This window comes from Balaenoptera ricei, chromosome 15 (assembly GCF_028023285.1).
Source record: "Balaenoptera ricei isolate mBalRic1 chromosome 15, mBalRic1.hap2, whole genome shotgun sequence".
Lineage (NCBI taxonomy): Eukaryota > Metazoa > Chordata > Mammalia > Artiodactyla > Balaenopteridae > Balaenoptera > Balaenoptera ricei.
The window spans coordinates 88,036,808-88,605,825 of record NC_082653.1 but is presented as its reverse complement, the minus strand read 5'-3'; the positions used below and the strand labels follow the sequence as shown (position 1 = coordinate 88,605,825).

Genomic DNA, 569,018 nt, shown 5'->3' with positions numbered 1-569,018 from the left:
GGCATCCGATGCTGAGGGCTAAGTTAATCCAAACAGAGCGGCATCCCATGCTGAGGGCTAAGTTAATCCAAACAGAGCGTCATCCCATGCTGAGGGCTAAGTTAATCCAAACAGAGCGTCATCCGATGCTGAGGTCTAAGTTAATCCAAACACGGCGGCATCCCATGCTGAGGGCTAAGTTAATCCAAACAGAGCGGCATCCCATGCTGAGGGCTAAGTTAATCCAAACAGAGCGGCATCCGATGCTGAGGGCTAAGTTAATCCAAACAGAGCGGCATCCCATGCTGAGGGCTAAGTTAATCCAAACAGAGCGGCATCCCATGCTGAGGGCTAAGTTAATCCTAACAGAGCGGCATCCGATGCTGAGGGCTAAGTTAATCCAAACAGGGCGGCATCCCATGCTGAGGGCTAAGTTAATCCAAACAGGGCGGCATCCCATGCTGAGGGCTAAGTTAATCCAAACAGGGCGGCATCCCATGCTGAGGGCTAAGTTAATCCAAACAGAGCGGCATCCGATGCTGAGGGCTAAGTTAATCCAAACAGAGCGGCATCCCATGCTGAGGGCTAAGTTAATCCAAACAGAGCGTCATCCCATGCTGAGGGCTAAGTTAATCCAAACAGAGCGTCATCCCATGCTGAGGTCTAAGTTAATCCAAACAGGGCGGCATCCCATGCTGAGGGCTAAGTTAATCCAAACAGAGCGTCATCCCATGCTGAGGGCTAAGTTAATCCAAACAGAGCGTCATCCCATGCTGAGGGCTAAGTTAATCCAAACAGAGCGGCATCCCATGCTGAGGGCTAAGTTAATCCAAACAGAGCGGCATCCGATGCTGAGGGCTAAGTTAATCCAAACAGAGCGGCATCCGATGCTGAGGGCTAAGTTAATCCAAACAGGGCGGCATCCCATGCTGAGGGCTAAGTTAATCCAAACAGAGCGGCATCCCATGCTGAGGGCTAAGTTAATCCAAACAGAGCGGCATCCGATGCTGAGGGCTAAGTTAATCCAAACAGAGCGGCATCCGATGCTGAGGGCTAAGTTAATTCAAACAGAGCGGCATCCGATGCTGAGGGCTAAGTTAATCCAAACAGGGCGGCATCCCATGCTGAGGGCTAAGTTAATCCAAACAGAGCGTCATCCCATGCTGAGGGCTAAGTTAATCCAAACAGAGCGTCATCCGATGCTGAGGTCTAAGTTAATCCAAACAGGGCGGCATCCCATGCTGAGGGCTAAGTTAATCCAAACAGAGCGTCATCCCATGCTGAGGGCTAAGTTAATCCAAACAGAGCGTCATCCGATGCTGAGGTCTAAGTTAATACAAACAGGGCGGCATCCCATGCTGAGGGCTAAGTTAATCCAAACAGAGCGGCATCCCATGCTGAGGGCTAAGTTAATCCAAACAGAGCGTCATCCCATGCTGAGGGCTAAGTTAATCCAAACAGGGCGGCATCCGATGCTGAGGGCTAAGTTAATCCAAACAGAGCGGCATCCCATGCTGAGGGCTAAGTTAATCCAAACAGAGCGTCATCCGATGCTGAGGGCTAAGTTAATCCAAACAGAGCGGCATCCGATGCTGAGGGCTAAGTTAATCCAAACAGAGCGTCATCCCATGCTGAGGGCTAAGTTAATCCAAACAGAGCGTCATCCCATGCTGAGGGCTAAGTTAATCCAAACAGAGCGGCATCCCATGCTGAGGGCTAAGTTAATCCAAACAGAGCGTCATCCGATGCTGAGGGCTAAGTTAATCCAAACAGAGCGGCATCCGATGCTGAGGGCTAAGTTAATCCAAACAGAGCGGCATCCGATGCTGAGGGCTAAGTTAATCCAAACAGAGCGGCATCCCATGCTGAGGGCTAAGTTAATCCAAACAGAGCGTCATCCCATGATGAGGGCTAAGTTAATCCAAACAGAGCGGCATCCGATGCTGAGGGCTAAGTTAATCCAAACAGAGCGGCATCCGATGCTGAGGGCTAAGTTAATCCAAACAGAGCGGCATCCCATGCTGAGGGCTAAGTTAATCCAAACAGAGCGTCATCCCATGATGAGGGCTAAGTTAATCCAAACAGAGCGGCATCCGATGCTGAGGGCTAAGTTAATCCAAACAGGGCGGCATCCCATGCTGAGGGCTAAGTTAATCCAAACAGAGCGGCATCCCATGCTGAGGGCTAAGTTAATCCAAACAGAGCGGCATCCGATGCTGAGGGCTAAGTTAATCCAAACAGAGCGGCATCCCATGCTGAGGGCTAAGTTAATCCAAACAGAGCGTCATCCCATGCTGAGGGCTAAGTTAATCCAAACAGAGCGTCATCCGATGCTGAGGTCTAAGTTAATCCAAACACGGCGGCATCCCATGCTGAGGGCTAAGTTAATCCAAACAGAGCGGCATCCCATGCTGAGGGCTAAGTTAATCCAAACAGAGCGGCATCCGATGCTGAGGGCTAAGTTAATCCAAACAGAGCGGCATCCCATGCTGAGGGCTAAGTTAATCCAAACAGAGCGTCATCCCATGATGAGGGCTAAATTAATCCAAACAGAGCGGCATCCGATGCTGAGGGCTAAGTTAATCCAAACAGGGCGGCATCCCATGCTGAGGGCTAAGTTAATCCAAACAGGGCGGCATCCCATGCTGAGGGCTAAGTTAATCCAAACAGAGTGTCATCCCATGCTGAGGGCTAAGTTAATCCAAACAGAGCGTCATCCCATGCTGAGGGCTAAGTTAATCCAAACAGGGCGGCATCCCATGCTGAGGGCTAAGTTAATCCAAACAGAGCGGCATCCGATGCTGAGGGCTAAGTTAATCCAAACAGAGCGGCATCCCATGCTGAGGGCTAAGTTAATCCAAACAGAGCGTCATCCCATGCTGAGGGCTAAGTTAATCCAAACAGAGCGTCATCCCATGCTGAGGTCTAAGTTAATCCAAACAGGGCGGCATCCCATGCTGAGGGCTAAGTTAATCCAAACAGAGTGTCATCCCATGCTGAGGGCTAAGTTAATCCAAACAGAGCGTCATCCCATGCTGAGGGCTAAGTTAATCCAAACAGAGCGGCATCCCATGCTGAGGGCTAAGTTAATCCAAACAGAGCGGCATCCGATGCTGAGGGCTAAGTTAATCCAAACAGAGCGGCATCCGATGCTGAGGGCTAAGTTAATCCAAACAGAGCGTCATCCCATGCTGAGGGCTAAGTTAATCCAAACAGAGCGTCATCCCATGCTGAGGGCTAAGTTAATCCAAACAGAGCGGCATCCCATGCTAAGGGCTAAATTAATCCAAACAGGGCAGCATCCGATGCTGAGGGCTAAGTTAATCCAAACAGAGCGGCATCCGATGCTGAGGGCTAAGTTAATCCAAACAGAGCGGCATCCCATGCTGAGGGCTAAGTTAATCCAAACAGAGCGGCATCCGATGCTGAGGGCTAAGTTAATCCAAACAGAGCGGCATCCGATGCTGAGGGCTAAGTTAATTCAATCAGAGCGGCATCCGATGCTGAGGGCTAAGTTAATCCAAACAGGGCGGCATCCCATGCTGAGGGCTAAGTTAATCCAAACAGAGCGTCATCCCATGCTGAGGGCTAAGTTAATCCAAACAGAGCGTCATCCGATGCTGAGGTCTAAGTTAATCCAAACAGGGCGGCATCCCATGCTGAGGGCTAAGTTAATCCAAACAGAGCGTCATCCCATGCTGAGGGCTAAGTTAATCCAAACAGAGCGTCATCCGATGCTGAGGTCTAAGTTAATCCAAACAGGGCGGCATCCCATGCTGAGGGCTAAGTTAATCCAAACAGAGCGGCATCCCATGCTGAGGGCTAAGTTAATCCAAACAGAGCGTCATCCCATGCTGAGGGCTAAGTTAATCCAAACAGAGCGTCATCCCATGCTGAGGGCTAAGTTAATCCAAACAGAGCGGCATCCCATGCTGAGGGCTAAGTTAATCCAAACAGAGCGTCATCCGATGCTGAGGGCTAAGTTAATCCAAACAGAGCGGCATCCGATGCTGAGGGCTAAGTTAATCCAAACAGAGCGTCATCCCATGCTGAGGGCTAAGTTAATCCAAACAGAGCGTCATCCCATGCTGAGGGCTAAGTTAATCCAAACAGAGCGGCATCCCATGCTGAGGGCTAAGTTAATCCAAACAGAGCGTCATCCGATGCTGAGGGCTAAGTTAATCCAAACAGAGCGGCATCCGATGCTGAGGGCTAAGTTAATCCAAACAGAGCGGCATCCGATGCTGAGGGCTAAGTTAATCCAAACAGAGCGGCATCCCATGCTGAGGGCTAAGTTAATCCAAACAGAGCGTCATCCCATGATGAGGGCTAAGTTAATCCAAACAGAGCGGCATCCGATGCTGAGGGCTAAGTTAATCCAAACAGAGCGGCATCCCATGCTGAGGGCTAAGTTAATCCAAACAGAGCGTCATCCGATGCTGAGGTCTAAGTTAATCCAAACAGGGCGGCATCCCATGCTGAGGGCTAAGTTAATCCAAACAGAGCGGCATCCCATGCTGAGGGCTAAGTTAATCCAAACAGAGCGGCATCCGATGCTGAGGGCTAAGTTAATCCAAACAGAGCGGCATCCCATGCTGAGGGCTAAGTTAATCCAAACAGAGCGTCATCCCATGATGAGGGCTAAGTTAATCCAAACAGAGCGGCATCCGATGCTGAGGGCTAAGTTAATCCAAACAGGGCGGCATCCCATGCTGAGGGCTAAGTTAATCCAAACAGAGCGGCATCCCATGCTGAGGGCTAAGTTAATCCAAACAGAGCGGCATCCGATGCTGAGGGCTAAGTTAATCCAAACAGAGCGGCATCCCATGCTGAGGGCTAAGTTAATCCAAACAGAGCGTCATCCCATGCTGAGGGCTAAGTTAATCCAAACAGAGCGTCATCCGATGCTGAGGTCTAAGTTAATCCAAACAGGGCGGCATCCCATGCTGAGGGCTAAGTTAATCCAAACAGAGCGGCATCCCATGCTGAGGGCTAAGTTAATCCAAACAGAGCGGCATCCCATGCTGAGGGCTAAGTTAATCCAAACAGAGCGGCATCCCATGCTGAGGGCTAAATTAATCCAAACAGAGCGTCATCCCATGATGAGGGCTAAGTTAATCCAAACAGAGCGGCATCCGATGCTGAGGGCTAAGTTAATCCAAACAGGGCGGCATCCCATGCTGAGGGCTAAGTTAATCCAAACAGGGCGGCATCCCATGCTGAGGGCTAAGTTAATCCAAACAGGGCGGCATCCCATGCTGAGGGCTAAGTTAATCCAAACAGAGCGGCATCCGATGCTGAGGGCTAAGTTAATCCAAACAGAGCGGCATCCCATGCTGAGGGCTAAGTTAATCCAAACAGAGCGTCATCCCATGCTGAGGGCTAAGTTAATCCAAACAGAGCGTCATCCCATGCTGAGGTCTAAGTTAATCCAAACAGGGCGGCATCCCATGCTGAGGGCTAAGTTAATCCAAACAGAGCGTCATCCCATGCTGAGGGCTAAGTTAATCCAAACAGAGCGTCATCCCATGCTGAGGGCTAAGTTAATCCAAACAGAGCGGCATCCCATGCTGAGGGCTAAGTTAATCCAAACAGAGCGGCATCCGATGCTGAGGGCTAAGTTAATCCAAACAGAGCGGCATCCGATGCTGAGGGCTAAGTTAATCCAAACAGAGCGTCATCCCATGCTGAGGGCTAAGTTAATCCAAACAGGGCGTCATCCCATGCTGAGGGCTAAGTTAATCCAAACAGAGCGGCATCCCATGCTGAGGGCTAAGTTAATCCAAACAGAGCGTCATCCGATGCTGAGGGCTAAGTTAATCCAAACAGAGCGGCATCCGATGCTGAGGGCTAAGTTAATCCAAACAGAGCGTCATCCCATGCTGAGGGCTAAGTTAATCCAAACAGAGCGTCATCCCATGCTGAGGGCTAAGTTAATCCAAACAGAGCGGCATCCCATGCTGAGGGCTAAGTTAATCCAAACAGAGCGTCATCCGATGCTGAGGGCTAAGTTAATCCAAACAGAGCGGCATCCGATGCTGAGGGCTAAGTTAATCCAAACAGAGCGGCATCCGATGCTGAGGGCTAAGTTAATCCAAACAGAGCGGCATCCCATGCTGAGGGCTAAGTTAATCCAAACAGAGCGTCATCCCATGATGAGGGCTAAGTTAATCCAAACAGAGCGGCATCCGATGCTGAGGGCTAAGTTAATCCAAACAGAGCGGCATCCCATGCTGAGGGCTAAGTTAATCCAAACAGAGCGTCATCCGATGCTGAGGTCTAAGTTAATCCAAACAGGGCGGCATCCCATGCTGAGGGCTAAGTTAATCCAAACAGAGCGGCATCCCATGCTGAGGGCTAAGTTAATCCAAACAGAGCGGCATCCGATGCTGAGGGCTAAGTTAATCCAAACAGAGCGGCATCCCATGCTGAGGGCTAAGTTAATCCAAACAGAGCGTCATCCGATGCTGAGGGCTAAGTTAATCCAAACAGAGCGGCATCCGATGCTGAGGGCTAAGTTAATCCAAACAGAGCGTCATCCCATGCTGAGGGCTAAGTTAATCCAAACAGAGCGTCATCCCATGCTGAGGGCTAAGTTAATCCAAACAGAGCGGCATCCCATGCTGAGGGCTAAGTTAATCCAAACAGAGCGTCATCCGATGCTGAGGGCTAAGTTAATCCAAACAGAGCGGCATCCGATGCTGAGGGCTAAGTTAATCCAAACAGAGCGGCATCCGATGCTGAGGGCTAAGTTAATCCAAACAGAGCGGCATCCCATGCTGAGGGCTAAGTTAATCCAAACAGAGCGTCATCCCATGATGAGGGCTAAGTTAATCCAAACAGAGCGGCATCCGATGCTGAGGGCTAAGTTAATCCAAACAGAGCGGCATCCCATGCTGAGGGCTAAGTTAATCCAAACAGAGCGTCATCCGATGCTGAGGTCTAAGTTAATCCAAACAGGGCGGCATCCCATGCTGAGGGCTAAGTTAATCCAAACAGAGCGGCATCCCATGCTGAGGGCTAAGTTAATCCAAACAGAGCGGCATCCGATGCTGAGGGCTAAGTTAATCCAAACAGAGCGGCATCCCATGCTGAGGGCTAAGTTAATCCAAACAGAGCGTCATCCCATGATGAGGGCTAAGTTAATCCAAACAGAGCGGCATCCGATGCTGAGGGCTAAGTTAATCCAAACAGGGCGGCATCCCATGCTGAGGGCTAAGTTAATCCAAACAGAGCGGCATCCCATGCTGAGGGCTAAGTTAATCCAAACAGAGCGGCATCCGATGCTGAGGGCTAAGTTAATCCAAACAGAGCGGCATCCCATGCTGAGGGCTAAGTTAATCCAAACAGAGCGTCATCCCATGCTGAGGGCTAAGTTAATCCAAACAGAGCGTCATCCGATGCTGAGGTCTAAGTTAATCCAAACAGGGCGGCATCCCATGCTGAGGGCTAAGTTAATCCAAACAGAGCGGCATCCCATGCTGAGGGCTAAGTTAATCCAAACAGAGCGGCATCCCATGCTGAGGGCTAAGTTAATCCAAACAGAGCGGCATCCCATGCTGAGGGCTAAATTAATCCAAACAGAGCGTCATCCCATGATGAGGGCTAAGTTAATCCAAACAGAGCGGCATCCGATGCTGAGGGCTAAGTTAATCCAAACAGGGCGGCATCCCATGCTGAGGGCTAAGTTAATCCAAACAGGGCGGCATCCCATGCTGAGGGCTAAGTTAATCCAAACAGGGCGGCATCCCATGCTGAGGGCTAAGTTAATCCAAACAGAGCGGCATCCGATGCTGAGGGCTAAGTTAATCCAAACAGAGCGGCATCCCATGCTGAGGGCTAAGTTAATCCAAACAGAGCGTCATCCCATGCTGAGGGCTAAGTTAATCCAAACAGAGCGTCATCCCATGCTGAGGTCTAAGTTAATCCAAACAGGGCGGCATCCCATGCTGAGGGCTAAGTTAATCCAAACAGAGCGTCATCCCATGCTGAGGGCTAAGTTAATCCAAACAGAGCGTCATCCCATGCTGAGGGCTAAGTTAATCCAAACAGAGCGGCATCCCATGCTGAGGGCTAAGTTAATCCAAACAGAGCGGCATCCGATGCTGAGGGCTAAGTTAATCCAAACAGAGCGGCATCCGATGCTGAGGGCTAAGTTAATCCAAACAGAGCGTCATCCCATGCTGAGGGCTAAGTTAATCCAAACAGAGCGTCATCCCATGCTGAGGGCTAAGTTAATCCAAACAGAGCGGCATCCCATGCTGAGGGCTAAGTTAATCCAAACAGGGCGGCATCCGATGCTGAGGGCTAAGTTAATCCAAACAGAGCGGCATCCCATGCTGAGGGCTAAGTTAATCCAAACAGAGCGTCATCCCATGCTGAGGGCTAAGTTAATCCAAACAGAGCGTCATCCCATGCTGAGGGCTAAATTAATCCAAACAGAGCGTCATCCGATGCTGAGGTCTAAGTTAATCCAAACAGGGCGGCATCCCATGCTGAGGGCTAAATTAATCCAAACAGAGCGGCATCCCATGCTGAGGGCTAAGTTAATCCAAACAGAGCGGCATCCGATGCTGAGGGCTAAGTTAATCCAAACAGAGCGGCATCCCATGCTGAGGGCTAAGTTAATCCAAACAGAGCGTCATCCCATGATGAGGGCTAAGTTAATCCAAACAGAGCGGCATCCGATGCTGAGGGCTAAGTTAATCCAAACAGAGCGTCATCCCATGCTGAGGGCTAAGTTAATCCAAACAGAGCGGCATCCCATGCTGAGGGCTAAGTTAATCCAAACAGAGCGGCATCCGATGCTGAGGGCTAAGTTAATCCAAACAGAGCGGCATCCCATGCTGAGGGCTAAGTTAATCCAAACAGAGCGTCATCCCATGCTGAGGGCTAAGTTAATCCAAACAGAGCGTCATCCGATGCTGAGGTTTAAGTTAATCCAAACAGGGCGGCATCCCATGCTGAGGGCTAAGTTAATCCAAACAGGGCGGCATCCCATGCTGAGGGCTAAGTTAATCCAAACAGAGCGGCATCCGATGCTGAGGGCTAAGTTAATCCAAACAGAGCGGCATCCGATGCTGAGGGCTAAGTTAATCCAAACAGAGCGGCATCCGATGCTGAGGGCTAAGTTAATCCAAACAGAGCGGCATCCGATGCTGAGGGCTAAGTTAATCCAAACAGAGCGTCATCCCATGATGAGGGCTAAGTTAATCCAAACAGAGCGGCATCCGATGCTGAGGGCTAAGTTAATCCAAACAGAGCGGCATCCCATGCTGAGGGCTAAGTTAATCCAAACAGAGCGTCATCCGATGCTGAGGTCTAAGTTAATCCAAACAGGGCGGCATCCCATGCTGAGGGCTAAGTTAATCCAAACAGAGCGTCATCCCATGCTGAGGGCTAAGTTAATCCAAACAGAGCGGCATCCGATGCTGAGGGCTAAGTTAATCCAAACAGAGCGGCATCCCATGCTGAGGGCTAAGTTAATCCAAACAGAGCGTCATCCCATGATGAGGGCTAAGTTAATCCAAACAGAGCGGCATCCGATGCTGAGGGCTAAGTTAATCCAAACAGGGCGGCATCCCATGCTGAGGGCTAAGTTAATCCAAACAGAGCGGCATCCCATGCTGAGGGCTAAGTTAATCCAAACAGAGCGGCATCCGATGCTGAGGGCTAAGTTAATCCAAACAGAGCGGCATCCCATGCTGAGGGCTAAGTTAATCCAAACAGAGCGTCATCCCATGCTGAGGGCTAAGTTAATCCAAACAGAGCGTCATCCGATGCTGAGGTCTAAGTTAATCCAAACACGGCGGCATCCCATGCTGAGGGCTAAGTTAATCCAAACAGAGCGGCATCCCATGCTGAGGGCTAAGTTAATCCAAACAGAGCGGCATCCGATGCTGAGGGCTAAGTTAATCCAAACAGAGCGGCATCCCATGCTGAGGGCTAAGTTAATCCAAACAGAGCGTCATCCCATGATGAGGGCTAAATTAATCCAAACAGAGCGTCATCCGATGCTGAGGGCTAAGTTAATCCAAACAGGGCGGCATCCCATGCTGAGGGCTAAGTTAATCCAAACAGGGCGGCATCCCATGCTGAGGGCTAAGTTAATCCAAACAGAGCGGCATCCGATGCTGAGGGCTAAGTTAATCCAAATAGAGCGGCATCCCATGCTGAGGGCTAAGTTAATCCAAACAGAGCGTCATCCCATGCTGAGGGCTAAGTTAATCCAAACAGAGCAGCATCCGATGCTGAGGGCTAAGTTAATCCAAACAGGGCGGCATCCCATGCTGAGGGCTAAGTTAATCCAAACAGAGCGTCATCCCATGATGAGGGCTAAGTTAATCCAAACAGAGCGGCATCCCATGCTGAGGGCTAAGTTAATCCAAACAGAGCGGCATCCGATGCTGAGGGCTAAGTTAATCCAAACAGAGCGGCATCCCATGCTGAGGGCTAAGTTAATCCAAACAGAGCGTCATCCGATGCTGAGGGCTAAGTTAATCCAAACAGAGCGGCATCCCATGCTGAGGGCTAAGTTAATCCAAACAGAGCGTCATCCCATGCTGAGGGCTAAGTTAATCCAAACAGAGCGGCATCCCATGCTGAGGGCTAAGTTAATCCAAACAGAGCGGCATCCGATGCTGAGGGCTAAGTTAATCCAAACAGAGCGGCATCCCATGCTGAGGGCTAAATTAATCCAAACAGAGCGTCATCCGATGCTGAGGGCTAAGTTAATCCAAACAGAGCGGCATCCCATGCTGAGGGCTAAGTTAATCCAAACAGAGCGGCATCCGATGCTGAGGGCTAAGTTAATCCAAACAGAGCGGCATCCCATGCTGAGGGCTAAGTTAATCCAAACAGAGCGTCATCCGATGCTGAGGGCTAAGTTAATCCAAACAGAGCGGCATCCCATGCTGAGGGCTAAGTTAATCCAAACAGAGCGTCATCCGATGCTGAGGGCTAAGTTAATCCAAACAGAGCGGCATCCCATGCTGAGGGCTAAATTAATCCAAACAGAGCGGCATCCGATGCTGAGGGCTAAGTTAATCCAAACAGAGCGGCATCCCATGCTGAGGGCTAAGTTAATCCAAACAGAGCGTCATCCCATGCTGAGGGCTAAGTTAATCCAAACAGAGCGTCATCCGATGCTGAGGTCTAAGTTAATCCAAACAGGGCGGCATCCCATGCTGAGGGCTAAGTTAATCCAAACAGAGCGTCATCCCATGCTGAGGGCTAAGTTAATCCAAACAGAGCAGCATCCGATGCTGAGGGCTAAGTTAATCCAAACAGAGCGGCATCCCATGCTGAGGGCTAAGTTAATCCAAACAGAGCGTCATCCCATGATGAGGGCTAAGTTAATCCAAACAGAGCGGCATCCCATGCTGAGGGCTAAGTTAATCCAAACAGAGCGGCATCCGATGCTGAGGGCTAAGTTAATCCAAACAGAGCGGCATCCCATGCTGAGGGCTAAGTTAATCCAAACAGAGCGGCATCCGATGCTGAGGGCTAAGTTAATCCAAACAGAGCGGCATCCCATGCTGAGGGCTAAGTTAATCCAAACAGAGCAGCATCCGATGCTGAGGGCTAAGTTAATCCAAACAGGGCGGCATCCCATGCTGAGGGCTAAGTTAATCCAAACAGAGCGTCATCCCATGATGAGGGCTAAGTTAATCCAAACAGAGCGGCATCCCATGCTGAGGGCTAAGTTAATCCAAACAGAGCGGCATCCGATGCTGAGGGCTAAGTTAATCCAAACAGAGCGGCATCCCATGCTGAGGGCTAAATTAATCCAAACAGAGCGTCATCCGATGCTGAGGGCTAAGTTAATCCAAACAGAGCGGCATCCCATGCTGAGGGCTAAGTTAATCCAAACAGAGCGGCATCCGATGCTGAGGGCTAAGTTAATCCAAACAGAGCGGCATCCCATGCTGAGGGCTAAGTTAATCCAAACAGAGCGTCATCCGATGCTGAGGGCTAAGTTAATCCAAACAGAGCGGCATCCCATGCTGAGGGCTAAGTTAATCCAAACAGAGCGTCATCCGATGCTGAGGGCTAAGTTAATCCAAACAGAGCGGCATCCCATGCTGAGGGCTAAGTTAATCCAAACAGAGCGGCATCCGATGCTGAGGGCTAAGTTAATCCAAACAGAGCGGCATCCCATGCTGAGGGCTAAGTTAATCCAAACAGAGCGTCATCCCATGCTGAGGGCTAAGTTAATCCAAACAGAGCGTCATCCGATGCTGAGGTCTAAGTTAATCCAAACAGGGCGGCATCCCATGCTGAGGGCTAAGTTAATCCAAACAGAGCGTCATCCCATGCTGAGGGCTAAGTTAATCCAAACAGAGCGGCATCCGATGCTGAGGGCTAAGTTAATCCAAACAGAGCGGCATCCCATGCTGAGGGCTAAGTTAATCCAAACAGAGCGTCATCCCATGATGAGGGCTACGTTAATCCAAACAGAGCGGCATCCCATGCTGAGGGCTAAGTTAATCCAAACAGAGCGGCATCCGATGCTGAGGGCTAAGTTAATCCAAACAGAGCAGCATCCCATGCTGAGGGCTAAGTTAATCCAAACAGAGCGTCATCCGATGCTGAGGGCTAAGTTAATCCAAACAGAGCGGCATCCCATGCTGAGGGCTAAGTTAATCCAAACAGAGCGTCATCCCATGATGAGGGCTAAGTTAATCCAAACAGAGCGGCATCCCATGCTGAGGGCTAAGTTAATCCAAACAGAGCGGCATCCGATGCTGAGGGCTAAGTTAATCCAAACAGAGCGGCATCCCATGCTGAGGGCTAAGTTAATCCAAACAGAGCGTCATCCGATGCTGAGGGCTAAGTTAATCCAAACAGAGCGGCATCCCATGCTGAGGGCTAAGTTAATCCAAACAGAGCGGCATCCCATGCTGAGGGCTAAGTTAATCCAAACAGAGCGTCATCCGATGCTGAGGAGGGCTCTTTTGGGCAGCCTGGATGGCAGCAGAGAAGAGGGAGGGCAGAGGGAGGCGGAGCGCTGAGCCTCCGCACTGAAAACTGGAGCCTTCAGGTCCAGAGTGAGGACCACAGGCAGCCCTGGCCTCGTCTCCTCCCGGGAGCCGCTCATGCCCGGAGCCGGGGGTGGGAGTGGGGGCAGAGCCGGGGAGCTGGGGCGCAGCTTGGGCCACTGCAGCCCCGCCCCGCCCTGCTCGCCCTGTTCTGATGGTACTATTGCGGCATCACAGAGCGCCCCGAGCTCAGTGGCCTGAAACAACAGTGGTTTATTCTGCTTCCAAATCTGCACCTTGGGCGGGGCTGGGCGTGCACTGGACGCTGGTCTCTGCTGCCCGAGGCACTGGGTAGGGCATCCTGCCCGGGTGAAGGGGCCTCGTTCCAGACGGTGAGCTCCAGTGGGGGCAGTCTGTGGGCAGAGGAGGGTGTCTGCGTCCCCAAGACAGAGCCAGGTGGCGGTGGTATCGCCGTTTGTGACCAGCGTCAGGAGTCACAGAACATCACTTCATCACGCTACGTCCGGGGACCACCTCAAATGCAGGGCTGGGACAGGCTCCACCTCTCGGTGCGGCAGCGGAGGGTTCTGGAAGGGCGTGTGGGACATGAAGGTAGTGAGGCGACCATTTTTAGAGCTGCACCTGCATGGACCCCACACTCTGCAGGCAGAAAGGACCCTGATTCACCCAGCCCAGAGCCCCCCAAGGATTCCAGCCCTGCCGGATGCTCTGCCCCATGGCCTCTGAGGGCAAAAGCTAAACCGTGCGTTAGCTTTCCAGACCTGCAAAGGCCAAGAGCTTGTTAACTTGGAGGGTCTGAGGGGGGAGGGCTCTGTTCACCTGCATCAGAGGCTGCGGCACTTTCCTGACGATGGAAAGCCTTTCTCTTTCATTTGTATTCATTTATTTATTTTTGGGCTGCGTTGCGTCTTCGTTGCTGCGCGCGGGGTTTCTCTAGTTGTGGCGAGCGGGGGCTACTCTTCGTTGCGCTGCGCGGGCTTCTCATTGCGGTGGCTTCTCTTGTTGCGGAGCTGTAAGTGCATGGGCTGTAGGTGCACGGACTTCAGTAGTTGTGGCTCATGGGCTCAGTAGTTGTGGCTCATGGGCTCAGTAGTTTTGGCTCGCAGGCTCAGTAGTTGTGGCTCATGGGCTCAGTAGTTGTGGCTCATGGGCTCAGTAGTTTTGGCTCGCGGGCTCAGTAGTTGTGGCTCATGGGCTCAGTAGTTTTGGCGCACGGCCTCAGTAGTTGTGGCTCATGGGCTCAGTAGTTGTGGCTCGCGGGCTCAGTAGTTGTGGCACACGGGCTAAGCTGCTCCGTGACATGTGGGATCTTCCCGGACCAGGGCTCGAACCCGTGTCCCCTGCATTGGCAGGCGGATTCCTAACCACTGCGCCACCAGGGAAGCCCGAAAACCTTTCTCTTTAATGTTTGATTTTCTCCTTCCATTAACAGACCCCTCCCTTCCCCCCACCCCCATTCACCTGGTCCATGAGCTATAGGAGGTCTGAGCTGGGCAACACCGGGAAACAGAATTACACACTGTCCCCAAGCAATTGTGCTCCAAGTTCAGAGTCGCCATGGTGTCCCCATATCTGCCCTGGGACTTCCCCAAAACATCAGGGGTCCTCCGGGACCCTGCCTGTCCCCGTGAGACTTTGCTGAGGCTCGGAGCGGGAAGCGGGCTCTCCCCCCGCACACACCTGGCGGCCGTGCGGCTGGGCCTCGGCCACACCGCTCTCGCCTGTTGTCAGCAGTTTGCCCTGTCTTGCCAGGCACAGACGGACAGGACCCGGCCTGGGCCTTAAGCCACCAGCAGGGGCCTCCTCGACCACTGGGGGTGTGCACAGCTTGGCAACGCGAGCGCCGTGCGGGGCTGAGGACCGGCTGCAGTCCCGGCACCGGGGAGGGCAGGGCGGGCCGGGCCTGGGGCGGCAGATGGCCAAGACCCCACGTTAGCCTCCGCCCAGAGGTCGTCCCCGGACAGGAGCCCTGCTGCGGGGGCCACCTCCCGTGGCCCGGGCGCGTGGCCGCTCCTACCTCCTCCCACTTTCCTACCCACGGGAAGGGCCTGCCACCGACCCTGCCCCCACAAGCTCCAGGTGAGCCCCAAGCGACACATGTCGGTGGCGACCCCAGGCTTCTTCCAGGGGAGAAGAGACAGGCCCCAGTGTCCCTTGGCTGAGCCCCTGCGCGTCAGACCGGCTTGGCCCCATCAGAGTCTCCAAGTTAACAAGTTCAGGCCTGGTGATTGATTATTAACTAGATTCACAAAGTTGATGAAAAAAATCGGGATATAAATAAATATTCCTGGAGATATTCCACCCCCTGCAGGCATGAACTTTGAATAATTGGAGAGAATTATGCTGAGGACTAATCAAAACTTTTTTTTTCTTTCACTAATTACCTCTGGGTTTCATCAGTGTCAGAGTCTAATCAACTCCAGACATCCTAATCGACCCTCGGGAAATGTTAGGGATGGGGAGGGCTTCGGTGTCATATGGAAGGGGGACGGGGAGCCAGGTGAGGGGTGCCGGGGGTCCTGGCGGCAGATCCGCCCTGGTCGGGGGTGGGGACCGGGGGGAGCTGCCTCACAGGCCGCCACCTCTGCTCAGGATGAACGAAGCCCATGGTGCACTGCGGGCCAGCTTCCCTCCTCTGCACCCTTCCCGGGGCTTGTTGCCTTGTCTGCCCTGGCGTTCCTCGGTTAGATGGATGGGGCCCAGGATGGGGGCTGGCACTGGGGCGGCCCCCAGTCGTGGCGAGAGGCGTGTGAGGGCCGTGCTGGGGCCCAGGGCCAGTTCAGGATTCTGGGCATCTCTGGGGGGAAGGAAGCTTTGCTCCCCTCCCCCCCAAGAAAGTCATTTGCATCTGTTGAAAAATTCCTCCAGCGCTTGGGAGGAGAGGCCCAGGCCGCCAGTGGCTGATGGCTTGATCGCAGCGGTTTTTTCCGGCGTCCTGAACGCAGGGGCTCAGGAGCTGTGACAGCTGGGCCGGCGCAGCCTCTCAGCTCCTCTGAGCAGGGCGCCCGCCTCCTTGGCCTCTCTTGCTGGCTGGGCCTCATTCGCAGGGCCTGGTTCTGTCTCCTTCCTCCTTCGCCTCCTTGTTTCCCGAACCCAGGAAGGCCTTTAACCAATTTCAGAGGGAAAACTCAGTCGTGTGGAAATCCACCTCAACTTCCTCAAGAAACCAAAACCCCACCCTGAACCCTTCAGGCACTCACGCCCCCCATCCTTCTCCCCTTCCTTGCAAAGCGCCCAGGAGATGCTGCTGGTCACGGTCATGGTCACCGCCCTTCCAGGCCCCCTTTGCAGTCTCCGAGCAGGATGAACGGGCCCTCCCCGTTCCCCTCGTAGCCAACAGCCTGCGGACCCCACAGAGCCTTCCGCAGCCAGAGGGGGATGGGCGCAGCCTCGCGGGGTTGGGCCCTAGGCGGCAACAGCCTCGTGAATCCCCAAGCCCCGAAAGGGTCCTGGACTTGGGGTCCCGAGACCTGGCTGGGGGACTTGGGTGCCCTGCACCCTCCCATCAGGGGGCCCACATAGACCCAGGATGGCTGAAGGGGGGTGTCGGGGACACTCTTCTCTCCCTGGGGCCCCCGGTGGTCACAGCTCCCCACAGCAGGCAGGTCCCAGCCGTGGTGGTCGGGCGGGCAGTGCCATCCTGTCCTCACAGCCCCTGAGGGGCCGGTTCTGACCCCCCATTTCCTGGAGGCGCCCAAGGCTGTGACCGCAGCGCAGCTCCCCGCCCCGCAGCCCATGGTCGGCATGGACCCCAAACCCTTTCTCCTGCAGCAGAGGGACAGGACTGTGGGTGGGAACTGGGGCTCCCAGAGCTTCAAAGCCGAGGCTGCTTCCCTCCCAAGCGGAGAGGGGCGTGGCCTCTCCCCCGCTCTGATCAAAGTGGCTCAGAGGCTGCGGAAGGGGGTTTGCTCCTTTTCCTCCCAAACTTTCCTGAAAGGGGGTTGAGATCGCCTTTAATTACAGAGCAGAGGGGTGCGGGGGGGACGCACCAAGGAGCATCCTGCCCAGGGAGGCAGGGGGCCCAGGGTTGGGAGGACAGCGGTGCCCGGAGGGACCCTGGGAGAGCAGGGGTCCTGGGAGGTGGAGTCCGGGGAGGGGTCCTGGGGTCTCTGCCTCTGGCTCTCTCCTTGCTTCTCCAGGCCTAGCCTCCACCTTCCCCTCCCCATCTGCCGTGCAGGGGTCTCAGGTGTGCCGCTGAGCCGGGTGGCCCAGGGTCCCAGTGGGCCCAGGGTGGGGCTGGCTGGACCACCCCCGTCACCTGCCCGTCCTGGTGCTGGCTGACCAGCTGGACCCGCAGCCCCTGGCAGGGAGGGAGGTGACGTCCCAACTGCCTCCCGTCTCCCGAGGTCCAGAGGGGTTCAATAGGCCGGGACGCCCCTGAGCCCGGGCCACGTCACTCCTTCCTGCCACCCTGCCACCTTAGCCAGAACCTGCAGGTCGATTATTTCTGATTCCAGGCAAAGACAGCGTAGATGACCCCTGACCTGAGAGAGTCTGGGTTCTCTGTCGATTATTTCTGATTCCAGGCAAAGACAGCGTAGATGACCCCTGACCTGAGAGAGTCTGGGTTCTCTTTCTTTTGTCTTTAGACACGTCAGGGGTTAGCATCCCCTGCTTCACCGGAGGGAACCCCAGGTAGAGCCCCCTGAGTGACACGGCACCAGAAGCTCCAGGGCCAGCCGTGGATGTAGAGGGGACCCCTGCCCTGTGCCCGGCACTGCGCGCCGACCACCTTCCACGTCCTGACGGGGCTTGTGCGCCGGGGGACTTTCCCGGGGAGAGTGGCTGACTCGGGATTCACACCCAGACTGGATCCCCAGCCTGCACCCCCGTGGGGATGGGGGGCTGCTGCGGCCGCCGGCTTGGCAGGAGCTGGTAGGAGGTAGCGAGGTCTCCCGACTCCTCCCTGAGGGAGGCCTGGATCTGGGGGTCCAGCTGCTGCTCCGTCCCCACCTCCCCGGTCCCCAGGAGGCCCATGTTCCCGCCTCTCCCTGACCCTGGATTGCTGTGTGACTCTGGGCCCTGGCCTCCCATCTCTGGGCCTGTTTCCCTTCTCTCATCCAGATTGGATTCCACGAGCCCCAGGCCCTTCAGGCCCGGACACCGTGTAACTTCGGCTGCCCAGGGCCACCAGAGGCTGTCCCCACTCTCCCGGGGACCTGGGCTCCTGCTGGGCCCGCGGCTGGCCTGGCCTCCTTGTCCGCAGCAGGAACATCCATCACGCCTCCGTGATAGATTATCTGTCCCTCCTCCTCCCGCCCTCGCGCTGTTTCGGCTGCAGAATAATGTTTATCACTTCACACTACATGACACCCTCCCTTCCTCCTTCCTTCCCTCCTTCCCTCCCGCCACCGCCAGCAGATATCAGAAGATTTTCTTGGGCTATTTTCATGATTTTAATTTTCCATTCCCCACCTCCTCTCTACCCCCTTATTACATTTTGGGCTCTTTTTGGGCTTCTGGAATGAGCCTACATTTTCCCAGTGATACTTTTTAATAAAAACCATCATTTATGATTATTTTAGTCCCCCACAAGCTGTCAGCCTCCTCATTTGACTTCCTATCAACGTGGTGCCCTGCCTGCTTTGCCACCACGCAGATGGGCACGTGCGCTCACCCTTTCAGCCTCGGGATTTGCTCCAGAGACTCAGGCCTCCCCTGGCCTTGGGCCCCTCCTGTCCACCTGCCCTGTCCTGTCTCAGCCCAGCCCTGCCGCCCTCCGCTCTCAACGGCCCCTGGTCTCCTGAGTCTTCTGTTTTCCTGCAGGTGAGTATCACCTGCACACCTTTCTCAGCTCCGTGTATTAGAAGGGACTGAGGTCACAGAGAGGCGGGGCTGCTGGCGGAGTCCGCCCGCTCCTAACGGCTCAGGATCGCCAAAGACGGTGGTTTTCCACAAAGATCCGTGTCTAACCTGCAGGCATAACCCAGTGAGACAGGGACTGGCCCATCATGCCCTCCAGCATGACCTGGGACGGGGCCCTTCCTCTGAGACTCGGTTCTCCCTTTAAAATACAGACACACGTGGAGCTGTGGATCATTCATTCATTGGACATATACAAATTGAGGACCTACTAAGTGTGGGAAGAATCACGCACCTGTCCTAGGGTAGGAACCAGCTCAGATGTCACCCTCCTGCATACCAGAGCCCCCACCCCACACTTATACACTTACAGAATGGAGCCCTGGACTGCCTCATGGTTTTGCTGTGTGACCTCGGGCGAGTTACTGACCCTCTCTGAGCCATCCTCGCTTTCCTTCTCTGGGCTCCCTACACCCCTGACATTAATCTTGTCCTCATCAGCCCCCAGGGGATCCTGTTTCCAGCAGCTGCAGCCTCTTCCCAGCTCCTGGCCGCTCTTCCCCCCGCCTGCCACGCCCAGGCGTCCATGACCAGCTGGGCCCGGGAGACCACGTCCGTGGCAGGGAGAGGCCATGTGGGCCTCTCACCCTGGCCAGGCCCTCACTGGCCCCTGCTCCTTGGCAACCTTTGGAGAGGGGTCCCTGTTGGGTCTGCTGGTGGATGGGCCGCAAGGCCCAGGGCCACTGTCCAAGTTCTGGCCCCAGGTTGGCCAGACAAGTGAGTAATGGATTCTCCCTCCCAGCCCAGCTTCTCCCTTATCAGCGGTAGGAGATTGCTATGAATATTCATAGGACTCATGAATATTCGTGCTGCTAATGACACGCTCCTCTCCACCCCCTTGCCCTTGGGCACCTCCATAGCTTTCCAGGCTCCCTGCACCCTCTTCTATCCTTGACCCCTGCCTGAGGGGGCTTTACCTCCATTGCAGTGAGGCTGGCAGGAGACGCCGGGTGGGAAAGACCCCTGGCCTGGTGCCCAGGGGGTCTGGGTTCCTGTCTCCACTCTGACCCCATTCTGCATAGAAGGGCTGGCTTCCCCTGGGCCTCAGTTTCCCTTCTGACCTCCATGGGCACCGAGGGTCCGGCCAGGCTGGCTGCCCCTGGAACAAACACGTCCTCTCTGATTGCACTTTCTGGGCGAGTGCTCCATTGTGTGGGGACAAAGCTGGGGGCTTGGCTTCTCTGGGGGTGAGCCAGGCAGGCCTCGGGTTACCCAGGCGGGTAACCAGAGAGGCCTGGGGTCCGATGTCACGGGTCCGCGGCCAGGGCCTGCTCAGCTAGCTGTCCCTTGGGACCCGGGAGACACAGGTGGGTGGGTGCACTTGCCAGGAGGGGTGGGGTCAGCTGACAGGACAGCAAAGGACGGACAGAGGGCCAAGAGCTGCCGAGCAGGCAGAGATCTTCTGCTGCAGCCTGTGTTCAGTACCCACGTCCGCAGGGGAGACCCGAGTGATCGCCTCTAAGATGAGGTCCATCTTGAGAGATTCACTCTCACAGTGCCGTAGAGACACCGGAGGGAAATAGGGGACGAGGGGCAGAGATACCGCAGGAGAACTCGGGTCTGGCAGCTGCGGAGGGGGTGGGGAAGGGGGCGGGAGGGCCTTCGAGGTCCGGGTGGGGGTGAGCTGGGGCTTCCCTCTGCCTGGAGGGAGTCAGGCTCCACTGCTTACGCTGCGTGACCTTGCGCAGGCCGCCTGGCTCTGCATCTCAGTGCCCCTCTCTGTGCATGCCTGTTCCCGGCCGTATGCAAGGCCAGCTACCCTTGCCCTGCGTGGGAGGGCCCCACCCTGGGGCATTTGGCCACTCGTCCAGAGGGGAGCCAGCTTGGGGAGCCGTGACACACCGCAGAGCCCAAAGCTTTGGGATTCCAAGAGGGCAAACCCTGCCTCTGCGTCTGCCCAGGCTCCCTGCCGCCCCAGACCTCTGGGGGCGCTTCCTCTCCCGGCACCTCCGCCCGTGCTGAACCCCGATTTCCCGGCAGCTCCCTCTTTGCTTGTCTGACTCTCACTGGGCTGGAAGCCGTGGACATCCAGGGTGCCCAGCCCCGTCTCCTGCTGGTGGACTCCCCCGGGGCAAGGAGTAGCTCCTGGCCTGCAGGCCTTTTCCAGGGGTGAGGGTCTCTGGCAGGAGCACAGGGGTGGCCAGCTTGTCAAGGAGAGTAAGCCCTGACCAGCACCTTCCAAGAGTTCCAAGACACGAGGCCCCCTCTGTCCACTGGTCACCAACTAGACTCCACGGACAGCGACCTCCTTTGCACGTGAGCAAACTAAAGGCTCTGGGGGTCCTGATCCCTCATCCCTGTGTTTCCAACACACACTCTGACCCCTGTCCTGGGGCCCTGCCCTGCTCCCCGCAGCCTGGAGTGGAGGCTCGCAGCGGTCCGGCGCTGGACCAAGGTCGTGCAGGGAGCAGGTGAGGCCAGGCCCCCCCCCCACGCGCAGTCTGCACCCCGTCCCACCTTCCCGGGTGGACGACAGACGGCGGGGCCCTGCCCATGGGTCTCACTCAGGCTGACCCCGCGTGAGCTCCTTCACTGAGACCCAGCCTTCTCTGTGCTGTTTGCCTAAATTTGTTCAACCCCGTCTTCCCACAGGAGCCCCACGGCCACTGTCAACATCTGTGGGGCTACAGCCGAGGAATGCCTGATGAGGGCTCGGCGTGGCCCCGCCATGGGGCACAGGCTGGGACAGATGGTCCATCATTACCCATTTTTATTCATTACAAGCTCCGCGTGCCGCGACTGGCCAGCCAGCTCCAGGCTCCTTGGAGGTGCCGCGGGCCCAGCTATTCTGGAAGGAAGAAACGGCCCTTCATTTAGATCAACGTGCCTCCCGGCCTCCTTTGAGCCACAGACGTTCCCGGCTCGCGCGGTCCCTGGGGTGCTGGGCTGGGCGTGGAACAGGAGTGCAGCTGCCACCTGCCTGAGGGGACTGGGAGAGGGGCCGGCACAGGACAGGAACAGGGGGCCCCTGGGGACCCCGGCCGGGGCTCGGGCGGGCAACGAGGCTCCAGGACCCCCAGGAGCCAGCTGCGGGCTGAGGCCGCCCGGAAGCCCCTCCTGAGCCCTCTCCCTGCTGGCCTCCAGCCCGCGGGGCATAACCTGCCTCAGAAGGAGCCTGTCCTCCATCTCTGCCCTGCTGGCCTCGTAAGGGCCTTGGGGCCCGCAGACCCCTGGTGCCGGGGAAGCTTGTGCTCTGGGTGTTGGTCTGGTTGGAGCTCCACAGCCATCTGCAGACGCTCCAGACCCCGGCCTGATCCCTCCCGGGGGCTCCCTGAGCCTCTGGGGTCCCATAGCCTTGGGTCCCAGCCCAGCATTGCCTCTGACTTGCGGGGATGCAGGGTAAATGCCCCCATCCCTGGACTTAGCCCCAACTGCAAGATGGGGGCACGTCCTCCTTGAATGCCGAGTGGTGGGCGGCCCCAGAACCTGCGCTTCTACTCATGCTGCAGAACTAGGACCAGTGCTGCTTTAGGTAAGTCCCTTGCCACCCGCAGCCTCCACGAGGGGTGATCGTGTCCTGCTGGACCCCCAACAAGAAGGGGGAGAAAGTGCATGGGGGGCAGTGACCCGCCACGTCGGACAGTCCTGGGAGGGGTTCACTGATGCTGCGGGACGACCGGGGGCCCCAGGCTGCGTCGGGCGCCCTGGGAGCCCGCGTCTCCCTGCGGCCAGGACACCGACTTCCCTCCAGCTTCAGTGTGTGGCCTGTTAGCCCGGGAGATAATGGGACATGAAGGACAAGATTTCTAGTCAATAAAAAGGCGCCGTGGAGGCTTTTTATATCTTGCTTCTGTCACACTGGGTAGGCGATTTTTTTTTTTATCTGCTGCCCACTTGATGGTCCATCATAAAGCTGGGTCCCTGCCCTGCTGGCGTCCATCACAGCCTGTCCCGGGCTGCTGCCCATTAGCCCGCGAAGCCCAGACCCCCGAGAGGTCAGCTCCAGGGGCGCTGGTGGCTGCACAGCCAGGAGAGCTGGGGACGCCTTTGCAGAGATGCAGGGGAGGCGAGGAGGTGCGGGTGGAGGTCACGTGGGAGGGGGCAGGCAGGGCTGGGCCGAGGACTGAGCCGAGGCCAGGAGGCCTCAGAGGTGGGCCCGCCACAGGCTGCCCTGAGATGGCCCGAGGAGCCGCCCTGTCTGGGGCAGGACGGGGTGCTCAGCCCTGCTCAAGACAGAGCCAGGTGGGACATGTAGGTGCATAAAGCCAGCGGCTGCCAGGGCTGAGTACTGAGCTCCCTGACATTGGAGGAAATCAAGCACATCCTGATGCCCCACTGGGCCAGGAGGCTTGAGTGGGAGAAGAAAGGCCAGTAACACAAGGGACGGTGTGTATTTTTCTCAAAAGTAATTGGGGGGGGGGCATGTCCTGCAAGGAGGTGGTGGCGGGGCCGCCTCCCACACTAGTTGGTGCTTTAGTGGAGGCCCAGGGGCTGGGCAGCCTGGGGGGATCTGAGGCCTGCAGCTGTAGATCCCACGCTGCCCTGCAGAGGCGTCGACATGGACCCAGGAAGGGGTGGATCAGGGTGGCTGTGAGGAAGGCCACCCCCTGGACTCTCGTCCACACGCCTCTGACCCACGGATCAGGCCAGAGGGAGGGCGCTCGGCCAGGAAGGACGGAGGCGCTGGCCTCATTCCTGGAGGAAACGCAATCAATCGTTCCCTGCAGCAGGGCACCTCCTGGCCCAAGTCTCCTACTTGTGCCTGGTTTTCCATCCTGACGGGGGCTCAGGGTAAGTGGCCTGTCCGTGGGGGCAGGGGGCCCTCTGGGAACGGAGAGCAGCTGACACCGAAGCAGGAGATGGGACAGTTGGTTGGCTTGGAGACTGCCAGGGGGAGGGGCGGAGTTGGCCTCTGTTCCCTGGACCCACTTGCCTGTCCCTCCCCTGGGATCCCCCCCCCGCCCCCTCCAGCCAGGTCAGTTCAAGTCTTGTGAGAGGCACTGGGGCTCCGGGGCACTGGCACAAGCCCCTTCCTGCAAGGTGATCCCCGACCAGGAACCACGACCCCAGCCCAGGTGACGGGCGTGCACGGGCACCTGAACCGGCCCAGGACACCCAAGCTGGGTCTGAAGGGCAGAGGCCTGGAGGTGAGGGGGCCACACCCTCAGAAGGGGACGAGCGCCCGCTGAACCCAGACCCGCCCTCCTGCGCCTGGGCTCCTGCGCCCCGCGGGCTGGGCTGCAGCGGGTCTCCCAGGGAGAAGGGTGGGCATCGGGGTCCCCACCGAGCAGGGCAGCAGGGCTACACGCTGACGGCCCACCTGTGAGGAAGGGCACGCCTGTGGCTCGGTCCCGAAGCACCTACTGTGACACCTACTGTGACACCTACTGTGAGTACTTTGCCCAAAGGTGACACTGCTCTGACTGGCCCTGACCCCAGGGGCTCACGTGAGAAGTGGGGGAAGGGCCGCTGCTGCAGCCGCTTTCATTGTGTCGGCAGGGGTCCACACGTGTTCAAGGCCACGTCCACTTGTGGCCTCCGACGGCACCTCCATCTTGGAGTCCCTGGAGGGACCTGGGGGCCCCCCCGGGGCCATTCCCTACCAGCCTCGACGTCCTTGATCTTCCCTTCCAAGAAAGAAATCCTGGTGGCTGAAACGGTTTTTAAGAAATAAAATACCTCTCAGTCCACTTCAAAGCTCGTAAATGTCATCTCTGTTATTTTCTGGCCTAGTCCTTCAGTGAGTAGGAAAAATCCCGGGGGGGCTCAAGTGACTGGGGCCTGGAGCTGTGGTCCCCGGCCTCTCACGCTGTAGGAGAGCAGCCCCAGCCCTCAAAGCACGAGGGGGTGTGAGCCCCTTTGGGACAGCTTTCCCAGCCCCACCTCTGCAGCCCCGGGAAAGGCTGCACCTGTTAGTTCCCAGAACTTGGAGACGCAATGGACCCGACCCAGGTGTGAGGCCCCCTCTGTCTGTCTGTCCATCTGTCCTTCCTGCCCGCATCCAGTCTGCAAACATTGGTTGGTCCTTGATGGTGGCCCTGGGCCGCGCCTCTCAGGGACACAGACCTGACATCTCAGGGTCCCTGAGGGCAGGGCGCCTCAGAGCGGGCCCGAGCTCCGCTGTTCTCTCCTGCGGGCCTCACGTGCCACGACAGCCCCGGCCGTCGTAATCCACATTCCTAATCGTCAAGAGGGACAATTCTGGGGAAAAAAAAAAAAAGAGAACGAAAAGCACCGTCATTCGGCCAGGTCTTTCTTCTACACACACGTACATTTTTTCTTTGCAAAATTGGGATTGAATTTACTATGCAGTTCACACTCTGTTGATTTCTCCACCCAACAGCATATCGTGTGGTTTATCCCAGACGCAAGATGCCAACAAAGACGTGCATTTCTGCAACCTCTGGCTTCCAAGGAGGCGACATGGCCCCCATTTCCTCCGATCGGTGTGCAGCTGGAGAGATGGCCCTGAGGAGCAGGTGGGGAACACAGGTGCGAACAGAGGTCACGCAGGTGAGCCGGCGAGAGGCCGGAGCTGAGGCCACGGGGGAGCAACGCGGTGTCTGGAGGCTGGGAAGGTCTCTCTGCCTTCCTCGGACTGAGAAATGCCATGGGGGTGGCGTTGCGAGGCCTGCAGGCGCCCAGCCCCAGGATGGGGAAGAGCGGCCGTGGTGCGCGTACGACGCAGCGCCGCTCAGCGAAACAGCAGCCAGCGGACACACACCTTGGACGGGGTGGGAGGAACCAGACCCAGGGAGGGCATACTCTGCGACCCCAAGTGCATGAAATTCCGGAAGAGAGTAAGCCAACCTACGGTGGAAAAAGTCGGAGCCAGGGTGGCGTGGGGGGCCGGGGCACGTGGGCATTTTTGGAGTGAATGTTCTGTCTCTCAATGGGGGTTTGGGCTGCAGAGTACACGTTAGAGCATTCGATGGCCCCCCCTAATGTTTCTACATTTCATTATCAATTTTACTCCAAAGAATTTAAAAATCCATAACGAACATTGAACTCTAGTTTGTGCTGTGCGCGCTGCCTATTTAGGGGTGTCGTGTATGGACATCTGCAGCCGACTGGGAAAGTGGTAGATTCCTGGGGGCTGGAGAGAAAGGTGATAAAGCAAGTGGAGCCAAACGTCTGCTGTGGGCGTTTGGGTGTCACTATAAAATTATTTCAACTCTTCTGTATGTTTGAAAATTTGCAAGATTACATGTGAAAGCCAATGAAAGAGCCCAGGTGCTGTAGACAAGCGGCTGGACCGTGGTAGCTGTTCACTGACCGTGTGTGTGACCTTGGACTAGTTTCTTGGACTCCTGGTGCCTCCGTGTCGCCATGGCATGAAAGAATTAACGAACATCAAGTACTTACACACAGTAAGTACTGGTGTACAGTAGGTGCTTAAAAAGTGTGCCCTTTGTTGGTAGCAATTCCATTGCTGGTAATACTGAGTTATCAGGGCTCCTACGTGTGCTTTAGGCAGCCAGAGAGGCTGAGGGATAAGCCAAGGGTTTGCACTGAGTTCAAGAGTAAAGGGCCCCAAAGAGCCAAAACGATCTTGCAAATGAAGAACGAAGCAGAGGGCTCACACGTCCCCCTGTCAGACTTCTACAGTGACCGGGACAGTGGTCTGGCAGAAGGATAGAGACATGTACACCGATGGGGTAGAACTGAGGGTGCAGAAATAAACCCTTGTATTTACGGTCACTTTATTTTTGACAAGGGGGCCAAGATGATTCAATGGAGAAAAAACAGTCTTTTCAACAGATGGTGCTGGGACCAACAACACGTGCAAAAGAATGAAATTGGATCCCTTTTTCACAGCATCTGAAAAATAACTCAGTGGATCAAAGACCTAAATGTAAGGGCTGAAACTATAAAACTCTTAGAAGAAAACATAGGAGTAAATCTTCACCTTAGGCAAAGGCTTCTTGGATACGACATCAAAAGCACAAGCAACGAAAAGAAAAAAAAAAAAATTGGACTTCATCAAAATTAAAAACTTTTGTGCTGCAAACAATTCCAACAAGAAAGTGAAAAAACAACCTATAGAAAGGGAGAATATATTTGCAAATTATGAATCTAATTAGGAACTTGTGTCTAGAATATATAAAGAACTCTTACAACTCAATAATAAAAAGATAAATAGCTTCCTGGCCGTGGACAAGGATCCTAGTAGATATTTCTCCAAAGAAGATTTACAAAGGCCAAGAAGCTCATGAAAAGATGCTCAACATTATTAGCCATTGGGAAATGCAAATCAAAGCCACAATGAGATACCCTTTCACTCCCACTGGGATGGCCAGAATCAAATAGACAGATAAAAACAAGTGGTGGTGAGGGTGTGGAGAAATTGAAACATACACACTGCTGGTGGAAATATGAAATGTTGCATCCACTTTGGAAACAGTTTGGGAATTCTTCAAAATGTTAAGCACAGAGTTACCATATGACCGGCAATTCCACTCCTTGGTATATACCCAAGAGAAATGAAAACATATGTTAATGTAAAAACTACGTAAATGTTCATAGCAGCATGTTTGTAGTATCCCCAAAGCGGAAACAACCCAAATGTCCATCAGCTAATGAATGGATAATAACATGTGGTCCATCCATACAATGGAATATTATCAGCCAATCAAAAGGAATGAAATTGTGACATATGCTACAACATATATGAATCTCAGCTTTGAAGCTCCTGCAGAAGTCTTCTGGGCAGGCGTTGGGCCAGCACTATGGCATGGCAGTGGAAATGGGAAGAGAATGATGAATTCAAGATTCTACAGAGGCCCGTGTCGAAGGATGCAGGCGTGGAGCCTCCCTTGCCTTTCCTCTCCACATCTTGCCATCTCTGTAGAAGTTGGAGAAGAGGGATCTAGGATTCTAAACCGCGTAGGCCAAGTATTTGTCAGAAGGAGAAGCAGTGGAGTAGGAAGAAGGGAATCTAAACTTTCACTGTAGACTTGCTGCCAACTAACATTTGACTTGGGCAAGAAACTGCACTTCGTGGGCCTCAGCTTCCTTGCGGGTAAAATGATGCTGATTCAGATGCTTTCTCAGGCTCATTCAGCTCGTTTTCCACTCTTTTATTCCAAATGCCTACATCACAGGTTAACATGATTTTAAATAAACTCCATATCTGAAAAAAACAAAAAACAAAAAACCCCTGCATTTTACCACTAAGACAATACCACTAAGTGAAATTAGCCAGTCACAAAAGACCACATAGCATATGATTCCATTGATTTGAAATATCCAGAATAATCAAATCTACAGAGACAGAAAGTAGGTTAGTGGCTACCTAGGGTTAGAGGTGGTGGTGGAGAATGGGGGTGACTGCGAACGGGTACTGGGGTTTCCTTTTGGGGTAAAAAATGCTCTAAAATTAGATGGTTGCACAACTCTGTGAATATACTAAAAACTATTGACTAGCACACTTGAAATGGCATGTAAATTATCCCCCAATAAATCTGTTAAAACAAAAGAGAGCCTTGGGTTCAAGTTCTGACTTGGCTCTCTGGGGCAAGTCTCTGTCATTCCAGGAACGAAGTTCAGTCTGATATGTAAAATGGGGCTGGAAAGATTTGCCTTCCTGGGTTATTGCAGGGACCAGATGAGATGACAGGTATGAAACAATTTTTCATTTTAACTTCTGTATTTAAATTTATTACAAAAGGAAATGTATGCACATTGTACAAAATTCAAATGGCAGATGTGGGTACTCAGTGAGAAGTCTCATTTTCTGGGGCGATGGAAGTTTCAATATCTTGATTGGGGTGGTGATGACACAGATGTATACATTTGTCAAAACTCGTGGAACTGTACTCGTAAGAAGGGTGAATTTCATTGTCAGTAAATAATACATTAAAAAAACATCTTTAAGTAAATCCGTCTCCTACCCTCTCTCCATGTCTCCTAGCCCTCCAATTTTGCTACAGTTTTGCACACACAAGCAAGTAAAATGTTATTTTGTTACACCCTTTTTGTACTCGTAATAAAAAAAGTACTACATACACTGTTCCTCTCCTTGTTTGTTCCCCTGAAGACCATTCTGGGAGATGGACTCAAATCAGTCTGTGCTTATCCAGCTGCACGCGCCTCCATGTGGAAGTGTCCCAGCGCTCCACCGCCAGCCGATATTTAGGATGTTTCCAATCTGCTGCTATTACAAAGAGTGCCTTCAGTGAATAACCTTGAATGCAGTAATATATCATTTTTCACGTTTGTGAGCAGTCTCTGGAGGACAGATTCCTAGAAGGAAATGCTGGGCCAAAGGATATATGTATTTGTAATTTGGACATTGTTTCAGATGTTCCAAGAGCGCCTGCTTCCCTATACCATTGCAACATGGTGTGTCATTAAACTTTACTCTTTGCCCATTGGATGAATGAAAAATCATCTTTGAGAGTAATTTTCATTTTCATTTCTGTTGTTAAGTGTGAGACTGGGCACTTTTTGTATATGTCAGTGTTATTTTTATTTCCTTTTCTGTTCATAATCTCTGCTCACTTTTTTCCCTCTTGGGTATTTTTTTAATTGATTTGTAAGAGCTCTTTACATATGGGGATATAGGATCTTTGGATAAAAGTTGGACATATTGCTTCTTTTATGGCTGTTGGGTTTTATGGTGTTTGTTGTTGTTACTGTGAAGTTCTGGGCACAGGAAGAGACAGTCTCCATTTTCCTCTGGGTACCATCTCCCAGGATGGGGGTGGGGAGGGCTCGTCTCCACATTAATCCCAGCCACTTGTGTCCCTCTGCTCTTTCCCTGCATACCCTCAGGTGACTGACTGACCTGCCTGGGTCGGTTCCTCCCAGCCAGGCCGTCGTTAGAGGAGAGAGGAGCCATGACAGGGGTGCAGAGAAATGTGAGACCCTCATCTATTCTGAAACTGCACTCAGTCACCCCTCCTGTGCTGGTCGGGTATGTGGCACCTGGATTCAGAGGTGGGTCAGACTGTCCTGCTCTGCTGAGGTCACAGTCTGGTGGGAAATCCAATGTGGTGCGTGCTTGGCCGGGGGAATCTCAGAGTGTCCGGAGGAAAGTGGGGGGCGGTGGGGAACACAGGCACGGGGGCGGGCCCTAGCAGCTGGGGAAGGTGGTGGCCCCATAGCCCCAGGCCCGAGGGCCCTCACTTCCTAGCTTGCCTCTCCCCAAAGAGCACTGGGGTGCATCCAGATATGGCAGTTGGTTTGTTACAATAAAAACAAGAATCTTGCTGACCCAGTTCCTGTAGAGTTCAATCCTGGCCTCCCTGTGAAGTGGGAGGTGTTAATAGTACTCATTTCTAGGGTGGCCGTGAGGATGAACTGAATTGATGCAAGCAGCAAGCACACGCTTGACACATGGAAGTGAATTTTATAATTCCATATGGGGGTGCGTGGGTGCACGTGTGTTAGGTGTGGACTTGGGTGTATTTGATTTGGGGGTGCTAGGAGCAGGGTGCCAGGCTATACCAGCTACAGCTTAAGCTGGGCTTCTGTGAGGGTGCAGCACCCCGTTCCCGACCAGATAGATAATGCCTCGCGGTGGGGTGGGCTTGTGGGTGAGGTTGCGGCTGCCTATAGACATGAGGTGTGTGGGTGCGGTGTGTCTACAACAGAGGCTGGGGGGGGGGTTCTCAGGGGGAGAGGAGTGTCTGAGAGGGGAGAGAGGGAGGGAGGGAGAGAGAGAGAGGGAGAGGGAGGGAGAGAGAGAGGGAGGGATCTTGCCTCACAGCAGACGCACCAGAGAGAGAGCCCTCCGCCTTTATTTAGCCCAGAGAGACTGGGCTCCCTCCTCCCTCCAGGTCTGCCCTGGGGCCCCCATTCCCAGCCTGAGGCGGGTCTGGCCTTTCTGGGGGGCAGCAGCCAGGCTCTGCCCTCTTAGAGCAAACAAAGGCATATTTCCACGTCTCAGGATGCTGGAGCAGGAAAGGCCTGGGTATCCGGCAGGAGTGCTCCCCTAAGGCAGGAGCGCCGCTCCTGGCGAACCAGGTCACAGACTTGCAAGGCCCTGGCGAGTTGGCGAGAAGGTGGGAACGGGGGCTGTGAGCCGGCCTAGGCTACACAGGGGCAGTGCACCTCTAGTAGAGACCTTGGCAAGAGAGATCCCCCCCCCAAGGCAGCCTCTGCCCCCACCTCTGGGTCCCAGGAGGTCTGAGCGCCCCTCAAGGACAGGACAGCCAGAAGGCAGTGGCTCCGACATTGACCGTCATCCTCTAGGCCCAAGGGTCCAGGGGAAAGGTGGTGGTCTATCCTCTATCCTGGCCCCCTTTGGGGTCTCGGCTCTCCCGCGGAGACGTCGAGTCTGGCGGAGGCGCGGGTGGGGTTGGGGGGAGCTGGAGGGCGGCAGCTGGCGCCGCAGGCTGGACGGAGTTTATGGGCTGCGGAGAGGCCGCTGGACCGGACCCCGAACCGGAACCCCGCGCGCCCATCCTCGGCCGGGCCAGCCTTTGGCCGCGCTGCTCGCAGCCTCAAGCGCCACTCCCACGCCTGTCCCGGCGCCTCCTCCCGGGGCGGGGGGGGGGGCGCCCCTCACCCTCCAGCAACCCCCTCCCCTATGCCGCGCGCGCCCCGCGGCGCGCAGGTCGACCCCGCCGTCTCTGTCTCCCTTCCCGGGCCGGGGCAGGACGCGGGGCAGGGGCGCAGCGCAGGGCGCGGCGCCCGGAGGGTCTCGCCCAGCGCCCGCCGGCGTCCCGGCTCCGGGGCTCCGACACAGCGGCTCAGGAAGCGGCGCGCAGGCCGTGCCGGGCGGAGGCGCTCTTGAGTCTGGTTTGGAATTCTCACCCAACACGCAAGCCGCAGGCTGGGCAGCGGCCGTGGGGAGCGGGAGCCGCCCCGGGAGGCGGTGTGGACGCTGGCTGTGGGCTCAGGGAGACCAGGGGGCTGCGGATTTAGAACCCTGTTTAGAGGCCGACCGAGAGATTTCAGTCCCCCGGGGGTTCGGGAGGCGAATGTAGGGGAAGGGGATCGGTGGGAGGAAAATCCGCTAAACCGAACCTTCCGGAATCCGAAGGAGCCTGGCTGATCCCACACACCCTCCTCTGCCCTCCCCCTAACCGAAAGGGGGGGCGGGGCCGAGCAATGGGAGGGTTAGTGGGGGTCAGCGATCTGGGGGAGGGCAAGTCCTTTAGGGCGCGACCCCCCGCAGGCGCAGGGCCCTCCCCATCCCGGAAACGCGCGCCCCTGCGGGCCGAGCAATTGCACTCGCGGACGCGCGCGCCCACACACGGTCTGACTTCGGGTCAACTTTCACGCGGTTCCCGGGTGTGTGTGCACAAGGCAGTGCCCGCACGCGCGTGCACATCTCCGCCCCAGGGGCCCACCTCCCATCTCCACCCAGTGTCCCGGCTCCTAGGCCTTCGGGGGCTTCTGCTCTAACGTGGCCTGGGGCGGGGCGGGGGCGCGCAGGGCGAGCCGGAAGGAGGGGGCGAGGGTGCCGCGGGGCTCCCCACGCCGCCCCCACAGCACGCGCCAACTTCCCCTCCCGCCTCACCCTCCGGACACCCCCGGTCCACCGACGTGAGGGATGGCCACCGCCGCGCGCCCCTCCGGCCGCCCCCGCCCGCGTCCCGTGCCCCTCCTCCAGCCCTCCCCGCTCGGGCTCCTCCACGAAACCTTCGATCACGCTCGGAAAGAATGTGCTACAACCTCGGCGCGGCCGCGGCCGCCACCACCGCGCCCGCGCCGGAGCCGGAGCCCGAGCCGGAGCCGCCGCTCCCCCGCCTGCCCGTTCGGCCCCGGGCTCGCCACGCGCTGTCCCCGCCGCCGCCCCGCGCTCGCCCCGCACTTGACGCAGTGAGCGCCGCAGCCCGGCTCCCGCCGGCTCCGCTTCTCTCCCCGTCGCAGGCCGAGCCCAGCCCGGCGGGCTCCGGGAGCGGCGGGCAGGGCGCTAGGGGGAGGAGATCTGTCTGGAGCCAGCGAGGCCGGAGGAGGAAAAGCTGGAGGAAGGAGGGGAAGCCGCCGCCGCCGCCGCGCTCCGGGGACCTGGGCGCGCGCGCTCCTCTCGCCCGTGACCGTGCCTCCGGCCCCTGGCCCGCACCCCGGCCCAGGTAGGAAGGGGCGTGTAGAGGAGGGGGCTGCGGCTCGGGGGTCGCTTCTACCGCAGCTGCAGGGCCAGCGGGTCCCAGCCCCTGGGGGAGGCAAGGAAGATGCTCTCCCGGGCGGCAGCGGGGGCGGGCGCGGGGTCCCCAGCGGCTCCCGCAGCCCGGGCCGCTCCAGTCCCCGCGCCCTGCCCTGAGCGTCCGCGCCGGGGCCGAGTCCCCCCGCCGGTGGGGCTTTGGTTGTGGCGCGTTGGGTCCATCGGTCCTGGGCGCCCCCGCTCTCGGGTTCCGAGGCGGGCGCACTCGAAGTTAGCAGTCGCCGAGCCCCGGCTGGACAAACTTCCCTCCCCGACGCCGCGGCCCGAAGGCCCGGGACTCCGGACCCCTCGGGCTAGGAGGCGCCGCGGAGACCCCGAAACTTTCCTGAGCGCTGTGAGCACGAAGGGCGGGATAGGCGGGGATCGAGGTGGGGAGGTGGTCTTGCCTGCGAGGGAGCAGTGGTAGCCGCGGCGCCCCAAGTTGACGCGGAGACTGCCCCCCATCTGGAGCCCCATCCTGTAGTCGAGGGCGGGCAGGGAGCGGACTGTGGGCGCCTAGCCTTCGCACAGCCGGCGTGGAGGGAGCATTGCTCCGCCCCCCGCCGCTGGAGCCCTTGGAGGGGGTGTTACAGGACCCCCCCCCCCCCGCAATCCGGTGGCCCGGCTCTGCCCGCCGCTGCCATGCTCGCGGGAAGGACCCGGCTCCAGGCTATCAATAGGCGCCTGTGACCCGCACCTGTCTCCGCCGGGGAAGCCGTGAAGCTGGGCTTGGCTGCGGGGTGTGGCGGGACCCCAGGCCCGGAGCTGCCCCCCCGACTCTCATGGTCCTCATCCTGTCGCTCTTCCCTCCACGCCCCCCCTGCTCTCCCCTCATTCTTTACTCTCCGGTCTCGGGGTGTCGCCCCCGCCCCCCAACTTTTTCTCTTCCCAAACTGCATGGTGTGGCCTGTGACCGCCCAGACCGGCGCGATTCTAGCACAGCCCTCAACCGAGCCCTCCTGCGCTGGGTGGGCGTGGGATCCCTGGGGCCGGCCTGCCGGCGGTGAGCGGGAATTCCTGCCGAGCTCACACGGACGCGCGACCCATTCACCCGCCCCATCTGAGCGGCGGGGGTAGTGCGGTGGTCGCCGCGAGCAGCCGACGGGGTTCTGGAGAGTGGAGGGGACCCGCGAAGCTCCTGAGAGGGTTTTGGGGTGTAGCTACAGCCTCACGTGCAGGGAGGAGGCGATGTCCTGGTGGCCGCCACTCCAGCGTCGCCTGAAGGCCCAGGAGGACTCCATTTCCTCCCCCCCCCCCCGCCCCCGCTTCACCCACCCCCAACACTCAGACCGGAGCTTGAGTGGATTTGAGGATTTGGGGGACGGGGGATACGGGGTACTGGTTCCCGTCTCCCCGTCTGCAACACCCAGCCCCCAGGCAGCTGGGGGGGCGTCTTTGTCCCCAGGGCTGGCCGCGGGCCCCGCCCCCTCCCTCAACTCCGGGACCCCGACGCTCTCCAGCGCTCGCTTGCTGTGCTCCAGCGACCTCCGAGCCTCGGTGAGCTAGGATCCGCATCCTGCCCCCGCTCTGGGTCTCGGGGTGGGCTAGGGGGCGTGGAGCGCAGTATGTGGTCCCTGACAGATGTCCTCGCGGCGGCGCCGGCGTCTCTGTAGCAGAATTAATGACTTACACGCAGGCCGCCAATCGGCGCGGCCACGGGGGAGGGGCGACCCAGCTGAGACTCAGCGGATGAGGTCGCAGCCCTAAGGTGCAGCCTCCGCTTGGGGTGGGGGGCTCAGTGGCCAGGACCCGGAGCCCCGCCTTCCGCCCCACCTCCAATCCCCTGTGCCCCCAACTCTGCGATTTGCTCTCTGTGGGGCCGGCTCACGGATCCCCCGGGTGCCTGGACCCTCCCTGCCCCTCCCGTTGGCCTCGGAGCCCCTCCACAGAGCCCTAACCCTGGGCAGCCAATACTTGCCTGGGGGGTGGGGCAGTGCCGGTGAGGGCGCTCTGAGGCCTCTGGCCTTGGCTTCTATGCCTAAGAGATGGGCTCATAGTCCCTGGGCCTGGGGAGCAGCACGGGGTTGGGAGGTTAACTCTAGGCAGGCCCTAGCTTGGTCCCTGGCATACCCCAGTGGCCCATCCCAAGCCAACCGGATCCTTCCTGAGCCGGAGCTGCCTGGCCAGCGTAGCCCTGGGGGAACCAGCCAGAAACGGGAGTCAGTCACCTCTGGCAGAGGCTTGCCTGGGAAAGAATGCACTGGAGCCTCGGTTCCCAGCCATTCCCTGCACAGGGCTGGTGAGGCCAGAGGCTTGCAGGCTGATTTCTTGGACCTTCCAGGAGTGACCAGTGTCACCGCTGGGGGAGGACCAGTTTCTCCCCAGTCCCAGCCGCAGCTGGGGAGGGCCTCTCAGACAACAGGGAGGAGAAGGGAGCCCTTTCACCAACCCCTCCGTTCCCTGGTCCCCAGGCCTGGCACATCTGAGGCTTGCAGTATATCTATCTGGTGATAGCCAGGGCCTGCCCTCGGCCTGGGGCCTGCTGGGACAAGGGTCCAGGTAGGAGGCAGCCCAAGGAGAAAGGCTGCAGCTCAGATGCCCCACGTGGCCCCGCTGCCTTCTTCCCTGTGCCTCAGCCTGACCCCTGGAGCTGTGATACGTTTCTGGACATTACTGCCCCCCCCCCCCCAGTACATAACCACGGGGCACCCTTGCTTTTGTCCTAGCACCCCCTTTATGGCTCTGCACCCCCCTCACAAGGGAGCCCCACCGGGCAGGCAGGAGGGGGCCACAAAGCACTAAACTCCTAAATTCCCACCTGGCAGAGGGAGGGCAGCGTAGAGCCCACTCCCCACTTCCTGGCTGACCTTCCGTGCCCAGGTGGTGCAGGGCGAGAGGGATCTGCCCGTCCCTACAGGAGTCGCTGGTGCTGTGGGCGTTCATTCACATTCTCTCTCCGGTCCCCACACACTATAGGATTTATCTTGATTTGCTGCCTTTGAATTGAGTCAACTCTTTTGTATGCTCGGTGAATTGCCCAGCTGCTGGCGGGGAGCGGAGAGCGTGCCGGGGGTACTGAGGCCGGGAATCAGAGGCGGGCGGGGGACAGGAAGCGGGGAGGGGGCTGCGGGCGCCGGCGGGGACGGGCCAGGCTGCGCGGGGACACGAGCGGCCCGAGGTGCGGGCCGGGCAGCCCACCCGGGCGGCCGGGGGCACGGCCGAGGCCTGCCCGGCCCCAGCGAGGAGCCCCGAGGGGCCGGGAGGCTCAGTCCTGGGGGCGAAGCTGCCCTTCGGGCTCTGCTCCGGACCTGCTGTGTGACGTGGGGCAAGCCTCTGGGCCTCTCTGTAACTTGCGGAAAGGGGGCTTCCGCACGCGCAGGTTGTGAGGGTCAAACTAAGAGGGAAGCGTGTGCCGAGCCCCTCGGAGTTTTCCCAGAGGTTGGGGTGAGTGAGGGAAGGAAGGGGGGCCAGGGCTGGGGAGAGGGTGCCAGCCGTACCTGTCCGCACCCCGCCCCCCTAGCTCTCTGCCCCCGGATCCCTACCTTCTCCTAGGTGGGCCGGACAGCCGGGCCGAATCGGGTCCTGAGAACGCCTGGTCTTTGCTTAAAGGGGAGGGGTCGTGGGTGGCTCTTCCGGGCCACAGCTGTTGCGCGCTCCCCTACCCGGAGGGCGGCCCCGCCCCCACTCGGGCGTGGGTGGAGGGGCTGGAGAGGGGCCGCGAGGAAACCCTCCTGCGCTTTCCAGTACCTCCCCCTCCCGCTGCCCTCCCCCTCCCCCTCCCCCTCCGCTCGGCGGCCGGAGCGAAGGAGCGCGGCAGAGGAGGCCGGGCGAGTGGAGGGGGTGCTGGAGGGAGGGGGGAAGGGGGAGGGCGCGAGACTCCGAGCCGGACTCGAGCAGGGAGGAAGAGGGGGTGGGGGGGAGCGCGCAGGGGAGGGGGGAGCGCAGGGGAGGTGCGCGAACACCAGCCCCGCTGCCCGCGAGGCGAGGGGCGGGGCGGCGCGCGCGGATCGATGGGCGAAGCTGGGGAGGAATTTCAATCCCCGGAGCGAAGTTAGAGCTTGAAGGACGGCGGCGGTGACGGCGGCGGCGGCGGCGGCGGCGGCGGGCGCAGCCCCGGAGCGGCGGCCGGGCGAGCAGGTAAGTGCGGAGCCCGCGGAGCCCGAGTCCACGCGGGACTGGGGCCGAGCCTGGGCGCGCGGGAGTCCAGCCACTCCCGGGGGCGGCGCGGCGGGCGCCGCACCTCGCGCCCCCGGCGCGCTCTCCCTGCGCCCCCGGCCCTAGTGCGCCCAGGCCCAGCGCGCCCTCCGAGCGCAGCGGGCAAAGTTGGAGGAACTTGGCGGCGGCGGCGGAGTGGGCGCTCGGCTCAGCCGGGGAGAGCGGGGTCCTGGATAGGGGTACCGCTGGCGCCCCCGGATCGCCCCTGCCCCTCGCACAGCTACTCCTCGCTACGACCTGCCCCTTCCCCAGCACCTCTCTCCCCTCGTCGCTCCCTCGTCGGTCCGCAACCCACCCTCGCCCAGAGCGGCTGCTCCCTGCGGTCGACCCGGCGCAGCCCTTGCCCTTCCCCTTCCCCAAACCTCCTCGGCCCAGGGTCCCTGACCCCCGTCGGTGCCGGTGTCACCATTCGTGCCCTGTCTGCCCGCTCTCCGACGTTGCGCGCCTCCTCACTAGGCACCCCGGGACGGTCCAGCTTTACTCGGGGGAGGGGCCGCATTCTGCGATCGCGGAGCCAAAGCCCTGGCGTGGGGGTGGGGGCGGGGGCCTTGGCTCAGAACCTGGAGGATGTTCTCCACCCCTCCCCCACCTCGGACCCGTTCTCATTGTCATCCCTTGGGGGAGGGGTGCTGAGCCTCCTTGCCCCAACCTGCCTCTAAGGACACAGGTCCCCCCCTTCCATCCTGTAAAATCCGCAGGTCACCTGCTTGCTGCTCAGGGTGGGGCCCCTTGCAGGTGTTCCCCCTCCAAAACAGACCGACAGCCTCTGGCATCAAAACCAGACTCTTGCCGGCATCAGCTGTGTGACCTTGGGGCAGGTAAACCTCTCAGAGCCTCAGTTTCCAAAGCTGTAAAATGGGGGTACAATGAAAATGTGTGCCTTGTGGAAGGAACACCACAGGGAAGGCTTAGCACAGGCAGGGACCCTGGAGGCCTCTCCTCCAGGCTTGGGGAGATCAAGCCAGGTTTGCGGCCCCAGCAGAGACTCAGGTGTGAGCCGTCTTCTCTTCTGCGTGCCCATCTTGGAGCCCTTGCTTGGATGCAGCTGGGTCTGCCTCCTTCCCTCTCTATTGGGCTGGGGGCTGGGAAGAAAGCATTAACACGATCTAAGATCTCAGGAGCCTTGGGGGCAGGAGCTTTCGAAGGCTGCAGGGCGAGGGGGGATATAAAGGTAGCCTTCCCCAGTCTCCTCTCTCTCTGGGGCTGTCTCCGGTGAGGGCCCAGCCCCAGAGAAAAGGAGCAAACGGGGCTTATGTTGGTTTGAAGCCACAAATAGTCTCATGTTTCCTGCCCAGCCAGCCCCCTGGCCTGCACCCTGGGTCGTTGCAGCTTTCAACTTTTAATTGAACGAGCAATGGGGGACACACTCCCAACCTCATCTCAGGTCTGCATCCTGCTTCATCAGAAGAGGCACACTCAGAGGCAGAGGGACAAATTCCAGATGGCCCGTGCGTCAGAGGGAATGCCCACCTGCTCTCTGGATTTGGGGGTTGGAGCCGGGCCAGGACCCCAGCACTTTGGTGCCTCACTTTCCTGGGCTCTTGTTAAGGGAGGGCTGAACACCCCCTGGTCTCTGGGTCAGGAAGGTTGGGGGGTCAGACAGTCGGATCCTCTCGGACCCTCTCCTGCCAGCAGCTGTTCAGTCCCCCTGGCCACGGCAGCAGGCCGGCTGCCCGTGTATCATTTAGGATGATATAGCAGCCACAGGCCTGGAGTCCTGACTAGGAAAAGCAGGGATGGGCATCTTATCCTGAGACCTGGCAGACGTGGGCGGTGGGCAAGGGATGTGGTGGGCACGTGTACCCGGGCCGGGGGATGAGAAAGACTGATGTCCCTTCCCCAGAGCCCCACAGGAGTCCCTCTGGAAAGCTCAGCAGTTCTTCAAAGTGCCTTTCGAAGCTGACGCCCCCACCTGAGCTGGGGGGAGGCTGCTGCTCCCCCAACTCCCTACCCCCCCCCCAAAAAAAACAAAACCAGGTGGCCAGGGCCTCCAGGAGAAACTTGGACCCAGCAGCCCCTCTCTTAGACCCCGGGAATTTGAATCTAAATGTCTGCTTGTCAACATCACCTGCTCCAAGAGAGAAATTAGCGGGGCCAGAATTCTGACAGTGACTTGGATCTCAGCAGGGTGACATGCGAGTGCCTGCCTGGTCCCACGTCTGTGTGCGTCTCTAAGACACACACACACACACCAGCTCTAGATCTCAGTGGGATTTTCTAAACACTCAGGAAACTCCTCAGATCCCTTGGGTCAGAGCCCCTACCCCTACTCCTACCCTGCAGACCCCATCCCCTTAGAGGCCCAGAGCCCATTAGCAGAGGACCCTGTTTCTGAGGACGCGTAGCCGCGGGAGAGATTTACGAGCAGAGGTGCTTGGACTGGGGTGTTCATATATCTCAGCAGGAAACAAACAGGCAGACCCCGTGGATGCCTGGGCTGGTGGTGGAGAATACCCATGGCGGGAGGGCGCAGGATGAAAGATGCTGGTGACTGACAGGCAGGAGATAGATCTCCAGGGCCGGGTGATGGGGCCATAAATTTCCAGGCGTGAACCTGGAGCAGATGGTGGCATTGCTGCGCCGTGGACATTGGATACATTTGTCATCTTTCCAGCACCCCCCCTCATGCCCCCCGCATCGCCCTTCCCTTTTTGTCTCCCGTCGTGGATTCCGATTTCTTCCAGCAGAAGCTCGGGTATCACCTGGCTCTGGGCAGGGCTCTGCTGGGGGTGCTGATGGTGGAGCTTGTGCAGGGGGCTGGAGCCCTGAGCGGGAAGGGGCTTTGGTACCGTCCATCCCAGGACCCACTGTACAGATGGGGGGACCGAGAGACTGAGGCCGGAGTGGGGTGGGGTGCTGTCTGGGGATGCGCAGTGAGTGGCAGCAGAGGGTGGCGGAGGGGCTCCTGTGCCCCTGCTGTGTTGCTTCAGTTCTGGTATTTGAGCAGGGCAGGCCGGCCTCGGACACTGCCGGGTACCCTGTGTCAGTGGGCGACTCCGTAGGTGAGCAGGAAGTGGGGCGGCGGGGGTGGACACTCAGCTCCTCTTTCTGGCCTGCCTGCCTGCATGTGGCCGGCTGAGACCTGGCTTTGCCGAGCTCTCCGGGGGAGGGGAGGGGAAGTGGGAGGGGGAGGGGTGGGGTTGGAGAGACCACCTGGGGCCCAGCAGCCACATGGGGGCAGGAACCGAGGCTCTCGGCCCTCTGAGCTGGAGGGTCCCAAAGGTTATCCAGCAGACATGTTGAGGGTCCACTGCGTGCACTGCTGGGGTCTGGGGATGAGACTGTGTTGAGGCCCCGACAGTGGGGGGGGGCTTGTGTCTGGACTGGGGAGACAGCCGATAAACATGGACACACAAGTACATGTACACCATCCTTCCCAGTGGAGGTCAGCCTGTCTGGCCCCATCTTTCAGAAGGGTCCAGCATCGCCCAGGGTCACACGGCAAGCATGTCATGAGGCTGAGGCTGGAATCCTCCTGGGAGCCAGGCCTAGGCTGGCCTCGGGCTTGGAGGCGAAGCTAGAACAGAGGCTGGGGGCAGCGGGGGGCCCCAGAAGGGCCTGATAGTCTCCTTAGGGGGTCAGGAGGGGGCTGCGTGCTCTGGGCCCTGGGGACTGAGGAAGAGCTGTGGGGAAACTGAGTCACCAAGGCTGGCCTGGTGTCTGAGCACTGGGCCCCGCCTGCCCCCAGGCCTCTCCTGACGGCGCCCGCCACCCCCCCTGCAGCCGAGACTCCTGGGCTGTTCCGTGCTGGGAGACCTCGAGTCTCTGACTCAGCCCTGCTGGGGCACCTCCCTTCCTGTCCCAACAGAGAGCCTTAGTTCCTAAGAATTTGTGGTCAGTCTGGCCCTCGGGGTTCCCCACCCCGTGAGTGGGCCCCAGCTCCTCCTTGGGGGGCTGCTCTGTCCCAAGCTTGGGGGCTCCCAGAGGAGGGGGTCTGGTGGGCCCTTAAGCATGTAGATGATCTGGGAGGAACCGGCCACCCAGATCAGCAGCAGGGGCCCGGAGCCGCAGAAGCCGAGGTGCTGACCAGTCGCGGGGGATGAGGAGAGAGGGGCGTGGCCTGGGAGCACCCTGCAGCCCCTCCCAGCCATCACTATGAGGCCATTGAACTTGGTGGAGCCTCTGACTCAACCCCTCCATTAAACAGATTGGGAAACTGAGGACCGGACAGGACAGTGGCAGCAAGCCAGGCTCAGCCCCGCTCCCACGCTCTGCCGGCCCCGCCTTGGAGAGAGCAGGGGGTCTTTTTAGACCCCCCTTGCCTGGCAGATGGGGCCCCAGAGGCCCCGCCCTCAGCTCTGCAGCCTCGGGGGAGGGTGGGCGTGCGGTGGACCAGGCACGCTCCGCCCTGCTGCCTCTGGGCCCACGTTGGCCCTGCCCCTCTTTAACACTGTCCCCCACCCCCAAGCACAACACTCTGCTGTCCTCCCGCTCCGGCCGCTACTTCCGTAGAAGAGCCGGTTGGATGACAAGCGTCTACGAAGCCCCCGCTGTGTTGAGCGCTGTCCAGCAGAGCTGGAGAGGTGGGCGGCATGACAGAGGGCCCGGGGTCTGGCCCCGAGAGTGGGCCGCTGCGCCCCTGCCTCGGGATGCGGTCGGGTCCGCTCGGAGTCCTGCCTCGGGCTGGGAACCCGGGGAGACAATGGACGGCCGAGGCTCCCTCGTGTTTGCTGACAGACCCTGGTTTATTTTCGGCAGGACCGAGCCGGGCACCTCTTCCTCCTTGGCTCCAGGTAGCTGAATAAGTGTAGACACAGACCCGGGGGCTGGCCTTTTTGCCCGTGGGGATGGGGGTGGGCTGGGCTGGCCTCAGGGGTGGGGGACCAAGAGCCCTGTCTAGAAGAGGGCTTTCTAGATCCTTTTCGCACACAGTAGGCGCTGCAGAGAGAAGGCTTACAGAGCGTGCAGTGAGGAAGTGCCACTGGTCCTGTGTTGTCAGGACAGAGCCTGGAGGACTTCCTGGGAGGGGCAGCGTGGACACCAGAGCTGCCCTCTGCACCCACCCCCCCCAGGCTTCCATGCTGCCCTGGAAACCCGAGGGCCAGGGGATGTGCTTCCTGAGCCTGTGTTTCCTGTTCCTGGCCTCTGCCATCCCCACTGAGGTGTCTCCCCTACCTCTGATAGCCCTACAGAAGTTCCTGGAAGGGCCCAGCTGCAGTTCAGGGGTAGCTCAGTATCTGCTCTGCCTCTGGCTGGCCATGCGAGCTGGTGGCTAGCTGCCTTTCTGCCTGTGCCTCTGTGCTTTCATCTTTCAAATGAGTCTAGAGCACATGCCCTCCCAGGGTGTTGGGGCTGGAAGCAGAGTCCAGGGGCCCGATGCATGGTCCCCGGTCAGGAGGCCCAGGCTGTGGGGTGGGTCCCTTCTCCTCGCTGAGACTGTTTTCTCCTCTGTAAGGTGAGGCCTGGGGTACGTGGCCAGCTGTGGTGAGTCTGAATTGGTGATACAAGTTCTGTGAAAGGCAGAGTTGCCGCTGATTCTCATGGAATCCTTGGGCCTTTGGTTTTGTCCTGTGGGACCCTCACTCAGGCCTGTGGACCCGCTTCCTCTGGCTGCACAAGCCTTGGCCCTCCTGTTCCTTTGCACTTTGCTGTGCCAAGAGGCATGGAAAGAGGGAGCCGGGAGGAGGACAGCAAGTGCAAAGGCCCTGAAGTAGCGAGCACCAGGCTTGGCATGTTGGAGGAGGGATAAGGCCCACCTCCGGAGGTGCGAGGTCAGAGGGAGACAGAGCCCATCATGCCTGGGCTGCGAGGGCATCGGAGTTCTTGGGAAGAGGTGGATCTCATTCTGTCTGCCTTGGGAAGCTTTTGGGGAGTTTGAGCAGGTAAAGGAGGCAGTTGGCTTCCATGTTTGAAAGGTCCCTCTGGCTGGAGGGGAGGGGAGGGGTCTTAGGGGCATGTGTGGGAAGGAGCCTCCCGGTTAGGAGTGTAGCCAACATCTGGGTGAGACGGGGCAGCCCGTAGCAGGCTGACAGCGCTGGCGAGGGACAGACAGGGAGGCCCGTGCCATCTGTTTTGACATCGCTTTAAAAATTGGAGCTGTGTTCCTGTAGAGAAAAACATTCTTAAAGCAAAACCCGTATTCCCGTTTATATCGAAATGAAGGATGCATTTGTATAGAGACTGGGATTGCGTTAAGTAAATCCTGTTTTCCCCGACATCCATTAACGTTTCAGAGATGTCTTTCCAAAGGGAGAGGAAACCCCCCCCTCCAAGAAACGGGTGGGTGTGAAACCAGGGGGTGACTTGGAGCCGACCCTGGGGTTGCCGGGTGAAAGTGGCGCTCGGGTTGTTTCCCCAGGCGGCTGGCAGGCGCCTCCTTTCAGAGACGCACTTGTCAGGTCTTGGTGTGCATGTGCGTGTGTGTGTGTGTGTGTGTGCGCGCACCCAAGTGTGTGCGTGCGTGTGTGTGCGTGTGCATGCCTCCCAGGGACGCTGCTCCTTTGTCCTCTCGGGCACAAGAGCAAACAGCAGATGTGGTCTCACGAGTTACGTTGCCCGATGAAGGGCGAGTTCCGATCTCAGATTCCTGTCTGAGGGTTGAAGTTCTGTAAAATGAATTTCTTGCCTGCTTTTTTTTTTTTTTGGCAAATTCAGTAGAGCGGACTGAGGTTTTAAAAGCAAGGGGCATGTAGAGTTCCCAGGGGCCCCCGGTGGCCCCCACGTGGGCCTGGAGCTGGCCGGCTCTGCGTCCTGGGGGAGAGGCCAGGGCAGGGACGAGACTCCGTTGGGTTTATTTTGGCGTCCCCACAGAGCAGGAACAGGCTAGATCTGAAGGACATGATTCACCAGAGACAGCTTTTTAGAAAAACATCTCTCCAGAAATCCAGAGGTGCACCCCCGGCCCCCGGCCTCACCCACACGTTGGGGCGGAGACGCCCCAGCCTGGGCAGCTGTACCCAAGCCCCGAGGACACGTGGCTGACACACCCTCGACCTGACCAGCCCACACACACAACCACAGGGTCTTATGCCCACACAGCCCACTCTGGATGCACAGGTGCAGCCTCTGACACGCACGTGTGCCCACGGAGCACGCGTCATAATGTGCACTGACACGCAGGCTCCCATCTTCCGGTGCGCGTCCAGACACGCCCGGGGCTTCCACTGGGCCAGGTGCGCCAGCGCCTCTGCAGTGTCCTGGACCCCGCACACCTGCACGGCTGCTCCAGCCCGCGCTCCGTTCGGCGTGGCCTGTGCGTGCTGACACACAGGGCAGCTGTGCTTCTGCTCCTCTCCGGGGTCTGCGGTTGGGAGGAGCAATCCTGGGGGCAGTGTGTGTGGGTGGGCACCCCGCCCAGAGCCCCACCCCACCCCTGGCCGGGGGACCTTTGCTGTGCCAGGTGCTGCGGCCATGCCCTTCCTTGTGGGGTCCTTGGGAAGCCAAGGGCCTGGGAGGGCGGGTGAGGGGGAGGTGCTGACCATTGGGGAGGGCACGTCTCCAGGCCGTGCAGGGGTGTCTCGTGAGTGTAGACCGTGGAACCTCAGCCGCCCCGGCCAGGGCTGGGGCCACATCGCTGAGGGGCCCCCAGGTCGTCTGATGGGCTCTGCAGAAGGTAACGGGCCGTGGGGAAGCCTGGATCCTCGGTGACACCTGCACCTCCCAGAGTTGCATGGCCACAAGGTCGTAGGAGCCAAATTCCGGTCCTTTCAGGTCAGAAGCCCTTCCATCTCCCACCTTCCTCTTGGGAAATGTCTGGAAGTTCTAAATTCAAGGAGAAAACCCCCATTTCTGGGGGCCAGGAGGTGGGAGATGTGGGTACTTGGCAGAAGGGACGAAGGCGGGCGATGTTTCACACCCAGAGCGTTAGGGCTGTTCCAGCTCCCTCCTTCCGAAAGGGGACACTGAGGCTGGAGGGGCAGGACCTGACCCCTGGGTGCTCGGCCCCCACTCTCTGGCTTCCTCAGCCTCGCAGGGAAGGCGCCCGAGCCTTGTGGGGCACAGCCCCTCCGCCAGACGGGACCCCTGGCTCCTCTTCAGCCGCCTGCCACGAGCCTGGCCTCGGGAGGTTCCTAGAACCGCAGAGCTCAGCGCCTGTTTGGGCGCGATGATCCCGACCCTGCCTGGCCCCATGCCCGGTGTGGCGGCCCCAGCACCACTGGGGAATCTCCCACAGCCGGGGAGGGAGGTGATTGGGCCCAGGCTCGCAGCTCACAAGTGCCAGAACCCAGATCCTTCCGTCTCTGACACCCCCTCGCTCCACCCCGTCCCAGCAGCCCCTCTGCCCATTTTACAGATGGGAGAGCTGAGCCTCAGACTGGAAGGCAGCACGGGGGAACTGACTGTTGACGGCTCTGGGCCCTTGGCTGCGGAGGCACTGGGGCCTGCCCTGAGCTGGGGGTCTGGGGGAGCCCACCTGGCTGGGTGGAGGATGAGGGGCTTGTGGGGTCCAGGCTGCCCGGGTACAGCCCCCTGCTCCCTTTCGCTTCCTGCCCAGGGCTCTGTGTGTGCAGAAAGGTACCCCGAGGTCATGGGAGGGGGTCCTCCTGTTTGAGTGAAATCTCAGGACGGCAAAGAGCCTGACGGCCTTGGGGGCTGGTAAGTTATCCTGAAGACGGTTCTTGCCTTTGGGATAAGGCTGCTCGCCTAAGTGGGGGCGTCCAGTGGAGATCCTGGGAAGTGAGTTCAGAGCGCACTGGCCTGCTTGTTCTTTCCCGTTCCCCGCTTTCTGGACGTACCGTGACCGCGTAACCACGTTTCCAAGCCACTGGGAAGGGACTGCTCAGTGGCTTCTGCACGTTTACAGATGTGCACAGCCATGGCCACAGGCGAGTTTCAGACCCTTCCCATGGCCCTGGAAGGTTCCCCACCTCCTGTCCAGAGGTGGGTGGTCCCCGCTCCCCCCAGGCACTGGTCTGCGCTCTGTCTCTCTAGGTTTTCTTTTCTAGGCGTTTGGAATCAGGTTCCCACAGCGATATGCGAGGGTCGGCCCCACATTCCCACAAGGCTTGGTGATGTCGGTCTTTTTTATTACAGACGCTCAGGCTGGTGAGCTGTGGTATCTCACTGTGGTTTTGCTTTCATTTTCCTAATGACCAGTGAAGTTGGACATTTTTCTCATGTGTTCATCAGCATTCATATTTTGTTTTTGACAAAATGTCTGTCTAAATCTTTTGCCCATTTTAATGTGTTTATTTGTCTTGCTGAGTTTCAAAGTTATTCAAAATTGTTGTGAGAGTTCTTTATACTTTCTGGATATAAGTCCTTTATCAGAAGTATGATTTGCAAATATCTTCTCCTGGTCTGTATCTTGTCTTTAATTTTCTTCATGTTGTCTTTTGGAGCACAGAAGTTTTTACTTATAATGAAGTGTGATTTACCAATTTTTTTCTTTTAGGAGTCGTATTATTAGTGCTATATTTAAGAATTCTTTGCCTAATCCAAGGTCACAAAGATTTCCTTTGTGTTTTCTTCTAGGAGTTTATTGTTTTAGCTCTTTCTAGGTTTATGGCCCATTTTAAGTTAATGTTTGTAAATGCCGTGTATGGGTCTAAGTTCATTTTTTTGGTATATGGGTATCCGATTGCCCCAGCACCATTTTTTGAAGAGACTATATTTTCTGCGTTAAGTTCTCTTGGGACCACAAATATAAGGGTTTGCTTCTGGGCTCTCAATTCTGTTTCACGGATGGATGTGCCTTTTCTTTTGCCAGTACCACATTGTCTTGATTACTGTAGGTTTGTGGCACGTTTGGAAAGTAGGTAGTGTAAGTCCTCTAAATTTGTTTTTCTTTTAAAAATATTTTTGGCTATTCTGAGTCCTTTACATTTCTATGTAAATTTTAGAATCAGCTTGTCAATTAAAAAAAAAGCTTGCTGGAATTGTGATGGGTTTGTTTAATTTATAGACCAATTTGGAAATATTAAGTCTTCCTATCCATGAACATGGACTGTCTGTCCATCAAGTTAGACCTTTATTTTCTCTAAGCAATTTTTTGTTGTTTTCAGTGTGCAAGTCTTGCTAATTAAATTTTTTTTGTTAAATTTATTTCTAATTTTTTTTGATGCTATTGTGAATGGAATTATTTTTTTAATTTCATTTTCAGGTTGTTTGTTGCTAGTAGGCAGGAATAAAGTTGAGTTTTGTATATTGATCTTTTATTCTGTGACCTTGCTGAATTTAGTTATTAGCTAGTTCCAGCAGACTTTTGTGGATTCCTTAGGGGTTTCTACATACAGGATCATGTCATCTGCAAATAAGGGGAGTTTTACATCTTCCTTTTCAAACTGGATACCTTTTATTATTTTTCTTGCCTATTGCACTGACCAGAACCTCCAGAATAATGCTGAATGGCAGAGGTGCTTCATCCCTGATCTTAGAGGAAAAGCACTCAGTCTCTCACCATTAACTATGATGTTACCCCTGGCTTTCCTAGATGGTCTTTATTAGCTTGAGAAGTTCCTTTGTATTCCCGGTTTGTTGAGCATGGTTTTTTTTTTGTTTTTTTTTTTTAAATAAATTTATTTTATTTATTTATTTTTGGCTGCGTTGGGTCTTCATTGCCGTGCACGGGCTTTCTCTAGTTGCAGTGAGCGGGGGCTACTCTTCGTTGCGGTGTGCGGGCTTCTCATTGCGGTGGCTTCTCTTGTTGCGGAGCACAGGCTCTAGGCGCTTGGGCTTCAGTAGTTGTGGCATGCAGGTTTCAGTAGTTGTGGCTTGCGGGCTCTAGAGTGCAGGCTCAGTTGTTGTGGCACATGGACTTGTTGCTCCACGGCATGTGGGATCTTCCTGGACCAGGGCTCGAACCCGTGTCCCCTTCATTGACAGGCGGATTCTTAACCACTGCACCACCAGGGAAGTCCCGAGCATGTTTTTTTTTAAATTTATTTATTGTATTTATTTAGTTTTGGCTGTGTTGGGTCTTCGTTGCTGCGCGTGGGCTTTCTCTAGTTGCGGAGAGTGGGGGCTACTCTTCATTGTGGTGCGCAGGCTTCTCATTGTGGTGGCTTCTCTTATTGCAGAGCACGGGCTCTAGGCGCATGGGCTTCAGTAGTTGTGGCATGCGGGCTCTAGAGCGCAGGCTCAGCAGTTGTGGTGCACGGGCTTAGTTGCTCCACAGCATGTGGGATCCTCCCGGACCAGGGCTCGAACCCGTGTCCCCTGTGTTGGCAGGTAGACTCTCCACCACTGTGCCACCAGGGGAGCCCTTATTGAGCATTTTTATCATGAATGAGTGTTGGATGTGGTCAGATGCTTTTTCTGCATCTACTAAAATGATCGTGTGGCTTTTGTCCTTTTATCTTACTAGTATGACTTTAGTTGATTTTCAGATGCTAAACTAGGCTTGCATTCCTGGGATGAATGCCACCTGTACCATCCTTTTTCTTTGTTGCTGGATTTGGTTTGCTAATATTTTGTGAAGGATTTTTGCAGCAGTGTTGATGAGATATATGGGTCTGTTATTTTCTTATGATGTCTTTGTCTGGTTTTGGTATCAGGGAAAAAAATACTGGTCTCATAGAATGAGTGGGGAAGTTTTTCTCCACTTTTTTTCTGAAAGAATTTGTGAAGGTTCAATATGATTTTTAAAAAATAATTGACAGAATTTACCACTAATGCTACCAGGGCTTGGGCTCTTCTTTGTGGGAATATTTTAAATTAATCATTCATTTTTAAGAAATGGCTATAAGTTTGTTCAGATTTTCTATTGCTTCTTGAATCAGTTTTGTTAATTTGTGTCTTTCTACGAATTTGTCCACTTCATCTAAGTTGTGTAGTTTGTTGGCATAAAGTTGTTCATAATATTCCCTTATACTCCCTTTGATTTCTGTAGGATTGGTAGTGATGTTTTCTCTTTAATAATAATATCATCTTCTGGTAAGAAGAATTTTGGTAATTTGTGTCTTCTCATTTTTTTCCTTAGTCAGTCTAGCTAAAGGTTTTGTCAATTTTGTTAATCTTTTCAGATAACTGAATTTTGACTTTCATTGATTATTTTCTGTTTTTTCGTCAGTCTTAGTTCTTTTTTTTCCTTGTAGCAATTTTTTTCAGATTCCACATATATGCGTTAATATACAATATTTGTTTTTCTCTTTCATGAGTCTTAGTTCTAATTTTTATTATTTCCTTTATTCTACTTGCTTTGGCTTTTTCTAGTTTCTTAAGGTAGATGTTTAGGTTGTTGAGATTCTTATTCTTTTCTGACGTGCACTGAAAGCTGTAAATTTCGGTCTAAGCCCTGCTTTAACTGCAGCTCATAGATTTTGATATGTTCTGTTTTATTTTCATTTAATTAAAGACATTTTCTAATTTCCTTTGTGATTTCTTTGACTCATGGGCTATTTAAAACTCTGTTGTTTACTTTCCAGATATTTGGGGATTTCTCAGATTTATTTCTTTTGTTGATTTTTATTTCAATTCCACTGTGGTTGGAGAATATACTTTCTGTGGTTTCATTCATTTTAAATTTATGGAGGTTTGTCTTATAGCCTAGAATATGGTCTTTCCTGAAGAACGTACCTTGTGTGTTTGAAAAGAATGTGTATTCTGCTGGGTAGGATTTCTACAAATGTCAGTTAGGTTAAGTGCGTGATGGTATAGTTCAAGTCGTGTGTATCTTGGCTGATTTTTTTCTGTCGAGTTCTCTCAGTTATTGAAAGTGGAGTATTGACATCTCCAACTATTATTGGTGAATTGTCTGTTTCAATTCTTTCAATTTTCTTAATTTTTGCTTACTATATTTCAGAGCTCTTTTGTTACGGGCATATTCATTTATAATTGTCATCTCTTTCAAGGTATTGACCTGTTTATAATTATGAAATGTCCCTCTTTGCCTTTGGTACATTTCTTAAAGTCTCTTTTGCCTTAAGTTAACTTACCCATTCTGGCTCTGATATGGTTACTGTTTGCATGCATTTTTCCATCCTTTTACTTTCAACATAGTCGTACATTTGAACCTAAAGTGTATCACTTTTGGACAACATATATTTGGATGTTGTTCTTTTATTCCAGCCTGACAACCTCTGCCTTTTGATTGGGCCATTTACTTCATTCACTTATAATGCAATTTTTGATTTGATATGGTTGCTATTTTCTGAATTGTTTTCTACATGTGCCATCTTTTTTCCCCTCTGTTTCTCCTGTGCTGTTAGGTAGATACTTTCAGTATACTATTTTAAGTCCTCTGTTAATTTTTTAAACTTTATTTCTTTGCATTGTTTTCTTAGTGGTTGCTCTGGGGATTACAATATGCATCTTAATTTAATACAAACGATTTCAGATTAGCACTGACTTAATTATGGTAAAATATGGAGACTTTATTCCAGTATAGCTCCATTTTCCCCCTCCCTCCTTTGTGCTATTATTGTCATGTACAGTACGCCAATATATGCTAAATAGTTATAACAGCAATACAGTGTTATAATTATTGCTTTATATAATCTTATGTTTTTAAAAGAAGCTAAGGGAAGGAAAGAGAAAATAATACATTTACAGAGTCCTTTATATTCATCCACGCATTTATCATTTCTGGTGCCCTTCATTTCTTTCTGTGGATTTGAATTACCACTGGACATGACTTCCTTTCAGCCTGAAGGACTTCCTTTAGTATTTCTTCTAAATCAGGTCTGCTAGCACCAGATTCTCTCAGTCTTCGTTTGTCTATGAATGTCCTTAGTTTGCCTTCATTTCTGAAGGATAGTTTCATGGGATATGGAATTCTTGACATTTCTTCTTTCAGCACTTTGAATATGCCATTCCACTGTCTTCTCACCACCATAGTTTCGGATGAGAAATCAGCCATTGATCATATTGTCTTTATCCTGCATGTGATGAATCACTTTTATCTTTCTATTTTCTCAGTCTCTCAACAGTTTGATTATGATGTGTCTAGGTGTGTTTTTTTTTTTTTTTTTATCTTGCTTGGGGTTTGTTGATCTTGCATATTTTAGATTAATGTTTTTCATCAAATTTGGGGACTTTTTAGCTTTTATTTCTTGAAGTATTTTCTTACCACTTTCTTTTCTCTTCTCCTGGGACTTCCATCACATACATATTGGTGTCCTTGATGCTGTCCCACAGATATCTGAGGCTCACTTTATTTTCCTTCTCTATTTTTTCTCTCTGTTCTTTAGATTGGATACTTTGATCTATCTTTGGGTTCACTAATTCTTTCTTCTGCCATCTCAGATTGACTGTTGAGCCCTTCATGAGTTTTTCACTTAAGTTATTACCCTTTTGAATTCCAAAACTTTGTTAAATAATTCTTCTCTCTTCACTGAGGTTCTCTGTTTTTGAGTCACTGTCGTCATACTTTCCTTTGATCTGTAAACATGATTGTCTTTTGTGTTTTTTTAAAAACAGATTTATGATTGCTGCTTTGAAGCCTTTGCTATACGCAACATCTTGTGACATTCAGTGACAGTTTTTACTGACTGCTTTTTGTTTTGAGTATGAGTTACCTTTTCCTCCTCCTTTGCATATCTTGTAATTTTGTGTTGAAAATGGGCAGTTTAGACACCATATGTAGCACCTCTGGATTCTGATTTTTTTTTCCCCCTGAGAGTTGTTATTGTTGCTGTTTTTTGTTTATTGAGTAACTTGCCTGGACTAACAGTTTGAAAGCCATTGTCCCCCGATGTGTGACGATTGATGTCTCTGCTTAGTCTGCCTTTTTAAAAAAATTCCTGCTTTTATTTAAAATTTTGGCTTCCTGTGGATCATGTCTGTGTCTGTTTAGCTTAGTGGTCAGGCATTTATTGGTCAGAGGTTGTGTCAGGCTTTCGCTGTCTGTTGATGGATCTGCATGTGGGTTTAGGAGCACATTCAAGGACCAGGCAGTTTTCGAGCCTGCTCTGGCTTTTCCTCTCTGTCAGACTCTTGCGTCTGCCCTGCGTATGTCCACAGGCTCTCGGTAGGCCAGGGATGTGTGAATTTCTTGGGCTCTGCCTGCTTTCCCTGTTGCATGCTACCCATCAGCCGGGTGTTTGTGGAGAGCTTATCCAGCACCTCTGTGACTGTCACATTTCATGTCTTTCTTTGTCAAGTTTCCAGTTAGTCCATTGGTCTGTTGCTGCCCCAGCCAGGGTCGCAGTCTCAGCCTTGTAGCGTTGCTGGCTTTCCTCATTCACTCACCACTGAGATTGCTACTCATTATTGACAACACCGCTGCTGGGCGTGAGTTTTGTGCCTTCTGCTTTAAATCAAATCAGCCTCTGCCAGTGAAGCTTCTAGTTTTCACGGCCTGCCCTGTGCTGTCCTGTTAGGATGATGTACCAGCTGAGCTGGGAGTGGGGAGATGGAAGCAGTTCCAGGTGAGAATGTCACAGATTCTCCCTGTCTTATTCAAAGTTTAGTACTTTTTCTTGGATAAATGTCTTTTGGTCAGTTTCTAAGATATTGAAATGGTTATTTTTATCATGTGGACTATTTTTATAGTTTTGGAGAAAGGCTTTGGCAACCCTCTTCCTCCAGCATGCTGGAAGTCCCATCTCACAGTGCCGTCTTCTAAAAACAAAACTTTAAAAAACAGGCAGCTCCATGAATTATCACAAAGTGAAATTCATCTAAGAACCGACTAGTTAAAAAAATAAGACATTACGTGCGTCCCAGAACGTCTTCGTGTTCCCACATGATTGTTACCCCTCTTTGCTCCCTAAAGGGAAACACTTTTCTGATTTTTAATCCTACAGTTTTTCCTGTTTTTATGCTTTATATGAATGGAACCACACGATATGTATTCTTTTGAGGCCAGCTTTTTTGTCTCAACACAGTTTTTGTGAGATCCATCAGTGTTGGTGTTGTACATGTAGTTTATGTTTTTAGACAGTATCCCTTTTGTCTTTTCTACTGTTGATGGACATTTGGGTTGTTTCCAGTCTACAGCAATTGTGGCTAGTACTGCTATGAACACTCTTGCACTTGCCTTTTGGTAGGCATGTGCACTCATTTCTGCTAGACAGATACTTAGCAGTGGCGCTATAGGTGGTACCTATGTTCAATTTGAGTAGATATTGCCGAACACTTTTCAAAATGGTTGTACGAATTTATACTCCCATGAGCCCGCCCCACCTGTCAGCACCCGTTCTGTGCTGGTTTTTCTGCATCCTTGTCAACACTTGGTATTGTCTGTCCTTTTAATTTTAGTCCTGCTGGTGAACACCTTTTCATAAGTTTATTGACCATTTGGATATTCTCTTTGGTGAAATAATCTGCTCAAAACTTTTACCCATTTTTTCTATTGAGATTTCTGCCTTTATCTTAAATATCTGTAAGAATTCTTTACATATCTATAAACTCTTCCAATCTTGATTATATAGGTTGCAAATATCTCCTCCCACTCTACTGCTTGACATTTCCCTCTTCCATTCATGTCTTTTAATGAGAAGTTCTTCATTTTAATGTAGTCCAAGTTATCCTTCTGAATTAGTGCTTTTTGTTCGCTTATCACAAAATCTTTTCTCGCCTCAAGTTTTTGAAGAGCCTCTTCCATGTCGTCTTCTAGAATCTTTATTGTTTTGCACTTGATGTTGACTTTCGGTCCACTTGGAATTAATTTTTTATCTGTGGTGTGAGGTAGGGATTCGGCTTCATTTCTTTTCATATATATTAATCCAGTTGATCTTACACCTTTTATTAAAAATACCACCCATTTTCAGTGGCATTATTTCGTTTATTTTAAATTAGAAATTTTATTTTGAGATCCATTGTAGAGTCCCATGCAATCATGAGAAATAATTTGGAGAGATCCTAGGTACCTTTTATCCATTTCTCCCCAGTGGTACCATCTTGCAAAACTATATGACAACTAGGATATTGACAGTGATACAGTCCAGATACAGAACATTTCCATCAATACAAAGATCCCTCATGTCACTTTTTTATAGCCACACTCAGCTTCCTCCCCCCAACCTCATCTCTAATCCCTGGCAAACACTGATCTCTTCTCCATTTCTATAATTTTGTCTTTTCAAGTATACTGTATAAATGGAGTCATACAGTAACTTTCGGGGATCAGATTTGTTTTCACTCAGCAAAATTTCCTGGAGGTTCATCCAAGTTGTGTTTATCAAAAGCCCATTCTTTTTTGTAACCGAGTAGTGACATTATTTTTTAACCTGGTCTCTCTACATGGCACACAGGATGTATTAATTACGCACGTGAATGTGCTTGCCAGCATATAAGCACAATTTCAGGGTTGTACAGGATCTTGGTCTCTGTTCCATTCACATAACGTGTCTGAGGTCTGACAGTACAGATGGACAAGCGAAGGAACCAAAGGATGAGGGGACACACGGGGAAGAAGGCACAGGCATGGGTTGCTAAGGAATCATGCATATGTTTCTGGGTGTTTGGTATAATTTTGGGGTTTCAGATTGTCCTTGTTGCCTGAGATCTGCAGAGGGCTCGTCTGGGCAGGCTTAGTCCACCTTAGCTGGTGGCTGGAACCTGGTGCAGCACAGACCCTTGGGAAGCTGTGGGATTGGCGGCAAGGGCAAGATGTGTCCTGTCCCTTTAATTTTCATCGTTTTGTTGCATTCCCTAACCACGTTGTCCGTTTACAGCCAGTTTCCGTGGTGTGGCCCAATGTGAAGCCTCTGCAATCATGTGTCTGTTGCAGGTCGGGAGGGCATGAGGTTCTTGACCAGGTTCACATAGTCCTGAAGCAGGGCCAGTGGTGGGGGCTTCTCTGGTCCCTTAGCTTTCGGTTATCTCCAGGAGCCCTACAGTGGGGCTGGGAGCCCTTCCTCAAGCCGGCAGCGATCACAGCCAATGCCAGTGACAGAATGGGTACTTCTTGAGCTGTTTGAGTACCCAGCAACCTGGAAAGGGCCCTGGGTCAGGATTTGGGGGGCCAGGGCTAGAGCCCTGAAATATTGAAATATTCTTCATAATTAAATAAACGGATGGGTAGATGGGTGAGGCGGTGGGTGTGTAGATGGATATGGATGGATGATGGATGAATAAACTGGATGGATGATGAAATGGATGGATGGATGGAAGGGCGGATGGATGTGTGAGGGATAGAGGGATGGATGGATAGATGGATGGTAGATGATTAGGTAAATGGATGGCTGAAAGATGGATGAATGGCAGATGGGTTAGGTGATGGATGAGGTGCTGATGGTGGATGAATGGATGATGGATAGATATACCTACAGGGACTGCAAAAAGACTGTCAGTATGGACAGAGGCTTGGAAGAAATGGGAGTAAAGAAGACCCCTGGCTCCAAGACGAATGGCACCAGATGGCAGGTGGAGACCCTGAGGCCCAGGAAGTGTCTGGGGCAACAAGCTCCTGGAGGCAGGTAGTAGCAGAACTGAGGCTGAGTCCACATTCAGGCCTCCTTCCAACACGTTCCCCCCCCTCCACGCACAGAGGCAGGGTCTACTCGCGGGGTCAGGCCACCTCACACGGAAGCCGACGGAGGTCAGTTGGAGGCCTCCCAGGCCAGTGCAGTGGACCCGGGGGTCTGGGGTCTCCACCCGTGGTTGCCGCTAACTGCTCTGCAGCCTCGGGTGAGTTCCTCCTGGCAGCACAGCTGCTGGGTGCCCGGCCCTGTGCTGGGCCCCACGGGACCCAGAGTCGGGTAAGACCCCGTGGTCGCTGGCGTTAGGGGACTCGCAGCCCCTCCCTCGGTTTCTCCTCCATGAAGTGGGGCAGGGGGTTGGGACGGACAATCTGCCGGCTGCGCTGGGGTGAGCTTCCCGCTGCTCCGCCTTGTCCTCCCGACTCGGTGCCCCCCAGGTTGGCCGCGGGGGTCGGTTTTCTGTGGGCACCGGCTGGGCAGCGAGAGCTGGGGGCGGCGTGGTGTCCACGTGGGCGCCGGCCTCCCCGAGCGACTGTCTTGGCCCTGCACCCAGATGTCACCAGGCTGCGTCTAAATCCTGGGCCAGGGAGCCCGGAAAATGTTTAACTTTGAAAAGTGGACCTTCACAGCTCAGTAGGCGTTAGCCGCGCGGCCTGGCGCCTCAGGCGGCTGGGGAAGAGGAGGGCGCCACGGGGTGAAATCACCGGGGTATTTAAAGGCCAGCTTTGCCGCCCAGCGCAGCAGTGCCGGGCTGCCTGGGCTTCCAGGATGGCCGCGTGGCTGGCAGGGTAGCGCCCGCACCGCGCGCAGCGACCTGATCCCCCGCCAGACCCTCCTGGTGGCCGCCATCCCCTGGCTCTGCGAAGTGGACAAGCCACTTGTGACTCTGGGCCTCGGTTTCCCTGCCTGCGCCGTGCCTGGTGTGCCGAGTGGAAGGCACGGTGGTGGGGAGGCTGGTTATGAGCTGCTGTGAGGTGTGGGGGGAGGCTGCTTGCACCCATCCCCCCGCCCCCCCCCCCCCCGCCGGTGCTGCAGCCACACCCCAACCCCCCGAGCTGGTCACTGGGGCCCGGACAGCTCCGTCCAGCCTCCTGGCTGAGTCCGGGCACTCAGAGGACCTGTGGCACTAGTGGCTATAGGGCTGGGCCGGGCTGCTCTGTTGACCCGGGCGGAGGCCTGCCGCCTCCCCACTCCGCATCCCGGCCTGGTGCGTGGTGCTGAAGCCACTCACCATCCTGCCTGCTGGCGGTGCTTCTCTCTCCTCGGCCTGGCGAGGAGGGCCCTAAGGCCTGCCGGGCAGTGGGCAGTACGGGGAGCTCCCGGGGGCGGGGAGGGATCCGGGGCAGGCGGCGTGTCTGAGTGGAGCTGGGGAAGAGGCAGCCAGAAGTCGGCACTTGTCAGCAGAGGCTGCGCAATGCTCTCAACGTGGAGAGTTGCCTTTGCATCATTGTATGCATGAGACGCAGAGTCTGAAGCCTTCCGCACCGTTGTATGCATGAGACGCAGAGTCTGAAGCCTTCCGCACCGTTGTATGCATGAGACGCAGAGTCTGAAGCCTTCCGCACCGTTGTATGCATGAGACGCAGAGTCTGAAGCCTTCCGCACCGTTGTATGCATGAGACGCAGAGTCTGAAGCAGGAGGCACTTGGGCTGGTAACCTGCTCGCCCACCGGGGCCGGGGCTGCGGCTGCCTCTGAGCTGGGGGCGCAGGGCTGGACCAGGCGATTCTGTGGACTCTTGAGGCCCTCCTGGGGACCTCCCCGCACAACCCTCCAGAACTTTCCGAGGGCTCAGTGACCTTGGGCCAGCTACCTCGTTTCTCTGAGGCTCTGTTTCTTTAATTGGAAGTTGGGGGAGGCTTCCTGAATCCCTACCTTGCAGAGTTGAGGAATGAAAGGAGAGAAAGTGAAAGAAGGCGCCTGCTTCCTCCTGACAACGTGCTCCAGGCCGCCACAGGGAACAGCGGTCCAGGTCCAAGTGAGGCCTGGCTGGGCCACACGCATCCCTGCACGAGCGTGCGCCGTGCACGGCCTGCATCTACCCCGAGTAAGGGACCACTTCTGGTGTCAGAACACACAGCTATGTGTGGACACGTGTGGACACGGTGCGGGCACACCTGCAGACCTGTGTGCACGGCTGGTGTGGACACCTCGGCGGTGCCCACGGCCCTGCGTGAACACATTCGCCCCGCCAGCTCGTCCCCATGGCAACCCCAGGCGCAGAGCAGGTGTCTGGGAGACCTGAATTGGTGCTGACAGGTGGGGTACACGTGGTGGGCTCCCCGGGGGCGGCCGGACCAATCAGGGCCCCGGGGTGAGGGCTCCGGGGGGATGGGGAAGTGCTATCCTCTCCCCAGCAAACGCTGCCACCCCCTGCGAGCAGGATTAGATGGGAAGCTTCCGGAAGCCCCCATCTGGCGGTGATTGACGCAAGATGTGCTGGGGCCCCTCCTGACAGACGCAGCAGGGAGCCCTGGGTTTGTGGCCTGGCTCCCACCTTCTGGAGAGGAAAACTGAGGCTGGAGACAGCTTCAGCCGTGGCCGCTCCCACTCCCTGGCCAGCCCAGGCAGACGTGGGGTCCTGCCAGCCTCCGTCTAGAAGGAACGGGCCTCAGCCTCCCGCTCCCAGACTCGGAAAACAGCCCTCGCCTTAAACCTGAGCTCGGCCTCTGCCCAAGTGGCTTCCCTGCCTCCTTTGCCATTTGGCTAATTATCCGGGACCTTTGCTGCAAGACCAGGCGGGCCCAGCCCAGCTCCTCCCCATCTGCCCGCCCTGAAGTCATCGGCTCAGCTGGCAGCGTTCCCATGGCAACAGCAGTGACGGCACAAAGGGCCTGGGAGGATGGAGGGAGGGGTGGGTGAGGCCGGAGGAGGGGATTCTGGCTTCTCAGTCATCCACAGGCATGTGTGGTGAGGCTGGAAATGGGGCCTGGGCGTCCCCCACTGCTTGGTGACAGTCAACCCCTCCCTCCAAGGGAGTGACCCTCCCCCTCCCCCGGCACCCAGACCCCCCAGCTGCCCAGGTGCGGAGATTCTGGCAGAAGTGAGGGCATAAGACCCAAGGCTCAAGAGGCGTCACGGTCACCACAGCTGGCCAGCTGCGCTTTGCCAGACTGGCTCTGAGAGCTGCCGGCCGCACACCTCGCTGGGGCCTGTTTGGGTCCCGTGAGACCACTGGGCAGCTGGCCCTGCAGGGTGGGGGCATGGGAACCGCGCTTGAGTTTCTGGGTCTCGTTGGAACAAGCCTGCGGTTCACTGCAGAAAACAAACGCTTCCTGTTAGAGGGAGGTGGGGATCCTGAGAGGCCCTGTGTCCTGACCCCGGCCGCCTGCCAGCTAGGGGTGCCGCCCCTGCCCACTGCGTGGCCACAGGCGTGGGCGCCTCCTGCACGGAGGGACGTCCAGAGCCCTTCACCTGACTTTCTGCCTCTGTGCCCCTCCCTCTGCAAGTGGCGTCATGGGACAATGTGGACGGGCCACATCCCGCGTCCACGTCACAGCCGTGCAGTCCTGCGTGCACTCGATGTGGGGGGAGGGATGGGCCCCTCGACCTGGAACCCGCCCCCAGCCCGGCCAGGGCTGCGACGACTCTGCTTCCCGTCATGACGTCCACTCGCTCATGAAGTCCGCTCGGGTGCTCCTGCTGACCGGGTGCTGGCACCTTTGCTCCCTGCAGGCTCGAGAACCAGCCTTAGTCCAGAGTGACTGGGACCCCACCGACTCCGTTCAGCCCCCTCCCAATGCCAGCCTGCATCCTCTCCCTCGGGCCGCACCCTCGGGTCAGGTGCCAGGTAGAGGCCGGAGCAAGCCTGGGCACCAGGCCTGGGCCACATCCCACCTGGAGACAGAGGAGGGGACACAGCCCCGCCCTGACCCCCGCTCTTAAAACCTGCCTGGTTTTAGGCTTAACTGCTCCCCATTCATTCGTTCACAACGTTCACTCAGCAAATCTTGTGGGGCCTACCCTGTGCCAGGCCTGGAGGTACGAGACCAAGTCCTTGCCCGTGTCAAGTGTGCATCTATTGAGCTCCTACTGTGTGCTCAGCCCTGCGCTGGTGTAGGCGGCCGGGGCACAGCAGCAAAGGAGACGGACACCTGCCCGTATGGAGTTGACAGTCAGTGGGAGTGACGTGGAGAAGCAGAGAAGTGAGAACAATGCCAGAGGACAGGGCTCTGCAGACATGGCCTGGGGCGATCCGCTGGCTCCTTCATGCGGGGCAGGCTGGGGAGGCTTCTTGGAGGAGGTGGCATCGAGCTCTTGCCCAGGCTGGGGTCCAAGGCCCACCGCCATTTGCTTTGAGATCTGGGAGAAGCCCCTGCCCTCTCTGATCTGGGCTTCCCGGCAGTGGTGTGGGTGACAAGAGGAATGGGGTGGGGGAGAGTTTGCTGTAAGCCAGGGCAGGGAGAGAGGACAGGGTGATGGTCCTTCTGGGCACTGCAGAGAGGAGCCCCCACTCTTCTTGGCGGGAGAGGTGCTGCGTCGGGGCGGCGGGGAGGGTCTCCTGCCTACGTTTATACCCACAGATGCACAGATGGGCCTGAGGCCTCTGCCTGTCGAGGACAGCTGCCCCTTCTGCCCCCTCGTCCCCCGCTAGGGGGTGTCTGGGTGGTGGGGGAGCGGTGCACAGGCAGGAGACCAATCCCTGGCCTCGCTGAGCCCCCGCTGCCCCGTCTGTGAGATGGAGCTGAGCCTCTGGGGTCCACCCGCCCGCGCGAAAGCGGCCCGGGGTGGGAGTGTTCGGTTCCGTCCCAGCTGCCCTCCCACTGGCCCAGGGGCCCCAGGCTGTTGTCTCATTTGTCACAAGGGTTCTCAGCGGGAGGAGCACAGTTCCCCCCGGGGCACGTTCATTTCCGGTCCTTTCAAGGCTGTCCCCCCTCCCCCCTGCCCCATTCTCCTGGGAATGTGTCTTTTTTTCCCGTTTTATCAGTGTTGCCGTTGCGAACGTGGCAAGGTGTTTATCACTGTTCAGCGGATTCGCCTGAACAGATGTCTGCTGGGCTGAGAACACGCGGGCCTCCCCGCAGGCGCCAGTCCCGCGGGGAGGCCGCCTGAGCCCGGGGCTGCCGGTGGTGCTGGACGGGATGGTGGCAGGTCACTCGTGGCTCCTCTGCGCTCACCCGTGGCCTGGCTTCGAAACAGGGGCCACCTGGCAGGGTCGGCGTGACGATGAGTGAGTAAGGCCCGGCTCGTAGTCAGCGCCCCGTGGACGGTCACCGGGCCGTTGTCCTCGGTGCTAGAGCAGAGCTCCGCTGGCCGGACACTGGGGCTGGGGTCTTGGACCGCCTTGAGGGAGGAATCGGAGTCACCGGACAGATGGCGGGAGGGCGCGAGGGATCCGGCCGACCTTCCGGCCCGTTTCTGAGGAGTGTTTACCGGTGTGCCCAGGACACTGCCACGGGCTCTTCTGGGGATCTCACGTCTGTCTAGATGTATTTTTTTATCTTGCGCCTGTAGTGGAACAGCTTACCACATTTTTAGCCAAGTAGAGTCTGAGGGAACCTCAGCCTTCATTTCAGGCAAACAAGCAAATTTCAAGCCTCATTTTCATATTTCTAATAAGCACTTATCAAATTTATGGCTCTTACATACAACTCGTCGGGCTGATGCCTCCCGAATATTCCCACCTCCCCTTCGCTGCAATTTTCTTTACTGCGTCGCACCCTCTGAGGTCTCTCTGCCTTTGCCCAGCAAATTAGCACGTCGGCCTCCTGCTGAGGAATGATGGGGCTGCAGCCGCGAGAACATGGGGTGAGGGTCCTGGTCACGCACGTTAGCATGAGCCCTGAGTTTTCCCACAACGTGGAAAGCATCAGGCCATTCTGGATTGCAAAATGCTAATTAGCACAAGCACTTTTTTGTGTTTTTTTGCCTGGCATTTAAATATGTGCAATAGTGTATTATTTCCCAATTATTTTTTATTTTCAAAAGATATCTATTTTATCACAAAAGCAAATTAGGAAAATGCTCAAAGGAGAAATGAACTGTGGTTCCACCGTCCAGAGATGAGCAGGTTGGCACTCTGGAGAATGGCTTTCTGGTCTTTTCTTCTTCTGAGGATGAGGGTTTGCTACAGTGTGTTGGTATCAATCACCCTTAAAAAACACTTGTGACAAGCTGAAATGTAACTTACCTGCAGAAAAGCTCACAGATCCCAAGCTACTATTGAGTGAATTTTTCATAACGTATAACCAGCACCTGCGTCAAGAGGCAGAACTAACCAACCCCCCGGAAGTCACCTCCTGGCCTTTCGGGGTCATGCCCTGCCCAAGGGTGACCACGATTTTGGCTTCTAGCAGCATAGTTTTGTCTGTTTTTGCACATTTTGTAAACGGACTCATAGATTATATACTCTTTATGTCTGGCTTCTTTTACAGAACATTTCACTTGTGAGATTCACATAACTTTGTTGTTGGATGTGATGGTTCCTTCATCTTCGTTGCTGTATAATATTCCCAGGTGTGGAGACACCCCAATTCATCTATCCCTTCTGACACTGACGGACATTGTTTCCAGTTTGGGCTGCTCTGAATACTGTTGCTAAGAACACCCTTGAACATGTGTTTTGCAGGTATATGTTCATATTTCTGTCATCTTGGAATGAACTTGTTGTCTCTGATCATTCACGGATCTTGAGCAGTTTCCAAGCTGCAAAATTTCATCAGCGTTATTAAAATGCTGGTGCAATATTCAGTGAGGGTGTGCTGCAATTGATTTACAGCCCTTCTCCTCATATTGAACACTTAGGTTGTTTCCAATTTTTTTTCTCTTCTATATTAAGTGGCAGTGGAAATCTTTGGCCATACATTTTTTTCCTCTTTGGGATTATTTCTTTATGATAGGTTCTTGGGAGGAAGACAGTTGGCTCCAGGGACGGACTTTCCTCCCACACCCCTCTGACTTTTTCATATTGTCAGATGTAATGAATAGTATGTACAGAAGAGTGCAAAAAACACGTATGAACAATGGAAAGAATAATCACTATGTGGACGTCTGCACAACCACAGTCAAGGTTAAGAGACTGTGAGACAACATCACCAGCCCCCGGGAGCCCTTCCAAGAGCTTTTCCCTGATACAGCCCTCCCTTTCCATTCCGGAACGTAGCAACCAGCGTCCCCCAACAATGTGTTCTGGGATGGCCCGTTTTTGTACTTTACATAAAGATCATCATTGCATACATAGACTTTCTGACCCCGTTCTTTTGGTCATCATTATTTGGGGGCTGTTTATCTGTTCATGTTTATCTGTTCATTGCTGGAGAGTATCCCGTTCTAGGACTGGATCAGACTCATTTCCAGTTTGGGGCTGTGATGAACCTCTTTGTGTGTCTTTGGTTGTGTGAGTACCATAGTCCGAGGTTTCCACCTGGGGAGGAATGGCTGATCTCGGAATGTGCAGCTTCGTGTCATGCTGTTTCCCAAAGTGATGGTGAAACGGCCTCCAGAGCAGAGGATGAGGGTCCTCCTGCTTCATTGCTTCCCAACACAAGACTCATGAGACTTCTGAAGCTTTTCTGTCTTCATGAATAATGAAGTTGAGAATCTTTTATGGTTTGGTTTTTTGGAGCCTTATTGGATGTCCTCATTTGTGAAATGCCTTTTCAAGACCTCTCTCCATTTTATTATTGAGGTGCCTGTATTTTCCTCGTTAATTTGTAGGAGTTGTCCATAGATTCGGAATGGAATAGCATTTCCTCAGAATAGATAGAAGATGGCTGTCTTCTAACATTTGTGGCTTGTGTTTTTATTCTTTTTATGTTATATTTTAAGAACAGGAATTCTTCATTTTCATGGAGTAAAGTTTATCAATATAGTCTTATATGGGTGCTTAGGAAGAAAACCTTCCCTTCCTCCAGGTCATCAATGTATTTTTCTGTTATCTCCTTAAATATATAGTTCTTCTTTTCCCATTGAGGTCTATAATCAACCTGGAATTGATTTTTTGTGTGGTGTGAGGTAGGGGTTTGATTTCTTTATCCTCCCAGATAAATATCTAATTTATTGACAGCTCTTTCCTTTCCCCATTGATTTACTGTGTCTTCTTTGTCATATCAAGGGCTGGTTCCTAGTTCAGTGTCTGAGCTTTCTGTGTTGATCCATGGGTTCATTTGTCTGATCTTGTACCACGAGCACACTATTTCAGTCTCTGTGGTTGTATAATAAATTATCTGATTGAGTAAACCCCCCACTCAACCTTGTTCTTCTTATTTAGGGCCATTCTTGGCTCTTTGCTCTTCCATATAAATTTTAGAATCAGCTTGTCAAGTTCCACAAAAAGAAAAAAATCTGCCAGGGTTTTGATTGTGATTGCATTGAATCTACGGATCAATTTGCAGTGTTGAATTTTAATAAATGTTCATTTTCTACTTACTACAGATGTATAGAAATCCAGTTTACATTTGTATATGGATTTTATATCCAGCGCTCTAAGCTCTGTCATCCATCGCTGTATTTATACATTCTTTGGGATTTTTTTACGTAATGCCTATGAATAACTAGAGTTGTTTCCTCCTTTCTGAGTCATATGATTTTTATTTCTTTTTCTTGCCTTATTGCAATGGTGGAGCCCACTAATGCAGTTTAGAAGTGGTAGTAGCAGGCATCCATGTGTTGTCCTTGATCTCAAAGGGAAAGTTTTAGTTTCACCATTAAGCATCTTGTCTGCTGTAAGCTATGCACACTTTAAGAGCTTTTTTATCTGTATTACCAAATGATTTTCCAAAAGTATTGTGCCAGTTTCACCATTACCTTAGCAGCACTGGCTATTATCTTTAGGTGTTTTTTTGTTTGTTTGTTTTGTTTTGTTTTTGTGGTAGTAGTTGTTTTTAGATCATTATTTGATGAGCCTATATGGTGTCTCAATGTAATTTTAAAAATTTGCATTTCCCTAATTATGCAAGAGGTTGAACATTGTCTCATATATTTGTTAACCAACTGCGTTTTTTCCTTTGTGTCTGGTTCTCTACCCATTTTTTTATACATTGTTAGTGTTTCCCTAATCAATTTGAATTTTTTACATAATGAAGTTATCATTTCTCTGTCACATGTGCTATGAATAGTCTTCCCTGTATGTTGTGCATGTTTTAAAATTTTTTGTTATTTTTTGTGTTCTTTTCCCTTATTTGTATTTTTAAAAATTATTTATTTTATTTATTTATTTTTGGCTGCATTGGGTCTTCGTTGCTGCGTGCAGGCTTTCTCTAGTTGCGGCGAGCATGGGCTAATCTTCATTGAGGTATGCGGACTTCTCATTGCGGTGGCTTCTCTTGTTGCAGAACACAGGCTCTAGGTGCGTGGGCTTCAGTAGTTGTGGCTCGCGGGCACTAGAGCGCAGACTCAGTAGTTGTGGCACATGGGCTTAGTTGCTCCGCGGCATGTGGGATCTTCCCGGACCGGGGCTCGAACCCCTGTCCCTCGCATTGGCAGGTGGATTCTTAACCACTGCACCACTAGGGAAGTCCTCCTTTATTTTTATATGGTCAGATCTGTGTCTCTTTTCTTTTACAATTTATTCTATTTCTCCAGAGTTTGGAAAGCCTTCTCCCTCCTGAGGACTGCTAAGTATTGAATTCTGTTTTCATCTAGCTTTTTTTCTACGGTGTAATATTTCATATTTAACTGTTTACTCCATCTGGAATTTGTGGGGCTGTGGGATGTGAAGCGAGGAGTTAATTCTGCTCGCAGTTTAAGGGGGAAGGGGCCTCATTTGCACTTCCAAGCCTCGGGCCCTGGCTTCCCTTCCTCTGGGTTGAGTGGGAAGAGATTAAAGGGAGGAGGGGAGGTGGCACTGCCTGCAGCCGGCCTGGGAGCAGTAATTAACGCGTCCCTCGCTGCCTCTGCCTGACTTTAAGTCAAAAGCAAAGAGTTGTCAGGCCAGCGGAGGAGTATCCTGGGTGATCCTGGGCCAGTGTCTTCATGCGTCTGGGACTCAGTTTCCTTGTCTGCAGAATGGTGGCACAAATGACGCCTGTCCTGTTGCTGCTGGCACTGGGAGCGTGTCCCGCAGAAAGCAAGGCGTCAGGCAGGCTCGGCTCATCTGTGTGACGTCACTTCCCTGAGCCTCAGTTTCTCCATCTGGAAACCAGGGATGATAAGACTGCAGTTCGCAGCACCTCGTGGGGCCGGGCAGCACTGCACGGCTGTATCACGATTGCTACTCAGGGGAAGGCGGAGTGGCTCGGGGGTTGGTTTCCTGTGGTCTTTGGGAAGGGCCCTGGCCCAGCTGTGGGGGGCAGGGAGGGAGGGAGGGAAGAGCAGTGGGACGGCCTGTGGGGCCACCTTCCTCCCAAGCCCTGATGGGTGGGGGGACATGCCCCTTCCCCTCCTCAGCTCCCCAGACTGAGCTGCAGGGGCCAGGCATGCAGAGCCCCGTGTCGTGCTTCCTGACCCAGACAGAAGGACCAGCATTGGCCTGGGGGACTCTGCCGGACACACACGCGCGTGCGCGCACGCACACGCACACACGCACGCGGTGCTGGCTGGCAGGGTTCAGCTCTCCCTCCCGGCCTGTCTGAGCTGCTCCCACACCTGTCCCCTCTCCTGCCCCTTGTCCTCCCTGCAGGCCTGCCAGGGGCTGGGCTTCCTACAGTCTCCCGAGGTGCTGCCGGGGCCCCCAGCCTCCCCTTCTCGCTCCCGGGCTTTTTGTCCCTTGGAAACAGGCACAGGAGAGTCGGGGCAGGAACGGGGTGGGGGGGCAGCAGGACCCACTCTGCTCTGCGTAAACCCGAACCCTAACCCTAGCCCACCGCTCCCTCCACGTGTGGCCCCCAGCCTGGAACGACCCCCACCCCCCAGAAGGGCCCCGCCTGGGGCCTTGAGGCAGGGGCAGGAGGGGCCTGCCATTCTCTGTCCAGCCACCCTGGGCAGAGGAGGGAGGTGGGGTCCAGAGGGATGGAGCCCTGCCGAGGTCCCCCGGGGGCAGAAGGGAGCTGAGAACCCTTCTTGGGGCACCCCTGCCCCCAGGATGCTCCGGGAAGGCACCACCCCCTGCAGCAGCTGGGGAGGGGCCTGGGCAGGTCAGCTCAGCGCCCTTTCCCTCCAGCCCCGTTCCCCTTGGCCCACGATGCCCCCTGAGTTGGGGGCTCCTCCCACCGTGCCCCCTCCGTAGGGTCAGCGCCAGGATGGCAGCCCTCCCCTGCCCCCGGTGCACACCAGGAGCCTGCCAGGCGCCGTGGAACGCAGGGGCCTGGGGGGCGGCATCCCCACTGCTGAGGCCCACTGTGCTCCGGGGCAGCAGCGGGTGGTCGGGTGGTGCTGGGCCTGAAGGAAGAGGGGGAGGGCCTGAGGGGCCACGTGGGGCGGGGTGTGAGGGCGCGGAGGAAGTGCTGGGCGAAGGGAGAGGCCGCGGAGCCGCCCGGGGGCTGGACGAGGATCCCGGCCCGAGGCTGGCAGGTCGGGGGGCTGGCTGCGCCCCTGCAGGGCCCTAAAGCGGCCAGCAGCACCCCGCGTCCCAGGTGAGGGGCCTGGCTCCTGAGAGGTGGGGCGGGCCCGGGGAGAGGGCGGGCGCCTCCTGCCCCCAGAGCCCCCTCGCCCCCGGCCTCGTCGGGCGGATGTGCCGTGGAGAAGGGGGGGCACGGGTGCAGCTGCGGGGAGCCCAGGCTGCTGGCATCAGCAGGAGCCCCTCCTCCCCACCTCGCTAAACAATCATTGCGCAAAATATGCAAATGGTATAATTACTGTTATTTGTTTTGCTGATAGAAGTGTTTGAAATGCAAATGCCAAGTTGGGGCCTTTCCTTTGTCCCACCCCCTCACCCAGACTGACGTCCGCCAGGGTGAGTCGCTCCTCCTGGAAGAGGAGGACTTGGGCCCCGCCCCCCCCCCCCCCCCCAGCTGCTGCCTCTGCCGCCTGAGGGGCACCCGCACGCGGCAGGGGTCCTGGGCCACCACCTGATCGTGCGCACAGTGAACCTCGGAAGGGGGGCCTCAGCCACCCCATCCCCCACCGTGTGAGCTGGGGGCCTCCCGGAGCCCCAGTTTTCCTGTCTCTGTGATGGGACCGCAGCCTCGGGGCCCGTGCTCTCCACCCCTTGACAGCTCGATGGAGGGTTTGGGCCTCGCTTTCCCACCTGCAGAAGTCCTGCACAGGTGTCTTCTCAATAGAAGGGAGACTCGGTGCCCCTGGGCGGTCTTTGGGGGCCGTGGTGAACCCCAGCATCACTGTGTGTACACTTTGCTAGTGGGGGTCGTCCCCTTCGACCCCTCCAACCCAGGTGGTCTCTGGGGCTTTTGGGGCCCTCAGGCCGGTGGGTTCAGACCAGCCTGAGCAGTGGCCGGTGAGAGGTGGTCACCATCATCCCTGTTCTTCGGAGGGGGAGCCGAGGCTTGTCGAGGTCCCACCGGTCAGCGTGTCTCCATCAGGTGCCCGGTTCCCACCTGGCCCCCCTCCCCCAACCCCGTGTCTTCCGCTCGAGCCGCTCCACCCGAACCGCAAACCTCCCTGTCAGACCTGCCGCACGAAGCAGCTCCCGGGGCCGAGGCTCGGGTCCATGACCGGCTTCACCTGAGCTCCTCCCGCCACAGGCTGTTCAGGCCCATAGATTTCCAGCAGCAGCGCAAGCGCCATCGGAAATCTGTGCAATCGGCCTAACCCCGGAAGGGGCGCAGCCCCAGAGAGGCCTCCCGCTGGGCCCCGGGTCCGTGGGAGCTAGTGGGCCTGCACGAGGGGCGACGCCTGGGTGATCTAGGCTCTAGGCTGTTTGCGGAAAGACAAGGTATTATCAGAGGCAGGTGGGTGGGAGCGGGCCCCGGGCTCCTGTGGCCTCTCTGGTCGGCCTGCGCGGCGGCTGCAGGGCGGGACGCCGGGGCTGGGTTAAAGCCAAGTGCGGTGAGTGTGTGTGCGTGTGTGTGCACACACGAGTGCTTTTGGGGTCTGCAAGCGATGCTAACGGAGAGGGAAAGCTCAGGCAGTGTGAGACCGCAGGACCCACTCGCAGACCGGGGACCGTGGATCTCCCCGTGCGGTGGCCTGGCTTCTGCTCACACGCGTGGGAGCGTGGGGGCCACTGGTCCGCCTCGGGCAGCTTTGCTACGATGTCTGAGGGTAGCCGGAAACCCGCGCCCTGGCCCTGCCCGGTGCCGCCGAGACGGCAGGGTGCCCGGGGTTCCCGAGCTGTTTCCTCGTCGGTAATGCGGGACTCTTTTCGAAGCTGGGCTGGGTATACAGGGGGCACTCAATAAGCGTGCGTTCCTGCTTCTCCTCTGGGGCTTCATGGGGTGAGGCAGCCCCTCTGCTGGCTCTGGGCAGCTGGGAGGCCGAGCTGGGGTTGTGAGGGTCACCAGGACCCAGGAGAGGAGAGCAGAGGTCACTCTGGGCGGGCAGCCAGGGTGGGCAAAGGCCTCGGGGTGGGAAGGGATGTGGCCTCTGGGTCCCTGGGCTTCCGTCTCAGCCTGGAAGCCTCCTGGGGGCCAGGCTTCAGGGAGCTTCTGAGCCCGGTGTTCTCTCTATTTTTATTCCAATTACCTTTTCCGAGGCAGGTTCAGCCTCATTAGCATATTCAAATACATCCCATTATTATTTCAATTAGCTGTTAAGTAATTAACTCTAATTGATGAGCATTCCCCCCACTTCCCCACATATTTTTTGGTTATTTACATCCGCTTCTAACCAACAATTTTAGGTAATTACGCGCCACTCGCTCATCTATTTGCACACACTCCCAGGACAGGCCCCCTCTCCCTTTCAGCGCCCACCCCCAGCCCAGGAGCCTGGGGGCTTCCGAGTGGGGGGACGGGAGGCGCAGGCAGACTGCGTGGGGATCCGGCGCCTGCCCAGGCCCTTGACGGTCACTGCCGGGCCTCCAGGGGCTGAAGGTGTGCCGGAGCGCCCCCATCCTACTCCCGGGGTCCCCTTTGTCCCCAAGGTGCCGCTTCCTCTGGGCACCCCCTCGCCCCAAACCAGGTGGTGCCACCCTCGAGCTGGCTGGAAACAAAGACAGAGAGCGGTGGCATGGTGGCACCGGGCTTTATCCAAACGCGGCTCCTTACTGCATCTCCCCTGGGTGCCCCCGCAAGAGGACGCCCCCTCGTCCTCAGTTTCCCTACCTGCAAAGTGGGGATGGAGTGATTGAAGAGTGAGGGTGAAGTGAGGCGCGTGGAAGGCCCTCAGCACAGAGAGGACGCTCAGCGCTAGTTGGGGTTGATCCAGGATGGATGACCGGTCACACCTGGTGGGCAGGTGAGGGGGCTCGGGCTGTAATCTGACTTGCCCGGGTCACAAGCTCATCATGTCAGCCAGAGCCGGTCACACCTGGTGGGCAGGTGAGGGGGCTCGGGCTGTAAGCTGACTTGCCCGGGTCACAAGCTCACCATGTCAGCCAGAGCCGGTCACACCTGGTGGGCAGGTGAGGGGGCTCGGGCTGTAAGCTGACTTGCCCGGGTCACAAGCTCATCATGTCAGCCAGAGCCGGGCCGGGGGTCTAAGGCTTCTGTTTCTGGGGCTCCCTGCCCAACCCCCGGGCCACCGCAGGGTGGAGTGGGCTGGAATCGCAGCAGTGACCACGGGCCCAGCCAGTCTGTACTGCGAAGTTCTGTTGGTCTCTTGCCTCTGTGTCGGCCCCTTGCCTGCCCTTTGCTCTCCTCGAAGTCCTGGTCTCTCCGTTCTGTTATCGACACAGTGAGCACACACAGGGCAGAGACTCCCCCTGTGCTCAGGTAGATGGGCTCTTCCGAAAGCCCCGTTCCCTTCTCAACTCCTCTCCCCTCTGTCCCCACACAGTGGAAGCTGCCTTGGTGACACTGTGTCCTGCACTTTGTCTGGACCTGTGCTCTCCCTCTGTGTCCTGCAGTGAGGATGTGATGCCCACGGCCCCCTGGGGAGGAACACACCAGCCTGGTCTTCTCAGACAGGCCAGGTCATCAGCGGGCCCTGACCCGAAGGTAAGGGATGCCCTCGCTCACTGGCTGTCCCGGCAAAGGGGGGCAGGGCCAGTTCATAACGACCTGGGAAGCAGGTGTGCTGGGTCATGGGTGCGGCCCGGAAGGGGTGGGGTGAAATTCGGCTGTCCTGCAGGAACAAACGGCCTTTAGGGTCTGACTCTCGTTCAGAGGTGCTGCCCATCCCACAGGGAACGGGCAAAGGCTGCAGGGGTTCCCTAAGACTCAACAAGAGGAACTGGGGGTTTTAGGGGACCCGAGAACGGTCTGAGTAGGTAGTGGCCGTGCTCAGGCCGCTCCAGTATCCTCCCCTGATGAGTCAGGGGATGCTCTGGGGGTAAAAGAGATTTCGTCTTCCACCACTTTATGGGAATAGACGCAGCGTCATGTGTTGGAGTGTAAAACGCCGTACCTGCAGCACAGTATATGTTAATATTGACTCAGTGTATATTTGAAGACAGACTTATATGGAAAAAATGATCTGAGATGCTGAACTGAATGCCTAAGTGAATGATGGGGGTTGAAGCCGCCATCCCAGTGGCCAGGTGTTCTGTGTCTGCTGGGAGTCTCACCTCCAGCTGGAAAGTAGCTGGACAAGCTGTTTTCCTTCAGTGCGTTCAGAAATCACAGATATGCCCTCTTTTGTCGACGGTATCTTGGGTTTCTCCAGGCCACAGGTACTTCACGTGGTCCTGGGACTCTGATTCAGCAGTTTTCACACTTGGCTCCTAGGCAGGTGCTGTGAGTGGGAGTTTCCTTGTCTGATAGGGCTGGGTTGTAATGTTTCACTGAACCAGCAGGAGGTGCTGTTGGTAAATGACACGGTACCTTGAAAAGTGGATTTTAGGTTTTGGGTGTTTGCAGTAGACTGTTGCCTGCTGTATTCAGCTGTTAAAGAACCCTGTAAACTGAGTTTATGTGAAGTGATGGTGATCTTACGCTCTGCCACCTCTAACAGACTGTGACAGGAGGCGTCTGGGGATTTGTGAGGCTTCGTCCTTCAGCACGTAGCTCCCCAGACTTCTCCGTGGCTTCAGAGTGAGGCTTTGGGGAGGTGATTCTGAAGAGGAGTCGAGGACGGAGAGGAGCCCACCGGCAGGAGGAGAGGCCGCAGGGGTTCTGGGCAGAGGGAGCGGCAGAGCAAAGCCCTGAGGGCGGGCAGGCTTGGCGTGGGAGAGGGGCAGAGCACAGGCGCGCGCAGCTGGGACTCGTGGGCCGCGCGGGGTGGAGCGCTGGGCTGGGACCGGGTCACGGGGTTAAGCCGCCTGGTCCCTGCGCCTTCCGTCGTTCTCCAGACGGCCATCGAGTGCCTGCCGTTTGCCAGACCCTGGGCATGGTGGGTGGAGACCCCTGTCCCTCCAGGCGCCTCCAGGTTTCGCAGGAGGGAAGGGTGTGAGCACGCACAGTCCATGCTGCACCGTGGCCCCCCCGTCTCTTTAGCTGATATCATCCAGGACGTCGGGCTTGGGGGTGGGCTGGGCTCTGACCCCGTCACTGCCACCAGCTCCGTGTGACAGAGACCGGCACCTGCCCTTCAGTGGGCCTTAGTTTCCCATATGAACTATGGTGGGGTCCCCAAGAACCTTCTCCATGGATTTGTTGAGAAGTTGAGAAGACAGGACAGTCTGGGGTGGGGGTCAGCTCTGACCACACAGCAGCCTAAGACCCCCATGGGCGTCCAGACTGAGAACCGCACAGCAGTGGAGCGTGACACAGGAGTGGACAGGAAAGCCCAGAGGCCCAGGGCTGTGGCAGAGAGTGTACACTCAGGGCCCGGCTGGGAGGATTAGGGGTGCTGACCTCAGGCCATTGGCATGGCCGTGAGGGTGCAGGACAGCCAGGGTTTGGCTGAGGCTCCGGCAGCAGCTCAGTCCTTTCCTACCCTGTGCCTTTGCTCACGGTGGTACCTTTGCCTGGAATATCCTCTCTCCAAGGTCCGTCTGTCTTTGGAGTGAATTTGGTGTCGGACAGACCCTACTCTGCTGAATTTTGGATGCAGAACGCTGGAGAGGTCACTCACTACCTCTGACCTCCCATGTTTTAAAAAATTTATTGAACTATAGTTGATTTACAATGGTGTGTTAATTTCTGCTGTATCGCAAAGTGACTCAGTTATACATATATATTCTTTTTCATTATGGTTTATCACAGGATTTTGAATATAGTTCTCTGTGCTATACAGTAGGACCTTGTTGTTTATCCATCCTATATGTAATAGTTCGCATCTGCTAAACCCAAACTCCCAATCCATCCCTCCCCCACCACCCTCCCTGTTGGCAACCTCGAGTTTGTCCTCTATGTCTGTGAGTCTGTTTCTGTTTCGTAGATAAGTTCATGTCGTACTTTATTTCATTTTATTTATTTATTAATTTTTGGACGCGTCGCGCCGCATGTGGGACCTTAGTTCCCCAACTAGGGATCGCACCTGCGCCCCCTGCATTGGAAGTGTGGAATCTTAACCCTTGGACCGCCAGGGAAGTCCCTGTGTCGTATTTTAGATTCCACATATAAGTGATATCATAAGGTATTTGTCATTCTCTTTCTGACTGACTTCGCTCATGACCTCACATTTTTTAAATCGGTGAAACAGAGATTAATAATCTCTCCCTTAAGGAGAGCGTTCAGTGGGATGTGTGAATTGCCTGGTGTACAGTAGGCGCTCAGGAAACAGTAATGGGTATCACCCCTTGCCCCCCCAGCATGAAATGGGAGTGTCTCTGGTCCATCACGTTAGATAAATGTTAGCTCTTCCCTTCCTTCCGAGGTGCCCGCTCTCCCCAGCCCACGTCAAGTTCGGGCTCACCCGAGCTAGTCCGGGACCCCCACGGCCGGGGGGCACCCTCCTCGTGCCCTGGCCCTGGCTGCGTGTTCCGCGGGCAGCCTCCTGAGCCTGGCGGGTGGCAGACACTGAATGAATGTTTGTGGGATGAATGGATGGGACGTTTCCCAGCCCCGCGCCACCTGAGAAGGCAGGTGGCAAAGCAGATGGTGGTGCTCCTGCAGGGTCTGGCGAGGGAACCCGCGCCTTGCACTAGGTCTTCTCCAGGAACCTGGGGGTTGGGCTGTTTTCCCTGAGATCCCTTCCAGATAGAACATTTTGTCATTCAGCGACTTGAACTTTCTTGGTCTATTCTTGCCTCCTTCCTCCTCCGTTTCCTGGTCCTAAGGCCTCGTCCCTAGAAGTGTCTTTTATTGAAGCAATGACTAAAGAGTCCAGAAGGAACCTTCTGAGTGTTCTGGTGACCCCAGGTGACCTGTCAGGGCCAGCTCTGGGCCGGCACTGTACTCGGCACCAGGGACAGAGCCCAGCGAGCGGCCCTGGGCTATGGGTGGTGGGTGAGAGGGAGGTCTGGGAGCTGGCAGAGCTGGAACCCAGCCCCCCTCTGTAAGACCCCTCCCCTCCCTAGGCCTCGGTTTTCTTCTTTGAGAAATGGGGGTGATGCTTTCCCCAGCAGAGCTGGCATGGCATAAGGGTGACTTGCCACCCAGCACCGTCAGGACCCGCCCCCTCCCCTCCTGCACATCCCAGCCCCTCCCCCAGCCCTCCAGCTCGTCCTGGTTCCCCGCCCCCATCTCTCCAAGGAGCGGAGTTATTTATCTGCCTGATGGTGACAGGCAGCAGTGGCTGGAGTTCGAGCTGCTGTCCGGAGATCAGCTGGCGGCTGCAGAGCAAACAGCCCGAGCTAATTAGCAAAAGGTCACGCCCGCTCCTGGAGGCCCGGCTTTTGAAGTCGGGGCCTCACACGGACAGGCTGGAAGGCACTGAGACTCTGAGTTAGTGGCGTGGTTACCAGGACGGCTTCAGACCCCTGCTCACAGCTCATCACCTGATTGCCCAGCCCGCAGCTCTGAGCTCCACCTTTTAGAGATTCCCGGCGCCAGGGATCCAGCCATCCACTCCCTGCCCCAGGCCGGACAGACAACGGAGATCAGCCCCCAGCCTTCATCCCGCCCGGAGCTCAGGGGCGGACAGTCCCCAGCAGCCGAAGTGCAGGGCTGGGCAGTCACCACCCATGTTAGCCCCCCCCCCCACCCCCCATCCCCGTCATACACACACACACACACACACACACACACACACACACACTCACACACACTCACACTCACACACATTCCCTCTGACTGTGTTCTTACTGTTTTTCTCTAAGTAAATTTACTTTTTAAAAACTTAAATACATTTATTTAAAAGGGAACTTTTATGGCACTACTACAAATGGAAAACAAGCCTCCTTTTCCATAAATAGAATTCATAATCATAAAAATAAATTCAGTGGAAACAAAGCAATGTTATTATATTCTAGTTGGATGCCGCAGCCCAGAGGAAGCTCAGAGCCCAAGGCCTGCTATCGCTTTATTAAAAAGGGAAAACAGCAAGTGTGCACAGGTGTTCAAGACTTACTAGCCCTGATCTGAGACTTTCTTTTGATGTAATCAGCAGCACTGAAAAGAATTAAATTAAGAGTAACTGTCTAATGAAATTATTCAGCATTATTTTTTGCTGTGTCAGCTAGGGATTGAATTTGGCCGAACAAGACAGAAAGCTGACACTTGCGTGGTTGAACCCCATGTAGTGATTCATTTTTCTCATGTAAAGAGTGCAGCAGTGGGGGTGGTACACAGTCTAAGGAAGTTATCAGCAATTCAGTTTCCTTGTAGCTGCCCCCTTGGCCAGTCTTAGCATTTGTCCTCATGGCCTCCAGGTGGCTGCTGTGCCTCCAGCCATCGTATCTGCATCTCAGGTGGGAAAAGCAGAGGAGGTGAAGGGAAGGGAGTATACTGGCCGAGTCTGTTCCTTATTATCAGGATAACAACCTGAGCCTGTTCTCTTGCCCACTGTGGTCCACTACTGCCTAATGGTTGGTTCTCACTAAATGGTTCCTCTATCTGTCGCATACTTACTTGGTGCCTACTGTTTTCCAGGCAGTAGACCCCTGCCCTGTGTTCACGAGGCCACGTGCTGGCCTTTGTGAGACGAGTCATGGCCCCGCCTCAGGGCGTTCTTCCCCACTCCACCCCACACCTGGCTCCTGCTGCCCACAGTGGGCTCAGCTCAAGGGTGGCTCTGCCTCAGTCGCATTTCTCCTCCCCGTGGACCCACGCTGCCCTAGCCACCTGTGGGGGTGTCCAGTCAGCTTGTACAGAGCTGCCCTGGATGGGGGAGCGTCTCTCCCCTCTCCCGCAGCCTCTTGAACCCTGGGTCCCTGTGCTCCTCCTTTGGCCTCCGGCAAAGCCCCTCTTTGGCCTTGGTGTCCCTCCAGCCAGCTGGTGGGCCAGGCTTGCGGGGCCACGTTTCTGCTCCTAGACCTTAACTTGTCTTTTCATTTCCTCCTAGAACGTGCGTCCTGTGGTTCCTGAAGTGGATTAGCAGGAGGAGGGTCGAGCCTCGGGGCGCCTCCTGTTCTGGGCTGTCTCTGGCTGGGCAGGCCCTGGAGACCCCTTCTCCTTCAGGCCAGGGCTCCTGGGTTGAGCCTGCGGCCCCTTGCACCCATCTCTGCTGCGGGTTTTTCCTTCCACCTGAGCTCCTTCTCGTCCCCTCCCTCGTAGACCTGACCTCTGCCTCTGACTTCTGACCCGTCTCCTTGGCACCACTGCCAGGGACCCACTCTAGGTCCCAGATTTAAATATGGGTTCCAGTGCTGGCCAGCTGTGCAATCAGGGGCAAGTCGCTTAACCTCTCTGTTCTTTGTACGATGGGGGTGTGGCAGCTGCGGGTGGGGCCCTTCGATGAAGTGAATGAGAGGCACCGAGGAGCACCCCACCTCTGCCTCCTCCCCTGCCATCCCCCCTTGCCACCTCCTGCTTCGTGGATGTCCACATCCTACACACGTGTGCATATGCCTCTCTATGCATATGTGTCCGCATGATCCCGGGGGGGCCCCGTGCTCCGCCCTGCCCTCCCCCTCCTCCTCCACATGCTCAGCCCCAGTGACTCACAGCCAGGGCTGCAGCCGGAGTGGGTCGGGGTGTGCGGGGAGCGGGAGGGTCCAGGGAGGGGAGGCCGCTGCCCAGGCCGGGGTGATGACAGCTGTGGGGGTGATGGGAGGGGGGAATTGGGTGAAGAGTGGGGTTTGGAGCAGGCCAGAGAGGGCGGCAGGCACGGGGCATGGGAGCCAGAGGGGAAACCAGCAGACGGTTGTTTTCTCGTCGTGGTGATTTGATATGGACGTGACCCAGAGCGCTGGAGAAGCTTCTCTGCCGGGATGTTCAGGGGGGAGGGAAGGGCGGAGGGAGCGAGGATGCATTTACTGACCACCCACTGTGTGCAGCCCTCTCCACGCCAGAGCTCACCCCCCACAGTGGCCCTGAGTGTCAGGCGTCACTGCTGTGACCGCCCCCAGGAAATGGAGGTGGGGAAAGGTTGAGGGTCCTGCCCAGCGCCGCGCCCAGGGCTCCCACTCTCGCTCCCCGTCCTGCAGCCTCGCTGCTGTGTCTGCATAGACAGCGAGGATCCCTGGAGCCCGCAAGGGCTCGCTGCCTGGCCCGGCCCCGGACCCGTGAACGCCTCCGGCCTGGTCGCTTGCAGTTTGGCCCTGAAATGCTGAGCGCATCTGGCCGGCTGCAGTTCCAGGCTGACCCGCCAACACTGAGGCTCCTGGGGAGGGTGGGCAGAGGTGGGCGCTGTGCTTGGTCTGTGCAGCTGGAGGGCCAGGCCTGGCTGGGGATGGGGCTCCCATGGGCCTTGCGCCTTCCAGACAGGATGTGTGAGTGCACGCCGAGCTCAGAGGAGGAGCAGACCGGACAGAGCCGGCTTCCTGGAGGGAAGGATGGGCAGGCCTTGGGGTGGGTGGCAAAGAGGAGGCCTTTCCAGATGTGAGAAATGGTGTCTCCATAGCACTTGGCATGCACACAGCGTAGGACGTGGCCCGGGCCTGGGCCGTGGTGGGAGGGTGGAGAGAGGTAGGATGGAGGGTGGCAGGGACAAGCTTGCAGGGTGTGTGGTGGGGGTGCCAGTCCTGCCTCTCCTTTGTTCCCGGCCCCCGGAGCATCTCCAGATCCCACTTAGCTCTCTCCCTAGTAATCTGTCCCCCGAGTGAGAAGGCCCTCATCTGTATTAGTAAGCTGTTAAAGTTCTCCAAAAATACGATAATTCAAATGAGATAGAACTTTATTTCTTGTTCACAAAGCAGCCCAGAAGTCTGTGGCCCAGGGCTGGTAGGGCAGCTCTGTCACTCTAACCTGTGGCTTCTGTGTCTGGGACCAAAGTGGCTGCTCCGTTTCCCACCATCACATCTGCATCCTAACTGGGCAAGGTGCATGCATGCCCATTCCTTTTAAGGGAGTGATTCAGCAGTGGTGCCCTTCAACCTCCACTCACATCCCGTTGGCTGGAACTGAGTCATAGGCCCTCCCTATCTGCAAGGGAGGCTGGGAACCACAGTGTTTACGTGGGTCCAGTAGTAAAGGAAGAGGAGGATAGAAACTGGTGACCAACAAGAGAGCTTGGTCACACATTCTTCTTGGACGTCCTGTGGCCTCAGGACCTGTGGGGAGAAGAAGCAGGCGCAGGGCATCCTTGGCCGGCCTGGCTGGTGAATGGGGGATGGGGCTGGCGTGCGACTGGTCCGCTCCCAGAGCCTCACTGGTCTGGGCAGGAAGCTTGCCATTACTGAAAGTTATGGAGCAAGAGGAAATCATTAGTACATTTTGAATGGAAAGGTCCCCTAGCAAGAGGGTGACTCTGTAATTTAGTGTCCAAACCAGAAACACTTTTGAGAGTAAAAAGAGGCGGTATTAATAATTACACTGAAACAGGGCAAACCAGGATGTGTGGTCACCCTACCTAGAGATAGATCATCTTGTCTGTTTCCTGTTTATGGACAGTGAAGCCCCCAGACCCTGTGTTAGTGACACATGGTCTCAGCCATGTCCTCCTTTCTCCTTCTCAGCACGGCCGTCAGCCTCTCTGAGCCTGGGCTTCTGCGGTGCTGAGGGTGGGATGTCCCAGAGGCAGGGAGCTTGCGGCTCCCCGTTTAGGCCTCTACGGAGCATCTAGGGCCAGCCCAGAGCTGTCCACGGTCCTGAGCACCTGCACAGAGTCAGGGCGCTGAATGCTGCGCCGCCCCTGCCGCTTCTCCACACCCCAGGGCCGCCCTCCCCACCAACAGGGCCAGGTCTGGGTCAGGCAGCCCCGACCCCCCCACACCCCTCCCCCTCCTTCCTCCTTGGGAGTCTGGTCTGCACACACCCATCCGTGAAGATACCCATCGCTCAGAGATGGCTCCCTCCCCCGCACCCCGTCAGCCCCTCTGTCCATCCTCAGCTCACGGCGTGGGCGCCTGGTCCTCCCTGCACATGCCAGTCTTGTCTCCCACCTGCCCCTGCCCCTCTTTAGTGTGTTCTGAGCCCTTGCAGCCTGGGCTGTGTGTGTGTTAGGCTGGTTCCAGGACAGGTGCTACTCACCTGATACACATGGAGGAGACCTCTGGGACGTGCCCTGATCCCAGCTCATCTGTGAAATCGGGACCCCAATAATTCCAGCTCCCTGTGACTTCAGAGGTTCCCACGTGCCCGGGACTCAGTGGCCCGGATCACACCTTCTGTCCTGAAACATCCGCTCCTCTGCTCTTGGCATCTGCGTCCTCCTGCCTCTGGACACACTTCCCTCTCAGGTGTCCCTGAGTGTGGGTCCTCCTGAAGTCCCTGCCCACGCTTTCTTCTCATGCTGTGCCCTTTCCCTGCCCGGCCTCAGCCACACCGTGCGGGCAGCGCCTGGACCATCTCCCCCCCTGCCCGGTCTTCTCTGCCCAGCCCAGGCCTTGGGCATCTCCCCTCATCCTCCGTCACAGGCACCCCAAGCTCGGCATGGCTCTGACTGTACCAACTCATCATCACTCACTGCCCCTGGTCTCCCACCACCCAGTAAATCTCCAGGTGACATTGGTCTGACCTCCTAAGTACCCCCTTCCTCTCTCTCTCTCTCGAATCTTTTATTGGAGCGTAACAGACAGAAAAGTGCAGGAGTCACAAGTATGTTTAGCTCATTAAACTTTGATGAACCGGACACACTCGTGTCCCTGGGACCCAGATCAAGGGCATCACCAGCCCCCCGAGGCCCTCATGTCCCCTTCCAGTCACCGCCCCAAGGGTAACCACTAGCCTTCCCATAACCACACTCTGCCCATTTTGGAACTCTGTGTAAATGGTTCGCTCAACCTTGTGTGTGTGACATTTATCACATTGTTGCGTCCTCAGGGCTTGCCCGTCCTGTTGCCGTGTCATTACTGTCCCATGGTGTGGATGTACCACCGTGTGCTGTCTGGGCTCTTGTTGATGGGCACCGGCTAGTGTCCAGCTGGGGCTATTACGAATAGTGCTGCTGTGAGCATCTGAGTCTCCCTGCGCACGCGTGTGCGCGTTTCCGTCGGGTATTGTCTGTGTCTCGTGGCTTCTTCCCCTTATCTCTCCGTTTCCCTCCACGAGCCAGCCCAGAACCCCCGTCCTCCCTCCTTCAGTGACTGTTGCAGCTTCCTCTCTATCCTCTGCACACCCACTGTTTACTGCAATAGTTCATTCTCTGTCAACAGCCAGGGTGATCATTCCTCCTCTCTACTGAACCTTCAGTGGCTCCCCAGTGCCCCCGGGCTGAGATCAGAGCTCCCAGCAGGTCTGCCCCAGTGGGTTCCTTTCACCCCACCAACCCCACCTTCCAAGTTCCAGCTCTTCCGGCCTCTGTACTTCCTCATAGGCCCTGCCCGTCTTTTCGCTGGGCTCACCTATGGCCTTTGCATAGCCAGGCTCTCTCTTAAGTCTCTGGGAACACTGGCCGGACCTGGACGCCTGGACTGATCCCCCTCCGCCAGCTCCCCGCAGCGCTATCTCACGATTACATCTCGCTCGTGCCAGGCGGAGCTCTGTCTCCCCCACCAGACCGGCAATTCCAAGGCATCGGTCTTGCTGTCCTCTGCATCCCAGTTGGCCAGCATCTGGCACGTGGGGGGGACTTGCTTGTCATTTGTCTGTGTGAAGTGGGCGGGCAGGGTGGGAGCCACGGTCCCGTTTTGCAGGCGAGAATCAGGGGCTCAGAGACTGAGGTGCTCAGAGTCACCCGGGCCACTGGAAGAGGAGACATGTTGGACGGCTGTTCACACCGAGTCCATGGGGAGCTACTTCCTGGGGCCCCCGGCAGATCTGTGCCATCGTCGTGAAAGCCAGAGACATAGCAGGGCCCAGAGAACTCGTTTCAAATGGGGGTGATGGGGGTGGTGACGAGCGCTGAGACCAGGAAGGAACAGGTTCCTGGGGGGCAGGTGGCACCTGCAGGCCCGGCCTCCTCTTTCTCAACCCTGAGACAGCATCCCGGCACGTCTCCCCCCCGTGAGCTCTGTGTGGCCTGGAGCTGTCCCAGGAGACGCCTCTCCTCTCCAGCCCCACTCCCACCCCCATTTCCCTCATCACGAGGAAGCCCAAGTTCTCTCTGGGACGCAGCCTGGGACCACCACCCACCCGCTCTGCTGGGAAGAGGAGGGTGGGACCAGCCAGGGGTCCCAAGTCTCCAGCCGGGGCCCTGGGAGTCCTCACCCACCTTTGATTTCTCAAGAGGTGTCCAGCTCCCCTCAAGGCCCGTCCAGCCTCCAGAGAGGGGCAGCGGGCCCACCCCACAACCAGTGTCAGCCCCCAGCCCGGTGCAGCAGAGAGCGCCCCGAGGCCGTGTGCTGGGGAAGGACCGGGCACCCACCTTCACCGACCCAGCCGGACCCAGTAGGGCGGGTGGGGACCAGACAGCCCCCTGCCTGGCATCATGAGCCAGGAATGTGGCCAGTGTGGATCCCGAGGTCCTTGAAGGCCCTTCCTGCTTCGGGCTTCGTGGGCCCCGAGACCACCTCTCCCTTCCTGGACTGGATCCCCTCCTCCCCTGAGCCCCCCCATCTTTGTACTTGGGCCCCCCTTCCACAGACCCGGCTGTTACGATTACTTTTTATTTGATAACGTAAGACATCCTTACATTATTGTTGGAAGTACTGATGCCTGGACGCTGAGACTTAGCTCAGACCTCTGGCACTGAGACGGTCCAGCGGGCAGCCCGTGCCGTCCGCCTGGTCCAGGTCCCAGCCTGGCCACTCACTGACGCGCGCCTCGCCCTTGGGGTGCCTCAGTTTCCTCGTCTGTCAAATGAGACCCATCATCGTGTTGCTTTGTGTTTAATAGCATTTAAATACGCGTGTCAGCACTTGTAAAATCAAACATTTGATAACAGTTATCTGGCGTGATTATAACTAATTCTCTCAGCCCTGTGGGGCTTTCTGATGAGGAAGCAGTGACACAGAGATTTAGCGGCTTGCCCAAGGCCCTCATCTGGCGAGTGGCAACTCGTCTGCAGAGCCAGCTCTCAGGCCCTCTGCTCTGGCACCCTGTTTGTGGGGGACGTGCAGGCAGAAGGGAACCAGCTACAGGGTTAATCACTTGCACGACCTCCTCCTGGACTCCCAGCACCAGGGCTGCTGCGCGGCCCTGATGTCCTGGCGCGGGGTTGGGGTCGGGGTACAGGGGAGCCCCCTGGAGAAGGGCTCAGGACAACCAGGCCCTCGTCCTGGGTCTGCCGTGACCTTGCTGTGTGACCCGGGGAAAATTCCTTGCCCTCTCTGGGCTTATGAGTACAAGCCCTTAGAGGGCAGAGGCCAGAGCTGGAAGGTTCTCTGGATGTGACGCCTCAGGCTCGCGGGGACAGCACAGCGAGGGCGGGCACCTTGCTGGACGGTTCACCCTGTTTGCCCTACCTCCCTGGCGGGGTTCTTGGCAGGCCGCAGGTGCTTTAAATTCTTTGTCGGCTGGGTGGGAAAGGCAGGCGCGTCAGAGCTGTCGGCTCGTGAGATGGGGATTCGGCCTCTCCCGGGAACCGTTGCAGAGAGCGTTACGCATCTGCCCAGCCTGCCAAGTTCAACGGTCACACGGTTCCTCAGCGCCTGGTGGAGGCCGGGCCTGGCTGGAGGGACCCAGGGTGGACGAGGACCTCTGCAGGGGGTCGCTAGCGTGGCTCTGTCCACCGGGGGTCGTGAAGCCTGTGATACAGAGAGGTCCCGGAAAGGAGGCAGGAAGGCTCGGGCTCCAGCCCGCCCTCCGTCCTCACCAGCCCCCGAGCCCCCTCCTGTGGTCCTGACACCCCTCTCCTCTCCGGCCTCGGTGTTTCCACCTGTGCAGTGGGAGCCTTGCATCACGCGTCCTCGAAGGCCCTTGGCCAGCAACTCCAGGGATCGAGTTCGGGGCTGGTACCTGTCATCCTCTGCTCAACGGCTGTGAAACTGACAGCCTTCTGCCCCAGCCCTGGGACTGGCCGAGCTGGTCAACAGCCCGAGTGGCCTGGGCTTGGTCCTCGGGGCCTGGAAACAAAGCACAGACCAAACGGTGCCCCAGCTAGGCCAGTGGGGCCTTGAGACAGGAACCGGAGTCGGGTCCTGGGGGGGCTGTGTTTTTAAAGCTCACAAGTGATTCTGGTGGTTTAGGAACCACTGCTCTAGTCTACCCCCCTCCAGCGGGAGTGCCTGCTCTGATGCCTGCCTCTCTTTGCACACCTCTGGCGACGGGGAGCTCAGTCTCACACGGCAGCCCATTCCTTTTCAAAACATTTTAAAATCTCTTGTAAAATATTAAGACGTCTCAAGTATTGAAGAAATCTCTAATAAATATTTCACTAATTATAAAATATTTAATGCAGCCCGAGGTATGAAGAATGATAACCATGAGTACCTAGAAAGCTCTCCCTAACCCCAGTCACTGCCTGGGTCGTAGGGAAGCCCTGGAGGGGACAGAGGGCTGCGTTCAAGTGCCCCCACCACCCCCTGCCCTGCCCGACGCCTCTGTGTGCCCCTCTCAGACCCTATCCCCCCTTTTCCTTATAAATTTTTAATGGTGGTAAGATACACACAACATACAAGTTACCGTCTAAGTGTGCAGGTCAGGAGCGTTAAGCACATTGTCGTGCCGCCATCCCCACCGTCACCCCCGGGGCTCATCCTGCTCCCCTCCCCCTTAAAGTAGGTCCTTCACTAAGTTTTGTGATGATTATTCTACTGCCTTTTTTGCTTGCACTCTGTATGAGCCCCGCGTCGTGCGCGGGGGCCCGGGTTGTGGGCGGCTGCGCATGCGCGGCTCGGAGGCTCCCGTCCCTGCCGTGTAGCGCTCACCGGGCGCGTGCCACGTGCTTTAGTCAGGTCTCTCGGAGGACCCCTCGGTTCGGTCGCGCACGTCCTCGGGCCCCTCGCAGCTTCTCTGGGGTGCAGGCAGCACCCAGAATGAATTTTGGCTCACGGGCTACGTGCATCTTTGCCTTCGCGGTGCCGCCCCGGTTGCTTTCCAGCAAGGCCGGCTGGCTCAGGCTCGCATCAGCAGGCCCTGGGAGTCCTCCAGTGGTCACACGCAGTGTCCACACACAGGCTCCGCCCCTCTGCCCTACGCACGCCCTGTGGGGACGGAGCCAAACACCCCCGTTGCCTCCTGCCTTTCCTCGGACCCCCGGGTTTTGCGTGTGCCCTTCACCAGGGTCACTCGCCTTGGAACACTGATCTGTTGGCCCCATGACGGACGTGTGGTCACACACACAGGCTCTGGGGCCAAACTGCCTGGGTTTGAACCCTGCCCCACCACTGAGTAGCCGTGGAAACTCAGGCAAGTTAATAGACATCTCTGTGCCTCTTCTGTAAAACGGGTAACAGTACTGACTTCACCAGATTGGTTTAAATATATAATGTGAATAGACGTAAAGCTGTCAGAAGAGTGGCGCCCAGTAGGTGCTTTACGAGTGTGAGCTTTTATTATCCCCTGTGAGGTCTGGAACCCGGCCCTCCGGAGCAGTGCCAGATCACCACCCCCTCTGTTCTACCTGATGTACCTCTATTAAGTCAGCCTGAGTTCCCTTCTCAGGCTGCTGCATTCACCTGTTGAGGCTGCTCTTGCCTCTTTCTTTTCGCTGTGAGTGACGTGGGGCCACGCTTCTCTGCTGACCTCCTTCCTGGCATGTTTTTGCCCCGTGTAATTCACTGAGGTGGATTTGACCCGTTACTCCAGCTGGAGGGAATGCTTGGATCGTGGTCCCCACCTCCAGCCTCTGTCCCCTTCCCGCAGGCTCTCAGAGTTCGTCCAAACTGCTGCTCACCTTGAGAAGCAGGTGAGGACAGAGCCACAGACCACCCAGACACCACTGGGGGTGCCCCTGGTCCTCTGAGTGACGTGGTCTGTGTCACTCTCCGTGCCCACCGCTCTGCCCCCTCGAAGGTCAGACTCTCCTCCGGGAGCCCTCTGGGATTAGGGCCTGGGGGCAGATGCCCCTGGCACCCCAACACCCGGCGGGCAGCAGAGGCCGGGCACCACGTTCAGGGGAGATTGAGCCAGGGAATGGGGTGGTGACCTCGCGGCAGCCTGGGGTGGCGACACCACGTGCCAGAGGGAGGCCGCCTTGCCTGAAATCCCGCCCACAGCCGCCCCCCAGGTCCTGGCACTGGCCAGGGGGACAAGCGGTGACCGGCGTGTGTGGCCTGCAAACCCGGAGCAGAGTCACAGACGCCCGGCAGACGGTGGCGGGGTGCGGCAGGACTCAGCTCGGCGAGGAAGGACTGTCAGGAGGGGGGCCGCCCTCGCCCCCCACTCAGGCCGATTCCAGCCTCGTCGGTCACACGGAACACTGACTGTCCTCCAGCTGCTCTGCCGCTGCCCCTGCCCGCTGTGGGGCGGGGCTTACACTCTCGTGCGACGCGTGTGCCTGTGCGTGTGCAGTACGGCGGGGGGGCAGGTGGTACACCCATACCCGAGGGGTCAGAGCCTGGGGACACAGACACACACACACGGTCACACTCAGGGACACACATACAACCACGGTCACAGCCACATACAGTCACACACACACACACGCACGCACCCCCAGCAGGTCTCAGGCTGTAACATGCTGGCCTCCAGGCCCCCACCTGCCGGGGGCTGACCCCTCCCAGCCCTGTGCCCCCCACCCCGCCTGCGGCCCTGGGATGGGGACCCGCGGGCACCAGCGGGCTCTGGGGGACGCCTCTGTCTCACCGGGGGGCGGGGCGCCGCCCCCGCCCGGCCTCTTGCTCAGATGTCCGCGGCAGCTCCCCGCGGCCCCTGCCCAGGCAGGACTACCCCACCCCACACGGCGGCCTCCGGGACCCCTGGGTCTCAGGGACCTGGGGTGGGAGCTGCTGCAGAGGGGCCCGCCACCCGGGGGGATCTGCCAGTCACGTCTGGCCCCAGGAGGGTCCCCCAGCCCCCTCTTCTCCCGTCTCCTCCTGAGTACAGACCAGCGGGGGATGGGGGCTGAGGTCGTGTGTCCCACACCTAGAGGGGAGGCCGTCAGTGCAGGCTGGCTGGGCGGGGGGGGGGATGTGAGCCCGTCACGCGGAGCAGCGAGGGGTCCTCAGGGCCGGCTGGGATGCCCCCACCTCAGCGGAGTCTCTGCTCCGCGGGGCGTGTCCTGTGCAGCCTTACGACGCCCCTGCTCCTCTGGGGTGACTCACGCTTGTTGAGCCAGGAACTGTAGTCAGTGCTTTTCATGAGTCATTTTACAGATGAGGAGACTAAAGCCCAGAGTGGGTGAGCCACTTGCCCCGGGGCACACAGCACCAAGTGATCTAATTGAAGTCCAGGGTCAGGTTAGGGCTGTGCGATCCCATCGTTTGTGTTCTTCACACACACTCTGTGACCCATAAGGACAGCGACCTTGTCCTGTCCCTGTAAGTAGACACTCAGTGAACAGTGAGTGAGTGAAAGAATGACTGTGGGAAGAAGGTCGTCGCCACAGCGTTCAGGGCTGAGATGGGGGGTGGTGTGAGTCTCCAGGGCTGCCAGCCAAGGTCTCCCCACCACCTGCATGGCTGAAGTGTGCAGCCTTGGTCTTCCTGCGGTAGCTGGAGATGATGGAGACAAGGCCTTTTATTCTGGTGGGGGGATCTCCTTAGGCTCAGGGCCAGGTAACTGGGGCTGAATCTTCCCTTTGCCTCCTTGGGACCTTCCAGCAGTGACCCAGTGACCTTCCAGCAGTCACCTCCCAGGCCGCCCAGGCCGGCTGCCCAGCCCCTGAGGGGGGCTTCTGCTCACCTGCTCTTTCCGCTTGCTGCCCCCAGCCCCTTCCCGGGCTCTGCCTGGCTGGAGGCTCCGGCCACATCCGCTAGTCCTTACTGTCACCCTCTTGGACTTGAGAGGGCCGTGGGTGGGCCTCTGTCCTGTTGGCAGGGGACGGAGATGGGGGGCTGAGAGCCCCGGGTCTGGGCTCACCCTCCCAACTCTTGACCGTCAGGAGGAAGCACCAGCCCTTTGCACGATCCTTCTTTGGGCCACAGAGCTGGAGGGCAGGGCCAGACCCAGATCCCAGGCGCCCTGGCCTCCACTTTCCGCCTCCCCAGCCCTGTGTTGTGGGGAGAGGCTCACCTCGGAGCCCCGAGTGGGAGCCCCTACCCGCCGCCCCCCCCCCCCCACCACCGGGGCTTCTCGGTGACTAGCATGAAAGCAACCTCTTCCAGAACAATCCCCTTCCTGGCATTTCGGCTATAATTAATGTTTGCTGTGTTATGAGGTGATTTTTTATGGACTGAGAGGCGGGGATTTACAGAGCTGGCCGGACGAGCAGAGGGGCAGCTGCAGGCAGCCCCCCGTCTGGGTCCAGCCCCCCCACGTCCCCCCGGGAAAGATGCCGCCCCAACTCTCAGGCTCCCAGGCCTGGCCGCACCTTCTGACTTTGCTCTGACCGCCCCCCCCCCCCCCACCCCGGTCCCTCTGCCCCTGGACCACAGCCCTCCCCGAGCTCGGGTGCCGCGAGGACCTGACGCATGCGTTCTTTGTGCAAACCGTTGAGCACATGGGGTACAGTGCCTGTTCCCACTTTCCAGAAGAGACAGAAACGCTGGGTGATGTGCTGGCTCTGAAGCCGAGATCGAGGATCTGATGGCACCGCCGGGTCCCGCCTCCTGTGAAGGGAGGGGATGGGGGACACACAGGCCTCCCCAACCCAGCCCAGCCCAGCGTGTTCACAAACACCATTGTGCTTCACTCTCCTGATGGCCCCGGGAGTGGGTGTCAATGGCTCCATTTGTCAGGAAAGTAAACTGAGTCTCAGAGAAGGTAAGAAAGTTCCACAAAACGGCCCAGCTGGTGAGCAGCAGGCCAGGGTCCCACGCGGCTCAGAGTCCGGCTCTCTCAGGCCGCTGCCCTGTGACTCAGACACTGACCGGCCTTCCCTGACCCCCCAAACCCAGACCCCCCTTTCTGAACTCCCGGCGTCCCTGCTGGCAGCATGGACAGGTCCTGCCGTGGGTTCTTGAAGATGAAAAGCTGGGCCCTCTGACAGATGGGGAGGGCAAGGCTCGGGGGACGGGGCCCACCCCTCCTGCGCTCACTGGCGCTCAGCCCTGTGTCAGTTGCTGCTGCGTAACAAACGACCCCAACCTCGGGGGCACAAGGGAGCCCGAGTTTGGCCCATGGCTTTGGGAGCAGGAGTTCGGGAAGGGCGCGGCCGCGTGGTTCACGTCGGCTCCGTGTGGCTTCAGCTGCTCGCCCTCCAGACCCCCACCCCCACCCCCGGGCCTGCAGCTTCTCCAGCACGTCTTGTTGGAAGCCGCTGGTTTTAGGTGGCAGGTCTTCCAAGAGATGGGAAATGGCTGCCAGGCTGGTTGAGGGCTGTGCCCGGGATGGACACAGCTTCACTTCTGCCAGTGCTATTGGCCAGAGCGGTGTCGGGGCCCCCCAGCTTCCAGGGGTGCAGAGAGAGACCCCCCTCGTGGTGGAAGGGAGAGTCAGGTCCCATCACAGGCGAGATGGGAGGGGAAGTTCTGGGAAAACCGTCTGCTGTAGCAGCCGCGGCTTCACCTCCAGTGTGAAGCATGGTTTCCCCTCATTTACAGGGGGCGTTCTGAGAAGGTCTGTGCCTTTTACTCATCTGGGCCTAACGTGATGTCCACCTGTCCACACACAGACGACATGGAACGTAAACCGGAAGGCCCTGTGAGGGTGGTGGTGCAATCCTAACCTCACCCGAGGGGGCTGGGGTCTCCTTCCGAGGCCCTGGGCGGCCCTGCCCCGGGGACAGCCCTTCCCGCATTTCCCTGTTCTCGTGGAGGCCAGTGCTGGATTCACCAGATGAGATGCCTGTTGTAAGCTTTCCCAGCGGAGCTTTCTCTGCTGCTTACCCTGCTCTGAGCCGACCCTGACTCGTGTAAACCTGGAAGGAGCAAAAGACAAGTCAGGGGTGACATATCACTTGATAAAATGGCCATGCACTTTACAAAGTGGTTCATGGGATGTGTTTACACGGCTGTCCAGGGCACATCTGCCGTGGAGGCCCTGAGCTTGTAGAACCAGGAGGCCTCCATCAGAAGCAATCTGTCTGGAGGAAATCATCCCAGGTAGATGTGAGAAGGGCCCCAAGCCCCAAACTGTGAAGATGGTCCAGGAAATGAAACCCCAGAGGGATCTCGCCCATGAATAGTGGATCAAAAATCCTCAATAAGACACAGACAAATTCAATTCCACAAAAATATTAGAGAGATAATCTGCCATGATTATGTAGGATTTATTGAAAGAATTCAGTGATGGCTTAATAGCAGAGAAATCTATTAATACAATACATAGTATGAGCAGCCCAGCCATAATGCCCTGTTAATAAATGACAAAAGGCATGTGATAAAATCCAGCACCACTTTCTGGTTTTAAAGTAACTGCTAAAAATAGAACTAGAAAGACACTTCCTTATCACAGTAAAGAATCTGTGTCTCAATTCAACAGCCAGTGTCATTCCAAATGATGAGATTTTTAATGATTCCAATTCAAAAACTTTTATGCAAAAAAACCCAACAGTGACCTTTATCACTGTCCAGATAATCTGGACGTAGCAATAAGACATGAAACAGAATTAAATGGGAAACAAGAAAGAATTGTAATTATTTGCAGACAATGTGATTTGAGACCTCAGAAACCCAAAAGAACCGAGTGAAAAAATAATTTAATATGAGAAGTTGGTGAAGGTTCTGGACTGCACAGAACACAGACATACACAAATCAATCATTTTTATCTGTACCAGCAACAGCTAGTCGGAAAACATAACGAAATAAACAGTCCCTAGTCACAATGGCAACCAGAAAAACCTCCATGGCATTCCTAGGAATGCATTTACAAGAAAAAATTAGGATCATTATGAAGCAGTCTGTAAAGCTTTCCTGAGAGATACCAAAGAAAACAAGAATAGTGAGATAAGCCGTGTTGGAATATTATAAAACCTGAAGGTTCTTCCAAAATTAATTTCTAGGTTCAGTGCAGTCCCATCCGCACCTTGGTGGCATGTTTTGAAGAGCTAGATAAAATCGTTCTAAAAGTTTACCTAGAAGAGTATGCAAAGGATATCTTGCCTCCTAGATATGGAGGCTTCTTATAGAGACAGTGATTTATTTATTTATTTTTTTATTGAAGTCTAGTTGATTTACAGTGTTGTGCTAGTTTCTGCTGTACAGCAAAGTGATTCAGTTATACGTATATACTTTTTCATATTCTTTTCCATTATGGCTTATCCTAGGATGTTGAATATAGTTCCCTGTGCTATACAGTAGGACCTTGTTGTTTATCCATCCTATATGTACTAGTTTGCATCTGCTAATCCCAAACTCCCAATCCCCCCCTTTCCCTTGGCAACCACAAGTGGGTTTTCTATGTCTGCAAGGCTGTTTCTGTTTCATAAAAGTTCATTTGTGTCCTATTTTAGATTCCACATATAAGTGATATCATATGGTATTTGTCTTTCTCTGATTTACTTCGCTTAGTATGATAATCTCTAGGTCCATCCATGTTGCTGCAAATGGCATTATTTCATTCTTTTTATGGCTGAGTAATATTCCATTGTATACATGTACCACATTTTCTTTATCCGTTCATCTGTCGATAGGCATTTAGGTTGCTTCCATGTCTTGGCTATTGTCAGTGGTGCTGCTATGAATATAGGGGTGAGTGTATCTTTTCGAATTCAAGTTTTCGTCTTTTCTGGATATATGCCCAGGAGTGGGATTGCTGGATCATATGGTAGCTTTATTTTTAGTTTTTTAAGGGACCTCCATACTGTTCTCCATAGTGGCTGCACCAACTTACATTCCCACCCACAGTGTAGGAGGGTTCCCTTTTCTCCACACTCTCCAGCGTTGGTTATTTGTAGACCTTTTAATGACGGGCATTCTGGCCGGGGCTGCTTCGGTGTGTCCGGGGTGGGGGGGTGGTCAGTGGAACAGAATAGTCCCCAGACAGAGGCCTCCTTAGAGTGTGACCATGGAACAATTTATCACCCAAATGGGAATAATTTTCAAGTGAAAGGAGATCTATTAATAATTACTCTGGGACAAGAGGCATAAATAGAGAGCATCCCAGGAAAATCATGACATATGGCTGTCCTCCTTTACGGGTGATTGTGGATTGAATATTTTCACAAATTCAGTCAGCATACATTTCCTACTCTGTGCCTGGAAGGGCAAACAGGACCCAGGCCTGCTGGCCAAGGGCTTTCTGCCTGGGATCTGACTCTGGTGGGGAGAGACAGGGCGTCTGGTCTTTGCAGTATGGGGTCACGGTGGGGCCAGCACAGGCAGCTTTGGGATTACCGAGGGGAGTCCCCAGCCCCAACCTGGAGTCTGAACAGAGAACGCTTGGCAGGGGGTGGTTGGGGTGATGGGCGGGGTTAGGGTTCCAGGCGGAGGAAACAGCGTCTCAGAGAAAATGTAAGAAGCGCAAGTTAATCTTTGCCTTGTAGGACAAGGGGCGTAACAGTGAGGGCCAGGCAGGGACCATCGCCAGGGCCTGGGTGGCCCGCTGGAGACGTGGGCTCATGGAGGGAACTGAGGAGCCATGCGGGGGGGGGCAGGGGGGACGAGGGGGACAGGCTTGACCCGCTGTGCCCTGTGGAAAGCACACTCCCGCCGGGGTGTGGGACGGAGCATACCAAGTCAAGTGCAGGGAGTGGATTCTTCAGTAGAAGATGTCAGGACGATTGGGTGCCTGTTCCAGGGGGTTTGGGGGGGATCAATTTTTATCTTTCTTGACACCCGAGAAATACTTTCCATGTGGATTGCAAGTTAAATGTAAGGATTCAAATGTAAAGATGCTCGTAGATAGAGGCAGACGTCTGGTCTCAGGACAGCTCGGCATCCCCCAGCTGCAAAGCCGTGGAAGCCGTGCCGTGTGTGTGTGTGTGATTTGTATGTGACGACACACAAACTAACACGAGTCTGTGGCCCAGGCCTGGCCGTGGTGCTGGCCTCCTCTCCGGAAGCTGCAGGAGAGGGTGTGAGATGAGGCCACGCCGTTCACAGTTTTGTTCTTACAGCTTAGCCGGACCCGGCAAGGCTTGTTGATCCCGGGAACACGGGGGCCCGGAGGCAGCGGCCTCTGACAGGTTTCGTGGGGCGAGTGCTTGGCATGTGAGGGGTGGGTGGTGGAGGGGAGCCTCCCGGAAGGGCAGGGCCTCTTGGGACCTGATGGCACCAGCCGTGGACTCAGGGACAACGCGCACGCCGACGCCTGGCTGCGCGAGGGGGCCCTGGGCGTGGGAAGGCGCCGCCGGGAGGTCAGGACCGCCGGTGCGATGACAGCTCCCCCGTTCCCCGCGTGGAGACGCCCCGTTGCTGAGGGCGCCGTGCCGAGCTGCCCCCTGACCACAGGGCACCGTGTGCCGCGCGTGGTGGCCACCGAGGCACAGCCTGCAGCGCGGCCAGCCCGGGCGCCGCCCACGTGTCCTGAGTACTACGTCGCGGAGACGTCTCAGGCTGACTTTGCTTGGTGTTTTATTTCCCTTATTAATTTAGCGTTTGAGGGCTAATTGCTCATTTATAACCTCCACTCCAAAACCGTGCTCCAAATCTTTAATACAATTAATCGTGGCCAGGAAGTATGCTTTGATTAAATAACCATAGCAACGGGATGTGATGCAGGGCCCGCGTGTGCGGAGGCCTGACCCCGTGACGGGGGCGGGAAACGGTCACCGGGCCCTGTGAGTGTCTGGAGAGGTGGAGGACAGAGAGCGACCCGTGCCTCGGTGTCCCCTAAGGTCCCTTCCAGCGCCCTACGCCGCCGCCCTGCCCTCCTGCCAGGCTGGGATCCCCGAGCTCGGGGTGGTCAGAAAGGGCTCTTGGGTGTCGGCGTTCTGCCAGGAGGAGCAGAACCGGCAAATCTCTGCCTTCGGTCTCAAACCGGCCCTAAAACAAGTGCAGAGGCTCAGGTCAGACTAAAGATAGAACTTCCTAACAGCGGGGGCTCTGAGGGTGTGATGGGGAACAGCGCCAGGCCTCCCCTGGACACCTCAGTGCTTGCCTGGCGTCGGGGACGTGCGTCCACAGCGCGGGGTGGACCCATGTTCCTCGAGAGGGTCTCTCGTCATCCCTCCTCCCCGGAGGCCAGCCAGCCACCCTCACCCCCGTGTCCCTGCGAGCGCCCGAGCAGGAAGCCGCTGCAAAGTGATTTCTCTCTCCAACGATGCTGTACATCATGTTTTTTAATTTAAAAAGATGCCCAGTGGAAGCATAGCAGACCATTAAATGTTTGGGTCCCTAATTAACTCCAGAGCAGCCTGGAGCCTCGGGCCTGCGGGGAGGAGGGATGGAGCGGGTGGCATCTTCCCAGGAGACAGACCCCAGCCCCACCCGCCAGAGCCCTTCCTGCCGCCTCTGCTGGATCAGGCGCCCCCGCCCCCTCCCGGGGCCTTTTTAACAAGCTGAGGCTGTGGTCCTCTGACCTCACTTTGGGAAAATCGTGTTTCTGGCCGTGCAAATGCCTTTCCCTCTCTGGGCCTCTGTTTCCGCAGCCGGCTTGTTGGGTAACACTGATACCTGCCTCCCCAGACATGGGAGAAGCGGGTCGGTATACAGTAGGCGCTCAATACATGGGGGATCCTGGAGGAAGTAAGAGGTCACCTCTGTTTGCACACCTGCTGCTCGTCACAGCCTCTGGACGGGCAGGGTGAGGGCCCTGAGGCCCAGTGGGGTCCCGTGGACCACCCAAGGTCAGCTGGCAGGGGTGTCAGGCACTCAGCGCCTTTCTGGGCCCCGTCCTTCCACCTTTGCCGACACCGTCCGCATCCTTGCGGGCTGGGGGGCCGGGCTGCAGGGGATGGTCCCTCCACCTCAAGCCTCCCAGAGGACAAGGCCGGGGCCAGCTGAGGTCGGGGCTTTGCCACACCCGACCCCGTGGCCGAGTCCTGAGGATCCAGCCCCGCTGAGTCAGCACTGCTGGACCACCTGCCACGCGAGCCCGTGCCAGCCTCCTTGGACACACAGGGAGGGAGCGGGCAGCGCGGCAGGTTCTAGGTGGGTGCTGAGCCCGGGACGGCCCCCATGGGGCCCCCGTGTGCCCCCCGGAGTGGGCGGTTTGCTGAAGTAAAGCCCACAGAGTGCGTCCAGCGGCCTGCTGCCCCCCCCCCCCCGACTGCCTAGAATCCCTCCCCCATCCACGAGGCCAGGGGCAGCTGCAGCAGGATACAAGGGTTTACAGAGCACCCCGTACCAGGCAACACGCTGGAAGCCTCCATAATCTGGTCATGTCAGCCTCACTGTAACCCTTGGGGGACCTACCATCTGACAGGGGAGGAAACGGGCTCAGAGAGGGTGAGTGAGTGGCCCAAGGCCACACAGCCAGAGCACGGCTGAGCCAGCATTCTCGTCCTGGCCCAGGAACCTGGAGCCCGAGATGGTTCTGTGCCTCTTCCAGGTGGGCAGCCCGTCCCCACACCTGATCTGGTTGGTCGGGGTCATCCGCCGGCCGCGTGGCCTGGCCTGCCTGAGGTGCCCATCATGACCCGTGGGCCCTGCAGCAGAGCCAGGCTGTAGAGTCAGGCAAACGTTAGCAGTGAACACGATCTGTTGGCAAAACGTTGGAACGGCAAAAAGTTATCCATCTATAACTTTCCACCAATCTCCCCGCCTCCCCCGTGCCCCTGGCCCTCGGCCTGAGCGTCCCTCTGGAGGCGGAAAGTCCTCTCCATCAGCAAAATCCTCAGAGCCGCCCCGGCCTCTTGTCTGGGCTTGGCGATCGGGGAGAGGAACAGTCTTTGTAGACGGATGTGCTCCTTTCCCACACGGCCGTGGTGATTATGCACATCTGGTCATAAGGAGTTTAAAAGCCTGGAACCACCATATTTCTTCACTTCATTATCGGCGACCTGGGCTCTGGAGTTGATGTGACAGAACTAACTCGGTGCCAGCCTCACACATGCTGTCCCCGTCGTACGTCCTCTCGGTGACAGAGGTGGCTGTTGAGACAGCGGCTGAGTGGCCCCGGTGGGCTTCCCACCTGCCTAGTCTTGCGACCTTGCAGGTCCCTTCACTCGCGGGGCCTCAGGCTTCTCACCTGGGCCCGGAGGGCGCGGTGGGCGTCCCTGTCCCCTCACCTTGTAGGACTGCGGTGAGGGTACGGATGCGATGGCTCTGGAAGTGACTTGTTGTGCTCGGGGCTCCATCCACCTGGGTGAGGGGCGCAGGGGGCACAGAGCCCCTGCGTGCGTTCAGGTGGGTGTTGGGCAGAGGGAGGACGTCAGACACACATTTCTGGTCCTATCGGGTATGTTGGGATTTGCAGACCAGAGGCAACCCGGGCAGCCTGAGGCCCTCCAGACGGTAGTGGCAGCTCCCGCTGGCCCGACAAAATGCAAAGGAAGCTGATGTTTGTGAGAAAGCACCGGCCCTCGGGATGCAGGCACTTCTACCCTGTTTTTGCAGATTAGAAAACGGAGCAGATGTTCCCTGCTGAGCTGTGTGCCAGGCACTGGTCCGGGCCTGGGATATCACAGCAGACGACAGGACACGGCTCCTGCTCTGGAGTTTCCATCCCAGCGGGGAGAGGATCTTTATTCCAGAAGTGAAGAAAAAAATAAACAAGGAAAACATCGGGGAGATCAGTGCTGGGCAGAGACGGGAAATGGGTGATGGGGCCGGGAGCACTAGTCCAGATGGGGAGGCCGCTGGCTCCGGGATCTGCGGGAAAGGAAGGGGCCTCTTCTGATCGGACAGCAGGAGGAAGAGCTCTCCAGGCGGGAACAGGGGTGCCGGGGCCCGGTGGCTGCAGGGAAGCGGGTGGGTGCAGGCAGGTGGGGTGAGAACGGGCAGCGGCGGCCGGTGGGGCAGGACCTCGCAGGTCCCTGTGGGGATCCTGGGTTTTGCGCCCCGTGTGGAAGGAAAGGATGGCTGTCAGCCGGGCTGTGGGCGGGACCGCGGGATCCCGTGAGGGCTCTCCAGGTCCCTCTGGCTGTGCGGGGGAGTGGATCGTGGGTGCCCCAAGGTGGGAGCGATGGGCTTTGTCCCACGAGGGATGGGGATGGCTTGGCCCAGGGTGGCCACGGCGGGCGTGGCGAGAGGTGAAGGTCCTGGTTTGGAGGTGGAGTGGACACTATTGCTGCGGGAGTGGGTTTGGGGTGGGGGCAGAGGGGACTCGAGACGACTCGCCGGTGTTTGGTTTGAGGAACGTGGTGGCGGAGGAGGCTTGCGCACTTCGAGGGGGAAGCGGCTGCGTCTGTGGGTCTGGGGTCCAGGGCGTCAAGGCTGGCGAGATGGGCGGGCGGGGTGGGGCAGGCGTGTGGAGAGAGCACTGCAGCCAAGGGAGGGGTGACAGCACCGCGGGGAAGGGAGGGCAGAGCCTGGCCACAGAGACAGTGAGAGGTCAGGGCGAGGGAGGGGGCCAGCAGAGGGGCCAGCAGCTAGCGGAGGAACCCAGGGCGGGAGAGCGTGGGGCTCAGAGACCCAGAGCGGGAAGTGCTCCAGGAAGGGGCGGCCGGTTAATTGGGCCAAGTGCCGCCGAGAGGCTGCGAAAGGTACAAATAGGAGTGTTCCCTTTGGAGCGGGCAGGACAGAGGTCACTAGCGACCTCGATGGGAGGCGGCTGGGGCTGTGGGGGATGGGTGCTGCCCTGGAGGGGCGGGGCGGAGGGGAAGGGAGAGGGGCGTGGCCTGAGGGTGCTCAGGTCATGCTGTTGTCTTTATGGAAGGTTCTAGACCTGTGTGTTCAATACCACTCGCTCCACTGCTTGTGCCCAGTAGCCGCCCTGTTGGAGAGCACACACGTAGACCATGTGCACCATCGCGGAGTCTGCGGGTGCTGTTTGTGGGCGGGGGCGGGAGCCGGGGGGGACGGTGCGAGAGCGGGCAGCACACGTCGGCGGTGCCGAGGGCTGCAGGGGTGCGGGGACACGGGGACCCCTGAAGGTGGCCTCCGCCCCTGCATCTCTCTGAAGCGTGGGGCCCGGGGACCAGCGAGGGCAGGATGAGGGACCAGGACCCTGAGTCTGGGGTGCTGGCAGGTTGGCGGACAGGTCTCTGCGCCCGGCCCCCAGCGCATGCGCTCTGCAGGCGTCCTGGAAACAGCTGTGCGGCGAGAGGCTTGCTGTGCGAGGGGGCAGGCGTGTGGGGGCGAACGAGGGATGGACGGGGCGGGAGCGGGATGAGCGTCGTGAGCCCAAGAGGAAGGGCGGCCCCCGCGACTCGGCCAGTTCCCCCGGCAGCCGCTTCCCCAGGACCCCAGTCCTCACGGGGCTCTCAGACCCCGGGGCCGGGATCCCGGCCCCCCACCGGGGCGTCCCTGCGGACCAGCACGCGGTGGCCTGAGGGGCCTCCTCCACAGGAGGACGGGCTGACTCACTGTGTGACCTTGGGTGAGGGGCCCTCTGGGCCTCAGTTTCCCCTGTGTGGTGTGAGGTGTGCAACAGGACTCGGGGGTCCCTGCCAGGCTGAGGTCGGGGGGCTCCAGCAGGGGCGGAGGCCACGCTGGCCGGGGGACAGCCGCCAGGGTGACACCCACACTCCTACCGATGCTCCCGCCTGCGGCCGGGCGGGTAGGGAGGGCTGTGTCCCCGCGGGCCTGGCTCCTGCTCGGCCCGGGCTCCAGGGCCAGGTGTGAGGCACAGAGCTGAGGGTGGGACGCCGGGTCGGCCAAGCAGGAGCCCCGGGCGGGGACCTGCCCGCTTCTCAGGGCCAGGACCGGGCCAGCCCGATGGAGGAGGCCCCCGGATGGGGGTGTGGGGAGAGGCAAGGCTGGTCTCCAGAGGCACCTGCCGCTCACAGGTGCCAGCCCCCAGCGCGGCTCCTAGACTGTCACGCCGGGAGGAGGGCCGTGGTGCCGGCGGGGCGGGCGGTGGGCAGGAGGCGCGGCAGGTCTGGCTGGACCGCGGGGGCCCGCACACCCTCAAGCGCTCGGGCGGAGCCGCGCCCCCCTGAAGGCACACGGGTCCACGCACACGGGCTGACGTGGGTCCCAGCGAGCATGGAACATCCTCTGCCCTGTGCGTGCGTGCACATGTGCACGTGGCCCTCCAGCCACCCTGAGCCCCTGGGCCAGCCCAGCAGCGGCTCTGTGGCCACCTGGTGCCCAGGTGCCCTGGGCGTGGGGCAGCGAGAGGCTGGGCCGGCCCTGGGGCCCGTCTCCCCCAACCCACGCCTGCCTGTGATAAGGGTTCTTTGGGCCCTGTGATCCTCCTTAACTTGACTTTGAGTTATTTTGAGCAAGAGATTAAAGGTGATTATGATCAGCCTTGCCCAGGCGCCGCCCTGCCCCGACGGGCTTGCTGCTCCGTCCATCCGAGGCCTGGAGGCCGGAGCCAGACTCTGATTGGCGCCTCGCCCCGCCAGCCATCCCCACCGCCAAACTCCGCCTGGACGCACTTGCAGCCTGCCCGGCTGCCCGCTCTTGGCCTCTGGGGCGCCTGGGGGACCTAAGTCCCAGCACCTGGACGGATGGGGCAGGTGCCCAGTGGGGAGGAAAGGGCCTGCACAGGCCAGCAGGTGCTGGGAGGTGGTGATGGCGATGAACTCCAAGTACACCCCCTTGGGACTGTAGATTTCACGTCACAAGATGGGCCACGCAGGGACACCAGCATCCCCCTGCAAGGCTTCCTCCTGAGGCGAGGGAGACCCAGGCAAGCCCCAGGCTGCTCCCTCCGCCAGCCCTGCCCCCCCACCCAGCCATTTCCCTTTGGGCCCAGAGAGGCCCTGTGCTTTGCTGGGTGTCACACAGCGACTCTGGGCCCAGCCCTGGGTGGGCTCCGCTGTGGCCCACAGGAACTCTCCCAGCCCCCAGCCCCTTCTGAGCTCTCCCCTCCCTTTAACTCAGAAAGACTCTGCCCCAGGAGCCAGATCAAAACTGTTCTTCATGAAGTTTCCAAAGGGGGGGAAAAAATCCATTTCACATCATTATTTTTTTCTCCTAATTTAAACCACCTCAGTGCAGACCAGTTGCAAACGTCAATATCAGTGAAATACACTCAGCTGGCTGCCTGCCAGGCCACAGAGCAGTTACGGAGGCCGCTGTAAATCCAAAGAGTAACAAGCACACACACACACCCATTTGTCTGTCCTGCGGGAGAAAGACGAGGGGCAGCGGGGTGAGTCCCGCACACTGGCCGGGGGCGGGGCGGAGGGGGGCGCGTCCAGGAGCAGCGGAAGCCAGCGGCGCGTCAGCCGCACCGCCCCACAGGCACCGGCTTCATCCCGGAGGGCTGCCCTGTAGTGTGACCCGTCGCAGCCTCGGCACGCGTGCTGGCACGGGGGTGGGGAGGCCTGCCCAGGAGAAGCGTGGCGTCTGGTGGGGGCAGAGGTCAGAGAGTCAAGAGCCAGGGCGGACCTGGAGCTGGGGCGGGGGGCGTGGTCAGGGCGCCCAGGTGTCCTCGTCGGAGCCTGGCGAGGAGGAGGAGCCACTGTCCTTCCAGGCCTTTCTGCCAGGGCCCACCGACGTGGGGTGGTGACAGACACCGTCCAGCCGGCTCATTCGGGGAAACGGAGGCCCAGAAGGGGCACGGTGTACCCGGGTCACACTGCCCGAGAACGCGGACCCAGGACCTCGCTGTCCTGGCTCCTCGCTTGAGAGGGGCTCTGGAAGGCTCCTCCGCGGCCGGCTGAGGACCCTTGGGCTGGGGCTGAGCGCCTTCTGTAGGCGGCCGCAGTGCCGCCCCCAGGTCTTCAGGGGGCAGCGCAGAGCATCTGTCACACGGCCCCTCCCCCACCATCGCTGGTCAACCAAGCACCTTTAGTCTTGTTCCTGGGCCTCGGTTTGCTCGTCTGACAAATGGGGTCACTGGTGAGGTGGCGGCAGTGGGGCTCGGGCTCACCCCACGCTTCCCGCTTCAGGTCACAGAGGTCACACTGCGGTCTGGCGCCGAGCCCCCTTGCGTTTCGTCCCTCACTGCCCGGGGCACCTCCGCGTCACACGGGGCAGCTGGGCGGGGCTGGGCCCAGGGCCACCCGCGGGGATGCCCGGCCGCCTCCTGACTGCCCTCTCCCCTCTTGTCTTGCAGCAGGACCGGCTGGAGCTGGAGGACGCCCGGGCCGATGGGGAAGGAGGCCCCGGTTCCGGCAGGACGCCGGCGGACGGCGAGAGGCGGCTGGCCGTGAGGGAGGCGCTCCCCCCGCCCCAGCACTCGGGCCGCCCGGCCATGCGGCTCGGCCCGGTACGCCCCTGAGAGTGCGGGCGCCCTCCCCTCCCGCCCCCCCCTCCCCCCGGGGGCTGCCGCCCAGCCCGCCACCCCGTGCCCCCGGGCAGGCTGAGCGGGCGCGCCCGCAGGGCTGGTCCCGATGGCCGGGCGCCGGTGGGGCGCGCCGTGGGCCTGGGCGTGCGTGGCGGCGGCCGCCCTGCTGCTGGCGGGCGGGCTGGTGCGCGGCGACTGCTGGCTGATCGAGGGCGACAAGGGCTTCGTGTGGCTGGCGATCTGCAGCCAGAACCAGCCGCCGTACGAGGCCATCCCGCAGCAGATCAACAGCACCATCGTGGACCTGCGGCTGAACGAGAACCGCATCCGCAGCGTGCAGTACGCAGCGCTGAGCCGCTTCGGCAACCTCACGTACCTCAACCTCACCAAGAACGAGATCGGCTACATCGAGGACGGCGCCTTCTCGGGCCAGTTCAACCTGCAGGTGCTGCAGCTGGGCTACAACCGGCTGCGCAACCTGACGGAGGGCGCGCTGCGCGGCCTGGGCAAGCTGGAGTACCTGTACCTGCAGGCCAACCTCATCGAGGTGGTGGCGCCCGGCGCCTTCTGGGAGTGCCCCAACATCGTCAACGTCGACCTGTCCATGAACCGCATCCAGCGGCTGCACAGCGCCACCTTCGCGGGCCTGGCCAAGCTGTCGGTGTGCGAGCTCTACAGCAACCCCTTCTACTGCTCCTGCGAGCTGCTGGGCTTCCTGCGCTGGCTGGCAGCCTTCACCAACGCCACGCAGACCTACGACCGCGTGCAGTGCGAGTCGCCGCCGCTCTACTCCGGCTACTCCCTCCTGGGCCAGGGCCGCCGCGGCCAGCACAGCGTCCTCAGCAAGCTGCAGTCCGTGTGCACCGACAGCGCCTACGCGGCCGAGGCCCGCCCGGCGCCCGGCCGCTCGCCGCCGCCGCCCGCGCCGCCCAGCGAGGCCCCCTGCACCGAGGGTGAGTGCTTCTCCGGCGACGGCACCACGCCGCTGGTGGCCCTGCCCACGCTGGCCCCGCAGGCCGAGGCCCGCCCACTCATCAAGGTCAAGCAGCTGACGCAGAACTCGGCCACCATCACGGTCCAGCTGCCCAGCCCGTTCAACCGCATGTACACGCTGGAGCACTTCAACAACAGCAAGTCGTCCACCGTGTCCAGGCTGACCCGGGCCCAGGAGGAGATCCGCCTGACCAACCTCTACGCGCTCACCAACTACACGTACTGCGTGGTCTCCACCAGCTCGGGGCTGCACCACAACCACACCTGCCTCACCATCTGCCTGCCCAAGCCGCCCAGCCCGCCGGGCCCCATGCCCAGCTCCTCCACGGCCACCCGCTACATCATGACCGTCCTGGGCTGCCTCCTCGGCATGGTGCTGGTGCTCGGCGCCGTCCACTACTGCCTGCGGAGGCGGAGGCGCCACGAGGAGAAGCGCAAGGCGCCGGCCTCGGCGGCCGCGGCCGGCAGCCTCAAGAAGACCATCATCGAGCTCAAGTACGGGCCCGAGATGGAGGCGCCCGGCCTGGCCCCGCTGTCCCAGGGCCCGCTGCTGGGCCCCGAGGCCGTGACCCGCATCCCGTACCTGCCGGCGGCCGCCGGCGAGGTAGAGCCGTACAAGCTGGCGGAGAGCGGCGAGACGCCGCAGGCCGGCAAGGGCAGCTACATGGAGGTGCGTTCCGCGGAGCAGGCCGAGCGCAGGGACGGGGAGCCGGGCCGGCCGGGCCCCGACAGCCAGAGCTCGGTGGCCGAGATCTCCACCATCGCCAAGGAGGTGGACAAGGTGAACCAGATCATCAACAACTGCATCGACGCCCTCAAGTCCGAGTCCACCTCCTTCCAGGGCGGCAAGTCGGGGGCCGTGGCCGCGGCCGAGCCACAGCTGGTGCTGCTGTCCGAGCCGCTGGCCGGCAAGCACAGCTTCCTGTCGCCCGCCTACAAGGACACCTTCGGCCACGGCCTGCAGCGGCATCACAGCGCGGAGGCCGCGCCCGGGGCCCCGCGCGCCAGCACCTCGTCCAGCGGCTCCGCGCGCAGCCCGCGGCCCTACCGCGCCGAGGCCGCCGGGGCCAAGTACATCGAGAAGAGCTCGCCCGCGGCCGACGCCATCCTCACTGTGACGCCCGCGGCCTCCGTGCTGCGGGCCGAGGCCGAGAAGAGCCGCCAGTACGGCGAGCACCGGCACTCGTACCCCGGCTCCCACCCCGCCGAGCCGCCCCCGCCCCATGAGGGCCCGGGCGGCCGCAAGGCGTCCATCCTGGAGCCGCTGACCCGGCCGCGGCCCCGCGACCCGGCCTACTCGCAGCTGTCCCCGCAGTACCATAACCTGAGCTACTCTTCCAGCCCCGAGTACCCCTGCAGGGCCTCCCGGAGCATCTGGGGGCGCTTCAGACTGAGCCGCCGGCGGCACAAGGACGAGGGGGAGTTCATGGCGGCCGGCCACGCCCTGCGCAAAAAGGTTCAGTTCGCCAAAGACGAGGATCTGCACGACATCCTAGACTACTGGAAGGGCGTGTCCGCACAGCACAAGTCCTGAGCCCCCGCCGGGCGCCTGGCGCCCGCGCCCCCCCGAAACTCGTGATCCCGCTGGACCAACAAGGACACAAGAGCCACCGCAGCTATCTGTAACCCAGAGGCCCACGGGACACACACACACACACACACACACACATACACACACACACTAGCAGCTGTTAAAGCCCTGGGCTTTGCAGAGGAAGTGGGGAGGGGGCGCTGACAGTATGAACGGGAGGTGAACCGCGGCCGAGCACGTGTACCTGCCCTGAGGCATTCTCACCGGTGTGAGCGGCCCGTACACGCACAGACACACACACACACACACACACACACACACACACACAAGGGACTTCGGAAAACTGTGTCTTAGGGATGGGGGGGTGGGGGGGGATTTTTTTCATTGTCTTTTCTCTTTCTATTCTTCTTTCTTTCCCTCTCTTCTCTCGTTATTTTCTTCCTTTTTTTAAAAAATATATTAAAAGTAAAGTTCTCTTAAAAAGACATAAAACACTAGACCTGGGGGGCGTGGCCGGCACGGCCACCTGGCTCCTCGCATGATCTCCGTCCGTGGTTTTCTGTGGACTGTTTAGTCCGTCTCTTCATTGCCACCTCCGGAGGCCACCAAAGAGGGGCAGAGCGAATGCAGGCGGCCGAGTGGCCTCCGGGAAGGTCCCAGAGCCCTGCGGGACTCGAGGAGGAGGGCCGTGCCTGGGGACGGCTCGGGGGTGGCCGGGGGCTCTGAGTGTGTGCTCCTGTCGTCCTGTTTGTTGTATAGAAAAATATTTCTATATTTGCAATGTTTGTTTGCTGTAAAACAAGAAAGAAAAAAAAGACTATGTGTCTACTAAAAAAAAAATTCTGCAAAGGAAAAAAATCCCAATACTTGTCTGTAGCAGGTTTTTACTGTGGGATTTAGGGAAAGATTTGGGGTTTTAGATGTCTGGTTTGGGGGTGGGGCCGGGGTCACAGGCGGGTCCCCAGGAGCTCTTCCTCAGGGAATGGGAGTGATGGCAGTGGCTCTGAGGGGCGGTGTGGAAGGGGCAGGGGAGGGAGGTGGGCACGGGGGGGCTAAGTGAGTGTGTCTGACAATGCGTGTGACCGTTGTCTGTGCACAACCCCGGGAAGTGACCGGTGTGTATGGATGGTGGGGTTTGCGTGTGAGTGGGGCGAGCCCGAGCGGGTTGGAGGGGCCCCTCCCGTGGCTGGAGCCCCCCCTACGGGGAAAGTGCCCTGAGATCCCGACGCTGCAGGCCCTCCACGGGCATCGTGCCCGTCCCCCTGCCACCCTGATGGGGCCCCGAATTCGGAGGGAGGGGTTTAAGCGCAGGTATGAGCAGCGCCAGGTTGTTCAGAATCTCCCGAGAAGCTTAGACCCCGACCCCGAGCTCACGGAGAGACCCCCTCGGTGGCTACGTCCAGAGCAGTGCTACCACAGGTGCCCTCAGGAGCCAGAGCAAGGCTTTTAGGGCGAGAAGCCATTTCTGGGCTTTGTGGCCACCTGTCAGCACAATGGGAGCCCTGCACCCACCCCAGTCCTGCGACAGGTGACCCGCCCTGACCCCTCCCCGCCACTGACCCTCCCACTGGACGCGTCAGCTCTTACATCCGAGCTCTCTACCTCACAGGGGTAGGGGCTCTCCCCTCCTTCCTAAGCCGCCCCCCCCCCCGGCCCCCCATCCAGAGCAAACCCACGCGCAGTCTAAGTTTCCGACAAAGACCCAGTCAGACAGGAGTGGGAGCTGGGACTGAGCCCGGAAGCGATGGGGAGCCGGAGAGCGGCCAGACCAGGAGAGGATGGAAGCGGGTTTCAGGCATGGGGGCAGAGAGGGAAGAACGGGTCGGGGCTGGAAGCAGCGGGGGTCAGCAGCCCTCCTTGCATACCCCCGGTGACAGACTGCTCCCCCGTTTCCTCCACAGCGATTTCACGTTAGGCACCTTTAGAGCCTGTGCAGGACCCGGCGGCTTCCCAGCGACCACGCGGTGCCAGGACACGGCGGGTCTGTCTCTTGCAGGCTGGCCGCCGCCCTGGCCTCTGCACCCAGGTGGCCCCGTCAAGGTCCTGCATGTGGGGCCTCTGCACTGAGCCCCTCCAGAGTGGGCCACTTCTGTGGACGCTGGCCCCCACCCCAACGGGCGCCAGGCTCCCCCAGCTCCGGACAGCTCTCCTCGCCCTCAGCCATGGGGGTGACAGCGCAGGGGGACCGTTACACGTGAGGGGGCGGGAGACCACGAGGCCGTGCCCAGGGCAGCGGGGGCAGGCCCCGGGGCTGGAGGCTGGGTGGAGGCCCAGAGAGGGGCCTGCCTCGCCCAAGGTCACACAGTAAGTGGTGACCGTCCTGGCCATGGGACAAAAGGGGGGTCAGGCCTACTCAGCCTGCTGTCCCCTGTCACTGAGGAGATAACATTGGCTATTTATAGGGGACCAGAGAACGACGGCCACAGGACGGAAGTGCCAGCTGGCCAGGCATGGGAGAGGGACACGTCACCACCGAGAGCCCTGCCCCGAGCAGGGGTCCCAGGGGCGAGGACCTGGAGAGGGACACGGAGGAAGAGGGTGAGGGTGTGGGCCCTGAGCAGCCAAGAACACCGGTTCCAGAAGCTCAGACCCTCCCAGGGACACCCCAGGTTGGACAGACGTGGCCCCCACTGCTGGACACCGGGCCAGTCCCAGGACACAGACCTGTATGTCACCGTGCCCTTGCTCGAAGGTGGTCACAGTGGAGTTGGCAAGAGTAGACGCACAGGACGTACACGCTTATTGATCCCCTACTGTGTGCAGGGCTCTGTGCGAAGCCCCACTGAAGCCCAGGGAGGGGTCGACCCTGCCCCCACCCTGGAGAGGCTCACAGGCCAGAAGGGCACTGGAAGCAGAGGCAGGTGACCCAGCTCTGGGAGGCAGAGGGCCCAGGAGGCCCAGGGAAGGATGGGGACTCCTGCCTGGGAAGAGCCTGGAAGGCTTCCTAGAAGGGGTGATGTTCGGTCTGGAAAAAGGAAGCCATGGTGAGGAAAGAGGGTGGACACGACAAAGTGGAGAGAGGTCAGCAGCCTTGTGGGCTCAGAAGTGAGCTCAGAGCCCAGAATGAAGGTCTGCCAGAGCGAGTCATGCCCTGGGCTGGGACCGGGGCCCGGCTTCCCCACGGGCAGCTCTTGTAGGTCTGTGAGATGTGGCATTTGGAAGCCGAAAGCATGGGCTCAAAGCAGGCTCTGCCACTTGTGACCCCAGAAGGCCGCTGACCTCTCTGCATCTCAGTGGGGATGCTGCACCCACCCCCTGTCCTGCACTGGGTCCCCGAATGGCACGTGGGGTTGTATCTGTCACCTCTGTGGGTCCGACAATGCCGTGTAACAAACCACAACCGTACACACGTTACTGCTCACGTGACTGGGGCAGTCAGCCCATCCATGCATCTGGGGCGTGCTGGGAGGACCGAGCTCTGCTCCACACACCGGCCCAGGGGGTGGCCAAGAGAGCAAGCCCCCCACGGTCAGAGGAAGTCACATGGCTGAGCTCAAAGGCAAGATGTAGACAGGTCACTCCATCCACAGGGGCAAAGGGCGGGGACACAGGGTGGGGAGAAGAATCAGGACCATCTGAGAACAGAGGCCAAATGCGTGGCCGAGCCTCACATGTCCTCCCTCTGGAGGGGACCACAGAGCACAAAGGGCAGAAAACCCAAGACCATGGTCCTGAGGTTCCATTCATTCATGCATCAATCAACACACAGCTACAGAGCACCTCCTGTGTACATCCTGGAGACATCGACAAACCTGCCCCCCCCCCCGGAGAGCCACAGTCCCAACAGGAAAGAGGTGACGCCCCAAATACAGTAATTCGAGGGGGTTTGCCTAAAAGGACCGTTTCCTGAGAGAGGGTGTAGGGGACCCCGGGGGTCAGCAGCAGCCCAGCTGGCAGCGCATCTCGGCCCCCTGGGACGAGGGGAGGCGCTGGGAGGAGTGGTTGTGCAGAGAGCCCGCCAGGGCCCTGACAACGGGCCTCCAGTGGGGGACTGCCAGCCCGAGGCGACCCCACAGAGGGCGCTGGGGACGCGGGCCCAACCCCACTGTCCCCCCTGCCGTCTCCCGCGGGGCTCCCCCTGGGCTGAATGGCCAGAAAACCAGGAGGCAGAGAGGCCGGTGATGAAGTCCATACACGTCAGAACAAAGGGAGAGAGGGGGTGAAAAGGGGGCAGGAAAGGCATGGAGGGGCCAGTGGGGGAGGCCCGGCCTGAGGGCTGCTGGCAGACGCAGCCACTAACCTTATAATCCACCGCGCACTGACCAAGCGCCGGGGAGCAGAGGCAGGGCTGTGACATCCCTCGTGAAGCAGGAGTCTCCTGGGGAGGCCAGTGCTCAAGACCCTGACGGACAAGTAGGAGTCGGCACGTTGGGTGAGGGGGGAGCAGGCCAGGGGCTTCCTCCCGAGGGACCCGCAGGGACCAAGGCTGCCCACCCTAGCCCCCGCCCGAGGGGCAGGTAGGCGCCCCCCGGCGGTCAGAGCTGGGGCCGTGGCGGGGCTGCAGGCCCAGGGGGTCGGTTGAGTCAGGCTCGGGTGCCCGCCTTGCAAGCGTAAAGGAATTAGAGTTGGGTGGTGGGTCGTGGGGGCAATGATGGAGTTTTATAGAATAATAACTTTCCCTTATCTCAAAAACAGCACTTTTACGACATAAACTTTAGAAAACAGCTAAACATAAAGAAGAAAAGAGAGGTCACTCGATCTCACCACCCCCAGATAATCACGGTGTCTGTACTTCCAGGCCTCTCTCTATGTAAGTGCAGCAGGATGGAAATTTACATGCAATAACCAGGTGTGCAAAGAAGCATCTCTCTCCTTTCTGTAACAGCAGATCTTACTGTGGAGCCTCTATGCGATGGAGGGGTGGCGGGTACGGTGCAAAGAGATGGGAGACATGACAGCTTGTCTGTAGGATCCAGCAGGGAAGAAGGCACTGATGATGCACTGGAGAGAGGAAGTGACTAGAACATGTCCGAATAAGAAGGGGTGAGGTTCATGGGTCAGAATGGCCGTCGTTAAAAAGTCCATAAATAATACACGCTGGGGAGGGTGTGGAGAACAGGGAACCCTCCTACACTGTGGGTGGGAATGTAAATCTGCGGCCACTATGGAGAACAATATGGAGGTTCCTCAGAAAACTAAAAATAGAGCTACCGTATGATCCAGCAATCCCACTCCTGGGAATATATCCAGACGAAAGTCTAATTCAAAAAGATACATGCACCCCTATGTTCATAGCAGCACTATTCACAATAGCCAAGACACGGAAACAACCTAAATGTCTACTGACAGATGAATGAATGGATAAAGAAGATGAGGTACATAAATACAATGGAATATTCCTCAGCTATTAAAAAGAACAAAATACTGCCTTTTGCAGCAACATGGATGGACCTAGAGATTATCATACTAAGCAAATAAGTCAGAAACAGAAAGACAAATATCGTATCATTTCACTTATATGTGGAATCTAAAATATGACACAAACGAACTTATCTACAGAACAGAAACAGACTCACAGACACAGAGAACAGCCTTGTGGTTGCCAAGGGGGAAGGGAGGTGGGGGAGGGAGGGATTGGGAGTTTGGGATTAGCAGATGCAAACTATTATATATAGAATGAATAAACAAGGTCCTACTGTAGAGCAAAGGGAACTATATTCAGTATCCTGGGATAAACTACAATGGAAAAGAATATGAAAAAGAATATATATATGTATAACTGACTCACTTTGCTGTACAGCAGAAATTAACACAACAATGTAAATCAACTATACTTCAATAAAAAATTTTTTTAAGTATATTTAAAAAATGGGTGAGGTTTACTGCTTAATGGAAGGGATGGTCTTGGCTAGCACCATGGACGGTCCGTCCACTGTGAGGGAGAGAGGACAGTATATGGAACTGATGCAAGTGCTGGGGCTCATGGGGGACCTTGAGGGGTTTCCTCCTTTGACCACTGCAACCTTGGCATCTTTTCTCAATCCACTGCATTGCCTTTTGGTTCTACTTTCTGGGAGATTTTTTGGGTTTTGTCTAATTTGAAATAATTATAGAGTCACAGGAAGTCAAAAAACAAAACAAACCAGTTCATAGAGTCACCCATCCTCTTGCAATGGTGACATCTCATACACCTGTAGCACAGCATCAAAACCAGGAAACTGTTTTGTCTGTTGGTACAAGTATGTTAACTGCACTACAGATCGTACTGGGTTTCCACCAGCTTTCACATGCACTCATTTATGTACGTGTGAGGTCTTTGCAGATTTACCCCGTGCGTATAGATTTGGGTAACCACCACCACAACCAAGATACAGAGCTGACCCACCACTACAAAGACCACCCTTGCGCTGCCCTGTAAGTCACCCCACACCCAACACCATCCCTGTCCCCTGGCACCACTAATTGTTCTCCAGCCCTGTCCTTTTGAGAATATTGTATAAATGAAATCATATACTATGTAACCTTTTGATATTGGCTTTTTTCACTCAGAATAACTTCCTTGAGATCCGACCAAGTTGTTACTGTGTCAATTGCTTGTTTCTTTGCATTGCTGGGTGTATTCCATTGTAGAGATGATGCACCAGAGTTTGTTTGCCACTCACTTGTTGAAGGACATCTAGGCTGTTTCCAGTTTGGGGCTATTACAAATAAAGCTACTATGAAAATCCTCATATAGGTTTTGGTGTGAACTTAGTTTCTCATTTCTCTGGGATAAATGCTCAGGAGTACAATTGCTGGGTTGTATGATAAGTGCATGTTAAGTATTGTAAGGAACTGCTCAACTGTTTTTTTCAGAGCGACTGCACCTTTTCACATTCCCTCCAGCGATGGATGTGAGATGTAATTTCTCCACACCCTCAGTAACATTTGGTGTTATTGCTAGTTTTTATTCTGGTTGTTGTAATGGTGTGTATTGATACCTCATTATGGTTTTAATTTACATTTCCCTAATGTCTAATGTTGTTGAACATCTTTTTTGTGTGCTGACTTGCCATCAGTGTCTCTTCTTTGATATGTCCTCGTCTTTTACCTATGTTCTGAATGTTTTGTTTTTACTGTTGAGTTTTGAGAGCTCTTTACATTTTCTAGGTACAAGACCTTTATCAGATATGTGGTTGGCAAACATTTTCTCCCAGTCTGTAGCTAATGCATGGAAATCAACACAAAGAGTCAAGTAAAATGAAGAAACAGAAAAATATGTTCCAGATGAAAGAACAAGATAAAACCTCAGAAAAAGACCTTAATAAAACAGAGGTAAGTGACTTACCTAAAAAGACTTCAAAATAACGGTCATAAAGATGCTCGTCAAACTCGGGAGAAGAATGGATGAACAAAGTGAGAACCTCAACAAAGAGATAGGAAAGATAAGAAAGTACCAAACAGAAGTCACAGAACTGAAGAATACAATAATTGAACTGAAAAATACAGTACAGGAGTTCAACAGAAGACTAGATGAAGCAGAAGAAAGGATCAGTGAACTTGAAGACAGAGCAGTGAAACTCACCCAATCACAGCAGCAAAAAGAAAAAAAGAATAAAGAAGAGTAAAGATAGCTTAAGGGACTAATGGGACAACATCCACCAGACCAACACTCAACTATTGGGGTCCCAGAAGGAGAAGGGAGAGGAAGAGGCAGAAAACTTATTCGAAGAAACAAGCGCTATAAATTTCCTAACCTGGGGAAGGAAAGAGACATCCAGATTCAGGAATCCCAAAAAGTTCCAAATAAGATGAACCCAAAGAGATCCACACCAAGACACGTTATAATTAAAATGTCAAAAGTTAAAGACAAAGAGAATCTTAAAAACAGCACGAGAAAAACAACTTGTTATGTTGACAGTCACAAGCCCATAAGCAGATTTCTTGACAGAAACTTTGCAGGCCAGAAGGGAGTGGCATGATATATTCAAAGTACTGAAAGAAAAAACTCTCCAACTAAGAATACTCTACCTGGAAAAGCTGTCATTCAAAATTGAAGAAGAGATAGAGAAAAAAGCTAAAAAATATCACCACCACTAGACCAGTCTTAAGAGAAATGTTAAAAGGATGTCTTTAAGCAGAAACAAAAGGGCAGTAATTAGTAACAGGAAACATATGAAAGCACAAATCTCACTGGTAAAGGTAAAGGTAAATATACAGTAAAATTCAGAATAATCTAATGTTGTAAATGTGGTGGGTTAATCACTTCTAAAGCTAGTATGAAGGCAAAAATACAAAAGAAGTAAAAATAACTATAACCACAATAATTTGTTAAAGGATACACAAGATTAAAAGATGTACATTGTGGGCTTCCCTGGTGGCGCAGTGGTTGAGAATCTGCCTGCCAATGCAGGGGACACGGATTCGAGCCCTGGTCTGGGAAGATCCCACATGCCGCAGAGCAACTAGGCCTGTGAGCCACAACTACTGAGCCTGCGGATCTGGAGCCTGTGCTCCGCAACAAGAGAGGCCGCAATAGTGAGAGGCCCACGCACCACGATGAAGAGTGGCCCCTGCTTGCCGCAACTAGAGAAAGCCCTCGCACAGAAACGAAGACCCAACACAGTCATAAATAAATAAAATTAAAAAAAAAAAAGATGTAAATTGTGACATCAAAAATATAAAGCATAGTGGTGAGGGGAAGTAAAAATGCATAGCTTTAGAATGCATTCAAACTTAAGTTGTTATCAACTTAAAATAGACCGTTATAAGTATAAGTTGTTTTATGTAAGCCCCATGGTGACCACAAGCAAAAACCTATGGTAGATACACAAGAGAGCAAGAGAAGAAGAAAGGAACAGAGTAACTAGAAAACAGCCAGAAAACAATTAACAAAAATGATATAAGTACATACCTATCAATAATTACTTTAAATGTAAATAGACCAATCAAAAAACAGAGTGGCTGAATGGATAGAAAAATAAGACACATCGGTATGCTACCTACAAGATACTCACTTCAGATGTAAGTATATACACAGACTTAAAGTGAAGGGGTGGAAAATGATATTCTATGCAAATGGAAACCAAAAGAAATCTGGGATAGTTAGGCAAAATAAACTTTAAGACAAAGGTTGTATATGAGAGACAAAAAAAATTATTACATGACAATAAAGGGGTCACTTCAACAAAAGAATTTATTTGTAAATATTTATGCACCCAGTATAGGAGCACCTAAATATATAAAGCGAATATTAAGAAATCTAGAGGGAGAAGTAGACAACAAGAATAGTACAGAATGTTAACAATTCACTTCCACCCAGGGAGAGATCATCCAGACAGAAAATCAATAAAGAAACATTGGCCTTAAATAACACGTTAGACCAGATGGACTTATACGTATACAGAAAATTCCATCCAAAAGCAATAGAATATACAGTCTCCTCAGGTATGCATGGAACATTTTCCTGGATAGATCATATGTTAAGCCACAAAACAAGTCTTAATAAATTTAAGACAATAAATTGAAATCAGATCAAGTATCTTTTCCTACCACAATGATATAAAACTGAGAGATCGGTTACAAGAAGAAAACTGTAAAAATCACAAATATGTGGAGATTAAACAACAAATGAGTCAAAGAAGAAATAAAAAGAAAAAATTTAAATACCTTGAGACAAATGAAAATGGAAATACAACATACCAAAACTTATGGGATATAGCAAAAGCAGTTCTAAGAAGGAAGGTCATAGTGATAAATGCTTACATCAAGAAACAAGAAAAATCTCAAATATACCACCTAACTTTACACCTCAAAGAACTAGAAAAGAATAACAAAGCCCAAAGTTAGTAGTAGTAAGGAAATAACAAAGATCAGAGCAGAAATAAATAAAGCAGAGACAAAAAAGACAATAGAAAAGATCAATGAAACTAAAAGCTGGATTTTTAAAAAGATATACAAAATTGGCCAACCATTAGCTAGACTCACCAAGAAAAAGAGAGGACTCAAATAAATAAAATCAAAAATTAAAAAGAGATGTTACAAGTGATATCACAGAAATACAAAGGATCATAAAAGACTACTATGAACAATTATACTCCAACAAGTTGGACAACCTAAAAGAAATGGATAAATTCCTAGAAACATATACCCTACCAAGACTGAATCATGAAGAAATAGAAAATCTGAACAAACTAATCACTACTAGAGATTGGATCAGTAATCAAAAACCTCCCAACAAACAAAAATCCAGCACCAGATGACTTCACTGGTGAATTTTACCAAACATTCCAAGAGATTTAATATCTATCCTTCTCAAACTCTTTCAGAAAATTGAAGAGGAGGAAACACTTCCAAACTCATTTTATAAGACCAGCATTACTCTGATAACAAAACCAGACAAGAATGCCACAAGAAAACTACAGGCCAATATTTTTGATGTAATAGATGCAAAAATCCTCAACAAAATATTAGCAAGCTGAATTCAACAATGCATTAAAAGGATCATATACTATGATAAAGTGGGATTTATTCCAGGCAGGGATGCAAGGATGGTTCAACATTTGCAAATCAATCAGCATAATACACCACATTACCAAAATAAAAAATAAAAGTCATATGATCATCTCAATAGATGCAGAAAACACATTTGACAAAATTCAACATCAATTTATGATCAAAACTCTCAACAAAGTGGGTATAGAGGGAACAGACCCCCACATAATAAAGGCCATATATGACAAGCCCACAGCTAACATCATATTCAATGTTGAGAAGCTGAAAGATTTCCTCTGAGATCAGGAAGAAGACAAGGATGCCCACTCCTGCTACTTTTATTCAACATAGCATTAGGAGTCCTAGACAGAGCAATTAGGCAAGAAAAAGAAAAGGCATACAACTTGGAAAGGAAGAAGTAAAACTGTCACTATTTGCAGATGACATATTATATGTACAAAATCCTAAAGACTCCAAGGAAAACTCTTAGATCTAATACACAAATTAGGTAAAGTTGCAAGATACAGAAATCTGTTGTGTTTGTATACACTAATAATGGAAACCAATTCCATTTACAATTGCATCAAAAAGAATAGAATACCCAGGAATAAACTTAACCAAGGGGGTGAAAGACCTGTATACTGAAAGCTTTAAGACACTGATAAAATAAATTCAAGACAAATAAACAGAAAAATATTCCATGCTCATGGATTGGAAGAATTAATATTATTAAAATGTCCATACTACCCGAAGTGATCTACAAGTTCAATGCAGTCCCTATCGAAACTTCAATGGTATTTTTCACAGAAATAGAACAAAAAAATCCTAAATTTTTATGGAACCATAGTAGACCCCCAAATAGCCCAAACAATCTTGAATAACAAGAGCAAAGCTGTAGGCATCAGATTTCCTGATTTCAAACTATATACAAAGCTATATTAATCAAAACATCATGGTACTGACATAAAAACAGATACCTAGATCAATAGAACAGAATAGAGAGCCAGGAAATAAACCCACACATATATGGTCAATTTATGATAAAGGAGCCAAGAATATACAATGGGGAAAGGACAGTCTCCTCAATAAATGGCGCTGGAAAAACTGTGTCACCTCATGCAAAAAAAGAAAGAAAAGAAAAAGAAAAGAAAAAGAAACTGAACCACGATCTTACACCATACACAAAAGCCAACTCAAAATGGATTAAAGACTTGAATGTAGGACCTGAAGACATAAAACTCCTAGAAGAAAATGTATTAAGTTTCTTGACATAGGTCTTGATGAAGATTTTTTGTATTTGACACCAAAAGCAAAGGCAATAAAAGCAAAAATGAACAAGTATGACTACATCAAACTAAAAAGCTTCTGCACAGCTAAGGAAATCATCAACAAAATGAAAAGACAACCTACCAAATGGGAGAAAATAGTGCAAATCATATATCCGATAAGCAGTTAATATCCAAAATAAATAAAGGACTCATACAACTCAGTAGCAAAAAAAAAAAAAACCCCAAAAACCAAACACCTGATTTCAAAATGGGCAGGGGCTGTGAATAGATATTTTTTCCCAAATAAGACACAGATGTCCAACAAATACATGAAAAGGTTTTCACATTACTAATCATCAGGGAAATGCAAAACAAAACCACGAGATATCACCTCACACCTGTCAGAATGGCTATTATCAAAAAGACAAGAAATAAGTTTTGGTGAGGATGTGGAGAAAATGGAACCCTTGCACACTATCGGTGGGAATGTAAATTGGTGCAGCTATTATGGAAAACAGTATGGAGATTCCTCAAAAAACTGAAAATAAGACTACCATATGATCCAGCAATCCCACTTCTGGATACATATCCAAATAAAATGAAAACTCAGAAAGATATATCCACCATGTTCATTTCAGCATTATTTACAGTAGTCAAGAGGTGGAAGCAACCTAAGTGTCCATTGACAGATGAACGGATAAAGCAAGGACTACGTGTATATGTGTGTGGGTATATATATAATGGAATATTATATACATAATGGAATATTATTCAGCCATTACAAAGAAGGAAATCTTGCCATTTGCAGCAAAATGGATGGATCTTGAGGTCATTATGCTAAGTGAAATGAGTCAGACAGAGAAAGACAAATACCTCATGATCTCTTATATGTGGAATCTAAAAAATAACATAAACAACAAGCAAAAATGAGCTCACAGATACAGAGAACAAATTGACGGAGGCTGGGAGGGGATTGGGGAAATGGGTGAAGAGGGTAAAAGATACAAACTTCCAGTTATAAAATAAATAAGTCCTGGGGATGTAATGTACAGCATGGTGACTACAGTTAATAATACTGTATTATATATTTGAATTTGCTTAGAGAGTAATCTTAAAAGTTCTCCTCACAAGAAAAAAAAAAGCTTGTAACTATGTATGGTGTTGGACGTTAACTAGACTTGTGGTGATCACTTTGTTATATATATATTGAATCATGTTGTACACCTGAAACTAATATAATGCCAATTATATTTTAATAAAAAATTTTTTTTTCTGCCCCCACACTCTCTCTCCTCTTTTTCTGGGACTCTGATGACACAAATATTAGTTTTTTTGTTATTGTTCCACAGATTCCTAAGAGTATGTTCATTTATTTCCAGCTTATTTTCTCTCTGTTGTTCAGATTGGATAATTTCACGATACGTCTTTAAGTTTACTGATTCATTTTTCTGTTGTCTCCAATCTACTCTTCAGCTTGTCCAGTGAATTTTAGTTTTTGTTCTTGTATTTTTCAGTTCTATAATTTCCACTTGATTCTTTTTTATATCTTCTATTTCTTAGCTGAGATTTTCTTTCTCACTTGCTTCAAGGGTACATATTCATAATTGTTTGTTGAAGCATGCCTTATGATTGCTGCTTTGAAATCCATCAGGTGATTCGAACATCTGAGTCACCTTGGCGTTGGTGTCTGTTGGTTGTCTTTTCTCATCAAGTTGTGATTGTTCTGGTTCTTGGGATGACAAATAACTTTTTTATGGTGTGTAGCATTTTTCTTCTTTGAAAGTTTTTGTTTTTGTTTTTTAGCATACAAAAGCAGTGATATTCAGAATCCTTAATGACTAGAGTAGTATGCAATTGGCCAATCAGAAAACTTACAGCCCACTCATAGACGCATAGATGCTGACTCTAAATAATTGAAACAGGCTGCCCAGAACAGTTGCTACAGCTGAACTAGCTGCACTGAAAAAATATCTTTCTGAACTTTCTGAAAATATGAACTATGATTTTAATTTTAAATGGGTCCTTTTGCTGTTTGCTTTAGTTTTTGCCATTACATAATTCCTCCTACACATGGTGGGTCTTAGCTATTTATGTTTAAGAGTGACACCTCAACAAACTCATTGGGATCTGTTGTGCCTAGGCAGGGTTTGCCAATTTGGGGGCCCCAGAGGATGACCTGGCAGGACATTTTTGTTGGAAGACACCAACTGCCTGTACATAAATCTTTTATCTTGGGCCAGTTTCTCCAAAACATTTCCCTCTAATCTCCTGAGTGCCCACATCTGGGAGACAGTGAGAGAAGGGCGCCAGGAGTCTGACTGCTTTTTATGGGAACTTTCACTTAATCTGTTTTGTGTTTTTAAATCTGTTTTTAATATAATGTCCTTACCTTCAGCTGTGCCTGGTGTCCCTAAACCCAAAGTCTTTGGGGTTCGTCCTCTCCCAGGACTAAACTTCCAAACATGAAGGACAGTCTCCCAGTAGCTTTGCTTCTTTTTTTAAAAACTAAATTTATTTATTTATTTATTTAATTTATTGGGCTGTGTTGGGTCTTTGTTGCTGCGCGCGGGCTTTCTCTAGTTGCAGTGAGCAGGGGCTACTCTTCGTTGCGGTGCGCGGGCTTCTCATTGCGGTGGCTTCTCTTGTTGCAGAGCATGGGCTCTAGGTGTGTGGGCTTCAGTAGTTGTGGCATGCGGGCTCAGTAGCTGTGGCTCTCGGGCTCTAGGCGCGTGGGCTTTGGTAGTTGTGGCGCACGGGCTTAGTTGCTCCGCGGCATGTGGGATCTTCCCGGACCAGGGCTCGAACCTGTGTCCCCTGCATTGGCAGGCAGATTCCTAACCACTGTGCCACCAGGGAAGCCCTAGCTTTGCTTCTTAAACTAATATAATCAGTGAATCTTTCTGGCCTTTAGCCCAAGACGTGCACCATGTAATGAATTATCTTCTCCCCCAGGCATCTAGAATGGTACTATCCATCAACCGTCCTTGAGAAACTTGAGGAAGAAGTCACTCAAGTCATTTTTTGCTGGACTTCCTTCTTGCCCAGGATTTTAGTTGAGAATGGCTGCCAAGGAGTTCGTTCTGTCTTGAGGCAAAGGAGTGAGGCTTTTTCACCCACGTCAGTCGGTCACTGGTCACCAGCTGCCCCAGAGGGACGGGCACCCTCCCAGGCACCCCCAAGCGAGGCGGTGCCGCGCGCCCCAGGGCGAGCCTGCAGGGAAGCCTGCGGGTGTGAGCAGCTGGGGTGCGGGCGCGACAGGTGGGCAAGAGCGGGCCCGCAGCAGCCGGGCGGGACCAGCGGCATCTGGCACAGATCGCCCCTTGCACCATCCACACGCGTTTGCCTCTCGCGTTCGAGTTATTCTGTCTCATCATGGCCTCTCCCGGATTTGAGGGGTTCTGATGGCTGGAGCACTGACTCAAGGTGAACTTTAGTCCCCACTGGTGCAGGTGTTCCCAGGCCTGTAAGGGACCCTCACCCTCTTCTTCGCCTACCACCTGTTCTGGATCCCCCGTGGCCTCATCCAGCACTTGTGCGTAATTCAGACCCTCACCACCGAGTGGTCTGAGTCTCTGGTCACGATATGTTATCAGGCCGATGTTGCTTAATCTTCTCATTTACATTAAAGCTGGACTTCGTGATGTGAGAGGTGAAGACACACCCCAGAGACCACCTGAGCATCAGACACCTGCCCGTCTCCGTCACACAGCGGCGGCCTTACGTTCTCAGGCTGACTGTGCTCGATCCCTCTTCCCAGCGTGCTGACCGCTTTCTTCACCTGCTCCCGTCCTACCGAAAGGCGTCCTTTTGAAGTGGGGCAGCGGCCACAGCTTACGTTTGGTTGGACTCCTGTCGTGTCCCCCAGTGGAAGCATCTTGCCCCTGGGAACCGGGGTCTGTTGACCCACAGAGCCAAGAGTCGTGGGAGGGAAAGCACACATCACCCACAAGGGTCCCGAGATGTGAGTGGGGGCCCTCCTACTCGCTCCACTGCGTGTCCAAACCTGCTTCTACTTGCTGGGAAAACAGCACCGCACGGCGGCCGCAACTAGGACGCTAGACGAGGCTGCACATAGGAGCTCCTCTATTCTTGCACCGAAGCCCACTGCCCACTCCTCGCCAACGCTGGCCCTCTGGCTTCCGTCCACAGACCTGATACTTACGATGACCCCTGAACTTCCCACACCCAGTGACATCGCCCATCTCCCCGTGTGCCCCGTGCTGTGCCCCTGCAGAGAGAGGCCTTGGTAGCTGCGTGGCTGAAGTGTCCTGGAGACCAACCCTCCGCCTGCAGCCAGGGAGGGAGGCCTCCTTGTCACCTGCCCCGTGGGTGATCCAACTTCAGCACCTCGTCCTTCAAGCCTGCAGGGCCATGCCTGGGACTAACAGTTTTAGGTCGGTTTCTAGAAGCAGAGCCAGAAGTAGGAATTCTTGGCAAGTAATAAAGGATGTTCCCAGGAGAAATCTGAGGGCAGCAGGCGGGGCGGTGGAGGCCGTTAGATGGGGATGTGGTTTCACCCAGAATGCAGCCCAGCCTGACCCGTGGGAGCCCGGAAGCATAAATGGTATCGGAGGATCTGTCCCGCCTCGTGACACAGAGCAGGGAGTTTGGGCCCTGGATCTCTTAGGAACTGGCCACAAGCCACTGCAGGGGGTGGGGGGTGTAAGTCCCAGCAGCCCCAGGGTCCCCAGGGCAACCCTCCAGAGAAGGTCACAGGTGTGGGATTGAGCGTCACCGCCCGCAGTGGCTGTGACACAGCACGCAGACAGGTCGACAGGAGGGACCAGGGGATCCGGGTAGGGCACCTACAGCATCAGCCCTACCCACCCACCCGAAAGCTGCACCAACTTACATGACCATGTGTGTAGGTTTATTTTGACTTAAGTTTTGAATGCTCACTTAGCAAAATACATCAACCTTTTTTTTTTTCTTTACAGATTCCATTACTTTTACAAGAATATTCATAGCAGCCCAAAGTGGAAACACCCCAAACATCCATGAGTAGATGAAGGGACAAACTGTGATGTCACCAGAGACCCAAACGCTGTTCGCACAAAGAGGAACAGGGTAACGGGGTCGGTCACAGGACAGCGTGAACGAACCTGGAACCACCGCGCTGCACAAAAGGCGGCTGCTGTATCTACGATGCCATGAATCCTAGCCCACTCCTGACATAATACAATCCCATACTTTCTAGCCCACTCCTGATATAATACAATCCCATACTTTCTTTTAGCTTTTAATATATCTTTTTATCTTTAATACTCTGGAGTTTATTTTGGTCTGGCATATGAAGCAGGATCTCAGAAAATTCCTTCCAAGTGGTTGACCAGATGTTCAACAATATTATTGAAGAATCCATCCTGGAGCCACTGACTAGAAACGCCGCCCATACCAAACACTAAATGCTCGCCTGCCCTTGCATCTGTTCCTGGATCCTAAGCTCCCCATAGATCAGTCTGTCTATTCCTCTCCAGACTCATGCTGTTTTAGTTAGCGGGGGGTGCACGGTCATATCACATAGGGCAGGCCCCCTCATTATTCCTTCATGTTTTCACGTTTTTCTTGGCTGTTCTCACATATACACTCTTCCAGATGAACGTTAGAATTGCTATATCGTATTCCAGAAGTCATGCTGGGCTTTTGTATGGGATTGCTTTAAATTTATAGACTAACTTGGAGGAAAATTACATCTTTACAATATTAGGTCTTCTGATGCGGCAACATCATAACGTTCTCCTTTTATGCAGAGTCTTTTTTATATGCCCTGGTGTCAAAGACCTTTGTGTGTGTGTGTGTGTGTGTGTGTGTGAGAGAGAGAGAGAGAGAGAGAGAGAGAGAGAGAGAGAGAGAGGGAGGGAGGGAGGGAGGTCTGCCCAGCAATCATTTCCATGCCCTCCCTCTGGTCTGAGAGCCCCCTTTCCTGGGAGAGAGATTCTGGGGGTAGTGTCCCCACCAAAGGCGTGGACGATGGGAACTAATACCAGCCAGTTGGAAGCCCCCAGCTCCCGGCCACAGTGGTGGGTTCACAGCACAAGGAAGACCTGTTGGTCCCTCCACGAGATTTGACATCTGGATGCTGGGAAAAGGGTTTCCATGTCTCTGGAATCACCAGCTGTGAGGATGAATTGGGTCTGGGGACAGCTGCCTGCACGAGAAACCCGACAACAAAACAGCTAACATTTACTGAGCACTTTCCATGTGCCAGGCACTGTTCTCCAAGTCTGACAAGAATTGGCTCATGTAAACTCCACGAGAACCTGTGCGATGGACAGAGGAGAAATCCAAAGCATTTAATAACCAGTAGGACCCCGGCGCTGACCGGTCAAAACGGGCCTCCCCACTGGCGCGCCCCAGCCGGCCTCAGCTCAGGAGGCAGGAATCAGCACGCCCTTCCCTACACGCGCACACGGCGCTGCCACAGCTGGTCGGCGGCGGGACCAGGGTTTCCTCCTACATGTGAAAAGCAGTCTGGGAGTCGGGCATCACAAAGGACAGGCCTTAAGGCGGACCGGCCGGAGGGGCGGCAGGGTACACAGGGGTGATGAACCCGAGCCCCTGCCCGGCTGGGAGGACAGCTGTCCTCATCGTGGGGGGCAGGGTGGGGGAACTGTCCCTTGTCACTATTGGGACACTCTGGGGCGTCCCCTGCCTTTGGGGGAAGGGGATGCTGGCTGGCCTGTGAAGACCCCGCCGAGGTCTGTTCCACACCCATGCCCCTCCCAGCCGCGCTGCTGGCCGTCAAGGTGGAGGCCGGGGCCACCAGCCAAGAACGTGGGCGCCTCTAGAAGCCAGAAAGGCCGGGAAACGGGTTCTCTCCTGCAGCCCCCGGTGGTGGGAAGCACAGCCCGGCCGACCCCTTGATCTCAGCCCAGCGAGACGCAGTCCGGACTTCCCATGGGACCTGTGATAAATTTGTTATTTTGAGCCACTAGTTCTGTGGTAATTGGTTACGGCGGCAATGGAAAAGCAGCCTCTGTGCTTCTAGAGTTTATCTCAACCCTGCTGTTTAAACAGAGAAAAGATAACCCCGCAGGGGAGGACGTGAACAGCGTGACCTCACCGTGACTTCGGCCTTTGGGGTGCTGGGGCCAAGGGCGACCAGGGAGCTCGTTTCCGAATCGACTCCAGGCAGAAGACGGCTTCTATTAAAGACTAAGGAAGGAGGCCGTGCCGACTGCGAGTTTGCTGCAACAGGGGACCTCACGCCGGGGGCTGAAGCAGCAGAAACGCATCCTTGTTCTCTCCTGGAGGCGTCATGTCTGAGATGGAGGTGTCGGCAGGGTTGGTTCCCCCCAGGCCGTGAGGGAGGGTCTGCTCTGGGCCTCTCCCCGTGCTGCTGGTGGTTTGCTGGCGACCCTGGGGCTCCTGGGCTGGTAGGTGCATCACCCCGTCTCTGCCACCATCTGCCCACGGCTTTCTTCCCCCGTCAATGTCCCCTTCTTATAAGGACACTGGTCGTACAGGATTAGGGCCACCCCAATGATCTCAGCCTAACTTGTGACATCTACAAAGATGCTACTTCTCAATGCGGCACGTTCACAGGTGGTGGGGTGGGACTTCGACATCTTCTGGGGGAAGCAACTCAACCCATAACATACACATAAGTATTGAAATTCAGCCGTGGGCTTCCCTGGTGGCGCAGTGGTTAAGAATCCGCCTGCCAATGCAGGGGACATGGGTTCAAGCCCTGGTCCGGGAAGATCCCACATGCCGCGGAGCAACTAAGCCCCTGTGCCATAGCTACTGAGCCTGCGCTCTAGAGCCCACGAGCCACAACTATTGAGCCTGCATGCCACAACTACTGAAGCCTGCGTGCCTAGAGCCCGTGTTCCGCAACAAGAGAAGCCACTGCAATGAGAAGTCCGTGCACCGCAACGAAGAGTAGCCCCCGCTCACTGCAACTAGAGAAAGCCCGCACGCAGCAACAAAGACCCAATGCAGCCATAAATAAATAAATTAAAAAAAAAAAAAAGAAAGAAAGAAATTCAGCCGCGATGGCAGAATTGTTGAGAACTTAGACCAACGAGAAGACTTCTCCCGGGAAGGAGTGGGTGTCAGGGGTGCTGCTGGAATCGCCAGCGCCTAGTGATAAGGCAGATGGACCCTAATCAGCTTTGTTATTGATTTTAAATCCTCTACAGAGCACGCCTCCCCTCCCCCAACCCATGCTGCACCTGGCGCCGCACTTCCCAGCACGAGGATGGACGCCCGGAGCAGCCAGTGTCCCCAGGAGGGCCGACCGCTGCCCAGAGAGGCTGGGGGCGGGGAGGGGAGGCTTCCCCCAGGGAGCACGAGGCCCCTGGGACGGACCCGTGGTGTCGGCGTGTCCTCTCTGGTGCTGAGGACGTTAGTCGCCTGTGTGGACGTGCCCCGGCTCGCTCACCTGTTCACCAGCTGAAGGACAGACACGTGGGTGGTCTTCTGGTTTGGGCAGTTAAGAATGAAGCCTCTCCACAGAGGAACGGATAAAGAAGATGTGGCACATACATACACAATGGAATGTTAGCCATAAACAAGAACGAAACAAGGCCACTTGCAGCAACATGGATGGACCTAGAGATTACCATACCTAAGTGAAGTAAGCCAGACATAGAAAGACAAATACCACGATATCACTTATAAGTGGGCTCTAAAATATGACACAAATGAACTTATCTATGAAACAAAAAGACTCACAGACACAGAGAACAGACTTGTGGCTGCCAAGGGGGAGGGATGGAGTGGGAGTTTGGGATTAGCAGATGCAAACCATTATATATAGAATGAATAAACAACAAGGTCCTACTGTATAGCACAGGAAACTGTATTCAATGCCCTGGGATAAACCGTAATGGAAAAGCATATGAAAAAGAAAACATATATATGTATGTGTGTGTGTGTATAACTGAATTGCTTGGCTGTATAGCAGGAAGTAACACAACATTGTAAATCAACTACGCTTTGATAAATTAAAATTAAAAATGAAGCCTAACATTTCAGGTACATATTATTGTGTGACCACCATTTTTCGGTTTTCTAGGGTAGATATTTCTGATGGGATGACTAGCTTTTAAGGCCATCGTATGCTTAAGAAACTGTTTAAGAACGCTTGGTGGTGCCATTTTGCATTCCCTCTGGCAACAAAGAGCTGCCCGGCTCTAAACACCCACTGGCACCTGGTTCTGCCAGTTTTATTGTCACCATTTGATAAACATGCAGGGCCATCTCACTGTCATTTTAACCTGCATCTCCCTAAGGGCTAACTTGCTCAGTTCTCACGCATTTTATCTGCTGTCCACATATCCTGTTTGGAAATATGTATGTTGTGATATTTTACCCATTTTAAAATTTGGTTTATTTTCTTATTGTTGAGTTTCGAGAGTTCTTTATATATTCTGGACACAAGCTGTTTGTTAAGAGATGTGATTTCCAAATGTTTTCTCCCCTTCTGTGAGTTATCTTTTCATTCTCTGAACAGTTTCACAGAGCAAATGTTTTTAACTTTGATTCAGTCCAATTCATCAATTTTTCAAAAAACTCTGCCTAACTCTGAGGTCACAAAGATTCTCGCTTATCTTTTCTTCTAAAGGTTTTATAGTTTTAGGCTTGACATTTGGGTCTATTATCCATTTCAATTTAATTTTTGTAGAGAATGGAAGAATAGATCAAGGCTCTTTAAATGTAAGTTTTTCACCAAATTTAGGAAGTTTGGGCCATCATTTCCTCAAATATTATTTTCTATGCCAATTTCTCTCTCCTCTTGGGACTTCCGTGAGAGGAACGTTGGACCCTGTGGTGTTGCCCATTTGTCCTCGAGATCATGCTCATTCTCCCCAAACTTCTGTTTTCTGTTCTGCACAGCGATGATTTCTGTTGACCCACCTCAGGTTTCCTGAACCCTTCCCCCTTCATCTCCATTCTGCTACCGAGCCCATCCAATGCTTTTTTTTTTTATTTCAGATATTGCATTCTTTCAGTTGTAAACGTTCCCTCTGGTTATATTTTCTAGTTTCTATTTCTCTGCAGAGAACTTCTACCTCTCCAGGCATCTCAAGATTATTCACCTTATCCTCATGATGGATGGTTAGAAGAGCTGCTTTAAAATCTTTAACTGATCCTTACCGCTTCGGGGTCGTCTTGGGATTGGCATCTGTTGGTTGTCTCTTTCTTTGTCCTGTTTCTTCTGTGAGTCGAGGAATTTGGGATTGTGTGCTGGACGCTTGCATACTGCGCTGCGAGACCCTGGGTCCTGGCTAACGCTCCAGAGGGTGTTGCCTTGTCATTGCTTCTGTGGCTCCAGCAGACCGACCTGGTTAGGCCCAGACGGCGCGGTCCAGCTCTCCTGCAGACAGTGGTCCGTTACGGGTTCCCCTCCAACGCCTTTCCCATATCGCTGGGCCCCATCCGGCACATGGGCTGGGACTGGGGACGTGGTTCAGGTCTTGAAGTCTTTGATGCGCTTCTGTGGGAGGCTTGGTCACACACGGCGTTGGGTGTGTCCTCCTGAAGCCCGCTCTCCTCTGGGATTTCTCCCACCCCCTCCAGCTCTGTGGGGCCCCTTCCCCTTGTCTTCAGGCTCTATCTCTCTATCTCCCCTGGAGTTTACTGTCAGTGCTGCCACGAAGTGCAGGGATGGGCCCACCCGGGGGTCAAAATGGGAATCAAAGGAGGAAAAGTCAGCCCCCGACTTGCCCTTGTTTCAGGTCGTTACTCAAGTTTGACTTCAGATCTTAATCAGCCTGCCCTGCTACTCGACACCGACCTCAGAGGGTTGCATTTGATATTCTCTCTGGAATGTTTCATTGTAATCAATGTGAGAGATAAACCATAGTTGGATAAACAGTTACTGTGACTATTTACTCCACGGTTGGAATTCCGGAACCAGAATTAGGATACACATTTTTTAATCGGCCACCTCATTGGGCTCTTATGAGTGCCACTATCTTTTTCCGTTTTCAATGAAAAGTATTTGATACACACACAATAACATAAAAATTATATGTAAACCATGACGTTTAATAACAGAACAAACACCTGAGAATCTAGGACGCTCCTGCAACCGTTCCCTCCTCCCATCCTCTGGCCACCAGAGGTGACTAGAGTCTGAATTAATCTTTACTATCATTACAACTGTCTCTCCTTATGGTTGTGCTACTTATGTGTGTATCCATAAATACAGTAGTTATTTTAAAATTATTTTTAGACATAAAAATGATGTCACAGTACCTCTATACTTTTACAACTTAATTTTTTTTAAAATTAATTATTTGTTTACTTTTGGCTGCGTTGGGTCTTCGTTGCGGTGCGCGGGCTTCTCATTGCAGTGGCTTCTCTTGTTGCAGAGCACGGGCTTCAGTAGTTGCGGCACGCGGGCTCAGTAGTTGTGGCTCACGGGTTCTAGAGCTCAGGCTCAGTAGTTGTGGCGCACAGGCTTAGTCGCTCCGCGGCATGTGGGATCTTCCCAGACCAGGGCTCGAACCCGTGTCCCCTGCACTGGCAGGCGGATTCTTAACCACTGAGCCCCCAGGGAAGCCCTGCAACTTGATGTTTTAATCCCAGTTTTGAGATTCATGTACGGATCCCGCCGCCACACGCCACGCAGCTTGGACCAGGCGCCCACCCCTCCTCTGCATCCCTTGCCGCGGTCGCGAAGCCCCGAGCGGCGGAAGTCCGGTGCTCACCATGTCGGTCGCGCTCAGCAACAGGTTCCAAGGAGGGAAAGCGCTCGGTTTGCTCAAAGCCCGGCAGGAGAGGAGGCCGGCCGAGATCAACCAGGAGTTCCTCTGTGACCAGAAATACAGTTATGAAGAGAACCTGCCGGAAAAACTTGCAGCCTTTATAGAGAAGTATCTGGAGTTTGACCTGAACAGTGAGGGCGAGATTGATCTGATGTCTTTCAAGAGGACGATGGAGAAGCTTGGGGTCCCCAAGACCCACCTGGAGATGAAGAAGATGATCTCGGAGGTGGCGGGCAGTGTCAGCGACACCATCTCTTACTGACACTTTGTGAACGTGATGCTGGGGAAACGGTCGGCGGTCCTCGAGCTAGTCATGATGTTTGAAGGAAAAGCCAACGAGAGCAGCCCCAAGCCAGCTGGCCCGCCTCAAGACAGAAGCATTGCCAGCTTGCCCTGAGGACCCCCGCCTGGACCTGCCCCGCCCTCCCCACTCCTCTTCCTCCCTCCTGATCTCACTGCCCTTCCTGACTCATTGCGATGTGTCTTATTTGTTTTGTTTGGTCATTGTGCATTTGTTTTTTCATCAGCAGAGTCAGTGATCTCTTTGTATAGCACAAGTTATCTGCCTTAAAGGGGCTCCGGGTTGGGGAGTCCAGATCTCCTCCTGCTCTTTTTCCCTGCGTCTCCCCTCCCTGTGCAGAAGGGCTGACATTAAACCAAAAACCAGAGGGAGCAGGGCCAGGACAGGGAGACCAGAAGCCTGTGATTCCCGCACTTGAAGCTGGCACTGTTTGTCCTTCCAGGTCACTGAGCTAAGTCCTGGGACCCTGGCCCAGACCTGGTGAGGCCCTCAGCCCCTTTCAGAAGACCCTGGAGTCGGGACGAAGCTGCAGGGCCTCGTTAGGGCATCCTCGGACAGCTCTGTGGTTCCAGTGCTCTTGGGTGGGCCAGGATGTGGCCACACAGCGTCCCACCTCCCCAGGTGGTCCTCTCTCAGTGAGGTGACAGAAGGAGAGAAGGAGAGGGACTTGGGAATTTGAGCCCTTCAAGAAGCTTCCAGAGGAATCCTCTAGCCTTGCCCCCTGGCCACACCTTTACAGGCAGCTCAGAGGAAGGGTGCAGCTCCCCCTGACCCTTGCTGGGGCTTCAGAGGCAGAGGGGACCCAGGGGCCTTGGGGGAGGGGTTCAGCTCAGTCTAGTCCCGCCTTTCAGGGAGGGTGTTGAGGGCAACAGGATAGGAGGATGAGGACCTAAGTGCTCATGGCGAAGAGGCAGCACCACTGCTAAGCCAGGAGCTGAGAAACAGGTCGCCTCTCTGATCCCCATCTGCTTGAAACCTGACTCTGCTTCCCCATTCGCCTTCACACCTTCCTTACGCCATTCATTCATTCATTCATTCATTCACTCCGTCATTCAACAGGTATTTATTGACAACCTATTATAAGCTTTAAGGCCCCCCACTTTGTCCTGACATATGCCATGTCCAATGTCTCTCTAATTCATCATTCTGTTTCCAAATCACTCAAAACCTTGAGCTTGGGGATTAGATTGGGGTCACCTGTGGTTTTTATTATGGATGAGGGTTTTAGAGCCCTGATCCACCCTGTAGGTTAGCTGGGCCAGGCCTCTCAGTTCACAGGTGAGAAAACTATGGTGACCCACAGGGATTAAGTGCCTTGCCCAAGGGCAGGGGTCCATCTGGAGATGGAAGATCCGGACCGGGGCCCAGGTGTTCAGATGCCCTGCCCATGCCTCATCTCTGCTCTGGGCTGCCTCAGTCAGTGATGAAAACAAAGGAAGGGGCGGAGAGGGGCAGTCTCTTAGGTCAACCCTTGGGCAAGGCCCTGGGCCAGGATTCACCCTTCCCAGTGCCACTGAGGCAGCGTCAGCAGGGACCCCAGCCTTGACCCCATCTGTATTCTGGTGTCCCTCCCCCTGCCCACTCAGGACTTAGATGCACTCATCCACTGAACATGTTTTGTTAACCACCTGTTATGGGCCAAGAGCTAAGAACCCAGTAGTGAAATGGACAGACTCATGGAATTTAGAGTCTAGTGGGGAAGTCAGACCCGGGCGATGAATGTTGGGAGAGAGGACGATACGAGGTGACCACAGGGCAATCCTGGGGGCCTAGCTGGGCCCAGCCCTGGGCAAGGGTCTTGGAGAAGCCTTCGCAAACCTGAAGGGGGGAGCTGTGGGGGCGCTGGAGCCGTGGGAGCTCCCTGTGGCTCCTCTGACCTGTAATCAAGGCCAAGGAGCTGACTTCACAGCAGCTGGAAGGAGTGAGCAGGTAGGGGTTGGGGAAACGGCCAGCGTGGCTCAACCCACTGGTCTCGACCAGTTCAGGAACAAGACTATTTGGCCACGAGTGGCTGATCTTCAGCCCAAGAAGGTACTTCAGATGCATAAGCCTAGTTGAAGTTTAAACCCCAGCAAAACATTCCACCCTGTAAATGTAAAATCTCACCCCCACTCCCTCCCCTGCTTTTTTGTTTTTTCCCCTGAGATCCTGAAATGAGCCGCTGCCTCTCCTCTCTGGGACGGGCTGAGACCTCTGAGCAAGGTAATGCCTTCCGTGACCACCCATCACACAGGGTATCTGTACCTCGGACAGGAGGACAGAACCAACCAGGCTTACTTCAGCGGGTTACACACTTCACAGGACTGCAGGAAACCTCCTTAAGGGAGGAGAGCAAGTGGGTGTGTCCCAGCTTCTAGAAAGGGCAGGAAAGCGTTCTCTCATTGGATGGGGAGTGTCCTGGGAAACTCCACCAGCTCCTTCATCATTTCTTGGAATTCAACTCCCAGAGGGAGAGGGTCTCAAGAGTGGTCCCTGGAAAGGGGGTGGGGCGTCCGCATGTATTTCAGGTTTTCATGGCTATTAGGTCTAGGGCTCTTACTTCTCTGGCTAAGGGCTCAGCTTCTTAGAAGTTCAGCTGTCTTCTTCCTGAAAGACCAAATCTAACTAATGTAACCAGCAGCTTGGGGACTGCCGAGTATGGCTCTGTCCCTGCCATTCAAAAGGAAGCGGTGTGTCGGGCAAGTTCAAGTGGATGCAGTATGTGTGTGCGTGTGCGTGTGTGTGGTACTGGACTGGAGATAAAACAGACAAACTTTAAAAAAAAGATTCACGTATTGACACATGTGGCTGTATTTCATTTATCTTGGCTTCTGTGATGTATTGACACATGTGGCTGTATTTCATTTATCTTGGCTTCTGTGATGTATTGACATATGTGGCTGTATTTCATTTATCTTGGCTTCTGTGTTGTGCTCCACTGTATGAACACACATCAGCATGCTTATTCATTGTTCTGTTAATGGAAATTGAGGTATTTCTAGTGCCTTGCTCTTGTGGACGGTGATACTGCACCCCTACCCCACCCCAGTCCATGTTTCCTGGAGCAGGTGCAAGAGTTTCTTTCAGGTTTGCACCGAGGAGTGGGATTGCTGGGCCAGAGGTATCACATCATCAACATGGCTAGAGAATTTGAAATTATTTTTCAGAACAGCCATGCCAATCTATATTCCTTTAAGTGCACAAGTTTCTGCAGGCCTGCATCCCTGCCAACACTTGGTCGTGTCAGGCTCCATCACTTTTGTCAATCTACTGTGTACAAATGGTACCCACGGAGGGTTTTGCATCTCCTGAATGCTAATGGGATAGAGCAGCACGGGCCACTCATGTTTTCTTTCCCGTGAAAGTCTATTCATGCCTTTTGCCCACTTCTCCATTGGGTTGTCGTTTTTTTTGGACTTTAGGAATTCTTCACTCTGGATCCTCACCCTTCGTTGGTTATGTGTGTTGCCAATGTCTTTAAGTGTGACCTCTGTGTTCACTTTCTCTGTGCTGTTTTTGGATGATCAGGCATTCTTACTGCTGTTATAGTTGGATGGACTAATTTGCTTCCCTGGGACACGTGCCCTTTGTGTCGTGTTGTGCCTTGCTCTCTGTTTAAGGACTCTCCCATTCCCGCCCCCCCACCCCATAGGGATAACCAGTTGTCCCAGCACCACCAGCTGAATAGTCCATTTCTCCGGCTGATTTGTAGAGCCACCTTTGCCCCATGTCAGGTCTGCACAGGCATGAGTCTACTGCCCTCACTGCCTGGGCCCTGGAACGCCATCTAACCCACAGCAGAACTTCACTACTGATTCACAGCGCTGTCCCAACTCCCACCGCCCACTTCTCCTTCAAGACCATTTGGCTGTTCTTGACCCTTTGCTCTTTCGCACAAATTCTAGAATCAGTTTCTCAAGTTCCATGAAAATCCTGTGTGTGCTTCCAATGATTTGCCGCTATTAGTGCTGCTGAGGTTTTGGGTGAAGGAAATCATATGTTTCATGTTTCCAGGGATTTTAGTCAGGGATGGATGTTACTTTCTCTTTTAAATGCTTTTCCTTCACCTACTGAGATGGGCAAAGATTTTTCTCTTTTATTTTATCACCATGGAGGAAGGCATAAATACATCTGCCAAAGTTAAAGCTCCCTTTCATTACAGGGAAAAACCAAATTTGGCGATAAAATGTGATATATTTTTTAATGCTACTAGATGGTTTGCTAAAATTCTTTTTAGAATCTTGCATATATGTTTATTAGAGACTGTCATCAAGTTTCCTTTTTCTTATTGTCTTATCTATTTGGGCAAAAAGATTTTCTAATCCTCATAGAACTAGCCAGGGAGTGATCACTTTTGCTCTCTTTTCCAGAACACTTTGAATCAAAGACTGGAATCATTTGTGCCTTGAATGTTTTGCTAGAACTTGCCCATAAAACAGGCTGAGCCTAGTTTTTATATTATGGAAAGATTTCTGAAATACTGATTCAATTTTTGTTGTTATTATAGCACAGTTCAGGTGGAAGCTTTTTAATCTGTTTTGGTAATTTGTATTTTCCTCGAAACTTGTCTATTTCATCTATATTTTAAAATTTATTGGCAAAAAGATGTTCCTAATATTCCCCTATTAACTTTTAAATCTCTCCTGTCATCTGCAGTAATATCCGTTTCCCAATCCTAATAGTTTTATTGGTGTTTTTCATCTTTTTAAAAGTTGATCAGTCTTGTACACCGTTATCAGCTGTATTAGTCTTTAAAAAAAACAACTTTATCTTTGTCATTTCTCCCTTTTCCATCTTTATTTTCTAGTTTACTAAATTGTTTTTTTTTTTTTTCTTAAATTTCTTTTCCATTCTCTTTGGAACTTTCTGTTTTTTTGTGCCATGCAACTTAGTTGTGGGATCTTAGTTCCCCAACCAGCGATTGAACCCGGCCCGGGGCAGTGAAAGCGTGGAGTCCTAACCACTGGACCACCAGGGAATTCACATTGCTAACTTTTAGATACTTAATTCATTAATTTTTAGGGTTTTTTTCTTCCAATATGTGCACTTATGATTATAAATCACCCTCTAAGTACCACATTAGAGTACAGTATTAGAGACGGTATTAAATTCATTATTGTCTTTTGATAATTTTCATTATTATTTAGTCCTAAGTATTTTTAAATTTCCATTATGAGACTTTTTTTTACCCATGAGTAATTAGAAATACGTTTTTAAATTTCCAGATGAAGATTGTCAGGAATGAGAGTTTCCCTCATTTTTGATTTCCAGTCTGCTTATGCTATGATCAGAGAATGTTCTTTCTGTGCTTCAATCCTTCTGTCTGCTGAGATTCGATTTATGACCTAACATAGTCAATTTTATAATGTTCCGTGTACACTTAAAAAGATAGTATATTCTCCAATTATTGCATGCAGAATTCTATAAAAATCTTGTAGGTCAAATTTGTTACTTTTGTTGTTCCAATCTTCTAAATCCTTACTGATTTTTATCTGCTTGTTCTGTCCGTTACTAAGAGGCACATTAAAATCTCCCAACGTGCTGGTGGGTTTGTCAATTACCTCTTGTAGTTCTGTAACTTGTCTTCTTTCTAAAATACAAGTCATGCTAATAGGTATATTCAAGTTCAGAACTACTGTGTTCTTCTAAAACCGAGTCCCCTGAAACTGAGTTCCTCTGCTGAGTTGATGATTAACCTCTGCATCCAAAACGACTCCCTTTCTTGTTGTGTACCTGTTCCCCTCAGCACTGAGGAGGATCAGAAAAAAAGGGGCGATTGAAACCAAGCAGGACCCTATGCGGCCTTCCCGGGAGAGACCCCCCACTATGTCCTCTGCCTGCCTCTTGTTTGTAGAAAAGCTTTCCTCTCCCAGGCCTCCCGGAGTCTCAAAAGGCTGGCCCGACAGGTAATGATTAGGAAACATGAAGATGTAAAAACAAAGACTAGCTGCTGCGCCGGGAATCTGGCAACAGTCTAGACTATAAACCAGTGACATAGGGTCACTGAGCTCCCAGTTCCCTGAAAGGTATATATAAAGGTCTGACATGCATCCCTAAGTTGCTTCTATTTTATTTTTTATATTAAGTTATTTATTTATTTATTTTTGGCTGCGTTGGGTCTTCGTTGCAGTGCGCGGGCTTCTCATTGCAGTGGCTTCTCATTGCGGTGGCTTCTCTAGTTGCGGAGCACGGGCTCTAGGCGCACGGGCTTCAGTAGTTGTGGCACGCGGGCTCAGTAGTTGTGGCACGCGGGGTCTAGAGCGCAGGCTCAGTAGCTGTGGCTCGTGGGCTTAGTTGCTCCGCGGCACGTGGGATCTTCCCGGACAGGGCTCGAACCCGTGTCCCCTGCACTGGCAGGCAGGCTCCTAACCGCTGCACCCCCAGGAAGCCCCCCTAAGTTGTTTTTACAGAAAGCAGACCCCACCACGTGAAAGCTGCTGACCACAAGCATGGAGACCCCAGACCACTTGAAACCAGAAGGTGGGCGACTCTCAAAACTTCACCCGGCCGCCAAGCAGTCGGAGAAAGCTGCGCGAGCTGCTCGTGCGCCCTGAGGCCCCGCCCCCACCCAGCAGCTGGGAGATGCTCTCGGGACGCCAGCCACCGTCGTCCCAGGCTGCTGGCCTCCCAAATAAAGCAACCAACGTGTGTCTTTTCCACCAACGTGTGTCTCTCGAGCTTCAGCCTCTCAAGCAGCGAGCCCCCGAGCTTGGGTTCGGTACTCGCCTCGTACGGTTACACGTCTGTTCCACGGAACCTTTGTCGTTATACAGTGACTCTCTACCCCTGGTAATGCTTTCTGCATTTTGATTAGAATCTTCATTTCCTCCCTTTTACTTTCAACCTACTTTTGCAGTGAAGTTTTAGGTGTGTCTTTTATTTATTTTTATTGAGGTATAGTTGATTTACAATGTTGTTGATTTCTGCTGTACAACAAAGTGATTCAGTTATACATATATATGCATTCTTTTTCATATTCTTTTCCATGATGGTCTATCACAGGATATTGAATATAGTTCCCTGTGCTCTACAGTAGGACCTTTTTGTTGGTCCATTCTCTACACAAGAGTGTGCACCTGCTAATCCCAAACTCCCAGTCTGTCCCTCCCCCACCCCCCCTTAGGTGTGTCTCTTTTAACTAGATTGTATGTGTGTGTGTCTAGTCCAAAAGGTCTTCTAATTGGAAGATTACATTTATCGTGAATATTCTGATTGATTTTTTCCATTTTATTTCATTTCATCCTTTCTCTTTGTCACTCTTTTCTGTAGTTGGTTTTCTTTTCTTTTCATTCTTTGAATTAAGAGGTTTCCCCATCTCTTCTTTCCTTTTCTGAAAAACTCTACTGGTTTGCCTATTAATATGTGTTCTTTCGGTGGTTATTCTTGAAAATGCACACCTAATTTAACCAAACAGAAAATTAATCAACATTTTTACCCTTCTTCAGAAGCTACTTGAGAACCCGACTGCTTTGACAGGAACGACTGCCCCACCAGCTCACATGCTGTCTGTCTGTCAGGTCGTTGTGGTTTTTTCACCCTACAAAGCAGACGTGGTCATTATGGCTGGTTTAGCTGTGTCTCTATATCTATAATTTAGATGTATCTGTATTTGTTTACAGAGGTATCTATAGATCTACAGATTTCTTAACATTCCTCCTAGCACCTCATACCTCCTCTTGGAACCATTTTTCTTCCTCATTTTTGAAAGATAGTTTTGTTGGATACACCGTTACACACCTTTTCTGCAACAGTTATTTTCCCTGTAAACTTGGAAGCTGGTTTCCTTTTACTTTTCTTTGTTCCTCCTTTATTTTCTGTTAGGAAGTCAGACTTCAGTCTGTTCACTGGAGTGTGTAGGTGGCCTTCTTTTAAGGTCTGTCTTGGTGTTTACTGCAGTTTCACTGCGATGGATCTAGGAGTGGATTTCTCCTTGCCCTGCGCTGGGTTCACTTGTGCTTCCTTGTTCTGGAATTGGTGTCTTCTATCAGTTCTGGGAAATTCTCAGCCATCTCTTCCCCATTCTTCCCAGTGTTTCTTTTAGCAGCAACAATTAGACAGATTGACCTTCTCACTTGACCGTCCGCGTCTCCTGAGCTGTTTCTTCACCCCTTTCTCTGTGTGACATCCCTGGGACTTCCCTGACTCACTTTCCAGTCCCCTGATTCTCTCTCAAGCTGTGTTTACCTATGTTCAGCCCTCCCACTGCTCTGCGTTCAGTGTGTTGTTCTTTGGGTCTATTTTTAGTTCATCATTTTCTAATTCTCTGTTCACCTGTGTTTATCTGTTTAATCTTTCCAACGACTAAAATTTTTTCATGATTATATTTGTTCTATTTTATAGTTCTTTTCTTAATTTTTATATTCTTTATTATGTTTTCATTTTCCTATTTTGTGTCTTTAAACATACTAAACATGTCTCTTTTATCTCCTGCTTTTGCTGAGTCTTTATGGACCTAGTTCTGTTTCTTATTTGGGGTGATCTCTTTCTTGTATGTTTTGTGATTTTACAGAACTATATTATCATATTTGTATTTTATATAAATATATAAATAAAAACATGTTTGACCTTGACCATGGAAATTCTCTGAGGCCTGGCTTGGGGTGTGTTCCTTTGGAGATTTGTGTTTGCTTCAGGCAGATGCCTGGGGCACTACAGGTGCACTTCAAATGGTAATCGTTACTTTGCCATTTGGGGAACATGCAGAGTATAAAATTCATGTTCCAAACCCACAGCATGGCTGGCCAGTGCCACAGATTCCCAGGGGACTTAAAAAAACCCCAACTTTCCCAGGACTAAGGCTGAGACGATTTCCTCCCTGGCTGAGGTTCGCGGAGGTTGTAGCCCTTGCTGTGTCCTGGCCTTAGGCTGGGGTCTCTGATCCACTTCCCTCTGTGTCCTGGGCATGGTGCCCTGTCCCTCTGGGCACAGAATACCTGTATCAGAGCCATGTTCGGCCCCAGGGAACCTGCATCCTCTCAGACACAGGCCCCTGTGTTGTCTGCAGGCTTCCAGAATTCCCCTCCTTATTTGCAGGTTTGCCCTGGCCTCTTACTGTACTTTGCAGGGAGTAATCTCAGGATCTCAATCAGAATCTCCTGGGGAGCCTGTTAAAGGAGAGGCTTGGGCGCCACCTCCAGAGCCTCTGACTCAGAGCACCTGCAGGGCGGGGAGGGAACCTGCATTCCCGACAAGATCTTAGGTGATGCCAGCGCTGCTGCTGAATGGACCACACCTGGAGGGCATTTACCTTCTGCTGTCCCCAAACACCTGAAGGACACAGCACGTACTTTTCAGGAACGGTGAGGTCACTCATCAGTGGTTTTCAATCAGGCTAATGTGCCTGCCTTAAAGACACTATCACAGTGATTTACAAACTTGGGCACGATTAGAACCACCTGGATGCCTGATTAAAACACACACTATACCTGCCTTTGTGTGTTAATATGGTTTCCAAGAATCAGCTTTAGGGTTTACACATGTCACTAATAATCTTTTTTTTAAAATGTAAATTGTTTTTCATTTATTCCTTCTTCCTGTTTTCCTTTTAGCTGTGTTTTCATGTCTTCCTAAATTCTTGGTTTTTATTATTTTTTGTTCAATTATGGAAACATTTAATCCTGCAGTTTTTTTTCTCAAAGTCTTAGCTGAATCCCATAATTAAACATATGACATTCCCTTCATCATTTTACAATTTAAATGCAGTATTTTTATTTCCTCTTTGACTCAAGACTTAAGAGAATATTTCAAAAGTCTAATTATAAAATGCCTATTAATTAGAAGTTATATCACATTGCAGTTTGAGAATATAGTCCAAATATAAATACTGATATTTTTTGTTGTGTTTCAATAGATTGTCAGTCTTTCTAAATGTTACATAGGACTCAAGAGGTACATTCTCGGGACTTCCCTGGTGGCGCAGTGGTTAAGAATCTGCCTGCCAATGCAGGGGACACGGGTTCGAGCCCTGGTCTGGGAAGATCCCACATGCCGCAGAGCAACTAAGCCCGTGCACCACGACTACTGAGCCTGTGCTCTAGAGCCCGCGAGCCACAACTACTGAGCCCGTGTGCCACAACTACTGAAGCCCGCGCGCCTAGAGCCCGTGCTCCACAAGAGAAGCCACCGCAATGAGAAGCCCGTGCACCGCAACGAAGAGTAGCCCCCGCTCTCCGCAACTAGAGAAAGCCCGTGCGCAGCAACGAAGACCCAATGCAGCCAAAATACATAAATAAATTTAAAAAAGAAAAAAAGAGGCATATTCTCTGCCTGAATAAAAGTCATTAGAACTTATTTGCCCGCTCAGTAAATCGTAATCATCACAGTGCTCAGATTTCCTCTTTTCTTTCTGCCCCCTCGAGTGTCCTGAGGCCCCAGCCTTCTGCCTCGAGGGAGGGTCCAGCCCGTGAAGCAGGCAGGGTGGCCGACTCTGAGGCTGCCGGGAGGTCAGGGCGGGGAAAGTCGGACGCAGAAGCGCGCCAGGCTGCTCCCGGTTCCCCCGGAGCCCGCGCGGCCGCCTGGACTCCGCCCCCCCCACCCCCCGACTCCCTGCTGCACGTCCCTGACCTTCCCCACACCCTCCCCGCGCAGAGGCCGCGTGTCCTAGGCCTGCCCAGCTTCAGCCCTGCTTTCCCAGGGGCCGTGGACCAGCTCTTGCCCAGAGAACCAGCAAACTTCTCCGCCACCCAGTGGGGAACCCCACCTTGCTCAGGGAGGTCTGACCACCTCCCCCTCGCCCAGGTCTGTCCTGCTCTCCTGAGCCCTAGGGGCCCCTAGAGTTCTCTTTCCATTTTTATAGGGTGTCCCCTGCACTAGCTGATAAGCTTTACTTTCTTTATATTGAACTTCCCCTGCTTAAATTACGGTGTGGTTTCTGTCTGATTGGAGCCACATCAAAACTTGAAAAATAAGAGCGAATTAACCCCAAAGCAAGCAGCAGGAAGGAAATATTAAAAAACAAGAGCCAAAATGAGTGAAAGTGAAAAGAGAAAAACAACGGAGAAAAATCAATGAAACCAAAACCTGGTTCTTTGAAAAGGTCAATAAAATTAACGAATCTTTAGCCTAAGGAAGAAGAGGAACAGGAGCAGGAGAAATAATAAGTTGCCAATATCACAGATGAAAAAAGGGACATCGTTACAGCCCCTACAGACTTCTAAGGGAATATTACACACAGCTTTGTCCTCATAAATTCTGTAACTTAGAAGACCACATTCCTTGAAAGATACAAACCACCAAAGCTCATTCAAGGGAAAAGTAAACTGGATAGTCCTATATCTATTAAAGAAATGAAATTCATAACTTTAAAACAGTGCAGAAATAAAACTCCAAGCTTAGATGGCTTCCCTGGTAAATTCCACCAAATATTTAAGGGAGAAAGAACCCAACTCTGCACATTTTCAGAAGCAGAAGGAGAAGGAATCACTTCACACCTATATTATGAGGCCGTCATTACTCTGATAAGAAAACCAGACAAAGACACGCCAAGAAAACTTCAGAATATGCCTCATTAACGTAGACCCCAAAATCCTCTTTAACTGGCAAATTGAATGCAGCAATGTCTAACAAGCATAGTATATCATGACCAAGTGGGGTTTATCCCAGGAATCAAAGGTCGGTTCAACACTTTAAAAAATCAACATAACTTACTATATCAACAGAGGAGAGGAGAAAAGCCATGTGGTTACCTCAGTAGATACAGAAAAAGCATATGCTAAACCACCACAGCTTTTCATAACAAAAACTCTGAAAATTATGAACAGCACAGTGTACTACTTTCTTAAGTCAAACAGGATATCAAAATAACTTCCAGGTAACATCATATCAATGGTAAACCGTTGCCCCCTTTGTAAACAAAGTAAGATCACCCATGACAAGCATTTCTACATAACACGGTGTAGTAGATCCTGGCTAATGCAATGAGGCAAGGGATAGAAAAAAAATGATAAAAATCAGATGTGATGAAGTGAACTGTCACGTGATTGTGAGAAGAGTAAATCCAAAATAATCTACCAACTATTAGAATTAATAGCAAATTTAGCAAAATTCACTAGATACCTTATTTCAAGACTTAATAGAAAGCTACAGTCATACAGAGAGTGTGGAATTAGTGATCAATGGAACAGAACGTAGAGCTTAGAAATAGACCAGCATATACACAGCCCCTGATTTATGACACAGGAACAACTATAATTCAGAAGGGAAGAATGCACTTTTCAATCAAGGGTTCTACAGTAACTGGATATTCGTAAGAAGAAATGAACCTTGCCCTCACACCATACATAAAACTAATTTGAGGTGGCTCGTATATCTAAACATAAAAGTTCAACCATAAAGTTTCTAGAACATATAAGAACATCCTCGTACCCTTGGGCTAGACAAAGCTGTCTTAAATAAAATGCAGAGGGCGCTAACCATTAAAAAGTGATAAATGAGATAATTAAAACTGCAAACTTTTGTTTGTCAGGAGACATTATTAAGAAAATAAACAGGCAAGCCCACAATCTGGGAGACGTTATTTGTAATGCATATGTCTGACAAAGAATTTATACCCAGAATATCCCAAAAACAAGTAAGAAAAAGGAAAACAACCTGATTCAAAAACAAGCAGAAAACCCTGAGAAAACCATAATTCAAAAAGAGTCTTGTACCAAAATGTTCATTGCAGCTCTATTTACAATAGCCAGGACATGGAAGCAACCTAAGTGTCCATCAACAGATAAATGGGTAAAGAAGATGTGGCACATATATACAATGGAATATTACTCAACCATAAAAAGAAACGAAATTGAGTTATTTGTAGTGAGGTGGATGGACCTAGAGTCTGTCATACAGAGTGAAGTAAGTCAGAAAGAGAAAAATACCGTATGCTAACACATATATATGGAATCTAAAAAAAAAAAAAAAAGGTCATGAAGAACCTAGGGGTAAGACGCGAATAAAGACACAGACCTACTAGAGAATGGACTTGAGGATATGGGGAGGGGGAAGGGTAAGCTGTGACAAAGTGAGAGAGTGGCATGGACATATATACACTACCAAACGTAAAATAGATAGCTAATGGGAAGCAGCTGCATAGCACAGGGAGATCAGCTCGGTGCTTTGTGACCATCTAGAGGGGTGGGATAGGGAGGGTGGGAGGGAGGGAGACGCAAGAGATATTGGGGATATATGTATATGTATAACTGATTCACTTTGTTATAAAGCAGAAACTAACACACCATTGTAAAGCAATTATACTCCAATAACGATGTAAAAAAAACAAACAAACAAAAAACAAGCAGAAAGATGACTCTCGATTTCTGGTCCTTCCTGGAAGGAGCTTGGAGTCATCACCCCGTCCTACGACAGGTAAAAGGCTGAACAACCTGAAACCAACACCTCTTCTTAGACCCGTCCCAGCGGGGGGAGGCCACAGGACAGACGCTGACCCCGAGCTGGAGACGGGCCGTCCACACAGAGAATCACGACTTACCGGAGAGAAAGCTCCAGGACGCCAGCACCGGGCAGGGAGGCCTGTGCCGTAACTGACTCAGTGCCGGGGGCGCACGTGGGCCCTTCTGTGCAGTGGTGACTCCAGGGGACTCCGTCCAGGGTCCCCACGCCTGTGTGAGCTTTACCTGCACAAACCCCGCCAGCTTCTCAGAGTGAATGCCTGCTAGAGCCCCTCCTGCCTCCTGCAGGGGCGGGAAGGGAACCATCCAGAGTCCTTAACAAGGCGCTGGCGCAGGGGAAACTAGTTAACCTGCGGCTAACCCGCGTGGGGCCACCAGAGCCAGCTGGTGCTGGGAGAAACGGGCAGAAGATTTAAAGAGGTACAAAGGAATAAAAGAGCACAACGCCCGAAGGGCCAACACACATCCGAGAGACGTCGGCTGCATGGCTTACCAGGAAGACGCACGTGGGAACCACGGTCAGACGGCGCTCGTCAGGGTGGAAGCGTGAGAGGAGGTGGGACGCCCCGTGTCGGCGGCACGTGGAATAACCAGAGCCCTCGCCGTCCAGGGGGGCGCTGGGAGCTCCACCAAAGCCGAGGCTGGGTGCCCTTGACCTGGGGGTGTCAAGTGTATCTCCACAAAGCGGGGCGGAACCAGAGAGCGGCTGCCTCTCGGGGGACGAGCCGAAGGCTGACCTGGCAGGGGAACGAGGGAACTTTCTGGAACGATGCCGATGTTGTGTGTGCTGCTGGGGGCTTGTGTTTCACATGTGTGTGCATTTGTCACCTCAGGATTTTATGTTTCATTGGTAAATTTGACTTCAAAAGAAAGAAACTGTAAACATAGAGTGAACTCTAGTTAACCTTACAGAGGCTGAACTATCCAGTGAGAAGGGTATTGATGTCTGTAATTTACTGTGAAATGCATTAAGAAATAAGGATGGATGGAATGATAGCTGGAGAGAGATGTACTAGACCAAACGTAGTAAAATATTAATGGCAGAATCGAGGCGGGGACGGTGTTTACTGTAAAATTCTTTCATCTCCGCTAAATGTTTTTCCTTAAGAAGAAGCTGGGAAAAAAAAGAACCACTGGCAGCGGTGCGGTCCGATCTGTCACAAACAGAACGTCGAGCAGAAGTCAGACACAGAAGAACACCTACTGTCTGATTTCATTTCTGTCAAGTTCAGGAACGGGTAAACCTGCTCCAGGTGTGAAGGTCACCTTCGGGCGGCAGGGGGCAGGTCACACGGGAAGGGAGCACGTGATGGTTTCTGATGTCCTGGGAACGTTGCGCGTTGGGTGCCGGAAAACGAGAAAATCCACTGAGCTGTGCCTTATGATTTGTGCATCTTTATTCATATTTGATATGCTTCAATAAAAATGTACATTACAAAAACTCTTAGGGAAACAGGGATAGACTGGAACTTTCTTACCCTGAAGAAAGGTTCCACCTATAATCCACCTACAACCTATGACCGTGAGACGTTAGAAGTATTCTCTTTTAGAAAATAGCAAAAAAGCTCATTGCAAGAACGGAGAAGCCCCCCCACGGCCCCTTCCAGGCCCTGTCCTTCCAGTGTAAGCAGTTCAGTAATTAAGATAGTTTGGCATTAATCCTCGGATAGACTTAGTGACCAAGGAAAAGAGTGAAAGCCCAGAAGCGGACCTACTGGTTCACGGAACCTGATTTATGACAGCGCAGGCTGGGGAAGACCGCTCGGGAGAGAGGGGACCATTTAACAAATGCTACTCAGACAATTAGTTATTCATGTGGAAAAAATGAAATTGGATTTGTCTCACACCATAAATAAAAATCACTTGTGGACGACAATGTGGGGATTATCTTTATGACCTCACCATGGTGGGAAGGCTGCTTAATAAACAAGACACAAATGTTCTGGGCGTCAAAGAGATTGAAAAATGGGTTGACACTGAGAACTTTGTTTATCAAAAAATAACACAGAGAGGGTGTAAAAGCAGGTCACAAAGTGGGAGGAGATGATTCCACACAGAAACCAGCAAAGGGATAGTATCAGAGTGTAAAACTCAGGAAGAAAAAGACCCACAACCCACAGAAAAATGGGTAGAAGATGCAAACAAGCTTCTCACAAACAAACACGTGCAAAGATGCTCACTCCTTTGGTAACCGGAGGAAATGCACGTGAAGACCCCAGAGTCGCTGCACTGTACCCACGGATTGGCTGGGCCCGAGCGAGCATCGCTGGGGACGCGGGTTTCCTGCTGGTGGAAATGCCAACGGCTCCAGGCACTTTGGAAAATAATTAGGCTTCGTCCTGTAACGCTGAGAGTTTCCAGACACCACGGTCCTGCAGCTCCACTTCTCGTTAAATTCTAAAGAAACGTTTGCTCCTGAGCCCAATGAGACGCGCCGTGATGTTCACAGCATGTTGCTTTTCGAAGCAAAACACTGGAAACGGCCCAAACGTCTGTTTGATGGGGGAGTGGAAAAATACATTTTTGGGGTATATTTATGCGATGGAATTTTACACAGACAACGCAGATGAACCTTAGAAACACTGCGTTGAGTGGGGATAAGTTGCGTTGATTACAGAGTAAGCACGAAGGCAAGCGGCACTAAACCACACGTCGCGTGGCGTGACGTGTGTGACAGCTGAGGACAGAGTGAGCGGATTCATGAGCTTGGAACTCGGGGTGCAGGGGAGCAGGGCCGGGGCGCTTCCCAGCAGCTCTATGCCAATATGGGGGAGGGGCGGGGTCCCCGAGGCGCTCACACCCGTGACCTTTTCCCTGGCTGTGTCCCGTGCTACGTGGCTAAATTAATTACAAACAGAAGTGGAACCTTTCACACGCCCGAGCATCACGAACAACTCATGCCTGGTGCGTAGGCTCTCGAGGAGTAATGATTAATGTTTCACCCGGCTTAACAGACTTAACAGAAATAGACGTGGTTCTATTTAAGCCGACTTGGGTGCGTACCACCGGAGCCCCCTCCCCCGTGGACGCTCGTCCCACTGTTAGGTCCGCTGCGACAGGCCTCTGAGGAGGTCTCTACAGGGGGGGCATGCTTTCTGAGCGCCCGGTACCTGCGGGTGTGTTTGCTTGGCTTTAACCCACGAAATGCAACTTCCTTGAATGTCAAATCCTAGCTCGGAACCATCCTTCCATCAAAAGCTGGGTTTGGTCTGCTGCCCCCCCGGCATCGCGTTTTCCCCCGCGGGGTCCACTTCCCGGCCCCGATGCTCCAGGAAGTCGTGGGCTTGGGTCCTTCCCGGGAGCCGGCCCTTTGGAAACTCCGTCTCCTTTAGTTGGGGACGTGCCCTCCCCCCCCGGGGGCACTGCCCACGCTCCGTCCTCTCCTTGGTCACACCCACCACTGTGCGGCCCCTCACCAGCCCTGTCGGGACAGCGGCTGCCCGCTCTGGGTCTCTGACCTGACGCCCCACAGCCTCTGCTGTGTTCCTGCCCTTCCAGGTCCTGAAAGCCCTCCCTCATCCGCCCCTTCTCCACCCATCCTTCTCCCCTTTGAATGGCGAGCTGCCCGTGACCTGGAGTTTTTCCCGGACCGCGAGTTGTGAATCCAGAAAGGCGCCCCCGGGAGCCCCTTGCTGGGCCGAGGAGGAGAGGGTGGTGGTGGGCAAGCTCGGAGAGTCACCCATCCGGGGGCCCGTTTGGGCGTCGGCATCCCCTCCCTCTGCCCTCGGGGTGAGGACCTTCACTCCTCCCTGACATCTGGGCCGCGGCCCCGGCAGACACGCTGTCGGGTGAACCCGGGCCCCCTCCGTCTGGCTGGGCGTCTCCCGTCTCCGAGGGCTCGACGTGTGGAGCGGAATCTCGCTGCCCTTGCGCGTGCATTATCTAGCGATCCATTCACTAATCTTACGCGTCTCTTGAGCATATTTCCCTAATGCTTAAACACTCGCTCACTTCATGAATGTCAACTAAAAAAAATCAACCAATAAAACTTCCCAGATATTTAGATATTGATTACAAACCTTAATCAAATGCTTCTAAACGTTTAATTAAAACCACAAGCTAAATATATCAGATTTGCTTAAATTGCTTCAAACGCCTTTATAACTAGGCAAGACCTACTGCCGTGGCTGAAGGACACCCCCATATGCCAAAGTCCTCATCCCCCGCCCCACCCCATGACTGTCTTTGGAGACTGGCCTTTAGGGGTGGTTAAGGTGAAACAGGTCACGAGGGTGGCGCTTGGTCCAACAGGACGGTGGCCTCGTGAGAAGGGGAAGGGACACTGGAGCTCTCTCTGCCGGATGAGGACACAGGAGCTGGGCAGCCCTTGCCGGAAACCAAGCCTGCTGGCACCAGATCCGAGAGAAAGAAATGTCTGTCGTTTGAGCTTCTCCGTCTGTGGTATTTTGTTTTAGCAGCTGAGCTAAGACAGCACACAAATTATCATAAGGACTTAAAAATGGGGGGATTTGGGAGCCGGAGGAGACGTGGTGGTGAGCACACGATTGTCTGCCTTTGTCCACATGTGCAGAACTGGGCTGAAAGGTGAAATGCGCCCCGATGAGAAAGAAAGAAAAACCTTACAGTTTGCTTACACGGAAGCTGGTGCCGAGGCAATTCCACGGCTCTGTACGTGGTCCTTCCTTATCTGTTACTGTCACCGTGTCCCGAGTCCTTCCCGTGGTCGCTGCGGACAAAAGAGAGGGACGCACCCTCCGATGGCCTCCCCCGCAGGCCTGGATTCTCTCAGGCCCACTCCTCCCGCGGGCAGCCGCGTCCTCCCAGCCCAGGACCCATCGGCCTGCAATCACCCGCTTGGGCCTGTGAGCCCCACGGGGAATGGAGTCACCGGGTGACTAAGGGCTCCCCCTCCGAGGGGTCGCTGACAATAACCCCCTGCTGCTCGCGGAGCCGGGCTTCTGCTTGTCTCTGGCACCGTCGGTTCCTGTGCAGGAGACGTAAGGTCACAGAGAGGCTGGGATCCTTGGCGGAAACAGAAATACCACAAAACAGCACATGAGGATGCTGGCTCCAAGACAGATGTGTGCGAGCTGCTGGCCCTGGTGAGGAGGCAGTCGTGCACACGCACTGACACACGCAACACACCGCACACACATACACACACGCTCTTGGGGGCAAGCCCAGAAGACAGGCGTCCAGCATATACAGCGATCATCTCTGGGTGACGGGTAATAAGTGACTTTTCATTTTCTTCCTGAGACTTTCCCACATTTTCCAAATACTTTACAACGACGGCATGAATGTTACAAGAAAAAGAAAATCCCCAGACATATTTGTTTCTAAGTGAAAACCACCATGCTGCCCCCGTCGTGGTTGCCCAGGAGCTGCTGTGAGCCCAGGCCTGGCTCGGCTGCTGCGGGGACCGTGGGGTCTCAGGGACGTGTGGCCAGCGGGACGCGGCTCAGGAGCCGGCGTGTCTCTGGCCACCTGTCCGGGCTGGGTTTGGCCGCTCTGGCCGTCTGGGCCATCCCAGCCTTGGGCCAGCTCAGAAGGGGTTAAGATGCTCCACCAATGCAAATTAGATTTAATTAATCCTTTTCATCAGTTGCAAATATACCTTCTGAACCCTATTAAAAACATGAATATGCAAATGCAGACCTTTTTTAATTCTCATTTTCAAGGACTAGGTGTTGGGGTTTGATTAAGTGAATTCCGTTAACAGCCTGTAAACCTGGTGCAAAATTTAATTTCCATTTTAAGTTTGAAAAAAAAGAGAAAAACCGGCATGAAGGCTGTTGCTAATTGAGCTAATTATAGTGTCACATTACGGAGGCCACACGCAGAGCCCACAGGCGGAGGGGCCCTGGGCAGGGCCTGGGGGCGGCTCCCAGGGGCCCACAGCCAGTCCTGCTGTCAGATTGTTTTCCAGATGTGGAGACTGAGGCTCAAGTAGGGGAGGAGGCTTCCCCAGGAGCCCCTCGCAGGTCGTTGCGTGTGGGCAGCCTGGGCTGCCTGGGCCCCCTGACTCATCGGGGAGGTGGGGGCACCGGGCAGGGAGCCCAGAAGAGAGCCTGGGCCCACGTGTCCCCTCCGTCCGCACTTCCCGGCTCTGCCAGCACCTCCACGAACTCCCGGGTGACCTGCTAGGACAGACACTTCTCCGTCAGTCAAACAGGGAGACAGTCTGACGGCACGTTTAACATGCACGATGGCTTCCCAGCAATACTCAAGCAACCGTGAGCCGGCACCGCCAGGTGCCCAGGACCCTCGGCACAAGGTCCCCCCGTCCGTGGTGCTGGCGCTCGAGGGCTGTCCAGTCCCACACGGTGTCCTGGGCCCACTCACCACTGAGCGCCTGAAATGTGGCTGGTCTGAATCCAGATGGGCAGCAGGTGCAAACCAAGATGCTGGGTTTTTAAGACTCAGCGCTGAGAGATGGTAAATGAATGTCTCGCTAATTTATATATATGTAATTTAGAGAACTCATTTTTAAAAATTAAGATATAATTGACGTATTAGTTTCAGGTATACAACACGATGATTCAATATTTGTATATATTGCAAAACTAATTTTTATATGGATTACATGTTGAAATAAAATGTTGGATATATTAGGTTAAATATATTCATTAAAGTTAATTTCACCCGCTTTTTAAATGTGGCTGCTAAAAAATTTCAAATTACATATGCGGCTTGCATGCTATTTCTGTCACCAGGGCGGTTCTACGGCTTCTTGAGAAGATGCTAAAGCTGATGAAAAATGTGTATTTTATATATACTATATGTAACACAGGTATATTATAAGTAAAATATGCATAAAGAAATGCCAGGTGGAAGGATACGCAGGCCCAGGTGTGCGTCAGCTTGGGCCTCCCCCCTCCCACCGGCCCCCATAACAAGCAACCACAGCCGGGGCGGCTTAAACAACAGACAGTGACTTTCTCAGGTTCCTCCCGAGGCCTCCCTCCTGGGCATGCAGAGGGCAGTCTCCTCCCTGCGTCCTCACACGGTCGGCCCCCCTGTGTCTGTGTCCCGATCTCCTCCTCTTACAAGGACACCAGTCCTTCGGGATTAGGGACCAGCCTAACGGCCTCATTTTAACTTAATCACCTCTGAGGCACAGGAATTCAACACATGAATGTGGGGACACAGCTCTGCCCACAAGGGAGGGCAAGGCGGCGGGGCTCTGGGGAGAAGGTCCCTGTGGTTGGTAGACAAGGGCTGGCGTGTCTGAGGCTCGCCATGGAGGCCGGTTCCCAGAAATATTAACCAACTGGGAATCACCCCAAACCTGCTCACCCTGGAAAATCCAGAGCCACGAGGAGGGTGGGAACTAGACCCACCAGAGAAAGGTTTGCAGGCAAGACTTGTTAATTGGAACCTGGAAATTAGTTTTTGTTTTGGTTCTTCTTTTTTTTTTTAAAGTAATGACCAAAATGGTTCAGAAGTATGAAGTTCTGAGAGATGCTGTCCATTTTACTTTAAACTGAGAATCTGGTGTTTCTGTAGGTTATTGTTTTCAATAAAACTTCTTAAGTGTTCTGGAAATAACAACAAAACCCCAATGAAATACATCAGTAGATGCTTTTATGGAAATTTTCCAAGACAACTGTTAAGTGAGGAAAAACACCAAGCTGCGGAACAAGCCAGTTATTTTCAAACCACACAGGAGCCCAGTGAGGCCAAACCTTGCGCTGTCTGCCCGTGTGTCAGGTGCACACGGCCATCACAGAGGACGAGCTGGGGCAGGGCCAAGGGGGCTTTTCCTTCACTTGACATTTCTGCTGCTGAGGGTTTTTCCTTTTACACTGAAAGTGCATCAGGATTGCGCAGTTGAAGAAACAGAGAAGAATGAGAAGAAAATGGAAACCACAAGGAGACAGGCAGCAGGGCAGGCCAGAACGCGCGCCGTCGTTGGTCCCCTGTGCTGTATGACTCTGGGCAAGGCCCTGCCCCTCTCTTGGCCGAAGCAGGAATTTAAGCAGTTTGGTAAAGCCACCGGTCCTCACCGTGCGCACACACATGTACACATGTGACACAGCCATGCACGCACACACAGCACACACCCTTTCCTGTCCTGCCCTAGACTCCACGCCCTGGACCTCTAGGTCGCCCCTCCGAGGCTGCCTGGGGACAGAGGCCCGGCCCCTTCCGTGGTCCTGGCATCCTGGCGATACTGAACCACGAGGAAAACAGGCAGGTCTGACCCAGAAGCTGGGTCCTGAGGGCTGCTGACCCCGGCCAGGAGGTCCGGGCCTGACGGACTTGCCTGCGGCCTGAGGCAGGTCCTGCCCTTTCCGAACCCTGGCCTCCTCTCGGACAAGACGCAGCTTGCGGGATCATCACGGGATGGGAAGGAGCTTTGTAAGCTGGGATGTTTCAATCCGGGGCGGGTGGGTGGGGGAGCCTCGCAAACTGGAACGGGGCTTGTGAACCGCGTGGGGTCACATCAAGTGCACATTCTGATCCAGTAGGTCCCAGCATTTCTAGGTGGCTCCTGGGTGACACCGCGGGTCGTGGTCCACACCTGAGTCATGAGGAGCTAAAGAAAGCCCGGAGGTATACTGATTTCCAGAACACAAACCAGGCGCACAGGGAGGGGAAAGAGAGGATGAATAGCTCGCATCCTTGAGCTGGCGCCTCTGGATGCAGAGGCGGGCCGGGCCTGCGGGAGGCGGGGGTCCCACGGGGGCCCCGGCAGGCGGCACTGTCCTCCCTGGGAGCCTTGGGGACGCCGGAAGGAGCCTGTCGCACGCCAAATCCCGCTCCATCCTGGCAATTACCGTTTATCGCCGCAGCACTAATCCCTTAAAATTAGTCATTAGCGGCTTAACAACCACGTAGCGCTGGTGCCCACTGACGAGCTGGCGGCGGTGGGGTCTCTGCCAGAGCCGGAAGCTTCCGGGGCCTGGCTCCCCACCCGAGGGCACCCAGAGCCCCCGGCAGTGGCGGGGCGAGGGGCTGGCAAACTCAGCAGCAGGTGACCGAGAGGAGCTGGGAGAACGTTAGGGGGCCTCCGCGCCCCGTCCCACCTAGGCACGTCCCTGGGGGCTGGGGACGGCCCCTCCTGCGCCTCTTCAGGGAAGGAAATCCCAACTCGGCGCAAGCGCTGTCAGCCTGGGGCTGGGTGGGCGGTCCGGGCCGGGGGTGGGCTTTTCACCTGGAGGCCGCCTCAGGGACCCCCTTGCCAAGGAAGGAGAAGGGTGAGGAGCCCGGGGCAGGGGCGAGACCAGGCCCGGGTGCTCACGGGAGGCTGGGCCCGGGGAGGCTCGGCTGCCGGGCGCCCACGCTGTCCTCCCACAGACGGGGAGCCAGGTGTGGGGCGGGGGCCCAGCTCCGCTGCTGCAGGACCCGGGCAGGGACTAAGTCTCAGGAGGTGACACGAGGCCGGGGACAGGTGGCCCTGAGGGACCCACGGCACGAGAGGGGCAGCGGGGAGGGCTGACCTGGCCTTGGGGCCACGCGTCGCCAGCGGGAGTCAGGGCCGTGGCATGAGCGCAACCCCTCAGCCCCCAACCCTCCGGCATGTGCCTCTCCCGCCGGGGCTCCCGGAGTTCAGTACTGGCCCTGCAACCGAGAGCACCACGTGCGGGGGTGCCTGCCCGGCCCGCGTGCCCCCTCATAGGCCCCGTGGTGACCCCTGGGTAGAGATCACCAGCTTCCGGCCTGGCCTTCTGGCCAGTGTGACCCCACCAGCCGGGCCATCTCAGCAGCAGCTGGCCGCTCCCGCCTGCCCTGAGGGGGGACTGGCCACGTCTGCGCCGTCTGGGAGCCGCCATCTAGCAGGTGCCGTCTGCATGCCGGGACGCCCACAAGGGCCTCGCAGGGTATTTGTGTGGGCTAATGATTTTGCGTCAAGTTTTGACTTGAGCCTTTTATCACTGTCAGCGGCCTCTGAATTCAGCAATTTCACACGGGAGGCAGGCCGGGGCCAGGCCTGGGGTGACGGGGACACAGCCTCCGCCATACGGGAGGCCGGCCCCAGCCCTCCACGGCGCCGGGGACGGGGGCAGAGTGGAGACAAGGGCCTGGTCCCCCGCTCCCAGCCTGGGGCCCAACAGCATCTGTGGGACCTTTCCTCCCGCAGAGCAGCAGGGAAGCGCCACTGCGGGCTTGGGGGTCCCGACAGAGGGAGGGAGACGGACGAGGTCCCTCCCCACCCGCCTCGCACGGAGGGGCTCAGAGCCCGAGACGCGACTTCACCCTGTGCCGGTGTGTCCGCGGCACCGGGAAGGGGGCCGCTCCAGTGTGGAGTGAGGGGTGAAGGAAGGTGCACTCTGACGTCTGCCGGAAAATCCCCAACTGGGGGTCTTCACTAAGCGCAGGGCCCCCGGGACCGCCCTCCGCCTGGCTCGGCAGAGTTTCCCGCGAGCATCGCTGCCGCCCCCCGGTTGGTGACGACAAAGAAACATGGAGCCTCGCTCCTCCCCCGCGAGATGGCGCGGAGGGCGCCCGGAGCGTCTGAGGGGGTGGGGAGAGCAGGACGCCCCCAGCCGGACCAGAGTCCAGTTCCGAGCAGCCTGTGGCCCTGGGAAGCCAGTCCGCATGCCGAGCCTCAGTCTTCTCATCTGTGAAGCGGGAACAGCACTTTCCTCCAGGGCCGTATTGGCGGTCGAACCAGCCGGGGGCTCCGGGTTCCGGGCCTGTGCTGACCTTGCTGTGACCCCGGGCCTGGCTGGGGCGTGTCTGTCCGGGCTCCCGTTCACAGACCGAGCTCCAGAGCGACTGTGATGGGGGTGGGGTGTGAAGGGCGGGGTCGGGGCAGCCCCGGACGCACAGGCCACACCTCCCAGGGCTCTGGGCTCCGCAGAGGGACCCGGGGCCGGCCCTCCCCGCCCACCTCCCCTGACAATGGCCTCGAGACCTGCCGTGGGGCAGCGCCGCAGGTGAGGCTGCGCCCCGAGGCCGCTCCCGCCCACCTCTGCCGGGCTCCACCGCGCGCGCGCCTGCAACAGGCCCACAGGGCGGGGACGGCGGGGCGGCGGGGTGCCGAGCCGTGTGCGTGGAGGGGCCCGTCGGCCCAGGGGCTCCGACGCACACACAGTGAGCCGGGTGGGGGCTGAGGGGAGCCTTTATTTCACAAGCGCCGGGAACTTCGCCGGCAGCCCAGGTTCACCCACAAGGTCCAGGCGCGGCCGGGCTTGAGCAGGCGCAGCAGGGGCGCCCGGGGGAGGGGACAGGAAGCCGGCCCAGAGCGCTGCCCCCGAGGTCCCCCACCGCTGCCTCCTACCTGCTCTCCAGGACGGAGGGTGAGGAGGTGGTGGCCTGTCCCTGCAGAGCGGCCGTGAGCCCAGGGGTCGGGGAGGGGCACCCCTGAGCCGCTTAACCCTGCCCACAGGGGTCCTGTGCACAGGTGCAGGTGCAGGCCGCCTGGGCGGGGTGGCTGGGGGGCACGCAGGAGTCCCCATCAGGCCCTGACGCTCACGGCCGTCTGGGCAGGAGGCCGGGCCCTGTGGATGGGGTAGCTGGCATGGTGGGGCTGGGACCCCAAGGGACGGGCCTGAGCGGGCTCCCGCCGGCTGCCCGCTTCCGCCTTCAGAAGGCGCGGGGCTGGGGGCCGCAGGCTAGGCCACGGTCTGGCGGCTGAAGAGGTCAAGGGTGAGGGCGCCGAGGAAGGCGGGGATGCTGGCCTGCCGCAGCAGGTGCAGCCCGATGAGCTCCTGCACCGTCGCCGTCCGAGAGAACTCCGTCTCCAGCAGCTGCATCTTGGTGCCCGAGGGCCCCGCGGCCTGCAGGGTGGGCGGGAGACACGGGAGATGCCGTTAGCAGGTGGGCCCTGGGCGGGTCGCCCCACTCAATCCCCTGTTGCCCCAGGCTCCAGACGCGGACGGGCCATCTGCCCAAGTCCAGGCACGTCCCCCCAGGCGAGGCTGTTTCTCGGGCCTCCTGGGTGGGGGGTGTCACCCACGCTTCTGGAACCTAGAAGCCAGGACGGGGGCGTGCGCTCCAGCTCACCAGCCCCTCCGGGTGTGTCCACCCTGAGACCCCAGCCCTTGTGAGGACGCCCCGTGCCCGGCGTGAGGGCCCTGTGACAGCCACGAGGCCGCAGGCGCTCCGTGCCCGGCGTGAGGGCCCTGTGACAGCCACGAGGCCGCAGGCGCTCCGTGCCCGGCGTGAGGGCCCTGTGACAGCCACGAGGCTGCAGGCGTTCCGAGGCGGGTCTCACGCAGCCCTGTGTGCCGGGGGGATGGCCGAGGGGCCGCTGTGTCCGGGCCTCTCGCCCACTGCCCTTGGGCACTGCTGCACGTCAGGGGCGGGCTCTCTGTCACGGCGGCGGGGCTGCCTCTCGAGTCCGCTAATCCGAGTTCAAATCCCGCCCCTTCCGGCTGTGAGGCCTCGGGCACAGAACGGAGGGGCTCCCAGCTGAGGGCACTGCTGGGAGCTAGCCCACTCGGTGGGCTTGCTGAAGGGCGGCAGGTGGGGGCCAGGCAGTCCTGGAGAACCCAAGAGGGGCCAATTCCTTTCACTGCTTCTTTATGCAAACGCGTCACCTGTTGATTGGGGAGGTGCCACGAAGGAAGACGGGCCAGGCCTGTCCCCCAGTGATTCGGAAGACCAGCCTCTAAACACCGTGTGTGCCACACGGTGGGACCCCCAAAACTAGCTGGTCAAGCCCTCACGTGCAAGTGGGGAGACCGAGGCCCAGATGGCTCGGGGCTGGCCTGGGTCACAAGGCAGGTGTGAGCAGGACCGAGCCCAGGGCAGGTGCTCCCGGGGGTGAAGGGCAGCTGGGGGGTGGACAGAGACCCGAAGGTGCCCAAACCCTCGGGCAGGGCTCACAGGGAAGCTCCCTCCCTCCCTCGGGCAGGCGTACAGCAGCTCCAAGACCCCAGATGGCGCCCCGACGTGGGCCTCACCTGCCAGCAAGCCCATCCCAGGTGAGTTAGGACCCCCGGGGCCTGCCTGCTGGGGGCACAGGCCTGGGGAGAGGCCGTCGTACACCAGACAGAAGCCTGTGGCCTGAGACCCTGCTCAGCAAGGCAGTGGTGCTGGTGGGGCAGCTCAGGGGAGTCAGGAGGCGAGTGGGGTGGCGGCCACCGTGGGCCAGCCCCCCACTCATGGAATGACCACCTGCCCCCCCTGCCCGGTCAGCTCCACCCCTGCTCGGAGGATGAAGGCCACCACTCCGCTTGGGGAATCCCAGGCTGGAAGGGACACACCCGGGGACGCACACACCCCCATGGGAGAGCCCCCTCCTTCCCAGGCAGCCGACCAGGAAAGGCTTCTTCCCGCCGACCCCCAAACTCGCCCGCCAGCCGGAACCCTGGCTCCGCCTTGGCGGGCGCCCGCTTCACCAAGATGCCTGTTAACGGCCACCAGACAGCGGAGCAGCGCCGCCTGCGGCCCACCCACGCGGCGGCCCAGGCTCAGGGGAAGGTGGACACGTTCCTCCCAGCCCACGGGGACCCTGAGAAACGGCCCCCGCCAAGACACACGTCTGAAAAAGGACTCGTGTGCAGGGCCCACCTGCAGCTCTTACAGCTCAACAGTAGAAAGACAAATGACCCGGTTAAAAAGTGGGCGAACAGTCCGAATGGACCTTTTCCCAAAGGATACAGGCAAGTGGCCACACCACCACCTGTCTTCAGGGAAGCGCAAATGGAGCCCACGGTGAGACCCGCCTCAGGCCCGCGAGGACAGCTGTAACCCAGGCGACGCGGTGCTGGTAAGGCCGCGGGGAAGTAGGAAGGTGGGCACGGCGGGCGCTGCGCAAACAGTCTGGCGGTTCCTCACGAGTGAGCCACGTGGCCCGGCAATTCCACTCCTGGGTACGTGCCGAGGAGAAGTGAAAACACACATCCACACAGGAACCGGCACAGGAACGTTCACGGCAGCAACATTCAACGTAAGTCAAAACGCAGAAACCACCACCGACAGGCGAACAGGTAAGTGCAGCGCAGCCACGGAAGGACCGCTGCTCTGTACCCACGACGCCACGGACGGCCCTCGAGAGCCCACGCCAGGCCGCCACGGACGGCCCTCGAGAGCCCACGCCAGGCCGCCACGGACGGCCCTCGAGAGCCCACGCCAGGCCGCCACGGAAGGACCGCTGCTCTGTACCCACGACGCCACGGACGGCCCTCGAGAGCCCACGCCAGGCCGCCACGGACGGCCCTCGAGAGCCCACGCCAGGCCGCCACGGACGGCCCTCGAGAGCCCACGCCAGGCCGCCACGGACGGCCCTCGAGAGCCCACGCCAGGCCGCCACGGAAGGAACGCTGCTCTGTACCCACGACGCCACGGACGGCCCTCGAGAGCCCACGCCAGGCCGCCACGGACGGCCCTCGAGAGCCCACGCCAGGCCGCCACGGACGGCCCTCGAGAGCCCACGCCAGGCCGCCACGGACGGCCCTCGAGAGCCCACGCCAGGCCGCCACGGAAGGAACGCTGCTCTGTACCCACGACGCCACGGACGGCCCTCGAGAGCCCACGCCAGGCCGCCACGGACGGCCCCGCCGGTGTGACCCCACTCGCTCTGGCGAGTGCCAGAGCAGGCAAAGCCGCCGAGACGGGGGCTGGGACGGGGTCGGGGAGGGAGAAAGGGGAGCGACTGCCGGTGGGCATGGGCCTTCTCTGTGGGGGATGAAAACCTTCCAGCGTCAGGTGTGGATTACAGCTCAGCAGGGCCGTCTGCAACAAGAGGCTCCCTTCTGCCCAGCAGCCCGAGGGTGCCCCCCCCGGCGGGCCCAGCAGGGCACAAGGAGGCCCGACGAGGTGCAGGCCTGGATGTGCCGCGGAGGGGGCCCTCCGAGACCCCAGGGAAGGAGCTGCTCCAGCTCTGCATCGGCCTGCCCCCTGCCCTCCGACCCACGACCCAGCCGAGCGGCCTCGGAGCTCGCGGAGCTGAGGCCGTCTTGGCTGTGTGCCGTCTCACTCGGCCCCGGCCCCCGCGGGCGGCCGGCCCTGCTCCGTTGCCCGTGAACACATTTAGCCTTGTCATAATGGTTCAACACAGACCATTTTCCAACAAAAATAAGAGGAACCACTCTGACCTTTACCAGGAAAATCCTTTAATTTCTGCCTCCTGCTCTTGATTCTGAGTTTTTCCCCCTAAATGTCAGAGGGGCCGGTTCTCCTGCAGCTGTTGGCTCAGCACAGGCTGGGTGGGGGGTTAGGGGGAGGAGGGAGTCGGGGGCCCGAAAGGGCAGCCGAGTCCCCTGGCCGTGCGGGTTAGGGTTAGGGGCAACCCCGGCCCGTCCCCCTCCCCCCAACCTGGCCCTCCCCCAGCCCCTGCTCCCCCGAGAGGTGGCCTTCCGCTCCGACTTAAACTGGGGGTCCTCTGGGCGCCTCCCCAGGCCCCTGCAGGCTCTGCGTGCGGGTCAGACGCGCCTCGCGGTGTCTGCACTGGGGCTGCCACTCCCGACGAGCAGGGCCGGCTCAACCCCGACCAACAGGGAGCCGCCTGGGGGCCCCTGTCCACCCTCGGGCATCGCCCGGGGCTCGCTCCGCCCCCGGGCAGTTCCGGGACCCCCCGGCTGCCCTCAAGACCCGGAAGCTGTGGCAGGGGTGGAGGTGCGGGAAGGAGGGGCCCAGTGCTTCTCTCTCATCTCGACCCGCGTCCAGGCAAACCCCACGGCTCCCGGCTCCTCCCCTGACGTGGTGCCTGGGGCCCGTGTCCCGGTTCCACGGAGCTGCCGTGTTCCCAGGACGTGCCCATCAGCCTCCTGCGTTCAACGCTACCTGGTCCCCGGGTACCTCGTACGGCACTCTAATTAGGGGCTGTTCACTTAAAACCAGGGCGCAGTTTTTAAAAAAGCAAACTGCCCAGTAAGATGTGCTGACCATGCTGGACGGGAGGGGTCAGGCGTGTAATAAAAGCGCCCGGCTTGAGGGACACGTGGGACCAGGTCGGCCCAGTCCAGGGGGTGGCCCGGCCTCAGGCCCAGCCCGCTGCCTGCCCTCCAAGGTGACGGGATGCAGCAGACACTGCTCTCTGCCTGGATTAGCTGTGAGGAAATCAAAGCACCCCCGTCTTCAGAGCAGAGTCAGGGCTTCTCAAGCCGGAATCTAACACATTCCAAGTGCTTTCATGCGCTCACGGGCTGACCTGGGGAGGGCGGCTTGTCCCGGCCGGCCAGCGTCCTCTTGAAACTTCTGCGCTGGAGAAGGCCCTGGAGCCGGCACTGGGGGTGCCCCCTCGGGCGCCTGCCGCCCCCCGCGCAGCACAGCCCCCGACAGCGAGGACGAGGCTGCTGGCGAGGGCATCGGAACAGGAACGCCGGTTGGGGAGCTCACAGGGCTAAGATGAAAGGTGGTTCATTATGGTTTTCTGAATTCTCCAGGGTTTTTACTATGACTGCACATATTTGTAATCAGTAAAAACAATATCTAAATTACATCCGCAAGGCATGAACAGCTTTGAGAATGGGCAAATACACACAGCGTCCCTGCTACAGGCACGTGCTGACGTGTGGCTTCACCGGCTCCCAGGCCGGGGGCTGAGCGGGGCCCGCGGTGGGGACACACGGTGTCTGGGACTGGGGCTCGTGGCACGCCCTGCCACGGTGCCGTCACCACCTGTCGGCCTCCAGGGCTGGGGTGAGCTTCGCGGGGGTTGAGGGGGGGAACACCTGGCTGGCTTCCTCCCAGATCCTCCCCGCCCGTGGGAGGGCACCTCCGGGGGTGACCCCGCCCGCCCGCCCCCGGTGTCCTGGGCCACGGGTGACACCCAGCGTGGCGGCCGGCGGCCTGCAGACGCTGTGGAAGTCTCTGCGCCGCCTGCCCACCTGTGTTCTTCGGAGAGATGCACGCACAGCCGCCTCTGGCTCCCTGAGAGCCTGGCCCCGTGGAGCCCTCCTCGCTGGCCACGAGGACGAACTCTCCCGGCCCACTCCGGCTGCTCCCTCCCTCGCCTGGAGCCTCGAGGGCCCTGTCCCAGCCCACTGTGGGCCCACCGGTGCATCCCTGCCGCCTCCAAAGCCCAGCCAGCCTCCCTCTCCGAGGGCAGATGCCTCCGCACCCCATGAGGCCAGCTGGGCGTGGCTCCCAGACCAGGGGCGACTGGGGGCGGCCGCTGCGATCTGGGTCCCCAGAGCCCAGGGCAGGTGGCCACGGGAGGCCCAGGCAGACGCTGATGCGTGCGAACAAGCAAGGGACACGGCGGCAAGTGGGTCAGGACGACTTGGCCAGAAGCTGAGAGCGCTGTCCCGGCACGAAGTTCCAGGGAACGGAAGCTGGCAAAAAAGCATGTCCAGCAAAATAGCTCACCCAATTATCCCCGCTTAATTGTACTGAAAAAACATCTAAATACTGCATGTTCTAATTATACCAGCGTTATTGGAATTCACCGTCCCCAGCTAGGGGTGACCTTTCCCAAGAGTGATTGTGGGGGGCAAGGCCGGGCACCCCAACAGTTGCAGATCCGTCTCAAACCCACAATTATTATTATTATTATTCTATTTATACCGCCCTCCATCTTCCTAGATGCTCCGCTTTAGATCCACACGCAGCTGCTCCTGCAGCCTCACGAGGGGGGAGGGCGCACGCGGGGCATCGAGGCCCCGAGCGGTCACTTCCAGGAGCCCTGCCCCTCACAGGTGGGCGCCCGAGGCCTCCTTCCAGGAGGTTCCTGGGGGCAGAGGCCCGTGGACAGGGGAGGTGCGAGTGGGGGTGGGCACCACAGAGCCAACCGCCTCCTTCCACGTTCTCAGGGGGCAGGGGCCAGAGAGGACCCGAAGGCCCGGCTCCCCCGGCCCTGGGCCCGCCGCCCCCCCGGGCCCCCGCCTCCTCCGTCAAGTGGGCTGGGCCACGCGTCCCCTCCAGCCCTCATGCAGGAAGCCTCCCCCTCCTCGCTCCCCATCGAGACAAGTCACACAGCCTCGGAGTAATTCTGTGTGGAGCCCGCGGGGGCCGCGGAGCCATCTGAAGAGCCATGTGGCTGGATGAACGGCAGCGACGGAGTCAGAAGAACCGCTGGCTGCGCTCCTGTCTGCTGTGTGGCCGTGGGCCCATCGCTTCACCTCTCTGAGCTGGACTTGCCTCAATTTAAGGGGGGCGCGTGCCTGTGTTCCCACCCCAGAGGGCTGCTGGTGGGCTCAGATGGTAACACCTGTCAAAACGCTCAGCAGGCTCCGGGAGAAGCGGGGACATTTACCCACCTGCCTGAAACAACCGGAAAAATGAGACACAAACACGCAACAGTGCTTTCAAGTCCTGGGACACGTGGGAAGGAGGGGCACGGTCCCGGGAGACGGGAAGCAAGCCCTGTGACGGCCCCGTTCACCCCTCGAGAGACTTTCTGGGCACAGTGAGGGAGAGGCCCGGGCAGAGCCGGTGGACTCTCTGGGCTGAGAGTCTGGGGAGACCCAGGCGGCCAGAGGGTGCAGGACAGAGCGCCCGAGAGGAGAGCCACGCCTGGAGGCAGGACTGAGCGGAGGGTGCCCGAGCACTCAGCAGGGTACTGATCAGCACACAGGTAACAAACCACCTGAGGCCAGGAAAAAACACCCACGAGGATCAGAGCAAACAGCACCAGCGCAGGAGAAGCTCCCGCAGCTGGAGCAGGGCCCGTCCTCAGCGGCCACCCCAGAGAACCCCACCGTCACAGGGCACAGGAGGGCCTCCCCTCGGAAGAGCACAGTCACCCTCGACTACATGCTGCTCTGGTCCCGCTCACAATTTTTTTTTTTTTTTTTTTTTTTGGCCACACCTGGCGGCATGTGGGATCTTAATTCCCCAGCCAGGGATCGAATCTGCGCCCCCTGCAGTGGAAGCGCAGTCTTAACCACTGGACCGCCAGGGAAGTCCCTGGCTCACAACTCTTAAACTGAGACCTGAAAGAATCTGCTTCCAAGTAAGTAACACCCCTGAACAAAGTTTGGGAGCGGTCACAGGAAGACAAAAACACCCAGCCCCCAACGGGAAGAAATTCACCACGCCTGGCACCCATCAACGATGACAAGCATGCAAAAGTCAGGAGCATGTGATTCCCAGTGAAGAGAACAAGCAATGGCTGAAACGGACCCAGAACTGATAGTGATGCTAGCATCAGCAGATGACATTAAATCAGTCATTATAACTTTATTCCAGGTGTTCAGAAAGTTGAAGACGTACAAGGTACAGAAAAAGCTAAATTGAACTTCTAAAGGTGAAGACTAAGTGTCCTGGGTGGGATTAACGGCAGATCGGGTGCTGGGGAAAAAAGCTTAGTGAACCTGAAAACAGAAACAGAAACCATTCACAATGAAAGAGAGAGGAGAAAAGAATGAAAGAGAAAGAACCGTGCACGCGAGAGCGAGCCGTGGGGCCCTCGAGGGACACACCACATGGGCACCTGAGCCCCTGGAGAGGCCGAGATGATGCGTGTGCAGGCGGCTTCTGAGACGGCTCCCAGCGACCCCGCCTCCTGGCACTGGCATCCCGCGCAACCCGCTATCCTAGAGTTTGATGGACTCTGCGTAAAAAACACGGCACAAATGACGGGGCGTCGCTTGTGAGGTGGTGTCACAGTGGACCGTAGCTCTGACCTGCTCTCACTCTCTGGTTCTGGCCTCTGACGAAGCAAGAACCAGAGAAGCCATGAACCGTCCACATGACGAGGAATTGGCTGAGTGCTGCCCACACCCACGTGAGTGAACTCAGGGGCTGATCCTCTCCTGGTGGGGATGTGAGGTGACCGCAGCCTGCGAGAGACTCTGAGGAGGGGGCCGGGCTAAGTGCACTCAACTGCTGGCCTTTGGAAACTGAGCGACTAAGTTTGGGGATAACCTGTTATTCAGTGATGGATTTTTACCAATACAGGAGAACAGAAAAAAATACTTGGAAAAAATAATAGCCCAAAACATTTGAATGTGATGAAAACTGTAAACTGGCAGATCCAACAAGTTCAATGAACCCCAAGCACAAAAAAATAAATGAAGAAAATGACACCAAAGTACATGGTAATGAAACCACTCAAAATCAATAATGAACATTTTTAAAGCAGCCAGAGAAAAACAAACACATGACCAGAGGAACAAAGAGGGCTGAAAGCAGATTTCTCACGGGAAACGTGGAAGCCAGGTGGCAGTGGAACAGTATCTGTAAAGCACAGAAAGAACAACAAAACAAAACCAAGTCAACCTAGAATTGTACACCCGGTGAAAATGACATGTAGGACCTGAAAAAACTTATTATCGCCAGCTGACTGATACCACAAGAAATGTTGAAGGAAGCCCTTCACAGAGAAGGAAGATAAAGATGGAAATATGGGCGTACACAAGAAGAATGAAGAACACCTCATTCCTTCAACGAACAAGGAAGTGGAAGCTGCATATGAAATACATGAAAAAACAAAGTATTATTTAAATATCTTTAAAAGGTAATTGAGGGCTTCCCTGGTGGCGCAGTGGTTGAGAATCTGCCTGCCAATGCAGGGGACACGGGTTTGAGCCCTGGTCTGGGAAGATCCCACATGCCGCGGAGCAACTAGGCCCATGAGCCACAACTACTGAGCCTGCACTCCGCAACAAGAGAGGCTGCGATAGTGAGAGGCCCGCGCACCGCGATGAAGAGTGGCCCCCACTCGCCACGACTAGAGAAAGCCCTCGCACAGAAACAAAGACCCAACACAGCTAAAAATAAATAAATAAATGAATAAATAAACTCCAATCAAAAAGAAAAAAAAGATAGTGAAGTAAGGATCTTTAAAAAAAAAAAAAGGTAATTGACTTTTTAAACAAAAATAGTAGCAGTTTATTGTGAGGTTTACAATATGTGTATAAGTAAAATGTATTTCAAGGAGTTGAATAAGGCAGGAAGGAGAAAACTGGAAGGTTTATGCATGTAGCATGAGAACGCCAAGGTTCTTAGAGTCTACGTGAAGCGATATTATGTCACTTGAAGTTGACTGTGGTAAGATGTACACTGTAAGTCCTAGAGCAATATGTAAAACAGCAAGATAAAGTTATAGTTAACAAGTCAAAAAAGGAGATATATGAAGTTGTACAAGTTATTCAATTAATCTAGGAGAAGGCAGAAAAAGAGGAACAAAGCATAGGACCAACTGAAAACAAATAATGAGATGTGGACATAAACTTAATCAGAGCAGTAATCAACTTAAATGTAAATAGTCTAAAGACCCCAGTAAAAAGGCAGAGATTGTCAGACTGGATAGACTTGCAAGGCTCAACTATATAAGGCTCATAAAAAAGTAAAAATAGGAAGAAGATATACCACACTAACAGAAGCCAAAAGCTGCAGTGACCATGTTAATACCAAACAAATTAGATTTCAGAGCAAAGAATATCATCAAGGAAAAAGGTCATTTCAAAACAATAAAGGGATTAATTTATACGCAAAATAAAGACCAACAGAAATGCAAGAAGGAATAGACAAATCTATAATTATAGTCAGAGATTTCAATACCTGTCTACTGATAGAAAAGGAAGATAGAAAACGAGCAAAGATATAGAAGATTTGACAATACTATAAAAAAAACTTGACCTCACATTTATAGCATACTCCAGGAGAATACAAATTATTTTCGAGTATATTTACTTAGATAGACAACATTCTGGACCTTAAAACAAATTTCAATAAATTTAAAAGGATTCATTTCAAACAAACTATGTTCTCTGACCACAATGAAATTAAATCATAAAGTAATAACAGAAAGCTATCTGGAAATTTTCAAAATATATGGAAACTTAGTAATATACTTCTAAGTAACCTATGGGCCAAGGAAAAAATCAAAAGGGAAACTAGCACTTTTAAACAGAATGACGATAAAAATAAAATATCAGAATTTGTGGAATGCTGGTAAAACAGAGCTTGGGGGAAAATTTATAGCACTAAGGGTCTACATTAGAAGAGAAGACAAGAGTCAAATCAAGACTTTAGCTTCGACCTTGAGGACTTCCCAGGCGGTCCAGTGGTTAGGGCTCCGCGCTTCTACTGCAGGGTTCAATCCTTGGTCAGGGAACTAAGATCCCACGTGCCGCGGCCGAAATTAAATAAATAAATACATAAATAAGAAACTAAAATAAAAAGGGCAAAGCAGACCCAAAGGAAGCAGAAGAAAGGAAATAAAGATCAAAGCAGAAATCACTGAAATAGAAAATAGAAAAGCATTAGAAAAACATGAAACCAAAAGTGATTTTTTTCAGAAGATTAATAAAATTGATAAACTGGTCAGATTAATCAGGAATAAAAGAAGACACAAATTACTAGCATCATGAATGAGAGCGGTGACAGCACTACTAATTCTATGGATGTTAAAAGGATAGTAAGGGAACATTATAAACAACTTCTTGCCAATAAACTTGACAACTTAAAATAAAATGGAAAAATTCTTTGAAAGACACCAAAACTACCAAAGTTCACTACAAAGGAAAGAGATAACCTGAACAGTCCTACGTCTATTAAAGGGATTGAGTTTGTAGTGAAAACCTTCTCACAGAGAAATCTCCGAGGCTGGATGGCTTTCCTGGTGAATTCTATCAAACGTTTAAGGAAGAAATAAATACCAACTCTACATAAATTGTTTAGGAAAATGGAAGAGGAGGAACGCTCTCCAACTCATTCTGTGAGACAAGCATCACCATGATGCCACGATCAGACAGTAACAGTACAAGGAAAACAAATACAGTCCAATAATCCTCAGGAGTAGAGATGCAAAAATTCTAAACAAAACAGTAAGCAAATGCATGTCCAACAACATACAAAAAAGGTAATACAAGTGGGTTCTATCCCAGGAATGCTAGGCTGGTTTACCATTAGAAAAAGTAATTCAACATATGAACAAAGTAAAGAAGAAAAACCACAATATCTCAATAGATGCAGAGCAAGGACTTGACCAAACCCAACATGCACTCCTCAAAAAATTCCTCAGCAGACAAGGATTAGACCAGAACTTCCTCAGCCTGATAAAGGACATCTCCGACCGACCCACAGCTGACAGCACACTCAGTGGCTTCAGATTGAATGAGTCCCTTCAGGTTGAACTTGGGACAAGAATGTTCACTCTCACCACTTCTACTCAACACTGTTCTGGAGGTTCTAGCCAGGGAAATAAGGCAAGAAAAATAAATAAAACCCTCCAAGTTTGGAGCGGTAGAAGCACAACTGTTGTTACAGATAACATCACTGTCTCTGTAGAAAATACAATAGAATACATGAAAAAGCTACTAGAACTAATATGTGAGGTCAGCAAAGTTGTAAAATAAAAGGTCAATTTTACAAAAAAGAACTGTCTTTATATACTAGCGACAAAGAGAAATTAAAAGTAAAAAACAATTCATGATTGCATCAAAAACATGAAAAACTTAGGGATAAATTGGACAAAAGACGTGAGACACCTGTGCCCTGGAAACGAGAAGGCAGCATGGAGAGAGAAACTGTTCACAGGTTGGAAGACTCAGTATTGTCAGGAGGGCAATTCTCCCCACGTGACCTACAGCTTCGATGTAACCCTAATCAAACCTTAGCAGGCTTTCCGTGTAGGACTTGACAAGCTGGGTCTAAAATTAATATGGAAGTGCCGAGAACCTAGAGCTCCCCAAACGTTGAAGAAGAACAAAACTGGAGGCCAAGACTGTGACTTCAAGATGGCAGTGCAGGGAGGGGGGCACACAGATGCCCGCCACCCGGCCTCTGCCGACACCCCCCTCCAGTCCTGCTGCTGGACGCGGCCTCCCCTCTCCCAGCCACGAACCCGTGCTGCCCCCACGAGCCCGGCTCGAGCCTCCCCGACACCTCTGCACGACCGTGACACTTGGGCGACGCTCTCCAGTCTTCACGCTGGGCTGCATAAGCGCCTGCAGCACAAACGTCCAATACGATGACCCAGCAGCCGCGGGTCTCCCTCCATCGATGGAGCGGCTTGGGCGGGAGTGGGGTTCTCTCCTCTTTTACCCAAGTTGCCTCCTTTTGCTGCTACTGCTGGACACGGGTACACGGACGGCGGGACCCAGGCCTGACAGGGAGGGGCGACAGTCTCGGGCTCACCCGCTGCGGCCCCTCGTTCCGGGCAGGTGACGGCCTGCGGGAGCCTGCTCGGTCCGCGTTGGGCCCGCCGTCCCTGCTGGGGACCGCAGGTGCGCCCGGTGACGTCGAGGGGCCCCAGCCCGCGCCCGTGTGCCGCTAGCCTGTGCTGACCACCCCTCACCTCCAGCACCGGATCATGTGCACGCTGCCTTGTTTTTCACCTTTGGCTGAAGATCTGATCTTGGACCGGAATTTTCTTTTTTCCTTTTTAATTACTACTTGGTAACATCACCAAGCTGTGAGTTTACGGCTTTGTAGATCTTGTATTTTTGACACTAATTACTCACAAAGGCTTTTTAAGCTCCATTTCAACTCTGCAACTGCCACGCTGGTAATTAAATAAGAGGAAGCGGCAACAGATTTCAGCCCTTCCCACCTGAGCCCTGGGCTTCCGTGTAGCTGCGGCCCCGCGGCCCTGAGCCCGGGAGGCTGGAGGTGGATTCGTCCGGGATTCCAGCCCCAGCCTTCCCCGCTCAGGGCCTGGCTCTGCTCTCCACTCTGGAGCTAAACCACACTGGTGCTCGAAGCAGGACGGGAACCAGAGGTAGACGTTCCGCCCAAGGATCCTGAGGCTCCGCACTCGTGGGGTGCCCAGCCCCTGCCCCCCCTCCTCGGGGCTCCCTCGGCCAGTCCTCAGACACTTACTGGGCATCGGCCGCCGCAGCCGCAGACCTCTGACCCCCCGTCGTCCCCTGCTCGCCGTGCAGAGGAGCAGAGCCAGGAGCCTGGAGGGCAGGGCACGGTGTGTGCGGGTTAAAGGGCCGTGGCCACCTCTGTCCCCCCCTCAGTATGGAAGCTGACTTGAGTGCCAGGATGAGTTTGTTTGGACCCTAAGCTGGAGGCTGGGCTCAGGTCTGCAGGGGTGGGCGGATGGTACCGGGCTTGCAGTCGCTGCGCTCCTGGAGCGAACGCAGGCTCCCAGGAGCCCCCAGGAGGCAGGGCGGCTGGAAGGGTGGACCTGGTCGTCCCGTCAGGACGGTGCAGGAACCTCCAGTAACAGCTCGAGATCCACTGCAGCCCGGGCCCGGCTGCCCGCTAGCCGCCCCCACCCCTGGACAGCCAGCCCGACAAGAACGTGGTCTCCTCTCTCTTCCTGGTAGAACCCAGAGATTCTTTGACGGACGATCATCAGCCCCGCCGGATCCCGCCCTCCTCTCTTGTCTTCAGGACCCTGGCAGCGCCCGCCCTGCACGGCACGGCTGGACGTGGGAAAGGGTCCAGGGCAGCCGGGCGGGCCGAGGTCCCCGGTGCCCTTCTGAGGGCTGTGGCTCGGTGAGTGGGCAGACTTCACTAGCCTGCCCGCCTCTGACCGTGCTGGGGGCTCCCTTAAATACAAATGGTTAGTCTCAGTTTTATGTTCTTTATTGCAATTCTATTTTAAGATGCAGTTAAAACATCTCATTGCTGAAGTGCATGGTTCCTACTGGGCTCTTTTGCTAATACGGAGTCAAAACCAAAGGTGGGTGTGGAGACTCGGGCCGCAGACTCGTTTCTGGGGCAGCGGGTTTGGTCAGGGCTGGCCTCCTTGGAGACAAGGCCGCCGCCCTGGCGAGCCACGTGGGTGCTGAGCCGTCTCCCCCCCAGCACACGCCAAGGCCCGAGACCTCCCTCCACCTCCGTGCCTGCACCCGGTCCAGGCACCCCGCCCTGTCACGTCAGGCGGGTTCTCTCCCAGGGGCTCCGTGCTCGTGCCAGGCGGCACGTGCAGTCACCAGGTGACAGCTTCTCACACTGCCCTGCCCTCCAGCTCCACGAGGCTCGCGACTCCCAGGCAGGTCAGAGCACAGATGGGGCGGGGGCACCCTCTGCCCCGGCTGGACGGCCTCTCACTGCCAGGATGGACGACGCCAAAGCCACCAAGGGAGGCCCACCCCCGAGGGCGCCCATCGGACGCGTCACTGGCACCCAGGCGTCCACCCACGGCTGGGACCCACAGGGTGTCGGGCACAGGACGAGTACCAGCAAGCGACCGCCAGGATCTGGGGGGTCGCCTGAACCGAGGGCTCCCCTCAAAGAAGCAGCTGGAAGCAAAGGGTTCGCGCTCCCCCAGGCCCCGTCCGGCCTCAGGCCTCAGGCAGGAGATGCTGTGTGTGCACCCGCATTCACCCGGGGACCCTCTGCCCCGCCCCCACTGCAGACAATGAGAGCAAAAGGGAGGAAGCGCTTCATTCTCTGCACGAAATGCTCCAGCTGATGCCGTGTGCGTGTGCAGAACGTGTGAAGCGCATCTTCCGCTCCATCAGCACCTCACCCTGCACGAGGGTGCTCTCTGCTTTCAGACCTGTTTCATGGGGCTTGAATTGTATTACGGGACTTTCTTCATCTTGCAATAGGAGAGTTCACGTCCTGCTGAGAGCTCTGCATTTTCATTGACCACATTCATTTAAAAAAAGAAATTTCAAAACATATTCTGCAGTTGATTTGCTCCCTGGACCCAAGAACGGAATACAAATAATCTCCTCACTTCTTGCAGGTATCTTCCTGTGATTTAATCTCGGAAATGATTTTTTAAAGGACTCTAACATTCGTATCTGACCTGGGAAAGGGAAATTGCTCTCTCTTTGGGGTGTGTGAAGACCACGTATCCTTCCCAACTTCGCCGGCCTTTTCTGTCGAGTAAGCACCAGCTCCCTCTCAGGACACAGGACACGTCCTCACGTGCTGGTGTCGGTGGGCGGCAACAGCAGAGACTGCGCGGTGGCGACCAGAGGGCGCGGCGGTTCAGGGGACCCTGCAGAGCTGGTCCTTGAGGAAGGTGCGGAGGGCCCCGGGCATCGGCCTCCCTGACCCAACGCGGCGAGTGGCCGCCCCGGGCAAAGCACACCGGAGGCATCCGGGCTCCGACGCCGAGTCCTGGGCTGCGTGGAGCCCGGCCCCGCCCAAGGGCAGGACGGCGCAGCCTCAGAATCTGCTCCCAGGACAGACCCCCGGGAACCTCGTGTGACAGCGACGGAGACGGGGGCCACACGGGACCCCTGCTGTGGGCCCGGGGCCTGACGTGACGCGTCCTCAATAAACATTCAGACGCACGAATCCTCAGCTCCCGCCCCTCGCCTCGGGTCAGCGCCAGGCTCTGGGTCCCCGCTGGGGCAGGCTGAGGTCCCCGGGACTCTCGCCTTCCGTCCCGCATGTAGCTGTGCGTCTCCCAACCGCCGGGCCGATCGGCCTCACCGGGAGTAACAGTTTAACCAGACACCGACCGGCCCTTTCTGAGCACGCCAGGGACAACGCTGGGTTTTCAGTCAACCGCGGGGACCCCCGGGGGCAGCTACTCATCGTGAGCAGGGAGGGGTCAGGAAGTGCTGGGGTGGGGCTGGAGGGACCCTCTGATGGAGGGGCCCTTTGCCGGATGCTCCACACACAACCCGCCACCTTGCCCGCGTGAGCAGGTGAACGTTACCGTCGTGCCCTCCGCCCTCACCTTTCTCACGCCGGCTGCGGCCGAGTGCGTGTCAGGGGTCAGGGTCTGGCCCAGCCTGGTGCAGAGAGCGGGTGGTCGGCGCCTGACCGTCAGCCCCGCCCGCCAGCGGTGGAGGCGCCCTGGGTGGTCTGCACGCCCGCACGTGGCTCGTGGGCTGAACCTCACCCCGTGTGTTTTGCTTGATGCAGAGTGTTGTTTACAAGTGTGAGCCACTGTTTCAAACTCAGGGAATTTAGCATAAATACTGGTTGTTTCCAGCTCCTTTGAACCCTGGAAACCCTGGGCCCACGGCCACCGGCAGGACACGCGCCCCGAGGCCCCAGACCCACGCTGCCAGCTGCTCCTGCGAGGCCGAGGGTCACCACCCACGCCGCACTTGCACCGTGGCCCGTCTCACGGCGGAGAGAGGTCTCCTTGAGCTCGGGCCCACCGGGGCTGGGAGACCAGGCGAGGGAAGGCTCATGAGGTGTCGCCAGCCCTCCCATGCGTCACAGGCTGGGCCGGAGCTCTGGGAGCAGGACAGCACGAGGGCTGGGCCCACTTGGGGAGACGGTCGGGATTTCACGTGATTCTGGCTCAAGCGAGGACAAGGCCAGAGCCTTGGTGGTGACCTTGCTGCCCACGTCCCCGTGGCGCAAGTCGGGCCACCCGCAGGACACTGGCCCAGGCCTCAGGGGGACAGCCAACAGCTCACACTGGCTGTGGTATACAAAAGAATCCTCACTCTGTACGAACGACGTGTCACCCTAGGAAAACGCGACGACGGAAACATCCAACACTCACAATTACGTCAACACGCCGTTTCCTCCATCCTGTCACAACTGTGTGTGAGCGTGTGCGGTAGACCCACGCCTGTGTGCCCGTGCACACACGCAGGCTCACACCCCACGCAGGGCCGCGTCTGCCCCGCTCGGATGCCCCTGCAGTTGGCGGCGTGACCCCGCACAGGAGGGGAAGCCGCGCCAACTCGCGTATTTACGCGTCTAAGTGCATCTGGGCCCTGGCGGCCACCAGGGGAGGGGCTGCGTGGGCCGTGCTGAGCTGGTCCCACAGCTGAGAACTGGGGGCAGCTTCTCGGGCAGGACCCTGAGAAGACCCCCGACCTGGGCCTAAAGGGGGACCGAGGACAGACGTGAGAGACGGGTAGGTCGGGGGGCTCCCGCCTCCCACCTGGTGGGGAGGGCGACCTGGGCCACCCCCGGATGCACAGGGCTTCCTACGAGGCGCACATGGGGAGCGGCTGACTTCACGATGAACCACGAAACACTGGACAGGAGGCCACCTCCCCTCCAAGAAGGAACAGTCACGCTCGATTAGGAAAATACTGCTTAATTTTCCATCAGAGTGTGTGACCTTACGGGGGAATCTAATTTCCCGAGCGACCTGGCACAGGGTCTGTACTTAACACGACTCCTGCTGGCCTCGTCTGAGTGGCCTTCCCTGGGCCTCGCGCCCGGTTCCAAAGCTCCTGGGGGCTCCGACCCACCCCTCGGATTTCCAGGCCGCTGTCCTTGCTGCCAGGCACCGGGGCGGGGCACGTGGCCATCGCAGCAGAGCCTGGACCTCAGGCCACACGGAGAAGGCTGCTCGTGGAGCCCGTGTCCCGTCTGAGAGGTGCAGGCCCACGGGCCCCCAGTCACGGCTGCGAGAGCCTCGCAGGGGCAGACACGTGGGGTGGCACCCAGGTCCCACAGCCTGGCCCAGACAGCCGACATCTGAGAGCGGTCCGGTGACATTATGTGATTTAAAAGCTAATTAAACTGAGTAATATAAAGTATAACAGCCCCAGGTGTTTATTTCCAAAGAGCATTTGGAAGGAAAGAGAGAAAATCTAATAAAAAGCTCTGTGAGGTACTGTGTTTGGAAGTAATCACGTCGCTAAATCACTCGGCGTCTGTGGCGGGGCCACTCCCGGCCCGACCCCCGCGCGAGGCCCTCGGGGGACTCGGAGGCGGCGGGAGCGGAGCTGGGGCTCTGAGCACGCGGGTCCCAGCCGCCTGGAAGTAGTGCCCCCAGAGGCAGGCAGACCCCTCACGGTTCACGGGTGCGCCCGTGGGCAGCCCTTGGATTCAGGGGACGGAGGGTGGGGAGAGGCCTGGTGACGGGCCCGACGGTGGCCGGGACCCACTGGACAGTCACTGTGGTCTTCCATTCCGGGCATGGGGGCCCCCTCAGGATTGGCAGGGGGCGTGCGGCAGGGGTTCGGGGGTCTGGGGGCGCAGTCCCTCCCGGCCCCCGAGACCCGCTTCTGGCTGGGCAGAGCCGGCCCCGCCACCCTCTGCAATCCCTGGGCGCCCTGCCATCCAGGGACCTGCACACAGCCCTCGGGCCAGCCTCCCGGCCACGGCCCCCAGGAAGGTCTGCGCGAGCCCCCGCCCCGAAGGCATCGGGGAAACACACGGCTTTGCCCACCGCCCTCGTCTCGGGCTCCCCTGGGCTGCCCTGCAGCGCCGCCCGCGCACAGTGACTGTCACGCGAAGCGACTGCCAGCTTGCCCCCGCGCCCGGGCACGTTCACCCACCCGCCTGCTGACCTGCCGAGGCCCTCGTCACCAGCGGGCGCCCGGAGCACCTCCGCGCCCGCCCAGGCCTCCACGTCCTCGGGCCCGACACCGCTGAGCTCCTCTGAGCGCCCGCCGAGGGCCTGCGTGTCATGCACCCAAGGTCCCACCCTGCCCGGCGGGGCCCGCCCTCTGCCTCGCTCACGGCTCTCCGCGTGCCCCTCCCTGGAGGGTCTGGCGTTCTCCCAGGAGACCATCGGCACCACCAGGATGGAACTCACCAAAGGGGATCAACCTCCCATGAGCAGCGTCGCCAGCCAACCGTCAGAGAAGGCCTGGGGCAGTCAGAGTGGGGGACGAGGGGGAGACCCAGCCTCCCCCTGCGCCTGCAGGACACCTTCAGGGCTTGGCTGACGGGCTGAGGGCCACCTCCTCACCCCGTGGGCAGGAGGATGCGGTGCCTCCTGCCACGTCAGGCCTGGCGCCCGAGATCTAGGATGATCGGTCTGGGCAGGCATGGGCCATGCCCCGCCCCCAGCATCCTCCCCCAGGGCAGCCAGCGGACCAGTCGCTCAGGTGTCCTGACCCCTGCCTCCGGCCTCTCCTCACACCCGCCGGTCACCCCCACGGGGCCCATGCGTTTCCAACAAGCACCTCCCGAGTGCCTGTAGGAGCCCCCGCTGCAGACAGCTCCGGGGGCCTGTCTGGGCAAGGGGGGCGGGGCGGCCGGACTCCAGGATGCCCTGAGGACTCCCTTCTCCCCAACAAGGTCCCTGCAAGGACGACCTCTCCAGCATCAGCTTGTGCCAGGGGCTCTGTCTGCGTGGCTCCGCGTCTCCATCCCAGGCGAGGTGACGGGGGAAGGACAGCTTACTGCCCGGCCCTTGCAGGCGGTACCACGTCCTGAGTGCCTGGCGACGCTTCTGGAGGTGGACGAACCACTCACTTTTTTTTAGTTTATTTTTAAAATTTCTTATTGAAGTATAGTCGATTTACAACGTGTTGGTTTCTGGTGTACGGCAAAGTAATTTAGTTATACGTTTACATATATTCTCTTTCATATTCTTTTCTATTATGGTTTATCACAGGATACTGAATATAGTTCCCTGTGCTCTATAGTAGGACCTTGCTGTTTATTTTAAATACAGTAGTTTGTATCTGCTAATCCCAAATTCCTAATTTATCCCTCACCTACCCCCCTTTCCCCTTTGGTAACCTTAAGTTTGTTTTCTTTGCCCATGCACTGTGAGTCTGTTTCTGTTTCGTAAGTAAGTTCATTTGTATCATATTTTAGATTTCACATATAAGTGATATATGATATTTGTCTAACTTGTTTCACTTAGTATGATAATCTCGTCCATCCATGTTGCCGCAAATGGCATTATTTCATTCTTTTTTTACAGCTGCGTAGTATTCCATTCTATGTATGTACCACACCTTCTTTATTCATTCATCTGTCGATGGACGTTTAGGTTGCTTCCATGTCTTGGCTATTGTAAACAGTGCTGCAGTGAACATTGGGGTGCATGTTATCTTTTCAAATTATGGTTTTGTCCCGATATATGCCCAGTAGTGGGACTGCTGGATCATATGGTAGCTCTATTTTTAGCTTTTTAAGGAACCTCCATACTGTTCTCCATAGTGGCTGCACCAATTTACATTCCCACCAACAGTGTAGGAGGGTTCCCTTCTCTCCACACCCTCTTCAGCGTGTATTATTTGTCGACTTTTCGATGATAGCCATTCTGACCGGTGTGAGATGATATACCTCACTGTAGTTTTGGTTTGCATTTCTCTAATAATTAGTGATGCTGAAAATCTTTTCATGTACCTGTTGGTCATCTGTATGTCTTCTTTGGAGAAATGTCTATTTAGGTCTTCTGTCCATTTTTCGACTGGGTTGTTTGTTTTTTTGTTATTGAGTTGTATGAGCTGTTTGTATATTTTGGAAAGTAAGCCCTTGTCAGTCACATCATTTGCAAATATTTTCTCCCAGTCTGTATGTCGTCTTTTCATTTTGTTTATGGTTTCCGTTGCTGTGCAAAAGCTTGTAAGTTTGATTAGGTCCCACTTATTTATTTCTGGTTTTATTTCTACTGCCTTGGGAAACTGATCTAAGAAAACATTGCTACGATTTATGCCACAGAACGTTTTGCCTGTGTTCTAGGAGTTTTATGTTGTCGTATCTTATATTTAAGTCTTTAAGCCATTTTGAGTTTATTTTTCTGTATGGTGTGTTCTAATTTCATTGATTTACATTCAGCTGTCCAACTTTCCCAACACCACTTGCTGAAGGAACTGTCTTTTGTGCATTGTACATTCTTGCCTCCTTTGTCGTAGATTGACCGTAGATGAGTGGGTTTATTCCTTTTCCATTGATCCATATGTCTGTTTTTGTGCCAATACCATGCTGTTTTGATTACTGTAACTTTGTAGTATTGTCTGAAGTCTGGGAGGGTTATGTCTCCAGCTTTGTTCTTTTTTCTCAGGATTGCTTTAGCAATTCTGGGCTTTTTATGGTTCCATATAATTTTTAGGATTTTTTTGTTCTAGCTCTGTGAAAAATACCATGGGTAATTGGATAGGGATCTCATTGAATCTGTGGATGGCTTTGGGTAGTACTGGCTGATCCACTCTTATTCCTCACTGGCCCCTGACCAGTGGACACAGCCCGTCCTGCACAAACATGGCCTCTTACCCAGGCCCCCCAGGTGGGCTCCTGCGCTGATCTAAAGTGCAGCCAGTCAGGCTGCCAGGGAGAGAAAGGAGAGGGAGGCCGAACCAGGAGGAAGAGTGGGAAGGAAGCGCTGGAGAGAAAGGGTGCATCCAGGGGGACAACCAGGCTGGGCCTCATCTTGGGGCTGGGTTGGGTTAGGGGACACCCTGTCCCAGGACACTGGCACCCGGTCAGAAGTGCTAGCTCGGCACCCTCTCAGGCTCCCGGCCAGCAACACAGGGGGGGTCCGGGACCTGCAGGTCTGGGCTCAGAGGAAGGCTCTGGGGCTGGGCTCCTCCTCCTGCCCTGCACCTGCCAGAGGCTGGGGCGTGTCACGGGCGCAGTGTCGGCGCTGGACCCGGCCGCCCGGCACAGCCCAAACCTCCTTCCCTGCTTTACGTTAATTACGACAGAACAAACAACGGTGTTTTCAAAATGCATGTTTCCATGTGATTGTTTTTAATTGGTTGGTTTAACATTTGAAATTTAACTTCAACTTGATTTTCCTCACCATGGGGTTAGGCTGAGGGCTGCGGAAATCATTGCCGGAGCTCCCATCATTAACGGCGGGGGTCCCAGAGCACACGCACCAGGCCCCTGGGTGCCAGAGCTGGCAGGCTGGCATCGGGGCTGTGGCACCGTGGCCCCATCTCACGCTGAGTGGAGAGGGGGCAGGAGTGGCCACAGGGACCTGTCTCTGCAGTCTCCCTCCCAGATCCCAGGCTCCTGAGGGTGCGGGAGGCCGGGTGCCCGCACAGCAGGGCGGGCGGCTACACCCCTGGCCACACCCGCACGCCCCTCCCCGCCGCTCTGGAGCTGTACGGGCGCCAGCCTCAAGGGGGCGGGGGTTCACCCACCTGCTGGCTTAGAGCAGCTCTGGGCGGGTCTGAGCGCCAGCATTCTCAGGTTCTAGAAACTCCTCATGACCCATGCACTGCGATTCAGAAGATGCAGGACAGTGTGTGGCAACGGCTGCTGGCCCAGGTGTCACCTCTGGGAGGTGATGCACGAGATCAGGGCACTGCCGTGTGAGTGGGGACGGAGGGTGACATGTTCTCCAAGGCCGGCAGCCTGGCCCCAAGCCCCCTTGGGCAGCCAATGCTTCTGAGTCTCTGTCCCCTCGTGTGGAACAGGGACGGTCCACCTCAGAGCTTGCTGGGTGGACAGACGAGAAACGCACGCAGAGAGCCTAGCGCTCGGCCAGCCAGGCACGCACTTGACAGCGGGTCCATCGCGGCAGGCGAGACCCACCCCCCCGCCCTCCCTGCAGTTCCACCTGCCTTGGACACAGGCCAGAGACACGGACAGCAGCGCCGCGCCTGCACTGTGGCCACTGCGCCCCCTGCGCCCCCGGGAGAGTCGTGCTTCCCCGGCTCAGACCGCCCTGCGCTGGGTCCGCTGCCTGTGGAGCCTTCCTCCCCCGAGACCTCCCCGGCCTTCGAGGCCCGCCCAGCGTCTGCCCCTCCCGTGAGCCTCCCAGGGCCTGCAGACAGCCCATCGCTTCCTTCCGCATCGTCCATCTGTCCATCCACCCACCCACCCAGGACCGACTGAGCGCCTGTTATGGGCCAGGCACTGCTCTGTCCTGGGTGCTGAGGACACAACTGCAAACAAATGGGACAGTTACTGCTCTTGTCGAGCGTCTGTATTCCAGTGGCGTAGACAGAAAATAAACAGGTACGCGATACAACAGCCAAAACACGAAGCAGGGGAGGCCCTGGACAGAGTGATGGCTCCTCTGGACAGGACAGTCACAACAGGCCTGTGCACGAGGCGGCCTCTGAGCAAAGCCCTGGACGAGGCGCTCAGGGACCAGGGAAGGGCGAGGGCACATACAAGGGTCCTGAGGCAGCACACTCGGCGAGTCCAGGAGGAGCCTGGCGGCCAGTGAGCCTCGAGCGGAGTGGACGGGAGCATGTGGGAGGAGCTGAGGCTGCAGGAGACGGATGGGGCGGTGCCTGGTTTGCGAGCGTCCTGCCCGGCCCTCCCGAGACCAGCCCGGACTCGCCCCGGCCCCCGGTCCACAGGGTCCACCGGGCCCAGCCCCGAGAGCGAGCATAGGCTTCGCGCTGCGTATAAAGAGATGACGCAGAGGGGCTTCCTCTTTTCAGTCCCAGAGGCCATGGCGGCCTCGGGCTGACCACCACCTCCCCCGCTCCATCCCAGCTCCTGCCCGGCCTCACTGTCCTGGGGAGTTCGGTGGGGCCCCCAGCCCCAGAGTCTGTGTGTTTCGCCCGCTGTGGCTCTGCACCTGCCGTGGGACAGGCCTTGGAGCCACGCTGGCTTGGCTGCCACTAGCTGTGAGCTGGCTCGCCTTTCCAAACGTGCGAAACCTCGTCTGTGTGACAAAGGAGTCGTGCCACGTCGCAGGCCTTGCTGGGGAGCGAACGAGTGAGCCCACGGCAGGTTTCTAGGTGGCAGGCATCTGTGGATGCCGCCTGCCAGCTCTGTCATTTACTTAATGTTTTTCTTTAAATCAACCATCTTTATCAACTTAAATAGACTTAGCTTGAAAAGAAGCTTTATGTTACCACCGTAACATGAAAACAAACACTCCTTGCTATAAATAGAGCAACTATGAAAATGAATTCAACAGAGACAAAACAGGGACACCGAGCCCTCGTCCACGTCTGGGGTGGGCTGAGCCCGAGGCCCGTCCGCAGGCAGGGGCGGGGATCCAGAGTCAGACACCACGGCCACACCAGCCCCGGCAGATGCAGGACCAGGGGCGCCACCCTCCCCAGCCCACTGCGGGGAAAGGGAGGCGGGGCAGGAGTTAAGGCACCCAGAGCCCGGCAGCCTGGCCCATCGCCAGGTGGGTGTCAGCAGAGCAGGGAAGAAGGAAGAGGGGCTGGGGAGCCGGTTAAAATCCAGTCAGGGGTCCACAGAGCCCACCGGGAGCAACAAAGGTGAGGGCAGCCAGAGGCCATGCTGAGCCGAGTCGCAACCCTGGCCTCCGCGTGGCTGCTGCAGAGGGGGGACGGGCCAGACGTAGGGGCTGGGGCCCCAGGAAGGGCTCTGGAGGGTCAGACCACAGCAGGGGACCCGCTTTTCTCACTCGTCCAGTAGAGGACAGACCCCTGAGGACGAGGGGCAGGGGTTGCAGGGACCGCACGGCTCAGCCCGGTGCACCTGAATCTGTCACAGACACACGCGAAACGACTCCCTAACTTGGGAAGCTGCCGTGGTCATTGGCAAGCAGACCCCGCTCTCCTAGAACAGGGTCAGCGAAACTATGGTTCGTAGGCCAAACCCGCTGGCTGTTCTGTAAAGGAAGCATCACAGGCACGTGGTCGCGATCCTCGGGTCCACGCCGCCTCCCGCTGCTTGTGCGTGACCTGGGCAGAGCGGAACAGCTGCGACAGAGCCGACGTGGCCTGCAAAGCTGAAAATACTCACAAGCTGGTCCCTCACACACAAAGTTCGTCAACTCTGGCCTGGGACACTCTCCTCGGGAGATCAGCCCCCGCCCACCTGCCCAAACCCTCCTCAAAGCTTCTTCCCTCAGCCGTAAACCTGTCCCAGACCCCTGCCGACCCTGGGGATTTTAAACATCTGTCTTTATCTAAGAATTTCTGACCCTAAAACCAAACCCCCTCCCCCAGCGTAAGGGGAAGCCCAGCCCCCAACACGGCCCTGGCCCTGGGGAAGCTGGGTGTGCGCCAGCCCCACTGCCCGGGGGACCAGCACCCGGTCCAGGTGCCTCACCCCCCGAACCCCGGGGCTCCGGTTCACAGGTGAGCTACCAGCCGCACCTGGTCACCTCCCTTCTCGGAGCCCCTGGGGCCCTGCCGTGTCCGCAGGACGGAGGTGCATGCCGAGGCTCAGCCCCACGGCCACTCGCCGGGGGGTCTCCGCCCGTCTTTGGTGGGCGCTCTGTGCGCCTCGCACCGACGATCACAAGAGAGACCTTGCGGAAAAGAGAAGCCACTAGAGCCCAGACCAGGAGTCCTGTCGCCGCTCCTCCCACGGGTGACGGCAGGACCACTTTCCATCCGCCAGCCTGGGGCCCAAGGCCGAGGCTCCACGTGGCTGGGGGGACGAAGCCGTCGCCGTGTCTCAGTGAAGCCAGAGGGGAGAGCCGTGACTGGGCGGGCCTGAGGGGCAGGGCTGGCCAGGGGGGCCCGCTCCACCTGGGCCCCCACCCTGGACCTGGCACGCGTGCCTCCTGACCCCAGCGGGGGCAGCCCACATGCAGACCCCCCCGGAGGCCCTCTGAGACCCTAGCTCCCCGAGGGGGCTCCCCCCGGGCCCTGCACAGCGTCCTGTCCCCTGTGCCACAGCTGTGCCCCCAAGACGGACAGCAGAGGCCGGCCCGGCCCTCAGCTCTGCGGCGCCCGTACCAGCGGCCGTGCTGTGCCCGGTCTCAGGACACATCCCCCACTCCAGCCCCACGCTCCCTTCGGTCTCCTTGGAAAAAAGTGCTTTAACATTATTTACAACAGTGGCGCACCGGAGGAGGGGCCGGCCAGGAAGGGGAGTCTCTGTACGGCCCAGGAGGAGCTGCGAGGCTGAAGAAGGCCGTTCCGTTAACGTCGCCACCTCACCGAGGAGGCCGGTCCTCCTGGCAACCAGGGGCTGCTCATACGGGCTCCCGGAGGGGCGCCTTCCACAGACTCTGACGTGAACTAATCAAGTCCGCACAGCGCATCAGGACTGGCTGCCCCGGAGACTCGGCGTCCACACCGAGGACGGCCACGGCGAGACACGCAAAGGCGCCGTCTCACGGCGGTGCTCCTGCCCGCGCCCGGCCCGGGCCCTCTGGCTTCGGCTCGGAAGCAGAGGCCCAACCCCAGGGAAGAGCAGGTGGTCCTGCGCTGGGGTCTTGGTGGCTCCATGGGCTGGAATAATGGCACCCAGTGACCCTGTAGGGCCTCGGGACCGGGGTCCAGTCCAGCAGCGGATGGCGCCAGCCCCGGGGTCCTTACAGGCTGGCAGAGGTGCCTGTGAGCTGGCAGGCCCTCTCCAGGCTGATGGCCCTGAGCCAGGTGTCCCTGTGACCAGGGAAGGATGACTGCCCTGGGCCTGGGGAAGGAGCTGGTCTGAGGGTCTCTTGAGCCAAGTTCTGGGTGAGGCGGGGGTGTGGGTGGGGACGAGGTGAGGCCTGGTGCCTGGAGGGAATGGGTGGGGTGATGGGCTGGCGGGGGATGCGGGGGGGGGGGGGGGGTGGCGCAGGAACTGGCCGAGGGTCTGGTGCGTGTGAAGGATTCGGGCAAAGCCCCCTAGGGGCCATCTTCGAGGACAAGGAGGCAACCGGCTCTCTGGGGTGGGGCTGGGGGGCGTTTCTCGGTGGGGCCCCCTGCTGCTGAGAGGTTTCTGGTTTGAGGGGTCACTAAAGCCCAATGAGGGGCCCAGGCCCAGCAAACACCGAGCTGACCTTTGCTACCCTCCCCCCACGGGGCGCTGGGTCTCCCCTTCAGGCTCTGATCTCTCCAGGCCTAGAGAATCAAAGTCACCAGCTTCATAGACGTGAACAGACTTGTATGACCATCGAATACACACTGATGAAACAAGGGAGGTGCTGCATACAGTTGCGGGCTGGACCACACTCCTTCAAATTCATGTGTTGAGGGCCCCCCCGGCCAAGCGACTGTATCTGGAGACAGGACCCTTAATGAGGTAATGAAGGTAAAATGAGGCCATCAGGATGGGGCCCTGATCCAAGAGGACTGGCGTCCTTACGAGAAGAGGAGACACAGAGGGCTCTCTGCACCCCACCTCTGCCGCCCCCCCAGTGCGTGCACAAGGAATCCACACGAGGACACACAGAGAAGGTGACCATCTGCGAGCCTGGAACGACCTGATGGCACTGGTCTCGGACGTCCAGGCTCCAGACTGCCGTCCGAGCCACTGGTCTGTGGCGTGGTCTACGGCGGCCCAAGCTGACCCACACAGCAGTGTCCATCACGTGGTCTTACCTTGGAAAAGCCCACATCTTCCTCCCCCATGGCCACGACACTTCTGAGAAGGAGAGGGGCCTGTGACCTCTGCCCAGGACCCACGCGTGAGACTGACGGCGTTCCCTGCACACTTGAGTTTGACGGATCTTCTACAGCTGCTTTCATAACTAGGAAGCCGCACATACCTGTGAGCCTGTGTCTCGTTGACAGGTAAGTGGGGGCCGTGAGAAAGGCAACGTGGGCCCCAGGCCTGCTCAGGGCCCTTGGGCATCCCGAACCAGGGCCTGGGTCTGACAGCTCCTCATGCTTGCCGGACGCCCTCCCCACGTGCACCGCCCTCCCCGCCCCCACTAGGACCAGCTGGAAGAGGGTTTGCCGCTGCAACTGCAGGGCCAGGGCAAGGCTCACGGACTGCGTGCTCCACTCACCACCTCCCCACATTCACTTCCGAATGTCAAATCAAGCCCTCGACTCCCTATTCTTAAAAACTCCCGAATGAGTTTGCACCGCTCTCGGGACAAAGAGCCAACGCTGCTGAAACTTCCAGGCTGCGGCCCTCACCAGCCTTCCCTTAGACCAGGCTCCTCTGCAACCCCTGGGGTTCAGTCCCATGGCCTTGCTTCAGTCCTGAGGCTGCCCAGGCCTCCTGGACCACAGGGCCTTTGCACGAGATGATGGAACTGAAACCAGCTCTTCCACACTGCACTGTGCTGCCTCACACTGCCAGGGGCCCAGGGATACAGGAAGGAAACGGTACATTTTCTTGGGGAGACGCTGTCATGTAGTCCAACCCTGGTCAGGCTCCTCCCGACCGCCTCCAGTGAGCCCGAACACAGCACTCCCTCTACGCCAAGTCGGCCGACTCTTTTTTTTTTCTGATAAATTTATTTATTTATTTTCGGCTGCTTTGGGTCTTCATTGCTGCATGCGGGCTTTCTTTAGTTGCGGCGCACAGGCTTCTCATTGAGGTGGCTTCTCTTGTTGCAGAGCATGCGCTCTAGGCGAGCAGGCTTCAGTAGTTGTGGCTCGCGGGCTCAGTAGTTGTGGCTCGCGGGCTCTAGAGCACAGACTCAGTAGTTGTGGCCCACAGGCTTAGCTGCTCTGTGGCATGTGGGATCTTCCTGGACCAGGGCTGGAACCCATGTCTCCTGAATTGGCAGGTGGATTCTTAACCACTGTGCCACCAGGGAAGCCCGTCGGCCGGTTCTTTATCCGTCTTTGTCAACTTTCATCCCGACGTCGCCAGCCTCTCCTTGCCCTGTGCTGAGGGCCGTGCCCTGGGATCCCCACGGCTCCCGGACCTAACTCCAGACCCCCCCCACAAGCCCACCCCGCTCCACAGAAGGGCCCGGCAAACACGGGCAGCAGCAGCTCTGCTGGGGGGCCCTCCGGATAAAGCCGAGCCCTGGCTCTCACCCTCCTCCCAGGAGGCAGGTGTGTCCGGGCAGATGGGACGGGGCCAGAGCAATCTGTGTGGCCCCTCCAACATCCTGAGGCACTGCAACACCCGCCCAGCCAGATTCGAGAGGCTCTCAAGTCAGCCTGCGTTCCGAGCAACGCACTTGAAATTCAGCGGAGCCAAGACAGGCAAGTTCAAATTACAGTGTCTACCTAGAGCGCATTGTTACAGCAGGAGCCTGGAGGCCCCACAAGTCGGCTCCTTCAGACAGGAGCCCGTGAACGGTCCCGACCGCCTGTCAGGGGAGAAAGCCAAGGAGAAAGGACGCCGTCTGCCCGGCCGGCCCCCTGGCGCAGCCTGTCAGCCCCCCACTTCCTGGCGGGGCCGGCTCGCCGTCCTCTCTGAGCCAGGCCCCGGCTGACCGCACAGCGGCACCGGCCGGCGGCGCGGAGACCAGAGCTGGGCCGCTGCAAGGCCCCGCGCCCTCCCACCAGGCCTGTCAAAGGGGACATGGTCCCTAGGCAGTCTGTGACCGGGCCCAGGTAGGAGCGGAGGTTTCGTCCGTGAACCATGCCACGTGGGCAATGGGAAAACCGCATCCAGACAACCGGGTTATCGGCCCTCCTTCCCGGGGCAGCCGTTCTGGGAGCTCCAGGGCTTTCTGAGTCCGGGGGCCGCTGTCCAGCTCCTCGCCAGCTGGGGGCCTGGAGGCTCGCTGCAGCCCAGGAGGGGACGGCTCCCAGGCTGCCTCCCGGGCTGAGCCGGGTGGGAAGGGACCTGCACGACCGGGTCACAGTCAGGTCGGGTCTACGGATGGATGAGGATGAGGAGGCGGAGGCAGAGGCCGAGGGCCCTGACAGCCAGCATCTCCTGCTTCAAAAACAAAAGAAGACAAAGCAAACCCCCCTTTCCCTGTCCCGCAGACAACTCAGAACAGACACTCCAACTCGAGTTCCTGGACCCTTGGCGTGGAGTGACCGGGGCCACTGTCCTCCCGGGAGGTCTGCCTCCTCGTCCGTAAGGTGAAGGGGAGACCAGTTAAGTCTGAGCACCTGGAGGCCTGATTGTTCTATGAACATGGAGGTGAACCACGGAGGGCGGGGAGGTTGGGCAAGACCGCATCCCAGGCCTGACGCGGGCAGGGCTACAGCCAAACAACACCCGACGGCCTCCCGGCCCAGCAGCTGGCCCGAGGTCGCCGGCCACCGGCACTGCAAGCCTCGCCCCTCACGAGCACCTCCAGGGAGACCAGGACCCTTGGCCGAGGGGCTGCTGGGATTTAAACCCAGGGTTGGCTTGACCCTGCTGGCTGTCTCCACCCTGGGGTGGGCCTGGTGGGCCGGGGGGAGAGCTGAGGGACACGGCTCTCCTCAGCGAATGGACCCGCCAGCAGCTGCCGGGCAGGGGAGGGCCGCCTGCCCCACTCGCCTGCCTGCCCGCTGGAGCCCACCGCCCCCCCCAGACCCAAGCCCCTGCCTCGGCGCCCACCAGGGGCAGCGTGGGGCTGGGAGCCTAGCCAGCACCCAGCCCCGGGCGGCCCGGAAGTCACCCACACCTGCATCTCACCTGCTTGCTCCTCGGCCCCATCACAGGTGACCTGTATTCAATTACAAGATGTCACCAGATCCTAGAGCACCTCAGGGAGTGGCCTGGGGGTTGGAATGGCCAGGCCCAGGCCTCCCGCCGGCTTGGGGTCCAACAGGTCTGAGCCGCTGGGGCTGAAGTCCTTGTGGGGACACGGGTGCCCGCGGAGCCACCCTCCTCCCGCCTCCTTCCCGGGGTCATCTCGGCGCTCGTGCACGGACGGGGGGTGGGGGGGTGTCACTGCATCAGTTGCTGCTCCCAATGCCTGACCTCCGTCAAACCACAGACTCCAAGCCAGGGTCTTGGGACAGACGGCAGAACGGAGATGGGGAAGGACCTCCCTGCCCAGCCTCAGCGAGGGGGGTCCCGGCTTCGGACCAGCCCCTCTCCCAATACAAAGGCCCCAACCTGTGGATGAAGCTTCCAGGAAGCCACCTGCCAAGGAACCGGCCCCAGGGGCCAGTCCCCTGCTCCACGAGGGGCTGCCTGCCACCTGCTCGCCGCCCGGACCCGGCTGGTCGGCCCCGCTCAGCCACCGGGAGGCCGGGGCCACGGTGCCCCGTCACAGGCCCTCTGCTCTCAGCTCGCCCCAAGGAGCCGCTGTCCCAACTCTCTGCCGTGCAGGAAGAGGAAGAAAGCATAACGCCAGCCTCCAAGTCCCAACCTGCGGCTGCGAGCGCTGGGCAGCGGAGGCCAGGTGTCCTCGGACAGGGAGGAGCCCCAGCGACGTGCGGCCGCTACGGCGTCCAGAGGCCTCGCGTGGGGGGCGGGGTCCAGGTCAGCACCTGCCGAGGGGAGGCCGGGGGCCGTGAGGGGTCCCTGCTCCTCTGAGCCCCTGCGACCTCCCACCTCCAGCCAAGAGCTGTCGCCACGGCAGCTCCGAGGCGCCCCTCCCGCTGACCTGCTCTGGCCCCAGACCTGCGCCCGGGGACCGGGCGACTCTCTCCGTGGAGGCACAGGTCGGGGCCGAAGACACCCGGGAGGCCCCTGCCGCCCCCCAGTTTCCCTTCCTCCTGACGTCGCCTCCATGGGGCTGCCCTCTCGGCCCTCCCGCCCTGCCCCGGGAGCTCAGGAGGCTGGTGGCCTGTGTCCAGCAGGCAGGACGCTGAGGGCAGGGGTTTGTCCCCGTGCCCGGTGCCAGGGCAGGGCCCACGGGGTGCGGGGCCCCGTAAGCCAGGATGGCGGAAGGGGTCTGCTCCCTGCGTGGTGAGGGCAGGCCCGCAAACGCGCTCCGCTCGTCCCCAGCCGCTTCAAAAGGAAGGAGCAGGCGGCCGGAAGCTCACGCCCACGTCCAGAGGCAGCAGGTGGCCCGCGTCCGCTTGCCCCCGGCAGGGCCGCCTGAGTAAGGGGAGCCGGGGACGCTCAAGGGAGCCTGCACGCCTGGCCCCTTCCAGGGCGGGCAGCGGGGCCACGGGGGGGCTCAGCCTGAGCCTCTGGACGACTTTGGGACGGACCCGGCTCTGCCCGTCCTCAGGGCCCAGAAAGCAGGGACGCGCTGGAGGAGGTTGTGAGGGGCAGGGCCTCGGGTCTGCGTGGGCCCCAGTCCCCTCCGCCTCAGGCCACCACCTCCCGGGGCCCCGCGGGGCAGGCAAAGATCCCAGCAGCGGGATCAGGATCTCTGCCGGTCTGTCCGGACGGGGAAAGCTCTGGGTGCGAGGTGGGTGGGGCTGACACACGGCCTGGGGGCTGCCCGGCTCCTGGGGGGTCGGAACCCTCCCAGCCGCCTCCCTGACGCCTGTACTTCGCAGCCTCGGAAACCTGCCCAGGGACTCCCCCCCTCGGCGCTGTATTTTGATTTCTCAGGAGCGGGCGCCTGTGGGGCCCCCCAGGAGGTGCACTGACCCGGGCACAACCGGACGGAGGCAGAAGGGGAAGGTGCACGTGTCTGAGCGCCGGGTCCCCTACACACACGTCCACACGCCCTGGCGGCACACGGACGAAGCCACGTGAAGGTGCCACAGCTCGGTGGCTCTGGCCCAGAGTCCAGCGCCGCCCCATGACCTGACGGGGCGTCCTCACAGCCATGCCCCAAAAGTCATCTCCATCCGGCAGACACTGACCACTGCCAGTCCTGGGCCACACCAGACGCAGAGGGGGCCGAGGGCCAGGCCCTGAGGTGGCCGCACGCAGGAGCAGACACACCGCCCAGGATGACCCACAGCAGAATGAGAGGAGGGGCCGCCGGGGCAGGCTCTCCGGCCTCACGCTCACCCTGCCCCCTGCTCCTGGGCCCTCGTGAACCTGCCGCCCACTCCGGACCCGGGGCCAGGCCCCGAACAAGACCAGCTCCCTGGCAGGTGCTGGGAGTGGCCGGGCCCCGAGGATGGGCTCTCATCGGGGCCAGGCTGGGAGGACGAAGGGACCCAGGGCGGCTTCTGCTTCTCCGGGAGGCCGCGCCCAAGCTGGGCTGTGAGGGTCGGAGGGAACCCCTAAGCCGCGGGCCGAATCCAGCTCCCGGCCTGCTTCTGCACCACCTGCGAGCTTGCGTGTTTAAGTGGCTGAAAAAGTTTTTAAAGCTGTTTACGGCAGCTTTACCCGTAATTGCTAACACCTGGAAACGACCAAGATGTCCTTCGGCAGGTGATGTATAAATGAACTGTAGTCTGTCCAGACAGTGGAAAATTACTGAGCGAAAAAGAAATCAGTCATCAAGTCAAGAAAAGACCTTGGAGGCGCCTCAAGTGCGAATCACTAAGGAAAGAAGCCAGTCTGAGCAGGCCACAGGCTGTGTACCTCCACTACATTCTGGAAAAGGCAAAACCATGGAGACAGTGAGAGACCACGGTGCTGGGGCTGTTTAGGGTGTGAAAGTGTTCTGTGGGACGTGACAGCTCGCATTTGTCAAAAGCCGCAGAACCGTACAACACGAGGTGAACCACGGACTCTACAGTTATAACACACCAGTACTGGTTCATTACTTCTAACAAAGGCACCCCCCCTCGTGGAGGGCCCAGGGACCCAGCTCTGCTCCCCACCTCCCCTCCACATGGGCGGGTGCACGTGCACAGGGAAGGGGTCACCTCCCCGCCGGGTCCCTGGGCCCCGGTCCTGTCGGTGTCCCAGAGAGCAGGGCCCCGCCTGGGCCTCTCTGGACTCACGGCCGTGACTCTGGGTGACGGTGCCCGCGGGAAGGCGCTCCAGCCTCGGGGACCTCCTGACGTGGTGCCACGTCTGCACCGGTTACGGCTCTGGGCTGTGAGCGGAGGGAGTGCCCGTCCCTGGACACCAGCGGTCGGCAGGGCCTCGACAGCGGCTCAGAGCCGCAGGTCAGCACAGGCACAGCAGGGCCCCAGGGGCACTGGCGCCCTCACGCGAGCCGGACCTCGTGGGGGCCACGACCCACAGGGCCAGCCCCGTGGGGAAAGCGTGTGCCCATTCCCTGAGGGGGACACCAAGTCGGGGGCAGTCACTTGCCGAAGCCCGGCCTCCATGCCCGCAGCCCTCACTGCGGCGGGAGTCGAGCCAGGCTCGGGTCTCGGGACACTCGGGGGAGTAAATCTAGGACTGGCGAGGAGCGGGGTGGTGGCCCGGCCACACCGTGCATTCACAGGGTTACGGGTTTCTGTGTGCCCCCGCAAGAGGACGTCACCGCATCCCCGGTTTACAGATTTGGAAACTCCGGCTCAGCAGTTAAGACAGGCACAGTGGCCACACCGGCCTCGAGCTCGGTGTGACAGATTCTAGAATCTGTGTCCGGCATCTTGCCTGTCACCCGAGTCCAATCCTGCAAGGCCCTGGGTTAGGCTGGGCCCCGAGGAAGGCCAGGCAGGGAGGAGAGGGGCGGCCGGCAAACGCGACTGCTCGCCGGGCACCGCAAGCTCAGAGCTGTGCCCTGTGGCCGTTCGTACGGTCAGTCTCCTCTTTCTGGCCATGGGGTGCTCTCCTTCCCCGGGGCTTTAGAGGGGAGGGGAGGAAAATTCCTGTGAACCACAGCAGACAGGACGGCAGGGAGGAGAAGCAAGGCCATGAACACGGCCTGCCCACACGTGGAGCTTCCGGAAACTCCCATCCACCTGCTCAGCTCAAGAGGCGCCCTGGCTGCCAGCTCACGCGGGACAATCCTTCCAGGAACACTCTGAAGGCTCCAGCCCCATTCCGCGGGGGGAGCAGGTAGGAAGGGGGCCAGGCCCTGCGGGAAGAAGCTGGAGCTGAGTTCCTGCCTTTCCTTGAATGGAACGGCACCGGCAGGCGGCTCCCACCCACGCGGCAGCAGGGGCCGGGCCGCATCTCCCGGAGCAGAGCCCGGGGGCTGAGCCCAAACCCTCCATCACCCCGGCACACACCTGCGGGCCCTCACCTGCAGCAGCACGCAGCTATTTCTAACTCTGCCTTCAACCCTCCTCCTGCCTGAAAAACCACCTTTGGGAAAATAAAGTCAACCGCCATGACCTGAGAGCCTTCCCCAGCCCGATCCGCGGCCACGGGAACCTGTGCGCCAGCCTCAGGTGGCGGGGCCGGGATGCAGCCTGGGGCCGGCCTCTGCTCCCGCCAGCTCAGCCGAGACCCTTCCACGGAGGCTCGGCTCTCCAGGGAAGCCCTTCTGAGCCCTGGGGCCAGGGTGGCAAGGGCCGCGAGTCCCACAGAGTCCAGTGAGCTGGCCAGGGGGGGTCACAGCTGCCACAGGCCGAGGCGGCTCAGCGCCCCTCCCTTCCCCCACGGGCTGCTGGCACGCTGCACGGTGAGGCCGGTCTGCCCTGTCTACCTTCTCTTTGGCTCGCTCCCCGTCCTCGGCTCACTCTGCACCTGCCCTGAGCCGGCGGGCGTGCAGCAGCCGTGGGCAGTGTGCTTCCCGTCTGGGGCTCAGTGCTCTCGGGGACCCGCAAGTAGAGATGCCCGTGATCTGCTGAGGGTTCCCGCCAGCAGGTGCGACAGCTCCAAACCCATCCTCTCGGCCCCAGCAAGCTCTCCCCGGGGCCCCCCAGCCTGACGGCCCTCGGCCGCGGGAGCGGCACAGGCTCGGCAGCTCTGCTCCCTCGGCCTGTCCGCCGTCGTCCGGCTGCGTGCCTGGCAGCGCTGGGGGCACCTCCCTGGCCCGATCCTGACTTTCACCCCGTTACTCAGCCCTCCCGCGGGCACTCCTGAAGGTGGAGCCCCCGCCCTGCTGCCCCCAAGGGATGGGGCCAACGCCAAGGGAGGAGGGCCATGAGGGGCCTGGGGGCGGACGCCTCCTGCAGGGGTCAGGGCTGCGGTGCCAAGCTCGGGGAGGCCGGCTGCCCGTCGGGGGGACAGTCGACGTCCTGTGTGCACGGCTGTGTGTAGCTGCGTCCTACCTTGAAGATGAGGCAGTCGGTCTTGCGCTCGGCGTACATGGAGGTCAGCCGGTACTGGTTCTCCGTGGTGATGTCCACCTGGTAGCCCGTCAGTGTGTAGCACACCTTCCGGAACTCCTGGATCTTGGTCTGGAAGACCTCCTTCAGCCGCTGGTTCTTCAGCTCCGCGCTCTCCACCTGCTTCTTCAGCTCTGAGGGGGAAGAGAGAGGCATTCAGCTCCCCAGCCAGTCTCGGAAGGACAGACACAGAGCGGCAGAGGGCGCCGGCTGAGGGGCGAGGAGGCCGCACGCGGCTCCTGACGGGGAGGACAAGCCGGGAAGCAGCCTGGGCTCACCCCTCTCCTCCAGGCAGGGGCACAGATGGGGACCCTCGATCCGAGACTGCAGCCCTGGGTCCGCCCGCACCAACCAGAGGAGTCGACAAACGCTTCCCCGTCTGCAGCCGAGTCCTTGCCGGGGCTGGTGTCCACCGCACAGCCAGCTGAGAGGCAGCGGGGCGGGGGGGCCGCGAGAGCGGAGGTCATCTGGAGATGTGGACCACGCTGCCTGGGGTTCCCCGCCGGCCACCCAGAGACCAGACCGCTGGGAGAAGACAGGCTCCCTGGGTGGTGGGGTCTGCGAGGGCACCCCTGGGCCCGCCATCCTTTACCCCCAGCCCTGTTCTAACTGGGTGGCTCAGGACAGAGACCCTCAGGCCCACTTGCTGCCCCTGCCAGGTGTACAGCCGCGCGGGGAGAAGCCAGCTGTGCGAAGCCATCGGGAAGGCACATAGCAATTCCCACAAATCCTCCACCCAAGGTGCCTTCCCGGTAATTAAACCCTGATTCATCCCCCCGTTAATTAGCGAGGCGGCTCCACTCAACGCACACGAGTTGCCTCCGAGGCCAGGTGCTTCCCGGTGGTCCCATCTGGAGCCGCCCAGGGGGTGTGGAAAAGCCCAGGCCTCGAGCCGTCAGCCTGGTGTGAGTCCTGCCCTTCCCGCCCCGTGGTGGGGACAACAGTCCCCCCTCCTCACGCTGACCCGCAGGACCCAGTGTGTCTCGTGCTGGTTTAAGACGAGCAGATGCAGTCAGGGTCACTTCCAGGAGGAGGTGAGGGGGAAGGCGGGCAGGGAGCCTGCGTTCCAGGAAAGGGAGACCCCCCTGCCCCATTCTAGACAATCAAGCTAGATGCCACAGGGCCGGAGGCTGAGGATTGGGGCGGGGGGCCGTTCGGCTACCCGACAGGCCCCAACACGCTCTGCTGCCGCCAAGGGGCTGCGAGGCGGGGGCAGGGTCTCTCCCGCCTCACAAGCACGGACATACGCGACTGGCCCTTGGCCGCCGATCCACGGCGGAGGTAGGACCGTCTGACCCCAGGACCAAACTCCCGACAACCTTACTACCCTACCTCTCACACACTCTGGAACGCGCCAGGGTTTTGCACACACATCCCAGGTCCTGTCTACACAGCCTGCAGCTCTGTGGGCAGCCTGGTATCGGCCGCCCCCGGCTCTGATGCTAGCACTGCGCCCTGCAGCCTCTTCACGACGCCTGTGCTTCTGGCCGGCCGGCCGCCTGCCACACGCCCTGCCCGGCCTGCCCCCATCCATCACCCGGCCCAACGGCCCTGCGGACACTCCCGTTCCGGAGCTGAGAGCCTCTCCATCGGGGACATGGGCGCGGAGCCTTTGATCGATCGAGTAATCAGACTGAGATCAAAAGGGTAACTGGCCGCTCTAACCCCAGGTTCTTCCCTTGTCTCTCAGCCAGACCACCTAGGATGGACGCGTCAGCAGGAGGAAAAACTCACTGACCGAGCGCGCGCGGTGACGTGTCCCCGTGTCAGACGGCGCTGCCTTGAGTACCTCTCAGGGGCCCAATGGGAAAAATTAAAGTTGGGTCATAAATGCAGCCCGACCTTGGAGAAGGGAGCGTCCCCTCTGCCCTCAAGCATAAAAGGCCGCCTGTTCCGCAGCTCACAGACTCCTACAGACAGACAGGGCCTCCCCGCTCGGGGTAGGTGTGCCACCTGCCACCCTCGGGGACCATGCTCTGCGCACCTGCCGCGTGCCAGCACCGGGACCCTGGCAGGCACTTCACGCCCCGTGCCCAGCGCGGCCCTCACAGCCCACGAGGCAGGGCCAGAATGTGGGGCTTGCAGGGGCTTCCTCCGGGTCACATGGGCTGCCAGAGGCCGAGGGCATTTGGCCCCGGTGGCCTGGTCCACGTGGGGCAGGAGGGGTGCTGCTTCCAGCAAAGCCCGCCCAGCGGCAAGTCCAGGGAAGGGATCATGAGCGCCACTTTGATTTGGGGCAAAGTCGGTGTCTTGCCCCAAAGGATCCCCCGTAGGATCCCCCTACGACCCTCGTAGCTCAACCGCTTACATAAATGTGAATGAATAACTCACAAAATGGTTTGGATTAAATATGTAAAAGATAGGCCTTCATCCTTGGAAGTGGCATTGCTCTGATTCAGCCTCTCCCAGAGCGAGCTGAGGCTTCCCCTGGTGGGACGGGGGCCTGCGCGGGGCACTCCCAAGGCGCTCCTCTGCGGTCCCAGAGGCCAGAGGCTCCCGGCGCCTGCAGTGACCCCAATCTGTGCCCACCGGCAGGTACAGTCACAACTGTCACATCAAGGCCTGGCGGCCGGCCTTGGACCTGACCTGCTGGCAATGGCCACACGCGGGCAGAGCCAGCAGAGCAGACAAGTGGCTGCCAGGGCTCCGCTGAGCTCCCGGGCCACCCACCCCAGACCTCACCGCCATGTGCACGCCCCAGCCCACTCGGCTGTGCCAGGGACGGTGTCACCAGACACTGGGGCCCGACGGCCTCACGCCTGGGCCCAGCCAAGGGCCCCTCCGCTCCTCTCCCCTGCCCTCCCCGCCAGCCCAGAGAGCCGGTCTGCACTGACAGGTTCCTGAGGCCCCCATGACTGGCCCAGACTCGGCCGGGCCCTCTCTTGCCTCTCCTGCCCTTTGAATCTTGCTCTCCAGCCCGCTGGCCGTCTCTCCTCTGAGCCGAACCCCCTCCCACCCCCAGCCCACAGGCCCCTCTCCCTCCCAGGCCCCTCGCGGGGCTCTCTGCAAGTCCCTGGGGAGGGAGGAGGGAGGCTGGTGGACACGTGGGCGCCAGGGAGAGTGGACTCGATCACCCGGAGCCCAGGTGTGGAGGACGGGCCCCGGGGTGCAGGCGGGGACAGAGCGGAGGTCAAGGGGCAGCGCCGTCCGCTCTCTGACCCAGGCCCCCGGCCTCCTCCGGCCGCGTCCGAGAGGCCCTGGCATGGCTCTGACCTCCACACCTCCCCGTCATCAACCCCAACCCGCCTGGAGTTGCAGCTGTGAAAGCTCCGCGGGAGGCGCGCAGCTCAAAAATAAACCGCACCCTGTTACGTAAGGGAGAGCGCCTCACCCGGAAGCAGAGCTGCCAGGACGAAGACGCGTTCATGGGCACACGGCTCCGGAGATCCAGGTCCCGGCCCCGAATCTGGAGACTGGTTTATCCGAGGGGGTGGGCACAGCAAGCGAGGGGCAGGCCAGCCGGCCACGCCAGGCCTCTGCAGAGCCCAGCCGTGCCTCTGTTTCACTGAAAGTGCACCCGCCTCAGCCATTCAATTTCCTTCTTATGAGTTTGCAGGCAGAGGGCAGGGCGCGGAGGCGGCAGCGGCGAAAAGGTCTCTGCTCTCGCTCTCGGGTCCCGAGGGCGGCCTGGCCCCGGCAGCAGCTCCCCCTGCGCTCGGTCAGACTCCGGCTCGCTGGCGCACACTCTGGGATGGAGACCCTTCAGAGGGGGGCGAAGCCAACAGCCAGCACTGCCCACTACACCCCTTTTGCTCCCGGGAGGGCCGAGACGCACACGCAGACAAGACGGCCGCAGAGACGCTCCGGAAGGGGAGCGAGGCTCTCAGGCGCAGCCCCAGCGGTCCTCTCATCCGAGTCCCCCCTTGCCAGTGGGCCTGAGCCGTGCCCACGGGGCGGCCTGTGCCAGTCTGGCAGCCCATCCTGCTCCTGTGCCCCGTGGACAGACAGACCTCCGGCAGCACCGCCTGCTCCAAGCGCCTCCGTCCTGGGACCCCTCGAGGCCCATGGCTCCCTGCTGGCGGGCGGGCCTGACCCACGTCTGAGTCCAGAGGGTTCTGACGGCACAGCAAGTACCGCCCCCCGCCCTCCCGCCGCTGCAGCAGGCCCAGCCCCCCACGGGGAAGGCAGCTGGCGTGGGAGAGCGCAGAGCTGGGATGGGAAGCCGGGGTCGCCGGACTCCAGGCCCCAGGCCTCCTGCCATGGCCACCGAGCTCTGCAGGGCCTCGGCCCAGGCCAGCCACTGTTCTCGGGGCTCACACCCCTCCCTCTGCCCGGGGTCCAGGGCCAGCCTGTCCTGCATGCGGCCCAAGTCACCTGGACAGGACTCTGAGCTCCTAAGGGAAGCTGTGGCCTGATTAGCAGCACCCCCGTGGCCCCCGGCCTCGGCCCCTCCACGTCCACCTGCACCGGCTGCTTCACCCCAAAGGTGCCGCCCTGCTCCCGCCTCAGGGCCTCGGCGGGCGCCTGGGCAGCCTCTCCCACATGGTCCCTAACCCCCATCCATCACCCCCTGGAGGGGCAGTGGCCTCCTGCCTTGTTCCCAGTGGGCACTACCTTTCCCTTCATGGTGGTCATCATAACACAACAGAGTCTTTTAAGACACTCTTTGCTCGACGCCCGCCTCCTCCAGCAGCTATGAGCTCGGGAGGGAGGACCAGGTCCTCTGGCCATAACCGTGTCCCCAGGCATCTCAAGGAGCCTGCGGTGTGGAAGGTGCCGCTTCTCCACAAACTCTCCACCACACCCCAGAAGACGACCCTGAAGGAGCTGAAACACGAGCAACCCCCTGCCCCCGACTCAGCGAGTGGAACGCACATGTTTATCGCGAGCACGTGTGTCCATCCTTGCTCTCCCTCCTGCAAAGACTGTGAGAGGGAGGGGAGACAGCAGTGGACAAGGGGAGACATGCGTTCAGAGGATGAGAAGCGGGCGGGGACACAAGCAGACGGGTCAGCAGCCCTGGGGGGCGGCCGGAGCACAGCAGTGGGAGCGGTCAAGGAACCGGGGGTCTGAGGGTCTGTGCGAAGGGTCACCCCCGGCTCCTCCTGCCCCAGGGCAGGCCCCCCCAACCCCGCAGAGAGGAGACTCGAGTCCAACCTCACGCACACAGGCCCTTTTCAGACGCTCGCTTCCTGAGAAGCCAACCTGCAAGACACCGCCCGGAGTCGCCTGCGGCCGCCCTCCTCCACCCCCCTGACCCACACCACCACCCTGCCCTCAGTCACCATGCCGGGCCGGCCCAGAGGGAGTGACCTCGCCGGGTGTCTCTCTGCGCCTGGCGGGGGTGGGGGAATAGGGAGGTCCGGCAGTTGAGCTCCCTGCCGAGCGCCCCCCACCCCCCATCCCGTCCCCAGCAGCTGGGCGGCGGCCCTTCTGGGAAGGCGGTTGGAGCCGCACCTCTGCGTCCCGCGGACGAGCCCCGGAGAGCGGCCTGCGTCCTCCACAGAAACAGACCAGGGGTCACCAGACGCAGCGGGAAGCTCCGAACGTAAAGAATCAAACAGCCTGGACGAACAGAACATCACGAACCCCGTCGGAAGAGAGAAGAGCCGCCCCACGCCGGGGTCGGGATCACGTGGGCGTCCGCGGAGGGGCTCAGAGACAGAGCAGAAGACGCCTCCCAGAGACAAACACAGAAACAGAGGTGGAAAATGGTAAAGAAGAGATGAAACGAAAGATTCTGGGAGCTCCAACATCCAACTAATAGGGATCTCACACGAAGAGATTACAGAAGGTGGGACAGAAAAAATATCAAGGAAACCACACAAGAGCCTCCAGAAGCCAAGGCCGTGTCTCCCCGGGTTCAATAGACAGAGCGTGACGACGGCTCAGAACACACCAACGAGCCCGAACCCAGGACGAGAACGCAAGCCTACAGCTGACGGGCGGCCTGCTGTGTTCTGAGCACCAGGAAGCGGGTGCTGGCTCGGCCAGGGGCTTCCAGAGGCATCAGACACGTCAAGGGGAGGACCAGGACTGAGAGAATGAGGGGACAGCGCGTTGTGGACAGAACGACAAAACGACACCCGCCCCAGACGGGAGACGCGGCCCATGGAACGAGACGCCACGCGTTCCAGCCGTAAGAGACACATACAGAGTCAGAGGATCCCAAGTGCTGAACACTGATTTAACCAAAGGGGAGACAGCCACACAGGGCGTAGGGAGGCAGGGACACGCGTGTGTGCGTGCCCATGTGTATGGCCGTGCACGCTCATGTGCACAAGAGAGCTAGCGCCTCGCCCGCCTGAGGACCCGAGAGTCACGTGCACACAGAATTCAGACACAGGGTACGAGGCCCGGGGGAGCAGGCGGGGCCGCGTCTGCCCCACTCCAAGTCCACAGTCAGCACCTGGTTTTTTATTACCGTGAACGGGACCTTCCCAGCCCCTTGGCGGCCAGGGAGGAAAGGCCACCGCAGCGCCAGCTTCCTCGCGTCCCAGGGAGGAAAACCCTCAGCATCAAGGCAGAAGGCAGGGTACGCCCCCCCCCCCCGCCCCTCCCGCCCACGCCTGTTCTCGCCGTGGCTGACCACGGTCATGACAAAGGCACGTGGTGACCACAGGGGCTCCAAAAGGGCTTTCGTCCCCGAGATGATGAGTGATGAAAGCCCAAGGCAGCCTGGGGGCCCCAGGCCAGGTAGGGGCACTGACGTCACCAAGAGTGGCTGGTGCTGAGACTGAACCCCCCACTGGCCTCCCCACCCTCACTCCATAAATGGACCCCCCAGCGGTGGGCAGATGCCACAGCGGGGGAGCTGGGACCAGCCCAGGTCATGGGCACAGGGAACTGAGCCCTGTGCTTGAGGACCAGGCCCCTGCGGGCTGCCCACCTAGGCTGGGCTCCTGCAGTGGTGCTGTTTAGGAGCTGGAAGTCAGGAGCTAGCAGCTTCTGAAATTGTCCTCTGGGGACTCGGGACAGAGTCATTTTTCTTTCTGAAAAGTGAATAAAAAACACTTAGGCAATGCTGAGATTTTCAGGTTTTTTAAAAAAAACAACAAAAGGACGAACGCATCCCCATTAGGAAGAGCAGCCCTCTGAGCCCAGGCTGAGCCGGCGGCTGCTTCCCAACGTGGTGCACGTGGGTCCGCTCCCAGGACACCAGCCTGAAGGGCAAGAGGAAGGACCCTGGGACCGGCCGGGGGGAAGGCTGCGGGGTGGGCCAGGGCGCCTGGCGGGGGGCGTACTGTCTGCTCTTCCAAGAGCCAGGACCACCAGCTCCCGGCTCTGCTCCAGGCCACGAAGGCGGTCGGGGTGCCTCTGACCCCCCGCCCTCTGCTCTCTGGTCTCTGGGCACCCCTGGCTCTTGTGTTCACACACACCCCGTCCCCGCAGCCTGAGGGGGTCTTCAGCGCACGGCAGGGGCAGCCATGGTGGGAGTGACGGCAGCCCATCTCCCAGACGCTCACCAAGCTCGTTCCCCGCGGCCTCCGTTTCCTCAGCACGTCCACAAGGAGGCTGGATGAGTGACTGGTTCCATGGTGGGGAGACCGAGGCTGGTCGGCCCTTGGGACCAGTGCCTCCTGCTGCCTCTGCTGGACCCTGGCGCCGAGGCCACGGCCCTGCTGCTCTCCTGGGACCCTGGCAGCCAACAGCGCATCAACAACCTCGCCAAAGGTGAGCCAGCTGGTGGCTCTGGGCCCATGGGCCTCGGGTCTTCCTGAGGGCAATGCTGGGTCCCAACTGGAGACTGGCTGTGAGAATACTGAGAAGGCAGGGGCGCGGCCAGGTTCCTGGGTGCGCTCCGGGCCCTGGGGGATGGTGGGTGTGGGATCAGGTCCCGAGGTGGGCCTCAAGGTGCTGGTGCCGGCGCTGAGGGGGAAAGAGCAGGGACCATGGGCACGTAGGCGGAGCCGAGCCAGGGACTGGACAGCAAGGCCGCGCGGGACCCCACGGCTGCTGGACGTGGGGGGCCGGGGCGGGAGAAGGCTGCGAGGGGGTGCGGGCAAAACGTGCCCCCACATAGCAATGGGGTGCTTGAGAGTCGGTCCCCGCAGGCAAACAGAGGCCAGGGAGGGGCCCTGCCCCAGTAGGGGAGCACCCCCAGGAGCGTCGGGGCGACGCAGAGCCTTCTCACGGAGCCCAGGCTGACCTGGATGAAAGAGGCGCTGCGCTGAGCCACGCGGCCCGCCCATGGTGCTGCCTCAGGCGCCCTTGGCCACTCGCTTCCCCGGGTGGCGGAGCCAGCTGCCTGACGGGCCCCTGGGGAAGCAGCCCGGGCCTCCCAGCAGGCAGCAGGCAGTGAGCAGCGCTGGTTCTGCTCAGGCCCAGAGCGGGGCCACGCTGCCAGGGCTGAATTATCCACGTCTGGTAACTTCTAAACTATTTCAGTGTTGCATTTCTAAGTATTTAATAATTAGGCATCAAATATTGATGCAATTTTATTAGCCACCGTGGGAGCCGGCACTGCAGGGCTGTGAGCGGGTGAGGGCCCTGGCCCGGCTGGCCACCTAGAGAGAGGAGATGGTGGGCCATCTGCGGGCGTCGAGCTCCGGGCCACCTTCACAGCAGAGCTGGGCTGCCGCCCGATGTGGCACGAGCCTCCTGCCGGTCCTCCTGGATGCCGCCTCCCATCCCAGATCCAAATTCCGGGAGAGGAGAGGGGAGGAGCGGAGCCTGTGTGGTTGGCAGGCGCCGAGGGGCCCGGGGCCAGCCGGCCGGGCAGCTCCGTGGTCCCCGGCTCCCCTCCCCGCACAGCGCTCAGCCAGGAGGCCTTCCCAAGAAAGGGTACGGTGGGGCACCACCGTCCCCCGCAGCCGGCTTCAGGGACAGGGGCCCAGGACCCTGACGCCCGCTGGCCAGGGCCTCCTGCCGCCAGGGGGGCGGCTGTGTTTGAACCGCCTGCAGCCAGACGGCCCAGAACAGTCTCCCCATCGCGAGCCCGGGGTCCCCGCTGGGCCGGACGCTGCACGTTTCACACGAGAGAGGGGACGCTAGCCTGGGATTACATGCAGACGAGCAGCGCGCGTGCCCACCGACGGGCAGCCTGGCAGACGGCCGCCCTGGCAAGCACGGTGCCGGCTCTCGGACGGAGATCTCTGTGTGATTAACTGCTCCCTCGCGCGAGCAGCTTGTCACCGTGCACAGAAATGATCTGAAAAGACACCAGCAATTACAGCCCACCAGATTATGGGGTGGGAGAGCCCCGCGGTGACAGGCGGGCGCTGATGTGACACCGCGTTCTCGGGAAGACTCCCTCCCCCACCGCTGAGACACAGCAGCCGAGGCCCCAGAGGACGGCCCGTCCCCGCGCCTCGCTGGCTCTTGCGGGAGTGGAGGACCAGCTGAGCCTGGGTGGAAGGTCACAGCCTGGTGCAGCTCACCTGGACTCAGAACAGCCCTGAGTGGGGCACAGACGTGGGGAAAGGCCCAGAGAAGGTCAGTGCCCTGCTTGACGTCACCCAGCCAGAGAGCAGAGAAGCTGGATTTCAAGCCAGCCTTCAGGTTGGGACCGGCCCCCAAAGGCCCCCGGGCAGTGCCAGCACTGCTGTGAGGAACCGCCCCGAACACTGGGCACCACCTCGGTCACAAAGGCTGGCCTCCTGCCCAGGCCACCAGCAGGGCCCCGGGGAGCCCCGTGTTCGGTATCTTCATGGAACTCACTACCCTCTGACGTTACTTATGCACCTGCTTGGGTGCTGACCAGCCATTTCTCCCGACTGAAGCACCCCGACAAGGGCGGGGACCTGGGCTGCACGGCTTACGGCTGCCTGGGCGGCAGGAATGGGAGACGCTCGTCCAGTGCGGACGCGACTCACTCTGCACGGGCTTGCTCGTCTTAGCCTTCGGGATGACCCCACGAAGTTGTCACTACGTGCATCCCCACTTCACGGATGGGGAAACTGAGGCTCGGAGCGTCAAAGGCAAACCGCCTGAAGCTGAGCTCATACGCTCACACGTGTGTACTCACACATGCACACGTGCGCACGCACATGCATCCACACACGTTCACACACGTGCCGGAGCCAGAAACCACCCAGAGGAGAGGCACACGACAGCTACGGTGCATCACAGACCCCGAGACGGAACTGGAGAGCCCCGCTGTTGAACGCGTGGCCGACAACTTCCATGTGCCCCTGCAGGGGGCTGCCGGGGGCTACCTGGGCAGAGGCGGAGGTTTCTGGTGAACAGGAGTGCGTGGGGCCTCGGCCTGCCGGCTCGGGGTGGGGACGGAGCACAGGGACGGATGTTTGCAGGAGGCTCTGGTGTTCTCTCCACTCTGCGCGCTGCATGTATTATTAATTCCTGACAGTGGGCTCACAGAAAACTAATTCCCTGGAAGGCGAGCGCCCTCTCAGAGAGGGAAGCCTTTTCAGAGCTCATCTTTTATTGACTGAGTCATTTTCGAGTCAATCTGTCTGCTTTCGGCAAGACAAGAGTTTTAAATCTTCTCTCTCTTTCCCTCCTTTGGAGACGTGGCAGTCTATTAAAACCTGCTAATGTGTGCAGCTAGGCCTCAGATGTAAACTGGGATGACTTCCTCGGATGGCAGGAGATAAAGGAAGAGGACCTCAGGACCCGCTCGGCCGTGGACTCTGGAAGGAGGGGAGGCCGGGGCGCGCAGGGACAGGGCAGGCAGCCCCGAGGGATCCGGAGGGGCAAGGATGCAGGCTTCCCAACAGAGCCAGGCGTGGGAGAACGTCTCCCAGGAAGACGGGGTCCGGGATGGGGAGCGAACCAACGAAAAGCGCCTGGGCTCTGCCCGTAAGAAGTAACGTGCCAGACGCACACGCCCGGCCTGGAGGACGCAGAAGGAGGTCCCCCTGGGTGGTTCACACTTCACCATCAAGGACAGGGGGGGCCCTCCTGCCCCTCTCCGGCCTGACAGCGGCCCTGGTGTCCCAGCACCCAGGGCCCCATTTCATAATTCACAACTGTCCAGCGCAGCAGGCGGTGCAGGCTCAGGGTCAGCCTTTGCCCCAGGAGAAAGCCGAGGCTCTGAGACATCTAGTGGCTTGCCTGAGGACACACAGCTGTTGGTGGCGGAGTCAGGACCAGAAGCCAGGTTGTGTGAATTCCGCTCCTGGAGCAGGGAGTGGGGCTTTGCCTGACAACTAACGATGTGAGAGCCCGTGGCTCCCACCACCACAATTCAGAAGATGCCACCAATGCAGCCGCCCGCCCACCCCCGTCTTCTCCTTCCACGTCTGCCCAGTTCCCACCTCTCCAGAGGCTCCCCGGCCACGAAGAGCCACAGCACCACCAGCACCCACAAACACCCAGCACAGCAAGGTGAGGGGGAGGGAGATCCTCCCGGGGGCCCCCCCAAGGCCGGCAGGGCTTTCGGAGCCCCCTGTAGACACCCCCGGGCCAGAATCAGCAGGAAACGGGCTCTCCCCAGAGCCTCTGGGAGGGACACAGCCCTGTCGGTTTTAGCCCAGTGAGACTTCAGACCCCAGAACCGTCAGATGACAAGTCTGTGTCCCTTCAAGCCACGCAGTGTGTGGTGACTTGTCACGGCGGCCGTAGGGCGCCGACCTGGGAGGCTTGGGACAGACAGACCTCTGCGTTTCAGGGGCCGCGCTTTCCCTGCCAGCAGCAGCAGCAAATGATGGGAGCAGCCCCGGCACCAGAACTTTAGGAAGAGCTGCCGGTCACCCCACGGTGCACCGTGTACCCGGCGGTGCTCGGCCAGTCACCCCAGGGTGTCCCGAGTACTGGGCAGCACTCTAGGCTCAGGGGACACAGTGTGGACAAATAGGTAAAAACCCACCCCTGATGGAAATGACATTCCAACCAGGGACACAGATACAAACAACGTGAAGAAGACAGGCAGGCGGTATTCCACAAGGCGGTTAGCACCACGGAGAACAAGAGAGCAGGCAGAGGGGCAGCCGTGCGGACAAGCCAGGGGCACCTCACCCAGAAGGGGAGCCAGGGAGTGCACGAGGGGCTGCCCAGGAGAGGAACAGCGAGTGCAAAGGTCCTGAGGCGCGACTGTGCTTGGACCGTCCAAGGAAAGCAAGGGAGGCCCCCGACTCAGAAACGTACCTGGAGATGCAAACAGTCTCCAAAAAGAACAGTGAGGTTGGGGGCCTCACGCCGTCAAGGCGGCAGGTATTGGTGCAGACGCAGCAGACGGGCCGCGTGGCAGAGACTCTAGACCAAAGCTGAGCCCAGCGACTGATTCTCAACGCGACCACCGGACACCCGGGTGCGAAGACGAGCCCTGCCCCCTTACAACACGGACGTGAACTCACAGATGGGACCGTAGGTCTTCACATAAAAGCTACTAGGAGAAAGCAGGAGATCACAGCCTTGGGGGAAGCAAAGATGTCTCAGGGCAAACAAAGCACTAAGCACAGAAGAAAAAATGGACAGATCAGGCTTCATCAAAATAAAAAACCTGTGCGTATCGAAAGGCAGCATTAAGAAAATGATTAGAAGAAAACAATCTCGTTGGAAAATGGGCCAAAAATTCACATAGACATTTCACCAGGGAAGACGCACAGACGGCTGGTGAGCGGGTGAGAACGTGCGGGGCGTCACCCGTCTCTAGGGAAACGCAGGCACACCGAGATGCCACTTCACCCCCGTGACAACGCTCTAATCAGGGTCGGGGAGGAACGGACATTAGGAAGGACAGAAGCACCAGGAACACGCACGTGGGGAGCGCAAAACGGCACAGCCACCTTGGAAGACCACTTGGCAGCTTCTTAGAGTTAAACCTAAATCTACCACAGAATCCAGCAACCCCACGCCACCCAAGAGGAACGTAAACCTACGACCACACACAGACTCGGATCCAAGTGTTCACAGCAGCCCAGGAGTGGGAGCAACCCACGTGGGCACCAGCTGACTAGGGACACACACCACGGCGCGTGTATGCAGAGGGGCGCTGCCCATGACACGGAGAAATGAAGCGACAGGGAGGACCAGGCGGTGGAGCCAGACACAGACGCCCATGTGCTGCGGGACCCCCTTTCTGTGAGGTGTCCAGAAAGGACCCATCCACAGACAGAGGCGGATCGGCGGCCGACAGGGCTGCAGCGGGAGCAGACACCGACTGCGAACGGGAGAAGGGATCCTTCTGGGCTGACGGAAACGCTCCAAAGTTAGATTGTAGGGACGGCTGCACAACACGGTGTATTTACTAAAAGTCACCGTACACGTAAAACAGGTGAAGACTGGGAGTTTAGGTTTTCTTTTTTTTTTTTTTCTAGAGACTATTAGAGGAGTGTTAGGTTCATAGCACAATTGAGCAGAAGCTGCAAAGATTTCCCCCAAAGCAACACACAGGCCTCCCAGCAGAAGGGGTGCATCTGCTACAGCTGATGAACCTACCCTGACTCACCACAAATCACCCCCGTCCACAGGTGACGTTACTGCTCACTCTGGGTGCTGTACCTCCTATGCGTTTGGACAGACGTGTAGTACGTGTACTCACCACCACAGTGTCACACAGAAGAGCTTCACTGCCCTGAAACTCCCCTCCACCTACTCACCCCCTCCCCCACCCCGGGCCACCACGCATCTCCCTCCTGTCCCCACGGCTCTGCCCCCCACCAGACTGTCACAGAGTTGTAGTCATACGAGACTGGCTTCTTTCACTTAGTGACATGCATGTAAGTTTCCTCCATCTTCTTCATGACTGGATAGCTCCGCTCTTTTTAGCGAGAATAACATTCCACTGCCTGGATGGACCACAGTTTATTTATCTGGTCACCTACTGAAGGCCATCTCGGTTGCCTCCAGGTTTTGGCAGTCACAGGTTTTCGTGTGGACACGTAAGTTTTCCACTCCTCCGGGTAAATGCTAAGGAGAGTGACTGCTGGATCATATGGTAGTTTGGTAAGAAACCACCAAGCTGGCGCCCAAAGTGGCGGTGCCATTCTGCGTCCCCACCAGCCACGGATGAGGGTTCCTGCAGCTCCACATCCTCGCCAGGCTCTGCTGTTGTCACCGCCTGGATCTGGGCCGTTCTGACTGGTGTGTGTGCGGGATCTCACTGTAGTCTGGGGAGTTCAGTTCCCAAGGCGCTAATTCTGCGATGCCCAAGGGACACCAAGCAGGGGCGTCACGCTGAGAGCTGGGAGCCCGACAGGGACACACGGGGACCCCACTGACACTGTAGACACGGCTCTTCTCTAGACGGAGGCCCAGTGGGGCCGCTTCTGCCAGGGACGCTCCCACCCGCCGGTCTCCTGAGCGGGCCGCCTCGCCCCGGCCGTCGTCTCTGTCCCCAGAGTGGTGGAGAGGAGGGCTGGGTGGGCACGCTGGTGGGCTGGTGGCTAGGCTGCGTCAGGTCTGCCCGGGGCCCGGGACACAGCGGACCCAAGGCCAAGCGGCGGGGCCACCAGGACTGTTCACGCGGAGCGGGCGAGGCAGAGCGCGGGACTGGGGCGGGCACGCCCCTTCCTCTGCTCGACTGCCTGCAAACCCGGAGATTAAATTACACGGCTTCTTTACAACTCCAATTAAACGCCTAACTGATGGCGCTGCCCTTTATTACCTGACACCGAGGATAAACAGTGTGGAGAGGGAACGGCCAGGGACACGGTGATTAAAATGCCAACCGGTGTGCAACAAAGCGCACCGTCTGGAAGCAGCCGAGGAGGGGGCTCGCCCTGGCGCCCCGGCCTCGCACCCACACCAGTGGGCTGACCCGGGCCCACCTTCCCCTCTCATTTCCTCTCCGGGGCTACAGGGGCTCTGTGGACATCGGCGTGGCCTCGAGGCTGGCCCGGGGCCGGCCGAGAACACGGCCCCCCACCTGCCCTGGGTCGTCTCGGGCTCTGCAGGAGACACGTCGCGGACGGTGCCAACTGCCCAGCAGCTCCAGGCACTCGAAGCCGCGGTGGCGCCCCCTCAGGCTGACATGCCCCCGCTCTGACCCAGCCAGCGAGGGCAGCGCCCCGCCCCTGCCCACTCTCGGGAGAGTCTGTGCAGACCCTCTCCCCTCTGGCTCACGGGCCCACGGCACTGAGGAGGGACGTGCCCTGCCCAGGCGGTGGAGTGGGGCTGCAATCCAAGACCTCTGCCGCCCGGGCCACCTGGTGACGTCCATCCTCGGCTTCCAGGGTCTTCTCTGGGGATCAGGTCCCGTCTCCAAAGTGGACGCTTTAGCCTGAGCCGCTGGTCACCTTCTGTGACTGAGTCGGGGCAGCTGCCGGGCCAAGGACTCTCGGGCCATTCCTGTCTCTCCAGACAGAGGAGATCCTGCCTGACAGACAGGCTCCTGCGCGGCCGGGTCGATGGGGCTGGAGGATGGCAGCTGTCACCATCGTCACCGCTCCCCGTGGGCTCTGTGCTCCGGGGATGCAGTCACGACAGCCCGGAAGGGTGACCAGCCTCAGCTCAGAGCCGAGGGGGCTGAGCGGGGGCAGACACTAGCCCCGGCCACACAGCGGGGCCTGCAGCGGGCATTCCGGGAGCGAGCGTGGCCGGTTCTGCATCTCACCAGGCGAGACTCGGGACCTGCTAAGCCAGGACAGCTGCCCGGAAGCTACGGCAGCTCCTCCCTCACCGGCTCAAGAGGCCCTTTCCTCTGGGACCAGAAATTCACTTAACTGAACAAAAAGAAATTCATGAAGCTAAAGGTTCCAACTACCCCAGGGGCTGGGAGCCTCTCTCACATTGTATCCATCTATCTGTCTGTCTGTCCGCCCGTCAACACCTTAGGGCCGGCACTGGGCGAGGCGGGCATACAGTTAGACCACAGCCCCGCAGAGCAGCGCCCAGAGTCAGAGGGGCTGAGGGGCGTGCACCCTAGGCCCCCGCACTGCTCTTTCCTCACCCTGGCACCGAGGCCCCCCTGCTGCTGACAGGTGGCCAACCTCCCCACGGGGACACGGGGTCGTGAGCCGTTTGGCAGGTGGGAAGCAGGGTTGGGGCAGAGCGATCTTGGATGCAGGAGTCGGGGGAGACCGGGACCCAGGGCCCCGAGCCCGGGCTGAAGGGCAGGGTCCCAGAGACCTTGTTCAAAGGAGACGCGAGGGCTTCTGTCTACACCAGACAGATGGCGTAGGCTCTTTCCCCACTCCTCCCACCGCACACGGCTATGTACTGGAAGCAACGCAGAGGCGACCACGGGAGAAGCCTGAGAGCGGGAGGAGGAGGGTGGAGGGGCTTGGGACCCGGGGCTCGGGAAACAGCACCCAGAGCACCAGGGAGACTCACAGGCCCACCTGATGGAGGAAGGCAGCCTGGACCCCGTGTTTCTAGAGCCAGCCCAGCAGCGGCCGGCGGCCAGAGTGGGATTGGTGCCAGCAGAGGGGCTCGGAGCACCCTGACCCCTGGCCGAGAAGGGGGCCCTGCCTGGGGCCCCTCTTTGTTCCACAGGCCTGATGGTCCCCTCACCTACCCAGAGACACAGAATGCGACGAAGCTGAACATTCGCCTACCAAAGTAATTTATACCTTCAATGCAGTGTCAAGAAAAACCACATCCTCAATGGCTTTTTCTTGAACTTGACAAAGCACTTCTGAAATTCATTTAGAATAACAAACAGGTAAGAAAATCTAAATGAGGGGGAAAGGCCATGTTCTACACCAGATACTCAAACATACTTTCAGTTATAATTACTAAAAATATGCAACAGAGAAATGGAATAAAAAAACAGAAACCATGGAAACAGATAGGGACACATTACAAACCTACAGGGCAAGGAATGATTATCTGATAAATGGCACTACGGCAACTGTTTAGTGACCTGGGAAAAAATCAATTTAAATCTTGACCATACACCACGTACCAAAATAAGTTCCAAGTAGATTAGATCTTTAAATATAAAACATAAGCCAAAAAAAAAAATCACAGAAGAAAATAGAAATATTTATCAAATCACTAAAGAACTTTCTAAGATTAAATGGAATAAATAGATGAGATTCCAAAATAAGTTAAAACTCTCTATACAAAATAATCACAAAGAAGAACGAGAAGTTAAGCTTCTATACAAACTGAAAAAAAAAAAAAAGAGGTAAAGGAACTCTGGTCATGACGAGACCTTTCAGAAAAGAGGAAATAAAATATTTTTCCATATTAGTAATTAAGTGAGATGCCCTTTATATAAAAAGATTTTAAATATGCATAAACCTGACATTTGGGGTGGACATTCTGCAAGGTTTAACGCAGGTGCCGATGTGTGTGACGGCCACACCACTGAGACTCGGGACAGCCCACCACCCCGAGCATTTCTCTGCCACTGGCACCCCCTGGCCCAGCACCCCGGCCCGGTGGTCTGTCTCTGACTTGCTCCCTTCCCTGTCCAGCACGTCTGCCCGCAGAGCCCCGCACCCTGGGACCTCGGGGCTTCTCTCAGACCGTTCACGGAGACCAGCACGCTGGTTGTTGGCTATTTCAATGCTGAGCAGCGGGACGGGCGGCTGCACCAGGCGGTTGGTCTTTTCACCGGTTAAAGGACATTTGCGTGGTTTACAGCTTTTGGTGACCATGAGTGATCCTGCTATAGAGTCACAGGCTCCAGGTCTGGGAAGGATGAAGAAAGTAAGTCCACCCGGCCTTTCACAAAGGCACTGATCCACCTGGAGGGAAGCAGGGAACAGCCGATCGCCGACGCAGGGACACAGAAGTACAGGCAGACTGAGGACGGAGCAGAATCCCAACCATCGCCGACCCAGAGCGGACTCTCCTGTATTAACTGCAGTTCTGAACCAGCTTGGGCAGAAAGGACAGCTTCACGACGGTGCCTCCCTCACCCGTGAACGTGGTGTGTCTCTCCATTTATTTAGAAACCCTCTGACTTCTTAATCAGTGCTCTGTCGTTTTCAGTATATAGCTCTTTTACGTGTTTTGTTAGAATTATACCTAGGAATTTCGTTTTGGGGAGAGTGAACAGGAATGGTATAATGTCTTAGAGTTCAGTTTCCACATGTTCACTGCTAGTATATATCATATACATGTTATACACACACATATCATATAAAGTGAATTCAGCAAGGTTGCAGGATACAAGATCAATACACAAAAATCAACGCTGAACTCACTTCATTAGTTAGTTTTGTTTTGTTTCGTTAACTCCTTGGGATTTTCTATGTAGACAAACATGTCATCTGCAAAGAGGAAAAGTTTTGCATGCCTTTCCTTTCCTTACTGCCCTGTCTAGTACTTGCAGTACATCTAATCAGGGTGGTGAGAGTGGACCTCTCTGCCTTATTTCCGACCTTAGGAGAAAAGCTCTGACTCTGACCATAAGTGTGATGTCAGATGGAGGGTTTGTGGACGAGCTGCATCTGGTTGAGGAACTTCCCCTCTTTTCCTAGTTTGCTGAGTTTTTATCGGTATTGAATTTTGTCAAATGCTTTCACTCCACCAAGTGATTTGATCCTGTTGATTTGGTGGATTATATCAACTGACATTTGAAGGCTGAATCAGCCCTGCATTCCTGGAACAAACAAATAAATCCCTGTAGGTTTTGTTCTTTGTCTTGTCACTGATTTTGAAATTAGACTAATATTGGCTTCATAAAAGGAGTTGAAAAGTGCTCTCTCTTCAATTCTCTGGAAGAGACTGTATAAACTGGTGTTAATTCTTCTTTAACTGTTAGGTAGAGTTCACCAGTGAAGGTTGGTTTTTTGAAAGCTTTGATTATGGATTCGATTTGCTCAATAGTTACAGGACTATTCAGACTATCTACCGCATATTGGGTGAGTTTTATAGTTTTGAGTGTCCTGAGGTGGTGGTGGTTGTCTGGACTCTGGTTCCACTCGGTGTGGATGCAGAGAGAGTGGGGAGAAGCCCTGCTTTCTGGCCCGAGAAGGAAGTGGGAGGAGGCCCACTCTCCTGGCTGTTCTCATCCTGTACTGTCCCGGCACCAGGCCATCTTGCGGAGGCGCGGCTGTGGCCGGACAGGTGCCAAGACCCTCAAGGGAGGACCCTCTCTCTATGCGCAGGGCTGTGGCCCCAGGAGAGGGGGGAGTCCCCACTGCCCTCCTCTCTGTCCCCTGCTGGCGGTGGCCGTGGACACTGCTGCGGCCGTGGGAAGGGCCTGGCAGGGCAGGGACGCGAAGGCCTAACGTCTGGCCAGGGGCCTGTGAAGGGGGCCCTAGGGAACCGGGGAACGTCGGAGCTGAGGGAGAGGGAATTCCACGTTCCACTGTGCCACGCGGACCCCGAAAGTCACCTCTGAGCTGGGCGTGTGGGGCTCTGACCCTGAAGGGCCGTGAGGCCTGGACCGTGGGCCAGACCACTGCCCAGGACCCAACGGCTGAGAGGAGCACAGCAACGGCTCTGAAACTGAACTGACAGTAGAAGTACAGCCCTTGGAAGGTGGCGGGAGCTGCTGACTGGCCCACCTGGCAGATGCCTGCTGAAAGCCAGACCCACAGGATGTACGTTCTCCAGAACTTCACAAAGACCTGAAAATGTTCAAAATGTCCAGGACACAACTGGAAACCAAGCAGCACATGAAAAACCAGGAGAACGCAGACCTGCTGGGAAGAACCCAGCCAACGGGCACCGACCCCAGGTGACAGAGACGTCGGGACCCTCGGGCGCCTGGGGCAGGGTGGGGAGAGCGGCCACGAGACGTCCTCGGTCTCTCCGGAAGCGGCACTGCCCGACACTAGGCCGCAGGATCCTGTCCCCCGACCCGACCCGTGATGTCCGTCGCGTCCGTCACACCACACGCTGACCCCCAGCTGGGTGCCCGTGTGTCCTCCGTCCCCTCACCATCACCCACACCTACCGTCCGACTTGATGCATGCTTCCGTCAAGCTCTCTTTTTCACACAGAAAGGAAATGATCTGAATGATTACATTTTCTCATCAAAAACCATGGAGGTCAGAAGGCAGAGAAAAGAGAAAACCGCTGACCCAGAACTCCATACACAGCACAGATACCCTCCAGGAAGAAGGGCAAGATAAAAACACTGCAGACAAAGGGAAAGCATGAGAGTTTGTTTCCAGAACACTTGCCCTAAAAGAAATGCCAGGGAAGCTCTTCCAGCAAAAGGAAATGATACCAGAGGAAAACCTGTTTCAGGAATGAAGAAAGAGCGACAGCAATTCTGAACGTCTAGGTAAAAATCATGAACTGTTTCTTTCCCCATATGTTCTTTAAAATATGAATGACAATTAAAATCAATAATTATAACATTTTACAGTGGGTACATACAAAGGAGCCCTATACAGGGGGAGGGGGCGTGGGAGACGTGTGTCGTGATAAGATCCTGACATTCCAGGATCTTATCATCCTCTAGTGGTAAAATATTAATTACAAGTGCACTGCGAAAAGTTAGGTATGCATATGGTAATCCCTAGAGAAGTCACTTCAAAAAGTACCTAGAAACATAATTAAAAAACTAAGATAAATCAAAACGTAATACTAAAAAAATTCAAATAATCTTAAAATAGGTAGAAATGAGGAAATGGGAATAAAATACAGAGAAGGCAAACAGAACTAATTGTAAAATGGCAGGCCTAAATCCAAACGTATGCAGAAATTATATTAAATGTAAACTGCCTGAACGTACTTATCAAAAGACAGAATACACATTCTTACCAGGTCCACACGGGACATCTGGTGGCTCACAAGTCTTGGCCACCAAACAAATCTTAAATTAAAAAAAAAATTCGAGGGACTTCCCTGGTGGCGCAGTGGTTAAGAACCCGCCTGCCAATGCAGGGGACACGGGTTTGATCCCTGGTCCGGGAAGATCCCACATGCCGCGGAGCAACTCAGCCCGTCCGCCACAACTACTGAGCCTGCGCTCTAGAGCCCGTGAGCCACAACTACTGAGCCCTTGGGCCGCAACTACTGAAGCCCTTGCGCCTAGGGCCCGTGCTCCACAACAAGAGAAGCCACAGCAACGAGAAGCCCATGCACCGCAACAAAGAGTAGCCTGCGTGCAGCAACAAAGACCCAACGCAGCTGAAAAAAAAAAAAAGTACCATAACCTAAATCTCACATCATATGCAAAAATTAACAAAATGGATCACAGATTTCAATGCAAACTAAAAGACTTAGAGCAGAAAATATTAAAAAAAGGGTCTCGACCTCGGGTTTGGCAAAGTTCTTAGATCTGACTCCTATAAGAGATAAACTGATCACCTAAAGCCCGTGCTCTGCAACAAGAGAAGCCCCCGCTCGCCACAACTAGAGAAAGCCCACGTGCAGCAACGAAGACACAACGCAGCCAAAAATAAATAAATAAATAATTTAAAAAAATGTTTGCTCTGAGAAAGACACTGTTAGGAAATGCAACTCCCCAAACTCAAGCCAAAGACAACAATCCAACAAAAAATGGGCAAAAACTTGAAGAGAGACTCCACCCACCCAGGGGGATACAGGAATGGCTAACACGCGACAGAAGATGCTCCACATCTCACCCGTCAGGGAAATGCCAGTTAAAACGTGGTGGACTCCACCGCACACACCTCAGGGTGACCAAGGGCCCCACCCCTGGTGCCGCCGCGGAGCCCCACCCCGGTGCCGGTGGGAGCGCGGGGCCCATGGCTGGCTACGAAGCCAGTGGCCCACTAACCACGCGGCCCGGCAATCCTGCCCCCAGTGCCCACCCTGAAGAAACGCACTAACGCTCACAGAAACACGCACAGTTGCTTCCGGTCTTCGGTTTTCAGGTTTGCTAACGGTGTGTGGCTGCATCTGACCCACCCTCTTGTGGGCTCAGGTTCCGACATCAGCTCGGTGCGAAGCCTCCGCAGTGCTTTTAAGATCCACCCGGCGTGTGCGGCTCGGGCTGGCCAGACAACGGTGCCTCAAGGACCCCAGCAGGCCTCCCTCCCACCTGCTGCAAGGCCGGGAGGTGACGGGTGCGGACGGCAACGCTGTTATGCTGGGGCGGGCAGGGAGGGGAGGAAGCCTGAGGCCCACCTGCTCTCCCGGTAACCCATCCGTCCGGGAACGGGCCGGGGCGCAATTCCCGATTCTCGCCTCTGTCTTCCTGCCTGTTCAGAGGCCGTCCCTCCAGCTGAGGACGACGAGCTGGGGAAAGCACAGGGCAGGACTCCTCTCGCCGCGGGCTGGGGGTTCTCAACTGCTCCCCAAAGGCTCTAAGTGGCCAGAGGCCAGCACCTGAGCCGAGCACAGCTCTCGGATCTGCGTTGCAGCCACCTCTAAGCCTCGGGCAGCCAGACCGGGGGCCACAGCAAAGCCCGAGTCCATCACCTCGTGCCGGCGCCGAGCCACGTGGAGCGCCCTCACCAGTGACCTGCAGCCGTCTGGGCCTCCTTGCTCCCCGTGACGCCTTCCCGAGCGAGTGCCAATCCAGGACGGCCTGCTCCCGCCAGGTGCCCTTCCCCACAAACACGATCCCCACACCCAGGGCCTGCTCTGAGGCCGCCTCGTTCCCGTGGCTCTTCCCTTGCTGACGTCCAGCCGGCCCCTGCGTGGCTGCCGGCTCGGGAAGCAGGTGCTACGGCTTCCGGAGCCTCAGCGAGTCCGCGCTATCTCCCCAGCTGCCGTCACACCTGCACTCACGGAGGCCCGGGGGACAGCAGCGACTCAGAGAGGCCTGCCCGCCACGCCCCACATCCGGAGAGCCCAGCTGGCCCCCGCCCCATCCTCGCCCTGCCGGGCCGGCGCCGGCTGACACGGGAAGGGGGGGAGCCCCCGTCTGGAGAGAGAAGCAGAACCAAGACGAAGCCCAGGCAGCGCAGCTGCTGCAGAGGCGCCCTCCCCCCTGGGCAGAACGGACGGGCTCCAGCGAGGGGCCTCGGCGTCCCTCCTCCAGGGACCTGTCGGGATCAGCTGCGCACAGTCAGGCAGAGACAAGCTTGATTGCCTTCCGTGTGTCGCTCTGACAAGATTAGATTTTAATATTAATTCTTTACCTAATTAAACCGCAGTGAAGAACCTCTCCGGCCCAGGCGGGGTGAGGTGTGGGGTCATGCAAGGAGCACAGCCGGTGCTGGGGGCTGAGGTTTCAGGCTCCTGCCAGCCGAGGGCGCGGCCTTGGCAGGGGTTCTTTAGTGACTCCTCTGTCAAAGGTCCAGGAACGCCCGGAGACAAGCGTCCCCTGCGTGTCGGAACGCAGTCACCTGAGGCTGGGGTCCCCGGCGCCCGGAGCGGCTCCTGGTGTGGTGGCGGCGAGCCCGGAGTCCTCGGGAGGGGGGGGCACCCTCTGCTGCCCGTCCGGCTCCACCCCGGCCACCCAGCTCCGTGCTCGCGCCACCGCGGAGAGCACGCCCACCCACACGACCCCCGGGGGTCTTCTGCAGGCCCGGCTCGAAGGCCACGCTGTGTGCACGGCAGACAGGACCCGTCCAGAGGTGGGGCAGGCTGGCCCGCGAGGCCCACAGGGGAAAGCGGGTGGTGTATGTGGGGCGGGGCCTTTGCTGGTGCCCTACTCTCCATGACGCGTCTTTGGAGGTCAGGGGCCTCCACGTGCTGAGATTTCTTTCTACGGTTGGAGGCAGGTCACAGCTCAGAGCCCGGCAGCCTGGCCCCGCTGCTGGAGCCCTGGGCACTGAGGCAGATGTGGGGGCCCGGGGAGAGAGTTTGCCGAACTGTGCCTCTGCCGGGCAAGGCGGAAATAGACACGTGTGGCCTCGCCTCCACAGAGGCCAGCGCCTCATCACCACGCTCAGTCCACAGGCCAGCCACCGATTCAGCTATGGCAGCGCCACCGGCATCTGTCTCCCGAGCGCTCAAGAGCCACCAGTGAGGCACCTGGCCGCTCTCAGGGCTCCCCGAGGCGGGGCTGACCCTGAGCTGTAGGGAGTGGCCAGCGCCCCGAGCCTCAGCTGCTCCACTGGCCGACAGAAGGAGCGTGCGGCTGGCCTGAGAGCGCGGACGGAGGGCCACAGGGTTTCTGCAAGAGCTGGACACCCCCTGGAGCGAGGCTGGGGGTGACTGCAGGCCGCAAACCTGGCGGCGGGGCTCCCTTGCCCATGTGGCTTCAGCGGGGACGCTCCCCCGAGGATCCCGGGGGTTGACCGGGCTGCCCTCCTCTTGGTCCCACGAGGAGGGAGGCGGGGTGACTGAATGACTCCTCCTTTCCCGCCCACACTCTGGTGGGCCGCCAGCCCGCTGGGTCCAGCCCAGGACAGGTCAGCACAGGGCACCCTCCACCCTGCCGCCCTGGCCCCACTGGGCCCACGCAGCTCCTAAACGAGGCTCTGGCCTCTGTCCTCAGCCTCTGCTGCCCCGTCTCCGTCACAGGACCGGCCCAAGCCTCTGTGGAGCTGGCACTCGCCAGGCCGTCACATGACTGCCGTGGGCTTTGTTTTAAACTTTACGCTTCATTTCATTTTCATTCCCACGCACGTGGTTCAGAGCCCAGTCACGCCCCGCAGGTCCTCTCCTCCTCCGGCCACCGACTCCGATGACCTTGGCATTAAGTGGCTGACGCCCTGCCCGCTCGCACGTGCCCCTCCTCCCGTCACCATCCTCCCGGGACCCAGGACGTTAGGACGGTAGGTGCTGCTGGAGCTGGGCTGTAGCAGACGAGGGCTCCTCGCCGTTTCCTGCACGTCGTCCTGCCCTCCCCGGAGCTGACGTTGTCCTGTCTTCCGTTCGCTGACTTTTCTGTGCCCCCATCGCTAACGCGGCCGAACCTCTTGGCTGACCCACGTGGGAGCTTCCTAACCCTGTGGTGGCAGCAGGCGTCAACAGGAGGCGTGAGGTGGGCGCCCCGGGCAGGGCGGCGGCTCCGTGCAGCCAGGGCAGCGGGCCCAGGGGCGCGGGGCACGCGGCATGGCAAGGCCTGGGCCACGATGCCCCGAGACGCGGGCCGGTTACGTCCTGACGACCCCCCGGCCTGCAGGAGGCCCAGAGCCTCTGAGCCGCTCCAGCCAGGGCCCGCTCCTCCCGCCGTGTGTCCCGGGCTCTCTGCGCTTCGTCTCCTCTGCTGGTCTCCTGCTCGCTCTGCTGGGCGCGTCCTCCGGCAGCCTCCTGCGACGGGGCGCGCGGTGAGCCTTTCCGGGCTTGCTGGAGCGCGGGCGCCGGGCCGGGGCTGCCGCCGGGCTCCTCTGGGGACCTGGAGCAGTGCCCACGGCCTTCCAGCACCAGGGCTGCTGCTGAGAAGGAAGCTCTTCTGATCCCTGGCCTTTGACAGGTGACCCGCTTTTCCCTGGGGGGGCCCTTTCGTCCACCCACACAGAAACAGCCTCGTCGCCGCACGGTGCCGGTGTGACCGCGACCCCGCCTCTCCTGCAGCCCTGCGACTCGGCGGACCTCGCAGACCGGACTGCTCCTCGAGGTTCCTCAGCTTTTTTCTCCTGCTTTCCAGCTCGTCGCCTTGTTCTTCTGCTTTTCAGATAAACCTTCTCAATTTTATCTCGTAAATCGCTATTTAGATTTTCATTTAACTCCTGGATATTTCTAACTTCCAGAAGTTTGTTTTTCATTTTGAAAAAATTTGAAGTCTCTTGTTTGTGTTTTGCTGTTGAAAGTCGGTCCTCGTCTCCCTGAGGACACAGTGTTTTGGAGGTTCCCTGCACTCCGGTGGCCTGCGCCCTCCAGGTGCGTTTTTCTACTTGTCGCTCTGGCTCCCTGGTCACAGCCAGCAGTGGGTCCTCCTGGCCTGTCAGCTCAGCCCAGGGTCCGGCCGGCTGCCTACGGGGCCTCCAGGGTCAGTGCTTTCGGGTCTCCTCCGGAGCTGGTCAGGCTCCAGAGGGCGACGGGTGGGCGGGGGCGTCTGGGCATCCACCGGCCCCATCCCTCGGCTCCGCTGCCGGCTCTCGTCCTGGATGGGCCCTGTCCACACCGTCTCCGGAGCCGCAGCTCACAGACATGGGGGAGGACGTGGGCTGCCCGCAGAACCAGCCGCCGGAGTCGCTGCGCCGCCCCCCGCGAGTTCTCACCCCGCAGGCCTGAGACGGCGCCCGAGGACCTGCATGGCCCACGTGTTCCTGGGGCGCCTGCTGCCCGCCTGGGAACCACCCCTTGGGAATGGCTGCTCCAGGAGAAGAAACCGCTGTGTGGACTTCCATTTCTCACTTCTGCTGGGAGAGAGGCCACGGCCCACCACGCAGGGTTGGGTGAAGATCTGGGAACCTTCCTGCCCCTTGATCACACCCCCAAGCAAGCGTCCTTAATCCTCCTGAGCTTAGCCGGTCACGTCCCTCCCGCAGTGCCTCTTGCTGCCAATTCTGGGCCTTTGGGGAGGTTTGTGGCGTAAGTCAGCCTGGGTCCTGGCTCGACTGCAGCTGCTTAGATTCTGTTTTCCTGAGTCTGCTCACCATTAGACCACCCCCGCCCGCCGACTGTCCGGATTCCAAAGGTTTGCTGTTGTCCCTCTTGCTGTGGGGCCTCAAGGAGGACGGTCCAACTGGCCGTCTCTGCGTGGATGCCCACAGCGTCTGTGGGCACGTGTCGCGGCGCCCTCGTGAGGCTCCGAGCAGCTGTGTCCCCAGAGCGGAGCACAGAGCCACTGGTCGGAAGGAGTGACAGACCTCACTGGGTAAATGATCTGTCGCGTTAGATGGTACGAGTCCTTTCACAGAGTAAGGACCCACCTCGAGGTGCCCGCGTCTGCATTTTCAGCTTGTGAATTGGTCAAGGACACACAGGCCGCTCGAGAAGAGGGGCTGGGAGCTGTGGCTGGAAGGAACACGGGGAGAAAACAGGAATGCGGGCCTGGAAACCACAGCTCGGCCGCCCACTTGCTGAGGACCCCGTAAGAGGCCTCTCCTGGCTTTCACCGGGGAGGGCAGGACGCCGGCCACCTGTGCCCCCTCATGGCAGTCTTTGCGGCTGAGCCCGGGTTTGGCCGCAGAACCGCCACGGGGGCACCCAGGCAGCCAACACGGCCAGTCCAAGCGGCACGGGGGGCTCTGTTTCTGCCCCAGGAATGGAAGGCCTGTGCTTTGCGGGCCGGGATGCCGGGATTCTCTCCATTTGGTTGCTGCCAATGAAAACTGCAAAGTGAGGAGTTTGTGTAGGAGGGCCAGCTGAACGGCCAGGAGAGCAAAGCAGGACCCCAAGGGTGGCACGCGGGGGTCCTGAGCTCTGGGGGCCTCGCGCTGCGGCAGTAACCATCTCTGCTCCAACTTGCGGGAGGGAGAGAGCTCTGTCCTGGGCTCGCCTCCGCACGTTTCCCGTCGTCGTCGTGTCTGGATGCTCTGATCCTCCGAGCCAGCCCTGCAGAGAGGCCATCGCCCCCGCTGAAGACAAGATGGGAGAGGCCGGCGCAAGGTGTGAACGGGTGTGAGCGTGCGTGTCCGCAGGAGGGCGTGCACTTCACACGACACGTCCGTGCTCACCGTCCATAAGCCCAGCACGCGACCTCGGGAAAGCAACTGAAGGGCAGCCGCAATCCTGGAAAACCAAGCGGCGCAGAGTTCAGGCGGAGGCTGGCAAACCCCACTGATTCCGCACCGTGGGGTCACAGCTGAACCCACGACGGTGCACGAACCCCCCGTCTCACAGAGGACACTGGGCCGAGGGTCCTGGGACCACGACACGCTCAGGACGCCATGGGAATGGGGACAAGACGGAGAAGGACGGAACAGCACCAGGGAGCAGGGATGGAGCGTGGCTCCCGCGGGACGGCCGGGCTCAGCCTCGCGGTCGCGGGTGGTGCAGGGAGCGCACAGCTGGGGCTCAAACTCAGGCCTGGCTGACCGAGCGCCTGGCCTCACAGAGCCCGTGTGCCAGGTGCTGAGGGCGGCCTCCCACCTCCACGGTCTTGCGGGGCGGTGACCGCTGACCTCAGGCACTTCGAGAAAGGCTGGTTCCACGCGAGGTAGACGGTGGAAGCAGATGGGCCGGAGGGGGGCTACATCTACGACCCCGGCAACGGGCAACGCACAGACCCCTGCTCCAGAAGAGAGGACGGCTGCGCCCACTTCCCAACTCCAACCGCAGTGGGCATGCGGGAGGAGATGACAAACACGGGAAGGGGAAGTGGGGAGGGCTTCCCAGCGGAAAAGCTACTCAGAAATGCACGCGGCAAACGGCAAGCAAACAGCAGCCTGGCCCTCTCGACGCAGACGCCCTGCGGACCTCACCGAGGGGGCAGTGAGCAGAGCCCTCCTCCCAGCCACCCGTGGGCAGTAGCGCTGGGCACCCTCCGACAGCTCAGAGGGGCCCCAGGCGGCCCTGGGCCCCAGCCTTCCCATGGGGCCGGACTGGGTGACCCCTGGGAAAATGGAGCCTCCAGAGGGTCCCCTCCCTCCTTGGCACTGATGGACCGGCCTCTCTCTGCACTAGGGCGGGACCTGGTGACCCGGCGTGCAGGGGACAGGCTCGGCGGTCACTGCACTGCCCTGGAGAGACGAGCTACGAGGTAAGAGGCTGTGGCCCTGGCTTAGAACTGCAGAGCAGGCGGGACCTGCGTGATAGAAAAGGCAGCTTCCTGGGCTCCTCACAGGCCCCTGCAGCGGGCTCGCGGGGGCCCTGAAATGTACTCAGGTGGTGAAAGATGGCCCCCGCTTCCACGGAGTATTGGGTTTACTCATGATGAATGGCACACGTATAAACTGATAAACGATACTAACTTGTTTCAGGGGTCGGAGGGCTCCAGCCATCTGGTCCTCACCGCGCCTGTGTCACCAAGCCTCCCGCACAGCCCCGGGGATGCCCACGGCCTGGCTGCCTGTGCGGCCTGGACAGACAGACGGACGGACGGACGGACGGACAGGGCCCTACCTGCCACTTCCCTGGACGAGGGCAGCCCCGCGGCGGCCTCCAGGTCGGTGGGGACGGCGCCGCCGGCCTCCAGGGCGCGGACCAGCTCTCGCAGCCGCTCGCACTCCTCCCGCAGCTGCTGTCGATCCTCGTGGAGCCGCTGCCTCGCCGCGCCGGCCGGGTTCAGGCTCAGGTGCAGCACCTTGGTTCTGCTCTGGTCGTAGTCACCCTGTGGGACCACAGGCAGGAGGTCAGAGCCGCTCATGAGCGAGCGCAAAGGGGAGCCCGAACCCGGCCTGCGGGGTCCCCGCCCCTCCCCCTGGGCTGCGGCCTCAGGTCAACGGGGGAGGAAGCAGAAAGCCCACCCAACGCCTCTTCGGAGCATCGTCAGAACTCAGCACACGAGCCCGCTTCTCTGAGTCTCGTCAAGTACCAGCTACCGGGAGCGAGGTCTCTTCAAACTGCGGCGCTTTCACACACCATCAGCAAACACCCTAACGCCTCTGGGTTCTCGCCAGCCTCTCGGCGATCCTCCTGCCTCACGGTCTTTAAGAGTGGGACCCGTTTTTTAAGATTTAAAAACAAACAAAAAAACCCAACTTAACTAACACTGTGACGCTAAAGCAGAGTCCCCACACGCCTCACACGGTCCCGTTACCGACACGTGACATCAGTGCCATGCGTCTGTTACAGTTCAAGAGCTAACACTGACGCCATCCTAACTGAACTCCCTACTTCCTTCACATTTTCTTAGTTTTCTCCAAATGCCCTTTTCTGTGCCCAGATCCATCCTGCGGGACCCCACGGGACTTTTAGCTGTCCGATTTCCGTGGCTCCTCCGGGCTGGTGGTTTTCAGGGCTTTTGACCTTCAGAGGGTGGAGGGTGCCGCGCGGGTGTCCTGAAGATGCCCTGCTGCCGGGATGTGGCCGACACTTGCCTCACCGTTACCTGGGGTCAAGGGTTAGGGGAGGAAGACCCCAGAGGTCAAGTACCTTCCCATCACACCGTGTGGAGGCTCCACGCTACCAAGGTGACCTTGACCCCTGGCTGAAGTGCGCTTGTCCCCTTTGGAAGGAAGTCACCGGGCACACCCGGTTACGCTCCCCTCCAAGTTGACGAGACCCTCAACTGTCTGTGGACACATCCCACCTCTTCCCCTCCCGGCTGGTAGGAGCCCGCCAGCCACAGGGGAACAAGGTCAGCCCGGCAGAGAGTGAAGGGGGCCAGACATCAGGGCAAGCGTTTGATTAAGTGGGTGCTGAACGGCCTGAAATCCACACGCAAAACCCAGGGCCCAGGGCGGCTGTGGCGACCCTGATGCCCTGAGGCATCACCGCACGTTACAAATCTGCAGTGACCGAGGCAGGTGCTAAGGGCCGGTGGGGAAAGGATGGTCTCCCCAGTACGTGCTGCAGGGTCAACTGGATGCCCAGATGACCTTGACCTTGACCTCACACCACACAAACATCACTCCTGAGTGACGGCAAATCTACACGCAAAGGTTTTAGGAGAAAATATAGGGACGTCTTTGTGACCCGGGAGTAGACAAAGGTTCTTAAACAAGGTTCAAAACGGGCTAAACAAGTGAAAAAAAAAATAAACTGGATTTATAAAAATTGAGAACTTCTATTTATCAAAAGAGTAAAAAGGGAACCAACAGAGTGGGAGATACATGAAACACATAAATCTGACAAAGGACTCACATCCAGAACATAAAAAGAACCCATACAAATAAACAAGAAAAAGTCAGACAATTCAGTTTTTAAAATGGGCAAAAAATGTGAACGGACACTTCACAAAAGAAGATATCAAAGAGCCAATAACACGTGAAAAGTAGCTCAAATTACTCACCAAAGAAACAGTGAAAACCGCAGTGAGATGCACAGTCGACACTGAACAGATGAGGGTCCAGGGCCTGCAGACCCCATGCTCTCGGAGGGTGCAGGGTGCACCCACGTGGAGGAAACCCTCGGCAGGACCCTGGGGTGAGCGAGATGCACGTCCCAGGCCAGGAACTCAGAACTGTGACCCATCGCACCCGAATCACACAGGGCGGGGGGGTCCCCCACGGAGGACCGTGCGTCAGCGAAAGGGAAGGTCTGCACGCAGGACGATGTGGGCAACCCTCACACACAGAGCGGAACAGACCAGCCAGACATGGCGGATGGACACGGGGCGGCCGCTGACACATCACAGGCCGAGGTCGGGGCCGAGGGCAGAACTGGGAGGGGACTCGGGTCTGTGCTGGTCTGGATGCTGGTGACCGAGTGCGGTCGGTGAGTGACGCTCACTCCTGATGTGTGTGCTTTCCCGTAAGTACACCGTGTTACTCAATACGCAGTTTCCAGAATGTGCACCAAGTGAGTCCGTGGGTGCTTCTGGGCACAGGTCCGCTCTGCCTCAGCTTCCCAGGCATGAGCATCAGTGAATCCCCCCGCCCCGCAAAGCTCACTGGCATCGGGTTTTGCCACCAAGAGTCACCCCAACAGATGAGAAAGGCCCAGGCGGTCAGCAAACAGACCACCGACAAGTAAACGCAGGAGGCAGCACCTCTGCTCGCCCGGCTGCTGTCCCCACGGCTCAGCCCCGGGCGGGAGGGACAGCGCAGAGCCCGCGCCTCTTTGGCCGTCACTCCCTGGGCCGCCCAGGGCAAGGGCTGAGGGGGGCCTGGGCCTCGGCGAGGGGAAGGCCTGGGCGTCCCTCCCACCCGGTGCTGAGACAGAGACACGGGAGTGTCCTGGGCTGAGGGGCAGTGGGCTGCTGGCCCAGGCCCGGGCCCGCCCGCCTCTCACAAGGGACGCTGGGCCAGCTGAGTGGACATCTCCCTCCTGCCCCGACACTGAGATTCCTTCCTGGACGACCCAACCTCCCACCTGTGACTTCTGCCCACAGCTCGCTCTTCCAGGGGGAACAGCAGAAATGGCACCCTTCACTCAGATCGTCGAATCCCCCGGGAGGTAGGCCAGGGGTGGACACTTCACTCAGCAGAACGGTTCCAGCGCGGGAGCTAAGCTGCGTGGCCACTGCCGGCCAGCCCTCGGCCAGCCGCCAGCTCAGAGCCCCCGAAAGTGACCCCAAAAGGGAGGGAGGGGCGCATGGAGACACCCCCTCCCTGCCGCAGGCAGAGAGCGGGCGGGAGAGGGGGAGAGCCCGGCGGAAGGCAGAGGCTGGCAGCCGGCACCTCACAGGCTTCTGGGAACCTTGTAAAAACCTCGAAGGATAAAGAGACATCCTGTAACTCCGAGTGAATCACAGACTGTCAGGGTTGGAAGGGATCGTTATTTCATCCGATTCTAACATTCTGGGAGACACAACCAGGCGTATGGAATCCATCTGCCCTGCACACCCTGGCAGAGGGCCCCGCAGCTGATGGGAGGCGGGCCGGGTGCTGCGGGAGCTCATGTCCCCCATGGGTCTGGGGTCAGGAGGGTACAGGGAGAGGACGAGGGCAGATGTGTTCTGCAAAGGGCCGGAGAGCACATGTGTCAGGCGGTGCTAGTCACACCATCTCTGTCCTAGCAGGTCAGCTGATGGGGAAGGAAGGAGGGGGGGGGAAGGAAAGAGGGAGGGGGGAAGGAAGGAGGGAGGGAGGGAAGGAAGGAGGGAGGGGGGAGGAAGGAGGGAGGGGGGAAGGAAGAGGGGGAAGGAAGGAGGGAGTGGGGGAAGGAGGGAGTGGGGGAAGGAAGGAGGGAGTGGGGGAAGGAAGGAGGGAGGGGGGAAGGAAGGGGGGGAAGGAAGGAGGGAGCGGGGGAAGGAGGGAGGGAGGGAAGGAAGGAGGGAGGGGGGAAGGAAGGAGGGAGTGGGGGAAGGAAGGAGGGAGGGGGGGAAAGAAGGAGGGAGGGGGGGAAGGAAGGAGGGAGGGGGAAGGAAGGAGGGAGGGGGGGGAAGAAGGAGGGAGGGGGGGAAGGAAGGAGGGAGGGGGAAGGAAGGAGGGAGGGGGAAGGAAGGAGGGAGTGGGGGAAGGAGGGAGGGAGGGAAGGAAGGAGGGAGGGAAGGAAGGAGGGAGGGAGGGAAGGGAAGGAGGGAGCGGGGGGAGGGAAGGAAGGAGGGAGTGGGGGGAGGGAAGGAGGGAGTGGGGAAGGAAGGAGGGAGTGGGAAGGAAGGACGGAGGGGGAAGGAAGGAGGGAGGAGGAAGGAAAGAGGGAGTGGGGGAAGGAGGGAGGGAGGGAAGGAGGGAGGGAGGGAAGGAAGGAGGGAGGGGGAAGGAAGGAGGGAGGGGGAAGGAAGGAGGGAGGGGGGAAGGAAGGAGGGAGCGGGGGGAGGGAAGGAAGGAGGGAGCAGGGGGAGGGAAGGAGGGAGTGGGGAAGGAAGGAGGGAGTGGGAAGGAAGGAGGGAGGAGGAAGGAAAGAGGGAGGGGGAAGGAAAGAGGGAGAGGGAAGGAAGGAGGGAGGGAAGGAAGGAGGGAGGGAGGGAGGGAAGGAGGGAGGGAGGGAGGGAAGGAAGGAGGGAGTGGGGAAGGAAGGAGGGAGTGGGAAGGAAGGAGGGAGTGGGGGAAGGAGGGAGGGAGGGAAGGAAGGAGGGAGGGAAGGAAGGAGGGAGGGGGAAGGAAGGAGGGAGGGGGAAGGAAGGAGGGAGGGGGGAAGGAAGGAGGGAGTGGGGGAAGGAAGGAGGGAGTGGGAAGGAAGGAGGGAGGGGGAAGGAAAGAGGGAGAGGGAAGGAAGGAGGGAGGGAAGGAAGGAGGGAGGGAGGGAGGGAAGGAGGGAGGGAGGGAGGGAAGGAAGGAGGGAGTGGGGAAGGAAGGAGGGAGTGGGGAAGGAAGGAGGGAGTGGGAAGGAAGGAGGGAGAGGGAAGGAAGGAGGGAGGGGGAAGGAAGGAGGGAGTGGGGGAAGGAGGGAGGGAGGGAAGGAAGGAGGGAGGGAAGGAAGGAGGGAGGGGGAAGGAAGGAGGGAGGGGGGAAGGAAGTAGGGAGTGGGGGAAGGAAGGAGGGAGTGGGAAGGAAGGAGGGAGTGGGGAAGGAAGGAGGGAGTGGGGAAGGAAGGAGGGAGTGGGGAAGGAAGGAGGGAGTGGGAAGGAAGGAGGGAGAGGGAAGGAAGGAGGGAGGGGGAAGGAAGGAGGGAGTGGGGGAAGGAGGGAGGGAGGGAAGGAAGGAGGGAGGGAAGGAAGGAGGGAGGGGAAGGAAGGAGGGAGGGGGGAAGGAAGTAGGGAGTGGGGGAAGGAAGGAGGGAGTGGGAAGGAAGGAGGGAGGGGGAAGGAAAGAGGGAGAGGGAAGGAAAGAGGGAGAGGGAAGGAAGGAGGGAGGGAAGGAAGGAGGGAGGGAGGGAAGGAGGGAGGGAGGGAGGGAAGGAAGGAGGGAGTGGGGAAGGAAGGAGGGAGGGGGAAGGAAGGAGGGAGGGAGGGAAGGAAGGAGGGAGGGGGGAAGAAAGGAGGGAGGGGGGAAGGAAGGAGGGAGAGGGGGAAGGAAGGAGGGAGGGGGGAAGGAAGGAGGGAGCTCTGGGCACCTGTGGACACACAGCCCCGCCCTGCACGGCCCCCTCCTGTGTCACTAATGCTGCTCTTCCTCATTTGTCTCCAACCCTTTAAACGTGCAAAGCAAAAACAGGCTGGCAGGCTGAATCCACCGGGCTCCACCCCTCTCCTTTACCTCAGATATTCAAGGGTCCCTCCTTCCCCCCAGGCCGCAGGCTCTCCCAGTCTGGCCGTGCTGACCACTGGCTTTACGCCCACCTCCCTGCCTCCCCAGGACTCGCCTGCTGACGCCCCCCGGGAGGGCCCGGGCAGGGAGCTGTGCACAGAGCCTGACCCCAAGGTCCCCAGTGACCCTTGGCCGAGGCGCTGGACCTGTCGAGCCTCGGGGTCATCCTGCCCAGCAGGTGTGGGGAGAATCGGGGCAGACGGCGCCTGGACCTCAGGGCCGGGGGCAGGGTGCTGCTGTGGAAACGCCAGACACCCCGCGGGCAGGAAGGGGAGCCACCGCTCCCACCCCAGACCGCGGTTTCTGACCACCGGCTTCCCCTTGACGGGAACGAAGGAAAGAAAACACTGCAGTGGGTGAGAGGATTTAAGGATCAAAGGGAGAACCAGCAGGGCTTAACCAAACCAAACCAAACCAAACCAAACCAAACCAAACCAAACAGAACCGAACCAGACGGGGGAAATGCTCGCAGCTCTGATGAACTGGGGGAAGTGACAAGCCTGCAAAACCTGCAGGTGCCCAAGTGAGTGTCTGGCGCCGGAAGGCCGGGGCCTCTGCTGCTGCCTCAGAGTTATTAGACCCACAGCCTCACCCCCGGGACGGGACGAACACGCTCCCTCTGCCTGCGCTGGGACGCCGTAAGCGTGAAGGGCAGAGGGCCGCATCGTGCCCACCGCCCCCAGAACTCCCCCGCGAAGGCCCTGCTCGCCCGTCTCCAGGCCAAGTGGGGCGTGAGGCCCCAGCCTGCAGGCGAAGGTGCCGTGGCGCCTCCCTGGGATGCAGGCCGCAGGGAGGGAGGCATGGGGCCTCCAGCCTGGGGCGGGGTGGGGTGGGGTGGGCAGCCCAGCAGGTCCACCTGCTGGAAGCAGTGCGAGAGCCCGGCAGAGACCGGCAGAGCCACCAGACAGACACTCGCGAGAAACAGGATGCCAGCTGCTTTAAGCCACTAAGTTGTGGGGTGTCTGTAACAAGGCAGCAGGTAACTAAGGAACCGCCCGAAGAGCGAGACGGAGCCCCAACCCCCGACCCGGGGGCCCCAGGGTCCCACCAAGGGGGTGGCAGCCCCCAGGCCCAGGCCTTTGTGACTCGGCCTCAAGCCCGGGTCATGACAGAGACAGGACAGCTGCACGGGGTCTCCTAATGACATTCTGCCCAGGGAGTGAGCGTGTCCACGGCCCCCGGGCCTCACACTCCGACCCTCAAACTTACTACCAGGCAATGGCGGCCAAGACAGCAGAGCCGGCACAGGGACAGGCCGAGGGTCCAGAAGAGCCCCTGCCTCTACACTTGGCCAATGCTCAACACGGGTGCCAAGGCCACCCACCAGGAAAAGGTGCTGGACAACTAACTGGACACCCGCATGCAAGAGCATCAACGTGGATCCCAACGTCACACCATACGTGAAAATGACCTCATAAAAAACCCTCAACATAAGAGCCAACGCTATGAAACACGTGGAAGAAAATACAGGCGTAATGCTTCACGACACTGGATTTGGTCTTGGATTCTTCAACGTGACACTAGAAACAAGGAACAAAAGAAAAAGTAGACAAACTGGACTTCCTCAAAATGAAAAACTGTTGTGCTTCAAAGCCTACATCATCAAGGAAGTGAAAAGACAACCCACAGAGCGTGAGAATATATCTGCAAGTCACTTATCTGATAAGAGACTTGTATCCAGAACATATGAAGAACTCTTACAACTCAGCAACAACAACAGAAAAAAAAAACAAAACCAAAACAAACTTATGTAAAAACGGGCAAAGCATCCGAATAAATCTTTCTCCAAGGAAGATATACAAATGTCCAATAAGCACATAAAAAGACGCTCAGTGCCCATGTCATTAGTAATCAAGGGAACAGAAATAAAAATCACAATGAGACGTCACTTTGCACCCACCAAGGTGGCTAGAATGACAAAGCCAGACAGTCTCAGCGAGGCAGGGAGAAACTGTCCTCCTACTGCTGCTGGGAATGGAAGACGGGGAGGCCTTTGTGGAAAACAGCTCCGCAGACAATTAAACACAGAGTTACCACGTGACCAGCAATTCTATGCCCAGGTACACCCCCGAGAAAGAATAAAAACACACGTCCACACAGAGACTTGCACACACATGTTCAAAGCAGCATCAGTCACAATAACCGCTCAAGTGTCCAAGAGCTGACAAATGCGCTGACACAGCGTGGTCCATCACACAATGGAATATTACTCAGCCATGAAAAGGAACGAGGCACTGACACAGCGTGGTCCATCCACACAATGGAATATTACTCAGCCATGAAAAGGAAGGAGGCACTGACACCTGCTACAACACAAATGATCCTTGAAAACACTGCGCTCCGTGAAAGAAGCCAGTCACAAAAGACCACATATGTGACCCCATTCGTATGAAACGTCCAGAACAAGGAAACCTATAGAAACCGAAAGCAGACTGGTGGCTGCTTAAGGCTGGAGTGGGGATGGGGGAGGGTGGGGTGACAGCTAAAGGGAACAGGGTTTCTTTTCGAGATGATAAAAATGTTCTGAAATTGTGCGGTGACGGTTGCTCATTATCTGTGAAAGTATGAAAAACCACTAACTGTACGCTTCACAAAGGTGAGTTCTGTGGTATGTAAATTGTATCTCAATAAAGCTGTTTTTAAAGAAGAGAAATGAAAGAAAATAGGGAAAACAAACAGTAGGACGTGCGTGGACGCTCCATCTGCTACCGAGAGCCTGGCGCGGCTCCAGGCTTCCCTCCACACGCCGCCCCAGCCTCCAGCGGGGGAGAGGCGCTCGGCTCCGCAGGAAGCGCGGGCTGGGCCGGGCCGGGCCGGCCTCGGGCCTGCAGGGGGTACCAGCCCCACCGCTGCGGCACAGGCGCTGCCCGCCGCGTCTCCACGCCCCCGCGGCTCCTGCGGCAGCAGCAGGCCTGGGCGGAACCCACCTCGAGTGCTGCCCCCGAGCTGGTCGAGCCCGGCTTCCCGGCTTCCGCTCTCACACCCCCGCCAGCGCAAGGGCTCCCGCGCGGCCCCGCTGTGCCCTGGGACTCCACTCCGAGACCCTACTTGCTATCGAGACCACCGTCCTCACGGCAGGTCTTGGCACCTGGCTCTGACCAGCTGCCCTCCCTAAAATGGCCTGGCCGGAGCCTGGCCAGCCCACCCGCCTCAGGCCTGTGTCGCCTGGGGTCAGCCTGGACTTCCAGCAGGGCCTTCCAGAGGCGCCTCCCGGGTGGGCTGCGACAGCCCTGAGGGGCTGGGGTTTGCCACAGACCCTGCCATCTGGAACCTTCCACTCGGTGCTCTGGAAGCCAAGGCTGAAAAGTCCCTTTGGTCAGACGAGGGGGCCTGAGGTCGGCTGGTTTCCCCGGGAGTCTGATGGGCCTGGAATGGAGAAGCAGTACGCGGACCACGGGGCCAGATGCTGTTCCCCGGTGCCGGGGCAGACCAGTCCCCACGGCCCGGCTGGACCGGACACGGGCACCTCGGGGTGCAAGGGTGCTACCCAGACCCCATCCTCCCTCACACAGGCCCGATGAGGCTGCCAGGGGTCAGGAGCCAACAGGACCATGTGGCCGGGCTGCGTGAGAGGGGGTCGAGGTTCAGCCCACCCGGGGCTCTGCTCTCTGCACCGCCCCTCCCGGAGCAAGGAAGCCCTCCCCGGCCACTCCTTCCTCCCCTCCTCCCTCCCTCCTTCCTTCCTTGGAGATGAGGGAGACATGGTGCCTGCAGCCCGTCAGGCAGGGGCTCCGTGAGGACAGGGCTTTGTCCCGCCCCCCAGACTAGTGAGGGGACCCCAGTGCCCTGTGAGGACCCACTGAGAGGAGCTGGCAGTGACGCGGCAGCAGTAATGCAGAGCCCCCAGCACGCCCCCTCCCTGCTCCGTTTATCCACAGCTCCTACCAGCTCGTGGCGCTTTAAACTCTGTCCCGTCACCTGTCTCCCCCAAAGGTTAGGGCGGCAGGCGCTGCACGTCAAGTAAACGTTTGCAGGAGTGGGTGACAGTTATGACTGCATAGTGTCCTGTGGTTGAGAAACCAGAGACCCAGCTGGTGACCAGGACAGGGGAGTCACAGGGCCGGCTGGCCAGGGCCTCCCGCTCCCTGGGTCCGGGGAAGGGGTGCCGGCCGTCATCCTGGGCACGCAGGGCCGTGGGCACAGGGGGTTCGTGGTACCGTGAAGCGTGCGTTGGGGGGCTGGCGCCGCTGAAGCAGATGGAAGAGCACGAACAAATGTGCTGAAATCCGCTGCTGCGTGACAGCTTTGAGGAAGAAAGGGGGAAAATGGCTATAATCTTCTGCTAAAAATTTGTTGCCTTGTTTGATTTGCAGCTGAGGAAATGTTGAGACACTGACGAGAATCTCAAAAGGAAAAGTTTTGAACCTTCCTTTGACGTGCGGGTGCAATTACCAGCTAAACAAAAACGTCCCACTTGCCGAGGGGGCGGAGAGACGTCCCCGTCCGTGACTGCGGAGGAACGACCCCCGCGGTCCAGCTCCCCCTGCGCCCGCCCCAGCCGAGCCGGGTCCTCGGGGAGCCCGCACGAGGGGCTGGGCCCCGCGACCCGCACGCCCAGGGCACAGCAGGGTGTGCGGCAATGCTCCTCCCCGGGGCCACAGCCGGCCCGCCGCCCTCCGCTCACGGGCGAGTGGGGCTCCTTCTCGGGCTCAGATTCCGCGCAAGCCCAGACGAACGGACATGTCCCCCTGCGTCCAGGCCACGGCTGAGTCCCCTGGCATCTGCCTCGCTCCTGTCTGTGTTCAAGCCCTGCCCCTAACCTGCTGGCGGCCCGGGCCTCCTGTCTTCCTGGGCCTCAGTTTCCATCTGCTGAAGCGTGAGGGCAGTGAACTTGATCTGTAAGGACCTTCCAAGCTTAGCACCTGGGAGACCTGGACGGAGGGCAGACCCCCCGGGAGCCCGTGTACCCTGTGGATGGACAGTGGCCGCCCCGGGCCAGGGAAGGGCTGCCGGCAGGGCGGACCTGCCACGAATACTAAGAGACCCTGCTAGCAGGAGACAGAGGTGCACAGAGAGTTAAGCCCAGTAAGACCGCCACCGAGCCTCACGCGTATTTATACATCACCCGGCCTCAAAACTAAATCAACATCTCTCCCGGCTGAAGGAAGACAGCTCAGGGAGAAAAGCAGGGGAGCTTCGGGGATCCCGCTGGGTTGGAGGGGCAGGGCCGGCAGGACCTCACGGATGTGGGGGGGGGCACAGCCCTGGCCCGCCCCGCCTCACCCCAGCCTCCGCGACCTTGGGCAGGTCCCTCAGGCACCAGCCTCGCGTCCTACGCGCCCCATGGGCCGGGGTCGCTCATTGCTCGGTGGCTCACAGGGACGCTCCCCGGCTCTGAAGCCGGGGGCACAGGGCCGGCCCGGCCTGCCCAGACGGTGTGCTCACCGCGGGTGGAGAGCCTGGGGACGGGCGGGGGCGCCACGTGACAGCGCAGGCCGGACCCCCCTAAGACCCCCGGCACCAAAACCGAGAAACCGAGGCCCATGCGGCCACCCTGGACCAGTCACGGGAGGGGCGAAGAGGGGAGGGGCCCAGGGCTGGAGGCGGGAGGGCCACAAGGGAGGGGTGATGGGGGCTGGCCCCTGGGGACTGCCCTCTCGCCACAGGCTCTCCGCAAGCCTCCTGCCCTGGGCCGGTGACCACGTGGGCCGACGCCCTGCACCCCCCGCGCCCTTCGTGTCCCCTCGTCCCCCACCACAGAGGCCTCATTCAGGAGCAGGGCACCTGGCACTCCTGTGGCCGAGGCCCCTCACGAACAAACACGCGTGGGCTGTCAGGGTCTAGGAAGGGCTGCGAAGGTCCCTGCGTACGCGCATGCTGCCCAGCCCCGGGGGGCCGGCCACTGCAGCCGCCGACGGGGCTGGCCTTGGGGAGGGGGCGCTGCCGGGCCTTGCCAGTCCCCAGACCGGCAGTGTGCGCTGGGGCTCTCCCAGCAGCTCCAGGAAGGGTGGCGCTGTGGGGAGCCGTGCCCGCCAGGCCAGCACACGTGGGAGACCCTTCTCACACCACCCTCCGGGCGACCGTCTCCCCAGCTCCATCCACCACGTGCCGGAGGCCACGGCAGGGCGAGTTTATCTACCATCGGCTGTGAGGCACCACGTGGGCCCTGGACGCACAAGTGAGCTTGGCAGGCTGTGTCCTGTGGCTGCCGCCAGTGTCCCCCCCCAGGGACAGCGGGGCCCGGGGAGGGCCTCGCCCAGCCAGGCCACCGCTTGTCCCCCTGCGGCCAGCAGCCCCCTTGGCGGAAGGCCTGGAGGGAGGCCACCCCAGTGAGGAATCTCGGGGCCCGTCCTGGACTCTCAGGGCCTGGCCGGGAACTCTACTGGAGTGTGACGTTTCCAAAGACGGGGGCGGGAGGGATAGGCAAGGAGCGCGCCGGGGCCGTCGGCAGCTGGAGCAGGCCGCCCACGGTGCTCCTGACCACCAGGAGGGGCGGGACGGGTCCAGCTGAGCTGAGGCTGGGGTCACTCTGGGGGTAAACCTCACGCTCCCAGACTGCTCCGGAGGGCAGGTGACATCCGGCAGCCAGTGCCTCCGCAGCGACAGAGAAATGCCCTGAGAGGTGAGTGGAGCCGCGCGACGTCACGTCCCCAGGTGGGGCTGCACACCCGCCTCTGCTTCCCGCATGACCCAGGTGGCGTGGGCCAGGCCCCACGGAAGCTGGAAAAAGCAAAAATGCCACCATCCAGGGATGGCAGGGCGGGGTGGGCCACAGAGGCCCAGACCTTCCTCAGCCCTGACCCCTGACAGTGTAGCCGCGGAGGGGGCCTGGTTCAGCTGGCCAAGCTGCTCCCGGCTAACAGGGCCCCCCACTGCTCCTGACCACAGGCTGAGCCTCTCCCTAAGCTGCTGTCACATCAGGGCTGTGAGCAAGGCCCCGACACCAGCCACCGCCCGGGCACCCGGGGCCACACCTCTTGGGAGGAAGAGGAGGGGAAGGAGGAGGAACACGCCTTCGTCGTACGTCTGGCCAGTCTGGAGGCCGCTGCTTCTGGCACCACCCCACCCCCGTCATTCCAGAGCAACGTCCTCTGAGCCTACCGACCGAGTGACCCGTGTCCCTGCTCAGATGGGCGGCTAAGCAGAAGCTCTGTCATGATCTCCCTATTACAGACGGCACACGACAGCGGGCACCCTAAATCCACCCTGAGCCATAGGAGCTGGCGGAGGGGGGCCTCGTGGGTCAGGCCGGCAGCCGCAGGACCAGCTGGTGAAGGGCGAGCATCTGGCCGGTGAGGGCAGAGAGAGGGCCAAGCAGCCCCGGCGCCTGCGCCCTTGCCATGGGCGCGGGCACTGTGTTTCTCCTGCCAGGCCTCTGAGTTGTATCAGAAGATGTCAAACAAAGCCTTAAAAAAAATTTTTTTTTTGAATTGTGGTAAAATAAAACTTGCCATCTTAATCATTTTTAAATGTATTGTTCAGGAGTAAGTACTTTCACACTGTTGTGGAGCCGTCACCACCGTCCGTCCACAGAATTTTCCATTTCCCAAACTGAGACTCTGTCCCCATTACACACTAACTGCCCCTCCCCCTCCCCCAGCCCCTGGTCCCCACCCCCTACTCTCCATCTCTGTGACCCTGGCTCACCAGGGACCTTACAGAAGTGGAATCACACAGGGTCCGTCCTTCTGTGTCTGGCTTATTTCACTGAGCATCATGTCGTCCAGGTCCATCCATGTGGTAGCAGGGGTCAGAGTTTCCTTCCTTTTTAGGGCTGAGTGATGTTCCATTGTGTGGAGGGACCACGTTTTGTTTATCCACTCACCCATCGATGGACACTTGGGTGGCTTCCACTTTTTGGCTGCTGTGACGTGGGTGTGCAAACATCCGCTTGAGACCCTGCTTTCAGCTCCTCGGGGCACATGCCCAGAAGCAGAATGGCTGGATCACGTGGAGAACAAGGCCGCTTCCGTGATTCAGCTACGGTACCCGTGGAGGCGCACTGCGGTCCCGCCTGAGACAGCGCCGTCAGGGTCCAGTGTCTCTCCCCAAAACCTCCCGCTACAAGAGGGACTGTGCAACTGGCCAGACTTCCCTTCTTGTTAGGGCTGCCAGGAAGCTCAGCTTCACTCACAACATCAGCCCCGAAGGTCAGAACGTCTGCGATCTGTTTCTTGCAGGCATCATGGTATCACCTGCCAGGAATTCTTTGTGGAACAGTGGGATCTTGTCCAAGTAGATGTGATCACGGAAGACGGTCAGGGAGCTGGCACGGGGAGCGCAGATGAACCCCAGGAGAGGGTCCAGGTGATGGCCCACCCCCAGGCTGGTACCTAGCGCGTCTACACAGGGACCGGTGACGCAGCCCCTCTGAGGTGCTGGGGCAAAGCCAGCGGAACAGGGGAGTGGGCTCCCTCGTGGCAGGAGGACGTGGGCCAGAGGGGACCCAACGACGGACTTCAGATCCCCGTCCAGTGTCGAGGGGACAGGAGCAGGCTGGGACGCAAATCCGGGGTGCTGGCTCTCCAGAAGCGGGTAATGGGCTGTTACAGGGGCACATGCAAGCCGAACGCTCCACGGGCCGACACCTGGCGTGTGGGGCAGGGCCCGTGTCCTGCAACTTTGGGGACAATCACGAAGAGAAAGAACCCAGAGCTCGAGCAGGTTCTGTGTCTCCCATCCCAGTCCTCTGCACGGGAACTCCCTGAATGGAACGGAACCTGTGAGAAGAGCTGGGTGTAGCAGGCGGAGCGCTGGGTCCAGAGTCAGGAGGACAGGTCTGCTCCTGGCACTGCCCTGCGGGGCTCTGGGCCTCGGTCTGGCACAGACCGAGGGGGTCTCCGGGCAGAGCTGCCCCAACGCTGGGCTGCCCAGCCGCACGCGGCTGAGTGGAGCTCTGGGGGCTGCGCTGTCCTCCGTCTGCAAGGACCACCCTGCCTCTGTGCGAGGGCGCCGCCCAGGGAGGGCGGGGCTCACGTCAGCGAGGGGACCCTCGGGCAGAAGCGGGTGCGCCCCAGCCCCTGCCGCCCTCCTCGCTGCAGCTGTGACGCTCCACGATCAGCGGTAAGAACGCTCGACTTGCCTGAAGACGACTGTTACACAGCCTTTCTCAGCAGGCCTAATTTCCAGGTTTTTAAAGAGCTGGGTCCCTATCTTTCTCATCTAGACACTTTGCAAGGACCACATGGGGGTGAAGAGCGGTATCATGGCCAAGTCCGAGAGCGCAGAGGCTGAAGTGACCGCATGCGACAGCGGCCCGAGGCCGGCGATGGCTCCGCTGGCTGTGCCGCGAGCCTTTTGTGTGTTGAGTACGGCCAGTGGCGGAGCAGGGCCGGACCAGACGGCGGAGGGTCCCAGGGCGAAAAGAGCCCAATTCAGCGGCTCAGGGGGACCCGTCTGCAAATTCGGGGTCAAGCCTGCAGTCTGGGTCCTGAGGCCCGATGACACCTTCGGGCCCCGGGGCACCCAGCAAGGAGGCGGGAAGTTGGCATCCCCGAGGCCCACGGGACGAGAAGGGGCTTAATATTCAGGACACGTCATTCGTTGCATAAAAAAATCAACAGCCATCAGCGCCTGTGGAAATTTCTCCACACAGACGCACATCAGCGTGCTGGCTTTTTCAGTCCTCGGCTCCAATAAACAGGAGCAGCCTGGCGCCGCCTCGGGGGGCGGGAGGGCTGGGCTTTTTCCTTCATTGCGTGTCTCGTTTTACATACAACATTGAGGAAGGCGGGCCGGGGCAGCGAGACCCTGGGACCCCTGGACCCCAGGCCCAGTGCAGCCGGGCGCAGGGCATATGCAGCACCGTAAGGAGGTTACGACCCTCAGAGGCGGCCCCCCGTCTGCGTGCGTGACACTCAAGGAAAGACCCACTGATGGTGAAACAAATAAGACACGACACTGAGAAGTAGATTCGACAGGAAATGTGCAGGGTGAACACATCTGTGAGCTGTTCCCGCGGGGGACATGGACCCCAACAAACAGAAAGACACAGCGACGTCCTTGTGGGAAGGTGTGTCCAGGAGGCGGTCGTGCCCGACCTTCATCTTCACTTCTCACGAAAGCCAGCAAGTTCTAGGCTGGTTGGTGGGGGAGCTGGATATGTTGATTCCAAAGTTCATATAAAAATGAACAAGAGCTGCCAGGAAAACCCTGATAAAGAAGAGTCACAGGGGCAGGAGGTCACTGAGACCTGGCTGTGACCTGACATGTGGGCATCTAGCGCACGAGGGGGCAGACCTCACACCAGCGAGGAAAAGACAGGCTTTCAATAAGTGGTCCAGGGGTACCAGGAAGAGCCTCTTCCAAAAAACAGGTAGGTATCACGCTTCCCACCTTGTAAAGAACCAAAACCAAATTCCAAATCAATCAGATTTAAGTGTAAAAAATGAAACCACCAGAAAACCAGAAGAAACCATGAGAGAATTCTTTTATACCCTGACACGAGAAAGGTAAAGACGTGAACAAAAACCCAGAAGCTAAAAAGGAAAAGGCAATAAATGCATGTGTATAAAATAAATTTAAAAGCCAAAAACTTCTGCTTGGTAAAAAAACAGCACAAAGTCAAAAGACAAATGGTAAATTGGGAAAACATATTCACAACTTAAAATGAACTCAACTCCTTAATATACAAAGAGCTCCAAAAAACCAATAAGAAAAGAACCAACAATCCATTTGAAAAACGGACCAGGACATTAACACATATGAATAGATTTAAAAATCCTCACTCATCTATGATAAAGAGACTGAAGGTTAAAACTACACTGAGCTACCCCATTTCAGCTACCGGACCAGAAAAATCTAGAAGTCTGACGGCTGTAGGGAAACCGGCACCCTCACAGGTACTGCTACGACACGTCCCACACAGTTCCCACTGGCCCTCATACGACCGTCCGGCAGTGCTGCCGAAATAAATGCAGGTACCCACTGACCCCGCGCTCTCTTCTGGGAGCTTCTCCTACACACAGACTCGCACACACCGGAGACACCATGTGTAGGGCGCTCGCCACAGCCTTGCTCGTGAGCGTGTTCCCGTTAACTGGCAGGGTTAATACGTCGTGGCAAACGCGCACGGTGATGCGCCACACGCCGCATCACCTGACATTTGTTTGTTTGTTTAAAAACAAACAGTGCACTGTGTATCACTGGGAAAAATCTCCCAAATGCACAAAGAGACAAAAGCAAGCTGTAGAAACAGTTTGAAAACAGACTCTGGAGTTCAAAGAGGGGCGGGCAGTACAAATACATATTGGGGGAAACAAACCCACCAGTTCGAAGAAGTTACGGTGTGAGAAGTTACGGTGTGAGAAGACGCCTTGTGTGCGCGACTGGCCGGATCCTCGCCAGCCTGGGCAGGCATTCCACCCTTGGGCTCCCCGCGAAGGAGCTGGGACTCGGCAGGGAGGTGAAGCATCCGCCCAAGGCCCCGTGTCTGTGAAGCAGGAATTCACATCCGGACGTGTGTCTTCTGGAGCCTACCTCCTGGGTGCTCTGCCCTACAGTTGCCCACATGTGCCCTGGTGTCCTTGTGCCCCAAGAACACTGGCTGGGAGCCAGGCGAGGTCACTGCGCTCAGCTCACAGCCCAGAGGAGGGGCGACGCCACAGCTGGGTCCCGCAGACGGGCAGGGCCCAGGGGCAGACAGAGCAGGTCGTGGGGCCTGGGGAGGGAAGCCGGCTGGAGGGCAGCCCGGTCTTGACTCTACGAAGCTCTGGTCCCGCCACCATGGCGGGCGGGGGTGGGGGTGGAGGCTGCCGGCCCTGTGGTCCTCACACAGACCACCCAGGCTTTCAGGGCAGAACGGGGGCTGCTGGGCAGGGAGGCCTGGATCTCCGCTGGGGAGCTGGAGCGCAACTTGGGGCAGGGGCCGGTCCCCCCGGAGCTGGGGGACGTGACCGTGTCACCTCCCGCCGTGTGGCAGACCAGCGGCTCCTGTGGCCCGGGCTTCATCTGCGCAGTGGGAATGGCACCCCTGCCTCAGTGCCCGTGGCTGTTAAGTGAGAACGTAGGCAGGGTCAGGGTCAGTGGCGCTCCACGTGTGCAGTCAGTAAGGAGCCGTGACCAGAGTTACAGCCAGCGGGAGGGACTGTGTGTGTGGCAACATCAGTGCTGCCCACGCTGTGGCCACCGCCGGCGCCATCCAGCCCACACCCCTGCCCCCTGGTCGCTCAGCCGGCACCGAGGAAGCAGATGCTCAGAGCGACATCAGTCCCAGGGAGCGAGCCTTCCTCGCTGGAAGGGACACAACCTACCCCACCGGGGACAGTCTCTGGGACTCACCCCTCGCCGCGCATCCCCAGCACCATGGCCCGCAGGGTTCTGTCCCCTCCAGGAAGCAACGCCCAGAGAACATTCCAGAAGCATGGGCAGTAGGCCATCAGGAAAGAGCCTGTCCAGTCGGGGACAGGACATGCTCAAGGCCCTGGTTAGCAGCAAGAGGACCCAAGGGCAAGATGGGTCCTGAGAAGCAGAGGCTGGGCCTGCTTTGGGCTCAGGGCTCCCTGGCAGGTGAGGGCAGGTGAGAACAGGTGGGGTGGGGGAGGGGACGAGGTCCAAGGACTGACTACTTTGCCCCTGGGGTGCGGGCTGGGCTGGGCGAACCTGCAGGTGGGGGAGCCAGCGGGGCTCAGGGGGTCTGCGGTGCGGTGAGTGGGCCGGGGGCCCGGGGGCGAGGGCAACGAGGTGTGAAGAGCCGTGAAGGCCGCTCCCTGCCGCCCCCCATATTCCGGAAAAGGGAAGGACGCAGAGGCTGGGAGAACCTGTGATTAGACAGCGCTCCTGCCTGGTGACGCAGGGACGGGAGCAGGGCAGGCTCCAGGGGCACCGCGAGCTTCCCGCTCACAGGGAACCGGCTATTTTCTACCCACTCCATTTCCAAAACAGAGACGCTCATCTGAAATGTCACTGGGCTGCAGTCTGGTCCCTTTCCTGAGCAGAGCCACAGGCTGGCTGTGGGGCAGCCCCGCCCGGAACGGAAGCCGGCAGGGCGGGAACTGGGAGGGGACGCTCCAGCGCAGGGGCTCCTCCCACCGGCCTCCGAGGGACAGTGGGACGGGGGCGCAAAGCCCAGAGAAGAATTCTGCTTAATTACGTGCATGCTGAAGCATTTAGAGGTACAGATGTTTGCAATTTTCTTTAAAATGCATTAAGAAAAGAAAAAGTACTGATGGGTGGAGGGGGTAGAGAGGCGCTGCGTCATAAAGCAGCCACAGGAGAGTGTCTGCAGCAGGACCTGGGGGGACACACGGGTGTTCACTGTAAAACTCTTCCAACTTTGCCGTATGTTTGACGGTGTTTGTTCGTAGAACGACGGGGGAACCGGTAGGGCTGAGTTTGCATGCTGGCTCTACCACCCGGGACCCAGGGTGAGCCAGGGGGACCAACAGGGCATAAGCGTGTGGCCAGGCCTTACCCCCCTCCACGCGAAGCTCGCTCCTCACCAGAGGGGGCACTGCCGGGGGGACGAGCGTCTGCCAGGCCCAGCCAGAGCTGCCACGCGTCTAGCCCTCAAGACTGCAGCCCGGGAGCACCAGGCGGCTCATTGCCTTGACGGCCCCAAACGTGGCCCACGAGAAGCCAAACACGGACATCCGTGCGGCATCCTCAAGGTAAGAGCGGTGACAGCGGCAGCGGCCGTGCTTCTGTGCTGGGCACGTCACCGTGTTCCCCGTGACAGCCTGCAGCGGGGTGGGGTCAGCTCCACGTCCAGGCGAGCAGACTGAGACCAGGGCCACGGCTGCGGAGGGGCAGAGCCAACACCCAGGCCCAGTGCCCAACCGCTAAGAAGAGGAACGACCGAGGGCAGGAGGGGGTGGGAGCGCCCGGGCAGTGCCCTACGCCCACCAGGACCGCTGGGAAAGGCCCAGTGGGGCACAGGGAGTGTGGTCCCTGAGTCTGTTTCGCAGAGAACCCCCTGCTTCGGGCCCAGAGTCCCAGCTGGTTTGCCCAAGTTCAGTCTTTACCGGAGGGCACTGTGCCTCTACTGAACGGCCAACTGTGTCTGGCCAGCTGTGGCCTCAGTTTCCCCATCTCTACACGGGGGCCTCGTCTCCCTGACGGCTGGCTACCTTAGGACAGATGAGGTGGGAGTAGCCACGGACCCCCAGAAAGACCCGGACAGGCCACGCACCACAGGAGGCGGGCCCAGCCGCCTCCCCTCCCGGGCCTGCCTCCCGGCCCCGCCAGGCACTGAGTGGGCACAGGCCGGCAGGCCGTACTCAGCTCTGAGCGGTAACCGGAGCGGCTGGCCTCACCAACCAGCTGTGAACTAATTACAAAAAGTTCTAACTAGTCGAGCTCCCTCTCCAAGCATATGTTCCCAATTAAGTCAAACTGCAGCGGATTTTAATCAATCTTCCTTGAAGCAGCCCAACTTGAAGACTCCTCCAGGGGGAGAGAGGAGAGGAGATCTGCATACGGATCACGCCGGCAGCACCGCGGATAAACACACAGCCGGGGGAGCTACACGCTAATTGGGCCCCTCGGCCCGTGTCCTCCCGCTCTGCCCAGGCCACGAAGCCGCGGGTCTGCGGTCGCACAGACGAAGCGGAGCCTGGGGGCAGCCAGGCCACCTGGAGGGGTGTGCTGCCCTCTCCTGCTGCCTCCACGGCCCGGGCACCGAGGTGAAGGGGACGAGGTCTTGGCCCCACGATGGTGTGGTCAGACGTGGCCTGTGACCTCCTGGTAACCCCCACGTGGGTGCATCATCCCCGATTTTACAAAGGATGTGCTGGGGACTCAGGTGGCAAAGCACGACATGCCCGAGACCACCCAGCTGAGGGGCAGGATTCCAGCCGAGGTCTACAGACTCGGACGCCGGTGCCCCCAGGGCACCACCCACGTCTCCGCGGTTTCCACAAGCCCAGGTCTCCTTCAGACCCATTTCAACACCACCTGGCGGGGGCTCCCTGAGCCAGACATGAGCTCTTCCCGGTCCACTCCCCCAGGACCAGAATGCCCAGCGGGTTCCCTGTGTCTGCCCTGAGGGGTCAGGGCGCAGGTGGGCACCCTCCTTCCAGAGCCGAATCCACCCGCCTCCCTGCCTCCTGGGCAGGGCCTGCCCACGGGCACTCCGCCCGGGCTGGACGGCGGTGGGGCAAACTCTGCCTCTCTGGCGTCACGGTCAGACAGGAACCGTCGCGGCGACGGGGTGACCCGTCCGCTCAGCCTTGGGGGCGTACACCTCTCCTCGCCCCAGGGCATCAAACGACAGACCCAGGCCAGGGGCAGCGGGCAGGGCAGTGGGGGGGGCGGGGGCGGGGGAGGAGGCCAGCGGTCCCAGAGCTGAGGCTGCTCACCTGGGAATGGCGGCCGGGCCATCAGCGGTGCAGCCCGAGGAGCAGGGCAGGAAGGTGGGGTGAGGGGTCAGGAGTGGTGGAGGCTGCGGGCGACGGGGCGGCTCAGGAGACAACGGCCCTGGGTTCAAAGACCAGCCCTGCTCCTTGGGGCTCCGTGCCCGTGACTACAGTGCTGAACCTCTCTGAGCGAAGCTTCCTTGTCAGTGAAAAGGGGGCAGCAGGACGTCTCCCAGGACTGTGGGTGGGCACAGATACAGGAGGCCTAACGAGAAAACCCAGGGCCCACGGAGCACGGGGTCAGCACACAGCAGAGGCCCGTGGCACCTGTGATTGAGATGGTGAGTCAGGAGACAGGACTCGGCCCCCACCATCACAAGGACCTTTCTGAAACGAGCCCTGTGCCAGGGGCGGGAATGCTCCCGAGAGCCTTCTGGGACTCAAGCTGGAACTGGCCACACGGAGAAAGGGGCTGTGACGTGGGACAGAGCGCCCAGGAGCCTCTGCTTGCTGCTGTCTCAAGATCTGGGCGACCCGCAGAGCTGGAGGGGCGGCACAAGGCCCCGGGCTCAAAGCAGGTGGAGAGAACCAGTGCGGCGGGACTGCGCCTGGTGCGGGGGCCACCCGAGCGCCCACGGCGGGGACGGGGCCTCACACCCCCGGACGTGGCTCCAGGATATCCACGGCTGGGGGTGAGGGAGGCGGCGGCCGCGCGCCCTGGGAACAACGGCAGGTGCGCACATCACCGTGCGAACATCTGCTCCCCCAGGATCCTGGAAACCAGGACCCACTCGCCACACCCTCCGGCCACGCCGGGGGCAGCTGCTCACACACACACTCGGCGCTGCGTGTGGCCACTGCCGGCCGGGTGCGCCCCCCCCCCCCCCCCCCACTTCCACAGACAGAAACCTGCGTGCCGAGAGCCCGGCCACACCAGGGCGCAGACACTGGCCCATGCCCTCCCCAGGCTGACACGGATGCCACCTGTCGCCTTGGCCGTGCACGGCTCCAGGACGCACAGCCAGGCCCCCACCCTGCGTGAGGTCCACGTGGAGCCCAGGAGGCTGGACACGGCCAACGTCGCTGACCCCACCCGCGGAGCGCGGGTTGGACTGGGCACCACCCGCCCGAACCTCCCACACTGGAAGGCTCGAGCTGGGGGCCCCCAACGCCGGCCCCGTCTCCCCACATCCACTGACGGTGCTCACTGCACCTCTCACCTGGCCTGACCCTCGACACCATCACCAAGGGCCACTGAGGCTCCTCGTGACAGGCCTTGAAGCCCTGGAGCAGGAAAAAGGAAACATCGATTTCGGCAGCACTCACTGAGCCCCAATCAGAGGCCTGGGAAGCCATCAGCCGTGACCTCAGGCTGAGCTCAACTAAGGACCCAGAAAGACTCCCCATCCTGCCCTGCCACGGCACCACTGCCGGGCGGCCGGGGGTTCACCCGCCAGCAGCCCAGCTCTCCCAGCAGGACTGTGGCCCAATTAAAATGGTACAAGGTGACAGGTCCCGGAGCTGAGTACGGCCCATCCGCGGCTCACGGCGCCTCGTTTTATCAAGGTTGTCACTTCTCCCATCTCCAGGAATCAGGAATAAAAAGGAGATTTGATTTGCCTCTAATAGATGCCAAGAGAAAAATCAACGGCCTGTCCAAAATCTGGGTAATCACTAACCTGCAGGTTTCCTGCCATGGAACAATTTAGACAGGAGGATAAAAATGAAAAGCAAAGCAAAAGCAGAACAGTGCAAATAGCAATCCGACTTCACAACTGCAGGCAGATGCGGACGGGCTTGGATACACCCCAAACCACCCAGGACCTCTGCTGGCGTCTCCTCCCAGGGGGGCACGCCCGCCACACCCGCCGCGGGTGACGCAGAGGCCAGACTGTGGGCTCACTGTGGCCAGCGGTCGGGAAAAACAAGACGGAGACCAAGAAAGCGGACGGGGCGGGGGGCTGGGGGCAGCGCCACCCGGGGCAGGCTGTCCCTCCTGCTGGCTCGGGACGGGTGTTCTCGGCCAGCCAGGGGCCTGGGTGGGGGACAGGCCCCTGGTTTAGTCTAGTCTGGTCAGCTAGAAAGTGGGATGGCTGGGGTGCAGGAACCTCGGGCAAAACCCAGGAGAAAAGAGGAGGGCAGGGCAAGCCCCGGACGAGCTCACCTGCAGGGTGAGCCGCTCCAGCTGCGTCTCTAGCACCTTCTTCTCTTCCTCCAGACGGCTCCGCTCCCCCTCCAGCTCCTCAACCTTCAACCTGCAAGGAGAGCAGACCCGTGACAGGAGCCCCACTGTAGCCCGCCCTCTGGGGAGGAAAAGGGGGAAGGTTACAAGACGGTTAAAAGGCTCGTTGCCAAGTACACATTTGTAGAAACGTGACATGAAGAGATGACATTATGGAAAAACTGTAAAACTACACAAGCCCAGGATGGGGGAGTGCAGCCAAGGCATCTATTCCGGGGCGGAAGCTTCTGCCGCGGGGAGAGGTGGGGCCCTCGCTGACCAGGACCGGAAGGGAGCAGGGAGGAGAACTAACAGTGGCACGGTGGCCCTGTACGTGTCCGGTGCCCATCAGTCCACCCCCACAAGTGTGACCGCGCACCGGAGAGGTCGCGAGAATCAAGAGAATGCCCTGAAGAGGGTCTCCAAGCACGACGAAAAGACAGGGAAGCTCTCCGACGTGCGCTGTGGACACAGCTGGTGGCTGGAGGCTGGGGGACCACCCGGACGAGGTGTAGAAGCAGGCTCTTCTTACCCTGAAGGCCCAGAGGCCAAGCAAGGCCAGTGGCCGAAGCAGGCATGCAGGTAGGTTGCAGCTCATCGTAAGAAGGCGCCTATTTTTGTCTTCCTTTTTAAATTTAATTTTTTTATAGCAACCATATTCATACGATTTAAAATTAAAAAATGCCAAGGAAGCAGTTCCCAGCACTGACACAGGGTAAGGAACAGAGCCTTTTCCACCAGCCAGAATGGAAAACTCACGCTTCATGGATAATTCAGGAAGGTCTTGGCTCGGGAATGGGAGGTAACTGCCTCCAGACTGGTACCTGCTCCAGGCTGGCCCAGCAAATCACAGCGGCAAGATCTGAGAGGACCAAACTCTTCCCGAGAAACCTAAGTGCATCCCTGAAACACGCTCAACAGGATTTATACAAGCACAAAAACGTTCAGAACCCAGCAAGCTAGAACTCACAATGCCTGCCATCCAATCAAAGATTACTGGGCATGAAGTAGGAAAATATGACCCACAATGAAGAGAATAGCCTGACATTAAATCAGCATCTAAGGACATTGAAACAGTTATTAAAAGCTATTGGAATAGAGGAATAATATTCCATTGTTCAGCAGTTAAGGACAGATATGGAAGATATAAACAAGACCAAATCGAATTCCTAGAGGTGGAAGCTACAGTGTCTGAGATGAAAAATCCTGGATGATATTAATGATGGATTAGACTCTGCAGGACAGAAGTTTAGTGCACTTGAAGACAGAGCGATAAAAACTATCCACATTAGCAAACAGAGAGGAAAATCGATCTTTAAAACTGGAAGGAGCATTGCTGAGCGGTGGGGCAACTTCATGAAGGTGAATTTACGTGCAACTGGAGTCCCTGCGGTGGTGGTGGTGGTGGTGGGGGTGGGGATGGGACAGAAAAATACTGCAAGAAGTTTCCAAATGTGACGAAAGTATAAAGACCCAAGAAGCTACACAAACCCGAGCACAAGAAACATGAAGAAAACAGCCCCAGTGCACGAACGATCTGGCTGCTCAAGACCAGTGATAAAGAAATCCCACAAGCAGCCACAGAAAGGAAATGTTACCCACAGAGGAACAAAGCAGCTTTCTCAGCACAGACACTGCAAGGAGAAAGAGGAGAAAAATCTTTAAAATACTAGAAGAAATGAAAAAATGTCAACCTAGAATTCTATTCCCACTGAAAATATCTTTCAAAAAACAAAAGCAAAATAAAGATGTTCTCAGACATACAAAAACAAAGAATTTATCACCAGCAGGCCTGCTCTACAGGAAATGTCAAGCGAAATCCTCAGGCAGAAGGGAAGGAGAAGCCACACAAAGGCGTGAGGAGCAACGGAAATCTTAGCTACGTGGGCAGAAATATGGTTTTTCATATTATTTAAATCTTTTAGAAATATTTAAATTACTATTTTTAAAAGAGATTGACTGTTTAAACAAAACTAATAAATATATTGGGGTTTTCAGACATAAATATAAGTAAAATATATGACAGCAACAGCATAAAGGCTGCATAAACAGACATACACAGCTGTAAGGTTATATTATATATGTGAAAAGGTATAGTATCACCTGAAGGTAGACAGTGATAAGTGAAAGATATACATTAAAAACCTTAGAGCAACCCCTAAAATAAAAAAAAACAAAGAGTTACAACCAATAAGCCAAAAAAGGAAATAAAATGGTATCATAAAAAACACCCAAGTAATTCAAAAGAAGCCAGAAAAATAGGCAAAGGTAATCAAAGCAGTGTTGGCCTGAAGATAGATCCATGGAATGTAACAGAGTCCAGAAACAGAAATATACACACATAGACAACTTTTAGGGATAAATACAGTAAGGGAATTCAGGGTAGAAAGGATGGCCTTTCCAACAAATGGTGCTGGAACAATCCCTAAAATCTGTATTTTGTATAAAACAAAAACTAATTCCAGGTCCATCCATGTTGTTGCAAATGGCATTATTTCATTCATTTTTATGGCTGAGTAATATTCCATTGTATTTATGTACCACATCTTTTTATCCATTCATCTGTCAGTGGACATTTAGGCTGCTTCCATGTCTTGACTATTGTGACCAGTGCTATGAACACTGGGGTGCGTGTATCTTTTCGAATTAGAGTTTTCATCTTTTCCAGATATATGCCCAGGAGTGGGATTGATGAATCATATGGTAACTCTATTTTTAGTTTTTTAAGGAACCTCCAGACTGTTTTCCATAGTGGCTGCATCAATTTATTATACATTCCCACCAACAGTGTAGAAGGTTTCCCTTTTCTCCACACCCTCTCCAGCATTTACTATTTGTAGATTTTTTTGATGATTATCATACTAAGCGAAGTAAGTCAGACAGAGAAAGACAAACATCGTATGATATCACTTACATGTAGAATCTTAAAAAATGATACAGGGACTTCCCGGGTGGTGCAGCGGTTAAGAATCCGCCTGCCAATGCAGGGGACACAGGTTCGAGACCTGGTCCAGGAAGATCCCACATGCCGTGGAGCAACTAAGCCCGTGCACCACAACTACTGAAGCCCGCGCGCCTGGAGCCCATGCTCCGCAACAAGAGAGGCCACCGCAATGAGAAGCCCGCGCACCGCGATGAAGAGTAGCCCCCGCTCGCCGCAACTAGAGAAGGCCTGTGCACAGAAACGAAGACCCAACGCAGCCAAAAATAAAAAAGTAAATAATAAAAATAAATTAAAAAAAAATGATACAAACGAATTATTTACAAAACAGAAACAGACTCACAGACTTAGAAAACAAACTTATGGTTACCAAAGGGGAAAGGGGGGGGGATAAATTAGGAGTTTGGAATTAACAGATACATACTACTATATGTAAAACAGATAAACAAGGACCTACTATATAACACAGGGAAACTATGTACAGTATCTTGTAATAACCTGTAATGGAAAAGTATCTGAAAAAGGACATATATATATATGTATGTATAACTGAATCACTTTGCTGTACACCTGAAACTATCACAACAATAAAAAAAAACCTAACTCAAGGTGTTAATAAACCTACACGTAAAATAATCATAAAATTGCTTAAAAATACTGGAAAAAGTCTGTGGATTTGGGATAGGCAAAGATTTCATAGCTACAATATGCAAATCATCATATGTAAGAGAAAAAAAAACCGATAAAACTTCTCTTTAAAAGACTTCATGAAGAGAATGAAAAGACAATCTACAGAATGGGAGAAAAGATTTGCCAATATCTGATAAAGGACTCGTATCCAGATTGTATAAAGGACTCTCCAAACTCAACAACAAGCAAATAAGTAATCAAATAAAAAATGGACAAAAGTTTGAACATTTTACCAAAGAAGATATACAATGACAAGCACGTGAAAAGGTGCCCAACATCATTAGCCAATAGGGACATAAAAGCTTAAACCACAGTGAGACGCCACCACGCATCTACCAGAAGGATTAAAATGGGGAGGACCAACCACACCAAGTGCTGGCGAGGAGAACCCACACCTCTCGTCCACCGGAGCGGGAACGTGAAACAGTACAACCACTCTGGAAGACAGCTTCTTAAAGAGTTACTCACGCAACTACCAGCCATCCCCCGCTGCAGTGTTCCCCCGGGAGAAAAGAAGGGACACAAGGACTTGGTGTGTAACACAGAGTAGCTTCATTCCCACAGCCAAAACTTGGGGCAAACCAGACGTCCACCGGCAAGGGCGTACGTGAGCGAACAGTGGTGTATGCGCACAGGGGAATAAGGCTCAGCAGAGAGAAAGGGCAAACCGCTGGGACACACACGTGCTGTCTCAAGACAACTACGCTCAGAGAGAGAGGCCAGAGTACACACTGCACAGCTCCCATAACACACAGCTTCGTGACGTGCCCACCGCCCCCCGGTGGTTGAAAGCAGACTGGTAGCTGCCTGGGGTGGCGGAGGGGAGGAGGGGGAGGCAGGGTTATAATCGAGCCAGAGGGAATGTTTGAGGGCGAAGGACAGGCCCACTATCTTGAGTGGTTCCATGGGTGTGTGTGTGTGTGTGTGTGTGTGTGTGTGTGTGTGTGTGAGAGAGAGAGAGAGAGAGAGAATATATCCAGCTGAACACTTAACACGTGCAGCCCACAACTGTGAAGACACACGCCGCACCCATGCCTTTGGCGGGTCACCCTGTCCCTTGCAGGAGCGCCCGAGCGGCGCTGAGCCGCAGGTGCGGGCAGGGCTGCGGGCACCGCGGGGAGCTGAGGAAGAGTCTCTGGCACCCAGGGAGGCCAGTGCTCCACACAGGTCCCATCCCATCCCCTAGTTTTCTCAGGGGAACCTGAGGCTCACAGAGGCTAAGTGACCACAGGGAAGCGGCCCATCCGGTACCCAGGACAGGGACCCCGGTAGTCGGGCTCCAGGGCCGATGTCCTTACCCTCTAGGTCAGTGCTTCTCAGAGGGACGACTCGGAGGTGTGACCCGCCCGGCCTCGGCGAGGCATCCCCGTGAGCTTGCGGGGCGGTGGTGGTCAGTGCCCAGGTCACCGCCAGGAAGCCGCTTCCGGAGGAGGACTCTGCATCTCAGGGGCAGGCTGCATGAGAGCCCCGCAAGGCCCCTCTTGAAACAGGTATTATGGATTCTGAAGGCTCGTGAGCGAAAGTTCTCCGGTCTAAACTCAAATAAGCACGTGCACGTGGCAGCAGACTTGCTAATAAGTGGCGCGCTAGAACCCGTCCCAGCTGTGGGAGAGCAAACCACGCCAACAGCACTAGCTGTGCATCTTAAAGACGGGCGCCGTCTCCTCCTCGTCCTCCTTTGAGGCAGACTGCTTTCTCACCGAGGGGGAGGGGGAGAGAACGAATGAATGAGTGCGGGTGCATGTTTGCTCAAAAGCTCAGAATGCTGGTCTGCCTTCCAACTGTTCAAAGCAATCAGGTCTGGCGAAAGTGTCTTGAAATTGACTAACTCCGAGTTTTTTAAACACGGAGGGTATTACATAAACTGGATGACATCCCAGATCATTTCTCGAGAAGACGAAGCCAATCAAAGCAGGCGTGTGTGTGTGTGTGCACGCGCGTGTGTGTGTGTCAGGAGAAATCAGCGAGAAAGGGGTGTTTGTTATCTTCCTTAAAAAAACATTTGGTAATGAATGTACCATGTACCCTGGAAAACTTCTGAGGGAAGAATGATTGTTTTTGCAGAACTAAAACCCAGGGTAGCGGGGGTGGGTGCCAGGGGTCAGGCTCCTGGTGCTGGAGGGGACAGCGGGCGGAACTAGAGGACAGCTGGGCAAAGAGCACCTGGTCCGGGAGGCCACTTGCCCAGGCTGACTGCCCTCTGGTCCCGGCCCCCACACCCTGCCTGCTGGCCTCCTGCCCGACCGCCTGCCCAGGGCTCGGCAGCCGCTCTGTCCCCGTGGGCCTGGCCATCCCCTCTGTTGGATGGTCTGCTCCGTGTCCCCAGCGTCGGGCTCACCGCAGGCACCACCGGCCCTGTCCTGCACCTGCAGCAGAGGCTCGAGCGTGGGGAGATGGACTGCACCAGCTCTGGAGTCGTTCGTACGAGGAGGGGGGTGTCCTGCTGCAGACTGAACGACTGGGTCCCCCAAATTCACACGTTGGAGCCCAACCCCGGGTGTGATATTTGGAGGTGGGCCCCTGGAGGGTGACGGGTCAGACGAGGCCGCGAGGGGGGCCCCCATGGTGGGACCGGCGCCTGGTAGGAAGACAGCAGAGCCTGCTCGCGCTCTCTGCCCTGTGAGGGCGTGGCAAGAAGGCGTCAGCAAGCCAGGAAGGAGGCCTCAGGGGAAACCAAACTTGCCAACGCTCCGATCTCAGGCTCCCGGCCTCCAGAACTGTGAGAAAATAAGTGTGCTGTATAAGCCGCCCGGGCTGTGGTGTCTGTCACGGGGGCCTGAGCGGGCGCCGAGAAGGTGCTGCCGTAACAAACACGTAAAACACGTGCGACGGGCTCCTGGGCAGAGGCTGGCCGGGGCGGGAGGCGGCTGCCAGAAACAAGGACGCGGAGGGCGACTGTGGTGAGAGCTGGGGGCGGAAGAACGGGCCAGGGGAAGCGAAGCGGAGGGTGGGGGCCGCGTCACTAGGTCGCAAAGGGCGAGGCTGAGCCGCGCGGGTTCTGCGGAAGGCGGAACGCTGGAGCTGTTGAGCCGAGGAGACCGCTAAGCACGGTGCAGAGAGAGTGTCCTGGTCCCTCCTGACTGTTGGCGACAAAAGGTGAAATGAAAATGAAGCAGGAACCGTTAACAGGACGTACCCCTGATCTGATGCGATGAGAAGGCACAAAACCCCAAACCCAGCATCTTCCCAAAAGCCACCCATCAGCCTCGCCGCAGAACACGTCAGACAAACGTGGGCTGGGGGTGCTGGCACAGCCAAGGTCGCGGAAAACAAAGACCCAGAAACTGGCAGAGAGCAGGGGAGGCGGGGGGACGAGACGGCTGAGACCAAGGTGGTGCCCTGGGCTGGACACTGGGCTGGACGCTGCTGGGTAAACAAACCGGTGAACACAGGCCGCAGACCAGTTAACTGTGACTTGACTGTGACAAATGCCAGGGAAACGAAGACGTTGATAATGAGGGACAAAGGCGAGCAGCACATGGGGCGCTCTGTACTATCTGTGCGACTCTCCTATAAACCAACAATTATTCCGAAACGAACAGCTGCCAAGAAAGAAGGGAAAGAAAGGAGGGAAGGAAGGAAGAATGTACGCTGGGGTGGCTGTATGAATACTGGACAAAGGAGACTTCAGAGGCGATAACCAGATGGTGGCCGCCCCAAAAAAGAGGAATGACAAACGTGTGAAACGGTTTATTCACCAAGAAGACACAATAACCCTAAATGAACATGCCCCTAAAAGCAGAGCTTCAAAATACATGAAACGAAAAATGACAGACCTGGAAGGAAAAACAGACAAATCCACAAGTATGGTTGGAGATTTCAAAGCTTCCTGCTAAGGAGTTAGAACAGTGGACAGAAGATGAGCAAAGACACACAGGACTGAACAACACTGTCAACCGATGGGATCTGACAGGAACTTACAGAACATACCACCCAACACAACAGGACACTCATTCTTCTCAAGTACGGATAAAGCATTCTCCAAGACACAGCATGTTCCTGGGGCATTTAACAAACCTTAGCAAATTAAAAAAAATGAGAACTATACAAACTGACTGAATGAAAATGAGACTATGACAGATCGCAAGTGTGGGATGCAGCTGAAGCAGTGCCTAGAAAAAATCTGTAGCCTTAAACGTTTACATTAGAAAACAAGAGAGATCTCAAATCAATAATCTAAGCTTCCACCTTAAGAAACTAGAAGAGGGGAAAAATACAGCCAAAGCAAGAAGATGGAAGGAAATAATAAAGAGCAGAAATCAATGAAACTGAGAACACAAAAACAATGAGAATAATGAACGAAACCCAACACTGTTCCTTTGAAAAGACCAATTAAATTGTAAAGCTCCAGCAAGACCGGCAAAGGGAAAAATCGCGAAGAGGCCAAGCGGCAGCACCAGGAATGGGAGGCTCCGCGGGAGCGCGTCCACACGGACAACTGCCCTCGGTCCAGCCAAGTCGCCCGACAAAGCACCCACAACCCGACCCTTCTAAAGGCCTTCCACAACAGAAATACCCAGGCCTACATGGTTTTACAGTCTCTTCCAGAAAAGAGAAGGAGCACTTCCCAGCTTGCTGCACGAGGCCAGCATTATGCTCACACAGAACCAGAAAAGGACAGAACAATAAATGAAACCCACAGACCAGTATCCCTCACAATATGGACCAAAAATCATCAACAAAGCACTGGCAAGTTGAATCCAGCAACACATAAGAACATTACATGACAGCCAAGGAGGGTTTATCTCGTGATGTCAGGCCGGCTCAACACTGAAAAATAAATCAGTATAATCTACCATACTGACAGTTTAAAGAAGAAAAAACACAAAATTGTATCAATCTATTCAAGGAAAAAGAAAGGATTTGACAAAATTCAACATCTACTTGTGATAAACTTTTATAAGAATAAAAGTCAAATCAAGAATGGAAGGGAACGTATAACATCCTGATACATCTACAAAAAAACCTACAGCTAACATCATTCTTAACGGTGAAAGACCAGGTGCTCCTCCAAGACCAGCAACAAGGCAAAGATGTCTGCCCTCCTCACTCCAACACCACTCTGGAAGTCTTAACCAAAGGCACCCCACTCAGAGAAGATATAAAACTGATGTAGACAATTTACAGATAAGAGTACCTGTGCAGGAAAATCCCAAGGAATCAACCAAAAATAAAGACGAAAAAAACCCTCATAGGGCTTCCCTGGTGGCGCAGTGGTTGAGAATCTGCCTGCCAATGCAGGGGACACGGGTTCGAGCCCTGGTCTGGGAAGATTCCACATGCCGCGGAGCAACTAGGCCCGTGAGCCACAATTACTGAGCCTGCGCGTCTGGAGCCTGTGCTCCGCAACAAGAGAGGCCGCGATAGTGAGAGGCCTGCGCACCGCGATGAAGAGTGGTCCCCACTTGCCACAACTAGAGAAAGCCCTCGCACAGAAACGAAGACCCAACACAGCCATAAATAAATAAAAAATAAATAAATAAAAATTAAAAAAAAAAAAAAACCCTCATAGAACTGATAAGTAAATTTGGTTAAGGTGCAGGATACAAGATGAACAACTCAAAAATCAATCATTTCTATATAATAGTAAGCCGACATAAAACAAAATGTACAACTGATATAAAAAGACATACTTAGGTATAAATCTAATAAAACATGCAGAGTCTGTATACTGAAAATACAAAATGCTGATGAAAGAAATCAAACATGTAAATAAATAGATACATATTGTGTTAATGGAATGGAAGACCCAACATAAGGAGAATGTCAATTCTTCCCAAACTGATGTAAAGATTTAACTCAACGCCAATAAAACCCCAGCAGGATTTTTTGGGGGCAGATATAGACAAACCAATTCTAAAGTTTATATGGAAAGTCAAAGGAACTAGAATAGCTAAAACAACTCTGAAAAAGACAAATGAAATTGGAGGAGTCACACTACCAGATTTTAAAAACTCACCCCAAGGCTACCAGTAGTCAAGACAGTGGTGATGAGATAAATACTTAGATCAATACAGCAAAATGGAGAATCCAGAAAGAGAGGAGAAATATGCCCAACCGATTTTTGACAAAGGCATAAAAAAGCAATTCAATGAAGGAAGGACAGCCTTTACCATATATTGTCCTGAAGCAGTTAAACTTCTTTAGGCAAAAATAAAATAAAAGTAAATCTTCACCTAAACCTCACATCTTATGTAAAATTTAACTGAACATGGATCAGAAACTTAAATGTAAAATGTGAAACTAGAAAATTTTAAGAAATAAACATAGAAGAACGTCTTTGATACTCAAGGCTAGGCAAGGAGTTTTCAGACTCAACATCTAAAAATTGATAAATTGGACTTTTTCAAAAATTAAAACTTTTGTTTTAAGACATTGGTAAGATAATGAAAATAAAGTACAGACTAAGAGAAAATATTTGCGAACCACATATTTGACAAATACGTATCCAATATACATAAAGAATTTGAAAATTCAACAATAAGTTAAAAAACAAAACAACAACCAAAAAACAACTGGGTAAAAGACAGGTGAGATATATGAACAGATACCTCACCAAAAAGGTTAAACAGGTTGCAACTAAGCACATGAAAAGGTGTTCAACATCAGTAGCCACTTGGGAAATACAAGTAGAAAACCATGGTGAGATACACTACACACTCAGCAGAAGGGCTAAAATAAGAATATTGACAATAGCAAGCGCTGACAAGGAGGAACCCAAACTCTCACACAATTCTGTTTAAGCAACCAGCAAACCACTTTCCAAAGCCAAACATGCACTTAACACATTACTTAGAAATTCCACTCCTGCGTGTCTACCCTGCAGAAATGGAAACTTATGCCCACAAACAACCTGCACGTGAATGTTTATAGCAGTCCTAGTCACAACTGCCCTAAGCTGAAAACAACACAAATATCCTTCAGCAAGTGAATGGATAAATTTTTTATAGCTGCGGCATAACCATCAGTGGAATATTACCCAGCTATAAAAAGGAGCAACTACAACAAGGACGCAGAGTGCTTGGGAACCTGTAAATCAATTAGACCCGACAGCGGAGGACACATTCTTGCAGGGTGCACACGGATACTCTGCAGAAAAGACTACATATGTTAGGCTACAAAACAAGTCTCAGAAGTTAAATTTATTGATCTAATGGAATTAACTCAATGGGATGAAAGTAAAACCCAATAATAGAAGGAAAACTGGAAAACAAATATGTGAACACTAAACAACAGACTCTTAAACAACCAACAGATTAGAGAAGAAATCACAAGGAAATTAGAAAATACCTGGAGAAAATAAAATAAAAACAAAACACAAGACAACAGTGAAAGCAATGTTCTGGGGGAATTTATAGCCTTAAGTGCCTACATTACAAAAGGAGGATCTCAAATCGATAACCTAACTGTACACCTTAAGAAACTAGAAAAGGAAGAGCAAACTGAACTTAAAGGTGGTAGAAGGGAGAGAATAATGAAGATGAGAGCAGAGACAAATGACACAGAGGACAGAAAAACAGTAAAAAATCAACAATACCAAAAGTTGGTTATTTGAAAAGATCAACAAAGTCGACAAACCTTTAGCTGGAATGACTAATATATTTCAATATAAATAAAAATCAGTTATATTTCTATACAGTGGCAATGAACAATGTGAAAAAGAAATCTAAGAAAATAATTCCATTTACAAGAGCATCAAAGAGAACGAACTACTTAGGAATCAATTTACCCAGGGAGGTATAAGATTTGTACACCGAAAACTGCAAAAGACTGCTAATAGAAATTAAAGAAAAGCTAAATAAATGGGGAGACATTCCATGTTCATGAATAGGAAGACTTAATATTGATGTTACGATGTCAGAGAAGTCGAAACGATCTTGGAAAAGGACAACAAAGCTGGAAAACTCACACCTCCTGGTTTCAAAACTTGGTTGAAAGCTACAGTATTCAGAAAGGAATGAACTTTACACAGATAACATCTTGGATGAATCTCACTTATGCTGAGTGAAAGAAGCCAGTCTCAAAAGACTACAAATTGTAGGATTTCATTTATAGGACATCACTGAGAAAAAATCAAAACTGTAGGGATGGAGAACAGATCAGTGGTTGCCAGGGGATTATGGGTATGTAGGTGGGCGATTATAAACTGACGGCGTGAGGAGGATTTTGAAGTGATGGAATTATTTTATACTCTGATTAAGGGGTAAGTAATTAACATTCATAGAATTGTAAACCAAGAAGGAGACAATTTTACTACATAATAATGTTAATAGTAAAAAATAAAAAGTCTCCTAGGATATAGTCTGTGCCTTATTGTAATGGTGAATACAAGCATGAATACATATTTGTCAAATGTGACTGTGGTGTCTGGTGAGGTGGCGGAGGAGGAGTATTTTATTACTGACATTCTTCAGAACTGAAGGAGCATGGCAATAATCAAAAGCAGACTGGCTTTTATTTGGTTTAATCACTGTTTTAAGCTTCTCCAAAGACAACACACTATCTGAGACCTGCCTTCTGGGTGGACGACTACCACAGCCCCACCCCTGGGTACCTCACCCTCGCAACACTGGACATTAAAAGGGATGCATCCTGCTGTATGCAGAGTATGCCTCAATGATACAGGTATTTTAAAATCCCTCTTCGGGATTTAAATCCCTAAGAATCGATAGGCTAACGCAGAGAAAGCACAGGGTGCAGGGCCTGACCCACAGAAAGCACTGGGTGAACGTCAGCTGCTTTGGCACAATTGTTACTACTGCTGCTGGAGGGGGGAACTGTCCCCACTTTCAAAACCATAAGGCGTTGGAATCCTAGGTACAAGACAGCCCAAGCACCGTCGAGCTTCTGGGACCCAGAAAGTACGCTTGCCCATATGTCAAAACATGGCCAACAGTTAATGCACAGAGATGTTCATCACGGTTTGTTCTTAACAGCTGAAAATGTGAAAATAACTCAAACTCCAGAAGTGGATTAGCCAACTGCATTACGGAACAAACTATATGTTAATATTTACACAAAGTCTGTAAAAACATGGGAAAGTGTTATAATACAAAGTGGAGAAACAGAGTTTAAATGATGTGGATTTCACTATGTATAAAATATTTATGAATAGAAAAAAATGCCAAAGAGTTCAGTTAAAGATGCCGGTTCCAACATTTACATTTAAGTGCAACCTCTCTCAAAATTCCATTAAAACAAGAGCACAGGTCTTCCTTACTTCTTTTGAGGCCTGCTCCTGAAAGGACAAAGAAAATAGAAGGGACAGTGTCCAAAAAGCTTCAGAAGTTGGAAAACAGATGAATGAACGGCAAATGACACAAAAAAGCTAACTCCTAGACCAGCAGTGGAAACGCCAAGAAGCTTCTACCACAAAAAGCACCCAAAGTCTCAGGAACGGCATCACCGAGAGTCGCTTCTGGAGGCAGCAAGAAGGCAGGGCTCCAACTGGAAGTGGCTTGGAAGTCTCTCTCTCTCTTCTTCCCCACTTTTTAGGAAATAATTACAGGAACTTGCAAAAACTGTACAAGGAGGCCCATGTCCTCTTCACTCAGTCTCTCCCTCAATGGTAACGAGGTAAACAGCTTCCACGTGACGCTGTCACACGTGCAGATGCGTGTAACCACCACCGCCATTGAGCCCACACACACCGTCTCCTCGGAGACACCCATCCCCGCCCCCCACCCCCCGTAACCTCTTCTTCTGTGTTCTAAAGAGACTGTGTAAAACTGATGTTAATTATTCTTTAAATGTTTACAATTCTTCAGGGACACCATATGGGCCTGGCAACATATTTTGGGGGAACATTTTAATCATGAATTCAAGTTTTTGATGTTTGTAAGGTGATTCAGATTACCTGTTTCATCTTGGTTGAGTTTTGGTAGTCTCTGGTGTCTGAGGCATTGGTCTGTTGCCCCCAGTTAACGATCTGGCGAGCTTGGGGCTGTTCACAGTGTCCTGTGTCCTCTACGTAGCCGAGGGCCTGCAGAGACACCCCGTCCACGCTCGATACTCATGACCTGTGTCTTCTCTTTCCAGACTTGTCAGTTTTGCTAGACGTTTATTAATTTTATTGCATTCTTTTCCAAAGAACCGGCTTTCTGCTTCAATAATTTTCTGTTTTTCTCCTTTCAATTTCATTATATTTTGCTCTTTATTATTTCCTCCTTTCTGCTTGTTTTGGGCTTATTTTGCTCTTCTTTTTTCAGGGTCTCGAGGCTGGAATATAAATCGGAGACCTCCCCACTTTCCTAATGCAAACGTTCAGTGCTGTGCACCCTCCTTCTCGGCACTGACTCTGCCTGTCCCACAGACTCCGACAGGTGTGCTTTCACCATCGGTCAGCTGTATTTATCTCTCCTTTGAGATGTCCTCTTCCGCACTCGGGCTATTTGTTTAAGAGTGTGTTGTTTAATCTGCAAACGTCAGGAGATTCCCCTGTTGTTTTCTGTTACTGACTTCTGGTTTGAGTTCCTTCTGGTCAGACAACACACAGGGTGTGAAGCCGATTCTCCTGAACTTGCTGAGGTCTGTTCCACGCCCTGGGCGCTGCCCCACCGCGCCTTCTCTGGATGTTGATCAGGTCCTGTTGGTGGATGGTGGTGTTCAGTTCTTCCATGTCTTGGCTGCTTTTCGGTCTGGAAGTTCTACGACGTCTGAGAGTGCTGTGTTGGGGTCCTGGACTGTACAGGTGGATCTGTCCATTTCTCCTTTCAGGTTCATCGCTAGGCTTCACGAGTTTTGAAGTTCTGTCGTCTGGCACACACACATTTAGGATCGTTACGTCTTCTTGGCAGATTGAGCCTCATGTAACGTCCCTTTTTTGTCCACAGTATTTTATCTGAAATTATTCAACTAATATAAGCCATACCTACTTTAAAAACATTCATGTTTCCATAGTACATCATTTCTCATCCTTTTAATTTCAACCGACCTCTGTCGTTACCGTTGAAGTGAGTCTTGTAGATAAACTACAACTGGGTCGTGTGTTCATATCCACTCTGCCAATCTGTTATTTTCTAGTTGGTGCGTTTAGATCATTTACTTTAAAAGGAACTACTGATTTGCTGGCGCTTAAATCTGTCACTTTATTATATGTTCTCTGCTCATTCCCTCTGTTCCCAACTCCTCTGTTTCTCTTTCCTTGCCTGCCAGTGGGTTACCTGGACAGTTTTGTAGTGTTTTGAGCACTCTGCATTGCAAATACTGCTCAGTGGTTGCTGACGGTATCAAGATACACGTAGGTGACTTGGCCTCCTGGGGCTGCCATCCCCTCTCCCCGCTTGAAAATAAGAATTGGTGTGTGCGTTTCTTCCGTGTGTGCTGAGCACCACCATCACGGGACGCTACGGGTTTTCGACCTCGAGTATGATTTCAGAAAAACGCGAGGACCGTCTCTTATACTTCTCCCTATTTTTACCCATTCCACTGTTCCTTCCCCTCGGAAATTCCAAGCTTTCCTCTGTTACCGTGTCCCTCCTACTCGGGAGGCTTCCTTAGACATTCGTTAAGGGTAGGTGCGCTGGTGACAAATTCTCCTAGTTTCACTTTGTCTGAGGATGTCTTGACTTTCCTTTCATCCCTGAAGGATATTTTCATTGGCTGACAGTTCTTTTCTCTCAGCACTTGAAAAATGTTGTGCACTTCATTCTGGCTTCCGCAGTTTCAGATGAAGAACTCGCTGTCACTCAGATCCATGTGCCCGTAGATGATACAGTGTTTCTCTCTAGCTTCTTTCAAGATTTTTCCTTTGTGTTTAATTTTCAGAAGGTTAATTAGCAGGTGTCATGGTGTGGATTTCTCTAGTTTTATACTGTGAGAGCTTCACTTAGCTTCTTCAATCTGTAGTTTTATGCCCTTCACCAGATTTGGGAAATTTTCAGTCATTACCTCTTAAGGTATTTTCCCAGCCCCGATCCCTTTCTCCCTGTCTGGGATTCCAATTAAGCAAAGTGCCATACTGTGTCTCCTCATCACAGGTCCCCAAGGCCCTGTTCCTGTTTGTTTTCGGTCCGCTTCCCTGTGGCTCTGGTGAGGTGATTTCTATTGATCTGCCCCCCTCGAGTTCACAATTCTCTCTCTCGTCTGCAGTGTACTGTGGAGCGTATCCAATGAGCTTTCTATTTTGGTTATTGTATTTTCCAGGTGTATAATTTGTTTGGTTTTTTAAAAAAAAACAAATAATTTTTATTTCTTTGTTGAGGTTTACCATTTCTTCATTTGTTTAAAGAGGACGTGTAAGTGTTTGCAGAAGCATTTTTACGATGCTGCTTTAAAATCCTCATCGGGTCATTCCGCCACCTGAGTCACTGTGGGGTTGGTGTCTGCTGACTGTCTTTTCGTGGTCATGTTACAGCTGCCCTGCTTCTGGGTAGGACAAGGGGCTTTTACTGCATCCCGGACACTCCAAGCGTTATGCTGTGAGACCGCATCCTCTTTAACCTTCCCCTGGCGGCAGCCACCCGGCTCAGGAGGAGGTGCAAGTCCCTGCGGACACGATGCTGCAAAAGCAGACCCTGCAGACAGGGTGGCGTCAGCTGGGCTCCCCACCGGTCCACCAGCACCAGGGCTGGGGAACAGGGGCCGCCCCGCTGCTCCGGGGTGGGGAGCAGGAGCTGTGCGCCGAGCCCTCTGAGCCGGGGGAGTGACAGGAAGGGTGACCAGCCCCCGCCGTCGCGCTCTGGCTCCAACGCTGCCCCTGAGGATCGGCTCAGCCCTGCTGACACTCCCTGGGCTGACACTCCACTGCCTGCTGCAGCCGTGGTCACCGTGAGCCCTGCTGGCCCAGTCACACCGCCGGGTGGGCCTGGTGCTGGTGCCATGGGGCAGGGGCAGGAAGCGGACGGGTTTTTCCTGGGTATTTGGCTGAAGTGGGCGGTGTCGTCAGAGGGCTTCCCCTCGCAGGGGAACAGGCCTTCCTGGGAGGTGTGTGTATCTTGTTGCTGGTCCAGGCAAAGGGCAGCTGAGAAAGCTCGGGAGCTCGCCAAGTCCCAGGGTCCTCAAGGCCACCCCTGACCCGCTGCCCAGGTCTTCCTCGGCTGCTGTGATACGCAGGGTTCTGGGTTGTAAGGGGGAGGACCTGGGCATGATGCGGCTGCTCCACGTGACCAGAACCAGAAGTTAAAGATCTTTTCAAAATCCAGCATCTGCACATCGTCTTCTGCATTTGATCTTACGTGTCTCTCCCCCGCCTCTGAAGAAGACCGGAGATTCATTTTCTTTAGAGAGAAGACAGTGGGCCTCCGGGCAGGATACCAGGTAGAGGGCAAAGTTGCCCGGGTCAACAGGGGACCGAGGGGACGTCCCCACAGTGACACCGAGCTTGCCGGTCCTGTCCCCCAGCTACACGCCCAGAAGCTGGCAGCCCAACCTCCAGATAGGCGTCTTCCCCGAAGACAGGACCCAGATGCCAGTCCTGAGGGCTCCCAGTGAAATGGCCACGTTCAACCTAGGGAAGCCGCAGGCAGAGTCCAGCAGGCCCAGGGTGGGTCCGGGAGCTGCTCGGTGCCCCTTCCTCGTGCGCAGATGGCTGGGACCACCAGGGCCTCGAGGAGAACATCAACAGGAGACCTACGCCCAAACCACCATGCTGACAGAAAGAAACCAACTTAAAGGAAACAGGCTGTACGGACAGAAGAAAGCTTCAGAAAGTCCCGTGATTAACATCAAAGAGTCAGTGAACATATTTTAAATATAAAAGAATATTCAAAGAACAACAGCAACACTACAAAAAAAGTCTCAGGAAACTAACAGCATGACAGTAGAAATAAAATAGAATGGGTTGATAAATTTGAGAAAATTTTATAGGACGTAGAAGCAAAAGATGGAAAATAGGATCAAAAATGTTCTCACGACGGAAAGAATTCAGAAAACTCAACATGCAGATAAGAGTTTCAGAGAGACGCAGTGGAAGAAAGGGAAGACGAGAAACGAGCAGCGAACCCTTCAAGACGCCTCCCGAGAGGTGGGGGTGGGAGGTGCCAGATGAAAGGTCACCGGGTGTCCAGCACACGGCGCAGACCGGGCCGCCAGAGCGCGTCTCTGTCACACTTCAGGACGCCGGACGGCACACGGCTCTTCAGTCCTCCAGAGAGAAGGCACGAGGCAGGCCAGGACCCAGACCCAGAGGCTCTGCCCGGTCGGGGGAGGCAGCCCCTCCCACCCGCTGCAGGGTCAGCGCCAGAAGTGGAGAGACGGGGTCGTGGACCCAGCTCCCCCGCACGGTCCGGGTGGGGACACCCGTGGCTGCTGGCAGCCGGGCAGCAGGTGGGCGGAGGGGCCCAACTTTGGTTGTGGGGGCCGTGTTCCCCGGGTTCCTGCAGCCCGGGCGGAGGGGTCCTGCTGGCCAACCAACGGGCTTCCCGGCGGAGCTGCACGTGGCGTGGAGGGGCAGCGGGAGGCTGCCCTCAGCCCGGAGCACCAGGGTCTAGGGGCCTCACGCCGGCCGCGGCTGCCTTTCAAAGGGCACCCCTCGCTGAGGTCCACAGGCCCAGGCCCAGGTCCACGGAGGCGCGTTTGGCTTCAGGGCCTGGGTCGCGGGAGGGGTGACCGTGCGGCCACGTCCGCGTCCGGCTGCGCCCGCTCCCGGAACCCAACCGAGTGCTCAGACACTCAGAGGCAGGGGCTTGCCTCCTGATCGAGGGCAGTGTAAGACCCAAAGCAGGGGTGCTCAGCAAGGATCTGTTCAGTAAGTTTTTTAAAGAAAGAATAACAAGAGTCTAACCCCTGGCAGTCTGGAAGGGGAGTGGGCGGGGCTCAGCACACAGCGCCATCCTCGGGGGGAGGGTGCGTCTCCAGTGTCCCCAAGGCCAGGGTCCCCCCAGCCCCTGAAGCGGGGGACTCCGCGTGCTGGAACGGGCCTGGGTGGGCAGGTGGGGGGACCCAGGCAGCAGTGAGGGCACCAGAGGGCGGGACGGGCAGGCGCCGGTCTCCAGGACGAGCAAGTCTATCCAGTTGCTAAACCCGCAGACGGCACTTGGGATCTCCCAGAGCTGCCAGCACAGAAGCAAGAGCCCAGCCTTGTTCCAGCTGAGAGAGCCCTCCAGCTGCTGCCACTTAAATCTTTACTGAAGTTTCCCCACAGTTTCCTTCCTCAAGAGAGTGATGCTTTAAAATGTCACATGTAGGGCTTCCCTGGTGGCACAGTGGTTGAGAATCTGCCTGCCAATGCAGGGGACACGGGTTCGGGCCCTGGTCTGGGAAGATCCCACATGCTGCAGAGCAACTGGGCCCGTGAGCCACAGCTACTGAGCCTGCGCATCTGGAGCCTGTGCTCCGCAACAAGAGAGGCCGCAATAGTGAGAGGCCCGCGCACCGCGATGAAGAGTGGCCCCCGCTTGCCGCAACTAGAGAAAGCCCTCGCATAGAAACGAAGACCCAACACAGCCAAAAATAAATAAATTAAATAAAAATTAAAAAAAAAAAGTCACATGTATACACTTAATGCGACACACATGTAACATATGTATATTTAACACACACGTAACCTATGCACAGCAGGTCCACCTGTGCGCGTGACAAAGGCACGGCCGTGCCCACCCCGTCCTCAACCCCATCCTCGGGAGGAATGGGCTCCCAGGTGCCCCCGGTGGGCAGGGCCAGCCCTGGGCCCCAGGCTCCCCTGGCCGGCCAGGCTTCCAGGGAAGGCCGCAGGGCGGGTGGTGGACGGCAGGCCGTCGGGTTCACGGCCTTCCTCTGCACCGACCCCTTAGGAGAAGGTGTTCCTGGATCCGTGGGTTTTAGAAAAGATTTGCGGGAAGAGCACTTCCCTCTCCGTGGGAGGAGGGGAGGACCAGAGAGATGGAGGCTGCCTGGGTTTTCACGCAGAGGCGGGGCCCTGAAGTCCCTGTCGCCCTCCCGACTGTGAGGGGGTGACGGTGGGGCCGCACGTCCCGGGACGCCTGTCCTCGGGGGGCCCCGTGCGGCTTCCTGGGAAAGCCGAGGACGCCCTCAGCTGCGTGGAGGACACTGACCCCCGCAGTCACCGCGTGCGATGCTGGGAAACCGAGGCACAAAGGGCGACAGGGCTGACCGTTCAGACGCGGACGGCGGCGAGTGCAGCAGAGCAAGGGGTGCCAGGGGCAGGAGGCTGCCCGGTGCGGCGAGGAGCTGGAAGCGTCGCGAAGGGGGCGCCCGGAGGACCCTCGGCGCACAGCTTGAAGGCTGACCCCGCAGCGAAGGCTCAGCAGGTGCTGGCAGCTCCCCTCCTGCCCCCCCCCCCCCCGGCTCAGATGTCACTCCTCTGCTCTGAAACCTTGGACGGCTTCCTGCTGCTCACGGGAGCACGGCCACAGCCTCACCAGGGCCGGCGGTCTGGCCTCCGCCTGGCCCGGCCGCCCAGCCGCCAGCGAGCACGTCCTCCCACGCGCCCTCAGCCCCGCTCACGGGCACCCACCGGGAGCCCCCCAGACCTGCCCGGGCGCCCCTGCTGCACTTCCCACCGCCCGTCGTCACACACGCACGACCGTAGGTGCGTCCCTGCAGACAGCACCGGGACAGGAGTGGCCCGCCGTCTGCTGAGACAGAGGGAGGCCTGGCTGTCAGCACCACCCAAGGAAGGCCGCTGAGCCAAGGCCCAACGGGGCAGGGGGGCTGTGAGCCACGAGGATGGGAGGGGACTTGTGAAGACGACACCGGGGCGGGGGCAGCCCTGGGGACGGGGACATACCTGAGCGAGCTCACCTCCTCCCTGGAGAACAGGAAGCTCTGCTCGGCCGGGCCCGCCTGGGACTTCAGCATCTTCAGCTCCATCTCCAGCTACGAGGAAGCACAGGAGGGGGGTGAGCCCAGACCACGGGCCCCAGGAAACCTGCAGACGCACCCATTTCCCTCTCCCTGGTGCCCCGTCCGTCACCAGGCCAACCGCAAACACAGATCCTCCCTGTGTTTTACTTCTTATCTCCAGAGCAGCAACAGACACAGTCACAGGGGCGCGCGGGGGGGACATCAAGATCCGGGCAAAGGGGCCACGGCAGCTGGAGAGAGCGTGTTCGAAATGCACCGACGCTCTGATCGGCTTCAAGAGTCTTGATGTTTTACTTACTTTGTGACTTCAAATTCCTCTACAGGATGTCAGGCCACGCACAGACCGCTGGGAAGGGACCGCGGAAGCGAGGAATTTAAGCTGCTCTAACCCACGGTGGGGGCGGGGGGGGACGGCGAGGCTGGAGAAGAGCAGGGAGGAGATGCCCGCGCGCACCCACCGGGAGCAGAAACGGGGCGGGCGGCGCCGAGCGGGGCAGAGCACTCTCCCACACCAGCGCCCGCTGCCCTGGGCTCCGAAGGCCCCCGACGAGACGCCTGCGTGAAGGGCACGCCAGGCCCCGGCAGCCGGCTGCAGGCACAGTGACACCGGCCTCGCGCCGGGCTCTGGCCGTTCTCCAGCCCACCCTCAGGGCCTCCCACCCCGCACCAGCCCAGTCCCCGCGTGTGGGTCACCGGGAGGAGAGAGGGCTGTCATCCAGCTCTGCTCTTCCCGGCCTGTGCCCGCCCGCCTCTCAGCCCCGGTGTGCTGCCCGCCGCCGGCACCGGGGACTCCCGCTCTGCCTGCTGTCCGGCTGTGTCCCGACACCCCAGAGAGAGGCCCTTAACCTCCCACCCAGGTCTCCACCGAGACCCGAGGGGACAGGGGATGCGGGGAAGACCCCTCGTGGCGCCCACACCGGCCACAGGCAGCAGCCGTGAGTGAGGCGGCCGGTCCCCGAGGCTGGGTCTGGGGCCCCGGCTTCACCACTGTCCAGGCTGCACGGCTGATGACCTGCCCCGTAACCCGGGGCGGCCAAGAGCGCCCAGCTCCCGTCCCAGCTCCCGTCCCAGCTCCCAGCCCAGCTCCCAGCCCAGCTCCCATCCCAGCTCCCAGCCCAGCTCCCGTCCCAGCTCCCAGCCCAGCTCCCGTCCCAGCTCCCAGCCCAGCTCCCAGCCCAGCTCCCATCCCAGCTCCCAGCCCAGCTCCCGTCCCAGCTCCCGTCCCAGCTCCCAGCCCAGCTCCCGTCCCAGCTCCCAGCCCAGCTCCCGTCCCAGCTCCCGTCCCAGCTCCCAGCCCAGCTCCCGTCCCAGCTCCCGTCCCAGCTCCCGTCCCAGCTCCCATCCCAGCACGTGCCCTGCGTCGGCGGCGGGAAAGGGGTCGTGACAGACAAGCAAGGCCCCGCAGCCCTGGGCAGAGGGGAGGAGAGGGAGGGGCGGGGAGGGGCGCGTCTCCCCCACCTGCCCTCCCGGCCGAAACGGACAGGCCGGCGCCTGCAGTGCTTCCTCCTGGAAACGTTCCCTCCAGGCCATCCTTGGAAAGGTCCTCCTGGGGCGACCTGATCTAGGAATTCGTGGGCCCCAAACACGCGGTCTTTATGACACCCCAATCAGTCATCAGGTCCCTGGAGGAAACCCTGCCCCTAAATGGGACCGGCGCACACCCGGGAGCCCGCAGCCTGGGGGCTGCAGCAGACACCAAGCACAAGCACCCTGCGGACCAGCTCCCGGAACAGCCTCGGCGGAAGTGAGCTACACGCGGGGGCCGCACGCTCAACCCCTACTGCCTCTGCCGGTGCCGAAAGGACGCAGCCCAGCGCCCGCCTCGCCAGCTGCCCCCCGACAGGCGGCGGCGGCGTTCTCAGCGGGGCCCCCTCGTCGGGGTGATGGCCCGCTTCACGAGCAAGCACCAAGGACGCCTGGGCAACGTGGCGTCACGTGCGTATCCGAGGAGAAGTGACGCCCACCGTGTCCAGTGGCCCCTGACCTCTGCCTCAGAAGCCTGGGGCTCAGATGAAGCTCCTCCCGGGAACCAAGCTGTCCCGACGCACAGACACCGCCCTGCCACTCGCCCCTGAGTGTCCAGGCCCGTCACTCCTCTCTGACACCACCCGGACCTCCCACCTGGCGGCCAGTGGGCGGGCACCCAGGAAGCCCCTGCCCTCACTGTGTCCAGCCTCACGGCCACAGTCAAAGAGACCAGCAGAGACACGAACCTCACTGGACCAGGAAGACTCTCTCCTGGGAACACAGGGCCCGACAGTCCAGTCTGGGCTGGTCTCTCTCTCTCTCTGTTTTTAGGGGTGGGGGCTGACCTCTTGAGCACAGGAGAGGCAGATACCCCCCAGCTACCACGTGCCCGCGCAGCAGAGCATGATGGTGGTCTCTCCTGGAGATGCACGGTCCCGGTGCCCTGGTGCCAGGCCCTGCCTGAGGCCCGGCAGCACGTTGTCCTGGATCTGGCGAACGCTTTGCAGCCTCAGGAGCCAAGGTTCAGGTGTCGCACACAAACGGGTGCATGCGGAGAAGTCTCTCTCCAACTTCGCCCCGTCCCCTCCCACAGCCTGCATCTCCCGGGCTCGGCTCACACATTCACCAGCTAAAAGGTCAATGCTCTTCCCTTCTCTTAAATTTATTTCTTGTTACAAAAATGGAAGATTTCCTACTCCTTGTTTCGTACGTTCATTTTTTCACGGAATACATTTGGAGGTGTTTCCAGACTAGCGCAGAGAGCTTCCCTGTTCACTATCGTGGCTCCTGGAACCATCCCAATGGCCAGCCTCCTGCCGACCAACGTCTGACCTGCTTCCCACCTGGCAGCTCAGACACACCAGTCCCCACGGTGTGAGCTGACCTGCAGGACGAGTCCTCAGAGCCACACGTCTGCCTGCAGTTCCATCCGATGTCACCACAGCCCTGGGATTGTTACCGCGCAACACAGGGCAAAGCTGGCCTGCTGAGGCCGTGTTGTGGTGAAGGACAGGGCAGTGTCTACTGCAGGGCGCCCAGCACCGGGCCAAGCAAGGAGCACAGGTTGCTCGCGCTCAAAAGCCCCGAAACCCCCGACAGCTTCCAGGGAAGGGTTTTTAAAGACATCGTCAGGGGTGAGGGTTGCGGGTGTCTGATCAGCTTGTGGACATTCTTCAGATCTGTTGGCGGTGGTAACTGGGTGGTATTTTGGGAGCCAACATCATCGACCTTCTGGTTCCAACTGGTCTGCGGTCGACATGGTCAGCACGCAGTTAACTTCCTCTACCAGGCAGGCTTTTAATGTCTGCAAAACAACTCAAGGACATGGCCCAGGATATTATCTATAGCCCCTGAGGAGGACCTAAAGGTCCTTGACTTCATTCTAGGGCTAACCTCTTATTATTTTTTTGTCTTGCTTGACTGTTTTCCTTTCTTTCTGTATTTTCTCACTTTTCTGATTAAATTTGCACTTTGGAACTTGGGGACAGCCTAGGAGGCTAAAGATCTTTTACGGACAAGAAACAGGGGACCCGGTGGTGGGGGATGTCTGTCCCCGGGAAGGCGCAAAGCGTCCTGCTGGGTTTCAGGTTGGGGGCCCGGATGTCCCTGCTTTGGTACAAAAAGGGCTCATCGTCCCCCAGGGACTCACTCACTGACTTCCTGTTTGTAACTGGGTCTGCTTCTGACATCCTGTTCTGTTGACAAGAATCCTGGGATCCTTCCTCTCTCCCACCCCACCCACCCCATATTAAAATAAACCAAACAACCCTTTTTCACAAAACCAGGGCTGTGCAGAAGGTGAGGCCGAGGCTCCCAGGACTCGGCCACGTGCAGAGCCGGCACATCCTTCTCGACCCGCAGGCCCGTCCGGGACCCTTCGTCTTTCCACCTCTTGCTGTTGCTGTTGTACACGGGAGTATTTTCTTCCCTTATCTAACTTGTTGTTTCTGTAGATACAGGACTTGTCCCATTTCTGCACATTAATTTTGTTGCCCACCCGTTCACTAGGGCCTCAGGTTGATGGCGAGGCTTGTCGGCCAACCGTCTTGGCCCCCATCTGCCCCTCCTCCTCCACAACACAGGTACCTGGAGCTCCTCCTCTTGTCTCACGTGGATGACTAGCGTCTCCAGAATACCAAGGTAAGGTTCTAATACTGCACATCCTTGACTTGTTTGTGGCTTCACTGGAACTAATCTAGTATCTCCTTATTTACAGCATGTCAGTTTTCGGTTGAAACAGATACATTTTTTCATGTTGAGAAATTACCCCTAAATCCACATTCTATTAGGAGATCTTAATCAAGACTTGTTGGAGTTTGTCAAGCGGCTTTTCAGCAAATATGGAGAAGATCTCCTATAAGCTGATAGCCTAGAACCAGAGCAGCAGCCCCGTCCTGGAGAAGCCCCAGCTGCACACGGTGCATCCTGGCGCCTGCTCATTTCATGTCCTGACACGTATGCACACACGTGTGTGAATGCACACAGCACAGGCGGGAGGCTCTGTAGTTGTTGGTGTCAAACAGTGCTCACCCCCCGCCCCCCAAAGCTGTCCTCCTCTTGGTGCCCTGGGACGGTGCATGCAGTGGGGATGGCACCTGACCTGTAGCAGGATTTCCCTGTGAAACAGACTCAGGTTGATGCCTTTTCGTCTCTTCCTTTTTGTTGGGGGAGGGCAGAAGTGGCTATTTTTTGGCAAGTTGGTAATAGTTGGTCAGTTTGAAATTTCTATCTCTTCTGGAGTCGGGATTGAGAGGTTATATTTCCCTAGAAAACTATTCATTTCATTTAGATTTTTATTTTAAACGGAGTTGTGACATAATTCGTAACTTTTTACAGAATTCATGTAGACCTCGTTAATTCTTCCTAGGTTTACCTCTTACTTTTGTTTTCATTTATCTTCCTTACTATTGAGGTGAAGCTTGCACACAGGGCAGTACACACCTGTGTGTGCAGCTCAATGACTCTGTCCGTCAGTACCTGGGGAACCGCGTCCAGGTCGGATCAGAGACTCTGGCAGCCAGGACACACTCTCCTGCACACACCCCCACCCCGAGTCAGTAACTCCAAGCTAATTACTCTTCTTTCTTATTTTGGGTGGTGATGCTTTCTATTAATTTTTTACTAGGATTGTGAATAATTAATATGTTTTACTGGTTTTCAAAGCACAGGCATTTGGATTTATTTGTTATTTCTACCATTTTTCACTTTCTCATTAACTTCTGCTTTGATCTTTACACTACTTTTTCCTTTACTAAGGTTTATTCAGTTTTCCTTTTCCAAGTTCTTGAATTCGGTGTTTAATCCATATATATTCACTCCTTCTTGTTCAATAACATAAATATTTAAACCTGTGATTTTTCCTCTGAGCACTGCTCTAGTTGTCTCCCACGGGCTCTGCAGAGAAGAGTTTCCATTAAGACTATTTTCTAGATTTTATGCACTTTTGAATTGCATATCTTCTTTGACCCAAGCATTGTTTAAGACAGAGTTTTTTGTTCTTTTTTTTTTTTTTTTTTTTTAGTTTCCAAGTGTTAGGAGCTGCTTCTTTTTTTAGTTGTGCTCTTAAATTCAAATTTTATCACACTGTGATCAGAAAAAGTTATCTGTCCTAGTTCTACCTATTTGAATTTATAAAGGTTTTCTTTATTACTTAATACATGATTAATTTTTGTTAATGTTTTCCATGAGCCCTTTTTAAAAAGAGCGTTTCTTTTTTTTTATAAATTTATTTATTTTTGGCTGTGTTGGGTCTTCGTTTCTGTGCGAGGGCTTTCTCTAGTTGTGGTGAGTGGGGGCCACTCTTCATCGCGGTGCGCGGGCCTCTCACTGTCGCGGCCTCTCTTGTTGCGGAGCACAGGCTCCAGACGCGCAGGCTCAGTAGTTGTGGCTCACGGGCCCAGCTGCTCCGTGGCATGTGGGATCTTCCCAGACCAGGGCTCGAACTCATGTCCCCCTGCATTGGCAGGCAGATTCTCAACCACTGCGCCACCAGGGAAGCCCAAAAAGAGCGTTCTTTAGTTTCAGGGTTAAGAGTCGGGGGTGTGTGTGTCTGTCTCTCTGTATATATCTATCACAGATCTTGTATTTCTTGCTATTACTTATTCTTTGCCCACTTGCTCTATCGTGGATTAAGAGGTAAAATAATTCTCCACTACTGGTGTCCTTGATAATGTCCTGTTGAAGCTGAAGCTCTCCTCTTTTTTTTGCTTTTCTGAGCACTGATGGTATGTTAATTGACACAGATATTCATCTGCACGTTTATTGTCGAAAAGCACCTATCTCTGTTTTCTGCAATGCATTTTCGCTTGAACTGAAATTTAACTGCAATCAAGATTATGACCTCTGCTTTCTATGTGTACAATTGCCCACATGCCTTTGCATCCTCTACTGTCCGACTTTTTTTGGCTTTACTTGGTAATCCAAACAGAAAGTCTTTTCCTTTTAACAGGTGAATTTAGCCCATTTATATTTTGATATAACATCTGTTTGGATTTATTTCTGGATTTGTTGTATTATTTTGTTTTGTTTTCTATTTCATAACTCAAAACGATTTCATTCTATGGCTTTTTTGTCTTGCTTGCCTTTGTGTGTGAAATTTTCTTGATACTTGGAAAGGTTTATATTTTTCGTTCTAGTCGTTGTTTCTATAACTTTTGACTTCGTATAATACCTATACTTTGTTTCCAACAGTTCCTACTAACTTCCTGCACCAAGTACCTGACTAGTCAAACATATCACCCTTCTTAGTGTTCGCCTTTCTACACTTAAACACACTTCTGCTTGATGTCATCTTTAAATGGTACATTTCAATCGTCAGCTTCTGATGATGAGAAAACCAACATTCTTACGTTTCCCAGCATCTTCTCCCTTCCCAGGTATCTTACTGACTACATCAACTCTAAGTCACTAGAATGTGGACCGTTTGCACTGTACATTGGCTTTACCCTTTCAACCAGACTCAACTCCTGCTGCGGTCCTCCCGGCGCCTCGCTTTCCTGACCCCCACCCCCGACCCCCCGGCCCCTCTGGCTCCGCCCCGAGGTCTGCAGCTCCGGGTTCTTCTCTTCCTCTGGCCTCCCCTCCCCTCTTTGGGTGCCTGCACTTTGTCCCAGCTTCATGGATTCTACCCGATTGCTAAGTCTTATTTCTTGGCAAAATGTTCAGGTACAATTCTCACCTGCTCAATGTCAATTTTTTTTCTGTGAAATTTTTCCTGTTATTTGTTTTTCTACACAATTTTTGGTTTTATGAAACTGTGTGATGCTGCCTTTATTACTCATTGCCGATGATGAGGTTTATTCAATCCGGCTTTGTACAAAGGCTACACCTTGGAAACCACGGGCGTCTCCTCTGACGTTAAATCCCAACAAAGGGGCTGGTGTGAGTTCCGTTCGCCTTCTGGCAAGAAGTATCTGGCAAGAAGAGCGGACACTCTGCCTTCCGCTAGTTCAGGGGCATCGAGACCTCCCCCTCCTGCCCCACCGCAGCCCCGTCCACCCCGCTGCCAGGCGGGTGGCCCTCGCTGGGGCCAGGGAGACGGGCCGCTGTGCAGACAGCCCCTCCGTGCCGCTTCCCCTGGCCCCGCGCCCAGAGCCACAGCCGCAACCTCCACGACACGGCCACGAGCCCGGGCCGGTGACTGTGCCCTGCCGGCCTCCTCGCTCACACCAGAGCCAGGCGACGGTGCTTCTGGCCGCGACGGGGGACCTGGTATAGCACCGAGCCTCCCTCCCGGAACAAACCCTGAACAGCGGGCAACACGACCAGGGTCCCGGAGAGACGGGGACCACGAGGCCGGCCCGGCGACCGGTCTGAGGAGAGCCCAGGGCGCAGCACAAGCCGGGGGGAGGAGAGCAGGAGAGTGGGAGGCCGAGGCACGGGGTGGGCAGGGGGCCCTCGAGGGCCCAGCAAACCGAGTGCATACGCGGGAGGAACGAGGCCCTCGGGCCGAGGACTGAAGCACGAGGAGGGACGAGAGGGACCAGTGCCTGCTCCCCGCAGCCAGGCTGGAGTCTCTGGGTCCACGGGGCGCCGGGCAGAGCCCTCAGGAAGGCATCGTCACCCCGGCAGAGCGCTGCTCGGGCACAGCGCGGGCTCCGCGGGGACCCGCCTCCTGCACTGCCCTGCGTCCCTCTGGGGACAAGGCCCCTCTCCCTCTCCGTGAGGAGACTCACTCGCCGCGTCCTAAGACTTTAATGCTAATGGTCCTCGAGGAGAGCTCGCTAATACAGCATGACCTCTAAACAGAGACCGTGAACTCCAGTTTAATTCAAGAGGATGCGCCGCTCATGCCCGGGGCGGGGGGGGGGGGGGTGGTACCCAGTCCCACAAAGCAATAACCACTGTGGGCAGCAGGGGACGTGCTCCCCCCTCCCCCGACAGCAACTCTAATCAACGTGGCCGCTGCCGAGCACCAGGGCAAGGACGCTCACACAAGTGTCACCACAAGAGCCCAGCCTCTGTCAAGGCCCACAGACGGTCAGGACGGGGCTGAGGGCCCGGGCTTCCAGAGCTGCCCACGCAGGGCCCTCAGCCCAGGGATCCAGGCTGCTGCCTCCTCCCCAGGGCCCCCACCTGGCAGGGCTCCCAGGGCTCCCAGGGAAGTCAGGATGCTGCGATCAGAACAGGAATCCTCACGACACTGTAAAGCAACTGTACTCCAGTAAAAATTAATCAGAAAAAAAAAAAAAAAGGAGGGGAATCCTGGTCCAAGCACACCGTTCTGCTCAGCTCTGGACCTGTCGAGCACCCAGGAAGGTCTCTGGAGAGGCTGCTGCTTCCTGGTGAGGGCGGGAGGGTCTGAAACGGAGCGCCCTTGTCAACTTCCATCCCAGCCTGGAGGGACACACCGGGGCAGCAGGCCACAGGCAGCCACCAACGGCTCGCCCAGCTGCTGACCGGAGCCGGGACACACCTTCACCTCAGAAAAACAGAAGCCCAGCTGCAGAATTTTCACCCTGGAAGGCCATTTCTTGAGTCGGCACATTTGCTAAGAAAGAGAACTCTCACAAAACCGCTGGGGACCAGGTGGCTGGAGCGATGGCCCAGGGTGGCTCAGCCACGGGTGCAGGGACGCGGCGAGCAAACCACGCCTAGGCAAACGCACGGGGAGGCCGTGAAGACGCCGTGAGCTCAACAGCGCGGTGAGCAGCAAATCGCTCAACGCCGCACAGTAAGAAAGCGGGAGACGAGAAAGCGCTACACCAGAGAGGGTCACCGCAGAGACGCGAGCCGCCTGCGAGACACAAAAATAGCCCGTGCTTAGAGCCGGGTGAGGGTGAGACGTCCGTCGTAGGTAATGTCCCCCGTGGAATTATGCCCATGATTTTAGCCGACAAATCAGCCAGTTTCTAGTTTGTGGCTGTGACAGTTTTGTGGGGTGGGACCCTCTGGGGTTTTCACTGTCCACGTCTCAGGTGCCCCCCTTCCCCCGACCCCAGGTCACCCAGTGGCAGTGGACCTGGCAGCAGGGTGAAAAAGCAACGTGCAAGTAACAGGAAGGATGAAACACCCAGGAATAAACCTAACAAGAAACGTGCAAGGCCTACGAGAAGAAAATAGCCATACTCAAGTGAGGTCGTGAGAGAAGCTGTGAACACGCGGCCGCGTGGCCCTCCAAGCGAGAAGAACGGGAAGAACCGACCCTGCAGGGAGCTGGCGCCGCCCGCGGGAACCCGTCCACGCAGCACGAGTCCAACAGGAGGCCCACCTGAAACCTGGCAAGCGAGCTCTAGACCTTACCTGGGACGGAAGACGGGAGAACACCTAACAAAATGCTGAGAGGGAAAATGATAAAAGGTCGTGCTGTGTCCGGTGTGAAAGCCATGCGGAGGCCCCGGTGACAGCGGCTGCGAGCTCTGCTCGTCCAGAGACGGCGGGCACTACCCCCGCACCCAGGCCAGCCGTCACGCCGCCACCTCCGCAGGCTGTGTCTCCAGGAGCCAGGCCGGGCCTCGCAAGGCAAAAGCTTAAATCACCAGCATTTTCTCATGAGACCTTTGCAAACGGGGCAAACCCCCACAGCTGGGAGCCCCGACTGGGAGATCCCGGGGATGCACTGCGTTCCTCCGTGTCCACGCCCAGTGACTCAGCACACGCTGTATCACCGCGTCCTGGTGCCGGCCCTGGGCGAGGCCCAACCCCGCAGGTTAGCTGGCGTAAGGAGGCACCGTGGTGCCCACGGTCCTCTCACGGGGTCCGGGCCCCACTGGCCACCTGCCTGCTCGCTGCGGCTCCCTCCACAATGACCACCTCGAGGGGCAGCACGGAAATGAGACGATCTGTGTGCAGCGCTCAGCCTACAGTGGCCGCGGCGTCAGGATCAAACCACGCCTGTGCCGTGGACAACAGTGGCGGTGATGCCGATGGTCACAGCTCACTCGAGCAAAGGCGGTGGGACGACAACGTGTCTGCCACGGCGGGCCAGCGACAGGCACCGCTGGAAGGGGCATTTAGCTCCATCCTGAGGGGGAAGCAGGCTCTGCGGGACTGGAGAGACATTCCAGGAGGTGGGAACAGCATGACGAAGGACACGGAAGGGTGAGAGGACATCATGTGCTCAGAGATGGCAGAAGGGCTTGGGGGGCCCTGTCAGGGAGGGAGTGAAGACGTCCACGTGGGAAGGTGGGGTGGGGAGCACCGGCCGGCCGCACATCACAGGAACAGCACAGGCTCGGTCCCTGGACGCGGTGCTCGGTAAACACCCGCTGAATCCAACAGACCTGCCCCAAACAGGAGAGGCATTTAATGCCGCCCCGCCCCGCCCCAGGTGCACTGCTCACTTCCCTCCCCAGGGAGCAGCCTCGCCCTGTGACGCGAGGGCCTCCACGGTGAGGCAGACAGCCTCCAGCCGGCCTCTGCGGGGCCAGCGGGAGAAGGGGCCCGCCTCAGAGAACCAGCAGTTCGGCTCAACCAACACGTCCCAACAAGTCCCTTGGGTCTTCTCAAACACGTGAACTCACGCCTCTGAGCAAGGCTTCTGAGAAGTCAGCGTTTCCCTCGGGGTTAAGGAGGAGAAGACAGGTGTCTGGGATGGAAGAGCAGGCACAGAGGCCCCTGGGCAGGGGATCCAGGGCTGGGGGCGCCCACTCCGCAGGGTCCCAGTGGGCACCTCCTCCGATGAGCCTGACCGACACTCTTGCCAAGGACGAAGTTCTCCAGTTGTGTAGGACGGATCCAGAACGTGAAATGAGTCACCACCAGGCACAGAGGCGCTTTTAATAATTCACGGGAAGGCAGCTGGCAGACTGTGATAAGGCCGGGTCCTCCAGCGGGGGCGGGGCACACGGGCAATGGTTGCCAGCGTTGAACAATGGAGGCTCACACCCCCTCCTGGTGATTCACCGGCCCTCGACGCTGGTGTCGACGATGATGCAGTGTCAGCAAGGCCCACTGCGGTGGGCACACCCCTGGCAGGGCTACAGGTGGTCTCGCCACCATCCTTGTGATCCATGCTCCAGCCCCTCGGAGCCAGAGCAAGCGCTGCTGGTGCTTTCGCGGAAGGAAAGCCCGGAGGCCTGCGCGTTCCTGGACCCGCCTTGCGGGGCTGTCCTGAGGTGGCAGAACCTTGCTGGTAAAGCGCTTGTCATCAGGAGGCCCGGAGCAGCCTCCACACGCGTAGCCAGGACCACACTGCCCGCTTCGAGCTGCAGCGAAGCAGGAGAGCAGTGGGGGGTGGGAGGTGGTCAGTCGGGCCACACGTGCTCTGCTCCCTGTCCGGCAGTGTTTACGGGAGGGGCCCTGGGAGGTGGAGAGCGGCGCGGGGCTGTGAGGGGCAAGTCCCCAGAGTCAGAAGACGAACATCCAGTCCTCGCTCCCTGAAGTTATAAAGTACTGCAGCACTTTTTAGAGTCAGGGTCAAGGGCTTCCCTGGCGGCGCAGTGGTTAGGAGTCCACCTGCCAGTGCAGGGGACACGGGTTCGAGCCCTGGTCTGGGAAGATCCCACATGCCGTGGAGCAACTAAGCCCGTGCGCCACAACTACTGAGCCTGTGCGCTAGAGCCCGTGAGCCACAACTACTGAGCCCACATGCCACAACTACTGAAGCCCCTGCACTTAGAGCCCATGAGTCACAACTACTGAGCCTGAGCCACAACTACTGAGCCTGCGTTCTAGAGCCCACGAGCCACAACTACTGAAGCCCCTGCGCCTAGAGCCCGTGAGTCACGACTACTGAGCCCATGAGCCACAACTACTGAGCCCACGTGCCTAGAGCCTGAGCCTGTGAGCCTCAACTACTGAAGCCCGTGAGCCACAACTACTGAATTCCGTGCGCCTAGAGCCCATGCTCCGCAACAAGAGGAGCCACCGCAATAAGAAGCCCGCACACGGCAACCAAGAGTAGCCCCCGCTCACCACAACTAGAGAAAGCCCGCGCGCAGCAACGAAGACCCAACGCAGCCATAAATAAATAAATTAATTAATTTTAAAAAGAAAAGAAAAAAGAGCATGTTTAGTCTTAAAAAAAAGAATCAAAAAACTCCTTTCTCCAGCCATGGCCGGCCTGACCTAATTAGGGCGAGGCGTGTCAACGATACAACTACAGCCAGGGATGTCTTTCCTTGTGATATCAATTGCATTTAAAGAAAAAAACATGAATTGTGCTCACACTACTTAGCACGGGTTTGCTAATTATTAACAAAAAGTCAGACTATCTTTGTTTTGCAATTAGCTAAAGATGCTTAAATTGTTTTTTTCTCTCTCCTTTCCTACCTAGTGAACTGACTCTCGGCCAGAAAACAGCAGGTCAGGAGCTGCAGGTGGGAGAGATGGTACAGGAGCCGGGGCCACGTTCCCAGCTGTCCTGGACAGAGGGCCTGGGGTTACAGTCAGCAGCGCACAATGCACTCTGGGCCACTGTCCCCCTCTTCAATCTCTTATTTCTCCATCCCCTCAGGGGTTTACATGAGAGCAGAAACCTCTCCCTAAGCAAATGCATGCATTTTCTGGGTAATCTCACTCCCTGAGGGCTTGACTACGGACCTGTCAGGCTCCCAGCTGCCAACCCCTGCACCAGCCTGCCTAGCCTTTATCTCCTCGGGGGCTGCAGGACCCCCCTGGAACCAGTTCGGGAGGGAGAGCAGAGGCTCACACAAGCTCCTGGACTGAGCGCGGCGCACCTGCACTCCTGGGCCCCAGGCACCGCCATTTCTCATTTTCCCTTTAACTCAGAAAAAGAAGAGGAAAGTGAAATAAACAACACGAAATAAACTAAAGATTAGACAATCAAAGGCAGAGATCAGACCTAGAGAATGAACCTGAGGACACGGGGAGGGGGAAGGGTAAGCTGGGACGAAGTGGGAGAGTGGCATGGACATACCTACACTACCAAATGTAAAATAGATAGCTAGTGGGAAGCAGCTGCATAGCACAGGGAGATCGGCTCGGTGCTTTGTGACCACTAGAGGGGTGGGATAAGGAGTGTGGGAGGGAGATGCAAGAAGGAGGGGATGTGGGTATATATGCATATGTATAGCTGATGCACTTTGTTATAAAGCAGAAACTAACACACCATTGTAGAGCAATTATACTCCAATAAAGACGTTAAAAAAAAAAAAAAAAAAGGCAGAGATTAAAAACCTGTCTGAGGAGACAGCTACAGCCGGGATCCAAAAGCAAGCGTGAAAGAACCAGTGTGAGGGGCCCACAGTGCTTGGCTTGTGAACACGAGGGCTGCCAGCACCTCATCTCTGGGCATGGCCGAGAGTCAGCTCAGGCAAGAACCAGGCCCCGCACTACTGCCCGCCTCCGCGCGGTCAGTACCCCTGGGACAAGGCACATTACCTCCAAAGCTCCCCATGGAGCACGGTCCCCAAGGTCCCCCAGTGGCCTGGGGGAGGGGCCTTGCGCCGAGTTTGGGGGCACCAGGCCTACCGGAGGCTCTCCACCCTGGCTGACATCCGACTTGCCCAGGAAGCCATGAAATAACACCCCTGCCCGGGCCCCCCCACCAGTTCTAACTTAATCGGTCTAGAGGAGGGACCAGGCATCAGGATTTCAAAGCCCCTGGGTGCTTCACACAAGGAACGGAAACTATACGGGTTGAAACTAAGAAAAAGCACAGGCTGGAAGGCACACAGCCCCGCGGCCCCGCGGCCCTCGGGTGCCCCGCGTCCCTCGGGTGCGGGTGCCCCGTGAGGAGGTGCAGCGGCCTCTTCAGCTCAGCGCCCACCCTGGCCTGAGGGCCGGAGCCAGTGGCCAAGCGCAGCAGGGTCTGTCCTCCCTCTTGCCCGGGAGGCACCGGCTCCTATCCACAAGCCCCAGGGCCGGGAAAGGGCCGAGGCACCAGCTCCAAGGCATTCTCACTTCTCAGCCTTGAGGCCGCGGGCATCAGGTGCCCACGCGGCTTCACCTGCACCTCCTCCTGCCTCGTGCACATCACGGAAACATGGCCCGAGGGCACACGCCAACTCAGGCCAGCACCGAGGGGGCGACGCAGGAGACACAGAACACTGGGTCCTCAGGACTTCGTCAAGAGGATGCGTCAGGCTTCAAGGACACCCCACCCCACCCAACCCCCGGGGCGGCAAAGTCCATGGACGAGAAGGGAGCACCCCCCCCCAAACCCCTCCCCCCCTCCCACCCGGGTCTGGAGGCCAGGCAGCTGTGCTCTCGATGCCCCAGGCGCCCCTCCCTGCGGATGCTCCCGCTAGGTCACCTGTCACTAGAGCCCTCCCTCAGCCAGCACCGCAGGCAAGCCGCCTTCCCACCACTAGGACTTCTGCAGGCCCAGACACGCCCCTGCTGCCCCAGGAAACAGCTCTCGGAGGCTCACTGATGAAATCCCATCACAGGGAAGCTGTCGGCTCCTCTCACGGCTGCCCTTACACACGTGACCTAGGGTCCCTCGCTGGACATGTCCTTCTCTGCCTCTGAGTGGAACTGCCCCCCAGGACAGACGCCTGGGGCTGGAGCAGCCGGGCAGGGCTTGGCCCGCTGGGTACCTACCCACCGGGAGCACCCAGGTGCTTCCCGGCCTTGACTCGGGGACTCCGGACCCCCAAAAGGCCCCACAGCCCAATGTCCAACTGCCTCTCAGACCCCCACGCTTCCCCCGAACCCGCGCTCCGCGATCCTCCCATCCCACCCCACCCCCGACTCCTCGCCCAGCCCCTGGCCCCCCCCCCCCCCCCCGCCTCACGAGTGGGCCCCGCCCGACAGTGAGGGTCGCAGCAGCGGTGTGTCTCTTCCACCCGGTGGTCCTCCCCACTGTGCACGCCCAGGAGAGGCGGGGCTGGGCGGCGCCGACACCGAGACAGGAGCCCGACGCCAGCCGCCAGTCCCAGTGCCCACGGCAGCGTCCCGGGTGCCCCCAACCCGACGACGTGTGCAGATGCCCCTACCCTCCCCACACCCGTGGCCCTCCTGTGCCCGGGGGTTTCATCCCCTCAGCGCCCAGACCAGGGCCAGAGCGGCTCACGGTTTGTACAGGACGGGGATGCCGGAAAGCCGCGTCCCTCTGTCCCCCAGTGGGTGGTAAGGAGCCTCCAGATACTGGGGTGCCAGCCAGGGTTCCGGGGCCGTGTCTGCACGCGCCCAGGTGAGGGCTCCCCCGGCTGCACGGAGGGCGGGGCGGACGTGATCTGACATCAGAAGTCAGCCCGCAGGGACAGCAGAGAAGCAAACGTGCTGCAAGATAGCCACGCGAGGCTGGACAGCCCTGTGCCGAGTGTGCACACGCCGCAGGGCCCGGGGCGTCAGCGTGTCGTGTGACTGTGACCTGAGCAGGACGTGCACCGCCGTCCCCACCTTAGAGCCGGCTGGGGGGACCCCGCAGTCTGTGCCAGGGGTGGAGGGGGTGGGTGTGCGGCCTGGACCACGGTGAGGGGGCCACACACCTGTGCCTGCAGGGCAGGTCCCGACGCTCTAAGGTACCCAGGCCCTGGGCTTCCCTTTTGCCACAAGGGCCACCAACCAGGTGTGTACCTCAGAGACTCACCATGTCGGCTCTTTGTTTCTGGCCTCCCAGCTCCTCCAGGGCCTGTGACAGCTGAGCCTTCAAGACAAGACAGAAAGTGGGTCAGTGGGCTTTCTCCTGGGGCCGAAGCGACCACACCTCCCCCATCTCTGCCACATCCACTGCTGCCGAGGGAGACCCCGAATTCCCACTGTTTGGAAAGAGGGGCAGCAGGAACATGATAACTCGCCAAGTCCACCACAAGCCTGCCGCCTGAAGGTGAGAGAGATTCGGGCTGGAGTTTTAGTGCCCCTGGTAAGAGGCCGGGGACCGGGCCACAGTCCAGGAGGCAGGCACTGACCAACTACAGCACTCCCCAAGAGGGGACCAGGATAGCGGGGGTGGGACACAGTCACAGAGCCACAACGAGCCGGCAGAAGCCACCTCTATCCAGAGGACTACAGTATGAGGTAATGGGGACCAGTGGGGGCTGGTGACGCTCGTGTCTCCATCCGTGTGAGATTCATCAAGCTGACACTTCCGACGTGTGCATCTGTCTGTGTGTGTGTGTGCGTCATACTTCAATAATAAAGGACATTTAAAGTACACCCGTGCTACCACCCAGGACGACAAACCAGGAGGAACAAAGGGAGGGCGGCTCTGCTACATAAAGGAAGCAGACGCTCAGACAGCAGGGCTGTTAGCGACGCCCACGACGGCCTCCGCTCCGAGACCCTAAGAGTGCAGGAGGGCCCTCGGCTGGGGTGGCGGAGGGGAGCCACGACAGAGCCCAGCAGGTAGACGGGCAGGACTCCGAAGGACGGAGGCACGACTACGAGGCTGGATGGGAAAGGGCAGCTGGCCGCGGAGGAGCCCCTGCATGGGGAGGTGACAAGACGTTCCTCAGGGCAAAGCCAGGGCGGGGAGCACTGCCACCTCAGCTCCGCCGGGAAGTGGGAGCTCCCTGACCAGGGGTGCAGGGCACCTGGCAGCATCCAGGAGAGGCTCTGCGCCGGGGAAGAAGCCCCGTAAGAGCCCATACAGGAGGTCTCCGGGAGCAGAAGACAAGGGTGGGCGGCGGGAACGGGCCGTGCCGAGCGGGCCGCCCCACCCATGAGCCGCAAGCCTGCAGCGTGGGCGCCCTGAAACGTGACTTCCCGCCGTTCACACAAAACTCTGGAGAGAGGCTCAGAGGGGACGTGAACAGAGCACAGCCTCCGTGCGGGAGAGACGAGACCCAGGCCCCCGCAGCCCCCCGGGCTCCGGGAAGCCTTCTCCGGGGACAAGACGAAGCAACGGGCGCTGGATTTACCCTCCCTCCTGAACCAACCGGAAAACCAGACAAAACCCCTGAAACAGTGGTTTCGCGGCATCCACGATGGGCAGGCAGCACGGGGCTCGGATCAGAGGGAAGGAAACGGGGAGGCGTGGCCCCCACCGCATGGCTCACGCCCCGCCCCCCCCCCCCCCCACCCGCGCACGCGCCCTCGGGCCGCGGGCGGAACCGGCAGGCTGGGCGCGGCAGGACGGAGCACGGGAGGGAGACGGAGGCCTCGCCAGGGAAGACGCGCCCGCGAAGCCGCTCCGCGGCTCAGTCACGCGGGAAATTAAAGGCCGACAGCACCCTGTGTCGGAGGGCCGGGGCAGCCGCGGTCCACACGCGCCCCTCGGACGCCCGGCACTGGGTGTGGGCGTCGCCTCACCTGGGGGAGGAAAGCGAGGACGCGCGGCCGCCCACCTGGTGCGCACTCTGCACTCAGGAGCCTGCGGCGGCGGCGACGACGGGGACCCTGCGGGGCGAGCCTTCAACGGGGGACTCAGCCTGCAGCGGGGACACCAGGGAGCAGCGGGCTGGCGGGGCCGTGGGCCGCGTCACAGACTGACCGTCAGCCGCTCCTCACGCTGCTCGCGTGACCGAGGCCTCCTGGAACAGCCTCGGGGGGCGCGGTCCCCCACGCGTACGTCCCCGCCCTGGCCGGGCTGGCTGCAGTGGAGCTGGGAGGGCAGGCACGTGGTGCGGGGGGCACAGGAGGAAGGGCACCGGCCGTCCCAGGGGCAGCGCACCCCGGAGCAGGCGGAAGGGGACCAGTGACCGCAGGGCTGCGTCAGGCCGTCTGGGGGCGTCGCACTCCTGCCAGACCCCAGGCGCGAGCCCCCGGCCCACACACCACGTGTGACCAGCGAAGGGGGCACTGAGACCTCGCGTGGCCACTTTTATCTCCGAGTGAGACCTGCTGCCCAGCACCCGCCAGCGCAGGAGCCCAGGCGCAGGGGAGAAGCCGTCCCTGCAGCCGGATGCAGGCAGGACGGGAGGTTGCAAAGCCCAAGGTTGCAGGTCTCACGGACAGAACGAGACCAGACTCTCAGGCCCCCGGCCTTTCGGCTCCACTTCACACACAGGCTTGTGACAAAGTGTAAAGAAAAAAGAGGCGAGGAAGCCGGCCGGTCGACAGGGGCCCGTCCAGGCAGCAGAACCCACCTATGCAACTGAAGCAGCCGATACCTCTCCCAACCCAGAGCACACCGGGCCCCACCAGTGCTCACAGGGCCGCGGTGGCACTTCCACAGCGGACCTGGACCCCGTCCTGGCTTTAACAGCTAGCGTGGTTACCCTGCAGGTGGTGGGCCTCGGACCACAGCTCAACACCCCCTGGGAACTTGTGGGAAGTCCAACGTTTCAGCCCCCCGCGCCCCCAGAACTGGGGAGGACCCAGCAGATCTGTCTTCACAAGCCCTCCTGGCCACTCAGGCATCAGTGCAGGGGTGAAGCCAGACAACAGAGATCAATCCCAACGTCTCTGCATTCCAGCCGTGTGACCTGGAACAGAGGTCTGGGCTGGGAGCGTCACAAGGTGAAGGAGCAGTTTTCAGCTGTTATACCCTCACAGAACGTGGATTTAGACAACCACCCACGTACCCGAACAGAAAAGATCAACAAAACTAGGAGCTGTTTTTTTTTTTAAAGATAAGCAAAATTGACAAACCTTTAGCTAAACTAATTAAGAAAAAAGATAAGGCTCAAATAAATAGTCATAAATGATAGAGAAAACATCACAAAGGATACCATAAAAACACAAGGACTCAAGAACTACTGTGATCAACATTATACACCAAAAAACTGGACAACCTAAAAGAAATAAACTAGAAATACACAAATAATCAAAAATGAATCATTAAAAAAACAGAAAATATGAACAGACCAGTAAAGAGTAAGAAGAATTAATCAGTTAAAAAAGAAAACCAAAAACCTCCCTACAAAGAAAGGCCCAGGACCACATGGCTTCACTGGTGAACTTTACCAAACATTTAAAAAAGTATTAATACCAATCCTTCGCAAACTCTTCCAAAAAAATCGAAGAGAAGGGAACACTTCCAAACTCATTTTACAAGCCTAGCATTACCCTGATACCAAAGTCAGACAAGGATGCTACATGAGAAAAAAAAAAAAAAAAAAAAAGACAAAACCCAAAAAACCCACCAGCCAATATCCCTGATGAACACAGATGCAAAAATCCTCAGCAACATACTAGCAAACTGAATTCAACAGCACATTAAAAAGATCATACACCGTGATCAAGTGGGATTTATCCATGGAATGCAAGGATGGCTCAACATCCACAAATCAATCAACGCGATACACCACATTAACAGAATGAAGCATAAAAATAACGGGATTATCTCAATAGATGCAGAAAAAGCATTTGACAAAACTTAATATCCTTTCATGACAAAAATTAATTAGGTACCAAAGGAATGTACTTCAACATAATAAAGCCCGTAGCTAATGTCATATTCAACAGTGAGAAGCTGAAAGCTTTTCTTCTAAAATCAGGAACAAGGCAAGGATGCCCACTCTCACCATTCATATTCAACATAGTACTGGAAGTCCTAGCCAGAGCAATCAGACAAGAAAAAGAAACAGAAGGCATCCAAATAGGAAAGGAAGAAGTAAAATTCTCTTTGCAGATGTTACGATCTTATTTATAGAAAATCCTAAAAACTCTGCGAGAAATCTGTTAGAATTAATGAACAAATTCAGTAAAGTTGCAGTATATAATATCAACATACAAAAATAAGTTGCATTTCTATATGCTAATAATGAACCACCTGAAAAAGAAACTAAACAGTCCCATTTACGACAGCATCAAAGAACAATAAAATACTTAGGAATAAATTTAACCAAGGAGGTAAAAGAGCTATATACTCAAAAGACATTGATAGCAGACATTGAAAACGACATAAATAAGTGGAAAGACATTCTGTGTTCACGGACTGGAAGAATTAATACTGTTACACTGTCCGTACAACCCAAAGCAAGCTGCAGATGCAATGTAATCTCTATCAAGATTCCACTGGCATTTTTGACAGAAATAGAAAAAACAAACTAAAAAGCTTCTGCACAGCAAAGGAAACAACAAAATGAAAAGTGACCTACGGCATGGGAGAAAATATTTGCAAACCATGCATCAAGGAGTTAATATCCAACATATATAAGGAACTCATACAACTGAATGGTTAAAAAAAACCAAAAGCCAATTAAGAAATGGTCTGAACAGAAGTTTTTCCAAAGAATAAAAACGGCCAACAGATAAATGAAAAGATGCTCAACATCACTAACCATCAGGGAAATGCAAATCACAACCACAGTGAGATACCACCTCACACCTGTTAGGATGGGTATTATCAAAACGACAACAGACAGCAAGTGTTGAAGAATGTGTTGTGCACTGATGGTGCGAATGTAAGCTGGTGCAGCCACTACGGGAAAGAGTATGGAGGGTCCTCAAAAAACTAAAAATAGAACGTGGCCCTCGCCCATTGCCTGTGGCCTCTGCACGTCAGATCCGTGTCCAACTGCAGAGGATTCCCAGAGCCCGGGTCTCTGGTATTATTTTCTCCCTGTTTGCCTCCTTTCTGTTTTCCATTTCTCTTTAGCATGTTGCTCATCTTGTAACTCTGTCTCAAGATTTTCCAGTTTGTTTCATCTGTGCTTTTTTTTACAAGAGAGTCGTCTCAAGTTCCTTATATAAGGGGAGCACTAAACACTTTCACAAATAAGAAAAAAATCTGGATCTGGTGAACGACGTAGGGTTCAAAAGCTGCTGTTCTTCCTGAAGCCAAGCCCCCCATGGCCAGGGGACAGTGACAGAAACGCTGTGACATGAGCCCTCACAGAAGTCCGGGAGGAACAGAGGGAGAGAGAGTAGTATGATGTCCATCTTTTCCTAAGCTGGGAGTCAGAAATTACTGCTGCAATCTGAAATTGGGATTTTCCACAGACCTCCATGCAGCCAGCAGCACCATAATCTGTTCTAATTAAATAAATTAGAAAAACAAATCAGGCTGATATCTTGAATCAAGGTGGCATGAGCTGCATATTTATAGCCCTGTCGACAGAGGAGGATTCATGACATATGCTACCGACTTCTGCAGCCACTTTATTAAATGGAATAAATAAAATCCGTGCAAAATGGCACCAGAGTCGGGCTACTGGGATCCTCCCAATCTCAACACTTCTGGTTGGTGGTACTGAGATGTTTTTGCCAGAATCAAAGCATGTTTCCCATTAGAACTGACTGATTAAGCTAAATGGGTGAAACGTAATGCCTCTCTAAGAAGTGGATGTGGTTTTCAAATTCCCTGTGCCCGCATCTGTGGGTCCCACTCCTTCCCCAGCAAGTGAAAGGTGGGGCCGACGGAGCAGCACGCCCCCTGTACCTGTGAGAGGGCGCCGGCCGTGGGCACCCCGGGGGCTGGCCAGGCCCCATGGGGCAGGCGCGGCAGCTCTCACGTCAAGCAGCAGGGTCCCGGGGTCCCAGAAAAGAGGAGCTAGAAGAGGGGGCTGGCAACTACAGCCTGCACACAAATCCAGCCCACCACCGGTTTTATCATTTCACTGGCACAGAGCCACACCCACCATCTACTGATGGCCCACGGCTGCTACTGAGCTATACAGCCGCAGAGCTGAGCAGCCGTGATCAAGACCATGTGGCCACACAGCCCACAGTACTTACTGTCTGGCCCTTTACAGACAAAGCCTGCTGACCTCTGCGTGAAAAGAAACAGGAGCTTGGGGGTGAGCGATGAGGTGGAGAGAGGCCAAGGAGGAGAAGGGGGCAGTGGAGGTGAGAGGACAGAGCAGGGCAAAGACAGAAACAGACAAACACAAAGAGAGAACAGAAAGAAATACGGAAGGAAGGGGAAGAAGGCTGGAGGGAGAAAGAAGGGCTGGGTGGGGTGGAGGAGGGGCGGGGACAGGGGCCCCCACCTCCACCAGGCACCCAGACCCCAGGGCGCCCCGACCCTGCCCCCCAGGCCAGCGCTCTCTCGGGCGGGCGAGGGACGCTAATACGTCTACTCCGTCAGGCCCGGGGGCTGTGGGGATGTCTTCCCTGCACGCACCTGGCTGCTCCCGGTGGCCCCCCAAGACAGTGGAACAAAACGGGGACCGAGGGGCTGCGAGCAGCGCTCTGCTCTCATCTGCACGGCCGTGCGCCCCCAAACGGTGCTTGCATCGCAGCTTGAGGTCGGATGAGTCGCCTGGAGGCTCTGAGGAACCCGTAACAAACGGGTTCTATAAAGTTACATAACTTCCTACCATCTGTCAATATGTGATGCTCAACTAATAAACTTCTGTCAGGCAGCTTGAAGCAGCTTCCAAAGTCTCCAAGTGTGGGTCGTTCTCTGAGCCTCTGAGATGTGAAATGTTACTGTTTAATAAAACAAGAAGAGGAAAACTGCCTGAAGGACACCAGCCCCGCCCTGCACGCCTCGGCTCCGCGTGGAGCCACTCTGACCTGGAGGGTGAGGTCAAAGCCAGGCGCCTCCGAGCCTGTCCCCTCCCTTGGGGCCGTAGGAGCAGACCCACAGGGGACGGCACAGGGGCCTGTCCTGCCCAAACCCCGGCATCCAGGCTCCAGCCTCCTGAGCCGCAGGCCTCTCCCCGGCTGCTCAGGGCCTCAGAGGGGTGAGACAGGGTTCAGAGAGCCTCGGTGCCCCCCCCAAAGGGGTCAGGCTGGAGATGGGAAGCGGGTCTGGGCCGGGGACTCCCCGGCTGCCCCAGAGCCTCACGTGCTTGGAGAGAAACCATCCGCCCGCTCCTCCCCCCGCCCCCCGGCCCCCGCTCCACCCAGCGCTCCACCCGGAGCTGCACAGAAGCTCTCGGCTCTACCAGGAAACTGCTGGGACTGAAGGCAGGTCAGGCCAGCATCTGGGTTTTGTGACTCGCCTTAAAGGAGGCTCTGCCAACCCCTCTCCTGGGATCTCCTGGGAGAAGGACCGGCAAACCACACACGGAGCACGCCTGCCCCACAGCCCATGGCTGCCACCTGGCTGGGTCTCCCGCCTCCCGTCTGAGCCCAGTCCTTCCGGAAAGGCCTCCGGTGCTCACCCTCCTCCTGGTCCATGGAGAGGACGACCACAGTCATCACGACGGCCAGGGCAGTGCCCACAGCCAGGCCTCTGCCACCCACCCTCGGCCGGAGGGCTGAGCACGCCCACCGGGCCTTGTGGAGCGAGGAGACGGGGCCAGTCACACAAGGGGACGGGGGACGGGGGGCGGGGGGTGAGTGGTGGAGGAGCACTCGCAGGGCTCCCTCCACACGGCCCATCACTGGCCTCGCGGTTCTGGGCGCAGCGGGCACCGCCTTCACACCCACTTCGCCCGGGGCTCCTCCCCCCACCCCCGCCAGCCCCCTTCCTGAACCCCTTCCTGTTCTTCACTAATGGGCTTAGCTCATCATGTTCGGGTCACATTCTCCCTAAGCCAGACCTCCCCCTGGGATGAGACCAAGTCCAGGGGAGCCGCCAGTGGCCACCAGAGGGCCTCCCACAGGAACCCCCCCGCCCCCCCCCCCCGGGGATCCCAGGGCCAGCGGGGGCTGGAGGCAGGCGCTGATGGGAGGTGGGCGCCCTCGTCAGGGCTGCACACCCTCCAAGGTGCTCGGGGAGCCCCCCTCCGGGCCCACGTGAGAACAGCTGAGACACTACCGTGGCGCAGTCCCCCGACGCCCCGGCTGGGCGAATCCAGGGAGCTCGCTGATGGGGTGACGGGGCCGCTGGCTGCAACGCTCAGGAATGAGGCGAATATTTCCCAATTTTCCCAATGTTTCCCATTTCCCCAATTTCTCCCCTTCTACACCATACTGCCTCCCACCCTCCGGACACCGTAGAGAAAAGCCTTCTGCCGTGTACGTGTCTCCCCGCACCTGTCACTTCTGTGACGCTACCGAGTGCTGGGAGAAACCCCTTGGGTCCTGGAGACCGGGCCCCGGCCCTCTGTCCTCGAGTGGACAGAGAGGTAGCCGTGAGCAGTCCGAGCTCTAAGAGGACAGTGCGCACCACTGACAAGAGAACGAGGGCAGAGCTCTCTGGAAAGCTGGAAGTCCCACACGTCCCCTCATACTCCACGCTCAGTCCTAACCCTAGAGCCAAGCCTGACAGCAAAGGCCCCTCTGCTCCAGCAGCGCCAGCACGGACATGAACTCGGGCACAGGGTCCTTCCTGTAGGAGGCTCTCTGCGGATCCCGCCAGCCTAGCCCACCCAGGACCGCTCATCCTCATCCGGCACCGGGCGGCTGGCTCCCCCCGCCCCCCACGGAGGCAGCTTCTCCCAGCCAAGCTCCCTCAGCTCGGGGCCAACCCAGGGCTACCCAGCTCCAGGTCCCAGTGGCTCCTAATTGGGCGGGGGGCTCCTGGAGGCCTACGCTTGGCGGTGCCCGGTACAGATCAGGTCAGTGGATGGCTGGGGAGGAGGGAAGCAGGAGGGAGGGGAAGGACATCCTTGTCCCAGTGCAGGTTCCCAGAGGGCTGGAAGGAGACGAGAAGGGGTCTTGGTGACGTGCAGGAAAAAGAACCAAGGCTGAGGAGAAGCCCCCGTCCTGTCCGGGGTCCCTCAGTACAGTCCGCATCCCACCCTGGTGGGGGCCTGAACCAGGGAGCAGGACCGGCCGGCTTTGTCTGCTGCCACCTGGTGGAGGCCGGGAGGTGTACAGCCCTCAACAGGAGCAGACCCAGGCCTGACCCACAGGGCACAACGGATCCAACCAGAACCTCTACTTTCCAAAGGTGATGGGTGGTTCCAACACTTGGAGTCAGTCAGCCTTTCTTCCGCTGCCTGCAGACGCTCCAAAAAGGCCAGGGGACAGTGCCCAGTTGGCCTGGCCTGGGAACGCCCTGCTGCAGCCCCTCTGTGCTTGATCCTTTCCATGAACAGCAGCTCAGGCCTGGGCGGGGCTCTCGGGGGGAATTCAAGGGGGAGGGACTTGGGGGGCTCCCTCCCCTACGGGGGCCTGCTGTGCAGGACATGTGGAGAGCAAGAACCCACCCCCGATGGATGGCCTCGCTGGGATGGCTCAAGTCCAGAACACTGGACTCGAGCCCAGAACACTGAGGCTGGTCCAGAACACTGAGGCTGGTCCCAGGGTAACCCCCAGCCTCAAAGATGGGGATCTCAGGTCCTCTGTCTTAACACAGATCTGGGGTCGGTGCGGCCTGGGTGGAGGGCAGGAGGCCATTGGCACCCGTGTCCGGAGAGCACAGGGCAGGGACGGGAGTCCCAGTGTGGACAGGGCGGGGCAGCCGCCAGGGCTGGGAGGCCGTTCCTCTGCCCCTCCTCTGTCTGGTGCCTCCCGCCCAGCGCCTGGACTGGCCACTGAGCCCCCGTGGCGATGATGGTGACGGACAGGAACAGCCGTGGCGGTGACGCTGGCAGAACCGGTGATGTCCACCCCCCCCCGAATTCTCCCATAAGTCTGGGAGCTGGAAGGGAAGGCTGAGTGACCGCCCCGCTGCACTGCTGACCACAGGAAGGGGAGAAGGGGTCAGGGACTTTCTCTACCAAAACCAGGACAGTCCCAGGCAAACCGGGACGAGTCAGCCCCCTGCAGGCAGGACTCAAGGGGAGACAGGGAGCCAAAGGAAGCCGGTGCCCGTCTGCCAGACGCCAGGGGCGGGGCTGTCCCCAAGCCGCAGCCTCGGGCAGGGTAAGGCACGGCGACCACGCTGGTCAACGAGTTCCGAGGTCACTGACAGCCCCTCATCGCCAACACGCAAAAAGCCTGAACATATGGCATTGGAGGTGCCAGAACTGCCAGCCTCGTAATGAACTGGAGCACACGCGGTGCCAGACAGGAAGGATCTCTTAACGTAGAAAGCGCCGCGGATGCGAAGGCGTCGGGGGGAGCCTTCCCCGCGAATCCCTCTTCACCAGTGTCTCACGGGGAGCAAACGTGTGGCGGTAAAAGCGCCGTGGAAGCGCCTGCAACGACGAGGCTGTGCTGGCGGGGGCGGGAGGCGGCGCTCCCCAACAGGACTGAGGTCCGCACGCAGCAGCGCCCACAGCGCCCCCCCCCCCCCCGCCGCGGAGCGCGCGCCGACACTGGGCCCCCTCACCTCCATCTCCGAGCTGTGCGCGTGCACCTTCTGCACCATGTCCTCGGCCTCGCGCATGCGGCGGGTCAGCTGGGGCGAGTACTCGGCCGGCGTCAGCTCGCTGTCGTAGGACCCCAGGATGGCGCGCATGCCGTCCCGCTCCTGTGGGCACAGAGGGCAGGAGGTCAGGCCCGGGCGGGCGAGGGGTGTGAGGGAGACGGGAGCAGCGTGGTGGGCTTGGGGCCAAGCTCGAGGGGCAGGCTGCCAGGTGGGGCCCCCTGGGTGGCTCCTTGAAGAGCTCGAGCTGGACACTTAGCCCAACAGAGCCCACCAAGGCCGAGACGGGCCCTGGCTGCTCTGAAGCCGCAGCCCAGCTTGGCCGGTGCCAGGTGAGCCTGGGGTCCATCCTCGGTGGAGCCACGCTGCCTGCCCGGCCTTGAGCTGCACTGTCTGACCTGCGGTGGCCAGAGACTCATGGGCCAGCGGAGGGCGGGGGCTGCCTCCATCGGGGGTAGGCACCCCTCCCTCTCCGAGTCTGCGGTGTCCCCCAGCTGGGCAGAAGGTCTGAGCCAGTGTTCTGGGTCAGTGTGACCTCCTGAGTCCCGGCAAACAGACCAAGGGACACACCAGTGGGGTCCGCCAGCAAGTGGGTTGGAGTACCCCCGCTCCCATGACTTCTGACCTGGCCTTTAACCCAGCAACACTCAGAGCGAGGGTCTAAGCAGAAGATTTGGTGGGTAAGGAGAGGTCCCTCTAAGCAGGGAGGTGGCAGGTGTCCAACAGGTCCAGAAACCCTCCCAGAGCGCTCTGAGAGGCCCCAGGACCCCCGCAGCACCAGCTCTGGCCTCAGCAAGCTCCTCCCCACCACGCCCCCAAGCCCATGGGGTGCCAGAGGCCATGGTCCTGGGTGTCACCATGCACCAGCCACGCCCGGCACCCCTCCTCCACGTAAAGATGCAGCTCAGGTTTCGTGGGGCACACGGACCACACAGCGCTGAGACCACCCCTTAGAGCCACACAGGAGTCCCCACCCAGTGGTACCCTACTGGAAACGATGAAGGCCAACGGCACGAGCCCTGGGAGAGACGGGCGGCTCCTCCTGAGCCACACGGTAAGACCCCTTCCTGAGATGCTGGCGAAGGGAGAACAGCAGGGGAGGCCCTCAGAGACCGAGGGTGTCCCCAAGGCCAGGAATGGAGCCGCCCTGGCAGCTGAGGAAAGGGCGCTGGCACGGGGAAAGGAGGCTCCCCTCCCCCACTGTGGGCCTGGAACCACGGGGCCAGACTCTTCTGGACCCAGCCCCCAAGTGTGCAGTGAGGAGACCTCATTCCTAGCAGGCTGCAGCACGAGCTGAGGGCCGGCACCTGCCCTCCTCCTGCCCCCATGTCTCCCGGCTGCGGCCGAGGAGGCCCACACGGGCTGCACAATTAGACAAAATCAGGTCCCCTGCAGAGAGCCAGGCTTAACGAGAGCACCGCTTCTCAAACCTCCCATCTTGCGCATCTCCCGGGTCCTGTGAAACGTCCTTTCAGATTCAGCAGGTCTGGGGTGGGGCCTGAGAGTCTGCATTTCTAACAGGCGACGTTGCTGGTGTGCGGGCCACACTGGGGAGCTCAGTGGCCTAGCCTGGGCCAGCACAGTCCAGGAAGAAAAGGTGGCTCCCACGAGACCACGTCCGGGTCCCAGCTCTGCTCCGCGCAACCCGAGGCCAGCGCTTTCGTCCACCTGAGCCTCCTCCCTGATCAGCGAGGTGGGTCACCAGCACATTTCACAGGCGGGCCGGGACGACTGATGCCCTCCTGGACCAAGCGTCCAGCCGCCGGCCTGTGAGCCATGAGGCTCACGTGGTGACAGCAGCGATCTCGTCCACACTGGCAAACAGACCTCCACGTGTGGGCTCCAGGACGCAGCCCCTCCCGCAGGCATGCCCGGCGCAGCGGCTGGAGAAGCTCGTGCAGCCTTGCTCCGCACCCCGGCCGGCGCCCCTCGCAGCCCACACACCCGCCAGGGCACTGCGTCCCGGGCGAGCCGCAGGGCCAGGCCGCACCAGCACCGACTCCGAGGCACGTTCTCGGACCCTCTGCCCCGTCCTCTCGGCCGCTGCTTCCGTGAGCTGAGGCCCGACTGCCCGGGCAGAGACCTGCCCCAACTGCTCCTCCACCCCGAGCACCGATGCCGCCCACCCAGTCTGCCCAGGCCCCTCCTTCTCAGGTGAGACTGGCGAAGACTGGGGGCTCACAGGGTCCCCTCTTCTCCCTCAGGAGCCCATCGGCCCCCGCCCGCCAAGTTCAGCGGTCTCCTGCGCTCCCGGGCCTCTGGCTGAGCCATCGCCCCAGCACGGACTTCATCATTAGTTGATGACAAAAAATTCAATAAGTGAGAAATTAAAGTTACAAATCCAACTGGAACTGGTCACACGTCCGTGGAAAATTTGTTTCCAACAGGAAGGTTTATCGAGTGTCATAATTTTATTGAAATCCTGTATCTTCCCATTGACTTTTACGGTTTCGGGCTGGTTACACAGTTATTATTACCAGAGCGTCGATGCCAGGCAGGGGCCGGGGAGGGGCTTCCTTTCATAAACAAGCTGTAATTGTCACCTTTATTGACCAATAAATCTCCAAAATGCTGCCTCCCACTACGGATCTCTTCTATTACGTCTCCAGGCTAGCAAAGAGGAAGATATAAAATTGAAAGTTTGCTGTTTGTACCTTTTCAGGAAATTGTTTTGCCATTAGTCATGAAGCAGCGAGAACTGGGCTGGTGTGATCTGATAATGACTTTTTAATGACAGATTCCACTTGTGGTGAAGGTCCCTTCGCTTCCACTTGAACAGGTGTGGGGACTAATCCCTGAACAAACAGGCACCCAGCCTGAGCAGAGGAGCCGCGCCAACGCCTCCAGGTACAGACAGGACGGGGCTCCCCTGGGTGCTTCTCCCTGGGGACACCACAGCCCTGTCTGTCCCGGCACCCTTGCTTGTCACGTGATCAACGCAACCCAAAGAGCGTGGTCACAGCATCGCGCAGGGAGAAATGGACTGAGGACGCGGGGGAGGGGGCAGTGATGGAAGTTGCCCCCGACCCCCAGGCCCAGCCTGCAGCGCCCAGAGGGGTGCGGGAGAGCGGAGGCCGCGACCGGCAGCAAAGGCAGCGGCCGTGACCCTGCTCCGACCCCGCCAGCCCCAGCCTCAGAGCTCCGGTCTGTGACTGACAGGCCGGCCCTGACAGCCCCACACTCCCTGACGGACGAAGCGTTTGGGGTGATACGTACCGACCCTCCTGCGCACAGGCCTCAAGGACCAGATGGAGAAAGCACGGGGCGGTGAGCAGGCCTGGCTGGGTGGCAGAGGGTCTGCACACATCCTGCGGAGCGGCAGCCCACGCGCCCAACGCTCTGTGGCTGGCGCTCCTGGCGTCTACCCAGGGCTCGCGCCAATGCCCAAAGCGGGGACAAGGCCGGGGCCGCTCCGAGTAGGCAGCCCAAGAGTCCAGCCTTGCAACGCCTCTGGGCTGGCTCGGGAGGATGCCAGGACAGACAGCTTCAGACCCTCTCTACCCGTCACCGTCTTCCTGCCCCTCCTCCCTGACCGGCTCACAGCTCTGCAGGCTTGTGAGTGGGGACCAGGGCAGGACCAAGGAGATGTGGTCTCTGCAAGTTCTGGAATATTCCCCATAAGAACCCAGAATCTAAGGATGGCAGAGATGAAATCTACGCTTTCTTCTTTTATGTACATGAAGGGAGTGGAGGGCCTCAGTGGTGCTGAGAAGCGGTGGAGAAAGGAAGTCATATAAAGCTTGGAAGGCACTCTGATCAAGTCCAGGCCACTGTTTCCTGGAAAGAAAACGGGGGCACAGAGGTACAAAGTCACTTGCCCCAAGCCCCACAGGGAGGATGGGCACAGGCCAGCCAATAACCAGGCGGCAGCCAAACTCTACAGCCCCAGGCCCAGCCCGGCAGCCCGAGTGTGGACTCAGCAGGCGTCTGCAGGGGGGGCGGGAGGTCCAGGTGGGCACTGAGAGTCCTGCCCAGGGGAAGGCTGGGCTAGGGAATGGGTGGGGGCAGAAGCGGGGCGTGCAGGTGGACGCAAGCTGGGGGATACAGAGGGGATGGGTGCGGAGTCTGAGCAAGGACCCCTCCCTCTAACCTGTCAGCAGATGCTGCCAATTCCGTCCGCAGGAACGCGTTTCTGCGCCCCCTCCCCCGCCAGCAGCTTGTTACCTGGGTGGGGCTGGTTAGGAATGCAGGTTCCAGGGCCCACCCGGCCCTTCGGCTCCCTGGGGACGGATTCCGGAAGTGCCGTCCTGTCCCTCAAAGATGCTGAGCCTGCCCTCACCTCAGGCCTCAGCTTTGCTGACCCCTCAGCCTGGAAATTTCTCCCCCGGGACACGTCTGGCCCTCTCGTCCTTCAGGCCCGTCCCCGCCGGCCACGCGGCCTAGCGCACCTCACCACACACAGCTCTGCTCACCCCCATCACCGTCCGTCTTTCCTTCTACAACTCAAGCCCCAGGTCTCCCAGGCCTGGCCAGCTCTCGGCTGGAGGGGAAACCAGTGACGGGTGGGGGGAGGGGGAATCCTCTCCTGAAAGGCTACGGCTCATCAGCAGGGAGGCAGACCCTTCCGCGCATGTGGTTTCGCTCAGATCAGCCCTCTCTGCGGGCAGAGGAAAGGGTCCTACGACTCCAGCATCCGACAGCTCCGGGTGAACGGGCAAAGCCGTGGACGCGGAGGACGGTGTTCCGGAGGCACGAGGAGGGGGGAAAAGCCAGGCAGGCGGGAGAATGAGTCGGAGAGGCAAGAACACGCAGAGGCGGAGCTCTAAGAACGCACGCGCACGCATGCGCACACGCACGTGTGAGATAAGCCTTCACCAGGCCAAGTCCCCCATCTGCCTGCTCACCTGAAGGGAGCAGGCAGAGAGCGCTTCTCAATGCTTCTGTCTGTAATGGCCCCTAAGGCCACCTGAAGAGCCCCGCTGGCGTGCGGGAACTCCCAGGAGCGCTGCCAGAGCCCCCGCTACCCTGGAGACCTCCCGCCTGCCTCCCCTCCTTCATCCTCCTCTCACTGCTCCTGGGCAAGAGCGGGCTCAGCGGGCAGGGGGCATGGGGGCAGGGGAAGGGGGGCAGGGGTGAAATGCAGGCCTCAGGACGGGCCCAAGGACCAGGCCCGCAGCTCCTGGGCGCTGGAGAGGGCGCGCAGACAGTGAGGGGGCCACGACAGACCCCGGGGGGGGGGGGCCCAGGGGGGAGGTCGCGGACACAGAGGCCCCAGACGCTTTAGGAAGCATCTGGGCTTCCTGGTGGGCACCGCTGGGGAAGGGCGCTCCACACGGCATGCCCTCGTGGGAGAGCAGCGGTGGTGATGATCGCCTTCAACATCAGCTGGTCCTCCAAGTGTGGTAATTAACGCTGAGCTTTGCCGTGCAGCCCCAAAATATGCTGACGAATCCCCAGGGATGGAGAAACACGCACGCGCCCCACGCACAGGCTGAAGAAGCACATGCGGGCGGAAGCATACACCACTGCGACACTGAGGACGGGCCTGCCCCCCGCTGGGTATTTGCGAGGTGCTGCCTGACGCAGGCCCATCAGAGCTGCGAGCCTGGGCCTTGGGGTGGGAGGGGGCAGGGGAGAGAAGGGCTGGGGGCCCTGAGGACGAAGATGCTGAGCCACAGCCCCCAGGGCCTGCAGTGAGGAGGGCCACGGCCCAGGGGAGGCGTGGGGCCCACAAGGAGGACGCCCAGGCGAGAGCTCAGACCCTGAAGGAAGCCGGCACCCCCAAGGGAGCGCCAATGAGGGAGGAGGAGGGGGCATCAGCCGAGGGCCCAGGAAGGTGCGAGCACCCCGGCCGGCTGGGCCCAAATTCTGGCTTCACAAAGACTAGCTGTGTGACCTCAGGAAAAATAACTGCCCTCCCTGAGCCTCAGGACTGTGAAACGAAAAGCACAAGAAACCTCTCGGGGTGGCTGAGGTCCCAGCAGCGCACTGGGCATGCAGCGCTTTGGCATGGCTGGCGCCCGCCAGGGCCACAGGGGCAGCAGCAGCGGTGTGGTCACTGCTGCCCCCACCCCCACTTCATCTAGTTCTTCTCTGGTGCCCAGGGCAGACGGCGGGCAGGACACGGAGAGGCCGGCCCTTCCCGCGGCCCAGCGCGCCCCCGCTTCGGAAGCCCCCCACCCAGCGAGGCAGGCCTTGCCCGGGGATTCTCGAGCCCACTCCTCGGCGGGGGAAACCGCGTCGGAGACGAGGTCCTGCCGATCCCAGAGCGCGAGCCCAGAGGCCGGGGCTGTGGCGCCCACAGCGTCAGGAGCCCCACTTCCGGGCCCTCCTGGCGGGGCGGGGGGCATCCCTGTGTGTTTTCACCGTCACAACCCCACCTCCCGGCCAGAGCTGCGGCCCAGTTCACCCTCCTGGCCAACCGCTCAGCCCCCCACCCACCTGCAGGGCTCCACGGGGGCCCTTCCAACCCAGCCCTTCCGCCCCCACGAGCCCTCAACAAGTCTAGCACCTCTACCCGACCCTGCTCATCCCACAATGCCGTCGTGTTTTAATAAGAAAATGAAATTCATGACCTTAAACAGCTACAGAGTCCTGTTCCAATGGCCTCTCCCCTCACACGGAGTCACCAAAAGAAATGCAGTGGATGGGGCCAGAAACGTGGAACTGCTGCGTGGGACGCCACGCGGGAGGGAGGAAGCCGGCCTCCGCGAGCTGCGTTGCTGGGCCCAATCCTGGCCGCTCGCTTCCCAAACGAGTGGGCAGTGCAGAGGTGGGCTGTGGCTCCACCTCCTGGGGTCCCCTGAGAGCCGTGATGAGCCCCGAGGGGTCCCAGTGTCAGGTGTGTCTGGGTTGGACAAACCCAGGCTCAAATCCTGACTCCACCACAAACCAGCTGTGCAACCCTGGGCAGGTGACTTAACCTCTCTGAACTCGCCCTTCTCACGCAAAATGGGGGCATGACCACCCGAGGGAGGGGCTGAAAGATGAACAAAGATTACTTGATAAACACGAAACGGTGCCTGCGGAGAGAAGGGCTGGGGATGGTCTCGTACAGCCATGAGGTCCACAGGAGGAGGGGAGGACGGGCCCACGGCTGGCACCTCCACCTCCCAATGCCTGCCTCTCTCCTCCCGCCCCCCTCCTCCCGCCCCAGGCTCACTGGCCCAAACACGTCAGCTTTTCCTTCCGCCAGCTGATGGTCTCGGTACCCCTGCACCCAGGCAGGTGTGGCAGCTTGCTCACGAGCGCAGCACTTTACAGGCCACAAGCCGTCACGTGTGTCCCGTGTGCTCTCCAAAACTGCATCAGGCAGGGCTCCCAGCCTGTGGTCACCAGGATCCGGTGCTGGCGACCAGCTCTGGGACAAAACGGCCGGTGTGGCCATGGCCTCCTCACACCTGCCCCTCTGAGCGGCTGGAAGCTGAAAGCACAAGGGCCTGAGCCCACGGGCAAGGCCAGCGGTCACTGGTCTGAGGCCCCAGCACATCCTGGTCCTACCACCACACGGCAACCCGCAGGGACCAGGCCCAGGACCGGGGGGCCTCCTCCCTAGCCTCCCGCTCCTGTTAACAGGACCAGACTGCTCACAGACAGCACGGGGCTGGCACAGCGGAGCAAAGGGATCCAAGGACATCAAGACCACAGGGGACACTCCCCACCAGCCCGAGAGCAGCTCCGAGCTCGTGAGCGGGGTGCCCCTCCCGCCCGCGCTGCCCGAGCACCAGCCGACAGGGCTCCCGCGGGAAGGAGGCCACCCCCAGGGGCTGCGGAGGCGAAGGAACCGACGCAACTTCAACTCCATCTAAAGACAACAAGAGGCAGGAGAGGCGGCCACCCTCTGAGGCTACAGATACCAGCAAACGAGGCGCTCAAACCACCTGACACGTTCTGGAAAACCCACAGCACTCGAGAAAGATGAAATTCACTTTCTCACTGTGTTCACTGATGCGGAAGCAATTCCGGAAGAAAAGAAGGGACCCCGCGAGGGAGGGGAGCCGCGAGGGCAGCTCGCAAGAGAACCACAGCCTGGCTGTGCAGCCTCCTGGAGGCCGGACGTCCAAGAGCCCAGCGGGCTGCGCCCCGCCCACGCCCCTCCCCAGGGACGTCCAAGGGCCCAGCGGGCTGCGCCCCGCCCACGCCCCTCCCCAGGGACGTCCAAGGGCCCAGCGGGCTGCGCCCCGCCCACGCCCCTCCCCAGGGACGTCCAAGGGCCCAGCGGGCTGCGCCCCGCCCACGCCCCTCCCCAGGGACGTCCAAGGGCCCAGCGGGCTGCGCCCCGCCCACGCCCCTCCCCAGGGACGTCCAAGGGCCCAGCGGGCTGCGCCCCGCCCACGCCCCTCCCCAGGGACGTCCAAGAGCCCAGCGGGCTGCACCCCGCCCACGCCCCTCCCCAGGGACGTCTGGCGGCGCTGGCCGGGAAGACGACGTCCACCCACGGCCCTGCCCCGCCCCGCCCCGCGGCGCCCCCTCCACTCTCACGCCTCTGGTCGCAGCCCCTAATCCTGCCGCCCTCTCCAGGACACCTCTGCTCATGGCGCAGCCCCCTGCAAGGAGGCTGCAGGGCCTCCACCGCCGCCTCTTGACCCTGGCTGGTTCTGGGGACCCGGGCCCCACCTCTGCAGCCCCACAGCTCAAGTCAAGGGCACGATGCCCGGGGACACTGGCATTTCTGCCCCAACACTGGACCAGGACGTGGCCTGTAATTTCCCCGATAGGTGCTCTGAATGTCGATTATCAGGAGAGAAGACGTTGAAGAAAGGAGAAAGGACGTGAGAAAAGGGGCCACGTCCAGAAGACCGGTGAGCTGCACGCGGCCCGCACTCGAGATGCTTCTCCTCCATCCACCTCCACCTGCACCCTTCCCGCCCCAACGCCGCGAGATGAGCCGGACCCAAAGCCCCTGCACTACAGACACGAGCCCCTGCCCGAGCCCCTGAGCGGGGCGGGGACCTGGGCTGCCAGGACTCCCTGGGCCACCTCCACCTGGGCCTTCGCCTCCCTGCGCTGGGAGACGCAAGCTCCAGCCGACGGCTGCAGGTCGCACGGTCAGAGGCCCTGCTTCCTCGGTGCTGCCCAGCACCGACGGGACCGCGGCCAGAGGCGACGTGCCACACCTGGCGACTTCACCCGCACTCCGGCACCGGGACCAACCACCTCTCCTGAGCTCCCGAGACCAGGCTCATCCTGCCCCACGGGCTCTGCCACAGACGGACCCGGCAGACTCCGCCCCACGAAGGCTGCCTTCCCCGGCGCCGTGCCTCACGTGAACGGACCCCAACCTCCCGGCTCCTCCTCCCGGACTACGGCTCCCCTGGGGTGGACGTGGATCTGGCTGATATACGGGCCGTCGTGCGGGAAGAAGCAGACACGTGGTGCCTGCACGGAGTGGGGCATCAGATCAGAGAACCAGGACCAAAAAAGCCAATAACCACAGCGGGCCAACTTGTAAACACACTGTGCACAGTGGTCTACACACACACACACACACACACACACACACACACACACGTACGTCAGCAGCGGCGTTAGGGAGACACTGTGTACAGCGCCCCAGGCTACACGTGCACTCAGGCAAGTGGCGGGGCAAGCACAGACCCCTGCTGGAAGAGCAGAGCTCCAACCCAGGCATCAAACACATTCCAAAGATAAAGTCCTAAGGCTCATAAGCTCACAGTGAAAACAAAATCACAAAATACATATGAAAACAGACGAGCAAACGCAAGAATTAGGAGAAGGAAACCCACAATATTCAGCAACAGAATAACGGGGAGCAGAATAGAAAGTAAGTCTGCACAATATGTTTAGAACAATAAAGAAAGATCTAAACTATGAGTGAGGAACAATATGCCAAAGAAACAAGAAGGAAATTAAAAACAAAACACAAACAAAATAAAGCTAAGCAGAGTAAAAACAGACCAAATATAATAACTAAAACAGCAAGTTAAGTGTGCCTAAAGAGAGATTTCCCAAATTGAACGATAAATATAAAGAATAAACAGAAGAAAAAAAGACAGACAGAAAATATGAAAACAGGCTGAGAGACATACAGGGCAGATGGGAAAGTCTTATAGGTTTCTAACAAAATTATGGAAAGAGAGTATAAAGGACAGATGGGGCAACAATCAAGGAAATAACAGTTGAGAAATTTCCAGAACTGACTTTAAAAAATACCCAACCTCAGGTTCAGAAACCATCACACATTCCAAAGCGTGGTGGTGGGGGGGGACATGCCTAGACACAGCCAGTGAAAGTGCAGAGCGCCCCGGACACACGTGGATCCAAGCGAGCAGCAGACGGGAAGGAATGAGCTGGGGGACAGTGGAATTACATCTTCCAAGTGCTGAGAGAAAAGGAAAGTTTACCAGCAACGCAGCTTCTCTAGATGGAAGTGCTAATCTAAACAATCAGGACTTCACAGGGTCGCAACATGCCCAGCTCATGGGGTTTGACTATAGCAGCTGATGAGGAAATAACATATTTAAATACCTACAAGCTCTAGAAAACAAAGCTGCAGAGAATGTGAAGAGAGGGCCACCAGGAGTTGCTGAGAGAGATACATGCGCACGAATGGCCTCTGGAAGCACAAACAAGAAACCTGGCTGCCTCTAGGCAGGTGAGCAATGTGGGCGGACAGGGTAGCAGGGAAGGCGTACTTCTCGCTGTCTTCCCTCTTATAACTTTTACATTTGTAAGATGTAGATATTATCCACTGAATATATTACTTACTGAAAAAAATGCAAATTGAAAACAGAAAGTCAGGAAAAACCCCACTAGAACTAAAATATAATAAGAGCATTTAAGGGAGTTCCGAGCCTTCAATTACTCCTTAGGCAGATAAAGATTTCATTAACTATCCATTCATTAAATAAACCACTAAAAGAGAGACAGAGAAAAATACAAAAGAAAGAAAAAGAAACATGACAAAAAAAGCTCTAATAAATTCAAAAGAAGGCAAGAAAACGGGAAGGCAGCAAACAATGAGACTAATAAAAAGTACTAAATAAGGGCTTCCCTGGTGGCGCAGTGGTTGGGAGTCTGCCTGCCAGTGCAGGGGACGCGGGTTCGAGCCCTGGTCTGGGAGGATCCCACATGCCGCGGAGCGGCTGGGCCCGTGAGCCACAATTACTGAGCCTGCGCGTCTGGAGCCTGTGCTCCGCAACGGGAGAGGCCGCGGTGGTGAGAGGCCCGCGCACCGCGATGAAGAGTGGCCCCCGCTCGCCGCAACTAGAGAAAGCCCTCGCACAGGAACGAAGACCCAACACAGCCATAAATAAAATAAATAAATAAAAATAAAAAAATAAACAGGAGCTGTTGTTTAAAAAAAAAAAAAAAAAAAAAAGTACTAAATAAGATGGAAGAAAGCAAAACTAAATCAGAAGAATGAACATAAACAGACTAAACTTCCAATTAAAAGACAAGGGTGGGCCATGCCGCGTAAAGAAAAACAAGTGTCAGCTCAACCTACTGACATGAAACACAACCACAGAGAGTTTCAAAGCAAAATAAACGGAAAAACATTAACAAAAGAAAGCTGTAGATATCTCAATATCAGACAAAACGTAACAAAAGGCATCAAGTATCACTACAGGTAAAGAGCCTCATCACAGAAAAATAAAAAGGTTCAGTTAATTCATTAGGACTATTTGGGAGTTTTAAACTTGTAAGAATACAAAATACATAAAGCAAGTATCAATAAAATGGCAAGACTAATATGTGTCTAACAGTAACTGACAGGCTGAGCAGAGAGAGATTAAAATTCCGAAGAGCACTGTTAAAATTTTGATCTAGAAGATATTTACTGAATGCTGCCCCAAACAACTTGGGGTGACACATTGTTTTTAAGCACATAAAGAACATTTATAAAAATTTAACAAGTTTTGTAACATAAAACACATCTCAACAAATTTCAAATGAAGTATCATTCAGAACTAATTCTTAAACTAAAAAGTGATCAGAAATCAATTCTAAAAAGATTACCAAGAAAACCCAATACATTTCTAAATTTAAAAACATCTCAACTAACAACAGGTCAAATGAAACACCATAAAGGAAATTTGATCATTACACAAAACTGTGTAATGAAAACATAAAGCTAGTGTGACTGCTGTGAAAATTCCTCAGACTTTCCTGCATTTCATACTTCGACAAAAAGGTTTTTTTATAAGAAATGTCCAAGCTATACACCCCTGTACTATCTGCAAGCCATGCACACGCCCACACCCCATCACACACACACACACACGCACACACCCAGGACGCTGCACTCTGCCCACACGGGCCCCACTACAGACAGATGCTCCCTTGCACACATAAACACTCCTACACAACTACTGGGGTGCAAGAAAAAAGAACTTAGCAGGAAATTTATAAATCTAGTGGTTATATTAGAAAACCTAAAAGCTGAAAATTAATGAGCTATCCAACCAGCTTCAACTAAGAAAAAGTATAAAACAGCACATGCAAAGAGTATAAGGCTACAAATAATAAAGAGCATAAATGAATAAAAGAGAAAACAAAGACAAAAATATGTCAATAGAAACTTCCCAAACTGACATGTAAAAGAGAAAAATAATGAAGAGAGTATCTAAGAACAGTAGGACAATTACAAAAGGCGTAAGATATGCATAACAAGAATACGAGAGGAGAAGAAAGTAAAAAAGGAGAAGAAATCTTTGAACAATGGCTCTTTTCCAAAATGAATGACAGTCACCAAACCACAGATCCAGGAACTTCAGAGAATATTAAGATAATTACCCAAAAAAACCTACCTAGGCATATCATATTCAAACTTCAGAAAATCAAGGGCAGAGGAATCCAAAAGATGCCAGAAACCATAAAAGTGAGATGAGAATGTAGGGAAATATTATAAGTGTTGAAAGAAAAAACCCACCATCCTAGAATTCTGTATCCAGTGAAATTACCCTTCAAGAGTAAAAAATAAAGATTTTCTCAGACCAAAAAAAAAAAAGAGAGAGAGAGAGAGAGAGAGAGGGTTTGTTGCTGGTACACCTGCCCTAAAAAATATTAAAAGGCATTCCTGAGAGAGAAGCAAAATGATAGAGGCCAGAAAGTCAGATCTACGTAAAGAAAGGAACAGATTCAGAGAAGGAATAATTGAAGGTAAAACAGAATCTTTTACTTTTCTTAGTCATAACTGATCTAATGGATAACCGCTCAAAGCAATAGCAGCAATGATGCATTGGGTGCCTGCAGCACCGGTGTACGTGCAACGAAGGGCAGCACTGCTATACAGGACGTGAGAGAGGACTTGGGAAGACAGTTATAAGGTGAGTGCACTAAACTGTGAAACGGTACAGCGTGATTTCAAAGTGCACTTAGATTACTTTTAAACGTGTATTTCAAACTCCAGGGCAGTCATTAAAAAGAATTATTTAGGAAGTATAATTCACGAGCTAAGAGAGAAGAAGAACTGGAATCATATAAAATGCTCAGTTAACACCAAACAAGGCAGATCAAGAGGGGAAGATAAAAAAGAAACAACGAACAAGTGTCCAAATAGAAAACAGCGACAGACCCCAGAGATACTGAACAAGCGACACCAGCTATCACATCACGTGTGAATGATCTAAACACGCCGATTAAAAGATACTGTCACAATGGTTTAAAAAACAAGATCCCATTATGTTGTCTATAAAAAACCCATATTAAATATAAAAACACAGATGGACTTAAAAGTTAAGGGATAAAGATATGCCATGCTAACCTCAATCAAAAGAAAGAAGGCGGCAGGCCTTATTAATCTCAGGCACAGCAGACTTCAGGACAAAGAAAGCTATCAGGGATAAAGAGGGGCATTACACAAAGATAAAGGGGTCAATACTCCCAAGAAGACATAATGCTTAACACATATGTGCCTAACAACAGGGGGTCAAATTACATGAAGCAAAACTGACAGAACTGCAAGTAGAAAGAGATGTATCCACCTGGCATAGCTGGAGACCTCCACACCCCTCTATCAGTAACTGACAGATCCAGCAGGCAGGGAATCAGTGAGGACACAGTTGAACCAAACAGCACCATCAATCAACTGGGTCTAATTGACACTGATAAAATACTTCATCCAGGGGCTTCCCTGGTGGCGCAGTGGTTGAGAATCTGCCTGCCAATGCAGGGGACGCGGGTTCGAGCCCTGGTCTGGGAAGATCCCACATGCCACGGAGCAACTGGGCCCGTGAGCCACAATTACTGAGCCTGCGCGTCTGGAGCCTGTGCTCCGCAACAAGAGAGGCCGCGATGGTGAGAGGCCCGCGCACCGCGATGAGGCGTGGTCCCCACTTGCCGCGACTAGAGAAAGCCCTTGCACAGAAACGAAGACTCAACACAGTCATAAATAAATTAAAAAAAAAAAAAACAAAACTTCATCCAACAACAGCAAGATACACATTGTTCTCAAGTCACATGAACATTCACCAAGATAGACCACATTCTAGGACATAAAACACATCTAAACACATCTAAAAGAACACAGATCAAGCAAGGTAAGCTCTCAGAGCATATTGGAATTAAACTGGAAATCGGTAACAGAAAGATGGCTAGACAATCCCAAAATAGGTGGAGATTAAACAACACTTCTAAATAACACACAGATCAAAGAAGAAGTCTTAAGAGAAATTTAACAATATTTTTAACAAAATAAAAATGAAAACACAACTTACCAAAATTTGTGGGATGTAGGAAAAGCAGCAATTCGAGGGAAATTTATAGCTTTAAATTCATATTTAGAAAAGAAGATCTAAAATCAATCATCTAAGCTTCCATCTTAGGAAACTAAAAGAAGAGCAATATAAGCCTTAAGCAAGCAGAAGAAAATCGTAATAAAAATAAGAACAAAAACATCAATGAAACTGGAAACAGGAAGTCAATTGAGAAAACAAACAAAACTAAACACATGTTCTTTGAAAAGGTAGCAAAAATGATAAACCTCTAAGTAGGCTGACCAAGATAAAAAGAGAGAAGACACAAATTACTAGTATCAGAAATGAGAGAGGGGTTATCACTATTAGTCCCATGGAGGTAAAAAAGAATAAAGCAGTATTATCAACAATGCTATACCCAGAAGTTTTAAAACTTAGATGAAGTGGACCAATACCTTGAAAGACGCAAACTATCAAAATTCACAAGAGGAGAAATAGAAAATCTAAGTAGGCCTGTATCTATGAAAGAAATCAAATTAATAATTAATAACCTTCCTAAAAAGAAAGCACCAGACCCATATGGTTTCCCTGAACTCTACCAAATATTTAAGAAATTATATCAATTATCTAAAATCTCTTCCAGAAAATAGAAGCAGTCATACATACATTTCTGTGTATGATACTGTAATGGTGGATACATGACGTCATGCATTTGTCAAAACCCAAAGAACTCTACAACACAAAGAGTAAAGTTTAATGTAACTGATGGACTTTAGTTAATGATAATGTATCGGTACTGGTTCATTAACTGTGACTTTATAACACACTAATGCAGGATGTTAATATTAGGCAAAACTGTGAGGTGGGGGAAATAAGATGGGAGCTCTATACCATCTTCTTGGTTTTTCCGTAAACTCTTCCAAATGCAAAGTTTACTAATTAAAAAATATTCTGTAAAATGGACATTAACATAACCCTCTGCACCACCACCCCCCCCCCCCGCCCAAAAAAAACAAGCAACAAGCAAAAAAACAATAAAAGGCACTGGAGTCGAAGGAGAACAAATCAGCTGCCCGAGTCAGATGATAGCACATTTCTGAACAGAGTCAATGGAAGTCAAAAGACAGTGGAAAGAACCCTCAAAGGGCACAGGTGGCAGGCAGCCAACCTAGAATTCTACACTCAGCAAAAAAAAATCCTCAAAAAATAAGTTTAGTAAATACATTTTCAAACCAAGTAAAACTAAGACAATTCCTCAGCACACATCACACCAAGGGAAGTACTAAAGGGTATTAGTACAGACAGAAGAAAAATGATCTCATGGACGTTTATGCAGGTGGTAACAAATATGTATAAAAGCAAAGTCACAATGGAACTTGATAAATATTTTGAACTAAATAAGAAAAATAGAGTATATCAACACTAAAGTATGCATCTAAATTTACAGCCTTAAATGCACACATGAGAAGAGAAGGTTAAAACCAATCATCTGCATATACAGCTCAAAAAGTCAGAACAAGAAAAACAAATTAAACCAAAGAAAGGTAATAATAAGTATAAAAATAGAAATTAATGAAATAGAATACATACAGTATAGAATCAATAATACCAAAAGTTGGCTCATTCAAATGATTAATTGATGAACCCTTGATGAGACAGATCAAGAGAGAGATTAAATAACCAAATAATGAGACTGAAAAAGACGTAACTACAGACCATAAAAATATTTTAAAATCTAACAAGGTATACTGAACTTCACACGAATTTAAGACTTTAGATAAAATGATAAAATAGACACTCTCTTAAAAAACAAAGCTTAGGGCTTCCCTGGTGGCACAGTGGTTAAGAATCTGTCTGCCAATGCAGGGGACATGGGTTCGATCCCTGGCCTGGGAAGATCCCACATGCCGTAGAGCAATGAAGCCCGTGCACCACAACTACTGAGCCTGTGCTCTAGAGCCCAGGCTCTAGAGCCACAACTACTGAGCCCACGTGTCACAACTACTGAAGCCCACGTGCCTGGAGCCCGTGCTCTGCAACAAGAGAAGGCACGACAACGAGAAGCCTGCGCACCGCAACGAAGAGTAGCCTCTGCTTGCCGCAACTAGAGAAAGCCCGCGCGCAGCAACAAAGACCCAACACAGGCAAAAATAAAAAACAAACAAATAAATAAATTTATTTAAAAACCCACAAAGCTTATCATAACTGAATCAAGAAGAAAAAGAAAATCTGAATAGTTTCAAAGTTATTAAAAGAAAAGAAAGCCCCAATATAGAATCTTACCAACACAAGAACTCCAGGTCTAGATGCCTTTATTGGTGAATTCTACCAAACTTTTAAGGAAGAAATACCACCAATCTTACACAAATTATTACAAAGAAGGGAAAAGAGAATTTCCTAACTCATTTTATAAAGCCAGAACAACCATGACACCAAAACCTGACAAGAACTTTATAAGAAATAAAAATTGTCAAGATCTCTCATAAACACAGATGCAAAACTCCCTGAAACTGCTTATTAGCAAACCAAATAAAGCATTACTTACAAAGGATAATCCACAGACAAGTTTGTTTATTCCTGGAATGCAGTTTGCTTTAACATTTGGAAATCAATTAATTAAATTCTCCAAATTAACAGAATAAAAAAGAAAATCATGATCATCTCAATATATGCAGTAAAAGCATTTCATTAAAATTCAACAGCTATTCATGATTAAAACAATAAAACGAAAAACCCTCATAGCAGATGAGGAACGGAAAGGACCCTCTTTGATCTGATAGATTCCCACACGACAGTCATCATCTGTGACAGGGGAGGGTTGAAAAGGAAGCAAAGCTATTGACACTTCTGTTCAAAACAGTACTGGGAACTCTAAGTAGTAGAATAAGGCAAGAAAAGATATAAAGGTATGAAGATCAGAAAGAAATGAAAAACTATTATTAGTAGCTGACACAACTGTGAACATAGAAAATCCAATAAAACTTACAAATAAGTGATTAAAATAAGTAAACTTAGTAATGTTGCTGGATCAAAGTCAAAATTCAAAGTTCAATTACATTTGTACATGCCAGCAAAAAGAGTTAGAAAAAGAAATCCTGGCAAAGATGCCATTTATAATATCATCATTAAAAAAAAAAAAACCCTATGAGATAAGACGTCTACCTAGGAAACTTTAAAAACATTACTGAGAGAAATTAATGACCTAAAAACGTAGAAGCAAATAAAGATGTTCATGGATCAGAAAACGTAACATTACAGAGATGCTATTTGATCACTGCACTCCCAGTAAAGTCTCGGCAGGTTTACTGCTGGAAACTGACACTTGACAGGAAAATGCAGAGGGTGGTGGTCAGCCCCGGCAGTCGGATGACAAGGGGGGGCGGCCTCCCTATCAGAGAGCGAGGCTCAGTAACTACGGCAGCGTGGTTCCAGCAAAAGGAGAGAGAAGCCCAGCACTGAGTGCAGAAATGGCCCAATGCACAGAGGCACAATTAGCTTCATGTAAGCAGCGCTCCGGAGCAGCAGGAAAGGACCATCTTTTCAATAAATGGTGTTGAGTCGACTGAACGTCCGTATGGGGAGAAAACGAAGCTTGCCAAACACAATAAACCTTTGTGCTGTGAAATTACGTGTGAAGAAGCAAAACGTTAAAGAAAACGTTATTAAAAGATACATCAGTGTCTTGGGGCAAGCAAAGCTTTCTTAAGCAGTGAATACACAAAAAATAATAACCATAAAGGAACTTTCACGTGGATAGAGTAGGTCTCATTAAAATCAAGAACTCAGAGTGAAAAGCTGGGAGAAGATAGTTGCAAAACAAATACTTGACAAAAGGCTAGGATGCAGAATATACAAAGAATTCTTACAAATCAGGAAGGAAAAGGCAGAAGGAAAGAACTGGCAGTGAATTTGAAAGGGGCTTCGGCAAAGCAGATCTCCAAATGGCCAATGAACCCATGAAGAGGTGTTCAACCTCATCCACACCCTGGGAGATGCAAACTGCAAAAAACACAAGAAGGTAGCTGATCCTCCCTGGAATGGCAGGAGTTTAAAGGAACAACGATGCGAAGCGTGAGCAAGGCTTTGAAGCAGCAGGAATGCCCGTACCCTGCCGGCAAGCGTGTAACCGTCGCAGCCACCTTGGCAAACTGTCTGACAAACTGCACAGGTGAACACACAATGGACCCTCCCAGGGGTGCACAGACAGAACTCATGCATGTGCACGTGACCCAAAGACAAATGAAAGAACGTTCACGGCAGCGTTACAATCGCTGAGAAATGAAGAAGCCCAAACACCCATCAACGGAAGAATGAAACAATATATGAGGTACACTCATAAAACAGAAATTGCACAACTGTACCCAGCAACACTATTCTGAGCAACAGAAACAAGCACAAAAGATCACATACTGCACAACTCCATGTATATAAAGTTCAAAACCCAGTGAAACTATCTTCCGCAGGTATGTTACACACTGATAAAAAGTTGACAAAAGTAACTATCAAAAAAAGATACTCTGTAGTTTCAGAAGCACGGCTATAGCTGTACAGTCACACTTACAGTAAACAGCTTCTCGGAAAAAGCGTTCCGCCTGAAGACCAGCTCCTTCTCCCACCCCTGCCGAGAGCAGGAAGGCCTCACGGGGAGGCTGAAGGAGGCGCGCACCTGGCGGGCAGCCTGGCAGCAGAGGGCGGGCCGCGGGTGACCCGGACTTCCAGCACAGGTCCCAGGGAGTCGCGTCAGTAGGGACAGAGGACCAGGCGGGGGAGACGGCGGGGCGGTCCCAGGGAGACCTGAATGTCACACACGCGGTCTGGAACAGGAGGGAGCCGCCTGGAGACAAGAGATTAGCGTGGGAGTTGTGATTATAATGCAGAGAGAGGGGACGGGAGGGGGACGGAGCAGGGATGGACCGAAACCTCCATGGAGGAGAAGAAGCAGGGTTGCCCCCCAGGCCACACTGAGCTGGGGAGAAGGCTGTCATTTCTCTCACCCAAGGTGCCCAGTTCTTCCTCCCGAGAAAACTCAGCTCCTGGGGCCTGAGGTCTTCCAGACAGTGTTTGCCCTAGAATTCTCCGGGGGATGCACCAGGAGCCAGTGACCCCAGTCCTGACCCTCCAGGCCAGCGAGGCCAGGAGAGAGGGTCCAGAAACAGCAAGGCAGGGGGAGGCAGCCCGTCAGCGCGGCCCTACCTGGCCCCCGCGCAGCAGAGGCTACGCACCGAGGCCGACGCACAAGAGGCAGCCGGGAGATGTGGTCCAAACCCACAGTGGAGGAAAAAGGGCTCTTGCGACAAAAGTCTTCAAAGTAGTCAAAGCTCAGTAACTCCCGTACATCGGGTATAAAAAGGCCAGTTCAGTGGATGATGAGTGAGTTAGAGGGTAATTTTAACAGAATGCAATTCTATTAACTTCCTGGAGAAACCTGAATAAAGTGTCCCCGAAAACGTGTCTTGCTTGGCTTCTTCCTAAGGAGCGAAGGCTCATTTGCAGCCACTTCTCGTGCCAATGAGACCCCGACGAACAGGCTTCTCCAGGACAGTCTTGGGTGATGGTTCTGGAGGAGCCGGAGCTTCCACAAAAGGCAGCGTAACCCCTTTAAAAGTGGTTAAAAACTATTAATCTGTGCTTGATGAAAATGCTCCCAAAACAAATCAGACATCGCCCTGGTCACAGCAAACTGAGGACATGAGAAGTTTTTAACCTTGCCTAATGAGCTGGTTCGCTGTAATAGGCCCTGATTCTCACGTCCTCACTGCTCACGGGTCAGCAGAAGCAAGCAGGCCCTGGACCGCGTAAATGGCCACGACCTCGGCTCTCAGTGGCTGCTCACCGAGCCCACCTGCTCGACACGGGATAATAGCGCGTGCCCCCCCCCACCCCCTCTGCTCCTCTCCATGTGTCACTCCGCGCGTCTGTCAGCCTCCTTCCACAATTTTCTTATCGTTTACGGAGCTCTGGTCTGCCCGGGTCATCAGATGCAGAGCAGGTCCGTGGAGGAGAGGGCTGGCCGACCCGAAAGGCAGCTCCCGTGCCCAGGGTTCCGCTTGCGTCCACCCCGGTGGCACCTACCAAGCAAGTCCTGCCCTGCCGGCCCCCGCACAGGGAAGGGCCGAGGCCCTGTCTCACTGCCCCGCACTCCACGCACCGGGCACGGCCACCGGAGGTCCGAGTCACTGTCAGGGCACCCCCCCCGCCCCCCAACTGCCTACACTAGCCCGCGGGGTGGAAGGGATGACCTGCGGCTCATCTGCGTTTCTCTGTATTTCTCACCAGCAGCCGCGTTCCTGCAACTTCAGCCTCCTGATAAAAAGCTCTACAACACCTACTTGTAGGCAGGAGTGGGACTCAATCGAGATTTCCCTGAGCAATTTTACTTAGATTTCACACTGCTCCATTACAAACTGCATTTCATTTACGTTCACTGTATGATGTGCCCCCAGCATCGCCCTGACCCAGCACTGAGCTGCCTACAGCAGGTCCTCCCCCGGGCGTGCCGACAGCTTGGGCGCCGCCTTCGGGAGCTGGCGCTCCAGGGCAACACTCAAGGGGGAAGGGGCCAGGGCCGCCTGCACCATCCCCCCATCGGGTCCTCACCAGGGAGGGGGCCCCGTGACCCCCCCCCCCCCAGTCCTCACAGCGCGTCACACCACACAGAGGTAGGGACCACAGACGAGGGCATGGCCGCCCGCACGGCACGGCCGCGTGTTAAGGCTCAGGACAGAGAGGAAGAGCAGGTGACGCAGGGACAGATGCTGCGTGGGCCACACCAGCTCGACTGCAGGCCGGGACAGCCCATCCCGCTCCACGCCTCAGCTGCCCTGCCTGCAAAACAGGAGCTGAATCAGGCGGACCTGGTGCACGGCCGCTCGCACCTTTACAAAGCTTCGGAGCCTCAGTGGCTTTCTTCACTGGGGGTGGGGACACGGGCAGCGGGTGGCTCACGTGAGCTCACCGCCGCGCGTGGGGCTGCGATCGTACCAGGCACTTCCCACCACTGGCTCACCCGGCCTGTCCTTCTCTGCTGGACGCTCAGCCCCCGGCACAGCCTGGGACGCAACCGGCACTCAGCAAAGTCCTGTTCAAGGGAGAACTGAGTGGATGAAACGTTGCATCTTCAGAACAACCACAGAGGCAGGTGCTGGCCCCGCTCTCAGAAGAGGACCCAGGCTCGCGGAGTTGAAGAACTTCCCTGGTCACCAGACACCAGGGACGGAGTGAAGCTCTGCGCCCAGGGCTGCGGGAAGCCGGAGCCCGAGCGCTGCATCATCACACTGACCGGCGGGGGGCACCCAGACTGAAGCCCTTCATCGCGGGCATCAAAGCCCCGCCCAGCCCTGGGCTCGAGCACCTGCTGCTCGTGGGCAGCCATCCGGTCCCCGCCGCTCACCAGACTCCGAGTCCCAGGGGCACTGGCAAGACCCAAGAGCTCTGGCTAAGTTAGAAACGAGAGCTTCCTCAACGTGAAGGTCAAGCGCCAGACCGGGGTTGCTGCCCCAGCCCCACGGGCAGCTGCCCAAGAGCTCAGGGACCAGCTCCCTCTGCCAGGTCGTCCTCAGAGCGCGGCTCTGCTGACGGGCCCGGAATTCCAGACCAGGGCTCAGAGCACAAGCACGGACCCACGGGGCAGCACCCTCAACGAGGCCTCACGTCCCAGGTGGAAACGCGAGCCGGCGTCACCCTGGACTCAAGTCCAGGGTGGCGGATGCCCGGCCAGGGTCAGGCTAGTTCTGAGAGATGCCCGTCAAGTGAAGGGACTGTCCCGTCCTCCAAGAACTCAGCCTGGCGGGTGACACGGTGGAGACGGGGTGGGCCTCGGCAGGGGCGGGACGTGAACGGGGCCGAGGAGGAGGAGCGCGCCCAGGGCTGCACGCGGGAGGGAGCGGCACGGACGGGGCGGTGTCTCCTCTGCAGAGGCCATCTGACAGGGCGACTCATTCACGGGCACGTGTGCACAGACCCGATGCCCCAGCACACCCGGGCTCCTACGGGCAAGAGCGGTATCGCTGGTCCGCTCCTCCACAGAGCTCGGGCAAGCGCTCCCACGCGTCAGGGTCTCTGCACACCTGCTGATGCCACCGCAAGACACAGGGCAGCAAAGAGCTCACGCCCCAGCCCAGCCTTTTCACTCACTCATGCAACAAAGGCCATCAGCTACCGACCTTGCCCCAGGCCCCGTGCCAGCCTCCCGCCCACCGCGTCCGTCCGCCAGGGCACCGGACGGGAGCCTCCCCGTTGAGGTCAGACCAGCCAGACCGCAGGCCCCAGCTCGGGTGCCTGTGCGGGCTGCAAGGGACCAAGCCTCTCTGAGCCTCACTTTCTCCACCACAAGAGAGACAAGGTCTTGTATCACAGGTTATTCGGGGGACAAAATAAGATCATTTATGGAAAACCCACAGTATCAGTTTTTAATTTTAGCTCTTGACTACTGTTATTAGTCCCACCTACTTGGAATGCTCCCCCCCTGCTAGAAACCAAAACAACCAGCTGGCTCTTCTGACTCAACCACCCCCTCAGAGTAACTACAGCTGCCTGCAGGGCGCCCTCCCCAAGCTGCCGACTGCACAGGAGCCCACTCGGGGGTGTCCGCATGTCACGGCCGTCTGCCTCATCAGGCGAAGGTAAGCCCCGAGGGCAGATGAGACACACTCTGTCTCTGCCGTAGCCCCCACGGCCAAGGCGGCACCTGGCAAGGGGAAGGCTGTGTTAGCGATCACGGTACTCGGTGGACGGACTCCACCCAGGCCTCGTCCGGCGCTCCGTGGCCACACGCTGGCTTCCGTGCCAGGCGGCCCGCTTCGCGCCGAGCCACAGCTCTCCGGGCGGCCGACAGGCTGCGAGGGCCCAGAGGAGCCGTCCACCCTCCTGCCCTCGCTTCTCCAGGCCCTCCCCAGCCTCGGTGGGGGAGGGCGGGTAGGATGGTGGTGGTGCGGCTGCGACACCCCGCCTGCGCCAGGCCCCCCGATGGCTGCAGCACCGGGCTCTGTGCCTCGCAGGACCGGGAAGGCCGTGACCCCACAGGTGCCCCAGCCCTGGGCGCTCCAGCCTCTGGCGCTGACGGCTTCTTTGACATCAGCCTTGTGCGGAACTGAACGGGAGGCGCCGTCTCCACACCCAGTGTCCCCTCTTCAAAGTGCCCCAGGTCACACGGGGAGAGACCGCATGCGTCCTCAGGCCGGAGCGGGAAGCAGAGCTCCTGACCCACAGCCGCTCCCAGCTCCAGGCCTGTCCTGGAGCAGAGATGCGACAGCCACTGTCAGCCACGCTTCCACGGACACACCTCCCCAGGCAGAGGGGCAGCTCGTCCCTGAGGTGACGGCTGGGGCTGAGGGCGCAGAGGCTGCCCACGAGCCCCGGGGACACCTCAGCAGACGGCGGGCCCAGGTGTCACCTCTTACCCTCCAGCCCCGCCCTACGATGATGGGCAGCGGGGCCAGAGGACTCAGGGAGAAAGATGCTCTAACCCCGCCTCCACTGAGACTTGATTTGAAGACCAAACCACAAAACCGAGAAGGGAAGAGAAAAGCGACTTGAGCTTTCCATGATGAGGAAGGCGAAGGGTCTCTGCTGAGCTGGTGCGCGAGCTCGCGGCAGAGTGAAGAGCTGGGTCCCAGGATGCTGGGCGCGTCAGCAAAGGGGATAAAAAACGGAAACCGTCTAAATTTCCAGCAAAGAGAGGAGTCTAATTTTGGTATGTCTGTACAAAGGAACATTTCACAACCACTGAGGGTTTTATTCTCAAAGACTATAATAAACGTTAGGGGATAAACACAGGACACAAACAGGTCTGTCCGTCCTGTTGTGGCTATTTCCCCAAACACATGGGCAGCTACAGGAACGTGGCTAATGCCACAGCACCTATGGCTGCCAGCCGATAACTACATGATGGATGGACGGACGGACGGATGGATGGATGGATGGACAGACGGATGGACGATGGATGAGGGGGAAAGGAGGGAAGGAGATGAGACGAAGGAAATGAACACACATGACTTCAGTGCTCTCTGGGTGAGGGGTCAAGGTTTTTCTGCCTTCTTTACACTCCTCGGCAGTTTTCAAGCTGTCCACAATGTACAGTATCCCAACCAAGGAAAGAAAGGGGCACTGATGATTTTCAAGGAGCCAGGGGTTATGAAGCACATCAAGACACATCAGTCAACCCTGCCTGTCACTCGGCAGACGCCAAACCTGATGCCCCAAGAGGTAACGGTTTCCCCGAGTCACGTGCAACACATGGCCACTCCCCACGGGCGCAGACCTCTCGGAGGACGGCGTCCACAACCGTGCCAACATCCCGAGGGCAGACCGCCCAGGCCCATGTGCCGAGAACGGAACCCGCACTGTGGGAGACGGCCCACGGGGTCCAGCCAACTCCACCCGGAGGCCGTACCTCCGGGTGGAGTTGGGTCCACGCACCCCCCTGCTGAGGGCACAGTGCTCTCTCCAGTGACTGGCTAGGCCACATGAGGCTGCCAGAAACAGAAGTTTCATTTCTTCGGGATAAATGCCCAGAGTGCGACTGCTGGGTGATACGGTCCTTGCAGTTTAATGTTTTTGTTTTTTTTTTTTTAATTTATTTTATTTATTTATTTTTTGGCTGCGTTGGGTCTTCGTTGCTGCGCGCGGGCTTTCTCTAGTTGCTGCAAGTGGAGGCTATTCTTCGTTGCGGTGTGCAGGCTTCTCATTGTGGTGGCGTCTCCTGTTGCGGAGCACGGGCTCTAGGTGCGTGGGCTTCAGTAGTTGTGGCTCGCGGGCTCTAGAGCGCAGGCTCAGTAGTTGTGGCGCATGGGCTTAGTTGCTCCACAGCATGTGGGATCTTCCCAGACCAGGGCTCGAACCCGTGTCCACTGCATTGGCAGGCGGATTCTTAACCACCAGGGAAGCCCGCGGTTTAGTTTTTTAACAAACCGTCAGGGTATTTTCCAGAGTGCTGTTCCATTTCACATCCCCCGGGTGACGGATAAGGGGATCCCTCTCCGCATCCTCACTGGCACTGCGTGTTGTCCCCATCTTTACTTTCAGCTGTTCTGACAGGTGTGTGGTTCTAACTTGCATTTCCTACCGGCCAATGACATGGAACACCTGTTCATGTACCTGTCTGCCATCTGTGCAGGCTCTTCGTACATGTCTCTGCCCATTTTCTAATTAGTTTGTGGTTTGCAAATATCCTCTCTCAGTCTGTACCTGTCTTTTTATCTCTTATCACAGATTTCCACACAGGAAGAAGTTTTTAGCTTTTAGTCTAATTTACTTAACCTCCCTTTTCACAGACTGTGCTTTTGGTGCCAAGTCTAAGAACCCTTTGCCTAGACCCTGAAGGTTTCATCTCCCTTCTGAATAAAAGTTTCATACTTTTATGTTCTACATTTAAGTTTGTGATTAATTTTGAGTTAATTTTCATACTAAAGGTTCACTTTTTTGCTGTATAAATGCCTAGGTGCTCCAGCACGATTTACTGAAAAGGCCGTCTTTCTCCCCCTGAACTGCTTTTGCATCTTTCTCAAGTATCAGTTGACCCAAAGCAAGCAGAAAGAAGGAAATAATAAAGACTAGAGTACAAATAAATTAAATAGAAAGTAAATAGAAAACAAGAGAGAAAATCAGCTGAGCCAAATGCTGGTTCTTTGAGAAGATCAATAAAATCGATAAAGCTTTAGTTAGACTGACCCAGAAAAAGAGAGAAACGATTCAGGTTACTGCAATGAAGCATGAGAGATGAAACAGCATCCCAGACTTTAAAGAAATAAAAAGGATTAAAGGAATACTATCAACAACTGTACTCCAAAAATTAAACAGCCTGCGTGAAATGAACAAATTCCTAGCAAGACACGTACTACCAAAACTGACTCGAGAAGAAATAAAAAGCCTCAATAGACCCATCGTAAGTATTAAAAGACTGAACCAGCCACCAAAACCTCCCTGTCATCCCTCTGCAGCCTTGCCTGTCCCCTCCCCTCCTCCTGGGACTACGGTGGCAGGAAGGTCAAGCTCTCCTTGGAGGCCCCGTTATCTCTCTTCCAGGGTTTCTCTCTGTCACTCAGACTGGGTCATTTCTATTGCTCTATCTCCATGTTGGCTGATTCTTTCCTCTGTTCCCTCCATTCTACCAGTGACTCATCCGTTACATTTTTATTCCAGTTACTGTGTTTCCAATTCTTATGTAAAGCGTCCCATCTCCCAGCGCTCTGGCTGGGCGGGGGCAGCTGGCTTTGCTGTCTGCACCCTTCGGCAGTCCTGGCTGCCGACCTCTCCAGCTCCACGTCTGGGACAAAAGGAAACAGCAAAGCCCGAAAACTCATCATCTGTTGCTCCTTGGGTCCCGAGGTCCCCAGCCTCCACCCTTCTGAGTCTTTTATATTTGCTTTATAAACAATATCCAGGGTTTTAGTTGTACTCAAAAGAAAAGGGAAAAACTGAGTCTACTCCATCTTCCTGGAAACAGAAGTCTCAGTTGTTCTTTAAAGTCACTCATTCAGCAAGCAATGAGCACCGCGGAGGTGCTGGGTGCCGCAGCAGACGCCACCCGAAGCGGCTCAGTGTAGGAACAACAGGTGTCTAGCGCCGCTCCTGGCTCACAGGTGACACTCAGCACGTGCAGAACTAAACCAGGTGAGGAAGGGCATTGAAGGCATCTAATTCAGGTCACTAAACCCTCTCTGCCCAAGGAAGGCAAGACTCCAGCAGAAGGGTATTACTTCCAAGTTGCAAAGTCGCCAACTATCGCCAACGTGGCCCACAGTGGGCAGGGGGGAGGCTGAAGGAGAAAATCACTCTGGTGCCCACCCTCCCAGGCCCACCTGCCACCAAATCTCCCCACGTGCATCCAGTTCTGTTCCAGCGAGGCCTGCACACCCAGAGGTCAGGAAGAACCCCCTGGCAAAGTTGCCGGGCGCTGTCTCTACTGCCCAGAGAAAAAGACCCCCCCACACACACCTAACATCCACTGCAAGTAAACTACATCCCGTGATGGCATCAATACGCCTCATTTACCCAACAAACACCTAGCAAGTCCCACTGTCTGCACTCTGCCTTTTCTTCTTCCGAACAGTGGTACTGGGACTTCCCCGGCGGTCCAGTGGTTAAAGACTCCACGCTTCCACTGCAGGGGGCACGGGTTCGATCCCTGGTCGGGGAAGTAAGATCCTGCGTGCCATGCGGTGCAGCCAAAAAGCCCCCCAAAACAGCCAGAAACACAGTGGTATTAACAGGCAGAGGACACAGCCACCAGCTGACCCCTGAGCCGAAGGTTACCTTTACCAAGACAGGCTTCCGGGGGATACAGCCGTGTACTTACAAAGTTTGGTCTCTACGTTTTGCATTCTTTTTATTTATAAAATTGCTTATGCAAAGGTATTACCATGCATAACGTATTCAATTATGCAGTGTAAGATGTAGCCTTAATGGAGAAAACTCAAGTCAACCACACAGACCCTTCAGGAAATATTAAAAAAAAAAAAAAAAAAAAAGACTATGTCACTGACTTCCAATGTGTTTGAATGCGCACACCTCTCACGATCCATAGGGACACAATATAAACACATAAAACAGCGCTCATCTCATTTCCCCGCTGTTTTCTTGCATAATATGCCTGGAGCTGACACCTTTCTCATCCTCAGTGGCAGGGCCTGCATTAGCATGTAAATAGCTGGCAGACACAAGGAAATGAAAGCAAGGAAGAGCTCTTTAATTAACTTTAATCCTCTGAAAATCCAGGCAGCAATCTGCTCTGACAGTTCTCCCAGGTCCTCCTCAGAAGGCGGTCCCGCCAGCCCCACAAGGAGAGGGCCAGTTTGGGAAAGGGACATTTGGGTACCTGGCCCGCAAACGGCTGTGCCATGACTGTCACCTGGAATCTGGGGATGGTCCGCGGAGCGAAGCCTGGGCGGACACACAGGGCCCCGCCAGCTGGGGAGGGGTGGGGGGCGGGTGCTGGCTGGGCTCCCATCCCCAGTCCCAGCCGACCCTCGCGACAGCCCTGCAGGTCTTCCTGCCTTTTCCTTAAAGGGGGTGGGGGAATCAGCACTGCCCCAGGCCTCCTGCCAGGCCCCAGGGAGCTCTGGGGTGGGCGCATCTGACTCATTCCTGCTCGCAGAGACAGCGTTGAACCAGTGAGGAAAAGGCCAAGGGGGACCTGTCACTGGAAGACGCCGCACACCTCCTTCTGCAGCTGGAGGCTGGCGGCTGGCGGCTTTGGGGCCGAGCAGGGGCTTGGGCACAGCCGGGCGGCCAGCGCACCGCTCTGAGAGCACGGGGCCCACGGGGCAGTCGCTGCCCACAGTCTGGCAGTGGGTGGAAGGAGGACGTGTCCAAAGCCAGACAGGCCGAACAGGGAGGGCCAGTGGGGACAGGCCCGAAGTGACACAAACCGCAGCATCACGGCAGCGCTCACAGAGCAGGGACTGTGACCACGGGCACCGTCCTAGGGGTACCACCACCACCCCGTTTTCCCCACCGATGAGAGCGAGCCGTAGACCGACGAAGACCGCGGCCAGGACACACGAGGCAGCGATCGCGGCACTGATCCGAATGCACACACTCGCCCCAGGCACCACAGGGTCCAGGTTTGGCCCCATGGGGCCGAGGTGGCCAAGAGAAGCCACCTGTGCCTGTGCTGGAAGGAGGGGGAGTGCCACAAACACACTGGAAATGGTATTTTCAAAACACAAGACGAGATCCCAAAAGAGACAGGCGCGCATACTGGGTTGTTAGTCCCAAAGATCTTGAATACGGTTCAGCAGCAGAGAAGGCCTGCAGGTCCCAGGCACAGGCTAACCCACCAGGCGACTTGGACAAGGTTCTTCTCAGCTCCCGGCTGCAACGGTCCTGCCTGTGCCGGGGGCGGGGGGGGGGAGGCCACCTCCCCCCGCCCCGCTCAAGCTCACCGGACTCCCTCAGAGTGAAAAGGGGCAAGGCAGGCACGAAGTCGCCTGCTCCAGTGAAATGGGAGGACACGTGGAAAGGAGGCTGCCACGCCCGTCTCCACGTAAAGGGCAGGCACGGCGCTGAGAGGGGATGAGAAAAGCAGGGCGGGGGCAGGCACGGCGCTGGGCCTGCCCTTGCCGAGGGGGAGCACGCACCCCCGGCCGCACAGCTGGAAGCCCAAACTTGAACTCAGGCCTCTGACTGCACCCGCGCACCAAGGTCTCCCGGGCAGAGCGACCAGGAGCAGGGGGCACACGGCCCTCCGCAGCCCCCGCCCTCTGCGCAGCTGGCCGGGCATGGAGCTCGGCCCCCCGGGCTGGATCTGGGAGAGACAGGCCCCGTCTGCCCACCCGCAGGCCATGGGGTCAAGGTTGCAGGCGGCCCCCGCAGAGCCCAGTGTTCCGGACGGGCGGTGCCACGAGACGGCTCTGCGGTCCAGCCGCTCCACGCTCCGCAGGAAAGCCCCACGGAAGCCAGGTTCACAGCCCCCCCGCCACCAACGCTCTCTTCATACGTGCATCTCACGAGCAGCCCAGAGCTGTGCGTTCGGAGCGCGGTTCCTTCAGGGGCTCTCAGGTGGCTCAGCGCGGCCGGCTTACCGGGAATAAATCACGCTTCTGTAACTAGCAATGTTTCTTTAACCGGAGGTTAATAAAGGTCACCGGCGAAGGCTAACCAGCGGCTCTAATTTATTTAGAGACGTTCATAAAGCTGTGGAGAAGGTCCTTTATAGCAGCTTATTAGAGCCCCGAGGAAGCCCAGAGAAGAGCCGTCACACGTGCAGGCCCAGGGCAGAGGCGAGGTCTAGCGGAACCCCTCGGAGGACGGGGAGGGGAGGGAAGGGGCTCGATCCCCAGCCACACGCCACTCGGAGGCCACGGCCCCAGGGGTTCGCCAGGCCCCAGGCCCGTCCCGGGCCTCACGCTCTCAGCTCGGGGAGCGTGTGACGGACACAGAGCAGTGAGTGCACACGGTTCTCTGGGGGTCCCAAAAGGAGGCCAAACCACCGCCCTCCCCCCCAAGCACGTAGCCCTCAGAGCCGCCCCGGCAGCACAGGGAGGGGCTGGGAGCGGGCAGGCTTCCCTCCCTCCAGCCGGGCCCCCAGCCCTGGCTGTTCGCTACGCCGGGCCCCCGCCCTAGAATCGGGGTCTCTGAACACCGCCGGGGGTGCAGGGACAGGCCGCGTCCCCTGAAATCCCCGCCTGCCGACTCCTCCCGGGCGGAGGCTGGCTCCCCGCTCCTCACCGGCATTTACCTGCTGATGCCAGCTGCACAGGCCCACCTCGCGAGCGCCCTCCCACCCCCCACCGGCCTCTGCAAACCCAGGGCCCGCCGCTCCGGCAACCCGCTGGGGTCCCCGCCTCCTGCTCTTCCTCAGAGGCGCCGACGCCCACCCTCAGCGGGACACCGGAGGACACTAAGGAGAGAAGCTTTTAAACACAGCAAAGCTTGCTGGGAACTCCTAGTCCAGAAGAAGTCAATGAACTTGGGAAGCGGCAAGGCCAGCAGCGGCCCAACTCCCTCACGCTTTGCAGAGAGCAGGCCTTGAGCACGGAGAGCGCCCCACACAGGCTGGAGGGGCGCCTGCCAGAGCCGACAGCCCCTCATGGGCCTCCACCTTCAACGCCTGCCTCGCGCTTGACTCTGACCCGATACGGGAACATTGCCTCGGTCAGCTAAGGAGCAGGTATCACTCACCCGCAACCGAGGAGCCAACACCCAGCCCCAGGCCAGAAAAGGCGGGACCCCTCTGGACCCCGCTGTCACCCCCAAACCCCACAAGCGCACACATGACAGGGCAGGACTGGCCCGGTGCCGCCTGGGAAGCCAGGCATCTACTGGGCACAAGGCATCGACGCCCACGCTACCTGACGCTACCCCCGTGCACCCACTTTACGGCTGGAGACCAGGAGCCTCAGCCACGCTGGGGAGAGGGTACACGATCCACCGCAGACCCCCAAGGGCACCCGCCGGGCTTCTCTTACCGCGCCCCGAGCCTGCCGCCGAACCCCCTTCCCAAGCCCCAGGTCCCGCAAGTGAACGTTATTACCACCTCTCCCCATTCTCCAGACACAGCGCAGCGCTGGAAATGACCTACAGCAAAGCAAGCACCACAGTTCTGGAAAGGGACCCAAGGATGTGTCGCGTCCCGTCCCGCCACAGCCGCGGCACCCAGTACAGGGCGCACACCCACTTGTTCCAGTCGCCTTGAACCGTGCTGTCTACCCGCGGCCACGAGGAACGCCGTGGAGCTAATTCTGGAACCATGCTGCGGACTGCTTTGGTCTGGAAGAATGTCCTCCCCTCCTCCTGGGCATTTTATGGGGGGCGGGCTGGGTCTTCACGGGCAAACTTAACCAAAGGAACGCTGGTTCCACAGCACAGCCCTCGCCGTGGCTGTTCCCGTCCGGTGGTGGACGCCCCTGCCCCCTCCAGGCCGAGCACAGCCCGCGTCTGTAAATACAGGTCCCGTTTCACGGCTGTGTAATAGCTGTCACAGTGGCCAGGGCTGGCCCTCGTCTGCTGGGCCTCGTGTTCCAGGAGGTCTCGCGGCAAGAGTAGCCTAACTGCACTAAACAACCAGCTTCCAGAAGGAAAACACACACACTCACATGTGCACTCACACCCACGCACACTCATGCAGACCCGTGTGTCCACGCACATGCACCCACACACGCTGACAGGCACATGCTCCCAGACACCCCGACCAGACACGAGGGGACGGTGACAGGACGGAGGGTGGGGCTCAGGGCAGAGTCAGACACGCCTGCCTGGACCCGACCTGCCCTCCTGGGCGCACTCCTCAGCCTTCCCCAGCTAGGACTCCTCTTCCATAAGAAGGGAGTCTGCAGGTCCTAGCTTGCAGCGTTTTCACGATGACTTTTAAATAGGATTATTAGAAAACGTTAATGAAGATAAGGTAATTTGAGGACTACTTACCGAAGGCCTGCTTGTCCCAGGTCCCACACCAGGTAAGGACAGACATTTACTGGGAAACAAACGTGACGGACGAGGACAGATGCCGGCCCCGCACGGCCAGCAGTGGGCGGGTGGGCCAGCTCTGCTGTGTGTCCCGGAGGTGCAGGTGTTCCAACACTGGGAGGGGCTGGGAGGGGCTGGGAGGGGCTGGGAGGGGCCGGCCTGCAGGAGGCAGACCCCGGCTGGAAAAGCGGCTGAGCACGGTGAGGGGGGAGCGCCCCGACGTCAGCGGCTCTGCGCACGGCGCCCGGCCCACCTGCACCGCCCCTGCCCCCTCTCAGGCAGCCCGCCCCGCTGCCCACTTCCGCTGCGCCCCCCCCCCCCCCCACCTACAGCCACACGCACCTCCCAGTCTCGGCCAGGCCTAGTGCTGTGTTCACTGTGGTCTTTGTCTACTTCTCAGTCCCTGGACACGTGTGAAACTGTGCTACCATTTTCATCCGGTTCTTCCCTCCTTTGTACTGTCACCGATAAGTTTTTAAGCAATTTTGTGTAGCACGGTAATTTTCAGGAACACACGTGTCACGTTATAGCAGAATCGACTGTAAATGTTCACATTTTTGTGAATATTAGTTTACACTTAAAAAATACTTTCAAAGTATCAGCTCCCAGAGTCAATCTCTGGGTCGGTTCTGTAGGGCGGCTGGGGGAGGGCACAGGGCAGCTGGGGGAGGGCACAGCGGGTTCCTTCCCCAGGACAGGAAGAGAAGGTTGAGAGAGGTGAGGGGTCTGGATGCGAGAGACAAAGGGTACAGAGCGACAGAGTTTAGGCTCCAGCTGTTTTCTGAGTTGCAGTCCCAGGCTCTTTTTTCCCCCAGAACAGAGAATCTGGAGCGAGTCTGCCCCAAGAATGCCACCTCCCCAGCCCCCGGTGCACAGGGAGGGCCACGCTGGCCTTTGGGTACCAATACACCTAGGGCGGCTACAGGTCCCTCAAGAAAAGAGGTGGAGAAAAACAGGCATCCAGGGAGAGAGAGGAGAGGGAAGCAGCCCAGGGGGGCCATGGGCTCCTGTGGAAGAATAGCTGCCCTGCACCCCAGCACAGGAAGTCAGGCCAGACTGGGGGCACCGGGCACTGCCCAGCGTGGGCGGCAGGGACACTGACGTCACCGTCCCCTTAAGGGCAAGTCAACCACACAAGTCACACCCACCTCACTGAACACCCCCTGTGCTACTGCCACCTCCGATTCCGCTACAGCTCTCGGCTGAGCTGAGTAGCCAGGAACCATCCCCACGTTAGGGGTGAACCTCAGGGAGTGCTGGGGGAGGCCTGGCTTCCTGGCCCCATAGAGGCAGCCTGGGGTGGGGGGACGATGGAGGCAACGACGGGGAAGGCCCAGGGCCCCAGACTGAAGACGTGGGACCTGCCCCCAGGGTGGGGGTGCGGGGCCCTCCAGGCTCCATCATCTGGGCAGTGCGACCAAGGACGATGCAACGGGGACGGAGGTCAGGCCCGCCAGGCCACGCCTCCCCAGGCCAAGGGCAGACAGGCCTGAGCCAGAACAGCCAAGAGAGGCCGGTGGCACCTCTAACATCTGAAATAGCCACCAGGAGTGGCCTGGAGACAATTCAAACACCACCAGCAAGACGCTGTGGCTATTTTTAGCAGCAACGCTCAAGAGGCTGCCTGGCAGGGAACCATGTCTTTGAGCGTGACCATCAATTTTCACCTGCAGCCAACTTCCTTTCCTCTCAGGATGAAGGTTATTCAAAGATTTGGATTTCTTCGAAATTGAGTTAAAAAGAGAAGCGGTCTCCACGACCACAAGGGGGATTTAAAGTTGTACACAAGGACACTCGCGGCCAATGCAGCCTCGTCCTCCCGGGGCTCCCAGACCCTCCCGACTCGGCAGGGGGCCCCAGGCCTGCGCGCAGGCGTCCTTGGTGGGTAGAGGCCCCTCCCCGGGCCTGGCAGGCCTCCGTCTCCCGCACAGTCAGAGCTGCGCTTGGACACAGCCGCTCTTCTCTAGTTCAGGCGCCCCGGGATTCTCCACCACTAACCCCTCTGCTGCGGGCCTCGGCTGTGGGAGCCCAGGAGTTGGAGGGTGAGCGTGGCCTGGTCACCAGTGAGGAGAGGGAGGTGCCCGGCTCAGTGACAGTAAATGGGACAGAATACTTTAATGCAGTATTTTAGAAACTCAAAGCTCACGCAAAAAAGCCCCATGAACAAATGTCAAAAGTGCGAATGACAGGACCCGTCCAGCGCTTGCCAACTCACCTTTTCAGGCCTGCCCGAGGTCCCATCCCGTGGGCACCCACCCGTCCCGAGGGACTTCCCAGAGCCACGAGCAAGCGAACGGGCACAGTGACGTGGCGAGGTAGCGTGCAGGGTCTCACAAACGGATCTCACGGGAGAACCTCAAAGGACTACTGGGGTCCTCTGGGAACTGACGTTTCGCACGCTGACACGGAGGCATCTAGGAAGTAAAGGTGAGGGTGGAGAACACTCGGATCCTGCCTGGCCGACCCTGACCAATGCCACATGAGCCCCGTGTGAGCCGGAGCCCCCCAGGCCGTGCCCACGCTCCACGGGAGGGCTGACCTCTGAGGGAAGAGCCCGAAGCACAGGAGCGGGGATGGGGGCAGTGCCCGGGGGCTCCACCGTCCGCGTCGCCGCCCCGTGAGCAGCCCAAGCAGAAGGCCTGTGTGACGGCCAGGGCCGCGCTCCTCCACCAGCTGGGAGCACCTGCAAACGTGCCTGCGGGGAGCCTGCGACCCATGAGGTGTGCAGGACAACTCAGGGGCGGGGGGAGACAGTGGAAATCCTACTCGTACTAATTCTTATAAGCAAGCCTATTTTTTAATTTAAAAATGAATGTACTCATACTTAATTACTGAACATGTCATCACTGACCACGGGTCACACACATGCTTTTAACACGGACTTGGCGTGCTGAGCGCAACGGTTCTACAAAGGCTGCAAGCAAGCCAGGAGGGGACAGTGGGAGGAGCCCCTGTGGGAGGACGGGGTGCCCTCCGGAGCGTGTGGAGGAACCACACTCAGGGCGCCCGGGGGCAAAGCAGATGGGGAGCTGCCTGAGGCCCTGAGACCCCGAGACCCCCTGGTCTCCAAGGCTCCCTGTCCGTCCCGGCTCCTGCCCCGCCACGCTCACCTCCTGCCTCTGCTTCTAAGGTTCATTGTTGCGGGAGGAATTAGCACCGCTTCCCAACTTGCTAATTTTAAGTCACAGCATCAAACAGACACATCTGTATCCGCGATCTCGCCGCGAGCGCGTCAGACGGTCCCGCGCACCCACTCGATGGCAGCCAGAAGGGGTGGGCGGGCCGCCTGTTCGGAGGCGGGTGGGCAGTGACAGGGCGCGCCCCTCGCTGGGCGCCCCACACGTACGGTGAGGAGTGGGAGGCGGAGACCGGCAGGAACGCTGCTCCTCGTCCACAGGGGGCTCCGGGCAAGTCGCCCTCTCTGGGCCTCGGTCTCCTCGCCCGTCACACGAGGGACTCAACACTGAGCCGAGATTCCGAGCGCCAAGCGCCTGCTACCTGCCCGCTGCCGGCGAGCCCCGGAGAAGAGGCCGGCCCTCCCGGGAGGACCAGAGACACCCGGTGGGGGCCGGGGGAGGGGAGAGGCACACGAGAGTGCCCAGAGGCCCTCTGCGGCGGCGGGAGACCAGCGCACCCGCACAGCACGTGCCAGCGGGGCACGGGAGCAGGTGCTGGGACAGCAACGTTTTCTAGCCCCAGGGCACGAACAGGCCAGGAGGCCGGGGAGAGAAGCTGGGTGTGACCTGAACGTCCTTTTTAAGGACGTCCTTACTCAGATGTAAGCCGCTACCATGAAATGGGGACACAGGTCATCACTCCTGCAGAAGACGACAGGAGGGAGGGTGCTGCCCTCGACCTGTGCCTCCAAGGCCGGGCCCGGGGGACACTTACCCCAGCGCCACCGGCCGGGCAGCGCTCACGGAGCAGGGCGCGCCGGGGTCGGATCGCACACGCCGCGCCAGGACTGCCTGCAGGGCAACCACGCGGGCCCAGGCTCGCGGTGCTGAGGGACCCACAGCGCCCGCACCGCACAGCCCCGAGGCCTCGGGGCCCAGGCAGCCGAGGCGCGCACGGGCGGGGGCCGGGAGCTGTGCTCCCGCTGAGGGCACGCCGACGTCAGTACAGGCGGAGGTGGGTTATCTGAATCCAGCAGGATGCAGCTTCCAAACGGAGGGCCGGGAGAGGAAGGCTCCGGGCGCAGGAGCCCGCAGGGAGGGCTGAGTGGCAGCGGGCACGGCGGGTGCCCGTCCCGCCCCACCCAGCTCCTCCTCAGCAGCCAGGGGCAGCCCACGAGCACCTCCCTCCCGAGAACCACAAACCCCGTCTCAATAAACACCTTCAAACTGGAGAGGGACGGGGGGCACTTTGTTTTGACTTCATTGTATCTCCTAAAATTGCTTTCCTCTCTGGAATGTTGTTCTGCCACGAGCCAGTCCAGCTGCCCCCTTGGTGGGATAATGCAATAATACTGGTGACAAGATTGGGTTTCTAATAACTGTGCATATGGCATTTCCTGTAACAAAACAGGCGGGCTTTTTTACTTAAATGGATATAATAGAAATGTCAGTCTGGAAAGGTAACCTGAAAGGACAATAATATTAACATGTGAAATTAAATTCTGAGGCCGAGAGGGTTCCGCTCACCTGCGGGAGGCGGAGGTGTCGGGCCGAGCAGACGGGCCGGCTGGCAGCTCGAGGCTTTTCTCGAGGGTCAGGAAAAGTGGAGGGAGGCACTCTGAGAAAAAATCAGAGGCTGAATCTGAACCTGAGTTGAAAGAATGCCAATACCACTGCCCCTGTGCCCTACCCACAGGCGGAGGGCAGCCGGAGGGGGAGAGCCCTCAGGCGGCCGGGCTCCGGGGAGAAGCTCTCGGAAGAGAAGGCCAGCCCCACGGGACAGACTGCTGCCAGGGAGCAGGGCGGCATTCAGACACCCAGGCAGGACAGCAGAGCCCCACTCCCGAGACTCCCGCTAACTGGGAGCAGGGAAACGGGGCAGAGGACAGGGGAGGAGGGTCCGAAGGAGCCCCGCCTTTCAGGAGCCACCCACCGAGGCCGCCAGCACGTGCAGGGCACGGAACGAGCATCTGTGAAAACCAGCAACTAGACGAGCAAAGGAACAGCGTGCGTGTCCCCCTGGGAGGTGGACAGGACGCCGAGGGGCCAGGGCTGCAGCCATCCAGGAGGGCAGCATGTGAGCACGGGCCGGGCCAGCTGTGGGCACACAGGAGGCTCAGGCCTGCGGATATCCTGCAGACCTCCCAGGAGACTGCTGATCTGCCATCTGTCCCAGCCACCGCATGGCTACAAGCACATTTTGACAAAGCAGCCTAACGTCTTAGCCGTGGAAAATGCCGGGACGGCTCCGTCCCAGGTCCCCGTTACCCCATCTCTGGCACGGACCGGGCTCTGCTAGGTGACGCCGTCCACAGACGGGCAGCAAGGCCATCACGCGGGTGCTGAGCAGACAGGCAGGGGCTCAGGGCCTGCCCAGAACTAACCCCCAACCCGGCCCCTTCCCGAGATGCCCCGTGATGCATACGCACGTTAACGACCTGTGCCCTGAAGATCTTTCAGGGCTCCTCCCGAGAGGCCAGCGTAGGGTCCCATCGGGACTGGAGCCTGGGTCAGTCACTCTGCAGGCGACGTGACCACTCTCACGGGGACGGTGGGGAGACGATGACACACACTCAGCCCCCGCCCACACCCCCGTGCGTTCCCTAGTGTCACCCGTCTGACCACCACTCCTCTTGGCTTACTGAGAAGTCGCCAAGGCCCGGCTGCGAAACCCGTGACTTCTAAGCCCAGAGTGCCAGGGGACCTGGCGGGAGGTCTCTCAAGTTTGCCTGGAGCCCCCCCTTCCCAGAGCAGGCTGGAGGGAGAGGACGGGCCGGCGCCCAGACAGAGACGGGGGAGCGTTGATGGCCGAGGCCCCAGGAGGGACGGGCCCCAGGGCCAGCAGCACAGCCCACAGCCGGTCACGGTCAGGCCTGAGACGCGGCCGCTCAGCCTTGGCTCCAGGGCTTTCCTTCTCAGATGCCGTGGTGCTGGGACTTCCACAGCTGCCTGAACCCACCAGGGCTGGCCGAGATTCCCACGGACGGGAAGGCTGAGAACTTGCCCGGCCCTGAAGGCGCCAAACCTGCACAAGCCAGATGCACACCGCCCATCTCCGTGGCCCCAACAGGAAGGTTTTCAAACAAACACACGGTCGAGAGACAGTATCCTCTCACCGTCCACGCGTGATGCAAATGCCAACGTGCAGAATAAGCCACGCGCGGGGGCTGCTTTCAGGTCATGATGAGAAACAAAAGATAAACAATCCAGCACCTGCCCCCCTCCATCCCTACCAGCCCCAGCATCCCAGCTGCGCTTGAGGCCACAATGTGCTGAGATGGAAGGGGGGCCCACGGTGCCAGTGCTCCCCGCCTCGGTGGGTGGCAAAGACCGAGCCAGAGCACACAAAGGATTCCGTTTCTCAGAAGACAGAGCAGGTTCTGAGCTTCTTAAGTATTTCCTTCTGTGCTACCCAAACCAAGAATTTTCAGCATTAAAAAAGGAGGCACACGAGAGAAATCCTTCTAATAAGATTAGGAAGCTCGACTCTAAGGAAGGACGTGGGAAGAGGACGAACATGAGTGATCAAAAGCAGCTGGTGGCGTTTACGTTCTTTTGCAAGAGAAACAAACATGATCTGCTTTCCTCCAAGGTAAGGGGCCTCGATGAGGACGTGGCGGCGTCAGCCACGTGCCCGCGCTCCGGCCCGGCGGTGGCAGCACGCAGGTTCCCACCGCGGAGGACGCGGGGCCAACAGGACAGGAGCTGCTGACGGGGGGGGGGGGGGGGGGGCGCCCGCACTGCGGCGACCCTGGTGACTCCAGGGAGCAGGGGTGACGCGGATCAGATGTGCTCACGCCCCAGGGCACCCGCCCCGCCCCGCCCGCTGCCCTGGTCCCACTGCCGCAGGCCTCACTCACCAGCCACAGGAAAGCAGACGGGGGCCCCAGAACGCCCCAGCCAGGCCCCCAGGGGCACGCCCCGCCCCACTGCCCTGGTCCCCACTGCCGCAGGCCTCACTCACCAGCCACAGGAAAGCAGACGGGGGCCCCAGAACGCCCCAGCCAGGCCCCCAGGGATTCTAGGAGCCCCCCAGTTACGCTCGGAGGTGTAATGAAAACAGAAAGCTGAGACACTGACAGTGCCAGCAGCCACTACTGAGATGCTCCTGGGAGGGACGCCTGGCGGCCGGGGCGACACCAGCAGGGGGCCGTGGCAGAAGGGCCAGGGCCCGCCTACCCAGGTTCCAGGTTCAGCACCATCCGCCTGCTCTCTGTGTCTCATCAGTAAAACGGAAGTACCCCCGCCTCAACGAGCTTCCACAAAAAGGAAAGAAAACACGGTGTGTGAAAAGCTTCACAAAACAGAGGCCAACGACTTACTGCAGGATGTGCTGGTGTGAAAAGCATTCAAAGCTAAACACACTCTTTCTACATGATTCAGGCATTTAAGGTGAAAACTTATGTCCACACAAAAACATGCACATGGATGATTACAGCAGCTTTATTCAAAAACGCAACCAAGATGTCCTTCAGTAGGTGATGGATAAATAAGCAGCGATACATCCAGAGAATGGATTTTATTTCATGATAAAAAGAAGGGAGCTCTCAAGCCAAGAAAGGACACAGAGGCACCTGAAACGCATGTTACTGAGTGACAGAAGCCAGTCTGAAAAGCTACACACTGTGGGACTCCAACTGCATGGCCTTCCGGAAAACGTGAAACTACGGAGGCAGTGACCGGATCGGGGGCTGCCGTGGCGAGGAAGGAGGGAGGGGTGCCCAGATGCGCACAGAGGACTGTGAGGGCCGTGAAGTGCCCCGTGTGATACTGTGATGGGGGACACACGACACTAACCATTTGTCAAAACCCACAGAGAATCCAGCACAGAGAGCGACCCCTAATGTAAACTGTGGACTTTAGTTCATGTAGCAGTTGGAACAACGTACCACACACTGATGCAGGAATGTCAGCAGTAGGGGATTGTGGGGCGGGGGAAGAGAGACATGGGAACTCTCTATTTTCTGTTTAATTTTTTTGTAAACCTAAACTACTCTAAAAAATAAAGTTGTTAAATTTAAAACATGAACATTTTTAAATGTCACATACTGTATGATTCTATTTACACAATGTTCTTGCCAATATTTCCAAGGATGGAGAACAGATTAGGGGTGGGGGTAGGGGGCCAGGGTGGCTTGAGGGGGCAGCCCAAGGAGGCCTTCACGGGTGGAGGGTCAATCCTGCATCTTGAATGAGCGGCACTTACACAAATCTGTGCGGTGATAACCTGACACACGCACACACAGTAGGAACATGAGTTGTGGTCTTGATGCTGCACTAGAATCACCTAGGATGCTACCACCCAGGAAGTGGTGGAAGATGCACGGGGACCCCCCTTTCTACCATCGTCACAACTTCCTGTGCATCTAAAATTGTGTTTTAAAGGACATAAAACTAACCGACCCACCAGGCTCTAGCAGTCTCCTCCTTTCCTGGGAGCTGTTCCCTGGCTTCTCCGGCTTCGTCTCTGTTTGCTTGTTCCCTCTCAACCTCAGGGAGACCCCAGGAGCTCAGAGCCCTGCCCAGCCTACTGCCACCTCAGCAGTGCCTAGAACAGACGCCCCATAAGAATCTGTGCAACGACCAAGTGAAGGACAAAGTGAGTGAATGAGTTTGGGTTCTTTCTTTTGATTCCTTTCCAGCCTTCCCATCTGCCTAAGTTATGAGCTTGGAACATGTAAACCTTGCCTGAAGGTCAGCCTTTACAAATCCAGAGAGAATACGAGAAAATATTTTCAACAGAATAATAAAAATAACCCACATCAAAATTCATGGGGTAGGCATTTATGATAAAAACTCTTAGAAAACTACAAGTAGATGGGGATTTCATTAATCCAATAAAGAGTATCTACAAAAAACAAACAGCACACTTGGCACTTAGTGGTGAATTACCGAAGCTTCCTGAGATCTTCTGCATGAGACAAGCACCCGCAAGCAGCCAGGCTCGTCCACGGGGAGACTGCTCTCGCACTAAGGGATTTAGCAGGACTATCAGGTACAGACTCTTAAGGGCATTTCCAGCACTTAAGTGCATAGACTCTTAAGTGCATAGACCAGCAACAACACAGAGAAGGTAAAATCCTTGAGAGATACCATTACAACCACATCAAAACAGAAAACACTTGGGCGGGGGGAGTATCTAACAATGCGCAAGACTTCTACCCTAAAAACTACCAAATACTGCTGAGAGAAATTAAAGAAGATCTAAATAAGTGGAAGAATATATAATGTTGTGGTTCAGAAGATGAAATAATGTTAAGGTGTCATTTCTCCCCAAACTGGTTTATAAATTTATTGTAAATTCATTGTAATCCCAACCATATTTCAGCAGATTTTTTGTGTGTAAACTAACAAATTGATTCTGAAATGTATAAGGATATGCAAAGGACCAAAAGGAGCCAGAGAAACTTAAAGAACAATAATCAACCTGGAGGTTTACTACCAGACATCAAAGCACAATAAAGCTGCATCAGTGAAGACAGGGTGGTGCTCGCAGAAAGACAGACGGAACCAATGGGCAGAACAGAGGACACAGAAGCTGAGCTGCCCATCGGCAGTCACTGACTGACAGTTAAGGCAACGAGACCGCACACAGGGAACAGAGGGGTCTTTCCAGAAACGGTGCTGGATCAATGGCACTTTCAATGGGGAAAAATCATCTTGTCAACTGCTTCACTCACACCCGAAATCAACTCCAGGTGCAGGTGACACCCAAATGTAAAAGGTAAAACAATACATCAGAGAGAAGAGAAGAGTTCCTCATCTCCAAAGATCAGTTCATCATGACCCACAAAGAGCCGCCATCAAGGTAACAAAGCCGACAGCTGGACCGCACGAAGGTGACAACTCCTGCTCATCCCCAGACACAGGGAGGAGTGAAGAGGGCCCAGGAGAGGACGTCTGCCTCAGGCGTCTCCAACCAAGACTCCCATCGGCTCAGGGCGGAAACAACCCTCTAAAACCCCCAAACCGGGAGGGCAAGGCGGGGGCAGGCCCTTCACAGAGAGGACATGGAGGCCGGCACCTCACTGGGCTCCGGGGTCTCACACAATGAGCTGGTGCCTCCGTACCCACCACAGTGAGTCAAACCAGAGCCACCGGGTTTTGGTGCAGACCCGGGGGGCCGGGACTCTCCCACAACTGGGGGGGGGGGGGTGCACCCCAGGACAGGCACTGTGGGAACAGGCTCTGCGAGCAGCATTCCACACCTCGACGTGCCCACAGAAGCGGGGCCACCGCCCAGCCCGCCCCCACCAGGGACACAGAGCCTACCCACCTGCCTATATTCCCTCCAGAACACTCATCACCTGCTGTCCAGGACAGAATTCAAGGATGTGAGGGCTGACTTTAACCCAGGGGTCTCCCCACTCCTTCTGACCTAACGCACAGCCCGACTTCTCCAGGTACAAAGCAGGAACTGTCCGCATCCCCGCAGGGCTGAGCTACTTGAGATCAGGAAGGAATGGAGAACCTCAGAGCGAACAGGCTGCTCTCCTCGTCTCCTGGGTCGGCGCCAGCAGCTCTGGAAGGCACGGGGCTTCAGCAGAGAGCCACGGGGACGTGCCACCCTTGGCCCAAGCCTGGGCCTCCCCGCTGCTGAGCCGCTGACCCCACTGCGGCTTGGCCGGCAGCTGGACAAGCCTCACCATCACACAGCTCCTGCCAAACCACAGGTGATTTCTCAAAGCTGTCAAGCGAACACGAGGAACAGAGAGAGCTACGTTTACACAAGGTAAGTAGCACAAATCCCAATACCCAACCAAAGGCCCTCCGTCAGAAAAGGACCGGGAGACTTGAGGGCAGCCTCCTGGGCCTAACGACGATCCTGGGCGGGGAGGGAGTCCCGGCAGTCGACGGACCCCTGAGCGACGACCGCTCCCCCGGCCCAGGGAGACTTGCCCCCGGGAGCCTTCCTCCAGGACAGCCTCTTCTGGACACAAGGCAAGGGGAGCTCTGGCCTCTTCTGGGACATCCCCATGTACTTCCTGCCTTGATTTCCCAAAAGCTCACCTTCTGCCCACGTATTTGTTTCTTAAGCAGCAACAGCAGGGGTCCCACGGTGGGGGGGCGGGACACGACATCACTACCAGACCGTGACCCTGGAGATAAGACACCAATGACCGGTGTCCTCCTCCAAAGGCTGCTCCACTAGGGAATGGGGGTCGGTGGGGGGCGTAGGAAAGAGGGGGAAGGGAGGCTTTTACTTTCATTTTTTGAAAAAATTCATGCTAAAAGTTAGCTTTTACTGCTTAGAGTCTATAAATAAGATTCTGTTACCATATTGTGGAATATTAGGGGCACGCTGGAAATAGCTCATTTCAAATAGGAAAATGGTTTGTGTTCACCCAGTTCTGGAAGCCAATTTTCAATTGCTTAAAATAGTCATGGTATTTTACCAAGGTAATTACACTCTTAGCTATCAGTAACAATTAAACCCTTAGACTGGAGATGCTTAATAAGGTCTCAAAATAAAATCGCACATTCCAAGCACTGTACTCTGAAATGTCAAACACACAAATAGGGCCCTCGATGGGACGCAGGAGCGAGAGCCCCGTCAGCGCACCTGGCCCAGCGCCGCAGCAGAGGGCGGGACACCGCACTATGCACGCCCTGCCCCAGGGAGCTGGTCTGGGGGCTCCCAGAGGGGTGGGGGTGTCTCCCAAAGAAGACAGGGGAAGATCAGCAACCAAAGCATCCTCGAGACCTGACAGCTGCCACCCTGGAGGTGCCTCGAACAGGAAGCACGCAGACCACGAGGGAGCCGCCGTGCGAACCCACGGGGCCACCGAGGGGTGGGGGGGGGGTGGGGGTGGGGGGGCGTGGACGTGCTCGGCTCCAACCAGGAAGCGGCAGCCTGGCCACCCTCTGCAGACCGGCCCGATGAACAGCTTAATCATGCGGCTGGCAAGATGGACCCCGCACGCCTGACCTGGCCATTGACCCATTGCAAACATGCCTCCGAGCCACAGTTGGTGTAAGTCATCCGTCAGTGCCAGGCAATCGACACCCCCCCCCCCCCACCCCTCTCTAAGAGCTATGCCTGTCAGCGCAGCGGGCCAGGGCCAGGACCGAATTAGACCAAAAAGCGCTATCAGCTTCCAACCTGCTGAGCAGGGGGAAGAGAGGAGTGGAAGTTTCCTGCCTCGGGAGCCCAGAGCAGTGACCTTCAAGGACAGAAACTGCCCAAGAAGGAAGCCAGGCACAAGCGCACGATCACGGAGGTGCAGATGGATACCGAGGGCGCGGACTCCGCGGCGTTGGAGATACGCGGCCCCGCTGAGGAGCCGCCCGGTGCACCAGGGCTCCCAGCGGGGGATCTGTCCCAGTGAACCGATGCAATCCTGGTAAAGCAGAGCAGGGGGCCGAGCCGCCAGGCTGCCAATCCTGCCCACAGGACACTCGCCGGGCAGCACGGGCACTAGAAGTGGACGACACGGACAAGACCGACGGGCCCCGCACGAGGACAGCTCGCAAACTCACCAGGCATGTCCCCTGTGGGGCTGCCTGCAAGGCTGGTGTCGAGGTCGACCAAGCCTGACCCCAGGATGCTCTAGTGACGTGACACACACGGCAGGGGATGTGCTGGAGAGGCCGGGAGACGGCGGGCTTTCAGCAGCCGGGATGTGACCTGCCTCCTAAAAGCTTCATAACTGGGAGGTCCCAGGTTTTTATCAAACAATCAAGAACAGGCAAACAGTTGTCAGACGTGACTGCTGAGACTTCCCAGGGGGACGCCCCTGCCCCCAGCCCGCCGCCCCCGCCCCGCCAGGTCAGCGCACCCGCCTGGCAGCTCACTATCAGCCTGAGGGCAGGTGGGAGGAGTCCGCCAGCATCTGGACAGCCCCGACCCTCGCCTAGAGAGCATCTGGGGACAGTTTCTGGCTTTTTCCTTCCTTGTCTTCTGAAATTTCAGCATCCAAGGCAACATTTTAAATAACGCTCTCTCACACAAAAACCTTAATTCATGCTCCAGCGAGCTCTGCTTATCGAGCCAGACGTCAGAGCCGCTCAGGCTGAGCACAGTTAGTGAAAACCCGGCCCCCCAGACGGAGCTGGGAGCAGGAATGCATCCCGCCCGGTGCACCTGCACACAGGTGACAGTTTCCCACTGCGGTCTACCCTGCGCTCCCTGGGCTCCGAAGGAAGGAAAGGCCGCGCCTGCCCACCAGGCCGGAGGGAGGGCTGACCCCACCGTGAGACACAGGGGGTCGGGGCTGACACCCCGATACCCCAGGTCAGTGCGTGAAGGCCCCGGGCTCTGCCCTTCACAAGGAGGAGAGGCCCAGCAGGGAAACCCAGGGTCTGCATTTCAGAACCCTCCTGGCAATACAGGGCAAAAATGCGCAGGCTGGCTAAACCGCCAAGATGCTCTCCTTTGCTGAGAGGAGAGCTCAGTCTGATCTGAGCCGTGACTCACAGGCAGCGCCGTGTGTGTCTAACTGATCGAGAAGTGAGGACACAGGTCACTGGTGGTTCTGGGTGCACCGCACCTGGCAAAGACCCTGGCAAACGTGGGGGCCTGGGGAGAAGACTAAGCGTGGACACGGCAGGGACGGGCTGGGCGCTGCTGGCCCGGAAGGCAGGCCCCCCTGCGGCAGGCGCCCCGTACCTTCGTCAGCAGCAGGACCCGCTTCTGCAGCCGCCGGGCCAGGGCCTCCTGCATCTCCCGCTTCTTCCTCTCCTCCAGCAGCTGGCTGCTGAGCTGGCGGACCTCCTCCTGGAGCTGCAGCCGGGCCTTCTCCAGCACCCGGGCACTGCAAGAGGCAAAAGGGCAGAGTGATGAGGCCTGGCCCCCAGGACAGCACCCAGCGACGGCCCCCCCAGGCCCAGCACGGCCCACGTCACTCAGGTCCCAAAATAGAGCCCCACGTGCAACCAGCCCGCTGTCACTTCCTCACTTCTGAATAGCTACTTAAAGCCTTTCAGGAGTTTCTGGATTTCAAAGAGCCGCCCAGGGTGATCCCAGAACACGGAAGGCGCGGGGGAGGGAAGCTCAACTCCACACACAATGGGGAAAATTGCCAGCAGCGCGGGCTTCGGGAGGGCGCCTCTGAATGAGTTAAATTACCAGGGCAGGCACTTCCCATCCGAACCGCAGTCGGCCACAGATGCGCAGCTCTGTGCGGCGGCGCGGGGACGTCAAGTACCAGCCCAGGGTGGGCCTCTTCCACAGACGTCCTGCAGAGTCGAGCCCCCGCAGAGCTCTGACAGCAGGGGGCAGACCCTGGGGCACCCGCTTCCCTCCACGCGGCCAGCGCCCTGCGTCAGTTCACACACTTGACGCTGCTCTCCGGTTACCGTGACAGCCTCTCGCCTGGGCAGCCTCCGGTGCCACCAAGCCGTCCCTCAGACTGCAGATCGGGTGGGCACCCATGGGCTCATATGCCAGCTTCCTGGCAGGGCACCTTCAGAGTTTGGTCTTTGCCGCTCTTTCCCTCAAAACTCCATCAGTCCTTCACAACCTGTAGGGACCGTCCTCTGCCCTGGCCTGTTCCCACACAGGCTTCAGGAACCCGCGTCCTGCCCCACCTACACGGGAGGTGCCCACCCGTAGACAGCCCCCGGCTTTTTGAGGGGACGGTGATCAGGAGAGCTCCCGGGAGGGAGGACGCCCCAGGAAAAGGAAGCGCTAACCCCACGGGCGGGTGGGCGGGCGAACCGTGAAGCATGGGCCGAAGATGCCGTGTCCACGCCATTCTTTCAAGCAGAGGAAACCTCTTTCCAAGACAAACCTTTAATATTCTGCTTCTGTATTTTTCTTTTGAGATCTTATCAGGATTATATTACAAGGTGCTATTTGTAACATTTAGCTGGGGGGACGCCCAATGACAACGAGATGACTTCGAAAATATAAAGGTTGGAGCTGAGGGGCTACAGACAACACCACCTGCATCTTGTATCATTCCTGGCGTCGAATTATTTCTTTTTTTGCTTTGATTACACGATTTCAAGAACACCTTAATCCACAGGGATGGCAGACAATGCTTTCTTTGGAGGTGGCCTCCGCTGTGCTCATTTTTTCTATTTCACATCTGAGTGAGTATGGGCTTATTTTTTATCGTAATTTAGTATAATTCTTTAAACAGCTAACTATAATTTGAGAGTAAACGTGGGCGGGACTTTGTAAGAGACTCAGAGAACGCCTGGTCTCGGAGCCGAGCAGCATTCTCACCCAGGGGCCCCGCGCCTCACCCCTCGCAGCCGCCTCAGAAAGCCTTCCTCTAAGAGCGAGTCCCCCTGCACAGCTGGCCGAGGGCCCCTGCCACCTCTGCGTGCTTCGTAACCAAAGACGTATAATAGAATAAAACAAAACAAGTATTCATTCAAACAGACATTTAAAGAGACCATTTTGAGTTCTAGTTCAATTTAAAACTATTCATAGGCCAATTTCATAATCAAGGACTGTGAAATCGACTCTGGAATCACTGACTTCAGGTGGGCAAGTGCATAGCGTTCTGAATCACTGCTGCGCCGTGTGATTTAAGTAGAGGAACTCGGGTTCCCTTGTCCAAGCTGCCGAGGCCAGGTGGCAGCAGCCAACGCCAGCTTGCAGGGGACGGGGCTGCTCTGAGCACGAGCTTTCTGGGGACAGCCCTGGTGGGAACTGACGAACCCCAAGACCCACGGTTTCGGGAGCACGGTGTCCCCATACAGAGGTCTGGAGGCCTCCTCCCCAAGGGCAGGTATGAAGGCCACAGGGAACTGCTGTCCACCTGCAGAGAGCTGGAGACCCCGACTCCTGGGGCCTGGCCCAGGGCACACCTCACCTGCACCTGGCCTGTCACTGCCAGCTCACTGTGTGGGCCCCTAAAACGCGGGTGGGCCTGAGGCCCCAGACCAGGCCCAAGATGTCATAAGAACAAGTATGTCAAGTGCAGGACACAGCGCCAGTCACATGTCCAGCAGCTCCCACAGGAGACGACCGAGCCTTTCGGGGCTTGGGGCTTGGCCCAGGTGGGCACAGCTCCTGCCCGCTTAGAAAAACCACCTGTCCTTCCCCGCGTGAAATGCTTTTCAAGAAACCAAGATGGGAGGCAATGAAGCAGAGGACACCCAACCCCAGGCACCAGCAAGCAGCTCTGGGAGGGCAGCCCCCGGAAGGCTGGCCCGAGTGGCACTCGGCCCGGGCTGGGGTCTCCTGGGGTCTCCAGTGGAGGCGCTCCATCCTCAGGCTCGCCGGCCCCGTGTCACCCCGAGTTCCAAGGCCTGCCACGAGGCCTAACGTTCCATCAGTACTCAGTTTTTCTTAAAGCTGGACGAGACCTAAAAATCCAACCTGGGCAGCTTACAGGAGGCGGTGCTGCTGGCACTGCCCACAGAGCGCTGCTTGGGCCGCCGCAGCCTGGCTCTGACTCTCCTGAGGCCCGGCGACAAACTGGCCCAGCCCCGAGAGACAGCAGGGGTCAAGCGGCACCACGGGCCCAGCCCCCAGGCTCTCGTCCTGATCCATGCGGGTCTCGGGAGAGACGCCGTGCGCTCTGCGGAGCAGAGGCTTCCCACGCGGCGCGGCGCGGCGCACTGGAAAGGGAAGAGGAGAAAGAGGCGCCCGGATGACTTCAGGGGGCCGCTGGGGTGCCCTGAAACCGTTCCATCTGGAGCAGCGGGACCCACGCCTCTGCGGGGGCACCGCTGCTGTCGGGCCTGCGCCAGCCGGAGTCGGTGCTGCCGGGAGGGGAAGGGCTGCCCCAGCGCCACCGGCAGGAAAGGAAGCGGCAGGAGCCCCTCTTCCGGGAGGAGGACGGGGCACGGGCCTCCCTCCCCACGGCCTTGCGGCTCTCCCCCCGGCGCCCCTCCGCGCGGGCCGCAGAGGCCGCCGGCTGGCGAAGCAGAGCTGGGAAAGGGAGGCTGGAGCGCAGGACTGCCACGGGCAGAAGACGGACGAGAAGCGGCGAATCCGTGACCAGCTCGGGAGGGAGGGAAAGCAGGGAAGGCCCCAGAGGCTAGAGCAGAGCAGGGCAGAGGCGCTGTTCACGTGAGAGGGCGCCGCACCGCCCCAGAGGGCAGCACGAGGGGGTCTGAAGCCGCCGGGCGTGCGCCAGGGGCCAGGAGGGGCCAGAGGGCGCAGGCAGAAAGGGGAGGAAGAGCAACCGAGAAGGGCCGCGTGGAGAGGGCAGGAGAGAGCGAGAGGGGAAAAGGCGGCGAGCAGAGACGAGGACCTCTGAGAACAACGCAGGTGCAGGGGGCGGCCCAGGAGGCGCTGGCTTTGGTCTACAGGTTCTCGGGGGAGCGGCAAGAGCTCAGGGTGCGCTCGAGGGGGTGACCCCGCAGGGTGGGGACGTCCCGGTGGGCGGGAGAGGAGGGGCCGTGAACAGCCGGGCCTCGGGGGACAAGGGGTGGACGAACTGGCGCAAACAGGGCCTGGTCTTCCACAGGAGTGTGGTTTTCTGACGTTTCCAAGAACTCCCCCCGAAGTGTCCCAAAGTGGTTTTTCACAACACCCGCCGACGGGCGGCCCTCCCTGTCCTCATGTGCTGGGGGGTGAGAGCACACCTGCAGCCTCTCCAGAGAGGGCCTCCTGCAGCCTGGGCCGCAGGCCCGGCGGCCACCGCTCTGCGAACAGAGGCCTGTGGGTCCCCGAGCCCTGGAGGCCCGACCCAGAGCGCCAGCACCACACGGCCGCCTCTTCCCTGCGGAACGCCCTCTCGTTCAATCGCGGCCTTCCTTGTGAAGTAAAGAGGAGAAAACCCATAAGAAACTACACCTCTGGTTCCGTGCTTACGTTGAACCCCGAGGTCAGTGGCATTTCCGTGAACCTCTGGGAGTTCAAAATGAAACCCTCAGTTCTCAGAGGAGACGACGGCACGTTCATCCATCAGTACCTTTCTGAGCTGGCGTCTGCGGAAGGAAGTAAGGCCTGAGCTTTTGAGAACCCCTCTCTGCGCTGTGACGGGCCGCTGCAGCCCACTGTAATGTCATCTTCATCAGAAAACCCCCAGCCTAAGGAGATCCACTTTCAAGGACGGATGAAAGGACACGCACGCTGTGAAGCCGCAGGCAACACCTGAACGACCGACCTTCTCCCTCTCAGCGCGGTTCCGCCCGGCCCCCACACGGCGCGCCCGCCCTCCACATCCACCTCCTCCCAGCTCCAGCCGCCACCGCGGCATCCCGGTGCCAAGGGGCGTGCCGTGACACTCGCCTGCGGGGCAGGAGGCCCGAAGGGCTGGCCAGCGCCTCTAGGAAGCACGCGGACGGGGCGGGGCAACCGACCCCAGGAAGGACCGCCCCGCTGTGCGGAGCCCTCGCTCCGAGCTGGTGTGGGCCGGGGGCCTGGCGCCCAGTCTTGCCTGGAAGGGCAGCACGGGGGCGGAAACACCCGGCAGCCGTGGCCGGGCCCACGTTCAAACCAAGAACAGCTCTGAGGCGAGCAAACCTGCGGTCGGTGACATGCGGCCGAGACGTTCACGCGGACACACGGGATTAGGCAAGCCCTTTATTTCTGACGACTGCCCAAGAGTACTTCCCCGAGAGCCCGCGGTTACCCACCCGGCGCCCTGCGGGTTAAGATGTGGACACGACTGCACGTGCACACTGATTCCTGGTGGCTACACCTTCGCAGGAAACTAGGATGATATTAATAAAATTTAATTCACACTTCTGCCAAGTCCCTAAGGCTTCCTTACGCTTGGGGCTCTGAGGAGCAGAGATCAAACCCACCACACACGTGCTCTCCAAGTGTCCCCGTCCCACAGATAGGTGATCAAGCCTCGGGGGCTGCCACTGACTCGAGGCCCCTCCGCCCCGACCAGGACACGGTGCCCGACCTCCAGTCTCTCCAGTTCGGTGCCCCGTGTGCCCCGGCCACCAGGCGGGACAAGCCAAGCCACCACCAAGTAGGTGACTCACCGTGTGTGTGTCTGTCGGGGGCGTGAGGGCTCGAGGCCGGCCACAGAGCCACCCGGAGGAGGAGGACAGCGGGCCTTGGTGCCACCACAGCTCCTCAGGGAAGCCTCCGAAACTGAAAATTCTCCACGCCCGCCTGTGGAGAGAGCGAAAGGAAGGGCCGTGGAAAGGACAGGGCAGAGCAGAAAAGGGCAGGCAAGAGCCGGCTGATCCGACACGGCACGGGGCTGTGGCTGGCGCGCGTGGACTCGGGACACGACTGAGCTGCAGCACGTACCGGACGGAGGTCAGGGTTTCAGCTGAGAGCAAGGTCACCACCAGCTCGATGGGCAGGGCTGCCAAGACGCCCTGTGGCGGCAGGCGAAGCGGGGAGAAACCGGCAGGGATGAGACCCGGCCAGACGGAGCCCCGGGGCTGCAGCGCCGTGGGTGCCAGGCCGTCCAAGGGCACGGTGAGGACGCTCGTGACTCACTGGCTGTGAGGACAGGGCAGGGGCACGGAGGACACAGGACGCACAGCTGGCCTCCAGGTGGCCAGATCCCGGTGAGAAGTCTCTCTCAGAGCTGCCCGAGGATGGGAAGGGCTGCTTGGAGAGCGGCCGGCCTCCAGCCAGAAGGGCTTCAGCTACGGGCTGGCCGCCTCCTCGGGAGGGAACCGGCAGGGGCGCTGCACTGCTGGGGGTGCCCACGCAACGCAGACTTCCTCACTGCTAAGACTCGGCGCTTACTTCTGGAAGCCATGGCCTGGCGGAGAAACAGTGGATGGAGGGACACCGCAAAGCAGCAGACCACACGCTGACCGGCAAGGGGGGGCCACACGGCCTCCCTCGTACCCGCACCTCCCGTTTCCTCCAGTCAAGGCTTCGGTTCCCCAAATTCTCTCCACCAGCACCCTGAGCACAGGCCCTGGTGGTTTTCTAAGGAAGCAGGGCTATGGCGCCAGCAGCGGGAGCAGAGGCCCCACGCGCCATCCTGCACGAAGCCCACGGGCCCTCTGGTGGTCCCCACGTTCCGGTCCTGAAGGCAGCCCGGGCAGCTGCGCAACAGCAAAACGGCAGCAAGGCCGCCCGCAGCCGGGACCCGTGTGCTCGCCCAGCCGTGCCTCATCTCGGCGCTCTGCAGGATGCATTTGTGGGAAAGACAAGAGGGGCCAGGGTGGGCGTGGGCCACAGACAAGAGGGGCCAGGGTGGGCAGGGCCACCACCCGCACAGAACCGCTTCTGGAGCAAAGACCCTCTAAGGGAGCTGCTGCAGATACAGACCAGGAAGGGTCAGTATCCGAATGGGGTCTCGAGACGACGAGAACCCACCCAGATCAGCACAGGAAACAGGTGGGACTGAAGGAACCCGGAAGTGGGCTCCACACGGAGGCAAGGACAGGACCCCACCAGGGAGGGAGGGCTGGACGCTGCCCCCGACCTCCGGGGGTCTGCCTGCTCCCGCTCCACCCCCCTCACCCCTGCCCCCAAGGGCGCCACCGCTGACAGCCGCGCCTGCTGAGCCCCGGACTCACCCCCGACAGCCCCCCTTCCCTTCCACCAGGGCTCCGCAGACCTGACAGCCCCACGCCCGCTGAGCACAGGCTCCCCGCGTCTGCACCCCCAGACCTGGTCCAGGCCGCCCCTCCTCACTGGCCCCCTCGGCTGCCTGCTCCCCCATCACCCCTCCTGACCGAACATACAAACCTCACCTGTCACGAGGCTCCCCTTTAGCCACTCCACAGCCTCCTGCATTCGAAGGACAGCCCAGGCCAAGGCCAGACCCAGCTTCACTCAGCCGCAGGGAGCCACGCCCGCCGTGTCCACGGGCCTGGCCAGGAGCCACGCGGCAGCTCGGCAGGGCAGGGCGGACGGTCAGATGGAGCCAGGTACTGGTTCCGGAAAGACTCTCCCAGGTGGCGGGGGTCGGCGCCGAGGCACGCCGCTCCCGCTCCCACGCCCCTGCCCAGAGAGGCTGCTGCCACGCAGAGCCTGGGTGTGCCCCGGGGGCAGCACAATCACGGGAGCGGAAACCCGCCGCTGCTTCTGGACGGGAACGAGCGACCGCAGCCCTGAGTCCCGGGCACGAGTGCCTCAGCGTCGGAGTCAGGTGCTGCAGAAAACTCTCCGAACCTCCATTTCCTCAGCGATAAGAGGGCAGCCACTGCTCTCTGCCTAACGGGCCGGCGGGGACACTCTCAAGGCACGTGCAGAGCGCAAAGCACATGCCAAGTGTGCACACGGTGAAGCCCCCGTGCTGCTGCCTTAACGGGGCGCAGCGGCATGACCCACCATCTGCACCCAGCTAAGCAGAGAAGCCGCATCCAGCGAGAGACCGCCTTGAAAAAGAGCTGGTTGAGATCCGTACCACCGTCTCCTTTTCTGAAGCTTCACACGGGACTAAAGAAGAAAGCAGAGGTCAGGAGCTGGGAGCTCCGTGGTGCCCAGCACGCTCGTGCACCCCTGGGTCCTGCTGTGTCCACACAACCCGAGAGGAAGGGGCATCGCTACCATATCCCTATCCCCGGACGGGGCACACACAGCCGGTGGACACAAGCCAGGCTCTTATTCAGACCAGAGCCCCGACTACACACGTGGGCACCCTCTCACCGCACGGCCAGCCTGGACCAAAGGCTGAGATCAGGTCTTGGGCGCAGCAATGGGACCCTGGGCTCCGTCAGTCTGGTCAAGGGGTAGCTTCGGCGTGTGTGGGGAGAAGGAAGGGGACCGGGGAGACAGGAGGGCGGGAGGTGGGCAGCCCCTCCGTTCTGGGTCCCGCTCAGACTCAGGAGCGGCCGCCTAGGAGAGGAGCCGTGAGCCTCGCCCCGTCACCCCCGACGCCCAGGCCCGGCGTGGCACACAGCCGTCTTCACGTACAGCATCTAATTCCAACCCTAATGCCTCCAAGTGTCATTACACATTTCTCAGAAAAAAATAAGAAATCCAAACAGTGGAAACAAAACAAGAGAATGAGAAAGACAAAGGATGAAGTAATTACCAATCAAAGGAACGGCGAGGGGCAGGCTGGGGAGCTGCAGCCGGCCTCCCCGCCATCTCTCCTCCGCCCAACTCCGAACTTCTCATCGATTCGATTCGCCAAATTCAATCTGCATTCCCAGATAAACAGAGGCCACACAGTAAATACTCTCATCTGACCTTGAAATGTGAGGAGGCAAACTACCCTTTGCAATTTCAATTCAAGCCCAACCATAATGAATAATCCAATTTTGCTGATCCGTTACCAACCTGTAACCGCACGGGTGGGTGGGGCTGACTCCAAATTCCGGGGTGAGGAGCCCAAGCGAGGCCGGCTGCAGCTCCCCAGTGCTGGCTGCCAGGCTCACAGCAGGATGCCCTCAGCCCACCCCAGGGGGCCCCCGGGACTCAGGACACAGGCACGGCAGGGAGCAGAGGGCAAGTCGGCCCCTCAGATCCTGCAGAGCAGCTGCCCTGGACCCTCGAGCTCCAGCTCTCAGCACAACCCGGGGGGAAGACGGTGGACGGGTAACTAAGGTGACCCGGCGCTCAGGTGGCGCAGACGCCCCATGCAGCGGAGGGGACCTTCTGACCTCTCACGTGCACCATCTCACTAAGCCCCACAGCGTCCCTGAGGATGCGGGTCCGGCACACGGCCTGCAGACGGGACAGCCAAGCCGGACCCAGGGAGAGGGACCTTCTACACCGCGCTCGGCAAACTGTCCGCCGCCTGCTCTGGAAATACAGTTTGGCTGGAACACGGCCCGACCCGCTCCTCACGTGGCATCTGCGGCTGCTTTCCTGTGACAGAGATTCTGTGGCCTGAAGAGGCAGAACTATTTACTACCGGCGGGTCCTTTACAGAGACAGGCTGCCTGTCACTGCGCTCTGCCTGATGTAAGGTCCAGAAAGGCCTCCGCCCACTGGCGGTCGGTCCCCTCCCCGCCCGGCCAAGTGGAGCTAGCGGCACAGAAGCTCGTAGCAGCCTGGCCAGCCCTGGGCGCTGCCGACACAGGACCCCTTACCAATGAGAGAAGCGCCACCCGATGCACCATCCCCTCACGCTGCGCCCCACCCTCCCACATCCGGAGCCCAGCGATCCTCCTGTTCTGGTCTGAACAGACGCCACAGCCTCCAGGCCCCCTGTGGCAGCGGCCTCCGTGGACCTGCCCAGGGTGGTTCTGAAGCCAGGCTGCGTGGGCACGAGGGCGGCGGGGGAGAGCCCGCAGAGCAGCAGGCCCGGTGCTCTTCCCCAAGTCCCATCCGACTCCCCCTCCTCCTTCAGCTGGGTGGCAGCTAAGTGGCCGTCCCAGGGTCGCAGAGCTCCACGTGGCCGATGATGCTGAGGGTCGGGCTGCCCCCGCAGCACAGCCGTCTCTGTCCTTCCAGACCCCCCGTCTCCCTGCCTGGGTCAAGGACGGCAAACGCCTCAAGGCAGACCCACACCCACCCCCAGGGAGTCAGGAGCATGGGGTGCAGGCCGGGGTCAACCACCTCCACCGAGGGAGAGGAAGGGGCACGCCGGGGGCATTCACGTGCACCTCACTGAGGGGTCCCGAGGGGTGCAAAGAGGTCTGGGACAGATGAGGTCAGGATGCGAAGAAGTAAACAAGCTTCAAACACCCAGAGCAGCCCCGTAACAGGGTAACGTGGCTAAACACATGCTTAAAACAGCTCCGGAGGGACGCGCCAGGGCCCGGTCCAGGCAGCGGCACTGAATACTGAGCCTCAAGTCCTGAGTGCTAAACCCTGGGTACCCAGTACTAAGCAGTCCACCTCAGGGACCAAGCACTGAGCCACCGGTACTAGGTACTGAGCCCCAAGTACCAAACACTAAGCCAGAATGCGGTCTGCGCTCCAAGGCAGGGAGGGTCAAAAAACAAGAGGTGGGCAGTCTGGGGCCTCCAGAAGCGTCTGCCTTTACACCTGGCCAGTCGTGGTGTTGACGAGAAAGCAGCAGACCGGCAGCAAGGATACGTCGGCTCCAGGCCCAGCCCTCAGAGCCCTGCCCCTCTGGAGGCCTGGACTTCCACACCCACGAAGCGCAGACAGCCCACAGGAGGGACACGGAAGCGGACGTGGCAGCGAGAGCAGCACGTGGACACGGTGCGCCAGAGCCCGCAGCTCCAGCTGCACGAGTGCGAGGCAGCACAGCAGTCCCTTCCCCGCGGGGGGACGCGGACGCAAAGGGCCTTGACCACGGCGCTCGGTGCCAACGAGAGGTGCCCAGGGAGGGGCGGGTGGTGGCAGGGACACACAGTAGGTCCCACCGCGGGGCACACCTGTGACTTCTGATGGCCCAGCTCCGGGTGGGGTCCCCGTCACAACCCCAGGTCAGGACCTTCCACCACTGCATCGCCCCGAGAGACCAAGGAGGGCCCCGCGGCTGGGAGCACGTGGCGGAAGCAGCCCTGAGGACTCCTGGAGGTGGTCCTCACACGCGGGCGGGGTGGGGTGACGCTGCCATGCACGTGTCGTGGGGGGCCCTCCGTCGGTGCTGGACTTCACATCTACCTCCCCCCAGGGGCACGGAACCAAACCTCAAGCTCAAACGCAGCCCTTTAGATACGGAATGATCACCAAAAATCAGACCCTACGGGGTGAGAAAAGCAAACGAACTACACCCTGCATGTCCTTGATCTGCCCGGAGCAGGGACCGGCGAGCGCCCAGGAGTCGGGCGAGGGCAGGCTGAGATGCTGGGGCTCAGGCCTTTGCTCTCTTGAGCGCCCTGTGGATCCAGCGTTGGGCTTAGCTGGATATAAAAACAAGACAAAAAGAAAAAGATTTTTACAAGATCACACCTCCCGTCCTCAAGGAATTCACCATCTAGCACAGGAGAAGAATAAAACACGGCACGGCGGATGCAGGAAGCTGGAGGGAAGGGAAGGAGCACGGCTGCCTCAGAAGGACAGCCAAGCCGGGCGGGCACAGAGCTGAGCCCCGCCCGGCCCAAGGGCAGGAGGTCAAAGGGCAGGACCAGGCCGCAGGGGTGGCACGGTGGGCGAGTTCCAACGGCGCCTGTGAACTCGGCCAGCGGTAAAGGTGAGACGGCCCAAGCTCACCCCGTCCCCCCGAGTCGCCCGAGAGCCCAACCAGCAACGCTGGTGCTGAGGGTCCCAACGTGCAGACCTTCACCAGCAGCGCCCTCCACGCCTTCGAGCCACACCTGTCCCCGCGACGGTCCTTCTCCTGGGTAACAAAGCCCATTCCGCCTGTTTACTTTCCCATCGACGTTGCTGTCCTCAACCAGAGCACAAGAAATCAACAGGCCGCTGGGTGAGGCGCCCTCCCGGGACGCTGCCATCCACTACGTCCCGCGGCTCCGCTGTCCCCGCCGGAAGAGGAGCCTCCGCCAGGCGCGCAGCCGTGGGGACCCCCCCGGGGGAGGAGCCACCCTCCACGCAGGTGACGCCAGGCCAGCACGGCCACACGCCCTCTGAACGCTGCCGCTCTCACCAACACCTCTAAGGCACTTCCGTGCTGGAAGCGTGAGAGTGAAGGAGGAAACTTAAGTTACCAGCTCCTCCTGCATCGTTTTAGTCAAGCATCCACTCAGCCTTGCCGTGTCCACAGAGCTGCTCACGCATTGATCCCACTTCATCCCCACAGGCGCGGGGGCCCCGGGGGGCTGACACTTGCCTGGAGAAGGGCCAGCTCTCCTCGGTTTATTTCCTCTTGAACTTTAAGAGCGACTAAGACAGAAACGACCGTTACGAGGCAGGGCGGGTCCTGTCGGGGAGCTGGAGCACCCGCACTGCTCCGCTCACACCGCAGAGGGGGCCGGGGGCTGGGCTCCTGACTTCAGCTCGCGCGTGCTGCCAGGCGCGCCAAAGCGGGTCTGGGTGGTGGCGGCCATCGGGGGCGGCTGTGGCCGGGACTGCAGAGGCGGCAGCCGCAGCTGGGCTCACGTCCGCCCTCCACCGCTTGCCAGTGCGCAACGGGGACCTGAGGACACTGACAGTTTTCTCCTCAAGATTCCTCAGAAAAAGGCACTTTGTTAAGAAACTAAGAGACTCTCCGACACATGGCAGGCCCTCCGCGTCCAATCTCCCCGTAATTTTCGCGGGCCGCCTCTCACCTGGCTGTGGGCACCTTCTTATGGACTGCTGCCGGGCGCTCCAGAAAATCTCTGCAGTTCACTTAGTGACAAGGCAAGGCTGTGGCCCCAGGAGTGGGAAGGGAGGTCAGGCGGGAGGGGCACGGGGTGCTTCCTGGAAGAGGTGTCACCCAGGGGCCCCGGGCGAGCGCCAAGAGTGGGTGTCAAGTCTGAAGGGGGGACGAGCACAAGGGAGGTGGCGATGCTGAGGGGGGCGCCTCCCCGCTGAAATGGCCAGTTTATGGTACGAAGCAAACACCAAACGGGGTTCAAGAAAAGGCAACAGGAAAACCATGAAGGCTCCAGCACAGGGCGAAACCCACACCAAGGCTAACGGGGCCGGAGAGGCAGGCCCACCCACACCCACCCGCCCACCAGTCAGCCAGGTCGCGCGGGGGTCGGGGGCCTGGACCCGGGAGTGCACGGGGTGGGGCCAAGAACAGGAAGGCGGGGGTCCCCATCCCCAGCCTAGTGACTCCACGAGGACCCCAAACCAGCTGAGGTTTGGTTTTCCACGCAGACCCGACTTCGGGGAAAGAACACGTCAGGGACACTGACATCCATGCGGTAATTCTACTTCTCTTCGGAAGTTGGTAAGTCTGTACATCCAACAGGGCGTTTTGAGTGAACGGTGCTGGGCAGGACAGGAGTAACAGAGCAGCTGTGAAAATTCAACGATGTTCAGAAGACTCTGGTCGACAATTGGAAGTGTGTGAACAGAGGGCATAGAAAACAAAGGTCTGCTGTGATTACGAATACTGATTTACTTCTCTGAAATTTCCGGAGGAGAAAAGGAGCCTAGCCAGCCGTGGGGACGGCCACAGCAGCACCAAACATGTCACATGGTCCCACCGCCAAGCGCGGAGGAGGAGCCCGTGACCTTCAGGTCCCGGGGGCAGCCTCGGGTCCCCAGGCAAGCCGGGCACGGTGACAAGCGGGAAGGCAGCGCCGTCTCCAGCGGCGTCCGTGGGCGGTGTCTCCCCGCAAACAGAGCCGCGGAGAGGGCCGTGTGCGCGGCTGCCAGGGCCGCTGCGGCGCTGCCACCAGGACGGCCCGCCTGCCGGCGAGCAGATCCGGCACAGCAAACGCAGCACGGACAGCAGACGTCCCGAGCCACTGTCGTGGCCGCTCACCCTCCCGCTCACCGGTGCATCGCTTTCTGAGAACAGGACACCGGAATGTACCCCACGCCTGCGAACAGGTGCGCCCCGGCTTCCTGTTGTCGGACGCCAGGTGACACGGGAAGCCACCAATGCCACCGTCAGACTCAGAGAAGAAAGAGGAGGAGCCCAAACACACAAGCAGGACCCGGCAAGGGTGGGATGCACGCTGGGACCCTCGGGAGATGGGACGAGAGACCTTCACTGCGTCGCCGCCGGGGCCGGCAGCATCCAGCAAACACCGCCATCCTCCCCCGGATACACACACACCTGTTTAACACTGCCCACCTGGACAAGCTAAGTCCCGTCGTCATCCCCGCTGGACACGGGACGCCCGGGTTCTGGAGGCAAGTCAGTGAGGCAGTGAGAGCTCGAGCTCAGGTCTCTCCGTCATGACCCTACGCTGGTCACGAGCACCGGCTCACGTTCCCAGCCACGGGTTCCCTGCTTACGTGGCCAATCAATGCGAATCGAGCGCCTCCTGTGTGTCAGTCACCAATCCAGGCAAAGGAGACAATGGTGACCGGCTTCAAGGAGCTCACGCAGGACAGACAGTGTCCTGGGACGTGCCGGGGGTGCGGGCCGCCCGGGCTCTGCCAGCTGCCCACCCTCCACCGTGTGTGCGGCTTCACCCCCAGCGGGTCCCCCGGATGTCCTCCTCACTCACGGGGTTCGGCCCCGACAGCACGAGGCCACGTGGAGCCTCAGGCCGGCTGCCCCAGAGCTGGGAAGGAGACAAGCCAGTGCCACCAAGTGCACACGGAGGGTTGAAAGCCCCTACCTGCTCAGAGGCCCAGCCTCGCCTTGCCCACAGACCGCTTAAACGACGAGACCTGTTCCCTATCAGAGACCCGCCCCAGACAAGATGAGACCCGCCCCAGACAAGATAATCCCCTCGCTGGCTTCCTGTGTGGCCCTGGGTTCATCATGAACGTGACCCCGCATATCAGATACTGAGAGCTTCTGACTGAAAGACCACTTTCTCTGAAATGACCTCTTTACAGTAAATTGCACAAGTGGGAGATGGCAGGGAGAAATGGCGACTGAGAAGCCGGCTCACACGGGAGGGAAGGAGCCTGGTGGAGCCCGAGCGGGCGGCCTGAGTCCCCCAGCGGAGCTCAGACTGCTGTCGACGCCCGCCGCGTGCCTGGGGCCAGAGGACCTCCTGGGCGCCAGCCCGCCCCTGCCCCCCGCCCCATTCACACTGAAGGAAATGAGGTTACTCTGAGGGCGCCTTCTCATTGAGCCTCACTCGGTTCTCAGGCGCTAACATTACAAACCATTTGTTGAAGAACTGACTCATTTTTAATTGAGACAAAATTGAGATAACATTTACCGTTATACCATTTTAAAGTGAACAATTCAGTCGTTTTTTAGTATATGTGCAACACTGTCCAAACATCGACACTAATTCAAGAAGATTTTCATCACCGCAGACAGAGGCCCTGTCTGCCCCATCAGCAGTCACTCTCCGTTCCCACCCCCCGCAGCGGCTGGCCCCGACCAACCTGCTTTCTGTGCCTAGGAATTTGCCCACTTTGGACATTTCGTCTTACTGGAATCATACACTACGTGGCCCTCTCCAACTGGCTTCTTTCAATTAGCATAATGTTTCCAAGGTTCGTCCTACTTTACCATGTACCACTGCTTCATTTCTTTTGTGGATGAGTAATATTCCACTGGATGGATGGACCACAACTTGTTTACTCATCGGTTGCTGGGCATTTGGATTCTTTCCATCTTTTGGCTGTTGTGAATAATGGTGCTATGAACACTCAAACGCAGGTTTTTGTGTGAACATATGTTCTCAGTTCTCCTGGGTACATAACTAGGAGTGGAACTGCTGGGTCATGTTAACTCTGCGTTTAACCTTCTGAGGAACTGCTAGACTGTTTCCCACAGTGGCTGTACCATTTTACATTCCTACCAATAATCTGTGAGGGTTCCAATTTCTCCACATCCTCACCCAATACTCTTTATTTTCCATCTTTAAAATTATTATTACAAAAAGTATCGTACAATGACATATAATTATACATGCAACTTTATTGTTATGTATGACATATCATTATCATGCTAGCCATCCTAGTGGGTATAAAGGTGTATCTCATTGTAGTTTTAATGTTCTTCGTGTGCTTCTTAAACATTTGTAGCAATGTCTACTTAAGTCCTTTGCCCTTTCTGTGGTAAAATACACATAACATAAAATTTTAACCATTTCTAAACATCCAAACAAGTGGCATTAGTACATTCACATTGTTGTACAACCATCACCACCATCCATCTGAGAACTCAACTCCCCCAAACTGAAATGCTGTCCCCATTAAGCACTAACTCCCCCTGAACCCCAGCCCCTGGCACCCACCCTCGTACTTTGTCTTTATGGATTGGACTCCTCTAGGGACCTCACAGAAGTGAAATCATATCTGTCCTTTTTTGACTGGTTTATTTCACTGAGCATCATGTCTTCAAGGTTCATCCATGTTGCAGCAAGTGTCTGAATTGCCTTCCTTTTAAAGGATAAGTGATATTCCACTGTGTGGAGGTACCACGTTTGATTTGTCCACTCACCCACCGCGCGGAGGGACCACGTTTTATTTGTCCACTCACCCTCACCTCTCAAGGGACACTGGGCTGCCTCCAGCTCTTGACTACTGTGAATAATGCTCCTGAGAGTGTGGGTGTGCAGACATCTGCTCCAGCCACCCCGGCTTCCACAGCACCCACACATTTTGCACCCCACCAGCCATGCACAAGGGTGGCAATCTCTACCCCCTCACCAACACTTGTTTTCTATGATTTTGAAAGCAGTCACCCTAAGGGGTGAGAGGTGATATCTCATGGCTTTGAGCCCCATTTCTCTAAGGACTAGTGATACTGAGCATCTTTTCATGTCCTTATCGGCCACTCATTTATTTTTTTTGGAGACATGTCTATTCAAGTACTTTGTCCATTTTTTTAATCGGGTTGTTTTCTTGATGTTCCATTGTGAGAATTCTTTATATATTCTGGATACCAGACCATTATCAGATACTTTGCAAATATTCTCTCCCTTATGTGGGTTGACTTTTCAATTTCTTGATGGGGTCCTTTGATGAATTTAAGTTTTCTATTTCAATGAAGTCCATTTTACTAATCTTTTTTTTTTGCTTGTGCATAAAGATACTTGTGTATATTTTTGCTTGGTATCGTATTTAAGAAACCATTACCCCCTAACCCAAGGTCACAAAGATCTCTGACACCAATGTTTCTTCGCAGAGCTTTAGAGTTTTAGTTCTTGCATCTGGGTCTTTGATCCACCTGAGTTAATTTTTGCATACAGTTTAAGGCAGGGATCCAAATTTATTCTTTTTAATTAATTAATTGATTTATTTATTTTTGGCTGCGTTGGGTCTTCATTGTTGCATACGGGCTTTCTCTAGTTGCGGCTAGTGGGGGCCGCTCTTCATTGCAGTGCACGGGCCTCTCACTTCGGTGGCTTCTCTTGTTGTGAAGCACGGGCTCTAGGCACACGGGCTTCAGGAGTTGAGGGCACGCAGGCTCAGCAGTTGTGGCGCACAGGGTTAGTTGCTCTGCGGCACGTGGGATCTTTCCGGACCAGGGCTCGAACCCATGTCCCCTGCATTGGGAGGTGGACTCCCAACCACTGCGCCACCAGGGAAGTCCCACATTTATTCTTTTGAAGTTATCTCAGCACTGTAAAATAAATTCGGAAGTGATTCCTCCTCTTCTATTTTTTGGTATTAATTCCTTCTGTAAATGCAAGGTAAAATTCAAGGTGAAGCTTTGTTGGAAATATTTTGGTGGCTAATGACCTATTATCGGTCTATTCAGATTTTCCATTTCTTTTGAGTCAGTTTGGATACTTTGTGCATTTCTAGGAATTTGTCCATTTCATCCAGATTACCTACTTTGTTGGCAAACAATAGTTCATAACATTCTCTTAACATAGTTCTTCATGTTTATATAAGGCCACTTCCATTCCTGATTTTACTAATAAGAGACGTCTCTCACGTTTGTTTGGTTAGTCTAGCTAAAAGTCTGTCGATTTTATTCCACTGTGGTAGGAGAACATACTTTGTATGCTTCTGAACATTTTAAATGAGGCACATTTCGTGGCCTGACATATGATCTGCCCCGGACAACGTTCCCCGTGAGCTGGAGAAGAAAGAACGTGCATTTGGCTGTTGAGTGGAGCGTTCTACAGGTGTCTCCATGCCTAAATGTCCTCGCCTACAAATCGGGACAGAAATCCCTACCTCCTCATGAGCTTCTTACACAAACTCAAGGAGATGAGGTACACAAAGGACCCATCGCAGCTCTGCATTCAGAGTAGGTGGATGTGAACCACACCTGCTGATGTGAATCCACACCTGTGGGCGTGGCGGAAACGAAGCAATGTTCAGATAAACCAGGGAAGAGTCCTTCCTCGTCTGCACGTTGGCTCCTCACTGAAAACTACCCAGCCCGCTGATGCCGGGGCTCTACTTTGATTTCCCGGAACAGTCTGACTCAGAAAGAGGATCCACCTTCGTGGCAGGGGGCGGGGGGTGGGGTGGGGCAAAGACCCAGAGGCGCTGGCCTGTGTGGGGCTTGGTGCGCACGTGCCCCCCGGGAGACGCAGCCCACGGGAGTGGAGACAACAAAGCAGGGTTTCTTTCCTGTGCTTCTGGGAGGACAGTGCGGCACTGTCTGCGCTTATACCCTGCGGGTGCCCCGCAAATGCTGAGGAAGAGCCGCCAAGGTGAAAGCGGTGCGTCAGCCCCCTTCCCCAAGAGCCCCTCCCATTCACACAGGGCCACCGGCTTTCCGAAGGAGCCTACCACCCCGCTCGGCAATCCCAGCGGGCAAAGAGTACTCAGCAAGAGGAGAAAACAGGCCGGTGACAAAGAAAAGTGCTTCTCTCCACACAGATTCTTCAGAGGAAATGGACTTCCAGGTGGCCATCTGTCTATGCGATTAGCATCCCGAAGCCACACAGCCACACAAGCCAGGAGCCGGGCTCTGGCTGAGCCCACGCTTCATCACAGGAGCAGAAAAGGTCCCATTTAAGTGATAATATGAAGTGCTTGGGAAGCATCTTACAGAAGGAAGATCCCAACTGCACCCCAGCTTCCAGGCAGCACTCAGAAGGGCCGGCCTAGGCAGGCTGGACCACACCTGCCCCGCCCCGCAGGCCTTCCCCTGGCCTGCTGCCAGCCTGGACCTCCCACGGCTGAGTGTGGAGGGGAGGAGGAAAGTCAGCCGGGGGCACAGTCACCAAGCGGCCGCTCCCCCAGACTGAGCCTCCCTCAGGAGGGCACAGACCCCACCTCCAGGGCCTCCCTGCTCTTCCCTACTGGTCTCTCCGCCGCACCTTCCACTGTCCCTTCAGGTCTCCTCTGAGAGACGCCTCCCCGCGTGACCCTGCCTCCTGCCCAGCCCCCCTCCAGGCGCAGACGCCGCCGGAGCGCCTCAGCTTCCTGCCATGCAACGCGCCACCGTCTCTGTCCCATCAGACGCTGTGTGCAGGAGGGCAACGGCCACACAAGGTCCCGGCAGAGCACCCCACACCCAGGAGGGGCAGCAGATCCGTTCTGAACGAACAAAGAGCCAAACAGACGTCCGACCAAGAGACCAGGGCACCCGAGGGCCAGGAGATGCACAGGACGTGTGCTGCAGCAGGAGAGGGCGGTGCGCCCGCCAGCCTCTGCCAGCTGCCTGCCCCCAGGGCCCAGGCCACTCAGACCTGTGGACAGCAGGCTGAGAGGGGCCTCCTCAGCACTGGAAAGAGGGAACGCCACTGAGAGCACACACTGGCAGCAGTGGCCGCTGTCAGGCTTCCTAGGGTGGGTGGGTGCCCTGGGAGGGGCACTGAGATGCCAGGACGCCGTGCCCCCACTTCGGCCGGTGTGCTTCTGAAGCCCTGGGGACCTGACCCAGCGTGGTGCACACGCACATATGCCTCTGCCCACTGGGAACGTCCACAGGGAGACGGGAGCGATTCCACTCCTGCTCTCTCGGCCGCAGAGGCTGGGGGGCTGACGCACGAGGATGCCAGAGGCCGCCGGGGGTCTCCAAGGAGTCACACCGCTCAGCGTGGCCCTCACTCTGTCCCGTGATGGAGCCCGAGGAAAGGAAGTGAAGGAACCTGAGCCCCGCCAGCCTGCCCACTGCCAAGGACGACGATTGTGCCGCCCTCCGTTCTCTGAGGGGAGGGGGCGGTCCTCAGGCCCACCTGCTGACGGCGAGCGAGCACCGGCCCACACCGGCTCTGGGCGGACTCAGTATGTTTGAAACGTAGAAAGAAGGACCTGGCAGCCTGGGTAATTAAAACAGCTGTAGCTACAATAACTAAAGCATGGTGGTGTTATCACACGTCAAAATAGTGAAATGGAACTGAAAATCCTAATGCAGACTCAAATACATGTAGGAAATGGCTTAGAAAGGAGGCTTGTTATTTATAAAATCCCATCAGGACCACTGGGAAGCTCTCCGGAAAAAACAAAGTGAAACCCTACTTCATGGCTCCTGTCAAAAGACAGTCTCGGCGGATCAAAGGTTTTAGACATAAAACATAAAATCATGAAGGAGGACAGTACAGGAGAAAATTCTGATGACTTAGGAAAGAGGAAGTCTCTTCCACATTCATACAAAAACAAAATAGAAGCACTAAGAGAAGAGGCTCATGTATTCAACTAGAAAAAAATTAAAAATGAATGTCTGGAAGAAAAAATTTATAACCAAATAGAGGGGAAATGTCAAACTGGGAAACCATATTTTCAGACAAAGGGCTAATTTCCTTAAGCTATTAAAAGCCTCTCTAAAAATTAATTTTTAAAAAGACAGAATAAATGGATAAAGATTATGAACGAATAGACAGAAAAATATGTAATTAACAGCTACACTGAGAGCACTTCACAAAAGCCGTGATCTGAATGCCCAACAAGCACATAAAAAGGTGCTTGGCGTGATCAGTTAATAGGAAAATGCATGGGGAAATCGCAAGGAGACACCACTGGACACCTACCCGGGGGCTGGAAGACAATCCCAAACGCTGCAGGGACGCGAGCTCCGGAACCGTTGGACGGGCAACCGGCAACCGGCAACTTCTCATCAAGATGGACATGCGGCCGGGCCGGGCCTCGGGTGTGCTCAAGATACAGAAGCACGCACGTCCTCCAACAGACGTGTACAGGGATGTTCTCAGCTTTATTCCTGAGAGTCCACACTGGGTACCGCCCAAACACGAACCGGGAGAAGGGACAGTTGAGCCGCGTCAGAACCCCAAACCCCGCTCCGCAGTAACAGGGGAGCAGACGGGCGTCTCCCGCACTTGGCACCTTCGCTCAGCATCCCGAAGGTCCAGCCGCGTTGCTGTGGCGTCAGTAGCTGTGGCCGTGGCTGTGGTCGCACCTAAGGGCACAATCGCGTCCTAGAGCCAGTCTTGAGCCAGCAAGACTCACGTCCGGTAAGAGGGCGGAGGGTGGCTGCCTCTGGCGGGGGCAGAGAGGGCGCCGCTTCTCCTGACACGGCCGTGTCGCAGGCAGAGCGCCAAAGGGCTGCACCCTGAGGCGTCAGCACCGCACTGCACGCCAGTGACCCCTCCACCAGGCACTACTTACAAATAAACACTGACAGGCATTTCCACCAGCAGTCGCCCAACCAACTGAAAGGCCACATCGCTCTGACCAGGCCGTAGAAGTGGCGTCCGCCTGGCTCAGTCACCCGCCCCTTCCCTGGAGCTTGGCCTGAGACGCTGCGGGGCTCCTCGCGATGGAAGCAGACCCCAGCCCACGTGGACCGGGCCCGGCCCGGCCCAGTGCCTGCTTCCGTCAGACCCTCCTGCCGCACGGGCTGAGGCAAAGTTATCAATTTTCTGCTTTTATGAATTGTGCTTTTGGTGTTATATCTAAAAAAATTATTGTCAAACCTAAGATCACACAGATTTTCTCCTGTGTTTTATTCTAGAAGATCAAAGGGCCTTTTTAAGTATTAAACCAGATAACGTGTATATAAAAGCACATGGCCCAAAATAAATGCTCAAAAATTGTTGGCTTCTAAAATGAGTGTACTTTCTGGACAATTCCACTTCTAAGTATTTCTCCTAAAGGAATAATAAGGGGCTGCAAACAAGGACTTGGGGGCACGTGTATCAACCAGAGCATTATTTAGACTAATGAATAAAAAGGATGAAAACGAATATCTAACGAGAGCTTGGCTAAATAAAGTATTCATAAAGAAAGTAGTTCACAGCCCAAAAGTTACGTTTTAAAGGAACACTTAACACAGAAGAAGGTCACAGAAGCTTAAACATAAGAAAGACCCAAACCAAACGGTGCACATAGTGTTACATTCCCCTAAAACCCGCATCGAGGAAAGCACGTATTTTACATACATATCAACGTCAGGAAGAATCTGAGCCAGCCAACACAGGCCCAGTGGCTTTCACTGGGCAGGGGATTATGGGAAACCTTTATTCTCATCTGTTCTGGTTTTTCCTTCTACTTTGTCAAATGCTCTAAATGAAAACGTATTTTTTTTGGCACTGAAAAATTTTTAAAAAGTTAACCAAATAAAATGCTGGCCTCTCCTTCGCCTCCTCCCTCCTTCCTCCCAGGTGTGGAAGTGCCAGGTCCAGCACATGGGCAAGCAGACAGGCCGACCCGCGGGGAGAACGACGCCCATCCGTCAGAGCCTCTGCCCCTCCCCCTCAGAGCAAGGACGGGGGCCCTGCACACACAGGACAGTAAGCTAATCACGGGAAGCACCACGCGCCCTGCAAGAGACACTCGGGATGCTGACTGGCCCCAGTGGGGGCGGGGGGGGGGGGGCACGCCCGAGAAGACCTCCATCAGCTGGAGACGTCAGGTCGCCGCTGGACGTCCAGAAACTGCTCCCAGAGACGTGAAAGCAACTTGGAAAGACAAATGGTACAAATGGAACCGACACAAAACGTAAGTGCCACGTCGGAAGAGATGATCCCTAAATGCGGGACTCAAGGAGCATCTAAAGCCAGGAGGGCAGCGCTGGGCAGGAGGTGGCAGACACGCAAGCTCACAGTCACCTGGAGTTGCCGTTCGGAGCCACGTGAGCACAGCAGCCTCAAAGGGGACCCCGCAGGGCCCGCCCTGCCAGTGAGGGTGAAGGACCCTCCAGATGCTGCACAGCAGCTCTCCCTGTGCCACTGAGCCACGCCCTCAGCGGGCGACACTGACCACACACCGTGTAGGTACTAGTCACAACACACTGCCCTGAGCCCCGTCCACTCAAGCGAGAGGAGAGAGGGGATGCACTGGCCAGGCCTGACTGAAACGGAGAACAGCCAGGCAGAGGGTAGGGACAGACCTGTACCGGGAGACACGGCGGCCAGTAAGGTCACATTTATGAAAAGACATAAAGACACGTTAGGGAGTGTGCTGCTGAGGTACCTGAACAACGAGTGCTCCAGAAAGAGGGGCAGCAGGTGCAAAGGCCCTGGGGTAGGCGCATGGCCTGCAAGTGTATGAGCAGCAGGGGCAGGATGAGGGGGAAAACACGGCAGGGGTGGGGTGGAAACAACGGGCGCTATAGGCCCCTCCCTGTGAAGAGTTTAGCTTTCTCTCTGATGGGCAGCCACTTGAGGGTTTTCAGCAAAATCCCTTGACCTGGCTGATGTTTTACTGCCACGTGGAATGCTGTTGGGGGGCGGGAGGGGTGTCGCCAGGACGTAACTAGAGACACCCATTAGAAGGCCAGGGGACTTCCCTGGTGGCGCAGTGGTTGAGAATCCGCCTGCCAATGCAGGGCACACGGGTTCGAGCCCCGGTCCGGGAAGATCTCACATGCCGTGGAGCAACTAAGCCCGTGCGCCACACTACTACTAAGCCTGAACTCTAGAGCCCGCCAGCCACAACTACTGAGCCCGCGAGCCACAACTACTGAAGCCCACACGCCTAGAGCCCGTGTTCCGCAACAAGAGAAGCCACCGCAATGAGAAGCCCGCGCACCGCAACGAAGAGTAACCCCTGCTCGCCGCAACTAGAGAAAACCCGCGTGCAGCAATGAAGACCCAACGCAGCCAATAAGTTAATTAATTAAAATTAAAATTAAAAAAAAAAAAGAAGGCGGCGGCCAGTAAAATACCAACAGTAAGAAGTCAGGGTGGTGGCGGCGGAAGCCGAAGTGGTGCAGGACTGGATGAGCTTTGAGAACCAGCAAGATTTGGCCTAATTCCCTACAATTTTAGCTCCTGCTTCACTGCCGTTCCCTGGCACACCTACCTCACAACCTTGCCGATCTCAATAGTCAGAAAGACGACCCCTGGTATCTGCCTTTCCAGCTCCTGCCCCTCCCCGCCCCGTGCCTGCCCCAGACCTGGGCAGTGGGTCTGACTCTGTCCAGGAACTGCGGCTCTGCTGTGGTCCCGTCCTTCGGGCCCTGCACCCCACAGACCACCGACTCCACTTCCTCCTCGCCCTCTCACCCCCACCCCCAAGTCGACCCTAACAATCGCCCCTCTACACACATCTTCACGTCCCGAGTCCTGGCCATTGCAGTCAGCTGACGAATCTGCTCCACCAGCGCAGACGACTGTCACTGAGGAAAGACACACCACCAGGCCGGCTGGCCCACCCCTAAACTCAGGACAGCAATCCCTAGTGGCCACCACACTGCACCCCCTGGTCCCCTCCACCTCTGACAACTACTTCACGTCATTCTGCCTTCACCAACCTCAGGCTCAGCTGGTCGGTCTTGCTTGTACTTCCCTGAGAAAACAGAAAGAAGACTTTCTCTAAGTGCTGGCCATCGCGCCCGCCGCCTGCCTGCCTCTGTGTCCGTGTCCCGTGCGTTCCCTCTGCTGCAGCGGGTGACTCTCCGCGCTCCACGGTGAGGCAGGCCCTTGGTCCCATCTCCCCACATTAAGGACGCACAGACCCCCAGCCCCCCCCCCTCCTGGACCATCCCACGAGCGTGCGACTCACAGCATCTCCTGCTCTCCAGGGAGACCCATCTTGTCTGCACGTCTGCCCTCCAGATGCCATCCCAATTCTCTCGTTCCCTCTATACAAACCAACCAACCCGCCACCACAGCATCCCTCTCTGCCCAGTCTCTCAAACCCACCGTCACCCGGCTTCCCCCGGACAACACCCGCCACTGGCAAGGCCACCGTGAACCCCACTCTGCAGAGTTCTGAGCCCTCACCTTCCCGGGTCAATGTGCAGCTTTCATGCACCCTGAAACGCCCTGACACCGGCCTTCCAGAACAGCCCACAATCCCAGGTTCTCCCGCCCACCAACCCTCCACCCCAGTCCTTCTTCTGTCCCCACAGCTCCCCGTTCCTGAAAGGTGGATCCTCCAGGGCTCAGCCTTCCCACCTCTTGTCTTCTGTCCACACTCACTGGAAGGAAGTGGGACTTTAAGGACAGATAATAAGCCAAGGAGACAGAAAAAAGAAACAGACCTGCCCACGTACAGCCGACTGACTGTGCCACTCGGGGAGGAAAAGGTGGCCTTTTCTAAAAGTGACCCGTCAACTGGCTGTCCATCCAGAAGAGTGTTATTCTTCACCCTACTCTTCTCCCACACCACAAATTTCAGATGGATGGTGGACATAAATGTAAAAGACAAGACAATAAAGCTTTCGTATTTTTCTGATCTAAGCAACCAAAGAATTTTTAAAGAAAACACAAAGAGAGGTAACCACACAGGAAAATTCGATAAATTGGACTCAAAATTAAGAACTTCTATTAATCCAAAAACAGCAATGAGAACAGTGAAAAGTAAGCCACACACTGTATAGAGAGAAGGTATTCGCGTTTTCTCTCTTTCTTTCTATACACACACACACACACACACACACACACACAGATCACATAAAGCAGTGGTCCCCGAACTTTTTGGCACCAGGGACCGGTTCAGTGGAGAACAATTTTTCCACGGACGGGGTGGGGTGGGGGGGCCTTAGGCGGTCCTGTGAGCGACGATGGGGTGCAGCAGATGAAGCTTCGCCCGCCCGCCCGCCGGCCGCTCACCTCCTGCTGTGTGGCCTGGTTCCTGACCGAAGAGAAACAGACCTGCACACATTGGGGCGTTCCTAACCACGGTACCGGTCTGCGGCTCGGGGGTTGGGGACCCCTAAGCACTCCTACAGTCAGTACATTTACAAAGCAAACGACTCAATGGAAAAACAGGCAAAAGGCTTGACTGTGCATATCCCAAAACACGATGTCCAGATGGCCGATAAACATACAAAAAGGTGCTCAACTGTGTTAGTTATCAGAGAAATGCAGAAAAGCCCGAAGGAGATGCTATTACCTGCCCACCAGGATGGCTTCACAAAGTCTGAAAACATCTTGAGTGCGTGAACCCACAGAGCAAGCAGAGTCCTTGTGCTGCTGTCAGGACCCCAAACTGACAGCCCAGCCTCCGAATCCACAACCAACGTTCACCAAAGGGATGGACAAGAACAGACACAGCAGCCCTTCTCATAAACAGCCCCAAACCGCAAACGACCCCAACACCCACCAACAGCAGAATGGCTCAGAAAACTAGGGTGTAGCCACAAAACGGAACATCACAGAACAATGACAACGAGCCACGACCACCACACGCAGCCCGCGCGACTCTCAGAGTGCACGTGAGTGGACAGCACGTGTGAGTGGCAGCGCAAAGCTAGGGAAAGGGGCGTGGAGGGGTGGGGCTCTTCCCGGGCAAGGCTATGGTGCTGTGAGGGGGAGAACACGTCGGTGGAAAGGGTCTGGGGGACCCGGCAACGCTGTGACAGATGACACAGAGTCCTCCCTGAGGGGCTCGGCGCCACTCAACCCTAACCCTCCGAGGTCAGTAGGGCTCTGAGTGTGTAATGCTGTCTCCACGACCACAAAGAGTAAGCAAGTGCCACCGCCAAGCTGGCACAGTGAGAAAGCTTGGCCTCACAGGCAGGCCCGCAGGCCCTGCTCACAGAAAGGGTGCAGTTCAGACCTGGACAGGAAGGACCCAAGGACCAGCCTCCAAGAAACTAGATCACAAGGCTGTCCCGGTTCGGCCAAAACAAGGGCTCCCAGAAAGAGAAGGACAAGTCCCCCCATGCGGTCCGGTCTCCTTCGGCTGCTTCCCCAACAAGCACGGCCGACCCCAGGGGCCGTGCTTGGCACGTAGGCCTCTTCTGGAGGACAGCGGGTGGAGCAAGTCAGGTTCGTCCCTGCCAAGAGGACGCAGGTCTGGTCACCTGTGAGGGAGCTCGGCCCACCCGGCTCTGCCCTCCTGGGTCCAGGAGGCAAGTCAGTAATGCTTCCTCCTTCGTCCGAAGACACACTTCCAAGAGCTTCGACGCACAAGACCTCAGAAGGACCTGGCCGGGTCTGGGGTGTGGCCGCACGTGCTCGGCACTAGCCTTGGTAAGAGGCCCCGGGCGTGGCCTCATCGGTCAGGCTCTGCACACAGAAGGCACTCGGCACCCACGGCGAAGGCAGCGACACCTCAGCCCCGGTGGTTCAGACTACAGCCCTCCGGACAGGAGGGCTCGGAGCCTCCCAAACCCGTGTGCAGACTGGGCTGGAGACGGGAAGAGGCGCCTGGACGGGGCCACAGAGCGGGGAGGCCAAGACCACGGGCTGCCCGACGGCACGGAATGCGAGGCCAGGTCTCGCGGCGGCACTCCCGTGAGCCGTGAGTGTGCGCACGCGGGTGCGTCCCGCGTGCTGACAGCTCACGAGGGTGAGCTATACACCGAAAGGGCCCACCTCCACAAGAACCGCAAGCTGCGCAACGTGGCAGAGCTCTGGGCGAGGAGCGGCTCCGGGCGCTGGAGTAAAGGACGAAGAGCCCAGCCGTCGGGACCTCTCACCAACGCGCTGTGGGCCGCGAGGAGGGGAACACGGGCTGGGGGTGGCGGCCAGGCGGAGGGAGAGGAGACACGAGGTCAAACCCATCAGCTGTGCTGCCCTCGAGGAGGCCACAGCCTGGAAGACTCCGCAAGCACGAGGCCGGCAGCCAGCGTCACTTTCCAGCCCTAGACTGAGGCGCCCACCTGCCCCTGGCTCCGCAGCACCTGACCAGCCGCGGGGGATGCTGGCCGAGCTCTTGCTCAGCTCCCGGACAAGAGCGAGCGCCCCAGAGTGGCTCCGGCTGCCTGCGCTCCATCAGTCTTCAGCAGCAATTCATTCCTCTCTCGTTTGCCTTCCTTTATGCTATGGAGATAAGTAACATTTCTAATCTCCGCTATCTCCCAGCTGCAAATGTTCAAGCACTTTTTTCCTTCTTATTTAAAAAGCAAAATCTCATTTTAGATTTGCAAGAGAGACAGCTCCCCATCTTTACTGCACTAACAACCTGCCACCCAGAGGCCGGGCAGGCCCTATGGACGGAAGGAACATGTCAAGCTGAGACATCAAAGCCCCAGAAATCTGAACTAGAAGATCCAAGTCCCTTCAAAACTCTTCCAGACGCGGTCCGAGGAGGCCGCCCACTCACCCATCACTTCTGCTGACAACGTGGAGGCATGAGCCACCGGTTCTGCACGGAACAACCTCTGGGAGGCCACACTGGCCACATAACCATCCCAACAAAACCGGCTGCTGCCTGCAAGGAGCCCCTGGGAAGCCAACCCGGCCCTGAGAAACAAGCGCACGCGGGGGGCCCTGGGACGCAGCAGAGTCGGCGAGGGGCCTGGGGTCGCGGGCTCCCTGCAGGTGGGCACGCCCACACTTCACTTCTGCCACATGATGGCCTGGCCAGCCCGGGGGACACGGGCGTTGAGTAATTACCCATCAACAGACCGGGAGGAAGAGCAAGGCAGTGCATGCAGCTGTTGCAGATTTAGAGACGACACACACAGTCACCAGGCAGAGCAAGCGCCCAGAGCACCTTCCGACCTCAACGGCGGGCGGTGGTCAGGGCAGGACGACAAAACCATGCCCCCCATCTCCACTGCCCCCCCCCACGCTGACCTCTGTGCTCTTGTCTAGTCCTGCAACCTGAGAGAGGAAGAAGCAGCCTTCTGGATTCTAGCCTTTGGGGCAAGAATAAGAGACTTAGAAGAATGTCATAGCCAGGAACTTCTGAGAATGAAAACCCTGTTTCCTGGTGGGTGGTGACAATGTCACCTGGACTTGACAATGCTGGGGGCCCTGCTCAGACCTGGCCAGCAGAGGGCACGGCTTGGCAGCTCCCCTGCCCCTCACACAGCCAGAAGCCGGGCCGCTGTCCACGGTCCTGGCCGCTGGCTCCCACCAGGGAGTCTTAGGATACGGGTGCTGACCAGCACACACCCAGGAAGCAGGGGCGAGACGGAGACACTCAGAGCCTCGGGTCATACCCTCATCCTGGCAACTTGTTCTGGTTTCACTGCCATCTTCGATAACTGTTCTGGCCCTGGAGGGCTTTGGAGGGCAGGACATGAACGGCCCCCGCCCCCAGCAATGCTGCGGGGATCTGTGGGGGGCCCGGCCCCCGAGGGCTGCAGTGCAGGAGCCTCAGGCGGCTCACCCTCAAGCTCACCTTCGTTCTCCAGACACGCCCGACAAGTTGACGTCGGTGTGAAAATCTTACCATTTATGTAACAGCTCAGTTATCAGCGGAGTCTCATTTGCACGTGTCAGAGGAAGAGAAAATCACCTAATTAACCACTTTCCCATCAGCATAAAGGAAGGGGGGTGTACTGCCAATTTCTCTTCAGCGCCTGTCTTCCCACCCTCTGAAATTCGCTCCCCTTTAATCAGAGAACATTTCTAATCCTTTGTCACAAGGGACTGGAAAAGCTCTCCCTCCAATTACGGGAATTTTAAGTAGACCACGCGGACACAGTCCTTCTCACTACAGGACCTGCCGCCAAGGGGCGGCCCCGTCCACGGTCGCACGAGGCCGACAGCTCTGCTCCCGAGTCTCCATCCAGGAGGCTGCTCAGGCCCCCGAGAGACCAGAAGGGACAGGCGCGCGTCCCCGACAACCGAGCGCAGTGGACAGCTGTGACTGCGCCTGTCCGCAGGCTACGCGCTCCGCAGCCCCGGGCGGGCACGGGGCCTGGTGCGCGCTCGACACGCACCTCCCAGGGAGATGGGGCACAGCGCCGAGGGCCCTGAGCCTGCTGGCTGTGGGGGACCAACCACGCCGCCTCTCAGGGCCTCTGAGCCCGCTTCCATAACACGGGAGTAAGGCCTACCCGGCAGAAGAGGCCGAGGGGAGGGCGTGTGGGAGAGCCACCAGGTCCTGGCACGGTGGCTCACGGGGGGTTCCCAGCAGACACCGAGCCTGGCTGCCGCTCCCACCAGCAGCGCCACACGCGCTTCCATCCCGACGCAGCCCCCAGGCCCACCCCCAAAGTCGGCATCTCCCCACCCCTGCAGGGGTGTGAGGTCGACGTGTGGGACAGCCTCTGCCCCCTCTCGGGACTCCGGCCCCACAGCCCAGAGGAGAGAGACTCGCACGTCCCCCCGAGGCGTCAGCACCCCGGGAGCAGCCCCCAGGGCCCCGCCGCGCCCCGCCCCCTCTGCCCGGACACCTCCGCAGACGGTCACCCCTCCGCTTGCTCCGCTTCCTCGGGCACCGCCCTGACAGCACGCCCGCCTGAGTGGGGTCCCGCACCAGGCCCGTGCTCGGCGAGACCACGGGCCACGTCGGGTCTGTCAACGCGCAGGCAGCGTACAGCGCACAGCTCAATGGTCCCGCTCCTGCTCGAGAGAATAAACGGAGGAGGAAACGGGGGCCAGTGGCGGGGGGAGGGGGGAGGAAAGCTTCCCGGGACGTGCTCTGCTGAGGGGGCTCCCAGGGTCAGAGGACGGCGGCCAGGACGCGCCCCGGGGGGCCGGGCGGCCCCGGAGAGCTCGGCAGCTCCACGTCTCTCCCGGAAGCCGAACACCACAGGCGGCAGAAAGCTCAGACGAGGTCCCAAAGGGGGGGCAAGGGAGTGAGGGTGGGAGGGGAGGGGCACGCTCCCCACCAGGACGGCCCTCAGTGTGGCGCAACCCGGGAACCCAGGGCCCGCATCCCAGGCAGACGGACAGGCACAGGGGGCGCCTGGACCCTGGGAAGCCGGTGGGGGGCGCACAGGCGTGGGAGCAACAGGCCCCGAGAACCTCGCAGAGAGGCGCGTCTGCAGCCGGTGTCTGGACACCAGCGACCAAGGTTACTGTGCTCTGAGCTGCCTGGAGCACAGCGTCCCCTTCCCTCCAGGCCGGTACACAGCCGCTGAGGTGTGCCGACCAAGCCGGCGAAGGCTGGCGGGCCGGCTCCTGGGCACAGGCTCTGAGCCCGCCCGGCCCCTCTAGCGGACGGCCAGCACCCACAGCTCCAGGGCAGCCCGGGCCGCGCAGACCCCGCGCTCTCCTGGGAGCGGGGCTGGAGCTGGCGGGAGGAAGGGCCAAGGGCCAAGTGCCAGCAGCACCGTGCTTTTATGGAGAAGGCTCCCCGCACGGCAGCTCTGGGTTCAAGGAGCGCACCCGTTAAATTCTTACCCTGAACACCAACCTCCTCGTTCCGACGCCCCGACGCCCGTTCTGGGGAATCCCACCGCGACTTCCCCAGCGCAGGCGAGCCCGACCTGCGCCCGGCACAGAAAGCGCCCCAGTCCCCAGCCGGGGCCTCACGCCACCACCTCCCCTTCCCGCGAGTGGACCAAATGCCAAGATCGTGACCCCCAAGCCCCAGTGGCTGGGGACTCACAAATCCCCAGCCAGGGGCTCTTCCTTGGTGCAGGAAAAGTGGTTGCTCCCCTCCAAATACTGAAACCCACCCGAGGAAGGAGCCCTGCCTCTCTCCACGTGCGGGACACCCGGTTTTCGGAAAGCCACGGGCGGTGAGAGACTTGCTCTGCCACGGCTGCCGGGGGAGCCTCCCCTGAGACCAGGACAAAGGCCCTGCTCCCTGCGGGCATGTCGTGAACAAACAGGGAAGGAAGGTCCCTGCCGCCCGGAGCTCAGCCTCCACCCAGGACATCAGCTCCGACCACGTGAACAGGTGGCACGGGCCACAAAGAGGGTGAGGTGCCGAGAGCCACCAGGGACCGCCCGGGCACGGGGAAGGGCAGAGGGCCTCGGTGAGCTCAGGAAGCAGCCTGAGAAAGGGCCCAGGCCCCCGGCCCAGGGGGCGCAGACTCTGCGGAGGGGGAGAGCACGGGACTGCCCCCCTGCAGCCACGGCAGGGGGCGACGCGGCCCCCGGAGAGGGGTGTGGGCAGGAGGGGAGCGGGCCAGTCCAGCGGCACGGCCAGCCGAGGCTTAGGCCCAGCTGGCAGTGCAGGGGGTGGAAACGGAGCGGGCCCACATCCCGGGAGCCGCACTGCCCCGAGGCCGGCCACAGCCCGGGAAGGCCCCCTGGAAAACAGGGCGGGATGGACTCCGCTCCTGCAGGTGTGGCTGGTGCCCTGACGAGGGGGCGTGGGGACAGGCTGAGGAGGCCCCGCCCTCTGTCCCCAAGATCCCGAGCTCACCCAAAACTCTCGCAAAATCTAAGCAGGTCCCGTACCCCCAGTCCTCCTCCTCTAAGAGTGTCCTCCACACCAGGCTCGCTTTAGCAGCCACGGTGCCCAGGCAGCACGGGCGTGTGACGGGCCAGGTGCCGGCCACGCAGGTGGGGTGGGGCCGGCCCTCCTCTTTCCTTCCTTCTCCCTGCCTGCAGCCTTCTCCAGGCCACCTCCCAATGCTCAGGCACACAGGAGGCAAAGGCAGAGCCAGCACAGGAGAGGCCCGCCCCGAGCTCACACGGGCTCCTGGGAAGCCTGCACTGACCGCCTCCCCCTCCAGCTCGGCCGCCGTGCGCGCCACTGCCCCCGGCCCAGCGTAGGGGGCCCTGCCCTTAGCTCCACAACGGCCGGCAGCTCACTTCCCAGCCAGATCAGCGTCCCAGGGTGGAACGCAAGACAACCCCCGGCCTCCCCTCTACAGGGGCTACAACTAGTTCCCAGGGAAAAACATGTCACCCTGCCCTCCTCCCTCCTCCTCCTCCCTCGGCTGCCCCCGCTCCTCTGGCCGACGCGCGCATCTTCACACACCTGTCTTCAATCCTCACAAACGCACGCCCCTGGGGATCACCTGCCAAGCACTCTGCGAGCCTCTTGAGGCCCTGCTCCGACCTAGTTTAAGCGCTGAGGATGAAACCCGCTGTTCCTCTGTCAGGGAAGCTGGGGGTGAAGGGGGCGGGGGCAGGTGCACAGCACACGACCCTCCTCCTGAGAAGCCCTTCCTCTCCCTCCTCGGCCCCGGCCCTCTGTGCTGGCGCTGGCGCACATTCAGCAAGGCCCGCCCGGCGCTCTGCCACCTTGTTTGGAAGGTGGAAACACTTGTCTGCAGCCTGTAGGACCTCAGTCAAAACTAAAAGAGAAAGAGCCTCACTTTAACCTCTTTTTGGAGTTCCCGCAGGGCTGTGGGTGACCTTCCCACACTGTCAGAACAGACTGGGACCACGAGACCTCTAGGCCGAGGCCTGGCTCGGATTCAGCGCAGAGGGGACAAGCGCCCAACCAGGTGCTCAGAAAAAACTATTTCAAAACTTGCTGACCGAAAAACCCCAAAATGGATCATTTTAAAATAAAAGAGAACGCTGGGGATTTTCATTATGTATAACATTTCTATTAAAACAGAACCAACCGGGGGTTATATCAAACCAGTTCCGGTGGGGTTTGTGTCCGCTGTAACCCACTATTCAGGCGCTGTCTCATTAACACAGAAGCTTAATTGGCCTTTCATGCCTGCATTGTGTCTCAGGAATGAGCGAGGTGCAATTATGGTAAAAGGAGCACTCCAGCGGCTTCGGTTCAATTCATGGCATTCATCGCGTCAGAATCAGCACAGATGTTCCCTTGGAGGACACAGAGGAAGATGAGCAGCTTTCAAAATGACACTTTTTTAGTTTAAAACTTTATTTAAAATAAAAAGTTATTTAAGTGAAATTTACAACACACTGTTTTTCTCCCTTTGTTTTCCTCGCTATAAGGCATTAACTTTCAAAGGCTGGTTCCGCTTAATTTGATTTTTCATTTTCAAATGAACATCTGTGTTTAGGTCTAAAAAGCTCTTTGTGGAAACATACAGAGCCCCGAACGGGTCTGAACAAAGCCTGCCTCGGTAAACACTTGATCACGGCAAGGCCTGCTTTTCACGGGGTCCAGGGGTCGGGGGGCAGCGGCTGCTCTTGCTCCCTCCCTCCTGAGCTGAGAAACCATCTTCTTTGCAGAGTGGAAACTAAGAAGGCAGCCCCAAGGGCAAACGCTTAGCCTCAGCGCTTCCTCCCTCGGTGAAGGCTCACGCAGAAGCGGCGGCCCGACGTGGTCCGCGGGGTCTCCAGGAAGGCGGCTCAATCAAATCCGGTTCCTCCTTCAGCCGTGTGTGCGCGCACGTGTGTGTGTGTGCACACGCATGCGCTGGGGAGATGCAGGGCCACCAGGACCCAGGCAGACGCCCCCTCCCCACACCCACCCCTCGACCACCCTGGGCCCCACGGGGTCAGACCTGCCTCTAGGGCCCCCACTGCCATGCACGCTACCTTGAGGGAACACACGGAAGTAGGGTGCCAGCTCTGCTCCTGAACTGGCCTTCAGATGACAGACACATGGGCAACCTCCCCACGCCTCTGTCTCCCTCTCTGCCCAGGTGGACGATACCTGAGCCAAGCTGCCCATCGGGCCACTGGGCGCAGACCCAGAATCAGGCACAGAAAATGATTTTATGAGCAGACGACGGGAATAAAGCATGAATTCAGCCCCAAGCCCAGCAAGGACACTCAGAAACGGGGCTCTCCGGGCCTGAGCGTGCCAGAACTCCCTAGCTTGGCGGGAGTGGGTACGACGGGCCCCGGGGACAGCCCGAGGGCCTCAGCCGCTTCTCCTGCCGTCCCTACACCCAGGAGCCAATCGAGTCTGCCCCACTCTCACCCTCCTGGTTACCACGGGAAGTTCAGACAGAGCTCGCTGTGGCAGTGTGGGTCTAAATAGTTGGAAACACTTCTATGTTTTTATGGCGCTATATTTAGAAAACTCTAAATAAAACCCATGGAGCGTGTTGCAATAATATACATTTTTTAAACTAATTGAATGTTGCCATTACAAGTGCTATTTTGGGCCGTCTGCTAAATATGTAATTTAGGAATTAAGACTCATATCTTAGCGGATACGCTAATTATTCCTTTGAATCCACTTGGGTCCTTTCTGCACACACACAAGAAGTCCTGTAGTTAGCAACAATAATCACCCTTCTGTCTCACCGTGCAGGGTCAGGGCCATGACGAAGGGGATGATCAGGCGCTCAGCTCAGCTCAGCCCAGGGATGGAAGGGCAGAGAGAGTCGCGAGGCCACACCTTTCCAGGCCGAGAGTCCGTTCTGGCCTCTTAAAGGTGACGCGAATTTCTGTATGTCAGACCAAAGCCTTTCATCCAAGGCTTCCACTCGCTGACTGTGCACGGTTTATCCAAGTCCAACGCTTACCCTCCCCCATCCCCATCACTGAAAAGAGTGCTTCAAATATTCTTAGAACCCGTTCCGGCGGCCAGACTGCGAGTTAAGTGACAGGCCTGCGACGACTGAGTCGTCCCCGTTCCCACGGTCCACGTCCCGAGGCCCCTCGCCAGGCGTCAGGCAGACCACACGGGGCACTGGGAGTCAGGGTCAGCAGTGCTGTCACCTCCTTTCGTGTGACCGCTACTTCTGTTAATACAGTCCAAGAAAGACTTTACTCCTGCTATCACGACTCGGCGGTGATTCACGCTCAATTTCACGGACCTCTGGTGCATATCCCCAAGGGTTAGTCATCCCCTCAGCAGATGAAACGCCTCTTCTCCACCCTCAACGAAGGCAGTGGTTTTTGGTCTCCAGTGTTTCCCTTCTGTCCCAAATAAAATTTATCTTGCTGAAGGATCCATTGTTTCAGACTATTAAGACGCTTTGGGTTCTTCCGTGGGTTTAACCAACCAGTAAGCACAGTCCCTGTATCAATACTGCCCACGCAAAGACTCCGGGATACACACCCACACACTTCACAACAGTCCCCAGCAGAACAAGGAACACTTCTTATCCAAACAAAGCTCAGAGGCCTCGCGTTTCTTTTCTCTCTCCCCATTCCCTTGTGTCCTGAGTATAACTGAAGGGAGGAAAAATGGATCAGGAAACAGTGAGATGTAAGAAGCTGAGAAGAGTCTCGATGTAAAGGCCACAGGGCACGTGAAGGCTGCATCCTTGGAGGAAAAGTAAGTTAAAACCGAGAGAGGGCAGGGGCGAAACACGAACAGGGAGGAGCTTTAACTCGCCCTCTGCCTTGCACAGCACCCTGGAGGTGGAGGGGGGGGGCCCTAAAAATGAGGACGGGATGGTCAGGCTCATCTCTCGCCCACGGGCCAGGACAGCCGGTCGCAGGGAGAGCCCGGTCAAGACCGGCAGGTGCCAGACCCCATGCCTCCCCTCCTCCTCACACTGCGCGTTCCTGGTCTCAGCCATCGACCCGATGGAACGAGGAGCCTTCACAACCGTGACCCTCAGTGATCGGTGCCCTAGTCAAGGAGCAGCACCCCAGACGAATGGGGTGCAGTGTTTCCCTCCGGTCATAAGAGAACTGAGATAAAAGAAAAAGCAGGCTGAGGGAGGGAAGAAAGAGAAGTGACCTTGCGGCTTTCTCAGCCCATTCAAGGACACAAAACCAAGCGGCTGAAATTTGATGATGGGAAATCAGAGGGAGGAAACAGGCTCTACCTAAGTCGCTGTCAGGAAGGCTAGACTCCACCAAGAGTTTCTCACCGGAGGAGCAGGAAAATGCAGACAGGAAGCGTTTCCGGCGGGCTTGGGAGGGGCGGTGCAGGGTGGCGGTGGGGGGCAAGCAGCTGACGGGGTGCGGCCAGGAGGTCGCTACCTGCACCCCCTCACCCTGATCAGATGGGCCGAGACCAAAGACCTGCCGAGAGCCGGAGCGAGGCGGCGGGGACTGGCCGCACGGCGCCTGCCAGCAGCGAAGGGCCGTCCCCGGGGAGACAGCGCAGCAGCCTCTCGGGACGCCGAGCGCGGCTACGACCAGCCAGCCGCTCCCAGGTACCCAGCCAGCAGAGCGAAAACTCCGGGTCACACAAAGCCAATGTCTTTAGCAGCTCTATTCTGTTCCACCAAAAACGAACTCAGGTGGCCTTCCACCGACAAGGGCCGCATGATGGAATTCTACTGGGCCACAAACAGCAGGCAGCTCTGCTTCACGCGACGGCACGGAGGGGACTCCAACGTGCTGGGTAAGCGAAGAAGCCAGACCCGAAGCCCACACACCGCGCGACTCCACTTACACGGCATCTGGAAGAGGCAGAACCAGAGGGACAGAGGTCACTCCGGTGGCTTCCTGGGCTCGGGGCGGGGAGACGGGGGCAGGCCCTGGGAGGCAGCGTTCTGACTGGGGCTGCGGACAAACGCCACACCCGCGCTCGTCCCAGTCACGGGCTAGCGGCTCTACAGAGACCGTGTGTACACACTAGGCTGAACAAGTAAAGAGCGGGTGTAGAATGACAGCCAGGTTTCTCCGTATCAAAGAAAACCATGACACCAGGAGGTTAGAACGGTCCCAGCGGGAAGCAGGGCTCCCTCGAAAAGTGAAAGGGGCAGGGAAAACACCACTTCAGAGCGTCGTGAAGTGCCAGAAAGAAAGGAAATGCTCAAAAATAGACAGCAGCAAATCAAATGGGCACATGAGCCCATTCGAAAGAGCTCCCAAAGGCCAAAGCTCAAATCATCTGAATAAATCAAATCAGTACACAAGTCCATACCAATATAAACAACCAACCAAATAAATAAATGGGGAGAAGGAACAAGTCCTCCTCTAAGAAGCCCAATCAACAAATGTAGAAGAAATGAAGAAACTGGAAAACCACCACCGTAACACCACGGTAATACATGCTGCAGGCGACATCCTCCAATGAAAGCTTCAGATGAGTGGGCGAAAGTTTGGGAGGAAACGGGGTGTTTGCACAGTCTCAGGATGTGCCCCAAGGTACTTCTTAATCACGAGGGAAACACCCGGCCTTGCACTGGAGGAGCGAGCAATCAAGAACACGCCAGCGCCACATACCCCCATGCGATGCCTTGAGAAGTCACAGCATCACTTCTGCGGTTTTCCCACCTCAACCTAATGGTGATGAAAAATCACACACACCCCAATCTTGGGACATTCTACAAAACACCTGGCCAGTGCTCTTCAGAAGCCTCAAGGTCGGGAAAGAACCAGGAGATGACACGCCGTCCCAGACGTTAGAAACCAAGGAGAGAGATGGGGTGAGCTAACGCAACGTGAGATCCTGGCCCGGAAAATCAGCAAAATCCAAATGAAGTCTGAAGTGAACAGGGCTGTCCCATTGCACTGTCTAGTTTTTGGTAACTGCACTGTGGTTGTGCAGGATGCTGAATTAGGGGACGCTGTGGGGAGGGTGTACCTGAACGCTCCACACTATTTCTGCGACTTTCCTGTCAGTCTGATATTACTTCAAAATAAAAGGTTTTAAAAGAACATGTAGGGGATTCCCTGGTGGCGCAGTGGTTAGGAGTCTGCCTGCCAGTGCAGGGGACATGGGTTCGAGCCCTGGTCCGGGAAGATCCCACATGCCGCGGAGCAACTAAGCCCGTGCGCCACAACTACTGAGCCTGTGCTCTAGAGCCCGCGTGCCACAACTACTGAGGCCTGCGCGCCTAGAGCCCGTGCTCTGCAATAAGAGAAGCCACCGCAATGAGAAGCCCGCGCACCACAATGAAGGGTATCCCCCGCTCGCCGCAACTAGAGAAAGCCCGTGTGCTGCAAGGAAGACCCAACGCAGCCAAAAATTTAAAAAGAAAATAAAAAACACGTAGGACGACCGGCCCAACGGCAGTGCCATCCCTAAGGGCACGCTTACATGTCCTCAGGACAGAGACCCTGGGAGCCTTCCCAACCCGGGCCCGGCTCCTGTCCTCCGCACGGTCGAGGCTGGGGCGCGCTCTGCTCGCCAGGAGCACGAGAAGCGCAGGCCCAGGCCCCTCCCTGGGAAGAGCCAGTCGCCTCCGCCGCCCCCCTCACAGGGCTGCCTTCCCCACAGCAGAGGCTGAATGGCCCTCACCTGACGGACAGACAGCGCCGTGAAGATGGGCACTTCCACCATCTAGATGGTGGAGTGTTTCTTTTTTTTAACAAGGACCAGAAAACGACAGCTTGCAGGACACATCCGGTCCGCAGCCGTTTTGGTCAATCGGGTTTCCCTGGAGCACAGGCAGGTAGGTGAGGACCGGCGGCCCTCTCTGGCCCCGGCAATCGGGTTTCCCTGGAGCACGGGCAGGTAGGTGAGGACCGGCGGCCCTCTCTGGCCCCGGCAATCGGGTTTCCCTGGAGCACGGGCAGGTAGGTGAGGACCGGCGGCCCTCTCTGGCCCCGGCAATCGGGTTTCCCTGGAGCACGGGCAGGTAGGTGAGGACCGGCGGCCCTCTCTGGCCCCGGCAATCGGGTTTCCCTGGAGCACGGGCAGGTAGGTGAGGACCGGCGGCCCTCTCTGGCCCCGGCAATCGGGTTTCCCTGGAGCACGGGCAGGTAGGTGAGGACCGGCGGCCCTCTCTGGCCCCGGCAATCGGGTTTCCCTGGAGCACGGGCAGGTAGGTGAGGACCGGCGGCCCTCTCTGGCCCCGGCAATCGGGTTTCCCTGGAGCACGGGCAGGTAGGTGAGGACCGGCGGCCCTCTCTGGCCCCGGCAATCGGGTTTCCCTGGAGCACGGGCAGGTAGGTGAGGACCGGCGGCCCTCTCTGGCCCCGGCAATCGGGTTTCCCTGGAGCACGGGCAGGTAGGTGAGGACCGGCGGCCCTCTCTGGCCCCGGCAATCGGGTTTCCCTGGAGCACGGGCAGGTAGGTGAGGACCGGCGGCCCTCTCTGGCCCCGGCAATCGGGTTTCCCTGGAGCACGGGCAGGTAGGTGAGAACCCTCCCTGGCCGCGGCGGAGCTGAGGGGTTGCGCGAGACCGTCTGCGCCACAAAGCCCGGTCCTGTGGGTTGCTGACCCGCCTTACGAGGCCAACAGGTGGCACGGAGCTTACAATCCTAACAGGGCCAAAGACGGGCTTTCAGGAGAGCACTACTGCACTGTTCAGAGAGCCTTCTAGAAGACTCTGCCCCCAGGACAGCGGAGCTGCACTGAAGCACGAGCTCAGACCCACAGCAGCAGCCGGGAGCAAGGCACTAGGGACCCCCGGGCTGCGGATTCCAAAGAGCCGGGGTGGCAGCACCTCGGGCGTTTCTGCTCTGTCCTCCCCTCCGCATCCCAGCCCTGCCGGACCACACGGAGATGTCAGGTGCGTACCCCACCTCACCCGAGAGGAGCCACGACCCCAGCCGGGAGGGCAGTCAGGCGGCACCACAGATGACATCCGCACGGCGCGTTCTGAGGGGGAGACACGCCAGCCCTGACGAGGAGGAGCCCCTCCAGGGGCCGGGCTGGAGCTGGATGCTCCCCACGCAGGCGCAGGCCTCTCCGCCGTCCCCTGAAGACGGAGGGGTGGCCCCACAGAGGCGGGCGGCGGCGGCTTCTGCAATCAAATCCCGGCCCCACCCCCCCACCCGGGAGCCCCAGGGTTCCTGCGCTCCCCCCCGTGCGGGGTGAGAGCCCGGCCACCACGTAACAGGCCACAGCGCACGCACCCCGACTTGCCGTGACCTCTGGGCGACCCTGCCTCTCACGGCTCCTTCCCGGCACCGCCCCACTCACGGGCTGGGCGAGAAGAGAGGCCGGATGACCCAGTGAGCAGGTGGCTGCGTGTGAATCGAACGCTGCAGGAGGGGCAAGAGCCGAGCCCGGCTCCCCTTCGTGCTCCCGAAGCACCCGAGACACACCACACGGGGCAGGAGCAGGAGTGCGTGAGCCAAAGAGCCCCGCCCTCCAAGTGAGAACCGGGCCGGGAGGGCGTGTGTCGCAGGCAAGCACCGGCGGGGGGGGGGGGGGGGGGGGGCACGGAGGAGGAGGGGCGGGAGGAGCCAGAGGGGGTGGGGCCTGTGCACATGTGGGCGCAGGGGAAGCAGGGCCAGGCCACGCGCCACACTGGTGTCGGCAGCTGGGCGTGGCGGAGGCAGCAGAAAGTCAGAGGGGACCAAGGAGAAGGCGGGACGGAGCCCCGACTTCACACGGAGGAGGAATCGCATGATCCCGCACGAGGAAGATCGCCTGAATCGGGAAGGCAGGTGTGGAGCTGACCAGCCGGGGCCCCGCCCAGAGAAGAGGCTCCTGACCACAGGTGAGCACGGATGTCCCTGCATCAAGTTCTCCACCACGTCCGCCTCTGCAGAGAGGACGGCACAGGCACCGAGGAAGCGCTGGTGCTCAGAAGGTTCCTCTAGGAAGACGGGGCACAAGAAGCTCTCAGGCCTGGAGCGGTGCGGGCAGCACCTCAGGAGGAAGCCCGGCCCCGGGAAGCCCCCAGGCCAGCAGCGGGCAAGCACTTGGCTCTGACCCCGGCCAGGCAGGTGACAGACGCCCCGAGTCTGCTCCTCAGGCTCCCCCCACCGGCCACCGTCTCAGCAGAGCCGCTCCTTCTGGATAAACCGCACACGACCCCGGGGGGCTGAGGGGCTGCGGGAGCTGCTGTTGCCTCAGCACGGCTCCCTGGGGGCCCCCACCCCACGCAGCTTCCCCAATCCAGGTGAACCCTCGTGCCAACCGCGGGCAGCGAGCTGAGCGCAGCGCAGGCGACACGCCAGCCCAGAGCCACAGCGCAGCAGGCAGGCAGCTGCCGGGGCGGGAAAGCACGGGCCAGGGCCTGTTCCTCCCCAGGGCGCCCTGGCCTTTCGGACAAAAGTCATCCATTTCTATGCACAAGCATCCCCAAAACTGCAGGATGTTCAGCACCCCGGGCCCTGCCCCACGCAGAACAACAGCCCCGCAAGCGCCCCCCCTCACTTATCTCCCAGTGTCCCTTGGGGGCAGCTCCAAGGAGATGACCATACCCCTCGACCCCGCGGCACCGAGTGGCTCTGGACCTCTTTCTGCCCTCTTTCTGGGCTCCCGGCCCACACCCCCTTCAGAGAGCCCGCCATTCCCAGACCCCCGGCCCCGGGGGACAGAGCCAGCCTCTACTCTCCGCGGCCCCTCCCCACAAGCTGGCCTGCACGTGGCTCACAGAGCACTGGTCTGACCTGCACGCAGCGGAGGCCCGCCCTCTGTCTCCCTCTCACTGTGCACAAGCGGACTGTCAGCCCCAAACACACACGTATGGGAGAGTCCCGGGGGCCCAGGGCGTGCACACACACAGGATGTACGTTAAAGGGGCACGAACACTGCCAGGTGGACTTGGGGCCGGGGCCTGGAGGCCCACCTCTCAACGCCCTACGATGCGATTCTCTCCCAAACCAGCACCACAGAAATGGTCGCTGGCAGCAGGTCTCCAAGTGCAGGCTTCCTGGAACCTGGAGCCGAAGACCCAGCAGGAATCTCCCCTCAGCCCTGCTCAGACGCCCCCGTCCCTCAGAAGGTCTGGGCTGCGTGGTTCTGGAAGTACATCCGGTCACTCCTGCCGGCCCAGCCCCCGTTTTCTGTGGCCCCGGCGGACCCTGGGAGGCAGGCTCTGTGGACAGCTTTCGTTCTGGACGCAGCGCTGTCACTGGCTGAACTTCCCCTTCACAGGTTAAAGGAAGCCCGCAGACGGATTGTCTAGCGTTCTGCTGCTGTGCCGATCGCAGCTTATTTTTAGTAGCGAGAGCTTCTCTCTCACGCATGTTCCACCTCTTTCTCTGTCCTCTGTGCTACCCTCTGTGCAGCCCGGGGCTGACAGTCCTTGGTGGAGACTCCAGACTCCTCCCAGGCTCACTTTAGCGACCCGCCACTGGGAAACGCAGTCGGCGTGATAGGCCGCCCTATGAACTCGGGCACAGCTCAGAGGTCAGCGAAGAAGAGCCCCGTGCCCGAGGGGCTGGAGGGGGCTCTCCGCCAGGCAGGGTCCACGCCAGCAGTGCCCTTCCTGCTGCTGTCGTGTTCTACCTGCCCCGACAACTCCCCCGTGCAAAACTCCCTCCTCCCCTCTCCACTCTTCCCCTATTTGAAGAATCAAAACAAGGACCCCGGGCTTCCCTGGTGGCGCAGTGGTTGAGAGTCTGCCTGCCAATGCAGGGGACACGGGTTCGAGTCCTGGTCTGGGAGGGTCCCGCGTGCCGCAGAGCGACTGGGCCCGTGAGCCACAATTGCTGGGCCTGCGCGTCTGGAGCCTGTGCTCCGCAGCGGGAGGGGCCGCGGTGGTGAGAGGCCCACGCGCCGCGATGGGGAGTGGCCCCCGCTTGCCGCAACTGGAGGAAGCCCTCGCACAGAAACGAAGACCCAACACAGCCATAAATAAAATAAATAAATTAATTAATTAATTAAAAAAAAAAAAGGACCCCAAACAAGGGCCCTCCCCGGTTCCTTGAGATGAGACGATTCCGGGCCCACCTGCCACCGCTCCTGACAATCGCCCCCCTGGGCGCTCCGGGCGGGGCTGTCACAGCACACGCCCACTTTAACTGGGACGGAGCTGGAAGGTGCCACCTGAAGGGGCTCTGCCTCACGACCCTGGGCCCTGTCGGGGCTGCCCCGGGACCCTCATCTCCCAAAAACAGAACGTCCCCCGGCGCTGCCCTCAGCGCCCCTCTGCTCTCCGCGTCTCCTCCCGGGACCACCCCCGGCATCACCGTCAACCTCCCAGGCAGAGGAGCCTCAAACTGCTCTTTACCCCACAGTCTGATGCCAGTCCTGATCGTCCCGTCCCCAGTGGGCTCTCTCCAGGAGGTCCCAGAGGCTCCTCAACTTTCCACGCACCCAAATTAAGCCCAAGCTGTTGGGCAATCCTGTCCCTCCTCCCACATTCTCTGGATTAAAGGCACCTCCAACCACGCAGGTTCAAAAGCCAGACATGCAAGAGCCCCCTGCTGCCTGCCCCCCAGTGGCTGCCACCGCCAGCCCATCCCCAGCACCACGGGCCCGTCACTGGACGCCCTAAACTACTTCCTTCCAGCCCGTCTGGTCCCCACTGCTGCCACGCCGACGACCTGCCCTGTAGGTCACACCAAACAACGCCTCGTACTAAAGAAGAGTTCTGACCACGATACACCCCGACCCCGGCTTTAAAACCCTCCACAGCTTCCTCCTGGGTGAAATAAAGTCAGACTCCCGGGGCAGCCCCCCCGCCAGTCCCAGCCGACGCCTGTCAGCAGGCCCCGGAGACGCGGGCAGCGCAGGCAGGGCTCTCGGACGCCAAGCCGAAGTCCTCCTCCGGGCGGGAGCCTGCCCCTCCCCAGCTCAGCTTTCTGAGCCGCTGACAAGAATAGTTCTGAGAAGCCGCTTCAACGCCGGGAGCTGTGTCTTCCGTTGCTTTGTTTCCCCAACACACAAAGCGAAGGCTTTTTTTTAAACATACAACATTATAATTATTTTGGTGCCTCATTCCAAGAGAGATTTGTAAACAGGAGCACATGCTAGGAAAGGCGAGGATGGGGGAGGAACAAAGCAGGAGAACAAGGCCTCAAAGCCACACCACACGGGGCACCGGCATTTCACCTGAGAGAAGAGTCTCAGGGCCCAGAGAAGCTGCCTTCCGATGCCCCCAGGGCCAGACAGCGGACAGAGATCCCCTGGTGGGCGTGGCACACCTCCTAGGCGCCCGACGCAGAGACCAGGGATGGGGGCTCAGCCCAGAGAACCGACGGCCTCCTCGTGGGGCAGATGGTCCAGCGGGGATGGCCGCGAAGTGGAGCCCCATCGGGACGCGCTCACAGAAACGTGCAGCTACGCAACCAGGGGCTGGGACGGGCGCGCACTGAGGCACCGGGGGGCCTCACGAGGAGACCAGACCGGTGGTGACCACGGGGCTCCTGTGAGGAGCGTCCTCTGCAGGCCGAGTGGGCCACTCCAGACGGCAGGCCCACGTCACAGCATCCACAGGACCAGAACCACACAGCTCTGAAGGTCTTTCCAGCTCTGAGATCTCGTGGCCAGTTTGCGCCCCACAGACGAAACAGCAGCCTCTGTTTTCCCACGGAGTGCAGGCGCCGGGAGCGGCGAGGAAGATCGGCCCCCAGCGGGTGACGGAGCCGCAGGCAGGTCACTGCTCCTCAGCGTCCCCGGCGGCCCTAAGGGAGGGTGGCGGGGTCACACGGAGGCTGTCAACAGCCCCCAGGCTGCTCAGCCCGGCAGCGCCGAGGGGCCCTCACCCTGCACGTGGAGCCGGCGCCGTGGCCCAGCTGTGCAGGAAGCTCCTCGGCGGATCCAGGTGTCTTCCTGCCTCTCAGAGAGCGCAGCTCCGAGGGCAACTTGGTTGACGCTGCTGCCAGGCCGGGGCAGTCCTGGAGCATGGCCTGTAGGAGGTGTCGGTGCCAGAGCCCCGGGGACCCGCGTGAGCCTCCAGGAGCAGAGGGGGCAGCGTGACCGCTGTTTCCGTCTTGCCTCCCTCGTCGGCCCACGAGCTCCAAGAAGTCAGGGACCCGCCTGCTGTATCCCCAGCATCAAGCTAACTGCTGGGCACTAGCTAGTGCCACAGGGACCTAGGGCCACAGAAGCTGGGGGCTTCAGAGGGACCAGGCCTCGCGTGACTTCGGGAGACACTTGTGTCCCTCCCGCCTCCGGGCTGGCAGGATGACGTCCCAGCTGAGCCCAAACACAGCGGCGGTCTCGGTCTGCCTCACCCGCAGAAGAGTAACCACCAAGAGAAGGCAGAGCCGGGGTTCTCTCTGCACGTGGCCGATGCCTGGGGCACAAGGAACCTTCAGGGGCTGGGAAAGTGCTAAATCCTGATGGGGTGCAGGTTACAGAGGCGGACACGTGGGCAATAATGCAGTCTCCACATACAACCTCCCTGTATCTTATACTCAAAATAGTCTAAGCAATATTTCCAGCTATTTGAGAACTGCCACTTACTGTCTCCTCCCTGCGTCCTGAAACGGCAAACCAGGCAGTGCCTCATGCCACTCAGCCAGCTGAGAGCCAAGAGGCAGCTGCGGGCGGCCAGCTCCCGATAGAGAAGGCGCGGCCCCGGCGGACGGAAAGCAGAACCCGTCCTGGAGCCTCCGGGGGCGGCCTGGCTGGTCAGGACGGGCGTCGTAAGTCCCACTTGCCCAGATGAAGATACCGTAAGTCACTGGCAGCCACAGTTGGTAAAGGACGGGGCAGGACAGGACTTACACTCAGCTACGCAGGCTCCAAACCTGCACCCGTCAAGCAAAAGGCTGACACAGTAGACAGTCACCGTACAGCACCTGTCTCCAGCTCTCCTCTCTGATGGGGAACTGGCCCTTCATCGTTCCCTCCAGCTCTTGTGGGACTGAGCGTCCATCACGCCCTGGCCACAGGGCAAGCACAGAAAACAGCCGGGTGGCCAGGACACCTCAATCCTGTGCGTGGAAACTGGCCCCAGGGAAGCACGAGACCGCGCCAGCTTGGGGGCGACATGAAGTGCAGTGACAGCCCGCACAGAGGCTCCGGGACACCTGCAGCCAACTGGCCAGCACAGGAAAAGCCTGGTGGCAAGTGAAATGGGGGGCTGGGGGGGGGGGGAACCACAGTGCAGAGGCACCCGTGGTTCTGTGACTGAGGCCAATACCAATTTCCCAGCCACTAGCAGAGGCGCCATCCTCTGTGTTTACCGCGTCGGTTACAGTCGGGCTTCCTTTTCCTGCAACCAGGAAAGGGCCACCTAACACACCTGGCAGTCCTGGGAGTTTTCTGGGCCAGAGATGAAGCCTGGCCGGCAGGAGCCTGGCTCCTTCAAGGACACACACTGGGGAGAGACTTCAGTCCCAGGGGAGGAGCAGCCTGAGCGGAGCGACATCTCCAAGCAACGATTTATGGGAACACTTGGTGCTAGAAAGCTGGTCTGGAGGCAATTAAGCCCATTTCAGAGTGGGTTTGGCAGGAGGTGCCAAATCGACAGGTTTCCTCTAGCGTGCATCCCTGCAGGTAAGGAGTCAATCAGGCAAAGGCTCCCAATCTGTTCCCGCTGAGCCAAGAAGCAAAGCTGTTTACCACTCACGCCCAGAGATGAGTAAATAAAGCCACCAACAGTCAGCACCCTCTGTGTCTCTGGCAAAAGCTTTTAAGTTACTTCAAGAAAGCCAGTGCCCCCGCCTGGCCCTCCATTAAGGTTCAGATGGACCAGACAGCCAAGAGCTGCGCTTGTGACTCGGGGGCAGAAGCAGCCGGCTCCGGCTTTGAGAGCCAGGAGGCCTCAGGGTGCAGCCTGCAGCCAGCCTGGCCGCCCCCTCCGAGCTGGTAGCACAGACACTCACCACCGGGCGCCGGCAGCAAGGTGTCACGCTGCCCCGGACACAGACGCCGCAGGAGGCCTGAACACAGGCAGGGGCCCGGCAGGGCAGAGGCCTGGGGGAGAGGGTGACACCCAACCACGGTCCTGGCTGGGCCCTGTTAGCCAGGGCCATGCCTGGGGCCACCCGTCCCCCGGCACCAGGGGTCCAGCCAGTGACGGTGCCTTCCCCAAGGCAGCTGAGATTCCCTGTATTTTCAGGACAAGATTTGTGACACAGAGTTTTAAAGCATCCTCTGCACGTTTATGAGTTCTCACCCGTCCGAGTGAGCCGGGGACGGGTCTGGCTAAGTCAACAGCTGACAAATCTCCTCCAAGGTAAGCGGCTCCTAACTGGTGAGGAGATGGCTGGAGGGTTCTGAGTGTCCCCACACAGGAGATGACGATGAACTGCCGGCCCTCTTACCCAGAGGGAAGAGAGGCTTCCTCAGAAGCCAAGACAGTGAGCGACACGAGACCCCAGACGCTGTCCTGACACTGGTTTGAGTTCCTGCCTTGGTTTCTACCCGATGGTTTCCCGGGGTCTCTTACCGGCGGCTCTTAAAATAGACTAAGGAGATAATATCAAGAGCGAGTCCTGACATTTAGCCAGCCTCAACATCTCAGTAAAACAGACTACCTGAAAAGTCAGCTCAGAGCATCTCTTTAAAAGCAACCCAGCACTCAGCTTCTGAGAAGAGGCCAATTAGCACCCAGCCCGCTGTCCCTCTACCTGCTGACATCTGTGGTTCCGCAGATGAGAGGAGTCAGTGGCTGTCAGTCAGTCCCCTAAGAAGGGAACGGCGCTCCGGAGCTACTTCCTACAAAGTGCGTCTCCTGCCCGGGGTGGAGGGGGCGGTGACGGGGCCCAGGAGACCACGCATCCCGCTGCCACTTCCGCGTGGCCCGCTGCCAAGCCACTCACTTGGCTCCTCCGCCGTGAGGTGGGGTCAGCACCCTCTACACGGGCCCCTGGAGCTGTAGAGATGTAGCAAGATGATTAAAGTAAGAGTGGACGTGAGAAAGGGCTTAAAGGGTGGTCCGCTGACCCAAAGCTCCTACGAAAAGCAACTCACAGAGGCTCCCAGTTCACTGATCCAAAATTTAAAAGACTGGACCCAAAAGAGGATCATGAAATGGGCAGTTTCGAACTTCACTTCTGAATAAATGACAACTCAGGCAGTCACAGACCCACAGGATGGGGCACGAAGCCCCACCCCTCAGAGCACACGCTCGGGGACCCTGGAGGGTCCTGGGACAGCGGGAGTGCCCGCTCCTGCCCAAGGCTAGGTCAGGAACAGGGCGAGGGATGGGTGAGGGGCGATGTGAAACGGTCCTGACCACCTCGGTGCGTGTGGACCCTTCAAGACGCCGAGCGCGAGGCCACGCCAGGTGCAGCTCCACTCTGAAAACCCAGGCGTGAGAAGGCCCAGGACAGCTCCTGAGGCCCACCTGCTACGCCACTCACAGCTCTTAAACACGCAGGGTTAGCAAGTTACTTCTGCGGGGAAGTGGTGGCGCCGCGAGCGGCAGTGCCCAGCGCCTCCTCGGCCCCACGCAGCCGTCGGCGTGCGCTGCCAGGCGGGACGGCAACCGCACTGCCCGCCTTCGGGGGGCGCTTCGCTAGAAACCACAGACCTCGAGATAAACAGCCCCAGCTCCACACTGCCGGGCAAACAGGCTGACGAGCTGTGTTACTGTGTGCCTAACAGGGCATTTCAAAGGAACACTGAACTCAAACGCAGGCTCTGTAGTAAAGTGGTCCACGTGAGTAATGACGTGGGCCTCACAAAGGCCGGCCCGAGGGCTGTGTTTCCAGGGAAGAGCACACGAGGGGGGCCAGGACTCCTGAACCCCTGCTTCAGGGGCTCCCCCGACGTTCCCTCCCTCGGGGAGGGCGTTACCTGTGCCGCCGGTAACCACCTGTCCAGCGGGGGCCACAGCTCCGCTGCTCGAGCTGACGCGTGCTCTGCGCGGCTGTGGGGGGGGGGAGGGGGACACCGAGGAGAAGGCGTGCCCTGCCCCCTCCGTGCCCACGACGTGGACGTGGTGGGACGGCGACACGGGCAACAGATGGTTCCTGAAGGTGTCGCAGGTCACACAGGGGGAGCCCTGGGAGCATGGCGGGGGCACCTAGTTCAGCTACCAGGGGCCCAGAAACCTGCACGGAGAGGCCGGCAGCGGCAGGCCTGGATCGTCAGTCAGGACTCTGGAATGAACCCCGAGCGCAGTGCCCAGAACGGAAGGCGACACCAGACGCCTTCCACGGACCCCTCCCCTTTGGTGGACGAAGAGGCAACCAGCTCCAGGAGGAGGCAGAAGGCGGCAGCGCCGGTGGGCCGCACAGGCCGGGGGCGGCGGGCGAGGACAGGTGTTCGGGAACCAGCCCCGCCGGAGCGGTGGGGGAGGGGGTCTGCTGAGGGCGGGGGGGGGGGGGGGCAGCACTGCCCCCGGGAGGAGCCCGGGCAGGAGGACGGGGACGGCGGGGGAGCGGAGCCCTGCCGCCACGCCCGCTGCACTCTGGGCAGAGGCCTGGATGACAGGCCAGCCACTGTGGCTCTCGGGGCCAAGTTCCCAAGGAGCGGGGCCGAGAAAACGGCCCAGCGGGGACAGCGAAGTCTGAAGGGTGCTGCGCCCCCACAGGCCCCACTGCCCTCGAGGACACGCTGGCCGGCCCTGGGAGCACCGGCCAAGACAGCAGGACAGAGGGGAACGGACGGCCTCGGAACTGCCCTGAACCGTCCCCGCACTGGCCGTGCGGCTTCTGCTCTCTAACTCCCACCTGAAGACTAAGGACGGGCCCACCCTCGGCACTGTTTGTGATAATTACAACCAGTGCCTGTTGAGTGCCTGACACACGACAGGCACTCAATAAATAAAATGCATTTTTAATCATACTCATCAGATACAAGAATGCGCTGAGCCTACTTCAATAAATTCACAGTAAATTCAAGACCGGGTTTGGACCCGAGAACTGGCGCCTCCCCCCCGAGTGCTCGGGTGCTGCTGAAGCGTCCCCAAACTGTTTCCAAATCAATTTGCTTTTCGGGAAGCCAGATGCTTATTCCATTCTGCATGTATTCTTTATAGTTCTCTGATCCCAGACTAATCATTTCACGTTTCTGTAACTGAACTGCATTTGTCCTCAGCTGGCTCCACCACTTCCTGCAGCCGGGAGCCCGGCTCATCTCACCAAATGGCTCTGCTTGAAAACTGGCAGCGTCATCAGCTGTTGAGCCCCGGGTGCCCGGCTACTGTCTAGGATGCGACACGGGCCCCTCCCAGGGCCGGGGCGGGGAGGCAGAGGCCAGGACCTAGGCAGCCCAGCTCGCAGAGAACAGACCGCTCATCAGGAGACGACTCTCAACACCGAAACCCAAGAAGCCGTGCCGAGAGAATGACAGCCAGGAGCAGCTCTGGATGGCCTCTCTGACGGCAGCTGTTTAATCAGGAGTCCTCAGAGCAGGCGTGGAGGCCTCTCAGGTCGTGTTTGATACGGGACTTGCTGGAAACAACAGAACACAATTAACCTCCATCAGAGAGAGGGCTGAGGGTTTGGCCTGGAGCCTCGGCCACCACGGGTCGGTGGCCAACAGAAGTCCCAGCACGGTCACTCCAATTAACTCCCTGGGCTACTAGCTGGGCTGCCTGCCTGGCACTGAAGGCCCTGTGTCCCCTGAACTCCAGGAGCAGCGTGGGCAGCTGCTGGGGTGGGCCCTCGGCCGGCTCCTCCAGGACCACCCCCTCCACCCTCCAGTTCCCGCTGGCCACCTGGCTCTCCTGGCCAGGGAGCAGGAGGGCCGTCCACCGTCGCCCCAGAAGGAGGCGACTGCTCTGCCCCGGTGCGGCTAAACCCCCCTCTCCCTCCCCATCGATCCCCTTCCCCAGGGACCTGCGTCCACAGGAAGCCAGGGGGCAGCCAGCGGATGCCAGCGGAGGGGCAGCACAACACCTTCTTGTGGCCTCTTCTCCAGGGCGTCTAGGATCACGGGGGAGGGGAAGTGCTGCCTGGCGCCGACCCACCGGCCAGAGCGGAGGCAACACATTCACCCCGCCCCTGCCTGCTCCAGGAAGACAGACAGGAGAGGCCCCGCAGGGGTCCAAACAGATCTGGGGCAGGCGGTGCTCTGACGGTCTTTCTAGGCCCAGCGCCAGAAGGAACTCAGCTCGAAAGCCAAACGAGCAGCGACAGAACGGCAGCATCTCCATGGCCGGCCTGGCAGGGCCCCTTCAGAAGCGGCAAGCTGGCGGGGGCCCTGCCCTGCCAGGCGGAAAGGGCGGAGGAGACGCACACACAAGGCCCGGCAGGAGCAGGGCCGGATCTGACCTCGGAATCTGGACCGCGCTTCCACAGGTGTGGACAGGCACAGGGCTCCACCCGCAGGCCCTTCCAGAGCACTCCGTGAGGTGCCGGTCGACACTCACTCCCGTCTGGCAGCACCCCCGCTGCTACCCGCCCATGACGAGGATGCCGAGGAAAACCTGGCTCGGGTCAAGGAAACAAAACTCTAGAACATGAGACCCTAGGTGTTCCCTCCCACCCGGGGAGGAAAGCATGCAGGGTCACCCGGCACCTCCAGAGGTCCCATCTGCCCAGGGACGGCCGGGCAGACACCCCCGACGCCCTGACAAGAGGAGACAAGCGCAGCAGACACGGCAGGACGAGCGGCTCACGGTCGGAGACACAAATGGAGTTCTGTGGTCCCCGGAAAGCCTGCGGGGGCCGGGCCGACAGCCTCCCGCAGGGTCCTGTCTGCAGCCACCGCCGTCAGAGGGGCAGACGGGCGGGCACAGGGGACTCACAGCACACCCGCGTCTCGGGCCCGACCTCCAGAGCATCCGGGCACCGCAAAGGAATGAAGAAACCTCTTCGCCGCGGGAGGCCGAGCCCGGGGCTTCAGGGCACAGGACGGCGCCACCCCACAGCGACCCCCCACCCCGTACCAAGACAGCCCCCCGAGTTAGCGCGAGAGCCCTGGGGCACGCAGGCTCTCTACCAGGGTGCGGGCACAGCGTCTCATCCTGCCCGGGCACTGCCTGGCCCTCTCCTGACCCCCCACCGGGGGCGGCAGGCACCCACACACCCCACACGCGTCGGGGGCCGGGCCCTGGATGCCTCCCGTTCTCCCTCCTGGTACCCGAGGACGCGGGCTCCCACCTCTGCCTGCCGAGTCCAGGGCCGTCACAGAGAGGGCATGAGCTGTGTGTGTGTGCGAGGAGACCGAGCCGCGGGGACGGGAGGAAACCAAAGCGCCTGCGAGCGTCATGGTGGCTGCAGGTGCCACGAGGGGTACTTGCGCGTGAAACGCAGCACAATCTCGGAGGACCAGATTAACTCGCTGGAAACTTTTTTTTGAACCTATTTTATAATTAATCATAAGATACTTTATGGAGTAATTCCCCAAAAAATCAGGGATATTTAAATAGATCACGAAACTGCTCCAACACGGCCCCTCCAGGGCAGCTCTCCTGGAGGACGGCACCCCCGAGACCACGCGCTGCCCTCAGAGCCCGCCTCCCCGCCTCCGGTGGAGGAGACCCGGGACTCCCCGCTGCACTGTGCCGGCGGCCTCCAGGGCCCCCTCCTGGGCGCCCCATGTCCTGGGCCGAGATGTACAGAGACCCAGGTGGCTCTGAGCGAGAGCTCCTTCCTCTCTTCCAGCCTCACTTGGGAGGGGCCTCCCCTAGGTCAGCCCATCAATGGGTGGGCGACTGAGTGGACAGAGCTGAGAGACGCTCGAGCCCAGCCACGGGGCACCTGCAACGGAGAAGTGAGTCTCTGCGCGTGGACGGGACGTCCGGGAAAGGAGGACCTTGGTCCACAGGGTGACCCGGAGAGAACCACCCCTCCCCGGACTCCACGCTTTTCCAAACATAAGCTCATACAGTTGGGCCCCATCTCCTGCTGCACCGTGAGCTTCTGAAGGGGAAAGCAGGTGATGGCTCCCGCTGCCGGATCCCCCATGGCCACCGGCAGGTGCACACAGCAGGAGCGCCTCCGAGGGCCCAGGCTGAGGGCTGTTTCGGGAAGGCTCCAAGGCGGCCTGGCCCAAAGGCTTAAAAATGGAAGGGCAAGCGTTCGTTCTGAGGGCTGCCAAGGCATGATCCCCTTCATTCCTCTGGCTTTTAGGAGAGGCTATACTAAAAATGGTTTATACATAATAAAATCTGTTATATTTATGGCAGGAAAATATGGAAAGACAATAAAATTAGCAGAGCATAGACATGAGAGAATACTAAACATCCCTGGCTCTCCAACAGGAACAGAGAAGGAACAATCGAGGTTTCAAATTGAAAGGCATTTAAACCGATTTAAAATTCGAAGTTCCATTCCTCCTTCCCTGCTGAGCCCCATCCCAGGGGGCCTTGCACAGCTCGAGGGCAGCACCGCTGGAGTCCCCCAGCTCACGCCCACACAGGGGGCCTGGAACATTCCTGCCGGCACCAGTGGGACCCAGGCTTTGGCCTGGGTGATGGCAGAGCAGCTCAGGTATGTCCCCTACCCCACACCTCACTCCCCAGGGGCTTCCTGTACTGTGTGATTGCAACCCCTCCACTTCCACCCTGGATCTTGGCAGTGACGTCACAGTGGGCCAGGTAGTACAAGACTGACAGCTGTTCTCATTCCCGCCTCTCTGGTCAAATGGATCCACTTCCACGGAAACGGTAACTGGCAGTCGCCAAAGACCTACGATCCCCGCCCGCACAGGCCTGAAGGGCCTGACCACCCACACCCGAAGCCCCACTTGGAACAGGTGCCCACGGCGCCAGGGGTGAGCCGGAACTCACGCCTCCCGACTCAGTGTGGTCCTCTCCTCACGTCCCCAGGGTGCCAGGAAAACTGGACAGACTCGGAACAAAGGACAAATCCATCCGCACTTGTCTCAAGACCCTGACTGCCGGGATAGCTCTTTCTCTAGGTCCATCTCACTTGGTTTCTGTTTGTTTTAAAGTTAACAGACAGTATTTTTAGAGCAGTTTTAGGTTTACAGAAAACTGAGCAGAGTGCCAGGGTTCTCACACGCCTCCCGCGCAGTGCAGGACGTTTGTTACAGCTGATGAACTGACACTGTTACATTATTATTAACTAAAGTCCACAGTTCCCATTAGGGTTCACCTTTGGGGTTGTACATTCAACAGGTTTTGACAAATACACGTTACGTAGCCACCATTCCTACGTCACAATAGTTTCACTGCCCAAAAAACTCCTCTGCCCCCCACCTACTCACCCCTCCCTCCCCGCAACCCCTGGTAATCACCTATCTTCTGACTCCCGATAGTCTTGCCTTCTCCAGACTGTCATATAGTTGGAATCACACACTATGTTGTGCCTTCACGTTGGCTTCTTTCACTTAATAACATGCATTTACAGTTCCTCCATGTCTTTTCATGATCTGATAGCTCACTTCTTTTCACTGTCTAGATGCACCACAGTTTATCCATTCACTTATTGAAGGACATCTTGGTTGCTTCCAAGTTTTGGCATTTATCAATAAAACTGATAGAAACACCTGTGTACAGGTTTCTATGTGGACTTAAGTTTTCACATCCCTTGAGTAAATACCAAGGAACGTTGAGTACTGGATTGCATGGTAAGAGTATGCTTGCTTTTGTGAGAAACCACCACACTGTCTTCCAAAATAGCTGCACCACTCTGCATTCCCTCCAGCAATGATGAGGGCCCCTGTTGCTCCACACGCTCAGGAGCATTTGGTGTCGTCAGCGTTCCCAACTTTGTCCATTCTAACAGAAGTATGGTGGTATCTCATGGTTGTTTTAATTTGCATTTCCCTGATGACATATGATGTAGGAACACCTTCTCATATGCTTATTCGCCATCTGTTTATCTTCTTTGGTGTGGTGTCTGTTCAATTTTTTGCTCATTTTTTAATTGGGTTGTTTTCTTACTTTCGGATTTTAAGAATACTTTTGTATACTTTGGATGCCAGTCCTTTAACACACACATGTTTTGCAAATACAGGTAACCCTTGAACAACACAGGTTTGAACTGCACAGGCCCACTTACACATGGATATTTCTCAACAGTAAATACCATAATACTACAGAGTCCGTGGTTGGTTGAATCCGAGGATGTGGACTATAAATTATATGTGAATTAACCCCTGCATTGTTGAAGGGTCAACTGTGTTTTCTCCCGGTCTGTGGTCTGTCTTTTCATTCTCTGAACAGCATCTTTCACGGAGCTAAAGTTTATAGTTTTAATGAGGTCCAGTTTACCAACTTTTTCTTTCACACATTGTGCTTCTGACGTCGTATCTAGAAAGTCACTGCCAAACTGAAAGTCAGCCACACTTGCTCCTTCATCTTCTAGGACAGCCATAGTTCTGCATGTTACGTTTAGGTCTACAGTCCATTTTGAGTTAATTTGTATGAAAGTATAAGGTCTGTGTCTAGACTCATTTGTTTGTTTAGCATGTGGACGTCCAGTTGTTCCAGCACCCTTTGTTGAAGAGACTTTCTTGGCTCCACTGTGTTGCCTTTGCTCTTTCGTCAAAGAGCAGCTGACTCTGTTCATGGGATCTGTTTCTGGCTCCCTATTCTGTCCCATGAAACTGGCTGTCTGTTCCTTCCCCAGCACTGCACTGTCCTGGTTACTGTTGCTTTACAGGAAGTCTTCGAGTCGGGGAGTGTCAGTCCTTCAACTTTGTTCTTCTCCTTCAACATTGTACTGGCTCTTCTGGGTCTCCTGCTCTTCATACAAACTTTAGAATCAGTTTGTCCACATTTTGATTGGGACTGTTTTCAACCTATAGATCATTTTAAAAAGAACTGACATGATGACAATACGGAGTCTTCCTATCCATGAACGTGGGATAGCTCTGCATTCATTCAGATCTTTGATGTCTTTCACCAGAGTTTTATAATTTTCCTCATTAGATCTTGTATGTATTTTGCTTGGTTTATACTTAAGTATTTGTTTGTTTGTTTGTTTTTGCTGCTAATGTAAATGATATAAAGTTTTAAATTTCAAATTAAATGTTTATTGACTTGTATATATTGACCTTGTGTCCTGCAACCTTGTTATAATCGCTTATTAGTTCTAAGAGCTTTTTGCTTGATTCTTTGGGATTTTTATACCTAGACAATCATGTCATCTGCAAACAAAGACAGTTTTATTTCTTCCTTACTCCCACTGTGCACCTTTTACTTCCTATTCCTTGCCTTACTGCATTCGCGGACTTCCAGTATGAAGTTAAATTGGACATCCCTGACTTGTTCCTAATCTTGGCGGGAAAGCCTCTAGTTTCTTACTTGGATGAAAGATGAAAATATTTGACAAGAAAACGGCCCCTCTATCTACCACAGTATAAAGAAAAATCTGCCCACTTAAACACTGAGTGAGCCTGAGTGAGTCCAGCAGCTGTAAAAGTCTCTGGGGAGGCCCCGTCCTCTCTCATTAAGGGCTATTCTTGGACGCTCTCTGAGCACACGGAGGCCCCACTGCACTGCAGAGAGCCTCGGAAGGCTGCCCCGGTTCTTAACGTCACCAGAAATCAGGTGGGAAGCAACCCGGAGGCAGGCAGCCACCCACCGTGACCACCTGGAACAAGGACAGCTGGAGGGACAGCCAGCTCTGCTGGTGAGGACCGGAGACACCCCCTCCAGCCACCCCGACACACGGCAAAACTGGCATTTGCTCTGAGACATGAACTCCTTCCCAGAAACACCACAACTGGGGAAATCTTCCCAAACGTTTAATGACTGGTATCCTTGAATTTCAGATGGAGGAACATTACAAAACACCCTCCCAACTCCAATCAGGATTTCAAAGGGACACCGTGTGGAAAGACAAGACCAGCCTCCGCGAGCGTCAGAGGACAGTGAGCCCGCATTCCTCCAATCCTCCATCCACGAACACCAGCACCCTGGGTGCTGTAGGCCACCCAGGGCCTCTGGCATCTGCCAGGGCCTCCCTCCCCCAACCACAGATCTGTGCGGGACCAGGTTTGCCTCATGTACTTCAACCAGGCTAGATGCAGAGCAGACAGGAGAAGGCTCCTATTCCACAGACAGTAGAGATTTGTAAAAATGTCAAACAATGTCATTCTTCTCACTAAATCTTGTTTTAGAAAATACACTTCTCATAAGTACACTTCATATTAAGAGGTAATGAGTTGTCTAACGAGATCATAGTATAAATATAATTGTAAATAATTTTTTTAATATTTGTTTTAATTTCCAAAAATGGTGAATATCAGCAGTTATGACCCCTACAAACAAAAGCAGCTGTTTGGAGGAAAGGAGTTGTGAGACTACAAGTGAGCACGGGTCTGCCGCAGGAGAGCGAGGGCAGTCAACCCGAGGAGGTCAGGCGTCCGGCCTCCGGAAGGCAAGGCGCTCAGCTCTCATCCATCAGCTCCTGGCGACCACACGTGTGCGCTTACCATGGACACGAGTAAAAAATGTGCTAATAAAGGGCGAATATACTTAGCAAACAGTCCTAAATCCAAACCTCTGGAGGTGAGTCCCAAGAATCTACATTTTCAGGATATTTTCCTCCACATAATTCTTAAGCAGCCCACTGGGAACCTGTGAGATGCTGGCATTTGGGAAGCACAGCCAGATCGTACCGCACACAAACCAACCCTTCCCAGTTCTCGAACCGATCCCCAGGCAGGAGGGGCAGGACCGCACTCCGCGGCAGGACGCGGAGGCACAGGCCGGTGCCCGCCAACGGACTGACCGGCACCGCCCGGTCTCAGCTACACCGCTCCCCGCGGAGCACGCAGAGCTGCCTTTCTCTGCCTCAGTGTTAGAAAAGGTCAGGAAGTGGGGTCTCACGACCCTCAGGAGCAATCCAGGCGACCAAGCGTGAAAAAGCACCTCCCGACGAGGGGCAATGGACAGGAGAGCGCGGGCTCTGGAGACAGGCACACCCGAGCTCACAGCCAGACTCCACCGTGACCTAATCCACGGCATGGGGCAATGGTGTGAAATGAGGGGCACTGCACCTACCGCGCAGGGCGAGGACAAGGACCAAGGAAGAGGCACACACGGCGCGGCCGCTGTCCCGACTCCGTCCTCCCAGTTTTACAACAGGATGTGGAGCCCCTCAGAGGCACAACCGCAACCTGACGCCCAGCGATGCCTCCTGGAGGCCCCCGCCCTCCACCAGGCTGCCCGAGAACGAGCTCACAGGCACTACGCCAGGCCCCCAGGCCACAGAGAGGGTCCTCAGAGAGCAGGGTCCTGCCCGCTCTCCATCTCATCCCTGCCCCGCCCCCTTCCGCCTCCCCGGAGAGTGGAGGGTGGAGGTCCTGCGGCCACTGAGGGAGAGAGGACCAGACTGCTGACGTTTGCCGACCAAGGCAGGAAAGTGCACTGGGACTGCCTGACAACCTCGGAGAACTGCTGTCCCACACCTGTACGTGGGAATCAATGTGTGTGCTTTCCTCGGCTTGTTCTTTGACACGAGCCAGCAGCAGCTGGGCTTCACGGCCGAGTAGGAAGTTCTCTGGCTCAGGGCTTCTCAAGTTCACACAAAGTATCAGGAAACCTGAGAGAAAGGTCAGTAAGAGGCTGTGACCCTTCCTGGATGGAAGCCCTGAGCATGAGGCTGGGGCGCAGGGAAGCTGAGCCTCAGGCACGGGGACCCCACCTTCAATCTCAGCAGACAGCGGATGCGGGGGCCTGACCGTCTGCGCTGGCTCTTGCTGCAAGGGAGCAAAGGCCCAGCCTAGGCCCTTAGCTCTTGCTACAAGGGAGCAAAGGCCCAGCCCAGGGCCTCCCTAATCCCTTCCAATTACACCAGGGAGCAAAAGTTCCAAGGCACCGAAAGTCAGGGACCAAACAAAGGGTCCTTTCAGCATCTCCTTCGTCCAACAGTAAACAACATTCAGAGATTACTCACTTCTGCTTTTGTCCAAATGTTTGTGGAAACCTAGGTTCTAACGCCCCTTTTGCAGGAGCCAGTAAAGAAGATTTTGTCTGCTTCCCAAGGATGGAGGTAACCCAGGCACCCTCTCCAACCGAAACGGCTTGCCAGATGGTATTTTCTTACTTGGGGGCGCTGAGACCAGGTCTGTTCTCTGTTCTCCGACAGAATCGTCACAAAGTGGATTAAGGACCTGACTTGGCTCCACGCGTTCCTTTTCCTCTCCTTTTTGCAACTTGTACAAATCATCTTTTGCCCTGCCTGGGTCCAGACACCGCAAAGATACCTCATCAACTCCATCTCCACCCGGGGAAGGAAGACTTGTGACCTGGCGACATCTAAACCCTCAGCAGGAAAAGGCGGGCTTTTCCCGAAGGCTCTGGGATCTGACCCACAGGGCGAACCCCTGGCCCCGAAACCTGAAACAGGAACTTCCTTGGGTCGGCAGTTTCCCAGCTACATTCCAGGGACCGCCGAGGTCCCACAGAGGGACAGCCCCGCAGGGGCTGAGCTGCGCCCCACGCGGTTTCGGCGCGGTACCGGTCCTGACGGCAGCTGCCACCACCAAGACCCCTGCGCGGTGCGTCCGTCCCCCACAGAGTGCAGGGTGGCCGTCGCGCCGACGACACGGGGGAGCGGGACGCCCCGAGCCACCTCCAGGAGCAGCTCCCTGTGACCGGCGTCCCACAAGCGTTTGCGGGAGTGGGAGAACGTGGGCTGCCTTCACACAGGCTCCGAGAAGAGAAGAGGGGCCGGGCGCAGGTCACCCACTGCCAAGGGAAGCTCTCCCTCCACACTCTCGTCACTAGGCCGTCCTGCCCTCCGTCCTGTCGGCCCGGCTCCTGCTGGGCCTCACGAGCACACACTCGGCACCCACTCAGCCTGATGCAGGGCCCCCAGCCAGAGAGAGAGCCCACCGACACAACGGAAGGAAACCGCCCCTGCGAGGTGGTGCTCCAGCCACGGCTCGGCCGCGCTGAGGAAGGGTCAGGCGGGGGGAGGCCGCCCAGAGGACCGGCCGACGGCCTCCTCCCGCCCCGTGGCCCGGGCGGCACCAACTCCACACGGGGCTGCGCCCGCCCGACCCCCTAAGACACCCAAGGAAAGGTGAGTCCACCCTTCGCTGCAGATAAGGAAGCAGGCTGAGAGGCAACGTGGGGACCCGGAGACCACAGACGCTGCTCCTCAGACGACAATGGCTGCTACCCCCGGGCACCTGGAGATGCCGGGAGCTCCACCAGCTCCAGCGCCCCAAGGACCCTGTGCAGCAGGCACCATCGCCCGGCTTTCCAGACGGGACAGCAGCCGAGGTGCCGAGAAGCTGAAGATGTGGACGCACCCGGGTCCACAGCCTGTTGCTGAACACCTGGGGCCCACGTTCAGCAACAGGCTGCAGAGCCCAGGCCCGGACAGACAGACAGATAGGCCCTCCTCCCACAGGCGGATGGGCCAGCACGGGGCGGGGGCGGGGGCGGGGGGAGGTGATGGAGACCGAGCTGACAGGACAGCAGCCCGCGCAGCGGCCGCCACGCGCCGTCCAGAGCCGCCTGCCCGCTGGGCGAGCCTGAGCGAGGAGGACGGCCAGGCCTGAGCCGAGGCCCGTCGCCTCACTCCGCTGCGATCGCAGCCCCAAAGCCCCCCGCAGCGCTGCGCACAGGGCAGCCCTTCCTCCTCCGCGTTCCCAGGCCTGCGGTCCGAGGCTCGCCAAGGAAGGTGTGCCCAGAGGTCCCCTCTGCCTTCAGCCAACGGGGCCAATGTCCCCTGGCCCATAGGGTCCATGGTTCTGGGAGTGTAACCTGGTCCCCCAGCTCTGGGCCTGCCTCTGGTCTCTGGAACCAGCCACTGGCGACGGCCCAGAGCCCTGAGTGTGTGGGGAAAAAACAAACACGCTGGGAGAAGCTGTCATTCAAACACCACGAGAGGCTGGGCAGGGGCAAAGGACACATCCTGAGAGCCCCCACCAGCCACAAGAAATCCACCCAGGGTGTTCCAGTATATGCCCGCGTGAGGGTCTCCGCGTGGAGAGATGCAACACCTGCAGCTGGGGAGCTACACCCGACACTGGTGCCCGTGACGTCCTGGTACCCGGAGGCCAACCCTCCACTTGGCCACGCTGACAAAAGCCGACGGTACCTGCCACCCTCTTGAGACAACAGGAAAAGCGACTCACCCCCGAGGGCTGCCATCGGAGTCCTCACCCGCACACCTTCACTCAGCCCGTCTCCAAGAAAGCAAAGCGGTGCGGGCAATGCCCGGGATTTGTGAGGGTGGGGTGTGGCCTGGTGGCTTAGATCTCATGGTCAGAAGTTCACAGACATATTTAAAGACCTTTTAAAAACCAGACTATGACATTTGATTTTGACTTTACCACTTAGAAAGGCCTCTCTGAGATAATAAAATTTCATGTTAAGGTCAAGAGTCCTGTAGTCTGGGTCTGAACAAGCCTCAGTCTCCCTGGGTCTCCGAGGACCGTCCAGGCTGGTGCTCTATTATTTGGACTCCGAAAAGCCCTCCATCAGCTCCTGTGCAACACACCAAACCACACAGCAGGCCATCACGGCTACACCTCTGAGGGGTCAAAAGCCCTCCACGGCCCTGCAGCACCTGGTCACTTCCAGGAGCTATGCTGGGCTTAAGATCAGACCCACCCCAGACCCCAGGCAGCCTGCAGATGCCCCTCCAGGGCCTCCCGTTCCGGTCAGTCCTCAGGTTCTCCAACCGGCTCCCTGCCACCCACACACTCTGGAAGCAAAGGCTTGGCCAAACTCACTGGTGCCCAAACACAAAGAAATAGGAATACCAGGAGCTCTCTGGCCAGCCCTAGGCCAGCACCTCGCGCATCCTCAGTGACCGTGGTGATAACCTTGCAGGGAGAGGCTGGCCGGCTCTGTCCAAGCCCCACGCCTGGTGGCAGCAGAGCCAGGAACAGCCGCCATCTCCCTGGGGGCTGGGCTCTTTCCCTGTACCAAGCTGCCTCAAATGCAAGGCCAAAGCCGGAGTCAGGGGCAGGGCACTGCTGACGCTAGAAGTGAGGAGGAGGGAAGTGGGGGAGTGCAGTGCACTCTGGGAAATGCCTGGATTCGCCCACCAGAGGCTGCCTGGCGCACCTCGGGGAGAGGGTCGGCCACGTCCTAACCAAGCACTCCACCTCCAAAGGGAAACAGGTGACATCGTCGGAGCTCAGGTGGAAGGCATGGTCCAAAGCAGGAGAAACCCACAAGCACCAAAGGGCCGCGGGCCTGCCCAGCCCAGTATCTGCACGCCGCGGGGAGGGCTAGATGGAGCTGGACACGCAGCCTCCCGCGGTAATTTTCCTGCAGCCACTGCTACCGAGCTAACCACTGAGAAATTGATGTCATTCTGGGGATGAACATTTTTTCCAGTGCTTGAATAACAGGGGGAGTTTCACATTTTATCCACTTCCACATGCCTTAACAATAAAAACTTATTTAAAAGACCCATGAATATGTAAATGGCGTTTTAAATATGGAAATGCAAAACATGCAAGAAAACAGTCTGGGTGTGAAATATTAATGGCACCTCATCCTGCTGAGAGGAGACAACACAAGCTGGCGGCAGCGGCAGACGAGGAGCCCCGGCCCCTGCTCAGCAGACTGGGCGGCGCCCGGGGCTCTCCCGGGCGAAGCGGGGCGGGGGGCGGCCTTGGCCCAGGAGAGCCGCTGCCGACCCACACTCTGCCCCCCCCCCCACCTCCCAGCCACCTTGCTCCGCTGCTCTCCCCTCCGGAGCCACCAGGACCAAATCGGGTGTCTTTGCCAGTGCAGTCTCAGACTGCACAAGTTCCACCAGCACGGCGTCTACACTGCCTGCTGTACAGATGGCCATGAAGGGGCACCAGAGTGAGAGCCGAGTCCTCCCTCACCCCAGCAGGGCTGGAGAGCCCCGCGAGGACGCAGTCGTCTCCGGGACACGCGCGCAGGGTAACCGCCAGGGTCAGAGGCGGGGGACGCGGCTGCAGGTCAAGCTGGGCACGAACTCACCGGCAGGCCCACCAGGAGGCGCAGAACCTTCCGGTCTGCGTGTGGAACGCAGGGCCCAGAGGTCGGCCAAAGTCCTCAGCTGGCGATGGCAGGGCCTGTGTGGGCCACACACACACGCCCCTCCAGGGGGCAGCACCCGTGTGTGTCCACCGGAAGTGAGGGTGACAAAAGCAAGAGACTGATGACCCCTAACAGAACAAAGGCCACCTTCCTATAGAAAATTCCACCCACCCCCCCCCCCCAGGGAGCTCATGGCGCTTTAAGGACCTCCTTGCAAGGTACTGACGGCGAAGGTGTGACCAGGCCTCTCGCCACACGACAGAACAGGAGACCGAGGAAGACGAGCTGTTGCTGCTTGGAGTGTGGTCCCCGGACCAGCAGCTCCGGCAGTGCTGGGGCGCCGGGCAGGAAATACAGGAGATACAGAACGCGGTCCCCATTCCAGACCTGCCGAGCCCGAGCCTGCGGTCAAAGCCCGACAGGCGCTCTTCACACTCACTGAGCTGGAGAAGAGCTGCGCGGACACACTGCCGAGCGGTGACCCCACACAAGTCACACAGCGGAGAGCAGCCGCCGTGCCCAGCCCACCAGGGAAGCCCTCTGGGCAATTAAGCCCCCCAAGTGCCAACCGCAGCCATGGGCTTCCACATACAGCTCCTGGCTCATCCTCACACAAGCCTGGGCGAGGCCCTAGCCTGGGCTAGGTGGTGACCCCACGCCGGGCTGGCACAGCCGGGAACCCCACAGTGTTTGCCAGCGAGACCCGCCTTCCCTCCGGACCCCAGCATGGACCAGGTCCTCCCTGAGCGTGAAGGGGCTTGGTTTCAGGTACAGAAGCCAGGCAGCCACAGTCTGGAAAGGGAGAGCAACTCCAACAGGCTCAGGGCCAAGCTGGAGCGGCCGTCAGCCCTGCAGGTCTGCACCCCCCCCCCCAGAGGTGCAGCGCGGCTGGCCGGCCTCCGCGTCCCTGCCCCGGGGGTCTCACCCACACTGACAGGGAAGTGACCGGAAGACCCAGGAACCACCACTCAAGGAGAGGAACGCAGAAGCCAATTCCCGGGGAGGCGTCTGCGGAACAGGTCCCTTCACCCCCCGCGCTTTCGGTCACTGCTCTCCCCACCCTTTTTTTTTTTTTTAATTATTAGCATCTTTAATTATTATTTATTTATTTATTTATCTTGGCTGTGCTGGGTCTTCGTTTCTGTGCGAGGGCTTCCTCTAGTTGTGGCAAGCGGGGGCCACTCTTCATCGCGGTGCGCGGGCCTCTCACCATCGTGGCCTCTCTTGTTGCGGAGCACAGGCTCCAGACGCGCAGGCTCAGTAGTTGTGGCTCACGGGCCTAGCCGCTCCGCGGCATGTGGGATCTTCCCAGACCAGGGCTCGAACCCATGTCCCCTGCATTGGCAGGCGGATTCTCAACCACTGCGCCACCAGAGAAGCCCCCCCCACCCTTTCAAATCAGCCACGAAATTTAGAAGCCTGGTAACAGCACTCCCTCTGGGGAGGCCACGGGGGAGGGTCTGAGGAGAGAGCCGCAGGAAGTGGCTCCGAGGGCTGCAGGCACCACCTCACGTCCAAACGCGGGCACCGCAAGCAGGTGCTGGCGCCCTCCGCCCGACCGAGGAGGCCCGGGGCCCCCTGCACTCAGCCGCACGCTCACGGCGATTGCTGGCTTCTCCTTTTCCTGCCAAGAGTCCCAAGCAAGAAGGGACGTCCAAGAACTAACGTGACTGGCAGACTGGGGCAGGGCCCAGAGGCTGTGCCCACACTGCGGCGCCCCAGATGGCGGGAGGGCACAGGTGAGGGTGCTTGGCCCCAACACCCCAGGCAGGCCCCCCAACACGGCAAGGCTGGCCCCTAACGTCTCTCAAGAGACACAGCTCTGGGGCGTCAGCCGCAGCCCCTCCCACACCACCCTGACTTCCCGAGAGGTCCGTGTCGGCGTGCGTGCGCCAGACACCAGACGTGGGCTGGCGAGCCCTCCTGCGGCAGCCTGTCCCACAGAAGGGGGAACCGGCTCAGCAGCGACAGAGGCGACGGCTTCCTGCCGCGAGCCACGTGTGCACGGCAGCCGCCGCCCCGGGAAGCAGACACCGTGCCGACCCCACTTTGGAGAGAAGGGAAATTAAGCCTTCACAGGCGCCCGTCCCCCGTGGAGGCCAGAGTCGCGGGCAGACGCGTGTCCTGCCTCCTCGGTCATCAGCCTGCCCCGGGCACCCAGCAGACATGCCCGCCACGGTCCAGATGGGCTGCTGGGAGCCGGCGCCGCTCGGCCCGGGTGGGACTAGGAGGGGCGGCCGGGGACAGGAGCAGCTTCTCCAAGCTGGTGCCCCCGGGACGGGCCCTGGGAGCCTGGCTGGGAGCCCTTCATCCGCATACACCACAGGGCTGACTGGCCCATCTGCAGACTGAGGGTCAGCAGCTGGAGGGGACAGCGGCCGAGGCCTGAGGCAAGCACCAGGAGACGCCAGCAGCTGCCCTCTTGCAGGTGCCCCAGCTCTGGGTCATCCCGGATGCTATCTTCTGGGGTTTTGTTGTTTTCCACAATTCCGGCCAGATCTAATACAAGAGATACTTCCTCTAAGAAACGTTCCCTGGTCTACTTGGCAGCCAGGAAGTAAGAAAAGATCTCTCCCGGGGAACAAACAGCCTTCTATTTTCTCAGTGCTTCAGTACTCGTGTGTGAGTACATGTGAGCACGTACACGTGTTTGTGTATGTGTGTACACACACGCACGCATGCACGCACCGCGTGGCAGGCACTCGCTCCACTGAGGTTCACGTAACACCGTGAAGCGGCCAGCGCTTTTTAGAGAGATGATCTCAATGACACTGCCACCTGCTCAGAGGGACGCCGAGTGCCGCGGCCACTAGGGAAACTGGCCAGCCCCACTCGGGCACCAGGCACAAACCTGGAGCACAAAGTACCTTCCCAGGTGCCATCTGAAGGGAAATCAGATAACATCACTTAGGTATAAAGCAGAACAGCCAAGTTCACTCGCTAGTGGGTTTTAAGCCATTAATCTGCCACAAAGCAAGGCCGAGCGGACTACGGGGAGAGCTGACGGGCACTGCAGCCGGGGCAGGGGTTGGGACCCAGGGGACCAGTGCCAGGCCAGCCAGCAGGCAGCTGAACGTGCCAGCTCATCCACTCCAGCTGCTGCCACACCTGATTAACCAGAGCAAGGGAGGGAGGGACAGATGGACAACTGGATAGAGACAAACGGAAGCACCAGCCACGCTCCAGGGTCAGCACCGAGTATGTCCCGCCTGCCCCGATCTTGGTCAGGCCAGGGCAGGGACACAGGCACCCACAGAGCCAGCACATGTCCCCCTCCCACCCCACCAGGACTTAACAGCATGTCTTGGGGAGAGAGAAGAAGACATTTACTATTCACTCAACAAACAACTGCTAGGCCTCAATTCTGCACCAAGCACACACCCCCAAAGTCACTGTACTCTCCTGGAGTTTACATTCCAGGAGGGAGAAGCACACAGTAAACGTTAACCCACCGATCAACACGTGAATGTGTCAGGTTAGTGCTGTGAAGAGTGAGGCAAGACCAGGAGGAAAGGACAGCTGACAGCACGGGGACGGACAGGACAGCCTCTCCACACGTGATGACTGAAATGCACGCTTTGGTCACAGACGCAGTGCTTCACTCACACCAGCCACATGTCAAGTGCTCAACAGCTGCGTGTGGCCAGCGGCCACTGCCCCCATCAGCACGTGGACCACTGCCAACATCGCAGAGAGTCCTGCTGGACGGCGCTGCCCACCCCGGACAGACGGCTAGGCCACCCTGGCCGGCTGTGCTCTGGCCTCTGCACTCAAGCAGCCAGCCAAGGAAGGCAGCCCAGCGGCAACTCTCAGAGACCCTAAAAGGGCCCTGGGAGATGGTCAGCACGTGAATAAATGTCATCATGACCGAGTCACAGGGGAGAAAACGGGGGCTCCATAAAGTTGGAGCTTCCTCAAGATCTCACAGCCAGTAATCGGAAGGAAGGTGCCGGGATGAAGCTACAAGTCAGAGCCCCACAGTCCGGGGCTGTGCGTGTCTGCCGGGGGCCACTCCATCCCCCGCCCCGGAGACACACACACACACGTCTCGGTGCTCCTCCCAGTGGCCACGTGCCACGTGAGCCGTGGGACCAGCACCAGCTGTGGGAGCTCAGCCTGGCCTGAAGAAGAGGCTTCCTGGTCTAGAACCATCGAGCTCACGGCCGGCGTGCCCCACGGCATCCCTGGAACCTACGCGTGCACGACCACCACGGAGGAACATGTGGAGACGAGCATGAGTCACAGGCTGGATCCACACCTCCTGCCAAAGCCCATTACGTCGAGTGGCACCAAGAGCTGACCGGACAGGCGAGGCCTTGGTCTTCCTCACTGAAAACCCCTGGGGCCCCCGCTGCAGCGGACAGCGGCCAGGCCAAGGCGAGCGTGAGGCCAGGCGGTGGGGGGGGGGGACGGGCGGCGCTCGCTCAAACCGCTCCTGCCTGGGACGGGAGCAGACCACCCTCCACAATGGCTTCTCTGCGGCTCCCGTGCTCTCCCCGCCAGGCTCAGCACCCTCCAGGGGGACAAAGGGTCAAGAGGGCCTGGGAGGGTCCCCATAGGGCACACACGAGTCACCCTGGCAAGAAGCGAGACAGACTGGCTGTGGCCCGCGGTCAGCACCGCGGTGCAGACTTCCCTAGGGTCCCTGCCTCCCAGTCAAGGCCACTGGGTGATCACTGAACCCGTGGAAGCCCACGGAGCTGGGGCACCACGCAAGATGGAGGGAGCACAGAGGAACGAGGCAAAGCCCGGCCCCCACGATGGCGCCCAGCCCGCCCAGCAGAGGGCAGGGTCAGAGGCTGGCCAGCCCGTGCAGAGCCCGACCTGGGCTTCCGCCCACCTGACTTCCAGGCTGGTGCCCCAGGACGGGCACAGCACAGGCAGCCAGGCCTCACTCCGTCTGTCTGCCTCGTTACTGTGCACAGTCAACCGAGCCGTTCATTCGTTCACTCACTCAACAAGCGCACACTGGGCCAGGCCCTCCTCTGGGTCCAGGGAGCTTGCACGGCAGGGGGGACAGAGCACGCACGGAGCGTGGTGAGGGCAGGCGTGCAGAGCGCCGCTTCAGGCAGCCACCAGGAACTGCCCAAGCACAACCCCAGGAGGCAGGGCCAGGTTACACGCGGATGCCTGAGTGAGGAGCGCCCCAGGCGAGGACGCCAGTGGGCCGGAGCCAGCTCTCACCCACCTGCCCCACTATCACCCGGTCCAGGTGGAGGAGGACGTCAGCGCTGCTCTAGGCGCTCCCGCCTGCCTGGTCGGCTGTAGGCCACGGGCGGAGTCGCATCCACACTCACGCCCCTAGTCTAGATGGCTAAGCCAACCGCAGCCTCCACAGCCAGCCACCCTCTCCACCCTTCAGGTGCTTGTCTACCAGGCCTCCTACTGTCGTCACCATGTCCCGAACTGAATTCCCGGTTCCCTCTGCCCTCACCTGCTCCTCTGCTAAGTTCTCCAGCAACATAAGAGGCAAATCCACCATTCACACGCTCTCACCAAAGACCTCACTCTTGTCTTTTCGTCTTACCTGCCACATATGATCCACAGCAAACCCCGCATCCCCATCTTTCAGGTGTGCCCACACGTTCAACCCCTTCCCATCTTCTCTGCCGCCCGCCCCCGCAAAAGACACACCTTCTCACTCCTAATGAGCCTGCCGGAAAACTCACCACTGCCCTGCCCTGAGCTACCCCAGAAGTCACACTTTCCCGGGCACCTCAAGCAAGAGGACAGTGACACGATGATCGGAACCGCTAGCCGACATTCGCTCACTGCACCAGGCACACTCCACACGCTCTACCGAGGTTCTGTGACAGCTCTCACGACCATCCTACGACGTATCACCACCACCTTCACGGGTGAGGCAGAGAAAGTGGGGACACAGCGACACAGAGCTACTCCGTGGCGGGGCAAGACTGGACCACCAGCAGCCTGCATTTAGACCAGCGAGAGCTTCCAGACCCTCCCCTGCCCGGGTCAGACACAGCATGAATCCAGCCAGACGCACAGGGAACAGGTTCTCCCTCCCACCCCCTGGTCATCATGAATCTTCTGTTCCCATCGCTGGCCTGGCTGGCCTCTGGACAGCTTGAGTCTACCATAACTCACATAGACACAGGTGACAAAGGTAACAAGGCCTAATTATATTCCGAGGTTCGAAATGACAGACTAAATGGTTTGCACAAAGTGAGAAAAGAGCCACATTAAGAATCATGACTGTCATGCTGATCTGAAGTCACCCCTGGGAGGCGCAGAGAAACCTATCAACCTGGCAGATGCCAGGAAAACACAGCAGCCAAGGGCACCACCTCCCGAGGCAGGTGGTACCCCATCCGTTCATTCTCAAGCCCCCTTCACTACACAACAACCATCTCCTCCCAACGCTGCCCAGAGCCCCCGGCATGAGGAGGGCAGCGCCATGTGGAGGGGGCCGGCCGGCTCCCCGGTCAGTGGCCCAGGCCAAGGCACCAGGAAGCTCCCAGGGGCGTCCAGGACTGGCCAGAGTTCTAAGGCAAGACCAGGGCTCCAGGCACTGCAGGGCTCCTCACACACTGACAGCTTGAGGCCAAGGGCTCTTCTGAGACATGAAGAGCCCAGAGGAGGAAAGACCTGAGCTTCAAAACAAACTGCAGGGCTTCCCTGGTGGCACATCGGTTAAGAATCTGCCTGCCAGTGCAGGGGACACGGGTTCGAGCCCTGGTCCGGGAAGATCCCACATGCCGCGGAGCAACTAAGCCCGAGCGCCGCAACTGCTGAGCCTGCGCTCTAGAGCCCGCGAGCCACAACTCCTGAGCCCACGAGCCACAACTACTGAAGCCTGCGTGCCTAGAGCCCATGCTCCACAGCAAAAGAAGCCACCACAATGAGAAGCCCGCGCACTGCAACTAGAGAAAGCCCGCGCACAGCAACAAAGACCCAACGCAGCCAAAAATAAATAAATTTATAAAACAAACAAACAAAAAACTGCAGTCATTAGAGCAGCCCAGAGCTGGTGTGCTTCGGGGGTGAGCAGGCAGCCTTTGAAGCTGATTGTATAGCGGGATCATCAGCCGCAAAGAGCCGGGCTCGGCAGGAGTGCACAGAGCACGGCAGGCAGAACCACGAAGTCTGCACGGCTTCTCCTCACTCACTCCTACAGCAGGTTCTACCTTAAATCCGAATCGAGGATGCGGCCTGAGGCTCACACCAGCCGGCCCATGACGCACGTCTCCAATGGAGCAAAGAAACGCGTGAGCAAGGGTTCTCTGCAGCCACATGTAGTACCTCTCAGGGACCTCTCAGGGACCGGGGCTCCAGCCCCAAATCGTGTGGAGCTCCTAGGACGCACAGACCAGGATTCAAATCCTGTTTCCATGGCTTCCTAGCTGTTCGACACAGGGCTCGACTCTCTGCTGTGAAACAGAGGACAGCAGCACCATCTCGCAGCATTCAGGTGAGATGGAACCGGGTACCGGCAAAGGCTCAGCCAGCTTCACCACTCTCACCATCTCCACCACGCTGTGTGCACAGGCGAGAACTGGACCCCAGGAGCCCCCGCTCTACTCCATCCCCCACTCTCCACCAAGGCAGAGAAACACAGGTATCACAGCCCCACGTGTCCCCACACAAGCTTCCCTGCTCCCCTGTCCTTCGAGGCTGCCCACAAGGTTCTGAGCCACAAAGAGACGCAGCCTCCCGCCCACCCCGGCCCACAGCGCCCCTGGCTCTGCAAACACCAGGGCTATGGAGTGAGGTGCTGGGTCCTGAAGACGCCAGGATGCTCTTGGCGCCCGCTAGGGCACAGGCCGCTGCATGGCAGTGTCAGGGGAGCTCGGCATGGAGAACACTGACGGGGACACACCTAGAGCCGCTCACAAACCCTGAATACTCACGTGTCCTCAGCACACCTCCAACGGAACAGGATCAGCCTTCAAGCGCCAAAACCAATGCTGGGGCGGCCACAAAAGAAAGGCAAGGTTCCCTGGGCTGTAATTAAACTCCTGTCCAAAGGCACCGACACACCCATTCATGTCAGTGACCAGTGGTGCCCCTGGAGCTGTCCGAGGTCGGCCACGAAACAGAAAGCACAGAGAGGCTGGCCTGGCGGTCCAGGACAGCCCGCTAACAGAGAGGCACACCACTATTAGCTCTTCCCAAAGGACACGCTACAAGATGCCAACCAGAACCCCGCGAGACCTCTGGCCCCACCACCGCCTGCACGTCACCTGGGGTCTCCTGAGCGCTGCTGAACGCCAGGCACCTCCTGCCATCTCGCCCCCCCCCCCCACCAAACAGCCCTCCGAACCCTCCCACCGGACCCCCGCCTGCCTGCATGCTGGCCAGACCCCAGGCTTTCACCCTCTTGCTAAGGTGCCTCTTCCCGCCTAACCTGAATTTCTGCCCAACTGCCTTTAAAGACGTGCGGAAGTGAAATCAGCTGTCCCCGCCTCACGAGGTTTCCTGGCCTCCACACGGACCGCCCCCATCACGGCCACATCGGCCTGCTGCCTGTGAGAGCAGCAGCTGCCCAGACCCCTGCGAGCGTGAATGGCGCTGCGCACACGTCCCCTCCCCGTTCTGCTCGGCAAGGGCCTCGAGGGCACAGGACCCCAGCTCCCTGCCACCTCCTCACAGGGCCTGCACGTGACTCTACCATGAACAGATGGGGCAGGAGCCCGACGGCCCCTTATCGGCTGCGGCCTGAAGAACATTCCCGGGCTTCTCCGACCCGTTCCATCGCCGGGAGCAGGGAGCTCTCCGGCGGGACCTCCCTGAGATGAAGGGGGCGATGCGCGCACGCACTGGGCACGACGCCGGCACACGGAAGTGCTCCTCGGATGGCCGCGCGGTCAGGGCCAGTCTGCTGAACGAGGACGGGACCGCGAGCCCCTCCAGCCAGCGGGCAAGCAGCCGCTCCTAGGCCCTGTGCGCCGTGCTGTCACACCTCACCTCGCCTCCCGGGGCCCGTCAGGCAGGTGCCCATCCTGCAGGAGAGGTGAAGCGCACAGCTCTTTCTCGGGATGCCCGAGACTCAGCTGCTCCTGGGTGGCTGCACCGGCTCTCAGAGGGAGCCCAGGGGTCCTGAGAGGTGGGCAAGTCGGCAGGGGTCACGCAGACCCAGCAGCCGCCGTGCAAGACCGCTCCCAGGGGCGGAGAGCCCATTCCTGAACCGGTCCCAACGAAGAGACGGGACGGCAGAATCTACATGTGTGACCACAGTCGAAAGCACTGCCGGAGCTGCGGACGAGAGCTACATTCACGAAGCTGAGAGGCTGGCTTTCCTGCTGCTGCTCAAAGCAGGTCATTTTAGAAAGTACCTCGCAGTTTGGAGGGAGGAAAATGCAGACAAGTTTCCTTTCCTCTAATAGTTCATTCTGTTTCAAATTCAAAGTAAAATAAAGAGGATCGCCTGGAAAAATGTCAAACGCTTTAATTTCAAACCACTTTTAATGCCCGTTTCATCTGACAGTAGCTTTGAAAGCAAAAGGCAGTCTTTATCATTTGAGGTATTATTTTTAAGTTTTTAAAAAATTAATTAATTAATTTACTTTTTTTTTTGGCTGTGTTGGGTCTTCATTGCTGCATGCAGGCTTTCTCTAGTTGCGGCGAGTGGGGGCTACTCTTCGTTGCGGTGTGCGGGCTTCTCATTGCAGTGGCTTCTCTTGCTGAGGAGCACAGTCTCTAGGCGCGTGGGCTTCAGTAGTTCTGGCGCATGGGCTTCAGTAGTTGTGGCACGTGGGCTCAGTAGTTGTGGCTCACGGGCTCTAGAGCGCAGGCTCAGTAGCTGCGGCATACAGGCTTAGTTGCTCCACGGCATGTGGGATCTTCCTGGACCAGGGCTCGAACCCATGTCTCCTGAATTGGCAGGCGGATTCTTAACCACTGCACCACCAGGGAAGTCCTCATTTGAGGTTTTTAAACTAAATTGATGTGATTATGTCCAACATAACCAGATGCTTCTAAAAGCCGATTTTCAAAGAGACATCAGCCCCCCCAAATAAGAAAGCCTTCCTTCGGTTATTAATAAATTATTGAAACGCCATCTGCACCGGGGCTGAGGCCATGGAGGACAATCACGGCGGGCAGGCTGACTTCCACCCCCAAGCAGCCGGTCAGCCAGTGCCGGGCACCCGAGGCCCCTCTGTGGTCACCGTCCTCTCAGCCTGCCCCCAGGCCCTTCGCTCACTGGAGAGGCTCACCTCACTCACCTGTCCACCCTCAAGTGAATCACGTGGGAATTGACTAGTTTAACACCATCCTCCACAGGTACCTGGTCTGGGGCAGACATTCAACCCCATTTGGGCCAGTGAGAGTGACTGGGGTCGGGGGAGTCTGCCACCAGTGGGGGTCCTAGGACAGGTTTCCTTGTTCCAAAACGGAGACCCAAGAAGGAGGCCTCTCTTTCTACCTCTGATGCGACACCCAGAACCTGGTCAGCCACCCTGCAAGCACGAGAGAAACCAGCCTGGGCCCCAGGGGACAGAGGCGGACAGCCCTGCAAGAGCCCAAGTGCGGCTCAGTGAGGAACAAGCATTTGGTTTGGTGCCCTTCCCGGCACAGAGCTCCACAAACCCTTGGAATTTCCTGAACGAGATGAGTGCCTTTTGTTAACAAGCCCCTTCAGCCAGACCCCTGGGCAGGAAGGGCGGGGGAGAAGCCAGAGGAACCAACCAGGGGAAGAGAAGTTGGAACTTTCAGCTCCACCCCCACCCCGCCTCCAGGGAGGGGAGCGGAGATAGAGACCAAGTGAATCACCAATGGCCATGACTTAATCAAGCAGGAAACTCCATAGAAACTGCTGAACAAGGCGGCTTCCAAGTCAGTGGACACAAGGAGGAGCTGGGGGGGCAGCACACCTGGAGAGGACACAGCAGCTCTGCCCCCACCCCACACACACGCCTCATGCATCTCTGCCCAGCTGGCTGATCCAAGCTGCACCCTTTGTAATAAACCAGTAATCCTTAATAAAGTGCTTTCCTGAGTTCTGTCAATCATTCTAGCAAACTATCAGAGAGGGGTTGGGGGGACCCTGAATTTGCAGTCAGATGAAGTGCGGGTAGCCTGGGAACCCCGAGGCAGGTGCGCCTTGTGGGACCAAGCCCTTACCTGTGGGGTCTGGCTGACCTGGGAGTTAGTGGCAGAGCTGAACTGACTCCTGGGGTGCCCAGCAGGTGTCAGAGGCAGAACTGGTGTGGAACCAGTTCCTCAGGCCCTGGAGGAAGTCAGAGCTGCCTGCCCGGGTGTGGACACGAATGGCCCGGCTGTGCTGCTACGTGGGACCCTCCCCGAGGGCACAAGTCCACACACGTACAAACACTCAGACACTTCAACCCAGGCTCCAGGTTTCCACACGTTCATGGGGCCACGCGGAGCCCACGCCTCCACAAAGACGCAAATGCTCCTGGTGGGGCGCACGCCTTCCTCCCAGGGCCCCAGGGCTGATCTGCCACAGCGCCCAGATGACAGTACGCCCGCCGCCTCAGCTGAGTCTCACTGCCACGGGGCACCCCGCTGCCCCAGCTCCCGCTCGCTCAGGCCGAGGCAGGGATGGTGAAGCACAGCCACTCCTCAGCCAGGGGCACCCCCACCACAGCCCACTTTCCAGAGCGGACACGTCGCCACGAGACCGCGGGCCGCCAGGCCTACCTGCTGGTGATGGAGCTGCTCCTGTCCTGGAGGGCGAGCTCGCGCTGCTGCAGCTCCACGATGAACCTGGACAGGTCCTCTGGGGTCCTGGGGGGTCAAGAGCACACGTCAGTGCTGGCCGTGCCCTGGAGGGGGACCGGCTGACACAAGAAGGCGGCCCAAAGCCACGCCAGCCACTGGCGGTTCACAGCCCTGGGGCGAGTCGGGGCCTGCGCGCCGTCCCCGGAGCGGCGGGCTGTGGAGCCGTGCGCTCTCCGCCACCTGGGCTCACGCCACAGCCAGCCGCTAGCCATGCAACACTGGGGACATGACTTCTATAAGCCTTGATTTTATTTCACCTGTAAAAACAGGGTCAATACGTAACAATGTCACCATGCAGAGGCTTTAAGTGAGGTTTAAAGGCACCTGCCAGGCAGCTAGCAGGGGAGGTGCCCAGTGCGTTCCAGTTGCCTTTCCTCCCTTCCGCTTCAAAGTCTCGGTATGAGGACAGCAGCAGTGTAACAACCACAGCAGATACCCACATGCCCAATGCCTCGTAATTTTCAAAACTATTCCAGGTTAATGAGCTCAGTTAATGCTCAGAGCAGCCCTGCTGTTTACTCTTTCCATTTTGCAAATGAGGAAACTGAGACTCAAAGACACTGATGGCTGGTTCAAAGGCCACCCACTCTCAGCAGCACTGAGCCTCCATCTGAACCCCCTCCTCTAGCTCAGCACCGTGGCTCAGGAGAACATATACCAAGAATGTCTTTGACACACAGGTGGCCAACAGGGACATGAAAAGATGCTCAACATCGCCAATCATTAGAGAAATACAAATCAAAACTACAATGAGGTACCACCTCACCAGGTCAGAATGGCCATCATCAAAAAGTCTACAAATAAGACATGCTGGAGCGGGTGTGGAGAAAAGGGAACCCCCCGACACTGTTGGTGGGAATATAAATTGGTACAGCCACTATGGAGAACAGTATGGAGGTTCCTCAGAAAACTGAAAATGGAACTACCATATGATCCTGCAATCCCACCCCTGGGAGAGGGATTGGAGAAAACTCTAATTCAAAAAGATACATGCATCTCAATGGTCACTGCAGCACTATTTACAATAGCCAAAACATGGAAGCAACCTAAGAGTCCATCAACAGATGTGTGGATAAAGAAGATGTATACACACACACACACACACACACACACGCACACGCACTCAATGGAATACTACTCAGCCATAAAAAAGAGTGAAATAATGCCATTTGCGGCAACATGGATGGACCTAGAGACTGTCATACTGAGTGAAGTAAGCCAGACAGAGAAAGACAAATATCATGTGATATCACTTACATGTGGAATCTAAAAAAATGATACAAATGAACTTACTTACAAAATAGAAATAGACCCACAGACATAGAAAACAAACTTATGGTTACCAAAGCAGGGAGGGGGGATAAATTTGAAATTTGGGATCAACATATACACACTACTGTATATAAAATAAACAACAAGAACCTACTGTACAGCACAGGCAACTATATTCAATATCTTGCAATAAGCTATACTGGAAAAGAATCTGAAAAAGAATAGATATGTTTAACTGAATCACTGTGCTGTACACCTGAAACTAACAACATAGTAAATTAACTATATTTCAATTTTTAAAAATGGCTGATTTTATTTTAAAAATGTCTTTGAGAGACAGAATGGAACACCCAGCGGAGTACGAACATTCCCGACACCTGCATGGGGCACACAAACTAGACGGCTCGCTGGTGTGCAGCGGCCGAGAGGAGGTGAGCACAAGGGCTGGGGCCGGGGCCGGAGCCCAGGGCTACGCAGGGGCCACGGCTCGGTACCCACAGGCCCTCCTCCCGGCCCCCAGAGCCAGCGCAGTGCCCAGTTTCCAAGAGCGCTCTCTGGCCTCCCCACCCCTCCTGCTGAAGTGGGCACCTGCAGTCACATGGTACCCAAGGACTGCTCACGGAAACCCGCTGAAACCAAGCCTCATGCCCAGGGCCCACAGACCCCGCACCACCAGGCCCCTGGGGCCTCCTCACCTCCCACTGGACTTCCCTCTGCTGCCTGAACACGGCAACCCGTTTGCTCCCCGAAACTCTGCGATAGTTAACCCTGGGCCTGCAAAGCTCTTCCCTCAGTCTCCCCAAGCCTAGCTCGTTCTCAAAAGAGAGGTCTCAGGAAAGATGTCACTTCCTCCAAGAGGCCCCCAAGCCTCTCCCCACCCCATCACGACCCTCGCTGCACAGCACCACCACCCTTGTCATCAGTTTGGGGTCTCTCAGTGTCTGCCATCGCTAGAACGTTAGCCCGAAGACTTGCGCTTGTCAGTGGTACGTCCTGAAAGCCCAGCGCAGCCCCTGACAGAGGGGGCCCACAGCCCCACTCCTCACACACAGGGGTTCTGTCATCAACACTCCTCCCAAGGTAATTCCGTGATATCTCCCTTTCAGACCACCTCAGGGAGGCCCTTCCCTGGCCACCAGAAGAAAAGCCCTTTATTGGACGTTTTGTGAGGACGTGGCCTCAAGGTGTGAGAACCACTAGGCACAGGGCCGAGATTTCTACCCTTACTCTGCCCTGAACACAAGCCAACTTTGTGGATTAGAAAATACTCACATTGAAAAGATGTTTACCAGTAGAAGACCTTGAGAAACTAAAACCTAGGAGGGGGAGAGGTTGAACCAGCCTTGAATGCCAATTCCCCATTCTTTTCAGAGCTTCCTAATGTTTTCCAACCTCAGGGACTTAAAGATACTAATAGGAAAATAAGTAAGCAAAACAAGTAAACCCTTTTAAGCCAAGACATATTTTTTCTGAAACACTGTTAAGAGATTTAAGTTGTTTTCTATTTCTCTATGATAGTCAAAGGAGTATGCGAACTATTATTAGATCAATGGGAAGTTTATTTAAAACCAATGAAGAACTTGCACATCTACTTTTGCAAGGCCCCCAGTCCCTATGGGCCCAGGACCAGCCAACGCCGTGTGGGACAGGCAGACGGGTGCCCAGAGGGTGGCTGGGGGAGCATGACGGCGACCGCCCTCCTCCTCGCGCCCCTTCCAGGCTGGGCCACGTCTGCTCAGACCTGAAAGAGCAGTAGGAGGCCGTGGAGAAGCATCTGTCAGACAGACGGCCACACGCTCCGCGGGGCCTCTCACTAGCTGAGGGGCAGCAATACCCTCCAGGCAGAAGCCTTCCTGGACACGGGCGAGCAACTGGCAGAGTCGGGAGCACATGACAGCAATTTAGAAACAAGAGTCTTGCCCTGAGGTACAAATTAGCCCCACAAAGCCAGGAGCCAGAGTAACACAGAGGAGCCAGACTCTTAACGGAGGTTCTCCATTTTCCTTTGAAGTAAAGATAATTTGAAATGTAACAATTTAATAATGAGGGGAAATTGGGAACGGTCAAATGAAGAGAAAAATGAACTCCTTCAGAAATGCCCTGCTCCCGCTGATGGCTGGGGCCTCTGCATCTTCCCGTGACACCTGCAGGCTGAGGCTGCCCCACGCACGCAGCCCCCCCACCCCGGGCGGCCCGAGGCTCTCACCCTTCAGCTGAACTCCACAGAGGCCATCAGACACCCAATGCTTTGGAACTTTTGAGCAGCTATTTCAACAAAGCATCAAGGGCCCTGGCTGCATATTCGAACAAACTAAGCAGGAAACTGGCTTTCCTCTACCCCCTCCCTGCCACTCCGCCCCCTCGACCAGCCACGCAAACAAGAGCCCCTGCAGCGTGGCCTGAGTTTGTGCTGCTGCTCCCACCGAGGCCGGCGGGGGCGGGACGCCGGGGGCGGGAGGCCTCTGCACAGCCACGGGGCTATGGCTCTCGCACTGCCCACGGCCAAGGCAGGCTCTCCAGCAGTGGCTTCCCGGCCACGCCCCAGCCCCAAGTCCCAGGTGCGGAGCCACCATTCAGATGCGCCGACCCCCCCCAACCCCGCTCCCCGCAGAGGGGGCGCTTCAAGCTGCAGGGCCTGCCTTTCCCAGGTGGTGCCCAATTCCAGAGACCAAACTGCACAGGCATGGACCCCGCACCCCGTTCCTGCCTCAGCCCTGCCCCGGCCGCTGCTGGACGGCACACGGCAACGGGACCACCTTCTCCGTGCGGCCTCTGGGCTGAACACCTGCAGCTCCCACTCTGTAAACAGAGACTCAGGAGTCCTGTCCAGTCATCCCTGCGGGCCACTAGGCTTCAACTTCTCCTAAAAACCCGGAGACCAGGAAGCCAGGCGACAACACTCAAGAACTGTTCTACCCTCAGAGACACAGAATAGGCGGGAAGTCTTTAAAGAGATGGATGGACTGCGGGAGACCCGGGGCTCAGGTCACAGCTCAGACAACTCCAGGCTGAGCCCGGCTCAACAGGGCTTCTTTAGGCTTATTTCCAAAACCCCAAGACCCAAGCGCATGGCGGCACTACCACCTGATAACCCCTCACACATCCGTTCACGTCATGGGAGCGGGAACCTTTAAAACCACTTCTTAAGGTACACAATTCAACCCCATTGTAACGCCAGGATTGGGAAACAAGGACAAAACATAGGTAATAGTGAAAGCAGTGTGTGATAGTTCATCATGTACATGAGGTGCACAAGTTTCCATTTAAAATTATCATTAATCAGTAAACAGTATGGAATTCCATGCACCTTTAGTTTGCAGTGTTGATCAAAAAGAAAATGTGTTCTGTCGGAGGAGTGCAGTGTATGAGCTTTAGTTAAAACAGAGTACTTGTGAGGCACTGGTTTGAGAATGTTCCACGTGAGAAAAAGAAAAGATAGCGAGGCAGGTTTGGAAAAACGTGTACATTCTTGAGGCCGCGACAGGGTGAACCGAGGGTGCGGGTGAAGTTTGATCAAGGGGGCAGGAGGCCTGGCTTCAGGACACCTCTGTCTATACTGACAGCAGTACTATGAACACACCTGAAGAGAAGGAAGTAGGAAGAAATTAGGGCCTAAAGGACTCCCAAGGTAACCCAGTCCCCTGGGTGGACGGGCAGGAGGCATCTGGGTAACAGAGGACATGATCCCGGGCAGACTCGTGCATCCCCGAGGTCCCACCATGGGCTCCTTGGGGAAGAAACCCAGGCAGGAGAGCTCACTCATCCAGCACAGTGCCTCCTGTGACCTAGCAAGACAGGTCGCTAGCAAGGCTACCGTCCTGCCCCACTGCCCCAAGGAGGGCCGAGCCGTCCTCCTGGACCAGGTAAGAAGAGCAGCTGAAAGGGGAGACCACACCCATCGACCAGCAACTGCACTTGGCCAGGAACACGTCTCAAGGAAGCAACCAGGGCTGTGCCCTACGTGTGGTTAAGTACACATCGTGGCACTGCTTGTTTCTTAATGGTGGTAAAACACACGTAACACAGACCTTCCCATCTTAACCACTTCTGAGTGCACACTCAGCATCAGTGAGTCGTGCAGCCATCACCACCATACGTCTCCAGAACTTTCTCACCTTCCCAAACTGAGACCCTGTAGCCATTAAACGACAACCGCAATTCCCCCCACTCCCAAGCCAGCCCTTGGCGCCCACCCTCTACTCTGTCTCTATGAATGCAACGCCTCCAGGGACCTCATATAAGTAAAATCATGCACTATTTGTCCTTCTGTGTCTGTCTTAATTCACTTAGCCTAAGGGCCTCAGTGTGCCAAATGTCTTACGTGTCAGACTTCCCTTCCTCTTTAAGGCTGAGTAATATTCCACTGCATGGATATACTTATTTTACTTAACCATTCATCCTTCAGTGGGTACTTGGGTTGTTTCTACCCTTTGGCTACTGTGAATAATGCTGCTATGAACACTGGTTTTCAAATATGTGTTCAACTCTTTACTTTCAACTCTTCTGGATATATACCCAGAAGGAGAATTGCTGGATCATTCCATTTTCAATTTTTTGAGGACCCGCCATACCATTTTCTATACCAGCTGTATGATTTTACATTCCCTGTGTATTTGTTTTTACTTAAAAAAAAAAAAAAAAAAAAAAAGCTCGACAACAGAAAATAAGTGAATAAGTTCTCAAAGCCATAACATGGGATACTATATTTGTTAAATCTGATGCTAGGCAAAAAGAGCTGGCCAGATGGTCGCTACAGATCACAAAAAGCACAAGAGAACATAGGAGGGCATACTCCCTCCTGGTCAGGGCAATGGGATACGTATAGCTTCATGGGATGTGGCATTGTAAAGCGGGGGATGGGGGATGGGGGGTGGGGGGTGGGGGTGGGGTCTGGAATAGTCAGAGCAACCCATGGGCCATTTGCACCAGAATCATCTGGATTAACTCCAGCCCACCCACCTCCAACTCTGGACCCACTGAATCGAAACCCCTGGAGGTGGGGCTTGGGACCTGCCAACAAGTAATTTTTTTTTTTAACACCTTTATTAGAGTATAACTGCTTTACAATGGTGTGTTACTTTCTGCTGTATAACAAAGTGAATCAGCTGTACGTATACATATATCCCCATATCCCCTCCATCTTGCATCTCCCTCCCACCCTCCCTATCCCACCCCTCTGGGTGGACAGAAAGCACCGAGCTGATCTCCCTGTGCTATGCGGCTGCTTCCCACTAGCTATTTTACATTTGGTAGTGTATATATGTCCATGCCACTCTCTCGCTTCGTCCCAGCTTACCCTTCCCCCTCCCCGTGTCCTCAAGTCCATTCTCTATGTCTGCATCTTTATTCCTGTCCTGCCCCTAGGTTCTTCAAAACCTTTTTTTCTTTCTTAGATTCCACATATATGTGTTAGCATACGGTATTTTTCTCTTTCTGACTTACTTCACTCTGTATGACAGTCTCTAGGTCCATCCACCTCACTACAAATAACTTCATTTGTTTTTATGGCAGAGTAATATTCCACTGTATATATGTGCCACATCTTCTTTATCCATTCATCTGTCGATGGACACTTGGGTTGCTTCCATGTCCTGGCTATTGTAAATAGTGCTGCAAGGAACATTGTGGTACATGTCTCTTTTTAAATTATGGTTTTCTCAGGGTAGATGCCCAGTAGTGGGACTGCTGGGTCATACGGTAGTTCTATTTTTAGTCTTTTAAGGAACCTCCATACTGTTCTCCATAGTGGCTGTATCAATTTACATTCCCACCAACAGTGCAAGAGGGTTCCCTTTTCTCCACACCCTCTCCAGCATTTATTGTTTGTAGATTTTTTGGTGATGGCCATTCTGACCGGTGTGAGATGATACCTCATTGTAGTTTTGATTTGCATTTCTCTAATGATTAATGATGTTGAGCATTCTTTCATGTGTCTGTTGGCAATCTGTATATCTTCTTTGGAGAAATGTCTATTTAGGTCTTCTGCCCATTTTTGGATTGGGTTGTTTGTTTTTTTGATATTGAGCTGCATGAGCTGCTTGTAAATTTTGGAGATTAATCCTTTGTCAGTTGCTTCATTTGCAACTATTTTCTCCCATTCTGAGGGCTGTCTTTTCGTCTTGTTTATGGTTTCCTTTGCTGTGCAAAAGCTTTTGAGTTTCATTAGGTCCCATTTGTTTATTTTTGTTTTTATTTCCATTTCTTTAGGAGGTGGGTCAAAAAGGATCTTGCTGTGATTTACGTCATAGAGTGTTCTGCCTATGTTTTCCTCTAAGAGTTTGATAGTGTCTGGCCTTACGTTTAGGTCTTTAATCCATTTTGAGTTTATTTTTGTGTATGGTGTTAGGGAGTGTTGTCATTTCATTCTTTTACATGTAGCTGTCCAGTTTTCCCAGCACCACTTATTGAAGAGGCTGTCTTTTCTCCATTGTATATTCTTGCCTCCTTTATCATCAAAGGTAAGGTGACCATATGTGCGTGGGTTTATCTCTGGGCTTTCTATCCTGTTCCATTGATCTGTATTTCTGTTTTTGTGCCAGTACCATACTGTCTTGATTACTGTAGCTCTGTAGTATAGTGTGAAGGCAGGGAGTCTGATTCCTCCAGCTCCGTTTTTCTTTCTCAAGATTGCATTGGCTATTCGGGGCCTTTTGTGTCTCCATACAAATTGTGAATTTTTTTGTTCTAGTTCTGTGAAAAATGCCAGTGGTAGTTTGATACGGATGGGATGGCATTGAATCTGTAGACTGCTTTGGGTAGTAGAGTCATTTTCACAATGTTGATTCTTCCAATCCAAGAACATGGTATATCTCTCCATCTGTTGGTATCATCTTTAATTTCTTTCATCAGTGTCTTGTAGTTTTCTGCATACAGGTCTTTTGTCTCCTTAGGTAGGTTTATTCCTAGGTATTTTATTCTTTTTGTTGCAATGGTAAATGGGAGTGTTTCCTTAATTTCTCTTTCAGATTTTTCATCATTAGTGTATAGAAATGCAAGAGATTTCTGTGCATTAATTTTGTATCCTGCTATTCTACCAAATTCATTGATTAGCGCTAGTAGTTTTTTGGTAGCATCTTTAGGATTCTCTATGTATATTATCTGCAAACAGTGATGGCCTTACTTCTTCTTTTCCGATTTGGATTCCTTTTATTTCTTTTTCTTCTCTGATTGCTGTGGCTAAAACTTCCAAAACTATGTTGAATAATAGTGGTGAGAGTGGGCAACCTTGTCTTGTTCCTGATCTTAGTGGAAATGGTTTCAGTTTTTCACCATTGAGAACAATGTTGGCTGTGGGATTGTCATATATGGCCTTTATTATGTTGAGGTAAGTTCCCTCTATGCCTACTTTCTGGAGGGTTTTTATCATAAATGGGTGTTGAATTTTGTCAAAAGCTTTTCCTGCATCTACTGAGATGATCATATGGTTTTTCTCCTTCAATTTGTTAATATGGTGTATCACACATCGATTGATTTGCATATACTGAAGAATCCTTGCATTTCTGGGATAAACCCCACTTGATCATGGTATATGATCCTTTTAATGTGCTGTTGGATTCTGTTTCCTAGTATTTTGTTTAGGATTTTTGCATCTATGTTCATCAGTGATATTGGCCTGTAGTTTTCCTTTTCTGTGACATCTTTGTCTGGTTTTGGTATCAGGGTGATGGTGGCCTCGTAGAATGAGTTTGGGAGTGTTCCTCCCTCTGCTGTATTTTGGAAGAGTGAGAAGGATGGGTGTTAGCTCTTCTCTAAATGTTTGATAGAATTCACCTGTGAAGCCATCTGGTCCTGGGCTTTTGTTTGTTGGAAGATTTTTAATCACAGTTTCAATTTCAGTGCTTGTGATTGGTCTGTTTATATTTTCTATTTCTTAGTGGTTCAGTCTCAGAAGGTTGTGCTTTTCTAAGAATTTGTCCATTTCTTCCAGGTTGTCCATTTTATTGGCATAGAGTTGCTTGTAGTAATCTCTCATGATCCTTTGTATTTCTGCAGTGTCATTTGTTACTTCTCCTTTTGCATTTCTAATTCTATTGAGTCGTCTCCCTTTTCTTCTTGATGAGTCTGGCTAATGGTTTATCAATTTTGTTTATCTTCTCAAAGAACCAGCTTTTTGTTTTATTGATCTTTGCTATCGTTTCCTTCATTTCTTTTTCATTTATTTCTGATCTGATCTTTATGATTTCTTTCCTTCTGCTAACTTTGGGGTTGTTTTGTTCTTCTTTCTCTAATTGCTTTAGATGTAAGGTTAGGTTGTTTATTTGAAATGTTTCTTGTTTCTTGAGGTAGAATTGTATAGCTATAAACTTCCCTCTTAGAACTGCTTTTGCTACATCCCATAGGTTTTGGGTCATCGTGTTTTCATTGTCATTTGTTTCCAGGTTTTTTTTGATTTCCTCTTTGATTTCTTCAGTGATCTCTTGGTTATTTAGTAGTGTATTGTTTAGCCTCCATGTGTTTGTATTTTTTACAGATTTTTTCCTGCAATTGATATCTAGTCTCACAGCGTTGTGGTCGGAAAAGATACTTGATACGATTTCAATTTTCTTAAATTTACCAAGGCTTGATTTGTGACCCAAGATATGATCTATCCTGGAGAATGCTCCATGAGCACTTGAGAAGAAAGTGTATTCTGTTGTTTTTGGATGGAATGTCCTATAAATATCAATTAAGTCCATCTTGTTTAATGCATCATTTAAAGCTTGTGTTTCCTTATTTATTTACACTTTGGATGATCTGTCCATTGGTGAAAGTGGGGTGTTAAATTCCCCTACTATTATTGTGTTACTGTCGATTTCCCCTTTTATGGCTGTTAGCATTTGCCTTATGTATTGAGGTGCTCCTATGTTGGGTGCATAAATATTTACAATTGTTATATCTTCTTCTCGGATTGATCCCTTGATCGTTATGCAGTGTCCTTCTTTGTCTCTTGTAATAGTCTTTAAAGTCTATTTTGTCTGATATGAGAATTGCTACTCCCACATTCTTTTGATTTCCATTTGCATGGAATATCTTTTTCCATCCCCTCACTTTCAGTCTGTATGTGTCCCTAGGTCTGAAGTAGACAGCATATATATGGGTCTTGTTTTTGTATCCATTCAGCTAGTCTACGTCTTTTGGTTGGAGCATTTAATCCATTTACATTTAAGGTAGTTATCGACATGTATGTTCCTATTACCACTTTCTTAATTGTTTTGGGTTTGTCATTGTAGATCTTTTCCTTCTCTTGTGTTTCCTGTCTAGAGAAGTTCCTTTAGCATTTGTTGTAAAGCTGGTTTGGTGGTGCTGAATTCTCTTAGCTTTTGCTTGTCTGTTAAGGTTTTAATTTCTCCGTCGAATCTGAATGAGATCCTTGCTGGGTAGAGTAATCTTGGTTGTAGGTTTTTCCCTTTCATCACTTTAAATATGTCCTGCCACTCCCTTCTGGCTTGCAGAGTTTCTGCTGAAAGATTAGCTGTTAACCTTATGGGGATTCCCTTGTGTGTTATTTGTTGCTTTTCCCTTGCTGCTTTTAATATTTTTTCTTTGTATTTAATTTTTGATAGTTTGATTAATATGTGTCTTGGCCTGTTTCTCCTTGGATTTATCCTGTATGGGACTCTCTGTGCTTCCTGGACTTGATTGACTATTTCCTTTCCCAAATTAGGGAAGTTTTCAACTATAATCTCTTCAAATATCTTCTCAGTCCCTTTCTTTTTCTCTTGTTCTTCTGGGACCCCTACAATTCAGACATTGGTGCGTTTAACATTGTCCCAGAGGTCTCTGAGACTGTCCTCAATTCTTCTCATTCTTTTTTCTTTATTCTGCTCTGCAGTAGTTTTTCCCACTATTTCATCTTCCAGGTCACTTATCCGTTCTTCTGCCGCAGTTATTCTGCTACTGATTCCTTCTAGAGAATTTTTTTTTTTAATATTTATTTATTTATTTATTTATTTATTTATTTTTGGCTGTGTTGGGTCTTCGTTTCTGTGCGAGGGCTTTCTCTAGTTGCGGCGAGCGGGGGCCACTCTTCATCGCGGTGCGCGGGCCTCTCACTGTTGCGACCTCTCTTGTTGCGGAGCACGGGCTCCAGACGCGCAGGCTCAGTAATTGTGGCTCACGGGCCTAGTTGCTCCGCAGCATGTGGGATCCTCCCAGACCAGGGCTCGAACCCGTGTCTCCTGCATTAGTAGGCAGGTTCTCAACCACTGCGCCACCAGGGAAGCCCCCTTTCTAGAGAATTTTAAACTTCATTTATTGTGTTCTTCATTATTGTGTTTGCTCTTTAGTTCTTCTAGGTCCTTTGTTAAACATTTCTTGTATTTTCTCCATTCTATTTCAAGATTTTGGATCATCTTTACTATCATTACTCTGAATTCTTTTTCAGGTAGACTGCCTATTTCCTCTTCATTTGTTTGGTCCAGTGGGTTTTTCCCTTGCTCCTTCATCTGCTGTGTATTTCTCTGTCTTCTCATTTTGCTTAACTTACTGTGTTTGGGGTCTCCTTTTCACAGGCTGCAGGTTCGTAGTTCCTGTTGTTTTTGGTGTCTTCTCCCACTGGGTAAGGTTGGTTCAGTGGGTTGTGTAGGCTTCCTCGTGGAGGTGACTAGTGCCTGTGTTCTGGTGGATGAGGCTGGATCTTGTCTTTCTGGTGGGCAGGACCACGTCTAGTGGTGTGTTTTGGGGTGTCTGTGAACTTATGATTTTAGGCTGCCTCTCTGCTAATGGGTGGGGTTGTGTTCCTGTCTTGCTAGTTGTTTGGCATAGGGTGTCCAGCACTGTAGATTGCTTGTTGTTGAGTGGAGCTGGGTCTTAGCGTTGAGATGGAGATCTCTGGGAGAGCTTTCGTTGTTTGGTATTACGTGGGGCCAGGAGGTCTCTGGTCGACCAATGTCCTGAACTCAGCGCTCCCACCTCCAAGGCTCAGGCCTGACAACCGGCTGGAGCACCAAGACCCTGTCAGCCACACGGCTCAGAAGAAAAGAGAGAGAAAAAAAAGAAAGAAAGAAAAAATAATAAAATAAAGTTATGAAAATAAAAAAAATTATTAAAAACAAAAAAATTCAAAAAGAAAGAGAGCAACCAAACCAAAAAACAAATCCACCAATGACAACAAGCGCTAAAAACTATACTAAAAAAAAAAAAGGGGCTTCCCTGGTGGCGCAGTGGTTGAGAGTCTGCCTGCCAATGCAGGGGACACGGGTTCGAGCCCTGGTCTGGGAAGATCCCACATGCCGCAAAGCAACTAGGCCCGTGAGCCACAACTACTGAGCCTGTGCGTCTGGAGCCTGTGCTCCGCAAGAAGAGAGGCCGCGACAGTGAGAGGCCCGCGCACCGCGATGAAGAGTGGCCCCCTCTTGCCGCAACTAGAGAAAGCCCTCGCACAGAAACGAAGACCCAACACAGCCAAAAAAAAAAAAAAAAAAAAAACGGACAGACAGAAACCTAGGACAAATGGTAAAAGCAGAGCTATACAGACAAAATCACACAAAGAAGCATACACATAACACACTCACAAAAAGAGAAAAAGGGGAAAATATATATATCGTTGCTCCCAAAGTCCACCGCCTCAACTTGGGATGATTCGTTGTCTATTCAGGTATTCCACAGCTGCAGGGTATATCAAGTTGATCGTGGAGATTTAACTCGCTGCTCCTGAGGCTGCAGGGAGAGATTTCCCTTTCTCCTCTTTGTTCGCACAGCTCCTGGGGTTCAGCTTTGGATTTGGCCCCACCTCTGCGTGTAGGTCGCCTGAGGGCATCTTGCTCTTTGCCCAGACAGGAGGGGGTTAAATCAGCAGCTGACTAGGGGGCTCTGGCTCTCTCAGGCCGGGGGGAGGGAGGGTACGGAGTGCGGCCTGAGCCTGCGGCGGCAGAGGCCAGCATGACGTTGCAGCAGCCTGAGATGCGCGGTGGGTTCTCCCAGGGAAGTTGTCCCCGGATCACGGGAGCCTGGCCGTGGCGGGCTGCACAGGCTCCCGGGAGGGGCGGTGTGGAGAGTGACCTGGGCTCGCACACAGGCTTCTTGGTGGCGGCAGCAGCAGCCTTAGCGTCTCATGCCCGTCTCTGGGGTCCACGCTGATCGCCGCGGCTCGCGCCCGTCTCTGGAGCTCCTTTAAGCGGCGCTCTGAATCCCCCCTCCTCGCGCACCCCGAAACAATGGTCTCTTGCCTCTTAGGCAGGTCCAGACTTTTCCGAGACTCCCTCCCGGCTAGCCGTGGCGCACTAGCCCCTTCAGGCTGTGTTCACACATCCAACCCCAGTCCTCTCCCTGGGGTCTGACCTCCGCAGCCCGAGCCTCAGCTCCCAGCCCCCGCCTGCCCCGGTGGGTGAGCAGACAAGCCTCTCGGGCTGGTGAGTGCTGGTCGGCGCCGATCCTCTGTGCGGGAATCTCTCCGCTTTGCCCTCCGCACCCCTGTGGCTGCGCTCTCCTCCGTGGCTCCGAAGCTTCCCCACCACCACCACCACCCCGTCTCCACCAGTGAAGGGGCTTCCTAGTGTGTGGACATCTTTCCTCCTTCACAGCTCCCTCCCAGAGGTGTAGGTCCAGTCCCTATTCTTTTGTCTCTATTTTTCCTTTTTTCTTTTGCCCTACCCAGGTACGTGGGGAGTTTCTTGCCTTTTGGGAAGTCTGAGGTCTTCTGTCAGCGTTCAGTAGCTGTTCTGTAGGAGTTGTTCCACATGTAGATGTAGTTCTGATGTATTTGTGGGGAGGAAGGTCATCTCCACGTCTTACTCCTCCGCCATCTTGAAGGCGCCCCCCAACAAGTGATTATTGTGCACAACTTAAAACCACTGAGCATTTGTAGAAATGGAGAAATCTCTGCAGTAAAATAATCATATAACACTGCAAGGCAAGACACCAAAAAATTCTGTGCCACCCAGAAAATCATCTGCTACACACTTGACAAAGAAAACATTCTCTGAGGTTCTCTGTCAATTTGATAGACAAATACTGTTCCAGAACTTGGTCCAAATCTAAAAGAGGAATCCCAGAAGACAAAGCAGAGTGATTTACCTACAAATGTCATTGTAAGAACACTGGAAACTAACAGTTGAAATCAAGTGACTGCTGTGGTTACTATGTAAGAAAAGGGTACCAGACGTTTTGCCGATTTGATATATAATCAACCATCTCCTTCAAAATAATTATAATAATACAACACAAAATACGATACAAAAAACCAGAAATAACTAATGAAAACTCATCATCCAGGCTGCTCTGAACAGGGCTGCTCCATCACACAGCTGCAGGGGAAACTGCAAGTCCTGTGGTCACGGGAGTTTGTTTCTGAGGCGGAACCGTAATGCGGGAGAATCACGGCACACTCAGACAGGAATTGTCAGCACCTACGGATGCTACCCTGTCTCACCCTTTCAACAACTTTATGAGGTCGGCACTATCACCGCCCCGATTCTACGGCGGGGGACGCTGGGGCACAGCAGAGTCAAGAGTAACCCACACCCAGACGGCCAGGCTGAGGTCGTGTCCCTGACTCTGTGCTGTCGTGTCCAGCAACTTCAGACTAGGTGTATAAACTATGCCATATGCACGATGCCATCAAGACAGTAAGTGTAAGTGACGTGAGGAAATAGTTTAACGATAACAAGCGTATACATACACCGAAAAGAGCAAAACCAGAAACGAGATTAAGGGCAATTCGATTAAAAACATCTCTGGGGAGGTAAGAACTGGAAGAAGATGTTTAGGAACAGGCAGAGTCACATTCCAGTTGTGGAATTCCTGGTATTTTTTTCTTTTTTTCAAAAAGACTCCATAATTTTGTTGTGAGAACTTCACCAGCTGTGGAAGCCAGGAGCCAGGGAACTGGTGGCCAGCTGTCAGCTGAGCCCGCACATCACGCTCACAAGGCATCTTCGTGGGCTGTTCCAAAGAGCCCCCAACCACCATGGCCCAGCGGCCACAGGGACAGCCCGTCAGGACGCCCAGGACCAGCGCACCTGCTCTGGCTCCGTCACTGTTCACGCAGGCCAGGTGCGGAAGGCTGGTTCCACACGGCGCATGGGGACCGAGGGGCTGCACGCCATTCCCGAGGCCCAGGCCTCTTGCCCTTGTGCCCTGACCCAGGCGGAGAATGAGGCAGACGTGTGCGGTGCATTGTAATTGCTTGTGCATCCCTCCACCCTCGCTCTCCAAGCTCTGCAAGGCTGAGAGCTGAGCCCAGGAAGGAAGAGGAACAGCAAGCTCTGTAAGGACCACACACCGGGCAGGAGGGGGCAAGACAGGAGCAGGGGATGGGGGGGAGGGCAGGAGGGGGGATGGGCAGGAGGGGCAACACTGATTTCTGGGCTGTGGGGAGGGTCATTCGTTTGTTCAGACCCTAGTGACCGCCTGGCTCACAGGCAGGGCCTCGGCCAGCACTGCACACAGGGCGAGCGCCCAGACCCCCTTCTCCAGAAGCAAACTCTCCCCATCCCGGAGGAGCCCGCGAGTCTGGCAGCCCCAGAGGCACTCAGGGAAAGAGCTCAGGTACAAAACCGCACCTAGACTTATTTCTAGAGAAAGTCACCCATATGTATGCATATTTACAGAACATAACCTAGAAAGATTCACCCCAAATTGATACCTCCAGGTCAGGGCTGAGACTGGTGGTGGCAATCAAAGGGATCTTTAACTTCATGTGCATTATCTGAATTTCTTTTGATGAGAATTTATATATTACACGCCTAAGTACAAATAAAAACTAGGGGAAAAACCACACACACAGCATGCTCCCTATGCAGAAAGGCCACTGGAGAAGCAGGGGAGCTGACAGAAGACAGGGTTCCTCCAGTAAACGCTCAGCACAGCACGAGCCCAGGACGCTGGGGACACAGGCAGAAGGGCAAACCCGAGAAGCCCTGGAATTCAGGAATCGGGACCTCATTCCGTGGAAACAGAGCGCCGCGGCTCCACTACCACCCACCCGTCACGAGCTCCAAGTGAGGACGGAGGGAAGTTCTTGAAGGGCTGTTGAATCATGAAGGATTATTAAACAACTGCAGCCTTCACCACACATCAAATCAAAGGCCAGAGGCCAAAGCACCTCCAACCGGCAGGAAGAGTGTTCATTTTTCAGAACCTCCTGACCTGCTGTGCGGCTAGACCTACTCAGAGATGTTTCCTGAGTGTGCTCTGGGGATTAGCTACACGCTTGTATCCAGCAGGAGTCGGGCCAGGTATCGCCACAGCCCAAATCGGCACAGGCGCACTCCGCCAGGAAGATCCATCCACCCCACTGCTTCTGCTTCACAAACTAAAAAGCGGCAGGCCTTCAGAGGGCCTCAGGATCCTCCAACTCAGAGATGGCAGGAGAGTGACAGTCCCAACTGCAGCCCAAGCTGTGACATCTGCTGTTTAAAACTCTGGCTTCAGCTGCAAAGCCTTTTAACCCTAACTGGTGGGCTTCAGAGGAGGAAAAGGCTTTGTTCAACCTGCAGCTGAATTTTGACTCAAACTCAGCTGCGAGCAAAATAGGAGGCCTAGGGAGTTGAGCCCAGTGGTTTATTTTCGAGGCAGAGGCATTCCAGCCCCAGCAGCAGCTATTTTGAGGCTCCTAACAGCAGATGCCAGAACTCTTGTTGAAGCTCAAAGTGCCATTTCAATGGGTCCGAAAGACATGAGATCCAGAGGATTCCAATTTCTAAAATGAATCAAACAGCAACAACCACGGAACTAATTAACAAGCAAGAAACCTCAAGCTCTCTTTGAGGGCACTATTTTCCACAAGAGAAGCCCACAGGGCAAAGGGCCACAGCCCAGAGGATGGGCTTCCGTCAGAGGGCCCTACGTCGGGTCGGGGGTGGGGGGGATACTCCCAAGTGAGGTGGACTCCCTCGCAGGTTTGTTTCTGCAGAAACCATGCAGAACCGCAAGTAGGAAACATTACACAGCAAAACTTGGTGCTAAAGCCCAAATGGAGAGTAAGCGTTCACGACTGCAAAGTCACAGAGGCACAGAATGTCCTGTTAAGCCAGGGTTTTTTGAAAACGTGACACAGTCAAGTGGGGAGGTCGGGAAGGATTCACGTCACCAATGACTGGTCCGCATCCCAGGGTCAGGAGAAGCAGCACCCAATCCTGAGGCCACGAGCTGGCATCCGACCCTCCGGAGAAAGGCAGGCTGTGACCACTAACTGGTCCTGAGGCCACAAGCACCCAACCTTCAGGGGACAAAAAGGGCATCAGTCCCTCTCAGCACCCGAGCCTGGGGCCAGTCCATGACACCCTGGCCACATGGTGGACAGCAGCCATCGTACATCTTCTAAAGCTGCCCATCTCCCAGATGGACAGAGAACAAGTCACTCTTTCCCCACGGAGAGGTGGCCAGTAACAGACGCCGTCTCAGGCACACCTCTCTCTGGCTCGAGCACACGTCCGAAGGCCCACACGGTGCACCCAGCGCCGGGGACCCTCGTCAGGTCACAGCCCTCCCCTGTGACCAATGGCGGTTTCCACGTGAGACAAGGTCCCTCTGCCCACCAGCCCCACCGCCTGCCTGACAGGAAGAGAGGTACCGAAGGGCGTGTGCTTCTCCAGGTCACTGCACATCCACAGGCCTTCCCGATTCCAAGGGCCACCACCCCGGTCCCCTCTGCCTCCCCACGGCCGTGGGGACAGCCTCTGAGATTAACCCCATGCCCGTACTCTGCACCCTCCGGACCCCACGCCCAGGCTACTGCCTGGGGCCTCGGGTCTCCTCCGCTCCGCCGACAGCCGTCTGCCCGCCCCCGCCAGGCTCAGCCCGCCCCTCCACAGTGCCACAGGGAGGGCTCCCTGCTCCCTCACAGGCCCTCCGGTTCTCCCCGGAGACCGCCCCAACTCATCCTTTTTCCTCTGACCTCGCTGCCGCTCCTGCTCGGGCCCTGCGGACAGAAACCCCTGGGGCCCAGTCTGCCCCAGCTCTTCTCCTCGCTCCCCAGCCCCCGCGCCGGCAGCACTGGCACACAGTCGGGAGATGCCCCGGCTTCGAGCACGGCGAAGGGCGCCCACCTGCCCACTCCACACCGCCTGCGGCCCGAAGAGCCTCCAGGCTCAGCCCAGCCCAACCACACTCCTGACCTTCCCCCGCCAACCCTGCTCCTCGGGAGGTGGAAGCACCATCCTGCCCATTACCCAGGCCGAACCCGTAATCCCCGCCACTTCCTCCACACCCCGCTTCTAATCGGTCGGCAGAGCCTGTCAGACCTACCTTCAGCACACACCCAAATCCAACCACTCGTACCAGCTCTGCCACCACCTCGTGACCCAGGGCCCCACCTCCCCCCAAGTCAGCCCCACGGCATCGTAATCACCCTTGGTTTCATACTCACCCTTTAACTGCTGCTTGCAACACAACCACCACAATGATTACTTTAAAATGTAGGCTAGGGCTTCCCGGGTGGCGCAGTGGTTGAGAATCCGCCTGCCAATGCAGTGGACACGGGTTCGAGCCCTGGTCTGGGAAGATCCCACATGCCGCGGAGCAACTAAGCCCGTGAGCCACAACCACTGAGCCTGCGCATCTGGAGCCTGTGCTCCGCAACGGGAGAGGCCACGATAGTGAGAGGCCCGCGCACCGCGATGAAGAGTGGCCCCCGCTCGCCGCAACTAGAGGAAGCCCTCGCACAGAAACGAAGACCCAACACAGCCAAAAATTAATTAATTAATTAATTAATTTTTAAAAAAAAAAATGTAGGCTAGATCACATGCCTCTTTTGTCAAAACTCTCCAGTGCATCCCCACCCCAATGCCAAGTAAAAGCCCAAGTCCCCACCGGAGCCTGTGAGGCCTAAGGTGGACCAACCACAGCTGCCTCTCAGACCCACTGGACTGGAGCCACACTCCCACCCCAGGGCCTTTGCATGTCCCACTTCTGGAAGACTCCTCCCCTAGGGATCTACGTGGCACGCTCCCTCATCAACTCCTTCAGGTCTTTGCCCAAATGTTACCGAGCTCATTTTGGGTCGGCCCCAACCACCCTATTTAAACCTGTAAACCGTAAACTTCCTCTCCCACCCTCAGCCCAAACCCTCTCTCACTCTTCCCTGCACTGTTTTCCTTCATAGAAAATATCACCATCTTAGATGCTACGTATTTTACCTATTTACCCATTTGTCATCTTTCTGCTTCAACTAGAATGCAAGCTCCATAAAAGCAAGGTACTGTTTTTTATTTTATTCTCTTTTTTCACTGGCTGTGAACCTAGAATAATGCCTGGGCTTCAATAAATATTAGCTGAATGAATGAAAAATCACGATACCTTTCCAGAGCAATAACTATCCAACTAAATTCTATCAGAGTTTGAACTCAGACCACTGGATCAGAAGGTTAGTATTACTGGTTAAATAAACTACAGTCCATCCCTACAATGGAATCTGTTTAATATAAAGAGAAAAGGACAAAGAATCTTTCTATATTAATATGGGACTGCTAAATAAAAATACAAGAAGCAGAACATGAGCCCACTATGCCAGCTGCTTCCTGTTGGAGAGAACAAAAGTGGAACAGGAGATTTATCACGACATACCTTTTTAAAAGGTTTTAATATTTATACCAAGGAAATAAAATACCTATCGGGAAAATAGTTTTTTAAAACTTAGTGTTATAAACTTATACTGCAGAACCAGATATTACACAAAATTTTTCTAAAAAGAAAACAATTATTCCATGATGAATTAAGGCATTAAAAACTAATTATAATCACTTACAATGAAACAATCATATATAATTTCTAAATGTTGTTTAGCTAAGAATAACAGTAAGAATAGTTTGCATTATAAGTGGGGCAAAAATATATTAATAAAAAGCTTCCTATCTGAAATAATCAAGACTGGTCATTGATCCCAAAAGTTGGCCAAAGTAGGTAATCAATATATGTATCTCAAACATTTTAACTTAAACTATTACAAATATACAATCATTCCACAAGCTGCAAACTTCTTCTCCAAATAAGGGTCCACTAAACTGAGTTTCATCTTATATTTTTTGCAGAAACCACAAATCATATCCATGATTTTAGCTTTGTTTCTTTAAAATGGACACCTGCTATCTTCCTAAATTTTACAGCTTTTCTCCTAATCTTTTATAATCAATTCACTTTATTCATCAGCTTCTTTTTAGCAACTTTCCTTTGAGATTTTCCAAAGCATTCAACTTCGTTTTCACAGAAACGCTGCTTTCTTCCCACATTTTCCACCATACGCTGGAGTATTTAATTCAATCACGTGATCACAGTAACGTGTGCAACCGGCAGAGAAACAGTTCCCTCCTCATCTCGGAGGGAACAGCACCACCTCCTGGGAGCGCCCGAGCAAGGAGGGGCTACAACTGGTGGCGCATTCTGCCACCATTAACACAAAACGCAGGGGCTAGGTTTTGGAGGCGGGATGAGGGATGGGACGGAGGTCTGCGAGTTTTCAAAGGAATTGTTCTTAACCTGAGGCTGGGGACAGAGGGGGCTGTATCTACTCTTTAAAGACATTCTCTTTATGGTGATGGAAATGGATAATGCATTTCAAAATGCTTAAAAAAGATTTTTAGCCTACGTCCCAAGCATCTGCTGTGCTGTGGAAATCCATCAGGACATTTCAGAGAAAGAATGAGGGGTTCTGGCCAATCCAGAGAGGCAATTAGGCGCACAGCTCTTCAAAGAGCTGCTACTCCACTTTCCGGAAGAATTAGACACGACGCGTAGATGGGTGACGGGCGCAGAAAGCAGACTCCACGAACTAGCAGGGGCACAAAGAGGCGGCAGCAAGCAGTCACCATCGCAGATCCTAACTCCATTCGTCACTGGTTATGCGACCCCTGACAATCATTAACCTCTCCAAACTTCAGCTCCCTCATCAGGAAAATGAACATAATAGTATCCACCACATGGGGCTGTCAAGAAAACACTGCATATAAAGGACTTATTTTGGAAGAGTATTATACTATTATGAATTACAGACAATATTACAGAACACAGAACCAAAATAATATCTGTGTCCAATTAGAAAGCTACGTGGCAGTTACCAGTTACCAGCATGAATTCACTAAGAATAAGATTTCCATAAATTAACATTCCCACCTCTGAGTCACTTACTGCTACCACAGATTTCTGTATAAATATATGGCATATCGTGAGAACATTCATCTACCCCAGCCTCACTCCAGGGCAGACATGAGGAGATTCTGAACATCTCCAGGCACGGCTCCAAGAGTGCCGGTTAACAGGAAGGGATCAGAGCGCAAAGAGAACAGCCACTGCACTGAGGTCCCAGGTCAAGGCCAAGCCCAGCTCCGCCTCCTCCCTGGACCACGAAACAGGGACACCCGCAGAGCCGCAGCGGGAGGGCATCAGCAGTCACCTGGGAAGCCCACGGGACCCCTGTGGTGGCTCTCGTCTCTGCTGGCGGTGGAGCCCTCCAGGACAAGGCCCAACACCCTGACCCCACCCAGAACTTCACCAATCATCTGTCACTGACAGCTGGTACCTATCAATTTCTAGGTAACACAAAATGAAGGCAGCACACCTGTATAATGACAGTCCGAGTCCGTAAAACCGCTCGCGGGGAGGGAGAAGGGGAGGAAAGGGAGGAACCGAGAGCCTGGCTGGGCGCCCCAGCCTGAGGAGGGAAGGACAGTACGGGCCCGGCCGCTGCAGGCCCTGTGCGGCCGGGCTAGGACCTGCAGACACAGGGCCGTGGCTCGTGGGGCTGACACACATGATAAAGACAAGCCCGTGACGGTTCAGTCTCTGGTCTGTGGCTGGAGGGCTGTGCATCTCTCTGTGGAAGAGGGGGTAGAGGAGGCCACACCGTGCTGGCCTCAGTCAGAACGGGGTCGCGAGTCACCCTTCAGGGACTTCGACACAACCACCAGCTCCCTCGCCCGTGGCATCTCCATAAGGACAGCCACAGCCACAAGCAAGGTCCGGGCCGCGGTCGGCAGCGCCAGCCACCCAGCCGTCCCCTGGCTCAGGCGGCAGCGGCCACCTGGAGAACCGGCACTGGCCTCCCGCCCCAGCACAGTCAAGTCCAGGTCTGACCTGGCCGTCCACGAGCAGCAACTCAGATGAACTGCTTCAGGGAAATGAATTACATGGGTCCCCAGACACACGTAAATAGAATGAAGAAATTTCACATTTACAGTGGCTGCCTTCGAACTCTTCCTCCCAGCTCAGGCAGGATTAAAAGGACTTCAAAGCAGCCTGGGTTCCAATTAAGCCGGTGTGACCACCCCAGGGATGCTAGAATATTCCTCTGATTAACAAGAGGCGCTCTTTGAACTGTCTGAGCTAAAAAAAGCTCTCAGAGCCTTTCAAACAAATGCCATAATTTTCTCTCCCTGTTCCCTCACTCTTTGGAAAAGTTGATCTTTTGAATGCTTTAAACACTGAAAAAGAAGGCTGGATAATAGCCCCAAACACAACTTCAGCCAGGAGCTCAGAAAAGGGGTGGCAAGCGGAGGGCTTAGGATGCCACAAGCAGGCCAGCCTCCAGGAGAGAGGGCACTGCCGGCCCGAATCACGACGTGGCACGTCCACACCACAAGCAAGAGCAAAGCCGCTGAGCTGGGAGAGAGGATCGAGCAGAACCAGGCCTGGCGGGAGCGGAGGGGCCTTCCGCCAGAGTCCACGTCCATCATCAAGCCCTGTGGCGAGGGCCTCCAACAGAAAGGGGCCCCTCGCAGAGCACCCTCGGGCAGAGCTGCTGCCCACGAGAACCGCTGCCAAAGGGCTGCGGGGGATGAGCCGGAATTGGCCAAAGAGGAAGCAAGTGCAGCTCACACAGCCAAGGTGACACAGGAAAGGCCCACGTGAGCTCAGAACGTGAAACAACCCCGAGGTGGGCAGGTGGCACCCCAGGGCCACAAGGTGGGAGGTAAACAAGGAGGCAAAGGCAGGTGTGTCCCACCCTGGGCCATAGACTGTGGACGTGGGCGCATGAACCGAAGGGGAAATCAAGCCCCGTCCTGCGCCTTCGGAGATGCTGGGTCCCTGCTCCTGACACACCCACTCTCAGCCGTGACCTTCAAGGTTGACCCAGCAGCTGACCTATAAGGCTTTCTATTCAGCAGAGGCAGCAGACCGCAGAGCAAAGAACAGGGAATTGAAAACCAAGTCAGCTGGCTTCTAGGGACACAATGTAGGAACAAAGGGCTGTGGGGAGGCAGACACCCAGAGACGGGAGTCCTCGCCAGTGAGACGCTCTCCAAACCTGCCAGAGAAAGGTCTCAGAACCTTGGAAAAGCAACAGGTCCCCAAGGAGGGCCCCCAGCTGGCTGGGCAGGCTACTGCGCCTTTCTGAACTTTGGCTTCTCCACCCTTAAGTGAGAGGAATGGACTAAGGGAAGAGAAGCACTCATCCTGATTCCTGGATTCTGTTTCCAAAGCAAAGTCCCCTAAGAACCTGTTTCCTGCAATGTGGACAAGGTGGGAGAACAGCCCAGTGAGGCGCAGCTTCCAAGCAGGGGGTCCCTGAGGCCCAAACACAGGAGGGGAGCTCTTGAAAAGTCAAGGCAGACCGTAAGCCAGGGGGCGAGGGGAGGGGGGAGCAGACGCCAGGGCGTGCGGCCCCCCGAGGCATAGGAAGGACTCAGGGTTTCCTCCCAAGTGTAATGTGCAGCTGGGGGCCTTAGGTGGAGAAGGACGTGGTCCTGTCTGTCGATCTGCTTTGAAAAGAGATGCGCCCCAAATGTTCATGCAACGTCAACAACCGTAAGAGCTAGAAACCACCTAAACATGTCCACACTAGGGCGATGAGGACAGCACACCCACGGGATGGCCCACCAGGGGGCCTTTACAAAGGGTGCCACACAAGGCTTTTTAGAAGAGTGTCCGCCAGAGGGAAGGCTACACACCCACATGCACAGAAGCATTTTTTTAAAGCCCATGTGCAGACAATGAACATCAAGACAGGGGTCTCCCAACAGCGACCACCTCTCAGAGGGGGGATTGGGAGGAACTGATTCTCTCCTTTTTTATCTGTATTTTACTAGTTTGTAAAGAACATTCCTCGTGAAATAAAATTAAGAACAAAGTTCTGTAGCCACCTTGCTCCACCTTTGTTGTCAAGAAAAACATTTAGGAGCATAAATTGTTGTTAACGAGATCCAGCAAGGCCAAGAGCACAGGGCGACAGGAGACGGGCACCCAGCCAAGGGCGCCTCCTGCTCCCGGCTCGCCCCGCGCTCACCACAGGCTGGGCAAGGCTGGCGCCGCAGCCCCCGGCAGGCCAGGAGACGGGGCCGCACCCACAACAGGCTGCAAGGTCCCACACCAGCAGCACTGGTCCGAGCGTGGTGACGGGCTGGTGCTTAGAGCAGAGGGAGGTGACCCAGTGGGGGGGGAGGCGTGCTCAGTCGAGACCCGGTGAGGCACGGGGTCTCTAAGAAGAGAGGCGAGGCCTCCCTCGCCAGCCACACCAGCCCTGGGCCACACTCGGGCCATGGCTCCGGCAACGGGGGACACAGGCACAGGCTCGAAGAGCACTGCACACCTAAGGGTTCTCCTTATGGGATCCAGCAGCCACGTGAAGCAGCGAACTCCAGCCACGTGGAGAGGCCACAGCAAGGACAGGGCAGCCAGCCTCCCGCGCGTCCCTGAAGGTGTCCCCCAGGGAATAAAGCCAACCTGGACGCCCCATCCCGGCCGCATCTGGCTGCAGCCGCCCGATAGCCCCAGGCCTCCTACAGAACGTGCACAGTTATCCAGCGCTGTCTGCGGCCACGAAGCGGTGGCGTGGCTTGCGTGCACAGCCAGGTCACGGACACCAAGGGGGCAGCACACGAAGCGCCACGGAAGGGAGGGGAGGCACAGAAGCCACGAGCAGCGCACGGGCGAGAGCTCCGAGAGGGGCCGGGTGAGGCCACGGGGCACCTCGTCAGCCACGCGAGGAAACGCGGGGCAACGGGCAGGTCCACATTCAGAGCAAGCCTTCCGAACGCTGGCGTGAAGAAGGGCTGGAAGAGGCAGCCGCGGAGGCAGGAGCGGGAAGGCAGCCGCAGACAAGCCTGGTTCCGACACAGCGTGGCAGCGGGGAGGACCGGCCAGAACGAGGGACCCGAGAGACGCCCAGAGACGGGGCTGGGGATGAGAACCGCGAGACCGGCTGGGGACCGGGGAGACGGGGTGCCGTCCCCTGAGCTGGGGAGCGGAGGCAGCTGCTCACGGCTGTGACAGGCCGAACAGCTTCCTTCTCTCAACAATTCTGAGGTCTCAGCTGGAATCCACGCGACTTGCCAACACAGGCAGGATTTAACGCTGCCTCAAAGGGGCCCCATTTTCCCTGGTGCTACACTCAGTGGCTCCAGTAAAAGAACGGGTAGAAAAGAGAAGGGGGAGAAAATGCTGAGAATCCCAACATCCAGCAGCGGCAGCGGGGACGCTCACCGCGCAGCGCGCCGGCAGGGGCTCCGAGGCCAGGAGGGCCATCACCCTCCTTCACAACGTGCCTGAGGCCACACAGGGCTCCAGCCAGGTGCCTAACTGAGAACCGTGAAAGACATGCCACGGTCCATGGAGTCAGGACCACAGCACGCGCCCAAGAGCACGGGGGCGCATGGCGCAGGCACCCCGCAAAGACACTGGAGCTTTACCCCAAGCGCCCGGTGACCTACAGAGGAGCTCTGAGTCCCGTCGGCAACTGCAGAGCGCTGCAGACAGAGTCGCCCAAACCCGGGCCCAGCTGCGGTCACTTCTCTAAGCCCCTCGTAAGAGAGCCCCACCTGCCTCTCCAGGCTCTGGAAGGGAAAGCGAGATCACCCGCACAGACCCATAAAAGACATAACACACGAGCTCAACGTGAACAAGAGCTCAGGACACCACTCACAGCTAATTACCGCGTGGAGACGGCGCCTGTTGCAAAGAGCACACACAACAGTGAAACCTTCTGGCAACAGTGTCCCCGAGAACCAAACCAGTCTTTTTCAAAACAAAAACAGAATTCTTCCTGCAAGGGACCTCTTCCTTCAAACGCCAGCGGGACTCCTATATAAAAGTAGGTAAAAGCACAAGTGAATTTTTTCAAGAGGGCATGGAAGGTCCCCTCCCTCCCCTCTCCCACTACACGTACTTGAGGTGCAGGGTCCAAGGAACCTTTAGGGGCCAAAATCGTAACACTACATCCCTAAGTACATCACTAGAACTTAGGTCTCGGGGTAACGAAGCAGCACTAACCGCGTGGACAGATGGGTAATGTTACAGCCACGTCACAGATAAGAAAACCGCGTCTCTGGACAGCCACGTCTCTAGGGGCTGCTAAGGAGGGTCGTCCTACTTCCCAGCTGTGCAGGCTTCTCTCTCCCACCTCGCGGCCCTGCTGCCCTCTGAGCAGAGAACAGACACGGAGAGGCCACTGCTCACCAAGTTCCTCCAAGACCATCCCGGCCACCAGTCAGCTCTGCCAGCCCGAGGGAGGATGAGGGAGGGACGGAAGAGACTCATCTACTTCTCTCCAGAGGCCGGGAGTCCCCGTGGGCAACCTCGTTCTTTTCCTTGTGAGAGTGACAGGATGTGGGTCCCAGGCACACAGAGCTCAGGGCCGGAAGCAGGGCTGGCACAGAAAGGACCTGCTGCTCCATCTGCCCTGAGTGCGCTGGGCGAGTGGGGACACGGTCGCGTCCCCGCACCCCGCATCCAAGGACACCCAGGCCAGGCCTGGCTTCGTGCTCGTCTCCCCTACACCGGACCATCCAGAAGCAGACGCACCAGGCCTTCAGAAGGCTCCGGGGCAGATCGTGGTGCCCCTCCCAAGCCCGCTGACCCGGCACTATCGTCTTTGTGCAGCATAGCCAAACCCAGGGGCCACCAGTTCCCAGGATCCGCCTGCCTCCTCAAGACACGGAAGTACCGCGAGGCCACGGGGCCTTTTCACTTGGCTGACTGAGCAGCACCGGTGCGGGGTCTAGGTCCCTTGTCAGCCTTACCTTCTTTAACTCACACAGCCTGGGCAGGGACTCTAAGTTACTAAGAGCGTGGCAACGGCACTGCGAGACGAAAACTCGTAGCTACAAATCAGAGCTCAGTGAGACTCGGGCAGGCACCGCGCCACGTGGGCCGTGCCGCCAAGCCGCCTGCGTTCAAATCCCGCCGCAGCCCCCGGCAGCTGTGTGTCCTCACGACAGCTGCTCCCCTCTGCCCGTCTCAGTCCTCATTCGTAACATGGGGGTGACAACGGTACCCACCACCACCTCCCCACCCCGTGACAATGAGCAAAAGGAGGCTGGGGGGGGTGACTCGACCTGCCCAAGGCCGCACCACCGGGACGCCGCAGAACCCCACCCGACTCTAGACGTGGATGCTCAGCCTCTCTCATCCCCGCACGACCCTCTGACTCTGCAAAGAGCCCAGGGCCTATCAGTGGGAAGTCCCTGTCTCGGGGCTGGAGGCCAAGTGTCCCCAGAGCACCTTGGAGAAGAGCCACAAGCGCTACAGGGGAAAATGAGAGGACTTGGCCACCCCGACAGGCAGGCGGCTGAGGCACTGCTCCACCTCGGTCAGCTCCATCTCCGGGCAATGCCCAGCGCGGCAGCGAGCGGCCTGCAGCCGGCCACTGACTAGGGCTTTGGGCGGGAGGTTAGAAATGAGCAGGACTGAAGCCTAAAGGCGTGAGCGCCCACTTGGTCAGCCGCGATCCCACCCCAGCCTTGCCCGCTGCATGGATCAGTCTGGAGGCCCATGAGCGCTGCCCAGGCGGCTGTGGACTCGGGGGAGGTGAGGAATCAGCCCTGCACACGGCCACCCCGTTAGCACCGTGGTGTGCGGGCACGGACGCCCCCGGGAGCTGGGCTTGGACACACGCCTCTGGCTGAAGCTGCAGCACCTGCCGACAGGCACGACGTTCTCAGGAGAACCTCTTCCCTCCTGTTTTTGTAAAGCACTTTCATCCAAGTTACACCAAGTGTAAACAGTCACACTACAAGGCCTGTCATGGGAATCAGCAGCCCTCTGCCCTAAACACTCTCCTGCACCACCCTCTTCGGCCCAGAAGCAAACACTCCCACTCACTGGACCCGATTGCTTTGAAATCTACCTCCATTTCTCTGGATAACATGTTTACATTGCTACTTGCCTTGATCTGTTCCGTCGGGGGCATGATCGTGACTTCCCAGGGTGGACGGTGGGGATTCAGTGCCTTCCTTCTCACCACCCCTCCCAACCTCCGCCAAGCACTCTCACCACGGCTCCAGCCACCAAGACAACCGGCCCCAAAGTCCGGCTAGAGCAGGCCCGCAGCTCCCTCCCATGATGGTGAACACCGCCCACACGGAGGCCACATGGGAGGCCACGCCCCCGCCACTGCCCACGCTCCCTTGTGCTCTTCCAAAGGCAAGTTTTGTTCCCCTGCCTAGTCTGCAGCGTGCTTAAAGCCAATTCCACCCGGAGCTCTTCATCCAAGCCTCTCGAGGCGCCCAGACGTCCCCGGGTGCCTGTCAGCGTATCTTCAGGTGGAACCCTCCCAGAGCCCACCTTCTCCCCCGGGGCCTCCCTGGTGCACAACTGTCACTCCCTCCTGCCACCAACAGCCCTCTTCCCCATATCCAGATCCTTCCTCTTTCACTTTTTTTAGTAGGATGCATCCTCCAGTAGCTTTCTGGAGAAAGATATGAAGAAGACACATTCTCTTGAAACTGTGAAAATACCAAAATACCATTAGTCTGCCCTCCCACGGGACTGTTAGTTTTGACTGGTACAAAATTTTAGGTTGAAAATTTTCCTGCAAACTCTGGAAAGCACCGCTCTCCGTAAGATTCCAATGCTGCTGTTCAGAGGAAGCAATTCGGATTCTCGATTTGCATGTCTCCTATTTTCATCCTCCTGAGAGCTTCCAGGACCTGTCTCCGTGCTAACATTCTGAAATTTCACAGTGACATGCCTTAGTGATGGTACGCTTCCACCCACCGGACTGGGCACTTTCAGTCCAGAGCATAGTATCTTCAGTTCTAGGAAAAATTTTTTTAATTATTTCATTAGGATCTCCTTCCCTCCATTTTTTTGTTCTCTTGGCAAATCCCCTTATTCAAGTATGGTCCACACGGACCGATCCTCTGATTTCATTAAGTTTTTCTTGTTTGTTCTCTTTGTCTTCTTCCTAGGAAATTTCCTCAACCTTTCCGGCCCCAGCGTTGACTTGCTTTCCATATCCACGCACCTAATTTTCCTCTTCCAGAGCTCTTCTTGTTCACTGCAAGCTCTTCTTCCAGCAGCCTTTTCTCGTGGTGGATTAAAGCGCCTGCTCTCAGCTGAGGATGTCTGTAAGAGGCTTCCTCCCGGATTCATCCCCGCGGGCTGCATCGCTCTCGGTGCCTCCATCCACCGGGGCGTCTGGTCTCCGCTCTCCGCGTCAGGGGCCCCTCAGGCACTGGTGTGCTCGGCGCGCCCACAGCAAGCTGCCGCGGGAGGAGTGGCAGGGCTCTCGGCGCCTCCCCTAACGTCCAGCTTCGTGACGAGGGTCGGGCTGCCAGGACGCGCGGCCCAGAGGGCTGAGGCTGGGCGCCCGGCCCCGACGTTTGCTGACGGCTACCTTCCAGAAGGCCCTGCCTCAGAAGCGGCCAGTGACACCCACTAGTACGACACGGTGCTCACGGTCACGAGTTCAGCTACTACGTAAACCGCTGATGCATCACAGCGCTGCCTCTTCAGTTTGAATCCAGTGCGCCTCCTTGGCCAGGGGTTCTCAGCTGCGGGCGCGTGTCAGACTCACCCACGGAGTTTTAGAAAAACAGCGATGGAGAGGCTCCCGCCCAGACTCACCAAGTCCCTCCAGTTGAGAGCTGAGGGACAGCCCTGGAGGGCTGTGCTCACGGTTCTCGTGTGTCATATCCCAAGACTGTTTTCTCTGTAAAAACGTTCATCCATTTTGATGAATCAGATGTTAACATCCACTGACTTATTTGAAAATAGGCTGAGTCATTATCCTTACAGATATTTTGTCTAATTTTTTAATTGCCTTTTTATCTTTGTTTTGGATGCCACAGAAACAACCCAATTTCAGCATCACTTTCATTATTCTTATTTATAATAACCTCATAAGACATCTCACATTTGAAAATTATCAGTAATACATTAACCAAAGCCGTTAAGTCTGTCACGTATGGATAGCCTTGCTTTACCCCGAGGCCTGCCTGGAAGCTATGTATAAACCACAGACCAGAGTCTGCATCTCCCCAGAGGAGGACAGTCGCAGAGGCTCAGAGAAGAGAACAGCACCAGGCGCCGCAAACCACCGGCCCCTCCGTGCACGGATCGGGGCACAGGCCTCTGACAGACGCCATTCAGACGCTGCTCAGGTGCACGGGGAGACGGAGTCCCAGCTTCCTCGGTCTTTTTAGTCAAGAAGCAGGTGGTTTCAGACTTTTGTTAACCCAAGATCCCACGGGTTAGGAATAACACAGAACTAATGAAGTAAAGGGGGCATTTTACTGGATGGCTATATGTGAATGTTGGTTCTAAGTTCTATTTTCTGGATACTGTAGGAAGTTACTACTTTTTCTTTGTAAGCTATCTAATCTACAACAGTTTAGTGAACTCTGTTCTGATAAAAACGAAATGAAGCATTTTCAAATGACGATGACGCTCACTGACATCCCAGAATCCACAACCTCTGACTGAGTCTCCTTACCTTTCATGGCAATATGGTTATTTGCATAGGGTCAACAAAAATCTCTCCACCTTTTTAAGAGGATAGAAGTGGACAAGTTGTACAGCCAATGCCTTAGCTGGAGTGTCCTATTTGAGAACAATACTCAGTCATATTATAGAGCAGAGCAAACCACGGTTAATGGTCAAAGAATGGCTGTGCTTATGCAGCCAATGCCAGCAAACCCCCAGGAAAGCAGCCTGGTGTCTGGCTTACAGGGTTCCTGCCTCACAGGTGGTAATGCCACTTCCAGGAAAGCTAGGAAACTTAGGATGTTTGGAGGGTGTCAAGAGAGAGAGGAATTCACCCAAATGTATAGGTATGGCAGATAAAGTCTGGTGGAGAGACATGACTGGGCTTGGTTTCCTGGCCTTGAGATAGCAAATAATAGAAGCTTCTGGAAGTCCAATCTGAGATTCCTTACGTAAATTTCCAGAGAGAAGTTTATTTTTTGTAACTGATCCCAACCGTCTGGCTCTAGGATCCTGCAAAGCGGAAGAGACTGCGTATGTGATATACTAACACTCCTAGTGCACATACATACATACATAATCGGGTCAGACCTATTGCGACCAGCCTTATTTTGCGATGGAGAATAACCTTTGAGATTGTTATAATCAAAAAGAAGAAGGCAAAGTGAAAACCTCAAATGGGCAGAAAAAGATGATTTGGTGTCCTATCTAGCTTCCCGTTAAGCTTATTTGTCTCATCATCTTTAAGCTATTTTACATGTTGGTAAGTAGAAGAAAACTGACAGTAATGCAAATGATTCGTGTACACAGAAATACAAGTTCTAGCCTGTGGAACACCGCTGCTTACTGCCCTATGGAGACTGACACTTTCCCCACTTTGGCGTCTAAGATTGATTCCAGTGGTCCCTCTTGGATGATAAACACATGGTACTTTAACTTCTCCTTTGGACCAGCTGTAAGACCTTACTAGTCCTTCATTAATTACTGAGTTAAATAAAATACCTAACACCTCTAGATGACTAGATAAATAAATACAACCTACAAGACTACTATATTTAAAACTACAAACTACTGTTGCAAAAATGGAACAGAGAGGTATACCATGAATTGAAAAGGTCATTAAGGCGTCAATTTTCTCCAAACTGATCTATAAATTCAATACAAAAATCAATACAAATCACAACAGGGTTTTTTGCAGATATTGATGATCTATTTATAAAATGTATATAGAAAAGCAAGAGAACCTTTAACAGCTTACAATATTAAGAAAGGAAAAAGTTAGAAGGCTTGCAGTACCCGATTTAAGACTTACTATAAAGCTACAGCAATCAAGAAAGCATAGTATTGGCATAAGGATAGACATGTATCAACAAAAGAAAACAATCCAGAAAGAGACCACCACATATACATCAAATTTATCTGACTACAGTAACAAAGCTGTTCAAAGGGCAAGGAGTAACTTTACCAAATATACTACTAAAACTTGATAAAAGCAGGGGGAAAAAATGAACCTTGACTCCAACCTGAGTCATCACATGACATGCATCACAAACCTGTACACAAAAAATTAAAATAGAAAGTTTCTAGAAGAAAACATAGGAAAATTCATTTGCAACCATGAAACGGGAGAAGACTCCTTAAAGCACAAAAACCACTAACCATAAAAGAAAAAACGTGATAAATGGATTTCATCAAAATCAAGAAACATCACTGAGACTTAATGGCTATGGTTAACTTATTACTGATAATTTCCCAGTATGAGAGGTCTGGTATGGTTTTGTAATAAGAATAATGGAGCTGAAGAGGAAACTGGGTGGTTTCTACGGCACCCAAAACAAAGACATAAAGGCAATCCAAAAATTGGACCAAACTCTCTCTGTGGATCATCACTTTTATTAGACTGTTCAGAGCCAGTGCAGAGATGCTCACACGTTGATCTTGAACCCTGCGATTCTGGTGACGTCTCCAGTGACTGTGTGTGTGCCCATCAGGCTTCCCTACACACGAAACCACGTCACCTGCACACAGGGAGAGCGCTGCTGCTTCCCGCCGGGTCTGCAGGCCTTGTACTTCCTTTCCCGGCGTTATCGCTCTGGGCACGCCCCGCGGCAGCATGCTGAATACACGTGGCACGAGCACCCATCCTCGTGGTCCCTCCTCGCTCTCTCCTCTCTGTTCCTCGTGCTGGATGACCCCAGGTGAGCCGTCCTCGAGTTGCCAATTCACCCCCTGACGGCTCCCTCCGCTGCTGAGGTCCTCACTTTACTCCAGTGACTGCGCTCTTCAACTGACAAGGGCTTCCTTTTCACTCCTTTCTATCATTTCTTTTTATTGATATTCTCTATTTCTATTGATTACCTTTTTTCCCTGTATGTGAGTTTCACTATGTTTCTTTGCACACCCTGTAATTTTTCTTGAAAACCGGACACTTCAAATAATACGATGTGGCACCTCTGGAAACCAGAATCTCTACCCTCCCCAGGATTTACTGCTGTTGTTGCTAGTTGTAGTTGTGGTTGTCTACTTGTTTAGTGACTTTTCTGAGTGATTCTGTCCTGTTCGTATCTTTGTGTGGGTATGGGGTCTACTCAGTTTAGCCACAGGAAATACAGATTTACATCACAGTGGGGTACCACTTCACACCCACTAAGTCAGCTGGAATCAAAAAGACAGATAAAAACAAGTGTTGGTGAGGATGTGAAGAAACTGGAACCCTCACACACTGCTGGTGGGAACGTAAAATGCCACAGCCACTGTGGACAACTGTTTGGCAATCCCTCAAAAAGTACCATATGACCTAGTAATTCCACACTAGGAATTCCACTCCCAAGAGAACCGAAAACATATGCCCACACAAAAACCTGTACACAAACGTTCACGGCAGCATTATTTTTAATCGCCAACACTGGAAACAACCCAAATGTCTATCAACTGCTGAACGGATAAACAAAATGCAGTATATCCACCTAATGGAATATTATTCACCTGTAAAAAGGGACAAAGCACAGAGACACACCACCACATGGATGAACCACGACAGCATCATGCTACGTGAGAGAAGCCTAACACAAGGGCTACATGCGGCGTGACTCCACTCATACTAAATATCCAGAGCAGGCAAATCACGCTGAGAGAAAGCAGACCAGTGGCTGCAGAGAATGGGGGGGAAGGAGAATGAGGCGTGTCTGCTAACAGGTACAGGGTTTCTTGGGGGGGGGGGGGTCAAGAAAATGTTCTGGAATCAGAAAGTTGCACAATCTTAGGGGTATACTTAGAAGCATTCGATTATACACTTCACGACAGTTAATGTTATGCAATGTGAATTATATTTAAACAATTTTTTAACAGTTAAGAAAATGAAAAGCCAAGCTATAGACTAGGTTAAAATATTGGCAAGACATACATTTGATAAAGGACTTGTATCCAGAATATACAAAGAACTCATAGAAATCAACAACAACAAAAAACAACCCAACAAAACGTTGCAAAAGACTTAGAACAGACACTTGGCTAAAGAACACACAAGCCAGTGAGCACAGGGAAAGGAGCACAACAGAGTCACCGGGAAATGGTCACCAGGAGAGACCACTTCACTCACACCCACTGGAATAACCACATAACTTCTTTTTAAACAGCCCATCAAATTTTGGTGAAGTTATAGTGCCACGGGAACTCCCACATGATGTGGGTAGGAGTGTAAAATCATACAACCACATTGGAAAACACTTTGGCAAACTACATGTACTCCTGGGTACTGACCCAAGAGAAATAACAGCACAGGTACACACAGATTTGGCCATGAACGTCCACAGCAGCTGTACTCATAACAGCCAGCAACTGGAAACAACCCAAATGTCCACAAACAGGGGAATGGATGCACAAACTAAGGTATGTTCACACAATGGACTACTGCCAACACTAAAAAAGAAGGAACTACTGGTAAACCCCCAAAACATGTCTGGATCTCAAAAGTAAGATGTTGGGAGGAGGCAGGGTGGGGAATAGGGTGAAGCGAGACAGGCGCTGGCACCAACTCCAGGGAGGGGCTCACTCACAGCCTCACTCTTGCTGCACCAGGCAGGTCCCAGCCTCTCCTGCCTCAACCTCATCTCAGCCCCGGGTGGAAGAAGACAGCAATTAAGCAATAAACACACAGTACCATTCCATTTATCTACAACTGAAGAACAGACAAAACTAATCTGCGGTTACAGAAATGGGAACAGTGGTTGTCCCCAGGGGTAGGAACTGATTCGAAGATACAGAGGGAAATTTCTGAGGCTATGGAAGCTTTGTAAGCTTCACTGAGGAGCTAACAGGTGACACATCCTCAAAACTTAAGGTCGGGGCTTCCCTGGTGGTGCAGTGGTTAAGAATCCGCCCGCCAATGCAGGAGACACGGGTTCGAGCCCTGGTCCGGGAAGATCCCACATGCCGCGGAGCAACTAAGCCCGTGCGCCACAGCTACTGAGCCTGTGCTCTAGAGCCCGCGAGCCACAACTACTGAGCCCGCGCGCCACAACTACTGAAGCCCGCGCGCCTAGAGCCTGTGCTCCCAACAAGAGAAGCCACCACAATGAGAAGCCTGCGCAGCACAACGAAGAGTAGCCCCCGCTCGCCACAAGCAGAGAAAAGCTTGCGTGCAGCAACGAAGACCCAACGCAGTCAAAAATAAAATAAATAAAATAAAATAAATAAATTTTTAAAAAAAGGGAAAAAACTTAAGGTCGGTCCTTTCACTGTATGTAATTATTCTCAAACGTTTTAAAAGGAACTGAAAAAGTTTTCTTTTCTTTCTTTTTTTTTTTTTTTAAAGGCCACACTGAATGCCATCGTCAGAGCAAGTGAATGAGACCTAGCAATACACAGGTATTCTCTGAAGTCATCGGGCCTCCGTTTAGATTTCTAAAAAGCAGAGACCACCTTTATCCCAGGAAGCTAGTGGGACTGGGGACGCAGGCCCTAACCTCGATAAAGGCAAGAATGCATCCTCCACCGCCACTGGCAGGAACTTCCGTTAGCACCTGGGCCGCCACACACCCTCAGCGAGCCCGGGGCCAGGCGGGCAGCACGTGGGAGCCCCAGGTCCCAGACGGAAGGGGTGACTGAGAGCCTGAAACCAGGGCAGCGAGAAAGACTTGAAGAAGGAAGCATTGCCATCTACAACAGTCTGTACTGAAAAGCACCATGATTTAAGAGCCTCTCTTTATGGGGGGGAAAAAAACATTTTACTTGACAAAATGACTGACAAACAACAGTTACTCAAACTTGGGTATTTGGTAGACATTTTCTCAAAAATGAGTTGAATAAGCTTCTCACTTCAAAGAAAACAACTAGCGTCAATGCAATCCCTTTCAAAATCCCAATCACGTTTTTTGCAGAAATAGAAAAATCCACCCTAAAATTCATATAGAATCTCAAGGGATCCAGAATAGTCAAAAAAATCTTGAAAAAAAAAAAAGATCAAGTTGGAGGGCTCACACTTTCTGATTTCAAAACTTATTACAAAGCCACCATAATCAAAACAAAGTGGTCCTGGCTTAAAGACAGAATGTAGACCAGTGGAATAGAACATAAAGCCCAGAAATAAACCCTAGCACATATGGTCAAATGATTTTCGAAAAGAGAGCCAAGACCATTCAATGGGGAAAAAGGACAGTCTTTTTAACAAATGGTGCTGGGAAAACTGAGAAGAAATCTGGACCTTACCTAAGACCATGTACAAAAATAAGCTCAAAATCCATCAAAGACCTATATCTAAGAGCTAAGACTATAAAGCTCTTAGAAGAAAACAGGAGAAAAGCCTCCTGACAGTGGATTTGGCAATGATTTCTTGGTTATGGCACCAAGAGCGTAGACAACACAAGAAAAACAGGTAAGTTGGACTTCAGTCAATATCAAAAACTTCTGTACAAAGAACACTCTTGAGAGAGTGAAAAGGCAATCCACAGATTAGGAGAAAATGTCTACAAATCACATATCTGATAAGGATCTAAGTAAGTATCCAGAATATATGAAGAGTCCTCACAATGCAACATCAAGAAAACAACGCAATTAAAAAATGGCTTAGGACTTGAACAGACATTTCTCCAAAGAAGATATCCAAATGGCCAATACGCACAGGAAAAGATGCTCAACACTGACGAATCATGAGTGAAATGGGGACCAAAACCACAGCGAGGTACCACTTCACATCCATGGAAACGTCTGTTATCTAAACAAAACAAGCAAACAAAAAAACAGAAAATAACTGTCGGCAAGGATGTGGAGAAACTGGGGCCCCTGCGCTCCGCTGGGGAGTGTAAAATGGTGCAGCCACTGAGGGACACAGTAGGGTGAGTCATCAAAAAATTAAACATAGAATTACCGTATGATACAGAAATTCCACGTCTGGGTCTTTACCCAAAAGAGCTGAAAGCAGAGTCTGGAAGAGATATTTGTACGCCCCTGGGCAGAGCAGCGTTACTCACAATAGCCAAAAGGTAGAAGCGACCCAAATGCCCATTGGCGGATGAATGAACAAACTGTGGTATACACTTAACAATGGATTAGTCTCTGGCCTTTAAAAGAAAAAAAAGAGAAGGAAATTCTGACACATGCTGCAACACGGATGAACCTTGAGGACATAATGCTGAGTGAGATAAGCCAAACACAAAAGAACAAATACTGTGTGATTCCACTTATGTGAGGACCCTGGAGGAGTCAAGTTCATAGAGACAGGAAGTAGAGGGTGGGGGCCTGGGGCTGGGGGAGGGGGGAGTCAGTGTTTAAAGGGCTCAGAGTCTCAGTCTGGGAAGGTGAATGGATCTTCTGTAGATGGATGATGGTGACGGTTGCACAACAATGCAAACATACTTAATGCCTAAAATGGTTAAAATGGTAAATATTATGTTATGCATATTTTAACACAATTTTGAGAAAGAAGAAAGAGACTATGACTTGATTTTGGAGTAGCACCAAAGAAGAATACCCACAATGATCTGCAAAGCGTATTTAAGTGTGTCTCCCTTGGCTGTGGGGAAAGAGACACTGTCCTACATTGCTGGCAGGGGTACAGAACGGCACAGCCCTAGTGAGAGTTTTCCAATAGCAGACAGAAAGTATATATATTTATGTACACACACACCTTTTCACCCAGCAATTCCGAATCTAAGAATTTAGCCTGAAGATAGAGCACCAACAATATATAAATGCACATGCACAAAGTTATTCATTACAGCATTATGTGTGACTGCAAAATATCAGAAACTACCTAAATATCTAAGCACAGGTGACTGGATGAATAAATTATGATACACAGACACAATGGAATACTATACTACTATAAAAAAAAGAAGAGGAATATCTATATAAACTGATCATGCACTGATTTTCAAGAGATTAAGTGAAAAATGCAAAGTGTCAAGAGTACATTATAGCATGCTACTTTTTATGTGAGAAAAGAGGGAAAAAACAAAATTAAACATATTTCTGTTTATCTTTACAAAAAGAAACACAAGAAGGATAAACCAGAAAAGTAAAATAAAATTGGTTACCTCCAAGGGAAGGGAGGACTAGAGTAGAGAGATACACTTGTTTGGATATGCTTTTTTGTATAGTTTTGAAAGTCTAAGACATATTAATGTTCTATATACCCAGAAATTACCCTGATACCAAGCCCAGATAAAGATATTACAAGAAAACTACAAAGCAATACTCCTCATGAACAGAGAAGCAAAAAAACTTATCAAAATATTAGCATATCAAAAGAATAATATACCACAATCAAGTGGGGTTTACCCGGGGAATCAAGGTTGGTTAAGCACTGGAAAAATCAATTAATATACTAACTACATTAACAGAATATTGAGTAAAAACCTTATCATCATCCCAACAGATATATAAAAAGCATCTGATAATATTCAAAACTCATTCATGATTTAAAAACAAAAACTCTCAGCAAACAAAGAATAAAAGGAAACATCCTCAACCTGAGAAACAGCACCTCCCAAGAACCTAAAACCAACATCACACTTAATGATGAAAAACCAAGGGCTTTCCCCCTAAGATCGGCCACAAGGCAAGGCTAAGGTCTCATCACTTCTATTTAAAACTGCACTGGGGGTCTTAGTGCAGCAGGGCAAGAACGAAGAAATGCAAGATGAACGAACGCGTGAGTGAATGCAATAAACCATACAGAAAGAAAAAGAACCATGCTGCTAGCGGCGATTCCCTCAAGAAGCGAGCTCACAGGGAGCAGGGAGGGCAGGGGTTCGTGCCTCCGCAGTGGTCTCTGCAGGCTGGGTTCTCATTCGCTATCACAGTCCGATAACCTTCTGTGGGGAATACAGCCCCAAAACTACATCATGGGCCACAGTAAGACTCATTTCCCAAGCTTCAGGGTTAACACATTAAACACTGTAATTCAGAATTTTAGGTTAAAACATTTATAAAATTAGTTTCTATAAACATGAATTTTTCTGTGCCATCACAACTAAAATTGTTCTTTTCAACCATTAGAATAATTCCTTTCTATTTCTAATTCTGTCCTTCAAATAAATATGCCGGGGAAGGCAGCTTCTGACACGGATCCCAATGACCCTGCCTCCCGGAATTCACCCTCTGCAAGCCTCTGCCCTCCAGCGTGGACAGGACTTGCTCCTGGCGAAGAGAATGTGGCAGAGGTGGGTGGTCCCTCTGCGATCAGGGCGTAAGGCCTGGCTGCCGCCCACCAGCACTCTCAAGCCCTGCCCTCGGCTCACAGGCCGGCAAAGGACAGCTGCCATGTGGCCGCGCTGAACGATGCTCTATGGAGGGGCCCGTGTGGCAGGGGACAGAAGGAGGCCTCAGTCCCACAGCCACCAGGAACTGAGTCCTGCACCGTGAGAGTGAGCTAGGAAGCGGGGCCTTGTCCGTGGAGCCTCGTGAGAGACCCAGAGCCGAAGGACCCAACTAAGCCCTGCCCGGATTCATGACCCGCAGAAACTTGAGATAACAAGCGGCGAAGTCTTGGGGTAGAGTCCGGTGCACAGCAACAGGGAACTAATACGTACAGATCACCTTCAATCTCCTCCAAGAACCCAGGGAGGTGGGGATGTGAGCTCCATCCTACAGACGAGGACCTCAGGTCAGCGAAGGAAGCACCGTCACCAGAGACGGCCCGCAAGCCATGCCCTGGCTCTTCCTCACACACGGCCTCCCTCTCCAGGATGACCGGAGGTGGTTTTGAAGAGGTCAAGTTCAAAACAGACCAGCAGACAGTTACAGAAAGATAGAGAAGATGAAAAGGCAGAGGGCTATGTACCAGATGAAGGAACAAGAAAAAACCCCAGAAAAACAACTAAATGAAGCGGAGATAGGCAACCTTCCAGAAAAAGAATTCAGAATAATGATAGTGAAGATGATCCAGGACCTTGGAATAAGAATGGAGGCAAAGATTGAGAAGATGCAAGAAATGATTAACAAAGACCTAGAAGAATTAAAGAACAAACAAACAGAGATGACCAATACAATAACTGAAATGAAAACTACACTAGAAGGAATCAATAGCAGAATAACTGAGGCAGAAGAACGGATAAGTGACCTGGAAGACAGAATGATGGAATTCACTGCTGCGGAACAGACTAAAGAAAAAAGAATGAAAAGAAATGAAGACAGCCTAAGAGACCTCTGGGACAACATTAAACGCAACAACATTCGCATTATAGGGGTCCCAGAAGGAGAAGAGAGAGAGAAAGGACCAGAGAAAATATTTGAAGAGATTATAGTCGAAAACTTCCCTAACATGGGAAAGGAAATAGCCACCCAAGTCCAGGAAGCGCAGAGAGTCCCATACAGGATAAACCCAAGGAGAAACACGCCGAGACACATAGTAATCAAAGTGGCAAAAATTAAAGACAAAGAAAAATTATTGAAAGCAGCAAGGGAAAAACGACAAATAACATACAAGGGAACTCCCATAAGGTTAACAGCTGATTTCTCAGCAGAAACTCTGCAAGCCAGAAGGGAGTGGCATGATATACTTAAAGTGATGAAAGGGAAGAACCTACAACCAAGATTACTCTACCCGGCAAGGATCTCATTTAGATTTGATGGAGAAATCAAAAGCTTTACAGACAAGCAAAAGCTAAGAGAATTCAGCACCACCAAACCAGCTCTACAACAAATGCTAAAGGAACTTCTCTAAGTGGGAAACACAAGAGAAGAAAAGGACCTACAAAAACAAACCCAAAACAATTAAGAAAATGGTCATAGGAACATACATATCGATAATTACCTTAAACGTGAATGGATTAAATGCCCCAACCAAAAGACATAGACTGGCTGAATGGATACAAAAACAAGACCCATATATATGCTGTCTACAAGAGACCCACTTTAGACCTAGGGACACATACAGACTGAAAGTGAGGGGATGGAAAAAGATATTCCATGCAAATGGAAATCAAAAGAAAGCTGGAGTAGCTATACTCATATCAGATAAAATAGACTTTAAATTAAAGAATGTTACAAGAGACAAGGAAGGACACTACATAATGATCCAGGGATCAATCCAAGAAGAAGATATAACAATTATAAATATATATGCACCCAACATAGGAGCACCTCAATACATAAGGCAACTGCTAACAGCTATAAAAGAGGAAATCGACAGTAACACAATAATAGTGGGGGACTTTAACACCTCACTTACACCAATGGACAGATCATCCAAAATGAAAATAAATAAGGAAACAGAAGCTTTAAATGACACAATAGACCAGATAGATTTAATTGATATATATCGGACATTCCATCCAAAAACAGCAGATTACACGTTCTTCTCAAGTGCGCACGGAACATTCTCCAAGATAGATCACATCTTGGGTCACAAATCAAGCCTCAGTAAATTTAAGAAAATTGAAATCATATCAAGCATCTTTTCTGACCACAACGCTATGAGATTAGAAATGAATTACAGGGAAAAAAACGTAAAAAGGACAAACACATGGAGGCTAAACAATACGTTACTAAATAACCAAGAGATCACTGAAGAAATCAAAGAGGAAATCAAAAAATACCTAGAGACAAATGACAATGAAAACATGACGACCCAAAACCTATGGGATGCAGCAAAAGCAGTTCTAAGAGGGAAGTTTATAGCTATACAAGCCTACCTAAAGAAACAAGAAAAAGCTCAAGTAAACAATCTAACCTTACACTTAAAGAAACTAGAGAAAGAAGAACAAACAAAACCCAAAGTTAGCAGAAGGAAAGAAATCATAAAGATCAGAGCAGAAATAAATGAAATAGAAACAAAGAAAACAATAGCAAAGATCAATAAAACTAAAAGTTGGTTCTTTGAGAAGATAAACAAAATTGATAAACCATTAGCCAGACTCATCAAGAAAAAGAGGGAGAGGACTCAAATCAATAAAATCAGAAATGAAAAAGGAGAAGTTACAACAGACACTGCAGAAATACAAAGCATCCTAAGAGACTACTACAAGCAACTTTATGCCAATAAAATGGACAACCTGGAAGAAATGGACAAATTCTTAGAAAGGTATAACCTTCCAAGACTGAACCAGGAAGAAATAGAAAATATGAACAGACCAATCACAAGTAATGAAATTGAAACTGTGATTAAAAATCTTCCAACAAACAAAAGTCCAGGACCAGATGGCTTCACAGGTGAATTCCATCAAACATTTAGAGAAGAGCTAACACCCATCCTTCTCAAACTCTTCCAAAAAATTGCAGAGGAAGGAACACTCCCAAACTCATTCTATGAGGCCACCATCACCCTGATACCAAAACCAGACAAAGACACTACAAAAAAAGAAAATTACAGACCAATATCACTGATGAATATAGATGCAAAAATCCTCAACAAAATACTAGCAAACAGAATCCAACAACACATTAAAAGGATCATACACCACGATCAAGTGGGATTTATCCCAGGGATGCAAGGATTCTTCAATATACGCAAATCAATCAATGTGATACACCATATTAACAAATTGAAGAATAAAAACCATATGATCATCTCAATAGATGCAGAAAAAGCTTTTGACAAAATTCAACACCCATTTCTGATAAAAACTCTCCAGAAAGTGGGCATAGAGGGAACCTACCTCAACATAATAAAGGCCATATATGACAAACCCACAGCAAACATCATTCTCAATGGTGAAAAACTGAAAGCATTTCCTCTAAGATCAGGAACGAGACAAGGATGTCCACTCTCACCACTATTATTCAACATAGTTTTGGAAGTCCTAGCCACGGCAATCAGAGAAGAAAAAGAAATAAAAGGAATACAAATTGGAAAAGAAGAAGTAAAACTGTCACTGTTTGCGGATGACATGATACTATACATAGAGAATCCTAAAACTGCCACCAGAAAACTGCTAGAGCTAATTAATGAATATGGTAAAGTTGCAGGATACAAAATTAATGCACAGAAATCTCTTGCATTCCTATACACTAATGATGAAAAATCTGAAAGAGAAATTATGGAAACACTCCCATTTACCATTGCAACAAAAAGAATAAAATACCTAGGAATAAACCTACCTAGGGAGACAAAAGACCTGTATGCAGAAAACTATAAGACACTGATGAAAGAAATTAAAGATGATACCAACAGATGGAGAGATATACCATGTTCTTGGATTGGAAGAATCAACATTGTGAAAATGAGTATACTACCCAAAGCAATCTACAGATTCAATGCAATCCCTATCAAATTACCAATGGCATTTTTTACGGAGCTAGAACAAATCATCTTAAAATTTGTATGGAGACACAAAAGACCCCGAATAGGCAAAGCAGTCTTGAGGCAAAAAAATGGAGCTGGAGGAATCAGACTCCCTGACTTCAGACTATACTACAAAGCTACAGTAATCAAGACAATATGGTACTGGCACAAAAACAGAAACATAGATCAGTGGAACAAGATAGAAAGCCCAGAGATTAACCCACGCACCTATGGTCAACTAATCTATGACAAAGGAGGCAAAGATATACAATGGAGAAAAGACAGTCTCTTCAATAAGTGGTGCTGGGAAAACTGGACAGCTACATGTAAAAGAATGAAATTAGAATACTCCCTAACACCATACACAAAAATAAACTCAAAATGGATTAGAGACCTAAATATAAGACTGGACACTATAAAACTCTTAGAGGAAAACATAGGAAGAACACTCTTTGACATAAATCACAGCAAGATCTTTTTTGATCCACCTCCTAGAGTAATGGAAATAAAAACAAAAATAAACAAATGGGACCTAATGAAACTTCAAAGCTTTTGCACAGCAAAGGAAACCATAAACAAGACGAAAAGACAACCCTCAGAATGGGAGAAAATATTTGCAAATGAATCAACGGACAAAGGATTAATCTCCAAAATATATAAACAGCTCATTCAGCTCAATATCAAAGAAACAAACACCCCAATCCAAAAATGGGCAGAAGACCTAAATAGACATTTCTCCAAAGAAGACATACAGATGGCCACGAAGCACATGAGAAGATGCTCAACATCACTAATTATTAGAGAAATGCAAATCAAAACTACAATGAGGTATCACCTCACTCCTGTTAGAATGGGCATCATCAGAAAATCTACAAACAACAAATGCTGGAGAGGGTGTGGTGAAAAGGGAACCCTCTTGCACTGTTGGTGGGAATGTAAATTGATACAGCCACTATGGAGAACAATATGGAGGTTCCTTAAAAAACTAAAAATAGAATTACCATATGACCCAGCAATCCCACTACTGGGCATATACCCAGAGAAAACCGTAATTCAAAAAGACACATGCACCCGAATGTTCATTGCAGCACTATTTACAATAGCCAGGTCATGGAAGCAACCTAAATGCCCATCAACAGACGAATGGATAAAGAAGATGTGGTACATATATACAATGGAATATTACTCAGCCATAAAAAGGAACGAAATTGAGTCATTTGTTGAGACGTGGCTGGATCTAGAGACTGTCATACAGAGTGAAGTAAGTCAGAAAGAGAAAAACAAATATCGTATATTAATGCATGTATGCGGAACCTAGAAAAATGGTACAGATGAGCCAGTTTGCAGGGCAGAAGTTGAGACACAGATGTAGAGAATGGACATATGGACACCAAGGGGGGAAAACTGCGGTGGGGTGGGGATGGTGGTGTGCTGAATTGGGCGATTGGGATTGACATGTATACACTGATGTGTATAAAACTGATGCCTAATAAGAACCTGCAGTATAAAAAAACAAACAAAACAACTAATACTAAACTTTCATTGGGCTATTTGTATGGAAACATGTTAATATAAATGTTTCAGACATTACATGAAATTTCTAAAAATCTTATATTTGTATTTGTATGGAAATATGTATGGAAATATGTTAATATAAATGTTTCAGACATTAAAAAAAAAAAAAAAAAAAACAGACCAGCAAATGTGATCCTTGCTGCGTATATCAGGCTCCACTGCAGCCCCGTACACAAGCCCTCTAACCCCCAGCCCCTCACCGAGACAGAGTGCAAAGCCCCAGGCCTCTGCTCCGCAAGAAGTCATTCACAAAAGCACCCACAAGACAAGTTCTCCCACTAGCAGCTCGAGCAAAAAATGAAATAAAAAATAAATGTTTTTAAAAAGCTTGGAACCAAACCCCCACCCCCCCGCCCCAGTCAGGTCCAGCCTGGGCCTCCTGCTCAACTCTGAAACGGTGAGAGAAGCGCCACCCGCGCCCCTGGTGCTTGACTGTAAATTCAGACACAGAGACGGCACTGAAGAGTGTTCCCAAGAGGAACAGGCACATGGCACAGCCTGGGGGCAGGGGAAGCCTAGGACACATACGGGGCCCAGAGAGGGGAGTGCGGCGGGGACGGGGGCTTGTGGGAGGCTGGCAGAGGACATGGCTGAAACGCAGGCTGCACCCATGCTTAGGTACCTAACCAAGCTGCAAACGTGTCGTCTTCAAAATGCGGCTTACTGGTCCAGGCAGTGTTTTTAAAATCAGGAAATTTCATATGAAAATCCATGTTCTTAACTCCTCTTCAAGATCTGGACACACATCCTTGCAGAGCGGCCATCAGCTGGGGCTCAGCAGGACTGACCCCGGTAGCAGCACGGGCACTCTGGCCCACGCCCTCTACCCCGTCACCAGGACGGCTCACAGAGTCATCTGCTGGGACGGGACCCACGATGCACGGACTGCTCACGTAAACAGAACACAGAGGGGAAGGTCGAGACTGTGCGGAGGTACGAGTGATGGTCTCCCTTACGGACAGGCCATCTGGAGAGAAGGAAGGCTAGCGAATCTGTCATCCAAGCTGTCGTTAGAAAGCCAGAAGGGGCGGTGTGGCTCCAGATACGCACAGGAAACAATCCCTACTGGAAGGCAGTGTCTCTCAGAGAATAAGGAGGTGCCCTCTGAAAATCCCTTGCCTATTTTTTTCAGGTGGTTATAAAGAGTAAGTTTGTTCTTATTTTTTTTTAATAACACCAATGTAATACAGAATGAGGATGAAGGTAGCTTATTAATTATAAATCCGTAATTTGGGCTGAAAGAGAGACAACCCCCCCCCGCCAGAGACTACAATCATTATCCCCCCTCCCACCCTCCTCCTCAAAAATAAGAGCTCTGAGTCCAGGAGCCGCAGAAAGGCTATCAACTACGAAAACTGGTAGACTAGCAAAGGACGGAACGAAATGAGACTAAGTGCAGACTCCTTGGGAACCGATTCTCCAAGGATTAAAGTTTAAAACAAATCCTTTCTGAGGAAGGGTGGGGAGAAAGGTAGCTTTTCTCCCCACCTGCCTCGCTCCGACACTAATGTCATGCCCCAAGGAAACAACAGAAAGGATGTCATTAATAAATTTATTTCAACTTTCTTTTCAATGGCGCCGAGAAGTATATGCAAATCCATCCGTAATTAGGTTTAAAAATTCCATTTCATGGGATAATCAGACTTCAAAAAACTCAATTTTAGTTTTAATCAGATTTTAACAAGGATATTAAGTCCATTTCGTTTAGAAAGGGAAAACTGTGAATTTAACACAAAATGTATTCAAGCTTAGCCCTGGGAGATAATTAAATGAAATTAATTTGGCAAGGGTTGTCAGTAAATGGAAGTACTCCAAGCCGTGTTCATGTTCTCGATGGAAACAAAAGCAACTCCTTACTGTACAGACAGACACGAGGGAGCGGTAGCCTGCTTACGTGGTGAGAAGACAGGAGGACCTCCTAGGCACCGCAGAGTCAGGGAGGGGCCCAGGTGACCTGGGACAGGAAGTGACGGGAGAGCCCTGGACACCTCCAGGGCACGGGACAGAGCACCATGGGGCCTGTGTCTCTGCTCTCCCACCCAGCTTACTCACCTGTCCAGCCACCAAGGGGATGAGACAAGGTGCCCCCAGCCCAGATCTGGTAGCCTACCTTCCCTCCCAGAGGGCTTCCCCAGCCCCAGGCCAGGCGAGGCCCGCCGCCCTCAGCCCCCAAAACACAGCAACGTGTTGCTCAGTGTCGGTGCAAGGACCACGCTTATCTCGTTCTCCGTGGCATCTCCAACTCAGCGTCTGTCTCGCCGTAATTGCTCAACAAGGACCCGCTGAACGGAACAGATATGATCACAACACCCATTCCTGGGAACTCAACTACCAGGAAGAGGGCAAGACAGAAACAAGCACTCCCAGCCCTGGGAGTGAACTGACAAGGGCTTTCCCCCCAGAACTCTTAACTGGAGGGTGCCCAGCCCTGCAGGCACCTCCCACCCTCAGCGTCAGATGCCAGCAGGGCAGGTGCTGAACCCGTGACTCAGGCACCCGATCCTGCACCAGGTTCACCTCCAATAACTGCCCCCAAACAAGGTCACATCCCGTGACCAGGCTCTCCCAAACCAGAAAAAAGGAAAGAAAGTAATCCCCATGATCCTGCATGAGCAGAAAGCCATGTGGAAAACAAGCTGTAGGGAAAGAAGAGAGCAGGGCTCGAAGCTGCTTCTTTAAACCAAACGGCCAGCCCTGTACCCTAAAGCAGGGCTCAGCACATTATGGCCTTCGGGTCAAATCCAGCCTACCACCTGTTTTAAAAAATAAAGTTTTACTAGAACACGGCCACACCCATTCATTTACATACCATTGTGGCAGCTTTCCCACTGGATAACCTATGGGTCTGTTCTGTCCTGGATCATCCTAGTTTCAGCATGAAGAGTCCCACATCCCAAGCCAAAAGGGAGGGTTGGTCACCCTATTCCGTGTTGCAAAGACAGGGTTGAATGCTTACAACAGAGACTTAATGGGCCACAAAGCCCTAAATGTTTATTACCTGACCCTTTTCCAAAAAAAAAAAAAAAAAAAAAAACTGGCCAGCCTCTGCTGTAAATCAATTCCATCCCAGGTACTAATTGTTTAATTATGAAAACTCTAGCCTACTAAATGGATAAGACAAAAGGAAGCACATTTTCTGTTATCAAAAGTCTTTGTATCCAAAGACTCATGTTTTGGTAACTTGGTAGTGACCCCTATTGGGACACCTCCAGCACTGCAGCTGAGCTCTAGTGAACAGTAAAAATGCCCCAACTAACAGAAACAGCAGTAGTAGCCACCAGTGACTCTCTTCTCAACGAAGTCTAGTGGAAAAAACCTGATGTTCGTACAGGCAGGCCTCGGAGAGATTGTGGGTTTAGTTCCAGACGACCCACAATAAAGCAAATACTGCAATAAAGCAAGTCACGTGAATTTTTTGGTTTCCCAGTGAATATAAAAGTTATGTTTACACTTCACTGTAGCCTATTAAGTGTGCAACAGCATTATGTCTAAAACAACAATGTACCTACCTTAATGAAAAAATAATGCTGTTGGATAAATGGCACCAAAAGATTGCTTGACACAGGGTTGCCACAAACCTTCAATTTGTAAAAATGCAATGTCTGCAAAGCACAGTAAAGCAAAGCATGATAAAGTGTGCCTGTATAAGAGTCAATAAAAAATGAGCTCTGATCAAGGAGCCTACTCTAAAACCGACCTGCTACAACTTTCCTAGCCTGAAAGAAGAGTGATGCCTGACTTCTATAACCGCAAACCTAACAAAAGGCAAAACACTCCCAAGACCTAACCGCAGTCAACTCTAGCAGCACAGAAAAGGCAGAGCCAGGAAGGGCAAATGGGAAAACAGAATTGTGCCTAAATGTCCTCCACACAGACCCGTAAACAGCTGAGAAGCAGACAAGCAACAGTGCTCTGAAAAATGAAGGGAGGTGGAAGCCCTTGCCTTGCTGTGGGAGGCTGTCTGGCTCCATGAAACTGAAGAGGGGTTTGCACGCGATGAGAAACTAACTGCTAATCTGCTAACTGCGCTGCGGCTCGCCGCCCTCCGCCCTCCTCCCTCCTCCACCTCGCAGAGCCTCCCCGCCCCCGCAGGCTGGCAGGCCCTCCGTGCCCAAGTGCGGCTGGGGCCGTCAGGCCTGAAGCGCTGCTACCAGCTGATGGCCATCCTGCCGGCTCTGTGCCGCGTGCCGCGTGGGCTGAACGGGAGGGCAGCCCCCCCACAGAAGCCTGTCAGCGCCAGCAGCAGGCGGACCGGCTCACAAGGACACCGGCTCCAGCTGCAGGCGCCGTGTGGCCGGCCAGATGGATGGAGGTGACGGAGGGCGAGCCCACGCACAGGCGCAGGGCCAGCCAAGCAATCCAACAGGGCGCCGCAGAGGCACGGGATGACCCTGGCCAGCAAGCCCGCCTTGGAGGCTGGCCCCTCCTCTGCCATGCAGAGGTACCAGCGGCCCGCCTCATCTCGGGGCCGGGAGGGACGGTGACCGGGACACGGCATGCACGGGCCTGGCGAGCCCCCAGCAGCTCTCCTCGGGTGAAGCCGCCCTGTCGGCGTGAAGACCCTCTTCAGGGCGGGGACTATCTTTAAACAGACCAGCTCTGGGGCCTCCTGTCAGCCTCCAACTTCCAGACCAGAGGAGACGTCTGGCCTTCTGCCCACCAACATTATTCAAGTCCAGCAAAGCTACAACCAAGGTTTGTCTCCAGCTAAGCTGGACACTCCCCCAGAATGCTGCTGTCTGTATGTCCTCCACACAGACCCTTCAACTCACCAGGCCTAAAGAGGCTCCCCTTAGTCTCACTGTTTAGAACCGTTTGTCTGCGTGCTGTGAGCGCAAAGCTGTGGTGCGTAACTCGGACCCGCGATGTCTAGCAGACAGCGGGGCCTCGACTCAGTGTGCAAGGAATGAACACACGAGTGACTCTCCCCAAAATCACCGCTCTCTCAACAGGCATTAACCCAAAGCGGAGCTAGAAGGACAGATGGAAAGAAACTGGCCTTGACCACAAGATACCTTCACAAGTCCGAAGGGCTCCCGGCAGGAGACCCACCCCCTCAACTGTCCACCACGACTTGACTAACACAACCCTCTGCTCTTGGGCAGACCGTCCCACCGAACCCGACAGGGCACCCTCACGCAGCAGGCGGTACCACTGCCCTCCCGTGCTACAGGGCCTGGGAGCCTGCAGTGCGCCAGACAGCTGCCCAGACTTCCGTCAGGCGGGGTCCAGCCAAGGACCGAAGCCCCTCTAGGTGACAGCAGAGGAGGAGAGGGGCCCATGGAACGGAAGCGCCTTCCCCACCTGTCAGCTGTAGGATTAAATCCAAACTCCACAGCGCGACCCAAACGCCTTCAGGATCTGACCCCTGCCAACCCCCAGGCACCCTGGCTAGAACCATCTGGAACCAGGCGACTTCTGCTAGCACTACCAGTCTCTGGCTGGTGTGCGCGTGCACAAGCCACTTCCCTGGCCTGGCACCTCTCGGCCTCGTGTCGAGCACCACGTCTTCCAGGAGCCACACTGGACGCCTGCGTATCGACTCCACCAGACCGGAGCCCACTCACGACCCCCACGCCCACAGCTGCAGCCTGGCGCCCAGCACAGGGCCTGGCACGTCACAAGCCCTCAGGAAACGTCCACAGGGAAGGAGGGGGGAGGGAAGGAAAGAAGGAAGGAAGGGAGCAAGGGAGCAAGGAAGGAAGGAAGGAAGGGAGCAAGGGAGGAAGGCTGTAAGAGGCAACAGCAGGCAATGGAAAGCAGGCAGGCCTTGCTGTCGGACCTGAGTCCACCCCACTGCCTCTCGGGGGAGACCGCAGCTCGTCCCCCTCCCCTCTCCTCTCTTCCCAGCAGGAAGGCTCAGCTCTCCCCGACCCCTCTAGAGACTGACAGCGAACAATAATCTCCACTGCCCTCTGATCAAACTGGACGCCAACCCGAGCCGGCAGATGCTCCGCTTAGCACAGCTCCCGGATCGCTGAGGACCAAGCCGGAGGAGCAGCGGGTGCTGTTTCCCAGGTTTCATTCATTTAGATCGACTTCCCCGGAGCCGCGCAGAAAAGGGGAGTTCGCAGTGCTGCTCACTCGGGGCCCCGGAGCTGCCTACGGCTCCCCGCGGCCCAGCCTGGGTCCCAAAGGCTTCCCGCGGGGCCCGCGTGGGCTCAGAGGCTCTCCCACGTGTGTGGGAGCCCGCTCACCGACGAAGAGGAATGAGGCAAAGAGGGGACCCATGCCGCACCCTCCGGCTCAGCCCTGGGGGATACCAGGCGTCCCCCTCTCAGGTGGCCGTGCCGGCCAGGCTGTCCCAGGCCCACAGACACACATACAAACACGCACGCACTGCCCCTCAGAAACCCTCCTCCTTTAGACGAGAGCCCGAGAGCTGCATGCTAAGAGCTGAGGGCAGGGCTTCCACAGTCACCAGAGGAAACTCACTGATTCCAGGGCTTTGCCAGGAGCACAGAAATCCACGAGGGGCTCAGCACCTTCCCTCTCAAGTTTCCAGGCCTAAGTCTTCACAAATGTCACTGTCACAGCCGAGGCAGGGCTGCACGGCCCACCCTGACCTCTGGCAAACTATCCTTCAGAAACACGCGGGTACGCGGCAGCACAGGCTAGAGGGCTTCTCTCCAGACTGAACGCAGGGAGACCCGAAGGAAGCCGACATCCCATCTCCCGGGACATACGGGGCCTGGTACAGGTCCCAAGGTCTCCTTGCTCCAAGCACACTGTCCCCCTACCAGGGGACAGGGATGACACATGCTGCGGCCACCACACGCAGTCGCTCCGCCAACCATCTCCTTCCGCAGAGGCGGTGGCAGAAGTTTAGGCTCAGGCACGCCTCGCAGAGCTTTCTGACCGGGGATGGATGGGCTGAGGCCCAGCCCCAGCTGCCTGCGCGTCCCGCTCCACGTCTGCCCCCAGGCCAGCTCGGCCAGGCCTGTCGGCGACCGCATGAACGTGACTCAGGGGAGACCTCACCTCCAGACCTGTGCACGGCCGACGTTTCTTCTGGCCATTTCAATGACACTTCAAATGCACACGCCCCACACAGCCCACAAGCCCTCCTGCCCTAACAGCCGAACCCTGTCCCCGCCACTGTCCCATCTCCCTGCACCCTCAGGGCGTCCCCACCCTCCCCTGTCCCCACCCTCCCCTGTCCCCCACCTAGCCCAGGTCACGTCTTCTCGCATCTGTGTGAGGACACCTCCCGGGTTCCTCTCTGTCCCTGCGCTACTCCTGCACCAAACAGGAGCCAAGTGGTCATCTCAACGTGCAAAGCTACCCGTGTCACAGCCGGCAAAGCCCGTCAACGGCTGTCAACGAAGGCAAGCCTCTTAGCACGGCCCTCGGGGCCCACCTGGGCCAGCGGGACACTCGCCTGTCCTCTGTCTCTCAGGCTGCCCAGGTGGTCCCTGTCCTGTCCTGTGAACTCACCCTCCCCTCCCACCCCACAGGCCTTGGACAGAAGCCCTCCACCACCCTTCAGCTCAGCCCCAGGTGCTGTCCTCAGGGAAGCCTGCCCTGCCACAGCCCACAGCACCCCTGCCCTGGATCAGGCCACCTGAAAGCTCCCAAAGCATCAGACACCTGTCTCCTGGCCCAGCTGCCCCTGCCTACTGTGAGTCTGGTGCTCTCAAGAGCAGGTACCTCCCGGGAGGGCAAGGACCATGTGCAGGGCTGGCCGTGCCCAGCACACACCCACCACCCTGTAAGGCCAGGCTCCGCCAGGCCTCCCCAGGTCCGGAACGCATTCTGCCCACAGGTACCCGAGGCAAGTAATGGGACAGACACCAAGGACCCACAGCAAGGGCAGGGACAACCTGTGGCCAAGGAGTCCCATCACAATTAACACAGACTGACACCATACAGGAGTCCCAACTTCCAGCAAAGGCTTCTTGGGCCCTTCCTCAGGCAAGAGATTAAGAAAACACACTGCACAACACTGGAAAGTGACCATACTCCAATAAAAATTAGTAAAGAGGGGCTTCCCTGGTGGCGCAGTGGTTGAGAATCTGCCTGCCAATGCAGGGGACACGGGTTCGAGCCCTGGTCTGGGAAGATCCCACATGCCACGGAGCAACTGGGCCCGTGAGCCACAATTACTGAGCCTGCGCGTCTGGAGCCTGTGCTCCGCAACAAGAGAGGCCGCGATGGTGAGAGGCCCGCGCACCGCGATGAAGAGTGGTCCCCGCTTGCCACAACTAGAGAAGGCCCTCGCACAGAAACGAAGACCCAACACAGTCATAAATAAATAAATAAATAAATAAAAGAACGTGAATTTCTTTTAAAAAAAAAAAAAAAATTAGTAAAGAAAAGAAAAAACGCTGCCAGTAACGCAGGTGGAATTACTGACCAATGAAAAACAGACTTCCTGAGAAATGGCCTTGCTTGTTGCAGTGGCATCAATGAACCACTCCTTAGACCAAGCTGGTTGGAACGGAGTTTATTTGCTCAGAGGTGGAGCTGATTGTACTAAGTTAAGGATGGGGATGGGAATTCCCTGGCAGTCCAGTGGTTAGGACTCCGCACTTTCACTGCCATGAGCCCAGGTTCAATCCCTGGTCGAGGAACCAAGATCCCACAAGCTGTGCGGCATGGCCAAAAATAAATAATTAATTAATTAATTAAGGATGAGGAATCACCCCACCTGAGCTTGCTCTGCCACAGTTCAGCACAGTTATTTCCTCCCCTGTACTAAACCACAACCGTGAGTGGAAAGCTTCCCGGGATCCCCGTGAGCCCTCGCAGTGATCACGGAACCTGAGGGTGGTCTTGGGGACCCATAAACACAGAAGGGAGGGCAGTCGCCTGCACCGGCCCCTAACTCTGCAACAGCCATACAATGAAGCACGAAATGACTTACTAAAGCGCACTCTCCACATGTGTGTGGAAGGCCCTGGGAGCTGTGCTGAGCAGGAAGGGGGTGCTGAGGAACTGGGCACTGAAGGCGCCACAAGCGGAGGAAGGGGCAACGCGCCGGCGTATGTGTTAGCAAACACACGCGCAAAGCGTTCGCGGAAAAATGCACCAAACCTGTTAACACTGGCTGCCTTCAGGGAGGGCGACGGTGCTGAGAGCACGTCTTGAGGGCTGAGCCATGTGACAGCGGGGCCGGTTCAAAGAAGCTCCTCCAGAGCCCCCAGATCCAAAATGATAGGCGTCTGTCTCCAGTACTGCTTCCCAAAGGCCAGAGAAGACACCCACTCAGCTTCCCTATCCCGAGGCATCCTCGCCATGGAGTACGAGTCTCCACGAACACACGTGGCAACAGGGGAAGCTCAAGACACAACCTTCAGAGATAAAGTAAAAGTGCAGTGTGCAAATACCGTGAAAATTCACCTGTCTGAAGTGGGATTAACCTGATACCACCTCCCCGCCAAGTCTGACACCTGTTACAAAAACCAGACCAGACAGCTCCAGAGGAAAAGGCCAATTCTCCTCCCACAAGTTCATATGGGCTTCTCACCACCTGCTTCGCCAAATCCATGCAAGGCCCTGTCCTCCTCAGCTCCCCTCGCGTGGGGTCTGGCCACACCAGAGCCCAACCCTCCCAGAGGTTAGCTCTGCTCCTGGCGGCCAGGACCTCTTCTCACTTCACTTACAAGACGGAAAATTCCAGGGCGCAGGCATGACTGGCTCAGAACCTCACCCAAAGCAGGGACGCAGTCCAAGACTGCTTTGGAATTCTCAGTGAACTCCCCTTCATCCAAGTTGTCACAAACTCGCACGCACAGACAAGTGGTAGCACCGAAATGGATAAATCAGGAAGTGAGATCCACCCATACTATTGCTGGTCCAGCTACTTCAGTGCTGAGTATGTAAGACCCTTCATTTAAAAAAAAGAAAGTACTCAGATATTTCCAAAAGCTATTTTTTAACATATTGTTACAAAAACTCTTCAGTTAATAAAAAAAGATATTTTAACATCCCCAATCTATAAGCCCTATTGATCTATCATCTTTTTAAAATATCCATTGAACTGAAAAAGCCTCCCCGACCCTCCCATTTGAGTTTAAGCTTAAAACTCTGCAACACCACAAGGCTGGGACGTTAAAAACATGCCAAAGTGTTCTTGAGCCAATTAAAACGAAGACACACCCCTTTCCTTGGACACCTACATCCCACCCTTCGTGAGGGCAACAAGGAGCCTGTGCCTTAGTCCACTGGCCCGGAGACCGGGGGGAAGGCGGGCCCACACCCTGGTCAGCACCCCAGGGAAGGGCAGGAGACGGACCGGATGTCTTCTGCCCAGTGAGTTCTGAAAATTGTCACAAATGTCTGACATGTCAACACTATCTGAAAGGTATAAAACCCTTTCCCCTGGGACTTCCCTGGTGGCGCAGTGGTTAACAATTCACCTGCCAAGGCAGGGGACACGGGTGCGATCCCTGGTCCGGGAAGATCCCACATGTCGCGGAGCAACTAAGCCCGTGAGTCACAACTATTGAGTCTGCGCTCTAGAGCCCGTGAGCCACAACTACTGAGCCCACGAGCCACAACTACTGAAGCCCGCGTGCCTAGAGCCCGTGCTCCGCAACAAGAGAAGCCACCACAATGACAAGCCCACGCATCTCAAGGAAGATTAGCCCCCGCTCGCCACGACTAGAGAAAGCCCGCGCACAGCAACGAAGACCCAATGCAGCCATAAATTTATTTATTTTTTAAAAAAACAAACAAAAACCCTTTCCCCTTCACTCCGTCTGAAACTGGGCAACCCAGGGAGGGAGCCCAACATGGTCCCCAGAGATCATCTTGCTCCAGTGCTGGACTCCCGAGACAGAGGCCAGAAAGTGCAGGGACAAGCCCCCGAGCCAAGGCCCTGTCCCCCACCATCGGCCCCAGGAGCTGGGAGTCTCGGCAGCAGCGGCCATCTCTGAACGAGCTAAAGGCAGAGACGCCCTCTCGGGCAGCGGCTCCCAGCAGGTCCCAGGAGCTGGGCTTCCTCTGACGTTCCCAGGGAAATCCAGACAGCTGGCTTTCCAGCCCAAGAGCACCTGAAAGCACCCCTGCTGCACCTCACCGCGGGCTGGACTCCAGGGGCCGCGGTCCGATCCCCCGGCAGCTTTGAGTGTGTGGCCAGCTCCCGGAGGGCAGCTGGCCGCCGGCAGGATGGGCCACGCGAGGCGCCCTCCAGGTGGGCCCGGAGACGCGGGGCCGGACCAGCCTCTGCCAGGGCCCGTGGGGAGGGCTGACAAGCAGCTGCACTGGACCCCCGGCACCCTTGGGGGCTGGGAAGTCAGGGGAGCGGGAAAGGAAGAAGCTGGTGGCAACTCCTAACAGCTTCTATGGAAGAAAGCTCCAAACCGGCACAGAGGCCACACTGCAGTGTAATGACCCTCCTGTGCCTCCCAGGGGCCAGTCACCGAGGTTCTGCCATCTGGTTTCATCCAACACGCCACCCTCCAGCCCAACCTCATGTTTTCTAGCCTGTTTTGTGACGGACGTTTTGCCTCACAACTTTACCTGAACTCCCCGACAGGACGCTGACAAGTGGCACACGTGTAACCCGGGTCCCCACCTCCCCCAGGAGGCCCCGCCAGTCCCTTCCCCACCAGCCCTCAACTAACTCCAGGCAACCGCCAGGCTGGGTTGTTTTGGTCTTTTGTGGGGTTCCTTCTGGCCTTAAGATTAGTTTCGCCTGTTCTAAAACAATTTTTAAAATTTCAGCAGCCTTCTTTCTTCCACTGAGTTCCCCGATGTGTGCATCTCAGATGAAGCCCTGTTGATGGAGGACGGTCAGAAAGCGAGCCCTGCCACTGATTAGGTCAGACCATCGCCCTGGACCCTGAGAGCCCCTCTTGCCCGGATGTCCTTCCCCGCAGCGCCCCGGCCTACACTGCGCTCAGGACGAGCAGAGGCCCAGACACCCCACGCTGTCACAGCTGTCACGAGGCCAGGAGCCACCACAGCGGGGGACACACGTGAGGGCGTTCCCTCCAGTCTCAGCGCCAATAACAGCAACACACCAAGCCACGGGGGCGGCTCCTACCCCACGGGTGCCGGATCGTGAAGAACCTTCCAGGCACTGCCAGGAGGCTCCAGGCCAACTAAGCAGCCACCTGGGGCAGGGTGACAGGACCAAGGCAGGCAGCCAGGGCTTCACCTGGCGCGCTTCCCACCCGCACCTCCCGTCTGCACTCACCCTCCGCGCACGCGGGTTTGCACGCAGCCCGTGTGCACACGGGAACACCTCTGTGCTTTCATTAAACCAACCTGAGTTCTTTCTCGAGTGAGAAAGGGTAAAGACACCAAAGAGGAACGAAATGCTCTCCACGTGGTTTTCTCCACAAGGGCAAGCAAGGAAGGGTGACACTTACCACGTCTCTCCAGCATCTTCTGCTCCCCGAGTCGGGGTGGGAAAAGAACAGGAAGGAAGTCTGCCGGGGACATCTGCGCCCCTTTCTCCCCGAGCCCCCCCTTCCCAGCCCCAGCGTGCGCCGTGGTTTGTGCCAAAGCAGCAGCAGGAGGCCCGCAGCGGGCGCCCCGCTCTCTCCTCAGAGCCCCCTCCACTCCCGCCAGTCGGCTGAGCTCTCCACCGTCTGACGGCCAAGACCGCCCCCCACCCGGGCCACCTCGCTGCCTGAGCAACAGCCTGCGCTCAAGGCCCAAGGCCGAGACCACGGAGAGCGGGCCGCCCCGCATCCCAGACACCCCGGTATCCCCGAGGACACAACACGTAAGCACCTTCCATCTGGGCCACCAAAGCGGCGAAGGTCTGGGGCACGTGGCCTTCAACAGAGGAAATGCTCACTGAGGTTCCGGCATACCGGTCGCGGACTGGGGGCCACATCTCCTGGCCACACGCCGGCGACGGTCCCCAAGACAAACGCCCCTGCCACGCACTCTCAGCGGCCGCCTGCCTGCCGGGCCCTAGAGCACGAGCCCGGGCACAGTCGTGGGCGTCGGGCAACGGGGGAGCAAGGGCCCAGCCACCCGCCCGGAGGAAACCGTGCCACAGTCTGCAGACAGACAGGTCGCAACGGCCCCACGAGCTGAGGAGGAGAGCCAGGTCTCCCCTCACGATCCCCCAAGCGGTGTGGGCTGCCCACCCTTCTGGCCCGCGGTGTTTCGCTTGTGACTGTCTCAGTGGCCAAAGAGCGAAGGAAGGACGCGTCCGTTCCCTCTTGGACGCCTCAGTCACGGTGCCTTGAAGAGTAGCCTCTGTGTCCCCTCTACAGACACAGGCCCAGCGGCAATCCCAGGGGGCTGCCCCCTGCTCTCCCGTCCCCAGCCACAGCCCCAGCTCCCCGTGACAGAAAGCTGAGGATGGGCGGTCAGCACGACGACCAGCCCGGGCCATGAGAGGGGCGGACACAGCACATGCGGACACACGCAGGAATACTAAGTACTGAAAACCAGAGGTCCAGGTACCCCAGCTGAGGGCACAGGACAACACACTGAAGGGGACAGAGAGCTCTCCAAGGCCACGGTGACAAATCCTGCATAGCACCAAACCCTCACGAAGACACAACGGCAGAAGGGGCCACTGACCGGAGCCCTGCCTGAGGCCGAGGGTCTCGAAGGAGAGCCACCCACTCACGCCAGCCACCACCCCCCACCCTGGTGCACCCGAGACCGGCCAGGGAAGGAAGAACGAGACTTCCAGGGCAGCGCCCCATGGTCCCGCCTCCGCCACACACAGACTGTGACACGGCGACACCAACCCCAGTGGGGGGCCCCCCCCCACCTCCACCACCACCACCACCGACTCCCCGGCACCACCCTCGCTGGTGCCACCTCTCCCTGCACCCGGGACACTTTCCTCCCGCCTCACCTCCCTCCTCTCATCCTCAGGACCCCACTCCCACCTGCCAAGGGACACGTCCCATGAGACAGCTCATCCAAGGCAACAGCCAGAGCCTGTGCGGTGCCGAGGCCGGCACACAGTGGGTCTGGCACACAGCAGGCCTGGGAGCGCCTGCTGAACTGGCCCAGACACCACCCCGCAACCACCGGGTGGGGCCTGACGGGAGCCCGGGCAGCGTGTCAGAGCCGCCGAGTGTGCAGCACAGCAGCCTCGGCACGCAGCTCCTGAGACGCTCAAGTGAAAACAGAACTGCCGACTGCAGGGCGGCCCGGCCTCTGCACCAGGACGAGAGCAGAGCGTGAGGAAGAGAAGCTGGAGTAACGCCAGGCCGCCGCCCCAACAGCCCCGTGCTGAGCTCCTCTCCTGTTCTCCGGTGCAACTCAGCAGAAAGGGCCCTGCTTCAAAGACTGCCTGCTTCACGGGCACAGGAGCCCCCAGCTTGAGCCCCTCGCCACTAACAAAGGCCAGCCCACTCCCCGAGCCCATCCCTGGCCTCCGGCTGGTCTTGGAGAATCCGAACCACGTCCCCAGGTGGTCGGCCACCCGTGGGAAGGGGGCACCGGGCCTTGGGACTAGTGGGGTATGGGCACAGACTGACCCTGGACTCGGAGCACCTGCTCTGCCCTCAAGAGACCTGAGGCGGAGCTCGACGGGAGGAGGAGCAGCTCTAGCTTCCGACAAACGGACAGTGGCCGTGGGAAAGGATGACAGAGCTTGTGACCGCGTGCAGCTAACCCCCAGCTGACCCTGGACGACACTGCTCAGGGGCCTCTCCTCGCAGCCTCAAAGCTGACATTCAAGGGTGTCAGGCGGGGAAGCCCAGGCGTAAATGCCCACTGAAATACCCCTCAACTGTTCCTTGCAGCCGCCCAAGACACTGGCCCTCCAAAGGCCACGGTGACTGCTGGCAATAGCAGGGCAGGCCCTCGGGGGACTGCTCCAGAGGAAGCCGTGCAGCCACCCAGCCCCCTCGTCCCTTCCTGTCCTCTCAGGACGCCCCCCACTCTGCCTGGGGACTGGGGACCTGGGCCTCCACAAGGGAGGGGCCCGGTGCGTAACGGGACCTCAGCAAGCACCTGCCAAGTCTGAACCAACTGGGACCCCGGAGCTGCCTCCTCGTTCTCCCAAATAAGCCCCCGGGAATCCAGCAGAGCCTAATTTGTCTAAATCCTTTTATTATCTGGCTTTAGGTTTTCTTTTTACATGAATTTAAAAAGAGGCACAGAAGCAGAAGAGCCGTATCTACAAAACTGGGAGACAAGCCCCCCAAAAGAGCCAAGTGAGAAGCACAGAAGTACAGAGCCGCCTGAGTCCAGGATCTGCTTCGCTGGGCGCCCGGCTGCTGCGCGGCCTGGGGAGAGCACACGCAGGGGATGCGGCCCTGGAAGAGTCGGGAAGAGTTTCTTCTGGAAAGCATTTCTCTCTCACGTTCCCTACAGTGCCGCAAGGCCCACAGCCCGTGGCCTGCTCTGAGCACACAGAGTCAGGGGGACGGGGCTGTGCCCGCTGGGTCTCCGTTAGAGCTTCCCAACCTGCCCAAGCCCAACTAGAACAAAGCAGTTTCTTCTCCCGCTGCGGCCAAGCAAGGCTGTCAGGGACGCTGGTCCGTCCGCACCCTGCCGCACAAACCCAGCAGGCAGAGACCGGTCCCCATTGCTGCCAAGTCTGAAGCCTCACCAGGGAGCGGGAGACGGGCAGGGGCTGCTCCCCCGAGGCCCGGACTGGACTGCAGCTGAAAGAATGACCCTTGTCAGGAAGCCCTCTGCTACACCTGTTTTCTGGTTCTCACTGGGACATGCTGTGCATGACGCCGGGGCTCTGTCACAGCAGCCAAGCGAGCCAAAGGATGCCCTACCCAAGTCACATCAAACCACAAACAAAGCCGTCACGATGCCATCACTCACTCACCAAATGTTTATGAAACGCCCACTGGATTTAGGCACAGAGGCTCTAAAGACGGGCCCCTGCTCCTAGTTCACAAGACTGAAGCCTGAGGCTGACCACGGCAGAAAACACAACTTCCAAGGCAAAAAGAAGCTGGGGACTCAGCCACCCACAACGAGTAAACGCACGGGAACAACTGTTACAGGCCTCCATGGGGACGTAAAGGGCTGAGATGGGTTCAGAAGTCCCCGGCCTCTGCCTGCACCCTCTGGGGGAGGAAGCTCATGGCTCCGGGGCTGCTCTCAGGGAGCCTGGCTGGGCGCTGACACCTCACAGAGGCACAGCCCTGAGAGAGAAATCAAATGTGTTTCAAGGCCCCCTGCAGACTCCAGGCTCCCTGAGAACAGCTTGTGGGGAATGCACGAGGTAGTGAATGAACCAACAATAAAAAGGAACACAGCTGAGACCAAGGCATCAGCAGGCGGGACCAGAAGGGGCCCTGCTCACAAGCCCCCGGAAGGCCAAAGCCTTCTCCTTCCCCCTCCTCTCGTGCCTGCAAAGAAAACACACCAAGACCAATGAAAACGACCCAGACGCGTGACAGCCCAGCTACCTTCCCAAGCAGCCACAGCGCTGCCTGTATTGATCAACCCAACGCCTAGGTAATGAGAAATTGCCGACACAGTCACCAGGGTAATAAGTGTGTCCAGGGCGGTCAATAAGATCCGCTCTTAGGAGGAAATTATGCACTCCCCCTCGCCGGCCTCCTAATTGGCCTCACACATCAGGGGAAACTAGTCCCCAGGACTTGTCATCTGGCCAGACTACAAATGTTTTTGGGAAACATCCAGCATCAGCACTTGTCAGTTCCCAGCTCTCACTCCAGATGATGGGTCAGCAGTTTTGGGGGGCGCAGCTGCCAGGCCTCAGAGCCAGCAAAACCCGCCTGCCTTTCCGTCTCCGCGGTACCAGCGTCCTCTGCAACCCCGCAGCTCTGTCACACCTGCACTCACACTGGCAGGTACTGTGCCCTCCCAGCCTGACTGAAACCAGGCCAGCTGCAGGCACAGAGGGATGGGGAAGGCGCCAAGCCACAGCGGCACCCTTGCCACGAGCAAACTACTTCCTCTATGAAATGAGAGGCCTGGCGACAGAGGGACTCAACAGGCATCCCACGCCTACTGAATAAGGATCCCGCCAAGAGGAGTTGCTAAGAACTCTTTCTCAAAACCCAGCCACTGCAGATTTCCTGCCCCCTCACTCCCCTGTGACCTGACTTGGAATCTCTGCTAGAACCTTTGAAAGCATGCTGCCCGGAGCAACTGATGACGCTCTCTCACTGTGACAGAAAGGTCAATTACACGTTTTTGGAGGGCAATTCGGTCAAACACATATATCTTTTAGGTAAAAAAAATTCAACTTCTAAGAATTTATCCAACCAAAACAATGCTGCTTATTGGTGGGGGGGGGGGGGGGGGGGAAACCCTGGAAATATCCATCAACAGGGGAATGAAATAAATCAGAATCCATCCACACCATGGAACACTGTATAGATCCTGAAAATAATTCAGTAGGCCTATCTGTGTTGGTGCAGAAATACTGTCAGAAATTAAGTGGAAAACAGCAAGGCCGCAGGGTAATAGTATGAAATGAGCACTTCTTAGGGGAATGGGCACATAAAGAGCGTGTATGACACGGAGAAAAATTTTTTTAACTTTTTAAATTTTGTATCTATATGAGACAATAGATGTTCACTAAACTTACCGTGGTAATCATTTCACGATAATGTGTAAATCCAATCATTACGCTACAGACCTTAAACTTATGCAGTGCTGTTTGTTGATTATATCACAATAAATCTGGAAGAAAAAAAGAGCTTGTATGTACACACAACATTTCTAGAAAGATGCCCAGGAATTTATCAGGCATTGCCTAGAAAGACGGACTGGGGGTAAGAGCGGTAACACCCCGCTGCCCACCCCTGGGGGCAACCCTCAATCCTACTCTGAGAATGGCACCCCGGGCATAACTAGAGCACCGTGTGATGGTGCCAGACAGCAGCGACACAGGGCAAGCCCGGAGGAGGCGAGATGGGGAGGAATGAAGACCACTTTCACTTTTCACCTTCCTCCTCTGCAGAGCTTGGGTTTACCAAGAAACCACCTGCCCTTCTGCAGCCCACACCTGGCCTCCCCTGGTGACACTCCCATGGTGACACTCCCACAGCACTTGCCCCAAGTCCCCAAGATCCAGGAACACTGAAAAAGCCTGGGCCGGTCCCAGCTGCCCATGGGCCTTTGACAAGCTCAAGAAATGGGTTCCTTCCCCAAATGAAGGCTTTAAAAAGCATCCCCATCCACTCCTGACTTCAGGCCAGGCCACCTCCTAGGCCTTTTCCTTCCCCTCACAGCTGTTGGGAGCGCCGATTCCTCATCACCCTCGGACCAGCTTGACTGAAGCGTGACATACATACAACTGTGTAGCTGCTGCCGTGACAGTCACAGGTGAGGGCCCCCCAGGTCCCCAATCATATCCCAACCCAAGACTTAAGGAGCCACTCACCCTCCTTCTGTCACAGGTCAGTTTTGCCTTTTTTAAAATTTCAAGTAAATGGCACCATGCAGTGTGAACTCAATGAGTTGCCTTCTTTTGCTCAGTGAGAGATTCGCGTTCCTGCACACAGCACCTGTCTCCTCCTGTTTCTTGCTCAGTGATGTTCCATTCACCTGATGGACACCTCACTTGGTTCCGTGTTTGGGCTACTATGAACAAAGCTGCTGTGAACACCCACACACAAGTCTTTGTGAGGCCACACGTCTTCACTTCTCTTGGGTCAGTAACCAGGAGTGGAACTGCTGGGTGGTATCGCCCACGTACAGAAAGCTGCCCAGCTGTTGCCCAAGCAGCTGTGCTGTGTCCCACGGTACCACCAGCGCATGAGAGCTCCAGCCGCTCCACATCTTCACCAGGTCGAGAGCAGTATTTCACTGTGACCTTCATTTGTACTCCTCATTTTGTTTTTAATTAATTAATTCATTAATTACTTTGGCTGCGCCGGGTCTTAGTTGCAGCACGCGGGATCTTTAGCTGCTGCATGCGGGATCCCTGACCAGGGATGGAACCTGGGCCCCCTGCACTGGGAGCACAGAGTCTTAACCACTGGACCGCCAGGGAAGTCCCTATACTCCTCTTGTGACTAATGACACCGAGCATTTTTCATGTCCTTTTTCATCACTCATATCTTCTCAAAATTATCTGTTTGAAGTCTTTCACCCATTTTTTAAATTTGGTCATCTTATCAATTTGGAGGAATATTTTCTGTACTGTGGATAAAAGTCCTCAGTCAGATACACATGTTGCAAATATTTTCTCCTAGTCTATGTTTTGCCTTATTTTTTTCTTAACTGTGTCTTTTGAAAGCAAAAGTTTCTAATTTTGAAGTCTAACTTACCAATTTTTTTCATCTATGGTTCATGCTTTTTGTGTCCTAAGAACTCTTTGCCAAACCCAAGCTTCCAGAAGTTTGTTTTTACTTTTAAGTCCATGCCCCACTGAACTGATTTTGTGGACAGGATGAGGTCTCTATTTGTACAGATTCCCTGCTGTTTCAGCACCATTTGTTGAAAGACTCTCTCCCATTGAATTATCTTGTCACCTTTGACAAAAATCAATTGCCTCTATATTCTTAGATTATTCCTGAACTTTCTATTCTGCCCCATTGATTTACACGTCTATCCTTAAACCATGACCACCCTGTCTTGATTAATAAGGCCGTTCACAGTGTGCTTGCAACCAGCTGCTGGAAGCCCTCTAACTCATTCTTCTTCCAAACTCTGACAGCCGTTGTAGGTCCCTTCCATTTCTACAGAGATTTTAGAATCAGTTTGTCGATTTCTCCCCAAAAATCCTCCTGGGACTCTGATTGGGATTGTGTTGAACCTATGAATTGTCTCAGCAATACTGAGTACTCCAATCCATGAACACGGTATCTCTCTCCAGTTACTTACGTTGTTATCAGGTTATCCTTAATTTCTCTCAGCAACATCTTACAGTTTCCAGTGTATGGGTCCCATACACATATTTTGTTAAATTTATCCCCAAGTATTTCGCAGACACATCACAGGGTGTCCCTCTTCAGTACCTTCAAATCATCCCGACACGCCGCGCTACCGAGGAATGAGGCTCAGCGAGTCACAGCCCTCCGCACCACTGCCCATTCCCTCAGTCCAACCCTCGAGGCCCTGGGACTAGAACGTCCAGACACCAGACGCAGCCACCTCCTCCCCACACCAGCGCCTGCAAGTGCACAGGTCCCACCTCACCCATGCAGGGCATTCCCTCGCACCCTCCAAGTCCTGATGTCAACCTGCCCCCGACTCACATGACCCACGTGCTGGAGACAAGGGATCAGACGACGTCAGGGGTGGACAAGCTCGTCTGGCAGATAAGGACACTCGGCCCAACAGGCTTCCCTATAGGTTTGCACTGGCTGACCCACCAGCCAAGACACCCCCCAACCCCCTGTTATCCCAGGGTCCTCACGATTTAAGAAATCCCAAACTAGGAAGAGGGTGACCACTGTCGTGCCATGTGAACCCTTCTCTGTTCCTAACCTCTGCAAGACCACAGAGCCCTCTGCAGGTCCCAAGGTCGCAGGGAGCCACGATCACCAGGGGTGGGGGGGGGGGGTGCCACCTAGTGGCGACAGCTCTCAGAAACCCACAGAGACGCTGGACGGCGACCAGAGCCTGGGGTCATGACAGGCCCCAAATGAGCAAAATTATGGCAACGCCCTGACCGAAAAACCCAACAGGGCTTCCCTGGTGGCGCAGTGGTTAAGAACCCGCCTGCCAATGCAGGGGACACAGGTTCGAGCCCTGGTCCGGGAAGATCCCACGGGCAGCGGAGCCTGTGAGCCACAGCTACTGAGCCCGTGCGCCTAGAGCCTGTACTTCGCAACAAGAGAAGCCACCGCAATGAGAAGCCCGCACACCACAACGAAGGGTAGCCCCCGCTCGCCAAAACTAGAGAAAGCCCGTGCACAGCAACGAAGACCTAACACAGCCTAAATAAATAAATAAAAATAAATTAAACAAAAAAAGTATTAAAAAAGACGCAACAGACTCATGCCTGCCAGGCCAGGCCAAAACACCCTCCCAGCCCCTCGAATCTCTAATGCCAGGGCAACTGCTAGACTCCAACTTCTGCTGTCGCTGGAGCTGGCTGATCACACTTCGGGGAAGGGGTCCCTAGACTAGCACGCAAAATCTCACATCTACACGCACCCACTTGCAAACCTGTGTTTTCGTGGGGAGAAAGTATGACTTTCATCAGATTTTCAGAGATTCGTGACCCCATGGTGAGAAACCAACATTCCAGAAGACTCTTCCATTTACAGATGTGGAAACGGGTGTAAAAAAGACCCCACAACACACGGGGGCTAAGCTGGGGTCAGACACACGTCCAGCCACAGTTTAACAGGGTCTGAGATGGCCCCAGTCACTCCCGCTGCACTGAACACTGCGAAAGTGACAAAGGGTGTCCCTCAGCTCCCAGCGGACCCCACCTCCGCCCACCAGGCAGGGGCCCCCAGACAACGTCACCTTGGAACAGTGCGCGTCTCTCCCTCCCACGCCCACCCCTTTGCAGGGACCCCACACGGCAGCAACGGGCCCCCAGCCTCTCCCTGTGTCCGAGAACCCTATGCCCGTTTCCCACCCCCACACTCAATTTCAAGAGCCGTGGGCTCCACCAAGTTACCCTCCCTGGTCAGAAACCGCTAATAACTGCCCCAAACCTGGCAACAGTGAGCCAAGCCCCTCATGGTATTTGTGGTCACACCAAGACTCAAGTCCAGCGTTGGAGAGGCGGACCCAATGGGCCTGGGCTCAGCCCAGGCGTCCGCACGTGCACCAAACTCCCCAGGTGATCCTGCTGATGGGCCACACTTACACCGCAAGCCTGTGGCCCACCGACCGCCACTCGACACACGCACCCGCATAAGCGGGGCAGGAGTTGCCGGAGGTGAGGGCCCACCCCAAACGCCCTAGTGGGGACAGGAGAGGCAGGGCGGAGGAGCTAAGGTTTCCGAGGGGCCCCCAGAAGCGGCCCAGGCACAACCGCCACAAAGCACGTGGAAAGAAGGCTTCTCATTACAGGGGCCCCCACCAGGAACCCCAGGAGACAAGGACAGCCAGCCACACCGCACTGCTCGGCAGTGTGCACGGCACCCGGCGCACAGGCGCGTCTAACCTCCCCCCGCACAGCGAGGCAAGCCCTGCGGCCCTGCCCAAGGGCAAGGGACTGGCCCGGAGCAGTGCGCCGACTCGAAGAGGGGCGCCCTGACGGGCGGGAGAGCGGGACGGGACTCCAGCCTCCGCGAACCGCCTGTTTTCCCTCCACAAACGCGTGCCCCACTTTCCTGCTGACCCCGAGCTGCCAGCAGGCGTGGGCAGCCCCCACCTCCACCAGTGCTCCGAACCACCCCTTCCTCCCGCCTCCAGGGCCTGGTCACTAAGGGAAGGCGGGGTGAACACACAACACGCGCAAGCATGGGACCAGCCCAGAAGCCCGCGGGCGCAGGCCCCAACCATGTGCCAGCCACTGCGAGGTGGGCGACAGTGGTCAGGTTTGGAAGCGGGACCAAAAGGTCTTAAGGAGCAGCTGCACCTTCCATCGTGTCCAGCACACTGATCCTTGCGCCATTCTGGCCAGAGACGGCAGCCGGCTACGCGCCGGCCCTGCTACCCTGACTGAGGCATTCAAACACTCCAGCAGCTGGTGCCACCAGGCGCGTGAGGGCCTCTGATCTCCCGCACAAGAAAAAAGTCATGGAGCTTTCTCTTCTGACGTCAGCCTTCCCCACGAGTTCATCAGCCCAGAGAAAAGGAGGAAACACAAAACATCTAGGCCCCGCTGGGGCCAGCCCTACATGAGCCTGGGTTCTGCAGGTGGAGTTCAGGAGGGAACAGCCTACTCTGTTCTCTGAGACTTAGCGAGGCAGAAAGAAAACGAAGGGGCCTCTTCAAGTGACAAACACTTGGAGTCCATGGTGCGATCGAACTGGTGCAGGTCCCAGAAGAGCAGTCAGAGACTGTAATTCCTGGACAGCCCTTTGAGGAGGGCTCTCTAGCTTGGCCCAGCTTCCGAGAGCAGCAGGAGAGACCCCCGAGAAGACACAGTCTTCAAGTCGCACAAGCAGATAAACAGAAGGCTCTTTAAATGCCACAGGCCCCAGGCGCCAGGACTAATCCTGAAGGACCGATCTCCCACCCCCACCCCAAGACGGGAGCAGCTGGGCAGAGTCCGTCTGCGGGGGGGCTGGGCGGGGGCGGGACCTGGGGGCTAAGGGCCAGCGGTGGAGCGACGCTGGAGGAAGGGGCAGCGGCCCCAGAAGGAAAGGCAGCAGGACAGACGGAATCGGGAGCAGGGAGCGGTGGGAAGATGCCCGTCTGAGAACCAGGCCCGCTTGGCCGTCTAGCAGCCCCGCCTGACATTCACTTGCTGGCATTAGCTCAACAGACAAGCTGAGGCTGCTGCAAGGGCCTGATGGGAAACAATCCTCCATTACCCTGTTTTCCCTTTTGGCCCCTGAAGACTCAGTTTATCTCTACTCGTTACAACCAGCTAAAAGAAATGACTTCCCTCAAAAGCAACTACTTCCTCAGTATAAACAAAACAGAGCCCTTCAAGAAAACCCAACAATGCAGGGCCCACACCTGCCAGCGCTCTGTCGAGAATGTCCCGTCCTTGGCGGGGAGAGTCCCTACTTCCATCTCCTTAAACCTCAGCAGCCACAGGCAGGGCCTCTGCTGGAAGGAACCGGGCTAGCAGGGCCCATTCTGCCAAAGGTGCCAGCCGTGTGGAGAAAAGGTGGGGACCCTGTGGCCCCGGCGCCCTCCGCCTACCTGATGCTCAAGCCCGTGGTCTGGTCCAGCCTCTCCCAGCTCTGCAGCTTCGTTAGCAGCCTCTGAAAAGACATGGAAGCAGAGCCCTTAGAGCGCTGTGCCCGTCATTTCCGTGCAAGCGCCAGGCCCTCCCACCTCCTCCACACACGCACCTCGACCCCCAGCACAGCAGCACCACACAAAACCGACGACGTCACATACCTGATCCTCCAGAAAGGCCTGCCCTGATCGCTGAGCTAAAACACAGAAACGCGCCCATCCGCTCCAAAGCAGACAGGTTGCTTCCCAACCGCTGAAGCTACACTGCGTGCTTAACATCTCATTCATTCCTGGCTCTGTAACTTCAAGGTTCCTAGCAGGCCAGAAGGACTGCGGGCTGGGGAAAGGGGTGGGGGGCAGACAGCCTCCTGGACGGTCCTGCAATAACCACCTGTGCCCCAGGGGGGCAGACGCTGCCCACGGCCTTGTCGCCCATCCTCCAGGTGCGCCTCAGGATGCCAAGCCCCAGGGCAGACAGACTTGGGCCGAGAGCCAAACCCCAGCCCCCAACACACACGCACACACGCACACACACGTGCACGCGTCGGGCTGGGCCCCCGTGGCCGCTGGGAAGAACAGGGGGCAGCAGCGGTGCCCCGACCCGGCCCGCATGCCGGGTCTCCCGCCCTTGTATTCTCACAGCCGCTCCACACTGACCCACATTCCACATCGGAGACTCGCTCCCTTTCTAGACCGCGTGCCTTTGTCTGGCCTCCCACTCCTTCCCGGGGCCAAGCACAGCCCTGTTCATTGCGCTCATTCAGCCACCCAAGTACTTCCTGACCCCTATCGTGTGCCGGGCACAAGACTGGTTAATAAATCGATGACCACAGCTGACGCTGAGTCAGCGTTTACCACTGTTTAAGCACTTTACGTTAACTCATTTAATCCTCACAGCCCTACGGGGAGACGCTCATTCCTCGTTACACAGGTGGACAGAGAGGCTGAGTAATCTGCCGCGGTCACACAGCCAGCGGGCACGCGACAGCAGGGCTGGAAACCAGGCAGCGTGAGGCCACGTGCAGAATCGTCACCAATTTCAAAACAAACTGTATCCAGAGAAAAACTGCTGGACTCCGGAACGGTCTTTTCAGGCCAAGTGCCCACATAAGCCAACGCCTGAGAGGGATTTGTGCTCCGGCCCCACGATGCCTCAGCTGGCAGTGAACCCACTGGGGGGGCAGCTGACGAGCACCCCGACCAGACTGCAAGCTACGGGAGGTGGTGACACGGTTCACGCCGGGCAAACCAGAAAGGAAGGTAACCACGGGGAAGCAGTGTGGAAGGACAGAAGGACCCGGGGCCTGGAGCCGGGAGGCCTCCGTGCTGGTCTGCTCAGCACGCGAACAAGGATGCTTTCGGCACCGACGTCCAAGGCCATCTCTACAACAACCCACAAAATGTCCCGATGAGTCCCAGCAGCAAACACAGGGAAAGGAAACTCAGCACAGGTGTCTGTTCACATCCATGGGGGGGAACAACATCTGTTCCAGGTACCACGAGCCATCTCGTCTCTCTGACTCAGCATCAGTGCTACTGAAACAAACTACTACGAACTCGGTGGCTGAGAACAATACACATTTACTGTCTCACAGCTCCGTAGGTCAGAAGTCCAGCAAGGGCCTCACTGTGCCAGATCAAGGGGTCGCAGGGCCACACTCCTCCTGGATGCCCTGGGGAAAAACCTGTTTCCTCGCCTGTTCCAGCCTCTAGAGGTGCCCACGTTCCCTGGCTCACGGCCCCTTCCTCCATTCAACGCCACCAAGAGCAGCAGGCAAGTCCTCCTCAGCTCACGTGGCTTCGACCTCCTCCAACCCCCTCCGGCCCCTGTCAGGACCTGTGAGCACACTGGCCCAGCTGGGGGCCGGCAGGAGCCCCAGGGGAGACTCCCTACTACAGGCCAGGGGTCAGCACCCTTCGATCCCCTTTGTCCACAGTTCTGGGGAGCAGGATGGGGCTGTCATTAGGGCTCACTACTCTGCCCACCATACTAGCCCAGCGGCTGCCACATTTTAGCTGAACAGCTGGAACGTAGGACTAAAACACCCAGGGTCTCCCCTAGCCAGCCACAGGACACCCGCGGGGACCAGCTCACCTCCTTCTCCAGCTCCAGGTCGACCAGGGTTTCCCGCATCTTCTCCTGCCGCCCCAGCCTCCGCTGCAGCCCCTCCAGCTCCTCCCGGAGCAGCCCGTTGGTGTCCCGCATCTCCCTGGCAGGGCCAGAAGCACAGTCACTCAAACAGCCGCACCGCCGGGGACGGTGCAGGAGCCCCTGGAGCAGGAGCTGCACCCAAGGAGGCTGCACACGTTTTGCACACGCGCACACACACCACCCCCATCCCCCCCCGGGGCCCCTCACCGCAGGCAGGCGTTCTCCTCCCGCAGCTGCCGCAGCTCCCTCTCCATCGTGGGCAGCCGCACCAGCTCAGACCTCATGTTCTTCACAACTGCAGCGTCCTGCTCCTGCAGGGCCAGCTTCTGCTCCAAATCCTGATCGAGGCCAGAGACAGAGGGGAGACAGTCACGGCCACCTAACTGTCCCAGATCCACGGCAACTTCCACGGCCCCGGCCCCCGCCTCTGGGCAGGCTGCGCCGGCTGTGCCTCTGCGCGGTGTCCTCAGGGGACACTCCCCGGGTAGCCCCACACGCCACGTGCTGTGCCGCCTGCAGGGCAGGAGCCCGGCACACGGCCGGCACAAGGACACGCAGCGAAGGCTCCGTGAATCGACACCCACCCTCCCGCGCTGGCTCTGCTTGTCACTCCCGTGGCACAGGGTCCTGACTGAGTCCTTGTACGGTGAGGAAAGCCTGTCCGTTACTACATGTAGTCCCCAGGGACACATGGAGCCACCGGGAGACTCGTCAGTGACGAGTCACAGAATAGGCTAAGAGCACGGGGCCAGGATCTGAAAATCAGGCAATCATTCAACAAACACTAAGGGGCCCAGCTCTGGGCCAGGTACTGGGTCAAGCAGCGGGGACACCATGACACAGAGGACAGATGAGGTCTCTGCAGGGAAGAGCGTAGAAAAGACAGACATTAGGCCGTGCAGGCAAGTCAATACTGAGAAGCAGGCCAAGGACTCAGATGGGCGGACGGGGCAGGGAAGACGTAACGGGTCGTGTGAAGCAGTGAGGACTGGGGAGGAGAGACGGACGAGTCGCAGAGGACAGCACGTGAAGACCAGAGGCGAAAGCGAGCCGGGAGGTCTGGAAGCTGACAAGCCGGAGCTGGGGGTACACGGAGCCAGAGCCCGGGAGCGGGGCCCGGTGCGCGGACGTGGCTCTAAGGGCAGCAGGCGGCCATCACGGCTCCCCAGCCGTGTCCTCCCACAGAGAGGCAGCACGGCCTGAACTAGTCACGCCGACCTGGCTCTGAGACCCAGCTTAGTCATGCACTAGCTGTGCGACATCGGGCAGGCTATTCACCCTCTCCAGTCCTATTTTACCATCTGCACAGCAGTCCATGGTACTTGAAGTTATACGTTTACTTTTTACTCTGTGTGTTTGATTCTGACCTTCATCCAAAAGCATACGAGCTTCCTGGGAGCAGAAATATGCACCCCAGCACCCGGCACAGGGCCTGGCACATAAGGAAACAACTGACATGCAAACAGCTACAGTGGACACAGGCAGCTAACTGCCCCTAGGTGCCCCTGAGTACGCCCGCAGCTCAGACACACCCACGGGTCATGGGGGGCCGAGCCCAGCACTGGGACGTCTCCCAGACACAGGCAGCTAACTGCCCCTAGGTGCCCCCGAGTACGCCCGCAGCTCAGAAACACCCAAGGGCCATGGGGGGCCGAGCCCGGCTCTGGGACGTCTCCCGGACGCAGGCCCGGGACGGGGCCGGAGCAGCTCACCTTAACCCTCTGCGCGTGGTCCACCCGCGCGTCCTGGCTGGCCTGGAGCTCCTGAACCTGCTGGTTAGCGTCCTGCCATTTCCTGTTGAGGAAACAGCACGTCATGTGCAGAAACAGGCACGTGGTAAAGCCAGCAATTGCCCGCACTCTAAAAGCTCTCCAGCACAGACACACACTCATACACGCATGCACGCACACTCCCGCACGCTCCCTGCAAGGACGCCTCAGGGTCCAGGGCCCAGCTCCTGCTGATGGCTCTGTGGCCTGAGTCTCAGGGCAGGTGGGTAAGTCCAGACCACCTGCAAGTCCTCTCCCCTCCCCACACCTCTCACAATAGGAGCTTCTGCTGGCCCTGGAACAGCCAAAGCCACGGACCCGCTCAGTACTGACCCACTCCCCAACCCTGCCCCATTCCACCGAGTTAGGGGAGCCAGAACTCCCCCAAGACAACACCTGCTAAGGTAGAGGCCACGAGCTTCGGGAGAGCGCTGTCTTCTACCTGCATCTCCAGGCGAGCTCTTCCATCCTGCCGTGCCTTCGCTCAGGGGGCTCCCTCCCCAGGAACGTCCTTTCCCACCCACGTCCCCCCTGCCCCAGGGCATGTCCTACACAGCCTTCAAAATCTCGCTCAAACCTAACACCTTCTCTGAAAGCTCCCTCCAAGCAGGCATCCCACCCCCAGAGGAGGGAAGAAATGACTGTTCCCGCTTCTTATTCTTGGAACATTTGAAACACCGCTCTGTTCCGGCACTAAAGGTCCTGGCTTCAAAGGCCTCAGTGTGTCCCAACAGCCTGCGGATGGGAGGCCAGCGCACGAAGGGCACTCGCGGACCCTCAGAGCTTCAGCGCACGCGACGTTCGTGACCGCTGGGTGCTCAGGTCACAGAGGGCATACGCAGGAGAGCCAGCCTGGGCTTGCACACGGTTAACAAGTGGACATCCAGCGCGGCACGCAGCCCGGCGGGCGTCAGGCCAAAGGCACGCAGGCAGACAGCCGGCCAGGCTCACCTGGCCGAGGGGCAGAGACGCCTGCCCGCCGCCTCCAGGCTCACCTGGCCGAGGGGCAGAGACGCCTGCCCGCCGCCTCCAGGCTCACCTGGCAGAGGCGCAGAGACGCCTGCCCGCCGCCTCCACACTCACCTGTGCTGCAGCTCCAGCTGCTCCTTCAGCTCCTGCTTCTCAGACTCCAGGCGCTTCACCTGCATCTCCTGGTTCATCACGCTCCACTGCAGGTCCGACAGCCTCCCCTTCAGCACGCTGATGGTCTGAAAGCGAGGCAGACAAGAGCCGGTTCCCTCCCGTCCCGCTCCGGAGGGCGAGGACAGAGCCATCTTCTCCTTCGGAACACGCGACCGCCCCTCAACCCAACCCGAGCCCCGCCTCGGTGACCCGCGGCCTCGGGAGTGAGAACGCTGCCGGCCAAGGGGGGCCCGGGCCTCACGCCTGGCGGCCTCCACACCCACACCCCGCGTCACCCCTTCCCAGCCGGCGTGTGCACAGGCCCCCAGCCCGTGGCGGCCCACACCCGCTCTGTCCCCAGCCCAGGATCCCTTCTCTAACCGCCCCACCCCACCACCGCGCCCCTGGCCCAGCTGCGCATGAGACGCTACGCGGGGACAAGCCGGGCACCCGCCAAGAAGTCAGAAGTGGGCGCTGAGGCTGTCCTCAGCACGACACCGCGAGAGCCACACACAACGAACGGGAGCCGCACGAGTGCCGCAGAGGCTGAAGCGCTCCCAGGCCAGAAGGGGTCCTCGGGGAAGGCACAGGGAGGCGGCCCAGCACACAGCCTCCAGGACAGCGAGTCCGCCAGACCGACACTGGGGTGGAACCGCAGTCCTCAGCTCCGACCACACCCTCCCCAGACAACCTTCTGGTGAGGGGACCCCACTTGTGGCTTTCCTGGGGCAAGAGGGCACGCCTCCAACAGGAAAAGCCAGCCCACTCAAGGGCGTCACTCTAAGTGAACAACTGGAAACATCACCCCATCAGCCTCTGAGACAGCAACCTACAAGCAACCTACAAGCTGAGGGCAAGAGGACGGACTGGCAAACTCACCACAGTGAGCAACCCTCGCACGGGGTGCCGTCTGCAAACACGGGGGCCACAGCAGGCCCCCCAGGGAGGCTGATGGGGGGTGGGGCTGTGTCCTACCCTCTCATCGACCTGCATGGTTTCCTTTATGATAATCGTGACTCTCAATCTGCGACCCAAAGAAGAATGAAGACACTTAAGGTTTACTTAACCACGAACATATCCTTTGAGAATTCTTCCTGAATTAAATAAACGTACAGACGCTGTGCTGAATACAGGAGTCAGATGGCCCACCACCTGGAGGACAAAGCTGTGCGGAAGCCAGGCCATCAACAGGACGACCTCAGAGAGCACGAGCATCTAAACCAGGGCACCGCGACGAGAGAACACAGTTGTGCGGGAGGGAGGTTTGCAGACCTAGACTCCGAACCAAGGACGCCTTCTCCACGGGGTGAAAAGGGAGCCGAGCAACGTCGGGGTCTCCGTCCCAAATCGCCACAACCCTTGCCACGCCAGGCCCCACGGGCGTCTGCTCTGTGCCAAGGGTGCCCCCCAAATTGCTCCTCACTGAGCCATGTGCAGGACATGCCCACCCCCGTCCTCCAGAAAAGCCTGCAATGGAGCACAGGCAGGCACACACCCAAGGCGGGAGGAGGACTTGTCTTAAGGCCACTCACGGCTCCTCTCCTGCCAACATCCACGTCAGAAGACAGATGTAGGAACAATCTTAACATGCTCACCAGCGTTGCCAAGGCAAAAATCACCTGGCGCCTACTCCGAAGATCTATCAAGGAGAGAAAACCACGCAGAGACAGAATACCAATGATCCCGCGGGCCCCGACTCCCTCCCCCGGCAGCGTTTCATCTTTGTCCTCGCAGCACCTGTGATCTTGAGCAGCACAGCAAAGGGACAGGAAAGGTCAGAGGAGTCCAGTTTCCACAAGCCTCAATGTTTGGGTTCTGCTTCTAATATTTATACAACCTCTGGTTGGTAGACACAATAATGACTACGAATGACCTATGCTCTGGTTCCAGAGATATTCTCAGATGCTAACAAACCTTATTAATAATCAAAGAAATGCAAATCCAGAGGCACCTACTTACACCTCCAGGGGCGGGGCGAGGGGGCGGAATCACAAGTATTTCCAGAAAACATCACTCACTATCCGTGACAGGTAGAGGTTCCAGTGAGAGCAGAATCCTCAACAACAGTTACTAGCAGAACACAGCAATGTGTAGCAAAAGCCACAGAGAGACGTGTAACTGCTGATCTTATAATCCCATTCCCAGGGATTTGTCCAAACAAAATCATTCACCAGAAACAAACAGGCTACACGCATGAAGCTATCTACCACATGTGTATCTGTATCAGGGTGTGTGTGTGTATAAAAAAACAAAACACGTGAAAATGACCAAAAACAGATTAGTCAACCACTAAAAATCCTAATCACAAAGACAACAAAAGTATTCCACTTACTAACTGAAAACCACAGAATGGGAAATTAGTGTTTTTGCTACGATCACAACTACGCAAAAGACGTAGGCGCACACGTGGGACGCAGAATTAAACAGCGACGCTACCACGGAGCTACCGTGCCGGAGGCGGGAGTGCGTCTTCTCTCCGCGCAGAGAGACTGCTCGTGGGGCGAGGGCAGCACCCCAGCCCGGGGCCGCGGCCCCTCACCTCGCCAGCCTCGGCCAGGCCGCCCTCCTTCTCACGCAGCTCCTTGCTGGCGGCGTCCAGGCTCTGCTGGCACGACCTGTAGCGCTCCAGCTGCGCCTTCACCTTCTCCTCCGCCTCGGCCTCCCGCTCCTGAAGCTGCCGCACGCGCGTCAGGAGCTCCTGGTTGCGGTCCACCTCACGCTGCCAAGGAGAACAGGCCGGTGAGAGGGCGTGGGGGCCGGCTGAGCCCACCCCGCTCAGCCCTCAGGACAGGACTGAGGCCCAGAGAAGAGCCACCAACAAGGCAAGAGCCAAGCCCACAGGCGACCCGAGGCCGCAGCGGGACGCCCCCCAAGGTGAGCGCCTGGCCGCATCTCACGGCGCCCCCTGGGAGGGCGCTCGCACGCGGCACGCCACCGACCACTGCTCAGGGTGGCCGCCTGCAGGGAGGAGACGGAGCACAGCATCTCACTCAGACTCGACCTTGGGAAGAGGCTCCCGTCCCCATGAGCCGGCACGCCCCCGGAGAGTGGACGGGAGCCCGCAGGCGGGAGCACCTGACCCTGGGCCCTCACCTCCCACAGAGCTTCAGAGCCACGCTGCACGGGTACCCTCGAGGGGCCGCGTGGCTTGCGCTGGCAAGGAACGCACAGAACTCAGACTTCTCACTCTGACGATCCCTCAGGGTCCAAAGGGTCAGGTGTCGGCCGCTGAGGTTACCCTCAGCCCAAGAAGCAAAGGGATCACAAGTGGCAGCCAGAGTCCCAGGGGCAAAGGCACCAAGTCCTAGTTACGTGGAGCCTGACACTCTGCTGACCTCTGACCTCTCATCAGGAAGCCGAGCCGCAGAAGCTCCCGCCAAGGGCTGCCTGCCGGGCGCTCGCAGGGCCTGCCGTACTCAGAGGCAGTGCTGAGACCAGGACTCTCCGAGCCCAATGGCAACGAGGAGCTTAATAAAAGCACAGCCAGGGCCACGGCCTCCTGCTGATTCAGGGTTCAGGGGAGCGACGAACCGCGACTACAGCCTCCAAACCATCAGGAGGCCTTGAAGCCTGGGGACCTGCCAAGATGCAGGAGTGAGGTGCTGCGGCTGTGCAGGGACCCGGCCAGCACGTCACAGGGCAAGACGTGGCATCTCTCCTCAGGCGGCCAGTCCCAAGTGCACATGGGGCAGTGCAGGCAGGTCCCCAGACCTTGGACACCGAAGTCTCACCATCTCATCGGTATTTCCAGGTGGGAGGGCTGAGATTCCCACCCATCTGCCCTCTCCACCCACTACCAAACTGGCAGTCCCTGAGAAACCTTCACAGATACCCAAGACTCAAAGGGACAATCTGAAAGCCACTGGCTCAGACGGTTCCAGGGCTGTATTCAGCCAAGTCTACGGGTAGGGGGGAAAGGCCTCTCCAAGAGGAAGGTGCAAGTTCAGCGAGGGGGTCCCAGGATTAAGCTCAGTCAGCCCTGTACCCTTGGATTTCTCCACGAAAGACTGTCAGTGACTCACTTCAATACTTGCAAGATTCCCATGGCCTCTCCCTCTTCTTCTTCCCAGTGGCTCCCCCAGGACATCTTTCCTAGGACAACCCAGAACGTCGGCAAAAGCCCCACTGCACGCAGAAGCACCACACTGCGCAGCACCAGGGCCAATGCCGAGGCGGCAGCGCCCCACCCGCGGCGCACTGGGCTGCTGAGTCCACGCGGCACACCACAGCCACGGGCACAGCCACGGGCCTGCACGTCGGATTCAAGTACATCCAGCTAGCATTGCACCCTCGAGGCCATCAGCTACTTCTACAGGGCCTCGGAAAGAGGGGGAATATGCCACGTAACGCGAGAATGGGGCCAGATATCCACCCTCAGGGAAGCACAGAGGCCAGAGACCTTCTGATCCAACGCGCTGCCTGGATCTTGGCAGCACTGCCACAACTCATCAGCACTTATTGAAAAACCCTGGCAAAGTGCTGTTAATCAAAGCAAAGGAAGCATGGAATTTATGCACTAAGTAAAAACCTAGCATCTCCTCTGGGTAACAGGGGGTTATGCTTTCCTAGCCTGCCCTGGGTAAGGCAAGGGCAACATGAAGCAGCCCCCGACATTGGGGTTCTTGGCGCGGAGGCCCTATAACTATTTGCGCAAGACCCAGCCTGGGCCTGAGACTCTTATGCAAGCCAGTGACTTTCCAGGCCTGTCACCCCCAGGCCACCTGGCATTTGTGCCAGACCTCCATCCCAATTCTCAGAGAAGAGAGGGCAACCATGCAGCCAGCGGAGACGAGTGCCCACCAGCACCTCACCGGGCAGACGTGGCAGGGCAGCCATCCCTTCGTGCTGCCCTCCTCGGGGACACAGGGCACACCTGAGGCCCGACCCCCTTCCACAGGCGGCCTAAGAAGGCAGGCCCTGGACACCTGGAGGACAGCCCCTGGGCCGCTGGCTGGGCTCTCGCTCCCCGTGGTCCGGCAGGCACACGCACCCCCCCCACCCCCTGCTCTGGGGCGGGCCCGCCGGAGCCCACCTCGTAGCTCCTGGCGCTGGCGCTGGCTGCCCGCTCCAGCTCCACGCGGGCCCTCTTGTGACTCAGCTCCATCTGCGTCTTCTCCCGCTCCACCTGGATGAGGTGGGACCTGGAGCGGATCTGCTCTGCTCGCTCCTCCAGCTGACCGGTCACGTGCAAAGGAAAGACAGGGCCTCAGCAGCTGCGTCCGACAGGTGAGGGGCTCACTCAGCACTCCCTCACCGAGCACCTGCTCCCAGCAAGGCCCTCGCTCAGCCCTGGGGAGGAAGGAACACCGGGCCCCCAGGTGGGAAAGGGGTGCAGGGAGGCAGCAAGGCAAGAGAAGGTGACAAAGGACGAAAGAGGAAGGTGCGTTTTCAGATGACAGTGTGAGGGCGTGTTTCCTATGCTGTGTAACAAACTACCACCAACGCAGCAGCTTAAACGCCCATATGCTGACTGTCGCTTCTGTGGGTCAGAAGGCCAGGCACACACAGCCAGCTTCTCCGATCAGGGTCTCAACATCTAAAATCCATGCAGTCGGCAAGCTGTGCTCTCCCCTGTAGCTCAGGAGCCTCTTCCACGTTCCTATTTCCTTGCTGGCTGGGAGGCCCGGGCTGCTGCCAGCTCCCAGAGGCTGCCCACATTCCCTGCCACGTGGCCCTCTCCACCTCCAAAGCCAACAAGGGAGAATCTCGCACGTGTGGAATCCCTTTCCTGCTCTGCATCTCTGACTTCTTTGTCTGATTTCTGGACCCAGATTTTAAAGACTCACCTGATTGGGTCAGGCCCACCCAGGTACTCTCCCTACCTTAAGGTCAACTGATTGGAGCTATTAATTCTATCTGCAAAACCGCGGGGCCACAACATCTAGTTAGTGTTTGATTAAGTGGGAGAAACCGCAGTCCACCAGGGGCCAGCAGTTTGGGGCCCATCTCAGAAGTCTGCGTCCCCCAGAGGGTACGTAAATAAGGGGGAACTGAAGCTCTGAAGGGCCTCAGAAGACACAGCCAACAGTACCACCGAATCACCGACTGCAAGGGCCTTGTCTTCAGGGGGCTAGAGCCCAACTCCTCCAAGAATGGCCTGCAGTCCACCAACACAGCATCTCCTGGGCACTTAAGAGAAATGCAGAGTCTCGGGTCACGCCACACAGATACCAAATTGGAACCTTCCTTTTAAACATATTTTCAGGTGATTCACATGCACATGAAAGTTCAAGATGCTCTGGGCTACAGAAAGTGGTTCTCATTTCAATCAGGGACATGTGGCACCGTCTGCAGACACAACTGAGCGTCACAAGAAGGGGCGACACTCTGTGTTTGCTCCTGGCACGTAGCGGGTAGAGGCCAGGGATGTCGCTAAACATCCCGCGATGCACAGGAATGTCCTGCAAAACAAAAAATTATCCAGCCCAAAATGTCAACAGTGCCAAGTGTGAGAAATCCCAGGCCAGAGAAAAGACATTTTCTCCACCCTTCCCCCACATGCTCTGGAGGCCAAAGTCCACACTTTCTTTACCCCTCTGATACTTTCTCTCATTTCAGTTCCCACCTGTTGACATTTGGGAGCTCCTAACTCTACCCTCCATCAAACTCAGCCTTCCTAGTCTCACTCTGAGTCGGCAGCTAGGGCCCAGCTTCTTCAGAGGATGGCAGGACCCCAGCTCCGAGGGTGTGGGTACCACACGGGAGTCCCAGAGACACACATCCATTGGCGGCATCTTCCTGGAAGGTTGACCATACCTGAAGGAAAGTCACTGAACATATTTTTATATTTAAGCCAATGCTGACACGTAGCACAGCGGACTATAAACGCCTGCACACAGAAACAGGAACCTTAAAATAAACCAGGGGACGGGACTAGCAGGCAAGACACTGCTCTCTGCCTCCAGACTCCCCAGACCTGCAGCTGCTCTGTTCCCTCACCTGCCAGGCATGGTAGCAAAGAGACAGAACACTGACTGAAGTCCTGAGACAGGACAGGTCCAAGGTCAGGGCTCCTAGGCAGGTCCTGTGCCACGTGGCTCTCTAACCAGCTCACTCTGGCTACAGCTTTCATTTACTGATATCCCAACTGGGGAAGCCTTTCAGGTCATAGATGAGTGAGAACTAGGGACCCTGGAAATTCTAGACTCTATAGTTCCGACAGGCCAAAAGTTCCCAGACATCTGCATCAATAAAATTATAACTTTCTTAGACCAAAGTTGCCAACTTCATATTCTGCCAGTGAGCAAGGATTAAAAAAAAAAACAAAAAAAACAAAAAAAACCCCTATAATCTATTACCACCACCATTTCAAAAAAAGGTGTTTTAACAACAAAAACAAACACAAATGACCTAATTTCAGGATAAAGAACCGTCCTTGCCAAAAAAAAAAGGGCAGTGAGCAACTTAGCCCACTAACAAACACATAGTAAGTAATTCAACTATTCAGCAAACGAATGCATACAAACACACCAGCCTCTGTTTTAGCAAATGTGGCATGGACTCATCAGGGCTCCCAGAGCAACAGGAAACCACTGGCTCATCTGACACAGGACACTATAGCAGAAAGGCTGCAGCAACACAGGCAAGGCTGACAAGAGAGAAGGAATGCAAGCAGAGAAGCCAGAGATCACCTGATGCAGCCCTGACAGTGGCAGGGGCCTGGACATGGCTCGGACACCACATTCCCTCCCTATGTGGACCCAGTGATCCCTGCCCCAACTAGCACTGACCCCAAGACTCTTCAGAACCTGAAGTCCTTCAGGAGACCTGAGCCTTTACAACCGTGTCCACAATGAGCATTGCCGAAAACTTGGAACAAAGTGAAATACGACTATGAGCAAAGTGAAACTGTAAAAATCACCCCGTGGCAGACGGAAGCGACGGTGTGCAAATGGCGCCCGCAGTCCGAGACTGTCGTGTGCCCGATCCTTCGCTCACTGCCCTGCCTCTTACCTGCCAGGCTGACCAAGAGCCTGTGCGTACAACACAGCCCCGCCGTGTGCTACGCCGTCAAGGGAGCCAGCAGCCGGCTGCACAATTCCAGTGGTCATGTGCCCAGGCAGTTTCGGATTATTTCCCTCGATTAAATGAATGAATTGGCTTTCCAATCCTACCTCTAGCGTCTGCAAGCTCGTTAGTGTCAGCACAATGCTGAACACCAGATCCACTCTGGGGGTGCTGTTATCTCAGGCTTTTGAGCCAGGACAGCTCAGGGCCAGACCATGACCTCTGGCTGTCCTCCCAAACCGTGACTATCCATGCTGGAGATGTGGGAGATGGCCAGCTGGCCTCTAGGCTGAGAAAGCGCTCACCTGCCTCAACTATATGGGAGTTGAATCAGCCCCACCTAAGGGAAAGTCTGTGTATGTAGAGGCCCTTATCCGGACACAAACCGCTCACCTGCACCATGTGGCACTTGAACCAGCCCCACCTAAGGGCAGGTGCCTTTACCTGGAGGCCCCTATCCCAGCACGTACCACTCACCTGCATGCTCTGTTGGTACTGCATCTGCAGAGAACCTGGGGCAGAGGTGGAAACATCCAGTCCAGATCCTCCCTCCACTCGCTGAGAAATGAAATTGTTCAAAGACCTCAGGGTGGATAGGACGGTGGTGTTTTCCCCCAGGTCTTCCATGGCCACTTCCCTTCTGGAGGAAAACAAGGGAAGGGTCACAGGGAGCCTTCTGATGCGCCATCAGCTCTGCCAGCTGCCCGGTCAGGGGGTACCTTTGGGCAGTCCCACTCCCCTGATGCTCTCCCAGAGCCCTTATAATATTCCAGTGTCCGTAACCACATTCTTTGGAGTTAACTGGGAGCCCACACTGCCAATTTCTCAGAGAAGAAAAGGAGGCATAAAAAGACAACATGCCACCAAGCTGCTGACCATCAGGGTGCTGACCTGCGCACCAGCAGGACAGACAGACGGCTCCCAAGATGAGGGGTTGGGCAGTCAGGTGGCACATCTCCCACATAAGCACTCACAAAAAGCCTAGCTTCCGGGAATCAGAAACAAAGCACACAACAGTGGCCGTAAGGATGACAACCATAGCAGTGCTTATTATAGCTTAACAAAGACATTAATAAGTGTCACTACTATTTTCAGCCAGGTACCCCAAAGAAAGGTACCTGACATTCACTGAGCACCAGCACTTCCTGAGCCTGTCTCCTCATCTGTAAACTGAGGATCCCACTTTTCAAAGTTGTGAGGATTATAAGGCCCAAAAGAAGTCTCCAAATGGCAGATGGTACAGCTATTGCCCTTGAGTTTGACTATCACTCTGCTTGTAATTTAACACATGACACGGCAATCATCACAATGGGCAGATGAATGAGATCTCCTTACACATTCTTTCAGAGATGATAGAAAATGAGGCTCCAAAAGTTACGGAACTTAGACTGGAACCTGGGTCTGTCTGGCTCTAAAGGTCAAGGGTGCTCCACAGGCCAACGTGTGAAGGGCCAAGGACAAAAGCAGCAAAGAACACGCACCCCCAACCCTGCGCTGATTACAGCCTCACACCAGGCCGTCTACCAGGCAGAAGGTGTGGAGGTGTCCCAGGCACAGTTAACAGCCAAAAGGTGTGAATTCCTACAGGTGCATACTGTGTTCCCCCGAGGAAAGCAGCCAGCTCTCGCTGATTTCCCCTAAGTATTAGACTGAAGACACCTGCCCCCAACCCACCCGCCCCCAAACAAGGTGAAGAATCTTGGTTTGATTCTGAATTTCACACTTAACAAGAAACCTGGCCTTGGGCACGAAGAGCCCTTGTCTTCTGTAGGCCATCGTTTCCACCCCTGCACGACACAGCTGTTCTCTCTACCTCTCCTTCATATTACAGGTGGAAAATGGGCTCCAAGAGAGACCGGGGAGGGGCACCCACAGTGCTGGGAGCCTCCCTGAGAGACCCAGGCCCGCGTGCAGCCAGGCAGCAGCGCTCTGCTCTGGGAGGCAAATCCTCCCGTTTGACCGGGGCCATCCTTTCCATCCCGTGATGGGAAATTTAGCCAATACACCCCCTTCGCAAGAGCTGATGCACTTAATACACCAGAATGAGAAGCACACGTGCGTTTTCACCGGCCTGGAACGAAACCACTCCATAAGGCAAGCGATAAGGTGAAAGCTCAAACTCCATCCTCTCTATCAAAGACACTCAAATCTTCCAGAAGTCTAGTCACTGACGTGAACTGCTCTCAAAGGAACCCCTGAGCTGGGAGTCCAGAGCACACCGCCTCTCGACTGCCCTCCTTGGCAAAAGGACACCTGAGGGCACCTACAGAAATTACAAGGATGCTCCCCACCCGGCAACACCATTTCACACCGCCATGAGCACTTACGCTGACCTAAGTTCACCACCTGTCTGTCTGCTTTCTCCTAACTTATACTAGAGATCAGATGCAAGTTCCCGCCCTACTAGCTGCCACGAGTGCGACTCCGAGCAAGGCGCTTCCCATCTTCCCACCGGTTTCCTTAGCTGTAAAATGAAGTAGTGGAAACTCCCACACTGCTCAAGTGAAGACGTGGGGGCGACAGTGCTGTCAACTCGAAAGGGCGGGACCGGGGGAAGAGCTCCTCTTTCTGCACTGGGCCGTCTGGAGGCGGCTGGGGGGGAGGCCTTCTTCCCGGAGGCCGGGCGGTGAAGCACCTCTCCTCCGTGGCCGCCTCCACCCCGGCCCTCGCTCGCCCCTCGAACCCTGACCATTTCCAGCTGCTCCTCTCGGAGAGGAAACCTTGGGCGACTGCACGGGACGCGCCCAGGCTCGGAGGACAGAGCACGGAGCGAAGGGGCGCGCCGGCAGGGACCCCGGCCCCGGTGAGCACGCGGACAGACAGTGGGCGCGCCGGTAAGAGACCCAGGGCCGGGGTCTAAGAGGGAAGCGGGGACGCCGAGGGGGCGGCGCCCGCACCCAGACCCGGCGGGCTGCCCCAGCCTCTTCTTCGCCCGAACCCCGCCGGTTCGGCTCAGCATCCGCCCCCCAGCCCAGCCCGGCCCGGCCCCCCTCCCGGGACCCCGGCCGCTCACCTAGCCGCCTCAGCCTCCCTGCCGCCGTCGCCGCTGCTCAGATCTCCCTCTTTTACGCCCGCGTATCGTGAGACGTACGCCTGCGCTCTCGCGAGACCTGGGCGGGGCAAGCCGTAAAGCTCCGGGTCCGCGCACCAACGGGTCGTGGGGCCTTCGTGTTCGTCCCCGTAGCCACCCACCCGCAGGAGACCCCGCTCGGAGAGGACTAGGAACCAAAGGCCAGCCCGTGGGACTATCTTGGTGGCCCCGGCCTCCGCGGGTCAGGCTTCCACAGGGCGGCTGCCTCGCACTGTATTGTGGGGAACAGCACCGGCCAACGGTGGCCTCGTAGGGCCAAACTTTCCTGCCCGCCGGACTAGTCCGCAGATTTTGCCACTACAGTATTTGCCTGAATGAATGCCTTTTTTACTTTCCCCTGGCCCTCTAAAACAACGCGAAAAACCGGGCTACTAAGCTACCCTCCCAGCGCCCTGTGAGCTGTCGGGGCGCGATGCCGTCGTCTGGGTCCCAGTTCTCCAGGGCGCAACGGCAGAGCGGGGCGAGGTCAGCCCACAGCCAGCAGGTCCCTCCTGGAAGCACAGCCACCTGCGTCCACTAACGGGTCTTACCGGCCCCTCCTCCTCCCCGCCCCCTGCTAAGCGCCCGAGGGTCTGCACCGAATTCCCTTCTTCCAGAGAATAAAACACAAGTTTGTGTGGCCGGAAAGAAACGGGATGGGGAGGTGCAAGCAGGACAGGAGGCTCTGTGGGCTACATTAGCGGACTACGAGCGCAAATAAAACAAAATTTAAAAAGTCGGGTCTGCAGCCTCCTTCAGTGATCTGGACTACCCTAGGACCCTATGGAGATTCCTGGGTATCTATTCCTTCCCCCAGCGATCCTTCGCATGTGTAAACTAAAACTGCTGCCTGCCGTATCAGTAAATAAAAGACGTTCCGGTCACCAGCCACTACAGCCACCCCCGAGGGTGAGCCCAGGGAACTCGGGATGGAAACAGCAAGCCCGCCGTCAGACACTGCAGGCACCACCTCACCGCCCCTGCCACCCCAACGGCACACCGAGGAAACTCAGGACGCTGGCCCCAGAGAGCTGAGGTGCACATCAAAGGAATGATTTCAGTGAGCCCCGACTCTGACATCTTCCCAAACGTAGAAAAGCACTAAATTCCTTAACTTGAGATGTCTTGCTTTCTTTTAACAGTGATCACTTGATGTTCCAACTACCTGGTCTTTGCTGCTAAAACTCCTATAGATCCTGGCTCCCCCCTTGCCTCTTTGGAGCAATCTCTCAGAGTTATCTGAGATGCTGTGTCCGGGCTTAAGTCCTCAGTTTTGTCCACCAAATAAAACGTAACTCTCAACTTTTAGGTGGTGCATTTTTTTTTCAGTCTACACATTTAATCATCATTACAATCAATAAACTCTTCTTAAGGGATGAGCACACCTCCAGGAAATGGTTTTGAAGAAATTAATTTTTCAAAAGACAAACTTAAAAACATGGGAATTCCATAAAATAATACGACCTATATTGTTTTGTAAAGTTGCATCGAGTTCCTGGAAGAGTAAAAGGAAATAAACGAACACACCACTTCTCTGCTTGCTTTGGCACTTACCTTTAAGTCTTTGGAGGCTGGAGTATTACAGCAACAATTCCAGTGAGAAAACAAAGCACACCCACCCCATGCATAATTCATACCAAATGTCTTCCCTAATTGTTCTGAGAACTCTCACTGCTTGAAGAATGGATGTAGTTCCAGATCATTTGCCAGAGAGATGGACACAAATCCCCAGACTGAAACTTCAGATTTTTTCTACGTTACACGGTAAACCCAAAATAACACCTGGAAACCTGTGGGTTGTTTCGGAGCAAGGGTGGAAGCCTGTTTCTCTGTAACATACTAACGTGGGTATGAAGAGAAAGTTACATAAAGGTGTCCGTGTGTATGTTTCTCTGCCTCCGAGTGTTTTTATCCTTCCCTCAGTCTGCCTTTTCATCCTTTAATCTCTGCCTATCTCTTCCTCTTCACGAATCATGTTATAGAGACTTTTTTTATCATATGTCTTGGACACTGAATATAGTTTTGTCATATCTTTTAGGCTTAAAAAAAGGTCCCCCATTTGTCCTGCCCGCTGCATCCCAGATCAAGCTCGGATCTCCCCAGCCACACTTCAGGAAAGGGCTCAAGCTACATTTGCAGTGAAAAAGAACCAGAAACAGCAGATGAAACTCTCATTCCTTCACAGACCTTCCCCCTTCCCTCTTCGGTACTGTGTGGCCAAGAGGTACACCTCTGATGATTCTTTCCTGCTGGCTTCAGGTTTTACAGTCCTTGTTTTCTGGAATTCCTCTGTCAGTCTCTTCTGTAACCGATGGCTCTGACTTCCAGCCCAGGTTTTACACAGGAATGTTCCCCCACGGTGCAGGACTTCTGGAGCCATGTCCAGAAGGGACAAGCACAAGCTAATGAGCCTGTCGTGGTCGAGGCCCCGGATCCCCGTGGCGTTGGGTGCCATGTCACTCAGAATCACATCCGCTCTCCCAGCAGGAAGCAGTTCTCGGATTCTCTGGAAGGTTCTTGGGTCAGTCACATCAGCAGGGCACAGAAAAGTTGCTCCTTCCAGGGGGAGTATGTGAAGGAGATCTACCCCAAGCACAAAGCCAACAGGAGCACGGGGATCTAAGGAAGAAACGGTGGATGTGCTTACTTATTTACACCCTGAGTCTTCCCACAAAAAATAAATGCAACAAAATAATAAAATAGAAATAAAACGTCAGGACCGAGGAAAAGAGCTAATGTGCAAAGATGTGGACACAAGCCTCTCCCCACTTTCTATACATCCTACAAAAACATGTGGCGGGGAGTGGTGGTCCTTCTACCTCTGAGGAAACTGAGGCCCAGAGAGAAGTGACTGTCCCAGGGGACAGGCAGACCTGGGGCCACACCCTGGGCCTTGACACCATCTCTGATTTCATTTCACTCCCTGAGCCTTGCTCTCCATGAAAGGGCTTTTTATCTCTGAGTGGTCTTTATGACAAACTGAAACAGAAAATGACACACCAGTATACAAAGTGCCTCTGGATTAAATCAACAAATCCATTCTGCAGTTTAATCCAATTTCTTTCAATGTAGAAACTATTAGAAACAAGCCAAAAGAGGGGGGAAACAGACAAATGCAAAATAAGGTAAAAAAATTGATACCCTGCCCATACTTGAGTGATGCCAGCTGTGAAATAAAAAGATGTCATTGTTTCACCTCACCTGAAACAAGATTTCCTGCCCGCACGGCCGCTGCCCCCAGGCTCCACCTCCCTTCCCTTCCCGTTCCAAGCTCCCCTCTTCACAAGCCCTGGTGGCCCCTCCCTGCACCACCCCTACACGCCAGGGTAGATACAGGTTAGATAGATGAAGGGAACAGACTCTCGTAGCTCAGTTGGCTTGGTAAAAAAGCTGCTCCACGGGTGAGGGGCAGGGTGTTTTATCTCTATCTAAAGATTGGAAGTCCGGGTATTCTGCAGGATACCTCATTTTTCAAAGGCAAAAGCTCTCCATTTTCAGCCCTGGAAAGTGGGACATCTCTCGTCCCATTTTATACACTTCTGGTGTCTCCTTTAACGTCCCACGTACTACAGCCCCAGGAAGTGTCCTCTAAAGGCAAATGGCTTTGGTTCCATTTTTGCAACTTCTGGAAGTAAAAGAACCCAAACCATTTGATCCACACACTCTTTGCTTCTGCCACCTCTTACTACAAGTTAAACTTGGGCATTTTCCTGCTTCTACTGAAGAGAAATTAGGGGGCAGGAACCACTCAAATCAGTTGTTAGGAAGTCTGTGGATAGACTCAGTGGTGGGAAAAGGAACAGAAGCTTCTGACTCATTCATTCACTTAGCTGATAAATACTAAGCTCAAAAGAAATTTTTTTAACTGTTTTTAAGGTGTCTGGGAGAGATCTTTGTGAACTTCACATGTGTCATAATGCCAGTGCATGTGGTACCCTCAGACTTTACAGCAGGAAATGCAAGTGGTAAGGATCGTTACCACAGCACTGCACACGCTAGCAAAAGACCCAAAAGCAACCTTGGTGCCTAAGGTGAGGAGACTGGCTAAACACCAACAGTACAACCGTTATCTGAAATACTACGCAGCTGTTTCAAAGGATGGCATAGTTTTCTGCCTTGCATAGGTAGTTAGTTGATCTATTAGTGAGAGGAAACTTTTTTATATAGACGATCTTAGCCAAAACCCCTAAATGTAAAACAGATAAAAGCTAAGTCCCTCAAGTTGAGCCAAAGTGGGGAATCCAGAGCCACGAGGGCCCCCCGGGCAGCCCCCCAGGCAGCCCCCCAGGAGCACCTCCAGGAAACCCAGGGCTTCAAGGACCAGGACCTGGAAACCCCTGAGGTTGACTCAGTTGTACTGTCGTGGAAAGACGTCAATATATCAGTCAGCCAAAAAAAAAAAATAGCTCTGTTGAGGCTCCAAATCAGCAACAAAGGTACAGGATGTGCACCAATATATTAGTCTACACACTACTGCCGCGTGATCTGAGGTGATTTTCATTTCCATTATCCCTTTCTACCCTGTCTCTCATTTTGAAAACGTCAGTGTCGTATCATTCCTCCTAAACAACCGCGCAGAAGCACGTGCCTTCGCAAGGCGGCTCAGCTGCTCTGCATCCCCTGGCAGAGGGCGGCGCCCGCGTCTAAACCTCGGTGGTCAGGAGGCCCCACCTGTGCCTGCAGCGTTGACGCTCTGCACAGCCACCTGGCTCCACGCGCCAGGAGCGGCGCCACAGTCTAACACCCGGAGGCCAGGCCGCAGCATCCGGTGCCTCTCGTTCACCTCCAGGAGCTTGAAGGCACTTCGACACCTGTAACTCTCCACCTTCGCAGCCTTCACAAACGGGTCCCTCAAATGCCGCATCAGCCACAGGTGCTCGGCGCCGGTCCGGCCCTTGAGGCAACTCCCACCGGTGTGGAACCTTTGACGCGGAAAGGAAGCCCACACCAGCTTCAAGGACCTGGTGAGGAAAAGGGAGCAAGCAGGTTGGCATCGCAAAGACCAGCAGGTCAGGAGCTCGCTGGGGCCCCAGGCTCAATCCGCACGTTTTCAGAGATGGGACAGTGCGGCCCAAGAGGGAGAGGTGACTTGACGAGGCCCCACAGCCGGGAAGAAGGTGTTATGGGCTGAACCGTATCCCCCCGAAGTCTCTATGGTCAAGTCCCAACCCCCAGCACCTCAAGAGGTGGCTGGTCTTTAAATGAGGTAATTAAGGTAAAATGAGGTCACATGGGTGGGCTCTAATCCCATATGACTGGTGTCCTTGTAAGAAGAAGTTAGGACACAGGCACACACACACACAGCAAAACCCACATGAAGACACAGGGAGAAGATGGTCGCCTACAAGTCGAGGAGAGATGTCCCAGGAAGCAACCCTGCTGACACCTTGATTTCAGATTTCCAGCCTCCAGACACTGAGCCAGAAAATCTCTGCTCTGTAAGTCGCCCGTCCTGGGGTGCTTGTTTATGGCAGCCCGAGCAAGCTCCTCCAGCAGGCCTCTCCCCTTCAGTCCAAAGGTGTCTTTTCCCTCCTGAAGTTTTCTTCAGGAAAGCTCAAACGTTAATGGTAGTCACCTTGTTTGTTGTCAACCAAAGTTTTCCCAAGACTGGTTAAAAATGCTGATAAAATTAATGAAAGTAACATTCTTTCCCAGCAGATAGAAATTTCCACTGGGCTTTGAGAAACTCTGAGAAAACCCCGTGAGGACAGGTCCTTCCCTTGCTTAGTTCCATGGCTTTGGCGGCTAGTACAGGGTCTGACCGGCCTGTCACACTTCTTAAAAAAACTGAACTCACCCTGTGTGTGAACGAAGCGCAATTTCCAAGCCTCTTAGGGGAAGTGGGGTTGTTAACAGCTTACCCACTGCGAGCTAGCCGCACCTCCCTTCACGTAAGTCTCAGAACAACCCGACAGAGCAAACTCTGCGTCCTTTCTTCTGATGAAAAAGGCTGCCGTTAGCCCCATGGCTAGCAGCCAAAAGTCCCTTCAGCATGAAAACATGGTGACAAGATTTGGAGACAATAACGTGGGAACTGCTGCCTTCAAAAGGCGTAAGGAGCCTCAAGGAAAGAGGGCACAGGGTGGTCCTGGGCGCCAGAACTAATCCCACCGGTCAGCGGAGGCGTGGAGAGCGGAGTTACACGCCCCGAGCCCACCTGATGTGGGCAGCGGGCCTCCAGCCCCATCCCACGGCCTGGATTCAGCCACGTGGGCCTCTCACCTCTGGCACGCAGGCTTCAGGCGTGCGGAGCTCTACACAGCTTCACCTCCACCCGCGGCGCCCCCCCACCCGCCCCTCCCTTCCTAAAGCCCCCTCCAGCTCTCCGCCCGCCCGCCCGCCCGCCCCTCCCCGCGAGCCTTCGCCGAGCGTCCGCTTCGTGCTGGCAGGTCTCCCCTAGTCACCTCGCCGGGGCTGACCCTCTCCGGGCCTGGACGAGGTGGGCTCTGCGCCCCCTTTCGGACCGGAAACCTGGGGCAGGTCCCTGGCCACTCCGCCTCCCGCAGGCATGCAGTAGGTGCTCCACAAATGCCGGCTGAGCGCCAGCCGCCGCGCCCACCGACCGCCCCGCTCACCGACCGCCCCGCTCACCTGGCCATGAACGCCGACCTGCTCCAGCGGCCGCCACCGGAAGTGCCGGCCTCGCTTCCGGCCCGAGGCCACGCCCCCGGAAGCGGCGCGCGGGTGGGAAAGGTGCGTGCAGAGTCCGGGAGCGCGTGAGTCCGGGAGCGGGTGAGTCCGGGAGCGTCGCCACGGGAGACGGGCCTGGGACCTGCCGGGGAGCGCCCGGTGGGCGGGGGCGGCTGGAGACCCTGCACGAACGAGGCCCCGGCACGGGAGTCCGAGCCTGGCGCTCGACTGTGCGTTGTCTTTAAACCCTAGTCGCGGGCCTCGGTGTACAGGCGACCCCGCTGAGAGGCCACCCGGCTGACACGGGGCGCTGCCCGACCCCTGACTTTAGGCGGGCTCTCTGGGGACCCGTCTGATGGCAGAACCAAGAGCTGTAGCCAACTAGACGTCAACATGCGGTAGACGCAGGTTTGGGTACCGGCTCCGGTGTTTGATTTGGGGTCAAACGTAGCCTGTCTGAGCTTCAGTTTCCTTGGCTGAAAATGGAAAAGGTAAGTGTCAGCTCACAGAGTTGTTGGGTCTGTTAAAGGGGATAATTTGGGGGAAGTATATAATCAGTGCCTGATCACTGACAGCTGACGTTTCTAGCAGCAGCAGCAGTATCCCAATTACCTTAGGAAGCCAGGGCTTTGGACGCGAGCAGGTTGGGGACGTGACAAAGTCCGCAGACTAAAGGGAGGCTGGACCGCAGAGACCCACCTCTCCTGCCTGACCTACCGCCAGCACCAGGACCCAGGCCTAGGGCCCTTTTCTCAGACACCGCAACTTCCCAGGAGGATCGCTGGTCCTGAATCCTGCGTCTCGTCCAGCGTGGGCCCCAGACTGGGGTGGGGATGGATCGACAGCTAACTTGGTCCTGCTCTTCCAGCATTTCTCCAGCAGTGGCCAGACGTCACTCTCCGAGTCTTTCTCTGGACCACACAAACCCATTCGAGCAGGAGAGGCCTTTGGGTTCCAGCACCAGGTCCCAGAGCAGCAACAGGTGTGAGCAGAGTGTGAAAACCTGTCACAGGAACGGGGACTAGCTAGGCCTCCTCGCTGGGTGGACTCTCCACTGTCAGAAGCCATGCATGTCTTGGGAATCTGGGGGGCTGCTCGTGCAGAGAGGCAGAAACCAGAACACAGTAGGCCAGAAGAAGGCCCCATAATGAAAAGGCCAAGGCCAAAAGCCAGACCCAAGAACCGCTGGGTAAATTGCATGGTTCTCTTGGTGCCCGGTGGGCTCGGGGGCCTGGACACAGGAGCAGGAACAGCCCTGTGCCAAGGAGTGGGGAGGGGAAGGGATGGGCCATCATCTGACCTGCTGCATCAGCCCAGTAAGCGAAGGGCCTGGGCACTGATGCCCCTGGGTTCTGGGGGCCAGGCCTCTGTCTACCCCAGAAAACCTGCTACATGTGGCAGAGCTGGGACATTGCCTCCCCCTGCCTTGCAGAGCACATTTCCTGGCCACCCACAATACACACGCTTCAGTCCACACCCAGGTCAAGCTGACCCAACCCCTTGCCTTCCCCGCAGAACTCAAGGGCACCATGCGTGCCTCGAGGCTCTACACCTTGGTACTCGTGCTGCAGCCTCAGCGAGTCCTCCTGGGCATGAAGAAACGAGGCTTCGGGGCCGGCCGGTGGAACGGCTTCGGAGGCAAAGTTCAGGAAGGAGAGACCATCGAGGATGGAGCCAAGAGGTGAGGGGAGGGGCAGGCCTGACCGCAGAACCAGCTTCCGCAGGCGACAAGGATTCGGGCTGTAGAGCCAGGCCCCTGATTTGACCGCTTAGAGCCACATGACCTGGAGCCCAGACTGAATCCTTGAGCCTCGGTTTCTTCATCTGCAAAGTGGGGACAATAACAGTACCTACCTCTTAGGACTGTTGTGAAGATTGAGAAAATAAACATAAGGGACTGAGCGAGGCCTGGCACGTGGTCCGTGCTCAGTACACATCAGCTGCTGCTCTGCAGTCGTGGTTTTTAGGACATGTTTGGGAAGCTGCTGTGCGGTGGCTTGGGCAGGAGAATCCTGGCTTCCTCTTTCTAGCCAAGGGACCGGCCAGTCACTGGGCTCCTTCCTTTGTTCAGGGGAGCTGGTGACGAGCGTGTCTGGGAGCTTCCGCACACAGTCTCAGTTCTTCCTTGACACACCCACTTTCACATGGGAAGAACTGAAGCCCAGAGAGGTTGAGCAGTGTGCCCGAGATCACACAGGCCTCCAGACCACAGCCCCTTTGCCTTCATGCCCCTCGCAGGCCTGTGTGGGTAAATCCAACCTCCTGTGTCATCCACTGAGCCCCACGCGGTCTGGCCTCGCCCCCTCGCTCCCATCCCTGCCCCCCGGACACCCCAAACTGTCGTCACCCTCCCACTCTTCCTGGCTCCTCCTCTGGCTGACCCCTCCTCGGCCTTCACATCGGAGAAGGTGCCCCTCCCCCAGCTCTTCTCCATAGACCTCTGGATTTCCTTCACAGAACCGCCACCTTTCTGATCACACTGAATTACGCCCTCTGTCCATCATGAGGCCAGGACGGAAGACCTTTTATAAGTCAAGTTTGTATTGAAGTATAAAGTGCATGTAGGAAAATGCCAGTCTTCATCAGGGCATTTTTAAGAAATGGGTCCGTCATTTAACCAGCACGTAGATCAAGAAATGGGACTGGAGGGTGGACGCTGCCCCCAGGGGGGCAGCCTGGGCCCTGACTTCGGTCACAGTTGATGGTTCGGCCCATTCGGAAATACCCTGTAGAGCGAGCCTTGCAGCTGTGGCTTCCTCCTGGCGTTATGTCTGCACGTGGCAGTGGTCCAGTCCGGTTTAGGAACACGCTGCAGCCTGCTCGTCCCGGCCCGGGGCTTTTGGGCCGCTTCCGGGTTGGAGTTGCAAGTGGTGTAGCTGTGGACAGTCCTATACGGTCTTTCCGGCGGACGCTCCCCTGGAGAATTCGAGGTGTTCCGCCTTAGCACATACTGCCAACTGGCTGTGCTCGTTTAAACTCCCGCCAGCAGCGTATGAGATCCGCTTCCTCCAAACCCTCAGCGACACCTGGCATCTTCTGTCCTTTTCCTCTTAGCCATCCCGGCAGGTGTGGTGATACCTTGTGGAGGTTTTAATTTGTCTGCCCCAGTGACTAATGAAATTGGGCCACCTGCTCAGCGTCTGTGGGCCACTGGCATAAACTCGGTTCAGCCGAGCAGACGCCGTGCTGGGCCCTGCAGTCTGCCCCCCGGACGCTCGCTGGACGACCAGAAGGCGCTGCAGCCGTGACCCCCAACCTCACTCCTCTGTGCCGACCTCACCACAGATCGCAGAACCGTCCTGAAATCGATGACTTTGTTGTCGTTCAGGCTTGCTTACTGCTTTATTATCAAGGTCTCAGTTACCCTCTTAGAGCCTCGTGATTCTTTGCCCTTTGGAGGCCTCGTCCAGCAGGTGGGGCTGTGGAGGGCGCTTCCTCCCAGGCCACCCTGAGCTCCGTTTTGATACCCAGGCGTCCTCGAGGGCATACTCAGCCCCTGCAGGCAGCGTGCCCCGCTGGGGGACGTCCTCTCCACAGGCACGGGGCACTAATGGTCTCCATGCTCTGCCCGGGGGCCCTTCCTTAAGGCAGGGTTGGCCTTACCCTGAGACTGAGGCCAAAAGTGCAGCATCCAGGGCCCACACCGCCCGCCTGGTGTAGACCAGTCTGCCTGTGACTGCATGGCACCACGCTGGCGCCCAGGGCCTGTGGGGCAGCTCCGGGCAGCTCCCTCCAGGAGCCCTGTGTCCTCTCCCCAGGGTTCCAGCCTGGGTGTAGGATGGAGCCAAGCGTCAGGACCACCCCGACAAAGGACTGTTGAGGACCTGCAGGGGGGGTCGGGACGGGTGGCAGGTTCTAATGCACGGGGCGCAGACTGAGACCCACCCCAGGGCCCTGGGACTCCAGCAGCAACAGGGCTTCGCCTACCTTGGGGATGACTCAGCCGTCGGCCCCAGGCCCCTAGGGCAGCTCTGGCCCCTTCGCGTGCACGGGTGTGGGGCTGCTCCTTAGGCCCCAGGCCCTGGCTGTCCTGCCCTGACGAGCGAGGTCACGGCAGCCCTGGGGGTGTCTGGTGCACTGCTCTTTGGGGTCCCAGGGTGGGCCCCACTTCAACAGCTGGGTTAACATGTGCTCCTCACTCACCAGCAGACTCAGGTGGCCGTGTGAGACTGGTTGTCCCTTCCTCTGTGCTGGACGTCCTGGGGGGGAAGCCATCTGAGCACCAAGGAAGATGCATCCTTCCTCCTGGGGGGTTGCAGGGAGTTGCAGGCACCTGGGGACCCAGGGTGCCTCACAGCCAGGTTTCAGCTTTGGGTGTGGCGCACGCCCACCTTTCTGGCCAGCACCCGCAGAGCAGCGGTGAGGACACAGAGCACCGTGTCAGAGAACTCTGGAAGGCCGTGCAGCCGGTGGGCCCCCGAGCTGCACCGCAGGCTCCGGACCGCAGGGCCACCGGCCCATGCCCCCGCCGTGTGGGGAACATCCCAGAGATGCAATCAGACGCGTCAGCAAAACTGGATCAGTGTCACCCCCAGCTGCCTGGTTATCCCGGCCCGAAACAAGCTCAGCTCTGCCTGCGCGGACACATTGATATTTCATACACTGCCGTGGACTCGGGGAAGATGAGCCGAAATTAGTCAAAACATTAAATCAGTAGGTGACGTTTTTAAAAACGAGCTCGCCAGCCTGCTGCCGGAGGTAGGGGCGGGCCCTGCGGAAGGCTTCTGTTACATTTAATTGGGGAGCCATTTCCACCCCTGCAAGTGAAAACACACGTTCATTTTTTTAGCTCGTGTCTAATTTTAATTAACCATCTCAATGAATAAATTCCAGCTTCCAGCGCATCACTTGGGCTGCATCTGAATGGCAGCAAATGGATGCAGTTCCTCTCCGGGCCTCCCAGGAAGGTTAGGGCAGATTCCAAGCTCAATAAGGCGTCCATTTAAATAAGACCGTTTAACCCAACACACGCGTTTAACAAACACCGGTTTCCCTGACTCCTCATTACAGGCACAGGAAGTAATTATGCATTGTGTTCCTAACATAACTTAGAGATCAAAGCTTAAAAAGACCTTTTTTTAACCTACCACTCTAAATAGTCAGGTATAATTAGAATGTTTTTACAGCAACAAAAATAAATACAGGGCAGTGGGGAAGTGAGACTCTAGCAGGAGACACAGGTGCTGAGCTTCACGGGTGCAGGGCTCGTGGGGTCCCCAGAGTCCCGAGCACAGCAGAACATCCAGAAAGCGCTTGCCAAGGATGGAACGAGGCGCAGGATGACCGCGGCGGGGCAGCCGGTGGGGTGAAAGGCTGGTGGCCGACGGTGTGTACGAGGATGCTCGTCTCGGCGGGTTTCGTGATGAGCAGGGTGGGACTTTTATTCTATGACACGCAACCGCCGAGAAGCTGGTTGAATTCCCTGAAGTGTAGCACGTGGCTCTGCAGTGTTGTGTGAAAAGCACAGGTACAAGGTACGGGCAGCACATTTGCAGTTTTTAAAAGGGATGCACAAAGGAGAAAGACCCAAAGGGGAAACTGCAGTGGTGGCAAGGGTTCTTGCTGGTGAGGGGTCCGTGTGTTTGCTAGACTGTCTACAGGGAATATGCAGCTTGGGGAAGCACTGTTCAATTCAGGGGGGGGAGTCCCGGTTCTCCTCGTGAGTCGCCCGGCACTTGTGCACTCAGGTGGGGAGATCAGCCCCCTGACCTCTTCCTCCAAGCACAGGTGGCTGAGCTGGGGGACGGGGTCCTGAGAAGCGGGGACACAGCGAGACAGGCCCAAAGCTCATCCCCTACCATCAAGCGCTGCTGAGGTGAGCTGGCTGGGGGTGGGGCCTGTCTCCTTGGTGAAACAGGATTTAAAACAGCCCCTTCTCTGGGGAAGAGACAGTAGAAACCTGCAGTCTGATCCTGAGCTCTGAGCAGGGACAGGACGGGAGAATTCTCTGGGCAGGATGACTTTGGCTCAGGGCCGGGTTCTGGGGGCTGCAAGCCCGCAGAGCACCATGCACACGTGACGGCCTCCGGGAGAGCCGAGCAGGACAGGTGGGGTCTCCCGGCTCTAGCACTGGCCTCCCGTGGGACCTCCGAGCAGCTGAGCGGGGCCAGGCCTGACCTGCCACGCGGTGCGCCCAGGGTGCTCACTTACGGAGGTCTGGCTGCCCCTAAACAGCGGTCCCCGAACCCGAGCCCTTGGCCACATGTACACACTCCGCCCCTCCATCCTCCCAGCCCCATTCCTGGCTTCTGCGTGGGCGCTGTGCTTTAACTGTCACCTTACGTCCGTCGGTGCACCCACCTGCCTCTGCCCACAGGGAGCTGCAGGAAGAGAGCGGTCTGACCGTGGACGCGCTGCAGAAGGTGGGCCAGATCGTGTTTGAGTTCGTGGGCGACCCCGAGCTGATGCACGTGCACATCTTCTGCACAGACAGTGTCCACGGGACACCAGTGGAGAGCGACGGTGAGTCCCAGGGCTTGTCCCTTCACGGCGGGTGAGAGGGAGGCAGGTGACGAGCGGCTCGGCAGCCCTCCCCTCCCCCAGGGGCAGGTGCTGAAACGCACCAGCACCGGAGCCTCCCTACTCTTGTGTAAGATAAGGGATACAGTCACAAGGGTTAAATATGAAAGTGTGTCAAGTTCCTCACACAGAACAACTCAGTAATTCCTCACAAAAAGTCAGTTTAAAATCTGGATTGAACATCGATGACTGTTCCTCTTCACTGACTTCAGAAATGCGCCCCCAGTGGTTCCAACTGGACCAGATCCCCTTCGCTGACATGTGGCCCGATGACAGCTACTGGTTTCCCCTCCTGCTTCAGAAGAAGAAGTTCCACGGCTACTTCAAGTTCCAGAATCACGACACCATCCTGGACCACAAGCTCCGCGAGGTGGACACCGTCTAGGACAGCCAAGCTGGCCCCTCGGGCCACGGGAACTCTGCCCAGCCACGCTGTGGCTCCAGGCTCCGCACGCCGGCGGGCCTCCAGTCTGTCTGGCGCGTGATTGGGTGGAAAGGAAAATAAACCTTTTACCTTTTCAACATTCCTCACCGGGCCTCACGAAGTCCCATCCTCGGGGAGCCGCCAGATGTGCCTGGCTGTGACCTGCACCACCGGACAGAGATGGGGGGAAGAGACACAGGTGCAAAAGGGGAGGGGACGGCTTTTCGGACGTCCCACGGGGCAGAGCTGGTGTGGGAGGCCGGGCGTAGGTGTGTGCGGGGCCGTGGGATCCGGGGGTGGGCTAGAGGCCGTGTCCTCCTCTCACCACCCCCCTTAAGGGGAAACCGAGGCACGGTCAGGGCCCAGGGCTCCAACCCCCATCTGATGTACCATCACCTGGTCACCCTCCCTCCCCCAAGACAGGCTGATCTCGTCCTGGTTTCTGACCCCGAGGAGGGGGCTGGGGGGTACCAACCACTGACACAAAAACTTCACAACTTGACGCAACTTTTATAAACACGTTTAATGATAGTTGTTCATGTAAGTTCAGTGATAAAAATCTCGGAACGTAGCTCATTTGTAAACAATTCCAGTTAACTGGGTGTGATGGTCATTGATCCCTGCAGCCGTATAAAGTGCTTCGTACATAACCAGACTCAACGCAAAGCAAGAGGAAGGGCCTCAGACACAGAACCGTCCTGACCTCCGGCAGCCCGAGCCCCGTGTCCCCACGGCAGCCTGCCTTGGCCACGTCCTCCCTCCCCACTCTGCGTCTTCGCCCGCTGACTGGAACATCGCTGTGGGTCACCACCGAGTCAGCCGGACACAGGCTGCAGGGACGTGGCCTGAAGGCACACGCCTTGGGCCGGGCTAAGGCAGTGGTGAGCCGCACTCAGCCCTACGGGACGGGAGCGGCCGAAGGGCTGCCATCGGGAAAGCGGAAGCGGACGTCCTTTCACGGGGCTGTGGCCAGGCTCCCCCGGGTGCGAGGGAAGCTCGGACGCAGAGGCCTGCGGGCCCACCGTGGAGCTGGAGCAGCCTCTCCCCCCTTCCCCGAGCAAGCACTGAGCAGAAAACCCTGCCCGCCGAGCCCGGGAACCCAGCGGCAGCCCGGGTGGAGGGCGGACGGGGAGCTTTGTGGAAAAGGTGCCTCTGCGCCCCCAGCTGCCACGCGAGGGGGACATGGTCACTCCAGCACCTTCCCGCTGACCCCTTTCCAGCACCTGGGGCGGGGGCGCGTGGACCAGAAAGCGCCCTGCAGGTGAGCCCCTGAGGAGAGCGAGGCCAGGCCTCCAGCCGAGAACGTGCTCCTGGTTTCCACGCGGGGGTTGGTCCCGCCAGGAGGGTTCTCTCCTGGGAAGTGCGTCTGAAGTCTTTGGTGTCAGAGCTCTGCCTGGTGACCCGTGTGGGGAGAGCAAGCCTCAACCTGACCGGGCAGACGCTCCCCGCCCTCCGTGCCGCTGCGCCACCGCCCACCACGCGGCCGGGGCGTCTCCCCCGCTCTCCGCCGTCCCGTGGCCTCGTGTCCGTCACCACCCACGGGCAGACCTCGGGGGTGCGCAGCCACCGCCGCGGGGCCAGGACAGCAGAGGCCGGTGGTCACGCGCTACGGCTCAAGCGTACACAGCACCCGGGGACCAACCTGCAGGGCAGCACAGAGCCACGCAAAGTGCTTGGGAACCCGTTTCTACACAGAGAGAGCAAAACGCAGAAACAGCCCACAAAGGGACAAATGGCACAGACGGCCCCTGCTGGCCAGGCTCCGGGGGCACACCGCCCCTCTCCTCGTCCTCCAGGAGACTGGGAGCCCGGCACAGGAAGGCACACGTTGGCTGCCGTGGGGCTCCAGCGGGGTGGGGTGCAGCTGGCCTCCCCGCACGCCTGTGGCTTTGCTGGCACAGGCAGGATCCACGTGTGGGTGAGCCCAGGCCCAGGCGGGCACGCTCACTTTGCCCTGGTCTGTGACGTGTGTCAGCTCACCAGGGAAGCCTGGTGCCACCCGGAGCCTCTGGGTCCCACGTGCGTGCCTCACACCGAGGGCAAACCCCCAGAACCAGGCACGTGTTGCAGGAAGGCAGGGATCTCAGACCCTGCGGTGCAGTCGACCTCCTCCAACGCCCTCCCAAGCCAGTGAGAACGGTGAAGGACAGGGGGCACTTACACAACAGGGGTTCAGGGCAGGACACACCCAGGCCCCAGGCGGACATAAGCCCACATGGCTCCAGACGGCCGCCCCCTCGGAGCAGGCCCTGGGCCGGCAAGCGTGCCAGGGAGGCTGGAAGGAGGGTTCCTGCTGCCCTGAAGAAGCGAAGTCGGTGTAACAGGGGGTCACCAGAGCGACACAGATCCCCCGTGCAGAGCCCACTGCCCTGCCAGCCTCGACGCTCACGGTGTGGCCTCCCAAGAACAGACCGGCAGCCGCCTGCACCTGGACAGACGGCGGAAGCACCGGCTCACGAACCTCCAGACGCCTCGGTCCCCGCTTTGTGCTCCACACCTCAGACCGCCGGGCACTCAACAGGGTCACAGTGTGAGCGTGCACACGTGTGCGTGCCGTGCAGGGAGGGACACAGACGCCAGGGCCGCCAGGACTCACTCACAGTTTGGGCCCAGGGACCCTCGGGCTCCCGCTCGCACGGCCACGGCTGTCTGCGGGCCGCAGCGGAAGGTCTCGCTGACCAGTTCCGTGTGGGACACGGCCACCGCCATCCGACGGCAGCACGCCGGCCGCGGGGACGGTCCTGTCCCCCTCTCCCCGCTCAGCTATTCCAGAACCCTCCCGACTGTTCTAGCACATGGGGTCCCCTGCACACGCCCCCCTGCACAATCTGCTGTGTGAAAACCATCCCTGCCGCCTCACCCTCTGTGGGTCCTGGGAGAAAACCATTCCAGGGACTCAACGCTCTCGCCACCAGACTAACAGGCCACGGTGCGCGTCGGGAGGGCCGGGCAGGGTCGAGGGCAACCAGGACAGACCCCGTGTGGCCGCGGCTTCGGTCGATGCCCGGCGGCCTAGTGCGCGTCCTCAGCCTTGCTCCCCGCGAGGGGAGGGGAGCCACAGCCACCGGGACCCAGCCCCAGCCCGCCCGGGCGTCAGCTCCTCCACAAGGGGCTGCAGCCCAACGCCGGGCCCCCTCGGGGTCGGGGCAGCCACACGTGAAGGGAATCAAACAGGAACACACCATTTGGAAAGAAGTTTTAGTGAGGGCGCCGCAGCTGCCGCCCTCGTCCTCCCGGCACTAGTGAGGAGACAGGCCGTCCTGCGGGGACCTCGGTGGGCTTGGGGCGCCGTGCGGTCCAGCGAAGAGGCGCTGTAGCTTGGGCTGCAGGTCATTCCACACCTTGCTCATCTGGAGGAGGGGGGGGCAGGGCGGGGTGAGGAGATGGCGGCCGCCTGCGGCCTGACGCACCAGCTCTCTCCTCCTGAAATGCCCCCGGAGAGAGGACACGCCCGTGTAGCCACGCCAGCCCGCGTGTCACCTCCCCCAGAGCTCCCGGAGTGGCGGCGGGCCGGCCTTGCCACCCGCACCGCGGCCCAGCGCTCCGAAGACCCCTCCACAGACCAGCCCAGGTAAGGGCGGACCGCAACCAGAGGTCACCAGAGGTCACAGTGGCCGGTGCCACCGCCCCGCACGGGGACAGAAAAGCACAGGTCTGCTCGACGTAAGACGTGTTATCACTGGGTTGCTCCCTCTGCCAGGTCTGCAGGTGCTGGCCTTCTGGGCGGCTCAGAGGCCAAGACAACGTCCACCAGAGGAACACAGAGACGGGCACAGCGAAAGCAGGGCGACCGCCACCACAGCTCCCGGCCCCAGGCGTCTGCGAGGAAGGAGGCTGAGCGGCGAGGCCCGTGTCCGAGACCAGCACTGGGGCAGAGGGGCTCGCGTCGCAACAGGAAGCAGCGTGGCCCCGGGAACGTGCGGCTGGAGCAGAGTCTAGTCCCCGAGTTTCGAGACCAGGGCACTCACGAGTCACCCACAGCGGAGAAATCCAGGATCGCGTCAGGAAATGTCCCCACCGGCCGCCCGGACCTGCCCGTGAGGTCTCACCGGCGTACAGCCCTACCTCCCCCAGCGCTGCTGCTGCCTTGGCCACACCAGCAGTTCCCACACTGTGCCCAAGGGCACCCTGGGCACCCCAGCGAACTCCAGGGGCACCACGAACTACGAGAAACACTCAAGGGAAACTCGGCATTTGTCACAGGCTACGTGGACCACTGCTGTGACGCTGTCTGGAGCTAAGAACCTAAGAAACAGAACCATTAAAAAGGTACTTTGGCCTCGCGCTGCTGTGAAAAGTCACTGAGGCACTAAGAGAAAGTCAAGGAGCTTCTGTCTCAGGCGGGCAACGTTTCTCACTCATGCCCGACTCCCCTGGCGTCCCACTGAAAGCGCAGACCCTTGAGTCCCGGGCCCAGCGGTTCTGAAAGCAAGTCTGAGAGGGATCTGCACACTAGCCCACACGCTGACCAGACCCTCCAGGCGGCCCCAGCACTACTGGCTCCAGACCGCTCTGGCCCGGCCACCTCCCGCCTGGATGCACCATCTCGTGTCTTCTACCCCTGAACCCGCACGCCCGGCCACCGCCCGGCACCTTCCGAACTACAGGTCTGAGCTCCCTCCACACGCTGCTCACAGAGGCCTCCCTGGCCCTCCGGCAGGGTCGCCAGCTTCCCAGACTGCACCCCGGCCCACCCCCGGGGCCCCGCGTGGGACCCGTCCCCTCCAGCTGGCCGACCCGTCGGGATCTCCCACTCCTCTGGTGTCAGGGACGGCTGCGGGGCAGGTGTGTGCCCAGCACGGCCACAGAACCCGGCACGGAACGACGACTAAGCAGCCCATTTCCACCAAATGCCCGAGCCGGTCTCGGAAGGCTGCAAGGGTCATATTCTATGCCACTTGTCAGGTAGGGACACTGGCGCAGAGGTTAAACAACCCAACCAAGGCCGTTAGGAGCTCAGAACTGGTGCAGAGCTGGAAGCTGAGACAGCTAGGATGTGAGGTTGAGAGAGTCTGAGCCTACACTACCTCCCCACCCCCCGCCTGCGTATCAAAGAGCTAGACATGGCCCCCGGCAGGCGTGTCCCTCACGGGAGGTGCCGGAGCCCCCAGAGCCAAGAAGGAGCCCGGGATGGAGGACGTCGGGGAGCAGGAGGGTGTGGGCCACCATGAGGCGGCAAACGCAGAAGCGGGCAGACGTCGTCTAAGCGTCTCTCAGCCCTGGCCGGACACACACATCCCAGGCTGCACCTGGGGGCAGTGGGCAAAGAGCCAAACACCAAGCTAGACTTATGTGGCTGACACAGGCTGTCATCGCAGTCTGCAGGGTCCCCGGACCGCCACGGCGCTTCTCAAGCGCTCAGCAGGGTCTTCAGAGAAATAGCCCACCTGTGGTCCCCCTGCACCTCCTCACACTGACACCGTCTGCTCTCATTCCCGGGGATTCCATGTGCTTTGCCTCTGACCTCTGTCTGGAACTCCTCCAGAAGTGAAGAAATTCTCCCTTTACAGTCCTGCTCTGCTCTCCCACCACCCCGCCCCCCGGGAGCCACAAGGACAACATCAGGATTATCGTCGGCTACAATGAGACGAGCAGATTTGGACGAGAACGGTTCCAAGTCCTAGCTCACCCGCTGCACTCATTTCCTAAGTAACTCTTCAAGGTCAGCCTCAGGGCTGCCAGACCTGCAGGAAGGGCTGCTGCAGGAAGGGCTGCTGCAGGAAGAAGGGCACTGGCCCGGACGGGTAGGTGTGTGTGGGGGACCCACCTCCTTGTGCCCTTGGATCTGGGAGCTGACGAAGGCCCCGAGGATGTGGGAGGTAAGGGGCAGGTAGACGTGGACCAGCTGCGTCTCCTGGTGCAGGCAGTACAGGGAGAAGTAGTTGCGAAGCTCCATCGTCTGGATCACGTTCTCCTGCTGCAGAGCAAAGAGCCCTTCGTGACTGGCCCAGCACACGGTGGGAAGGAGGAGCACCGGGGCCCACACACCAGCCCTCCTGAGCCCAGGGCCAAGCCCCTCCTCCGTGCAACACATCGGTCACGCCGGCTCTGTCACCCGGTGCCTGGGCGTCAGCGTCCCGGCAGCTCAGGGAGCCAACCACAGGAAGCCGGGGAGGACGGCCCGGGGCCCAGCGGCAGGTGCGGGCAGGTGCCCTCGGGCCCGCCCCCCACCCCGCAGGCAGGCCCGGGCCGCCGGGCCCACCTCCACGATGCGGGACTCCAGCTGCTCCACACACTCGGGCTCGCGGTTCTGCGTGGCGGCGCTCGTCATCTGCCTCTTCATCAGGCTGTACTTGTGCAGCGCCCGCTGGTGCTTGTGCAGCACACCCTTCTCGTGCCGCTCGCAGAGGTCCTGCCGGGAGGAGGTGGCACGTCAGCCCAGGAGGCGGGAGGCACAGACGGCATCCGCTGCACGCGGCCTCCACGCCGGGGGGCGAGGATGGCTCTTCCTGCCTAGAAGCAGCTCACGCGCACCCCGCTCACTCCACTCTCGGTGTTCGTGGAAGGGAGCGTCCCGCTGAGCCACCCGGGGCGAACTGTGGGGGGTCGCGGCGCAAATCCGCACAGCCAGAAACCCACGGGGAAAGGAGCAGCGCAGAGCGGGGACAGCCCTGGACCTCACACGTCACGCTGACCAACGTCCAGAAAGCCAGTGTCCCTCCAGCAGCAAGATCAGTCTCCTAAAGGACGACGCACTGGCATTTCCCTGGGGCCCTAAAGTAACCCTGATCACAATTCCTGTGGGGATACTAGCCACGGAATCACAGGGCTGCAACTTCAGAGGCCACTGGCTGCTATCCCACCCAACAGAGGAACCCCTTCTAGAACCTTCCCCACCAGCACTGGGCCAGCTCCCCCTGAGCTCAGCACAAAGGATCCTCAGGGCTCACAGGCGATCCATCCCGCCACTGATGGTTGGAAAGCCACCCCTGTCCCCAGCTGAGGCCTGACTTCCCAGAACCTCCACCCCCTAGAAGAGGCAGCTCCCGCTGGGCCAGCCCCTCGTGTGTTTATAGAGAGCGATGGCAGTCACACTCACACACACACACACACTCACGCGCACGCGCCCCTCGCTCTCACATCGGGGAAGCCAGAGGCCTGCCCACAGCACCCTGCGGGACGCACACCCCCCTCCCCCGGGGAGCCTGCAGGAGGCCCATCCACACCCCGCAGCCCTGGCTTCAGGCTCTCTTTCCATTTCCCCACGAGTCACACCCTTGAAAGGTCACAGCAGCCTTCTCAACAGCTCTGTCCCCGACCAAGCAGCAGCCGAGACTCACTTTATAGGACTGGAGCAAATCCAGGAAGAGGTTCAGTTTCTCCACCACGTCGTTCTCCTCCTGTTTGCCCTGGAAAACACGGGGCAGGTGGGCCAACAGCGACCGAGCACACAGGGCCCAGAGCCAGGGGCGCACACCCACCGCAGGCCTGGGCTGGCTCGGCCCCCAGAACCGCGGGCCAGCTGTGCAGGGGGCCCCGTCCACACGACAGCCCGCCGACGTGAGGCCGAAGCCTCGGGACCCGCAGGTGGACAAGAACGAGGGCCGGGTGCCCTGCGCCCACCTCGCCTCCCGCTCGCCTCCCGCTCGCCTCCCTACCCGCCCAGCAGCCTGGCCACCGCAGACAGCGGAGCTGGGTTTAAACGGGGGAGCAAGTGGGAGGGATGCACCGGGGACAAGGGGAGTCGTCGCAGTTTCAGTGAAAGGGAGAGAAGCGTGGCCTGCGAGGGGCCGAGGGGAGGGACTGAATCTGAAGACTCAGCCGAGCTGCATGAACCGAGTCCTGCTGGTGCTCTGCTGACTCGGAGACGCAGGCGGGGGAGGGGCAGGCCGTGGGGGTCGGCAGGGGGCCCGGACCCCGCACACGCCTCTGCACCCAGGTTGACGCGGGGAGCCCCGCGGCGTCGTGGGAGGGGGCTGGTCGCCGACCGGGTGTCCTGGTAACGACGGGGTGAAGCCCCGCTCGCTCCCGGAGTCACCCACCGCACCCGCGAGGCGTGTAGCCCAGGGCCGCTCGCACGGACGAGCCACGTCCACACGGCCAATGGGCACCGATGCTCAGAGCCGCTCCCGGGCAGGAGGAGTCGGTGCCAAAGCCCTGGGCTGGGCTGCTCTGGGCCCAGAGTCGGTGCCTGGAGACGAGGGAGGGCAGCATGAGGGAGAAGCGCGGTCTCTCCACCTCCTGCTCCAGGAACGGCAAACGCGGGCCTGCAGGCCACCACGCACCCTTGCTCGGTCGCCACAGCAACGGTCAGGCTACGGTGGTTTCCAGGAAACCCCCCATGCTAGCTCTGTGGTCCCGGCCACGTGTGCTGGGGGGCTCTCGCACCCTCACATCCCTCAGCCACCAACACGCGTCAAGTCCCTCTTCCAGGTGCGCTGAGCCCCTCTCCCAAGTGCAGCACCGGCTCCTCCGGGAAACCAAGCCCCTTCTACAACCTGCAGAGCTCCAGCCATGGCAGAGAATGAAAAGCTCACCCCATAAACCGCACATCGGACTTGGTATGGGGAGGGTGCAGGCAGAAGAAATGAAGAGAAGTCCACGACCGATGGGGACACAAGCCCTGGAATGGGAGCCGGGGGCTTCCACCCAGGCTCTGGCACCAACTCAGGGGGACCTAGGCCCTCGGACCCGCTGAGCCCAGAGGTTCCCAGCCATTCAATCCCGCACCCCCAGTCAAGGTTCTAGCCAGTAAGGGGACAGGAAAATACCAGGCATGTTGCAGGTTTTTTCAGCTCAGAAAGGGAAATACCAGATGGCCACAGGTGCCCCGTTCCTCCTGACTGGGCAGGGGACACAGGAGAACAGAGGTTCCTCCCTGGGTGTGCAGCAGGGGGGACCCCTGCGTGTGTCATTTGCTCCCAAGTCCCATTTCTGCTCTGATGCTGTGCAAGACCCTAAACCACCAGCGCGTGTGCCTTTGCAGAAAGCACACACCCTGGCACCAAGAAAGAAACAGCCCCACTGGGAGTCTCACTTGTCTGGCTGGGACAGTTATCAGGTCTCCTGACGGGTCTGGGGAGAATAAAACCGTGATACGTAAAAACGGAATTTAGAACTAACCCTCGGATATCTTCACTTGCACAGCAAGAGTGAAGTGGAACCCTAGCTCTGACGGATGAAAGCCCTGACAGGCCACTTGATCCAGTTCCGTGTTAAAACCGTATTGATTTCACTTCAACATAGAAACCACCAAGAACAACGAGGGATATTCAGGAAACAGCACCGCGCAGACGTGACATTGCAAAGCAGCATTTGTGAGGAACCTCGGAGGCAGGAGGAACTTCAAACTGCACCACATGAGAAGCCTGACGCCCCTCTCCCCTCTTCAGGGCAGAAGCAGCATCCAAATCTGAATCAGAAAAGACACTGGAAATGATCAAGTTGGGGTTCCCACCCTGCTCTGTGTACCCCCTCCAGGTTACCTGTCCAAGAGGGAGCTGTGGGGCCCAGGGCCTGGGTCCCGGCAACAGAACAGCTTCGTTTGTATGTTTTACAGACTGAGCTCTGAGTACAGGGCCAAGGGTTAAACAAAAAGCTGTTAATGATCTAGGCCAGCTCCCTTGTTTCTAATCACAGAGAAAAATACCCAGGGACCAAAGCGGCCCGAGCGAGGTCCCAGCACGAGACACAGGCCAGCACAAAGCACGCTGCCCGAGCTCGCCCGCCTCTCTACCCAGCCAGTCCTCCGACACCACGTTCTTGGTCCCCAACCCCACCCCGCCTGCCATGGAAATGCGGGCTCCTCTCACCTGGAGATGGGCTGGGCCCCGGGCTAATTCCACACGACGCGGACACCGGCCACACTCAGTGTCTGAAAGACACACTCAGGCACGGGGACCACAGGGGAAGAACACCCAGCACTTTCCACACCAGGAACGTGGTCAGATTCCCTTTTCATCACTTAGAGCGGTCCTGGCACCTGAGCGCCCCACCTGGAGCCTGAAAACCCCCCAGACCCACCCGTCGCTGTGGTTCTGTGACCCGCTACTAAGGAGCTTTGAGCCTCAGCCGGCCAGCAAGGCCTCCATTTTAATGCATTTAAAACCAGCTACCAGCAGCCTAAAGCCCATTTCCCCAAGCACTAGGAAGCAAACTCTCACCCTCAAAATTATGCAACAGTTTTATAGCATAAAAGCACCCAGATGAACATTTCCCTCTGATGGTCAACACTGTATCTGCACATTAACCCCCAACGACTACAAGACTCTTTGCAGATTTCCACAAACAGCACCTGCCCACAGAGCAGAAGCATTTCCTGAGGTAAACTGGGTGTCTAGGGCGAGACATGGAGGGATTCTCTGGGGGAGCTGGGAGCTTGGCTGTCCTGCTGAGCTTTCAAGCGGCCCAATGCTGCTTGGCTACGACGGCACCACGGGAGCGCCCCGGGCAGTGCGAGACTACATCTCCAGGGACACAGCACACCTTCTAATCTCAGCAAGGTCAGATCTCGGACACCAGAGCCCAATTTGTCCACGTCGTCAGCAACCCTCTCAAGAGCGCAAAGGACTCCCAGGGAGCCACCCGGAACAGGCGGGGACGTGCGCTTCCGACCTGAGCACCGCTGCCCACTCCCCCAGGACTCGGAGCTGTGATGTCCATCTAAGGAGGAGCCGCTCCCGCACACCACGGCCCGGAACGTTCTCCGGAACGAGCGCCTCGGAGAGCAGACCCACTCACCTGCTGCGCCGCCTTGTCAGCGAGCAGCGCGAATTCAACGGACAGGCCTTTCAGCGCCTGTTTGAGGGACCCCCACGTGCTACTGTTCAGAGTGGCCCAGGAGGGGAGCGGGGTCGTGTCAGACCCTAAAGCACTGAGGAAGAAGGAGACACACAGGGGAAGAGACACTCAGGCCTGGAAGCTGGGCGGGCAGCCCACCCGACGCCCCCCTCTGCCCCACGGCACAGCACCCCAGGGTGGCCGCCCCGCACATCTCCCAACCAAGACCCCTGCTACTCGCAGAGCAGGAGCCCCGGGAGTCTGTTGGAACGGTAGGGTCTCGATCCGCCGAGACCCCGAGGGAACGTGTGCACAGCGGGGTGGAGGCACGCAGCTCTGGGGACAGTGCAGAGGGCCGCGTCCTGGCTCGAGGCCCGGTCCCTCCTCCAGAGGAGAGGAAGCGTGACCAGCCCAGCACGGCCCTTCCCGGATCAGATGAACTTTTCTCAGGTCTGATCCTGACAACGGCGGGGGAACCCCTACGTTTGGGAACCCCGATGCCCTGCCTACACTCTCCATCTCTCTTCTTGCTTCTAAATGCGATCTCGTCTCCCCAGCCCTTTCCTTCCCCTTTGGGGTAGAACGAGTCAGAACGAGAGTCGTTATGGTAAACGCACTTTCTGCTCCAAGCCCGCCACCAAAGGCTAAAGACCCCACCCCACAAAACTGACCCCATGGAGCCCACCAGGGTCACCTGCCTCAGTTCCTTCCCGAATACGAGAAGGTCAGCAGCATTGTCGATGGCCCGCGACACCATCCGCTCGGCCCTATCGCGAAGCTTGTGGAAGCTGTTGTAGATGTTGCGAATCAGCTCCCGGCTGATGGCGAACTGAGTCTGGATGTCGGCTGGGAGGAAGTCCTGACGGGGGAGGAGGGAGGAGACTGTGCATCACCAGACATGAAAACCTTCCAGAAAAGACGACCAGCAGGAGAGGAAGCAACTCCATCGACCGAGCAGGTAAACGAGCCCAGACCCCCAGGCCAGGTCACGCAGCGCGCAGCCCAGGAGCCCACTTCTTTCTCCACCGCCCGCCCTGGACCCCTCTTCTTGTCCAAAAGAGACACAGAAACCAGCACTACACGCACACCACAAAAAATACAATCTGCAAACTCGACACGATGAACGTGCGGTCCTGACTCTGCACGAGGGCCAGGCCTCTGTATTTCCTCATTTATTTCCGAAGGGTAACTTTTCACCAGCTTTAATATTAACTACCTATTATATTAACTAATGTTAACTACACAATGCTTAGAAAACAAAAGGCTTAGGAAATAAAATGAAGGTAAAAGAATCTGTATTTTTGTATGGAGAAGTAGTTTAAGAAGAAATAAAAAAAAAAAAGCTACCAAATAGCTACTTTCATCCTTTTGAGAAAGAGACCAGATTAACTAAATTTAAAAACAAACCAATGCAACAATCAATCCCCTGAAGTCCAAAAAGCTGATGACCAAGCATCCATCCATCTGAATCACAAAATGCCTGAGGACATGGCACCAGGGGCCGGTGGGCCCTGTGGTCGGAGAGCGCTCAGTCACACCTGGGCCCCTCTGCCTAGGCGTTTGGGACCTTGCAAATGGCAGCCTCTCTCTCTGTTTCCTCGTCTGTAAAATGGGCGTGACACCCGCTGGGTTTCAGATCAACTGAAACAAGGGTCAAGGGAGAAAACCATGTGACCCATCTTAGCACGATGTCTGGCACACGGTAGAGGCAAAACAAACATCACTAACTGTTCACATGATTACTGCTCGGGGGGAAGGGATCATCAAAATCAGAAAAGTACCTTGGCCCGAGCAGCCAGCTTGCAATTCATGAACTCGTCTCCCACACACTGAGCGGATTCCTTTAACTTGTTCTGCACATCCTGCAAAAGCGAGAGAGAAACACTTGACCCTCAAGCAGCCACAGAACCGGAGGCATGAGACCAACTGAGCCACCACAAAGCGGGGCCCAGTCCCTCCTCGAGAGAGGAGTGTCTCCAAGTGTTGGCTTTTTTTTTTTTTTGGGCTGCATTGGGTCTTCGTTGCTGTGCGCAGGCTTTCTCGAGTTGCAGCAAGCGGGGGTTACTCTTCGTTGTGGTGCGCGGGCTTCTCATTGCGGTGGCTTCTCTTGTGGAGCACGGGCTCTAGGTGTGCGGGCTTCAGTAGTTGTGGCTCGTGGTCTCAGTAGTTGTGGCTCATGGGCTCTAGAGCGCAGGCTCAGCAGTTGTGGCGCTTGGGCTTAGCTGCTCCGTGGCATGTGAGATCTTCCCAGGCCAGGGCTTGAACCCGTGTCCCCTGCATTGGCAGGCGGATTCATAACCACTGTGCCACCAGGGAAGCCCTCCATGTGTTTGCTTTAACGTAAGTATTCCGTAATCTCTTCCTGTCTCCTGTTCCATTTTTTTCGCATTGGCCTTAACCTTTGGGGTGGTCGGTCTTCCAGAGGCAGGAAAGCCCGACCTCATGACAGGACTGCAAACTCCAGCTCTGGAGTGGAGCTCTCTCTCCAGAAAAACGGAAACTCCACCTCCAGACCAGGGACATGAGTACTTGGGACAGACGTCGGAGTCACTAGATCCTGGAAGGTCCCACGTGGGGCACAGAATCAGGGACTGAAGTCTCCTCCCTTCCTATGATCAGACCCATGGAGTCAGGGTCCCCAGAGCCCTGGGGGAGCTGACGGCAGAGAAAGGGCAGCACTTGGGGTCCCGAGCCCTGGCTCTGAGCTCTGCCCTCTGAAGGGAGGCTCCCTGGCAAAGCCGAGCCTTAAGACGAGCCCCACAAAGAGCCACGGAAGATACAGGCAGAGACCCTAACGCGCAGCTGTGTGTGGGTGAAGGAATCGTAACATTTCAGAGATGCCTTGAAGAGCATCTGTCCCAATTCCCTCATTTTACCAAGAAGAAAATGGTGCTGGGAGGCCCAGGGACAGGCATCTGTGTAAGGGCAGCCGGGGCCGCTGGAGCCTGACGCCACCTGGCTTCCGCAGCAGCTCGCCCTCCCACCAGCCTCCCTCTGCCTCGAGCTGAGCGTAGCTCCCTCGTCCCACCGTGTCCCTCTGCTGCGGTCAAGATCCCAGCTCTACAGGAGCCTGTCCAGCCCCAGGGTTCGAAAGACCCACCCTCCCAGCGCAAGGGCAGAAGGCCACAGCGTGCATTCCCTGGATGTCTGGAACGGGTCCCATAAAAGGGGCAGACCGACAGGCGCCCCAGCATCGCAGAGGGAAAGGCCACAGTGTCCCTAGGGGTCAAAGGCCCCTCTGGCCTCCAGGGAGAGAGCGGTAAAGGAGGCGGCCAGGCTTGTGTGGGATCCACCTCTGCGGCTCTGCGCCCGCACCTTCCCGCGGCCGGCGAGGGCACGTCTGTCCCACCGCAGGCCGTGTGGGGTGTCCTCGCTGGAGCCCCTCCGCCCACCCCAACAAGGAGAGGGTCCCTCGGGGAAGCCTCTCCGCCTCCGAAGAGCTCAGCCCTGGGCGCACGGGGCCGTCCAGGCGGTGCCTCGTCGGGCTGTGCCTCGGCGTCCTGACGGACCAGGACGGCCTGACGGCAGCCTGGACGAAGATGCTGCCACTCCAGCGTCTCACCGGAATCAAGGCCACACGGAGCCCCCTTCCCAGGACACACGTCCGCCCTGCAGCTCGGCCAGGGAGACTCAGCGGGCGCTCCCGGTAGTACGGAGTCCAACCCAGCCTTCCATTTGTTTTCGTTTTTTATTTTGGCCACGCCGCACAGCATACAGGATCCTGGATCCCCGACCAGGGGTGGGACCTGCGCTCCTTGCAGTGGAAGGGCGGAGTCTTACCCACTGGACCGCCAGGGAAGTCCCCAGCCTTCTTTTTTAAGTAAATGCACATTCACATATGGAGTCGCTAGCCTGTCTGCCAACCCTCCAAACCACAGAGGCTCCTGTGTATCAGCTTCAAGCCCTCAGAGACTGCGCTGAAAAGCCACCCCTTCCACACAAAACCCCGCGAAGTCGGAACCGGGACGCCTCTTAGAATCGTACTCAACCTGTTACCTTGGGAGAATATAAATCTTATTTGTGTTTGTCCCATGTAAATAGATTCTGTCACGGCACCCAAACAAGGAGATTAAGGGGAGAGCACGAAACAAAAGCAAATTTAAGAATGAAAATAAGTGGGACTGCTGTGGGCCTGGGTTTGATCCCTGGTCAGGGAACTAGGATCCCACAAGCCGTGAGGCACGGCCAAAAAAAAAAAAAAGAATGACAATAAGACCCGGGGAGCCTCAGGCCCCAGCACGCAGACCGCTGTGCGGCAGGTACTCACGGGGCCACTGAAGGACAGGAACAGCTTGAGAACAACGTCCTCGGAGAAGGGCGGGTGCCGGGCCACCAGGTTGATGAAGCGCTTCAGTGCTCTCCTCCGGGCCTCGATGAATTCCCTGTCAGCTGGACGCAGAACACGGGGTGACCACACAGAGCCTGGGGCACGAGCCCCCGCGACCTCGCTCTCAGGGCCCAACGCCTCCCGCACGGAGAGCTCTCCAAGCCACAGGGCCAGCGGGGGGCACGGGACCCAGCCAGAGGCTGCAGAAGGCGCACGAGACCCCCAGCTCGGCGCCCTGCCGCCTGCGGACGCACAGGGTCCGGGATCTGCCGAGGAAAACCACACAGCCCGCTGGCTTCGCTCAGTGGCACTGGACCCCGCACTGTGACCCCTTTCTGATGCCGCTCTCTATGAACAAACGGGCTGTGCTAAACTCATGTATTAATTTGACCCAGTTTTCCAGTTCACGTCACTTATTACTCACTCTCCAACTGCGAACTGCTTTCGTTCGGGTTACGTATTCTCACTCCAAGGGCAAAAAAAGTAAAAGTGTACGATGATGCACTGAGGGTATTTAAATCTGACCGCAAATAAAAATGGTATTTAAAGTATTATTTTTAAATTATTGAGAAAAAGCTGGAAGAAGATCTCCCCCCTTCAAGGCCACCAGGACCCCGTCCTTTGAAGGCTACGTTTTCATTAAGGCCGAGTCACACGACCAAGCATCGCATGACAGTTTCCAGGTTCTAAGCCCCACCCACACCCAATCGACCTCGACGCTGGGATCTCAGTGAGCATCCCCCTTACTCCCGAAGTATTTCCAGCTCCTGCCCTCAGCATCCTTCCCCTTCCACGTGATAGGATCTGTTCCACGTGCTCAGGCACGGCAAGAGGAAAACGACATTATCAGGTTCTGAGCTAGTCAGCGACCAGTGAGAGCAGAAGTACTTTAGGACGGTGGAAAACGGCAGAAAATCAATGGTCAGCTTTGGGTACTTGCCTTTGGATCGGGTTTCATCTAGAATCTGAGAAAAGGGCTGTGGGTGAAGGTCAATGAGACCTGAGAGAAGGCCTCAGCTGTCTCCCGCGCTCTGGAACCCTGGGAGAGACAGGCCAGTGCAGGGGGCCCGGAGACACCTGTGATCCCTCACCTAGCCCCAGGTAATCGCCGGTGAAGCATGAAGATGAGACAGCCACCTGCTATTGTTTTCACCTCCTTTGCGATGCAGGTTAGATCACTGGGCTGACCTTCACTTCTGTTCTCTCGCAGAACTCCTTACACTATGGTGGTGCCCACTGCTCTCCAAGGGCCGGCAAAACAAACGGCGCTCCTGGTCCCCCACTCAGGAGCCCCAGGACGCCTGGCCTCTGCCCTCTGGGAAGGAGAACTGGGGTACACTCCTTCTCCCTTGCAGAACGGGGCACTTCCCTACGTGTCAGTTATCAAGCAGGAGGCTCATGCAGCTAAGGGCGCCAGGTGATGTCACCGTCCCGTACCAGACCTGGGCTCTAAGCCACAGCTGCGCCCAGATTCCCCAGGGGCTGCTGCTGCACCACAGCCCTGCTACCGTCCCACCCCTGCTGGGCAGAGGGCCAGAGGAAGATGGGCCACGAGGGGAGAGTGGCGTCCATCACGGAGCCAGGACCTCAGCACAGGGCGGGGGGACCCCACCCGCCTACGCCCCCCGGCCGCCAGCAAAGCCAGCTTTACCTCCCAGCATCCTCTTGGGCGGGAGGGCCGGCACCATGCGGTACGGGAACTTCTGCAGCAGCATCTCGTGGAAGACCACGAAGTCATTGTACCGCCGATACACGCAGGACTTGAAGCGCTGCAAGAAAAGAGGTTCGGAGCTCAGCAGACACCCTCACACTTCACAGTTTCCCCTTACCTTCCCCTTCCACCACTAAACAGAACCTGCGGAAATAACAGGACTAAATTCCTCACCTTCTCTCACCAGGCCTTTACCAGAAGGAGAAATCCTCTATGTCCTTGATGGATGGAAATACAACTTTTAAACACTGCATAGCTCTAACTGTGTATTTAATTAACCGTCTATTATTCTGCATCTTCTGAACCAGACGAGTCTCCTTACAGGAGTTTCCACCTATATGGCGGCATCCCTCCTCCCCTTAGGTATCACGTGGGATTACCTTTGAGGGTATGTCCTCAACATACACTTTCAAACCGTGCTAACACAAGCAGCACTGCGCCTCCTGAAATAGACCCAACGGCCTAAAAGCAGACCAAACGCTGAACACAAAGACTGAAACACGGCAGACACGCAACTCAGATGAAACTGCCGACAGAGTCCACCATGAGCCCGCCCTTGATAAACCTGCAGGTTCCACAGGATTAACATCCTGTCCAGAGAGCAACCTCACTGGGGTCGAATGTAAGAGCTCTCACAAGAACCAGCATGAGCAGTGATCGCTACAATTAACTATGTTACACTAGTTACTAATTAACATCACTGACTGGAAAAAGCCAGTCTGAGATGGTGACATACTGTGCGGTTCCGATGACACGACACTCAGGAAAAGGCAAAGCTACGGAGACGGTGAAAGATCAGTGGTGTCTGGGTGGAGGTGGGGGAGGGGTGAAGGGGGGCGGAGCACAGGGACGCTTAGGGCAGTGAAGCTACACTGTGTGATTCTACAGCGGTGGACCAAACCCAGAGGATGTACAATAACAAGAGTGACCCCTCATGTCAACTGTGGACCCTGGGTGACAATGACGTGTCTAGGCAGGTTCACCACCTATAACAAATGCACCATCTGGCGGGGGGGGGTTGACAGTGGGAGGAGGGGAAGATGGGAAATCTGTTCCTTCTGCTCAATATTGCTGTGAACCTAAAAACACCCCCCAAAAAACAAGGTCTATAAAAAGCTAAATATACTATACGAAGGACAAGTATGAAGCCACGTGTGTCCACCTCTGGCGGGCATCGTGCCACGTCTGCACTCACTCCAACTCCAGCAAGCATGCAAGCAGGGGGCACAGCCCGAGGAGCCGCGTGGCCCAGAAGCCACCCCCGCGGTCCTAACGTTAGCGGGCTGACCCCTCTACGCACGTTTCAGGAGGTGACCTGAGCAAAACGGCCTCCTTCTAAAAATGTTCGTTACGAGGTCATCAATTTACTTCAGGAGCGGGCAGTTGAATGAGACTGAAGATAAGGCCACTCTCACAGAAGAGCAGCTTGTCACACGTGCGGGGCGCCCGGCCCGTGGGCGACAAGGCCCCAGAGGAGGCACCGGAGTCTCCATTCTCACCGCGGCCGAGGAGGCCAGACCACGGCAATGCCAGACGGCAATGCTGTCCCCGAAACACGCGAGGGCCTCCTTCCCTCTCTGACCTCTGCCCTCCCCCTTGGCAGCGACACTGACCAGCGTCAGAGCGAAGTTTACTCCCAGACTTCTGTCATCCTGCCTTTAAAACACAACAAAACAAAAATCCTGTGATTCTTGATTCTCATGGAACACGGCAAACAGCGTCCGCGACGGGGAACTGCTCCCGGGTTCTGGACACGCGCCTTTCTCCCTGCGATGACGGTCGTGATGCTCTCCCGGCCCAAGTCCTGCAGCGCTGCTGCCTGAGCCTGTGACCCGGGCAGCTCTCAGCGCGGGGGCAGCTCTGACCCTGCGAATCTGCCCCCCGCCACACACACACGGGTGCTCTGAGTTCACCGATGACTTAATCCCCAGGATAAAGAATAAAAGCTCCCATCAAAACGTATCCTAACTGAACCAAGATAACAGGCGAACGGACAAAAGATAAACGCCGCAGATGCCACAGGGTTCTACGCGCGCGGCCAACCCCAGGGCCAGGCGTCTGGCATCAATGAACTCTGATTTCAGGGGTGCCCCTAACAGGGACGGCAGCACCATTTTGGGGGTGAGCCCCGCACACTTGACTCGGGGTGTGGAGCCCACATTCTCTGGGGTCCACACTCTCACCCTCGGGGACGTCCCAGCACTGCAGGACCGCCCCAGGCCGGCCCGTCCGGGGCTTGCCCTCCAGAGCCCACCTAGCGTCTTGAGAGGCAGGATCCCAGAGCTCCGACAGCGAGGGCGGGCAGGGCCGCTGGGGGGCGGCCGCAGAGGCAAGCATGCCGGGGGGCCTGCCCGCCACTGTGGGTCCTCCCGGCGGCCCTCCCCCTCCCGCCACCTCCGCCCCCCACTGCATGCCGCAGGTACCTGGCTGGAAACCTCATACTCCACGTGCTTGAGGAAGAGGCCCTTCTTCTCGGGGATGAGCTCCACCTGCACGGCGTCCCTGGCCAGCAGCTCCTGCAGCGTGAGCGACAACAGCAGTGGGTTCCCCGGCGGCACCTGCATCCGACTGGAGTCCGGGGCCCTCGGCTCGCTGACCTGGGCCGCGGGTGGTGAGTCTGCTGGAGACAAGGTGAGCGCAGCTGCTCAGACAGGGAGGCCGCCCCTCCGACGCCGCCTGCTGGCTCAGCACGTGGACTCCGGCCACGTCACCCGGCCAAACCCCGTCCTGGCCCCGGTGACGCTCATTCATTCAGGCTGGGGGGTCCACTCAGGGCCACGTCCTCCTCTCATAAACCACCACGCCATGAATCAGCAAACACGCCCACATGTCCAGGACCGGGCAAGTCTAGTTTTCAACTTGGGCAGAGAAAAATAAGTGAAATACTTACAAGTTACGTGCAAAAATACAGTCCTCCTTTTCTCCAGAGTGAAGAAAAGGGTTAAAACAGAGAAACGGGCCATACGATCTTCTACATGTGCCGGCGTTTCCAGAATCAGAGCACACTGCGTTCCTGCCACCACAATCATTCTAATGTGTAAAAACCTACATGCTTGCTTGAGTTAGAGTTCCTGCTCACACAAACCAAAGCATTAAGCCCTAAAGCTTCAGTTTCCTTACACACAAGAAGTCACCCACGTATCATTCACAGGACAGGGAAAGACAAATCAGAGATTTTATATCTAACAACCTGCCAACAAACAAAGAAATCCTGTTAAAAGGTCAGTTTGGTTTTTAGTACAGAGAAGAGTTTAGAACTTTAAAGAAAAAAAGGTTCTTTTCAGTTAAAAAAAGAAGTTAAGGTATCCCTTGGGGGAAAAAGGTTCCAAGTAACACTGTTATAAATAAATACAACAAACGGTAGATCACATTTCTCCACCTTCTTAATTTTCTACAACGTCAGTGTATCACTTTTTATGATTTACTTCTTAAAGTAATTCTTCAGTGCAAGATTCTGGTTTACATTCTAATACAGAATTAATGACCAGATTATTTTCATCTGTGAAATCACTCAGCATTTTAGGATTTAAAATATAGCTGCCTTGAACTGACCTTAAAGATTAAGAAAATAAACAAGGGCTTAACTTGTATCTGGGAACCCCCAAGGACCTCAAAACTCCATACAAAAACTAAATGTCGGGCTTCCCTGGTGGCTCAGTGGTTAAGAATCCGCCTGCCAGTGCAGGGGACATGGGTTCGAGCCCAGGTCCAGGAAGATCCCACATGCCACGGAGCAACTAAGCCCGTGCACCACAACTACTTAGCCTGAGCTCTAGAGCCCGTGAGCCACAACTACTGAAGCCCACGTGCCTACAGCCCGTGCTCCACAACGAAGAGTAGCCCCAGCTCACCGCAACTAGAGAAAGCCCACGCACAGCAATGAAGACCCAACGCAGCCAAAAATAAATTTAAAAAAAAAACAAAAAAAACCCCCACTAAATGTCATGTGCCCTAAAGCAGGCTGCTCTCAAGTGAGGGCATATATCACAGGGTCGCAACAATCCACCAAGTGCAGGAAGAAGACATTAACAACTGTACTTGTATTTTCTTTATTTTTTTTAATTTTTTCATTGTACTTGTATTTTCTATCTCTTCCTTTTTAATTTATATTACAATGTACATAAGAGTAGTAGAGTGTAGTACATGCATACAAATTATTAAAATATGCGTATGTATAAATTGTGTACATGTGTATGAGTGCATACAGGTGTTGCATTTGGGTGTGTGTGTACGAATGCATACATACATGAGTGTGTACGTGTGTATGAGTTTGTTTGAATATGAGGTGTGAGTGTGTATAAGTGTGTATGTGTACATGTGTGCACACACATGTATGAGTGTGTGTACATAAGTGTCTGTATATGAAGTGTGTATATGGGCGGGTGTCCCCAACTGGCAGTTCCCAATACCTTAATGACTAAAAATGTGTGGAGACCACATCTCTAGAAGGTACCTGTTCTCCGAAGTCATCCCAAGACCCCAGCCCCTTTCCATGTAAAAATATTTTTACATGGAAAGGGGCCTTAAAACTGTGTTTACCCAGCCTCCTTGGGGACCACAGAAATCCTCAAGGAGCCAACAAGCGTTTCTTAAGTACCAGCTCCAGGGAACACGGTGATGAATAAGACAGGGTCCCTGAGCTCATTAATTCATCCACACAGAAAACAGCTGTGTCCACCATTGCCAGGCACAATCTATAAATATCCAAACTCCAGGGAGAATGGGAATCAGCCCACAATAACTCTTAACAGCGCCCTGAGAATCAGGACGCAGCTCCAGGACGCAAACTCCGGAAGGGCAGGGATTCGCTCAGCTCTGTTCTCAGGTATGTCCCGGTGAGGGGAGCCTGGCACACAACGGGGGCTCAAGGAATGTTTGCTGAGTGACTATTTACTGTTATTTATTGTATTTCCAGGAGGGAAATACAGAGCACCTCTGGGGAAAAGCAAAATCTTAACTAGAGCGCAGAATATGTGGAAAAACAGGAAACAATAAAGCTAAAAAGGTAATGGCGGAGAATATTTTTATCAGAGAAAATATGTGCAAATCATACATCTGATAAAGGACTTATATCTGGAATATACAAAGAACTTACAACTCAGTAAAAACACGGACAAACAATCCAATTTAAAAATCGGCAAAGGGTTTACATAGACATTTCTCCAAAGATGTACAAATGGCCAGGAAGTACAGAAAAAAATGCTCAACATCGCTAACCGTCATGGAAATGCAAATCACAGCCACACTAAGATGATGCCCTATGTTGACTACAATTAAAAAAAAAAAATTACATTGAGTGCTGGTGAGGATGTGGAAAACCCTCACATATGCTGGTAGGTGTGTAAATGGTGCAGCTGCCTTCAAAAACGGTCTAGCAGTTCCTCAGAATGTTAGAAATAGAGTTACTCTATGACCCAGCAACTCCACTCCTAGGTATACACTCAGGAGGAATGAACATGTGTGTCCACACAAAGACCTGTATACAAATGTCCACAGCAGCATGATTCATAAGAGCCAAAGAGAGGAAAAACCCAAATGTCCATCAATTGATGAATGGATAAATAAAAGTGGTCTATGCACACAATGGAATATTATTCAGCCATAAAAGTGGAATATTATTCAGCATGTACAGATTCATGCTACACCACGGATGAACCTTGAAAACATGATAGTAAGTGAAAAGCAGCCAGTCATAAAAGACCACATATGGGATGATTCCATCTACATGAAATATCCAGAAGAGGCAAGCCTACAGAAACAGACAGTAGTTTAGTGCTTGCATGTGGCTGGGGCGAGGGTGGGGTAATGCAGGGGCCTGAGGGAATGGGGGGGAGGTGGACGAGTGACTGGTGAAGAATAATGGGTTTCTCCTGGGGCGCAATAAAATGTCCTAAAATTGACTATGGCGATGGTTGCGCAACTGTAAATATACTAAAGACCACCGTATTATACGCTTCAAATGAGTAAACTGCCTGGCACGTAAATGATATCTCTATAAACTCTTTAAGTATCAAAGATAGGTGACATCAATAAGAAAGGCAGAGTAAGGACCTCCAAAAATCCTCTCCTCCACAAAAGCAACGAGGACACTAGCAAAATCGTCAGAATCAGCTTTTTCAGAACACTGGGAAGTGACTAAAGGTTTGTGGCAATCCAGGGTACATTTATTGATGCAATAATTAGTTAAGTCAAAATGAGGTCAGAGTGGAGTAGGGTGGGCCTTCATGGAGTTTTCATAAGAGGAAGAGACCACATGAAGGCACAGACACATGGACACACAGACAGGAGGCCACGTGACAGCACAGGCAGAGGCTGAGGAGCTGCACCTGCAGACCCAGGAATGCCCAGGATGGCTGGCCACCACCGGGAGCTACAAGAGGCGGCAAGGACCCACCCCGACAGGCTTCAGAGGGAGCATGACCTTCCAGCCTCCGCAACTGTGCGACAAGGTATTTCTGTTGTTTTAAGCCACCCAGTCTGTGGCGCTTTCTTACAGCAGCCCCAGGAAACTCACACTACAAACTTTACAGAATTAGTTCAGAAAGGTTGTTACATAAACGAGCTACAACAAAGAGCAACAACACCTTGGAGGGAAAACTGATTTCCAGAGATGCTACATTATTTTCTTTTTTTAACTTATTTATTTTGGGGCTGCATTGGGTCTTCGTTGCTGCACGTGGCCTTCTCTAGTTGCAGCAAGCGAAGGCTACTCTTCGCTGCCGTGGGCGGGCTTCTCATTGTGGTGGCTTCTCTTGTTGCACGGAGCATGGGCTCTAGGCGCGTGGGCTTCAGTAGCTGTGGCGCACGGGCTTAGTTGCTCCGCAGCATGTGGAATCTTCCCGGAGCAGGGCTCGAACCCGTGTCCCCTGCATTGGCAGGTGGGTTCTCAACCACTGCACCACCAGGGAAGTCCCAGCTACGTTATTTAAACTGTCCAGTCTTCAACAAAATTCTCTAAGACATGCAAAGAAACAACAAGGTAGTGCCAAAGGGGGGGGGCGGGGGACACACACAACAGAAACTGTCCTTAAAAAAGCCTAGGTACTGAACCTATTAAAGACCTTAAATCAGCTATTTGAAATACGTTCAAAGGACTAAAGGGAACCATCTCTAAAGAACTAAGGGAAAGGGGCTTCCCTGGTGGCGCAGTGGTTGAGAATCTGCCTGCCAATGCAGGGGACACGGGTTCGAGCCCTGGTCTGGGAAGATCCCACATGCCGCGGAGCAACTGGGCCCGTGAGCCACAACTACTGAGCCTGCGCGTCTGGAGCCTGTGCTCCGCAACAAGAGAGGCCGCGACAGTGAGAGGCCCGCGCACCGCGATGAAGAGCGGCCCCCGCTTGCTGCAACTGGAGAAAGCCCTCGCACAGAAACGAAGACCCAACACAGCCAAAAATAAATAAATAAATAAATAAAATTAAAGAATGATTGTTTTAGCCACAATCTGTTATTTAAAAAAAAAAAAAAAAAAACTAACGGAAAGTATGAGAACAACACCTCGCTCACAGGGAATATCACTAAACGGACAGAAATCATAAAAAAGAAACAGATAAAAATTCTGGAGCTGAAAAGTTCAATAACTGAAAAATTCACCGGAGTCTCAACAGCAGATCTGAGTGAGCAGAAAGAAGAACCAGCAGACCTGAGGTTGGGTCAGTTGAGATGTTTTTTCCAGCCTGATGGACAGAAAGGAAAAAGGGTGCAGAGAAACAAACAACTCCTCAGAGACGCGTGGGACACGCCAAGCATGCCAACAGAATCCTAACAAGAATCCCAAAGGGAGAAAGGGTTAGAGAGAACACGTGAATAAATAATAGCCAAATCTGATTTAAATAATCCAAGAACTCAAAAGATTCCAACTAGGATAAACTTGAAGAGATTCTCAGTTAGACGCATCATAATTAAACTGTTCAAACTGTACAATGAGAAAACCCTGAAAGCACCAGGAGAGAAATGACTCGCCAAGTACAAAGGGCCCCTTTAAGATTAATGCTGACTTCTCGTCAGAAACCATGGAGGCCAAAAGGCAATGGGACGACGTAGTCAAAGGGCCAAGAATTCTACATCCAGCAAAACTATCCCTCAAAAAACAAAGGAGAAATTAAAACATTCCCAGATTCCCAAAACTGACAGGATTCCTCACCAGCAAACCTTCCCTAAGAGAACTGAATCCACATGAAGAAATGAAGCACACCAGTAACCACAAAAGACAGTACTCGTGTATTTATTTTATTTGTAATTCTTTCTCCTAGCTGATTTCAAAGACAACTGTATAAAGCAACAACTATAAATCTGTTTTGATGGGCAAACGATTTATAGAATTGTAATTTGTATGATGATGACAGCACAGAAAGGGGAGAAGGAATGGAGCTATACAGAAGCAAAAGGTTTATATATTACTGAAATCAAATAGTATTAATCCAAGCTAGACTGTTATAAAATATGGGAGCTGTAACTACCACGGCAATCACCAAGAAAATAACCCCAAAAAAGTATAATAACCAAAACTATGTGGGAATGTAAATGGAACACTAGAAAATACTTACTTAATGTAAAAGAAAGCTGTAACAAAAGAACAGAGGAAAAATTAAATTAATGGGGGAAAGATCATTGAAAGAGCACCAGAGGTCTCTATTAAAATTTTTATGTAAGATAAAAATTAATACACACTCAATAGAGAAAACTTTATGATTTTCCTGATGATTAAAATAAGATAATGTCCCAAGACAGAATGTAAGCTCAATAATGATTACCAAATGATCACATGCTGCTGAGAAATCTGAACTTTGATCGCTGGAGGATTTAAAAGACAACTCAAAAGACACATTTTAAACCAAAGACATTACTCTCAACCACCCTGAGAACAAGCCCTTTGCAAAAGTTTCAATCACAAGAAAGCCACCATTCCAAACATCAATTTACTAAACTAAGACACCCGTATTTTCAAAGAAAAAAAAAACTGAAGAGCAAAAAAAGAAGGGAAAAAGACCATTTCAGACAGGCTGCACTGTCATGTGATGGCCCACACGCTGACGCTGACGAAAGGGCAGAAACGCAGGGAGGAGATTCTGGTTTACCAAGGGAGTCAATGTCAAGGTCACCGGCAGGACTTTAAGACTCTTATCAAATGGAGCCTCCTACACAGGTTTTAGCAGCCCCATAAGACCAGGGCCTGGAAGAGGCACCGTCCACCAAGCCAGCCCCCTCAGAGATGAAACAGCTCGGACAAGAGAGGCCAGCCAGGCCCCTGATGAACGGTGGTGGACAAAGGCTGGCTCTGACCTTAGACGGACATGGGCAGAAATCCAGTCTCCAACGTCCCCAGCAGTGTGGCTGGCGAGTGACGGCCTCTGAGCTTTCCAACAGGCCTCTCCAAGGGTGTTCCCTCCAAACTTTCCAGCACAAAACTGCTCTACCGTGGGGTCCCCTGGAGCCGGAAGCCCTGGCCTTGAAAAGCCACCCACTGTCCTGACACTGGGCCAGGAAGCAGCTCTCAGACCCACAGGCTGAGAATCGGGCTAACACCGGCCCACACGGATGGCCCTTGTGGGAACAGAACGAGACAGCAGAGCTAAGATAACCAGCTCCCAGACGCATTCGGGAACCCTTGCCTCCAGCCCAGATCTCATTTGTTCCAATCCCAAGAGAGTCTCTAAATCTGCTGAGTAAAACTTAGCACGTGCTCCCCAAGACAACACGTGTCGGGCCCTTGGCTCCAGGCTGGCCCACGGATCAGGGCCTCACGGTCAGCGAGGCCGGGCCTCACACTCCCCCCTCTCTGGATATCTCGCTCCGCTGGCTCCGGGGTGACAGTGACAAGGGGCTGCAGTGCTCCCAGGCCAGCCACCAGCGCACTGTGTGCCCCCAAGGTCACACAGCATGAAGAGGGAAGCAGCCAGCTAGGAGTATCTAACACCCCGTCAACTCTGAGATTCTGGGATTCTCCAAGTCGGTTATCCACAAATCAAAGCAATGAAACTTCAAACACACACACAGACCAACTATCCTTCCCAACACACTCCCATCAGAACCTTTAGGCAGTAACCCTGCCACTGGGATGCATCCCAAGAGGTCTAACCCCACGTGTTCTGTTCGCAGCTAACATCTGGGGCCCTTACTCCCAAACAAAGCTCTGGGAAACGAACAGGACTTGCTGAATAAACCACGCTGTCTCGCACACACCCTTGTTTTATCTAAGCAAACCTCAGCAAATGCTGACCAACACGGAAGTCCAGACTGGGAGACCCCCCCCTCCCCTACAGTGAGCACAGGGTGCCACCCACGGGGGCCGAGGCCAGCCTGGCTGCCCACTCGACCCACGCCGGCTCCAGTGGGGGGGCTGCTCTAAGCCCTAGGAGAGCCTCCTAACCCCGCTCAGCCCACGCAGCCCTGGGCTCCTCCCTGCTGGCAGAGCTCCCCTCAGCGTGAAGTGCCTTTCGAGCCCTGAGAGGTCACGTGGCCCCCAAAGGCAGCCAGCGCGGAAGGTCCCTATTTTCTTCGTTTAGTGGCAGGTGCGTACGAACATGCCTTCTGATGGACTCCACGCTCAGGGTTCCACCACCACTGCCGTCCGCAGCTGCTCGTTCACCAAAATGTGGGGAGGACAGGGACCAGCGAGACACAGCACCGTCCCAGGGCTGAGGTCTCCAAGCTGAGCACGCATCAGGAGCACCTGCGGGCTCGCCCGCCCACTGGTGGTTAAGGTAGCTCTTACCAAAAAAAGAGAAGTGTTGGCAAGGGCGTGGAGGGATTGGAATCCTTGCGTGTGGCTGCTGGGACCGTAAAAGTTGGTGCAGCCGCTGTGGAAAACAGTGCAGCAGTTCCTCAAAAAATTAAATATAGAATCCCCATAGGAGCCAGCAATTCCACTTCTGGGTCTGTACCCAAAAGAACTGAAAGCAGGAACTAGAAGACATATTTGCACAGCCATGTTCAATGCAGTATTATTCACAGTAGCCAAAAGGTGGAAATACCCAAGTGTCCACTGACAGATGAATGCATCCACAAAACGCGGTCCATCCACACGACGGAACACTATTCGGCCTTAAAAAAGAAGGAAGTACTGACACAGGCGACATCGTGGATGAACCCTGAGGACATCGTGTCCAGCGAAATAAGCCAGACACAAAAAGACAATGTATGATTCCACTCACGTGAGGTCCCTAGAGCAAATTCACAGAAAAAGAAAGCAGATGGTGGGGACCAGGGGCTGCGGGCCGGGAGGATGGAGGGGGAGTGTTCAGTGGGGCAGAGTTTCCATCTTGCAAGATGAATACGTTCTAGAGATGGATGGTATCAATGGAGGCACAATATGAATGCACTTAATGCCACAGAACTGTACACCTAAAAACGGTTAGAATTTTACGTTATGTATATTTTACACTTAAAAAAACACAGATTGCTGGGCCCCAGTCCCAGAGTCTAGGGCGGGGCCTAAGAATCTGAATTTGTAACAAGTCCCCAGATGCTGCTGTTGATCCGGGGGCCACAGCGTGAGAACCACTGTCACAGGGCAACCGGAGGGAAGGAGTTCAGGGCCTCACCCAGACCCGTGCCCCTCATCTAACGAAAAGCAGATGTGCACAAATGCTGCCACCGTGCTTTCTGCAGTCGTCAAATGCGGAACGAACGACGTTCCAGACGACAGACAACCTTTTCACCGAAATAACGTAAGATGGGGTCAGCAGACACCCTTTTCAACCTGAATATTCCTTCTCAGGCTCATGAAACTGTTTCAACCTCTGAAAACTTCTCTAGGCTACACTGTTATTCTGCAGTTAACAAACTGTTCTCAGGAAATGGAAGCAGAAGTTTCCTCATCCTTATCATGGCCATGGCCTCAGAAATGAGCATTCAGCAGCTCCATGGCCAGGGAATGACAGGAACGCCCCCCAAACACCAGGAGACAGAGCTGCCCCATCTGTGGTCAGCTCGCCCTAAAAAGTGATCTGTCACCAGCCAGCTTTTGATTGTCCCTAGCTCAGGAGCTCAACTGAACAAACTGTGCATGGCTTCAATTTCATCAGCTTTAAGGTTTATTTTTCTTTTAATAACCTATTTTATGTAACGTTACAATATCTTGAAATAAAGGGACTTCCCTGGTGGTGCAGTGTTTAAGAATCCGCCTGCCAATGCAGGGGACACGGGTTTGAGCCCTGGTCCGGGAAGATCCCACATGCCGCCGAGCAACCAATAAGCCCGTGCGCCACAACTACTGAGCCTGGGCTCTAGAGCCCGTGAGCCACGACTACTGAGCCCACATGCCACAACTACTGAGCCCACGAGCCACAACTATTGAAGACTGCGTGCAGCAACGAAGACCCAACGCAGCCATAAATAAATAAATAAATAAATTTATTTTAAAAAATCCATTAAAAAAAAAATCTTGAAATAAAATCTCTCCAACTCAACAATCCATATACATCCGTGTTCACTGTGTGCATTATCCTCGTGTATAGGGTTGTGATATGACACAAACAATTTTCAAATACCAAGCATGTTTCCAAGCTTCCATGACCACGTTTCTTTCAGCTTTTCTGTAGAAGCAAAAACCTCCTAAATTCCTAGCCACTCAGATAATCACTATGAACACTGTTTCACTTCCATCCTATCCTTTTAAATACATGTATTTTTGTTGTGAAATACTTCAAACATACATGAAAATACAGGAAATATCAGAACCCATGTATCCACCAAGATTTCACTAAAAAGGACATTGTGCCCTATTTTTTGCTGAAGAGAAGTTTTAATAAACAAAATGTTACAGATGCATACCATTCTCCCCACCCCCTTTTTCCTATTCCAAAGTAACCATTATCTTAGAGTTGATAGGTACGATTTCCAGGCAGGTCTGTGCACTTTCTCTACATAAGTGTCCAGAAAGTCCAGGCAAACACTGTGTTTCATTATATACAATAAACATACAATTCCTTTTTTTTCCCACTGGCTTTTAAAACCCTTTTACATTGAAACAGAGTGTGCTAACAGAGAAGCAAACATCTCAAAACCGTTCAGCTCAATGAATTTACACGTCAGGGTAACAGCACCTGGATAAAGGAAGGTACCCGTCACGCTCCCTTCTCCCCAAGGGAGAGACTTCTAAAGCCACAGGTTACCTCTGCCTGATTCTTTGTCGATACCATACACATGGACTCAAATCCTGAGTTCCTCTGTTTCCGCCTTCTTCCACTCAGCGTGGTGTGTACAGCCCCTCTGCGCGGCTCATGGGGCACAGACGGTCCATCTTCTTGCTGTGGATCCCGCCGTGTGATCAGCCGCGGCCTGTTACTCCCTCTGCGGCCAAGCGGCATCTGGGCAGCTTCACACGCTGCTGCTACAAACACGCCAGCACCGGCACGTTGGTGGACGCATGTACGCATTTCTGTTCGGTACATTCCTGAGAGTGAAATTACTGGATCCCGGGGTTTCGCATGTGCAGCTCAGTAAATAATTCCAGTTTTCCAAGTAACTGAGCCAGTTTACACTCCCAGCAGCAGGGGTTCCAGCTGCCTCCCATGCTGGCCGACACTCATTATTTTCCGTCCGGTTTTCCTCGCCCTTCTGGTAGGCCCTTGACTCTTGAATACAGTCGCAATTCATCTGCCATTTTACCTTGATTTCTTTCCTTTTACAACACTGTTCCATATTTTCGAAGTTATTAAGACTGTTACCTGTAAAGACTGAATAATAACTTAGATATGGAACTAAAAATCATTTAGCCGTTCTCCTACTAACTGCTTTCTACTCTTAAAGACAGCATGAAGAATATCACCGTTCACAAAATAGTCTGCCCTATTTTTTATTCTATCCTTAGAATCCACTCCTAAAGAATTCCACATTTTTCTCCTGCTCACAGACGCTTCCCGAAAGGCTTTTATCTTCCCACGTGGACCGCACTACGTCACCAGCACTCCCTTCAGAAACCCCCCTCGGAGAGTTACCGCAGTCACCTGAGTGATCTGTGCATGTTTCCTGGCAGCATTTAAAAAAAAAAACACTGAAGTTTCCTAACTGAGGATCAGAAGGGCAACCGCTAAGGAGAATAGCTCTGAACGCGGGGTTTCCCCAGCTCCACCACCGCCCCCCCAAAACGCCCCTTCACCTTCCTCGGCCAGCAAAGCCCTCGCCCGCCTGCCCCCCGCTCTCCAGCCACGCCAGCTGCCCGGCCGCCCTGTGAACGCGGCGCGCCGCTGCCGGCCCGGCGCCTTCACCTGCCGCCTCTTCCGCCAGCGTTCTCCTCCCAGAAACGCACCAGGCCACCTCCTTCCAATCGGGGGCAGAACTCACTCTCAGTGGCGTTCCCTCAGGGACGACGGCCCTGCGCCCTGGCTGCCCCCGCGGCTCTCACGTGCGCCAGCGACTCGCCGCGTCTGCCGAGTACCGTCCGCCTCCCGCTACAGGAACATCGGCCCCCCCCCCCGAGAGCGGGCCTCTCTGTGTATTTTGTTCACCGTTAGAATCCCAGCGATCGAGAACACTGTCCGGCACGTAGTGAGCGCTCGGTGAGCATTTGTGGACGGAAAGGAGGACCCCAATTCGCAGGAGCAAGAAGGCCGTGCAGGGAACTCAAGGCCTACCGTGTTCTCCCAGGCAGGCGACAGCCCCATGCCCTCCCCACCCGCACAAGGCGCACTCAGGCCTCAGCAGCGACAGGCACCGCACCTCGGGGAGCCGCGCGAGAAGACAGAGCTGCTCACGCAGGACGGCTGTCAACACGCACGGCCACGCGGAGCCCCGGAGCAGCGACACCCTCAAGCTGGCGGTGTCCTCCCATGCCCCCCCATGGTCTCTCTGCCAAGTTGCAGTGAAATCCTTTTATCCCCGCAAAGAACAGAAGGCAAAACCCCTGATCACAGAAAGCTGTAACGTGCCTTGCGGGTAACCAACCTACCCAGCAAGAGAAGAATGTTTTTCACCTTCCTGCGAAGGTTTAAGTGTTTGTACCTTGAAGCAAAATATAAACTCTCTCTTAAGTTCCCTCCAAGCCCTCTGATACTTACTAGCTGAGAATTCCCAAATTGAATCCCGTCCAGCCTCCAAAGCTCAATTCAGACACCCCTTCACCAGTGAAGTGTTTCCCGAGCCCCAGTTGGAATCACTGACCCTTCCTACTCTCGTGATTGGCTTGAATGTCCTTGCTGAGCTTTCCTAATCCATCTTGTTCACGGGTTTCTCCCACACACCACATAAACGCCTTCAGGGCGCTTTGATTCCCTAATACTTCCTAGCACAGGAGTGGCACACAGCACGTGCACCCCAAAAGTTCTTTATGATGGACAACCGGGTTTCCAAATGCCACAGAATGACACCAGACCCCTTCCTCACACCACACACAACTCATTCCAAATGGATCACAGCCCTAAATGTAAGAGCTAAAACTACAAAACTCTCAGCAGAAAATACAGGAGTAAATCTTTATGACCTTGGGTTAGGCAAAGCCTTCTTAGGTATGACACCAAAAGCATCAACTAAAGAACAAAATAGATGAATTGAACTTCATCAAAATTAAACACTGTTGTGCTGTAAAAGATACCATGAAGAAAGTAAAAAGCCAACCCACAGAAATGGAGAAAACATCTGTAAACCATGTATCTGATAAGGGTCTTGGGTCTAAAATACATAAAGAATTCTCATAACTCAAGTTTTTTAAAAAGACAAATTACCTAATTTTAAAGATGGACAAAGGATTTGAATAGACATTTCTCCAAAGGAGATGTACAAAAGGCCAACAAGCACATGAAAAGATGACCAACCACATGAGATTCCACCCACTGGGATGGATATAATGAAAAAAGCAATAACAAGTGTTGGTGAGGATGTGGAGAAGTTGGAACCCTCACAGTTTGCTGCAAAACAGTCCAGCAGTTCCTCAAAAGGTTAAACATGGGTTACCATGTGACCCAATGATTCCATTCCTAGGTGTACACCCATGAGAAATGAAACCCTATGCCCACACAAAGACTTGTATATGAATGTTCACGTCAGCATTAGTCATAACAGCCAAAACATGGAAACAGCCCAAATGTTCGTGGACTGATGAATGGATAAGTAAAATGTGAATTATCCATACAACGAAATATTATTCAGCCATAAAAAGAAATGAAGTACTGACCCATGCTACAACATCGATGAACCTTGAAAACACTGTGCTGAGTGAAAGCAGTCAATCACAAAGGACCACAAATTATATGGTTCTATTTATATGAAACTTCCAGAACAGGCAAATCTACAGAGACAGAAAGAGCAGTGGTTGTCTAGGCTGGGGGAAGAGGGGGTTGGGGGCATGGGGAGAGACTACTAACGGGTACGGGCTGATGAGAATGCTCTAAAATCAATTGTGGCGAAGGCTGCATAACTCTCGGAATATGCTAAAAATCACGGAACTGTACCCTTGAAATGGGTGAATTATGTGGTATGTGACTTATATCTCAATAAAGCTTTTAAAAATGCTTTATGAATTCCTTCCCTCCTCTCTAGTTTTTGTGAATACAAACTAAGTATCCTCCCACCCCAGCATTGTGCCTGGAACACAGCTCGCAATCTTAAAGAAGGTGTCTGTTAAGAAGGGACAATACCATCTACCCGTGAAACCCTTTGGTTGGATTTCAGGCACAAGTAAGAAAATGTGAGCTGGTGATGTTGCCACAGAAACTCCAAGTGGCCACACTCAGGACCCTGTGGACCTCCCCGGGGTCCACGTGGCCTGAAGCTGCAAGTCAGTCGAAGTGGAAGCAGCCACTGAGGGCCAAGAAACCAGTCAAGTTCCCCTTAATAAAGTGCTTTTTTCCCCTCTTCTTCCTCTTCGCATGAATTCAAAGGCAGGGAGGAAGACGGTCACCTGGATAGCTGTATGCGGTATCGACCACCACTCGAGCAAGAGCCACGACCAGTGTCTGAACCTTCTGGATGCTGATATAACATCTCCTGAATCCTACAAACAGTCTAAGTAGGTACTGTGACCCCATTTCACAGATGTGAAAACTGGAGGCCCAGCCGGCAGCATGGCCCGCCTGGTCAGAGTCAGCCAGGTGATGCGTGGGGCCTGAACTTGCACCAGGTTACCCGATGACACCAGATCCTTGTTGCCTCCTTAACTCACAGGGCCTCACTCGAGGCCCACAACGTGGAGAGGAGCAGGGGCGGGCACACCCCACGCCTGGGCCAGGGGTCAGAGGGTCTCAGCGCAAACCCTGCTGTGAACGAGCCGCTCACCTCTCTGCACTCAGTTTTCTCCTCTCCAAAATGGGGACAATACCATCTACATTACTGGCTGGCTACAAGAATGTTAAATATATGTTTATATGTGAAGGCAACTAGCACGCGGCTGGTTTTTACAGGACCTGCGCCCAGATGAAACCACAGAGCGCATGAACTGCTGGCCAGGGGACGTGGCTCTCTCAAGCACTGGGTCCCCTGACACGTGACCCCCTAAATTCTGCTGGCAAATCCCCAGAGCGCCCACTGCCCCTGGGAGCCCCGGGGACGGGAACCACTCACGTTCGCACACACGGGGCTTCTCCGGCCGAAAGTGGCTATTCCTTCCCGAGGGAGAGTCGAGGGGCCAAAGCACAAAGAGAGGGGAAGATCGCTGGTTTGTTTCCTTAAGACGTCACAAGACTGAAGTCCAGGCCCGAAAGGAGTCACCTATCAGACGACTTCCTCTGACTCAACTTGGAGCAAGAGGAACCCACAGGGCAGCCACGGGACCCCTGCTTCTCCGTGAATCTCACCAAACCTGCTTCTGAAAGGGTTCATTGAGTCTCTCCCTCCAGAAGCCTCTTAGGTCTCTCATTTCTGGAATGTTTTTACGTGCGGAGGCCCAGGGACTTTTTCCAGAGTTTAAAAAGAATACTACTTTAGCTAAGTCGGGAAATCTTGGAATAACTCACAAAGTAGAAGTTCAAAGTTCCAAAAAGAATACTCACCTCTGTGTAACTAAATTCCATCTGGTTTTGGTTTTGTTCTCTTTTTTTAAACCCTCCTCCCAGGCCTGGATGGTTCCGTCTGAAAGTGACTCCGGTTTTCTAGGGTCTCTGGACACCAAAGTGAACATGTTCCAAAATATCTGGCAGACTCGGTGTGTCTCGATCCCAGTGGCGGCTAAATGGAGGACCTGTGTTCCCAGCCTCATTCAGTCCCTTTAATAAAAGTCCGAGCGATCACCCGACAGCACAAGCCAAGTGACATACAATTCAATCCATTTAAACAGATATTTGCTGATCCACAGAAGGGGGCACAAGGAGTGAGACAAGGCCCCTGCCTGGGGAGGGGGCGGGGGGTGGGATGAACTGGGAGATTGAGATTGACATATATACACTAATAGGTATAAAATAGATGACTAATAAGAACCTGCTGTATAAAAAATAAATAAAATTTTTTTTAAAAAAAGGCCCCTGCCTTCCAGCTGCCTGCGGGGTAAACGACCAGGAATGCAATTAATCAACCAGAACACGGAACGCCTCGGAAACTGGCATGAACAAATTAGGAACCGTGAAAAATGTCACAGAAAGAAAAATATTTAGTCAGCTTCCCCGCCCCAATCAAACCTCTGCACTAAATGGTGGAGACCCAGTTTTCCAGGCCACGAAGACGGGGCTCTCACGCAGTGCCTGTCTGCGCAGAACTCCGAAGCCGGTGCACCAGGGTGATCTAAGCATCTCAGACAGCTGGGGGAGCTCGGCCCGTGGGCCGCAACACACGTGACGTGATCTGTTGAGAGCTCTCACGCCCAAGCCAGCTGGAAACAAGCCCCCGGTCGACGCCCCGCTCCCCGGATTGAACTCGGGACGCTCAGCAGACGGGGTGCAGGGCTGAGGCCCAAGCCCGCACCCTCACCGCTGCCCGGCACTGGCGCTCCTTTCTGCAGAGAGAACGCGACACCTCACGAGGGTCTCGGGCGCTCCTTACGAGCACAGGCTCACGGAGCCACCTCTCCCGCTCAGAAAAGCCCTCTGAGGACAGAAGGGTCTCCGTCCGGGAGGCACTGGCTAAAGCAGTCGGGAGCGAATCCTCCAGACGGGGTCCTGAGAGGGGTCCGAGGGGCAGCCGAGCCAGGCCGCTGGAGCGGGAAGGCAACACTCCCACCGGGGGCCGGAGCCGCGCGCCAGACGGCACTCCAGCTCCGCCACCCGCTAGCTGTAGGTGCCGGGCAAGTTACGGCCTCTGCGTGCCTCGGTTTCCCCATCTGTAAAGCAGGGGTGGTGAGACGCCTCGCCTCATAGCATCAGAGAGGATTAAGCTGCTTCACACATCAGGCACGAGGAAGGGCATCTGGCACACAGCACGTGCTCTGAAGGCGCAGTCATCACAGCTACCACACAGCACTACCGCTCTGCAAAGAACGCCCGAATCAACTCCCTCCCAGCAAGGGGGTAGAGGATGGGAGACTCCGTACGCCCAGCAGAGACCCTCTCAGGGGAAACAGGCCCCTTCCACGGGGCAGAGGCAAACTATAACCTCTTGCAGAAACTCCCACAAGACTCCCTACTTCACCGTCCATCCTAAGAAGGACGCTCAGTGTGCAGAAGCCATCACGAGATAAAGGCCCGCACACGTACAGACCGTCCTCGGGTCCTGAAGAGCTGACAACGCAATTTCAAATCTCCCTTTCGTGCGAAACCCCAGCAGTGAGTGGCCAGTTCCTGGAAAAGCCCTCCACCCCCGGTCTGGACTGGAACATCTCCGGAGCTGGGAGGTGAAATTACTCTTCTAAAGATAATTAACTGTGCCAAGTCAGGAGTATCACCTGACTCTCTGCCTCAGCAGATGGCCTCTGCCAAAGAGTTGCGTACTCTGAACAGCAGGTGACTTTCCCAGACATCCCTCCCACTGCCACACAGATGCCAGCGGCCCTGGGGTCTCGGTCCTCCTTCCTGCTGGTCCCAGGGGCCACTGGAACACCTGGACTCGCCAGCGGGCCGGGCCAGCGCCAATAATACCCAGACACAGACATCGGAAACAGCGGAGCCAGGGATCTCCTGCTGATGAACAGCGAGGTGAGGAGTGGATGTCAATACAAGAAAACATGCGTTTCTTTATAAATACACCTCCGATGTTAACTCGAGAGTGAAAACTAAGGGAGACCAAAACTCCCACAAAACTGTTTTAAAATGAGATCCCCAGCACCCACCTTTGCTTGTCAAACTGTGTTGTTAGCAAGTCCACCTAATGTCTCAGGATCTGGGACACACTGGGTTTTCCCCCAACACTTTCTACTGTGAAATAGACACACATACACACACACAGGGGTATTAAATGTCTATGGACAGTTTAACAAAACTATGTATCAAACACATGTGGAACCACTATCCAGGTCAAAAATTAAAAGATGGCTGGGATCTTGGAAGCCCCCATGACCTGTACCTCGCAGACCCTCCTTTCTCCTATCAGAGGCGACCACAGCCCCATTTTCACGCCATTTCACCTGCTCTTCATTTATACTTTCATCACCTGCGTAAGCAGAGTCTAATTCTAACCCACACAGCAGAGTCTAATTCTGCATGGCTTTGAACTTAATATAAAGAGGAGTCTTACGGTCTGTATTTTCTCTGGCTTCTCTCAGCATCCTCAGTGGAGGGTGCTGGGACTCAGTACTTGCATTTGCAAAAGGTCACTAAACAGGACATGGCAGAGATCATCTAAGGACATCCCCCTAGCTCTCAAAGCCTAACAACTGAGCTTACTAAGACTGTGATTCAACACGCACTGCTGACAGCAGCGGTCACCTCTAGGTTGGGGAACTAGTTTAGCAGGAGAGAAACTTTGTTTACCAAGTGCAAGCATCAGGACATTTTTTTAATACTGATTCAACGTAAAGGATCAAATTTTACAACATTAGCACTTTAAAGGCACAAACGTACATTCCTTGATTCATTATTACACAGACATCAAATAGTGAATTAGGAAAACTTCTTAGTAGTGTAGAATGACGCTAAGTGAAACGCACAGACTACCAAACCAAACGTAAATGCACCCTGAGGTTACCTATGTCACACGCATATGCACAGGAAAAAGGAAACAGGCTAAGACGCAGCAGCCGTGAGCTCACGGGCGCGCTCCCTTTGACAACACGTTTGTATTTGCGCTTATCTTACGTGTACAGCAACATTCCCCTCGCGGTGCCGAACCACATACCACATGAGACTTTACTGGTCTGCTTGCACTTCACTCATAAGACTTGTAGGAGAGAATTCACTAGCACAAATCAGGTTAAAGACTCTCGGAAAATCATGTAAATGTACTTCTCAGAGATGTCTCCAGTCCCTACCAAGCGTCCCTGGAATTCATCAATCGAGCAATTTCACTTTCCTTTTGCTTAGCACACATACTCCAAATTGGGTAAGAGCGCTGAAGGACCCCCCCGCCCCCGCCAGCATGCCTATCCACACACCCCAAGGACACGTGTGTCCTCCTACAACCTGGCCAGCAGGAAATAGAGCCAAGTGGGGCCTCAGCTTCCCCTAGAGCTCAACTCACAGATCATGTTTGGGGCCCTCCTGCGCCCGTCTGTCCCACGTGAGGTTTTAATACTGGTACTTTCACCAAGAACGTCTACCCCAAGTCTGGCTATGACTTCTTAATGATTCTGCAACAAAAACGTTCAAAGGATGAAAGCACTACAGTTCTTCAGAGGGTAACGTGCGTGGTCAAGGGTCGAGCTCTTCGAATTCCCGAGGGTCCGGGCCGCCTGTCTGCTCACTTGCCCCAGGTTCTAACCACCAGGGCAGAGCTCCTCTTAACGCGCACCGCGGGCCCCAGAAGGCGGCTCACATCTCTCCAGCATCTCACCACTCCAGCCCCTCCCCGTCACCCCAGCACACTGCGGGCCAGACATCTCTTTTTCTGGTGCTTTTTTCTTAGGAAGGAAAAAATAAACCAAAACAGAATTCCCCAACCCAGAACATATCACTTTCTTGCTAACCACAAGTTCTGGCAAAATGTGTTCTACGTAATAGTGATTCAGTTCCTCTTTCTTCAAATGGACACCTTTTACCTTGCAAATTGTGTATATGTGTGTGTGTGTGTGTGTGTGTGTGAAAGGGAGAAACAGACGGAGTTCAAAGACCATTAACACCGATTTAAATAATATCCGCATAGCTACCATTGTTACCAAATGAAAATGTGATACTATCCTAAAAAACACTTACGATAAAAATGTAATTCTATGGACTTCCCTGGTGGTCCAGTGGTTAGGACTCCGAGCTTCCACTGCAGGAGGCCCAAGTTCAATCCCTGGTCGGGGAACTAAGATCCTGCATGCCACGGGGGGGAAAAAAAAAACTTTTTCCAACATCAGAGCCCTTTCCGAAAAGCAGATACTATTCTAGACACTGGGATGTAAAGAAAAATAATGGTTTCCGCCGATCAGGAGCTGACAACGGAAATGTGTGTAACGGAGGGAGAGGAACGGGCAGGAAGGTTTTTTGCCCCAATGCAGATGGTACTTTAGGGTATAATTTAATCCGTCAAATGCACACATCTCAAGTGACAGCTCATGACTTGCATAACAGATGTGTACAGGCAGAGCAGGAGCAGCGAGGGTGGTGGCGGGAGCACAGGGGGCGTGGAAACCGCGCAGGCGTGCAGAGAGGGCGGCGGCTGGTCATGGAGGCGCTCAGAGGATAAGCAGAGGTCAGGCCTGACCCCATAGACAACCAGGAGGCAGCCAGAGGTTTGGGAAGACAAACGGCTCAGAGTTTCCTAACCAAATGGGATGTATGGAGTACCGTCCAATGAGGCGCTCCAACGGAAGTGAAGCTGATTCTCCCTTGTTCTAAAAACCAAGTTTAGGGGACTTCCCCGGCGGTCCAGTGGTTAGGACGAGGTACTTTCACTGCCAAGGGCTCGGGTTCAATCCCTGGTCAGGGAACAAAGATCCCCCAAGCCGCAGAGAGTGGCCAATAAATAAATAAATCAATAAATAAAAACCAAGTTTAGGTCTGCAGGGTTGTAAGAAAGCAGGGCTGGGATACACACTGGTAATCTGTCTATACTTGTTTTATCAGTGTATGATGCAATCGCAAAAATCAGATTAGACAATCAAGCACATATCATACTCATTCTTTGTCACTCTAAGGCACAATCATTGAGCTTTGTAACCTCTAAACAAGCCTTGAAATAAACTCTCATGCTGCATAGTCAGAAAACAGAGTGTTCCAGTCAGATATTTTGATAGTTAATGATTTTAATATAAAACCCACCACAGGTTTATGTCCAAAATACAAAAAGAACTGCTAAAAATCAAAGAAAAAAAGACAATCCCTTAAGAAAATGGGCAAAAAATAAGAACAATCGGTTCAGAAGGCCATACAAGGTCAAAGTATTACAAGAAACTAAACCTCACTGATAATCGAAGAAATAGAAATTAAAACAAAAATAAAACACGTTCTTAATTTCTCTAATGCTGAAGGGAGTTTTTTAAAAAATGGTATGAAATGGTGATGAGGTTATGGGGAAAAGATGCACTGCTGTTACAGGTATAAATTGGTAATAGCCACCAGAGAGGATAATTTGTAAGGATTTGTTAAAACAAAAAATATGCAACCCTATGACACGGCAATTCCACTCCTTGGGGGTATCTAAGGCAGAATAATGGCCCCTAACGGTACTCTCATCCTAATCCCTGGAACCTGTGAATCTGTTAGATTACACAGTAAAGGGGAATTAAAGGTGTAGATGAAGTTTAGGTTGCTAATGAGCTGACCGTGAAAGGAGGGCAAGGATGTGGATTAGCAGGTGGGCCCAATGTAATGCTAGGGGTCCTTAAAAGCGGAAGAAGTGAACAAAAGAAAGAGAATCAGAGAGAATGACAAGACAAGAAAGGTGTGGCCCACGGTAGCTGGAGCAAGGGGATCCTCCGGCAAGGAATGCGGAAGGCATCTGGGAGCTGGAAAAGGCCAAGAAATGGCTTCTCCCCGAGGGCCTCCAGAGGGAACGCAGCCCTGCCCACAGTTGGATTTTAGCCCAGGGAAACCTGTTTGGAGCAACTGACCTCCAGAACTGTAAGACGATAAATTTTTGCTGTTTAAGCCACTATGTTTGTGGTAATTTGTTACAGCAGCAGCAGAAAACTAATACACTGCGCTAGGGAAACACGGGCACAAGCACACAAGGAGGTGAACATTGTGTGAGTACACGTATGTATAAGACACAAAAATAGAGATAAGAGGATGCGTCCCAAACTGGTAAGAGGAGGTGATTGCAAATGGGGTGAGACTTTAATCTATAATGTTCTGTGTGTTTGTCCATGTATTGCATAATTGAAAGTTAAATTTGTCAGGAGGAAGTTATCATTTACACCTTAAGCTTCCAGGGATTAGAAATATAATAAGACCCTTAAGGCTGAAAACCACAGTGAACACAATTTTTTCTGACAATCCCAAAGCTACTACAAAGACCTAGACCCCCGCGATCCCCACAATTAACACTAACGGTGGGCTCTGGCTGTGTGGACAGAACACCAGAGAAGAGGAAATTTGCTGTATACCCATAAGCCACTACTTCTTCAACAGTCAAAAATAAACCCTTGCTAAAGCATGAGAGATACACATATCATCTCTGGACAAAATTCATTCTCAAAGACTTGTATTTTCTGACTCCAGCCCTTCCAAACACCATCCACACCATGACATGCCCCCTTAACATTGCCCACTGTGGACAAGTCACTTGCCTCTGGGTTGTGGGTTTTTTGGTTTTTGTTTTCCTCTACCATTTCACCTGCCATCCAGGATGGCTAATAAAATCACCAGGGCCCCAAGGAAGGCCCGCTGCCAGTCTCGGAGAACTGTGGTAGATGACACCACAACAGCAGCTAGTGGGTGAGCCCTGCAGGAAACGGTGCTGTCCCTGTACCTGCAAAGAGACCCCTGAGTAACCATCACATCCAGGAACGCTGAGCTGCTTTACAATCCTCGGGGGAAGAACCATTCCTACCCAAACACTGGGGGCCCAGCGTGCGGCCCTGGTACAGGTGGGCCGACTGGCCCACCTGGGCTCGAACGTGTGACCTCATGAACACAGTGTTCTAACCACGAGCAAGAGCCATCACATGCTTCTCCTTACACGGCTACATGGAAAGGAAAAGTAACTGAAGACCAGTGGGGGTGGCGGGATGGGGACTGCTGCCTAGACGCAGACTCACCAAGGGACTTCACGCCAATGAGGCCAACCCGGCGCAACGCCAGCCCTGCGCCCAGCAGCTTCACGCCACTCCCGCCTCTTTTTCTCCCTAATGAATCCACTGTCTAGCAGCCCTCCAGAACTCACTTTAAGCATGGCCTCCTCAGGGACACCTCGCCAGACGGCCCAGCCGGAGCTTCCAACCTTGGGCCCCCGCCACCCCGCAAGAAGCAGCAGTAACTCACACCAACCCCCACCTTCATCTATCCTCCAGTTAGAGGACTAGAGGGGGTACCATTTTAAACAGGGACATCCTAGAAAACGCAAGCCTCACGCTCATCCGCTAAGCAAAGCACTTAGGGAGAAACACGAAGGGCTGGCGTTCGAGAACACTTAAGTCCTGAGCGGCCAGAGTTCTTGCCAAGGCCCGGCAGGTCCAGGGACTGCGCCCCACGCGGCGGGCAGGCAGGCAAGCAGGAAGCGCGGGGCGGGCGGGCCCTGCGGCCCCCAGGGACCCGGACAGTCCCGGGGAGACGCGAGCAGAAGCGCGCGGCGAGGCGCAAACCCGGACAGGTGCTCCGGTTCTGGGCCGCGCGGCCACGCGCCCTCCTGGGCGTGGACGCGGGAGTGGGAGGGGGGACCCGGCGGGCGCCCCGCCGACAGGCAGAGTGCCAAAGGCCGCAGGGTCTCGGGGGGCGCGGCCCGGAGCAGCGCGGGGCCTGGTGGGTGCCTGCCATACCTGCCGCCGGCGGGTCCACCTCCTCGTCCGCCTCCGTCTCAGCCGCAGCAGCTGCTGGCGCCGCGGACAGCAGGTCCATCGCGCCGCCAGTCATGTGAGCGCGCGCCACGTGACTTCCTCCGCGCCCGCCTGGGCTCTGCCTGGCCTCGCCCCGCCCACACCCGGGCCTACCACGCCCGCTCCCAGCTTATCCCCGCCCACCCGGGCCTGCCACGCCCGCGCCCCACCTCGCCACGCCTACTCCCATCCTCGCCTCGCCCCGCCCCGTCCCGCCCCGGCCACGCGGCCCCGGGTAGGGCAGGTGGCGCGGTCCGGGCGCGCGCTCAGCCCTCCTGCGTCCGCCGCTCCGGCCCGCCGGTTCGCTGCCGGCACCCTCGCCCACTCGTTCAGCCCCCACCTGCCCTCACTCAGGCACCCACTCAGTCATTCATTCATTTATTCACACGCTCACCCTCTCGTCCGCCCAGTCGTTCACCCGCTCATTCATTCACCCACTAGCTCATTCGCTCACTTACCCACCTTGTCATTCAGTCGTTCGTTCACTTACCACCCTCTTACTCACTCACTCACTGGCTCACTCACTCAGGTCTCCTGACTGTCGCCTGGAGGCCAGGCGGGCCCTGTGCTGGGTGCTGAGGATACAAAGATGCATTTGGTACCTTCCCCCGTCTGGAGGACAGACGGGCGACCCGAATGGATCCAGTGTGCTGACTTCCAAAACAAGGCTGTGGGAGCGCCGCACAAGAGGGTTCCCCCGGCGCTGCCGGGGTGAAGGGATCCCAGGATGAGTAGAGCCTGAGCTGCGGCTGGAGGAATGAGGAATTCAGCAGGAGCAGGAGGGAGTGGGTCCCCGCAGGCACGCAGGCCCTGAGGCATCACACAGCTGCAAACGCTGTGGTCCTCCTGAGGCTAAAAGTGGGAGCAGACAAGGAAGCTGGAGCGATTGGCAGGGCTCCACTAGGCAGGGCCTGGTTTCAAAAGTAGGGACCTTGGACCCCCTAAAACGGGACACCCATAAACACCCAGGGAGTTGGTAACAGCGATCAAGAGCTCAGGGTCCCTTTCAGGGTCCTAGGAAGGGCCCCAGCCTCCCCAGGTAGTTAGTTCTCCTTGCTATAGCTACTGGACCTCTTTGTGGGCTGGCACCAACAACAGTGCTCTGCCCCAGCACAACTGCGGAAGCGGTGTACCTCTGCCACAGGTGGGCATACAGCAGCTTTCCCAAGCCACAGGGGGATGCTGTTTCCTTCTGCCACCATGGGCTTCCTTTAGGCTGTTTTTGCATCGAATGCTGTGCTCGGCACTTTCTCCCCTCCCAAGACGGGGGCATACACATTCCCCCCCCACCCCCCGCCTCCCTCTAACTTCCTGGCATTATTTGATACATATCTCTGTCCCCTGCTAGACTGTAAGATCTTTATTAAATGTTTAAACATTCACTGCACCTTGAAAACTGTGAAGCATTAAACAAGTATGAAGTCAGATATTACTCAAGAATAACAGCACATGAAATTTATTATTTTACTTTAACACCCCTGATATATGGTCACACAGCCTCCAGTTCAGTGGTCCTGCATCTTGGCGGCACTCATCACCTGGGGAGCATTCAAATATACTCTGCCTGAAGCCCACCCCCAGGAGTTCTGATTTAATTGGTCTCGGGTATGGCCCGGACTCGGGATTTTTTTTTTTAAGTTCCCTGGACGATGCTCAGGTGCAGCCCAGGTGAGAGACCACTGCTCTAAGTTGAAAGTTTGTTTTATTCTCACAAACATTTCCTGAGCATTTGCTAGGTATGGAATTTTTTACAGCATGAGAGAGTAGAGTGAGGGACGCCACACAGGGATAACCAGGAGACATCCCCACCCTCCAAAGTTCCTGCTGGAATTGAATGGAGGAGCAGAACACAGCAGGATTCTCACACCACACACAGTGCAGTGGGTGTTGGGGCTGGAAACGTGGGTGCCGTGGAAGGAAACCACTGGTTCCGACGTGACTGGTTGTGAATGCCTCCAGAAGAGGGAGTTCAGTCCTTACGAGCTGTGGGCTCCACTGCCAGATATCTCTAACTGTGAGAGAGTGCTTGGGAAGCGTGCACTGAAATATGCCTGCCTGTAACTTCTTTACATCTCGCCAAAGAAGCCTAATCCTTATACTATTTCTGTTTCATTCAGGAAATGCTAAATAGAAAACGGAATTTCTGATTTTTAAAAAAAATTTATTTATTCATTTACTTATTTATGGCTGCGTTGGGTCTTCGTTGCTGCACGTGGGCTTTCTCTAGTTGCAGTGAGCGGGGGCTACTCTTCATTGCGGTGCGCGGGCTTCTCATTGCGGTGGCTTCTCTTGTTGCGGAGCACAGGCTCTAGGCACGTGGGCTTCGGTAGTTGTGGCTCACGGGCTCTAGAGCGCAGGCTCAGTAGTCGTGGCGTGTGGGCTTAGTTGCTCCGTGGCATGTGGGATCCTCCTGGACCAGGGCTGGAACCCGTGTCCCCTGCATTGGCAGGCAGATTCTTAACCACTGCGCCACCAGGGAAGCCAGGAATTTCTGATTTTTAAAACCCTTTGATTAGTGGCAAGAATCCAATTACATTAAGACTGTTAATGTTTTTGCAGTCACTTTTATTGCTTTCCTTTCAGGAAAATGAGAACTCTGTAAGCAAACTGACAGAACTCGGAATGCAGAGCACTGAAGTTGGGGTGCACTACACAGGGGGTCATGCAGAAAGGGGCTACCATCAGTTATCCTACAAAAATGCAAGCATTTCCAAGTCCTCCTAAGGACCCTTCAAAAGAGTTACTAAATGCTTTGAGGAGTATATCCTAGAAATATTAACAGTAGTTCACATTTTAGTCAGGATAGGCTCAATCATGCTGCAGTAACAATCTCAAATCTCAGAGGCCTGAAACAACGAAGGTTTATGTTCATCCTCATCAGCCCGAAACCAGGATAAGGGGGCAGCCACCATCTGGAATTTCCGCCCTCCTGACAAAGGGAAGGTACTCTGGAGCATTTAACTGCTCTGGCCCAGAAGTGACACACAACGCTTCTACTCAAAATTCATTGGCCAGAACTTGTGTCATGGCTCTACCCAGCCACAAGCGGGACACTACCATGTCCCTGGAAGACAGAAAGCCAGGAATGTCTGATAAACAGCACTGAATACTAAGCACACTAACCACACTAACATTTACTGAATGTGCCTGCTATGTACTGAGCACTCTTATACATGCTTTTTATTTAGAAACTCATCAACTCCTCACCATAAATCTAGGAAATAGTAGTATGATTATCTCCAGTTAAGCCAGAAAACTTCAACACACTAAGACCCCAGAGCTAGCTGATAGAAGATCTGGGATTCAAATCCATGCTGTCTGGTACCAGAGACCAGCCTCATATCCCCTGTGGCATTTCCCCTGTGCTATAAAGCTAGCAACTTATCTTCAAAGTTCTTAATCAGGAAATTCTGGTCCACCCATAACCTCTTTTTTAATTTATTTATTTATTTACTTATGGCTGCGTTGGGTCTTCATTGCTGCACACGGGCTTTCTCTAGTTGCGGTGAGCGGGGGCTACTCTTCGTTGTGGTGCGCGGGCTTCTCATTGCGGTGGCTTCTCTCGTTGTGGAGCACGGTCTCTAGGCGCATGGGCTTCAGTAGTTGTGGCACGCAGGCTCAGTAGTTATGGCTCGTGGGCTCTAGAGCGCAGGCTCAGTAGTTGTGGCACACGGGCTTAGTTGCTCCGCGGCATGTGGGATTTTCCTGGACCAGGGCTCGAACCCGTGTCCCCTGCATTGGCAGGTGGATTCTTAACCACTGTGCCACCAGGGAAGTCCCCACCCATAACCTCTTGTTTTAGGAGGCTTGGTAGGGAAGCTGCCTATGGCTCTGTAAATCATATTGTGGGGAAGGGGAAGGACTCTAAAAGCAGGAAAAAAATATAATAATTTCATTAATAATATCAAGGGACTTCCCTGGTGGTCCAGTGGTTAAGACTCCACGCTTCCATTACTGGGGGCACGGGTTCAATCCCTGGTGGGAGAACTGAGATCCCACACGCCATGGCCAATAAATAAATAAATTAGTTAATTAATAATATCAATAGTCCCAAACTTTATTTTGGTTTTTGGTCGCGCCACACGGCATGCGGGATCTTAGTTCCCTGACCAGGGATCGAACCCGTGCCCCCCACAGTGGAAGCACGGAGTCCCAACCACTGGACCACCAGGGAAGTCCCCCAAACATTTTTTTACCACTTACTATGTTACAGGCAGTGTGCTAATTGCTGAACCAGTATCATCTCATTGAATACTGTGAAGATCATGAAATCAAATCCTCCTGTGACACTATGAGTTACCTTCTCAGGCAGTACCTCTCAAATATCCATTCTAAAACTCCTACCTGCGGTAAAGGGATTTGCTCACATCCTCCATGAGCCCCAGGAAGCTTTAAATATCTCAAACATGTTGGCTGTCCGAATTAGACTTTGCACAAGCTACTTAACTTCCTTCAGCTTCAGTTTGCTCACATGTAAAATGGATATATCAATATTACTTGCTCCAAAAAGTTGTCCCTCAAAGGTAAAGTTTTAAATCAGAGACTTCTTATGATGGTCTGAACTGATGCAGAAGTATATTCACCCTCTTCCCCAAACATATAGAAATGCTAGGTAACATTTTACCCCCAAAACTGTTTTTAATACATAGTTGGAGTCAAAAGCAAGAAAAGGTGCCAGATATAGGGGGAACTTTAAGTTACAGGGATGAACAAAAGCTGAAGCAAACCACTCACAGGGCTTTCAGAAATAATAAAGGTCTTAGGAACTTGGGTTAAAGCAATAGGAGAGGAAGGCTTAGGTCCCAGCAAGGCTGGGAATGGACCTGAACTTTCTAGATAAAATCAGGATTAACGAAGGGATAACCTACCAGCCTTTAGAAGCAGCATGGAATCTGGCTGTCCACAGTGGACCAAGAGTGGAAAAAGAATAACCCTTGAGGCAATCCCACTCCAAGACATTTACCCAAGAGAAATAAAAGCATATGTCCACCAAAAAAGGCTCATTCCTAGAAGCCACATGCAAATAGCTGAAAACTGGAAATAACCCAAATGTCTATTAACAACAGACTGGATGAACATATTGCTATAGTCAAATAATAGATTGCCACACTGCAATGAAAAAGTACAAAATACTGATACGGGTGCTGGGAAGTGGGGTATTGCTATAACAAATACCCAAAAATGTGGAATTGGCTTTGGAATTAGGTAAAGACTGGAAGAATTTTGAGAAGTGTCATAGAAGATGCCTTGATTGCCTTGAATAGTCTGTTAGTAGGCATATGGATATTAACTGCGGTATAGAAAACCTACATCATCTTAGATGGTGGTACCTAAATTATCATAAACAGACTGTTGGTAGCAATATAGACATTAAAGTCACCTCTGCGGAGGGCTCAGAAGGAAATGAGGAACATGTTGTTGGAAACTGTATGAAAAAGGGATCTTGCTATATAGTGACAGAAAGCTTAGCTAGATTGTATCCTACAGTTATATGAAAAAGAACCTATTTAGATTGCAAAAGATGGTAAAATTAGGAGACTCACTGTCAGGAAAGCGTGCTTTGGAGAGAAAGCCAAAGGTGTGGCTGAACAACATTTTTCTGGTGCCTAGAGAGGAACAAAAGGTCACAACATTTGGTGACACAGAGGGCTCTTTGAAGAGATTAGGTGTGTGCCATCTCTGTAGAAGCAAAAAACAGAGATGGAATTTTTCAGGAAAGACCTGTGGATGAGACCTGTGAATGACATACATGGGAGATCCATAGGTTTTTGAGCATGTTATATCAGCAGAAACACTGCCAGCTTGGACTGACAGGGACAGAGAAAGATGAAATGAAAGAAGGCTGTCTGACCCTCAAAATTCCATAGGCAGGAAACAACCTCATAATACTACTCAGCTGCAAACATGTGCTACCCGGGATGAAAAAGGAAGAAGATTCAGGGTGGAGATGTGGGCCAGATGGCAGAACATTAAGCCACAGAGGATAATTCCTAGGCCTTGAAACCTAACTGAGGGAATTCCCTGGCGGTCCAGTGGTCAGGACTCTGCTTTCACTGCCGAGGGCCGGGTTCGATCCCTGGTCTGGGAACTAACATCCCACAAGTTGTGCGGCCAAAAAAAAAAAAAAATTTTTTTTTACTTAAAAAAGAATAAAAGAAACCTAATTGAGTTTTCTCCATTGGATTTCAAAATTGCTTGAGACTACAATTTCTTTTTCCTTCCATTTTCTCCCTTTTTGAATGGGAATGTGTATAACTGTTACCCCATACCTATCTCACTATTGTATTTTGGGATTAGATCATTTATTTTCTAAGTGTACAGATGAAGAGGAATTTTGCCTCAGGATGAATCATACATAGAGTCAAACCCATACCTGATTTACATTATTCGGATGATGAGATTTGTGACTTGTGAGCTAATGAGATTTAGATGAGATTTTGGACTTTGAGTTGATGCTATAAAGGGTTGAGATTTTGGGGGATGTTGGGATGGGATGAATGTATTTTGCATATTGGATGGATGTGAATCTTTGGGGGGCAGAGGACGGACTGTGATAGATGGAATAATGCCCCCTCAAAGAGGTTCTAATCCCAGAACCTGTGGATATGTTGCCTTACATGGAAAAAGGGACTTTGCAGATGTGTACAGTTAAGGATCTTGAGATGGGAAGAGTGCCCTGAATGATCTGGGTGGGTTCAATGTAATTACAAGGGTGCTGCACAAAAGGAATTGTCAAAGACTGTCAAAGTTAGGGAGAAGGCCATGTGATGTTGAAAGCAGAGAGTGAAGTAATGCATTCATCAGCCAAGGAATGCCAGTAGCCTCTACAAGCTGGAAGAGGCAAGGAATGGATTCTCCACTGGAGCCTCCAAAAGGAACCCGTCCCACCAACACCTAGATTTTAACCTTGTTAAGTCTCATTTCAGGCTTGTTACCTTCAGATCTGCAGGCAGTACATTTTTGTTGTTTCAAGCCATTAAATTCGTGGCACTTAATGCCATTGACCTGTACACCTAAAAAATGGTTACTGGGACTTGCCATGTGGCGCAGTGGTAAGAATCCGCCTGCCAATGGAGGGGACATGGGTTCAAGCCCTGGTCTGGGAAGATCCCACATGCCGCAGAGCAACTAAGCCCGTGCGCTACAACTACTGAGCCTGCACTCTAGAGCCCGCGAGCCACAACTACTGAAGCCCGCGGGCCTAGAGCCCGTGCTCCGCAACAAGAGAAGCCACCGCAATGAGAAGCCTGCGCACTGCAACTAAGAGTAGCCCCCGCTCGCAGCAACTGGAGAAAGCCCGCGCACAGCAATGAAGACCCAACACAGCCAAAAATAAATAAAATTAAATCTTAAAAAAAAAAAAGGTTACTGTTATGTATATTTTACCACAATTAAAAAAAAAAAAAAAAAAACCTTCCTCACAAAGAAAACTCCTGGTCCAGATGGCTTCTCTAGTGAATTCTATTGAACTTCTAAAGGAAAAATAATAGCAATCGAATGCAAGCAGAGCATATGCCAGGAATGTAATGTTGGTTTAATTATTTGAAAAATAAATGTAACTCACCATATTAAAAGAACCATATGATCATCTCATATGCAGAAAATATAAATTGCAGAAAAAGATAAATAATGCAGAAAATTTTTGACAAAATTTAATACCCATTCATGATTGTAACTCTGCAAACTAGGACAATAAGGAAACTTCTTCAGCCTGATGAACAGCATCTCTGAAAGTCTAATGCTGACTTCATACATACAGTGAAAGACTGAACATTCTCCCCCTAGGATTAGCAATAAAACAAGATGTCCACTCTCTCTCCTACTCAACATTGACTGGAAGTCCCAGCCTGTGAAGCAGGCAGGGAAAAAAAGGCATAAAGATTGGAAAGGAAGGTGCATATGGAAATATATAAAAAATGCTAAGAAACCCCAACTAGAACTAGAATAAGTGAATTTACCATAGTTGCAGGATACAACACCAATACACATATATCAATTGTATTTCTATACAGTAGCAACAAACAAACGGAAAATTAAAAAACAAAACCATTTCCCCAGTTTATCTAAACTCATTGAATAGAGAAAAACAAGAGTGAACCCTAAGGCAAACCATTGACTTTGAGTGATTATGATGTGTCAATGTAGGTTCATTCTTGGTAATACATGCACCACTCTGGTGAGTGATGATAAAATGGGGGAAGCAATGCATATGTAGGGGGAGGGGGTATATGGGGAATTCTCTGTACCTCCCTCTCAATTTTGTTGTGAACCTTAAACTTCCCTTAAAAAACAGTCTTAAAAAAAAAAACTATTTCTCCAAACTCTTTCTGTAAAAGTCTGATATCAAAATAAGACAAAGACATTCAAAGAAAAATACCTTAATACCAAAATCAGACAAGTACATCCCAAGAAAACTACAGATAATATTCTTCATGAACACAGACACAGAAACCCTTAACAAAATACAAGCAAATCCAATCCAGTAATACATAAAAAGTATTGTGACCAAGTGAAATGCAAGTTTGATTTAACATTTTAAATCAGTCCAGGTAATTCACCACATGTGTTTGTTTCCTGGGGCTGCCCTAACAAAGCACCACAATCCGTGTGGCTTTCAACAACAGAAATATTTTGCCTCACAGTTCTGGAGGCTTGAAGTCTGAAATCACGCTGTTGGTGGCCAGGGTCCCTCTGAAACTTGTTAAAGGAGAAGACTTCCTTGCCTTTTCCAGCTTCTGGTTTTTGCCGACAGTCCTCGGTGTTCCTCAGCTTGTAGACACATCACATGGCTGTCTTCTCCCTGGGTGTCTGTCTTCACAAGGCATTTTCTTTTTCTTATAGTGACATCAGTCATGTTGGAGTAGGGCCCACCCTCATGATCTCATCTTAACTTGATTATTTCTGCAAAGACCCTATTTCCAAATAAGGTCACATTCCTAGGTACTGAGAGTTAGGACTTCAACATGTCTTTTTTGGGAACACAGTTCAACCCGTAACACCATACTCATAGAGCAAAGGAAAAAATCCATATGACCATTTCAATAATATGCACAAAAAGCATCTGAAAAACTTCAGCATCCATTCATTATAAAACTCTTGGCAAACTAGCAATTGAAGTGAACTTCCTCAACCTCATAAAGGTATCTGCAAAAAACCAAGAGCTAGCCGTCTGGGGCAGGATGATAAAATACTGAATGTTTTCAATATTTGGATTGAAGTATTAAATGCTTGGGAAGAAAACCAACATGCACACTCCCACTGTTCATATTCAACACTGTGCTGGAGGTCTAGCCAGTGCACAGTGAAGCAAGAAACAGGAAAAAATGCATACAGATAGGAAAGAATCTGTTCATTAAAAATATGGTAATGTACATAGTAAATTCTCTAGAATCCAGAAAGGGTTTTTTTTTGTTTTTTTAAAAAAATTTTTTATTTATGGCTGTGCTGGGTCTTCGTTTCTGTGCGAGAGCTTTCTCCAGTTGCGGCAAGCGGGGGCCACTCTTCATCGTGGTGCGCGGGCCTCTCACTATCGCGGCCTCTCTTGTTGCGGAGCACAGGCTCCAGACGCGCAGGCTCAGTAGTTGTGGCTCACGGGCCCAGTCGCTCCGCGGCATGTGGGATCTTCCCAGACCAGGGCTCGAACCTGTGTCCCCTGCATTAGCAGGCAGATTCTCAACCACTGCGCCACCGGGGAAGCCCCCGGGGAAGGGAAGCCCCCAGAAAGTTTACTAGAGCTAGTAACTAAATTAGCAAGGTTGCAAGATACAACATCAAATATAAATATCTATTGTATTTCTATACGCTAGCAATGTACAACTGGAAAATAAACTTTTAAAAAATACCACTAATATACAAAATGGAAATATGTAGGGATAAATTTTTAAAGATATGGGCAAAACCTCTAAGATGAAAATTATAAAACATTGCTGAGGGTAACTAAAGAAGACCTAAATATTTACATTGACATATTGTTAGGATGTCAATTCTTCCCAAATTGATCTATAGCCTCAATGGAGTTCCAATCATAATCCTAGTATGCTTTGTTCATAGAAATGTATATGCTAATTATAAAATGTATAGGGAAAAGCAAAGTATCTAAGATAATCAACACAATTTTTAAAAAGAAGAACAAAGTTGGAGGACTCTCACTGACTGATTTCAAGGTTTCTATAAAGCTACAGTAATCAAAGTAATGTGATAGTGTCATAAGGAAATGCAAATAGATCAATGGAAGAGCACAGAGAGCCCAGAACTTAACCCACTCGTATACGGTTAATTTTCTTTTTTTTAATTATTATTTATTTATTTTTGGCTGCATTGGGTCTTCGTTGCTGTGTGTGGGCTTTCTCTAGTTGTGGCGAGCGGGGGCTCCTCTTCGTTGCGGTGCGCGGGCTTCTCACTGCGGTGGCTTCTCTTGTTGCGGAGCACGGACTCCAGGCGTGCGGGCTTCAGTAGTTGTGGCATGCGGACTCAGTAGTTGTGGCGCACGGGCTTAGTTGCTCCGAGGCATGTGGGATCTTCCCGGACCAGGGCTCGAACCCGTGTCTCCTGCTTTGGCAGGCAGATTCTCAACCACTGCACTCCCACGGAAGCCCCAGACAGTGCTTTCATTTTATCCAGCATTTTAGTTGTTTTCAGTGGCAGACCTGATCCCAATCACGCATTTGGCCATATTCTCAAACCAGGGAGGCACTCAGAAAAGCACAAGTACCAAGAAAAATATAGATAATTTTAAGTGCCAGCATGACAAACCTGCATGATAAAAGATACCTTGAGGGAATTCCCTGGCGGTCCAGTGATTAGGACTCAGCGCTTTCACTGCCGAGGGCGCGGGTTCAATCTCTGGTCAGGGAGCTAAGATCCTGCAAGCCACACGGCGTGGACCAAAAAAAAAAGACACCAAAAACAAGGTGAAAAGATACAGCACAGCCCAGAAGAATATACATACTTTAACATAGGTAATAGGTTTAAAGATTATAATTCAGAATTTATAAAGAATTCATCCACTTCAACATGGAAAAGACAAACCACCCCAAACAGGCAAAGGAGACTCACTAAAAAGGAAATCTGAGTGGCCAATAAACACATAAAAGATGTCCAACCTTACTGCTGATTGGGTGTGCTAGACATTTGTCATTTTTTGACCATACCGCACCTGCGCCTTCCTCCCCATGTTTGGGGAATCCCCTCCTTTGAGACTGTCCTCCTACCATGTGCGGGTAAACTGTCAGACACTCAGCCCCAGCTGGACCCAGCCGCGCTGACATGAAGCGGGGCCCTGAGGCCGAGCGGCCTCCACGATGGTGATAGCCCACGGCAGCTGCAGCACCTGCCTCACAGCGAAGGGGGGTGGAGGCTAGGGGCTTCCACCAGCATCCAGGGGCTGCTGTCAATGGTGCTGGGGTGCCAGCTCCGACATCTGGGACCCTGCGTTGTCTTCATTCTGTCGTCACTGCCAGCTCTTGGCCTGATCTGCACATTTCTGTCTGCTCAGCTTTGAGCCTGGTTTCCCAGCCCTCCTGGAGATATTAGCTGCTTTTAATAATTTCCTTTTCTGCTTAAATCAGAAATCTTACATCAGGGAAATGCAAATTCAAACAACAGTGAGATAGGTACTCCTTCATGCACAGGAGATGAAAAGAAACAGAAATACTCCTACACTGCTGGAGGGAGTGCAAATTGATGTAGATGCTTTGGAGGACAATTTGTTAATGTCTAATAAATTGGAATGCAGACACCTTATGACCCCGAGATTCCTCTTCTGGTCACATCCTCTAAACTATCACTGGGGGTGACAAATGCAAGTCTCTTCATTGCAGCGCTATATAACACACACACACACACACACACACACACACACACACACACACACACAAAACCCTACTTTGATATCCACGTGGAATGAGTAATAAATTGCAGTATATTCATACAACGTATGAACTCGAGCAGTATGTACCAAGATGCATAGATCCTGAAAACATCATTTTGGGTGAAAAAGGACGTTGCAGAAGGAAATGCATAGTATACCACTGGTGTACATTTAAAGACATAACACTTAAACAGAAAAGAGGATGGGTAAAACAGGAACTCTGAATAAAATAGGTGAACTGTACCAATGTCTACATCCTGGCTGTGATATTATACTACAGTTTTGCATCATTAGGAGAAACTGGGCAAAGTGTTTTATTTCTTACAACTGCATGTGAATCTACAATTAAATCAATAACAATTTCATTATAAGATACCAAACAATGTATGTATTACTTATAGATAGATATGTGATGGCTTCTTCTGAGGTGGGGAGGGGGGAGAAGATGAAATTTAGGAGAGACACAAAGGGGACTTCAAATCTTTTTTTTCCTTAGAAAGAAAAATCTTTTTTTTAAGATAAATCAATTTATTTTTTATTTTATTATTTGTTTTTTGACCGCGCCAGGCGGCATGTGGGATTTTAGTTCCCCGACCAGGGATCGAACTTGCGCCCCCTGCGTTGGTGGTCTTAACCACTGGACCGCCAGGGAAGTCCCAGAAAGAAAACTCTTGAGGCAAATATGGCAAAATGTTAACATTTAAAAATCTGGATGTAGGTGAATGGGTGTTTATATACTACTCTGTACTTTTCTTTGAGTTCAAAAATGCTGAAAAGATTAAATGAGACAATGTTTATAAAGTATTCAAGGTAGTGCCTGGCTTGTAGTAGGCACTCTTGATAATTACTGATACCGCGAGTCAAGGAGGGGAAGGTCTGTCATAGCTCCAGAGAAGTACAGTTTCCTTCAGCTCATCCCCCAGTTCTTCCCTCCTGCTCAGGGTTACAGCACCACAAACTCCACTTTCCAACTCTTATCACCCTCTTCTCAAAGGACCCCAGTGAAAGAATCCACCTCAGATAAAGGGAGATGGCCCAACACAGCTTAGTGGAGCACGGCCTCTGAGGCCAGGAGGCTGGCTGGACCGCCTCCACCCGGGTGGGGATACCAGCATCCCTGCCTCGGGGGTTGTCCTGGGGACTAAGTGAGCACTTACTACAGTGCCTGGCAGCTGGGCTCAGTTACCGCAGGACCGGCCAGGACCAAGGCAGACACGCTGCCCGCTCCATGGACCCCACGATCTTGTTTCAAAGTCAGGGTTCCTGACCTAGTTCACAGCTAGGAAGCAGCTCAGAGAAGATGGGTAACTCGCCCAAGGTCTCGTGGAGCTGAACACGGACTCTGACTCCTGACTGCACCCCCACTGGAAGGTTACCCTTGGTGAAGGCGGAGGTGGGCTCTGTCAAGGAGGAAGGGGAAGAGGTTTGGGGGATCTGGGCCATATGTGACCCTTCGACTCCATCTTTCAGCCCCGTTCAGACACAATATCCTGGAGAAATGACTGCGAAACTCACCTGAGAGAAAAGTGCTTCCTGGGCTTCCCACGAGGTTAGCAATTGAAAAAGGAAACCCCATTACCTGGACCGAAAAGGGTGGGCCGAGAGCGCCACCTGCAGGCGACTCGTCTCTCCGCCGACTCGAGTTCTTCCCGCGATCCCGACGAATCACCCCCTCCAGCCGGAGCATCAATCTCCCCACCCCTCCCCACGCAGCGCCCACTTCTGGCTTCCCAGGTCTCAGCTCAGACGTGTCCTCTTCAGAGGGCCCTCCGTCTGGGGCTGCCTTCATTCTGCCCCGCCAGCTTCTGTAACAATAAATGCCCTTTATCCCCCACTGCCACGCGACCACTACCCATCTGTTGTCCACTGTCCGTCTCCCCAGCCAGAGTGGCAGCTCCGTGCGGGCAGGGAGGGACCTTAACTCAGCAACTCGGGCAGGCCTGTCTCTCGATGAATACTTACTGAATTCACCGCATACAATGTGGTATACATTTTTCCAGTGCCTATACTAATGCTTACTTATTTGATATTTGAAAAAACAAAAATGGGACATATTGCACATATGATTTTGCTACTTGATGTTTTCCTTTAACAAACATGCCTTTGGCTGAATCTGAAACCCATATGAGAGGGCGGTCTGCTAACCAGCCTAGCTCCACTCATCCATCCATCCATCCATCCATCCATCCATCCATCCTATTTAGGGAGCATGTAACCCCTCGCCAACCAGCACAGCACACACCAGCCACAGGGGCCCGTTGGGCACCTGATAGGTAGCTAGTATAACTGGGGAACTGAAGTTTTCATTTTATTTCCTTTAAATTAATTTAAATTTAAAAGCCATACTCATTCAGCTATTGGAAAACTTTCAAGTATGTTTGGAACAATTTGGGTATATAAATCTACCTTTTCAACTGTAAATTTTATGAAATCAAAATACAGATCAACTATTTCGATGAAAATTTAGTGATTGAATTGAGAAGTGCAGTAAGTAAGGTACGTGTTGGACTGCCAGGACTTCAAATGAAAAAAAAAGAATGTAAAAATACCTCAATGATTTTAATATTAGTTATATGTTAAAGTAATACTATCTGAACACGTTGGGCTAAATGAAATACAGTATTAAAATTGACTTTACCTATTCTTTTTATGCTTCTAAGGTGGTCACTAGACAGTTTTAAAATTATAATACATATATGGCTCACATTGTATTTTTATTGGACAGTGTGCTGGGATCTACTCTGTTCTGGGAGTGAGACAGGCCATCACTCAAAATCAAACTTCACGAAAAGGTCAATGTTAACACAAGGAGTTCTCTACATCTATGCCCAGCCAAGATATCACAGCCTTTATTTATTAACTTATTCATTCATTCATTTATTCAATCATTTGTTCTTTCAGCAGACATCTCCAAATGCTGTGTCAAGCCCTAGAGCTCCTAGAAAAAAATTGCTGTGCTCGTTCCCAGTCTTCCCCGAGTTTAGGAGGTTTTCCCATCTCTTCTGTTCACTGGCGTTCACATTTTACCTGACATGCTTCATCACTTGCAATCCTTATTTATACATTTGAGAGTAAGTTGCAAGCATCCCAGCCTTTTACCTCGAAATACTTCTGGATGTAGGATGATTTATTTATTTATTTAGCTGCTCCAGATCTTAGTTGCGGCATGCATGATCTTTAGTTATGGCATGCGGGATCTTAGCTGAGGAATGCGGGATCTAGTTCCCTGACTAGAACTAGGGATCAAACGCGGGCCCCCTGCATTGGAAGCTCAGAGTCTTAACCACTGGACCACCAGGGAAGTCCCAGGGATGTTCTTTTATATCATCCAGTACAGCTATCAGCTTCAGCAAATTTAACCCTGATAATATATCTGATCTAATCTACTGTTCATATTCCAATGTTGTCAGTTTCACCAACTGACTCAATAATGTCCTTCAAAGCATGTTCCCCTCCAGTACAGGACCCAGCCAAGATCAGGCACTGGAATTAGCTGTCATGTCTCTCTAATCCCCAAGTCCCTTTGAAGTAGGTATTTCTTTCCCATTTTACAGGTGAGTAAACTGTGGCCACAGAAGCATAAAGATCCATCCATCCCAGTCACTCACCGGGTTAGTAGCCTAGCTGCTGTAACTCGTCCTGGTCAGCTACAGGGCTCTAAACTCTTTTAAATGTCCAGTACTGAGCTACAGCCTCTTAACAACGATATCACTGTAAGAATTTCAAATTTACACACAGCGATGGTGGAAACTTTCTTCTGGGGTCTCCACAGAAAAAAGCTGACCTGGCTACACACCTATCATTGGAAAAAATTTCACATCATCTTGTTAAGTTGAAGAGGCCCCTACCCTGGAACCATCCATTCCAGCCCTAGGTGTGTTACTCAGGCTTCAGATAAACTCTTGCACATGTGTAAGAATGCTCTTAGCAGCGTTGTTTGCAATAGCAAAAACATGAAACAACGCACATTTCCACTGACCATTAAAGGATAAAGAAACTAGAATGGAGTCTACAATGGAATGCTGTTCAGCAGAGAAAATAAATCACCTGTAGCTTTGTACATGAAAATGAATTAATCTTATAAACATAATGGGAAAAAAGTGCAAATTCCAGAATCATACATACAAATAAGATTGACAAACATGCATTATGTTGTCTGGCAACATATATATTACTATATATATATACTAAATGTGTATTTTTATATTATATATGTATACTAAATACATATGTTTACCATGACTTTGTTTTTCTTTATAGATTTATAATTTTACTATATATAGTATTTCATTCCATATATAATATGTATATTATAATTTATATATATAAATTTTGTATAACAAAATATGTATTCACTATATATAGTGTTTTATCTATATTTTCTGTATATTTTACTATATATTTAACTATATATTTATCTATATATACTATATATTTACTATATATAGTATTTTATCTATATATATTTTATAACCATACCTTTAATACTACAAATACTATAATAGACATACAAAATATATTATTTATATGATAATTTTCTTATTTATATAATAAATACTATATAAAATACTATATAGAGATAAAATATTTTCTATATATATAGTAAAATTACAAATCTATGAAGAAAGACAAGGGCATGAGAAACATAAAATTTATTGCCATTTCTACACAGTTTCAAAATGTTTTAACAATTAGAATCATACGTGTATGGAATCCCCCAAAGTCAGGCCGCCTGTGGAATTCTAACACCCTGAGGACCACGGTTTGAGAACCATGGGGCTGGCAGCCATCTAAGATTCTGTCCGCTGAGGTTCTGTTCCTTCTAACTCGATAGAAAAATCACAAAGAAAATGCAAATCTGTTCTAAAAACCCAGCTTCTCTCCAAAATGTATACAGACACAGCGCAATTTTGCAAACAGAAACTTGGACGGTACCCTGCTGTTTCGCAATTTTCCCTCCTAAATCACTTGCTTTGTTTTTGTTTATTTTCTTTTCCCACCATTTAGATTCCTCCTCCCCCAAATCTGTGGTGCCTGGGTTGAGGAAAGAGGAGAGGCTGACCTGCAAAGGGGCGTGAGGAAACTTTGGGATCATGAAATGCTCTGAGTCCTGACCGACTGGGGCCACGGTTTCCTGGATGCAACTGTGTATCTGTCAAAGCTCCTGCAAGCTGTTTGCAGATATGGGGTTCGGACCCCAGCACACAGCATGTCCTCATAACCTGGGTTCGCCACCTCGCAGCACTTCAAACACAGCAGTGGGGCTGCCCTCCACAGAAGACCAACAGGAAGACCTCTCCCTGACTCGCCTGCCTTTTTTATTTGTCTCCTTTCCACCTCATGTTAGAGGAACACGGCATCATTTCCCACACGGACGGCTGACGAGAATAAGCTACGATGGGTGCCGTTCTGCGTTTTCCCCAGTACCTCCCTGTCTGTGTTCCTCCGATTTCCTCGGGTCAGCCTTCCACAGCCACGGCCAGGAGCAGGCGTGCCTCTCACCCAAACCCCACAACCACACGAGAGCAGGCTGGCTGGATAAGTGTAGGCGAAATCAGGCCATCAGAGCTAATAACGAATGCCATTTCCTGGGCACTCACTATGTGCAAATGTCTTGTTTCTTCCTTTTTCTAAATCACGATAAAACTGAAAACAAGCCTCCACTCACCTTGCTAAGATGAAATTCAATTTTACATTTTGGGGGCTGTTTGTTTTTTCAAGGGCGGTCCTTCAGGCTGTTAAGTTCGGGCCACAGCGCTGACAAACCCACCCAGGCTGGCCCCTGGCTGGGAGGTGAGGTGGGGAGGCTGGGCCTCTGCTCACACCATTACCAGTCAGTCCGCTCCAGCCCAGCAGGCTGCTAGGCCCGACAAAGCTGCCCCAACAGCCAGGAGCCGCCCCGCTGGAGAGCCTGCCGCCCTGAGACCTCCAAGGGCCACCCTCGGTCTCTGCCGCCTCATCCACTGCCCTCCAGGCTCAGGGACCGGGCACTCCCAGGTTTGAGCCTCCTTCTAAAAACCAGGAGCGAGAGGGCAGACAGCAGAAGCAAGAAGAACTACAATCCTGCAGCCTGTGGAGCAAAAACCACATTCACAGAAAGACAGACAAGATGAAAAGGCAGAGGGCTATGTACCAGATGAAGGAACAAGATAAAACCCCAGAAAAACAACTAACTGAAGTAGAGATAGGTAACCTTACAGAAAAAGAATTCAGAATAATGATAGTGAAGATGATCCAGGACCTTGGAAAAAGAATGCAGGCAAAGATCGAGAAGATGCAAGAAATGTTTAACAAATATCTAGGAGAATTAAAGAACAAACAAACAGAGATGAACAACACAATAACTGAAATGAAAAATACACTAGAAGGAATCAATAGCAGAATAACTGAGGCAGAAGAACGGATAAGTGACCTGGAAGACAGAATGGTGGAATTCACTGCTGCAGAACAGAATAAAGAAAAAAGAATGAAAAGAAATGAAGACAGCCTAAGAGACCTCTGGGACAACATTAAACGTAACAACATTCGCGTTACAGGGGTCCCAGAAGGAGAAGAGAGAGAGAAAGGACCCGAGAAAATATTTGAAGAGATTAAAGTCAAAAACTTCCCTAACATGGGAAAGGAAATAGCCACCCAAGTCCAGGAAGTGCAGAGAGTCCCACACAGGATAAACCCAAGGAGAAACATGCCGAGACACATAGTAATCAAATTGGCAAAAATTAAAGACAAAGAAAAATTATGGAAAGCAGCAAGGGAAAAATGACAAATATGGTACTGGCACAAAAACAGAAACATAGATGAATGGAACAGGACAGAAAGCCCAGAGATAAAACCGCGCACCTATGGTCAACTAATCTATGACAAAGGAGGCAAGGATATACAATGGAGAAAAGACAGTCTCTTCAATAAGTGGTGCTGGGAAAACTGGACAGCTACATGTAAAAGAATGAAATTAGAACACTCCCTAACACCATACACAAAAATAAACTCAAAATGGATCAGAGACCTAAATGTAAGACTGGACACTATAAAACTCTTAGAGGAAAACATAGGAAGAACACTCTTTGACATATATCACAGCAAGATCTTTTTTGATCCACCTCCTAGAGTAATGGAAATAAAAACAAAAATAAACAAATGGGACCTAATGAAACTTAAAAGCTTTTGCAAAGCAAAGGAAACTACAAACAAGACAAAAAGATAACCCTCAGAATGGGAAAAAATATTTGCAAACGAATCAACGGACAAAGGGTTAATCTCCAAAATACATAAACAGCTCATGCAGCTCAGTATTAAAAAAACAAACAACCGAATCAAAAAATGGGCAGAAGACCTAAATAGACATTTCTCCAAAGAGGATATACTGATGGCCAAGAAGCACATGAAAAGCTTCTCAACATCACTAATTATTAGAGAAATGCAAATCAAAACTACAGTGAGGTATCACCTCACACCAGTTAGAATGGGCATCATCAGAAAATCTACAAACAACAAATGCTGGAGAGGGTGTGGAGAAAAGGGAACCCTCCTGCACTGTTGGTGGGAATGCAAATTGATACAGCCACTATGGAGAACAGTACGGAGGTTCCTTAAAAAACTAAAAATAGAATTACCATATGACCCAGCAATCCCACTACTGGGCATACACCCAGAGAAAACCATAATTCAAAAAGACACATGCACCCCATTGTTCATTGCAGCACTATTTACAATAGCCAGGTCATGAAAACAACCTAAATGCCCATCGAGAGACGAATGGATAAAGAAGATGTGGTACATATATACAATGGAATATTACTCAGACATAAAAAGGAACGAAATTGGGTCATTTGTAGAGACATGGATGAATCTAGAGACTGTCATACAGAGTGAAGTAAGTCAGAAAAAGAAAAACAAATATCGCATATTAACGCATATATGTGGAACCTAGAAAAATGGTACAGATGAACCAGTTTGCAGGGCAGAAATTGAGACACAGATGTAGAGAACAAACGTATGCACACCAAGGGGGGAAAGCAGCGGCGGGGGTGGTGTGGTGTGATGAATTGGGAGATTGGGATTGATATGTATACACTGATGGGTATAAAATGGATGACTAATAAGAACCTGCTGTATAAAAAAATAAATAAAATTCAAAAATTCAAAAAAAAATAATAAAAATAAATAAACAAAAACCAGGAGCAACCTCCACCCTGCAGAACGAGGTTGGCCCTCTTGAAAATACTTCTCATTCTTTTAAGATAAGCCTACAGGAAAATAAAGGCATAATTCATCCACCTGATCTTATTGGACCTCTCCCAAGCCTATGAGGTAAATATTACTATTGTTATTCCCATGTCAGAGATAAGGAAACTGAGGCTTAGAGATGACAAATAAATTGCCCAAGGTTATCTAGCAACGGAGGCAGTTTAGACCCAACTCAGGTCTCTCCCGCTCACTCAAGTCCCAGGCTTCCCAAAGAGGGCAGGGAATGTGGCAGAATATCTTCCTTTTTAATAGTTAGTTTAATAGTCATGTTAATGTAATTGAAACATCAGTAGCCATCAAATTCATGATTTCAATGGGAACTCTAAATTTGGCCTTAAAATGATCTTAAGTTGTTTTGTTTCTTTTTTTTTTTGGCCATGTCTCGATCTTAGCTCCCCAACCAGGGATTGAACCCAGGCCCACAGGAATGAAAGTGCCAAGTCCTAACCACTGGACCGCCAGGGAATTCCCAAAATGATTTTAAGTTTGTAAATAGGTTTTTGATGTGTTGAAATAACTTTCTAGGCTCAAGTTGGAGCTGCTCCTGCCAAGGGTGCCATGTCAGTAAACCAAGCGTAGATAAGTAGTCCCCGTAAATGCTCTGCTTGACCAGAAGTTCAGGATATGCATCCACCAAACCCCCCACGCCAAGCCAACCCCCGTCTTTACACTTACTTCTGTATTCCTTCTCACCCAAACAAGGTTGACTATTTGGCCCCATTCAGATCAGATATTTTCTCTTTTTCTCCTCCTTGTTCTTCATTCTTTATCCTAAGAAAGCGTCCTGTTTTCCGGCCCCATTTTGCAGTGGCACCCTGGAGTCTAAAACTCCCACGGAAACTGTCTTTCTGGGCAGAGGGCCTGGGGAAAGGGGGAAAGGTATGCCTGAGGTCTAAAGAGTGTGCATGGGGGGAAATACCCATTTTTTTCTCTCCTTTTTCGTCTCCTGGCTGTGCCCCAAGGGCAGCCCTTGTCACAGAACTGTGCAGTGGCAGGTGGGCCGCTAAAGCTCCGAGGAACCCCATCTTTCTGGCCAGAGCACCAGAAGAGGGGCCCCTGTGAGTCAGAGGCTGTGGGGAGAATCCTGGAAAGGAGAGGGCTGGAGAAGGGATGCCTGATTCTGGAAATGAGTCCGTACCAAATCCTGGGCTCACGTCTCCTCTGTGCACACACATCCCAGACCCAAATCAACACAGCAAAGCCGGACACTGGAACCACCACCCACAGAGGCAAAGCAGAACTTGCAGTCTGAGCTGTTCCAGGGGGGCTGCCACTAAAACAGCCCAAAAGTCAGTATGTTCCAGAGGATTCTAACAGGATTCAGACCCTAAACAACACAATATTCAAGATGTCCAGGATACAATCTAAGATTACTCCACATATAAAGAGTCAGGAAAATTGACCAATTCTCAAGAGAAAAGACAATCAGCAGATGCCAACCTGGGGGTAACGCAGACGCTGGGATTGTCAGACAAAGACTTTAAAGCAGCTGTTTAAAGTTAAGCTCCATGATGCAAAGGTAAATGTATTTGAAATGAATGGAAAGGTAGAAGTTCTCAGCAGAGAAACAAATAATTTAAAAGGACCAAATGGAAAATTAACAATTAAAAAAAAAATACATGGCCTAAAATTAACAATTCTCTGGAGGGCCTAATACCAGACGGAGATGACAGAAAGAAAAAAATAAGGGAACTTGAAGACAGATCAATAGAAATAATGAACAGAGAGGATAAAAGTTGAAAAAAACAATATGGACTTCCCTGGCAGTCCAGTGGTTAGGACTCTGCACTTCCACTGCAGGGGGCACAGGTTCCATCCCTGGTCGGGGAACTAAGATCCTGCAAGCTGAGTGGCATGGCCAAAAAAAGAAAAAGAAAAAGACAATATGGACAGTTTGAGCATTGTGTCATAGGAGTCCCAGAGATGAGAAAAAGATTGGTGCAGGAAAAAAAAAAATACTTGAAGAAATAGTGGTTGAAAACTTCCCACGAAGCTCAGTGAACACCAAACTGGATAACATAAAAATTAAACAAAACAGAACAAAACCACAAACCTCTACACATCAAACTCAAAGTGCTGAAAACTGAAGATAAAGAAAACATTTTGACAGCAGCTAGAGAAAAATGATATATTACATGCAAAAACACTTGGAATGATCACAGATTTCTCATCAGAAATTAAAGAGGCCAGAAACAGTGGGAAAACATTTTGACAGTGCTGAAGGAGGAAAAAAAAAGAACTGTCAACCCAGAATTCTACATGCAAGAAACCATATTTCAGGAATGAAGATAAAATAAAGACATTGCAGAAGGAAAACAAAGAAAATTCATCAATAGCAGACTTGCTCTAAAAGAGAAGGTAAAGGAAATTCTTTGAACTGAAGGGAAATTATACCAGAAAGATGCATGGATAGGACTTCCCTGGTGGCACAGTGGTTAAGAATCCGCCTGCCAATGCAGGGGACATGGGTTTGAGCCCTGGTCCAGGAAGATCCCACGTGCTGCAGAGCAGCTAAGCCCGTGGGCCATAACTACTGAGCCTGCGCTCTAGAGCTCAAGAGCCACAACTACTGGGCTCACGCACCACAACTACTGAAGCTGGCGTGCCTAGAGCCTGTGCTCCACAACAAGAGAAGCCACCGCAATGAGAAGCCCGTGCACCGCAACAAAGAGTAGCCTCTGCTCTCTGCAACTAGAGAAAGTCCGCGCGCAGCAAGAAAGACCCAACGCAGCCAAAAATTAATTAATTAATTAAAAAAAAAAAAAAAAAAAGAAGCGTGGATATTCAGGAATGAAGAAAGAACAACAGAAACAGTAAATAGGAGACTATTTTTCTCCTCTTAAGTTCTTTAAAATAAGTATGGTTGTTGGAAGCAAAAGTTATCACATTGTCTAGTGGGATTTTCAATGTATGTAGATGTAATATATGCAATAATACAACATAAATGGGAAGATAAAGGTACCTAAGTAGTTGTAAGGCTTCTACATTTTACATGAAGTGGTAAAATATTAACTTTAAGTAGACTGTAAAATGTTAGTAATGTATATTATAATCTCTAGAGCAATCACACACAGAAAATAATACATAGAGATGGAACCAAAAAGCCAACCGATGAATT

The 569,018-nt window shown here is 55.5% G+C and overlaps 7 protein-coding genes and 3 long non-coding RNA genes across 20 annotated transcripts; 5 read left to right on the top strand and 5 right to left on the bottom strand.

Moving 5' to 3' along the window:
- Positions 1-20,942: 20,942 nt before the first annotated feature.
- LOC132349691 (uncharacterized) lies at positions 20,943-22,033 on the top strand. Its single transcript, XR_009497719.1, has 3 exons — positions 20,943-21,098; positions 21,198-21,253; positions 21,435-22,033. It is a non-coding gene; the product is annotated as an uncharacterized LOC132349691 (long non-coding RNA).
- A 4,805-nt stretch (positions 22,034-26,838) lies between these two features.
- LOC132349692 (uncharacterized) lies at positions 26,839-31,093 on the bottom strand. The gene is made up of 3 exons (XR_009497720.1): positions 30,897-31,093; positions 28,791-28,938; positions 26,839-27,915 (listed from the first exon to the last, which is right to left on the bottom strand). It is a non-coding gene; the product is annotated as an uncharacterized LOC132349692 (long non-coding RNA).
- Positions 31,094-99,653: 68,560 nt separating this feature from the next.
- ELFN1 (extracellular leucine rich repeat and fibronectin type III domain containing 1) lies at positions 99,654-102,409 on the top strand. The gene has a single exon (XM_059896711.1). The coding sequence runs from the start codon at positions 99,654-99,656 to the stop codon at positions 102,072-102,074; it is 2,421 nt and encodes an 806-aa protein (XP_059752694.1). The 3' UTR covers positions 102,075-102,409.
- Positions 102,410-125,380: 22,971 nt separating this feature from the next.
- Positions 125,381-125,829, top strand: LOC132349175 (allograft inflammatory factor 1-like). The gene has a single exon (XM_059897361.1). The coding sequence runs from the start codon at positions 125,417-125,419 to the stop codon at positions 125,732-125,734; it is 318 nt and encodes a 105-aa protein (XP_059753344.1). The 5' UTR covers positions 125,381-125,416; the 3' UTR covers positions 125,735-125,829.
- Positions 125,830-150,159: 24,330 nt separating this feature from the next.
- On the bottom strand, positions 150,160-489,771 carry MAD1L1 (mitotic arrest deficient 1 like 1). 5 transcript variants are annotated; one of them, XM_059897371.1, is made up of 18 exons: positions 489,486-489,771; positions 486,950-487,112; positions 483,498-483,638; positions 481,005-481,184; positions 478,427-478,551; positions 477,287-477,368; positions 475,782-475,912; positions 475,518-475,632; positions 473,384-473,445; positions 404,584-404,670; positions 330,381-330,525; positions 284,119-284,259; positions 273,769-273,825; positions 257,788-257,876; positions 237,434-237,524; positions 214,425-214,632; positions 185,859-186,049; positions 150,160-150,833 (listed from the first exon to the last, which is right to left on the bottom strand). In XM_059897371.1, the coding sequence occupies exons 2-18, from the start codon at positions 487,097-487,099 to the stop codon at positions 150,669-150,671; spliced, it is 2,160 nt and encodes a 719-aa protein (XP_059753354.1). In that variant the 5' UTR covers positions 487,100-487,112; positions 489,486-489,771; the 3' UTR covers positions 150,160-150,668. The 5 variants fall into 5 exon arrangements, with proteins under 5 accessions (XP_059753354.1, XP_059753355.1, XP_059753356.1 ...); XM_059897372.1 differs by lacking the exon at positions 404,584-404,670; XM_059897373.1 differs by lacking the exons at positions 257,788-257,876; positions 273,769-273,825; positions 284,119-284,259; positions 330,381-330,525.
- Positions 335,624-337,541, bottom strand: LOC132349641 (uncharacterized). Its single transcript, XR_009497714.1, has 3 exons — positions 337,304-337,541; positions 335,892-336,357; positions 335,624-335,750 (listed from the first exon to the last, which is right to left on the bottom strand). It is a non-coding gene; the product is annotated as an uncharacterized LOC132349641 (long non-coding RNA).
- Positions 488,457-490,880, top strand: LOC132349916 (uncharacterized). The gene is made up of 4 exons (XM_059898727.1): positions 488,457-488,566; positions 488,996-489,306; positions 490,431-490,578; positions 490,685-490,880. The coding sequence occupies exons 1-4, from the start codon at positions 488,457-488,459 to the stop codon at positions 490,722-490,724; spliced, it is 609 nt and encodes a 202-aa protein (XP_059754710.1). The 3' UTR covers positions 490,725-490,880.
- MRM2 (mitochondrial rRNA methyltransferase 2) lies at positions 490,846-496,183 on the bottom strand. Its single transcript, XM_059897376.1, has 3 exons — positions 496,134-496,183; positions 494,214-494,503; positions 490,846-492,161 (listed from the first exon to the last, which is right to left on the bottom strand). The coding sequence occupies exons 1-3, from the start codon at positions 496,139-496,141 to the stop codon at positions 491,722-491,724; spliced, it is 738 nt and encodes a 245-aa protein (XP_059753359.1). The 5' UTR covers positions 496,142-496,183; the 3' UTR covers positions 490,846-491,721.
- A 28-nt stretch (positions 496,184-496,211) lies between these two features.
- NUDT1 (nudix hydrolase 1) lies at positions 496,212-503,218 on the top strand. Of its 5 annotated transcripts, XM_059897365.1 has the most exons (6): positions 496,251-496,274; positions 496,425-496,663; positions 497,041-497,154; positions 497,688-497,853; positions 502,489-502,634; positions 502,904-503,218. In XM_059897365.1, the coding sequence occupies exons 4-6, from the start codon at positions 497,702-497,704 to the stop codon at positions 503,074-503,076; spliced, it is 471 nt and encodes a 156-aa protein (XP_059753348.1). In that variant the 5' UTR covers positions 496,251-496,274; positions 496,425-496,663; positions 497,041-497,154; positions 497,688-497,701; the 3' UTR covers positions 503,077-503,218. The 5 variants fall into 5 exon arrangements, with proteins under 5 accessions (XP_059753349.1, XP_059753353.1, XP_059753351.1 ...); XM_059897370.1 differs by lacking the exon at positions 496,425-496,663 and having other exon boundaries at positions 496,220-496,274; XM_059897367.1 differs by lacking the exon at positions 497,041-497,154 and having other exon boundaries at positions 496,250-496,274.
- Positions 503,219-503,619: 401 nt separating this feature from the next.
- On the bottom strand, positions 503,620-545,821 carry SNX8 (sorting nexin 8). Of its 3 annotated transcripts, none has more exons than XM_059897363.1 (11): positions 545,728-545,821; positions 522,296-522,489; positions 519,813-519,930; positions 518,102-518,223; positions 515,616-515,696; positions 514,533-514,693; positions 513,796-513,928; positions 510,396-510,464; positions 509,318-509,467; positions 508,883-509,032; positions 503,620-506,465 (listed from the first exon to the last, which is right to left on the bottom strand). In XM_059897363.1, the coding sequence occupies exons 1-11, from the start codon at positions 545,819-545,821 to the stop codon at positions 506,355-506,357; spliced, it is 1,383 nt and encodes a 460-aa protein (XP_059753346.1). In that variant the 3' UTR covers positions 503,620-506,354. The 3 variants fall into 3 exon arrangements, with proteins under 3 accessions (XP_059753346.1, XP_059753345.1, XP_059753347.1); XM_059897362.1 differs by having other exon boundaries at positions 522,296-522,513; positions 545,728-545,813; XM_059897364.1 differs by having other exon boundaries at positions 522,296-522,492; positions 545,728-545,813.
- Between the last annotated feature and the right edge of the window lie 23,197 nt (positions 545,822-569,018).

Excerpts from the sequence above, each read along its gene's own strand:
- LOC132349916 (XM_059898727.1), top strand. The coding sequence starts at position 488,457 with ATGGGAAATTTAGCCAATACACCCCCTTCGCAAGAGCTGATGCACTTA. Across the intron at positions 489,307-490,430 it reads GACAGACAGTGGGCGCGCCG|CCACTACAGCCACCCCCGAG; the intron begins GTAAGAGACCCA and ends TCCGGTCACCAG. Across the intron at positions 490,579-490,684 it reads GCTGGCCCCAGAGAGCTGAG|TGATCACTTGATGTTCCAAC; the intron begins GTGCACATCAAA and ends TTCTTTTAACAG.
- MAD1L1 (XM_059897371.1), bottom strand. The coding sequence starts at position 487,099 with ATGGAAGACCTGGGGGAAAACACCACCGTCCTATCCACCCTGAGGTCT. Across the intron at positions 483,639-486,949 it reads AGTACCAACAGAGCATGCAG|CTGGAGGAGCGAGCAGAGCA; the intron begins GTGAGTGGTACG and ends GTGACCGGTCAG. Across the intron at positions 473,446-475,517 it reads ACCTGGAGCTGGAGAAGGAG|AGGCTGCTAACGAAGCTGCA; the intron begins GTGAGCTGGTCC and ends ATGTCTTTTCAG.
- SNX8 (XM_059897362.1), bottom strand. The coding sequence starts at position 545,806 with ATGGACCTGCTGTCCGCGGCGCCAGCAGCTGCTGCGGCTGAGACGGAG. Across the intron at positions 518,224-519,812 it reads GCCCAAGAGGATGCTGGGAG|CTGACAGGGAATTCATCGAG; the intron begins GTAAAGCTGGCT and ends TTCTGCGTCCAG. Across the intron at positions 506,466-508,882 it reads AGATCCAAGGGCACAAGGAG|ATGAGCAAGGTGTGGAATGA; the intron begins GTGGGTCCCCCA and ends CCCCTCCTCCAG.
- MRM2 (XM_059897376.1), bottom strand. Across the intron at positions 492,162-494,213 it reads CGTCAACGCTGCAGGCACAG|ATCCCCGTGCTCCTGTTGGC; the intron begins GTGGGGCCTCCT and ends TTTCTTCCTTAG.
- LOC132349175 (XM_059897361.1), top strand. The coding sequence starts at position 125,417 with ATGTCGGTCGCGCTCAGCAACAGGTTCCAAGGAGGGAAAGCGCTCGGT.
- ELFN1 (XM_059896711.1), top strand. The coding sequence starts at position 99,654 with ATGGCCGGGCGCCGGTGGGGCGCGCCGTGGGCCTGGGCGTGCGTGGCG.
- NUDT1 (XM_059897366.1), top strand. The coding sequence starts at position 497,702 with ATGCGTGCCTCGAGGCTCTACACCTTGGTACTCGTGCTGCAGCCTCAG. Across the intron at positions 497,854-502,488 it reads ATCGAGGATGGAGCCAAGAG|GGAGCTGCAGGAAGAGAGCG; the intron begins GTGAGGGGAGGG and ends CTCTGCCCACAG. Across the intron at positions 502,635-502,903 it reads GACACCAGTGGAGAGCGACG|AAATGCGCCCCCAGTGGTTC; the intron begins GTGAGTCCCAGG and ends CACTGACTTCAG.